Here is a 559,156-nt window from a genome sequence, read left to right as displayed (position 1 = left end):
GAGACAAAGGAAGATTTTTTTCTGTAAATTTGAAGATTCCAAACTCCAAGACTCCTCAGGTGAGCTAGGAAAAAGAATTCTGCAGTTGGTGATAAGAATTCAAGTCAAATTTTGGATTGGCGTACCTCATTTGAGATGTTGATGGCAGAATTTCTGAATTTTCCTGTGGTTTTGGAAGTGGGTTGAATTCCTGATAATTTTGTGATTTTCAAAGTTGCATTTGAGGTTCTAGTTTGGAAAGAGTCTTGTTTTGTCCAAGTTGGCCACTTAATTGTCCAAAATCCACTTCTTTAGGTTCATTTTGGTGAATTTCAAAGCTCGATTGTGGTCCAAAGTGGTTTGGACGTTATGTGCGACGTTTTGCTGTTACGAAATTGAAATTGCAGGATTCCATGGTAAATGTTCTTCAGATACAGGTTGGAAACTTGTCTCTAGTTCTGATGGTAGAACAGTGTTGTGGGATTGCTTGGTTGGTTTTGTAGAAGGCTCTTGAGGCTTTTTCTCGGACAAACTTCGAGACAATCCATCTTTTTGTGATTGCCGGTGACCAAAAACACTTTACCTGAGATGGCGTAATCCTTTCCGAGTAGAGGGACAGTGATGAATCTGGGAGAATTTTGTTTTGCTTCACAGCTTGGTTTCTCTTTGACTTTACAGCTTTGGAACTCTCTCCCTCCTGATCTCCAGACCTTAGACTCTCTTCCACTCTTCAAATCCAGACTCAAAACTCACCTGTTCACAATGTCCTGCCTCTTATAACCAATCACACATTTTTTTATCAATCTTGTCATGTTTTATTATATTTGTATGTTTTTTATTTAATTTTATCTTGTTCAGTGTCCTTGGGTGTTTTGAAAAGTGCTTATAAATAAAATGCATTATTATTATTATGATTATTTACTGCCACCACTTTGAGGATCTGACGTTTGAAATTGGCGGAGTTCTCTGGCTGTTTGTGATTTTGTTGTCATAGGAACATTTTCAGGGAGAATTCTCCATGGTAGTTCTTGTTCATTCAACAATTTTCCCCATTTTTTTTGGTCATCTATTTTTGAAGATGGTGTCATATTTTGTTGAATATGAGAATTAGATTTTCTAAGTTCAAAAAGATGGTGTTTCATAGAATTATGTTCATAATTCGACGGGGGTTGATAGAGTGTTTGTCCACTGATCCGAAGGTTGGCGGTTCGAATCCCGCTCTTGACATAAAAACATCATTGGTTGAGCGGTGAGATCCACTGATCCATAGGTTGGTGTGATTCTAGCTCACACCGATGAATGCTGTCGTTGTGTCCTTGGGCAAGACACTTAACCCACCTCGCCCTCAGTGTCTGCGTATACTGGTGTATGAATGTGTGTGTGAATGGGTGAGTGGTTCCTTGTTGTAAAGCGCTTTGAGTGCCTTGAAGGTAGAAAAGCACTATAGAAAAATGTGACCATTTACCATAATTCCATGGTTTTGGATGATGGTTTAGCACTTGTTGATTTTTTGCATCTTCAGGAAGTGCGTGAGGTTGAAGTCCTCCATCTTGTGTGTTCAACTGAATTAGCCCACTCTGGTAGGTTGGTTTGGACTCCCATGACAGAAATCTCATATCAGACACTACATTGGCTGTTTTTTGGTAAGGACTTGAAGGAGAACTTGACTGTCTGGACGTTCGCTTGTCCACAAACAGTGACACATCTACATTGCTGTGAAAATTTGGTTTGGGCACTACAGTATTGTCTGTGAGCTTCTCCAGAGCATATGGTTCTTTTCTTATTGAAGGATTTGAGGGTTGTTTGGAAGACAGGCTCTGAACGTTTGACTGTAGTGAATGTAACTCTTGATATCTCAAATGGGACTGTGAATTATTGAACGAGTTTTGAAGACTAAACAAGATTAGACTTTGATTGTTCCTAGAGGGATGATTCACTTTGGGAATTATTGAGTTTAAATTATGTACATGGTTAAAGTCAATTTTTTCTTTGGTTTTGAAAATCGGTTACCTGCCTGAAGTAGATTTAACAGATCTCCAGGCATTGACTCAAAGGTCATGTTTGGATTTTCCCGCACTGGTGTAGACCCTGAAGGCAGCATCCCTCCAATGGACACATCACTGCCCCCTACAGGAACAGGTGGATAGTAATGACACATATTTGGGATCAATAAAGTATCTATTTATACGACCAGTCAAAAGTTTGGACGCCCCTCCTAAATACAGAAGACCTCAAATATATGAAGCATGACATGGAATTATGTGGCAAAGAAAAAAAGTGAAATACAGTTGTCACTCGCTGTATTGTGGTTCTACTTTCGTGGCCTCACTGTTTTGCTGATTTATTTATTTTGTGTACAATTTTACATGCTTTTTGTCATGTCTCCTGTACAGTACAGAATGCGTTCAGCCAAATTTACATAAATGTTGGATCGCAGTGTGACTCTGAAGTGCTGTATGTTTGCAAGTTTTCTCCCTGACAAAACCCACAATGTCGATGAAACGTTCTGCACCGGCAAAGGCGCCTTCGAAGATTTGAACTTTGAGAGTGTTTAAACAAGAGAGAAATGTGAGAAAATGTTAATGCCTTTCAGAGAAAAATGTATGGAGTGTGTGGTGAGGGGTTTACAGCCTTAAAACATATAATAATTGTAAAAAATAAAGCTGAGTACTTCATAGATTTCACCTATTGCGGGTAATTTTTAGAATGTATCCCCTGTGATAAACCAGGGACCACTGTAACTCAACTAAATGTTTTATATTTTAAATTCAGAGTCTCTGTCCTTTGCTTTGTGGATAACCTTGGCCTTCTCTTTATGAGCTTCATGATGATGTCTCCTGAAATGTTTTTCACTTGGCAGCCGAGCCACATCAGGGTCAAGATATAACAAAAGTGCAAAACAGTGATAAAGCAAAGGATAAGGATATATGGAATTATGGAAATAAAGAAGAAAGAAGTGTCCAAAATGTTTTAACTGGTAGAGTACCTTTCTATTCTGTTCTACCATTTACTTTTACAGAAATGGTTCTGCATGGACTAGTTTTATTTGTGTAAGATTTTTTCCTGCCTTACCTTTGAGCAGTGGAGCATAGGCCAGAGCTGCAAGAAAGAGCAACCTGAAACAAAACAAGAGGAATCTACTGTATTTGTAATCAACACTTGTTATACACTGCCTGGCCAAAAAAAAAAAAAAAAAAAAAAAGTCACCACCAAACAAAAAAGGTAGCTTTGATTACGGCACACATTCGCTGTGGCATTGTTTTGATTTTGCTTCTGCAATGTCACAAGATTTATTTCCATCCAGTGTTGCATGAATTTTTCACCAAGATCTTGCATTGATGATGGTAGAGTGTGACCACTGCACAAAGCCTTCTCCAGCACATCCCAAAGATTCTCAATTGGGCCAAGGTCTGGACTCTGTGATGGCCAATCCATGTGTGAAAATGATGTCTCATGCTCCCAGAACCACTCTTTCACAATTTGAGCCTGATGAATCCTGGCATTGTCATCTTGGAATATGCCTGTGCCATCAGGGAAGAAAAAATCCATTGATGGAATAACCTGGTCATTCAGTATATTCAGGTAGTTGATCTCATTCTTTGAGCACAGACTGTTGCTGAACCTAGACCTGACTTGTACCTATAGGCTCGTACCTATTTGCATAGTTAAATCCAGGTGGCGACTTTTTTTCTTGGCCAGACAGTGTATGTTGTACTAATCTTCATTTCAAATTGTGTAAGAAGTGTCTGTGCTGCTGTTCGACACTTCTTTACTCTCACTGCTCTGCTGCATCTGCATGTTGGACATGGAGAAAACATTACACATGATCATAGAGAGTTTTATGATTGTCAACATAAAATAACAAGAACCTTTTTGACTTTACATTGTTTATTTTATGGCAATAGTTCAAACTGGTTCAGAATAAAGTTTAGGAACAGGGTAATGGAAAAAGGCATCATTTAAATACGTGCTAAATTAAAGTTAGGGTTTGGTAAATGGTTTAACTTAGTCAACGAGTTGAAAGAAAAAAAATGCTAGAAACTAGAAAGAAAAGAACAGTCTGGGTCTGTTTCATAGCAACAAAAGTTTCAGAATCATGAATAATTAGGACCACTGCCAGAACGATTAGCCATTTAACAAAAGTCTGTGTAAACCCTCAGTCGTCCAGGTCTGATCCAAAACAAAAGACCAAGTTTAAATCTGTTAACTGGACAAATTGTTGCAGGAGTGAAGACGTTTTGCTGCTCATCCAAGCTGCTTCTTCAGTTCTAGTCAGAATGCTGGTGGCCACTGCCTTTAAATCTATCTGAGGGGAGGGGCTAACCACACTGAAACTGTAAACAGCTATTGTCTCCAGTTTCAGCTGAGACAACCCTTTTCAGCCTTTAACAACCCTGGTATTGTTCTCATTGTTCTGGGTCTGAGCATGGAGTTGTAGATGGGGGAGAGATTATGTCTCAGGCCCCCATTTCTGTTTAAGGAAAGATTCTCTTTCCTGACACAAATAGCTTCTTTAACTCCTCTTTCAAAGCATTTCTTTTTCTCTGGCTAAGATCTGAACTTCACTATCTTCAAAGGAGTGGTTAGTGTCTTTGAGATGGAGATGCACGGCAGACTAGGGTCCAGAGGAACTCTCCCGCCGGTGTTGGTACATCCTCTTATGTAAGGCAGAGGCAGCAATCTGACCAGAACTGAAGAAGCGGCGTGGATGAGCAATGAAACGTCTTCACTCCTACAACCATTCGTCCATTTCACAGATTTGAACTTCGTCTTTTGCCATTTAACAAAAAACTATACATTTCTGTCGAATGGGAAAAGTTCTCAAAATGTTGCATATTACAGGAAGTTCAATCCATAAATAGACATTCACTCTGACAGATTGTAAAAGTGTAAATAAAACAATATTTTCAACTTATTTCTATAGAGTTTTTGTTGTTGATGATGTCACTTCCAGGTCACAGCTGTTTTCTGGCTTTGTTTTTGTTCCTTATTCATCAAACACGAGACAGTTCCTTTTCAAAAGTGTATGTTCAACCACAAACTGTATTAGATATGTAAATAATGTAGTAATAATATCACCGCTAATGCTAGCTTAGCCTAGCCTAGCTTCTTATCTCATGCCCTCACTTTCAGGGGGCCCTAAGCTGAATTTGTCTCTGGGCGCCCAGCAACCGATGCCTCATGGCTCAACTATTGGTGATTCATATTTGACACATTATGACTTTGCTCTCATCACTTTGACCAGTTGTATTTGTGTTTATCTGACCAACGTCAGACTGAAAACATCCAGAATGTCACAACTACCACAGTCACAAGAACAGAACACAAACATATAAGGGAAGCAAGATTTTTTTTAAACTCTAGGCATTTTTTGTTTGTTTCTGGTGGATTTTAATGTGTTCCAGTTGGTGACAGTGGGCTTACATTTACATTATGTCGGGTCCTTGCACCGGTGTAAACACATAGCTGCCCTCACCTCAGCTCGGCTCAAAAACAAACATAGCAGCAGTAGATATTTTGTAACTGTAGATATTAAACACATGTAATTGTTTTAGAGGGATATTTAGGCTGCTGTAAACACACAAGCCTTGTGTCCAGTAAAACTTGATATATTATATTATTTTCAATCTAAATGTACACTCACCTAAAGGATTATTAGGAAGACCTGTTCAATTTCTCCTTAATGCAATTATCTAATCAACCAATCACATGGCAGTTGCTTCAATGCATTTAGGGGTGTGCTCCTGGTCAAGACAATCTTCTGAACTCCAAACTGAATGTCAGAATGGGAAAGAAAGGTGATTTAAGCAATTTTGAGCGTGGCATGGTTGTTGGTGCCAGACGGGCCGGTCTGAGTATTTCACAATGTGCTCAGTTACTGGGATTTTCACACACAACCATTTCTAGGGTTTAAAGGGATGTGAAAAGGGAAAAACATCCAGTATGCGGCAGTCCTGTGGGCGAAAATGCCTTGTTGATGCTAGAGGTCAGAGGAGAATGGGCTGAGTGATTCAAGCTGATAGAAGAGCAACGTTGTCTGAAATAACCACTTGTTACAACCAAGGAATACAGCAAAGCTGCAACAACATGCACAACCTTGAGGCGGATGGGCTACAACAGCAGAAGACCCCACCGGGTACCACTCATCTCCACTACAAATAGGAAAAAGAGGCTACAGTTTGCACGAGCTCACCAAAATTGGACAGTTGAAAACTGGAAAAATTTTGCCTGGTCTGATGAGTTTCGATTTCTGTTGAGACATTCAAATGGTAGAGTCAGAATTTGGCATAAACAGAATGAGAACATGGATCCATCATGCCTTGTTACCACTGTGCAGGCTGGTGGTGGGGTAATGGTGTGGGGGATGTTTTCTTGGCACACTTTAGGTCCCTTAGTGGCAATTGGGCATCGTTTAAATGCCACGGGCTACCTGAACATTGTTTCTGACCATGTCCATCCCTTCATGACCACCATGTACCCATCCTCTGATGGCTACTTCCAGCAGGATAATGCACCATGTCATAAAGCTCGAATCATTTCAGATTGGTTTCTTGAACATGACAATGAGTTCACTGTACTACAGTGGCCCCCACAGTTACCAGATCTCAACCCAATAGAGCATCTTTGGGATGTGGTGGAACGGGAGCTTCGTGCCCTGGATGTGCATCCCACAAATCTCCATCAACTGCAAGATGCTTCTATCAATATGGGCCAACATTTTTAAAGAATGCTTTCAGCACCTTGTTGAATCAATGCCACGTAGAATTAAGGCAGTTCTGAAGGCAAAAGGGGGTCAAACACCGTATTAGTATGGTGTTCCCAATAATCCTTCAGGTGCGTGTATGGGCTCTTGGGGGCCCTCTGGTGACTTTGGGACCCTAAGCAGCTGCTTAGTTTGCTTATAGGCTGGGCCAGCCCTGCATGCTTAGCTTTAAACTACAATCTCTTTTTAGATGTTTCATTGCTAAAAAAAAAAGAAGAAGAAATGCTAACATGTTCATTGTTTTCAGTCAGCTGACGGACCCGGAAGTGACATCACACTTAACAGCTCTATAAGAAGATTGATGTTGTGCTGTTCATTTTGTGCTCTGTTTACTGTAGACAATCACGGGATACTTAACATAACTAAACTATAAATATTCTAACTAATGGGATTTATAAAGTCTGGACATGAACTGACCAATCACAGCTCACCTGGATCTGAATGCACCAATCAGAGCGCAACCACACGCTCAGGTGATGTTTGTGAGCTCATTAGGCCGAGGTCGTTTATGTTTCAAATATTTCAACAAAAACATACACCTTTTTTATTTCAATGTTTATTTATTGTTCTTTCACACAACACTGCAACTTTTACAATTTACAAATAAAAATATTATATTATCACAAAGCTGTATTACATGCAAAATCTAGTGCAAAAAAAAAAAAAAAAGAACCAGGCTGGGAGCCTAAACTAGGACTAAACCAGGACTGAAGCAGGATAATCAGGGTTAAATTAAACTAGGACTAAACCAGGACTAACAGCAGACTAAAACCAGACTAAAACCAGAATAAAACCAGACTAAAACCAGACTAAATCAGGACTAAACCAGAATTAAACTAGGACTAAACCAGAACTAACTCCAGACTAAAGCTGGACTAAACCAGAACTAAAGCCAGACTAAACCAGGACTAAACTAATCGAAATCGAGTGACACTAACTTTGCTGTCAGTCTTTTCCAAAAGCTACCACAGAAAAGGAGTAGAACCAGAGGAGCAGAGCCAGAGAAGCAGTGTCAGAAGAGCAGAGTCAGAAGAGCAGAGTCAGAGGAGCAGAGGAGCACAACTAGAGGAGCAGAACCAGAGGAGCAGAGGAGCACAACCAGAGGAGCAGAGTCAGAAGAGCAGAGTCAGAGGAGCAGAGTCAGAGGAGCAGAGGAGCAGAACCAGAGGAGCAGAGGAGCAGAACCAGAGGAGCAGAGGAGCAGATCCAGAGGAGCATAGCCAGAGGAGCAGAGGAGCAGAGCCAGAGGAGGAGAGTCAGAGGAGCAGTGTCAGAGGAGCAGAGTCAGAGGAGCAGAGGAGCACAACCAGAGGAGCACAACCAGAGGAGCAGAGGAGCACAACCAGAGGAGAACAACCAGAGGAGCAGAGGAGCAGATCCAGAGGAGCAGAACCAGAGGAGCAGAGGAGCAGATCCAGAGGAGCATAGTCAGAGGAACAGAACCAGAGGAGCAGAGGAGCAGAGGAGCAGATCCAGAGGAGCATAGTCAGAGGAGCAGAACCAGAGGAGCAGAGGAGCAGAGGAGCAGATCCAGAGGAGCAGAGCCAGAGGAGCAGAGGAGCAGAGCCAGAGGAGGAGAGTCAGAGGAGCAGATCCAGAGGAGCATAGCCAGAGGAGCAGAGGAGCAGAGCCAGAGGAGGAGAGTCAGAGGAGCAGTGTCAGAGAAGCAGAGTCAGAGGAGCAGAGGAGCACAACCAGAGGAGCACAACCAGAGGAGCAGAGGAGCAGAGGAGCACAACCAAAAGAGCACAACCAGAGGAGCAGAGGAGCAGATCCAGAGGAGCAGAATCAGAGAAGCAGAGGAGCAGATCCAGAGGAGCATAGTCAGAGGAACAGAACCAGAGGAGCAGAGGAGCAGAGGAGCAGATCCAGAGGAGCATAGTCAGAGGAGCAGAACCAGAGGAGCGGAGGAGCAGAGGAGCAGATCCAGAGGAGCAGAGCCAGAGGATCAGAGGAGCAGAGCCAGAGGAGGAGAGTCAGAGGAGCAGAGTCAGAGGAGCAGAGTCAGAGGAGCAGAGTCAGAAGAGCAGAGTCAGAGGAGCAGAGGAGCACAACCAGAGGAGCAGAGTCAGAGGAGCAGAGCCAGAGGAGAAGATCCAGAGGAGAAGATTCAGAGGAGCAGATCAGAGCAGACAGGAGTAGGTGTTAGGACAGTTTTATTCCCAGACACAAGGCAAGTTCGTTCTTCTGGATTTTTCCATCTCGGTTCAAGTCGCAGTGATTCAAGAGCAGCTTCCGGAAACAGTCCAGCTCCAAACCACTGATACTGGGCTGAAACAGACACAGACTAAGTCAGGACTAAATCAGGACTAAACCAGGACTAAACCAGGACTAAACCAGGAATAAACCAGGAATAAACCAGTACTTCAACAAGGACTAAACCGGGACTAAACCGGGACTAAACCGGGACTTCAGCAAAGAGTAAACCAGGACTAAACCAGGACTAAACCAGGAATAAACCAGGACTTCAACAATGACTAAATCAGGTCTAAACCAGGACTAAACCAGGACTAAACCAAGACTAAACCAGGACTAAACCAGGACTTCATCAAGGACTAAACCAGGACTAAACCAGGACTTCAACAAGGACTAAACCAGGACTACACTAAGACTAAACCAAGACTAAACCAAGACTAAACCAAGACCAAACCAAGACTAAACCAAGACCAAACCAGGACTACACTAAGACTAAACCAAGACTAAACCAAGACTAAACCAAGACTAAACCAAGACCAAACCAGAACTAAACCAAGACCAAATCAGGACTTCAACACGGACAAAACCAGGACAAAACCAGGACAAAACCAGGACTAAACCAGGACTAAAACAGGACTTCAACAAGGACTAAATCAAAACTAAACCAGGATTAAATCAGGACTAAACCCGAACTTCAACAAGGACTAAATCTGGACTAAACCAGGACTAAACCAGGACTTCAACAAAGAGTAAACCAGGACTGAACCAGGACTAAACCAGGAATAAACCAGGAATAAACCAGGACTTCACCAAGGACTAAATCAGGTCTAAACCAGGAATAAACCAGGACTAAACCAGGATTAAATCAGGACTAAACCCAAACTTCAACAAGGAATAAACCAGGACTAAACTAGGACTAAACCAGGACTTCAACAAAAACTAAACCAGGACTTCAACAAGGATTAAACCAGGAAAAAACATGGACTAATCTCCTGAGACCTGAGCTCTTGCATGACATTCTTTATTAATTTCTCTTTGTTATTTGGGCTGATTGGACCTGATGATGTAAATACAAAGAATTATCTTTTTACATTATGTAGTTTCTGAGAAAAAAATATGTAAATCAAATGTCCTCATATGTGGACATTTTACTCATTTTGATAAAACATCTGAATAATGATTTGCAAAAACTATTTAAGACCCTGAACACAGAAACATTTGTCCTGAATGTAAAAACAAAATGAGAAACAACAATTGTGCCTCTTGGAACAATGTGTCTCATGTGAAGAGCTGCTGACAGGAGAAATAAGAAAAACAAAAAAAATTAAAATAAAATATTCTAAACATTCTAAACTGTTAATGTTGAATATAAATAATATATTTACATTGTTGCTGTTCTTGTATGCTGTTATTCTTCATCTAATAATTTGCACTGTGGCTTAGACAAGCCAAAAACGTATTGTCCACATATGAGGACGCCAGGTCTCAGGAGGCTAACCAGGACTTCCACAAGGACTAAACCAAGACTGAACCAGGACTTCAACAAGGACTAAACCAGGACTAAACCAAGACTAAACCAAGACTAAACCAAGACTAAACCAGGACTAAACCAGGACTAAACCAGGACTAAACCAGGACTTTTACCTTTACCAGTTCCATCATGTCCTTGACAAAGCCGTCCACCTCAGGTCCCTCCAGAGCTCCTGTCCCACTCTGAGGACAATACAACTAGAGTCATTTTACTGTTTAAACTTTGCCCTCAAGAAAGAGGAAATGTCCAGCTCTAAAGTACAAGAGTGTGAGACTAAACAAACCCAGACTCACCACGTCATAGTGCGCGAAGATCTTCTCAAAGTCTCTCCTACGATCCTCCAGACTGCAGCCCTGAAACACGAGAAACCAGGCCTGAACCAGAACTGAACCAGGACTGAACAAGGTCTAAACCAGGCCTAAAGCTGGTCTATTGGTGCAGAGGTACCTACATCCATCTGGAAGCGTAGTAGGAAGTTCTCCTTCATAGCCAGGATCCTGTAGAGACACAGGAGAGTTAAACCGGGACTGAACTAAGACTGGACCGGGACCGAATCAGGACTGGACCAGGATTGAACCAGGATTGGACCAGGATGGGTCTGAGTCCAGATGGGTCCAGATGGGTCCAGGGGATTCCAGGGGAGTCCAGGTGAGTCCAGGTGAGTCCAAATGAGTCCAGATGAGTCCAGGTCTAAATTTTACCTGGCGAGATCTCCTAGGTCCAAATGCCCGTCTCTGTTTTTGTCGAACATCTTCATCTGAAATGCACGTTGAACACAGCAGTGAACGCGCAGTGAAACATCAGCAGGTGAGACTGGTGACACTGGTGAGACTGGTGAAACAGGGACAGGTGAGACAGGTGAGACTGGTGAGACAGGGACAGGTAAGGCAGGTGAGGTAGGGACAGGTGAGGCAGGTGGGACAGGTGAGACTGGTGAGACAGGGACAGGTAAGGCAGGTGAGGTAGGGACAGGTAAGGCAAGTGAGGTAGGAACAGGTGAGACAGGTGAGACTGATGAGACAGGGACAGGTGAGGCAGGTGAGGCAGGGATAGGTGAGGCAGGTAAGACAGGAGAGACAGGGACAGGTGAGGCAGGGGTAGAAGAGGCAGGGGCAGGTGAGGCAGGTGAAGAATGTGGGGCAGATGAGGCAGGGACAGGTGAGACAGGTGAGGAAGGGACAAGTGAGACAGGTGAGACAGGTCAATGAGTCATTAGAGGACAGTGTCTGCAGTCTCTCTCCTGAAGTCGTTGACACTTTTGTCACAAATGTTTGAGAAGTAGCGTATTTTTCCGGACTATAAGTCGCACATTTTTTTCTTTTCATAGTTTGGCCGGGGGTGCAATTTATACATTTATATGTAGAATATAAGTCGCATCTGAGTATATAATTTCACGTCTTCGTTATGGTCACAATGACAACCTGACCACCGTGTTTTTTTCTTCATTACTATGCATTTTTTTTACTTATACTCCGGAGCGACTTGTAGTCCGGAAAATATGATACTCATCTGGTTTCATCTCTGGTCCAAGAGGGAGGAGTTTGGAGCTGAAACATTCACACATCCCACTGAGCGCTGCTGAACAGGAGGCAGAACATGCTCTGCTCTAAACCTCAAGTCCAGATGATGGAACATTTCTGTGTGAGTGAGGAATTACACACACTAATACAGACTAATACAGACTAATACAGAAAAGGATTATTTAATGCACATCAACACTCAGGGTCGGAGTTTGACTCTCCCTCAAACCGGACTAGTGCTGCCGTCATGTCCTTGGGCAAGACACTTCACCCACCTTGCCTCATCTGAACCCACAACACCTTATTACAGACACACATGGCTATTTTGCACATCAGTGGCAGCTTTAAAAGCCCGGCAAGGCAGAACGGACACAAAAACAAGTCCAATTGGAACAGCTGAATAGTTGCACACTCCTGGACTAGTCCATTCTAATGTGAGTTTGTGTACTGTTACCATGGAGATGGTGTACTGGTCCAGTTTGTCAGGGCTGATGGACTTCCTGTGCTGTACAAACAGGTCCTGAAGGAAGCCCTGGAGGGACAAAAAGACCAGAGATTTCACTGTGAAAAAATACCCCTATGACCTTTTTACCCTAGAGTGTTTAAATGTGAAAAATAAGATGTCCTCTCTCAGAAATGTTTAAACCCAGAGTGACCTTTACCCCAAATTAAAATAATGTCAAAAGTCATCTCTCACAAACCTTCAGCTCCAAAGCAGAGATGAAGCCGCTGCTGTCACGGTCGTAGTTTCTCCAAATCTGAAAAACACAAAAACAGTGAGTTTCTATGACAAGTGATTCTGGTTTGAGACAAAAATATGTGTCTGCTCAACTGGTCTCTGTCATCATCCCTTTTGTAGCAGAAACCCACTGTGAACCTTTAGCTAAATATATCTTATTTAATAAAGACATGGAGCTGTCCGCCATTTTGCTAGCATGGGCACAAAATGATGACGCAAAATGTTAGCTTAAAATGGCAATAAATCTATGCTTTTGGCAAAGTTTTGTGATATAGGCTCAGACTTATCAACATGATTCAACAATCTGGAAACTTGCTATAAATGCTTTTAAAACGATTACTTTCTATGGATGATTGCACAGTTTAGCTAAAGCAGGGGTGTCAATCATGCGGCCCGGGGGCCGGGTCCGGCCCGCCTACAGACTAGATCCGGCCCTCAGCTGATTTGTAATAAAAATACACTCAGCAAAAATATAATTTTTTATTATTATTATTATTATTTTTATAAATCGTAATTTTTAAGGCTCATAAAAAATGTAGATAAATATACAATTTAGTTACGCCCACTTTTATTGTTGCTAACTGTAGAATTAAAAAAATAATAATAATAAAAATTTGAATTTCTTCCCGACAACGCAACGCATGCGCAATGCTTAGCCACACCACTCTGCTGCACCGCTGCTGCAGCCGCCACTCATAAGTCCAGCCCCCTTGAGATCAAATTAAGTCGTATGTGGCCCCCAGACCAAAATGAGTTTGACACCCCTGAGCTAAAGGTACAAAGTGGACAATGACAGCGTCCACTTGACACCTGCAGAGGGAGCTCTTGCTGACACTTTGTACATACAGATAATACGATCCTACGATGTAGAATCGTTAAAGAGGGGGTATTACACTTCTGCTAACACATAACATATCTGGATCACCATGTTTTCTTTTATTATTTTGATGCTCTGCATCTCCCCTAACCTTATTCCGTGAGCTAAGTGACTCCCCCTTCAGAGCGCCATCACAACACAATCAATGATCGGATCAGGTTTGTGAAGTTGTAGTGTACAGTGGTCCCTCGTTTAAAAATAACCCGTAATAGGCGAAATCTGCAAAGTAGTCAGCTTAATTTTTTATAATTATTGTACATGTTAGTATTATACATGTTAGTTATTTTAGTTATTTAAGACTGTAAAACCCCTTACCACACACTTTATACACTACACTTTTCTCAGACATTTTATCACATTTCTCTCTTGTTCATTAATGGTGTATTTCACAGCACCTCTTTGTCCTGGCACCGCTCCGCTGTAGTCTCGATCAAACATTTATGTAAATTTGGCTGAACACATTCTGTACTGTACAGGAGACACGGCACGGAGGAGATTAATTGACAATGGTCTACCTTTAGCCAATCAGGACGCAGAACACAATGCACGTCCAAATGCTGTAAAAAAGCTTGCAAAATTGCACTAAAAAAATCTCTGAAACATCGAGACAGCGAAAGGTGAACCGTGATATAGCGACGGACAACTGTATTCACCGAAAACAACCTATTAACAGCTTCCATTTTAATTTTTGACACTCTGAGTCTCCCCTCCATTTGCTCCACGCGCTAAGTGACTCCCCCTTCAGAGCGTTAGCACAAAACAATCAGAGTGCATCTTGTTATTGAAACTACTGCACATCAGATCAAGTTGGTGAAGTTATTAGTATTAGTATTAGTTAGTATATTGTTTGGCATCATATTTTTGTATATTTATGGAGAGGTGTCAAACATGGATGACATCTAAAACCTCTTCAGGCTGTAACATGGTCCAAACCTCCTCTTTAACGTCATAATGAATGTTAAAAGTGTCTGACCCTCATGAACTCCACGCTGTTGTTCAGAGGCGTCTCTCGTCTGAACAGTAACAGGAAGTTCTCGTCCTCAGGAAGCAACAGCGCTGCCACCTGTCACACAGAGTCATTACACTGGTCACAGACTCATTACACCTGTTACATAGAATCATTACATCTGTTACACACAGTCATTACACCTGTCACACAGTCATTACACCTGTCACACAGTCATTTACACCTGTCACACAGAGTCATTACACCTGTCACACACGGATTCATTACATCTGTCACACACAGTCATTACACCTGTCACACAGTCATTTACACCTGTCACACAGAGTCATTACACCTGTCACACACAGATTCATTACATCTGTCACACAGTCATTACACCTGTCACACAGTCATTACACCTGTCACACAGTCATTTACACCTGTCACACAGAGTCATTACACCTGTCACACAGAGTCATTACACCTGTCACACAGAGTCATTACACCTGTCACACACAGATTCATTACACCTGTCACACACAGAGTCATTACACCTGTCACACAGTCATTACACCTGTCACACAGTCATTTACACCTGTCACACAGAGTCATTACACCTGTCACACAGTCATTTACACCTGTCACACAGAGTCATTACACCTGTCACACACGGATTCATTACATCTGTCACACACAGTCATTACACCTGTCACACAGTCATTTACACCTGTCACACAGAGTCATTACACCTGTCACACACAGATTCATTACATCTGTCACACAGTCATTACACCTGTCACACAGAGTCATTACACCTGTCACACACAGATTCATTACATCTGTCACACACAGAGTCATTACACCTGTCACACAGTCATTACACCTGTCACACAGAGTCATTACACCTGTCACACACGGATTCATTACATCTGTCACACACAGTCATTACACCTGTCACACAGTCATTTACACCTGTCACACAGAGTCATTACACCTGTCACACAGTCATTTACACCTGTCACACAGAGTCATTACACCTGTCACACACAGATTCATTACACCTGTCACACAGTCATTTACACCTGTCACACAGAGTCATTACACCTGTCACACACGGATTCATTACATCTGTCACACACAGTCATTACACCTGTCACACAGAGTCATTACATCTGTCACACACAGTCATTACACCTGTCACACAGTCATTACACCTGTAACAGAGTCATTACACCTGTCACACAGAGTCATTTGCACCTGTCACACAGAGTCATTACACCTGTCACACAGAGTCATTACACCTGTCACACACAGTCATTACACCTGTCACACACAGAGTCATTACACCTGTCACACAGAGCCATTACACCTGTCACACAGAGTCATTTGCACCTGTCACACAGAGTCATTACACCTGTCACACACAGAGTCATTACACTTTACCTTCACACCTGTCAATCAAATACACCTGTCAGTCAAAGTCCAGTCTCATTCTCTCTCACTTTCCTCACCTCCTGGATCTGCAGCTGATCCTCTTTTGGGTCAAATGCAGACAGCACCTTCTCCCTGAGGACCTCCACCCTCTGCTCCGTCACCTCCTCCCTCTGAAAGAGAAAGAGTCAAACTGCAGACAAGAATAATAACTCCACCCTCTGTTTTGTCACCTCCTCCCTCTGAAAGAAAGATAATCAAACTATAAACCATCCATCTTGAGAAACTGTTGTGTTATAGACCTTATTTGTTTCTTGTGGGTTTCATGGAAAACACATTTTGTAAAATTTAGTTTAATATACTTTTTATGAGCCACACGCAGCATATACAGTGGTTTATAATGGACATTTGTTAAACGACTTTTCTCACCTTCAGTCCCAGTTTCTGCAGCATGAGACGGAAGAACTCCTCCAGATCCTGCCGCTCCACATGGCCCTGGTCTGGAGGGGAAATATTTGTAAGAAGTTGGACAGGTGCAATACTCATCTGTCCAACCCAGAGCAATAAAAGGGTACAGTGGGGCAAAACAGTATTTAGCCAGCCATCAATTGTGCAGGTTCTCCCACTTAAAAAGATGAGAGAGGCCTGTAATTTTCATCATAGGTTCACTTCAGAGACAGAATGAGAAAAAAAAATCCAGAAAATCATATTGTCTGATTTTTAAAGAATTTATTTGCAAATTATGGTGGAAAATAAATATTTGGTCAATAACAAAAGTTCATTTTTGTACTTTGTTGTATGCCCTTTGTTGGTAATGACAGAGGTCAAATGTTTTCTCTAAGTCTCCACAAGGTTTTCACACACTGTTGCTGGTAGTTTGGCTCATTCCTCCTGCAGATCTCCTCTACAGCAGTGATATTTTTGGGGGGCTGTCGCTGGGACACTCCCTCCAAAGATGTTCTATGGGGTTGAGATCTGGAGACTAGGGCACTCCAGGACCTTGAAATGCTTCTTATGAAGCCACTCCTTTGTTGCCCGGGTGGTGTGTTTGGGATCATTGTCATGCTGAAAGACCCAGCCACGTTTCATCTTTAATGCTCTTGCTGATGGAAGGAGGTTTTCACTCAAAATCTCATGATACATGGCCCCATTCATTCTTTCCTTTACACAGATAAATCGTCCAGGTCCCTTTCCAGAAAAAACAGCCCCAAAGCATGGTGTTTCCACCCTCATGCTTCATAGTAGGTATGGTGTTCTTTGGATGCAACTCAGCATTCTTTCTCCTCCAAACATGACAAGTTGAGTTTTTTTCCAAAAAGTTCTATTTTGGTTTCTTCTGACCATATGACATTCTCCCAATCCTCTTCTGGATCATCCAAATGCTCTCTAGCAAACTTCACACAGGCCTGGACATGTATTGTCTTAAGCAGGAGGGCACTTCTATGATGAAAATTACAGGCCTCTCTCATCTTTTTAAGTGGGAGAACTTCCACAATTGGTGGCCGACTAAATACATATTTTGCCCCACTGTATGTGCAATAAAAGGGCATGTTTAATACAGATGAATCAGGTTATTCGCATCTGCCACTCTCCACCTTAATGAGCAGCAGTCACTGTCCTTGTTCCTGTTCATCTGTGGAGCTGAACAGGGACCGCACACCACTGGTTACCAAAGTACATTTCCTTTTCATTTTTTTCAGAGACATTCCAAACAAATGTAATATTCCATGTGTGAAAGCTCAGGGCTGATCAGCTCTGTGGTGACTCATGACCACAAGACACATCATTTTATTTAAAATCTATTTCTGAAGCATTATAAACTGTTATTAAAGCATTTTACAGAATCTTTCATTTTAAATGTGCTTTTTGGAGTTGAAACTAGCACATGATGGAGTTTTTTCCTACCTCTAAGTATTTTATTTTATTTTTAAGCATATCTTTTTAACTTTGTGCATGCCCTTATTTGTATTTATTCAGTGTGTTTTTATGTTGCACTATCACCGCAGTAAGTTCCTAGTTTGTGGGCTGTGTTCACTGACGGTGGCAATAAAAGTCTTCTGATTCTGATTAGTTAGCACATAACTGCTTAGCCTCCGCACTGCCTGTGAACTCTTAATATTTGGAAGTCTATGGGAATAATGAAATGAAAATGTGCTTCTAGAAACATCAGACATTGAAGCTGCATTGTCTGTGTATATAATGTGTTTATATGTTTTATTATTATCAAATAAAAGGATTATTATTATTATTATTATTATTATTATTATTATTATTATTATTATTATTATTATTATTATTACAACAGTTCTTTTAGTCTGGAGGCAGAGTCTGGTTTAAATGCGCCTCCTTCACTGCATGAAAATTACCTAAATGTTTGAATCCCTGAATGTTTGATTTTACTGAAGAAAATCCACCAGTGTTGGGCATCTTAGTTCAAAAATGTAATTAGTTATAGTTACAAGTTAACTAGTTACTAGGCAAAGTAACTATGCCGTTACTTACTATGTTAAAACAATAAAAACAAAACAGATGTGAACCTTTAACATTTATTTCACTTTAACAGATTGCAATTATATTGCATTTGTTTACAAGTAAATTATAGAATGTATATATATATATATATATATATATATATATATATATATATATATATATATATATATATATATATATATATATATATATATATATATATATGTAGTGCAAATAAATCAACATGTCACACAATTTCAGACAACTGTACTTCAAGTATTTTTTTTTTTCATTAAAATAGACAATAACAATAAAGTGTTTTCAGTATAATACTGGGGGGAAAAAATCATTGCCATGTATTGCAAAACTAAGATATTCAAATGTAAACCATGTAATAAAATAATACAAAACCTTTAAGCTTCTCTGGCCATACACCGTAATTCTCTGCCCAGTATTCAAATATAAATCACTCTTATTTCAACATAAACTGAACTTTATCCAACTCTTGAACATTCATTAAAAGATTCACACAATCCCTACTAACACTTATCTATTCCTTTATTTATCGATCTATCCATCCTAACGATTGGACCTGTGGTTGTATCTTAGAAGCAGAATCTTTCAAACCTCTGATCTGACCCTGTTCCTCTTTGGACAGAACACAGTCACGTTTCTGATCAAAACACAACTAGGACCCAATTAGTTGTCAACGCACGTGTGGACTGGACATCATTTCCCATCATGCATTACGCGTTTGTAGTCCATGCAGGCGACCGCAGTCTGTGGAGAGCTGCTGCGCTCGCCTTACTCAAAAACTTCCCGTTGAGTGAACTCAATTAAAAGTAACGCGCCACATTTTATTGTCAGTAACGGTAACGGCGTTGGGACGTTGGGAAAAGTAAATAGTTAGATTACTCCGCTAGTGAAAAAATAACGCAGTTAGTAACGCCCTTATAGTTTAACTGCCTTATTCACAACACTGAAATCCACTGCCCCTGATGCACATTTCGACTAAAGTTAATCTGTGAGTCTGCCTCATGTCCCACAGACCCTGCAGCTCCATGTCACACACAATGAGATGTTTTCTTACCGTGAACGTCAAAGTGCTGCCAAATCTGAAGAAACAAAGCAGCATCCAAACGAGCCAAGACTCGGTCCATGTCTAAGACCTAAACCAGGACTAAACCGGGATTTAAGATGGACTAAATCAGGACTAAACCGGGACTAAACCAGGACTAAAGGAGTACTAAAAGCAAGACTAAACCAGGGTTAAAAACAAGGCTAAACCAGGACTAAACCAGGACTAAACCAGGACTAAACCAGGACTAGGACTAAACCAGGGCTTTAGCCATTGGTTGTAAAGCCTATAGAGTAGTGTGTCTGAAGTGAAGTCCAAAAGCAACTGAACATAAGGAAAGAGAGAAAGAAGCAACAGTGAGGGGGGGAGAGGAACAGTGAGTGAAGGGAAAGGGAGAGGGAAGAGAAAAAGGGAGGAGAGAGGGCAGAGAGATGAGAGTGAGTGATGAGAGAGAGAAGAAAGGGAGGACAGAAAGAAAAAGAAGAAAGTGAGACAGATAGACAGATGATGAAATAAGAGAGGAAAGGAACCAGGAAACGCAATTAATTATTCTGAAAATTTGAATAAACATTTTCCAAACCATTTTTATCAAACACAAGTCTGTGAGCCGACTGCGCAGTTTCATTTTACTCCTATAAATCTGATACAAATATTGAAAAGGTAAACTTTCACACGTGGTTTGTCCCAGAGTGGCCACATGGAGGCAGCAGAGCCCCTGTGAGAATCAAACGAGACTTCACCCTGGAAACACTAAATGCAAGTTGCATATTTTTATAAAACCTTCAAAGTTATAACATTTTTTAACATAATGTAGAATCATTAAAGTGATTGAGCAAAGCAAAGGCAAAAGAGGCATTTAAATCAGACCTATTCTGCAAAACTGGACTTCTCAGAGCTTTTAACCCTTCATCATCTTCTCAGCACAAGCTGCAAGAGTAGACTTTTTTTTTTTAGATATATCTTTTGACCATAATCATGTCATGGCCAAGTTATGTAAAATAGTACAATCAATGTCTTTGTCCAAATTCTTGCTCCAAACCATATGTGTTTCCTGACTAGTGTTGTCATGATACTCAATTTTGATACAAAAGACTGATTCTGACAGCCAAGTAATCATTTCAAAAACTCTATATAAACAATATTGTCATTTTCAACACAAAATAAAAGCATTTGTTCATCACAGCATGTGGTCTTACACTTCTAAAAATTGTTCAGGAAAAGGTCACCTTTTATCCAGTTGTTTTTTAGTAACGATACTGCTTAATATTGATCAGTGTCTGATTTTTGACACATTTGACAACCCTTTCACTGACAGAGGACTGGCTGAAGAACCCTATTAAAAACACACAAACTGATCACTGATCATGAGACATGAGTTTCAGTCAGCTCATGTTTCATGTTTCATGTTGGATCAGTCTGAATGTGACTAAAACACATGGTGTAGCAGATAAGGAGCAGCCACGCCCCTACGCCTCATCCCCTCGGCACGTCTCATGTACCTCTGTAGTTTTTGTGAGTAAAAAGTCTGCAATGATATTAATGATTAAAGGAACTGTCTGTAGTCTGCACTTTTAGTTTTAAAAGGGTATTAGTATCACAACTGATCCTGTATGTCCAGAGCCAAGAGTTTCTCATTGTCAGTTTATGGACAGGCCTCATGTGAAAGAACCTCCACAATTCACTCACTGAGCTGCAGAGACTGCACCAGCACAGGTTAAGGATTGTCTGCTGACCATTCAGATCAGAGAGGCATATTAGGTTTAAACCAACTGGATTTCAGCATTGAACGTGGCAACACTAATGAAAGAGTCATATGAGGCCTATTTTAATTTCTGATTGGATAGTTGTTTTGAACCAAAACACCAAATTATAACATAAATAAATGACCAAATGTTCAAATTGTTACATATTGTCCCTTTAAAGTGCATTAGACTCCTCATTTCTCTAAAATCATTAGATTTGAGGTTTTATTAAAATGCCTAGTCTTCTCTAGTTTTGTAATTTTGGTAAAGTTTATAATGTTACTTCCTGGTTGGACATGAGCAGATGTGACAGACATAGAGGTATTTGTAGAACTGTTGCCTAGCAACCATAATGTAAACAAGGGCCAAAACTTGTAATTTATTTGTATTAGTTTAATCATAACTATTGAGTAATTTAGGCAACACCTTTATTTTGTTATATAAAGGTTTAAACTGTCAGATAAATGTCTTTGTTGTGCGTAAATTGTCTCTGTATTTTTTCTGGATGGAGTTTTCTGTGTTGACGACAGGCAGCTATTTCCTGTGGTTTTCTACTTTTCTTCCCAACTTTTTCTTCACAAACTGTCACTTCACTGATGTAAAACTCTGATAAATATTTATCACTGGTACTATCCACCAAACCAATCCAGAATTTGTAAAATATATCAATCTGTCAAATGCTCTTTAAATTGTCTTAAGTAATTGTGCGTTTTAGACAGCTCTACTAGTCTGGGCTCCTTTACATCTTTGAACAGTGCTCCAGTCCAAAATCTGATCTAAAGAAAAAATCTACTGCAAACATGATTATCATCACATCTGTCCAGTTTAAGCCAGTTTTGTCCAGTTTTGTCCCATGTTCTCCTTAACATGTGTCCCAGTTTTCATAAATCTCCTCCAAGTGCATCAAGCCCCATGACAACATCTTGCTCTTTGGTTCATCTGTGGTAAACAACAGCATCTCCTGAACATTGGGGGTTTGTGCATTTCTTTGAAATGTGTAAAACTTTGACGTGAGGTAGACGCTCCTGAGAAGCTGTGTAAAAACTTCATGATTTCAATCTGACCAATAAGAAGAGGAGTAGTGTTCCGCTCCTGTGTGCTGATTGGATAAGGGATGGAACACAGCAGTGGATGAGCTTTTCTAGTTCAAGTCAAATTTCTAACTTTTTTCCCATGGAAAAAAACACTCAATATGTAAAAGTGACTTATAAAAAGTTGTCCCTCATCATTGACTTACTCAGAGTTGTATTTTGAATGATTAATTTAAAACTTAGGGGGTATTACATTTCTATGGGGTATTAACTGCTAACACATAACAGATTTATATCCCCATGTTCCCTGAAAATGCTGCCTAAAAATCTGCCTAAAACAAAGAATTATAAAAAGTTTCACTTTGACAGGTTTTTAACATTTTTCCCTTTGCTCCCTGCATTCCCCATTCACAACCATCGATCTATTCAAATCACTGGAGGGTCCTGCTGCTTAGAGCGCCTCGAGTTGGACTAGTGGCCAGTCGCTAGTACTACAGCAAAAAAAAAAATCCCTCCTGCCCAGAAAGCACAATGTAATCACAAACTGCTTGTGTTCGGCTGAAAGGAACTGCCAGAGACTGACAGGGGCTGACAGGGGCTGACAGGAGCCGATAGGGACCGACAGGGACTGACAGGGGCCGACAGGAACTGACAGGGGCCAACAGGGACTGACAGGAGCTGACAGGGGCCGACAGGGGCTGACAGGGAAAGACAGGGACCGACAGGGCATCTACGACTTTCACAAAGGTCAAATTTTGTGGCAATTTTTACCAGATCAGATCAGAAACTTTCTCTCAGCTCAAAAAACATGTTTTTTAACCATTAGCTTCAGCTATGCTCTATGTCCGTTCTAGCTAAGCTTAAGCTCTGATTGGTTAGAGCCTCCACATGGACCAATGTTATAACATGGAAAAATATTATAACATGGGAGAAAGATAAAAAAGAGAGAAGACTGGGCATAATACCCCCTCTTTAAGTGCTCAGGTCAAACACTTTGTTGACAATTTTTAATAAATAATAAACTCTTAAATATTGCCGTATCTCATTCTAAGTTACGTTGTTATGAGTTACCCCACAGCAGTTCAACCATTTCACACTTTCAGACTCCTGACATTTTACTTCCTGAACCCAAAATGCCACCAATACGTTTGCTTCATATGAAGAGTAGTGTTACACCCTGAGCCCTGATTGTCTCAGTGGTAAAACAGTAATTGATTCTGTGTCCTGGTTCAAACGGAGGGCTGACCAATAGGATGAAGTGTGTTGGACTTTGTCATTGGTTAAAAGCCTTGAGTGAGTGATGACCAGTAGGAGCAGCTGAAGTCTTGAAGCGTGCTCTGCGATTGGCTCATTTGACTGAGACGTTTGTGAATGAAAGGCTGTGATTGGCTGAGAGCTCATTGGGTTCTTTTGTTTTCGGAGGAGTGAGACGTCTTGTCATCTTCATCGTCTTCGCTGAGGAAGAGCAGCGGGAACATTCCCAAAATGCAGCCGATGCAAACTCCGATGGCTTTGCCCTGAAACATGCCACAGAAGAGATAAGAGGTTTCTATGGAGGGAGGACTAAAGCTGCACTAAGGAACTTTTCTGGTAAAATGTCACAATGTTATTATCTGCCAGGAATGTTCCACGCTATAGCATTAACCTTATCTCTTTTTTCATTAATTCAATTACTGGTGTTCTGGTCTATGTCTCAAAAACATACATTTTCACTGTGGGCTCAGAGATGTCATTAGTCTGCCAGTTAGTTAGTTCCACAGTATGGCATTCATCTTATCCATGTAGCATTTGTTCGATTACAGATGTTTTTATTGTGGTTAAATACCTTAAAAACATTCTTAGTGTGAGTGGACTCATCTCTCCACAGATCTGACTTGCAAATTGTGCCACCTGCTCATCTCCATGGGGACAGGTAAGTTTAATGCCATACTGTGAAACATTTGAGGCAACCCAATAATCTCCACGGACACAAGAAGGTGGCCAGAAAAGTGACCTGGTGTTCTTTTAAGTAAATTATTTGCTTTGGATCAACATAAAGTATTGAAATGGAAAAAAGTTAAATATGTGTACAGTGGTCCCTGGTTTATGTCGGGGGTTACGTTCTAAAAATAACCCACAATAGGCGAAATCTGCAAAGCAGTCAGCTTTATTTTTTACAATTATTATATCTGTTTTAAGGCAGTAAAACCCCTCACCACACACCTTATAAGCTTTTCTCAGACATTAACATTTTCTCACATTTCTCTCTTGTTTAATTGATTAATAGTGACTCTTGTGTGTTCCTCTGACCGTGCTTCTTCGTCCTGGCACCGCTCCGCTGTAGTGTTGATCGAACATTTATGTAAATTTGGCTGAACACATTCTGTATTGTACAGGAGACACAACACGGAGGAGACTGATTGATCGTGATCTACATGATCGTGATCGTGGTCATTTAGCCAATCAGGACGCAGAACAATGGACATGTACTACATGATTTATGAACATACTCATTCATTTCATTTCATTTCAACACAATGCACATTCAGACACTGTAAAAAATCATGTAAAATTGCCCTAAAAAAATCTGCAAAACAGCGAGACTGTGAAAGGTGAACCGCAATATAGTGAGGGAACATTGTAATTTATATTCAAATCCTCAGAGGTGTGGTGAGAGGTTTTAGAGCCTTAAAACATATATAATAATTGTTAAAAAATAAAGCTAACTACTTCGTGGATTTCATCTATTGCAGGTTATTTTTAGAACGTAACCCCTGCGATAAACCACGGACCACTGTATAAAAAATATTTAGTTGAATCATTTCACCTTTTTTGTATCATATATTTGTTGTCTTCTATCTTCTATCTAAAATATAGAAACCTAAAGAAAAAAAAGACTGAAAAGAAGCTGTGCCAAACATGTGACAGCTCGTGTGTCGCGTGTGTTACCGTGGAGTCGTACTGTGACCTCAAACTTTGAGTATAATGTAAGAAAATTTCCCATTCATTTTAATCAGCTCAATCTGTCACTGAATTACTCTAAATATTTATTAAATTTCAATGTTTTAAATGCATTTTGTGATCTGAAAACAAATGTCTTTTAAATATGAGTCACCACAGCAGATCAGCCTACATCTTTAAACTTAAAGCAGATATATTGAGCTTGTGTCTGCTCCATCTTATAATCTATGACACGATCATGGATCATTATGTTGTAATTTAGACATTTTAAATCGCAATATTCATCTAGCTCAGGAGTGTCAAACTCAAATTCACAGTGGGCAAAAATTAAAAACTAAGAAAAATTCACTGGCCAAACTCAATATTTACTGAAAAATTTACTCCATCTGATGTGTAATGTTTAACCTTTTCATATGGAAACAAACTTTAGTTTTGCTTAAACACAAAATCTGGAACAACCCAAGTTTGACATTGCAAACATATGAGAAATTAAATTTCAAATAAAAGACACATCAGTAGTATTCATTTCTTATTTAAATAAAATAAAACAAATTATGTCTCTCTGTAGCAATTCAATTGGCCAAAGTGATTAGCAGCTTGGTTGGTAACGAGTGTCAAGAGAAAAGGAGGGGCACTCGCTGGTCTCGACTGCAGCATACTAGCAAAACATTCTGGGATTTGTATTATTAGTGGTGAATGCACTATATACAGGCAGGCCAGCTCTAACGCACATTTGATATGATCTCACAGGTCAAATATAATTACACTGCGGGCCAGACTTAGCACCCCGGGCCTCTTTGACATATATGATCTAAAACAAATTAATTTCTAAACTTCCTGGTTAGAAAACTGTTGTTCCCAATCTCACACTAGAGAGCAGTGGATTTCTTTTCATATGTGACAAAAGGGTCAATGAGAAGGAAATAACTATAACATGACAAAAGGCTCTGAAAAGTACATTTTGTACAATAGGGTTGCTTTAATATTAGATTTTGTTTCTATGAGAAAGATTAATGGGAAATTTACATTTGGAACCTCAGCAGATTGTTAAGCTCCAATGTCAGATGCAGATATGTGACCTGGTTTATGGTTAATATCTCTGTAATCACTTGGGCCTGTCCACAGCGGTCACAACCGCTTGAGAAAGTAATGTGCCCTCTCCCATCAGAAGGAGAGCCCCATACCCCCTGCGCAGTGATGTATTCTCCCCAGTGTGAAGATAAACTGACCAGGTGAGCACTGAGTCGCGTCTGCCACATGTCTGCCTGCTTGGGAGTCAGATCTGGACCCTGCAGCCCGAGTCTGGACACCAGCGCTTCCACATACCCAGCCAGACTGAAACACAACAAGTTAGAATATTATCAGAACAGTTAAACTAAGGTACTCAACTAGACTAATACTGTGTACCATTTGTCCTCAGAACTCGGATCTCAGGGTAATGTTTTCAGAGTGTGTGTGTTCCAGCGGTCACGTCAGAAAAACACTGACCGGTACATTATAGTTTATGTACAGTAATGGAAACGAGGAAAATGCTCAAATCTGCCAAAATGCTGGTCAATTTAATATTGCATTTATTACTTTCAAATCAGTGTTTGAAAATTAACTTATTTAGAGCATAACAGCGCATTTACAGATGAAACCTGAAGTTTACAAACACTATATAACACTGTCACATGAATGCAAACTTAACTTTTCCTGTTTTAGATCAGTTAGAGTTAACAAAATTATCTGTATTTGCTAAATACCACAATAATGAGAGAAAGATTTTTTAAATAAAAATTTTCATGACTTTCTTCAAAGTCAGAAGTTTAAATACATTTCATTAGTGTTTGGTACCTTTGCCTTTAAACTGTATGACTTGGGTCAAATGTTTTAGATTTCCTTCCACGAGCTTCTAACAATAGTTGTCAGGACTTTTGTCCCATTCTTCCAGGTAGAACTGGTGTAACTGAGTCAAGTTTGTGGCCATCTTGCTCCCACAGGCCTTTTCAGGTCTGTTCATACATTTTCAATAGGATCAGGGCTTTTCAAGGCCACTCTAAAACATGGACTTTGTTATCCTTAAGCCACTTTGTCAGTTTTAGCAAATGGAAGTCATTTTGGTAATTCTAATTGGCCTAAAACAAGAAACGTTTAGTCTGATTTCATGTCAGACAGTGAGAAAAAAGCTTGTGTGTCTTTTTATATAGTCTATGTAAACTTCTGGTTTCAACTGTATGACTGTAGAGGCTCGGAGGCACAGGAGCAGGTTCACTGAAGCAGGTTCACTGAAGCAGGGTCACTGAAGCCGGTGGACCATAGACTGTATGAAGTGGATAAAGGCAGTGTGACGTCCCCATAGCGTTTGCCTCCAACCAAATGAAAATCACTAATGCTAGGAGTTATAGCGGCTAATTTGGAGTAGAGTTACATATTTTGAATTCTGACTGTGAGTATCATAGCAACCAATAAACCAATCTGGAGCTATGCTGTAGAAGGTATTGCTCCTTCCCACCACTGGTTTAGCAGGGACAGCAGCAGTTACTGAGGGGGAGGGGTGACGGTTTTTCAATAGAAAGTACACATCCTCACTTCCTGTTTGGAACGTGGCAGTAAGTGGGTTAGCTATGTCCATTTATGTATAGAGTCTTTGGGGTGGACAGGAGGAGCAGCTAAAGGGTAAATAACACAAGTACATCAATATTTGAACTGTCACATATCAAACTTTAGCCATTTTTTTTAAACTGAGTACCAGCTCAGGGTTCTGAAAAAATGTTTCTGAGCAGGAATTCCAAGATGGATGGGTGTTTCAGTGTAAATTTACAAGTTGGAACTCAGAATATTCAACCTCTGAGGACAACTGGAATGCAGCATTAGGCACAAACAGAATGGAACATTCTACAAGACACTGACCCAAGTCCAGCCAGGTCAGACACCAGGTTCCCCAGAGCCGCAGCTGCACACAGGAAGAAAAAAACACAAGATTCTGAAGATGAGTAAAGAGGCGGGCATTATAATCTACAAACTACAAGACAATATTAGGGATGCACTGATACTGGCATCAAACATCGGAGCTGATACTGACAAATTTGCTGGATCAGGTATAGGTTTCATGATATCGGTTAAGACAATATTGTGATTAGATCTTTAATTTGTAATAAGAGTATTTACAGGCTGATTTTGGCCCAGAATGTTTCATAATGTTTGAACTTTTATTCATACAAAAATGTTTAGTAGTGATGTGAAGGTTAAATAACAGTTACATAACACATTTGGATCGCTTAATAAAGTGTAAAAAGTTAACTTTTTTTAACAAAGTTTTAAGGAAATAAGTGCCATTACCCTTGATAATATACTGTAGCTGTTTTGAAATGCTAAATTTAATTATGGAAAGTAAATCTTATTTATAGTCAACACAAATATATAATCATATTATTGTTATCTGTTATTGTTATGCAAAATGTATAGACTGTCACCATTGTCCGCTATTTTCTGATCTGTTCTAATGTTGTTTTCTCATCACAAACAGACCTGGAGTTGTGTTTTGTTTCATTCACACTTGTTTAACACACAAACCCTGCACTTTTACGCTGAGTTCTTCTCTCAGACTGAAAACAGTCTGTTCCACCTTGTGATGTCATGTGGTAATACAGGAAGTGCTCCACTGTGTTTTTAAACTCACTAAACCTTCACTAGAACAGAGCCTTTTGTGCTTTGCTGTCATGATGCACGCATTATCTGCCTCCTGTGTTGTCTCCCTGTGTGCTCTCCTCCTCCCTCACCTGTCTGAGCCTGGAGCTGGGCGGAGTTCCTGACTCCTCCCCGCGCGCACCTGGAGCGCATCAGCGCAATCTCCTCCACCTGCTGCGGAGCATAAGATGGACGAGCTTCAGACACTCGGTGCCAGATCGTCCGCGTGTCCACATTCCTGCTCTCCCGCTCGTCCCTGCTCCTCGTCTCTGGTCCTGCTCCTGACTCTGCGCTCCAGCTCCGGTACAGTCAACCCCTTGTCTTCACCTCCTTGCTCCTTGTCTCCCGCTCCTTGGACTACCCCTGCTCGGCTCTCTCTGGCTCTGTTCCCGGTCCCGTCCTCGCCCAGGTCCTGGCTGCTCTCTGTTCCTGTTCCGGCTCGCTGCGACGTATTCCCGGACCCCGGCTCGCACCCCGCTCCCTGTTGGTTTAATGAACTCTTGTCTTATCGCACAAACTGTAAATAAACACTGTAAATCTGCCCCAAGTTCTGCACTCTTTGGTCTGCCTTACACCAGCCATTGCGACATTTGGAGACTAATAATAAAGAATTACTCAAATATGTGAGGGCAAAAAAATACCTCCAGGTTTGTTTTTGAGGAGGAAACAACATTACAACATGACTTAAAGCTCACAGGAGTAAGCAATATAGGACCTTTAAAGTACATTATGTAACTTTTTGTTCTGGTGGATGGTCTGCCACCTGCTTGTCACTGTGGAGATGTTTGTTATGTGCTTTTCTTGGAATGTGCCACAGTATGGCATTAGACCTACCTATATTGCATTCATTCAAGAAAAAAAAATGCATTATTACTGTGACTAGGCTCGTCTCTCACTCTCTGTAACTTAGCCTGGTAGTGCGATTCTCCTCAGAGATAGATAATGCCATGCTGTGGAACATTCCTAGCAATCCAACAACAGCATCTCTGTAGTGAAAAGAAGTCAGATAAGAAATGTTAAGCAGTGCACCTTTAACTAAACCATGAAGTACAATCGTTCTTCGTGGTCATAATTTTCATAATTCCATGGTTGACATGGTCGTGGTTGGCTGCTCTTGTGGTTGACTGGCTGGCACACTGGGCAGTTGTTTATCTTACATTTTTAACTTAACATTTTGGGTTTTTGACCAAGTAAGGAATGCAGCTACCTATGTTAGCCAGCTAACTCTGAAACATGAGAGAAGTCATTTCAGAGGAAAAGTCAGATTTCTTATCACCAAAACAACAGAGTGGAGGAAAAGTGAGGTTTAGAAGAGGCTTTTCTTTGTCTCCAGAGTTCCTCTGGCACCCTCTAGAGGCTGCTGTGATCCTGTCGGAGGCACACTTTTGTCCTGAGAGCTGTTACTCTCCTCTACCTGCCATGACACTGGACCTGATGACTCTACCTGTTGAGCTGCACTGAGTCATTTGTTTGAGCTTTTCTATCATTATGTCAAGATCCCAGTTTTGTGCTGTTTTCCCCCTTCCTTCTGTGTCAGAGCCTAGAGCTGGGCGGGCTCCTCCCATGCACACCTGCAACTAATCCGTAATCAAGCTGCACCTGGGGAGGACAAAGGAACCGAGGACCTGACACTAAGCATCAGATCGTCCGTGTATCCTCAGTGGTACTGTTCTACTTTGCTCAGTCTCGTTTTTAAATTTATGCCTTTTTTCCCCTCAGTTGGATATCTTTGTTTCTTGCCAGATCCCGCTCCCGGAACCTGCACCGTGCATTGGTCTCTGACTCAGCTCTCCCTGACCAGTACAAACCTCTAACCCTCTGTCTCAGTTCACCTCGACCGGTGCGGACCCCCTTGTCTCTGACCTCGCTGTCCACGACCTGCTCAAAGACTACAGCACACGACCCCGCTCTAAACTGTCTGCTCCGTCAACCTTCATTTGCATAACTTTATCTGTAAATAAACATTGTTAAACTGTTTACCCGAGTTCAGAATCTTTGGTCCCCCTGTCAGTTGTTACGACACATTATTGCATTTCACTTTTTAATGATCTTAAACTGTCACTCGGGGACATAAAAAAGTGATACTGATTAATTGTAATATTGTGGCTGATGTTATGATGAGACAGACCTGCCATAGTGGAGATGCCCAGAGTCACTCCAATGGACAATTCGATCTGCGTACCCTGAAAATAACACATTTATACTTCATTTTAGCAGGTAATATTTAAATATTTAAAATCAGCAAAGTCCAAGAGACAGACATACAGCTGCGATCATGATGGCGTTGTCCAGAAATCCAAAACCAACAAAGGGGATTCCATTGTGAAGAAGAACTAAAAAACACAAAGCAGTATTAAATGAGGGGGTATTTTCCTGGGGTAATGGGCTAGTCACTGCTAACACATAACACATTTAGATCAACATCTAAATGTGCAGAAACAATAAATTCCACGTTTTGTCTCCCCTCCTTTTGCTTCGTGTGCTAAGTCACTCCCCCCTCAGAGTGACATCACAACACAATCAGCTGCATTTCACTAATGAAACTACTGCACATCACATCAGGTTTGTCAAGTTGCTGTGTGCAGTTTTGTGTATTGTTGTGTCATGTTTTTATATATTTATGGAGAATAGTTTGGGAGCATGGGTGAGGGAATGTTATAACATGGTAGAAAGCGAAGAAAAAAAAAACAAAACCTTGTTACAACCCTAGGCCTTAAGTTCTTTTCGTTGTTCGTATTTGTCCTATGTTTTGTGTGTGTATACCTGAATATGTCTACTTCTCCATGAAATCACAGCTGTGTGAGCCCATGGCTGTGATTGGAGAACTGTTTCCCTGCCTGGCCAATGGGGCCCACCTTAAGCTGCCTCCCCCCCATCTAAGAAGATTCGGGACACCTGTTCGGGGCTGCTGGCCTGCATGTGGCCAGTCTGTCATATTCATGTGTCTCCTTTGTCATGTCACTACAGTGGTAGTGATTCTGTGTCTTGAGACACTTCGCCATCAGTACTGACTCTGTGTTTGTTCATCAAGATTGTGTTATGTTACTGTGAAATTTGTGTTTTAGTTAACTTTACCTTTGTTTTTGTTTAAACCAGGGGTGCCCAAGCTCTTTTCACCGAGGGCCATATCTTGAAAAATATTCGACAGAGGGCCAGTGGTCAATACAGTGGATAATTCAGATGGGTGCATTTAACATAGTTTTGATTTCATACTTTCAATAAGGCTTGAAATATTAATATTAGGTCCGTATGACAATGCAATGTGATGTTATTTAGGTTATATTGGTAGGATTACTCAAATTTGCCGTAAAAAGTACTGATTTTGATCAATTGGTTAGTTCAACTGAAGGCCTGAGGGCCAATAAAAATTGGTCTGAGGGTTGCATTTGGCCCCCGGGCCATAGTTTGGACACCCCTGGTTTAAACCTTGCAAAGTACGGTCTGTTTCAATATTTTTAGTCCCCTTTTGTTTAGATTACCCTTAACATCCCTGTTTAATAAAATACTTCTTAATTTACCATTTCCACCTTGGTTTCTTTTGTTACTTCCCTGTCCCCACACAAGCTGGGTTGTAACACCCTTTTTTAAGAAGTTACTGCTCCAAACAAGTTCCAAAATGGTCTATTATATAAAAACACATTTAAAGTCTGTTGTGAATTATACTTTCTGAATGTGTTAAAGAAAAGGAGGCTGTGTCTTACTGTAACGCATCTGTGCAGAGGTCGGAGGAGACAGCTCCTGTGTTTCTGTGAAAACATGAAAATTAAGCAGAAAACTATAAGGTCCTATATAACATAAAATTGATTCTTGTGAGTTTTAAATCATGTTATAAAGTTACCTCATCAATAACATGCTTGGAGTTGTGTTTTGTTTCATTCTCACATGTATGAGTGACACTTTATTAGTCTGTCTACATTCCCAAAGCTCAAAATGCTCGGTTCCACCTTGTGATGTCATGAAGTGGTAGTTTTCCAGTTAATAGCTAAATTTTACCTTTAGTTCAGTAGAGACTGGCAATTCCAGGGCTGAAATGATCCAAATGATTCAAGTGAAGGAATGGAGTTTAAAAACACAGTGGAGCACTTCCTGTATTACCACATGATGACATCACAAAGAGTGTTGTTCTGTTTCAGAGAAAAACTCAACCTAAATCTGCAGGGTCTGTTTGTGATGAGGAAACAACATTAGAACAGATCATAAAATAGAGTAATACGGCCTTTTGATCAAAACTCTGTTGATGATTTCTAGGACAATAAAATAGATAAAGATTTTGGAAGTAGCAAAAGTAGCAGCAGTAGTAGAAGTAGCAGTAGTAATATCAGCAGTAGTGATTATAGTAGTAGTAGTAGTAGTAGTAGCAGTGGTAGTAGTAGTAGTGGTAGTGGTAGTAGTAGTGGTAGTAGTAGTAGTAGTAGCAGTGGTATAGCTCTATTATAGCCATATAATAAAATTCCTTATTTCTTTGTTTCTTTCATATTTTTTCCACCTGGGGTTCCGCCTTCAAAATCCCTTTTCTGTGATTTTTGTCTTTGGGGCGTGAGCTAAGTAGAGATTAACATGTAAATTCCAGACTGTAGGGCTGTGGGCCTTTAGTTGCATGAATGATTAATCCATCGATGAAGTCTTAGTCGACCAAAATGTGGATTAAAGGACTAACCATTGTATTCAGATGATAAAGATTTACACAAGACAAGGAGAAGTGAGCGAGTGAGTTGGAGATTTGTTTGTCTGTGTTTATTTAAATTTATTGTTTCCTAGTCCTTTTTTCTGTATAATAGTTGTTTCTGTATGCGCGCCCCCTGCAGGTATAGTCTGGAGAGTTTGCATCAGATACACAGAGATATGAAACAGTTTAGAGAAATTTTGCCACAACCCCTTCTCAGTCGACCAGTCAATCAACCCAAGAATTTATTTAGTCGACTGTGGTCCTACCAGACAGTATTTTTTTTAAAGACACACTTTGTAACTTTTCAAGCTTGTCTCCATGGAGATGGTATTCCTTTGCCTGTTTTTTGACAAAGTGCGTTGCAATCATTCTCAAATGTCCCTGTGTCAGATGCCCTCCCTGTGTGTCAGATGCCCTCCCTGTGTCTCCACGGGGTCTTATTTGCTGTAAAAGCTGCTAATCTTGTAGTTTAGACTCTACAAATATGTTCTGAAATACATGTGATTCATTGATTAGCCAAGGTCACAGGTTTGATCTGTGGAGGGGCAAGCTCACTTACAGTAATAAGACACGTTTTTCAAGGTATTTATTATGAGCAATAACCCTCCTGTAATTGCTTACAAACATTGACAAGTTTAAAGTGCCAGTATCTGATTTAAACCACTCTACATTGACATCACACTCCTGTATGTCTCTGACACATGTTCAGAAGTTTCCATGGTAACACAATAAATGGATTTAAACAGCGCATTTTCATGAGCCTGTGTTAGGGATAGGGGGTGTTATTATTATTGGCTAATTATTTGGCCTGACAAGGAAGATTTTCTCTGATAATGTAATATCTGCAGTTGTTGTTGTAGAAGTTATTATTGTCTAGATGTTCAGCAGTGATGGGCAGAATACTTTGAAAATGTATTTAGTTACAGAATACAGAATACTGGGATTAAAATGTACACTGCCTGGCCAAAAAAAAGTCACCACCTGGACTCAGGTCTAGGTTCAGCAACAGTCTGTGCTTAAAGAATGAGGTCAGCTCACACCTGAATATACTGAATGACCAGGTTATTCCATCAATGGATTTTTTCTTCCCTGATGGCACAGGCATATTCCAAGATGACAATGCCAGGATTCATTAGGCTCAAATTGTGATAGAGAGGTTCAAGGAGCATGAGACATCATTTTCACACATGGATTGTCCACCACAGAGTACAGACCTTAACACCATTGAGAATCTTTGGAATGTGCTGGAGAAGGCTTTGTGCAGCGGTCAGACTCTACCACCATCATCAATGCAAGATCTTGGTGAAAAATGTATGTAACACTGGATGGAAATAAATCTTGTGACATTGCAGAAGCGAAATCGAAACAATGCCACAGCGAATGTGTGCTGTAATCAAAGCTAAAAGCGGAACAACCAAATATTAGACTGTGTGACCTTTTTTTTTTTTTGGTGGCCAGGCAGTGCATTCTGAATACTTAGATACTTACTATAGCGTAAAAACGTTTTAAAGTTTTAAAAAAAGCTTACATTTTGTTTTGCATTTCCTATCACTGACTGGAGAAGAAAAACATTTGCAACTCAAGACAAGAGCCTCCTATTGTGATTTTCTTACTTTGAAGCCTAAATTGTGTGATTAATGTATGTGTTTCTTTGAATTTTAAATTTAGTTTAAAAGTACCTGGTATTAAATACACATCCTCAGTTTATGTCTTAAGTTACACCCCACACTAAACATGGACAACATTATTATGTTGTATCCCTCTCACCCACAGACAGCTCCACTCTTCCTGGGTCCCTCTCACCCACACCCACAGACAGCTCCACTCTCCCCGGTCCCACTCAGCCACAGACAGCTCCACTCTCCCTGTGTCCCTCTCACCCACAGAGAGCTCCAGTCTCCCCGGGTCTCTCTCACCCACAGACAGCTCCACACTCCCTGTGTCCCTCTCACCCACAGAGAGCTCCAGTCTCCCCGGGTCTCTCTCACCCACAGACAGCTCCACTCTCCCCGGGTCCCTCTCACCCATAGAGAGCTCCACTCTGCCCGGGTCCCTCTCACCTTGAGCCGCGGCCATCGACTCAAACTCTTGCAGTTCCCGGAGTAGACAGGCTCTGTCTGCAGGGTGGAGGCGGTAGATGAACTCCTTGGCTCTCTTCGGGGAGTTTAGGCGCTCCTTCGTGTCCTTCCCCCCGTGTGTGCCCATGCACCGGCCCGGGTTAAGGTGCGCGGTCTTCGGCTTACATGGCGCTGCTCCCAGCGCAATCACACCCGGGTACCATCTCCACCAGCCCGGGCGACTACCCCCGCGCACACACGTACTCAACATACCCGCAGACATTTTTGTTGGGAGTTAAAAATAGTAAAGTTTGGAGTGTTTGTTGGGTCAGCGGGGGCTCCGTGGGCGCTTGGCCGCTCACAGACTCTTTAGCTCGGCTTCAACTTTTTGCACGTCTCGGCCTTTGATCCTTCCTTTACGACTTCTTTACGAAACGCCCAACAAAACACCACAGAGCCGCATTCCTTAAAACGTGGATTTCGGTAAATGTATATAAAAGTTTAAACCTAAAACCTGTTTTAAATGATTTTTCTCTGGCGGAGTGTGGTGAGCGCCTCGCCGCTGCGCAGACGCTGCAGTCCGGGCTGAAGTTGCTGCTCTCCCCGAGTTTCTCTGATGGACTTTTTTGTGGCTAAACCCTGTGATTTGAACAGAATTAAGGATAGTTTAAGGATCTAAACACAGATCCTGTCCACGCCTCGGCCCTTGTCCTTGAGAGACGCCGTAAAAATGCCCTGAGTGCCGCGTGAGTCAGAAGTTTAACACGAGACACAGGAACAAGCCTCGTCCGGGAACTTCACAATAAAACACTTCAAATTATATTATTTTGAAAAGTTTTCCACAGTAGCTGTTATGTTTATTTAATCATTGAATGGTTTAAAAGGAGTATAATACGTTCTATTCTATATAATACAATATAGAAACTTCCAACTGTCAGCCAGCAGAGAGCGCCATGCCTCCAAAAAGAGGATCCACCTTTTTTATGACTGTTAAAGGTACAGTATGTAACTTTCTAGAGGTAGTCAAAGTTAAACCATACCTCAAAACATTCTCCATGGAGATAAGTTTAATGTCACACCATGGAAACAAGCAGGAGGCCAAATAAGTGTCAAGTTTGTGGAGATGCAAGTCCACTCAGGAAAGACACATGTTTTTCTCACATGTTCAATGCCATAAAAAAACAAAACAAACATATCTTTATTTTAGTCTCTTAGTTTTGTTTTTGCCAAAAAGTTACACACTGTGATTTTGATACTACTTCAAATTACTTTAATTCAAATTATTAATCATGCTGTCAGTAGTTTATCAGGTTTAATTTAGTTATAACTTAGACGGTCGATTTTATGTTAAATATTTTAAGAAGCTTTATTTGGTCTGGTTTATGAAGGACCAAAAATGACATAATTGGAAATAAATCAATTTAAGAATGAATACTGGAAATGTATTAAATCAAATGGTGAATAAAAATATATGTGTAAATTGATACTTTGCAGCGGATGTCTTCAACATGGGGATGTGATGTCAACTGGAGGCTCTGCTCTGTCTGAAGCTGTCACTCAAGTTAGACTTTAATCTGAGCTTTAACACAATCTGATCACCACCTTGCACTGCCACCTTAACGTGGTGGAGGGGTTTGATCCTGGGAGCCATATTGTCAGGGGCTTAATGCCTCTGCTAGGGTCACCCATGGCAAACAGGTCCTGGGGGACGGGTCACACTAAGAGCGGTTCAGAAGCCTTTCATGACACAATCAAGGCCAGCTATGTTGGTGTTACCGGGGCCCCACTCTGGAGCCAGGCCTGGGGTGGGTGCTCAACAACAAGCTTCTGGTGGGCGAGCCCCGTGGGGAAGTAAGGGATGCCATTAGGCTGAAGAAGGAGTCCTATCTAGCCTTGTTGGCTCGTGGGACTCCTGAGGCATCTGATGAGTACCGGCAGGGCAAGTGTGCCGCGGTTTGTGCAGTTGCAGAGGAAAAACTCAGGATTTGGAGGAGTTCGGGGAGGCCAAAGAGATTCTGGCAAATTGTCTGACATGAGAGGGAAGCAGTGCTTCACCAACACCGTTTACAGTGCAGGTGGAGAGCTGCTGACCTTGACTGGGGATGTTGTCGGGTGGTGGAAGGAATACTTTGAGGATCTCCTCAATCCCACTGTCACATCTTCTGAGGAGGAAGCAGAGACTGGGGACCCGGAGGCGGACTTATCCATCACACTGTCTGAAGTCACCAAGGTGGTTGGCAAGACTCCGGGGGTGGATGAGATCCATCCTGAGTACCTTAAGTCTCTAGATGTTGTGGGGCTGTCTTTGCTGACGAGTCTCTGCAACATTGCAGTAATAGTACCGCTGGATTGGCAGACGGGGGTGGTGGTCCCTCTGTTTAAGAAGGGGGACTGGAGGGTGTGTTCCAATTACAGGGAAATCACACTCCTCAGCCTTCCTGGTAAGGTTTATTCCAGGGTACTGGAGAGGAGAATCCGACCAGTAGTCGAACCTCGGATCCAGGAGGAGAAGTGTATTCTCCATCAGATGCTCAAGGGTTCATGGGAGTTTCCCCAACCAGTCCACATGTGTTTTGTGGATCTGGAGAAGTGTGTCCATGCTCCCTTTGGGGGGGTGCTTTGGGAGTATGGAGTTGGCTAGTGGCTGTCCGGTCCCTGTATGACCGGAATCAGAGCTGTTCCCAGTGCATGTTGGACTCCATCAGGGCTGCCCTTTGTCACCGGTTCTGTTTATTGTTTTTATGGACAGAATTTCTAGGTGCAGCCAGGGGCTAGGGGGGGTCCAGTTTGGGGACTACAGGATAATTTCTCTGCTGTTGCAGTTGATGTTGTCCTGATGGCTTCATCGAGCCAGGACCTGCAGCAGGCACTGGGGCGGTTTGCAGCCGAGTGTGAAGCGGCTGGGATGAGAATCAGCTCCTCCAAATCTGAGGCCTTGGTTTTCGACCGGAAAAAGGTGGCTTGTCCTCTCCGGGTGAGTGGAGAGTCTCTGCCTGAAATGGAGGAGTTCAAGTATCTCGGGGTTTTATTCACGAGTGAGGGAAGGATGGGGTGTGAGTGTCTGCAGTAATGCGGTCGCTATATCGGACGGTTGTGGTAAAGAAGAAGCTATGTCGAAAGGCAAAGCTCTCGAATTACTGGTCAATCTATGTGCCCTCACCTATGGTCATGAGCTTTGGGTAATGACCGAAAGGACAAGATCGTGGATAGAAGCGGCTGAAATTAGTTTTCTCCGCAGGGTGGTATTTTTAAATTTTTTTTGAGTTTTCAGACAGTCTTAAAAATGTTTTGGCTGTTTGTGCTAATGTGGCATTGTGTGACCATGGTAAGTGCTGAATATTCCTCCAAATATAAGAAAAATCATTTACACATTAATGCGTCATCTTTTTAATCTGGGGCTTAAAAAGCTAAAACATAGTTGTTTTTACATTTCTGTATTAATTTCTTCATGTATTTACTTTTAAATGTATTTATTTTTGCAGTTATTTATTTATACATTTATTTTTTATGAATTATTTTCATTTTTTATCAACATTTATTTACACTTGACTGTGATTGGCAGAACATTGGGCTCCTCCTTCCTCCTGTTTGTAGACAGCTGCTTCTATTATCACTGCTACTACTACTACCACTACTACTACTACTTCAACCACTATTACTATTACTACTACTATTACTAGTAGTAGTATACTACTACTGCTCCTACTAGTACTACTATGATTACTACTACTACTATCACTACTACTGCTATTACTATTACGGCTGCTAGTACTGGTTGAATTCTTGTTTTGGCATTTCTCTGACTCCATTTGACCATAATTTAAATAAAACATACAAAAATGATGTTTGTAATTTTTATTTTCCTTAAGTCGCAATTAAAAATGGTATAACTTAAATGAAAAAAAAACCCCAAAACATTGTAGCAAACCCCTCTTCATTTTCACCAAAAAATATGCAGCAAAATCAATTTGTGAAAACAACTCAACATTTTCCTTTTAAGGGCATTTTAAAGCAATCATTCATTCACATCTTGGTGAAAGCACTTAACGCTGTAAGAGCCTATGGCAGAGTCACAATAAAAGCTGTAAAAATATCTCTAATAACTCTGATAAAAAGAAATACAAAAGACTGGACATTTCTACAGTAAAGTCCAGTACTGATCCAAATGTACAGCTCATGTAAATGTTTAAAACACAGTAGTTTTAATTTGTTTTTGGACATTTGGTCACTTTTTTTTCCTTCTATTGACATAAATTAGTAAATCCATAAGCACTGACTGTAGGTTCAAATTCGGCTCTTGCCAGTTCATGTGGGAGTGGTGTCCTTGAGCACGACACCTTGTGGGCCTTGCAGTTTTGTATGCAAACCCCACATTACAATATATTACTGATTTGAAATAGCTTTGGATATTTTTGAAATTATACAATTATAATAATTATTCATCATTTTTTACATGTGTGCATACTTCGGAAAAATGGAGGTTATGCACTGACATAATTTTATTTAAAAATGCCCCTAAACATTCCAAGTCAGTGGCAGAGAGGACGAAATATGGGCAGCTTCACAGACAACATCTCTGCTTTGTTGTGGCCTATGTTTTGTCCATGGAGCTATTTTTTGCTCAAATTATCTTTACTCATATTTTATTCATTTAATTTAATAGAGGTCTGGTCGTAGTAACATCATTGCCTGCTGAGCCATTCATATCTGCAACAAAAGGGTAAAGTAAAAACATTATTTTGATAACTTTTAAATGACGTTAGATTAACACATGAGCAGTGTGTGACCATTGTTTATGATGAGACTTTGGAGAAAAATATGGAGTGGGCTGAAATGTTAAAAACCACAAAATGATTAAAACATAGATTTGTTTAGCCTTGAAATTTGAATTTATCAGTCTGTGGGAAAAAAATTCTATGTATAGTCCAGTGCTTCTCAATTATTTTCTATCATGCCCCCCCTATAAAGAAGGAAAAGCGAAGCATGCCAGTGGAAAAGAGGCTGTGGTCTTGTCTCTGAATGAGAAACACTGCAGTCTGTATGGCCCTGATTTATAAAACTTACTTATGGCAGAGTCCTGGGAGTGTTTTAGGTTCTCAGCACTTCCAGAGGTATCAGAACCATTGGATGAACTCTTGTCTGAACCTGCAGAAACAAAGAATCAAATGACACATGAGTCACGTGACATCACAACATTCAAACTGATACTTTGATACCATGCTAATTGCTAAGGAGCCTCTTTTAGCAAAACAGTGAGTGTTCTCTTACTTTTACCATGGCCACACTTTGACCAGTATGGGCATGCTGTACCTCTTTTAAAAGCTCTGAACTTGAGCTAGTTTATTGAACTACTATCAATTACAATAATTCACAATGCATCCACAAGTAAAGAGCCAGCATCACGTAGGCACATTAGCCTGCTACTATGTAAAGCATGTGTAAAGCAGAAGCACTGCGCTGATTTGCTTTGAGAACTACAAAAAGAATCCTAAATAGTCTCAAAGTTTATGTGACAATCACGTCTGATTAAAGCTGCACTTAATATGCTCCACAGTTAATGTACCTCTTTATTTTCACCTCCTCAGTGCTCAGCTCAGTCTGTGAGTATTAAGTAAGACGCAGCAGTTACAGTGGTATCCCTGCTCTTTGACAAGTACGAAAGGTGAATGTTTTCTCTTTCAGCACAAATTGAAAAAAGTATATATATATATATATATATATATATATTACACTATATTATACACTATAGCTTCAAAAACTAGATTAAACACAAAGGAGTGATCAAAATCTAAGGACTGAGTGTGGCCCTGCCTTACTGGACGCTGCCTCCACTATTCTCTCTAAAAATTACAGTGTAACAGTGACTTACCAAGAGCAGAGTCGCCAGAGTTAGTTGGGGCTTTGGCAATTTGGGAACCAGTAGAACACAATGAATACTCCAACTTGGGAGGAGGTGATTGGACTGCAGAAAGAAACACGGATTATTCCTATGTGTCAAATGCCCTCCCATCCTCCAGACAGGAGCAGACAGGAGCAGAGCCAGAAGAGCTTTAGTGAAATACAGTGAAATAAATCAGGATTAAATATGGATTTGACTCACTGCTCTGGCGTCTCTTGACAAGGATCACAGTGATGCACAATGCAACGACGACCAGAAGTCCAATCACCCCTCCGACCACTCCTCCTACTGGGAAGCCTCCCTCGTTATTAACCTTACCGTCTGCAGAACACAGGCAGGTTAGACATAATCTCAGATGGAAAAGGGGTCCATATAACTCTATTAAGATTCATTGTTTTTGAAAGAAATCTCCAAATTTATGGAGACTTATCCAGAAATGTTGAACCCAGACTGTATAAAAAAAGTGGACTAAGTGAGTGTGACGTCACCCACTGCGGTCAGCATCAGTCAAATGAAGGTAATCGAGACTAGCAGTTGTAGGGGCCAAATTGGAGCCAAATTCCACATTTGGAATTCCGACCTCGAGAATTATAGCATGCAATCTGGAGAGAGGGTAATGCTCCTTCCTATCCGCACTGATGATTTAACATTTGGTGAACGCTTAGATGAACATCTGGGGTGAGGGAAGTCTGGGAGTCCCTGCTTAGACTACTGCCCCCACAACAGGCCCCGGATAAGCGGAAGAACATGGATGGATGGATGAACACTGAGCAATGCTCTTAATAGAGCCTGTTGCTAACCCTAGAGGGAGCAACCTCTAGAGCAGGGGTGTCAAACACATTTTCACCAAGGGCCACATCGGCAAAATAGCTGTCCTCAAAGGGCCAGATGTAAAATAGATGTAAATACATTTTTTAACTTGTTAATTAACTGTTTCTGTATTTATTACTAATTCAAGTTTCATATATTGCATATTAATTTGCATAGATGTAAGAATATGGCTGTGTAGCGGCATATCTCTTGATAAAATGAAATGTTAAGACCATCATACCTTTTTAAGTTATCATGTCGAGGGCCACATAAAATGTTGTGGAGGGCCACATTTGGCCCCCAGGCCTTGAGTTTGACACATGTGCTCTAGAGGGAGCAACCTCTAGAGGGAGCAACCTCTAGAGGGAGCAAGACCCCACGGGTCTGTTATTAACATTAAGGTCTAGATTTACAGACAAAATAGAGAAAAATAACCCCAGGATCATTTAAAACGAACATTTTCATAACAAAATGATGAGTCTGACAGCAGCAGTTACAGAGAGAGAGTCGATGGAGCCAGCAGCATGCCCTGCTCACACCGGGAACGTGGCGGCTAGCAGGTTAGCTATGTCCATTTATATATGTCATGTCATTTATATATGTTGTCCTCCTCTTACCCCAGTACTTCTTGATGTCTACATTGGTGGCTGCATGGATGACGTGGCAGGTGTATTGTCCCTGGTCGGTGCTCAGAATCTCGATGGAGTCTCGTAGTTGGTACGTGTCGTCCTCATTGGGCCTTATCCCGGTTGTCATGATGCCGTCGTCCTCCCCAAGTATCATGCCATCTCGGAGCAGCCTCAGGATGATGTCAGGAGGGTAGAAGCCCGTAGCCATGCAGTTCAAACGCAATGTGGTCTTTTGACGCCCAGGGGTCGCGAATATGTGCACATCTGGACGTTCTAAAGAGAGATAAAACATGTCACATCTGGAGTAGTAGTAACGGTAGTAGTAGTAGTACTAATAGCAGCAGTAGTAGTGCTTACTGGCATGCTTGAGCTGCTGTTTGCTGTAGTCCATGAACTTGCCGAGCCAGTCCAGACACTCCTTCTCCAGGTATCCTTTGGTGTATTCCTTCAGCACATGCACCTCGTCCCACTTCCTCTTAGTCGGCTCTGCTGCTGTTGCCGCCGCCACCCAAACGGAGTGTGCATCATCAAAGTAGAGGAAGTTGTCGCCGTTGTAACTGTACTGGTCAATCCCACGCTGAAACTGCAGTTTCCCATTGGAGAGGAGGTCTGCTTCACAGCCATGCATCCACTGAAGGACATGGACATCTGAGGAGATAGAACTAGAACTGAACCAGGACTGGATTAGGACTGAACAAAGACTGAACCAAGACTGAACCCGGACTGGACCAGGACTGAACAAAGATTGAGCCAGGACTAAACCAGGGCTAAACCAGGACTTGTCCAGGCCTGGACCAGGGATTACATTAACCAGGAATTCTCCCTGCATATTTAGGCTGAGTTCAGCTCCCAAACAGAAAACATGTGATGCTACAGGAAGTGCTCCACACACCTTCATTAGAATAAATTGGATAATTTAAGCGCTGGAAATTACAATCTCTGGCCTACTTAACTAAAGGTCATGACATCACAAGGTGGAACAGAGCGTTTTGAGCTTTGGAGATGTAGACAGACTAAAACATTATAACAAGGTAAAAACATTATAACATGGCTTAAAGATCACAAGAGTACATTTTGTGTTATATAAGTCTTTTAAAAAGCCCCAGACGCACTGTGTGTAAACCACCTGCAGGAAAATACATTCATAGATAGAAACAGCTCAGATTGTTTAGACATAATGGTGGATTTGAATTATGTCTAGCGAAACCTCTGGTTAGGAGCATAGACTGTACAAAGAAGTAGATTAAGAGTGTGACATCACCACAGGGTTCAGCTTCAGCCAAATGAAGCCATATGAAGGTTTTCAATTTCGACTGCAAGTATCACAGCAACCAAAGAGCCAATCAGGAGTGAGGCTGTTCAAGGTAGTGCCTCTTCCTGTCCGTACTGCAGGAGCTTAGCAACGCTGTCAGTTAAACCTGTTGCTAAGACTAACAGGAGCAACCTCGGGAAAGAAAGCACCTGATTTTTCTGTTATCAATGTTCACATCTTGATTTAGGGATAAAATAGCCAAATAATAATACCAGGATCATTTAGAATGGGTTAATACGAACATTTAAGACCAAAATGACGAGTCTGACAGCAGCAGTTACAAAGAGAGGGGACACAGTTTTGGAACATGTCAGCTAACAGATTAGCTATGTCCATTTATATATCCAGTCTATGGTCAGGACTCACCATTGTCGGTCTGGTTCATGCGTTCCTTCAGGATGTCCAGGTTGACTTTGAACCATTGCTGCTTGCTCTTTCTGGACTGGGTTCCTTTCTCCCAGTAGTCCTGACCCAGCCTTTCCCTCATCCATTCCTGTTTGGGGACTTTCTGCTGCTGCTCCGAGTCGAAATAATCAATCATCTTTGTGTCCAGGAGCCCCATGGCTGTGAACTCATGAATCCCGGGGTTTGGCACCTTTCTGGACAATGCAGTGTAGATGTAGGTGAGAGCGTGACGTTCTGTGGAGATACAGAAACACAAGGGATATTTCAATTACAGATGCACCAATCCAGCTCTTTCAGTTCGGGTACCGATACTACAGCTTTAAGTATCTGCCAATACCCAATATCAGCTGATACCATGGGACTGAAAACTGTATTTATGTCCTTTGTGTAAAAATGCACAACTGATCACAGATCATTCGAATTAAAAGGATCCAATAAAACTGAAGGAGGTGGAGACTTAAAATGTTGTCTTTGATATACACAAAATGTCGTCACCTGAAAACCATCTGAAACATGCCCCCTGACCGGTCTGAACAGTTCACAGGTGGTTTCCTGGTTAAAAACAGACTCACGCTTCAAATTATTTAGATTGTGCTGTAGTTTCAAAACTATTTTAAATATACTAAATCAACTTTGGACAGAAGCTACTGCACTTCAAGCACTGTCAGTGTCTGACATTATGTCTTTTGAATGTACACTTGCGCACACTAATACAGCTACCACAAAATAATATTGTACTTAGCAGTACTACTGCTACTGTGAAATTCTTTAACAACATAACTATACACTAAAATCATGTTTGATAATGTTGTCTTCAGATGTAATCTTTGACCTGTTTATAGCAGTTTATCATCAGCCTGATACAAAGTCCACTGATCCAGATTATAATGTATTTTATAATGTATTTTATTACTGTCCATGTTGTGTAAGGCACTCCTCAGTTTAACAACAATCACTATTCAACGCCTCCTTCCGTGTCTGTGCTTCTGTTTTTTTTAAAGAAACCTCCAAAAGTCAAATCTACAGATGTTTTTTCCCCTGATCATTTCTCCATTACACCACCACATCTGGGAGGGCATCTGACACACAGAGATAGAGCCAGGATAAAGGGAGTGCATCTGTTTATTATAATTCAGTGTAAAACCACGCACCAGTAGGGTCATTATAACATTAAAAATGTGACCGTAATAATAAATAGTTTATAAACCTGTGAGTGCCTTTTGAGAATTGACTTAAACGTTTTGGACAAAGAGGCAACTACGGCAATACGGGAATTCTGTCCAAAATGCGGCTCCAAAAACTCCACCAAACTCTGTGAACATTGTTTTAATAGGAACTGAAATGATATGAACACATGCACACCGTATTAACACGTTAAAGAGGCAGATTTCGGCTGATTTTCGACGACAAATCAGTAAAAAAAATAAGTGCGTCACATTATTTTTACTTTCAGTTTCGTTTTGTCCCGTGCGTAAACGCAGACAAAACAGTGAACTTACCGGAGAAAACCGTCACAAACGTCCCCCACAGGACACACAAAAGCAGGGCCCTCATGGCGAAGGGGGCTCGGGGTCCGGGGCTTCCTCCAGGCCGACTTTGTCCTGTGTTAGCCCGGGTTTGGGGCAGTTTCTCCCGGCTATGTCTCGGTGAGATGTCGTCGTCTCCGTCCCCAGTGAGGAAATGGCGAGGCGCGCTCCCGCACCTCTCCTAAGCGCGCGGTAGTGGGGCGTGGAGACAACTGTGTCCTCTTTCTACTAAAACTAATTATGTCTGTGTTACGACAACCTGGTTTAGTCCTGGTTCAGTCCTGGTTTAGTCCTGATTTAGACCCGGTTTAGACCAGTTTTAATCCTGGTTCAGTCCTGGTTTAGACCTGGTTTAGACCTATTTTAGTCCTGGTTTAGACCTATTTTAGTCCTGGTTTAGACCTGGTTTAGTCCTGGTTTAGACCCGGTTTAGACTTGTTTTAGTCCTGGTTTAGACCTGGTTTAGTTCTGGTTTAGTCCTGGTTTAGACCTGGTTTAGTCCTGGTTTAGTACACAGAGGGTTCAGTGCAGGTTCAAATCTTTATTGACATTTTACAAACACAGACCTCTGTATAATAACTTACATATTTACATACCACAGCCCGGCTCACAAACACAATTGTATTAATTACATTTAACTTTTTACTCTTTCAGATCACACAGATGTTTACCAAATGTCCCGTTCAATTCCTGCACCCTTAAGCAGTGTCTTACTGCACCCTGATGATAATGAGGAAGTTGCTGTTTAACAGACTACAGGTGTGTGGACCTGGTTTATGGTTAATATCTCTGTAATCACCGGGCCTATCCACATGAAACAAAAACTGACACAAAGCCCAACATCTCTGTCAGTATAAATAAACAAAAGTCAAATGATTTTTTTCACAATAGCTTCAGAAAGTGCTGCCATTATTCAACCCCAAAAACGTGATTGTTGTCAGCTGAAAGGACTTTAAACTTTTAATATGACAAGTTTGTGGAGCCAATCCTAAACAAATAATGAGAAGGTTCAACATTTGTGGATCATAATTTTGGAGATTTGTTTTTAAAGCAGTGAATCTCTCATAGTTATATAAGCCCCACCCTCCATCATCACATTCTGGAATAGACTTGTGTCTAACCAGGTTCATGCTTCCTGTTTCACTGCATTAAACTCGCTGCGGTTGCTATAGCCAGTTTACTTTATCACAGATTTGACGTATTTTAAAGGTGCAATATGTAACTTTCCTGGTCAGGGTCCATAACCATGAAGAACTGACATTTTTCTTGCATTTATTCAATTACAGATGCATTTTTATTGCTGAAAAATAAAAATAAAAATAATAAAAATACCTTGAAAACCATGCATTCTTAGTGTGAGGACTCACCTCTCCACAGATATGACCTGTGATTTGGCCTTGTTTCCATGGGGATAGACACCTTTATTGCCAGCTGTGGAACATTCCAGGGAAAGCAATAACATCTCTGTGGATACAAGCAGGCGATGGACAGAAAAGTTACATAACACACTTTTAAATAAAGTACAAATTTTGCACATTGCCTGGTTTAGTCTGGTTTTACTCCTGGTTTAGTCCTGTTTGTAACCTCTCACAGTCCTATTATAACTCTAAACAGGACTATATAAGGACTAAACCAGTACTAAACCAAGATTAAACCAGGAGTAGATCAGAACTAAACCAGGACTAAATTCTGTCATTTTCAAATTCAATAAAAATCACATAGCTCTGGACTGAAAAAAAGATCAACCAATCAGGAAATAGATCGGCTGTTACTAGGCAGAACTGGACTCTGCAGTTTGAGCTTTCTTCAAAACAGAGCTGTAAAAAAAAAAAAATCCCACCACTGGGACAAATCCAGTTTGAGCCAGGTCTAAACCAGGTCTAAACAAAGATTTTACCAGGATTAACTCTGGACTGAAAAAAAAAAAAAAAAAAACAACCAATCAGACAAAAGATGGGCTGTTACTAGGCAGAACTGAATGCTGAAGGTTTCAAAGTAAACCAGCAATAAACATGGTCTATACCTGGTCTAAACCAGATTGAACCAGTTTGTTCAGTACTGGTTTAGTCCTGGTTTAATTCTGGTTCATATGAACCAGGACTGAACCAGGACTAAACCAGTCCTGATTAGTCCTGGTAACCAGGACTAAATCAGGACTGAACCAGGATTAAACAAGGACCTGGTTTAATCCTGTTTCCGTCCTGTTTTAGTCCTGGTTTGGTTCTGGTTTAGACCTGTTTCAATTCTAATTTAGTCCTGGTTCGGTCAATTTAGTCCTGGTTCAGTCTTGGTTTAGTCTTGGTTTAGTCCTGGTTCAGTCCTGGTTCAGTATCAGTTCAGTTCTGGTTCAGGTCTGGTTCGTCCCGGTTCAGTCCTGGTTTAATCCGGTCCTTGTCGGGATTCTCGGGGTCCACCTCTTGCGTCCGAACCTAAACCCAAATCCTCCTTTCTCTCGGCTGACAGCCTGAAGACCTCCAGCCACAGCAGTCAGTGTTTCAGTCAATCTTCCCCCATCTTCTAGGTCTCTCTGTATGCCCCCGCGTATGGACCGGGACAATACTGAGTCCTGAACCAAGACCTGAGATAAATCCTGGCTCAATTCTGAGTCCGAGTCCTGTTGCGAGTCCTGATCGGAATCCTGGTTTGAGTCCGGGTCTGATGGGTCCCAGCTACCAAAGGGCTCCAAGGAAGTCTGCAAAGGAAAAGACAAAAGTCAGCCCTAAACCAGGTTTAATCTAAACCATGTCTAAACTAGGACTAAACCAGGTCTATACCATAACTAAACTAGGACTAAACCAGGTCTAACCTCGGTCTAAAATATGTCTAAACCGGGATTAAACCAGGACTAAACCAGGCCTGAACGAGGACTAAATCAGGACTAAACCATGTTTATACCAGGATCAAACCAGGCCTAAACCAGGTCTACACCAGAACTAAACCAGGATGGAAACAGGACTAAAACAGGTCTTAACCAAGTCTAAACCAGCACTAAACCAGCACTAAACCAGGACTGAAACAGAACTAAAACCAGGACTGAAACAGAACTAAAACCAGGACTAAACTCAGACCAAATTCAAAGTCCTACAACAGCTAAGCAAACAGGGAAGACCTTAGTCCTTCCTACAAAAAGTGTCTCACCAGCTCCTCCTCCTGGTCTAGATCCTGGTCCTGATCAGGTTCTTGGTCTGAACCTGGATCTGGACTCTGGTCAGTCTGTAGGTCCAGAGCGAGTGGCTGATCAAGAAGAGCTCGGAGGTGCAGCAGAGCCAAGCCCAGTTGAGGAGGCTCGTGTGTAGGCAGAGGAGCAGAGGAGGACTGGGGGAGGCAGAGGAGACCCAGCGAGATAGCCAGGAACAGTGGAGAGGAGGAGCACACCATCTGAAAAAGCAGGAGAGTTGATTTACTGAAGAGGAGAGAAGTAGAGGAGGAGAGGAGTACACCATCTGAAATAGGAGGAGAGGTTAACTTTAGAGAGTGGAGAGAAGAAGAGAGGAAAAGCAGAGGAGGAGGAGGAGGAGTACACCCTCTGAAAGAGGAGGAGAGGTTTACTGAAGAAGAGGAGAAGAAGAGGAGTAGAGGAGCAAAGAAGGACTGGGGGAGGCAAAGAAGAACCAGGAAGAGATCTAAGAGCAGAGGATATATACAGTGGGACAAAAAAGTATTTAGTCAGCCACCAATTGTGCAAATTCTCCCACTTAAAAAGATGAGAGATGCCTGTAATTTTCATCATAGCTACGCTTCAAATATGAGAGACAGAATGGAGGAAAAGAATCCAGAAAATCGCATTGTCTGATTTTTAAAGAATTTATTTGCAAATTAAGGTGGAAAATGAGTATTTTGTCAATAACAAAAGTTCATCTCAATACTTTGTTATATACCGTTTGTTGGCAATAACAGAGGTCAAATGTTTTCTCTAAGTCTCCACAAGGTTTTCACACACTGTTGCTGGTAGTTTGGCCCATTCCTCCTGCAGATCTCCTCTAGAGCAGTGATGTTTTGGGGCTGTTACTGGGCAACACAGACTTTCAACTCCCTCCAAAGGTTTTCTATGGGGTTGAGATCTGGAGACTGGCTAGGCCACTCCAGGACCTTGAAATGCTTCTTACAAAGCCACTCCTTTGTTGTGGTGTGTTTGGGATCATTGTCATGCTGAAAGACTCAGCCACGTTTCATCTTCAATGTCCTTGCTGATGGAAGGAGGTTTTCACTCATAATCTTACGATACATTGTCCCATTCATTCTTTCCTTTACATGGATCAATTGTTCTGGTCCCTTTGCAGAAAAACAGCCCCAAATCATGTTTCCATCCCATGCTTCACAGTAGGTATGGTGTTCTTTGGATGCAACTCAGCATTCTTTCTCTTCCAAACACGACAAGTTGAGTTTTTACCAAAAAGTTCTATTTTGGTTTCATTTGACCATAAGACATTCTCCCAATCCTCTTCTGGATCATCCAAATACTCTGTAGAAAACTTCAGACGGGCCTGGACATGTACTGGCTGAAGCAGGGGGACACATCTGGCACTACAGGATATGAGTCCCTGGCTACATAGTGTGTTACTGATGGCAGCCTTTGCTACTTTGGTACCAGCTCTCTGCAGGTCCGTCACTAGGTCCCCCCATGGGGTTCTGGGATTTTTGCTCATGTTCTTGTGATCATTTTGACCCCACAGGATGAGACCTTGTGTGGAGCCCCAGATCAAGGGAGATTATCAGTGCTCTTGTTTGTCTTCCATTTTCTAATAATTGCTCCCACAGTTGATTTCTTCACACCAAGCTGCTTACCTATTGCAGATTCAGTCTTCCCAGCCTGTTGCAGGTCTACAATTTTGTTTGTGGTGTCCTTTGACAGCTCTTTGGTCTTGGCCATAGTGGAGTTTGGAGTCTGACAGTTTGAGGTTGCGGACAGGTGTCTTTTATACTGATAACAAGTTCAAACAGGTGCCATTAATACAGGTAACGAGTGGAGGACAGAGGGACCTCTTAAAGAAGAAGTTATAGGTCTGTGAGAGCCCGAAATCGTGCTTGTTTGTAGGTGACCAAATACTTATTTTATCGAGGAATTTACAAATTAATTCATTCATTCATTAAAAATCAGATAATCTGATTTCTCTGATTCTTTCCCTCCATTCTGTCTCTCATAGTTGAAGTGTACCTATGATGAAAATTACATTCCTGTGTCATCTTTTCAACTGGGAGAACTTGCACAATAGGTGGCTGACTAAATACTTTTTTGCCCCACTATAAACGTGCTATTTCTTTGTCCAGTATTCCCAAAATTGTCTCTATACAGTTCTGAACTAAAGACCAGTTCCTGTCTGTGGTAAATCTGAAAGTGCCTCTGACAGGCGCAACGACTCATTTTACTAAAACACGCTAAAGACATTTAAGATTAAGCTTAAAAAGAAAAAAAAAATTAATAAAAAAAAAGACATTTTTCCCAGTTTGGCAAGATTTTTTTTTATTTTAAAATTTACTTTCTGGTTGTAAATCATGACATCACACTAGGGAATTTCATAACTATTGCCTAGCAACCATGCTGCCTAGCAACCAAAACTCCTCAAAAACAGTGATTTTACAAATACAATTATTATTATTATACACATTTATTTTGTTGAAAACATTTTTAAGGTGTCAGAAAAATGTGTTTTGTAAGAATAAACTGTGTAATTTCTCCCAGTAACTCTCTAAAATAGAACTTTCTACTTCCTGCAAGTTTTTTCAACATATATTTAAACTTTTTTTGTTTTGTGTAAAACTCTAGTTTGTATTTGTAACAGTTATTATAGTACCAAATAAAGTAAAAATGAGAGAATCATCAAAACCTGTGGCACTTTAAAGGAGAGCCTTACCTTGTGTCGCTCTGGGGACGTCTGCTCTGAAACGGCGTACGCTTTGAACGCCGCTTTTTAAAAACACATTCGTCGTTTGCGATTGGTTTAAACGTTTCCGTGACGCACTGATTTTCGTTTTTTCTGTTGTTCCATTCCTGGGCCTCGGAAACCAAAGCAACGAGAGGAGGAGCACGCAGTGTGCTAATTAGCGTATGATTGAGGAAGGTTAGCAAGTGTTGTTAGCTCGTTAGCATGGCGGCTCTTCAGACTCAAGGTCGGATCTCCTAGAGGACGAAGAGGAGGCCGGAAGAATGTTCAAACGCATCATGCTTCCAGGATTTTTATTGATGGCGATTCGGAACAATTAAGACGTTCAAAGATGAATGACTCCTGGAGCCGAGTTCGATTGGATATGTGTGGGCGCAGTGTAGGATGACTTTCAAAAATGTGTTTACAAAGTACAAGTAAAGGGCCCGCATTATGCTGTTTTCTGATCTAACATACCTAGTTGTGTTTTGTTTCACCCACACATGTTTAACACGCAAACCCTGCAGATTTAGGCTGAGTTCTTCTCTCAAACTGAAAACACTCCAGGTTTATTTTTGAAGAGGTAAAAACATTGTAACGGGTTTTAAAGCTCACAAGAGTCAGTTTTGTGTAATATGGAACCTTTATCATCATTAGATTTAAGATTTTACAAAAAAAAAATAAATCTTGCCTCTTTTTTTGTGAATGTTATAATGTTACTTCCTGGTTGGACCATAGACTGCATATATAAATGAACATAGCTGCTGCATTCCAAATAGAAAGTGAGCATGAGCAAGTGGTTTGTTCAAGCTCTGTTTGCAATTCACTTTCTATTGAAAAAGTGTGGCCCCTCTCTCTGTGACTGCTCTACATGATCCTGGGGGTTTAATTTCATTATTTTGTCCCTAAATCAAGAAACATTAATAGCAGATCAATCCGGTGCCTGCTTTCCACAAAGTTCCCACTAGTGTTAGCAACTATTTGATTGACAGCTTTGTTGCTAAGCGCCCGCTCCCTACCAAAGTAGCGGTGCAGACAGAAGCGGGCGTATACAGCCTCGCTTCCGATTGACTCTTTAGTTTTGGTACAATTATGTTCCCTGGTTGCAGATTAGCTGCTATAACTGCTAGATTCACTGAGCTTCATTTGGTTGCAAACAAACGCTATTGGTGATGTCACACTCCCTTAGTCCGCTTTGATTATACAGTCTGTGGGTTTGACACAGGCAGCAGATGTGACAGATGCAAAGGTAATTCTATAAATGTTACCAAGCAACCATAAGGGCCAAAGCTTGTCTTAATCACACAATAGTTATGATTAGACTAACACAAATAAATTACACCTTCATTTAGTTAAATGAAGCTTGAAACTGTCAGAAAAATGTCTTCCTTGTGCGTAAATTTTCTGTATTTTGGATGGAGTTTTCCTTGATGACAGAGGCAGAGGGATTCTGTTTTACTCAGAACTACTTCCTGTTTTTGTCACTTAATAAATGTGAAACTCTGATAAATATTTAGCATAAGCACTATCCACCAAACCAAGGAGGAAATAGAAAACATGAAAACTTGTCCTATGCAGTTTAACCTGAGCTGGAAACAGGTCAGAATTCTCAGGTGGACGTTGCTATTTAACTGTCAGATGCAAATGTGTGGATCTGGTTTAGGGTTAATATCGCTGTAATCACTGGGCCTATCCACATGAAACAAAAAACTGACACAAAGTTCAACATCTTCTCTGTCGGTATAAATAAACAAAACTGAAATAATTTTTTCACAAGCTTCAGAAAGTGGTGCCGTTATTCCAACCCCAAAAATGTGATTATGGTCAGTTTAAGCTTTTTAGATTAATGTGACCAGTTTGTGGAGCCAATGCCAGATAATTAATGAGAAGGTTCTGTCAGTTAGTGCAGGTGAAATGGCGTTTGTTTAAACCATTTTAATTTTCATACTTGCATTTGTGTGTATTTATCCCTGCATGCTTTGACTTCTTCTGACTGAATATAAATCTCCGCCTCTCCAAGGAAAAAACAGTTGGCTGTTTTGAACTTTAGTCCCTCATCACTGGCTTCTGCTTTGTGCCCTTAGTAGCCCCGTAGAAGATTTGGATGACTCCGTACCTTGCCTCAGCACAAGTTTTAGCTTTTTTATCTTAGCCCATTTTGGTTAGGTTTTAGTATAGCTTTTACGCTGCCTGGACAAAAAAAGTCACCATGAAAAAAAAGGTCACACACTCTAATATTTGGTTGTTCCGCCTTTAGCTTTGATTACGGCATGCATTCACTGTGGAATTGTTTTGATAAGCTTCTGCAATGTCACAAGATTTATTTCCATCCAGTGTTGCATAATTTTTTTTACCATTATCAATGTTGCATTGATAATGGTAGAGTCTGACAAAGCTGCACACAGCCTTCTCCAGCACATCCCAAAGATTCTCAATGGAGTTAAGGTCTGGACTCTGTGATGGCCAATCCATGTGTGATAATGATGTCTCATGCTCCCTGAACCACTCTTTCACAATTTGAGCCTGATGAATCCTGGCATTGTCATCTTGGAATATGTCCATGCCATCAGGGAAGAAAAAATCCATTGATGGAATAACCTGGTCATTCAGTATATTCAGGTGTCAGCTGACCTCATTCTTTGAGCACAGACTGTTGCTGAACTAGACCTGACCAACTGCAGCAACCCCAACCCATTTGATCAGTTAAATCCAGGTGGCGACATTTTTTAAATTTTTTTTGGCCAAGCAGTGTATTTCCTTGTCTTGTTTCAGTTCCACCAGTTTAGCTAATTTGGCAAGTTTATCCTTACAAAAACCCCACTTTAACCTGTTCAACATTTGTGGATCATAAGTTTAGAGATTTTTGACAAAAACAGTAAGTCTCCCAAAGTTATATATTCCCCTGTTCCATCTGAAGTATTCACATTACATTTTAGAACTAGCCGTAGCTCTGTGCTCAAACAGACACATGCACTCCATCTCCTGACCAGCCTGTGATACACGCTGAGTGAGGGACAGCTGGATTTAACTAATCACATTAAGGCAGAAGTATACCATGTTTAAAAGTCCCATTTGCAAAAAAGGTTTGATTTAGATGCTCAAGCTTAATTATAGACAAAAATTTCAGGTCATTTTAATCTTATTTTCATTTTTGGGAAGTCAAAAGGAGCGAGAAAAATCAAACATTTGGGTGGAACTGTGCAGTTGGTTGCAGGCCAGGCCCAGGTGCATCATGGGAGTCGTAGTCTGGGAAGGGGATGGGGCTGAGGGGCGCCGTGAGCAGGGAGAGCTGTGATTGGTCAATGGTGCTAGTAGTGAACGCGGGCGAGGGTGGGGCCCGGGGGCTGGTCATTATGGTTACAGACCCCAGGTGAGAGGAGGGAGCGGAGCTTACATGGGGGTCATCAGAGGTCACAGAGCGGCGCAGTCTGGCACGAGCGTTCTGGAACCAAACCTGAAACAGCAATGCCTCATTTCAGTTTAAGAAGGTGAATTATTTCTGTAAAATAAAATATGTACGTGTGTGAATATGCACACTCTCCCTACCAGGGGCACCACATTTTTAGTGGTGTCCGAATGTCCAGTGACTGAAAAAATAGTGCACTTAAAATTTCCGACAATATACCTTGAAAACTAGTGTCCAGAGCTGCAGCAGTCTTTAACTGGACACAACACGACTGGATGAAGCAGATAGAAGCAGATGCACTGTGACCTTAAATAACTTAAATAAACCTTTGCTGTGTAAAATTGCTAGCTTTAGCCACAGTTGCCAGCTCAAAGCTAGCAACTGTGTAAAGTTTCTAGCTTTGGGCTGTTAAAAGAGAGATCATGTCCACATCTCAGACAAAAAGCTAATGATCCAGTCAAAACCGTGTTTATTATTTGTCCATAAACACTGTCCAGACTGATGAATAAAACTTGATTTCTGTCATAAAAATTGGGGTTTAGCAGACTTGAGTGAGGGGTTGGGGGCTGTGAAGAAGTGAGTGAGGGGTTAGGGCCTGTGGAGTGAGTGAGGGGTTAGGGGCGGTAGAGTGAGTGAGGGTTAGGGGCTGTAGAGTGAGTGAGTGAGGGTTTAGTGGCTGTGGAGTGAGTGAGTGAGGGGTTAGGGGCTGTGGAGTAAGTGAGGGGTTAGGGCAGTGCTTCTCAATTATTTTCTATCATGCCCCCCCTATAAAGAAGAAAAAATGTATAAATAAATAAATATCAAAATAATACATTAAAATTAAATACATATCAAATTAAAACAAGTAATTTAGCAATTTGGTACACCACCTTATATGATGCTCAGTGCTGCTGCTTTAAGTGACATTTACAAAACGGGATTGTTGTTAATATTTGGCACGTTTACACTGAAAAAACTATTTGAGAACCACTGGGTTAGGGGCTGTGAAGTGATTGAGTGAGGAGTTAGGGGTTAGGGGCTGTAGGGTGAGTGAGGGGTTAGGGCTTGTGGAGTGAGTGAGTGAGTGAGTGAGTGAGGGGTTAGGGCCTGTGGAGTGAATGACGGGTTAGGGCCTGTGGAGTGAGTGAGGGGTTAGGGCCTGTGGCGTGAGTGAGGGGTTAGGGGCAGTAGAGTGAGTGAGGGGTTAGGGGCTCTGGAGTGAGTGAGGGGTTAGGGGCTGTGGAGTGAGTGAGGGGTTAGGGCCTGTGGAGTGAGTGAGGGGTTAGGGGCGGTAGAGTGAGTGAGTGAGGGGTTAGGGCCTGTGGAGTGAGTGAGGGGTTAGGGGTGGTAGAGTGAGTGAGGGGTTAGGGGCTGTGGAGTAAGTGAGGGGTTAGGGGCTGTGAAGTGATTGAGTGAGGAGTTAGGGCCTGTGGAGTGAGTGAGGGGTTAGGGCCTGTGGCGTGAGTGAGGGGTTAGGGGCGGTAGAGTGAGTGAGGGGGTAGGGGCTGTGGAGTGAGTGAGGGGTTAGGGGCTCTGGAGTGAGTGAGGGTTTAGTGGCTGTGGAGTGAGTGAGTGAGTGAGTGAGTGAGGGGTTAGGGGCTGTGGAGTGAGTGAGGGGTTAGGGGCTGTGGAGTGATTGAGTGAGGAGTTAGGGGTTAGGGGCTGTAGGGTGAGTGAGGGGTTAGGGCTTGTGGAGTGAGTGAGTGAGGGGTTAGGGCCTGTGGAGTGAATGACGGGTTAGGGCTTGTGGAGTGAGTGAGGGGTTAGGGCCTGTGGAGTGAGTGAGGGGTTAGGGGCGGTAGAGTGAGTGAGGGTTTATTGGCTGTGGAGTGAGTGAGTGAGTGAGTGAGGGGTTAGGGGCTGTGGAGTGAGTGAGGGGTTAGGGGCTGTGGAGTGATTGAGTGAGGGGTTAGGGATTAGGGGCTGTAGGGTGAGTGAGGGGTTAGGGCCTGTGGAGTGAGTGACGGATTAGGGCCTGTGGAGTGAGTGAGGGGTTAGGGCCTGTGGAGTGAGTGACGGATTAGGGCCTGTGGAGTGAGTGAGGGGTTAGGGACTGGGGGAGACATACATCTGCAGGTTCACAGGCAGAGGTCTGTTTTACAGATGCACTATGCAACTTTTCTTTTTGATGGGTCCGCCACCTTCTTGTCTCCATGGAGATTATTGCATTGCTTCAAATGTTTCACAGTATGGTTTTGAAAGTATCTATCTATAACTCCCAGTAAGAATGTACGATTTTCAAGTATTTTTGATAAAAAAAAACAAAAAAACAAAAACATGTCTTTGATATGTGAGCGATTAGAACAAAACAAGAAATGTTACATAGTGCAGCCTAAACCAGGACTAAACCAGGTCGAAACCAGGTCGAAACCAGGTCAAAACCATTTCAAAACCAGGTCAAAACCAGGTCTAAACCAGGCCTAAACCAGGTCTAAACCAGGACTAAACCAGGACTAAACCAGGTCTAAACCAGGCCTAAACCAGGTCTAAACCAGGCCTAAACCAGATCTAAACCAGGACTAAACCAGGTCTAAACCAGAACTAAACCAGATCTAAACCAAGACTAAACCAGGACTAAACAAGGACTAAACCAGGTGTAAACCAGGTCTAAACCAGGTATAAACCAGGACTAAACCAGGACTAAACAAGTTCTAAACCAGGTCTAAACCAGGTCTAAACCAGGACTAAACCGGGACTAAACCAGGTGTAAACCAGGTGTAAACCAGGTTGAAATCAGATCGAAACCAGGACTGAACCAGGTCTAAACCAGATCTATACCGGGACTAAACCAGGTCTAAACCAGGTCTAAAGCAGGTCTAAACCAGGACTGAACCAGGTCTAAACCAGGTCTAAACCAGGCCTAAACCAGGTCTAAACCAGGACTAAACCAGGTCTAAACCAGAACTAAACCAGATCTAAACCAAGACTAAACCAGGACTAAACAAGGACTAAACCAGGTGTAAACCAGGTCTAAACCAGGTATAAACCAGGACTAAACCAGGACTAAACAAGTTCTAAACCAGGTCTAAACCAGGTCTAAACCAGGACTAAACCGGGACTAAACCAGGTGTAAACCAGGTGTAAACCAGGTTGAAATCAGATCGAAACCAGGACTGAACCAGGTCTAAACCAGGTCTATACCGGGACTAAACCAGGTCTAAACCAGGTCTAAAGCAGGTCTAAACCAGGACTGAACCAGGTCTAAACCAGGTCTAAACCGAGACTAAACCAGATCTAAACCAGGACTGAACCAGGTCTAAACCAGGTCTATACCGGGACTAAACCAGGTCTAAACCAGGTCTAAAGCAGGTCTAAACCAGGACTAAACTAGGTCTAAACCAGGTGTTTCTCACCTGCAGCACTTTCTTGCTCAGCCCGGTCCGCTGTGCCAGTATATTCCAGTCTTTTCCGTCCGGATTTTGCTTTTGTGCAAAGTACGACTCGAGCACTTGGATCTGCTCGCTGCGGAAACATGTTCTGATTCGCTTAACCCTCCTGTGGACCCGCCTCTCTGTGTAGCTGTCCACCAATCGGCACTCAGAGCTGCTCTCAGATTCCTCCCCCTTCATTAAAGTCTGGATCTCACCTGTGCAAAGAAATATGTGTCAGATGCCCTCTCTCTCTGTGTCAGATGCCCTCCCTGTGTGTCAGGTGCCCTCCCTGTGTGTCAGATGCCCTCCCTCTCTGTGTCAGATGCCCTCCCGTGCCTGTGTACTGGTTCTCTGTGTAGGGGGGACACTCTTGGGGACATGGGGGCACAGAGGATTTGCAATGGGGTTGACAGAGCAGAGTTTGGCCCTGGAGACAGTACAGAGACCCGGACACCAGCGGCTCCTCGCACTCCTGAAACACAGAACAGACAGAAACCGTCAGGCACTGATAAACCTAAGAGGACCTGAGAGGCCCCACTGCGGGACATTTCATCACATTAAAACAGGGTTAAAGCCCCACTGTGGGACATTTCCTCACATTAGAACAGGGTTAAAGCCCCACTGCGGAACATTTCGCACATTAGAACAGGGTTAAAGCCCCACTGCGGGACATTTCGCACATTAGAATTGACAACTCACATTTGAACATCACATCATGGACATTCATAAAAGAAGTCAACAAAGACTATCAGTAATAAGAAAACTCAAAGGACTTTATGTTTCTCCACACCTTTTACTATTGTTGTATAAATCTATCATTCAGCCCATCCCACTGTACTGTTCCACCTGCTTCTATAACATGCTTACTGTTAAAAACCGGACCAAACTCATAAAAGTAACACACATAGCTGCTGAAATCATAGGACTCCCCACACCCAATCTCACAGATCTAAATAATCAGGCTATTGGATGCTTCGCACTCGCCATAATACAGGACTCCACTCACCCCCTCCAGGACCATCTAACCCCTCTGCCCTCAGGACGGAGGTACAGGGCAATCAGGTGCTGGAGGGAACGGTTCGGTAGAAGCCTGATACCAGCAGCCATTGCCTTTTTAAACAACAGGCCCCGCTGAGGCATGATGTCTCTTTTTGTAATGTGTTTATGTAACTGTGATGTTTGGTGTTTATCTGTGTGTATGTCAGACGTGCTCTGTGTATGTGGAAAGGAATCTCCCCGTGGGGACAATAAAGTTAAGTCTAAAGTCTAAAGTCTAAACTCTAGAACAGGGTTAAAACTCCTCTGCGGAACATTTCGCACATTAGAACAGGGTTAAAGCCCCACTGCGGGACATTAGAGAAGGACCTGGCAGCAGAAGCAGTGCTGGTGGAAGCTCAGGGCTCCAGACTTCATGACGAGCTCTGAGGCTGGGATAAGCTGCAGACACCCAGCGCAGTGTCCTCCCCCGAAGAGTCTGAAGAGGAACCAAGAGAAACATCAAATCATACCAGAGAAAAGTATGGATTTAGAGACAAAAAATATTTTTTGATTCTTTCTTGACCTGGTCTATGCTTAACGAAGGAGTACTCCTCCAGATGGACCATTTTTTCTATCTTGTTGTCATGTTGTTCCTCATCAAAAACATGCCTGAAGAGGTTTTCTGAATCATTTGTGCATGTTTCAGGCACTTTTCGAGCCCTCCTAACAGTGAAGTGGACAAAATCATGTATCTTGTCTTAGGCTTCGCCCACAAATCTACGTTACCATTCAGCTCTCTACAGCGTTCTTCTTGTTCCCATCACACAACCCCTCCCTCCTCAACCCTCATATGCAGGGAGGGCATCTGACACACAGGAAAGTCATCTGACCTGCAGTAGTGGAGATGGCAGTAGGGGGCGCCGTCTCTCCAGAACAGTGATGGTTGGGTCTGGAGCTCGCAGTGGCACACGCTGCAACAGAGACAGACGCTGTGCCACGCCCTCCCAGCGGCTAATAGGAAGAAGCGATCCTGGATATGCCCTCCACAGCCTCCGCATGTGATTGGCTCCTGCAGAGAGACGGCGCTCAGGGCCTGAGTGGAGAGCCAGGTTTAAACATGAGTCACACACGTAGAATATTTACCGGTATATAAATGAACATAGCTAACTCACTAGCCGCTGCGTTCCAAATAGGAAGTGAGCAAAGGCGGCTCCAAGTCACTTTCTGATGTAAAACCCCTCTCTGTGACTGCTTCACTCTCGTCATTTCGCTCTTAAATGTTTGTATTAACTCACTCTATATGATCCTGTTTTTTTTTGTTTTTTTTTGTCCCTAAATCAAGATATATGAACATTAATAACTGACAGATCAAGTGCCTTCTTTCCCCGAGGTCGGGCCCAGGAACGTTAGCAACAGGTTTGATTGACAGGGTCGTTACCCATTTCTGTCCAAAGTTTATTTTTAAAGCAGTAGCAGAAAACCATCATTTTAATCCTAATTTTCCAAAGAAGTAAAACATTTGTGAATTTTTCAGAAAATCTAAATAGCTTGAAGTGTGCATCTGTTTTTAATCAGGAAACCACCTGTGAGCTGTTCAGACCGGTCAGGGGACATGTTTCAGATGGTTTTTCAGGTGACAACATTTTTGTGTTTATCAAAGACGACATTTTAAGCCTCCACCCCCTTCAGTTTTAATGGATCCTTTTATTTCTAATGATCTGTGATCAGTTTGTGAGTTTTTAATGGAGAGGTCCACAGTCTTCTGTAAAACACTGTAGACGCAGAGGCTGCACGTGCTCTGATCCATGGCTGCAGATGCTGGAGTGTAAGTACTGACCATCAGATCAGAGAGAGGCCATCTGACATTATGTCCAGTGTTTTTGTAATTAAGAATAAACCTGTATTAGAATTGTTATTAGTAAAAGTTATAGTTTTATGGTCCCTTTAAAGTGCGTCATTTTTCAGGTGTATGATATGCCTTCTTCTTGTGTCTGTGGAGATGTTTAATGCCGTACTGTGGAACATTCCAAGCACAGTAATGAAATCACCAAGGAAACAAGAAGGTGTGGACCCTCCAATAGGAATGTTACATAGTGCACCTTTAAGCCTCCTAAGAAAGATAATAATAATAATAATGGCTTACACTTGTAATGCGCTTTTTCAAATCCTCTCAAAGCGCTACACTATAGTCATTATTCATTCATTTCTATACTTGGTGATGGTAAGCTACTATTGTAGCCACAGCTGCCCTGGGGCAGACTGACGGAAGCGAGGCTGCCAATCTGCGCCATCGGCCCCTCCGACCACCACCTATCATTCGCGCACACATCACTTTCATACTAGGCAATGTGGGTGAAGTAAGGACACAACGACAGAACTTAGTCCGAGCAGGACTCGATCCTGACCCTGTATGGAAATGTGTCCTCTGCATTTGACCCATCCTCCTCTGGGTTAAACCTGCATTTGACCCATCCTTCAGTCTCTGTGTTAAAACTGTCAGGAGCAGTGGGACCCATCTCCAAAGCTCATCTTGGTCAGGACGACCTCAGCTGGAGGATTTGACCCGTTGTGCATGTTTTGGGTTGATGGGGGAAATGTACCCGGACACAAGGAGAACATGCAAACTCTACAAAGAAAGGCCCAGAAGTCAAACTCAGGACCTTCTTGCTGGCTGTTTAAAGTTGGGTACGGGCTTTTTTACTAAGGAAAGGGGAAGATTTAGTTTTTCCCCCATTGAGATGATCATAAACCAGCACTCTGTCACTGTCTGCAGTTAAAGGCCCACACTCCACTGTTTTCTGATGTTTTTCTCTGTGTAATACAGGACCTTTATTAATAAGTATTTTTTTGTAACAAACCCTTAACTGAGTCACAGGCAGCGCTGCATCAATCAGTTATTGTTTTAGCCTCATTTACACTGTTCTGTCTCCTGTGGCCTCACCACGTGCGCGCTGCTGGCCTCTGACATGGTCGCATCTGCCTGGTTTCCATGGTGACAGCCGTCGAGCAGGCCGTCAAGAGTGTGTGGTGACATCATCCTTAACAAGTTGTTAATGAGCTCCGCCTGTAATCACCAAAACTTCAGATACTTCACCGTAATTAGGCCTATTATAAGAATCTGTATGCACCAAGCACTGGACAATGTACACACTGATAGACCTGGTTTAGACCTGGATTTAGACTTGGATTTAGACTTGGATTTAGACCTGGATTTAGACCTGGATTTAGACCTGGATTTAGACCTGGATTTAGACCTGGATTTAGACCTGGATTTAGACCTGGATTTAGACCTGGATTTAGACCCAGTTCAGTTCTGGTTTAGTCTGCATTGGTTTATATCTGGTTTAGACCTCTGTTATGGAGGATTAGTGTCTTGGGTAAAATTTACTCATTGAAACAGATCAGAAAGTGGAGTTTGATCTACAACCATCTGACCTCCTCTGCTCCTTTGACCCTCTCCTCTGATCCTCAGGCCCTCTTCCTCTGCCACTTGTCTCTGCTCTCGACTCTCCCCTCTGCTCATCTGACCCTGACAGATTGTCTGAGAAACTGATTTTAGTATTGCAACAACACTTTAAAAATGAAAACAAACTCGATTTCAATAAGGAACAGACTCGATACCAATACCACAATGCTAATAAATTCTAGACATGTCCATAAACATTTGTACACTGAACAGAGGACTGACCTTTTGTGGTGCAGAGGTTCCACTGGAGGGCTTCTTCTGAGCACGCTCTGTTCTCTGTCCCTCTACCCTCCCTTTTGTCCTATCAGAAGAGAGAGATTTGCAGCAGACTGTGATCGGCTGTAACTCCCAGGTGAGGCCGCGGTAAACAGGTGAGGAGAGGAGCGACGTGATTGGATGAAAACTAGAGACTAGAGGGAGGGGCAGAGCCTAGGGATTAATTAGGGGCATAACAACAGCAGGGACACGGGGGACTAAACCAACAGACTAAATCAGAGACCAAACCAGGTCGAAAACTGGACTAAACCAAGTCAAAAATAGGACTAAAACAGGGACCAAACCAGGTCTAAACAGGGAATAAAGCCAGGGCTAAAACTGGACTTGAGCAGAAATCAGGTCTTGGAAAAAACAAAACTAAACATTAAACTGAACATAATTTTATTATGAAAATATGAACATAAATACAAAATGCAAACATCAACATCTTAAGAACATCAACTCTCTGGTCACGTGGCTCGACCCAGTCCTCCATCTCTTCAGAGGGACTCGACTCCGCGGATGCGTCGGGCAAGCTGAATGTCGCATGGGAAAAGAGTCACTCGTTTGGCGTGAATCGCACAGAGGTTAGAGTCCGAAAACAGCATCACCAGGAACGCCTCCGCAGCCTGCCAGAAAATATCCGTCAGATCCTTTCTGTATTCCCGTATCCTCCTGTGTCAGATGCCCTCCTACCCTCCTGTATCCTCCTGTGTCAGATGCCCTCCCATCCATGGGGTTAGATTATATGTCTGTAGTTAATTTGCAGATGTGGTGTGTCAGATGCCCTTCCAGATGTTGTGGTGTGGGGAGAATGGCCAGTGTCCCTGATAGAAGTGGTCGCTCACCTGCAGAGCCAGCAGAGCGTAGACCTGCCACCGATATGACTCTCGAGAATAACTCTGACAGACTTCACGAACCTGAAACACAGACACTGAAGGTTTAAACGTGATCTCAGGAACATGTGAAGTCTGAAGCAGGCCTGAAGCAGGCCTGAAGCAGGCCTGAAGCAGGCCTGAAGCAGGACTGAAACAGGACTGAAGCAGGCCTAAACTAGGACTGAACCAGGACTAAACCAGGTCCAAGTTCTGGTTTCCTGATTTAAGCTTGGGTACATGATTTTCAAACCATGATGCCTGCAAGTGTAATAGCAATTGAAAATTATATTGAAATCAGTTTGAATGGACGAAATTAGCAAATCAAAGGCTGCAATTTTTTAAGTACCGTCATTTCATTTCAACAAAATCTTCTCTCATTCTGCATAAAAAGATCTGTACAAACATGTTCTGAAATGCATTTCTTGTATTCGTTTGTCAGTTCAGATTTCAGTCTTTTTGTCAATTTTTCTGGACTATTAACAGAATTAAACTATTAAAACATAAATCACAAATCTAATCACAATCGCAATGTTTGTCTGAAAAGTCACAATGAGATATTCATTGATCGTTCAGCCTGACCATGAAATGCGACAGTAAGTCTAATAGTGTTGTCACAATACTAAAATTTAAAACTTGATTTTGATACTCAATACATATCCTGAAACCACAATGACAGTATATGAAAAAAAAACCTTTCTTTAGACAACAGAATGTGATTTTCAACATTAAATAGTTCCATAGTGGCCCATGGGTGTATACTAGTCTATGTGTCTTATACTTGTGAAACATACAGACACATCATTATATACATATTCAGAAAAGGTTCATTTCTGTCCTGTGAATGTGACTTTTTAGTTTGATACCTGTGAAAAATAAGCATCTGGTTTCAAGACTAGTAGTAAGTTCTAAATCTGTCAACAGATCTGGAAAAGGACAAAACAAAGGGTCAGAGACTGTAACTGACCAGGCGGCAGAAGGGCCCTTTGCGCAGCAGCAGGTCGGTGCTTTTCTGGTATTTACGGATTTCTTTGAGAGCTTTGGACCCTGGGCGGTACCTCCTCTGTCGCGGGGTTCCTCCAGAGGGCGCTCCTGTACACAAAAAATGAAAACCTGGCCCAGTCCCTGGCCCAGTCCCAGTCCCTGGTCCAATGTGTGGTCCATTGTGTGGTCCAGTCCCTGGTCCAGTCCCTGGTCCAGTCCCTGGTCCAGTCCCTGGTCCAGTCCCTGGTCCAGTGTGTGTTCCGTCCCTGGTCCAGTCCTGGTACCTGCAGCTCCTCTGCGTTTGGGGAAACGGGCCCCAGGGCTGGGGGCCGGTGGTGGTGGGCGGCGTTTGGGAGTGGCCCCTTTACGGCGTCTGGATGAAGTGTTCTCCCTCATGACCTCACAGCTCTAGACAGGGTCAAAGCAGAGGAACCAGCTGCAGGAGGAACAAGAAATTACTTTATTATCGGTAATTAAACTAATGAATTAAAACAGACCTGCTTTTGTTGACCTATGAGGCGAGTCTTTAAATGGGTAATTGGTCACATTTTTACATTGCACTTTTCTACCTTCTAGACTCAAAGCTCTTTACATCAAGGAACCACTCCCCCATTCACAGACACACTCATACACCAGTGTCCACAGACTAGGGGTGAGCAAAAATATTGAAATATCGTATCGTTTAATTTAATGATCCATACCGTGAGCTGCTGTAGCGATTTATATCGCCAAGAGTATTTTCTTTGTATATTTTATCAACTTATTCCATCACAGCGCTACAAATGTGTGGCTTGTTTAGAGGAAAGAAACTTGTTAATGCAATACATTTGATTCATTGTTTTTGATTCACTCGTGTGTTTCATATTAACTTTGCACAGGTAGTGGTTTAACAAAGACTTTTAGTATCACAGTTGTGATTCAGTAAATACGTTGTCATCCTTCAGAGCCGTTAAACTGCACATGTCCCTGTTACATGTAAATACCCTGGTCCCTGGTACATGTCAATAAAAAAAATATAAAAAAAGGTTCCTGATATGTTTATTGCACTGAAAAACATGCGTCTTTACTGTGAGTGGGCTTTCATCTCCACAAACCTTATTCTTATCTGGCCTCCTGCTTGTTTAAATGGAAATGCTGTTCCTTTGGCTATAATATTCCACTGTATGGTATAAAACTTATCCAACTCTATTAAGAATGGTCCAAAGTGCTGTAAGATGCAGGACATTTCATTATTTAGGTGCAACAGTTTGAACTATTTGTGCCCTTGTGCGTGGGGCTTTTAACAGCTGCTGGTCTAGAACTACCTTCAAAACTAAGGGATCGTTTCACAAATATTGATACTGAATAAAATAAGTAAAGAGAAAAAATTTGGACTTTTCCTGAGGTTTCTGAATGGTATTAATCTATGCCAGAACGAGTATAGGACTCTGACGACATGGCAGTGTAATCTGTGACAGCTGCGGATAGTTATGTTATAATCTGGACATAATAAGTCACAATATTGATTTAAAATGACCTAATAAAAGAAACAAGTCCAACTGATTTGAGAGTTAGAAAATGGTGATGCTCATGCTGTAGGCGCCACCTATGGATAGCTGCATATCAGACTAGTGAGCTACGGATTTTTTTTTCATTTGTACCAAAATGGCTACGCAACACCATGGAGATGTTTTATACCATATTGTGGAAGATTATGGCCAAAGGAACTGCATCTCCAAGGAAACATCAGGTTTGAGGAGATGGAAGGTAGCTCACAGTAAGAACACATGTTTTCCTACGTTTTTAGTGCAACAAAAACATTAAAAAAAAAAAAAAAAAAAAACCCTCCCCGAACTGCCACCATAACGTGGTGGAGGGGTTTGAGCACCCGAATGATCCTGGGAGCTATGTTGTCGGGGGCTTCATGCCCCTGGTAGGGTCACCCATGGCAAACAGGTCCTGGGAGACGGGTCTGACTAAGAGCGGTTCAGAAGCCCCCCGTGAAGAGACAAATAACAAGGCCAGTTACGTCGCCCGGACTGGCGTTACCGGGGCCCCACCCTGGAGCCAGGCCTGGGGTGGGTGCTCGGCAGCGAGCGCCTGGTGGCCGGGCCTTTCCCCACGGGGCCCGGCCGGGCCCAGCCCGGAGGAGCGACATGGGGCCGTCCTCCCGTGGACTCATCACCTGCGAGAGGAGCCATGAGGGGCGGGTGCAGAGACATCTGGGCGGCAGTCGAAGGCGGGGACCTCAACGACCGGATCTCCGGACATGGAGACTAGCTCTGGGGACATGGAATGTCACCTCGCTGGGGGGAAAGGAGCCTGAGCTTGTGCGAGAGGTTGAGCGTTACCGGCTAGATATAGTCGGCCTCACCTCCATGCACAGCTTGGGCTCTGGAACCCAACTTCTTGAGAGGGGTTGGACTCTCCATTTCTCTGGCGCTGCCCGCGGGGAGCGGCGGCGAGCTGGTGTGGGCTTGCTCATTGCCCCACAGCTCAACCGCTGCGTGTTGGGGTTCACTCCGGTGAACGAGAGGGTCGCGTTCCTGCGCCTTCGGGTCGGGGACAGGTCTCTCACTGTTGTGTCGGCCTACGGGCCAAGCAGCAGTGCGGAGTACCCGGCCTTCTTGGAGTCCCTGGGAGGGGTACTAGACAGTGCATCAACCGGGGACTCCGTTGTTCTCCTGGGGGACTTCAACGCCCATGTGGGTAACGACAGTGACACTTGGAGGGGCGTGATTGGGAGGAACGGCCTCCCCGATCTGAACCTGAGCGGTGTTTTGTTATTGGACTTCTGTGCTAATCACAGTTTGTCCATAACAAACACCATGTTCGAGCACAAGGGTGTCCATCGGTGCATGTGGCACCAGGACACTCTAGGTCGAAGGTCGATGATTGACTTTGTTGTTGTGTCATCTGACCTCCGACCGCGTGTCTTGGACACTCGGGTGAAGAGAGGGGCTGAGCTGTCAACTGATCACCACCTGGTGGTGAGTTGGATCCGCTGGCGGAGGAGGAAGCCGGACAGACCTGGCAGGCCCAAGCGCATTGTGAGGGTCTGCTGGGAACGTCTGGCGGAGCCCTCTGTCAGGGGGGTCCCACCTCCGGGAGAGCTTCTCCCTGATCCCGGGGGAGGTTGGAGACATGGACTCCGAGTGGGCCATGTTCTCCACCTCTATTGTCGATGCAGCTGCTCGTAGCTGTGGTCGTAAGGTCTGTGGTGCTTGTTGCGGCGGCAATCCCCGAACCCGGTGGTGGACACCGGAAGTAAGGGATGCCGTCAAGCTGAAGAAGGAGTCCTATCGAGCCTTGTTGGCTCGTGGGACTCCTGAGGCAGCTGATGAGTACCGGCGGGCCAAGCGTGCCGCGGCTCGGGCAGTCACAGAGGCAAAAACTCAGGGTTGGGAAGAGTTCGGGGAGGCCATGGAGGAGGACTATCGGACGGCCTCAAAGAGATTCTGGCAAACCGTCCGACGCCTCAGGACGGGGAAGCAGTGCTTCACCAACAGTTTACAGTGCGGGTGGAGAGCTGCTGACCTCGACTGGGGATGTTGTCGAGCGGTGGAAGGAATACTTTGAGGATCTCCTCAATCCCACTGTCACGTCTTCCGAGGAGGAAGCAGAAACTGGGGACCCAGAGGCGGACTCACCCTGGCTGAAGTCACTGAGGTGGTTGGCAAGCTCCTCAGTGGCAAGGCTCCGAGGGTGGACAAGATCCGTCCTGAGTACCTCAAGTCTCTGGAAGTTGTGGGGCTGTCTTGGCTGACACGTCTCTGCAACATCGCGTGGCGGTCGGGGACAGTACCTGTGGAATGGCAGACCGGGGTGGTGGTCCCTCTGTATAAGATGGGGGACCGGAGGGTGTGTTCCAATTACAGGGGAATCACACTCCTCAGCCTTCCCGATAAGGTCTATTCCAGGGTACTGGAGAGGAGATTCCGACCGATAGTCGAACCTCGGATTCAGGAGGAGCAGTGTGGTTTTCGTCCCGGTCGTGGAACACTGGACCAGCTCTATACTCTCCATCGGGTCCTCGAGGGTTCATGGGAGTATGCCCAACCAGTCCACATGTGTTTTGTGGATCTGGAGAAGGCATTCGACCGTGTCCCTCGTGGTGTCCTTTGGGGGGTGCTCTGGGAGTATGGGGTCCGGGGCTCTTTGCTAAGGGCTGTCCGGTCCCTGTATGACCGGAGCAGGAGCTGTGTTCGCATTGCCGGCAGTAAGTCAGACCTGTTCCCGGTGCATGTTGGACTCCGCCAGGGCTGCCCTTTGTCACCGGTTCTGTTCATTATATTTATGGACAGAATTTCTAGGCGCAGCCAGGGGCCGGAGGGGGTCTGGTTTGGGAACCACAGGATTTCATCTCTGCTGTTTGCAGATGATGTTGTCCTGATGCTTCTTCGAGCCAGGACCTGCAACAGGCACTGGGGCGGTTTGCAGCCGAGTGTGAAGCGGCTGGGATGAGAATCAGCTCCTTCAAATCCGAGACCATGGTTCTCAACCGGAAAAAGGTGGTTTGCTCTCTCCGGGTGGGTGGTGAGTCTCTGCCCCAAGTGGAGGAGTTCAAGTATCTCGGGGTCTTGTTCACGAGTGAGGGAAGGATGGAGCGGGAGATTGACAGGCGGATCGGTGCAGCGTCTGCAGTGATGCGGTCGCTGTATCGGTCCGTTGTGGTGAAGAAGGAGCTGAGCCCAAAGGCGAAGCTCTCGATTTACCGGTCAATCTACGTTCCTACCCTCACCTATGGTCATGAGCTCTGGGTAATGACCGAAAGGACAAGGTCGCGGATACAAACGGCTGAAATGGGTTTCCTCCGCAGAGTGGCCGGGCGCACCCTTAGGGATACGGTGAGGAGCTCGGTCACACGGGATGAGCTCGGAGTAGAGCCGCTGCTCCTACACGTTGAGAGGAACCAGTTGAGGTGGGTCGGGCATCTGCTCAGGATGCCTCCTGGACGCCTCCCTAGGGAGGTGCATGTCCCACCGGGAGGAGGCCCCGGGGAAGACCCAGGACACGCTGGAGGGACTATGTCTCTCGGCTGGCCTGGGAACGCCTTGGCGTCCCACCGGAGGAGCTGGAGGACATGTCTGGGGTGAGGGAAGTCTGGGAGTCCCTGCTTAGACTGCTGCCCCCGCAACGCGGCCCCGGATAAGCGGAAGAAAATGGATGAAAAAAAAAAAAAAAAAAACATGTTAAAATTTGGGCTGAAAATTACATTGTACTATTTTTATGATTGTCATATTGCAATCTGTATCAAGCCTTTTCTTAGTCAAGTGTTGTTTTTGTTTCTTTGTTTTATTTGACCATTTTATTTCAGAATGTCTTTAAATTTGACTCAAAGTTTTGGTCATTCTTCCCACTGTGAGAAAGCGACTAAAGCTTTGGTTTGCGTGTGTGACAATGTTCATATAAAGTTTTTTTGTTATGCATTTTATTACATTATTATTATGATATTCAGTGGTGGAAGAAGTAGTACAAGTACAGATAACAGCCAAAAAAACAAAAACAAAAAAACCACACACACAACAATCAAGTAAAAGTATCAAAGTATCACATGAAAAAATGTACTACTAACTACCCGTTTCAAAATGTAAGACTTAAAAGAGGAGAGAGAGAGAGAGAGAGAGAGAGAGAGAGTTTGAGGTGTATTAAAGCTTCAGTGTAGTGATTTTGATACAGATTTGTGCTGAATGTTGATCAATAGAAAAAAATGGAATCAATTAAATTTTTTCTGGTTGTTTGTTTGTGTTTGCTCAAATTATGTTAAAAATAAACCAGTCACAGTTTTCCGCTGATCTCGAACAATAAAAACATACCTTTACTTATCAGTCCTGTTAAAATATGAAGTCCAGTAAAAAGTACAGATTTACTTAAAATCTACTTAAAAACAGATAACTAAATAGTACATTTTAGATAGTCAAATGTGTCCACACCAGTCTAGTTAATTTGTATTGTTCTGTCCTCTGATAAAAGCAGAACAGTTATGTTTAAATAATGACAATTTAGCAGTAATTTTTGGACGTGAAATAACAACCTGCTACAGACCCGATGTTAGCTCGCTGCATTATACAGACCGTTTAGTGTGCTATTGGTTGTTATTTCGCTTTTTCATTTGCACAAAAGCCTTAACTTTTGTGTATCGCTATTAGAACCCTCTTACCTTCAATTGAAAATAAAATGTATCCCAAAATCCTTAAATATAAAGTTTAAAAGTCCAAAAGTGTCGGAGCAGCGCAGACACCGGAGCACAAGTTGAAAAATCACCTCTCCTCCGTCTTGATTAAAAAGCGGCGGCCCTATCACACACGTGACTACAGGGGGTGCGTTTGGGATGTGGTACACTGCGCGGGAGGGGTTAACGGTCTCGAGCATAGACAAAACCAGGTCAACAACGGTACGAGATCAAGCGCCTCTTCCCGGTGTGGATATCAAACGTACCTTCATCTATGTTGATGTTGAAATTCATTTGGCCCAATGTATTAATTAAATGAAATCCAGAGCACAACACGTTTTAGTTTGATATAAACACATTTTATTTTATTTTAACATCATCAAAGAAAGTGTAATTTGTCAGCTGCAGTGTAGATTGTTTTAAAATCAGGTCCAGTCCTGGTTTAATCCTGGTTCAGTCCTGGTTCAGTCCTGTTTTAGTGCTCATTCAGTCCTGGTTTAGTCCTGTTTGAGTCTTGATTGAGTCTTGGTTTAGTCATTGTTTGGTCCTGGTTTAGTCCTGTTTGAGTCTTGTTCAGTCTTGGTTTAAATCTGGTTTAGTCTTATTTGAGTCTTGATTTAGTCCTTGTTTGATCCTGATTTAGTTCTGGTTTAGTCTTGGTTTAGTCTTGGTTTAGTCCTGGTTTAGTCCTGGTTTAGTCCTGGTCCATGGTCTGGATTGACTCTTCGACCAGTTCTAGACTCAGAGGAGTGATGGTTTTGGTGAGAACTGCCGAGGTTCCGCGTTTATACCGATAATCTCCCTCTCTGTGAACACAAAGGCAAAGTCAGATCTGTGTCAGGTGCCTTTCGTGTGTATCAGATTGCCCTCTCTCACCTCTCCCCTTTTGTAGCAGCTCTCTCATACCCCTCTTCATCTCCACTCCTCTCTCTCTCTGTGTTAAATACCCTCCCTGTGTGTCAGATGCCCTCCCTTTGTGTCAGATCTCCTTCCTCACCTTTGCCCTCTTTTAGCCGCTATCTCGTAACCTCTCTTCATTTCCACTCCTTTCTCCATGATGACGCACAGATCCACGTTACTTCCAGATCTGAGGTCACAGAAGATACCGGCTGCGATGGCATCTCGTACTAAATGCTCCGCCTTTTTCAGCTGAGCACAGGGGCACTTCAGTTTAAATTTGTACAAAGTCATTAATCTTATAAAAGAGGATCTTAAAGGTGCATCTAGTCCTGTACCCGGTTGTCTTAAATGTACTTGAGCAAAATATAGGACAAAACCAAATCCTGCAAGTAAGTAAGATGGATTTTCGTAATATTTGGGAGTTCACAAACTCATGAGAACTTGGCTCCTGCTGGTGTGACAGGGCCTTCCTGCTGGTTGGTGGACCAGTGACAGAACAGCATTGTGATTCATTGAGAAGGAAAAGGTAAAGCGTCCAAATCATAGACTGTATATATAGATGGATAGCTAACCCACTAGCTGCCACGTCCCAAACAGGAAGTGATCATGGGCGTTATTCCAGCTCCATCGAACTCTTGCCCCTCTCTCTGTAACTGCTTCTGTCAGACTTGTCATTTTGGTCTTCAATCTTCGTATTATCCCGCTCTACATGATCCTGTGGTTTATATTTCACTATTTTGTCCCTGAATCAAGATATACGCATCTATGACAGGCCAATCAGGCGTCTTCTTTCCCAGAGGTCGCTCCCACTAACAATAGCAACAGGCTTGACTGTCAGCGTTGCTAAGCTCTCACCCACCTGCTAAACTAGCGGTGCAGGCGGGAAGGGACGTTACTTTGCACAGCCTCGCTTCAGATTGACCCTTTGTTTACTACGATACTCGCAGACGGAATTCCAACTATGGAAGTCAGCACTATGTTCTGTGCGATAACTGCTAACCGCGATGAGCTTCATTTGGAGCCAAACGCTATGGGTGGTTCCCCGCTATATCACGGTTCACCTTTTGCGGTCTCATAGATTTTTGGGGGGAATTTTGCATGCTTTTTTTTACAGGGTCTGAACGTGCATTGTGTTCTGCGTCCTGATTAGCTTAGGGACTGTAGACCATTGTCCACCAGTCTCCTCCATGCCGTGTCTCTTGTACAGTACAAAATGTGTTCAGCCAAATTTACATAAATGCTGGATCGACACTACAGTGGAGGACGAAGAGGAACGGTCAGAGGAACTGTGAAATACCCGAAAGTCACTATTAATCAATTAAACAAGAGAGAAATGTGAGAAAATGTTTATGCCTGTCTGAGAAAAGTGTATAAGTGTGTGGTGAGGGGTTTTACAGCCTTAAAACGAGTATAATAATTGTAAAAAAAAAAAAAAAAAAGCTGACTACTTCGCGGATTTCACCTATTGCAGCGTATCCCCCGCGATAAACCAGGGACCACTGTAATCCAGGCTATTTAGTTTGTGAAAAAAGGTGCGGAAGGTAAGTGCTTTGTGCATGGAAGGAAAGATGTGCTTTTCTCTCAAGTGGATTTATCCAAAGTTTGATTTCTTGGCTTGTTCTGCTGTTGTGATGCTTCAACCAGTCAGATTCAAGTATTCATGATAACGTCCCGCCTTTTCCCGATCGATTTCAGAGTGAGTGATAAATATGTTGAACTATATATAGTGCTACACATACCCAGGACAAATCGAGGACCAAACCAGATCTGACATTACCTCCATGTTTGGTTTGAACCTGTCCTCAAACACAGACACGGCCGTCGCAGCCCCAGAGTCTACAGCAACAAAGGAAACATAGGAGGATAGACGCTGTAGAGCTGAGGTCCGGTTACATCCACCCCCCGACGATCAGGGAAGAGCCTACATGGCCCTGGTACCTGAAGAGAGAGGGGGGCAGAGAGGTGAGAAAGGAGGAGAAAGGAGAGGGAGGAGCCCATCTGACCCTGGTATCTGAGGAGAGAGGGAGGAGAGAGGGAGAAGAGAGGAGGAGAAAGGAGAGGGAGGAGAGAGGGGTGAGAGAGGAGGAGAGGGAAGAGGGATGAGCCAACGTGACCCTGGTCCCTGAAAGAGGAGACAGGGAGATATGACAGGAGGAGAGAGGTGGAAATGAGCAAGGATGAGTAAGGAGAAGAGAGGGGTGAGAGAGGAGTGAAAGAGGAGGAAAGAAGCCATTGTGACCTTGGTACACGAGGAGAGGAAGAGAGGAGGGAGAGAGGGGAGGAAAGGATAAGAGAGGAAGAGGAGCCAGCGTGACCCTGGTATCTGAAAGAGGAAACAAAAGAGAGATGTTAGGGAGGACAGAGGAAAAGTGACAGGTGACAGAGGAGGAGAGGAGCCTGAGGAGAGAGGGAGGAGACAAGAAAGAGGTGAGAGGGAGGAGAAGAGGAGCCCGAGGAGAGAGGAAGGAGACAAGAAAGAGGTGAGAGGGAGGAGAAGAGGAGCATGAGCAGCCTGAAGAGAGAGGGAGGAGAGGTGAAAGAGGCGAGAGGGAGGACAAGAGGAGCCTGAGGAGAGAGGGAGGAGAGGTGAAAGAGATGAGAGGGAGGAGGAGAGGAACCAGAGGAGAGAGGGAAGAGAGAAGAAAGTGGTGAAAGGTAGGAGGAGACGAGCCTGAGGAGAGAGGGAGCAGAGGTGAGAGGGAGGAGGAGAGGAGCCTATGCGACCCTGGTACCTGAAAGAGGAGAATAGAGAGAGGTGAGGAGAAGAGGATGAGGTGAGGGGAGCTTACATGATCCTGGGACCTGGAGAGAAGGGAGAGAGGAGAGAGGGGCAGAGGAAAGAGAGAAGCAGCCCCGTGACCCTGGTACCTGAGGAGAGAGGGAGGAGAGGTGAGAGGAGAAAAGGGGTGAGCGAGGAGGAGGATTGAGAAAGGAGAAGGGGAGTGGGTGAGAGAAAGGTGAGAGAGGGAGAGAAACGAGAGGAGTAGGAGAGGAGCCCATGTGACCCTGGTATCAGTTAGTCTTGGTCAGGACTACCTTAGAAGGAGGATTTTTTTGTAAAGTAAATTTATGGTAGAATGTTTAGCAGTTACCATGGTGGCACAATGCACACATTAGCAAACATGGGCAAAAAAGTTTTAAGAGTCTGAAAATTCAAGATAAAAATATAAATAGACTCTAATTTGAACAGCAAAGCTTCAGACAGAGCAGTGCCTACAGTTAGCATCACAGCCCCGAGGAATATTGATGACATCAGCTACAAAGTAGCTGGCGTGTAACCATGATGACGAGAGGGGGCCTCCCGGTGTTGAGCATGTGCAACTCCACGTTCGACGCCATGATCTGCGTCGTGATCTGAGCATCAGCCGCAAACCAAGTCTAAACCAGGACTAAACCAGGACCAAACCAGGTCTGAACCAGGTCTGAACCAGGTCTAAACCAGGACTAAACCAAATCTAAACCAAGACTAAACCAGGACTAAACCAGGACTATACCAGGACTATACCAGGACTAAACCAGGACTAAACCAGGACTGAACCAGGACTAAACCAGGACTAAACCAGGACTAAACCAGGACTAAACCAGGACTAAGCCAGGATTGTACCAAGACTAAACCAGGTCTAAACCAGGCCTTAACCAGGACTAAACAAGGTGTAAACCAGGTCTAAACCAGGTCTAAACCAAACCTAAACCAGGCCTAAACCAGGACTAAACCAGGTGAAAACCAGGGCTAAACCAGGTCTAAATCAGGACTAAACCAGGCCTAAAACAGGCCAAAACCAGGTGTAAACCAGGCTTAAACCAAGACTAAACCACGGCTGAACAAGGACTAAACCAGGACTAAACCAGCTGTAAACCAGGTCTAAACCAGGACTAAACAAGGACTAAAACAGGTGTAAACCAGGTCTAAACCAGGTCTAAAGCACGACTAAACCAGGTCTAAACCAGGTCTAAAGCAGGACTGAACCAGGACTAAACCAGGTCTAAAGCAGGACTGAACAAGGACTAAACCAGGACTAAACCAGGACTAAACAAGGACTAAACCAGGACTAAGCCAGGACTGTACCAAGATTAAACCAGGTCTAAACCAGGCCTTAACCTGGACTAAACCAGGTCTAAACCTGGTCTAAACCAGGTCTAAACCAGGACTAAACGAGGACTACACCAGGACTAAACCAGGACTAAACCAGGACTAAACAAGGACTAAACCAGGACTAAGCCAGGACTGTACCAAGATTAAACCAGGTCTTAACCAGGCCTTAACCTGGACTAAACCAGGTGTAAACCAGGCCTAAACCAGGTCTAAACCAAGCTTAAACCAGGACTAAACCAGGGCTGAACCAGGGATGAACCAGGACTTAACCAGGTGTAAACCAGGTCTAAACCAGAACTAAACCAGGACGTAACCAGGTCTAAACCAGGTCTAAACCAGGTCTAAACCAGGTCTAAACCAGGCCTAAACAAGGACTACACCAAGTGTAAACTAAGTCAAAACCAGGACTAAAGCAGCTCTAAACCAGTTCTAAACCTGGACTAAACCAGAAGTAAACCAGAATTAAACCAGGACTAAACCACGTGTAAACCAGGTCTAAACCAGGCCTAAACCAGGCCTAAACCAGGTCTAAACCACCACTAAACCAGGACTAAACCAGGACTAAACCAGTTGAAAACCAGGTCAAAACCAGGACTAAAGCAGCTCTAAACCAGGTCTAAACCAGAACTAAACCAGTTGTAAACTAGGTCGAAACCAGGCGTAAACCAGGTCTAAACCAGTACTGAACGAGGTCTAAACCAGGACTAAACCAGGCCTAAACCAGGACTAAACCAGGTGAAAACCAGGGCTAAACCAGGTCTAAATCAGGACTAAACCAGGCCTAAACCAGGCCAAAACCAGGTCTAAACCAGGCTTAAACCAAGACTAAACCAGGACTAAACCAGCTGTAAACCAGGTCTAAACGAGGTCTAAAGCAGGTCTAAACCAAGACTAAACCAAGACTAAACCAGGACTAAACCAGGTGTAAACCAGGTCTAAACCAGGACTAAATAAGGACTAAAACAGGTGTAAACCAGGTCAAAACCAGGACTAAACCAGGACTAAACCAGCTCTAAACCAGGTCTAAACCAGGACTAAACCAGGACCAAACCAGGCCTAAACCAGGACTAAACCATGTGTAAACCAGGACTAAATGAGGCCTAAACAAGGTCTAAACCTGGTCTAAACCAGGTCTAAACCAAGTCTAAACCAGGTCTAAACCAGGTCTAAACCAGGACTAAACCAGTTGTAAAGTAGGTCTAAACCAGGTCGAAACCAAGCCTAAACCAGGCCTAAACCAGGTCTAAACCAGGACTAAACAGGTGTAAACCAGGACTAAACCAGGTGTAAACCAGGTCAAAACCAGTACTAAACCAGACCTAAACAAGGACTAAACCATGTGTAAACCAGGACTAAACTAGGCCTAAACCAGGTCTAAACCTGGTCTAAACCAGGTCTAAACCAGGACTAAACGAGGACTAAACCAGAACTAAACCAGGTCTAAACCAGGACTAAACCAAGTCTAAACCAGGCCTAAACCAGGCCTAAACCAGGACTAAACCAGGGCGGAACCAGGACGTAACCAGGTCTAAACCAGGTCTAAGCCAGGGCTAAAGCAGGACTAAACCAGGTCTAAACCAGGTCTAAACCAGGCCTAAACAAGGACTACACCAAGTGTAAACTAAGTCAAAACCAGGACTAAAGCACCTCTAAACCAGTTCTAAACCTGGACTAAACCAGAAGTAAACCAGAATTAAACCAGGACTAAACCATGTGTAAACCAGGTCTAAACCAGGCCTAAACCAGGCCTAAACCAGGTCTAAACCAGCACTAATCCAGGACTAAACCAGGACTAAACCAGTTGAAAACCAGGTCAAAACCAGGACTAAAGCAGCTCTAAACCAGGTCTAAACCAGAACTAAACCAGTTGTAAACTAGGTCGAAACCAGGTCGAAACCAGGCCTAAACCAGGTCTAAACCAGTACTGAACGAGGTCTAAACCAGGCCTAAACCAGGACTAAACCAAGTCTAAACCAGGCCTAAACCAGGTGTAAACCAGGCCTAAACCAGGACTAAACCAGGGCTTAACCAGGGATGAACCAGGACTTAACCAGGTGTAAACCAGGTCTAAACCAGGACTAAACCAGGTCTAAACCAGGACTAAACCAGGTGTAAACCAGGTGTAAACCAGGTGTAAACCAGGAATGAACCAGGTCTAAACCAGGCATAAACCAGGCCTAAACCAGGCCTAAACCAGCTCTAAACCAAGCTTAAACCAGGACTAAACCAGTGCTGAACCAGGACTAAACCATGTGTAAAACAGGACTGAACCAGGCCTAAACCAGGCCTAAACCAGGTCTAAACCAGGACTAAACCAGGTGTAAACCAGGTCTGAACCAGGACTAAACCAGTTGTAAACTAGGTCTAAACCAGGACTAAACCAGTTGTAAACTAGGTCTAAACCAGGTCGAAACCAGGACTAAAAAAGGACTACACCAGGTGTAAATCAGGTCAAAATCAGGACTAAAGCAGCTCTAAACCATATCTAAACCATGTCTAAACCAGGACTAAACCAGAACTAAACCAGGGCTAAACCAGGAGTAAACCAGGTGTAAACCAGGTGTAAACCAGGTCTAAACCAGGACTAAACCAGTTGTAAACTAGGTCTAAACCAGGTCGAAACCAGACCTAAACCAGATCTAAACCAGGACATAACCAGGTCTAAACCAGGACTAAACCAGGTGTAAACCAGGTCTAAACCAGGACTAAACAAGGACTACACCAGGTGTAAACCATGTCTAAACCATGACTAAACCAGGACTAAACCAGGTTTAAACCTGTGCAAAGAAATATGCGTCAGATGCCCTCCATTCTCTGTGTCAGATATGCTCCCTGTGTGTCAGGTGCCCTCCCTCTCTGTGTGAGATGCCCTCCCTCTCTGTGTCAGATGCCCTCCCGTGCCTGTGTACTGGTTCTCTGTGTAGGGGGGACACTCTTGGGGACATGGGGGCACAGAGGATTTGCAATGGGGTTGACAGAGCAGAGTTTGGCCCTGGAGACAGTACAGAGACCACCAGCGGCTCCTCGCACAGAGCAGAGTTTGGCCCTGGAGACAGTACAGAGACCACCAGCGGCTCCTCGCACAGAGCAGAGTTTGGCCCTGGAGACAGTACAGAGACCACCAGCGGCTCCTCGCACTCCTGAAACACAGAACAGACAGAAACCGTCCAGCACTGATAAGCCTGAGAGGACCTGAGAGGGTTAAAGCCTCACTGCGGGACATTTCATCACATTAAAACAGGGTTAAAGCCCCACTGCGGGATATTTCCTCACATTAGAACAGGGTTAAAGCCCCACTGCGGGACATTTCCTCACATTAGAACAGGGTTAAAGCCCCATTGCAGGAAATTTCCTCAAAGCTCCAATGCACGACATTTCATCATATTAGGCCTCCCCCACCTGGCCCTCCTCCTCGCCTGGCTCTCATCCTCCTCGCCCGGCTCTCCTCCTCCTCGCCTGGTCTTCCTCTTCCTCGCCTGGCCCTCTTCCTCGCCTGGCCCTCCTCCGCCCCCCTCCCTCCTCCTCGCCTGGCCCATTTTTCTTGTTTTGTCTAATTTTTCCTGTTGTTTTGTTTTTGTGTGTAGGCAGCACGGTGGCTGAGTGGCAACACTCATGCCTCACAGCAAGAGGTTTTGGTTCGATCCCCGGGTCGCCCAGGCCTTTCTGTGTGGAGTTGTGCATGTTTCTTCCCGTGTCTGGATGGGTTTCCTCCGGGTACTCCGGTTTTCCCCATCAACCAAAACATGAACGCCCTTCAAGACAACTGTTGTTGTGATTTTGGGCGTTACAAAAAATAAATTAATTGAATTAGAACAGGGTTAAAGCCCCACTGCGGGATATTTCCTCACATTAAAACAGGGTTAAAGCCCCACTGTGGGACATTTCCTCACATTAGAACAGGGTTAAAGCCCCACTGCGGAACATTTCGCACATTAGAACAGGGTTAAAGCCCCACTGCGGGACATTTCGCACATTAGAATTGACAACTCACATTTGAACATCACATCATGGACATTCATAAAAGAAGTCAACAAAGACTATCAGTAATAAGAAAACTCAAAGGACTTTGTTTCTCCACACCTGTTACTACTGTTGTATAAATCTATCATTCAGCCCATCCCACTGTACTGTTCCACCTGCTTCTATAACATGCTTACTGTTAAAAACCGGACCAAACTCATAAAAGTAACACACATAGCTGCTGAAATCATAGGACTCCCCACACCCAATCTCACAGATCTAAATAATCGGGCTATTGGATGCTTCGCACTCGCCATAATACAGGACTCCACTCACCCCCTCCAGGACCATCTAACCCCTCTGCCCTCAGGACGGAGGTACAGGGCAATCAGGTGCTGGAGGGCACGGTTCGGTAGAAGCCTGATACCAGCAGCCATTGCCTTTTTAAACAACAGGCCCCGCTGAGGCATGATGTCTCTTTTTGTAATGTGTTTATGTAACTGTGATGTTTGGTGTTTATCTGTGTGTATGTCAGACGTGCTCTGTGTATGTGGAAAGGAATCTCCCCGTGGGGACAATAAAGTTAAGTCTAAAGTCTAAAGTCTAAACTCTAGAACAGGGTTAAAACTCCACTGCGGAACATTTCGCACATTAGAACAGGGTTAAAGCCGCACTGCGGGATACTTCGTCACATTAGAGAAGGACCTGGCAGCAGATGCAGTGCTGGTGGAAGCTCAGGGCTCCAGACTTGCAGAAGCTGCAGACACCCAGCGCAGTGTCCTCCCCCGAAGAGTCTGAAGAGGAACCAAGAGAAACATCAACTCATACCAGAGAAAAGTATGGATTCAGAGACAAAAAATATTTTTTGATTCTTTCTTGACCTGGTCTATGCTTAACGAAGGAGTATTCCTCCAGATGGACCGTTTTTTATATCTTGTTGTCATGTTGTTCCTCATGTTGTTCCCAAAAACATGCCTGAAGAGGTTTTCTGAATCATTTGAGCATGTTTCGGGCACTTTTCGAGCCCTCCTTACAGTGAGGTGGACAAAATCATGTATCTTGTCTTAGGCTTCGCCCACAAATCTACGTTACCATTCAGCTCTCTACAGCGTTCCTCTTGTTCCCATCACACAACCCCTCCCTCCTCAGCTCTCATATGCAGGGAGGGCATCTGACACACAGGGAGGACACACAGGGTTCTGACCTGCAGTAGTGGAGATGGCAGTAGGGGGAGCCGTCTCTCCAGAACAGTGACGGTTGGGTCTGGAGCTCGCAGTGGCACACGCTGCAACAGAGACACGTCATCCCAGCGGCTAATAGGAAGAAGCGACCCTGGATATGCCCTCCACAGCGTCCAATTGTGACTGGCTCCTGCAGAGAGACGGCGCTCAGGGCCTGAGTGGAGAGCCAGGTTTAAACATGAGTCACACACATAGAATGTTTATATAAATGAATATAGCTAACTCACTAGCCGCTGTGTTCCATTTTGTCCCTAAATCAAGATATATGAACATTAATAATAGACAAATCAGGTGCCTTCTTTCCCCGAGGTCACACCCAGTAACGTTAGCAACAGGTTTGATTGACAGCATTGTTACCCGTTTCTGTCCAAAATGTATTTTTAAAGTACTTTTGAAACTAGAGCAAAATTTTGAATCACAGAAAACCATCATTTTAATCCTAATTTTCCAACTAAATAAAATGTTTGAAGTGTGCATCTGTTTTTAATCAGGAAACCACCTGTGAGCTGCTCAGACTGGTCAGGGGACATGTTTCAGATGGTTTTTCAGGTGACAACATTTTTGTGTTTATCAAAGATGACATTTTAAGTCTCCACCCCCTTCAGTTTTAATGGATCCTTTTATTTCTAATGATCTGTAATCAGTTTGTGAGTTTTTAATGGAGAGGTCCACAGTCTTCTGTAAAACACTGTGGACGCAGAGGCTGCACGTGCTCTGATCCATGGCTGCAGATGCTGGAGTGTAAGTACTGACCATCAGATCAGAGAGAGGCCATCTGACATTATGTCCAGTGTTTTTGTAATTAAGAATAAACCTGTATTAGAATTGTTATTAGTAAAAGTTATAGTTTTATGGTCCCTTTAAAGCGACAGTGCGTCATTTTTCAGGTGTATGATATGCCTTCTTCTTGTCTCTGTGGAGATGTTTAATGCCGTACTGTCGAACATTCCAAGCACAGTAATGAAATCACCAAGGAAACAAGAAGGTGTGGACCCTCCAATAGGAATGTTACATAGTGCACCTTTAAGCCTCCTAAGAAAGATAATAATAATAATAATTAAAGCCGCAAGCGGCGATGATGGCCCTCGCCCCCTGCGCGACCGCCCCCCCATGCGACCGCCCGGGGCCGGCCACCGCCCCCACGCACCATTTTCCCCGCCTGGCCACCCCACGGCCGCAATCCGCCCCCTTCACACAATTTCTATATAAATATGTGTGACCCACACATTATAATGGAGGTCCACGGCGTTGAACCGGCAACCTCGTGCACAATACAGGTATGGTGTAATGGACTTTTTTGCCTCTTTTGAGGTCCACAATGATCTCACCAACTTTCATGCCAATCGGACAAAGTTGAGTTTTTTACCTGTACAGTAGGGGGCACTATGGAGGTCACTGGCCACATGTTTATAATGGTTCTCTATTCACAGTTTTAATCCGCATCAGTGATTAGAATTTGAGCTTTTTAGTCTAATTCATATGTCTGTGAGAGGGAATCAAATATGCAGGAAAGCAGTCATATTTTGACAGTGTGCTGTGCATAAACCAGAAAGAATATCCCCAAAATGTGGATGATTATTGACAATAATCATGTGTACATGCTGTATGTGGAGTTTGAGGTAATTTGGATGAAAAACGTAGGACTAGATAGGTTTCATTTGCACTTAAGGAAAAGTCGTGTAGGAATTTAAATCCAATGATGAAGTCATATTTTGAGGGTATCCTACTCATGAACCATAAAGAATATCCCCAAAACGTGGATGATTATTGACAATCGACATGTGTACATGCTGTATGTGGAGTTTGATGTAATTCGGATGAAAAACCTAGGAGTAGATATAATTCATAGACATGCAAGTCAAAGTGCCAAGTGCCAATTTCTTTTCAATTCATTGCGCCCCTGGTGGCCAACAGTGGAAAATAACCCATGGCCATAATGTAATTTTTTGTTTCTTCTGAGACCCTGAATTGATTCCAAGAATTTCGAAGGAATCCGATAATGTTGGCGATTCACCCCTATGGTAGGGGGCGCTATAGTGTTCATTTTGATTAAAATTAATATTGCATTCCATTCATGCCCCAATCTCGCATATGTGATGTGAATGTGAGCTCTGTAGGGCAATGCCTGTGGCCGTGAGAGGACATCGAAAAAACAGGAAACTAAGGCGTTTTTCGGTGGCGCCGTACGGGCGAACCGTGTGGAATTTGGAGAAAATGTGGATAAGTTATGAAAACCCATGTGTCTGGATGTGGCATGTGAAATCTGAGCTCGTTTGGACCAAAAACCTGAGACTAGTAGCGTTTTGAAAACACGCTGCGAATGAAGTGGCGAATTTTTGATCCAATATAGCCGACTTCCTGTCCGTCCTAGGGCCGCACTATGATTGGCTTTTTTGCTTGTCTCCATGAGCTCTATCACTGGTGTGAATTTCGTCAAGCTAGGGCGAAAAATGCGTGTCGGCTCCCAATTCATTTTTAAATTTTGAATTTTCTAGGTGGCGCTGTCGAGCCGGTGTGCTTCGGACATTGTCGCAATGCCAATTTTATGAAATTTTTTGCCGAACCGGTTGATCCTATACATATATGTGGGACTTTTCGTCGACGTTCAGGGGGTGAAAAATGCGATTGTTTTGGCGGAAAAACGAAGAACAATGTTAATATGCAGTGTGGCCCTGAGCTGTGTGGCTCTGACTCTATATGAGAGGGGTCTGTGGCTTTGCACCGGCAACCGTGTACATAATACAGGTATGGTGTAATGGACTTTTTTGACCCGTTTAATGCCCACAATTATCTCCCCAAGTTTCATGCCAATCGGACAAAGTTGTGAATTTTACCAATACTGTAGGGGGCGCTATAGTGTTCATTTAGATAACAATTAATAGTGCATTCTATTAATACCCTCACATCACACGTGTGATGTGAATTTGAGCTGTGTAGACCAATGCATGTGCGTGTCAGAAATTTTTTTATGATTTTTTTTTTTTTGTATTTGCGCCCCTGGTGGCCAACCGTGGAAAATTACTCATAGCCATAATGTAATTTTTTTGTTTCTTCTGATGCCACCGATTTATTCCCCGAATTTCGAAGGAATCCAATAATGTTGGCGATTCACCCCTATGGTAGGGGGCGCTATAGTGTTCATTTTTATTACAATTAATAATCAATTTTATTAATACCCTCATATCACACGTGTGATGTGAATTTGAGCTGTGTAGACCAATGCATGTGCGTGTCAGACATTTTTAAATGATTTTTTTTGGAGTCTTTGCGCCCCTGGTGGCCAAGTGTGAAAAATGACCTATGCCCGTAATATTATTTTTTGGTCCACGTCATGCCCCCAATTTATTCCCTGAATTTCGTAGGAATCCGATAATGTTAGCGTTTCACCCCTATGGTAGGGGGCGCTATAGTGTTCATTTTGATTAAAATGAATATTGCATTCCATTCATGCCCCAATCTCGCATATGTGATGTGAATGTGAGCTCTGTAGGGCAATGCCTGTGGTCGTGAGAGGACATAGAAAAAACAGGAAACTAAGGCGTATTTCGGTGGCGGCGTACGGGCGAACGGTGTGGAATTTGGAGAAAACGTGGATAACTTTTGAAAACCCATGTGTCTGGATGCGGCATGTGAAATATGAGCTCATTTGGACCAAAAACCTGAGACTAGTAGCGTTTTGAAAACACGCTGCGAATGAAGTGGCGAATTTTTGATCCAAAATGGCCGACTTCCTGTCTGTCATAGAGCAGTGCTTCAATTCATTTTTATGCTTGTCCCCCCATTCTCTATCACTGTTCTGCTTTTTGTGTGTGTTTTCCAAAATAAACCAGGCTCCTCTCCCATAGGGGTGAATTTTTAGGTGGCGCCGTCGAGTCAGGGGGCATGGGACATTTTCCCGACACCAATTTTATGAAATTTTTTGCCGAGCCGGTCGATTCTATACCCCCATGTGAGACTTTTCGTGAATGTTCAGGGGGTGAAAAATGCGATTGTTTTGGCGGAAAAACGAAGAACAATGTTAATATGCAGTGTGGCCCTGAGCTGTGTGGCTCTGACTCTATATGAGAGGGGTCTGTGGCTTTGCACCGGCAACCGTGTACATAATACAGGTATGGTGTAATGGACTTTTTTGACCCTTTTAATGCTCACAATTATCTCCCCAAGTTTCATGCCAATCGGACAAAGTTGTGTATTTTACCAATACTGTAGGGGGCGCTATAGTGTTCATTTAGATAACAATTAATAGTGCATTCTATTAATACCCTCACATCACACGTGTGATGTGAATTTGAGCTGTGTAGACCAATGCATGTGCGTGTCAGAAATTTTTTTATGATTTTTTTTTTGTATTTGCGCCCCTGGTGGCCAACCGTGGAAAATTACTCATAGCCATAATGTAATTTTTTGTTTCTTCTGATGCCACTGATTTATTCCCCGAATTTCGTAGGAATCCGATAATATTGGCGTTTCACCCCTATGATAGGGGGCGCTATAGTGTTCATTTTTATTACAATTAATAATCAATTTTATTAATACCCTCATATCACACGTGTGATGTGAATTTGAGCTGTGTAGACCAATGCATGTGCGTGTCAGAAATTTTTAAATGATTTTAACTTTTGAAAACCCATGTGTGTGGATGTGGCATGTGAAATCTGAGCTCATTTGGACCAAAAACCTGAGACTAGTAGCGTTTTGAAAACACGCTGCGAATGAAGCGGCGAATTTTTGATCCAAAATGGCCGACTTCCTGTCTGTCATAGGGCAGCGCTATAATTATATTTTTTGCTTCTCTCTATGAGCTCTATCACTGGTACGAATTTCGTCAAAATCTGAGTCGGGCCTTCCTATTAAATTGAAAATCTCAAAATTTCTAGGTGGCGCTGTCGAGCCGGTGTGCTTCGGACATTATCGCGATGCCAATTTTATGAAATTTTTCGCCGAGCCGGTCGATCCTATACCTATATGTGGGACTTTTCGTCGACGTTCAGGGGGTGAAAACTGCGATCCTTTTGGCGGAAAAATAATAAGAAGAAGAAACCCAGGAAGAACAATGCCCCTCGCCATCACTTCGTGAGTGGCGAGGGCCAATAATGGCTTACACTTGTAATGCACTTTTTCGAAGCCTGTCAAAGCGCTACACTATAGTCATTATTCATTCATTTCCACACTTGTTGATGGTAAGCTACTATTTTAGCCACAGCTGCCCTGGGGCAGACTGATGGAAGCCAATCTGCGCCATCTGCCCCTCTGACCACCACCTATCATTCGCGCACACACCACTTTCATACTAGGCAATGTGGGTGAAGTAAGGACACAACGACAGAACTTAGTCCGAGCAGGACTCGATCCTCCTTGGGGGACCAACACTCTAACCACTGAGCCACCATATTGACCCTGTATGAAAATGTGTCCTCTGGGTTAAACCTGCATTTGACCCATCCTTCAGTCTCTGTGTTAAATCTGTCAGGAGCAGTGGGACCCATCTCCAAAGCTCATCTTGGTCAGGACGACCTCAGCTGGAGGATTTGACCCGTTGTGCATGTTTTGGGTTGATGGGGGAAATGTACCCAGACACAAGGAGAACATGCAAACTCTACAAAGAAATGCCTGGGAGTCAAACTCAGGACCTTCTTGCTGACTGTTTAAAGTTGGGTACCGGCTTTTTTACTAAGAAAAGGGGAAGATTTAGTTTTTGCCCCATTGAGATGATCATAAACCAGCACTCTGTCACTGTCTGCAGTTAAAGGCCCACACTGCACTGTTTTATGATGTTTTTCTCTGTGTAATACAGGACCTTTATTAATAAGTATTTTTTTTGTAACAAACCCTTAACTGAGCCACAGGCAGCGCTGCATCAGTCACAGTTATTGTTTTAGCCTCATTTTCACTGTTCTGTCTCCTGCGAGCTGCTGGCCTCTGACATGGTCGCATCTGCCTGGTCTTTATCGAGTAGGGCATCAAGGGCGTGTGATGACATCATCCTTAACAAGCTGTTAAAGAGCTCCGCCTGTAATCACCAAAACCTCAGATACTTCACCGTAATTAGGCCTATTATAAGAATCTGTATGCACCAAGCACTGGACAATGTACACATTGATAGACCTGGTTTAAACCCGGATTTAGACTTGGATTTAGACCTGGATTTAGACCCAGTTCAGTTCTGGTTTAGTCTGCATTGGTTTATATCTGGTTTAGACCGCTGTTATGGAGGATTAGTGTCTTGGGTAAAATTTACTCATTGAAACAGATCAGAAAGTGGAGTTTGATCTACAACCATCTGACCTCCTCTGCTCCTTTGACCCTCTCCTCTGATCCTCAGGCCCTCTTCCTCTGCCACTTGTCTCTGCTCTCGACTCTCCCCTCTGCTCATCTGACCCTGACAGATTGTCTGAGAAACTGATTTTAGTATTGCAACAACACTTTAAAAATGAAAAGAAACTCGATTTCAATAAGGAACAGACTCGATACCAATACCACAATGCTAATAAATTCTAGACATGTCCATAAACATTTGTACACTGAACAGAGGACTGACCTTTTGTGGTGCAGAGGTTCCACTGGAGGGCTTCTTCTGAGCACGCTCTGTTCTCTGTCCCTCTACCCTCCCTTTTGTCCTATCAGAAGAGAGAGATTTGCAGCAGACTGTGATTGGCTGTAATTCCCAGGTGAGGCCGCGGTAAACAGGTGAGGAGAGGAGCGACGTGATTGGATGAAAACTAGAGACCAGAGGGAGGGGCCAAGGGATTAAATAGGGGCATAACAACAGCAGGGACACGGGGGACTAAACCAACAGACTAAATCAGAGACCAAACCAGGTCGAAAACTGGACTAAACCAGGTCAAAAATAGGACTAAAACAGGGACCAAACCAGGTCTAAACAGGGAATAAAGCCAGGGCTAAAACTGGACTTGAGCAGAAATCAGGTCTTGGGAAAAAACAAAACTAAACATTAAACTGAACATAATTTTATTATGAAAATATGAACATAAATACAAAATGCAAACATCAACATCTTAAGAACATCAACTCTCTCTGGTCACGTGGCTCGACCCAGTCCTCCATCTCTTCAGAGGGACTCGACTCCGCGGATGCGTCGGGCAAGCTGAATGTCGCGTGGGAAAAGAGTCACTCGTTTGGCGTGAATCGCACAGAGGTTAGCGTCCGAAAACAGCATCACCAGGAACGCCTCCGCAGCCTGCCAGAAAATATCCATCAGATCCTTTCTGTATTCCCGTATCCTCCTGTGTCAGATGCCTTCCTACCCTCCTGTATCCCCCTGTGTCAGATGCCCGCCCATCCTCCCTGTAGTGTTAGACCAATATGGGGTTAGATTATATGTCTGTAGTTAATTTGCAGATGTGGTGTGTCAGATGCCCTTCCACATGTTGTGGTGTGGGGGAAATGCCCAGTGTCCCTGATAGAAGTGGTCGCTCACCTCCTGCAGAGCCAGCAGAGCGTAGACCTGCCACCGATATGACTCTCGAGAATAACTCTGACAGACTTCACGAACCTGAAACACAGACACTGAAGGTTTAAACGTGATCTCAGGAACATGTGAAGCCTGAAGCAGGCCTGAAGCAGGCCTGAAGCAGGCCTGAAGCAGGCCTGAAGCAGGCCTGAAACAGGCCTGAAACAGGCCTGAAACAGGCCTGAAACAGGCCTGAAACAGGCCTGAAACAGGCCTGAAACAGGCCTGAAACAGGCCTGAAACAGGCCTGAAACAGGCCTGAAACAGGACTGAAACAGGACTGAAACAGGACTGAAACAGGACTGAAACAGGACTGAAACAGGACTGAAACAGGACTCAACCAGGTCCAAGTTCTGGTTTCCTGATTTAACCTTGGGTACATGATTTTCAAACCATGATGCCTGCAAGTGTAATAGCAATTGAAATTTATATTGAAATCACAGTTTGAATGGACGAAATTAGCAAATCAAAGGCTGCAATTTTTTAAGTACCGTCATTTCATTTCAACAAAATCTTCTCTCATTCTGCATAAAAAGATCTGTACAAACATGTTCTGAAATGCAATTCTTGTATTCGTTTGTCAGTTCAGATTTCAGTCTTTTTGTCAATTTTTCTGGACTATTAACAGAATTCAACTATTAAAACATAAATCACAAATCTAATCACAATCACAATGTTTGTCAGAAAAGTCACAATGAGATATTCATTGATCGTTCAGCCTGACCATGAAATACGACAGTAAGTCTAATAGTGTTGTCACAATACTATAATTTCAAAATTGATTTCGATACTCAATACATATCCTGAAACCACAATGACAGTATATGAAAAAAAACCTTTCTTTAGACAACAGAATGTGATTTTCAACATTAAATAGTTCCATAGTGGCCTATGGGTGTATACTAGTCTATGCGTCTTATACTTGTGAAACATACAGAGACACATCATTATATACATATTCAGGAAAGGTTCATTTCTGTCCTGTGAATGTGACTTTTTAGTTTGATACCTGTGAAAAATAAGTATCTAGTTCCGAGACTAGTAGTAAGTTCTAAATCTGTCAACAGATCTGGAAAAGGACAAAACAAAGGGTCAGAGACTGTAACTGACCAGGCGGCAGAAGGGCCCTTTGCGCAGCAGCAGGTCGGTGCTTTTCTGGTATTTACGGATTTCTTTGAGAGCTTTGGACCCTGGGCGGTACCTCCTCTTTCGCGGGGTTCCTCCAGAGGGCGCTCCTGTACACAAAAAATTAAAACCAGTCCCTGGCCCAGTCCCTGGCCCTGGCCCAGTCCCTGGCCCAGTCCCTGGCCCAGTCCCTGGCCCAGTCCCTGGTCCAGTCCCTGGTCCAGTCCCTGGTCCAGTCCCTGGTCCAGTCCCTGGTACCTGCAGCTCCTCTGCGTTTGGGGGAACGGGGCCCAGGGCTGGGGGCTGGTGGTGGTGGGCGGCGTTTGGGAGTGGCCCCTTTACGGCGACTGGATGTGCTGTGCCTCATGACAGCTCTAGACAGACGAAGGGTCAGGAGGGTCAAAGCAGAGGAACCAGCTGCAGGAGGAACAAGAAATTACTTTATTATCAGTAATTAAGCTAATGAATTAAAACAGGTCAACAAAAGCAGGTCTATGAGGCGAGTCTTTAAATGGGTAAATGGTCACATTTTTATATTGCACTTTTCTACCTTCTAGACCCAAAGCTCTTTACATCAAGGAACCACTCCCCCATTCACAGACACACTCATACACCAGTGTCCACAGACTAGGGGTGAGCAAAAATATTGAAATATCGTATTGTTTAATTTAATGATCCATACCGTGATCTGCTGTATCGATTTATAATCGCCAAGAGTATTTTCTTTGTATATTTTATCAACTTATTCCATCACAGCGCTACAAATGTGTGGCTTGTTTAGAGGAAAGAAACTTGTTAATGCAATACATTTGATTCATTGTTTTTGATTCACTCGTGTGTTTCATATTAACTTTGCACAGGTAGTGGTTTAACAAAGACTTTTAGTATCACAGTTGTGATTCAGTAAATACGTTGTCATCCTTCAGAGCCGTTAAACTGCACATGTCCCTGTTACATGTAAATACCCTGGTCCCTGGTACATGTCAATAAAAAAAATATAAAAAAAGGTTCCTGATATGTTTATTGCACTGAAAAACATGCGTCTTTACTGTGAGTGGGCTTTCATCTCCACAAACCTTATTCTTATCTGGCCTCCTGCTTGTTTAAATGGAAATGCTGTTCCTTTGGCTATAATATTCCACTGTATGGTATAAAACTTATCCAACTCTATTAAGAATGGTCCAAAGTGCTGTAAGATCCAGGACATTTCATTATATAGGTGCAACAGTTTGAACTATTTGTGCCCTTGTGCGTGGGGCTTTTAACAGCTGCTGGTCTAGAAATACCTTCAAAACTGTTTGTGTGTTTTTGTTTGCTCAAATTATGTTAAAAATAAACCAGTCACAGTTTTCCGCTGATCTCGAACAATAAAAACATACCTTTACTTATCAGTCCTGTTAAAATATGAAGTCCAGTAAAAATTACATATTTACTTAAAATCTACTTAAAAACAGATAACTAAATAGTACATTTTAGATAGTCAAATGTGTCCACACCAGTCTAGTTCATTTGTATTGTTCTGTCCTCTGACAAAAGCAGAACTGTTTATGTTTAAATAATGACAATTTAGCAGTAATTTTTGGACGTGAAATAACAACCTGCTACAGACCCGATGTTAGCTCGCTGCAATATACAGACCGTTTAGTGTGCTATTGGTTATTTCGCTTTTTCATTTGCACAAAAGCCTTTACTTTTGTTTATCGATATTAGAACCCTCTTACCTTCAACTGAAAATAAAATGGATCCCAAAATCCTTAAAGTCCAAAAGTGTCGGAGCAGCGCAGACACCGGAGCACAATTTAAAAATCACCTCTCCTCCGTCTCGACCAATCAGCGGCGGCCCTATCACACACGTGACTACAGGGGGTGGGTTTGGGATGTGGTACACTGCGCGAGAGGGGTTAACGGTCTCGACTCAGCATAGACAAAACCAGGTCAACAACGGTACGAGATCAAGCGCCTCTTCCCGGTGTGGATATCAAACGTACCTTCATCTATGTTGATATTGAAATTCATTTGGCCCAATGTATTAATTAAATGAAATCCAGAGCACAACACGTTTTAGTTTGATATAAACACATTTTATTTTATTTTAACATCATCAAAGAAAGTGTAATGTGTCAGCTGCAGTCTAGATTGTTTTAGAATCTGGTCCAGTCCTGGTTTAATCCTGGTTCAGTCCTGGTTTAGTCCAGTTTGAGTCTTGGTTTAGTCATTGTTTTGTCCTGGCTTAGTCCTGGTTGAGTCCTGTTTGAGTCTTGGTTTAGTCTTGGTTTAGTCTTGTTTGAATCTAGGTTTAGTACTTGTTTGATCCAGGTTTAGTCTTGGTTTAATCCTGGTTTAGTCCTGGTTTAGTCCTGGTTTAGTCCTGGTTTAGTCCTGGTCCATGGCCTGGATTGACTCTTCGACCAGTTCTAGACTCAGAGGAGTGATGGTTTTGGTGAGAACTGCCGAGGTTCCGCGTTTATACCGATAATCTCCCTCTCTGTGAACACAAAGGCAAAGTCAGATGCCCTCCCATCCTCTGTATTCTGTGTGTCAAATGCCCTCCCTGTGTGTCAGATGCCCTCCCTTTGTGTCAGATCTCCTTCCTCACCTTTGCCCTCTTCTAGCCGCTATCTCGTAGCCTCTCTTCATCTCCACTCCTTTCTCCGTGATGACGCACAGATCCACGTTACTTCCAGATCCGAGGTCACAGAAGATACCGGCTGCTATGGCATCTCGGACTAAATGCTCCGCCTCTTCCAGCTGAGCACAGGGACACTTCAGTTTATATTTGTACAAAGTCATTAATCTTTTAAAGGGGATCTTAAAGGTGCGACAGGGCCTTCCTGCTGGTTGGTGGACCAGTGACAGAGCAGCATTGTGGTTCATTGAGAAGGCAAAGCGTCCAAATCATAGACTGTATATATAGATGGATAGCTAACCCACTCGCTGCCACGTACCAAACAGGAAGTGATCATGGGCGTTATTCCAGCTCCATCAAACTCTTGCCCCTCTCTCTGTAACTGGTTCTGTCAGACTTGTCATTTTGGTCTTCAATCTTCGTATTATCCCGCTCTACATGATCCTGTGGTTTATATTTCACTATTTTGTCCCTGAATCAAGATATAAACATCTATGACAGGCCAATCAAGCGTCTTCTTTCCCAGAGGTCACTCCCACTAACAATAGCAACAGGCTTGACTGTTAGCATTGCTAAGCTCTCACCCACCTGCTAAACTAGCGGTGCAGGCGGGAAGGGACGTTACCTTGCACAGCCTCACTCGCGGCCGGAATTCCAACTATGGAAGTTGGCGTTATATCATTGTTCATCTGTTGCGGTCTCACGGATTTTTTTAGTGCAATTTTGCATGCTTTTTTTTACAGGGTCTGAACGTGCATTGTGTTCTGCGTCCTGATTGGCTTAGGGACAGTACACCATTGTCCACCAGTCTCCTCCGTGCCGTGTCTCCTGTACAGTACAGAATGTGTTCAGCCAAATTTACATAAATGTTAGATTGACACTACAGTGAAGGACGAAGAGGCACAGTAAGAGGAACTGTGAAATACACGAGAGTCACTATTAATCAATTAAACAAGAGAGAAATGTGAGAAAATGTTAATGCCTCCTGGACCCTAACCTATGGTCATGAGCTCTGGGTAATGACCAAAAGGACAAGATCACGGATACAAGAAGTCGAAATGGGTTTCCTCCGTAGGGTAGCCTTAGGGATAGTGTTAGGAGCTCGGTCACACGGGAGGAGCTCGGAGTAGAGCCGCTGCTCCTACACGGCGAGATGAAACAGTTGAGGTGGCTCAGGCATATGCTCGGGATGCCTCCTGGACGCCTCCCTAGGGAAGTGTTCTGGGCATGTCCCACAGGGAGGAGGCCCCGGGGAAGACCCAGGACACGCTGGAGGGACTATGTCTCTCGGCTGGCCTGGGAACACCTTGGGGTCCCACCAGAGGAGCTGGACGACATGTCTGGGGTGAGGGGAGTCTGGGAGTCCCTACTTAGACTGCTGCCCCCGCGACCTGGCCTGGGATAAGCGGAAGAACATGGATAGATGGTTGTATGTTAATGCCTGTCTAAGGAAAGTGTATAAAGTGTGTGGTGAGGGGTTTTACAGCCTTAAAACAGATATAATTGTTAAAAAAAAAAGCTGACTACTTCACAGATTTCACCTATTGCAGCGTATCCCCCGCGATAAACCAGGGACCACTGTAATCCAGGCTATTTAGTTTGTGAAAAAAGGTGCGGAAGGTAAGTGCTTTGTGCATGGAAGGAAATATGTGCTTTTCTCTCAAGTGGATTTAACCAAAGTTTGATTTCTTGGCTTGTTCTGCTGTTGTGACGCTTAAACCAGTCAGATTCAAGTATTCATGATAATGTCCCGCCTTTTCCCGATCGATTTCAGTGAGAGTGATAAATATGTTGAACTATATATAGTACTACACATAGCCAGGACCAAACCAGATCTGACATTACCTCCATGTTTGGTTTGAACCTGTCCTCAAACACAGACACAGCCGCCGCAGCCCCAGAGCCTACAGCAACAAAGGAAACATAAAATGAAATGATACAATCAAATTAACTAGATGAAGAGATATTAGTGAAAGACTGAATGTTGACACGTCTGACCCATGGTGAGGAACGGCAGTTTGTCATAGGAGCCGTGAGGATAGACGCTGTAGAGCTGAGGTCCGGTTACATCCACCCCCCCGACGATCAGGGAAGAGCCTACGTGGCCCTGGTACCTGAAGAGAGAGGGGGGCAGAGAGGTGAGAAAGGAGGAGAAAGGAGAGGGAGGAGCCCATCTGAACCTGGTATCTGAGGATAGAGGGAGGAGAGAGGGAGAAGAGAGGAGGAGAAGGGAGAGGGAGGAGCCAATGTGATCCTGATACCTGAAAGAGGAGAGAGGGAGATATGACAGGAGGAGAGAGGTGGAAATGAGCAAGGATGAGTAAGGAGAGGAGAGGGGTGAGAGAGGAGTGAAAGAGGAGGAAAGAAGCCATTGTGACCTTGGTACACGAGGAGAGGGAGAGAGGAGGGAGAGAGGGGAGGAGAGGATAAGAGAGGAAGAGGAGCCAGCGTGACCCTGGTATCTGAAAGAGGAAACAAAAGAGACATGTTAGGGAGGACAGAGGAAGAGTGACGGGTGACAGAGGAGGAAAGCAGCCTCAGGAGGGAGGAGAGAAGAAAGAGATGAGAATGAAGAATGAGAGGGAGGAGGAGAGGAGCCTGAGCAGCCTAAGGAGAGAGGGAGGAGAGATGAAAGCGGTGAGACGGAGGAGGAGAGGAGCCTTAAGAGAGAGGTAGGAGAAAAGAAAGAGGCGAGAGGGAGGACAATAGGAGCCTGAGGAGAGAGGGAGGAGAGGTGAAAGAGGTGACAGGGCGGAGGAGAGGAGCCTGACGAGAGAGGGAAGAGAGGTGAAAGAGGTGAGAGGGAGGAGGACAGGAGAGGAGCCTATGTGACCCAGGTACCTGAAAGAGAAGAATAGAGAGAGGTGAGGAGAAGAGGAGGAGGAGAGGGGAGCCCACATGATCCTGGGACCTGGAGAGAAGGGAGAGAGGAGAGAGGGGCAGAGGAAAGAGAGAAGCAGCCCCGTAACCCTGGTACCTGAGGAGAGAGGGAGGAGAGGTGAGAGGAGAAAAGGGGTGAGCGAGGAGGAGGATTGAGGAAAGAAGAAGGGGAGTGGGTGAGAGAGGGAGAGAAACGAGAAGAGTAGGAGAGGAGCCCATGTGACCCTGGTATCAGTTAGTCTTGGTCAGGACTACCTTAGAAGGAGGATTTTTTGTAAAGTAAATTTATGGTGGAATGTTTAGCAGTTACCATGGTGGCACAATGCACACATTAGCAAAAATGGGCAAAAAAGTTTAAAGAGTCTGAAAATTCAAGAAAAAAATACAAATAGACTCTAATTTGAATAGCAAAGCTTCAGACAGAGCAGTGCCTACAGTTAGCATCACAACCCCGAGGAATATTGATGACATCAGCTACAAAGTATCAATTGTGGATGTTTTGGATTTATGGAGGAATCCCACCCAGACACAGGGAGAACATTCAAACAGCAGTTGCTGTGAGGTGTGTGTGCTGTGCCACTGACCTGAAAAGCATCTGTTTGAGCTGGCGTGTAACCATGGTGACGAGAGGGGGCCTCCCGGTGTTGAGCATGTGCAACTCCACATTCGACGCCATGATCTGCGTCGTGATCTCAGCATCAGCCGCTACACCTGCCCCACAGCAACTGAGTAGAGAAACCAAGTCTAAAGCAGGACTAAACCAGGACCAAAGCAGGACTAAACCAGGACCAAACCAGGTCTAAACCAGGACTAAACCAAATCTAAACCAGGACTAAACCAGGAATAAACCAAATCTAAACCAGGACTAAACCAAGACTAAGCCAGGACTATACCAGGACTATACCAGGACTAAACCACATCTAAACCAGGACTAAACCAGGACTACACAAGGTCTAAACCAGGACTAAACCAGGACTAAACCAGGTCTAAACCAGGACTAAACCAGGACTAAACCATGTGTAAACCAGGACTAAACCAGGACTAAACCAAGACTAACCCAGGTGTAAACCAGGACTAAACCAGGACTAAACCATGTGTAAACCAGGACTAAACCAGGACTAAACCAAATCTAAACCAGGACTAAACCAGGAACCATGTGTAAACCAGGGCTAAACCAAGACTAAACCAAGACTAAACCAGGACTAAACCAGGAATAAACCATGTGTAAACCAGGACTAAACCAGGACTAAACCAAATCTAAACCAGGACTAAACCAAGTCTAAACCAGTTCTAAACCAGGACTAAACGAGGACTAAACCATGTGTAAACCAGGACTAAACCAGGTCTAAATCAGGACAAAACAAGGTCTAAACCAGGACTAAACCAGGACTGAACCAGATCTAAACCAGATTTAAATCAGGTCTTGGACTCACTATATGGTTGGGGCAATGTAGTGGATTTTCATGCAGTTCTTGTCAACAACCACCATGTCATCTGTGGCCCGTGTGTCTGCGCCAAGAATCACCCCATCCTGAAAAACAGTTAAAAAGACATGAGTTAGACCTGGTTTAGACCTGGTTTAGTCCTGTTTTAGTCCTGGTTTAATCCTGTTGTAGTCCTGGTTTAATCCCTGGTTTAGATCTGGTTTGGACCTGGTTCAGGTCTGATTTAGACCTGAATTAATTCTGGTCCAGTCCTGGCCTGTTTCAGATCTGCCTTAGTCCTGACCCAATTTAGTCTTGGTTTAGTCCAGTTTTGTCCAAGTTCAGACCTTGTAAACGAGTCCTGCGATGGTGGTCCCAGTTTTCCTCGGGTTGGGAGCTTTGAATCCGTTTTCAGACAGGCTGGACTCGAGCACAGCATTCCTGAAAGAAACATATGAAAATATGAATGAATCCCAGGTCAGTCTAAACATGAGCATAAACAGGAGCATTATTTTATATTGGCCACATATACAAGCTTCAGTCCCAGTATAGTCCTGGTTTAGACCTGGACTGGCTCAGCATGGATTTTGTCTGGGTTCAGTTTTACTATAGTTTGGAAATGTGTTTGCTAAATTGATCTCACTGTAATCCTTACCCCTGGTTTAGTCCTGGTTTAGACTTGGTTTAGACCTGGTTTCGTCCTGGTTTAGACTTGGTTTAGACCTGGTTTAGTCCTGGTATAGTCCTGGTTTAGACCTGGTTTAGTCTAGTCCTGGTTTAGTCCTGGTATAGTCCTGGTTTAGACCTGGTTTAGTCCTAGTTTAGATATGATTTAGTCCTGGTTTAGATCTGACTTAGTCCTGGTTTAGACCTGATTTAGACCTGGTTTAGACCTGGTTTAGTCCTGGTTTAGATCTGATTTAGTCCTGGTTTAGATCTGATTTAGTCCCGGTTAAGACCTGGTTTAGTCCTGGTTTCACCTGCGGATGTTTTCGAAGCTGAATCCTCCAGTTTCTTGTGGACTCAAACTGTGAAGCATCGTTTCGTTTAAAGTTATGAAGTATTTTGTACAAGAGTAAAAGAAAGTTTAAAATTTCAGTTCCAAACTCTATTTTTGCTGCGACACAAAACCTGAACCGGTGCGTCGAGTTTAGTAGAACTTTTACTTTCGCTTCTGCAAATTATGAAGTTACATTCTCAGGTTTGGCCAGCAGATAGAGCCATATCACAACCTCAGAATTGTCTTTGTTTTCATTTTCATTTATTTATTCATTCATATAAGATTCGTTTTTATCTCATGATCATTTTAATTTATTAATTGTATTTTATAGTAACTGTTCTTTTATTTAGGTGAAAGTTTTGGCTCCTCCTCCCGTAGAGTCTGAGCTAATCCCACCAAATTATAATCCTCTGAATTATAATCTGCAGCAGTCAGCGAAAGAACCAGGTCTGAAGCAGGACTAAAGCAGGACTAAAGCAGGACTAAAGCAGGACTGAACCAGGACCAAACCAAGATTGAAGCAGATCTAAAACAGGACTAAAAGTACTAAAAAGAGACTGAAAACCAGGTCTAAACCAAGGTCAGTCAGGTCTCTGCAGGACTAAACCAAGTCTGAATAAGGACTTAACCAGATCTAAACCAGTATTAAACCTTGTAGAATGGTTCAGGCTGGTCTGGTGTGGGTCCTGTTGGTCTCTGGATTGGTTTTGGTTTTGAGTTTTGATGAGAGACCAGACTTAAACCACAATGAGGACCTGCTCCACCCGAGCTCCACGTCTGACACAGAGAACTGGGAGGTCTTCAACGTGGACCATGACCGGACTCAAGACCGGCACAAAGATGAGGATCAAGACCAGACTAGAGACCAGACTCAACACGGTAAGCATGTAAAGATACATGATGTCATGGAGGTGGAAGTGCAGCGAATCTATTTTGGCTAAACCAGGACTAAACCAGGTCTAAACCAGGTCTAAACCAGAAGTAAACCAGAAGTAAACCAGGTCTAAACCAAGTCTAAACCAGGACTGAACCTTTAAAGAGAGCTTTCTCTACTGTTACCAGTCTCACTTTTCACATTTTATATCAAACTAGGTGAAAATACCAGATATACTGTATTAATTATGAATCATGAATCATGAGATTTATACAGTACCTTTTATGATTGCCAGAGCACTTTACAACGCAGAACTCATTCACTCCACACTGGTGGTCATAAGATACTATTGCAGTCACAGCTGCCCTGGGGCAGACTGACAACTGTTGCAGTCAAATTGAAATTTCAGTAATTTCCTGTGTAAACAACAAAATATTGTTGTGGCAGTCATTTTGATACTTTTTTTTTTTTTAATGCATTGCTCACTAGCATGACATGACATTTAAGGCAACGTCAGCTCCCAATGGGCACCAGTTTTCTAATGAGGAAGTCAGCAGACATGTTTCTTTTAGTAAGTCATTTTAGATGAATATTGTGATTTAAAATATGCAAATCATAATATAACATAATGATGCAGGTCTGTCAGAGATTATAGTTATAGAGACACAAGAACAAGAGGCCTGCTTTAAGTCTATTTTGTCTCATTCACACAGGTTTGACACTTTGTCCCACCTTGTGATGTCATCATGTGGCAATGCCGAAAGGGCTCTATTGTGTTTTTAAACTCTATACACCTTCACTAGAATCGTTTGGATCCTTTCAACCCTGGAATTTCCAATCTACTGCTGAACTAAAGGTAAAAGGAGCTGTTAACTTGAAAAGTACATCACAAGGTGGAACAGAGCATTTTGAGCTTTGGAGATGTAGACAGACTGATAATAAAGAGTTACTCAAACGTGTGAATGAAAAAAAACAAAACACAAGTCTGGGTATGTTTTTGATAAGGTAAACACACCGTAGCAAAGCTCATGCTTAGTTTTGTGAAATACAGGATCTTGAAGTCTCTTTTTTCTCAGAGAACACTTCACTGTGTGGGGACTTCAGCAGTGAAGAGACCCCTGATGGTCGCTGCCTGATCCGCGCCACCCTCCCTGTGGGATCCGGGTCATTGCAACAGGAACGTTGCCCTGACCTGTTCCGCTGCCGGACTGAGGCGTCCGACTGGTCAAGGGAGGCAGGTGACAGGAAGCAGCAGCTGCAGCAGGTTCAGGATGTGGTGAACGAAATGAAGCAGGAGATTCAAGAGCATCAGAGAAGAGTGAAGCACTTGGAGATACAGGTAACGTTTAGACCTGCTCTAGACCATGGATAGCCCTGCATTAGACCAGGGATAGTCCTAGTTTAGACAAGGGTTACTCTGTTTTAGACATGGTTCAGGCCTGGTTTAGACATGGTTTAGTCCTGGTTTAGTCCCAGTTTAGTCCTGATTTAGTACTGGTGTAGTCCTGTTGTTCCTTGTGTGTCACTGACAGTCTGAAGGTCACGTGATTGTGAACTCATCTGTGATTGGTCGGTTGCGAGCACTGGAGTTGCATCACTCTGAAGTATCGACGCTGCTTCACGTGCATGCTGCACTCATGCATGAGATCCAGACCCAAGTTCAGAACCTGAACAAGACACTGAGGACTTCCTGCACCCAGACCCACCCAAGACCAGTCTCTATGATCATCAAGACCCCCTCAAGACCAGGTCAAGATCTCCTTTTTTTCTTCTGCATCCTCTGACCCTCTCCTCTCTTCTTCATCCTTTGACCCCCCCCCCCCCCCCCGCCGCTCACCTGACCCTCTCCTCTGCTCCTTTGACCCTTTCCTTTGCCTTCTCTGTGTATGATCTATTAACCAAGCCTAAACCAGGTCTAAGCCCGGTCTCTGTCCTCAGCTGGCTCTCTGGGCTCTTGTCCCTCTGACTGTGCCTCTCTGATCCAAAATGGCGTCCATCGCTCTGGGATCTACTCCATCGTTGTGGCACCGGGCGTGTCACTTCCTGTTTACTGCGACATGGAGACTGATGGTGAGATCAGGACAAAACCAGGAATTCTGTCTAGTGCTGGGCCGTAGAGTCAGCTGCCTGGCTAAGGTCCCAGACACCCCCTCCCCAGATGCTTCCTCCTGTTCAGGATGAAAGGGGGTGAGGGGTGGGATCTCTGTTTTTCTTCACTAACTCAGGTTTTTCTGACTGACCCTCACACCTCTGAAGTCAGAATCTCTACTTGGACAGCTCCAGAGACGCTGTAGGCCATAGCTGGTCAAACATTTTATACAGTGATTGGTCCAAAGCTAGGGCCACAGATGAGATCACAGAGTCACTCAGAGGAGAGCATTCACACAGAACCACTGGAACTTCTTGGCCCTCAGGCTTCCAGGTGAATTGGCACACATTAAATTAAGCAGTACTTTTCGCTACAAGTTTTTGAAAATGTACCTTGATAAAGCCATAATCAAATACACTGCCTGGCCAAAAAAAAGAAAGTTGTCACACAAAAAAACAACACTCATATTTGGTTGTTACACCTTTAGCTTTGATTACAGCACACATTCGCTGTGGCATTGTTTCAATAAGCTTCTGCAATGTCACAAGATTTTCACCAAGATCTTGCATTGATGATGGTAGAGTCTGACCGCTGCACAAAGCCTTCTCCAGCACACCCCAAAGATTCTCAATGGGGTTAAGGTCTGGACTCTGTGATGGCCAATCCATGTCCAAAAATTGTCTCATGCTCCCAGAACCACTCTTCATCATCGTCATCTTGGAATATGCCTGTGCCATCAGGGAAGAAAAAATCCATTGATGGAATAACCTGGTCATTCAGTATATTCAGGTAGTTAGCTGACCTCATTCTTTGAGCACAGACTGTTGCTGTTTTTTTGGCCAGGCAGTGTATTTAGTGTGTTCTATTGTGGATTTAACAACAACATTGAACAAATGTCTGGTTCTAACCTGTTATAAATGCACATATTTCAATTATTCACTATTTGGAGCATCAGTCTGTAGCCCTTGATTGGCCCTCCACTTCAGCTGTATTTTGGTATGCATGAAACTAAGATTGGACATGGCTGCTCTAGTCACTAATAGAAATGATCATGTTCAACATTTGTAAATGTACTTTTTGGAGATTTTATTGCAAACAATGTAATCAATGAGAAATCTGTCTCCTGCCCCCATCTGAGAGTATGACATCATCTGAAATGCCCATTAAAGACATTCACTGTAGCTCTTTCTCAGTGTAAACCAGAACTAAACCAGAGCTAAACCAGAGCTAAACCAGGACTAAACCAGGACTAAAGCAGTATTAAACCAGGACTAAACCAGTACTGAACAAGGACTAAAGCAGGACTAAAGCAGGACTAAACCAGTACTAACGCCGGTCTAACCACAGTCTGAACCCGGTCTTGCAGGCGGAGGTTGGACTGTCTTCCAAAGACGGCGTGATGGCTCTGTGAGCTTTAATCGCGGGTGGGACCAGTACCGGGTTGGGTTTGGAGATCTCAGAACTGAGTTCTGGCTTGGGAACACACCGCTCCATCTGCTGGTCACTCAGAGACGCTGCAGCCTGAGGATCCACCTGCTTGACTGGGCCCACGTGCACCACCACGCTCTGTACCAGGACTTTAAGTAGGGGGAAAAAAATGGGTTTAATCCAGGACTAAACTGGGACTAAAATGGGACTTTATGCAGGACAACAGTAGGATGACACCAGGACTATAACATTACTGAACCAGGACTGAACCAGGACTGAACCAGGACTGAACCAGGACTACAGCAAACTCTGTACCAGAACATAAGGTAGGACCAAAACACAGACTGTAACAGGACTTTGGGTAGGACTAACACTGGACTAAACCATGACTACACCAGGACTACAGCAAAACCAAACCACGTGCTGTACCGATACTTCAGATAGGACTAAACCAGGATGAAACTAGGACCAGATATGGCCCAGACCTGGACCAGACCAGAAATAAAGCAGGACCAGACAAGGACTGAACCAGGTCTAAACTTAGTCTCTGTACCCCAGGATTGAGGATGAGCAGAGCCGGTTCCGGCTGCATGTGTCTGGATTTTCTGGGTCCATTTCGGACTCGTTCGGGTGGTACCACGATGGGCAGGACTTTGGGACTCCGGACACTGGGGACCTTTGTGCCGAAGTCTGCCACAGCGGCTGGTGGTTCAGGCAGTGTTACCAAGCCAACCTCAACGGTGTCTACTACCAGGTCTGAACCAGGTGTAAACCAGGACTAAACCAGAACTAAACCAGAACTAGACCAGGTCTGAAACACATAGGGGTGGTTGGTAATCTTAGGATCAGATCTGGTCTCTGGATCTCGGTCTCCCTCTAGTCTGGTTTTGATCCTGGACTAACCCAGATCCCTGGTCTGGTTATGATCCCAGTCTAACCCCAGTCTCTTTCTGGTCTCAGGGTGGGCTGTACTCCCTCAGAGCCCAGAACCTTCTCAGTCCAGATGGTCTGGTCTGGTTTTCGTGGGCGGACTCGGACTTCTACTCCTTAAAGTCCAGTTCTATGATGGTTCGGCCTCTGGACTTCAGATCCCACAGGTCACCATAGAAACATCTGCAGAGGGGAGAGGCACAGTCCGACCACCACGCTTTAGTTCGTCTGTCGCAGGGCAGTTGGTAGTAGTAGTAGTTGTTTACCACCAGTGTGAGCAGAATGAAAAACTGTGAAGTCACTGAGTGTCTGTAAAAGTGTTTTATGACAAATAAATTGTAATTATTATAATAAATGGTGACAGCCACATTAATGTGGTGGAGGGGTTTGGGTGCCCGAATGATTCTGGGAGCTATGTTGTCGGGGGCTTCATGCCCCTGATATAGTCACCCATGGCAAACAGGTCATAGGGGGTGGGTCAGACTAAGAGCAGTTCAGAAGCTCTTTATGAAATATCAGGGCCAGTTACATGGCCTGGATGGGTGTCTCCAGGGCCTCAACCTGGACACACCGAGGATCCACCTGCAGGAGGAGGCAGAAGGGATGGTGCAGAGAGAACTGGGCAGAAGTCAAGGGCAGGGGCCTCTACGACCAGAGTGCACAGACTTCTTGGAGTCAGAGTCACTGGGAGGGGTACTAGACAGTGTGCCGACGGGGCCCCATTGTTCTGCTGGAGGACTTCAACACCCATGTGGGCCATGACACTGACACCTGGAGAGTGGTGATTAGGAAGGGAATGGCCTCCCTGAGTTGAACCAGAGTGGTGTTGTTATTGAACTTCTGTGCTAGTCTGTCCATAAAAAAAACACATGTTCAAGTACAAAGGTGTCCATCAATGCATGTGGATCAAGAACACCCTAGGCCAGAGGTCCATGATTGATGATCTTAGGTGAAGGGAGGGGCTGAGGTGTCAATAGATCACTGCCTGCTGGCGGAGGATCTATTGAGGAAGTGACAGGTATTGGCAGGCCAAGCGTGCTGCAGCTCTTGCAGATGCAAAGGTAAAAACATGGCATTGGGAGGAATTCGGGACGGCCATGGAGAAGCACTATTGGTCAATGTAGTGGAAAAATTAAAATTCTAGATGAAAAGTAATCCATTTGCGAGGCCCGGTGATTTATGAGATACAAAAAAGGTTTATTCTTTGTTACAGCAAATATGGACAGGGCTCAGGCCTCCCCTGGCCACAGACTTTTAGCCTTCCAGCGTCAAGTCTCTGTGTCTCTAGAGCAGTGGTCGGCAACGTCCGGCCCGCGGGAAAATGTTGGCCCTTTGCCAATTTTTTTTGGCCCGCCAGAGGATTTTGGACTTTCTTCCGGCATTGATTCTTTAATACTGTCATGATCCGCTCCGTCTGCTCCACGTTATTCCTCCTGTCCTGCTCCTTCCCTCCCTCACCTGCCGAGCTGGGCTGAGCTCCTGGCTCCTCCTGCTCCTCCTGCACGCACCTGCAGCTCATCAGCGCGATCACCACCACCTGCTGTGTATAAGAGGAGCCAGGACCAGACACTCAGGGCGAGATCATCTGCGTTTCTACACCCTGTTCAGTGCCGGTTCATCTTCGGTTCAGCCTCATCCCGTTCGGTGCCGGATCGTATGTGCGTCTCCACCCAGCTTGCTGGACCGTCTCAGCTCCAGCGCTCCCGGCTCAGCTCCGACCCTGCTTCCACCCTGCTTCCCAGCCCTGGTACTGTCTGTTTTATCTCTGCATTCCGCGACCCCGGACCCTGGTTAGCACTCTGCGTCCTGCCCTGGTGCTGCCCGCATCGTCATCTCCGCTGCACTCCACGTTCCGCTCCTGGATCCTGGCCCGTGCCTCACCTCCTGCTCACCGCCGGATCAACCCTCGAACTGCACCATTTGTCATTTCTTTAATAAATACCGTAAATATTCCCAGAGTCTGCATCCTTTGGTCCGCTACACCCACCGTTACGACAAATACCAAGTTATGTGGGCACTGCTACGGGCATTCCTCTGCCCATGATGTGCATGTAACACAACATTAAAAGCAAACAATGAACTGGTGTGTACATACACCTTCACCAGTCAAAATCGTGGCTAACTGTTTTTGGACATCTGGTGAGGCACGTGTGCAGACGGCGCGCAGCTCAAGGAATGTGCACCAGTTACGCTATAGCCTTCTTGCACTTCTGGGGTTAGTTATTCAAAATTCCCTATTTTATTAAAATAAATCACTTAATCACAAAACTGTCAAAATACTCAGTTTGAAGATTTCTTTTAACCGGGGTGGGGACTTGCTTTTTGTCCGCATGTCAGGTTTTATTGTTCCCGACCTTTGCTCATGTTTGACACAACATAAATCCACTTAGCCATGTCAATTTTAAACATTTTTCATTTACGTTGTGATTTTATCACGATCCTTGCTGCACTTGGCATCATCCAAGTCCTACAGCTCTCCCACAGTCGTGCGTAAAGGTGCAGGTCATTACGGCACCAAATGCGGAGTAAGGAAGCCGTTAGTGCGGTATTACGCACGACTAAAAGCCTGTCGTAGTTTAACCTTCGAGGCAGAGCTAAATCGCAGCGATGGTCACAAGAAGACAGCGTGAGAAAATAATTTTGATGGAGAGATTTGACGATAAGCAATAATTACGCAGCTTCCTGGTTCAAGTAACCGTCTTAGAAAGATTTTATCCTTGTTTAAATCCACACATTTTAACCACAAAAGTATTAGTTTCAATTAATATCATGAGACAAAGACCTGAATAAATGAGGTAAAACCTTAAAGTGAAAAGTTTTTCATAGCTCTACCCGATACTGTGCGCCTTTAGTATCCATATTACCATGTTCAACAAAGGCATAATTCTTACCAAAACCATAATAAAAGGAGCAAAAGCTTTTGCCCGAGGATTTTTTAATTGGCTGTTTTAGGTGAGTTAAAATGCATGTAATTCATATTTATGTATTTATAAATATATGTAAGCCAATACCTTTACCATCTGGCCCGCCACCTGTGGGCGCTGAAAAAAATTGGCCCGAAGCCAAGCGAAGTTGCCGACCCCTGCTCTAGAGCATCTCTCCCCTGGTCACTAATCTCCTCCCGTGCATCTGAGTATTTATACCAGAATTTATACAAGAATGACAAAGAGGACAGAGCCTCCACATGTTAATGTCTGGTCTGGATCTCTGCATATACACAAAGTCATATGATAAGAATATTTTCTTCACATGAATATACTTCAATTTCCATCAGTCAGCATCAAAGAAATTCTGGCAAACTGATGCCTCAGGAGGGGAAAGCAGTGTTTCACCAACACCATTTACGGTGCAGGTGAAGAGCTACTGACCTCGAATGGGGATGTTGTTGGATGGTGGAAGGAATACTTTGAGGATCTCCTTAATCCCAGTGTCACATCTTCCGAAGAGGAAGCAGAGACTGAGGACTCAGAGGGACATGCTGGAGGGACTATGTCTCTCTGCTGGAGAGCTGGAGGAAGTGTCCAGGGTGAGGGAGATCTGGGAGTCCCTGCCTAGTCTGCTGTTCCTGTGACCTGATCCCAAACAAGCAGAAGAAGATCAATGGATTATATCAATAAATGAGCTCTCCCTTTTTCATTATAATATATTCTTTATTGAAACATTTAAATGTATAATTTTACATTGATCCACAAAGTCACAATGTGACTTTTTAACACGGACCCCATATACAGCCTTCTATCACAGGTTTTCTGTCACTGTGGTCTCAAGAGTTAACGTGCAGGGGGAGCTATGCTTATGTGGGCCGCTCACGGGGGCGGGTCACAAACTGCCACCACAGGGGGGGCAGGTCTCCCTCTTTTCGAGCCGGAGGAAGAGCCTCGGTCCTAGGTCCATTAGCCGGAGTCTCTGCCTCCAACTGAGCCACCTGCAAAATATACACACAGAGGTTTAGAGGGTGAAATCACAGAAACACTGCTGTTCTGTGGCTTGTTTGATTTCAATTATTTTAGAATTGAGTGATAAATTTGAAAGTAAAAAGGCAAGGTACTTTTTAAAATTTAATCACCGATTTATTTGGAAGTATTTATTTTACTTATTTTTATTTATTTATTTATTTAAAAAGGGGACAATGCACATTAATAAACATTACAAAAAAATAATGTAAATGTGCCCGAGTTAGCTGACTAGAGCTAATTTTCATCGGTTGTCCCCAGGCCAGATGTATCAAGGCAACCTACAATTAAGAAAACATTTCAACATTCAAAGATAAGAATTAAACATAATGAAAGACAATATAATGTGGACAAATTAAAAATATGTACAATTACAAATACCTATTTACAATTAATGCTCACAAGACTGAGTTTCCACAAGCCATTTTTTGGCATTCTTTTTAAATGAAAAGAATGATGGAGACTCTCTAATGGCTTCAGGCACTGTGTTCCACTGCTGGGAGGCTTTGACTGAGAAAACCACCTGACTAAAGGCTGATCTTCTGTGAGGAATAACACAGTCTGCCCTCGCTGCTCCTCTGGTCACTCGGCCCTCACTAGATCTAAACTTTACGAAATCACCCAGTGACGGCGGGGCAGTGCCATGTTTGATTTTATAGACCAAACAGATGTTTTTAAATTTAACCAAATTATTCCAATTTAGCAAATTGTATTTTTGTAGAATGTGACAGTGTTGAAATCTGTAATGTTTTTTATTCAATGTTTTTAGAGCTTGTTTATAAAGTGATTCTAATTGTTTTATTGTTGTGAATGACATATTGGACCAACTGACTATGCAATATGTAAGATGAGAAATAATCATGGTAAAGAAATACAATTTGGCAGCTTCAATTGACAGACTATCTCTGATGTATTTAAAATTTGACAAACAAAATTTTACTCTCTTGCATAATTTTTGAATGTGAGTTTTGAAATTAAAATTTGAATCAAGGTATGATCCGAGATACTTGAATTCTGTAACTACCTGTATCGTTTGGCCTGCTATTGAAATGGTTGGCATTGTTTGTAGGTTACTTTTGGAGAAATACATACAAACTGTTTTAGAGAGATTAAGTTGAAGACACGAATTTTCAAGACAGATTATAATCGGTGACATGGCTATTGTTAGTTTTACTGCTACGTCCTCAGCAGTTTTTCCGTGACAGAAGATGACCGTATCGTCAGCATACATTATGGTATGCTGACGATATGGTAATAAAACTTACCTGTTTGATTTTGACCATTTCATAACATTGGAACTTTTATTTATACAAAGCTGTTCATTTTGTTATTTATCCTTCAAATCACTACTGATCTCTTGTGTAATAATTTCATTGTTGTTTTAAGCAAATAAGTGCCATTTTGAGGCCCTAAACTGGCATCGGTTAAAATTGGGTGTCAGCAGATACTTAAAGTCAAAGTATCCGATATCGATATCAGAACTGAAAAAGCTGTATTGGTGCATCCTGAATTTAAATATGAATAGGATTGTAGCTACATTTTTTATTATTTGAAATTCCCCAATGTTAAATGTGTGTCTGAAAATAAAAGTAGATATTAGAGTAACCTGAACAATTTGTTAAAAATCAACTCTACACTACACGAATTGTCATGATTCAGTTAAAACATATTTGACAAGGGTTCAGCTTTGACCAATAGAAGCGAGGGTTGAGCTTTGACCAATCAGAGACGAGCGTTAGAGCTGCACTCACTTCTCTGTCCCAGCTCTGGAGGCGCAGCTGCTTCCACTGCTCCCGTTTGGAGAAATAATCAGGGTACATGGCCTTCTCAGAGGGGTGCCAGTGCTCCAACACCCACTCCGGCACCTGCAGGAAAAACACAGAAACACACACAGGGGAGAAGGGAGGGACAGGGACAATAGTCATGTTACTGTTATGACAACTTAAGATTGTTTTAAAGCTATTCAGGAAAGGTTCACTTCAACCTTGAGAAGAAGAACCTTTTTAGTATCAATATCTGCTGAAATGAGAGTCTAGTTTTGATATTATTTTTAGTATTGATTAGTATCTGATGTTCAGTAGTTTTGACATCCCTAGTCTCCAGTAGCCTCTGACCTTATAGCACTCGTATCTCTCGTAGGAGGTGCCTCCAGGTGAGTCGGGGAACAGATAAGGCTGAGGATGCTGATTGGCCCAGAACTCCTCCTCGCCAGCCTTCAGCAACATTGTTGCTTTAACCAAATCCTTCTCATTTTTGTTCTCATCAAAGCGAGCGCGCAGCAGACATGCGTAGAACCGGTACTTATCCCTGAGAACAAGAAAATAATGGAATTTAAATGCACCTGTGTGTCAGATACCCTACCCATATGTCAGATGCCCTACCTATACGTCAGTTGCCCTACCTATACGTCAGTTGCCCTACCTATACGTCAGTTGCCCTACCTATACGTCAGTTGCCCTACCTATACGTCAGTTGCCCTACCCATATGTCAGATGCCCTCTCTGTCTCCGTGGGGTCTTATTCTGTGTAAAAGCTGCTAACCCTGTAGTTTATACCTCTACAAATATGTTCTGAAATGAATGGAATTCTTGCATTAGTTTAAAGTTCAAATTTTAGTTTCTCTCAGATGTTGATGCTCCTGAACATGCACAATAATAAACATCTATAGATTAATACTAGAAATCAGCTTTTGAGAAAGAAAAAATACAATTAAAGTTGTGATTATAATTGAAGTGATTTAGAACTGGATTTTGAGGATCTCTATTTGCAACGATTTAAAATGTCATGAAAGAGACATAGAATGCAGCCTAATGGTTTGGTTTCTGTACTGTACACCAGGGTTTCCCATTAATATAGGAGAGGAGACAACACGGTGTCCCATAGCCTAATATAACCTTCTCTACTGGCATAACAAAATTAGACTTTGCTGCTCATTGTATCATTGTAAACTTATAAAAGAGACAAAGTCACCATAGTCATAACAAAACCTGAAGGGATCACTGCTAGACAATCTATTTATTGCAAACAATCTCATGGTGCGCAAGTGACAACTGCCTACAAATATATATGAGAAATGAATACAATTTAACAAAGACAAATGATACTTACAAGGGATAAAAAAAAAATGTATCCACTCAACATTTTTAGAATTGGTGACAAAAATCAAAATATTTGAACAGAACTCTAATCACCTCTACCTACATCGGAATTTTTTTATTTGAAATCTATATTAATGACTGGAAAAGTGTGTTTGTGTGTGTGTGTATATTTGCTATCATGACTCTGTTGATTATCGTTTATTTATTCGAACAATAATGTAATTTATCATTAATGAAATATGAATCAATATCAAAATGTATTATTATTATTACCATCATAATCATCTTCATTATTATTACTATGGTGGTGCTCCATACTCTCCAAATTCTCCCCATAGTCTAAAAACTAAACATTGGCATATCTCACTTCATTACTCCTTGTACTGTCATTCACATAAAGAGTAACTACACTTTTCAAAAAGCTTGCTTGAATATGAAATATCAGCAATAACTAACATTTTAACAACACAGATAGTGTTAAAAAAAAATTACTCTATAATGCATTAGTGCCACCACCGTCTGAACGAAGTTTATTGGAAACAGTGGGTGACCTGTCAGCTAGCACTTAGCTTAGCCACGGCGTTAACAACCCAAAACTAAAACACGTCCATTATCTTCCCACATAAATGCATTGTCTCCGCTACAGGTTCCCCTCTTTCTCTTTACCTGAAGATGCACCAGGACTCCAGGTGCCGCAGGGATTTCTTATAAAGCCGCAGAACTTTCTGTTGGTGAGTGAGAAACGCGGCCGCCATTTTGGAGTCCGCTGTCACCTTCTGCGGCGCTGCATGCTGGGAATTTGTCAGGTCGGTCCCGAATACCGCGGCCTAATGTAAAAGCGCATATAGATTAATTTTAACCCAGTTTACTCATATATTTCTGACTTTTATGCATATATATATATATATATATATATATATATATATATATATATATATATATATATGGCTCAGCTCAGGTTTATATATATATATATATATATATATATATATATATATATATATATATATATATATATATATATATATATATATATATATATATATATATATATATATATATATATATATATATATATATATATATATATATATATATGTAATGCATGTGTAGTCAATATTCAGTTCGTTAAACTCTAATTTTTCCATCTCCTTTTTTCCTCTTCTCCAGACATTACGGTAGAGCCTCCGGTCAATGCCTTTCCTCCGAGCTGCGGCATGTGTGGCGCTATTTAGGAACTTTTCTGTCTCCGTCATGGCTCAGCTCAGGTTTATTGGTAAGAAACATGTTATTAAAATATAAACAACTCTCTAACACACCGCGTCGCTTTGTGGAAATGTCACTAAAGGCTACGTTTGCTTCAGACAGTCCGGTTTTGTCCGGTTAGCAATGAGGCTACATGCTAAAATGACAACACAGCGGAGAGAGTCGTGTGTGGGTTAGGGCCAGGGTTAGGGTCAGAGTTAGGGTGCAGAAATAGGTGGACCACGATTCAGTCTAGTCTATTTAGGACCCAGTTTTGGGGTGGAGGAGGCCGTAATTTACTTTAAATTTGACAAAAGATGAAAGTTGGAACACAACCCTTTTTCCCAAATCTTTCTTAGAAACGTGGGAACAACAGACTGTGCAATGTGCACATCTAAATTCACAAATTACAAAAACATTTTATTTTTAAAACGTGAGAGTGAGAGAACACTCCTCATCATAATGCAGTCTTAGTCTAAACCCAGGTCTAAACCAGGTGTAAACCAGGTACAAACCAGGTATAAATTTTATTATTATTATTAACGCATATAAAGCAGTACCATGTTCTTATTTACATTGGGTACATAAACAGTTTGACACTGTTTATGTACCCATCCTACAGACAGCACCTGAAATGAGCTCCTCTACAAATAAAATCACCAAAGTATGGACTGATGAATCCTTGCAAATGATTCAGGACTGCTTTAAGAGCACAAACTGGAGTGTATTTAGAACAGCTGCTCTGAGGGAAGACTCCTCTGTGAATCGAGAGAAATATGCTGCAGCTGTCTCTGGATATGTAAGCACCTGCAGAGAGAACATAATCCAAGGATTACACCACCTCCTCTGACCCCTGCCATTTGTGACAGGGGCTGCACCTTACAATCAATGTCTTTTTTAGTATATGTCACTATACTAATTTATTCCTAAGGAAAGCAATTAAGAATTTCACTGTGTTTTCACTGTGCACGTGACAACACATTTCTTTGAATCTGTAGAGCCATTTCTAAACATACCCATATTATTGCATTGCAGGAAATAAATAAAAAAAAAGGCTCAAATCAGCCAGAAAGTGAATTTAATTAACTAACCCAGAGATTGTTATTCCATTAACAGTTAATAAAGCGTTTACATAACATTATGTAATGTAAGGTATTTTTTTTCATTCATTCATTTTTTTCATTTATTGATTTGCTCTTCACCATAAATGTGGTATGGAGCACAATTTTGTTAATTTACTGACAAAGCAATTCATTTACAAGGCATGTTTAACCAAAAAGTCTACATTAATCTGTCAGGATGAGCACAGTTCATTAGTAGATAGAAAAGCCCCACTTCAAAAAGGCACCCAATCGACAAATAATTTATTTATTTTATTTTTTTACTGAAATACAGCTATAGTTTTATAATTAACTAATTCAGTATTATTAATTATGAATCTGAATTCTCATTCCTTTGGTGCAGATATTGGAGTCAGTCTGACTGACCCCATGTTCAGGGGCCTGTACAGAGGAAAGCAGAAACATAGCGGTGAGGAAATAACAAAAACAACAATTATTTATATTTATTATGTATCTCAGAACTAGCTCACTCTTTCATTTCACAGATGATTTTGATGCCATAATTGACAGAGCACTCAAAGTGGGAGTAGAAAAGGTAACTTCTGAAAATTATATTATTTTAAATGGCCTATTGTTTTATTTTCTGATCTATGTTGTAATATTGTTTCCTCATCACAAACAGACCTGGAGTTGTGTTTTGTTTCATTCAGACATGTTTAACACACAAACCCTGCATATTTAGGTCGAGTTATTTTCTCACACAGAAAACACTCTGTTCCACCTTGTGATGTCATGTGGTAATACAGGAAGTGCTCCACTGTGTTATTAAACTCCATACACTTTCAGTAGAATCATTTGGACAGTTTCAGCCCTGGAATTGCCCATTTCTACTGGACTAAAGGTAAAAGGTAGCTCCTAACCTGAAAACTACTACTTTATGACATCACAAGGTGGAACAGAGCTTTGGTGAAGTAGATGGACTATATAAAGGGTTACTCAACATGTGTGAATGAAACAAAACACAACTCCAGGTATGTTTTAATGAGGTAACACTTGGAAATTGCACCAAGGATGAACCAGACTTGTGCAAGTCCACAATTCTCTTCCTGATATCTTGTCTGATTTCTTTTGACCTTTTCAGGTGAGCTTCAGATACATCCACAGGTGTGCCCAAATTAACTCAAATGTCGTTAAACCAGAAGCTTCCAAAGACATGACATCATCATCTGGGTTTTTCCAAATAGTTTAAATGCCTTGTAATCTTACTGTATGTAAACGTCTGACTTAAAGTAATATATGCAATGAAAAATTGTCAAAAAAACACCCTTCTCTCATTATTCTGGTCTTTAGCAAATAGAAATCATTTTGGTAATCCTAATTGACCTGAAACAGGAAAAGTTTAGTCTTTAGACAATGAGGAAAAAAAAGCATATGTGTCTTTTATATTGTGCGTGTAAACGTCTGGTTTCAACTGTATAATCTATGACACCCATGGATCATAGTTTGGGCATTTTAAATAACAACATTGATCTAAAAAGAAAATAAGTCTACTGAGTTCTGTGTGAGAAAACTGCAGTGCTCAATGCAGAGCTAACATTGCCATAAACATCATCACCAATGAGGCAAAACAACTATAACATGGTTAAAAGCTTTAAACTGACCGATTCGAGCTTATGAAATGAAATGAACTTAGGCAAAGGCTGAGCTAGCTGGTTTAGTTCTAAGTGTAAATCAGAATTAACATTTTAAATTTTCTTGTTCAGTTCATGATCACTGGAGGAAGTCTGGATGACAGCAAAGAAGCTCTGAAACTCGCTCAAACCAGAGGTATGTTTATGTATTTATAGATTTCATTATTTGTCATTATGGCTTCACCTTCAAACTGACTATATTAACCTGATATACAGGACCATTCCCACCGCCTTCAAACGTTTGAACTCTTTTTGTGCTGTAAGCAAATTATATTGCACTCTGCTTTTCTCTGTATTTACTTCATATTTCACTTTTGTAAATATTGTATATAGAGTTGTCAAAAGTATTGAAAATCTGATACTAATCAATAATAAAACTAGTACCGGAAATAGATATCATACTTCACAGGTATCGATACTAAAAATGTCACATTTACTTGACAAAAATGAACTTTTCTTGCTTTATAATGATGTTGTTCTGTATCTTTCACAAGTATAAGACACGTAGACTAGTATACACCCATGGACCACTATGAACCTACTGGACACTGAAGGATTACACAAATATAACACAAATGGGAATAGAATACAAAATACTACCATTTAATGAGTAAAATCACATTCTGTTGTCTACAGAAATCAACTTTGCCAACATTAGCTCATATGGTACAACAAGGAGTTAGAATATTTATAAAACTATTAAACAAAAGTACCCTGAAAAACTTAACACCAAATAATAAACTATAGACTATACTTTTATTAAACTCCTAAAGTCTATGGTGCAAACTAATCCTTCTGTTACATTTCCAACCAAAAGAACAAACAGACAGAAAAGTTTAAAGGTGCAGTATGTAACATTTCTGGTAGAGGTTCACCTTCTGCTTGTCTCTTTGTAGATGTTACTGTTTTGTCTGGAATGTTCCACAGTATTTGCCTGGGATCCAGAATACACACTTCTTAAATACTTTCTGAAGATATGAGTCTGGCCACCAGTGAATGTCATTGTTTTTAAATGGGTGTGATTGACAGGTGGATTAGCCAATCAGTGACATGCGTGGTCTGTCGTATTGGAAAAAATGAAGGAAAAAAATATAACAGGGGCTGAAAAACATGGCAGATTTCGGCAGAATCAATGAGCGAAGCCTAAACTCTGTTAATCTGATGGAAGAAAAAATTTATTTTATTTGTAAATGATAAGTGACCATTGAGCTCATTCATTTCACGTGCATCACTGAAATAAACAAATCTGATTGGACGATCATGTTTGGTTCTGGCTCAAGGCCTGACGGAGGAAGTGGGGCCAGACTGATATCATTACATGTGTCTGTCTCCATGGAGAGACTAGTTCCGAGTTGCACTTTTCAATCCCAAAGCCCTAAACCAGACCATACACAAACTCACTGTGCAAGAACACATCTCATCAAGCAATCACTATTTGTTATTTTAGTTAAAATAATAAAATATATTTGTGGTTGACTAAAACTGTTATGGATTTAGTCAATTAAAATTAAGTTCCTAACCAAAAAGTTGTAGAATATATAATTCTTAATATATACAATATCTTTTCCTCTTACTTAACATCAGCTTGTCCAGGGACAACAGGTGGAAATTAGCATTTTTGTTATAACCTGGCACCAAACATCTTTCCTGTTTCTAAGGTCAATGTGCACTGTCCCTGTCTAAATAAAAGCATACCATACCATACCATTTAGTTTCATAATTGAACTTCTGCCATTTTGTCAGCAGAGGAGTTTTTCTGTACAGTCGGCTGCCATCCAACGCGCTGCTCTGAATTTGAGAAGTTTGGAGACGAAATGTACCTGTCCAAACTCAAAGACCTCGCCACAAACACCAAAGTCATTGCTATAGGAGAGTGTGGACTGGGTATGCGTCCTAATGTCCAAATGCACACACACACACACGCACACACACCCACACGCACACACACACACGTACAGGTGAAGTGTCTCTAAATGTTTTTATGTTTTTCAGATTTTGACCGTCTACAATTTTGTCCAAAGGAAACACAACTAAAGTGTGTACAATTTTTTTTACATTTTGCCCAAATTCTGGATTTTTTCAATAATAGTGATTTATTGTTTATTTTTGGGTTGATTTTTCTGTAGATATTTTGAGAAGCAGTTTGATTTGGCCGAAGAAACCAAACTGCCTATGTTCCTCCATTGCAGGAACTCACAAAAAGAATTTATTGGTTTGATTTGAGCCAGATTTACCAAAAATACTACATTTGTGAACATGTTTATATTAATTTTCATATTATTTTTGCAGAAATTGTGAAGAGGAATAGAGACCGTTGTGCTGGTGGAGTGGTCTGTACATTTAAAAATATTCCCTATCTATGTAATAATGTTGTTTCTTCATCACAAACACTCCTGGAGTTGTCTTTTGTTTCATTCACACATGTTTAACACACAAACCCTGCAGATTTAGGCTGAGTTCTTGTCTCAAACAGAAAACACTCTGTTCCACCTTGTGATTCCATTTTGTGGCAGTTTGGATTCTAGAGCATTTTGAGCTTTGGAGATGTAGAAAGACTAACAATAAAGGGGCTTTAAAACATGTGTGAATGAAACAAAACACAACTCCATGTTTGTTTTTCCGGAGGTAACAACAATATAACATGACTTAAAGCTTATTAGAGTCAGATTTTGTATAATATAGGACCTTTAAATTGCATATGTGTAGCCCAGTGGTAAATTTGGGTATTACTTGAGAAACTAGATTAGATTAATGTGTTTATTACACCAAAAACTTGTGACAAGATTAATATAAAGTAAATGTTTATTGACTTTGCACAAATAATAAGCAACACAATCTCTTTTTTTCTAGTACAAAATAAGAGATTATTTCATAATATTAAAGGTGCACTATGTAACTTTTCTGATGAAATTCTGCTTGTCTCTGTGGAGATGTTATTGCTCTTCCTCAAAAGTTCCACAGTACGGGATTAAACTAGTTACTCTTTTTAATCAATTACAGGTATTTTATTGCTCATAATACACTTCGAAAAACATGTCTTTCTTACTGTGAGTGGGCTTGCCTCTCCACTAATCTGATCTGTGACTTGGCTGGGTAACATCATCACCTGTCTGTCTCCAAGTTGATATATTTTAGTCTAATGCTATGCACCATGTCAAAATACCAGGTAATGCAATAACTTTTCCATAGAGACAAGCAGTAGATGTTTTTCATGACCTCCTGTGCAGGTGTGATCTTGTGAGTACAGTTAGGGTCAGATACATAGAGATACGTAATAGGTTTGAGAGGTTTTGCCACACTCCCCTTTTGGTCAACAAATTGATCGACAGGACATCTCTTTAGACTACTGAGAATTTATTTGGTTGATTAAAGACCTAATATCTATGGGAATAAAACATTTAAAAGCAGATAAATGTATTTTACCATGTCAGAGTCAAACACTATCATGTTGTCTTTTGCAGGTGCACTCCTTTGATGGGACACCGGAGGACGCTGTTGCCATCATTGAATTGGACCTGTACATTGGGATAAATGGCTGGTGAGTCAAACGTGTTTAATATAAGGACTGTAGACACACACGGTGGCAGAGTGGTTAGCGTTATAACAGAAAAGCAAAAAGATCCCGGGTTCAAGTCCCAGTTTGTGTGGAATTTGCATTTTCTCTCTGTGTCTGGGTATTCTCCCATCAAACTAAAGCATGCACAATAATCCTCCAGCTAGGTACTCAGATCGGAGCCACTGCTCCTGACAGGTTTAACCTGAGAAACTGAAGGATTGATCAAATGCAGGTTTAACCCAGTGACACTGAAAGATGGAGCAGAATTGCTTATTCATGTCGTGTCTATTTTTAAAGATAGCTGTAAAAAAAATTTCCCATTTTGTTTTTAAAGAGAATTCATGACATCTTCTAATCATGAAGCAAATCAGTTTTATCATGATTGTAATATTTTCTGTGAAACTTCACACTTCACTTTGTTATGGTGACAGGCCTAATTACAAAACACATATCATTTAAAAAGAGAAAAAAACTCTCATTTATTTCTTTTTTCCAGTTCATTAAAAACTGAATCCAACATCGAAGCCATGAAGTCTGTTCCCAGTGAGAGGCTTCTGATTGAGACAGGTACAGATTTATACAGCTCAAATACAAACCAGACCCCATGGCACTGGCGGAGTTGCAATTGGGAGACACGGGAGATGTCCTGGTCGGTCGACAGCCTCTGTGGGCTGTGGTCGGGCTTATTTGATGCCAAAGCAGAGTGGCAGAATAGGCCTTATTGTGAAAAGATTTTAAAATGCACTACCTCTGCGCAAAACACAAAAAGCTGCCCTGTCAGCTGAGTTCAGCTGATTTTTAGGCGTAAATTAACCATTCAATTGAACATTTTGCTTGAAATAAATGATTAAACATACCATGTAAAAAAATAGTATATGCCTATTGTTTGATGCATAGTTTTAGGCATAAATGAGATCTCACCAGGTTATATTTTAATAAGCCTATTGGCAAAAAAGAATAACTAGAATGCAGCAGAGTACATTTTACCGTATTTTCCAGACTCGCTCGTTGTTCCGGAGTATAAGTTGCACTAGCGAAAAAAATGCATGATAATGAAGAAAAAAAAACCTATAAGTCACACTGGACTATAAGTCACATTTTTGGGGGAAATTTATTTTACAAAATCTGAGACCAAGAACAGAAATTTTATCTTTAAAGGCAAGTTATAATAATAACAAAAAAATTGAGAACAACAGGCTGAATAGCAGTACAGCACGCTAACGTAACACATTTATATTTCTTCAGCTACATGAAGCGTAGACAGAACTGAATACGTGTCTGGTATGTTAACATAAGATATTAACAGTTAATCAGATAACTGAAGCATAAAAAACAAGCTAACAAGTTTACTCTGGATCTCACTCCAAATCACTAAATCCATTGAATTCTTCATCCTCGTTGTCGCTTCTGAACAACTCCATCTGCTCTGGATGTAGATGAAGCACTGCTTCCTCTTCCGTGTGGCTGTCATACTGGTACACAAGTCTAGAGTGCTCTCGCACAGTTGTCAGTGTGACAATAACAAAGATGTGAAATTATATATTTTATAAATTTTACAGATAAGTGACATGCTGAAAAGAGAGCTGGTGGTTTGATGATGTGCTGCAGCATTGCAAATGCTCCTAGTAGATTTCAGAGCCCCACTAAACCCCTGCCTCAGGAAACTCAAATGTAAAAGAATGCCACCAGAAGCGCAGTCTAAGAGTTAAAACACTTTTTCTAGCTACTTTTTTAAAACAAAAATTCCAGAGAGCTACAAATTTAACGGTCACAAGAAATTGAGTAAATAAAAAGAGCCACAGCAAGTCTTAAATTGGGAACAGTTGGATGCCTATAAAACATAAACCATTATCCTTTTATTAGTGCATAGAGTTAGGCATCAAAAAGACACATTTACAATGGTAACATTTAATTTACCAAATCTGAGCACAATACATATAATACTTGCCAAACTACTTGGACGCAGGTGGAGAGCTAATGGCAGCTCCCGGGCTACAGGTTGGAGACCTCAGATCTAGTGTAATGATATGAATGTGATGACATGTCTACTAGGGCTGCAACTATTGATTAATTACTTTGATTAATTAAGTAATCTATTATTTTTTTACTTCCGAAACCTGGGTTTGGTCAAAATGTGGTGCTGCATATTACCTGCATAACACTGGAAATTCATGTTGTGGCCATAGGACCAAAAACAGTAGGTGGGCCAGTACAGAGCACCGGGTAACACCACAAATTAGAACGTCTGAATTGACAAATTGTGTAAGGATGTGAACCATGTCAGGGGTATTCTGTGATAGATGCAGAGGTGGGTAGCACTCAGTTACATTTACATGTAACTTTTTAAAGAAATTATACTTTTCAGAATACAACAAACCAGAATAATATTTTTGCAGTTCTATAAACCAGACTCTCTGCAGAGGCTCTAATTGATAGTTGGCAATGTAATCACCAGGGGGATACTGCATGTATGTCTATGGCGGAATGTACAGAGGTTTCCATGGTGACACAATGCACACATTAGCAAACACTGTCAGAAATTTTTTTAAGATAGTCTGAAAACTAAAAAAAAAAAAAAAAAAAAAAATGGAGTACATTTTCAGGTGCCTGAATACGAGCGTTCATAGTTGTGTTTAGACTGTAATACTGTTGGCTAATGCTAGCTAGCTTGTGAAATATAAGGTGTGAGTGACATGTTCACAGCACAAATCATCTCTTCTGTTGTAGTTCCAGCTAAGTCAGTTCTTTCTGATCAGATTGTGTTAAAAATAAAGCTCAGATTAAAGTCTAACTTGAGTAACAGCGCATCAGAGTAGAGCCCACAGTTAGCATCACACTCCCAGTGAATGTTTTAAATGTCATCTTCAAAGTGTCAATATTAAACATAATGCCATAAAACAATTTCTATGAAGAATGCTCCGAAGTATGGTTTTAACTTTCAATTTCCATGGAATCATGCACTGTATCTTTAGGTGGAAGTTCCAGCTTTGAGGCCTGTAAACTTACACATAAATTTAAGAATTTATTTCTTCCTGCTTGATTTTTTGCCATTTTTTGTTAGATTAAATAAATGAAATAATATGAAATCTAAAATTTTTGTTTATCTTGTTGCTTTTTAGACGCTCCATGGTGCGGCGTGAAGGCGACTCACGCTGGAGCCAAACTCGTCAAAACCACTTTCCCCACAAAGAAGAAATGGGAACTAGGACACTGCTTAAAAGACAGGAACGAACCATGTCACATTATGTAAGGACTAAACCAGGACTAAAGCAGGACTAGACCAGGACTACATTAAGACTGAACAGGCTTGAACCAAGGCTGGACCCAGACTGAACAAGGCTGAGCCTGGATTAAACCAGGACTGAACCAAGATAGGACTAAAGCAGGACTGAACCATAACTACACTAGGACTAAAACAAGACTTAAAAGGGTGATTTCTTTAACTTCATGTATTTTATGTATTAGCCAAGTCCTGGAGGTGATGGCTGCAGCGCGAGATGAAGATCCAGTGGAGCTTGCAAACACAATCTACAACAACACCACAAAACTGTTCTTCCCCATATCATGATGAATACTTAAATATAAAAAATAAAATAAAAAATAAAAATCTGTAATTAATTTTCACCTTTTTATTCCCGCTCTGCCACAGTCACACAGGGAGCACATGCACACTCCACTCAGAGAGATCAGGAGTCTAATCATTCATTCATTGGTCCTTGCCAGTTACACTTGGCGCTCACATAGTGTAACTGGCAAGAGGTTTGTTCTTTGTTTTGTGATTTTTTTTTCTTGGTAGGATATTGCATTTTTGAGTCCCCAAACTCGGTATGAGATCGTCGGTGCAGTGAAAAATTCAATAAAATAGGAATTGCAATTACACCAAACCTGTATTATGCACGAGGTTGCTGGTTCGAAGCCATGGACACTGTTTCAAAAATGTATCATGAAAGAGTAAATCATTTTTGTACTATTTATATTTATAAAACGACAAAAATAAATTCCAGAATACATGCATAAACGAAATGAAATGTTTTTTGTATTATCTTACATGTTTTAATGCACCACGCCTCCTGTTACGTCGTGTTACGTCGTGTTACGTCCAGCTATGTCCAGCTTCCGAACTTAAGAGACCGATGCAGGAAGCGGTGTGAAAATCATGAACAAATGTGTTTTTTGTGTTGCTCTGTGTGCTTATCGATGACAGCGGGACTTTAACAGGGCCGAGACGAACCTCCGGGTGCATTCACGCCACAGAAATAACATTTAACGACGTATAACTTTAATTCACTAGGAAAAGAAACTAAAGTGGAAGAAGCAACGGAGTGCAACATGGCGGACAGGAACAGATGATACTATAGGAACAAACACAACAGAAAGTGCACAGATTAACGCGCAGCCGGTGGAGGACATCGGTGCAGCGTCAGTGCATGGGTCTCCGGGCGGCCCCAGGACTGAAGTCCCGCTGACAGCCCCATGGCCTCACCTCAAACCCGGCTAAACCAGCGGGCCTTGACGGCGCTGGACGTGGCTCTGCGGGTGCCCTGTATCTTCATCATCGACGCCATCCTAAATTCATACTCTGAGATCGGTTCGGGATGGGCCGGTACCGCCGGAAGGTTATCGGTTCGGGCTGTGGGTAAGGGGCAGCGCGGTTCGGCTCCGAGAGAATGCTCAGTTTCAGTTGTCAACAAACTGACAGCTAGCGGCTAATGCTAAGTTAATGCTAACGAGGCTCACGGGTGACAAGCCGCAGTGTGAAGCTATGTCAAACTGTACAAACTATTCAACGGACGGACCAATAACTCGACAAAACACGAAGGAGTCATTGTATAAATTACCTAGACGTCCACTTTAATCCGTATATATAGTTTTAGATGTTTTAACGAGCTCAAATGTGCTTTAAACGTGTTTGTTTATCAAGCCACTGGGTCAAACGTCAAATGTCTGTTGAACATTAACATTATGTAATCTATTTTAAGCTTGTCAGCTAAAAATGGTTTGATAATATCATGCGATCTAGGAATTAAATGTTTTAAAAAGTTATAATCGTTAGTTTATAAATAACTTGTAACGTTATTAGTAGGCTAGTTCTTGGGCTCTTATTACAAATTCATAATTTCATAGTTCATGTGAGCTTAACTGCAGTAGAATTATTAAAAACTGATTTGACACTTTGCAGCTGATGTCATCAACATGCCCTGGGAGTCATGATAGGCTTTGCTCTGTCTGAAGCTCATTTAGACCTTAATCTTTATTTTAACACAATCAAACCAGAAAGTTCTGACTTAGCTGCAACTACAATAGGTGAGCAGATTTGTGCATGAACAATCTGCTGAAAATGTGTTGTTTAGATCCATTTTGTATTTTTTCTTGAGTTTTCAGACTGAATTTTTAACAGTGTTTACTAATGTGTGCACTGTGTCACCATTGTAACTGCTGAAAATTCCACCATAGAGATGCATGTAGAACACTCAGCGTGATCTCACTACATGGATACTAAAATATAGTAGAGCTGAATAATTAAGATTCTTCTACTGTAGTCCAATAGTTAATCAATTAAACTATGTCTAATTAATCAACAAAAGTAATGTTAGTCACAGTTTTTTGGTTGTGACTGTTATTTCTATGTGTGAGAGAGACTTGATTAACAGCACAAATCATCTCACCTGTTGTTGTTGTCTTTATGGTCAGTTGTGTTAAAACAATGAGTAGATTCAAATCTAGTCTAACAGAACTTCACACAAGCTGCAAAGTATCAATAGTTTTATTTATGAACCCATATTTAGGTTGGTTTGTCTATGAAATTGTCCTAACAATTTTCTCTCCCTTCTCCCTCTCTTTTCATCCCTCTGTGACTTTCCTCCATTCCTTCCTTCCTTCTCCCCTTTTTTCTCTTCCCTCTCCCCTTCTTTTCCCTCTTCCCCTCCTCTCCCCATCTTTCTCTTTCTTCCTCCCACTCTTCTCTCTCCACCATCTCCTCCTCCTTTCACTTTTCCCCTTATCTCTCTTTCTATCTTTCCCTCTTCCCTACTCTTCCTCCCTCACTCTCCTTTTTTCTCTTTCAATCCTTCTCTCCCCCTCCTCCTCTTTTCTCCCTCTCCTCGAGGGAAGGGAGAGACCCTTTCCTCTTTTCTCTTTTTCTCTCTCCCCTTCTGTCTACATCCTTCTTTCCTCCTCTCCATCTTTCGCCTCCTCTCTCCTCCCTCTCTCTCCATCCCCTTATCACTTTCCTCCCTTGACCTCCTCTTCGTCTTTCTTCATCTCTTTCCCCTCTCTATGTCCCCCTTCTTCTTTTTCCATTGCTGTTGTCCCTTTGTCTCTTTCTCTTCCTCTCCCCTTTCTTCTCTCTACTTCTTTTCCCTTTTACCCCCCTCCTTCTCTTTCTATGTTCTTCTCACACTTCTGTCCACTTATCTCTCTTTCCATCTCACTACTTCCCTCCGTCCCTCCCTCCCTCTCAGGTGTGCTGGTGTCCCTGGTGGTCCTGCTCCTCTCTCAGAAGGCCCTGTTCAGATTCTATTCTCTGTTTCTGGGCATCCTTCTGGCCTTCACCTCCGTCCTGGTGAACTACTACGCAGCGTCTCACTCTGACTTCCACGGAGCACTCCACAGTTCGGCCTCTGCTCTCTGGCTGCTGCCTAGAGCTGGCACAGCGGTATGGTTAGCCCTGGCCGCGGTGCAGTTAGCGTTCGGTATCGGGTTTATCTATCTGCTCAGGGTTCACTCTCTGTTAGCGGCATTGGTGGTTCTGGACGTGGTGATGCCTCTTTGGGCACTGATGTTGGAGCTCCCTGTGGACGTTCGCCAGCTCGTTGCTGTCTTCTCGGGTTTGGCCCTTGCTCTGACCACACTCTTCTGTCTCGCCGTCAGACTCCGGTGGTTCTACTACTCCTGTAGGTGAGTGCAAGAATCACAGTTAGTCTTTTGCGGATCTTGTTGTATGATTGGGTTCAGACCTGGTTTAGTACTGGTTTTGTACTGGTTTAGCTGTAGTTTATTCCTGGTAAAAGAAAAATTAAAATCTGTCAACTGGACAAAAAGTTGTAGGAGTGAAGACGTTTGGCTACTCATCCAAGCCGCTTCTTCAGTTCTGGTCAGATTGCTGGTGGACACTGACTTATATCAGTCTGAAGGGAGGAGCTAACTACACTGAAACTAACACACAGCACACAGTTTCTGTTTGTAGGCTAGGTGTGTGTTAAGTGTTGGCAGTTAAAACCACATAGAAGTAAAGTACTCCCTCTTCAAGATAATGTACTGCACAAAGTGAATGCTGCTGCTCTAGTGTGATGTACAGCTATGCATAGGAGGTGTAAGCATGTTCCTTTTATCCGATCAGAAGAATCACTGCAGACGAGAGAATCACACAAGGTTTATTACCTATACATCCAATTTAATACAAGCCAGGCGCGGTGCTGTCCCTAGTACGTGCACGGAGATCTCAGGGGCGCTCCCGTGTTGATCTGAGTGCCTTACCCTGCGCGCCGCATTTAAACATAAATCATGAATATTCAGTAGCTGGGTGTGGACATCTTCCTTCCGGCACTCCTCTACCCTCTAGGGGCCTCGCTGGTGTGACCAAATTTGGAGTTGTTGCTCATTACTCATCCTGTTGATTCACCTCAGCGTTATCTGTAACAGCTTAATCTGAGAGAACATGCTACACAATCTATTTTCATACTACGTTCATCATATGCTGACAGCATACGGTGTTTTGTTGTGATGACGTTTATGGCGACATCAGCTCCCATTGGGCACCGCAGTTTTCTAACGTAAAAGTCAGCAAACGTATATTTCTTTTAGTAAGTAATTTTACTTCAATATTTTGATTTTAAAATGTGCAAATTCTAACGTAATGATCTAGGTGTGTTAATAAATGCTTGAATTGTGGTAAAATTATAATTGTGATTTTGGCTGTTGAAATTGATTTAATATTTAGCACATCGGCCACCCATATTCATACATTTATTTGGAATAATAGAAAGGTTTCTGTGCTTTTATTTTTAATCAACTCATTTTAAAGCTTTCTGACATACTTCTTATTATCAATATTGCACTTGAGATTCAGATTTTTTGCATATCTTCCAAACAGTATTTTTGATAATCATAAGGTTTTGTGGTGTCTTTTTTTTATTCAATTAATTTTTATGGTTTACTCTTATTTATTGGTATTTTACTTTTATTTGATTTGACTAGTTTAATTGTCTGAATGGAGTTAAATAGAGCTCCATTGTCTATTTCCATTTTTTACAATACATTGCCCACCTGTAATAAGTACCTCTTTGACAAGTGAATTTCTGGCTGTGTTGTGTTTAGGTATGTGTATCTGCTGGTGCGGCACATGTACCGGATCTACGGACTGCAGCTGCTCTTGGAGGACACCTGGAAGAGGATCCGATTCCCTGACATCCTCCGTGTTTTCTGGCTCACCCGCGTCACCGCCCAGGCCCTGCTCCTGGTCTACATGATCCGAGTGGTGAGCAGGGAGGGCCATGAACCAGCAGGGAGTGCTACAGACACCACAGCACACACACAGGTGGTTATCCTGTCTCCTCCTCTCAATAAGGAGGTTGTGGATTAAACTCCTGATCTCTCGCACAGACTTTATATGTAAATGGACATAGCTAATGTGCTAGCCGCCACATTCCAAACAGGAAGTGAGTGTGGCCCTGAAGAGGTTCCATTGAGCTCTGGTTGCAAGTCACTTTATCTTGAAAAAAATGTGGCCCCTCTCTCTGTAACTGCTGCTCCTCATTCCGACTTTGAAGTGTTTCTATTTCACTGCCTCTGCATGATCCTGGGTTTTTAATTTCACTATTTTGTCCCTAAATTAAGATATGGAAATTAATAACAAATAATAACTGACACAATCAGGTGCCCTCTTCACCGAGGTCGCTCCTGCTAGCATTACCAACAGGCTGATTGACAGCCTTGTTGCTAAGTGCCCACCCCCTGCCAAACCAGTGGTGTGAGTGGGAAGGGGTGTGTACCTTCAACTTCTGATTGGCTCTTTGATTACACACTGGAAATTGCCAAATATGGTCTCTGGTTGCAGATTAGCCACTATAACTGCTAGCATCGATGAGCTTAATTTGCAACCGAATATTTTGGGTGGCGTCACATCCACTTCTTTATACAGTCTGTGACCTCTCTGGAGTGTGCATGTCCTCCCTGTGTTACTGTGGCAGAGTGGTTATCCTGTCTTTTCTCTCCTCTGATAGGCCAGCATCCTGAGTTGGGAGGGGGTTGGTGAGCTCCTGTCCAATCTGATTATCTCTGGCTGCGATTCGACACTCACAGTTTTGGGGATGAGCGCCGTCATCTCATCCGTCGCACACTACCTCGGCCTCAGCATCCTCGCCTTCATCGGTAACACACACGCCCCTCTGTGTGGTGTTTGCATGTTCTCCCTGTGTCTGTCTGGGTGATAGTCCTCTGGGGACTGCAGTTTCCCCCATTATGTCCTGATCAAGACTAGTTCTAGTTCTAGAGATGGGTCCTTCTGCTCTGGTTTCATCCGGAGATGCTGAAGGATGGGTCAGATTCAGGTTTAACCCAGAGACACTGAAGGATGGGTCAAATGTAGAGAACCTTACCTAAAAAGAGTAAAAGAGCGTATTGTTTCTGCTTCAGGCTCCACTGAGGAGGAGGACAAGCGTCTGGGGTTTGTGGCTCCAGTTCTATTCTTCATCCTGGCACTTCAGACCGGACTCAGCAGCCTGGACCCTGAAGAGAGACTGGTGAGGATGGGAGGGCATCAGACACACTGGGAAGGGAGGGCATCGGACACACTGGGAAGGGAGGGCATCGGACACTGGGAAGGGAGGGCATCGGACACACTGGGAAGGGAGGGCATCGGACACACTGGGAAGGGAGGGCATCGGACACACTGGGAAGGGAGGGCATCGGACACACTGGGAAGCGAGGGCATCGGACACACTGGCATCAGTGTTTCCTCTAGCCCCAGAGGCTTGGCGTGGCAGATATTTGAATGTCAAGTGACTGGAGGTGGGAGGACTTTATCACATGTTTTTGTATTAGTTCATAATCTAGTAAAATAAAGCCTCATTTGCATAGGGCCGGTGCGGTGTGGACCCTGAGTGTTTCCACTGCACAAAGTGATCTGTACCGCCCTGTTTTAGGGGTCCAGAGCAGACTGCTGGAGGTACTACCTTTCAAAGAGGTCAGAAACGCTTGGGACCTGGGACCGGCTCAGTTTCATTATACACTGCAAATGTAATATTTTTGATCTTGATGGGAGTGGTGTGCATTGATAAACATGAAATGGCTGGCTAGGTCAGTTTTGCGAACCATGTCTTGCCAAGCAAGTTGCCATCACTGGAAATATGGCGGCATGTCACAAGATCAAGTCACCATCTGGTGAGACTATTATAACATTTTTTTTGCCATCTTCATGATGAGAAATGTCATGCATGCCCCTACTGCAATACTGCTGGTCCTTCAATTACTGGATGCATATCCAGCCCCAACCTCGAGAGCTCAGTGCTGTTGGTCTGTGCTGATGCTCCTGTAGCACCGGCCTTTTTATAGCTGTCCTGTGCCTTGTGCTGCCACCGGACTATGTTACGTCCTTGGGTGTGTCTTGCTAGACCTGTGTTACGCCCAAAAGTGGCCTGGGTAATTGAAACTCTCCCCCAACTGTTCAGTGAGTGTGCAACTGTTCCAGTGGAAAAGAGGCTTAATAGGTCTATTCTATTATTATTATTATTATTATTATTAATAATAATAAAAAACGCAATGATGATGATAAGTGATCATAGTGAATTGATGAAGTGATGATAAGAAAGTAGCGATGATGTTCCGTTCATCTCTCCTCTGTCTCAGCAAGTCTCCTCTGTGCGCATGTCAGTGCGCTCTCGGAGGTGACTTCAGTGCCTAGAGCATTGGAGACGAGAGCTAGAATCCAGGCACACGATGATTAAAAACACTACATCAGCTGTTTTGAAGAATTTGTGGGCATCTGACTCTTTGCTGTGTCCAGGTGCGTCTAAGCAGAAACATGTGCCTGCTGCTGACAGCGATCCTTCATTTTGTGCACGGCATGGCAGACCCAGTGCTGATGTCCCTGAGTGCCTCTCACGTCTCGTCTCTGCGCCGGCACCTGCCTGTGCTACTGGTGTCCACCACGTTGCTTGTTCTACCTGTGCTCCTCTCCCTGTTGCTATGGAAACATTATGCCCTCAACACCTGGCTCTTTGCAGTGACTGCATTCTGTGTGGAGCTCTGCCTCAAGGTAACAGACTGAACCAGGTACTGAACCAGGGACCAGTATTCCTTTAGTCCTAGTCTAGTCCTGTTTTACGGTGCTTTAGACTTGTCCTGGTTTGATCCCTTTTTAGTCCTGATCTAGACTTGGTTTGATTCTAGATTTAATCCTAGTTCAATCTCAATTTCTGTGTGGTGTGTGCCAGTATTTACACACTCTTAGTGCTGGTCTAGTCTCGGTCTCTAGATCTAGTCTTAGCTGGCTTTAGTCCGGCTTTAGTCATGGTTCTGGTCTAAAGCCCGGTCCCTGTATTTAGGCTTTAGTCCTAATCCTTAGTCATTAGTCCTGATTTAGTTATCTTTAGTCCAGTTTTAGTTCTGGTGCTTGTCTAACCCTGTCCCTGTCTGTAGGTGCTGGTCTCCCTGACAGTGTATGGGCTCTTCATGGCGGACGGACTCTCGGTGACACTGTGGGAGAAGCTGGATGATTACGTCTACTATGTGCGCTCCACAGGAAACATCATCGAGTTCCTGTTTGGTGTTGTCATGTTCGGAAATGGTGCGTACACCATGATGTTCGAGTCCGGCAGCAAGATCCGCGCCTGCATGATGTGTCTGCACGCCTACTTCAACATCTACCTGCAGGTACTGCAGTCACCATTGATGCATTACAGCTGGGGATGTGATGCTAATTGTAGGCTCTGCTCTGTCTGAACTGCTGTTAATCAAGGTAGATTTTAATCGGAGCTTTAACACAGTGACTTGGTTGGAACTACAACATGTGAGCTGATTTGTGCTGTTAAACAAGTACTCCTCAAATAACATAAATCACAAGTTCGCTAACATGAGCCAACAGGTTCAGAAAATCTAATTCCTGAACCTAAAGGACCATGAACACATACATGTAGAACTCATGTAGATGAATCATTTTATTTATATTATAAGGATATGAGACAGCAGCAAAAAAGATGAAACTCATGATGCACACGTTCATAGTATGCTATTTTCTTCTTCTATGTTATAATGTTTCCTCATCACAAACAGACCTGGAGTTGTGTTTTGTTTCATTCACACATGTTTTACACAGAAACCCTGCAGATTTAGGCTCAGTTCTTCACTCAAACAGAAAACACTCTGTTCCACCTTGTGATGTCATCATGTGGCAATACAGGAAATGCTCTACTGTGTTTTTAAACTCCATAAACTTTCACTAGAATCATTTGGATCATTTCATCCCTGGAATTGCACATTTCTACTGAACAACAGGTAAAAGGAGCTGTTAACTTGAAAACTACCACTTCATGACATCACAAGGTGGAACAGAGCATTTTGAGCTTTGTAGATGTAGACAGACCTATAATAAAGGGTTACTCAACCATGTATGAATCAAACAAAACACTGAAACAAAACATGTATTTTTGATAACAACTTTTTAACATGGTTTAAAGAGTCAATTTCACATAATATAGTGTATATAAATACATCGTTTCCTTGTACTTTTTCTGTATAAGTAGTACTTTTGAGTCTTGAGTCTTTTCCGTGAGTTTTGTGAGGATAGTTTGGGTCAGATACATAGACGTAATAATTTTGAGAGATTTTGCCATGCCCCCTTTTTAGTTGACCAATCAGTCGGCAGCACATGCCTTTGGTCCATCAAGAATGAATTTAGCTGATGCAGCGCTAATACTAAGAAATTGCCTCAATGCTCAGATCCGCTTCCGATAACACAATGATAATGAAAAAACACTTTCTTAGACAATAGAATGTGATTTTCAACATTAAATGGAAGTACTTTCTTTTATATTACCATGCGGTCGTACATCTGTGTACCCTCTGTCATCCACATAGGTTCAATAGTGGTCCACAGTGTTTTGCAAAATCCTTCAAAAAGTAATCAGAGTTGACCATTTTCCCAACAAAGTAATTGTGTTAGTAAGCATTTTACTGAGTGATGAAAGAAACTAATTCCCAGATAGAGTAACTATTAAATTACAAAAAAATCATCCTCAAAAATACACCCCAGCTGCCTTTTCCAAATAAAAACGAGTTCTATTCAGCCTTGCTTGTCCTGCAAATCACCAAATACACCAACAGCCAGCATACAAGCTAATCTCATCCACAGTGTTCAAAATCACACGCAACTATACAGTCCAAACGGCACAGAGCAAACTACTGTCCCCTTTACACAGCAGACTGTGGGCAGACAGCACATTTACCAAACACACAGATGTCAGAACATTACAAACATGTGTATGCCACATGACAGCACTTACACCTTTTGTAAAACCACCAAACCGAATTAGATTATCTGCACTTATGATAAGTACCATAAGCAGAGGGCTGTGTCCACTATCGCGTCACTGACCTGTTTTTAGAGATCTGTAAACTCCAAATGCAAGTGTCACTCCCGCGGTAGTCATCTGTTTGTTCTCCCATCACAAATAGTCAAATAATGATGTACATCCATAAAATCCACTACAATCTGCATATTTCCTCATGCATGTTAAATGGTGAGTATTTCCTGCATGTCAGCGCTAAACCAATGAAATGTCACAAAAGTCTTTATAGTGCTGGTTCTGATTGGTCACTTTACAGTAATTTTTTTTTTTTAGCCAATCACTGTCTCTAATTCCTCGCTTTGGTCTTGTTAACTTCTCAAAAAAAAAAAAAAAAACTTGGCTCATTCAGAGGAGCTGCAGAGTCTGATCTGTGACCGCTGCTGAGACTCGCAGTAAGATAACGAGCCTCGTTACACTGACAGTAATTGTAACTAGAGGAAAGATTCATTAATTAGATGAATCATTACTGGTAAAAGTAACACCTAACGCTGTTATCCATGGACCAACAGTGCTGGGAATAAGGGCCTTTAAGTATGTGTGCTAGTCTATGGGTCTTATACTTGTTCTGATACAGCTCAAGATCATTCTAATGATATTCAGGAAAGGTTCATTTCTGTCCTGTGAATGTGACTTTTTTTAGTATTAATACCTGCTCAAATGAGTATCTAGTTTCGGTACTAGTTTTAGTATTGATTAGTGTCAGATTTTCGATAACTTGCCTGCAGGCCAAGAACGGATGGAGGACCTTCATCAACCGCCGCAGCGCCGTTAAGAAGATCAACTCTCTACCTGAGCTCAAGGGGGTGCAGCTACACAACATCGGTGACGTGTGTGCTATCTGCTACCAGGAGTTTAGTGCGTCTGCCCGAATTACGCCGTGTAATCACTACTTCCATGCGCTCTGTTTGCGCAAGTGGCTCTACATTCAAGACACCTGCCCCATGTGCCATCAGAGAGTCTACATTGAAGACGGCACCGACCGCCCTGCGTTTATGAATAATAATGGTGCCGTGGTGTACGAGGATGCGGAGAGAGAACGGGAGGAGGGAGGAGAGGAGGAGCATGCAGAGGAGAGGAGAGAGGGAGCGGCTGAGGAAGACAGAGGAGAGATAAACGATAATGACAGTATTGAGTACGATTCGGACGAGTGGGGAACGCAGAACACAGCAGCACCACCAGAGGAAGAGTATATGGACCAGGACTCAGACTCAGACCAGAACTGAGCCGAACTGGGTCTGAACTGGGTCTGAACCAGGACTAAACCAGGTCTACTGCCTCTGCTTTCCTCACAAGCTAAACCCATGTAGCTCAGATGGGGTTATGGTGAAAAGAACCAGGGTCTGAACCAGGGTCTGAACCAGGGTCTGAACCAGGGCCTGAACCAGGGCCTGAACCAGGGCCTGAACCAGGGCCTGAACCAGGGCCTGAACCAGGGCCTGAACCAGGGCCTGAACCAGGGCCTGAACCAGGGCCTGAACCAGGGCCTGAACCAGGGCCTGCTACCTCTGCTTTCCTCACAACACAAACCCAGACAGTTCAGAGGGTTAAGTTCATGGTGAAAACAATCGGGGGACTGAACCAGGACTGAATCAGGTCTTCTGCCTCTGCTTTCCTCACAACATAAACCCCATGTAGTTCAGATTGTTAAGGTTATGGGGAAAAGAAGCAGGACTGGCCCTGGGACTGAACCAGGCACTGAACCAGGCACTGAACCAGGCACTGAACCAGGCACTGAACCAGGCACTGAACCAGGCACTGAACCAGGCACTGAACCAGGCACTGAACCAGGCACTACACCGGGAACTACACCGGGAACTACACCGGGAACTACACCGGGAACTACACCGGGAACTACACCGGGAACTACACCAGGAACTACACCGGGAACTACACCAGGAACTACACCAGGAATTAAACCAGGGTGGTGGGTGGTGTAATGCAGGCTTTTGTCATGTCTTGGTCCTCTTTTAAATGAGACCAGGTCTTAAAGGCCTCTGAACCATCCCAAACTATAGGTCCTTTGACAGAATTTATAAACCACATGTACCCTCTTTAATTTTTCCTATTTCCACCAAAACGGGATTGGCTGTTAACACATGATTTAGGCCTAGGATTGGTCCAGGTTTAGTCCCAATTTAGTCCTGGTTTAGATCTGTTCAAGTTCTGGTTTAAGGCTCTTTTTTGCCTGGGTTTTGGTTCAGGTTTAATCTTGACTTAATCCTGGTTTAGAACTGCTGTAGTCTCAGTCTATTTTGGGCTGGTTTAGTCCCGGTTTAGTCCTTTGTGGTGGTCGGTTACTGTTGAGCTCCATTGTTTTCTACAAATAAAATTTTCCATTCATTTTACCATATACTTTCTGGGACAAAAATAATAGTATTTAAAGTTTGAGAGCTTATTGTGGTCTAATTGACTACTTTTATTTACATCTGTTTCAGAAAGTTTATAAACCACTAAGTTATTAAAACATTTAGCTAAATTTTAAGTGTTTTATGGGCGTTAGTTACCACACAGCTGGTTAACCTCCATTGTGCCTTCGAACTTTTAAAGGGCCTGTACCTGATTTTTTTTCCCCATGTATTTGAGCAAAATGTGTCTTGCTCCAGATATTTTGACCTCAAGAGCTGCTTATAATTAGATGCAAACAGTGCTAGCGGATTAATGTTGTATAAAGTGTTTTATTATCCGATAATCAGGAAGTGTGTGTGAGCATGCTAGTTGTTGTTAGCATTATCGTGACAACAAAACTCTGCATTGGTCTGAGAGTTGTGAAAAGTGCTTATAAACTCATCGCAGTGAATAATTGAGATGTTCTGAACGCATAAGGTAAGTGAGGAATAAGTTTGGATACAGACTGTTTAAAATGAACTAGTTCTGTTTCTCACATTTTGAAGACTAAAAAAAAAAAACAGGTACAGCACCTTTAATATTTGATTTAGTCTATGGGAGGGAGATTTACTTTAAAAAAAATGTTTTAGTTTTTATCTATGTCATAACCGCTTTCAATCCCACCTCGGATTTTGCAGGAAGCTCAATTCTGAAGAGGAAAAAAACTTTATGAAATGGATGAATATTTAAACATCCGGAATTAAAGGGCTTCGTGGAGTTGCTGCTTGAATGAACGAGTGAATGTTTGAAGCTACAACCAAAACTGCTGCAGAACCAGACTTTACACAGACTTTTGGATCAGGAAAATAAACTGCAAAATGCTGTTAATCAAGGTTTATTTTGGGAATAAAGACAACACTGGAAATACATGGGGAGTCAATGTTTTTTATTTTAAAGACATTGTGCTTGCGTCTGCTTGTGGTGGAGAGTCTGCCATGTTAGTGCTTTGCCTGGATTGATTCAGTTTGGCATTAAACCAGGGGTGGGCGATATGTTTAAAAATTCATATCACAATTTTCATAAGGCCAAATGCCAATTTCAATTTTATAATGATTCATGTTTTCTTAGTATCTTTTACAGTCTTTAAGAGGTTGCTGAAGCTGTTCACTCTTCACCGTGATTCGTTAAATCCACCTGTCACTAGCTCAGCACATATGGAGGAGAGGGTGGTAGAAAGTTAGTTTTTGAGCATAGAGCTGCATTTAACAGAAAGGTCAGGGAATCAGTTTGATTTTAATCATAGCCATACTGTGGAACATTTCAGGCAGAACAAAATCTCCGTGGTGGCGCACATCCGAAAGGTTACGTAGTGTAACTTTAATTCTTATGTTTTATTTATCCAATTTCTTTTTGTTCTGTCAAAACTGCCATGGGTAAAAGTAAACTGGATATGTGTTTATTACAGCGCGTTTTTAATACTGTTGAAAATTTAACTTTAAATACATTAATTATTTAAATTATTTTGTTACTGTCTTTTTCGAATTCGCACGTTTTAAGCAGATTTTACTTAAGGTATACAACAAAATTAAATGAAAAAAATAAAATGTAACAAGATTAACTTTGAAGTGCGAACGTAAGGGACGCTAAGCATGACGTCACTTCTCAAAATGGCGCTGTGAACAACAAACTTTGTTTTCAACGCGAACCTTTTTAGGGAATATTTTGCGATTTAGAAAAGTATTTTTTAACTAGCCCGAAAGTTTAAACCCGTGTCTCCGCAGATCCGAATTGAACCAGGACTAAACCAGGTCTAAATCACGTTTAAACCAGGTCTAATTCAGGATTAATCCAAGTCTAAACCGGGACTAGCCCAGGACCGAACCAGTTCCAAAGTGAAGCAGGTGTATGAGGAGAAATGTGCGGGGTCCCGGTGCAGCTGAGAGAGGCAGTGAAGCAGCGTCTGGCTGCGGCTGCGGAGGAGATCTTTGAGCTTTTGGAGAAAACCATCGCAGAATATGAAGAAGAGACCGAGAGACAGAGACAGAGTCTCCTGGAGCAGCTGCTCCACACACGGGGACAAGCACAGGGACTCAAACCAGGTCTGTCCTTTGGTTATTAAAAGGCTCATATTACTGTTTTCTGATCTGTTCTAATGTTGTTTCCTCATCACAAACAGACCTGGAGTTGTGTTTTATTTCATTCACGCATTCAACACATAAAGCCTGCAGATTTAGGCTGACTGGCTGAAAACACTCTGCCCCACCTTGTGATGTCATCATGTGGAAATACAGGAAGTGCTCCACTATGTGTTTAAACTCCATACACCTTCACAAGAATCATTTGGACAGTTTCAGCAATGGAATCACCAATCTCTATTGAATTCAAGGTAAAAGGAGCTGTTAACTACCACTTCATGACATCACAAAGTGGAACAGAGCATTTTAAGCTTTAGCCCCTCCCCTCAGATAGATATAAAGCAGTGGCCACCAGCATTCTGACCAGAACTGAAGAAGTGGCTTGGATGAGCAGTGAAACATCTTCACTCCTACAACGATTTGTCCAGTTGACAGATTTGATCTTCGTCTTTTGCTTTGGAGATGTAGACAGACTAATGATAAAGAGTTATTCAAATGTTTATTGTTTCATTGACATAACTCCATGTATGTTTTTGAGGAGATAACGGCAATATAACATGACTTAAAGCTCACAACAATCTATTTTGTGTAAAGCATTATAGGACCGTTAAATAATCACCTTTTCTGTCTTCACGTCATCATTTCCTACAGAAAAAGTAAAAGTGCCACGAGTGTTATTAATTATGGCCGTGTCTCAGTTCACCACAATGCCCTTAAATGCACCATTCGAAGTGTGCATCGAAGGGCAGTTGCGTATATCCCATCATACACGCAAAAAAGAGAAGAAAATGTAGTGTGCTGCGTATGCACATTTAAATGTACGTACTGGTTTACGTCACCTATGACATACATAACGTATGTGATGTAAGCGCATAGACAGCAGTGGGAGTACAGTCCGTGGTGTAGGCTTGTTCCATTTCGGCAAGATGGCAGCTACACTGAGGAGTACACGTTTTTGGCCGGGTACTTTGAAGAGTACTTCAAACGATGCATTTGTCGAATTGAGACATGGCCTATGTCACTGGCGTTGTTCACATACACTCCAAAATCTGATTCATTTCTGGACCTCTAGGATTACTTAAATAACATGTAAATTACAAAATCTGATGCTGGTAGTCAGATTTTCTTTTTCCATTTCAATTTCTTTTACATTTCAATTAAATAATCTTAATCTTCATAAAACTCCAAAAATTGTATATTGATCATATTTTGAGTGTGAATGTGACCTCAGCCACTGTTGTGTTCCAGGGTCTGAGGAGGTGAAAACTGAAGAGACATGGACCCCCCCTCTGCCCCAGGACCAGACCCAGGACTATCCTCCCCACACCCAGGACCATGCCCAGGACTATCCTCCCCACACCCAGGATCACACCCAGGACTACCCTCCCCACACTAAGAACCACACCCAGAACCACAGTCACACCTATAGCCATAACCAGACCGAAAGCCACAGCCAGAACCACACTCCCCCACTGCCTCATAATCAGACCCGGGACTGGCCTGAGTCCACCCACTGCCAGTACCAGAACAGCTCCCCTCACAGTCGGCCCCTGGACAACCGGACCCTGGCCTGGCCTGAGGCAGCTCCTCTGTCTCCCACGGGGGGCACTCTGCGTCACTTCTGCTCATTCTGTGCTAAAGGCTTCAGGGTGGAGTGGCAGCTGAAGCGTCACATGAGAGTTCACACCGGCGAGAGACCTTTCAGCTGTTCATTCTGTGGGAGGAGCTTTTCTCGTAAAGACGCGCTCCGGGGTCATGTGACCATCCACACCGGCCGTGCGCCTGTGGGAGATGGCACTAAGACGTGTCAGATCTGTGGAAAAACTTTCCGAAGTGGTAATCACTTGAGGCGTCACATGACCGTGCACACCGGAGAAAAACCTTTCAGCTGTTCAGTCTGTGGGAGGAGCTTTTCCCGAGCAGAGAGTCTGAGGAAGCACATGGACATCCATGCCGCAGGGAACGAGAGCAGCACTGCCAACCAGCCTTCAGGGGGCAGCAAAAGAGCACCGTGTTTAACTCCAAGCCCACACCATACCACACCATCCACACAATAGAAGTGGACTAAGCGAGTGTGACGTCACCCACAGCGTTCGGCTCCAAATAAAGTTCATTGAGGCTAGCATGTTATAGCAGCTAATCTGGAGACCAATTCCATATTTGGCCCAGTGTGTATTATAGCAACCAAAGAGCCAATCAGTAGCAAGGCAGTTGAAGGCAACAAATTTTTCCTACCCACAGGGAGCGGGTACTAGCAGGAGTGACCTCTGTGAAAGAAGGCACCTGATTGGTCTGTATGTTCATTTAGGGACAAAATTGTGAAATAAAAACTCAAGGGTCATGTACAGTGAGTTAAACAAACATTTTACGGTCAGAATGATGAGGTTGACGGCAGAAGCACTTTCAATAGAAAATGAATTGGAGCCGATGGAGCCTAATAGGGACTCATGCTCACTTCCTGTTTCGATTGTGACGGCTAGCGGGTTAGCCATGTCCAGAGATATATGTATATAAAGTATGGTCCACCCCCAACTGAAACCTTTCAGCTGTTCAGTTTGTGAAAAGAAGCAGTGCCTGAAGGGACAAGAAACAAGAGAAAGGAACAACAATGAGCTCCACCCACTGCAATGACTAAACCAGGGACTGGACCGGGGACTGGACCGGGGACTGGACCGGGGACTGGACCGGGGACTGAACCGGGGACTGAACCGGGGACTGAACCGGGGACTGAACTATCAGCACAGATCCAGGGAATAGTTCTGTTTGTTATCAGTGACATTGGTTCAGGGTTTTGGCCAGTTTTATGCCTTTTGTTTTTTACTTTTCATGTATTTGGGGAAGTTAATTTGTTTCATGAAGAATAAATTAATAATTCCAGCATGTTTCGATCAGTTTTGTGACAAGTTTACAGTGTTTTTACAGAAAGAATTGTCTGTTTTGTTGTCTGAACTTTTTATCATAAGCAACAAATAATTGTGAATGTCTGTACTTTTCATGAAACCTTTTATAAAGTCAGATTTTAAAAGGCCGGAACAGCAATGGAGCCTTTTCTCTGTGGTTTGGAACAAATGCATTTTTATTTTTATTATAATTAGCTTTACACTGCATCGTACGGATGGGGTATGTTTCAGTGTGTGTGAATGTTTAAAATAATGGAACAAAATACATCTATTTAACTTTAAAAACAAGTATAACGTTCATGTTATAAGTTTAGATGCGTGATAATAAAAAATGAACCGTGGTCAAACGTGACCCGGAAGTGGTAGCTGAAAAAAAGCTGTGCACGTGACGCAAACCTTTCAAAATGGAGCCCTAAACAAAAGGTGTTTCTTTTTCAACCGTCAAAGATTTTCTGTCCTAATCAGACTCGAATCATTTTTGTTCGGTGCGGCGCTAAGTAAGAAGAAAGTCGTTTCCCAGTTAGGTCTAAACCAGAACTAAACGAGTTCTAAACCAGGATCAAACCGGGACTAAACCACGTCTAAATCAGGACCAAACCAGATCTAAACCAGGGCAAAACCAAGTCTAAACCAGGACTAAACTAGATCTAACCCAGGACCGAACCAGTTCCAAAGTGAAGCAGGTGTATGAGGAGAAATGTGTCGGGTCCCGGTGCAGCTGAGAGAGGCAGTGAAGCAGCGTCTGGCTGCGGCTGCGGAGGAGATCTTTGAGCTTTTGGAGAAAACCATCGCAGAATATGAAGAAGAGACCGAGAGACAGAGACAGAGTCTCCTGGAGCAGCTGCTCCACACACGGGGACAAGCACAGGGACTCAAGACAGGTACCAGGGACGTCTCTTTTTCAAAACATAAATGCATTATATTACACTCTTCTTATAGTTGTATACAGTATACATACATATACATGCAGAAAAACTACAATGACCAAGGTCCAATAGTTTTAATAAACACTTCCATTTCTTTGTCAAATACATTGAATGCAGGTTTCTTACTAGCAAATTTACATTTATGTATACAGTACTTTGCTATAATAGTTACAAGGCTGAAAATACAGTTTATCTTTACTCATTAGCCCGATTGTAGAAAGTCCAAATAAATGTTAGTAATACATTTGATCATTTCTGCATAGATGGGTCACAATAAACAAAGTCTTTTCTTTGTTGTTGTAAATAAACAGTCCCAAAATAAATGGGGTACAGTTTAGGGTAAGTGAAATTATTTATATATCACGTTTTATTTATTATGTTTTATTGTTCTCCGTTAAAGAAGACGCAGAGCCCCCCCACGCCCCCCACTTCAAAGATGGGGCATCAGGCAGTGACGTCGTCATGTTACAGCTTTACATGAAGCCAGAAGAAATGGCGCCTTTACCAGGTACAGGAGGCACTCACTCCACAGAGCTTATCCCAGACTTAGAGTGTATGCCTACAGTACAGAGGTGTAGTCTGAGTCTGGTTATAATCCAGGACATGAACTTGGTTCAGTGTGTTTTTTGATGTTGATGAGATAAACCTTTATTTGTCCCACAATGGGGAAATTACAGTGTTGCAACGCAAAGTTTAAGAACAGGAGGAGAATAGGAACATGCAATAAAGATCAAGATCCCATCAAGATTTACAATAGACAAAAACAACACTGTCAACAGAGTGAAGCTGTGAGGCTACAACACTGCACAATAATGTCTCTGACTGTGATTATGAGCAGAGCAGCACATGGACAAGATAAACAGCAGGTAAACTGAAGGTGACTTCAGTATATTTATACTTTGTAGTGACATCGCACTGCGGGTGTTCTACATGTGTCTCAATTGGTGAACTGTTCAGCAAAGATTGTCTGAAAACGCAAGAAAAAATACAAAATCATTTAAACAGCAAACTTTCAGGAGTCTGTGATCAATACAATTGTTTAGATGTTTGATTTTCAACAAAAAAGATGAGTGACTAACTGTAAACTGTTGACTAATGCTAGCTAGCTTGTGACTGTGATGTTATTTGAGAGGGACTTGTTTAACAGCACAAATCAATATGAGCTCACCTGTAAATTGATGTGACTGTTGTGTTCCAGTGTGTGAGACGGAAGAAAGGGGTGTGAAGATGGAGGAGGAAGACACCCCCCTACTGCCCCAAGAGCAGCCCGAGGAGCAGGCCAAGGAGCAGGCCAAGGAGCAGCCCCAGGACCTGCCCCAGGAGCATATCCAGGACCTGCCCCAGGACCTGCCCCAGGACCTGCCCCAGGACCTGCCCCAGGACCTGCCCCAGGACCTGCCCCAGGACCTGCCCCAGGACCTGCCCCAGGACCTGCCCCAGGACCTGCCCCAGGACCTGCCCCAGGACTGCCCTGAGCCTCCAGCCCCTCAGCCTCCTGTAGAGGGCACTCACCTCTGCCTGTTCTGTAATAAAAAGTACAAGTGGAGTTACGAGCTGAAGCGGCACATGAGGATCCACTCGGATGAGGCTTTGAGCTGTCCAGTTTGTGGGAAGAAATTTTTCCGGAAAGACCATCTCCAGACACACATGGTTGTCCACTCCAAGGCCAAACCCTTCACTTGCTCTGTCTGCGGAATGTCAATGAAAACCCGCAGTAACCTCGAGCGTCATATGTCTAAACACAAGAGCCTGAAGAGCCCCCGTGGTCCAGAGGAGGGAGCTGTGCTGGCCCAGACCAAACACTGGAGCCTGAAGAGACCCCGTGGTCCAGAGGAGGGAAATGTGCTAGCCCCAGGCTCCAGGAGGACCACGTCTCTCAGTCACTTCTGTGCTGTGTGCAGCAAAGGTTTCGCTTCACTTTATCACCTCCAACGGCACATCCCGGTGCACAGGAACAAACCTTACAACTGTTCAGTATGTGGCATCTCCATGAAGAGCAGCAGTAACCTGGAGCGTCACATGGCCAAACATCAAACCAGTGATGGCAGCAGTCCTCCGGGGGGTGCCATGCTGGTTCCCTCTCACTCCAAGCGTGAGAAGACCAAAGTGCAGCATCACTTCTGTGTTTTCTGCAGCAAAGGCTTTAACTGTAGGTCCAACCTTCGCCGCCACATCCGAGTCCACACCGGGGAGAAACCTTACAGTTGCTCAGTCTGTGATCAGAGCTTCTCAAGGAACTACCACCTACAGAGCCACATGAAGGTCCACAGCAGACAGAGCGCCTTCAGCTGTTCAGTTTGTAAGAAGACCTTTACAAACAAACAAGACCTGAAGAATCACCAACAAGTCCATGAGAACCAGGAGCCAGAAGGTACCAGCCTCATCTACTGCAGCATCGAGTGAAATATGGGACTGAACTAGCTCTGAAGTAGGACTAAAGATGGACTAAACCAGAACTAAAACCAGACTAGAGCGGGGACTAGAGCAGGAAGACTAGAGCAGGAAGACTAGAGCAGGAAGACTAGAGCAGGAAGACTAGAGCAGGAAGACTAGAGCAGGAAGACTAGAGCAGGAAGACTAGAGCAGGAAGACTAGAGCAGGAAGACTAGGGTTTGGACTTGTCAAAAGTATCACTACATATACTTAATTTCCCATTGACAAGACAAAAATGAACGTTTCCTGAATAGCTTTAGAATGATCTTGAGCTGTATCAGAACAAGTGTAAGACACATAGACTTGCATAAACCCATGGACCACTAGGAAACCTACCTGGATGACTGAGGGATTACACAGATATAAGGCCACATTGGAATAGAAAAGAAAGTACCTTATTTTCTGGACTATAAGTCGCACTTTTTTCATAGTTTGGCTGGGGGTGCAACTTATATGTGAAATTATTGAAATATATAATTTCGCATCTTCGTTACTCTCACACTGACAACTATGCGAGGCCACATGGAAGCGGCGCTTCATCTACCTCCAGCAGGCGGAGTTGTTCACAAGCCACATCGAGGATGAACAATTCAATGGATTTAGTGATTTTGAGTGAGATCCAGAGTAAACTTGTTAGCTTGTTTTTATGCTTTAGTTATCTGATTAACTGTTAATATCTTACATTAACATACCGGTTATGACCGATAGTCGAACCTCGGATTCAGGAGGAGCAGTGTGGTTTTCGTCCTGGTCGTGGAACACTGGACCAGCTCTATACTCTTCATCGGGTCCTCGAGGGCTCATGGGAGTATGCCCAACCAGTCCACATGTGTTTTGTGGATCTGGAGAAGGCATTCGACCGTGTCCCTCGTGGTGCCCTTTGGGGGGTGCTCTGGGAATATGGGGTCCAGGGCCCTTTGCTAAGGGCTGTCCGGTCCCTGTATGACCGGAGCAGGAGCTGTGTTCGCATTGCCGGCAGTAAGTCAGACCTGTTCCCGGTGCATGTTGGACTCCGCCAGGGCTGCCCTTTGTCACCGGTTCTGTTCATTATATTTATGGACAGAATTTCTAGGCGCAGCCAGGGGCTGGAGGGGGCCTGGTTTGGGAACCACAGGATTTCATCTCTGCTGTTTGCAGATGATATTGTCCTGATGGCTTCTTCGAGCCAGGACCTGCAGCAGGCACTGGGGCGGTTTGCAGCCGAGTGTGAAGTGGCTGGGATGAGAATCAGCTCCTCCAAATCCGAGGCCATGGTTCTCGACCGGAAAAAGGTGGTTTGCTCTCTCCGGGTGGGTGGTGAGTCTCTGCCCCAAGTGGAGGAGTTCAAGTATCTCGGGGTCTTGTTCACGAGTGAGGGAAGGATGGAGCGGGAGATTGACAGGCGGATCGGTGCAGCGTCTGCAGTGATGCGGTCGCTGTATCGGTCCGTTGTGGTAAAGAAGGAGCTGAGCCGGAAGGCGAAGCTCTCGATTTACCGGTCAATCTACGTTCCTACCCTCACCTATGGTCATGAGCTCTGGGTAATGACCGAAAGGACAAGATCGCGGATACAAGCGGCTGAAATGGGCTTCCTCCGCAGAGTGGCCGGGCGCACCCTTAGGGATAGGGTGAGGAGCTCGGTCACACGGGAGGAGCTCGGAGTAGAGCCGCTGCTCCTACACGTTGAGAGGAACCAGTTGAGGTGGCTCGGGCATCTGCTCAGGATGCCTCCTGGACGCCTCCCTAGGGAGGTGTTCTGGGCATGTCCCACCGGGAGGAGGCCCCGGGGAAGACCCAGGACACGCTGGAGGGACTATGTCTCTCGGCTGGCCTGGGAACGCCTTGGGGTCCCACCGGAGGAGCTGGAGGACGTGTCCGGGGTGAGGGAAGTCTGGGAGTCCCTGCTTGGACTGCTGCCCCCGCGACCCGGCTCCGGATAAGCGGAAGAAAATGGATGGATGGATGGAACATACCGGACAAGCATTCAGTTCGTTGTCTATGCTTCATGTATATGTTTTACGTATGTTAGGTAACAGCTGATAATACATGTTAGAGTTCACTTGTTTGACCACTAGATGGTGCGGTTGTGTTTGTAATACCTGTAAGAAAATGTACTTGACTCATTTTCTTTTATACTTTTCATATTTAATTTCTTCTTCTTTATTTCCCCTTCATTTATAAGGCCATAAAGGTGATAATTTTTCATTTGGGACAATATTGTAAATGTTTAGTTTATCATAAGTCTAGTTTAAGGTTGCGAAAACTACTTCCTGTTTTCCGGTTCAGCCCTTTACACTATTGCTAAGTCTTACCCAGCAGAGTACTATTTAAGAAACATTTGAAAAGTAAAATATAAAGTTTTAGGTTCAGTGGTTAGTTTACTAGCAGGCCAAAGTGGTATGTATATTTTCCATGTGTTCATGTGCAGTTTTGTGTGTATATGTAATATGAGCCAGAGCTTATGTTATATTTGATGTGTTTGCTAGTTCTACAGTGTGAACTGTGATAAAGAAGTAAGACCACAGTAAACATCAGTGAAAAGAACTCTCGTGTCTCTCGTGTTTGTGGACAAGCCGCATATGTTACGTTAGCAGAGCGTATCTGATTAACTGTTAATATCTTCCATTAACATAGCAGACACGTATTTAGTTTGTTGTCTATGTTTTAGCGTGCTGTACTGCTATTCAGCCTGTTGTTCCCTATTTTACTGTTATTATTGTAATATGTCTTTAAAGATAAAATGCCTGTTCTTGGCCTTAGATTTTGTAAAATAAATTTCCCCCCAAAATGTAACTTATAGTCCAGTGCGACATATATATATATAATTTTTTTTTTTTTTTTTTCTACATTATTATGCATTTTTTCACTGGTGACTGAGACTGAACCAGGGACTGAACTATCAGCACAGATTCAGGGAATAGTTCTGTTTGTTATCAGTGACATTGGTTCCTGGGTTTTGGCCAGTTTTCTGCCTTTTGTTTTTACCTTTCATGTATCTAGGAGAGTTAATTTGTTTCACGAAGAATAAATTAATAATTCCAGCATGTTTCGATCAGTTTTGTGACAAGTTTACAGTGTTTTTACAGAAAGAATGATTTGCGTTTCGGTGTCTGAACTTTTTATCATACGCAACAAATAAGTGAATTGAAGTACAGAATGTGTGTACTTTTCATGAAAGCGTTTATAAAGTCAGATTTTAAAAGGCCGGAACAGCAATGGAGCCTTTTCTCTGTGGTTTGGAGCAAATACATTTTTATTTTTTATTATAACTAGCTTTACACTGCATCGTACGGATGGGGTTTATTTCAGTGTGTGTGAATGTTTAAAATAATGGAACAAAATACATCTATTTAACTCTTAAAAACAAGTAAAATGTTCATGTTATAAGTTTAGATGCGTGATAATAAAAAATGAACCGTGGTCAAACGTGACCCGGAAGTGGCAGCTGAAAAAAGCTGTGCACGTGACGCAAACCTTTCAAAATGGCGCCCTAAACAAAAAGGTGTTTCTTTTTCAACCGTCAAAGATTTTCTGTCCTAATCAGACTTGATTCATTTTACAGTGCGGCGCTACGTAAGAAGAAAGTCGTTTCCCAGTTAGGTCTAAACCAGAACTAAACGAGTTCTAAACCAGGATCAAACCGGGACTAAACCACGTCTAAATCAGGACCAAACCAGATCTAAACCAGGGCAAAACCAAGTCTAAACCAGGACTAAACTAGATCTAACCCAGGACCGAACCAGTTCCAAAGTGAAGCAGGTGTATGAGGAGAAATGTGTCGGGTCCCGGTGCAGCTGAGAGAGGCAGTGAAGCAGCGTCTGGCTGCGGCTGCGGAGGAGATCTTTGAGCTTTTGGAGAAAACCATCGCAGAATATGAAGAAGAGACCGAGAGACAGAGACAGAGTCTCCTGGAGCAGCTGCTCCACACACGGGGACAAGCACAGGGACTCAAGACAGGTACCAGGGACGTCTCTTTTTCAAAACATAAATGCATTATATTACACTCTTCTTATAGTTGTATACAGTATACATACATATACATGCAGAAAAACTACAATGACCAAGGTCCAATAGTTTTAATAAACACTTCCATTTCTTTGTCAAATACATTGAATACAGGTTTCTTATTAGCAAATTTACATTTACTTTGCTATAATAGTCACAAGGCTGAAAATACAGTTTATCTGTACTCATTAGCCCGTTTGTAGAAAGTCCAAATAAATGTTAGTAATACATTTGATCATTTCTGCATAGATGGGTCACAATAAACAAAGTCTTTCCAAAATGTTGTTGTAAATAAACAGTCCCAAAATAAATGGGGTACAGTTTAGGGTAAGTGAAATTATTTAAATTTTGTTGTTGAGAGAATATTTGTTGGGCAAGGTTCAGATTTGATTCTAATTATTTTAGAGACATAGCCCAATGGAAAACAATATTGGGTTGGTGGTAATTTCATTTTGAAAGCCTTCTTATAGTTTTGTTATTCTTACTTTTTCTAGAGAGACAAATTTTTCCACAATGTGTATTACTCACTGCATAACATTTTAATGCCACTGGGGATTGCTTTTTTGGCCATATTAAATTCAGCAGGTGCCACAGACATATTATAAATGGAACAAATCTCATCATGAGACAAAGTATTTTCTCACGTTCAAAAACAAACATTATGTTTTTCTCATACAAAGTCTTTAAAAATATATGTTTGTTCTCGTTTACAAGATTTGAGTTGTTTCATAAATAGCACCGCTGAGGTGAGAAGTTATGCTTCTAGATCAGACTTCATGCTAATAGTATACTAGTATACTTGTGGATAGTTTCAATGGTATTTTGGTAATTGTATAATTGCATTAAAGCAGAAAAGGCCTTCAACTTTATCAAACATTGATCAGGTACAACTTGATCAGGCACTCTGATATCCGTCTGGTTCGTAAAGTTTTACATGACACCGTCCCACCTCCTCTTAAGACCTACATCCAACCTCGCTCTCAGCTTACAAGTAGAGTGCTAAGGTCTGTGTCTGGAGGCGACTGCAATGTTCCTAAAAGAAAGTCTGCCCTCTCTCAATCAGCCTTTTCCTATAAAGCCATCAAGGAATGGAATGGGCTTCCAGACAATCTAAAGAACATGACAGCTTGTCACGGGCCGTCAAAAATTGGACTCTGGAGCACCAAACATGCTCACACTAACAATACCAGACGGGTATTTTGCCATCAGATGTTACCCTTGTGGATATCACCTGATGGCCCCCAGATTACCAGACCAATACTGTTACAAGATTACGTTACATAACATTACATTACATTACATTACACTACACTACACTACATTACATTACATTACACATTGCACTTTTAACTTTAAAATATTTATTTTATTGTATATTTGTATATTGTAAAGTTGTTTTGTGTGTGTGTTGTCTCCCCTTCCCAGGACTACAGATGGAAATTAACTATGAGCTACAATCTGGTACAAACATATCTACCGCTGTGCTTAATGTAATTGAACTAATACATTTAAAAAAAAAACATAATTATTTTTATATTTGAGCAACCCTGGGGAAAGAAGGCACCTGATTTGTCTGTTATTAATGTTCATATCTTGATTTACGGACACAAAAGCGATCATGTAGAACGGGTCAATGTGAACATTTTAAGATCAAAATGATGAGCCTGACAGTAGCAGCTAAGGAGAGAGAGGGGGCGTGTCCTTCTTTCCACTAACACATTTTTCTTTCTTGTTTAATGACTATCCAAACAAACATCACAAAAACATATGAAATACACACATTTATACATGTTGTAAAATGTAAAATGTTTAATCATGTTTTATTTATTATGTTTTATTATTCTCCATTAAAGAAGACACAGAGCCCCCCCACTCCCCCCACTGCAAAGATGGGGCATCAGGCAGTGACGTCGTCATGTTACAGCTTTACATGGAGCCAGAAGAAATGGCACCTTCACCAGGTACAGGAAGGTTATGGTTGATCTGGTCTGGTTATAATCCGGGACCTGAACTTCAGTGTGTTTTTTGATGTTGATAAGATAAACCTTTATTTGTTCCACAATGGGGAAATTACAGTGTTGCAACACAAAGTTTAAGAACAGGAGGAGAATAGGAACATGCAATAAAGATCAAGATCCCATCAAGATTTACAATAGACAAAAACAACACTTTGTCAACAGAGTGAAGCTGTGAGGCTACAACACTGCACAATAATGTCTCTGACTGTGATTATGAGCAGAGCAGCACATGGACAAGATAAACAGCAGGTAAACTGAAGGTGACTTCAGTCTATTGATACTTTGTAGTGACATCGCACTCCGGGTGTTCTACATGTGTCTCTATTGGTGAACTGTTCAGCAAAGATTGTCTGAAAATGCAAGAAAAAATACAAAATCATTTAAACAGCAAACTTTCAGGAGTCTGCGATCAATACAATTGTTTAGATGTTTGATTTTCAAGAAAAAAGATGAGTGACTAACTGTAAACTGTTGACTAATGCTAGCTAGCTTGTGACTGTGATGTTATTTGAGAGGGACTTGTTTAACAGCACAAATCAATATGAGCTCACCTGTAAATTGATGTGACTGTTGTGTTCCAGTGTGTGAGACGGAAGAAAGGGGTGTGAAGATGGAGGAGGAAGACACCCCCCTACTGCCCGAGGAGCAGCCCGAGGAACAGCCCGAGGAGCAGCCCGAAGAGCAGGCCGAGGAGCAGCCCCAGGCCCTGTCTCAGGACATGCTTCAGGACTCCAAACATCACAGTAAACCCCAAACATCACTCGTAACCCTTGTAACCCTTGTTAGGCGTGTTCTGTTAAAAATGACGACTGGATTCGATCGGTTCAAATCACAAAAATGTATTCCCCTAACAAATACAATCTAATACAGAGCTCTGGAGTCAGACCGGTGTCCCTAACAGCCTATGTATGCAGGTTTTAAGCCAGACGCTCTGACTACCTGCCTCTCCCTTGACCCAAAGGTAAAAATACAACATGAATATGCAAATATTATGTTGAGCAGGTTGACGCCTTGGTTCCTCCTTCCAGCCTCGTTCACCTCTCTCGGACATCCTCAACTGCACCGGTCTGTTTTTCGGCCTTGAGTCTCCTCCGGCTGCCTTATCTCTGTAAAGGAGTTTCTGCAAATCACCCAACTGCCTCCCATTATTCAGAACACACAATGCTGCCTTTAAAGGGAACTATTATCATGAATAAATGATTTCAGTGCTAAAGCATTAAAACAGTGTTCCAGCCGATATGTAACTTCATTAAACAGTATTCAAACGAATATATGAATTCAGTATAAAAAATAGTGTTCAAATCAAACATGTGACTTCATGAAACAGTATTCAAACAAATATATGAAGTCAGTGCTTTGATATATATGTGTAATGCACCTAAAAAGCTTTATTCAAACTAATATATGCATTCAGTGTTTTGATATACTATATGTGTGATGCAGAAGAAGCTTGATTACATGATATACCCTTCACCCTGTAAATTGTGTAATACTGCCATGTGAATCTGCCTGGTGTTATATTCTCATCTTTATCATAGAGGCGTGTCCTTCGTTCCACTAACACACTTTTCTTTCTTGTTTAATGACCAGCCAAACAAAAACAGATGAAAAACACACATTTATACATGTTGTAAAATGTAAAATGTTTCATCACATTTTATTTATTATGTTTTAGTGTTTTCCATTAAAGAAGACGCAGAGTCCCCCCACTCCCCCCACTGCAAAGATGGGGCATCAGGCAGTGACGTTGTCATGTTACAGCTTTACATGAAGCCAGAAGAAATGGCACCTTCACCAGGTACAGGAGGCACTCACTCCACAGAGCTTATCCCAGACTTAGAGTGTACGCCTACAGTGCGGAGGTGTAGAGTGAGGCGTTGGTTCTGGTCTGGTTATAATCCGGGACCTGGACTTGGTTCAGTGTGTTTTCTGATGTTGATGAGATACACCTAAAAAAAATGACAGTGTTACAACGCAAAGTTTAAGAACAGGAGGAGAATAGGAACATGCAATAAAGATCAAGATCCCATCAATATTTACAATAGACAAAAAAAACACTTTGTCAACAGAGTGAAGCTGTGAGGCTACAACACTGCACAATAATGTCTCTGACTGTGATTATGAGCAGAACAGCACATGGACAAGATAAACAGCAGGTAAACTGAAGGTGACTTCAGTCTATTGATACTTTGTAGTGACATCGCACTGCGGGTGTTCTACATGTGTCTCTATTGGTGAACTGTTCAGCAAAGAAAACGCAAGAAAAAATACAAAATCATTCTGCAATCAATACAATTGTTTAGATGTTTGATTTTCAAGAAAAAAGATGAGTGACTAACTGTAAACTGTTGACTAATGCTAGCTAGCTTGTGACTGTGATGTTATTTGAGAGGGATTTGTTTAACAGCACAAATCAATATGAGCTCACCTGTAAATTGATGTGACTGTTGTGTTCCAGAGTATGAGAAGGAAGAGAGGGGTGTGAAGATGGAGGAGGAAGACACCCCGCTACTGCCCCAAGAGCACCCTTCTTCAGTATGTGGTATATCCATGAAGAGCAGCAGTAACCTGGAGCATCACATGACCAAACATCAGACCAGTGATGGCAGCAGTCCTCTAGGGGACACTGTGCTGATTCCTTCTCACTCCAGGCATGAGAAGACCAAAATGCAGCATCACTTCTGCATTTTACGCAGCAAAGGCTTTACCTGTAGGTCCAACCTGTCCCCTAAAAGAAAATCGTATTCTGCTGCTTACAAGCTGCAAGTAGTAAAATATGCAGCCGAAAATGGTAATCGAGCAGCAGGAAGAAAGTTTGGAGTGACTGAGAAACTTGTGAGGGACTGGCGAAAAGCGGAGGTTATTCTTATGTCTATGAAGAAAACCAAAAAAGCTAATCGCGGGGTAAAAGCTAGATGGCCCCAACTAGAGGAACAAGTTCACAAATGGGTGCTTGAACAACATGCTGCCGGGATAGGTGTGTCAACGGTGCAGTTACGTCTCCAAGCCCAGGTAATTGCCAAGGAAATGGATATAAATGACTTTGCGGGAGGACCCTCTTGGTGTTACCGCTTCATGCAACGCAAATGCCTCTCTTTCAGAACAAGGACAACGATGTCCCAAAAACTGCCAACAGACATTCAAGCTAAGATCGACAGTTTCCGTGAGTTCTTTGAAAAACAAATAACTGAGCACAATGTGACACTGGATCATATTATTAACATGGACGAGGTCCCCCTTACATTTGACATCCCAATGGGCCAAAGTGTTGCAGAGAAAGGGCAAAGGAGTGTAAATATAGTGACAACTGGTCATGAGAAATCACACTTCACAGTTGTGCTGGCATGCTGTGGAGATGGATTAAAATTGCCACCCATGGTTATTTTCAAACAAAAAAACATGCCAGAAATTCACTATCCCTCAGTTGTCGTGGCTGGGAATGAGAAAGGGTGGATGGATCAAGAAATGATGAACTTTTGGCTTACAACGTGCTACACTAAGCGTCCGGATGGCTTCTTTAGAACACACAAAGCCCTGCTTCTGATGGACAGTATGCGAGCGCACATCACACCACAGTTGAAAGATGAATTAAATGTTTTAAACTCCATACCTTGCATCATCCCTGGAGGCTTAACCAAAGTACTCCAGCCACTTGACATCTCTGTGAAGCGGAGCTTTAAGGCAGTCTTGCGTCACCTATGGGAGCAGTGGATGATGGATGGAGAGCACAGCTGCACGTCAACCGGTGGGATGCGTCATGCAACTTTGCTGCAAGTTGTTGGATGGATCGACAAAGCATGGACTTCAGTGACGACCGAAACCATCCTGTCGGGATTTAGAAAGGCCGGAGTAATTGGAACTGGAACTGAGGCTGAGTCTGATGGCAGTCACGCGATAGCGGAAGAGGTTCTTCATCTACCTCCAGAGTTGGTGGGATTGTTCAGAAGCGACACCGAGGATGAAGAATTTAATGGATTTAGTGATTTAGAGAGAGATCGAGAGTAAACTTGTTAGCTTGTTTTTTATGCTTTAGTTATCTGATTAACTGTTAATACTTTTCGTTAACATACCAGACACGTGTTCAGTTCTGTCTATGCTTCTCGATACGCTGAATAAATATAAATATGTTAGCGTGCTGTACTGCTATTCAGCCTGTTCTCTATTTTATTGTTATGATTATAACTTTCCTTTAAAGATAAAACATTCTTGGTCTCGGATTTTGTAAAATAAATTTCCCCAAAAATTTTGCTTATAGTCCAGTGAAACTTGTTATGTTACTTATGTTTTTTTTTCCATTATTGTGCATTTTTTGGCTGCTGCGACTTATACTCCAGAGCGACACATAGTCCGTAAAATACGGTAATCAGCAGAACAAAGAGCTCCCCACTTAGGATAAGACATTCCCTGATGGTGATTCTTGAACTTTTGTGCTTTCTAGGGCAGACCTGTACCATGGTATTTGATACGTGTTCAGTAATCTTATTTAGTCATGCTCGGGCGCAGGCATGGAGCATAGATGAGAAGTACGTATGTAAGCTTGTCAGTCACTTATACTCTCATACATGGTTCCATGTCATTACTAACACTGGCCCTTCTTGGGCACGACCCACTTATACTGTAGATTCATGAAATTGTTGGTGGACTGGATTGATGTTTCTACCACTGCCTTTATTCAAGTGTAATAATTCTTGTTGAATGTATTCCGTATTTACACAGACTCATGGAGAAACTGATAGAGCTGTAGGACATCCTGCTGATATGATGCCCCTGGTCTCACTAAATGGTTTGGGAGCAGCGCTAGAGGACTCTGATAAGAAAGGAGAGTTATGGTAAGAGTCTTATGTTTGTGCAGGCAAAGGAGGGACAGGATGACGATTCTGATTCTAACTCAGAGGAGGAACGACGAGTTCTTGAACACTTCCAAGCCCAACGAGACAGATGATGGCCAGGAAGTTTTGGCAGGGTTTAGTGAAATGTAGAGGGCAACTGTGGTGGTGGTGGATAAAAGGTTTTGGTGCTGTGGTCATCACTGAGTGAGGTAAGAGTTTTCTAATTATTTGCCAAACTGATACATATTAAATCATCGTGCTTCATTACAGCTAAAGGAGGGAATTGTTAGGATAAATAACTATGCTTAGCTATACAGCATAAGCACTGCTATAGTTTATGACTGAATTGCTATAGTTCATTATTGTGCCAGTGCTCATGTGAAGACAAGGACTAGATTACAGCTGTGTGACACAGATATAGGCATTTGCTGACTCATGACTCCTCGCCCTGGTCAAGCTAGTGAAATATACTTCATCAGTCGGAGCAAGAGACAACCATCCCCCGCAAGGATGCTCATAACATTCTGATAATACTGTGCAATGTGCCAAGAGGCCTGGTCTGTGCAACAATGAAGAGGTGCTAAGTCTAAACCATGGTGGCCTCCCACTATAGTAGGCATATAAAATTCATTGTATAGGCATAAGCATTCAGTCTCTGCCTGTGAATGTCAGACTCCTTGTACAAGTTTTGCTCTTCACTGGTTGATTGAGTAAACTCTTCTTTGAATTTCATTTCTGGGTCAAGGTTATTCTTTATCTTTGCAGAAACTTAATGAACATGAGAGGAAAGGGCTGTTTTCCTCAACAGCACGTACCGTATTTGAAGTAAAAGCATTCTTTGTTTAATCTAATGAATGTTATAAAATAATACATATTGTATTTGCTGTGTCTTATTTCCTTTTGTGCAATCATTGTAATAATGATATTTAAAAAAAACAAAAACAAAAAAAGAAAAAAAGTTTTCAGTCATGAAATAATCAGGCCCGGGCTGTTGTGAAAGTCCCACACACTCATCGTTGTCAACTGGTTTTTGCTGGCTGGGTTGGAGAGTTTGCATGGTTCTGCCATTTGTGTCATCCTCCGAATACGCCAAGTGTTCCCAGATGAAGAGGGGCAGTATGTGGGCTTCGGACCAGTGCTGAATTAAAGCGGGAGGTAAAAGCAGAGACTACAGTTGCCTTGTCTGGATGGGAGTGCTGAGTGGACAGTGGAGGTGGAATGGGGATCTGTAGCATCTCCTGGATAAATGGAACTGGGTCTAGAAACACCTCTTCAAAGATCAGCTCCAGGATGTCATCAACATAATCTGCAATAATGTTACATTTTTCTGTTTATTAAAGGTTTATAATTATAAATAAATATTATATTTATAATGTGTCTGTGTTTATATTTTCTTTATTTTATTCTACTTTTGGAGTTGAGATTATGCATGAAAAATTGTTTTAAACAGCAATTACTTACCAAAGGCAGCTTCTGTTTTGATGGGCTTTGTGATGCCTTCTGCATTTTGTGGACATCCACTGTTCTCATTGAAATGCGTAGCTGCCAGGTACAGTCTCAAAAACAAAAAGAAACAGCAATACATAATTAAAATAATGAGGAAGTACTTAAAAAATACTCAACTACTTGCAAAGCATTCCCAGGACATTTTTGGTGCTAAATGCAGAATCACACTGAAATGAATCCACTGCTGAAGTCCGCAAATGTGGTCTCATCTTTTCTACATCCTTGAGGATCATCTTGCCAGTCCACAGACCCTCTAGCCTACACAATGTTGGTGTAGATTGACCAAAAAATAAAAGATAAATTTGTTAAATGCTTAATGCAATATATAGTATGCGATACAATATGTCCAGTGAGGCAAATAAGCATTTGAACACCCTGTGATTTTGCAAGTTCTTCCACTTAGAAATCATGGAGGGGTCTGAAATTTTCATCTTAGGTGCATGTCCACCGTTAGAGACATAATCTAAAAAGAAAAAAATCTAGAAATCACATTGTATGATTTTGTAAATAATTTATTTGTATGTTACTGCTGCAAATAAGTATTTGAACACCTGAGAAAAATCAATGTTAATATTTTGTACAGTAGCCTTTGTTTGCAGTTACAGAGGTCAAACGTTTCCTGTAGTTTTTCACCAGGTTTGCAGGAAGGATTTTGGCCCACTCCTCCACACAGATCTTCTCTAGATCAGTCAGGTTTCTGGGCTGTTGCTGAGAAACACAGAGTTTGAGCTCCCTCCAAAGATTTTCTATTGGGTTTAGGTCTGGAGACTGGCTAGGCCACTACAGAACCTTGATATGCTTCTTACGGAGCCACTCCTTGGTTATCCTGGTTGTGCTTCGGGTTATTGTCATATTGGAAGACCCAGCCACGACCCATCTTCAATGCTCTAACTGAGGGAAGGAGGTTGTTCCCCAAAATCTCGCAATACATGGCCCCAGTCATCCTCTCCTTAATACAGTGCAGTCGTCCTGTCCCATGTGCAGAAAAACACCCCCAAAGCATGATGTTTCCACCTCCATGCTTCACAGTAGGGATGGTGTTCTTTGGATGGTACTCATCATTCTTCTTCCTCCAAACACGGCGAGTGGAATTAAGGCCAAAAGGTTCTATTTTGGTCTCATCTGACCACATGACTTTCTCCCATGACTCCTCTGGATCATCCAGATGGTCACTGACAAACTTAAGACGGGCCTGGACGTGTGCTGGGGAACCTTCCGTGCCATGCGTCAACCATGACGTCTTAGTGTATTACTAACAGTAACCTTGGAAACGGTGGTCCCAGCTCTTTTCAGGTCATTGACCAGCTCCTTCCATGTAGTTCTGGGTTTATTCCTCACCTTTCTTAGGATCATTGAGACCCCACGAGGTGAGATCTTGCATGGAGCCCCAGTCCGAGGGAGATTGACAGTCATGTTTAGCTTCTCCCATTTTCTAATAATTGCTCCAACAGTGGATTTTTTTACCAAGCTGCTTGGCAATTGCCCCGTAGCTCTTTCCAGTCTTGTGGAAGTCTACAATTTTGTCTCTTGTGCATTTTAGTAGATGGAGTCTTACTGATTGGGGTAGGTGCTGTGTAAACACTGAGGAAAAGCAGCATTGTCATGTCCGTGTAGATTTTGAACATGGTTGATGACTGATATCGACTTTGCTAATCTTTCCTCTGGTGTTGTAGAAGAAGCAGCTGTCCAGTAGATGCGGTTCTCCAAGCTTCGAACCCACTCATTTAGTTCTGTGCAGTATTTGTTTTTTAGCAATTTTTACCATCTTTTTGGAGATACCTGAAGAACAAAATTATTATATAAATCAACCAGACAGAAATTGAATAGCAAAATTCAGTTTATACTAACATGCCTTTCTCAGTGTGCCACACACATAATAATGAGTGATGTGCTCCTCCCTCAGGTATTTTTGGATTTGCGGATGTCGGTCAGTCACTAATGACTCCAGATTAATACTACGAGCATTCAGGAAAGCAAGGCTCCGCTCCAAACCCTCAAGCTCCATGTGGTAACTCCCTCCAATTTCATAACTCTGCAAATGCAGTACAATAATGTTTTCATGTTTTGTTATTACTGCACTATTACATTTTATTTTAGGGACAAGTGCTGCGAATTAGCTACGGATATAAGCACTATTATGCATGCATGCATGGGGCTGCTGGACTACAATTATTCATTGTTTTTTGTATCCGTCCCTATTCAAATAAGCCAAATACATTTTTACTCACCTGAACTAGCTGCAAATCAATGATCTTGTGACTTCTCAGATTCATCATAGAGTAACTCCCAAATTTTATGGAATGTCCTAAAAGAGGATCAGCATTTCAGACCAAATCGGAGTTTTTTAAAAAAGCCCTTATGTCTCCACCAAGGATTACAGTTTACATTTTTAAATCCTCCAATTTGTCCCCTTGTGTTGTTGACTGCCACTTGTGTATAATGGCACGTTCAATAAAACTCCTGGCATGTCTTCAGAAGGTGTCATACTGAAATACTTTGAGCCTCATTGCCTGGAAGATCTGAGAAAACAAAATAACAGAAAACATTACATTACTATAACATTGGTGTATACTGCCAGAGTTGTAAATTACCTGCTGGTGTCCTAGAATCGATGGCTATTCCATTTTTGAAAAGTCACACTCAGGACATTTCTGCTCCATGCACAAAAAAGTTCTTGGTTCTTGTCTTTATTTCTGAAGCAGGTGGCAGACTGGGCACACTTCAAAAAGCTCTATCAGGCATAAGGTATATATGTTGGCATTTTATGGATGGGTTTGGCTGTGTCTGGGCTACAAACAACAACAAAAAATACATAACATATTTGTATACAACTATTCTTTCAAAAGACTAGTAATTGGAGCTTTGACTTACCGTCTGACAGTGAATCTTCTGGATCATATGTATAATCCTGTGGATCTGATGAAACATGCATTGTTGAGCTGCCTTATAAGGGGTCTTTCCCTTATCTCTTCACAAATATCACCAAGCTTGGCCTTTTCACAGGTGTTGATGTGATAACTGCATGTCTATGCACACAGTCAGCAGTGGACATACCAACAACATCTGTGCACTGTGGGGTTGTCTGAGTTCCTATGTAAAAAAAAGAAAGAAAGAAAAACAAAGAAATACTGATATTAGCCTTACAGTTCTTTCATGATCTATTTTATATATAAACTGCCTGGCCAAAAAAAAAAAAAAAAGTCGCCACTAAAACAAAGGTCACGCACTCTAATATCTGGTTGCTCCGCCTTTAGCTTTGATTACAGCACGCATTCCCAATTGTGACATTGTTTCGATTTCGCTTCTGCAATGTCACAAGATTTATTTCCATCCAGTGTTACATTAATTTTTCACCAAGATGTTGCATTGATGATGGTAGAGTCTGACCGCTGCAGAAAGCCTTCTCCAGCACATCCCAAAGATTCTCAATGGGGTTAAGGTCTGGACTCTGTGGTGGACAATCCATGTGTGAAAATGATGTCTCATACTCCCTGAAACACTCTTTCACAATTTGAGCCAGATTAATCTTGGCATTGTGATCTTGGAATATGCCTGTGCCATCAGGGAAGAAAAAATTCATTGCTGTAATTATCTGGTCATTCAGTATATTCAGGTAGTCAGCTGACCTCATTCTTTGAGCACAGACTGTTGCTGAAAATCAACCTGACCAACTGCAGCAACTCCAACCTATTTGCTTAGTTAAATCCAGGTGATGTTTTGTTTTGGGTTTTTTTTTTGGCCAGGCAGTGTACATATCTATACTATATATAACTCACATAAGAAAACAGGGTACTCTAAAACAGGGATCTCTTTACCTCTTCATAGTATCTGCACATAGTATAAATGTTTACATAGCTATACTCCTAAAATGAGGCTGGAGGGTTTTGATAGAGAGCTGTGTCCCTCTTGTGCCATTGTTATTATTTCTGTGTATTAGCCATTTGTCGCAGGTGATGGCTGGTGTGCACTGAAAGTTCCCTAAACAACAATGATGACATGTTAATTGTGCAATATAGGTTATTACCTATACCTATAGCCATTAGGTACTTTAAAGTTAGATATGTGTGTGTTATCCACTATAGTTAGGTAGACACATCATAACATCAAAACTGAGGAATAAAACTAACATTGCTTGTCTATGCTATTTTTTTAGATGCTAAACGTGACTCTGAGCTAAATAAAGTATTTCAGCTAAACATTTGATAGAGCCTCTGATAGACCCTGTGATAGAGCCTGTGATAAAGCCTGTGATAAAGCCTGTGTTAAAGCCTGTTTTAAAGCCTGTGTTAAACCCTGTGATGAAGCCTGTGTTAAAGCCTGTGTTAAAGCCTGTGATGAAGCCTGTGTTAAAGCCTGTGTTAAAGCCTGTCTTAAAGCCTGTGTTAAAGCCTGTCTTAAAGCCTGTGTTAAAGCCTGTCTTAAAGCCTGTGTTAAAGTCTGTGTTAAAGCCTGTCTTAAAGCCTGTGTTAAAGCCTGTGATAAAGCCTGTGATGAAGCCTGTGTTAAAGCCTGTGTTAAAGCCTGTTTTAAAGCCTGTGTTAAAGCCTGTGATGAAGCCTGTGTTAAAGCCTGTGATAAAGCCTGTGATAAAGCCTGTGATAAAGCCTGTGATAGAGCCTGTGATAGAACCTGTGATAGAGCCTCTGATAGATTGCCTGCTGCCCTTGTCTGATTAGACATGGGCAGCAGATATGACAGGTAAGTTAAAAGAATGTTTAAATGGTCTCATGCATAAATGTATTGATTGATGACATAGGTATTCGGTTTCCTAACTGTACTATAGCTACTTCCTGTATTTTTATACTTTTCTTATCAAGTTTTTTTCCACAAACTGCCATTTAACTGCTGATCAAACCTATCCCACCAAACTTGGCATAAACTTGTCATGTGCACTTTAAGTTTTACATTTCAACAAAAGACAGATAGAAACCCAACAGCATTTTTTGATTTGGTGATTTTTTTTCACTTACATTACACTTTGCGGTCAGATATGGCAGGATCTTTACCATGAGCTGAGCCTGAATCTTGCTAGATAAGTATAACTTGGTAATGCACGCTACCAGCCTCTGTGAATTTACTCATTTGTTATCTAACCAAGGCATTTAACATTTTATTTACAAAGAGAGAAATGAGCATAAACAGTGCACAGACCTGAGAGGTACTGCTCATATTTGAAAATGTGCTCCACTGGATTGTCTGCCTCTTCAGATTTCAGAAGTTAAACAAAAAAACAACTGTGAAAACAAACTTGGAGATCATATATATTTGTTTTACTACTACAAACCAAGACTTACATTCTGTAGAAGCAGCTCAAACCAGTCGTACCCAGTGTCTTTACCTGCTGCCATCTGAAACAAGACAACACCATATAAATCTAGCAGTGACGTTGATGGAGCTTGTGTTTATTAAATATACGACAGTGCACATTAATAAACATGTCTTAGCACAGCATGTGAATGTGCCAGAGTTAGCCACATGGGCTCATTTTCTTCCATAGTCCCATTGTCAGGCTGATGGCAAGACAGAAAACAGGACATAACAGGCACAAAACACTCAGTCCATAGACAGAACCGAGACATTTTTGCACTGCAGAGCTCATTTTCATTATGTACTCATTTGTTTAGTTTGTTTTTTGTTTGCATTTTTCTATATTCGAACAGGGTGCCCATGAAAAGGAGAGTCTGAGTGCTCCCCTTGGTGTCTTCCCATATAAATAAAATAAATCGCATTGTAATCTGATTATTAGACAATTTCTCTACTTCATGTTTACATTTGGATTGGACAATGACAGCAGAAATATGAAATAAAATACATATTAAATTGTGAGGCTATAACCATTCATCGTATCATTTCTTTATTATAAATCTTGTCAAAATCTGAATCATGGCTTGTCTTGTTCTCACAGACCCAATCTCGTGCCTCGTCCGACCCCTACTAATTATTATTAAAACAGATTTTGTTATTTCCTTATGACACTAACCACGTCTGTGATGTTCAGAATCTTCCTTTGTCGTTTCTTTGTTTTGGGATGGAGTCGGAGCAAACCACACCTTCTGGAATGTCTCATTCACCAGATTCTATCTAACAGGCACAGTCACTCAGTACATACATACACATATGAATAAACATACACATAAACAGCAGTGTTTTAGGTGCAGACCTTGATGCCTTCCTTGTTGTTGACTGTCCTGATCATCCGCACACACATCTCCGTGATTTGACTGAACTTGGGCTAATCCAGACAAATGCCTCTGAGGATTCTGATCACCCTTTTCCTCACACTGATGCCTGTATCCTGCAGGAAAACAGAGGCAACAGTTGTTACCAGACAGCAGTGATATAATTTAGCCTCTAGGGAGCAGCATAACACAGTGCTTTGTGAACTTTACATGAGCCCGTAGAACAGCTCAGTAACAGTAACACACTGACACCAAGACAGGCTCTTTTTCTTGAATCTTTTTGTCCGTTCCTTTTCTCATTTAGCGTCACAGTAAACAAGTTTGTTACCTGAGTAGACAAATCCTGTTAAAACCTCTCATCCTCTCGATGAGCATGTGGTAATATTGCTCTGTGAGCTGAGGTCTGTTCAGCACAAGCTGCCCCAGCAGCTCCACAGCTGCCTCCCTCACACTTGTGGAGTTGTCCATCAGGCGCCTGTGAGCCCCGCGCTGTATGTCAGACTGAACACACAAACACATCAGTAAAATGTCTAATGCACGACCATGTTTAAGTCTGAAGTGTCAACTGTACCACAGAGGTGGGTGGAGACATACCCCTGCCAGAATACTGGGGTCTACCGCCACAACTTCAGACAGACACAGCAAAGGTGCTTTCTCCAAGAACTCTCAAAATCTATCAAAATCACAGCATAATATTATTCAACAAATGATCAAATACTTAGGTATAGTTTATAAGTAACGTAAGTGATTTGAACAAACCCATGTTAAATAAATATCAAAACTCTGGACAAACGGCCTCATGGGGGCCAAATATGGCACAATCAGGCGGGAGTTCTTGTAGTCCACAGTGTCAGAGTTCATTCTAAAGGAGCAAACACAATATGTTATTTAACATTATATGATGGTGCTTTATAGTATCATGAATTTACTAAAGGTCCTATATTATACAAAATTGATTAGAATGTTGTTACCTCATTAGATAAACTCAGTCAGATGGAGATAAACTCAGTCAGTTTATCTTCATCAGAACCACCAGCCACAGTAGAACTAGAGGAGCAGCACGAGGAGGCTGCATCATCCCCCTCAGCTTTTTCTGTTCGTGCTGCCTCAGATTGGAACCTCTCACCCACAACCATCAGATCCGCTAACACTTACCACATCTTTAAAATACAGTTAAAACAATGGCTAATTGAAAACCAGATCTGTAGACATTGACTTTATCCACTGTCGCTGCCCCCTGCTGGCCTCTTGCCCTGTATCTGTGTGCGATTGTCGTGTGTGTATGTATGTGCTTTCTTTATGAGTGGAGGTGTGTAGCTGAATGATTGTTGTGAGTCTGCCATTTTATGTAATAGTGCATATATTTCTCGACTGTTTTCTATGTATTTATTATATTGTAATTTTTACTCTTGTTTTTAGGTGGACAGTATCTGCTGTCAAGGGACTACAAATAGCCTTTAGCTAATTCTGGCATATTTACATAAATGTTGATTAATATGCATTGTCCCTGAAATAAATAAATAAATAAATAAATAAATAAATAAATAAATAAATAAATAAATAAATAAATAAATAAATAAATAAATAAATAAATAAATAGTGGACAGTTTTAAGTACCTTGAACATCACATCACGGACATTCATAAAAGAAGTCAACAAAGACTATCAGTAATAAGAAAACTCAAAGGACTCTATGTTTCTCCACACCTGTTATTACTGTTGTATAAATCTATCATTCAGCCCATCCCACTGTACTGTTCCACCTGCTTCTACAACATGCTTACTGTTAAAAACCGGACCAAACTCATAAAAGTAACAGACATAGCTGCTAAAATCATATGACTGTTTCAATGATACATCTTTGAGGAATCCTTCACAAATCCTTTATTGTTTACATCTCCAAAGCTAAACATAGATCATGTTGAGTTCAACCTTGTGATGTGATGTAGAGGTAACTACCTCCAGTTAACAGCTCCTTTTACCTTTTCCTTTTAAGTTGGCAATTCCGGGGCTGAAATTGTCCAAATGATTCTATTGAAGGTGTATGGTGTTTAAAAGCACAGGAGAGTGCTTCCTGTATTTACCACATGACATCACAAGGTGGAACAGTGTTTTCATTTTGACACAAAATTTCATACACAATTCCAATTGGTCATCCCAATCAAAAAAATCAATGAGACCCATGTTGTTTTTTTGCACTGTGTTGCCATGACGATGTGCTAAAGTGCACATGTTATCCTAATGGGAGTGATCCCAAAATGTCCCATTCATGAGGAAAATATTAGTATCATGGAATAATGTGAAATTTAGCACAATGACTCTTTATGTCATCTCGATCAAAAAAAGTAAATTGGACCCATGTCATATCTTTCACTGGATTGCCATGACGCGAGACAGCCTGTCTTATCCTAATGGGAAATTTTCCAAATTTTCCTACATTTTAAAGTCTTATAACAACTTATTAGCTTCATTTAAGAACGTGAAATTTGGCACAATGACTCTTCAGGTCATCCCCATCAAAAAAGTCCAAGGAGGCAAATTTGTATTTTGCACGGTGTTGCCATTTTGTGCAATTATTCGAGAGTGTAGACTTTGTTTAGTGACAAGTACAGGCCAAAGTCGCAATAAAACAGAGGCAGGTGGCACGTTAGTGCAGGGTCGACCGAGTGCAAAGTGCGGCCCTCGAGGGCCGTTCGGTGCTGCTTGCGGCTTTAATTTCCAGTTTGTTTTTTCCTCACAGACAAAATTAGAGCGAAAAAATTAGGCGCAATAAAATTTACCTTTTAAAGAGCAGAGTGCAGATAAACGTTTGAATGTGTAAATGTTGATTTGTACACTGATAAATATAATTTATTAATTTATTTATTTTTTTTGCACTTACAAATATCATTTTACAATTACAACCTGGTAATATAACATGTACAAATCTGAATAATACACATGATAATATCACCTAAAGGTGATGTACTGTCTGAATTCGGGTTAACTCCTACTGTATATAAACCAGTTAGCGTTGCCACAGCAACCCCGGCCCCCTCTAGCCCCGCCCCCTGATGTCTTAAAAATCGTTTTGAGACAATCGGCGCAAGAAATGTCTCAAAACTCATGAACGCGTAATTTTCAAATTTGTATTTGTAAAATTACTAAGGTGTAAGCGTAAAACTATATTTGTGAGTGTAAAACGATATTTATAAGTGTAAAAAATAAATATTTGTATTTACCAGTATACAAATCAACATTTACCCATTCCAACGTTTGGGAACAGTTGTACCTTCAAAATAATTTCATTTCAGTGAAAAATCGAGCGTGATGTCACTGCAAAGTATCAATGTCAAACTCCTGTCTCGAATGAGTTCAATGATTTTTCAGTAAATTAAATAAAAATAAATAAATCCCGCGTCTGTAGATTATTATATTGTAGTTATGTATTTTTGTATTATTATTTATTATTTTTTTGCATAAGTCCCGTCGCGCTGTCCTCGTGAGGTCAGCAGGCGGCGGCAGGGCGCCATTTCTCTGTAACCGCTCTTATCTCTTTCACCTTTATCATTCATCTTTGTGTTTTTGGGTGTTTTCTGTTTTTCCCCTGCTCTAAACTCCCGCGGAGACTTCATCCGGACCCAGAGACATTTAAACCCCCCGTTAGAGCCGTGCGTTCGCTGAATTTACCGGTAAATCCTCGGTTTTCTGAGAGTTTTTGGAGTTTAGACTCGGTCGTTATCAAACGTTGAGCAGCGGTAACCGGTGACGTTGCCATGGTGATGATCAGGAAGGGCCGGGGCAGCGAGACGAAGCCGCAGAGCAAGTCCTACAAAAGAGCCTCTAGCCCGGCCAAGACTCAGTCCAGCGCTCGGGGGATGGACGCCTGCTCCGGACTCCAGGCAGAGGCCAATGTAAGAGAACTTTCATTATTTATTCTGTCAAGTTTAGGCAGAAAGCATAAAACTTTGGTAAAAATAAAAGTTTCTGTACTGGTTTGATTTTTATTTCAGCCGTTGGAAGCAGCAAAACATTTATTTGTTTAAATGCAGTACTCTGTACAGCGGTGTTTTTCTGTTTATACTGAGATTATGGTAGCACAAACAGTCCATATTTGAATCAATTTATTCAGTACAATATATGGAGAATAAATGTAACTTTTTAGTCATGCTGACAAAAACTAAAAACTAAACACGGATCAAATATAGTTACTTCTATATATTTAAGACAATACTCCAAGCATAAAGTATTCTTAGTTTTACCAGTTTTTGTTCATATTATTTTTAAACTACGGGGTGGCATCTCCTGCCACCAAAAACACAGATTTTTGTACAGTATTTTAACTATTTTATCATATAAACATGATCTATTTTGTCAGTGATTTTAGTCACTTTAAGTAGCATTGCCCTAAAACAGTGGTTCTTAAAGTTTTCTCAGCAGATCTGTGGCTTTCTGAGTACCACCAGGTCAAAAGCATACCTGGCCAGCGAGAACCACACGCTCTGACAAACCTTCAAAATCGAATGTTGAAGGGACTGGTTCATACTCATTTTAGACTAAAATAGTCTAAAATTAGTTTAAGATAAGACTAAACGAAGTGTGTAGTTTTAAAAAATGATGAATACACAATAGGATGAAACATGATATATGATTATATGACATCGTTATAATATGTTTCTGTCTCTAAATTAAACAAACACACACTTTCTCAAAATATAGTACACAGAGTCAGATTGTGTACCATATTTTGAGAAACACTAGTCTGACCTATTAGTTAAAGATGCACTGTGTAACTTTTGAGGTTGAACGTCCAACACCTGCTTTTCTTTGCCTGGAATATTCCACAATATGGCATTAAACTTGCACTTATATGGCATTAAAGGCCCCGCCTAGCCAAGTTACAGGTCAGATCTGTGGAAAGGTGAGCCCACTCACAGCAAGTTTTTTAAGGTGTTTTTGGAAATGAAAACATATGTAATTGAACAAATGTAAGATAGACAAGTTTAATACCAAACTGTGAAACATTTGCTGTGGAGCAGTAACATTTCCATGGAAACAAGCAAGTGTCCACCAGAAAGGTTCCACAGTGCACAGAATCCCTCTGTGTCAGGTTCCACCTCACTGGAGCTCTTTTCTACAGGGACACTCTGAAATTAAATGTTTTTGTCTATACTCTATACTCATCTATACTTTCAGGGCGTAGATTCTGAGGACGAGACAAGCAGCAGTGAGTCAGAGGTCCATGAGGAGCCAAAGGTCCACACTTCAGTTCTCAGGTCAGAGCACTGTTTACTGTGGGTGTGCTAAAATATCCATTTATCGTGATATTAAATTTGGCGATATAGCTGCAAGACAGATTGGCTTATTTCATATTAACTTTGCACAGGTCATTGTTTAACAAATAAATACTCTTGTTAAATTGTATTTGGCTCTTAAAAACAGTTATATATCGCAGATTATCATGTGAAATAATAATATAATTGTGCTATTTTCATATGGTGAGTCATGTTTCAAGTATTGTATCGAATCATGAGAGACCCTGTGATTCCCAGCCCTTCTGTTTACACCAAAATCATCACCAAATATCCAGATTTACATTTAGGGTTTTCTGTTTTACACTGTTCATAAATGTAACTGACTCTATGCCTGCAGCTAAACGTTTGGTTTGTGTCTTAGGAAATCTCTGAGGATTCAGAATGCCAAATGTAAGTCAAAGTTTATTCTTTCTTCTGTGTTTTGGATCCTCATTAATTACTACTGCAGCAATAACTATTCTCAGTGGGGTTCATATAAAACAGAAAACATGTAGACAAAGTTAAAACCAAAACACCAAATCCTCTTGCAGACTGTACAGTGATGTGGGGCAGTTTAAGGCATCAAATATTAATCAAATTCTAATGGTCAGTGATCAGTTTGGGTCATTTTAATGTCTACAGCTAATCCTCTGTCATTATAAGTATGAGGAGTGGAGCAGACCCAAGATGAAGGAGGAATAAATATGACTGTTTTGTGTTAAATTAAAAATCAATTTTGTTTATGCTCAGGGAAAAAAGTCATATTGAAAATTGTGATTGATCAATCAGAGCAGAGACTTGGTCCTAGTTTTCTTGTTAGTAATAAGAAGTGTATTAAGTCCTCACTCTGTAGCGCCCCCTCTGGACTTCAGCGCACAGACTCACTTCTGATGAAGTGAACAGAAATAAAGAGACTCTATTGACTTTAGGTTTGTTGTTGTTCCAGTGAAAGGCCTGAGGAGGAGCTCCAGAATCACTAACAAAAATCAGACGTCCAACATGTTCGATGGCCTCAGCACCAAGTCAGAACCACACCAAAACTCACCATAACACTCCATAACACGCCAACACACACTGACACACATCGAAAACAGTAAAACACACCAACACACACCTTAAACACAGAAACACCAAAACAGCACAATACCATAACAACGAAACCAAATGTCCAACATGTTTGATGCCCTCAAAACCAAGTCAGAACCAACACCATATAACGAACCACAACATGCCATAAAACACCAAAACATCACAACAACAAAACACCATAGTACAGAAACCAGACATTCAACATGTTCAAGGTCCCAGCACCAGCACCATGATATCTCATGATAATAACACTCACTAAAACACCAAAATGCCAAAACATTCCATAACACAAACCAAAACACCATAATACAAAAACAGATGTTCAGCATGTTTGACGATTTCAGCACCAAGTCAGAACTAACACGTTAACACTAGAGCTGTAGTCATTTAGTCGATTAATGGGTCCATGAAGTCTTAGTTGACCAAAAAAGGTACTAGTCGACTAATCATTTTATTTTGAGTCAACAGCCGAAAGGAGAAGTGAGTGAGCTGAAGATTTGGTATTTTTTGGTATTTATATGTGAAAAAAGTAGATTAAACAGATTGAATCTGTCATTTAAATACGTAGCTCCCTAGTCTTTTTTTTGGCATCAATCGTAGTTTTTGCGTGAACCCCCATGCAGATGCATTTGTGTTAGATAAATAGAGATAGGCAATGGTTTTAAGAGCTGTTGACACACACCCTTTTTAGTTGACCAATCGATCGGCAGGACATGTCTTTAGTCCACCAAGAATTTCTTTAGTCAACTATAGCCCTACATAACACATCAACACTCACCAAAACACAGAAAACACCAAAAACACCATAACACCAACTGAAGAGCTTAAAGCTCCGTTCACACATCGTTCACAGTAAATTGACGGGTAAATTGAAAATGCCGGATCAAAAGTGCAGGAAATCAGTTGTGACTTTGTTCAAACTTGACCCTGTTCTGACAAAATGCAGGAAAATTCCCAGGTCAGGCTGCAGGTCTGACTGAGGCTTATGTTTGACCTGTGACCTCTGACCTGTGTTTGTGTTGTGTGCAGCACTGTGCGGTCGGTGCTCAAGACAGTCAACGAGATGAAGAACAAGAAACGCCTCGCTACCAGCAGAGAAGGAGTGAGTGTGGCAGAATGGTTATCCTGTGTCCTCCTTTCATAAAGAAGGTTGTGGGTTAGACTGTCAGTTCTTATCAGCTGACTCGGGGGCGTTTTGCTATGGGCCTCTATCAGTCCCTCACACCCGGCTGTTTATGTTCCCTGCACACGTTGCATGTTTACATCCACATGGCCTTAAAAGTGTGTATGTGTCCCGCCTCTTACTGTTGAAAAATGTACTACAATCACAACTGAACCTGTGTTGCCAGAGCCTTAACCTGCAGGTAGAGTACACAGACAAGCTTTTCAGAACCGCAGCGGCTGCAGAGGCTGCACTAGTACTCATTCTTGATTGGCTCTAGGTGCTGGGGTTTAGCTAGTGACCATTTAGATCAGAGTGAGTCCTTTTAGGTTTAAACCAACTGGATTTCAGCATTGGAACCGGCAACCCAAATGAGAGACTCATATGAGGCTCATTCTGCTTTCTCATTGGATAATTGTCATGAACCTAAACACAAAATTATAACCTGTTGTTTTGTAATAAAAAATAAATGAGCATTACAACTGTTAATATTAAAAGTTATATTTTAGTGTTTCTGTTTGTGCAGAAAATCTACTCCAAAGCCCAGAGGAGCATGACACCTCTGCCCCTTGCACTGCTCTCTGACACTGAGCAAGACAATGGTGCGTCCAGTGAGTTTGCATGTTCTTCCTGTGCCTTCAAACGTGTACAGTAATCAGCCATATTTTGTGTTGTACTATTGACAGTTTAATTTCAAAGTGACTGCTGTTGTATGCTTTTTGTTGTTGGAGGTGAGGGAGACATAGTCGAGGACCAGGGCAGTGACTGTGGCCAGAGCGTCGACGCCAAAACCAGCCGTGCCTCGTCACTGTACAACGCTGGGGGCAACGGTCAGAACTGGATACACACACGCACACACACTGACCACACATGCACACACTCACTGTTTTATGCCATACTGTGGAACATTCCAGTTAAAACAACAGCATCTCCATAGAGACAAGAAGGTTTCAGAGTCTCCACCTAAAACAATCATAGCACCCCTTTAATGTTTGAGACTGACTTTTGTGTTTCATTTGGTTCAGATTTGTTCAAAGGCACTTTCCGGATCAGTGCCTCAGGTCCAAACATCCCACGAAGAGACAGCTTCAGGTCAGTGTCTGGCCCAAGTGAAGATATTGTATAAACAACTCTAGAGGTCAGAATAAATCCACTGTGCATCTGCATCCTCTGCATCTAATTATAAGCGTTTTACTGTCAGAGAATTAGGAAATGTGGGGTTAGCATGTTAGTTGATGTTAAGAGTTGTGAAAAGCTCTTATAAGCTTATCGCGGTGTATAATAAGGATGCTTAGAATATAAGCTAAGTGAGGAACTTTGGACCCCTGCAAAGACTGTTTGAAATTAAGTACTTTTTCACCTTTTTAAGACAGTAAAAATCAGTCACAGAGATTTTAAATGTACTGTTAAAACATTCTAACCCTGCGTCTCCTCTTTCAGACCAACTCCATCTCCCTGGGTGAACAAAGTCGACTCTGGAGAAGACTCGGACGATTCTGACATCCGGAGTGCTATGGCCAGGTCAACTGACCACTGCTGACCCCTGACGCTTGATACTAAAGTTTAGTTTAGTTTATTGGCTTATTTTAACAGGGACCATTTGCATAGACATTAATGAAATGCTTTACCCCAGATTTAGCTAAAACTAGTTTCTATCTGCAGTCCATTAGCAGGTTAACAAACAATAAAAGTACATCCAAATATCAACCCATTTACAATCAAACCGCATTCTCCAGTTCTTTCATTTAAAAAACATTACACTCCACATTAGTCAAAAACTATGTCAGAAATTACCATATGAGCCTACATTACAAAAACATAGAAAAGAGACCATGTGAGCTTGACGCTTGTGTCACCGGTGTGACAGTTCCCTCTGTGTCCTCCAGGTGTCGCCCTCTGAACCTGAACCTCCTCCGGACGCAGCGAGACAAACTGAGCTCTGGGGCCAGACTGGCTGATATCGACCCCATGGCCATTGACCAATCAGTGAGTTACCCCGGGCTTTGCGTTCCTTGTCAATCAAAGTTAACTAATTGCTGTGTGTATTTTCCATGGAGAGACAGTTCCAAGGTCCTATATTACGCAAAATTGACTTGATCTTTAAGCCATGTTGGAATGTTGTTACATCATCAAAAACATACTTGGAGTTGTGTTTTGTTTCATTCACACAACTTTGACCCTTTCTTATTAGCCTGTCTACATCTCCAAAGCTCAAAATGTTCTTTCCCACCTTGTGATGTCATGAAGTGGTAGTTTTCAAGTTAACAAGTTAAAAAGCTTTAACCTTAAGTTCAGTCGAGATTGGGAATTCCAGGGCTGAAACTGTCCAAATGATTCTAGTGAAGGAGTTTAAAAACACAGTGGAGCTCTTCCTTATTACCACATGATGGCACCGCAAGGTGGAAAAATGTTTTCAGTTTGAGAGGAGAACTCAGCATAAATATGCATGTTTTTTGTGTTTAAACATGTGCAGCAGGCAGTGGCCCTGTGCCACCAGCTACAAGACTGACAGAGTTTAAAGGTGTTAGAACACGTCGTTAAAGAGCCCAGTGCCCATGTGTTTAGTGAAGAATCCTTTTATTGCCATTTTCTACACGAGCACAACCACGGTCAAAAACTGTATGCCTCTACTCTGTAGCACTGACACTTAATTAGCCCTTAAATAGGCACACTTGGGCACACATTGGCACATCAAGTAAGCCCAAACAGAAAGTATAGTGACATACAGTGGCTGGTGGTGTAAACATACAAAAAAGCCTCAAAGTGGCTCTTACAAACATATGTGAATGAAGCAAAACACAACTCCAGGTCTGTTTGTGACGAGGAAACAACATAGATCAGAAAATAGCACAATATGGGCCCTTTAATTTCATAATCAGCAGATAATTACAGCAAATATGAAGGTCCAGTGACATTCCTGAACCTAGCCCTGGTCCTGACGCTAACCTTAACCTGGATGTAAAAAATATATTGTCAAAAATCAACATTTGCGAGCCCAATCAAAGTGGCTGTTTGGCATAACGGTTTGGAGGAAATGGTGCCTCTGATGCATCAATGGGAAGTGAAAGGAAAACTGAATGTGTTTTTAGCACAATTTTAATTTAGTTAGTTTAGTCAAAATTCAGCTTTGACTTGTAAAAAAAAAACGTTTTTTAGTCTTGGCAACTCAGGTTAATAGTAAAACAATGTTTGAAAGTGGGTTGCCATGGCTGAAATAGAATGTATGAAATGCAGTTTTTAGGGAGTTTTTGTTGTTTGTAGAGGAAGTGATGGTACTTCAAAAATTGCAGCCTATGTGATGTGGTAATTTGCGTCCATTCAAATAGCGATTTCAATAGCAATTACACTTGCAGCCCCACTCAGGTGTCCGTCTCACCGGTCTCACTGTCTGTCAGGTTGGCTTTGACAGTATCGGTGGTCTGTCCGAACACATCTCTGCTCTGAAGGAGATGGTGGTATTTCCCCTGCTTTATCCCGAAGTCTTTGACAACTTCAAGATCCAACCGCCCAGGTCAGACTCATCCCACCCCTATACCTCTGACCTTGTTCTTGATATGTTTTATCTCTTATAAGATACACAAATTTTATATGGAGGTTACCATATTTTAAGCCCCCTGAGGGTTTTTGGTAACCATCCAAATATGTTATGTAACTCTTATTTATCTCTGAAGTAACCACAGAACAACTTTGTGTAAATAAAAGTTCAAACTTTATGAGACTGATATCAATATCGGAGTGTTCCTAGTTCTGCAGTACAGCTTCACCTCTGTCCCTCCCATTTCCTCAGAGGCTGCCTGTTCTACGGTCCCCCAGGCACAGGGAAGACGCTGGTGGCCCGAGCTCTAGCCTCCGAGTGCAGTCAGGGTTCTCGTAAAGTGGCCTTCTTTATGAGGAAAGGAGCCGACGTCCTGAGCAAGTGGGTGGGCGAGTCGGAGAGACAGCTGCGCCTGCTGTTCGAGCAGGTGACTGTGTTATACATTCATTTATACAGTACTACATTTTTTTTCTTTTTTTATTTTTTTATTTTATTGAAGAACAGTGACAAAGAAAAATATACAATATTTACAGCTTACTATTTACAGAGAAAGTTGTGTTGTGTGAAAGTGTTGGGGGGGCGTCTTGGTTTTCTTTGTAAATATGTGTGTGAGTGTGAGTGTGGAGATAAAATAATAATAATAATAAAAGTAAAAATAACAATAACAGGTTTTATTATTGCTGTCATACTCAGTGTTCAATGGTTGGTCAATATTGCTCTATGTTAGTTTTGTGGTCCTAATGGTGGTATTGGTTATTTAGATTTAAATGTATAATGTGTGTGCGTGCGTGTCCTGTACAATGCATAAAAAGAGGCAAGGTTTTTGTGAGCCCGCACTCAAGGGGCAGTACCCCCTAGGAACGGGCCCCTTCCTTGCTAGCCCTAATCTTTTTATGTATTTGTTGTCAATTATTATTATTATTATTGATTAATAATAAATTTATTATTATTGATAATAATTATTATTATTGTGTATTTATATGTATGTATATATATAAATTATTATTTAATAATTCATGTTATTTATTTTTAATATTTAATATGTGTGTTTATATTCATCCATTTATTTATCTCCATCAGAACCACAAATTAATTCACTAAATAAATTAGTTAATGAATAAGGGAATAGTAATAATGACAATAATAATAGTGACAGCAAAAATAGAAAGTATGAAAGTGGTGTGTGCGCGAATGATAGGTGGTGGTCGGAGGGGCCGATGGCGCAGATTGGCAGCCTCGCTTCCGTCAGTCTGCCCCAGGGCAGCTGTGGCTACAATAGTTGCTTACCATCACCAAGTGTGGAAATGAATGAATAATGACTATAGTGTAGCGCTTTGGGAGGCTTTGACAAGCCTGTAAAGCGCATTACAAGTGTAAGCCATTATTATTATTATAAACGTGTACATACAATGAAAACAATAACACAACAATAATAGTGGTATACAGCAATAGTGGTGGTATGATTGCAATTATTGTAATAAAGTTTAGATAATGTCATGTGTGTGTGTTTTTGTAGGAATGGGGGTGTGTATAGGAATGTGCGTGGCATTCTCATTCTCATTCTCATTCTCGTTAATGGTGTTATAATAGTCTAATGGTGGAGTTTATGTTGTTGATATTGATGACTGATTGAAAACAATATTAAAGTGGTTTATGAATTGTGTCCAGGTTTCCATGAAAGACGGTATGTCATCCTCAAAGTATACTGTCATTTGAGAGGTTGAAATGTGATGGATGAGAGAGTTAGACCAGTGTTTGATGTTTATAGTGTTTTGATTTCCAGTTTTGTAGAATTATTTTCTTGGCGATAGTTAGAGATGTCAACAAACTGTTTTTATATTTAGGTGGTATGGTGAAAGTTGTAATAATGCCAAGTAAGCATAGAGATGGGGAGGGAGGAATTGTGCAGCTCAGGATGTCTGTGAGTTTATGTGTGACTGTGTTCCAAAAACCCTGAACTGGTGAACATTCCCAGAGTGCATATAAGTAAGTGTCTGTGACTCCCATGGTGCATTGTGAACAGGTGAAAAAAAAAAATACAGTACTACATTTACACTTCATTTATACAATGGGTTAGTGGGAGGACAGACATCAGCTTTCTGTCTCTCGCCTCTCCCTCTTTTATTTGTGTATCTCTGCTTCTTTTATAAATGTGTGTTTTGTTTGTGAATGTGGTTGTTTGTCAATTGTCATTGTCATGTATCTCTCAGGGTCTTGTTCACGAGTGAGGGAAGGATGGAGAGTGAGATTGACAGGCAGATTTGAGTGATGCAGTTGCTGTATCAGTCTGTTGTGGTAAAGAAGGAGTCGAAAGACGAAGCTCTTGATTTAGTGGCCAATCTACATTCCTACCCTCACCTATGGTCATGAGCTTTGGGTAATCACAGATTACAAGATCACGGATACTAGCGGTCGAAATGAGTTTCCTCTGCAGAGTGGCTGGATGCTCCCTTACAGACAGGATGAGGAGCTCAGCCACACGGCAGCTTAGAGTAGAGCCGCTGCTGCTCCACGTCGAGAGGGGCCGGCTGAGGTGGCTCGAGCATCTGTTCAGGATGCCTCTGAGAGAGACCCAGGACACACTGGAGGGGCTATGTCTTTCGGCTGGCCTGGGAACACCTTGGGGTCCCACTGGAGGAGCTGGGTGAAGTGTCTGGGGTGTGGAAAGTATGGGAGTTCTTGCTTAGACTGCTGCCCCCATGACCCGACCCCAGATAAGAGAAAGAAAATTGATGGATGGATGTATCTCTCAAACCTATGTTCTGTTTACTGTGTGTGCTTTTGACTAATATGACTCCATTATATATCTCACTGAACTTTAATGTCTGTATGTCATGTGTATGGATTGAATGTTTTGTACCTGTCATGTTTTCTGTCATCAACCTGCCAATGGTACTGTGTGAGCCTGCATATCAAACTCTGGCACATTTACATGCTCTACTAACATCATCATTAATGTAAACATAAACATATGTCTCTCTCTCCTCTGTGTATCTCTACATCTCTCCCTGTCCCTCCCTCTTTCCTCTGTTTATCTCTATGTTTCTCTCACTCTGTCCCTCTCCCTCCCTCCTCTGTGTATCTCTCTCTCCCTCTTTCTCTCCTCTCAGTATGTGTCTGTCTTTCATTCTCCCTCCCTCTGTTTGTCTCTACGTCTCTTTCTCCCTGTGTGCCTCTGTCTCTCATCTGTCCTCTGTGTCTCTCTGTCTCTCTACTTCTCTACTCTGTGTGCCTCTGTCTCTCTGTCTGTCCTCTGTGGCTCTCTCCCTCTCTACTCTGTGTGCCTCTGTCTCTCCCTCTGTCATCTGTCTTTCTCTCCCTCTCTACTCTGTCTGCCTCTGTCTCTCCTTCTCTACTGTGTGTGCCTCTGTCTCTCCCTCTGTCCTCAGTATCTTTCTCTCCCTCTCTCCTCTATATACCTCTATGTCTCTCTCTCCCTCTCTTCTCTCTTTGTGTCTCTATGCCTTCCGTGTTCTCTTCTTCTCTCTCAATCCTCTTTGTGTCGCTAAGTCTCTCTCTTTCTCTCCCTTGTATATCTCTGTCTCTCTCGCTCTCTACTGTGTGTGTGTGTGTGTGTGTGTCTGTCTTGCCTCTATATATATCTATGTCTCTCTCCCTCTCTCCTCAGGCCTATCAAATGCGTCCCTCCATCATATTCTTTGATGAGATCGATGGTTTGGCTCCCGTTCGCTCCAGTCGACAAGACCAGATCCACAGGTGAGACATGAGACTATGTTCACCTGACCAGGACCAGGTCCAGACAGTGTTTCCCATTCATATAGGAGACCCCCCCCCCCCCCCCCGTCCCCCGTAATCAAAATTAACCTGGACTATGAATTGGCATAACAAAATTAGACTTTGTTGCTTGATTTGTTGTATTATCATAAACTTATTAAAGACAACACTGGTCAAAAATGACTATGATGAAAGTTAAATATAGATAGGAAGTGACATTTATACTCTTCAAATCGAATGAGATGAAATTATTCAAATAAAATAATTTGTGCCACCATAGTCTTAACAAAATCTATGGGAAACACGGCTCAGATCATGTCTTCTGTGCGTTAGCTCCATCGTGTCCACGCTGCTGGCGCTGATGGACGGGTTGGACAGTCGGGGCGAGGTGGTCGTGATCGGAGCCACAAACCGCCTGGACTCCATCGACCCTGCGCTGAGACGACCAGGACGCTTCGACAGAGAGTTCTTGTTTGGGCTGCCCGACAGAGAGGTACTCCAAAGATACTATATCCTATATTACACAAAATGGACTCTTGTGAGCTTTAAGCCATGTTATAATGTAGTTACCTGTTGCTGAGTTGTTTTGTTTCATTCACACATGTTTGAGAAAGTCTCCAAAGCTAAACATGCTCTATTCCATCTTGTGATGCCAGCAGCAGAAGTTAACAGCTACATTTGACCTTTTGTTTACTAGAAATGGCCAATTCCAGGGCTGAAAGTACCTAACTTATTCTAGTGAAGGTGTATGGAGTTTAAAAACACAATGGAGCACTTCCTGTGTTACTGTGCACTGTGATCCTGTGCAAGGTGTTTTCAGTTTGAGAGAAGAACTCAGCCTAAAAGCAGGGTTTGTGTGTTAAACATGTGTGAATGAAAGAAATAAAACTCCAGGTCTGTTTGTGATGAGGAAACAACATTGTAACATAGATCAGAAAACAGCATAGCCCCTTTAAGACCAGTGATGCATGTGTCACGTAAGACTGCAAATTAAAAGTCTACACAAGTTAAAAATATGCTTCATAATACACTCCTCTCTCTTCTCTTTGTGTCTGTGTGAGGCTCGTGCCGAGATCCTGAAGATCCACACACGTCAGTGGAGTCCACTTCCATCAGATGACTTCCTGCAGGAACTGGCAGAGAAATGTGTTGGTGAGAAACTTTATCCATGTCAGTATTTACACAGAATCTGAAGTAGGGTTTGGGCTTAGGTTTGGATGTTTGGAGTGGTGCTGCAAGATAAATTGCAATGCACTGAAATATGATTCTTGTATTAGTTTGTCAGTTCAGATTTCAGTCTTTTTGTCACTTCTTCTGGGCGTGTTTAAAATGTGAACTTTGAACATAATCCTATTATTAAAACTTAAATTGCAAATTTAATAACAGTCTCAATCTTTTAGCAGAAAAATCACATTTAGATCTTTTTCCCAAAATGTTCAAGCCTAGTTTGGAGGCTTTGGGAGTCTGGAGCTCAGAGTTTTGTCGTAATTATTTACAGGTGGTGAAAATACAGTCAATAATGTGGGTTGATCAGGCGATGGGTCAGGGGCAAGGTGCAGGTCAGGATCCAAGGACAGGACGGGGCGTGCGGGCGACGCTGGAGCGGGGAGCAGGATGCGAGCCGGAGTCCGGGAAACTGGGGCGCGGAGGCGGAGACAGGTTGACCAGAGCCAGGGAGAGGAGCAGGGTGCAGAGTGGGGTCCAGAAGCGTGGAAGGTGCAGGTGCGTGCGGGAGGAGCCAGGAGCTCAGCCCAGCTCCGGTAGGTGGGAGGAGGGAAGGGGCAAGACAGGAGACAAGACATGGAGTGGAAAATGCGGATCGTGACAAGTTTCTTTTCTGTTGCATGCATCTGATAAAAGTGATGACTGTGATGTGCTTTTGCCCCCTGGTGGTAGGTTACTGCGGTGCAGACATCCGTGCAGTGTGCACGGAGGCGGCTCTGTGTGCGCTCCGCCGCAGATACCCTCAGATCTACAGCACGTCGCAGAAGCTGCTGTTGGACGTTAGCTCAATCTCTGTGACCAGCACAGACTTCATAAACGCCATGAGGAAGATGAGTCCATCTGCACACCGGTCCAACGCATCACCTGCCAAACCTCTGTCTGCCACTGTCCTACCCCTGTTATCTGCCGCTCTACATGGGGCACTACAGAGAGTGCAGAGGCTGTTCCCCCATGCCGAGCAGGTCAAGAGGAAGAGAGAGCCAGGTCAGAACACTAATGTACTTTTGTATGGGGGGGGGAAGAACTCCTGTTTAAAGGCACTGTACCTGATTTTTACTGTCTTAAAATGTAAAAAACAGAACTAGTTCACTTTAAATGGTTTGGAGTGGTCCAAATGTATTCCTCATTTACCTTATCCATTCTGAGCATCATAATTATTCACTACAATGAGTTTGTAAGAGCTTTTCACAACTCTTGACTAGAGTGAAGTTTTGCCATCGTGGTAAAGCTAACAACATAGCATGCTAATCGTGTACTACATGATTCTCTGAATATAAAATGCTTTATAATTAGATGAAGACAGTACTCTGTGGACTTATTTTGACCTCGAGACAAGATTTTGCTCAAAAGGAAAAAAAAATCAGGTGCAGGACCTTTAACTGAGAGAGGACAGGATAGACCAGATGATGGACCTTATCACTAGTAGAAATGATCAGGGAAAACATTTGTTTGAAATTTTGTATGAAAATACCATAGATACTTTAATCCTGGCTTGAAGTCCTTCTCTCTGACTCTGTCTTCTCTCTTTAGCGCTCACAGCTGGTCTCCATGATGACGGAGTGATGCCCGGAGGAGACGAGAGCGGCGCCAGTATCTCTGCCTCTGGGAAAACTCACAAATTTCTGCACTTTGCCAGGTCAGAGGTCACTAACTCCACTGAGGAGATGTCCCCAATACCCTATGTCCATGTGATTCCCCAAGAAGTGTCAGAACCAAATTAGCATCACAATCTGCACATGCACAAATGCTCCTGCACAAACGTCAGTCAAGTACAGCAAATATGCATTTATACGCATTTATTTTACTCTTTAAAATTTCAAAGTTCAGTCTGAGCCAGTTTGTGAAAACAGCACAGGTACTGGTCCTGAACCTGAGCAGTGCAGAGAAACATGGAACTGTACTAAACCTGAGCAGACAAATGGTGTCATGTTTCATAGGTTTGGGTATACAGCAGGGACCGGATTTTACCTGTGTGCATCTACAATGTGTTCCAAATTATTATGCAAATTATATTTTTCCAAATTTTGCCAAAATGTCAATATAAATGACAGTCTTCATAATTTTCAAGTCATCAAACTTTAGAGTACAATTTGAATGTTATTGAACAAACCTCCAACAACCTGATAAAAGTATTTTTTTCAAAAATAAAAACTTAAAATGCACTGTTCCAAATTATTATGCACAACAGAGTTTCTAACCCTGTTATTGTTGTAAATGGTAATTTGTTTCTTTTTCAATTAGAAGCATCTTAACAGGTCAAGTTAACCTTGGACCCCTTGATAGAAGCTTCACAACTCCCAAAGCTGCAGTTTGTATGTGGACTGCCTCCTGCCCTCATAGATCTTTCACTTGAGGATGCTCCAAAGGTTCTCAATAGGGTTGAGGTCAGGGGAGGATGGGGGCCACACCATGAATTTCTCTTTTATGCCTATAGCAGCCAATGATGCAAAGGTATTCCTTGCAGCATGAGATGGTGCATTGTCATGCATGAAGATGATTTTGCTATGGAAAGCAAGGTTCTTCTTGTTGTACCATGGAAGAACGTGGTCAGTCAGAATCTCCACATACTTCACAGAGGTCATGTTCACACCCCTGCCTTGTTGGGACATGGTGGCAGTCTGCCAACCATCCACCGCTCCATTCATCTGGACCATCCAGGGTTGCCCAGCACTCAACAGTGAACAAGACTGTTTGAAAATTTGTCTTCATGTATTTCTGTACCCACAGGAGCTGTTTCTGCTTGTGAGCATTGGTTAAGGGTGGCTTTGTGCATAACTGCAAGCCTTTGGAGGATCCTACACCTTAATCCTACACCTTGATGTTTGTGGGACTCCACATTGCATAGTAATTTGGAAAGTAGTGCAAAAGTAAACCTCATGGAACTTTCTTTGCAAACTCTATTTTACTTATATGAACTAAGGCTACAGAGAACGTTTGTAATCATTTTCTGGAGAGTAAAATAAAAAAAAAAAATGTAATCAGGCTAAAGACTAGCACGAGTGACGCAGATTGAGTAAATGATTCTTATTGGGAAATGACACTCTGCTAACCCCGTGTCCCTCAGGAGCGCGGTGCGACAGCCCACCTCTCACCGGCCGCGCCTGCTCCTCGTGGGATGTCCCGGCCAGAGTTCTCACCTGGGCCCCGCCCTCCTCCATGCACTGGAGAGGTTCCCTATGTACAGCCTCGAGACCACAGCGATCCATGGGGTCAGCAGCACCACGCCAGAGGAGGCCTGCGCTCAGGTGAGAAGCAGCACTGTAATACAGGCAGGAGCCGACAGGAACAGACAGGCACAGAGGGAGAGGAGGCCAGTGTTGAAGTGAGAAGCAGCACTATAATACAGGGACAGACAGGCGCAAAGCCAGAGGAGGCTTGTGCTCAGGTGAGAAGCAGCACTATAACACAGGGGCAAACAGGCGCAAAGCCAGAAGAGGCCTTTGCTCAGGTGAGAAGCAGCACTATAACACAGGCAGAAACCGACAGGGACAGACAGGAGTAGAGCCAGAGGAGTCCTGTGCTCAGGTGGGAAACAGCATTATAATACAGGCAGGAACAAAGCCAGAGGCTCAGAGCCAAAGGGCAATCAGGGGAAGACAGAAGCAGAGCCAAAGGAGACCTGTACTAGGGGTGGGTAATAAGACAAAAAATGCATATCACGATTTTCTTGGAGCCACATCATTATTTTACCATGATTCATATACACTTTCATTTTTCAAATGCCGTAAATTAAGTGATTTGCTTCTTACGAAAGTTCATGCTTCATTGTTATTGATTAAATCCAACTGCCACTCAGAGCCTTACAGGAACTGACCAATATGTGAAGTGTGTGTGTGGGAAAAACTGTTTGAGCCCAAAGCTGAATGAAATAGAGAAATAGTTAATCACGATCACAACGATTTGAACAAAATAGTAGATTGTCACAGGACTGAGATCATGATCTGATTTGATGATTCGCTATCACCCAGCTCTAGCCTGTGCACAGCTCAGGAACACAGCACTAATTGATACTTTGCAGGGAGATGGTGGTCTGCATGTATGGCAGAATGTTCAGCAGTTACCATTGTGACACACATTAACAAACCCAGCCTTATAAGTTTTTAGATGCTCTGAAAATTCTGGCCCTTAAGGCTCTGAATCTTGTATGTGTTTTTCAGGTTTTCCGTGAGGCTCAACGCACCTCCCCCAGCGTCCTGTACCTGCCTCATGTGCAGCAATGGTGGGACATGGCAGGAGACGCTCTCCGCTCCTCTTTCCACACTCTGCTGTTTGGGATCCCCTCCTTCACCCCCATCCTCCTACTGGCCACGAGTGGCATCAAGTTCTCAAATCTGGACCTTGAGGTGAGAGCCCTTCCAGAGTGTGCCAGAGCATCCAGTCCATAAAGACATGTCACGATAATCACTACATTGATTTATTATTCAATACTGCAACAGTATTTTTTCAGGATCCATATTTATCATGTGTACCTTTTCTTCACACTAGTACGGTATGTTTTCTTAATTTTACATAGTATTAAGCCGATGTGATGACATTTGAGTTGTAGATGGTGAACTAATTCACTTGCATGATATATTAAAGACTTGTTAAGTGATGATATCACTTCCAGGTCCAACCAGAAACTTTAAAGCTGATTTCTAGTTTTGTTTTTGTTCCTTATTCATGAAACCCTTACCTTTCAGGCAATTATGTTTAACCACAAACTGTATCAGACCTAAATAATGTAGTGTCTATCATACATAGGATTACCAATATCACTAACTGCTGGTCAAAGCTAATTTATTTATTTATTTTTATTTACTTATTTATTTATTTGAAGGACAGATACATTAAAAAGATGGCTGCACCAGATTTAGCAAAATGCTAATTTCCATCTGCAGTCCTTGGTGTCACAAACATTAAAAACAAAACAATTCACATACAAAATTCACATATAAAAAAATGCAATACAAAAGACAATGTACAAGTGTGCAAAATTTTCAATACATAGTGCAAACTACAAGTTATTAAAGTGCGAGACATGCAAGAAGAAGTTGGGTTCCAGAGCCCAAACTGCGTGGAGGCGAGGCCAACTATATCTAGTCGGTAACGCTCAACCTCTCGCACAAGCTCCGGCTCCTTCCCCCCAGCGAGGTGACATTCCATGTCCCCAGAGCCAGTCTCCATGTCCAGAGATCCGGTCGTCGAGGCCCCCGCCTTCGACTGCTGCCCAGATCTTCATGCACTGGCCCCTTATGGATCCTCTTGCAGGTGGTGGGTCCACATGAGGACGGCCCCACGTCACTCCTTCGGTCTGAGCCCGGCCAGGCCCCATGGGGAAAGGCCCGGCCACCAGGCGCTCGCTGTCGAGCACCCACCCCAGGCCTGGCTCCAGGGTGGGGCCCCGGTAACGCCGGTCCGGGCGACGTAGCTGGCCTTGATTTAATTCTCTTCATAAGGGGCTTCTGAACCGCTCTTCGTCTGACCCGTCCCCCTGGACCTGTTTGCCATGGGTGACCCTACCAGGGGCATGAAGCCCGTCCCCGAACCCGGTGGTGGACACCGGAAGCAAGGGATGCCGTCAAGCTGAAGAAGGAGTCCTATCGAGCCTTGTTGGCTCGTGGGACTCCTGAGGCAGCCGATGAGTACAGGCGGGCCAAGCGTGCTGTGGCTCGTGCGGTTGCAGAGGCAAAAACTCAGGGTTGGGAGGAGTTCGGGGAGGCCATGGTGGAGGACTATCGGACGGCCTCAAAGAAATTCTGGCAAACTGCCCGACGCCTTAGGAGGGGGAAGCAGTGCTTCACCAACACTGTTTACAGTGCGGGTGGAGAGCTGCTGACCTCGACTGGGGATGTTGTCGGGCGGTGGAAGGAATACTTTGAGGATCTCTTCAATCCCCCCGTCATGTCTTCTGAGGAGGAAGCAGAGACTGGGGACCCGGAGGCGGACTCGTCCATCACCCTGGTTGAAGTCACCGAGGTGGTTAGCAAGCTCCTCGGTGGCAAGGCTCCGGGGGTGGATGAGATCCGTCCCGAGTACCTCAAGTCTCTGGGTGTTGTGGGACTGTCTTGGCTGACACGTCTCTGCAACATCGCGTGGCGGTCGGGGACAGTACCACTGGAATGGCAGACCGGGGTGGTGGTCCCTCTGTATAAGAAGGGGGACCGGAGGGTGTATTCCAATTACAGGGGAATCACACTCCTCAGCCTTCCCGGTAAGGTCTGTTCCAGGGTACTGGAGAGGAGAATCCGACCGATAGTCGAACCTCGGATTCAGGAGGAGCAGTGTGGTTTTCGTCCTGGTCGTGGAACACTGGACCAGCTCTATACTCTCCATCGGGTCCTCGGGGGTTCATGGGAGTATGCCCAACCAGTGCACATGTGTTTTGTGGATCTGGAGAAGGCATTCGACCGTGTCCCTCGTGGTGTCCTTTGGGGGGTGCTCCGGGAGTATGGGGTCCGGGGCCCTTTGCTAAGGGCTGTCCGGTCCCTGTATGACTGGAGCAGGAGCTGTGTTTGCATTGCCGGCAGTAAGTCAGACCTGTTCCCGGTGCATGTTGGACTCCGCCAGGGCTGCCCTTTGTCACCGGTTCTGTTCATTATATTTATGGACAGAATTTCTAGGCGCAGCCAGGGGCCGGAGGGGGTCTGGTTCGGGAACCACAGGATTTCATCTCTACTATTTGCGGATGATGTTGTCCTGATGGCTTCATCGAGCTAGGACCTGCAGCAGGCACTGGAGCGGTTTGCAGCCGAGTGTGAAGCGGCGGGGATGAGAATCAGCGCCTCCAAATCTGAGGCCATGGTTCTTGACCGGAAAAAGGTGGTTTGCCCTCTCCGGGTGGGTGGTGAGTCTCTGTCCCAAGTGGAGGAGTTCAAGTATCTCGGGGTCTTGTTCACGAGTGAGGGAAGGATGGAGCGTGAGATTGACAGGCGGATCGGTGCAGCGTCTGCAGTGATGCGGTCGCTGTATCGGTCCGTTGTGGTGAAGAAGGAGCTGAGCCGGAAGGCGAAGCTCTCGATTTACCGGTCAATCTACGTTCCTACCCTCACCTATGGTCATGAGCTCTGGGTAATGACCGAAAGGACAAGATCGCGGATACAAGCGGCCGAAATGGGTTTCCTCCGCAGAGTGGCTGGGGGCACCCTTAGGGATAGGGTGGAGAGCTCAGTCACACGGGAGGAGCTCGGAGTAGAGCCGCTGCTCCTACACGTTTAGAGGAACCAGTTGAGGTGGCTCGGGCATCTGCTCAGGATGCCTCCTGGACGCCTCCCTAGGGAGGTGGTCTGGGCATGTCCCACCAGGAGGAGGCCCCGGGGAAGACCCAGGACACGCTGGAGGGACTATGTCTCTCAACTGGCCTGGGAACGCCTTGGGAGCCCACCGGAGGAGCTGGAGGACGTGTCTGGGGTGAGGGAAGTTTGGGAGTCCCTGCTTAGACTGCTGCCCCCGCGACCCGGCCCCGGATAAGCGGAAGAAAATGGATGGATGGATGGAGACATATGCAACAGATATCAGAAGAAATACGGTGTAGCCAGATGATACCCACGAGGGTAGCATCTGATAGCTCTGTACCTTATTGGTATTATAAATGTAAACAAGACAGTAATATGACACTAAGACAATACTATAACACTCATGATTTGGTAATCTAGTGGCCATCAGATGGTACCCATGAGGGTAACATCTGATGGCCGAATACCCGTCTGGTATAATTAGTGTGGGCAGGACTGATGGTCAAGTAGCCAGTTTTTGACAGCCCCTGAAAAACTGTGATAATCTGCCATGTTCTTAAGATTTTCTGGAAGCCCGTTCCATTCCTTGATGGCTTTAAAAGAGAAGGCAGATTGAGAGAAAGCAGACTTTCTTGTAGGAACATTGCAGTCACCCCTAGACACGGACCTTTAACACTCTGCTTGTTAGTTGAGAGCGAGGCTGTGCATAGGTCTTTAGTGGGGGTGGGGCAGCGTCATGCAAGATTTTATGTACCAGGTGAATATCAGAGTACCTGATCAAGTTGTCAAAGCTTAATATTTTAAATTTGTCCAATATGTAGCAATGATGGTAACGTCTGGGCTTTTTATCGAGGATTTTCAATGCCTGATTATGCAATGATCTAAGAGGATTTAGTACTGTTATTTTGGCTTGAGACCATGAGGAAATACAATACAAAATGTGAGATATAATCATAGCATTGAGATAAGATTTTGCTGCTTCTAAAGATAATGAGCTTCTAATGTGTTGGAAATTAGCAATGTTGAATTTCAAGACATTACAAACCTTTTTAATGTTTTTTAAAATTAAGGGTAGGGTTTAATATGATTCCCAGGTATTTAACTTCCTCGACATTTTTAATCATGCAACTATTCACATAAATATTTGGACATACACTTTGACTTTGTTTGTTTGAGAAGTACATTGTAACAGTTTTCTCAGTATTCAGAGTAAGGAAAGATTTGTTAAACCACTCTATTGCTTTTACTATTGCCACAGATAGCTTAGCTGCAACAGAAATTGCGTTGGGACCGTGTGTAAAGAATACTGTGTCGTCAGCGTATATCACGATTTCTACATCGTCACAAATAGAAGGTAGGTCATTGATGTACAAGCTGAAGAGCAACGGCCCCAGAATGGATCCTTGGGGCACGCCTGCTAAGCAAGTAGTAAATGGAGATGTTTTGTCATTTATCCTTACACACTGGTGACGATCTACCAAGTACGACTGAAACCAACTGACAGTGTTTCTTGAGAGTTTGAAATTTTGCATTTTTGTCAACAGCACTGAATGGTTAACAGTGTCAAATGCCTTACGGAGATAAAAAAAAAAATAGCCCCAACCCACCCCTCCCTTGTCCAGACTAGACTTGATCACCTCTAGCAAATAGCAACATGCTGTATCCGTGGAGTGTTTTGACCGGAAACCAAATTGCATTGGATGCAACATATTTCTGTAGTCGAGGTGGTCGATAAGTTATTATTATATAAATTATTTCTATGACTTTGGAGACCACAGGAAGCACACTAATAGGTCTATAATTCTTGATATTCATACAATTTCCTGATTTAAAAATAGGTGTTACATTAGCTGTTTTAAAGGAGTCTGGAAACACACATTCACGTAACGACTGATTAATTATGTGCATAATTGGTGCTGCCAAAATAGTCTTATGCTTCTTTAAGAAAAGCATGTCAAGTCCCCAGGAGTCTTTTGCTCTGGAGTTTGAAAGTGATGAAATTATGTTAATGACTTTGTCTTCACTCACACCACAAAAATCCATAACGTCCACCTGAGTGGAAAGTGGTCCTCCTCTGTGGTCACATGCCACAATTCCGACAGAGCCAGCAAGTGATGTCGCAGGTTGCTCTGTGTTCAATGGGTTACAAAGTTCTGACATGGAAGTGATAAAATAGTCATTGAACATATTTGCTACAGTGAGATTGTCCTTTATAGTTTCCTGTCCTTCAGGTAAGAGTGCTCGGCTGTTGTATGAGTTTATATTAAGTTCAATAGGTGCATTTCCAGTCCGCTCTTTCCCCGAAAGTTTAAGAAAAAGTCAGCTTTTGCCCTTCTCAGCTGTCCTATAACTTTGTTTCTGACTTTTAAAAATCAGCTGATCCGTGGTCAGCCTTGATTTGAGATACTTTTTTAAGGCAGCATCTCGTTCCTTCATTAAAAGCCACACCCGCTCACTGAGCCAAGGTAAAGTTTTTTTACTTTTAAATTTTCGTGGCAGTATTTTGTAAATTTAGAAAGAATTTGAAAAATAGCATTTTTAAGAGTGCTGCAAGCCTGCTCAGTGTCCTGACCATACACTAAATCAATTTGGACGGTGTTTTTTATTTCATCGTCCAAGAGCTCCATGTCACGCTTTGGGATAATAGATATATATGATTTTTCTCGATTTTGATTTTTATAACGAGATTTATTATGCTTCCTTGAAGCCAGGGTTAAGTTATGATCTGACAAACCAGTAATTAAATTATAGGTTTTATTTATACGATTTAATTTGTTAGTAAATATCAGATCTAGCAATGTTTTTGTGGAGCTGGTTATTCTAGTTGGATTCTTCATCATTTGAGTAAGATTAAATTGTTTGGCTAAGTCTCTTAACTTGTTAGAGCGCGCCTTATCGAACCAGTTCAAATTAAAATCACCCATTAAAATGGTCTCCTTATTGTTACAGATTTTAAGTACCTCTTTCAACCTAGCAAAAAATACCTCCTCATTTGGTGGTCTGTATAGCACAACAATATTAAATGACATTTCAGGTGATAAACAAATTGTAACTTCCACACATTCCAATTCGTTATGGGGAAATTCAATCTGCTTACATTGAATATTGCTTTTAACATATAATAATACGCCTCCACCTTTTTTATGTGGTCTGTCTCTTCTAAATATATTGTAGTTTGGGATAGTGTAGTGTAAGAAATGTTCATTTCTGATGCAAGCATCAAAGAGGACTAAGAGACTGAAATATAAGTCAGAAGGGTTTAATGAGTCCTGAAGAGAGTCCTGAGATGTTTGTGTTTCCAGCTTTTATAGGCCTCCCAGTGTGTGAGGTGGGTCTTCCTCTCGGCAACATGTGGTTACACATTAAAAACCTTTTTGGCAAAATCCCTGAATGTGCGTTTTTAAGTCAATCAATCTCATTGTTTTATGACCCTCACAGGATGGGGGGCACTCAGTCCTTGGTGAACAGGGCCACAGATAAGAAGTGGCCCTGGTCCTAGGTGTTATCTTCTTGGCCCCAGTGCTGTAGATTGCTTTACGACCCTTTCAGGGTGGGGGTCTTTGGTGAGTGGGGCTACAGGCATCTGGGGGTAGTATTACATTGTTAAAAAATACCTTACAGTAGGCACCAGCTGGAGTATTTTTACTCAACCATGTTTCTGAAAGGCCTATATAGTCAAGATTTGAGTCATGCAATAGTTTTTCCACTTGTTCTATTTTGGAAGGTAAGCTTCTGATATTAATGTGGCCACCAAAAATCCCCTTTGATTTAGCTTCAGGATCCCAGAGGATTTTTGCATGAGCTAGCTTAGCCTAGCCTAGCTTTTTACCTCAACCTCCCTCGTCACAGTTTTAACCATAGATCCATGCTTATAACCTTGTTAGCGTTAAATGGCTGCAATCTGTTTTTAACATGAGATGTGTCGTCGCTAAAAAGATCATTCATTCTTTCTTTAGTTTCAATCAGCTGATAGACCTGGAAGTGACATCCCACTTATCAGCTTTATAAATACTAGAAGTAACAACTTCAGTGTTTCATTGTACTATTTACTATATATTGCCAACCAAAATATCTTAAAATTCACTTAGAAGAGAGTTTACTGGTTTAAGGTTTTTGTGATGGTGGTATACATTCATTGTAATATTATTGTTTATCGTGATATTTTCAGAATCAGTATATCATACTAATAATGTGCTACCGTGACAGGCCCAGACATGTCCATCATTATGTTTATGTGTGTGTCACAGGTCCAGTTGCTGTTCCGCGAGACGTACGGAGAGGTGTTCTCCCTCACGGCCCCTTCCCGCACAGAGAGGACTGAATTTTTCAGTGACCTCATCCTGAGACAGGCTGCTGAAGCCCCGCCCTCCTGCAACACCTGTACTGACTCATACTACCACCCTACACAGTGTTACCCGCAAGTTTATACTGAGTCTATGATGGCACGAGCAATGCATATTTGAATCATTTTATTCAATACAATATATGGAGAATAAAGGCGACTGTTTGACTCTCCTGATAAAAAAATGACTAAATACAGATAAAATATAGTTACTTCTGTATGTTTTAAGACAATACTGCTGGCATGAATTATAATTAGTTTTACCAGATTTTTGTTCAAATAAATTTTAGACTATCCACTACACTATTATTGGGAAACACTGATACACCACCCATACCCCGCCCATACTACCATCCTTCACATCCTACACCACCCATATACCACCTGTAAACCATACTGTACCCACAGACCTGTATAAGTTTTTAGATGCTTTTTGATGCTCTGAAATCTTGCTCTCTCAAATGCCCTCAGCATCACGACGTCTGGAGATCCTGCCTCTGGCTCCACCCCCTCCGCCGCAGCAGCTCTCAGAACAAGAGCGCCACCGTCTGGAGGAGCAGGAAGAGGACGTGCTGCGCGAGCTCCGCCTCTTCCTGCGAAACATTACCGAGAGGCTGTCCCTGGACCGACGGTTCAAGACCTTCACCAAGCCAGTGGACAGTGAGGAGGTCATGTCTGATCGTGTTACATTTACACTTATTTTAACCTACAAAATACCCAACACTCAAATAGACACAACATTTACAATAAAGACATGAACTTAAAGGTCCTATGTTACACAAAATGTACTCATGTGAGCTTTTAGTCATGTTATTAAAAAAACATACCTGGAGATTTGTTTCATTCACACATGTTTGAGTAACACTTTCCTCACATTCCTCACAAGGAGGTGGAAATGTGACATGACAGCATTAGGACTAAATACAGAGTCACATGCTTTAGGCTAACGGTGTGAACAACTTCATGTGAATGAGCAACCCTCTGTACAACTTTTTGTTCCAATGACTGTAAATCAATGCCAGACTGAGCTGAGACAAGGAAGCGAACGCATGGCAGGGCACCTGTCAGACTGAGCATTGTAGTATTGTAAACACTTGTGTGTGAATTAGCAGCTTTTGCACCAACCAGATATGTCCAAAACAGTAACAGAGTCAGACTGAGCCATTAAAGAGTGCAGGCGAGGGAAGGAGAGGGATGCGACAAATAAACTGGCCTTTTATATGGTTTAGAATTGAGTGAGATGATCAATTTCATTGTATTTTGTCATTTCTGAATGCTTATACTCAGCTGCTATGTGCGTTACGATACATTTTTGACCTTGTGTGGACATAGGTCCCAAAGCCGCGTTTTGTTCCGGCAACATGTGATTGACAAATTAAGCACAAGAAATAGAGCTGAGTAAAACAGAATCCCTCTGCCTATGTCATCACCAGGGAAAACATCATCCAATATACAGAGACAATTTATAGACAAGGAAGGCATTTTTCTGACAGTTTAAAACTTCATTTAACTAAATAAAGGTCTTGTCATTTATTTTTCTTGGTTTTATCTTAACTAGTGTGTAATTTAGACATGTTTTTGCCCTTGTTTACATTATGGTTGCCAGGCAACAGTTATAGAAACCTCTATGTCTCTCACATCTGCTGCCCATGTCCAATCAGGAAGTAACATTATTAAGCTAAAAAATTGACAAAACTAGGCAAGAATTGTAGCAAAATTTTTAATATAATCATGTTAACTATGATTTAGACATGTTTTAGACATTAATAGTCTAACCTGTTATATGCACTTTAAATATACACTTTTTACACAACCAGCAAATACCCAACACTCAAATAATAAAACTAGACACAACAGTTACTAAGCCCACAGATACATCTCTCTCTTTATCAGGTGCCAGATTACGCACTGGTGATCAAACAGCCCATGGACCTGTCCACTCTACTCACTAACATCGACAAGCACAAATACATCACTGTGAGTGAGTTTGTGACAGATGCCGATCTCATCTGGAAGAACGCGCTGGAATACAACCCAGACAGTGACCCAATGGGTGAGAGATACGTCTTTACAGCAGAAAGACAGGAGAGAGACGGGGGAGAGAAAGGAAGAGACATGTGCTTAGAATATGGAGAGGGGGGAGAGAGAGGGAGAGACGTGCTTAGAACAAGGAGGGTTAGATATAGGGGGAGAGAGGAGAGAGAGGGGGGAGGGGACAGTGATCCACCGGGTAAGAGGCATGCATTTACAACAGGGAGAGAGAGGGTGAGGGACATGTGCTTATAACAAGGTGGGAGAGAGGGAGGAGGCGGAGTGAGAGGGTGAGAGGGTGAGAGAGTAAAGGTATATTCTGTGTTTGTATTTCTAGACCCGAACATCCGGCACCGCGCCTATGCCTTGAAGGACACTCTGCACGCCATCATCAGAGATGACCTCGACCACGACTTTGAGCGCGTGTGTCAGGAGGTCAAGGAGAGCCGCATGAGAAGAGGTGAGGAATATGCCAAGTACATGTGAACATACATGTGAACATACATGTATACAGCACACACAAGGAGAGCCACATGAGAAATGGTGAGGAATACGGCAAGTACATGTGAACATACGTGTGAACATGCATGTAAACATACATGTGAACATACATGTGAACATACATGTATACAGCAGACACAAGGGGAGTTGCAGAAGGAGAGGTGAAAAACATGCCACACACATATGAACACACGTATGATACAGCAGAAACAAGGAGAGGTGAGAAACATTTAGAAAATATACTACAAAGTATAAATATCCAAATAACTCCAAATAGCTACACTGCTACATTCAGTGAAATGGCATCTAAGGTATTTTGCATAATATGAAAAAAGTGAGAAGACCTTTACTATACAAACATGGATAGCCAACACATTACGACACTGCAGGGCGTTTCTGTCAGAGCAGTTGCAGGTGTTTGATAAAAATCTTTGAATCCCATAAGCCTGTCCATACGATGACCTTTATTATGGGCGTGGAGTAGACACTTAACAGTGGAACCAGAAGTTTACATACACTATATGCTTCTATTCTATGCTGCTAGGCTGTGTCACATGAAATCAGACTGTTTTAGGTCAGTTAGGATTGTCACATTTTTTTCTATTTGCTGAATGCCAGAATAATGAAAGATTTTTTTGCCTTTTTTTTATTATTCTGGCATTTAGTAAATATAAATTATTTTGATAATCCTAATTGACCTGAAACAGGAAACGTTTAGTCAGACAGTGAGAAAAAAAAGCATATGTGTCTTTTATATAGTGTATGTAAACGTCTGGTTTCAACTGTGTCTTCTGTGGGGTATAAGGGTCTGTCTGAGGAGAGGGGCCTGAATTAACTGTATTTAACTATAACTGTTAAAAATTAAAGGTGAATGTATTTAAGTGCGGAATGTAACTCTGTCCCATGTTGTTTTTTTGTCAAAGCTGCTGCTCTGAACTACGACTCAGAGGACGCCCACCTGCGCAGTGAGTTTACAACTTTTCTCAGCTCAGGTCTCCATCAGTTCACCACTTGAACAGTTCAGTGGGTTTAGGTTAGGCAGTTGGTGATACAGGGGTTTGAGGTTTCACTCTGAGGAGGTTATATCCAACACCATCCCTCCCTCCATCTTTTTTCGCGACTCCTCCTGTGTCTCCTCCTCTTTTCACCAAACACAAGACGCTTTACATCACAGCTCTGCCATAGCTACGCTCTCATGTTTTCATACAGTGTTTTAATAATTAAGTTTATTTATACTGACAGAGAACTTATAATAATATAAATTTGCATTTGTGCCAAGACCTCCTAAAGTGACATCACATGGAAGCATCCCATAGATCAACAGTCAAACACATCGGCACAGCACAAGTGGCTACAATTCATGCCTCACAGCAAGAAGGTTCTGGGTTAAACTCCCAGACCTTTCTGTGTGTATGTTTACTCTGGTTTCCCCCATCAACCCAAAACATGCACAATAGGTCAAATCGTTCAGCTAAGTTAGTCCTGAACAAGACTAGCTCAAGATCTGGAGATGGGTCCCACTGCTCCTGGCAGGTTTAACCCAGAGACTCTGAAGGGTGGGTCAAATGCAGGTTTAACCCAGACACTCTGAAGGATGGGTCAAGTGCAGAGGGCAATAAAGTGTATATATAAATAAATAGAAAAAAATGTGACAATCCTAATTGACCTAAAACAGTGTGATTTCATGTGACACAGCATAGCAGCATAGAATAGAAGCATATAGTGTATGTAAACTTCTGGTTCCACCGTTAAGTGTCTACTCCACGCCCATAATAAAGGTCATCGTATGGACAGGCTTATGGGATTCAACGTTTTTTATCAAACACCTGCACCTGCTCTGACAGAAACGCCCTGCAGTGTCGTAATGTGTTGGCTATCCATGTTTGTATAGTAAAGGTCTTCTCACTTTTTTCATATTATGCAAAATACCTTAGATGCCATTTCACTGAATGTAGCAGTGTAGCTATTTGGAGTTATTTGGATATTTATACTTTGTAGTATATTTTCTAAATGTTTCTCACCTCTCCTTGTTTCTGCTGTATCATACGTGTGTTCATATGTGTGTGGCATGTTTTTCACCTCTCCTTCTGCAACTCCCCTTTAACCCACCCCCACCTCTCTTTAAACCGCTCTCTTTAAATTCCATCCCCTCTTTCCAAACTCTGCCCTCATTAGCGATGAAGAGGAAGCGTTCTCGTCGAAAATCCAAATGGAGCACTGGCGTCATTCCCAAACCTAAGAAAAAGAAGCCTGCTGTGGCTCCACCTACAGCCTTGTCTGAGTCTTGCTCCTCGCTCTCGTCTCTGTCCGAGTGCTCCGAAAATGGCCACACCCCCAATGCACAGCTCAACGGCTCTGAATGCCGCTCAGAGCATCGCCTGACCAACGGCTACCACATGACGGCCCTCCCTCCCACAGCTGCACTGCGTCTGAACCCCGGAAGAAGAGCTCTGAGCTCAGGGAGTCCAGGGAGAAGAGGTGTGGACCTCCTAACCCAACTGAACCCGACCGAGTGCTAACCCCCCCCACAGAACAGTGTGACTTTAATCGCATCTGCTGCTGCTCAGGCTCTGCTGTAACGGCTGCTATGCTTCACTCCAGGTCTCTAAATACAAACACAGATGAAGACTCCAATGACTCCAGTGCAGTGACTCCCTCAGCACATGCACCTTTTCAAAAAGCTCCTTCTGCCTAAAGCTTTATCACAGTTTCAGTTTGATGTGTTCAGCTTTAGTCTAACCCGTATGCTGTGTGTACACTGACTGCAAAGTTTGGGACTCGCATGGGTCTCACAGACTTACAGTAATTTAAATCAATGTGCCCTGCCACACAGACCTCTGACCTTTGTGCTCTGCTACACTGACCTCGGCGAGTGCGGGTCCAGCTGAGGCACAGGTCTGTGAAAAGAATCCAGAGTCTATTTTTCATGGATACGGCAGCATCTGGAGCGGTTTAAGGTCATTAGACGTGTGTTGTCACGTCAACCCAAATGAATCTGCAGCACAATGAGTGCACTGTAACAGACAAGTAGCCCACTCAAAGTACTGAACCCGCCCTGCGGTCAGTGTACATACACCCAGCATGAGGCTTCTGTCATTCTGACATTGACTGTAGCATCTCCTCGCTCTCCCTCTGGTGTCTGTCTCCTCAGAGTGTCAGAGGAAACTGGCTGATAAAGTGGTGAATGAACAGATGCAACTGCTGAACAAAGAGCGAGAAAACGGATGCAAAACCACTGCAGAGCCCCTGGTGGTCGACCACAGCAAACTCAAGGTGAGACAGACGCTCCAAGACGAGAGAGCATAGACTGTTTATATAGAGTCAATATATCACAGTTGAATTGAAATCGCTGTTTCCACAATCATCAAGTACCAAAGCCTGCAATCATTTAAAGGTCCTATATTATGCAAAATTGACTCATGTGAGCTTTTTGTCATGTTATAATGCTGTTACTTTATCAAATACTTACCCATAGTTGTGTTTTGTTTCATTCATACATGCTTAATTAACCCTTTATTATTAGTCTGTCTACATCTCCAAAGCTCAAAATGCTCTTTTCCACCTTGTGATGTCATGAAGTGGTAGTTTTTAAGTTAACTGCTACTTTTACTTTAGGTGTACAAAGTTTAAAAACACAATGGAGCACTTCCTGTATTACCACATGACATCACAAGGTGGAACAGAGTGTTTTTAGTTTGGGAGAAGAACTCAGCTTAAATATGCAGGCTTTGTGTGTTAAACATGTGTGAATGAAACAAAACACAACTCCTGACAACTCTGATGAGGATACAGCATTATAACAGAGATCAGAAAATAGTGTAATATGGGCCCTTTAACAGCCACAAAAGATCCTGTTTTTATAGAAAACCTCGTACCTGTAGTTTAGGCCTCTACAAACATGTTCTGAAATATATGGGATTCTTGGGTTTGTTTATCAGTTCATATTTCAGACTCACAAATGTGGATCTGAGTTGTTTACAATTAAGTACTTTAAACAGAATCCTACTACCGGTATTTAAACTAGGGATCAACTGATATTTTCAATGCTGATACCGATCGTTTAGAATGCAATGGCCAATAAACTCTGCTGATATTTTTGGGCCAATATGTGGGGCTGATAATTTTCCCCAAATTAAATGACGTGAAATGACTACAACAACAAACTAATATGAGAGCTATGTAGGCACATTTTGTGCTGTGTCCTCTTCACACTTAAGTTCAAGCATTATACAGATTCTTTAGGCATCAGACCTTTTTTGTAATATGTGAGTCCTATATTTATTTTAAACAGTTCTAAAAGAAATCACATTACTTGTCAGATTGGAAATTCAAATTTTAACTTTTTTTTCCCCCCTACAAAATCGTGCCGCCCTTTTAGAGAGAGGAGAGTTATTCTTTATTGTACTGTGATTTCAGGATCTGCTGCAGCGTGTGGTGGTGAAGACAGATGGTGCTGAAGTGGAGTGTCTAGAGAAACTGTATGCCGTTCTGGCTCAGTGTATTTACCGTCACCGTGACAACGCTGACAAGTCCAACCTCATCAAGGTGACGCCACATGGGAGGGCATCTGACACACAGGGGGCCATCTAGCACAGAGGGAGGTCATTTCACACACAGGGAGGGCATCGGATACAGGATGGAAGAGCGTCTGACACACAGCAATACAGGAAGGTGGGAGGGCATCTGACACACAGGGCTACAGGAGGATGGGAGGGCAAATGACACACAGGGCTACAGGAAGATGGTAAGGCATCTGACACAGGGATACAGGAGGATGGGAGGGCATCTGGCATAGAGGGATACAGGAGGATGGGAGGGCATCTTACACACAAGTTATAATGTTTTTGCTTCTTTTTCAGGAAATGAAGAGAGAGATCGAGAGTTTCTTCTGAGTTTATTTTAAGAATAAAGTCTAAATGCATCAGAAATGTAAACCTCGTTTCCTGTCACTTTAACTCAGAATACCTCAGCAATTATTATTTATTATAAGTATTATATAACATGTAACATTTAAGACAGATCTATATATTTATATGTATTTATGTTTGTTATGATGCAGTGTCTCATTATGGCTTTGTGAACGTAATCATCGTGTCATTTAAATAAAAGATGAAACAGAATTGTCTCATTTTTGGCTCCGAGCAAGATCCAGGTCAGTATCATTCTGGTCATGTTAAATCTCCATGGGCTCTGGGCTTTTGATAGATTAATTAATTTTTTTCCAATTATTACTTATATTACTTATGTTCACCATAATTTTACATCAGTTTGAGGCAGTTTAAGAAAAGTAGAGAAAAAGTACAAAAACACAGGAAGTAGCACTGAGTTTTAAAACAGAATCCCAACTCCTAAACACCATTCAAAATGCAGAGACAATTTATGCACAGGGAAGACATTTATCTGACAGTTTTAACATTGATTCAGCAAAATAAAATCATACAATTTTTATTAGTCCAATTATAACTATTGTCTAATTTTGCATTTAGAGAAATGATGGTCTAGCCTTTTGCATCCATCCATCCATCCATTTTCTTCCACTTATCCGGAGCTGGGTCGCAGGGGCAGCAGTCAAAGCAGGGACTCCCAAACTTCCCTCACCCCAGACACATCCTCCAGCTCCTCCGGTGGGATCCCAAGGCGTGCCGAGAGACATAGTCCCTCCAGCGTGTCCTGGGTCTTCCCCGGGGCCTCCTCCCGGTGGGACATGCCCAGAACACCTCCCTAGGGAGGCGTCCAGGAGGCATCCTGAGCAGATGCCCGAGCCACCTCAGCTCTCAACGTGTAGGAGCAGCGGCTCTACTCTGAGCTCCTCCTGTGTGACTGAGCTCCTCACCCTATCCCTAAGGGTGCGCTCAGTCACTCTGCGGAGGAAACCCATTTCGGCCACTTGTATCCGCGACCTTGTCCTTTCGGTCATTACCCAGAGCTCATGACCATAGGTGAGGGTAGGAACGTAGATTGAGGTAAATCGAGAGCTTTGCCTTTGGGCTCAGCTCCTTCTTCACCACAACGGACCGATACAGCGACCGCATCACTGCAGACGCTGCACCGATCCGCCTGTCAATCTCACGCGCCATCCTTCCCTCACTCGTGAACAAGACCCCGAGATACTTGAACTCCTCCACTTGGGGCAGAGACTCACCATCCACCCGGAGAGGGCAAACCACCTTTTTCCGGTCGAGAACCATGGCCTCGGATTTGGAGGAGCTGATTATCATCCCAGCCGCTTCACACTTGGCTGCAAACTGCCCCAGTGCCTGCTGCAGGTCCTGGCTCGATGAAGCCATCAGGACAACATCATCCGCAAACAGCAGAGATGAAATCCTGTGGTTCCCAAACCAGACCCCCTCCGGCCCCTGGCTGCGCCTGGAAATTCTGTCCATAAATATAATGAACAGAACCGGTGACAAAGGGCAGCCCTGGCGGAGTCCAACATGCACCGGGAACACGTCTGACTTACCGCCGGCAATGCGAACGCAGCTCCTTTTGCATCCACTTTAACAAAAACATTCTGAATTCTGAAATGGAAAAGTGGAAAGAGAAGTGGAACAATGTGATTTCAGTAGGGAGTATCTTTACTTTAACCACATAATTACAAAAAATACCGAAAATCACGTTGGTTTTGGCAAACAATAACCACTTTGCTTCATTTACAATTGTGTTTTACATTTTGTTCATTTAACAGGAGATTATAATAGACTAACCATTTCTGATGAGGGCCAAATCCTGATTTTTAGGTTTTACTGGAATACTTATGGAGTTTAAAAACATAGTGGAGCACTTCCTGTATTACCACATGACATCACAAGTTTCATCACGTGTTTTCTGTTTCAGCGAAGAACTCAAAAAGTGTGAAGGAAAACAGCACAATCTGGGCACTTTAAGTGATAAAATGCTTCCTGTTTTATTGTGAAAGGGTCACGGCGGCCGGAAGTGTTGTGTGCTCTTTTTAAACATTTACCTGCTCACATTATCCTCTTCTCTCTGTGTTTTTTCCACTAAACTCTGTCTGTCCCCATACTCTGCCTCCGCCGAGGCCCGAGCCATGACCACCCTGGAGCCCGTAGCCCGTGGCCGGTAGTGGAGCGCGGTGGAGCGGCGTGGGACCGGCTGAGACACCGCAGGAGCCGAGGGGAAAAGGCGGAAGAACGGCCAACCCAGAGATGCTACCGTGCTACAGCGGCCGAGGCTAACTCCCTGCCCCGGAGAAGGATGCAGGTGCCTGGGGGTTAACTCCAGGACTGCCCGCGGAGAGGTAAGCAGTGCCCCGGGGCTGGCGGTGGAGGGTGACCGGGCGGGAGAATGTGGGAGGCGGCAGAGGGTTGTGGAAGACTCGGTTAGCGGTGTTAGCTCCGGGATGTTCACCAGAGGTTCGTGCTTTCTCCTGTTCCCTTTTGCGTTTATTCGAGCGCAGTTTGGACTCTGCTGCTGCGCTTCTCATCCGCCACGACCTAAAGAACCAAAGCTTTAAGTTAAACCTCTGGATCAACGCCTCGTCTCTGTGAGAAGTGAAGATTTTAAACTGTTGGCGTTAGATCAAGTTAAGGACACGAACTCACAGAACAGAATGTCCTGCAGAATGAACGCAGCTCTTGTTTACTACACGTGTGTTTATATATTTCACCGTGAACCCAAAAGGCAGCATTTAGTCCCCCTAGATTTCATAGTTTGTCTGCCTTAAATTCTTTATATGTAAGGGATTTTTAATAGATAATTACAGGCTCAAATAATTTTTTTTACTGAACTTAATGGATTTATATTGCACTATTTTCTGATCTATATTATAATTTCGTTGTAACACACAAACCCTCCATATTTAGGCTGAGTTCTTCTCTCAAATACAAAACATGCCTCTATGCTCCACTGTGTTTTTAAACTCCATACACCTTCACTAGAATCGTTTGGATCATTTCAGTCTTGGATTTGCCAATCTCTACTGAACTAAAGGTAAAAGGAGCTGTTAACTTGAAAACTACCACTTCATGACATCACAAGGTGGAAAAGAGCATTTTGAGATTTGGAGACAGACTAATAAAGGGTTACATGTGTGAATGAAACAAACCTAACTCCAGGTATGTTTTTGAGGAGGTAACAACATTAACATGGTTTAAAGCTCACAAGAATCCATATTGTGTGATACCGGACCCTTTAACTGTTGCATACATGTATACTGTTGCAGACGACACAGGAGTCTAATGCAGTTCTAGTGCTACTGGCTATTGTTCACATTCTTCTGATATCATTATGTGAAGCCATATTATGTAACTTTTTAGCCAAGACTAAACTAAAATCATGTTTTTCATTTTGGATGTGTTAATTACGCATACATCCTTACTATGAGCAGTCTTGCATCTCCACAGACCTGACTCTTACTTGGCCTGGATGATGCCCAGGTTAATCACAATTAGAAAAATCATTGTTGATATTTTTCACAAATTGTTCAGCCATTATAAATATTTCTGAATAATTCCTGAATAATAAAACTTCACTAAATGTCAACAAAAGATTTTAAAGTCTTTGTGTGTGACCGAAAGATCGGTGTTTCAGGTGACATTTGTTTCGTTTTGGCCTACACCTGAAGCACAATGTCGAGCCGGAGGAAGTCCACCACACCATGTATGGTCCCCAAGCAGGAAGCAGCCGAGTCGGACCAGGAAGACCTCTGCATTGCTGACCAATCAGAGCGCAGCAGTGCCAGAGGGGGTGGGGCCACAGTCAGAGCCCTGGACAGCGATGATGACATCATGCAGGTGACAGTTGCTTTCACAGTTATCTTTTACAAATATGTTCTGAAATCTCCCTGTGTGTCAGATGCCCTCCCTGTGTGTCAGATGCCCTCCCTGTGTGTCAGATGCCCTTCCTGTATCTCTACAGGGTCTTATTCTGTGTAAAAGCTGTTAACCCTGTAGTTTAGACCTCTACAAACATGTTGTGAAATGCATGGGATGCTTGGATTAGTTTAAAGTTCAGATTTCAGTGTCTATCAGATGTGAATGCTTCTGGACCAGTTTAAAAATGGGACGTGTGAACTTTTAAAACTTAAACCGCTTATATCATATTTCACACTCTGCAGGGGTTGTCAGAGACATTGAATTTCAATATTTTTCCTAAACCATTCAGCTCTAAAATCACACTGTGGCTAGTACTCACGCCAAGAGGGTCCCTGGTTTGACTGGTGTCCCTGGTGTGGAGTTTGCATGTTCTTCTTGTGTTTAAGTAGGTTTCTTCTGGCACTACACCGTCGACCCAAAACATGCACAATAGGTCAAATCCTGCAGCTAAGGTAGTCACTAGGGCTGAATGACTTGGAAAAAATCTAATTGTGATTTTTCTGACAAGCATTGAGATCGTGATAGCGTTTCCAATTTATGTTTTAATAATAGGATACAGTTCAGTTCTAATTTCAGTCTTTTTATCAATTCTTCTGGACATGCTGAAAATGTGAACTTTGAACTAATCTAAGAATCACATTTGAGAACATGAAAAGTTCTAAACTACAGGTTAGCAGTTTTTATGCAGAATAAGACAAGATTTTGTTGTTTGTGGAGGAAATTATAGTACTTGGCAGCCTTTGTGATTTGCTAATTGCGTCCGTTTAAATTGCAATTTCGTTTAGATTGCAATTAATCTTGCAGAACTTTTGTCTCCAGGCGGACGTGTTCCCAGTGGGAGGAGGCGGAGCATCAGAGGGCGGATACGAGTGTAAATACTGTAGCTTCCAAACATCAGAGCTGAACCTGTTCACCAGTCACGTGGACACGGAGCACCCACACATTGTCACCAACACCTCGTATGAGTGTGTGGAGTGTGACTACAGCACAAAAAGGTTAGACTGGGACCGGGGGCTGTAGACCGGGGGCCGCACACCGTCAGCAACACCTTCTACGAGTGGAGTGCGAATACAGCATCAAGAGGTCAGACTAGGATTGGAACCATAGACCTGGGACTGGGACTTGGCCTGGGCGATATGCACACACTAAATGATTTCAGTCTTTCACACAGGGAAACCTTTCCCAGTATTTTTTTATTTAAGAAATGGCCTCATTTAAGAACCTGCCCTCAATTATATTTGTAAAATTTTTCAAAATTTCCATTATTAAAAACACTAATTAATTCAATTCATTTTATTAATTACCCAGCCCTACAGGTACTGGAGACTAGCCCGGGACCTGGGACTAGCTCGGGACCGGGGGCCGAAGCTGAACCAGGGCTGAACTAAATCTAGACCGTAGACCGACCGGGGATAGATCAGTTAAACAGTGATGAGGACCAAACTAATACTTTATATCCTGTTCCAGTTACGACACACTGCAGGCTCATAACGCACGCTGCCACCCTGGGGAGGAAAGCTTCACTCGCACCATGCTCACACGGAACAACCAAACGGTTTTTCAGCAGAGCGTCAACGACCTCACGTTCGACGGAAGCTTTGTCAAAATGGAGCATGGCGAAAGTGAAAGTGGTGCTCCGCCCATCGCCATGAGCCACACCCCCATCATGAGACAGAAGCTACACGGCAAGAAGTTCAACAAACTCCTGAGCCACGATGTCATCAAAGTGGAGAGTGACAGCGAGGAAGACTACGACAGCAAAGAAATGCCCGTGCTAAGCCCTGCCCCCATGACTCCCGTGGCTCCTGTGACCCCCGTGGCTCCTGTGGCTCCACGGCTTGTCTCTGTTCCTCCAAATCTCGTTGTGAATGGCCCCAATGTGCTGCAGGTCAAAGGAGCAGGTGAGAGTCAGCATCAGACCTGATCTTAGACCAGTGGCTTTGGAAATAAATCCCACCATAGCCTCACTGTAGTCCCACCATAGCCCTGCCTTAGTCCTGCTTTAGACCTGCTTTAAGCCGGGTGTCCACCGCACAGTTTTGGCTGCTGACGAAAGATTTCTTATTGTGGGGAAAATCTTGAGTCATGGCTAAAAATCGTGGGTCTGGTCTGAGTGAGACCAGGACAAAGATCTGATATTTTGAAGTCTTGGTGGAGAGTGAGCCCTCCTTTCACTGCGTTTCTGATCAATCTGTGTGACCAACAGTAAATAGCTCCTCAGTAACTGCTCACAGCTCCAGCTGTGCATGTGAGTGCTCACACTCGAGGACGTAAAGAGTTTAAATGATGCAACATCAAAAATATTATAAGACAAAAAAAATTGTGCAACTGACCCCCGGCTTTAGTCCTGCCTTAATCCTGGTTCAGACCTGGTTTAAGTCCTTCTCACTATAATCTAATCCTGCTGTCTGCTTCTCGAGGTGGCGGTGCTAGCAGCGTGTTAGCACCGGGTACATTAGCTCAGGTGCTGTCGGCGCTTCAGGGACACACAGCTCCATGCACGCCCCAAACTCAGCTTCTGATCCCAGTCAGCAGCATCCCCTCCTACAGCCCTGCCATGGACAACAACGTGCTGCTCATCGGAGCCTACAACAGGTCAGGCAAAGAGTGGGTTTAGTCCTGGTTTTGGACCTGGGTTTGGACCTGGTTTCAGTCCGGGTGTTGGTCCGGGTGTTGGTCCGGGTGTTGGTCCGGGTGTTAGACCTGGTCCAGTCCTTTCTTATGTCTGCTCTCTGTAGGTTCCCGTACCCGTCGGTGTCGGAGATCTTGGGCCTCTCGTCTCAGACGAAGTTCAGTGAAGAACAGATCAAAGTTTGGTTTTCAGCTCAGAGACTGAAGCATGGAGTGAGCTGGACACCAGAGGAGGTCAGTGACGTCAGAGATCACCGTGGTTAACTCCAGAGGTCAGTGAGGTCAGAGGTCACTGTGTTGGTGATGGTCACAATAGAATTATACAGACACTTGCACTATTTTACAGCACAAGTCACCATGCTTTAGTTTTATACAGACACAGTGACAGAGATATTTCAGGATTAACTCAGATGTCGTGCAGATACAGCAAAGGAAAGTCCGAGCCTCAGCGCAATTTAAACTGCTCTGAGGTTGTGTAAAACTCTGTTTGAGCGCTCTGTTACCCTTAGGTGGAGGAAGCGCGGCGTAAGAAGTTTAACGGCGCTGTGCAGGCTCCGCCCACCATCACTGTGATCCCGGCAAGCCTGGCGTCTGGTGGGCTCCAGTCACTGTTTCAGACGTGTCACATTGTCGGGCAGCCAGGGCTTGTGCTAACGCAGGTACCCGCTAATGCTAATGGAAACGCACTGCCCGTAGCCCCGCCCATCACCCTCACCGTCACAGGCGCCATTCAAAACAACCAAACTGGCAACCAACCACTTGCCTCCGAGCCCACAGAGACCCAGACCAAGACCGAGACTGCCTCAGGATTGGACCAGAGTCCCACCAAACCCAAGAAGTCCAAAGAACAGCTCGCCGAGCTCAAGGCCAGCTACGGCCGTCGGCAGTTCGCCACCGAGGCAGAGATCTCACGGCTAATGCAGGTGGGACTGAAACAGAACTATAGCGGTACTAGAACGCGACTTAAGCAGGACTGAAACGGGACTGGACCAGGACTAAACAGCTTGTTCACTCTCTATCTACAGGTGACCAAACTGTCCAAACGTGCCATAAAGAAGTGGTTCAGTGACACTAGATACAACCAGCGGAACTCCAAGGACCATCATGGGTTGCCCCCCCTTGAGACTCCTCCTCGGGCCGGGTCTGGTCCTGGGTTTGGGACTAGAACCATCGACCCAGGCCTCAGTGCTGGACGGTCAGAGCTGGACTGTAAACCCAGTCTTGGCGGGACCATTATTATCGACTCGAGCGATGATACAGATGGATCTCCGAGCTCTGGGCGCGACAGAGAGACCGGGGTCAGTCTGACTTACAAACCTCATTCTTATTTTAACAGATTAAATAACCAAAATTACTTTGGCAAGTTGTTCAGGTTATAATTTTAATGTTATAATATAATGATATTTTTGTGCCTTGAACAGACCCATGAATCAAAATGGAACAGTGTTTATGGCTGTATGTGACACAAACATGCAACAAATTACTTTATATCCCACTAAAATACAATTTATTATTTTTAAAAAAGTGAAAAGTTAATTTGTGATTATTACTTCAGCTTGCTATGGATTTTAAAAGCTAAATATCGGTATCAGCAAATATCCGATATCTGGCCTTTGCTATGTCTGAAAACTGACATCTGTATTGGCTCAAATCAATCCACCCTAGTTTTGGTTCTCAAGATGATTATCCAATCAGAAAGCAGAATGAGCCTCACGTGAGTCTCTCATTTGGGTTTGGGAAATCCTGTTGATTTAAACCTAAAAGGTCATTACCTAAACCCCACAATCATTTAATCAGTGCTAGTGCAGCCTCTGTAGCTCAGTGAGTGAATTCTGGAGGTTCTGAGCTTTCACACAAGCCCTGTCCATAAACTGAGAATGAGCAAAATTTGGATGCATCCTTTATCTGCCGGTTAAAGAACCGGCAACCCAGGTTCAGTTGTGATTTTAGTTAAAGAAGACACATTGTGCTTCTGTCTTTATATAGTTATAGTCTATGATACCCATTGATCATTATTTTATAATTTGGACATTTTAAACCACAATATTGATCTAAAATGACTTAAAAGAAACAAGACTTCAGCTTTGCCCCATGGGAGCTGACGTCAGATTAAACATCATCACAACAAAGTGCCACATGCTATCAGCCCCTCCCATGGATAGTTGAGCATCATATTAGCGAGAAGCAAATGTTTTTTTTTTTTAATTTACACCAAAATAACTATGCAACGCTGCCAAATCCTACACATATTACCAATTAAGAAAATAAAATTGGAGAAGAAGTGAGCACAGAGAAGTGGCAGCAACATTGTGTCTTAAAAATAAGAGATTGAAGACTGCTGAACTGCTGCAGAATATTTTTTTTATTGAGTGCAGGCTCTTGTAAGTGAAGTCTCTTGTTGGTCTCCAGGCTTTGGTGTCACGTAGCCCCTCTGGCCTCAGGGCCAAGTTCAGAAATGCGTTCCCGGACTTTACACTGCAGAAGTTTAAGGAGAAGACTCCGGAGCAGCTGCAGGAGCTGGAAGCCAGTTTTCAGAAGAACCACACTCCTTCTGACGAGGAGCTGAGCCGTTTGAGAGCTCAAACCAAACTCACCCGAAGAGAGGTCAATGCCTGGTTTACAGAGCGACAGAAACTGCCCTCAGATGGACACGCCCATAAAGACCACAGAGACCACGCCCCCGCGGAACAGGTGAGACGCAGTCTACAAGATGAAAAGCACAATCCAGTGTATCCTGTCTTAGTCTACTGTGGACAAGTTTGTCTTATTTAGTGTTATGTGGTTCCATCAGTTTAAATCTGCCCACTTGAATAAGCTACACGTGACCCTGGTTTAGTCCTGGTTCAGTTCTATTATTGACCAAACCAAGGCTAGACCAGGCCAAAACCAGGATCCTAGTTTATGAAGCCACAAGGACGACATAAGACTCACTTCACACGATTCTGGAGTATGTGAGAGAGTGCACTCGTCCAAACCAGGTCTGTGTCTGAATGTCCACACTATTCCCTACTTGGGGCACTATTTAAGGGTTGCCCCATTTTTAGTGACGTAGGTGTCCAGTGAGTGAAAAAGTAGTGCACTCAAAATTTCCCACAATGCACCTTTTAATGTAGTGTTCCGCGCTGGTCACTAGAGAGTCAGAAAAACAACAGAACGGTGACAGGTAGGGATGTCCCGATCTGATGCTGGTATTGGTTTCAACCGATACCAGTTGGCATTTTTAGAGTATCGGCAATTCCAAATATTTTTGAAAATTTGTATCAAATTTTGAGCCAAAAAAACTGGTTCAGGACATCCCTAGCAACAGGTCTTTAACTGGATGCAATACAAATGAATGAAAGTAGACAGAAGCGTTGTTTTTTTGCACTTTTGAACCCTGACTGAGTAAAAGACTCTTAATTTTAACCGTTTTAAAGTTCCTCGTTTTAACTGTTTGCCTTAGTTTGAGCTGTTAAAGTGTGATAATTTGCACATCTCAGACAATAAGATGAATAATCCAATCCATTTATGTGAGATCAATCTTGACAAAAACACTTCTGGACATTATTAGTCCAGAAATGTGCCAATCCAATCTGATTATTATTTATGAGAGAAGTCAGCTTTTTTCACCCAGACCCAGAGTCATGGAACCCAAATACAGTGAGCTGCGTGTCCGAAGCTAACTGAGTTAAAGAGTGCAGGCCCATGGAGTGAATGAGTGAAACTAAGGACACAGCCAAGGACTAAAACCAGGATTTAAAGGAGTGTCTCTCATTTCTCAGGCTGCAGAGGACTGTCCCTCTTCCCCCCAGCAGAGGGCGTGTGGGGGCCGACGGGCAGTGAAAAAGACGCTGGCACAGCTGCACGTGCTGAAAATGGCATTTGTGAGGTCACAGTGGCCCTCGCCAAATGAATACGAACGACTTGCCAAAGAGACCGGCCTCCCACGCTCCCACATCGTCAACTGGTTTGGAGACACACGCTATGCCTGCAAGAACAGCGCCCTCAAGTGGTACTACTTGTACCAGAGCGGAAAGGTGAGGGGAGGGGGGCACAGAAGAGAATGGAGATGAGAGGGTCAGAGGTGCAGAGGAGGGGGTCAGAGGAGGAGCAGATGGTGCAGAGGAGGAGCAGACGATGCTCAGGTGGTGCAGAGGAGGTCCACACCGTGCAGAGGGAGAGGGTCAGAGTGGAGGATGCTCTTCTGGTGCAGAGAAGGAGTAAACATTGTGTGTTGCAGGTGGATGAGGCGTTAAATGGAGGAGCAAAGAAGAAATCGAGGAAGCGTTTCCGAGGCTGGTCCCGACGAAGGCGAGCTCAGAGTAAGCGCTCCACCCAGGACTTCAGAGCAGTGAAGGTAAAAAGACTTGAAGCGTGGACTTGAAGCGTGGACTTGAAGCGTGGACTTGAAGCGTGGACTTGAAGCGTGGACTTGAAGCGTGGACTTGAAGCGTGGACTTGAAGCGTGGACTTGAAGCAGGGACTTGAAGCAGGGACTTGAAGCGTATTTTGTCCCTAAATCAAAATATGAACATTAATAACAGAACAATCAGGTGCCTTCTTTCCCCGAGGTTGCTCCCGCTAACATTAGCAACAGGTTTTATTTGATAGTGGTGCTAACCAGAAGGTGTGTTACCTTCAACAGCCTTGCTCCTGATTGACTCTTTGGCTTCAGATTAGACGCTGTTACTCATAGCCTCGATGAGCTTCATTTGGCTGGAGCCGAATACTGCGTGTGACATCACACTTCATTAGTCCACTTGTTTATACAGCCTGTGACCGGGATTAAACTGGTATTAAACCAGAAATAAATACATACTCCCTTGGTCTATGTGTTTTGATGTCATCCATAACTGTGGTCCATAATAATGCTAATATTCTTTGCAGAAATATGACCCCCAAAAATACTTGATTTAAAGTGTGTATGACATGTTTTGATGAGTTTCTAAATTATAGTTTTACACTCATCAAGAAGCCATTTGTGAAGAAAAGTAGAAAACCACGTTTAAAATAAAATTCTACTTGTAATTTTCGAGAGTTCTTAACACTTTGAGGGTGTCACACTGGGAGAATTCTGCACAAAAGTTTGGCACAATTTACACAAGAAACATTTTTCTGATACTTTAAATGTTATTTCAACAAAATAAAGGTGTTTTCTCACATTTTATGTTAAAGGAGCATTGTGTCACTTTTTGGTGTGGGTGTTTTTCAGTTCTGTTTTAAATAGTGTGTCCCTCTGTGTCTAGATGAAGTCAGGGACGTGGTTTCTGAAGGAGTATTACCTGCGACACCGCGGCCTGAGCGAGAGAGACCTAGATGAGCTTGTGTCCAAGTCCGGGCTTAGCTACGAACGAGTACGAGACTGGTTCAACCAAGTCCAGAGCCGAGAGGAGCAAGGTCTACAGGGTTTCAGCGCGGAGGAGGCCACAACGGTCAGGACCAGGGACTGGACCAGGGACTGGACCAGGGACTGGACCAGGGACTGGACCAGGGACTGGACCAGGGACTGGACCAGGGACTGGACCAGGGACTGGACCAGGGACTGGACTGGGAAGCCGGTTGAAGTTATCCTAGATAGGTTTCTCTTACCCAGATTGACTAACCCAATCGCGCCCAGGCAAGTGCGCCATGGAGAATATTCATTTCAATATGACTCATGGATAAATCAGACTACACACAAATGTGTAAGTCATGAATAACTTCATACAGCACCGTGGACTGAATAAACCGCTCTACTGTCGCATGCCTCATACACATGTGCACCATTACACTTTACTGTTTAAATCTTTACAAATATATGATATCCAATAATATTTAAACAACAAGCACTTCCACTCTAGGCATAGCCTCCATAAGCTGAATGTGAAAGTGTTATAAACCCTTGCACACTGAGAGAACACATGCATTTCCTCATCTCTCCTCTCTCTCACTCTCCAGCCACTTGCTCAGCTCACAGCAGCTGGATTCTTGTCTTTGATTGGTCACAGAAGCTGGATTCTCATCTGATTGGTCAAAGAGCCGTCTTTTTATCATATTGGGGATCTTAGCCTGGTCCAGAGCAGTTTTTGAGCTCAGGCCATGTTACCATAGGGAAAGTGATCCAACTTCATAGAACCACTAAACCAGGGCTAAAACTGGGCTGAGCAAGGACTAAACCAGGAGTGAGCAAAACCAGGACTTGGAACAGATCCAATAGTTGTTCTAATATACTTTTTACAAATGTGCTAATGTAGTGCTTCCCAAAGTGGGTCCGGGGGCCTCAGTAGCATTGCAGTGGGGCCCTCAAAGGAAGAAAATTTTGTTTTAACTGTACTTATTTGTTTATATTTCCCTCTATCAGTATTGAGCCCACAGGAATGTGTATTTTTGTACATTTGTTACTTTTGTATGTAGTGTCACGTCTTATTCGAGGGGCCATGTGTGAGGTCTTTGGTGCAGCATACTTTGAGAATGTGTGTACTAGAGTTAAAATAATGTTCTATGTAGAGGATAACTTTGTGCTTTTCCAACAGGAGGAAGAGGAGGGTGAAGAAGAGGAGGGTGAAGAAGAGGAGGAGGGAGAGGGAAAGGAGGAGATGGAGGAAGAGGAGGAGGAGATAGTGGAGGAGGAGACTGCTGAAGCGGAAGAGATAGAGGAGCCGTCTGAAGAGGCAGAGAGGGGAGAAGAAGAGGAGAGGGGAGAGGGCATGGAGGATGAAGAGGAGGAAGAGGAAGACAGTGAGGGAGAGATGGAGCTACAGGAACAAGGAGCCCAGGAGGGAGAAGCCAGCCAATCACAGCCCGAGGAGGAGCAGAGCAACCAATCACAGCCCGAGGAGGAGCAGAGCAGCCAATCACAGCCTGAGGACGAGCAGAGCAACCAATCACAGCCCGAGGATGAGCAGAGCAACCACTCGCAGACAGAGGAGAGGCAATGCAACAGCCAATCACAGCCTGTCACCGAGGAGCAGACGTGAGCAGGTGAGGGCCTCAGGGAGGGCATTTGACACACCAGGATACAGGAGGATGGGAGGGCATCTGATACATTTCTAATGTCTCTCTGTCTCTCAGGTGTGTCTGGACCCACTTCTCGGTCTGAAGGACATTTCTTCTGAACCAAATGGACTTGATTTTGGTTCAAGAACTGAGATCTGGTTGAAGCCTGGATCCTAACCGGAGTACAGTGTGGTCCTTTTGAAAACCAAACCACTGCTTTTATTCTGAACAATTTACTGAAAACTTTGTAAAGATTGAAACATTTTTAAGATGTTCAAAGTTCCTAAAGCAGGAAACATTTCTCTCAAGGAAAATACGTCTGTGCCACTTTGTTTTTCACCGTGTGGAATTCTATTCGGACGTTTAAGGTGAAAAAGATGGTTCTGAGGTCCGGTCAATTTCACTGTTCAAAACAAAACAAGTCCACCTTAAAAAAACAAATGATTAAATTTACTGTAACAAAAGGAAAATACCAGGAATAAACTACGACTAATGGGGGACTAAAATATTTTAGCAGTCTCTCCCCAGGGGACTAAAACGGGGGGGACTAAAACGGGGGGGACTAAAACGGGGGGGACTAAAACGGGGGGGGACTAAAACGGGGGGGACTAAAACGGGGGGGACTAAAACGGGGGGGACTAAAACGGATCTAAACTTGCAAAAGTAGCATGTTAAAGCTTTTATCGATTGTTTTTTTTTTTCCAACCCAAATATTTAGGTTAAAATTTTTACTTCTCTGAAACCAAGGCTTCAGGAAAACCTCACGTTACCTCAAAGTCATCGGTCCAAACCAGGCTCTATCTGGGAGGGCATCTGACACAAGGATACAGGTGTTACTTCAAACTGAGTGGTCTAAGCCAGGCTCTGCAGATCACTTATTTTTGGAGGATGGGAGGGCATTTGACACACTCTTACCTGGAGTCTGAATGCTGCAGATTTGGTGTGTTCCACCTTGTGATGTCATCGGGTGTTTTCCAGAAGTGCACACCAGCTTTAGCCAGCAGCTACTGTTTTAGCCGCATTTAAACTGCTCTACTCCACTCACACAAATATGAGCCCCCATTCATTTACAACATCAGAAATAAAAAATGTAAACTGCGGAGTATCACGACACAGTGGGAATAGAACGCTCAGTCCTCTGGTAACAGGGAGAGTCTGTACCGACTGTGCCTCATGGTGTGAGTGATGTGCATTGCAGTGACGTCATTTGATCTAATGCATCATTTTTAAAATATAGAGCTCCATTGTGTAATGGAGACGTTCACCTGGAATGTTCCACAGTATGGCATTAAAGAGGGGGTATTATGCAAACTTTTTATTTGGCTTTATACCATGTTACAATGTTCCCTCATCAAAAACATGTCTGAAGAGGTTATACATGTCATCCATGCATGATTCATTATTTTAACTCTCTCCCCAGGCCCTACTCAAACCCTCCTTATGGCAGTACGAGCCTGTACGAGGCTCTGCCCACAAGCCTACATCACCCATACTCCCACACGACAATTCTCCATAAATATACAAAAACATGATACAAAACTGTACACAGCAACTTCACAAACCTGATGTGATGTGCAGTAGTTTCATTAATGGGAGGCAGCTGATTGTGTTGTGATAGTGCTCTGAAGGGGGAGGGGCTTAGCACAGAGAGCAACAGGACAGAGTGTCAAAAATGAAAGTGAAACTTATGAAACATGTTAATACATTGTTTTCAGCTGATATAGCTAATTTTAGGCAATAAAAGGTAACATGGTGCGCTAAGTATATTATGTATTACAGTTAATACCCCATAAAAGTAACATACCCCCTCTTTAATACCCCATGGAAGTGAAATACCCCCCTTTAATGCCCCTCTTTACTAAAATAAATCCATCTCAGTTGTTCAGACACAGGTGTTTTGTGGGTCAGAAATGCCTTGAAAAACATGCTTTCTTACTGTGAGCATGATTGCCTCTCCACAGTTCTGATCTGTAAACTGGCCTAGACGTATCACCTAATTGTTGTCATGGAGCTATGTTTAATGCCTTACTGTGGAATATGCCAGACCCCAGGGTTCTCTGCAGAGTCCGACGCAGCGATACGGGTCAGAAACAGGACAAACGTCAGGATTCTTTCACAAAAATAAAAAATGTGGATCTTTTTAAATTTAAAAAAGAGGTTTTAGGATTTCCAGCAATTCAGCTCGTATTTATTTATTATCTAAGCTTTTTCTCAAAAACTTGCCTGTTTCAAAATAAAATGTGGAAAAATTAGTTTGACTCTGGTTTGTTTCAGGGCTGCACCTGTCACTTCACCTGCCATCGTTTCCCAAACTACACCTGTCACAGCTGCCCTGGGGCGGATTGACAGATGTGGCTGATGTTCTGCACCTGTAGGATTGAACCAGGGTCTAACCAGGACATAAACAAGGTCTAAACCAGGACCGCACCAGGAATAAACCAGGACTGAATCAGGAATAAACCAGGACTGAACCAGGAATAAACCAGGACTGAATCAGGATTGAACCAGGACTAAACCAGGGAATAAACCAGGACATAAACAAGGGACTAAACCAGGGTCTAACCAGGACTGAACCACTTAATTTAAACCAGGCCTCTCTGGTCTCGATCTTTGCTGATGTTTTCTCTTGTCCAGCAGAGGGCGGCATGAGCTCAGACAAACGACTGTCACCTCTACAATGTATTTGCACTGGATCAGGACTAGACCGGGACTGAACCAGGTCTGAACTAGGACTTTAAATTGGGACTAGAATAGGACTAGAACAGGACCAAACCAAGAACCCCCCCCCCCCCTCTTTTCCTTCCCTCCTCTCTCCCCCCCTTCCATCTCTTCACTTTCTCTCTCACTCCTCTCACTTTTTCACTTCCTCTCTTCATCTTCCCTATTCTTGCTCTCTTGCTCCTCTTTCACTCCCTCTTTCCTCTCTTCCCTCTCTCTCCTCTCTCCCCTCACTCTCACTCCCTCTTTCTCTCTCCTCCTTCCTTCCCTTCCCTCTTTCCCCTTCGCTCTCTTCTTTCTCTCTCCCCCACCCTTCCCTGTCTTCACACTCACTTTCACTCCTCTCTCACTTTTTCACTCTCTTCCTCTCTCCCCTCACTCTTTCACACTTTCTCTCCCCTTCTTCCCTTTCACCTCTTCTCTCTGTCTTCCCTCTCTCCTCTTCCCTTTTGCCTCTTCTCTCCCTCTTCCCCCCTCTCCTCTTCCCTTTTGCCTCTTCTCTCCCTTTTCCCCCTCACCTCTTCTCTCCCTCTTCCCTCTATCCCTTTTCCCTCTCTCCTCTTCCCCCTCACCTCTTCTCTCCCTTTTCCCCCTCACCTCTTCTCTCCCTCTTCCCTCTATCCCTTTTCCCTCTCTCCTCTTCCCTTTTGCCTCTTCTCTCCCTCTTCCCTCCCTCCTCTTCCCTTTTGCCTCTTCTCTCCCTCTTCCCTCTCTCCCTTTTCCCTTTTGCCTCTTCTCTCCCTCTTCCCTCTCTCCCTTTTCCCGCTTGCCTCTTCCCTCTCTCCCTTTTGCCTCTACTCTCCTCTTCCCTTTTGCCTCTACTCTCCCTTTTCCCCTCTCCTCTTCTCTCCCTCTTCCCTCTCTCTCTTTTCCCTCTCTCCTCTTCCCTTTTGCCTTTTCTCTCCCTCTTCCCCCCTGGCCTCTTCCCTTTTGCCTCTTCTCTCCCTGTTCCCTCTCTCCCTTTTCCCCCTCGCCTCTTCTCTCCTTCTTCCCTCTATCCCTTTTCCCTCTCTCCTCTTCCCTTTTGCCTCTTCTCTCCCTTTTCCCCTCTCCTCTTCTCTCCCTCTTCCCTCTCTCTCTTTTCCCTCTCTCCTCTTCCCTTTTGCATTTTCTCTCCCTCTTCCCTCTCTCCCTTTTCCCCCTCACCTCTTCTCTCCCTCTTCCCTCTCTCCCTCTTCCCTCTCTCCCTTTTCCCCCTCACCTCTTCTCTCCCTCTTCCCTCTCTTCCTCTTCCATCTCTCCTCTTCTCTCCCTCTTCCATCTCTCCCTTTTCCCCCTTGCCTCTTCTCTCCCTCATCCCTCTCTCCCTTTTCCCTCTCCTCTTCCCTTTTACCTTTTCTCTCCCTCGTCCCTCTCGCCTCTTCTCTCCCTTTTCCCTCTCTCCCTTTTCCCCCTCGCCTCTTCTCTCTCTCTTCCCTCTCTCCCTTTCCCTCTCTCCTCTTTCCTTTAGCCTTTTCTCTCCCTCTTCCCTCTCTCCCTTTTCCCCCTCGCCTCTTGTCTCCCTCTTCCCTCTCCCTTTCCCTCTCTCCTCTTCCCTTTAGCCTTTTCTCTCCCTCTTCCCTCTCAACTCTTCCATTTTGCCTCTTCTCTCGCTCTTCCCTCTCTCCTCTTCCCTTTTGCCTCTTCTCTCCCTCTTCCCTCTCTTCCCTTCACTCTTTGACACTTTCTCGCTCCTCTCTCCCTCTTCCTTCTCTTTCTTCTTTCGTCTCTGACCTGTTTCTTTCAGTGACGCAGTCCTAAGAGAGGTCAAAATAAGGATACTTCACAGTCACGACTTAACCCAGATGCCCTCCCGTCCTCCTGTATCACTGTGTGTCAGATGCCCTCCCGTCCTCCAGTATCCCTGTGTGTCAGATGCCCTCCCGTCCTCTTGTATCCCTGTGTGTCAGATGCCCTCCCGTCCTCCTGTATCTCTATAGTGTTAGATTGAGATAGGAGTTCAAATGTCTCTAAGTGTTTGCAGACGTCGTGGTGTGTCAGATGCCCTTCCAGATCTTGGTGTTTGGCGTCACAGTGGGGGAATGGCCCATGTCACTGATAGAAATGATCAGGGAAAAAGAACATTTGTGGATTTGACTTTTGTGGATCTCTGGTGTAAAATACCAGAGAACAAGAGTTTCTGTCTGAGGAACAATAGCTCTAAATTTGGTTGTGTTATTTGGTTGTGTTATTTTAATCTTTTTCCATTTAAAGTTGGTGACATTAGGTTCAGTAAATGAGTGTGATCTTTGTTTGGACAGATACTTTATCTTAAGAGCACAAATGTAATTTATCAAATAATTTTTATCAATCAGATAAGTTCAGATCCAGATGTGTGTTTGCCCTTTGTCAACGGGAGACAGAACAGACCTGGTTTAGTCTTGACTCAGTCCTGGTATGGTCCTTGTTCAACCCTGGTTTAGATCTGGTTCAGTCCTGGTCCAGTCCTGGTCCAGATCTGGTTCAATCCTGGTCCAGTCCTGGTCCAGATCTGGTTCAATCCTGGTCCAGATCTGGTTCAATCCTGGTCCAGATCTGGTTCAATCCTGGTCCAAATCTGGTTCAATCCTGGTCCGGATCTGGTCCATCCTGGTCCAGTCCTGGTTCAATCCTGGTCCAGTCCTGGTCCAGTCCTGGTTCAGTCCACATATAGACCAACATATACAAGGTGCACATTAGATGTAGTTTGTCCGTGTGTTGCCGTTGCTCTGTGTCTGGTTAAGATTAGGCGTGTGTGTGTAATGGTTAAGGTTCGGGAGAGATTCTGGGCTCGTGTTTAGTGTTGAACAGTTCTGTGTTTACTTTAGAGGAGAGGCAGGTTCTTCATGTGAGGGTCCTCTGGGTGCAGGTCTACAGCCAGAGCCCTCTTTCTTTCCCTCTTTTCCCCCTCTCTTTCTCCTGACTTTTGTGTCTTTCTTCTCTAATTCTCTCACTTCTGTCTGTCTGCGTGCATGTGTTTGTATGCGTGTGTGTGTTTGTGTGTCTCTGTAGTGTGTGTGTGTCTGTCTGTGTGTGTTTGTGTGTGTCTCTGTAGTGTGTGTGTCTGTCTGTGTGTGTTTGTGTGTGTCTCTGTAGTGTGTGTGTCTGTCTGTGTGTGTTTGTGTGTGTCTCTGTAGTGTGTGTGTCTGTCTGCGTGTGTTTGTGTGTGTCTCTGTAGTGTGTGTGTCTGTCGGTGTGTGTTTGTGTGTGTCTCTGTAGTGTGTGTGTCTGTCTGTGTGTGTTTGTGTGTGTCTCTGTAGTGTGTGTGTCTGTCTGTGTGTGTTTGTGTGTGTCTCTGTAGTGTGTGTGTCTGTCTGTGTGTGTTTGTGTGTGTCTCTGTAGTGTGTGTGTCTGTCTGTGTGTGTTTGTGTGTGTCTCTGTAGTGTGTGTGTCTGTCTGTGTGTGTCTCTGTAGTGTGTGTGTCTGTCTGTGTGTGTTTGTGTGTGTGTCTGTAGTGTGTGTCTGTCTGTGTGTGTTTGTGTATTTCTCGTCTCTTGGTCTCATTCTCTCAGATCTCGTGTTTATTTTTTTATTTTCTCGTTTTATTCTTTGTTTCTCGTCGTTTGTGTCTCATTAATGAAGACACAACATTTATTTATTTATTTTGTTTTTATATTTACAAACCAAAATGAGGCAAAACCTCGTGTCATTTTTGACACAGAAGCCACAGCTGCCCTGGGTCAGACTGATGGAGTCCTGGCACCAGAACACGACTCTCACCTCGAAACAATGTTACACAAAAAATATTTTTACAGACGTCATATTGAAAAGAGCGTATTTGATGATGCTGATAATAATCCTGCTGCAGAACATGAACACGTCTGACCATTTAAAGAAGAATCTTTAGATGAGTGAAAACAGGTCTCATTCAGTCTTCTGAATCTCAAATTTTATGGTACCACAAAACGAGAAATGTCTGAAATAAAAGCCTCTAGACACTTGTGTTTGTGACTCTGTGACGACACTTTTTAAACTTTTAACACTAAAGAAAGTGATCGATTGTCATTTTGACTCCACAGTGTCATAAAAACATGAAACTTATGAAACATGTTAATACCTTGTTTTAGACAAATACAGAATTTAAACAATAAAAGGAAACAAAGGTGAACTAAATATGTGATGTGTAACAGGTAGAAATATATACCCTCTCTTTTCTTCTGAATATTCTCCATGGAGAAGAACATATTTAAAGCTGTACTGTAGAATATTATACAGTAACCAAAGGAACAACATTTCCATGGAAATAAGCAGGAGGCCAAATACGAGTCAGGTTTGGGGAGATACAAGCCCACTCACTATAAGGATGCTGCATGTTTTTATGTTTTTAGTGCAATAAAAACATCCAAAATGAAAAAAGAATACTGAATACTGCATTCAGATGTGTTTTGTAAAGTACTTCTTCATACTTACAATACTTCTACCCAAAGCTGCATTTAAATTACTGAGTGAAGACGCAGGATTTAAAAAGTACTTTGTTTCACGTTTGTTCTGCAGAAGTTTGGAGTCTGGGAGGGATCACTAAATTACTCAAATGTGTGAATCACTCTCAGGCATGTTTCTGATGAAGGAATATGGTAGAAAGAAAAAAATAAATGAATTAAAATAACTAGATTAAAAATAAATAAATACTAACAACAATAATAATAATAATCATCATCTTTTTTTTTTTTTTTTGCATAATGCCCCCTCTTTAAAGTTTGCACCCTGTTCTTGTTTTTTTGGTGTATATATTCTGTATTTGTTTTTTTGGGTGTATATATTCTGTATTTGTTTTTTTGGGTGTATATATTCTGTATTTGTTTTTTAGGTGTATATATTCTGTATTTGTTTTTTAGGTATATATATTCTGTATTTGTTTTTTTTGGGTGTATATATTCTGTATTTGTTTTTTAGGTATATATATATTCTGTATTTATTTTTTGTTTGTATATATTCTGTATTTGTTTTTTTTGGGTGTATATATTCTGTATTTGTTTTTTAGGTATATATATTCTGTATTTGTTTTTTTGGGGTGTATATATTCTGTATTTGTTTTTTGGGTGTATATATTCTGTATTTGGTTTTTTTGGTGTATATATTCTGTATTTGATTTTTAGGTATATATATTCTGCATTTGTTTTTTTGGGTGTATATATTCTGTATTTTTTTTTTGGGTGTATATATTCTGTATTTGGTTTTTAGGTATATATATTCTGTATTTGTTTTTTTTGGTGTATATATTCTGTATTTGGTTTTTAGGTATATATATATTCTGTATTTGTTTTTTTGTGTATATATTCTGTATTTGTTTTTTTAGGTATATATATTCTGTATTTGTTTTTTTAGGTATATATATTCTGTATTTGTTTTTTGGGTGTATATATTCTGTATTTGGAACAGTTGTAATCTATAAAAGGCAGAACAAACTGAAACTTAAATATCTTGAAATAATTAAAAACATCCCCCTGTCCCGTCGGCTTTTCTTTGAACAGTTTTGACACGTTTTAATGTTTTTTTTTTTAATATTTAAATATCTCCACACTCTGACCTCTGACCCTGCTCCGCCTCGTCTCGGCTCTGCTTCGATTTCGTGTCGGTTTTGTGAAATTTGGAGTTTATTTTGGGCTTTGGGTTTTCGTGTTGTTTCATGTTTTTGTGTGTTTTTGAGTGATGTGTGATGCGTTCGCTGCCTTCATGATGTGTCAGATCTGTGGAGATTAGAGCAGGGTGCATTCACAGACTCCACGTTCACAAATGTTACTCAGGTGAAACGTTTGATCAGAAACACTTTGATTTTTGATTTTTCTATGACAGATTTTGGAGGTTTTTGAACAACTCAATTTAATGCCTTTAAAAATGAAACTGACAAAAAGAGAATTTAGAAATGAACAGACCGATCTAGACCTGTTTTAGTCCTTGTTGAAACCTGTTTTAGTCCTGGTTCAGCCCTGTTTTAGTCCTGTTTTAGTCCTGGATTAGTCCTGTTTTAGTCCTGGTTTAGTCCTGTTTTAGTCCTGGATTAGTCCTGTTTTAGTCCTGGATTAGTCCTGTTTTAGTCCTGGTTTAGTCCTAATTTAGTCCTAATTTAGTCCTGGTTTAGTCCTGTTTTAGTCCTAGTTTAGTCCTGGTTTAGTCCTGGTTCAGCCCTGTTTTAGTCCTGCTTTAGTCCTGGATTAGTCCTGTTTTAGTCCTGTTTTAGTCCTTTTTTAGTCCTGTTTTAGTCCTGGTTTAGTCCTAATTTAGTCCTGTTTTAGTCCTGTTTTAGTCCTGGATTAGTCCTGTTTTAGTCCTGGTCTAGGCCTGGTTTAGACCTGGTTCAGTTCTCTGAACCTGTTTTAGTCCTGCTTTAGTCCTGTTTTAGTCCTGGATTAGTCCTGTTTTAGTCCTGGTTTAGTCCTAATTTAGTCCTAATTTAGTCCTAATTTAGTCCTGGTTTAGTCCTGGTTTAGACCTGGTTCAGTTCTCTGAACCTGCTTTAGTCCTGTTTGAGTTCTCTGATCCTGCTTTAGTCCTGGTTGAGTTCTCTGATGTTCCCAGGATCAGTGATGTAAACGTTGTGTCCCCTGAGTCCTGTTTACGCCTGAACCTAAAGTGACACTCACACGTTCCACTGTCTTTGAAGGCACCAAAGTCCCGTCAAATCCAGGTCTAGTCTGGGCCAAGTCCCTGATGAGGACTACAGAGACCGATCCACAGGAGAACTTCTTTGATGCAGTGTCTTGCTCAATGACACAACAACAATACAGTGCAGACTACAGACTCTCTTCAGCCTGGAGACTGATCTGAACACCTTCTGATTTAGGCGTGGTTCAGTTCTTGGTTCAGTCCCTGATCTAGATCCGGTCTAGTCCTGGTTCTTAAACAAAGCCCTCTGTAAGTGCTCAAGGCCTGGGGTGATATGAGCGACGTGTCCCTGAATGCAGCACGAAGTTCCTTCACTGACCTCCAGAAACCACTGAGACACAAAGACACTGAGACACAGAGACACTGAGACTCAAAGACACTGAGACACAGAGACACTGACCTACAGAGACACTGAGACACAGAGACATTGAGTCTCGGTGTCTCAAAGACATTGAGACACTGAGACTCAAAGACACTGAGACACAGAGACACAGAGACTCAAAGACACTGACCTACAGAGACACAGAGACACTGAGACTCAAAGACACTGACCTACAGAGATAATGAGACACAAAGGCACTGAGACACAGACCCACAGAGACACTGGGACACAGACCCACAGACACACTGAAATACAGAGACACACATGGAGAGATAGACACACGCACACAGACACACACAGACACTGAGACACACATGCAGCGACACACACATAAAGACACATAGAGACAGATGAGACACACACCTAAACACAGACTCAGACACAGACACACACACAGAGACAGAAGCTCTGTTACACCAGGTGATGTCATCGAGTGGAGCTTCTCTGGGTTTTTAAAGTCGCACAGATGAGTTCAGCTCCTCATAACAAAACATGATGATGAAGGTGTTGTTCTGGGCCTGACTGCTCCTCTCTTCCCTCTGCTCTCCATCCTCTCTCTCCCTGTCAATTCTCTTTCCCTCACTCCTTCTTTCTCTTTCCCTCTCTCTCTGTCATTCATCTTTCTTTCTCTCTTCTGCTCACACTCCTCTTCTCTCCTCTCTCTCTGTTGCCCCTGTCTCTCTGCCTCATATCCCTCTTTCTCCCTCTCTCCTCTGCCCCCCTCCTCCCTCTCTGTCACTCCTTCCTCTCTCCTCTCTTCTCTCTCTTTGGTCTAACCTCATGATTGTTTTCAATTATTTGAAATCTAAAATGTTTAGTTTTTTACAGATGTTTAGTGTAATTTTGGCTCCAACTCAAAAAGATAAAAGCTTATCCTTTGTTGTTGTCTTACTCTCTCACCTCCCTTTCCCCCTCTCTCCTCTTCCACCCCTTCACCTTTGTCACTTTCAAACCTCTGTCACTCTCTCTCCTTCCATCACCTCTCTCGCTCTCTCTCTTCACTCCTACCTCACCTCTCTCTCCCTCCTTTCTCTCTCTTTTTTCACTCCTCCCCCACCTCCCTCCTCTCTCTCTCTTCACTCCTCCCTCACCTCTCACCCTCCTCTCTCTCTTCACTCCTCCCTCACCTCTCACCCTCATCTCTCTCTGTTCACTCCTCCCTCACCTCTCACCCTCCCCTCTCTCTCTGTTCACTCCTCCCTCACCTCTCACCCTCCCCTCTCTCTCTGTTCACTCCTACCACACCTCTCACCCTCTTCTCTCTCTCTTCACTCCTCCCTCACCTCTCACCCTCCTCTCTCTCTCTGTTCACTCCTCCCTCACCTATCACCCTCCTCTCTCTGTTCACTCCTCCCTCCTCTCTCTCTTCACTCCTCCCTCACCTCACCCTCCTCTCTCTCTCTTCACTCCTCCCTCACCTCACCCTCTCTCTTCACTCCTCCCTCACCTCTCACCCTCATCTCTTTCTCTCTCTCTTCACTCCTCCCTCACCTCTCACCCTCCTCTCTCTCTCTCTTCACTCCTCCCTCACCTCTCACCCTCCTCTCTCTCTCTTTCTCTCTCTTCACTCATCCCTTACCTCTCACCCTCCTCTCTTTCTCTCTCTCTTCACTCCTCCCTCACCTCTCACCCTCCTCTCTCTCTTCACTCCTCCCTCACCTCCCTCTCTCCTCTCTGTCATTGCATTGTTAGCGTGCTTAGCGCCCTGCTCGTTCTCACTTGCTTAGAGTTCTCACAGGAAACTGTCGTGTGAAGTTTAAAAAAGGCACTGAATCTGAACGAGACGCTGACGACACAGAAACAAAAACCTCTGAATGACCCGTGTGTACAGCTTTAAAAGGCCCAAAATAAATGACCACATTCAACTTTTGGGTTTTATAAAATATCACATATAAATAAAGAAATACACACAAAAATGTCAAAATATCCAGTCATAAGAAAATCATTGTAATGATGCACATGTGGAAAAAAGGCCTTTAATTTGTTTTTCATTTTGATTGACTGGGAAAAATTATATATATATATATATATATATATATATATATATATATATATATATATATATATATATATATATATATATATATATACATACATACACACTATGTATATATGTGTATACACACACACACACATATCTATATCTATAAAATGTATTTATTTAATTTATATGCGTGTGTGTGTGGTTCTTGTTTATGTTTTAGGTTAGATCCTTACACATAAACGTGCAGTGAAACAGAAGGAGGTGAGTGTGATCAGTGTGAGACCTTCAGGCTCCAGGTGTTTCACTCAGTCACATTTGTGCTCCGTTCACTTCAGTAAAGCCAGGCTTAAACCCACAGACTGTATAATGAAGTGGACTGAGGGCGTCACCAACAGCGTTCGGCTCCAAATGAATCTCATCGAGGCTTCAGTTATAGCAGTTAATCTGTCATGGCAACCATGAAGCCAGTCAGGAGCGAGGTTGTTGGAGATAACATCCCTTCCTGCTTGCACCACTGGTTTGGTAGGGACTGGGCGCTTAGCAACGCTGTCAATCAAACCTGTTGCCAACACCACCAGGAGTGACCTCGGGGAAGAATGTCCCTGATTTGTCTATTAATGTTCATATCCTGATTTAGGGGAAAAATTGCAAAATAAAAACCTCAGGTAGAGCAGGTTAAAACCAACATTTTAAAATGACGAGTCTGACAGCAGCAGTTACAGAGAGAGGGACCAAGTTTTTTAAAAGTAAATTAATTGGAGCCAGATTCGATGGGGTCAAATTGTGCCCATGCTCACTTCCTGTTTGGAACATGGCAGATAACAGGTCATGTCCAGAGATATAGACAGTCTCTAGTTAAATCACTTAAACCTTGTGTTGATCAGCATGTGTCATAAACGAGAGGCTGAGGAGCTCAGGCACACAAGAGGAGCTTGGAATAGAACTGCTCCTCCTCCATGTCCAAAGGAGCAGGTGGAGAAAATGTCTGGAGATGAAGGAATTATCTCAGAAGAGGGGGAAGGAGGGGAGAAAGGAGGTGTCTGAGGAGCTGGAGGAGATGTCTGAGAAGATGGAGGAAGTGTCTGGGGAGTGGGAGGAGGTGTCTGGAGAGGGGGAGAAGGTGTCTGGGGAGGTCTAGAGACAAACAGGAAACGAGACACAGAAACTCTTAAAGTCTTTTATTCAAATACAGAGAGTACAGAGTCTGCACCGAGCCAAGCCACAAAAACACACCCTCCTGTGTGTCAGATGCCCTCCCTGTGTGTCAGATGCCCTCCCAGATGTGATTGGTTCAGAGTGGATTATAACCATTTTTTGGGGGGGTCTTTGTGGTGTGGCTCGGTGTCTGTGATCCAGGAGCAGAAACAGAAGTCATTTATTTTATTTTCTGAAACATTTAAAGTTTAATATTTGTTTTATTTTGAAGCAGAACTGACCTCAGCGTTGCAGAGAGGAGCCGAGTCTGGCTCAAAAACAGGTCCAACACTCAGGAAATCATCACACAAAACTCAGACGATTAAAGTGAAAAACGTGTGCGACAGAAGGGCTGCGTTTAAGAGGAGCCGTTTAAGAGGAGACGCTCAGGAAAGCTCCTAGTTTCAATCTGAATGTTTCAATTTTAATCTACGTTGACTTTGCACCAGTATGTTTTCATTATTTCAGACTTTAAGGCCAGACACTGCAGGTAAGAGGAAAAACATCTTACATTTACATTCAATTTGAAATGTTTCTGTTGTTGAATGTAAGAAAAAAAAAAAAAGTTTTTCATCATGTTTCATATAATCATCATTTCAGGTGTGAAAACTGCCAAAATGTTCTATATTTGACATTTGAATCTCACAAATAGTTGGAGCCATGTTTAAATTTCTCCCTTCTTTTTGTTACATTAGATCAGACATGGGCAAACTACGGCCCGGGGGCCACACACGGCCCTTTAGTCTTCTTAATCTGGCCCTCCAAACGTGACAAAATTATATTAAAATAGGTGAGGGTAAACCTTGTTCAAAGTTTTTCTGCTGTGTTTATTTCACTGAAATTTTATAAATTAATTATCAATTTAATTAATGCATTTGGAAAACAATTTGTACAATGAGCCTTACATATTCATGCTTTGCTACATGTTACAGGCCAAATCTCTACTGTAGTATATACATGTATATGTATCATGGCCCGGCCCCTCTGTCAAATTTTAGAACCCATTGTGGTCTGTGTGTCAAAAATTTGTCCACGCCTGGACTAGAGACACTAAATATTCAGACAGGAGTTTGGATTTTATTTAATATTTTAAGAAACTAAATCTCACTGAAAATTACCTTTTTGGAATTAGATATAAACAAATCCTCCTCTATGTGGTGTAAAAATCTTTTGGTGTGTGCGTGTGTCTCTCTCCCTCTGTGTGTCTCTGTGTGTTTGTGTGTGTGTGATACAAGGGGAGACCCTTCTGAGGGAAACGGCCCGTGAACAGTGTGTCTGCAGGATAACTCAGTGAAATATTGAAACGTCTTTGGTGCAGAGTGGACACATGTTTCACACGATGAACACTGACACCAAAGTGACCCACGCACACAGCACTGAAACAAACAACTTTAGCTTCAGACTGGACCTGAAGCATCTCCTCTTAAACGATTCTGGTTTCAGACCTTCTCGTGTTTACAGGCCTGTGATTCAAAGGCCCAAAATAAACCCACAGAGATTCAACATTGGTGCAGTTTTTATAAATAAATCAAATAGATATAATAAAAAAAATAAAAATAAATTCTACTCCAATCATAGAAATAACCGGAGGCAAAATGCAGGTGTTATTTTGGGCCTTCTGTTTGTTTTTTTTATTTGACTGACTTGAAAATGTACAATTATAATTCAGTCTAGGATGATTTTAAAATTATTGTTATTATTATTATTTTACAAATATAATGAAGTGACAAAATTCCTGAAGATTTTTTTAAAAATTCTGTGCTGATGAAATACACAAAAGTCGACGACAAAACAGTAAAAAAAAAAAAAAAGAAAAAAAAGAAATGCATATTTAGTGTTTTTGAGGAAACTCGGCTTTTGAGCTGAAAGAGACGAAGGAGCGAGTCCACGTCGGGGACAAAAGTTTCACAAAATTTTAATATTTTATGTAGAAATGCAGTTTTTCTGAGCAGAGCTGTGTGAGTCCAGGGTTACATTGCGTGTTTTTGGTCATGTGATTGTTCATAAAGCTCAGAATCACACTTTAAACTGAACATTTGTGAATATAATTGTAAATCTTTGATCATTTGTGAATAAAATATTAAATCTTTGTTTCACAAACGAGTCCAGATTTGGGAATGTCTCAAAACGGTTGAATTTCGAGAGACATTTTGGACATGTGGTGTGTGGATCCAGACTCACGTTTGTAAAGAGGAAACACTCCCACTTCATGTTCCAACTCTGGACTCGAGAGACATTTCCAAATCCCTCTAAAAAAAACACCTTTTCAAAGCTGCTCCTCGTGCACTTTTGTCCCTATTTTATCTCCACAAAATATGATTATTCATTTGTGAATCGTTGCTAAAGTGTGAATAAGAAATGTATGTGGCCTTTGACCCGCTGGAGCCGCTCCTCGCTGACATTCGTTGACGGTGTGAGTTACATTCCACGTTTCAGCAGAAAAATAAATGTTTAAATCTGTACAATTTCAGAAAAATAAATTCCTGAAATATTTAAATCTTTTTTACATTTGAGTTTCTCGCTGAGGCCAGTTCTGCTCAGACACCAGAGCACAAGCAGCACAAGCAGAACGCAGGCCCGAGTCACAACAAGAACAACCCTCCACTGAAACATGTCTGAAGCACAAACGAGTGCTCTGTGTGTGCACCGTTTACTCTGAAACACTAAAGGCAAATGTGCACAGAACGGATCACTCCATTTTCAACTGGAAATATTGACTCCTGGATTTTGGGTTTTATCAAATTAAATCTGAATTCTGACAAATTAGAACAATAAAAAAACATTCTATGATTAATACTTAAAGTCCTATTAAATCAGAAGGACTAAACCAGATCCAAACCAGGTCTAAACCAGCAAAAAAAAAAAAAAAAAAAAATCTGATCAGGTATAAATGGATCCAAACACGTCTCAAATGTTGATTTCTAGATTTCACAGACCTAAAGAAAAAAAACCCTCTGAATTTCCACCCATATATGTGTGTGTGTGTGTATATATATATATATATATATATATATATATATATATATATATATAAATAATTATTTGATTGTTGTTGAGAGATTGTGTAATTCTTTTCTGGTGTGACTCAGGCCTGAGACCAAAAGCATTTGAGTTTTGTTTTTGTGAAGCTCTAAAGCTACAGCAGAAAATACCGAAAATCTCACTGTTTTTTACGGTTTGTTTTTGAATGCGGCACGACGAGAGAGGAAAGGAGACGAGAAACAACGAAAGGAGACAGGGAACTAGTAAAGGAGACAAGGAACAAGGAAAGCAGACAAGAAACAAGGAAAGGAGACAAGGAACTAGGAAAGGAGAAGAGAAACAAGGAAAGGAGATGAGAAAGAAGGAAAGGAGACAAAGAACTAGTAAAGGAGACAAAGACCAAGGAGATAAGGAACAAAGAAGGAGACGAGGAAGTAGGAAATGGAGAGTTGGATCGGGATGTGGCCGCGCTCACACCAGGAGCAGAGGGAAAATCGCATTTTAATGAATTACAAAAATCACATCCAGTTTGAACTGAGTACAAAATATGAGAGAATATTTCAACAAAAGAAGAATCTGAAAGAAATGTGACGTTTTAAAAATGTCTCAATCTGTTTAAATCATTTAAATGTAGCTTTCATTTTTACTATAAGTTATTTTAACTCAAAAGGACTAAAGCAGGCCTAAACGGGACTAAAGCAGGCCTAAACGGGACTAAAGCAGGCCTAAACGGGACTAAAGCAGGCCTAAACGGGACTAAAGCAGGCCTAAACGGGACTAAAGCAGGCCTAAACGGGACTAAAGCAGGCCTAAACGGGAATGAAGCAGGACTAAAGCAGGCCTAAACGGGAATGAAGCAGGACTAAAGCAGGACTAAACCAGGACGAAACCAGGACTAAAGCAGACACCGGTTCAAATAGTTTAAACTGTTTTTAAACCAAAATGTATTATTTTTAGTATTTATTTTACTTTTAAAATCTAATTTCAAGACAAATATTATTCACGCAAATGTAAAATCCTCTGTCCTGGGGCAGTGGGTTGAGTCTTTGCCCATAAAGCTAATGATCACTGGTTTAAATCCTTCTAACTCAATTTTTTTTTTTTAACCAAATAACAAACTCCTCCTGGTGTGAGTGCAGCCGACATTGATACTGTGAAACTTTGAACCTTTTACCACTGTGTTTTTTGTTTTGTTTTTTCTTTGTTTGTTTTGTTTGTTCAGCGTCACATGATCCACAGCGTCCACAGTACTTCCTCCTCACAGATGACCGTGGCGACAGTCCAACAGTGATGATGTCATGATGATGTAATGCACTTCACAGGAGACAGTAAAAACAGGTCCAAAAAGGTGCGTTTAGTCAAACTTTTTTAGGAGCGAAGTTAGCCCCGCCTCCTCCTCAGTTTGCTCTCAGCCGATTGGATGAAAATGGAAACGCAAATGTGGGTTTTGCTACATATTTCAGACCAGGTCCAGTTTAAAACACAAATGTATCCGAGTTTAAGGTGTCAAGACTCAAACCGGGACTAAACCAGTTCTAAACCAGGACTAAACCACTACTACGCCAGCACGAAATCAGCACGAGACCAGGACTAGACCAGGACTAGACCAGCACTAGACCAGGACTAGACCAGGACTAGACCAGCATGAAATCAGCACGAGACCAGGAATAGACCAGGACTAGACCAGGACTAGACCAGGACTAGACCAGGATTAGCTCTGATATAGCCATAGACTGTATAAAAAAAGTGGACTAACACCTGCAGCGTCTGGCTCCAAATGAACCTCAAGGCTAGCAGTTATAACGGTTAATCTGCAACCAGGAACCATATTTGGAAATCCAAGCACAAAACCAAAGACCAACCAGGAGAGAGGTGGTTGAAGGTAACATCTCCTCCCACCCACACTGCCGATTTGGCTTATCAACAAGGCTATAAAATTAAACCTGTTGTTAGCAGGAGCGACCTCGGGTAAAAAATAAGGTGCCTGATTTGTATGTTATTAATGTTCATATCTCAATTTGGGGACAAAATAGTGAAATAAAACGGATCATGTAGAGCAGGTTAAAACCAACATTTTAAGGTCAGAATAACGAGTCGGGCAGCAGCAGTTACAGAGAGAGGGACCACGTTTTTTCACAAGAGAGTGAACTGCAAACAGAGCTCGAATTAACCACTTTGATCACTTCCTGTTTGGAACGTGGCAGCTATAGCAGGTTAGTTTTGTCCATTTATATATACAGTCTGTGGATATACCTGCAACATTTCTTAACAAATGTGATGTTTATGGTTAATTTCTCTGTAATCACTGGGCCTATCCACATGAAGAAAAACAAAAAAAACAAAAAAACAAAACTGACACAAAAACTGGCACAAAGTCCACTGTTTTGTGTAAATAAACAAAATGATTTTCGGAGCCTGGCATGGATGAAAAGGATCAGAGAAAAACGTTCGGGATTTTGGGTTTTGGAGATTTCTTTGAATCTAAATGGTGAAAGAGGCACTTGCTTCATGAAACAAAATCAAACACGTGGGAGACTTACAATAAATGATACATTTGTGTTTGGGTGCAGTTCTGTTTAAAGCATTTCGATTGTGTGGTTTGGAATAAACAGAGCGTCTCTGGACCTGGTCGGGTTAAATGGCTTCCACAGCTTAAGGTGCATGTTTTATTATTATTTTAGTGGCACTTTTCAAACGCCACATCTCTGCTGGTTTCAGGTCAGGAAGAAACGCCAAACTAGAAAAATACTCAAATATTAAAATAAACTAGTGATTATGAAATTTACTTTAAACATTAAAAGACATTCTTAATTTCACTGTTTGGAGATGATTCTGAAAGGAAAATGTGGAAATTTATTTAAAAGTCCTATATTATGCAGAATAGACTCTTGTAGCTGTAAGTCATGTTATAATGTTGCTCCCTCCTCAAAAACAGACCTGGAGTTGTGTTTTGCTCCATTCACATGTGTTTGAGTAACACTTTATCATTAGTCTGTCTACATCTCCAAAGCTCAAAATGCTCTGTTCCACCTTGTGATGTCACGAAGTGGTAGTTTTCAAGTTAACAGCTCCTTTTACCTTTAGTTGAGTAGAAATTGACAATTCCATGGCTAAAATCATCCAAATGATTCTAGTGAAGGTGTATGGAGTTTAAAAACACAGTGGAGCACTTCCTGTATTACCTCATTACATCACAAGATGGAACAGAGTGTTTTCAGTTTGAGAGAAGACCTCAGCCTAAATCTGCAGGGTTTGTGTTTCAAACATGTGTGAATAAAACAAAACACAACTCCAGGTCTGTTTGTGATAAGGAAACAACATTATAATGTAAGAAAACAGCCTCACACGGGCCCTTAAAAAATTTGAACAATCAAATGTGCCTCAAGAAAAAAGTATTTTTAAAAAAATCTTTTTTTAAAAAGTGCAATTTTTCAAACAAGTGAAGTTTGAAATTGTAAGTGCAATAGATTTGTTTTAACAACTACAAGTGCAGGTGCTGCTTTAAGAACAATGGAGGAAGATAAAATCAAAGTTCAGAATAAATTCACTTGAAAATTTGGTGTTTTTTTAAAAAAGAAAATTTTTTGGAAAAAGAAAACGTTGGACTGAGGATTCAGGGGGCGCTTCGCTCTTTTTACAAAAACGTAACAAAACTTTAAATTTTCCCAAAATGTGAAAATTCTGGGAAAGTTTCTATTTACAGGACGGAGCCGCCATTTTGGAGCAGCTTTGGCACTCGACACAATCCGGCGTCAGTTCGTCCACCATGTCGATAAAGTCCATAAAGTTTCTGTAGTTTTTGTGTCGTGGTTTTTTTGTAGTTCTGCTGCTGATTCAGGCACAAAGATCCAGAGTCTTTTCAAAATAAAACCATCCGAAAGATTCAAACTTCACAATCTGGGAATGAAAATGTGAATTATTCTAATTTATTTCACATGAGACTAATCTAAATATTTTTATAGTGTTTGCAGTTTTTGAGTCAAAAATCTTACAGAAATGGAAAGCCAGAATTCTTAAAATGATTCCACTTATTTTAATATTTTTTTGTCTAATGTGATTCTAAAAATACACTTGGTATAAAAGGACTTATTTCCAAGTTTGATCATTTTGTGGATATTAAACTGTAATTTTTTTTCCCAGATCATGACCCAAACCTCCTTGTCTTTTCAATTTCTGATTTGTCCAGTGGAGTCTGTGCTGCCAAAATAAAAGCCTGGTTTGATGAGCTCTTATTGTGACGGGTCCTTCTTCAACTTCCTCTGCACCTAAAACAGAGACAGGTGTGAAAAGGTGCACGGAAGCAGGACGGAAACACGACTGAAGCACGACTAAAGCAGGACTAAAGCAGGACTGAAGTAGGACTGAAGCAGGACTGAAGCACGACTAAAGCAGGACTAAAGCAGAACTGAAGCAGGACTAAAGCAGAACTGAAGCAGAACTGAAGCAGGATTGAAGCAGGACTGAAGCAGGACTAGACTAGGACTACATCAGGTGCACATGTGACATGACATGAGTCACACTGGGGTCAGCCATAATCACCTAAACTGTGGATTAAACAACTAATCCTGGTTCTGTTAATCCCAGATCACTTTCTCAGAACAACATCTGTGCCCCTCTCCTCCGCTCCGCTCCTCTCCTCCACTCCTTTCCTCTGATCCTCCGACGTTCATCACTGCTCCTCTCCCCTGCTCCGCACCTCTCCTCCGCTCCTCTCCTCTGCTCCTCTCCTCCACTCCTTTCCTCTGATCCTCCGATGTTCTCCTCTGCTCCTCTCCTCTGCTTCACTGACCCTCTCCTCTGATCATCTGCTCCTCTACATCCTCTGCTCCTCTTGTCTAAACCAGGACTACAGCCTTTGGTGAAACAAACTTTTGGAGTGATTTTAAAAATAGTCTGAGACATGTCAGTTCAAAGTTATTTTAATAATTGTGTATTGTTTTAATATTTTTATGTAAATGAGTTTGTCTGGAGTTTTCCCTGAGGAGCTTTGACGGCTCTGTCAGCTGACTGTCACCACTCGCTTTAGATCAACAGATTTAACAACAATCTGCCCCCAGAGTCTGTCAGACTGAACCAGGACTAAAGCAGAATTAGACCAGGACTAAACCAGGACTAAAGCAGAACTAGACCAGGACTAAAGCAAGACTGCACCAGGACTAAAGCAGGACTGAACTATGACTAAACAAGGAGTGGAGCGGGACTAAAGCAGGACTAAAGTCGGACTAACCCAGTACCAAACTAAGACCAAATCAGGACAAAACCAGGACAAAACCAATTCTAAAGCAGTTCTAAACCCGTTCTTTTCTATTGTATTGATAAGAGACTCTCTATGAGGACAGTGCCCCCGGTGGTGTGTTTTATCTGGCGTCTCAGCAGGGGGCGGGGCTATTTGTGGCGCCGCGGCTGCTCTTTTTGGCATCGGTGGAAATATTTGGTTTGGCGTCGCGGGGGTCCTGTATGATCGGCTCCCGCTGAGAGCTCCTCTTTGTCATGGATTTAAAGGCTGTAACAGGATTTAACAGCTGAGAGAGCCATTAGAACCAGGCGAGAAATCTGGTTTAGATCTGCTCCAGTCCTGGTTCAGTCCTGGTTCAGTCCTGGTTCAGTCCTGGTTCAGTCCCGCTTCGAGTCCAGGTTCAGCCCAGGATCAGTCCAGGTTCAGTCCCGGTTCAAGTCTTGGTTCAAGTCCTGGTTCAAGTCCTAGTACAATTCTGGTTTAGTCCTGCTTTAATCCTGGTTTGGTCCTGCTATAGCCCTGCTTAAGTCCTAGTTTAGTCCTGGTTTAGCTCTGATTCAAGTCCTGGTTCAACCCTGGTTTAGTCCTGCTTTAGTCCTGATTTAAGTCCTGATTCAAGTCCTGGATCAACCTTGGTTTAGTCATGGTCCAGTCCTGCTTTATTCCTGGTTTAGTCCTGGTTTAGTCCTGATTTAGTTCTGCTGTAGTCCTGGTTCAAGTCCTAGTTCAACTCCTGGTCCAAGTTTGGTTTAACAATGACTGGAGTACTTATTTAGTTCAAGTTAAAACAAAGAGTGTTGTTGTTAGACTCCTGATCTCTCTGAGTGGAGTGTATTGCTGTGACAGAGTGGCTCTCCTCCCTGTCATGAGGAGGTTGTGGGTTTGATTCCTGACCTCAGCCGCTGGACTCTTCGCTCAAGTCATGTCTTCGGTCCATCCATCTCCCGAACACTCCTCCAGTCTGCAGGTCCAAAGAAGGCTGTCGAAATCTGCAAAAAGAACAGAGTTAAACTAGGGTTAAACCTGGACTAAACCAGGACTAAACCTGGACCAGACCAGGATTAAACCAGGGCTAAACCGGGACTAAACCGGGACTAAACCAGGACTGAACCTGGACCAGACCAGGTCTAAACCAGGACTAAACAAGGACTAAACTAGAGCTATACTTGGACTAAACTAGGACTAAACCAGGACAAAACCTGGACCAGAGCAGGACTAGAGCAGGACTAGAGCAGGACTAGAGCAGGACTAGAGCAGGACTAGAGCAGGACTAGAGCAGGACCAGACCAGGGCTAAATCAGGGCAAATGCAGGACTAAACCAGGACTAAATTAGGGTTATACCTGGACTAAACCAGGACTAAACCTGGACCAGACCAGGACTAAACCAGGACTAAACTAGGGTTAAACCTGGACTAAACCAGGACTAAACCAGGACTAAACATGGACCAGACCAGGGCTAAAGCAGGGTTCAACCTGGACTAAACCACGACTAAACCTGGACCAGACCAGGGCTAAACCAGGACTAAACTAGGACTAAACCAGGACTAAACCTGGACCAGAGCAGGACTAAAGCTGGACCAGACCAGGGCTAAATTAGGGCTAAACCAGGACTAGGACAAAACTAGAACTAAACCAGGGCTAAACTAGGACCAAACCAAGACTAAACCAGGACTAAACCTGGACCAGACCAGGGCTAAACCAGGACTAAACTAGGACTAAACCTGGACCAGACCTAAAACTGGACCAGGCCAGGGCTAAATTAGGGCTAAACCAGGACTAGGACTAAACTAGAACTAAACCAGGACTAAACCAGGACTAAACTAGAACTAAACCAGGACTAATCCAGGACTAAACCAGGACTAAACCAGGACTAAACCTGGACCAGACCAGGGCTAAATCAGGGCTAAACCAGGACTAAACTAGGACTAAACTAGAACTAAACCAGGACTAAACCAGGACTAAACCAGGAGTAAACCAGGACTAAACCAGGACTAAACCAGGACTAAACCAGGATAAAACTTGGACCAAAGTTAAACCAAACGTGGAGTAAACCTGGAGTAAATCTGTACTAAATCTGAATCAAACCTAGATTAAAACTGTACTACACAAGGTCTAGTGCAGTGCCATTTCTTCCTCCACAGCTGCTGGTGTTTTGGTTGACGGCTAATTTTCATAAAAGTAAAATGCGTCTGTTTTTTGAAGATTTTTTACACATTTCGTCTCAAATTTGGCTGAGATTGGGCTGATGTTTGGAGTTTGCAGTGGGGCTGTCAGTCACACACTTGTTTAAATCATTTTCATAATTACTGTTCTGAGAGGTGCTTAAATCAGACTGCAGCTGAAGGAGGCGGAGTTCCACATTAAAATGAACAACGCCACCGAAAATTACACTCAATTAAAGCACTCCAATCAAACGATCATTTTACACTCGTTACAAGAGGAGTTATTTTCAAGTCTCAAGTTTGATGCATTTTTATTCAGAATGTGTGGGCTTCATTTGAAATTTAAGTTTGAAGATGTTTAACCAGGACCAAAGCAAAACTGAGCTAGGACTGAATCTGGACAAAGCAGGCTCTAAACCAGTGAGGTGTCTGGGGAGGGGAAGAGGGGGAGGTCTATAGACTCATTGTATATATCTCTGGAACGTGACAGCTAGTGGGCTAGCTATGTCCAAACAGGAAGTGAACACCAATTCTGGCTCTAATTCACATTCTATTCTAGAGAGGGGGAAGAATCGTGGGAGAGAGGAGGAGTCTGGGGAGGGGTAGGAGGAGTCTGGGGAGGAGTAGTCTGGGGAGTGGAAGGTCACCTGAAGTGGTCATGTTGCGGAGCACTCAGGTTTTTGTTGAACCAGCTTAGCTCTGCCTCCTGTGCTCTCCCATTGCTCCCATTAGTCAGGTCCTGGGAGCGTGGGCCAATCAGATCAGAGCTTGGCAACACACTTCCTGTTTTACCGTTGAACCAGCGCTGGCTCAGGTCATCGGCGAATGACCACCGCGACACAAACTCCTCTGGGACTAAAGAGAGAGAAAGGGAGTTTGAGCTGAAATGATCAGAATGAGTGTGGTGAAGGTGAATGGAGTTTAAAAACAGAGGAGCTTTATGCACCTCCTGATGACATCACAAGGTGGAACGTTGTGTTTGAGACTTGAGATTCTACAGGATTACTCAAATGCAAAGTTCTCTTCGCAGACACTAGAGTTGTGTTTCTCACCTTAGAACAGGTTTGTCAATGTAACACTCACCTCTGTTGAGTGTATAGCCCAGATGCCCTCCGGCCTTGATGCCATTATGCTTGTCCGCGGCTCCGAGCATACTCCCGTTGTTCCCGTTGCTCCCATTGCCGTGCCGTTTGGTCCCCATAGAGTTGAGCAGCGCCTGCTCCAGGTTGTCCCTAAGGGCTCGGCGCTCTCCAAACCAGCTCTCCACCTCCTGCAGAGACAGACGCGTTGCCGCCGCCAGCGCCTCTGCCTCCCCATGAGACGGAAAACTATTCCTCAGGAAGTTCTCCTCCAGAACCTTCAGCTGCTCTGCGGTTTTCCCCTTCATCCGCTCCAGCAGCGGGAACTGTGTGAGGACGCTTGCCTTCTGCAGCTCGTTCTTGGCGTCCTCCAAATGTCCGTTACTTTGAGGACTTGGGTCGGGCCACGCACCATTTAAGCTCACGTTATTCGTGTCTCCTCCATTCTGCTCACTCATTGGCGCCCCCTCCAGCCCACCAAAGCCTGGCGGCATGTTTGGATTCCCTCGGATTGTTTGGATAATCGCCGGGCGGCGTATTTGTGGCGGGATTAGTGGCGCAGAGCTCGTTAGCATGCCGTTTGGTAAAGAGATCTGCGCCTTCTCCTTGGCAGTCCTCGGGACCAGGATGCTGCTTTTAAAGGGTGGAGCAAAGATGGGGGGTGGAGCTATCATCGGGCGTGTCAGTGACTCCGGAAACACGATGGACGGCATCGACACCAGTGGCTTTGTTTTGGAATTGTTCAAAACATTGGGCACCATTTTATTTTTCTGTGGATTCTGCGGTGGCTGCATTAAAGGCACAGGGCGTTTGATTTCGTTAACATTAGCTCTTTTGGCATCAGAGGGTTTTTGCAGTGGCGGGGGCAGTGGGGGCGGGGCCATAAGTCCTTTCTCTCCGGGGTTTGGTGCCACAGCCATGATGGGTCGCTTGGCGTCAGGGCCAAAAGACGGCGCATTTAGGATGCGCTTCAGTCCATGTGTCGCAGAGTTCAACACGGAGCTAATGGATGTTCCGTTTCTCTGTGGCTCCACAGTTGTTGTGTGCACCATCGCCTTGGAGCTGGGGCTACTGTGCACCATTGGCTTGGTGACAGGACTTGTGGGCAGGACGGTGAAGGTGTTGTGGTTTGGGGGGATGGAGCCGTTGAACATCTTCTTTCGCGCCTCCTCCACCTCCTCAGGCGACCACGTGATGCCCTGCTTCAGGCGCTGCGTGGTGAACCACACTTTGATCTGCTCCTCTGGATGCTTGGATGCTGCCGTCAGCCATGACAGCTCTGCATGCGTCGGGTACGGGAACCTGTTGAAGGAAGCAATGAGCGTCATGTTGTCGTCCAGCGAGGGGTTGTACTTGGATGTGTTTAGAGGAACGGCAATTTGAGGAACACTGCTGAAGTTTGGGGGTCTCTGGAGCATTGGAGAAACATGCGATGTGTCCTGCAGCATGTTCGGCTCTGGGATGATCACCGTCCCATTTATGCTAACTGCCCGGATCTGCTCAGAGGGTCCGTTAGCCTCCCTAGCATTGTTAGCATCATTAGTGTTTAGCAGACTGTCTGGACTCATCACTGTGGTGGAGATGCACCCGGTCTCTGCTGATACCTCCTCACTTTCCTCGATGCTCTGCTCCAAAAGTGTGTGTCCGTCCTCGCTCACCCTGCGGTACTTAAAATTGGCATCTCCAGGATGCGCCTCCTCATTGTGCTCCGTCAGAGAATCAAACTTTCTGGTCCTAAAGTTACAAACAACACACAGATACACCGGGTTCAGTATGACTCCCGGGTGACTGGAGTCCACGTGCTCTTTAAAGTCCGTCAGGTTTAGCGTTGTGAACTCACAGTATTTACATTCATACTCTTTCGTTTGAGTTTTGACTGCGTCTGGAGACTGGTTCTCCTTCTCTCCCTCTTCTTCGCTCACAAGCTGGTGTCCATTTTGTTTCTCATCCTCCATTTTCTCCTCTTCCTGTTTCTCGACACTTTTATCATCACATTCAGACTTCTCGGACTGTTCTTTCTCTGATAACTCAAGGTCCGTTTGGAGGCCCATGCCCTCCTCCACGCTCTGCTCCTTGTTCTCCAGGTTTTCCTGGTTTTCCAGGTTCTCCGGAGTTCGGACCATACACGGGTTGCTGTTTTTGCGGCGACTCGACATGGCTCTGCTGGCTTGTGGGTTTGTGCTGGTGAAGTTGTGATGTGTATTTGGCTTATTTTCGGCTGGTTTCAGTCACTGGTTCGGAGGAGCAGACGGGAGCGCTGGGGTCAGCTTCCAAACGCAGCGTAGAGCAGCATCACCAGCTACAAGACAAGAGACAGGAATATGAATGAATGTGAATATTTGTGAGCAGGTATTGATACTAAAAAAGTCCCATTGACAGGACATAAATGAACCTTTCCTGAATATGTTTATAATGATGTCTCTCTGTATGTTTCACAAGTATAAGACACATAGACTAGTATACACCCATGGACCACTATGAACCTACTGCACATTGAGGGATTACACACATATAACACACATGGGAACAGAAAACAAAGTTCCAACATTTAATGTGGAAAATCACATTCTATTGTCTAAAGAAAGTGTTTTATTATGATCGTAATATCAGAATCGGTATTCAGAATCAAGTCTATTCGTTAGTATTGAAAAAATTGAAAAAGTTAAAAATTTTAGTATCGTAACAACACTACTCTCCATGCGCCACCTGTAAAACGCATTTCAAGTGTAACGCATTATTATTATTAAATAACAAAGAACTACCAATTATATTTAAATGTTCATATTCAAACGTTACACATAAAATAAAGATTCACATCTGAGACTGAAATCCAAGAATCCAATGCTTTTCAGATCATGTTTGTAGAGTCTAAACTACAGGGTTAGGAGCTTTTACATAGAATAAGACCCCTTGGAGACACAGGGAGGGCATCTTACACATGGGAAGGGCATCCGATACAAAGGGACATATAAGTTTGAAATTCTAAACAATTTATCAAAAGCAAACAGTGAAATATTAAGAGATTTCAGTCACACACAATTTGAACATTTCCACATACTACGCTCCTCCATCAAAGCCTCTCTCTGCAGCGTCTGTCGACAAGTCTTTCTCTAAAAAATAATCAGAAAAGATCACAACGATTTGTGACGAGACTTTTTCACCTCTGTAAAAACACAAATAAAAACATGCCATCCAATGACAGGTGCGGTGCTAAACTCCTAATGCAGGACCAGGTAACCGATGGCAACAAACAAAAACAGAAAAAAAGATTCCAAAAGTGTTTCAAAGAGAAGATAAAACACAAACTTCACAGAGGTCACAGAGAGCTGACAAAAACAACACAAAATTCCATTTGATTTAACAGAATCTAAACAGGGGGGATTATGCTAAATCAGTTTTTGCATCTTTCTCCTATGTTATAACGTGTTCCTTCGTCTGAAGAGGCATGACGCTCCCTGAACCACTCCTTCACAATTTGAGCCCGATGAATCCTGGCATTGTCATCTTGAAATGAAGAAAAAATCCATTGATGGTATAACCTGGTCATTCAGTATATTCAGGTGTCAACTGACCTCATTCTTTGAGCACAGACTGAACACATACTGAACCTAGATCTGACCAACTGCAGCAACCCCAACCTATTTGCTTAGTTAAATCCAGGTGGTGACTTTTTATTTGGCCAGGCAGCGTATGTTATACACCAAATGATACTGCGACAGACCTGTCCCAACTAATGAAGACAAATCTGCAAAAAAAGAAGACGTAGACAAAGAATTTAGATTTTTTCTTAAATAGCACATGCATTGTGTGTAAATAGATAAATAATGTTAATTTATTAAGAGATAATGTGAATTTTGTTGAATTAAATGTAAAATACATCATTAATTGACCAACAGGCCTCCCGCCTCCTTCTCCCCCGAGCACAACCCCTACACACTGCCACCTCGCTCACACTGTGACAGTAAAGACCACTGGGGTTTGATTGTGAAAAATGATGCACAAATACCAAGCGGCCATTTTTCTCTCTTTTGTGAGATGTGTCATGGCCACGTGGACACAACACAGACACCAGAGATAACATATTTTCATTTTAACACGCAACTGGAGTATAAATGCACAAGAATATGAGTGATATTAAGATTAAGTTCCTTAAGTCAGTCCTGAGTCCAGCTGCATGTGGGCCACACCGCTGCACACGTGCTGCACATTACTCCATTACTTACAGGTGTTTTACAGGTATAAAAAGCCATGCTCGATGATGAGTTCAGGCGTGCTGTGGAACTTTTTAATCAGTAGAAGTACTTTGCGTTTTCAGCTTTTGGGGACTAGGTATTTACTGAAATTAAAAAGAGCTATTTCAACAGCAAAAGAGAGGTTTAATATCCGTCAAACGGCTGAGAATATATATTTAATGGAGTAATGTATTGGCTGCAGTGTTAATATAAACTAAAAGAGGAGTTGTTGTTTTTTTTACAGATGATACTGAAGGTGACACGGTGACACTTTGACATATGGTCGAACTTTATGTGCAGCAGTTTCATTAGCGGGATGCACACATGTGTCCATTCAGATCACTGAGTGGACGCATGCGTGCTGCTTAGAGCGCTATTGAGTTGAACTAGTGGCAACTCACTGCTACTACAGCAAAAAAATCTCTCCTGCCCAGAAAAGATTTTTCTCATACAGTGCAATAACCTGATAACCTGATTCAGTCCTGGTTCAGTCCTGGTTCAGTCCTGGTTCAGTCCTGGTTCAGTCCTGGTTCAGTCCTGGTTCAGTCCTGGTTCAGTCCTGGTTCAGTCCTGGTCTAGTCCTGGTTTAAACCTGGTTTAAACCTGGTTTAGTCCTGGTTTAGTCCTGGTTTAGTCCTGGTTCAGTCCTGGTTCAGTCCTGGTTCAGTCCTGGTTCAGTCCTGGTCTAGTCCTGGTTTAGACCTGGTTTAGACCTGGTTTAGTCCTGGTTCAGTCCTTACTGATACATACCCAGTGCATTTTCTGTCTCTATAAAAGTTAATTACTCTCTGATCGTTTTCCAAATTAAATTAAAACAAAATGGCTGCCTGCTTTTCCTTCTCCTCTGGGCAAAGAATCAGAGCCAGAAACGTTTAGTCTAAATTTAGGGCAAAGACTCGAGAAAGTGACCGACGAAGTACCCAAGGAGGCAAGGAAACAGGACACGGCCGAGGAGCTAGGACACAAGAGACAAGGAAGATAACCACTCTGTAACACATGTACGATCCACTCCCGGTTTAGTCCCGGTTTAGTCCCGGTTTAGTCCCGGTTTAGTCCCGGTTCAGACCTGGTTCAGACCTGGTTCAGACCTGGTTTAGTCCTAGTTCAGACCTGGTTTAGTCCTAGTTTAGACCTGGTTTAGTCTGAACAGACCTGGTTCAAGTCCCGGTTTAGACCTGGCTTAGACCCGGTTTAGTCCATGTTTAGTCCTGTTTCATTGAGAGGAGAAGAAGAAGAAGAATAGCCACTCTGACACCTATTATATGAACAAGTGACTTTGAGCCAATTTAAAATCTGGTTTTCACAGATTTGGGATTCTCGTTTCTTTCTGGTGAGTTCAGGTCGAATTTGTGATAAATCGCAGCAAAAATGAACCAATTAAAACCCGACAGACTGAGACGGAAAAAGGTGCAACTATTATTTTACAGTTTGAACTTTTCTTTGTCTCTGAATAAAACCTGTATGTGGTTTAGTCCTAGTTTAGTCATGATTTGGTCCTGATTTAGATCTGGTTTAGACCTGGTTTAGACCTGGTTTAGACCTGGTTTAGACCTGGTTTAGACCTGGTTTAGTTGCTGGGCAGATCTGACCAAACCTTGAGTGAAATTTCAGTTTTATTTTATGATTTGTTGAGCGGCTGGAGTCTGGGACTAATGAGCAAAAGCAGCGGTCAAACTCTGTCTCCACGGCGATTAGCCAAAAATAATTTACAAATCTACAACAAAACTCAAGATTTTCTGTGAGTGTGAGGAATTTGAGAAGTTCAGATTTCAATTTTTTCCTTCAAAGCAAAAATATTTTCTGCTAAAATGTATTTAACTGGTTTGAAATTGAGTATTTGAACAGGATCAAACCAAGTCCACATCAGAACTTCCAAATATCGGTTTAGTCGATATCCTGGTTGGAGTCTAGACCAGAACTAAACCAGGATTTGAACAGGACAGAACCAGGTCTACATCAGAACTAAACCAGGTCTAAACCAGGTCTAAACCAGGACTAAACCAGGACTGAACCAGGACTGAACCAGGACTGAACCAGGACTAAACCAGGTCTAAACCGGGTGTAAACCAGGACTAAACCAGGTCTAAACCAGGACTAAACCAGGACTAAACCAGGACTGAACCAGGACTAAACCAGGTCTAAACCAGGTCTAAACCAGGTCTAAACCAGGTCTAAACCAGGTCTAAACCAGGTCTAAACCAGGACTAAACCAGGATTTGAACAGGACTAAAGCAGGATTTGCACAGAACCAGTCTACAGAACTACGCAAGGATCAAAGTGTGAATGTGTGAGTTAGCTCAACTCTGCCCCACAGTGAGATCGTCTTGGGTTTGATTCCCGGGGACTATAGAGGCATCAGTAGAGTTTGCATGTTCTCCCTGGGTCTCTGAGAATTTGCTGTTTTTTTTTGTTTTTTTTAAATTAAGGCAGAAAAATTCAAATTAATTCTTTCGTTCTTTCCCTCATTTCCTTGTCTCCTTCCTCCTCTCCTCGTCTCCTTCCCCTGTTTCCGTGCGGATGCAGAGTCTCCATAGCAACAGTTGCCCCTCTGCCGTCGCCGCGGTAACAGGCTCCGTCGCCACTAATTAGGAAACGGGAAGAAGACGCCGAGGGGCTAACCACTCTGCCATGAGGAGCTAGGAGAGGAGGAGCTAGGAGATGAGAGGAGGTGCTAAGAGATGAGAGGAGGCGCTAAGAGATGAGAGGAGGAGCTAGAGAGGAGGAGCTAAGAGATGAGAGGAGGAGCTAAGAGATGAGAGGAGGAGCTAGGAGATGAGAGGAGGAACTAGGAGAGGAGAAATTAGCACATAAGAGGAGACGAAAGGAGGAGCTAGGAGACGAGGAGACATGAGACAACAGGAGGAGCTAGAAGACAGAAGGAGGAGATAAAAGAAGAGATGAAGAGATAAGAGACGGGAGCTAGGAGACGAGATGAGGTGTAAGGAGATGAGAGTAGAAACTAGGAGAGAAGGAGCTTCGAGAGAAGGAGCTAGGAAACAAGAGGGGGAGCTAGGAGATGAAAAGCTGGGAGATGAGAGATGGAGCGAGGAGATGAGAGGAGAGAGTAGGAGACGAAACGAGAACCTAGGAGATGAGGAGATAGGAGACGAGGAGCTAGGAGATGAGACAATATACTGTGATTTTTCCCATTAAATGTTGTACTTTGTGTTCTATTCCATGTGTGTTATATGTGTGTAATCCCTCAGTGTGCAGTTCATAGTGGTCCATGGGTGTATACTAGTCTATGTGTCTTATACTTGTGAAACATACAGAGACACATCATTATAAACAGATTCAGGAAAGGCTAATTTCTGTCCCGTGAATGTGAGTTTTTTTATTTCAATGCCTGCTCAAATGATGGATGGATTAGTATCAGATTTTCGATACTTTTGACAGCCCTAGCTTCGATCACTTTAGGAAGCCCTCCATAGTTCTTTTCATTAGAACCTTTCGTTTGTTCAGAGTGTATTTCCTTTCTCAGACTCAGATCTCATGTTTCATATTTCACACATTCACAGATATATGCTAGCACAGGCGCTAGTTCAGGCGCTAACTCCGCGCTGATAAGATAATCACATCACAGTTTACGCTACACTCCGCCGCCGCATGTGAAGCCTACAGCGCACCTGGGCAAATATGGAGGTTAGCACAATTGGCTCACAGCAAGGAGGTACCAGGTCCAATTTAAAATTCGATAGTTTTAGACTGCAGTGAGGTTGTCAAAAGTATTGAAAATCAGATACTAAAACTAGTATCAAAACTAGATATTGATTTGAGGGTATTGAAACTAAAAAAGTCACACTGATAGGACAGAAATGAACCTTTCCTGAATCTGTTTATAATAATGTGTCTTTGCACATGACCACTATGAACCTACTGCACACTGAGGGATTACACACATATGACACACATGAGAATAGAACACAAAGTACAACATTTAATGAGGAAAATCTTCACATTGTATTGTCTAAAGAAAGAGTATTTTAGAATCGGTATTGAGTATCAAGTCTACTCCTTAGTATGGAAATGGCTTTTGAAATGTGAGTATCGTAACATCACTCAGGTGGCAGGTGGACAGGTCAAGCTTTTATTCATCGCCAGATCCCTGCAGTCCCACAGCACCGGGACGAGGACCTAGAACAGCACTCATTCTGATTAAAAAAAAGAAGACAATAATCTGTCGTGGCACATTTTTTGTAATCGTGATAATTGCAATTTTAACACCAGATTCTCCAAGAAAAAGTGACTTCCAGTTCTACTGTAGCTCCACTGGTGTCTTCACTCATAGAAGACATGGTCTGCTCTTGAGTTATAATTTCTTACGCTCGTGGATCATTTGGTTAGAATGTGGACACTTTAAATCACAATATTGTGGTGCCCAATGGGAGCTGGCGTCGCCGTAAATGTAATCACAACAAAGCGCCACATGCTATCGGCGCTCCCTATGGACAGCTGCACATCATACTAGCGAACTGTGGATTTTATTTCATTAGAACCACAATCACTACATGAAGCTGCCGAATCCTACGCCTAGATTACACATTATCATAGATTACAAAAATAAAACTGGAGAAAGTAGTGTGTACATCATAGTGCGTGCGTCTGAGTGTGTACGTGTGGAGATGAAAGATCAAACATGCACGAATCACTCTAAATACAACTTCAGAGGGTCAATGAGAAGTAAACAACTATAACATGGTGAAAAGCTCTGAAAAGTCCAGTTTGCAGAATAGGTCTGATTTAAAGTACAGGTGCATAATGCTGCGTTCAGACTGCGGCATCAGGGGTGTTAGGTTTATCTGCAAAGTCTATGTTGGATGCACGTCTAGGCCATCCTGCATTTCTGCGACACATTTTCAAGCTTTTACACAAGTGTAAAAAGTTGAGGTTTTGACAGACCATGTCAACCAATCACAGACTACACTCCAGTGACACACCACATCAACCAATCACAGACTACGCTCCAGTTACGTCGTCATCTGGAAGAAGAAGATGAAAGCGAAAGACCCGAGAGCCACACGCCACAACAAAAACAATGGAGGACAGCCTCATTGTTGCCTGCTCCCAGAGCTGTACGACGTGACATTAAACACACTAAAGCCACTCTCTCAACCTAGTCTGAATTGTTCACAAAGAAACCCGGGAAAACAAAACATCCAAAGGCACTCGGAACGGACGCCCTGGACGTGCATCAACTATTTTTCTCCGCCCTGCTTCCACAGTGTCCATGACGCGTCGCCTGCCCTCAAATGCAAAGACTAGAGGCATCCACTCTTTCATACCATTAGAGTTGTTTAAACAGAACTTTTTTATTATGTATTTTCAAACGTATGGACATAAAACGTAGAGTCATTTTTAAACCATCTGGACTTTTAACAAGCCTAAACCTTCTTGACACAAACAGTGATCCTAAGATCAAGCTCAAACTAGGACACAACTCCACCAACTACTACACCATAACACCAGTGTACAACTCCACAAGGCTACAACCACTGAGAGAAAAAGAACAACAAAGAGAAAGAAAGAGACAGAACTGAGAGAGAGAGAGAGAGACAAAGGGAGAGCGAGACAGAGAGAGCAAGAGGGAGAGGGGATCAGATAGTCTGAGGTCAAAGTAAGACAACACCAACGCCACGACTGCTAGGGATGCGACGATATGCGATAATTGCTAATTGCGGTCAAAAAGGTCTGCAATTAATCGCTTGTGGCATTTTTTAATAATCATGATCACTGCACATGATTATAATCGCCTCTATGGCACAAGACTGCCTCATGTTTACAGTTTCAAAACAATGTTTAGATGTTAATTCTGGCGTTTGTCAGCAATGAAACTGGTTAGCTTCTGTGCCTATGGCTTATGTCTCATGGGCAGGCAGTTGATCTCATTTATACACGTGGACAAAATTGTTGGTACCCTTCGGTTAATGAAAGCCCACAATGGTCACAGAAATATCTTGAATCTGACAAAAGTAATAATAAATAAAAATTCTAGGAAATTTAACCAATGAAAGTCAGACATTGCTCTTCAACCATGCTTCAACAGAATTATTTAAAGAAATAAACTCATGAAACAGGCCTGGACAAAAATGATGGTATGACTAGAAAAGACTGAAAATAACGTGAACAAAGTGACATGTTAATCCAAGGTGTGTCCATTAATTAGCATCACAGGTATCTACAATCTTATAGGGCTACAGGTCGTCACTGTGCTGTTTGGTGACATGGTGTGTACCACACTCAACATGGACCAGAGGAAACAAAGAAAGAGTTGTCTCAGGAGATTAGAAAGAAAATTATAGCCAAGCATGTTAAAGGTCTTTACTTTTAACATGCTTGTCTATAAATTTATAATCTCAGACAAGCATGTTAAAGGTAAAGGCTATAAGACCATCTCCAAGCAGCTTGATGTTCCTGTGACTACAGTTGCACATGTTATTCAGAAATTTAAGATCCATGGGACTGTAGCCAACCTCCCTGGACGTGGTCGCAGGAGGAAAATTGATGACAAATTAAAGAGAGAAAAGAGCCCAGAAAAACTTCTAAAGAGATTAAAGGTGAACTTCAAGCTCAAGGAACATCAGTGTCAGATCGCACCATCCGTCATTGATTGAGCCAAAGTGGACTTAATGGGAGACGACCAAGGACACCATTGTTGAAAACAAATCATAAAAAGTCTGTGGCTTGTCAACGTGTAGTTTGGCAAATTCCAATCAAAGCTTCTGGGAGAATGTTCTATGGACAGATGAGACAAAAATGGAACTTTCTGGCAAGGCACATCAGCTCTATGTTCATATGGAAAAATGAAGCATATCAAGAAAAGAACACTGTCCCTACTGTGAAACATGGAGGAGGCTCCGTTATGTTCTGGGGCTGCTTTGCTGCATCTGGCACAGGGTGTCTTGAATCTGTGCAGGTACAATGAAGTCACAAGACTATCAAGGGATTCTAGAAAGAAATGTGCTGGCCAGTGTCAGAAAGCTTGGTCTCAGTCGCAGGTCATGGGTCTTGCAACAGGACAATGACCCAAAACACACAGCTAAAAACACCCAAGAATGGCTAAGAGGAAAACATTGGACTATTCTAAAGTGGCCTTCTATGAGCCCTGACCTACATCCTATTGAGCATCTTAGGAAGGAGCTGAAACATGCCGTCTGGAAAAGGCACCCTTCAAACCTGAGACAACTGACAGTTGTCTCAACTGACAGTTATTTCTGTGACCATTGTGAGTATTTCTTTCATTAACTGATGGATACCAACAATTTTGTTCGTGTGTATATCCTCCACTCAAGAAGGTGAAGTCTGATGTGTGGAATTATTATGGCTTTGAAAAACAAGACCAACAAGATGAGCCACCAATCTGCAGAGTCTGCCCAAAAAAGATATGGCTCAGAGGGCAAACACCAGCAACTTACACACACATTTGCGAGACAACCATCCTGCATCGTTTGACAAACTTGAGCCAAAAATATCTATCGTAACATACCATGCCTAATAAACTATTGAATGTAGTTTGTGTTAGTTTGGATTTGCATGAATAATGGTATGTGTTTGTGTCCACTTTGCTATTGCTAGGTTAGTGCTAGATAAATTGCATTTTGCACAGCTGATGGCTGATGCAGCATATCCTTTATCAGATCCTTTTTTTCTGCGGCTTTCTCAGGTTGGTTCATGTGTTTTTTTATATTCAAGAGTCTATATAATTGACACATTTATTATTCATTCATGGTTAATTTCACTTGCAGTAAAAAAGACACCTTCAGGTTGTATGGCAATTGATGTTTTAGTGACTTAAAAAAAAAAAACGTAAAAATTATCGTGATAATATCGCTAATCTTGTGAGTCTAAATTGTAATATTGTCCCATCCCTACTGACTACACCATAGCACCGGTGTACAGTAGTGAGAGAGAGACAGGGGCAGTAGCAAGATAGAGAGACAGAGAGAAAGAGAGAGAGAGAGACAGAGAGAAAGAGAGAGAGACAGAGAAAGAGAGCAAAAGACAGAGAGAGACAGACAGACAGAGACAGAGAGAGGCAGTAGCGAGAGAGAGACAGGGACAGAGAGAGAGAGAGAGGCAGTAGCAAGATAGAGAGACAGAGAGAAAGAGAGACAGAGAGAAAGAGAGAGAGAGACAGAAAGAGAGCAAAAGACAGAGGGACAGACAGACAGAGAGAGACAGAGAGAGGCAGTAGCGAGAGAGAGACAGAGACAAAGAGAGAGAGAGACAGAGAAAGAGAGAAAAAGACAGAGAGAGACAGATATATATAGAGAGAGCCAGACAGAGAGAGAGAGAGAGAGAGAGAGAGAGAGAGAGAGAGAGAGAGAGAGAGAGAGAGAGAGAGACAGCTCAATGACAGGGAGAGAGATAGATGCAGACAAAGAGAGAGGGACAGAGAGAGAGGCAGTCGAGAGAAAGAGGGACAGAGAGAGAGAGGCAGTAGTGAGACAGTGAGACAGAAAGAGAGAGAGAGAGAGGCAGTAGAGACAGAGGGATAGAGAGAGGCAGAAGAGAGAGGAATAGAGAGGGGCAGTAGAGAGGAAGAGGGAGGGACAGAGAGAGGCAGTAGCGAGAGAGAGAGAGAGAGAGGCAGTGGAGAGAGAGAGAGAGAGAGGCAGTAGCAAGAGAGACAGGGACAGAGAAGAAAGAGGGAGAGAGAGAGAGAGAGGGACAGAGAAGAGAGACGGAGAGAGAGAGAGGCATTAGCAAGATAGAGAGACAGACAGAGAGAGAGAGAGAGAAAGAGAGAGGCAGTAGAGAGATAGTAGAGAGAGAGGTATAGAGAGAAGCAGTAAAGAGAGAGGGATAGAGAGAGACAGTAGAGAGAGAGAGGGATATAGAGAGAGGCAGTAGAGAGAGAGGGATAGAGAGGCAGTAGAGAGAGAGGGATAGAGAGGCAGTAGAGAGAGAGGGATAGAGAGGCAGTAGAGAGAGAGGGATAGAGAGGCAGTAGAGAGAGGCTCCTCAGATAGTTCAGGGTCAAATCAGGACACACCATACAGTACGATCACATGGGACGCTTAAAGAGACAGAACTCACACACCCTCAGTACTGCCTCCTCCTCATCCTCTCTCCTTTTTCTGTCTCCCCTTACTTCGCTCCTTGTTTTTCCCTCCTTTCCCCTCTCATTCCCTTCTCCGTTCTTGTTTCCTCTCTTCGTCTTCTCACTCCTCTCCTCCTTCCTTGTTTTCCCCTCCTCCTCCCTCCTTCACCCGTTTTCAGAGTCATGTGAGGACAGTAAACCCCTCTCTCTCCTCTCCAGTGTATCCTCATCTCCTCCCCACTTCCCTCGTCTTCTCTCCTCCCTTCTCCCTATCTTCTCTTCTCTTTCTCTTGCTCTTCTCCTCTCTCTCTTCCTCTCTTTACCTTCCCTCTCCTCTCTTCCCTTGTTTCCTCTCCCTTTCTCTCTCCTCCTCCTCTCCTCTTTTCCTTCTGTCTCCTCTTACTCCACTTCTTGTTTTTACCTCCTTTACTCTCTCATTCTGTTCTTCTCCATACTTGTTTCCTTGTGCCCTCTCGTCCTTCCATCTTGTTTTCCCTTCCTCCTCCCTCCTTCACTCGTTCTCAGAGTCATATGAGGACAGTATAAACCCCTCTCTCTTCTCCAGTGTATCCTCGTCCCCTCCCCTTCCTTCCCCCTTTATCTCCCCTCTCTCTCTTCTCTTTCTGGTGTCCTTCTCTCCTCCCTTACTCTTTTCTCCTCTCTCCTCCTCCTCCCTCTTTACCTCCTCTCCCTCTCTCTCTCCTGGTGTGACATGAGGACATACATTTTGTCGTAAATTATGTATTCACTTTTTCTTTTGTCTTTTGTTTCATCGCTTCATCCCTCCATCCTCTACTCATCAAGAACACTCTGAAAACCAGGCCTAAACCAGATCTAAACCAGGTCTAAACCAGATCTAAACCAGATCTAAACCAGGTCTAAACCAGGTCTAAACCAGATCTAAATCAGGACTAAACCAGATCTAAACAAGGACTAAACCAGGACTAAACCAGATCTAAAGCAGGACTAAACCAGATCTAAAGCAGGACTAAACCAGGTCTAAACCAGATCTAAACCAGGTCTAAACCAGTTCTAAACCAGGACTAAACCAGATCTAAATCAGGACTAAACCAGATCTAAACAAGGACTAAACCAGGACTAAACCAGGTCTAAACCAGATCTAAAGCAGGACTAAACCAGATCTAAACCAGGTCTAAACCAGGTCTAAACCAGGTCTAAACCAGGACTAAACCAGGACTAAACAAGACTAAACAAGACTAGACCAAGTCTAAACCAGGGGTTTAGACTTATTTCTGGGTTTGTTTTTGTTCAACAGTGGCTTTTTTTGTTTTTCCTGTTTTTGATCAAACTCAAATGAGCTCAAACTCTATGGCATTCTTCCCCCAGGACCAGATCGAGACTAAACTAGGACTAAACCAGGACTGAACCAGGACCAGACCAAGGTCATACTGGGACTGAACCAGCAGTGAACCAAGTCTAAACTGGGATTAAACCAGGATTAAACCAGGACTAAACAAAATCAGTGTATAAATGGGTTTTAATCCTTTCTGAAGGGTTTAACCTAGAGTCTCAGACCAGTACAAAACTTTATTTTGGACAAAAACCTGATTGAGCCCAGGTTCAGTCCCTGTTTAGTCCTGGTTCGGTCCTGGTTCAGTCCTGGTTCAGTCCTGGTTCAGTCCTGGTTCAATCCCAGTCTGGCCCTGGTTCGGTTCTGGTTTAGTCCCGGTCTGCTTCTGGTTTAGTCTGGTCTTGGTTCAGTCCCGGTCTGGTCCTGGGGGCAGAACGTCACGGATTTTGAGCTCATTTAAATTTGATCAAAAACAGGAAAAATGAAAAAAGCCTCTGTTTAACCCCTGGTTTAGTCCTGGTTCAGTACTGGTTCAGTCCTGGTTTAGTCCTGGTTTAGTCCTGTCCACAGTATTATGTTAATGTCCTTGGTCCACTTCTGAATCAGGTTTTGTGGTAAAATGGACTCTGATGGATCTGACCTGACAGCTGTGAGAGACCGGAACCAGGCTTAGACCAGGACTAAGAACTTTCTGTGGGTTGTGCACAAGTCCCTGGAGTGTGCATGAGACCCAGGAGCGTGCACGAGTAACATAAGCGTGCACGAGTCCCAGGAGCGTGCACGAGTGCTAGAAGTGTGCACATGGAAGAGGAATGTGGTTAACCTCCAGCAGAGTCCACAACACATGTTTACATTTAAACCAGAAGTAAACGAGAACTGAACCAGGACTCAAATAGGAATGAACCAGAACTAAACCAGGGACGAGTTCAGGGACCAAACCAGGACCAAACCAAGACTAAACCAGGATTAAACCAAGACTAAACCAGGACTAAACCAAGACTAAACCAGGACTAAACCAAGACTAAACTAGTACTGAATAAATGTGAGTGGAGGAGACAAACCTGATGGAGCAGCGGTCACAGGTTGAAGAATCTCATTGTCTGATGTGCCTTGATCAAGGCACCCAAGAAGTGGAACTACAGCAGCAAGCGGGATTCACACCTGCAACCACAGAATGCACCGTCAAATAAAGTCCAGGATTAAACCAGGACCAAACCAGAACCGAACCAGCACTCAACCAAGACTGAACCAGGATTAAACCAGGACTGAACCGGGACTGAACCAGGACTAAACCAGGTCTAAACCAGGACTGAAGCAGGTTTAAACCAAGTCTAAACCCGGTCCAAACGAGAGGGACTGGTTGTGGTCTGAGCAGGATTATGAAGGATTACAGTTTTAATTTTGGCTCATATTTGGGGACACTTTGTCAGATTGAAGTCATTAGAGGCTTTTTAATGAGCTGCTGTCAATCAAAATATTACAATAAAACTCAAACTGAGACAGAAATTAAGCTTTTGGTCAGACAATAGAACCTAAGGACTCTAAGCACTCTGCCTCACAGCAACAGGGTCAGGTCTCTGGTTCAGTCCTGATTTAGACCTGGTTAGGACTTGACTCAGTCTTGGTTTAGTCCTGGTTTGGTCCTGGTTTAGACCTGCTTTAGTGCTGGTTTAGACCTAATTTAGTCCTGGTTCAGACCTGCTTTACTCCTGGTTTAGACCTTATTTAGACCTAGTTTAGACCTGGTTTAGACCTGGTTTAGACCTGGTTTAGACCTGGTTTAGACCTGCTTTAGTCCTGCTTTAGTCCTGCTTTAGTCCTGCTTTAGTCCTGCTTTAGTCCTGCTTTAGTCCTGCTTTAGTCCTGGTTCTCTTCAGTACAGTTTGTCCTTGTATTAAATGTAAATGAATCTGATGTAACTCTGTGAAACACTGGGCCATAAGTCACACGTCTGTTTCTCACAAAAAAGACTCTAACCCACAACCTCTTCATGACAGGGAGGACAACCACTCACACAGCCACAGCAACATACTCCACTCAAACAGATCAGGAGTCTAACCCACAGCCTACTTAGTGAGAGGGGGAGAGAGGATAACCACTCTGCTACTTGAACATAAGGATGACAGCTCTGGTTTGGTCCCACAGGAAGTCACAGCAAACACATTTTTATTAAAGTCAAAATCAAAATGGAGGACGAACCAGGAGCCTAAATATTGACCAAACCAGACACTGAAATTTCACCTCAAATTTCAAATGAAGAAAGCCTGAACCAGATGAACCTGATATTAGTTTAGTTTTTGAGATTAGAGATTTTTTTTTTCCACAATTCGTTGTATTGCTTTTGTCTGTGTCAATGCTTTTGTGATTTGGTGCAAGGAGCAATAATAATTAAAAATACAATAACTATTAAAATACAATAACTATTAAAAATACAATAGTAACATTATAGATGAGCAGATACTGGAATATACCAAATCAACGCTTTAAAGAGAAGGTATTTGACTTCTATGGGGTATTCACTGCTAACACTTAATATTTAGATCACCACATTTCCTTTTATTGTTTTGAACATGCTAGATTCCTCCAAAACAACAGAATAACATGTTTAATACGTTTCACTGGTGCCCTCCCTTTGCTCTCTGCGCTAGGTCACTCCCCTTTCAGAGCACTATTACAACACAATCAATGTGTGTCCCACTAATGAAACTACTGCACATCAGGTTTGTCAAGTCTCTGTGTACAGTTTTGTATCATGCTTTTGTGTAGTTATGGAGAATGGTTTGGACCTGGTTTGGACCCGGTTTGGACGCGGTTTGGACGCGGTTTGGACCTGGTTTGGAGCTGGTTTAGTTCTGGTTTAGAGCTGTTTTGTGAAGTTGCTGTGTACTGTTTTGTATCCTGCTTTTGTGTATTTATGCAGTATTGCTGTGTGGGAGCATGGGTGAGATATGTGGGCGGAGCCTTGTACAAACTCATACTGCTACATATGTGGACAAAATTGTTGGTACCCTTCAGTTAATGAAAGAAAAACTCACAATGGTCACAGAAATAACTTGAATCTGACAAAAGTATTAATAAATAAAAATTCTAGCAAATTTAACCATTGAAAGTCAAACAATGCTTTTCAACCATGCTTCAATAGAATTATTTTAAAAAAATAAACTCATGAAACAGGCCTGGACAAAAATTATGGTAACCCAAAAAAAGACAGAAAATGTGACCAAAGGGACATGTTAATCCAAGGTGTTTCCATTAATTAGCATCACAGGTATCTACAATCTTGTAATCAGTCAGTGAGCCTATATATAGGGCTACAGGTCGTCACTGTGCTGTTTGGTGACATGGTGTGTACCACACTCAACATGGACCAGAGGAAGCAAAGAAAGAGTTGTCTCAGGAGATTACAAAGAAAATTATAGACAAGCATGTTAAAGGTAAAGGCTATAAGACCATCTCCAAGCAGCTTGATGTTCCTGTGACGACAGTTGCACATGTTATTCAGAAATTTAAGATCTGTGGGACTGTAGCCAACCTCCCTGGACGTGGTCGCAGGAGGAAAATTGATGACAAATCAGACGGATAATACGAATGGTAACAAAAGAGCCCAGAAAAATGTCTAAAGAGATTAAAGGTGAACTTCAAGCTCAAGGAACATCAGTGTCAGATCGCACCATCCGTCGTTGATTGAGCCAAAGTGGACTTAATGGGAGACGACCAAGGACACCATTGTTGAAAACAAATCATAAAAAGTCTGTGGCTTGTCAACGTGTAGTTTGGCAAATTCCAATCAAAGCTTCTGGGAGAATGTTCTATGGACAGATGAGACAAAAATGGAACTTTCTGGCAAGGCACATCAGCTCTATGTTCATATGGAAAAATGAAGCATATCAAGAAAAGAACACTGTCCCTACTGTGAAACATGGAGGAGGCTCTGTTATGTTCTGGGACTGCTTTGCTGCATCTGGCACAGGGTGTCTTGAATCTGTGCAGGTACAATGAAGTCACAAGACTATCAAGGGATTCTAGAAAGGAATGTGCTGGCCAGTGTCAGAAAGCTTGGTCTCAGTCGCAGGTCATGGGTCTTGCAACAGGACAATGACCCAAAACACACAGCTAAAAACACCCAAGAATGGCTAAGAGGAAAACATTGGACTATTCTAAAGTGGCCTTCTATGAGCCCTGACCTAAATCCTATTGAGCATCTTAGGAAGAAGCTGAAACATGCCGTCTGGAAAAGGCACCCTTCAAACCTGAGACAACTGGAGCAGTTTGTTCATGAGGAGTGGGCCAAAATACCTGCTGAGAGGTGCAGAAGTCTCATGGACAGTTACAGGAATCGTCTGACTGCAGTGGTTGTCTCAAAAGGTTGTGCAACAAAATGTTAAGTTAAGGGTACCATCATTTTTGTCCAGGCCTGTTTCTTTTGAAACATGGTTGAAAAGCAATGTCTGACTTTCATTGGTTAAATTTCATAGAATTTTTATTTATTATTACTTTTGTAAGATTTAAGTTATTTCTGTGACCTTTGTGAGTATTTCTTTCATTAACTGACGGGTACCAACAACTTTGTCCATGTGTAACTGTAAAGCAGGTTTGAATAAGGCCCGGGAGAGATCGCTAGATTAACAAAACATGGCTGTACTAAATAAAGTACGGTCCTTTTTGTATTGTCTTGTCCACAGTAAAACAACAGGGATTAAACATGGTGCTTCTCAAAAACAACAATGCAAATAATATGAAGGACTGGCCTCCTGTCCTCTGTCTTACTTCCTTGTCTCCTACAAGCTCATCTCCTTTCCTAGTCTCTGGTTTTCTCTCCCACCTCCTTGTCTCCTACCCCCTTGTTTTGTCTCCTTGTATCATTTGGTCTATCTCCTTTTGTCCCGTCTCCTCTCCTATCCTGTCTCCTACTCCCTTCTTTTGTCTCCTTGTATCATTTGGTCTGTCTCCTCTTCTCGTCTCCCCTCTCTCCTATCCACTTGTCCCGTCTCCTACTCCCTTGTCTCGTAACACCCCGTCTGCTTTTCTAGTCTCTCGTCTCCCCTCCTTGATTCCTGCTCTCCTGCCTCCTTGTCTCCTCCCATTGTTTTGTCTCTTTTGGTCTGTCTCTTACCCCCTTATCCCATCTCCTTTTCTCCTAATTCATCCCTTTCCTAGTCTCTCCCCTTCCTTCGTTGATTCATACTCTATTGCCTCCTTGTCTCCTACCCTGTGGTCTTGTCTAGTTTCCTTTGGTCTGTCTCCTCTTCTTGTCTCGTCTCTCTGTCTCCCAACTCCTCATCTCCTTTCCTAGTCTCCTTTTCTTGATTCCTCCTCTCCTCCTTTCCTTCTCCCTTATCCTGTCTCCTTGTCACCTCTCTCTTTTGCGCTCTCATCTGCTCCTCTACTCCTGTCCTACCCCCTTTTTTCCTTATGGACTAGGTCACACCTTTTCTGTCTACTTGCCTCTTTTCCTTGTTTCTTAGCCCCTTGTCTCTTCTCGTCTACTTGTTTGGTCTGTTTCCATGGTGACAGCGGCCTCTTCCTAAACTCGTCTCGGTGACCCTCTTTGTCTCAGACTAAACAAAAACGTGACAATAAAATAAACATCCATAAGGGAGGGCATCTGGAGTAATTATTCCAGCTTTTGGTCCAAACTGCCTTTATACTTCATGAACTTAAAGAGTGTGCATCACAACACCACCAGCAGAGGGTGCAAGGATTGAAGGATTATTGAAACGTGTGTATGAAGCAAAACACAGGGTTAAAGTCCCCCTGCGGGACATTTCACCACATTAGAACAGGGTTAAAGCCCCACTGTGGAACATTTCCTCACATTAAAGTTAAAACCACCTGCAGAACATTGAAAATTTGTGAAAAAGTACATAAATAAATAAAAGCAAGTACAGTATTATTGACACCTTGGTTATTTTTCAGGTTTAAAATGTTACTTTCTCATTCCCGTGTTCTAAATTGGAGCAAAACTAGTGTTGTGCCAATAAAAATGTTTTGGGATCTGATATCGATACTTGGCCTTATTGTACTCGCCGATACTGATACTAGTCCGATACTGCACAATGTGAAGAAGCAGACTAAGGCTACTCAATTTTGTTACAGTACAAGAGCAAAAAAATAACTGGTAAAAGTTTATCTCTAGAAAAGAAAATCTATAAGAATAAAAGAGATTTTGAGACTAAAAGTCAAATGTTCAATGGTCTTGAAGATAAGTCGTGCTGATTAAAGTGTGTGGATAAAAATAGCAGTGGATGCTGCTCTGTCGTCAGACTGGACTCTCCAGACTTATTTCACCAAGTTCAGTGTCCACTCCAAAAGCTAAATCACGCTATCAAAGCGCTAACAAATGTCTTTTCTGTTATTATTAGCATGTTAAAGAGTCCACAGAGCCTCCACAGTCTGCATTTGACCTGCTCTGGGCGTTAGCGGTAGCATTAGCCACAGATGTCAACATCGACTGTGCCAAACACCTTTATTTTGTTAAAACAATGTTAAAAATATCAGAAAAATGTGTTTCTTGTGTAAATTGTGCCGAACATTTGGACAGAATTCTCCCTAGCGTGTTGTCAATGTGTTTAGAACCCTCCACTTCCTGTAATTTTCAACATATTTTTCAACTTTTCTTCACAAATTGCTTCTTAATTATAATTTATATTTACAACAGGTTTTATCCCACCAGATTAAGGCAATAAACTTTAAAGCTCCCATATAATGTTGTTTCCTCAAAAATATACCTTGTGTTTTGTTTCATTCACACATGTTTAACACACAAACCCTGCAGATTTAGACTCTCAAACTGAAAACACCTTGTTGTTCCACCTTGTGATGTCATGTGGTAATACAGGAAGTGCTCCGTTGTGTTGTCAAAACTCCATACACCTACACTAGAATCATTTCAGTCCTGGCATTGCCAATCTCGACTGAACTAAAGGTAAAAGGAGCTGTTGAAAACTACCACTTCATGACATCACAAGGTGGAACAGAGCATTTTTGAGCTTTGGAGATGTAGACAGACTGAAATAAAAGACAACCCCAGGTATGTTTTTGAGGAGGTAACAACATTCTAACATGGCTTAAAGCTCATGAGTCAAGTTTGTGTAATACAGGACCCTTAAAGACTTTGATTTAAAATAAACCCAGATTCTATCCTGCTTAGAACAACTTGACCTGATTAGGGACGGTGACTTTTGATGACCCTTGGGGCAGATGTGGCAGAGTGCTGCACACTTAGCTTTAGCCACGTCAGCTTTAGCCATGTTAGCCATGTTAGCTTTAGCCTGTACGCTGAGTCCATATGCCTTTGATGTGGGCCTGACGCCAGCGCTGCATTCTTTGGCAACACATCGTGTTCCCTCCCTTTCATATCCCTCTCTTCTCTCTTTCTCCTCTTTTATGTTCTATCTCTTTTTCTCCCTATTTCCCCCCCCTCTTCTTCCTGTACTCCTCCTTCTCTCCCTCCTTCTCGTCTGTTTTCCTTCTTTTACTCCTCCTACTCTCCTTCCTGTACTTTTACTCCTCTTTTATTTATGCTACATGCAAACGTTGCACTCCAGTCTAGTACAACATTCAGAATTGTCCCGGTTCAGTCCCGGTTCAGTCCCGGTTCAGTCCCGGTTCAGTCCCGGTTCAGTCCCGGTTCAGTCCCGGTTCAGTATATAGTTTGTACATTCTGAAGACCTCATATGGCACCATGCTTCGGCGACTCTGGGTTAAAATGAAGCTGGGCTCCATCTCCAGACCTTGAGCGATGAGGACTTGACCTCTTGTGCACGTTGGGGGTTGATGGGGACTTTGGGGTTTGATCACAGACTCTATGGTTTGGTGAATAAGATCACCGAATAAAAATATAACTTGAGGTGTTAGCATAGTAGCCTGTACATATCTCTGGTTAAGCTGCATTCCAAACAGAGAGTGTAATTCTGCTCCAATCACTCCATTCCACTTTCTATTGTAAAACTGTGTCTCCTCTCTCTGTAACTGCTGCTGTCAGAAATGTTATGTTATAAAATGTTGGTTTTAACCCACTCTATATGATCCTGTTTTGTTTTTTTTATTTCATTATTGTCCCAATCAAGAAATTAACATTAATAACAGACCAATCAGGCGCCTTCTTTCCCAAAGGTCGCTCCTGCTAGTGTTAGCAACAGGTTTGATTGACAGCGTTGCTTAGCGCCCACTCCCTGCTAAACCAGAGGTGCGGGTGAGAATGGCAGTTAGCTTCAATGGCCTCACTCCTCATTGGCTCTTTGGTTGCTATGATACTCCCAGTCAGAATTCCAAATAAGGAAGTCACCTCCAGATTAACCGCTATAACTGCTAGCCTCGATGAGCTCCACTTGGAACTAAATGCTGTGGGTGACGTCACACTTAGTCTACAGGCTATGGATGTCAAAGAAAAAAGAAGTGTCGTCTCTGTTGTTCATTTCATTTCAGATTTTTTAAAAGTAAAGAAAAAAAAACTTAACCTACGATCTTATGTCATCACTGTAAAGAAAAGGTGAGATTCTGTATAGGCAGGGATGGCTCATCAAATGTGTCCTGTGTGTCAGATGCCCTATAATAAATAACTGCACATTTTAAAATTGCCTTTTCTGAACCTTTTGTGTTTCTGGGCATGAGGTGGCCAGTGCTCAGGGGGAGGTTTAGGATACTGATGAAAATAAAAAATACAAAAGACACTTCACCTGTACGTGTGTGTGTTTGTGTGTGTATGTGTGTGTGTGTGTGTGGGGGTGTGTGTGTGCAGACAGACACTTCACCTGTACATGTGTGTGTGTGTGCAGACAGACACTTCACCTGTACGTGTGTGTGTGTGTGTGTGCGTGCATGCCTCTGTGTGTGTGTGAGGACATTTGGACGTTCCTGTGAGGCATTTAGGGGACTCGTGCTGAGGACAGTCTGCTCGTCTCGGCGCAGATCCACAAACATGAGCCAGAGATTTTCCAAACAGCCGGATCTGAACCGAATATCGGCAAACATCAGAGGATTCCCGCAAAACGACACCAAATTTACCAAAATGTTCAACAAATTCTGCACAAATCTCAAATACAGATGAAATCTGCCAAATGTTCAAATCTAACCACACCGAAGAAAAACTGTTTTTAAATTAGAAAGAATAACAAGCTGGGATACACTAGGACTGAACCAGTTTTAGTCCTGCACTGACAGAAAAAGGGACTGGATTTGTGTAAATATCTAGAGGTTGTAATAAAATTATGTTTAGGTTTAAACTTAATTACATCATCTTTTTTACAACATAATCACCACTTTGTCATGTTGATGAGATGTGATCAAATCAACCTGAAAGCACAGATTTATTTTAAAATCAACCATTTATTACCCTTTTAAATGAACCGTATTTTTATTGTCTTTTCATTCTATTTTACACAATTACCTGAAAATGCAACATCAAATATCCTGAACAGGGTTTAAAGTAAAAATACACAAAAACACTCAGTAGTTTTCAACAGTTTTGTGTTGTCTTAAATGAATCCAACACAGGTACAGTGACAAACAGCCGGATTGGATCTGGACAGCGGAAGACTCTGGTCTCTGTCTGTGGACACAGCAGAAAGAAATCATGACCATATGATTATCATTGTGTTTATTTGATGTGAAATGTGTGTTATTTTTACATTACATTTTATTTATGCAATTCATTAATGACCAGGTCAGAATCACATGCGTGTTATAATAATGGACAAGGTCAGAATCTCATGTACAATAAAATAATGGACTCACCATGTGCTGCTTTTCTTCTTCTTCCTAAGTAGACATTCAGTAACAGGAAGGGCATCTGGATCAAAATGTCACACCATCCTGTAGAAATGTTCAGTGAAGTAGAAGTGTTAAAAGTTAACTGGGAAGCACATGTAAAAAATAAATTGTGTTAAAACAGTTGGTTCACTGACTTCATCTGCAGCATGTGTGTTGGTGGTTCTTTGAACTCCTGCCTTTTCTTAAAGCCACAGGGATGTGATCCTCTCTCTCTTTTTGTTTGAAATGATAAAGTCATTTTAAGACAGTGCTACATAAAACAACTAACTAACATCAAGTATAATATGTGTTAGCTTACCAGCAGCTACAGTAGTGCAGTGTACATCACTGCTTCATGTCTGCAGACTGTGAGAATTGTACCAACATTCGAATTTGTTGCTCCCACACTCTTGCTACTCTTGTCATGCTAACAATTAATTTCATAGCTCTTACATTAAGCCTAATTTCAAATAAAGCACACGCAAACATGTGTTTACAATGATTACATCTAGACCAGAAAACATAAAATGTTTGAAAATTCTTACCTCCAGAGCAACTCCCACAGTCCTCCTGGTTCCACCAAAAATGATAACAAAATCAGCGTGATTAAAACACGCACGTTTAAAAGTCAAGCAACCTTTGCTGAATACAGAATCGCAAAAACGTCATGTTGTTGTCAAATTTGTGTTTTCAATTTGAGCAACCCCCCTCACACCATTTTTTCAGTGTGCTTCAGTCCTGGTTCAGTCCTGGTTCAGTCCTGGTTCAGTCCTGGTTCAGTCCTGGTTCAGTCCTGGTTCAGTCCTGGTTCAGTCTCGGTTCAGTCCCTGGTTCAGTCCCTGGTTCAGTCCCTGGTTCAGTCCCTGGTTCAGTCCCTGGTTCAGTCCCTGGTTCAGTCCTGGTTAAGTCCTATTTTAGCCCTGGTTTAGTTATGGTTCAGTCCTGGTTTTGCTGTAGATGAGGTTTTTTGGCCTGAGTCCAGCTGGAATACTCTCTCCACAGTTCAGCGCCACGAGACGAAAAGACCGAAATATTTACAGAAAAAACTGCCAAAAAAATAAAAAATAAAATAAAAATCTCCAAATACAACAAGGAGGGGCAGAGAGCGCCACCTGTGCCCAGAGCAGAGCAGCGCAGAAACACTGAAGAAAAGCACCAGACCCAAATCTGAGCCAGAACTAAACCAGGACCAAACCGGGACCAAACCGGGACTAAACCAGGACTAAACCAGGACTAAACCAGGACTAAACCAGGACTACACTGTGACTAAATCAAAACTAAATTAGGACTAAACCAGGGTCTAAATCAGGGTCTAAACCAGGACTAAGCCAGGACTAAGCCAGGACTAAACCAGAACTCAACCTACAACAGGACTAAAACAGCACTTCACCAGGATTAAACCAGGACTAAACCAGGACTAAACCAGGACTAAACCAGGACTAAACCAGGACTAAACCAGGACTAAACCAGGACTAAACCAGGACTAAACACAGTCAGTTCTTTGTTGTTTGCTGGACTTGTTTTGGTGCTAAACTGTGATGGTGTTGTTGGTGTGAAAGCATCGGACAAAGGCCCAGCTGTCGTCCCAAATGTCCCGAGACAAGACAAGGAAACATACAACAATTATTACTAACTATTACTACAGACACTTCCAAAATAAAAGGATTAACATAGACATTTTCAGAATAAAACTTTTACAAACCAAGGACTTTCAAAATAAAACTACGATACAAAGACAAGAAAAAATCTATTATCTATTACTAACTATTGCTATAGACACCTTCAAAATAAATGAATATACCACATACCTTCACAACAATACTATCACACATCAGAGACTTTCAAACTAAAACTACCATACACCAGACATTATCAAAATAAAGCTATCATGAACCAGGGAACTTAAAATATACCAGACCAAATATTCCCTTCAAAATAAACCCATTATATACACCAGGGGTCTATCCAAATAAAACTATAATCTACCAAACAGCATAACAATTAAACAATCCAATCCCATGACAACTTAAAAAAAGTATTACATACATGTGGTCTTCAAAATAGAAATATTAGATGCATAAATGTCCAATACCAGGGAACTTCAAAATAAAAGCTGAGAGATGTAAAGTGTAAACCAAAATAAAAGCATGTCATTCCCCCCAGAAAAATTTGAAAAAAGTTGAAATAAAGTTGAAATAAAGGGCTTGTTCCTGATTTTCCCATGTATTTGAATGAAATGGGTCCCAGTACAGATATACTGAATAAGCAGCTCTTGAGGTCAAAATAATGTCATTGTGTATTAGGGATGGGACGATAAACAATAATAGTGTTTATCGTGATAAAATTGGCACACAATAATTGTCTGTGGGACATTTTATATAATTATGATTTATTGCTAACAAAGATAATCGCCGTTATGTCTCCAGAATGTGGGGGGTGTCTGTTGTCCTAAACCCCAGCGTCTTAGGGGGCCCAGAATTGTGTTCTCGACAGAAATCTGGGGGCCCAGGTCAAGAAGTGTCACAATTCTGGGCCCCCAGATTTCTGTCGAGAACACTGCTTATTCACAAGATTCTCTGCTCGGCCGTAGTGTTTTCACTGATAACAAAGTACAGTTATATAAAAAACGTTTAAACACGGAACTTATTAATAACATTAAAATTATAATTATTCATATCCATAACATTTTTTAAACTGTCAGCAACTTTAATCGTTACTGTGATATAACCGTTAATCGCAATTATTTTGGCAATAATTGTGACATAAAATTTCAATATCATCCCAGGCCTACTGTATATTGTCTGCATTTAATTATGAAGCATTTAATTGTCAGATAATCAGGAAGTGCACTGTTGGCATGCTAAAACTGCTCCGGTCCCTGAGAGTTGGGAAAAGCGCATATAAACTCATTGGGGTGAATAATCAGAATGCATAAGGTAAGTGAGGTATAACTTTGGACTGCAAACCATCAAAAATTAACTAGAATTTTTTAAGAGGACGTATTGTGCTTGTGTCATCTCTATAGATACAATCTGTGACATCCTTGTATCATTATGTTATAATTTGGACATTGAAACACAATATTGATCTAAAATGATTTAAAACTAATTAAACAGTTAGAAAAAGGCGGTGCCCAATGGGAGTTAACGTCGCTGCAAGTGGCATCGTTCCTAAAGTCCACGCCCAAGTATTTGATCTGGTCTGAAAACGACTTGATCACATAATGTTTAAACTCTTGTCTGTGGTGTTACTGAGCGATGTGTCAGTGTTATGGTATGTCACCTCTATTGTTTCTAAGGTAACTCCATCTAGAGTTACCCACATGTGACGGCTGCAGAGGGACCATAGGGACCATAGGGACCAGTGACAGTGGGACAGCTTCCCTCACAGCCTCTGGTGCGGGACGGTATGAATGGTTTAATCATAAATGGTAAATAAATAAATAAATAATTGTTATCATAAGCCTGAACCATGTGGTCAAAGGTCAGGAGCAACTGGGTTTCACACGATCTCCTGTGCCAAAAGCTGTGCGGGACAGTCGTCAGGATATTATGCCTCTCTAGGTGTTTCAAGATGTGGAAATAAAGTGTTCCATTACCTTGGATAGTGTACATGCGAGGACACAGGCCACACAGTTTATTTTTTCTATACCAATATGACAATGCAATGTTACTGAATCACAGATTTAAAAAATAAAGATCGAGGTTACATTGGAGCAATGACATCTTGAATACTGGAGAATAAAGATTACTCAAACATGAATCACTCTAAATACAACTTCTGAGAGAAAATGAGAAGGAAACAACTATAACATATTTAAAAGCTCTGAAATGTCCAGTTTGCAGAATAGACCTGATTTAAGACACTAAAAACCTGACACTGCTCTTTTCGGTGTAGTTTTAAAAAGATACATTGTTGGATTGTAAAGCAACTTTGTGTCTCCTTTTTTGGTTAATTTTGTTACAGTTTGACAGAAAAAGAACAGAACAAACTGTTTCTGGATAATAAAGTACAACCAGTGCATGGACAACACATTTAGATCAGAGGAAAAGTGTCTTGCTCAAGGACACACCTGGTGCTACAGCAGAACAGAGGAGAGTTCAGTCCTGGTTTAGTCCCTGGTTTAGTCCCTGGTTTAGTCCCTGGTTTAGACCCTGGTTTAGTCCCTGGTTTAGTCCCTGGTTTAGTCCCTTGTTCAGTCCCTTGTTCAGTCCTGGTTCAGTCCTGGTTCAGTCCTGGTTCAGTCCTGGTTCAGTCCTGGTTCAGTCCTGGTTCAGTCTTTTCCAAAATTCCACCTCAAATAATTCAATATTTTTCAAAACAAAAATTTGTCCAAATGAAACAGTTTGTTACTCACTGCAGGCAGAAAGCTTTCGTCCAATCAGGTCACGGCGCTTCCAAGTCTCAGCCAATCACAGTTCAGCACGAGCCGGCGTCGCTGCAGTGCACTGTGGGTAATAATCTCCAGGTGAGACTCGATCTGCGACAAGGAGAAAAAAAGAGAGATAAAAGAAAGGAAAAAAAAAACATTTGAAATAATCAGACAGAGTGAGAGGGAAAAGAGGGAGAGGGGGAGGCAAGAGAAGGAGGGAGAGAGGGAGGGTGGGAGACCATGGGAGAGAGAGGGAAGGAGAGAGAGGAGGAAGAGAGGGAAAAGGAGAGGGAGGGATAGGGAGAAAGAAGTAAGAGAGGGAAGAGTGGGAGAGAGAGGGGGAAGAGAGGGATGACAGTGGAGAGACAAGGAAAAAGAGAGAGAGAGAAGAAGGGGGCAAGGGAGGGGTGGGAGAGAGGAAAAAAAAAAAAAACTCCAACCAAAAAATTAACCAGCACCAAATCCTGTTTCCGTGGCAACCGCAGCCAAAACCACGGCAACAGCACCGAGCAGCGCCGCGACGCAGAGGGGAATTAGAGGTTAGAGGAAAGAGAGAGATAGAAGGGAAGTGAAGAGAGAGAGAGAGTGAAGAAAGAGAGGAGGAGGGGGGAGGGGGGGCAGCAAGAGAGGAAGGAGAGTGAAGAGAGATGGAGAGAGAAGGAGAGAGAGAGAATGAAGAGAAGAAGGGGGAGGGAGAGGAGAAAGAAGAGTGAAGAAAAGAGGGAGAGATGGGGGGGAGAGAGATCTGGTGAAAATTTTGGTCCAAATAAGAAATTCTGGAGTGAAATTCTGAAAAAGGCCGAGGTTTGAGGAGAATACAAATAAAGAACCAGGTCTAAACCAGGACTACACCAGGACTATACCAGGACTGAACCAGATCTAAATCAGTACTGAACCAAGATTGAACCAGGGACTGAAGCAGGACTAAACCAGGACTAAACCAGGACTAAACCAGGACTAAACCAGGACTATACCAGGACTAAACCAAGACTAAACCAGGATCAAACTAGGAGTGAACAAGATCTAAATCACATCTAAATCAGGACTGTACCAGGACTAAACCAGGATTAAACCAGGACTAAACATGTCTAAAAAGATCTGAACTAAACTGGGGCTAAACCACTAGCAGAGGAGTAAATTTAAATACAAATCTAGTTGCCGGGGAAAAGAATTGTGTCGTGACATTTGAAAAAAAAAAAAAAAAAAAAAAAAGGTAAAACGAGACAAAAGACACAAAAGATGCCAGATTCAGCCCTGGTTCAAGCCTGGTTTAATCCTGGTTCGGTCTTGGTTCAGTCATGGTTTACACCTGGTTTAGGCCTAGTTTAGCCCTGGTTTAGTCAAAGTTCAGACTTGGTTTAATCCTGGCTCAGTCCTGGCCCAGTCCTGGTTCAGTCCTGGGTCCAGTCCTAGTCCAATCTTGGGTCCAGTCCTGGTCCAATCTTGGGTCCAGTCCTGGTCCAATCCTAGGTCCAGTCCTGGACCAGTCCTGGCTCAGTCTTGGGTCCAGTCCTGGTCCAATCCTAGGTCCAGTCCTGGACCAGTCCTGGCTCAGTCTTGGCTCAATCCTGGTCCAGTCCTGGTCCAGACCTGGTCCAGACATGGTCCAGTCCTGGTCCAGTCCTGGTCCAGTTCAGGTTTATTCTTGGATCAGTCCTGGTTCTGTTCTAGTTCTGTCCTGGCCCAGTCCTGGTTCAGTCCTGGTCCAGTCCTGGGTTAGTCCTGGTTCAGTCCTGGTTCAGTCCTGGTTCATTCCTGGATCATTCCTTTAGCCTTTATTTAATATTTATTTTAACCATAATTTTGAATCTTTCATGAAACATAATTCAAAACATTCATTGTTTAAACGAAAAAAGGTGAATAGATAAAAATAAAAAATCAGAGCGACACAAGTTATTGATTTTTTTTTTTTTTTTTTTTTATTTTTTTTTAGCCTAAAATATTTATAAAATGGGTTCAAATGACAAAACTAAAACAACTCAAAGCAGCGACTCTCATCAGGAACTCATTTGAAAATAAATTATGAATAAATTAAGAATCTGGTGAAGGTTTTGGCCGAATATTGTGAATTTTAGCCTTGGGTTTGAGAGACAAGGACAAAGCAGAGAAACATGAACCAGGACTAAATCAGAACTGAACCAGGCCAAAACCAGGACTGAACCAGAACTGAGTCAGAACTAAACCAGAACTAAACCAGGAAGGACTGAACCAGGACTGAACCAGGACTGAACCAGGACTGAACCAGGACTAAACCAGGACTAAACCAGGACAGAATCAGGACTGGGCAAAGACTAAATCAGCATGTCCTCCGTGTGTTACTGTGGCAGAGTAGTTATCCTGTCTCCTCCTCTCAATAAAGAGGTTGTGAGTTAGACTCCTGATCTCTGAATGGAGTGTGTTACTGTGGCAGAGTAGTTATCCTGTCTCCTCCTCTCAATAAAGAGGTTGTGAGTTAGACTCCTGATCTCTGAATGGAGTGTGTTACTGTGGCAGAGTGGTTAGCCTGGGTTTTTGGCAGATTCCCTGTGTAAAGATGGAGCTGCAGAGAAAATAAACACAAATTCTCCCAAAACCAACAGAGGACGAGAGATGAACGAACAGAATCCATCAAACACATGTCCAGAGAGAGAGAGAAGTATTCACCACATTTACAACGGACTAGTGCGGTCACGATACTAACACTTCAAACTCGATTTTGGTACTAAGGAATACACTCAATGCTCAATACCAATTCTGATACCACAGTGATATTAAAAAACTCTTTCTTTAGACAAATGTGATTTTCCTCATGAAATGTTGTACTTTGTGTTCTACTCCCATGTGTGTTATATGTGTGTGTGTAATGTGTGTAATCCTTCTGTGTGTAATCCCTCAGTGTGCAGTACATACATACACATAGTGGTCCATGGGTGTATACTAGTCTGTGTGTCTTGTGTGTCTATGTGTGATGTGAGACACATCATTATAAACATTATTTCTGTCCTGTGAATGTGTCAAAATGGGCATCTAGTTTCATTACTAGTTTTAGTATCGCTAAGTATCTATCTCTTTCGATACTTTTGACCTAAAACGCCATGGCTGACCGATTAATCGCCTAAAGGTTTACCGCCCTACAGATTTGAACAGGATTTATAAAATACTGAACTCACTATATTAACCTGCACACAGACCTCCGAGTGCACTAAACAACCAAATTCAAATCCTCTTTGCCCCAAAACCTCTAAGACTCTTGTGCCAGTCTACAGCAAGTCGAAGGGCAAAGAACCCACTTTGTGCAAACCATGGCCTGTATAAAGAAGTAGACTAAGGGAGTGTGACCTCAGCGTTTGGCTCCAAGTGCAGCTCATCGAGGCTAGCAGTTACAGCGGCTAATCTGGAGCCCAGTTCCATATTTCAATTCGGACCGTGAGTATCATAGCAACAAAAGAGCCAATCAGGAGTGAGGCTGTTGAAGGTAACACCTCTTCCCAACTGCACCGCTTGTTTGGCAGGGGGTGGGTGCTTAGTAATACTGTCTACCAAACTTGTTGCTAACGTTAGTGGGAGTGACCTCTGGTAAATAACGCACCTGATTGATCTGTTCTTAATGTTCATATCTTGACTTAGGGACAAAATAGTGAAATAAAAACGCCAGGATTATGTAGAGGGGGTTAATACAAACATTTTAAGTTCAGAATGATAAGTCTGTCAGCAGCAGAATCAGGAAGTGCACCGTGAAACTCAACAAAACTCTTACTCTGGTCTCTGGAAGTTGTAAAAAGTGCTCATAATCTCACCACGGTCAATAATTACAATGTTCAGAATGCATTAGATAAGTGAGGAATAACTTTGGAGCAAACTGATTCTGTTTTTCTCGTTTCTAAAACCGGAAAAATCAGGTTCAGCACCTTTAATCAAATGTTTGGACCTTTTGTTAAATTTTAAATCTCATTATTGTATCGGTGATCAACAGAAAAAAAGGAAAAAAAAAAAAACACAGCTTCCAAAATTAAAATATGAAAATTGTAATTGTCCCAAAACATGGGTCTTTTCAAAGTAAAGGTCGCTTAAAGGCCAAAATCATTAAAACTGCAAAATTATAATTAAGAAAATATTTTAAAATCTCTGAAAGAAACAAGGGCTCATTTATGAATGTAGCAAATGAACAAAAAACAACCAGATTCTGAATGTTTAATTAGTTCTGGTTCAGACCTGGTTCAGTCCCGGCTTAGTCCTGGCTTGGAACTGGTTCAGATCTGGTTCAGATCTGGTTCAGATCTGGTTCAGATCTGGTTCAGATCTGGTTTAGTCCTGGTTTATACTTGGTCTATCATCATGTAAAACAAATCCAGTCCGACCAGTCCAAACCAGAACCAAGTCCAGGCCAAGTCTTGGCTCTGGACCAAACCGTTTAACAGTGAAACTCCTCCAAAACGTGCAGAAGAGTATGCTTACACAGAGGCAGAAGTACTAGTATTAGCAGCAGTAGTAGTATAAGTATTAGCAGTAGTAGAAGCATTAGGAGTAGTACTAATATTATAGTAGTACTAGTAGTAGCAGTAGTCATAGTAGTAGTATCAGTTGTAGTAGCAAAGTAGCAGTAGTAGCAGTAGTAGTAGCAGTAGTAGTAGCAGTAGAATTAGTAGTAACAGTAGCATTAGTAGTAGCAGAAAAAAACGCTACTTCTCCATAACAACAAGTACAACAAGTACAATTAAATAAAAGTTGTTTAAATAAGTAACGTTTTCATAATTTTAAAATTAAAATTATTCATATCCGTAACAGTTTTCAGCTACTTAAATAATTACCGTGATATAATGGTTAATCACAATGATTTTGGCTATGATAATCATAACACCACATTTCAGTATCGTCCTGTACCTGATGGTGGCGTCACGCTCCTTAGTCAAATTCTTGATACAGTCTACAGTTAACAGAAAAATCCAAACTGCTGGGTCAAAATAACCCTGAGTTGTGTTGGTGGAATAGTGACCCAGTGCTGGGTTATTTATTTACACAGGGTGGGCCACTTTAACACAGTATTTTTATAGCACATGAAATGCACTATATGAATAATTAAACCACAGAATATGTCAAATGTACTGCTCGTTTCCTTTCTTTAAACAAGCAACAAAATTGAGTTTTAAATTAAAATAATTACTTGGTGATACAGTACTGATATCGTGGGCTATTGTTTTGATATATCACCAAGTGTATTATCACAATTCAATATTTCAGCATTTTTGCACAGCGCTACTTTACTAGTTTAATGTTATATTAGACCTGTCATGATAACACATTTTGAAGCATGACATATTGCTATACCCTAAAAAATGCTTGGTTGTTTTTTTTCTACCCCGTTGCTGTGTTAGGGCTGTTGGGTCACTTTTTGGATTATCTTCACACAGTTGGCTCATTTCACTTAACCCAAATGCTGGGTCAACAAGCTGGGTGACTTCAAGTATGACATAATGACATTTTCCCGCCTTTCCCCTGGTCTACTCAGCAGTCTGGGTCAAATCCTCTCAAACAACCCAGCCAAATGGGTTAAATACAGACTCTTCAACTGTTTTCAGCAGCAGTTTCCCCCTCCTCTACTGCTCCTGAGAAACGTCTGTTAAAAAGTATTTATACATAATCATCATCATACTGTTTCAGTTAATGGGACTAAAGAAACGTGAGTCTGAACTCTTTAACTTAAGCTCAGCACCAGAAATGTGAGTTCATTTTGGATTTGAATGTTTCTCAGATGAATCCATGACATTTAGGTTTGATGTTACACCATCACTGTTCTACTTGTGAACATGATGTTTCACCATCACACTGTTTTACCTGTGAATATAACGTTTCACCATCACTGTTCTACATGTAAACATGTTTCAGCGTCACACTGTTCTACATATGAACATATTGTTTCACCATCACTATTCTACCTGTGAACATGTTTCAACATCACACTGTTCTACCTGTGAACATGACGTTTCACTGTCACATGTTCTACCTGTGAACATGACGTTTCACTGTCACATGTTCTACCTGTGAACATGACATTTGTCTGTTCCACTGTGGAATCTCCTGAGACTGAAGCTGTGGAATCTGAGCTTACCACTCAGGCTTCTGTCACTTGAATAAGTCCAAACTACAAGGACCGTTTGAATGAACAGTTTAATGTGCAGCTGTTTGTTCTCACATGTTTTAAATGTAATTATTTATTTTAAAATGCTTTTGTAAAACATGTCTCTTAAATAGCACTGTGATGGTCATTATAAACATTAACCCATGTATTGGGTAGAATTAACCCATCAGAGGAGTTAAATTTGACCCAGAATTAAGTAGGAAAAAATAACCCAAAAAGTTTTAAATAATCCCCCAGACTGCTGGGTCAAAATAACCCAGAGTTTGTCCAATAGTGACCCAGTGCTGGGTTACTATTTAACCCAACCTGTGTTGGATTAAAAATTGAAACTATTTTATGTCACTGACACAAAGCAGGATAATCCCAGTTTAAACACACAGTATCATTAAGAAGGCTGAGCTGCAAGAATAAACAGCAGAATGACCCCGTAATTGGCCATAAAAGCGATCATTTCAACCCTCTTCTATTCAAACCTGACATTATCACATAAAAATGGCAAAAAAATCTCTTCACTTTTACAAAGAAATAGTACGCAAAATAAATATTGAGTTCCAAAATATACAGTTCCACCTTTCATATACTGAACGATAAGTGGATAAAGTTATTATCGTGACTCATGTACTGTAGGAACAGCAGCCTGTCGCTCCACTGAATAGAGCTTCACTCATACACAACACAGGTTAATCTGTTGTTTTTGCAAATAATCATGTTTGTAATTGATTGGGGCAATAATCATTTTCACAATTAAAATGAAAATTATATTATTCAAATTATAACACAGACAGTTGTCCTCGTCCTGCTCTGACATTTCTCTGTTAGACTTTACCAAGCTACAGTTTCTGAGAGGGCATCTGACACACAAAGATACAGGAGGACAGGAGGGCATCTGACACACAGTGATACAGAAGAATGGGAGGGCATCTGGTTGCTTTCACTAACACCAGCAGAGTAACACCGAAGCTGCTAACGTGGCTAACACCTCCATCACACGAGGCTAATTTACACCAGCGATATGCAGCAGACACGCAGAGATGTGGTATTTTCAGAACAAACATCCAAACCAGGCCTAAACCACAACCAGGACTAAAATCGCAACAAAATCAAGACTAAACCAGGTCTAAGCCAGGTCTAAACCAGGTATAAACCAGGACTGAACCAGGACTGAACTGTAAACTGTAGCGTTCTGGGGTGTCGCACAGAGGTCAGTAGGTCAATACTTTCGCTTCAGTGAAAACAACAAAACAAAAAAGGAAAGTTCACCACGAGGTTAAAACTAGTTCTGCTTTAGTCCCGCTTTAGTCCTGCTTTAGTCCTGCTTTAGTCCTGCTTTAGTCCTGCTTTAGTACTGCTTTACTGCTTTAGTACTGCTTTAGTACTGCTTCAGTCCTGGTTTCACTCTCATTCTCTGCACCTTCGTCTCGACACATCTGGACTTTGGCTCCTCAAAATCCAAACAATCCAAGCTCAGAGGATCAGCCATAATCCGGACGTGGACTGGACCAGGAATGGACCAGGATTTAAACAGGACTAAATCAGGGCTGAACCAGGGACTAAACCACTACAGGGTTAGCAGTTTTTATACAGAGCAGGACAGGAGATTTTCTTGTTTGTGGAGGAAATTATGTTGCTTCAAATATTTCAGCCTTTGTGATTTGCTAATTGTGTCCATTCAGATTGTGATTTCGATTGGATTGTGATTAATCTCGTGGCCCTACAGTCCAGTTGCTCCTGACCTCACCCCGTGCGTCCTGCTTTCTGCTGTGGCTCACATAAATTCCTCTCCTCTTAATAAAAAAAGTAAGTCCATTAATAAAAAGCGCTCGACTATAAGACACCATTGACAGATCAATCAACTACACAACTACAACCCAACGTTTGAAGTGTCTGTACTCAAGAAAATTAATATTGAATCGGGCAATATTTCATTCATTTGATCAATATGAAGAAAAAGAAATGTGTTTGCAGAAGGGCTGTCAAAACTATCAAAAATCAGATACTTATCAATACAAAAACTAGTATCAAAACTAGATACTCATTTGAGCAGGTATCAATAGTAAAAAAGTCAGGGCAGAAATGAACCTCCACAGAAATGAACCTCCTGAATATGATTATAATTATGTGTCTGTGTATGTTTCACAAGTATAAGACACACAGACTAGTATACACACATGGACCACTATGAACATACTGCACACTGAGGGATTACACACATATAACACACATGGAATAGAACACAAAGTACAACATTTAATGTGGAAAATCACATTCTACTGTCTAAAGAAAGAGTATTTTTTTTACTATCATCATAGTATCGGAATCTGTTCTTTAGAAACAAAATAGACTTTGACATTTTAATATCATGACAACACTAGAATATATCACCCACAAAATCTAAAGACTCCTGGTAGTCCTGGTCCTCCTGACAGGTTTAACTGATATTAAAGGGCGACATGTGAATTGCAACAGATTTTGGCACATGAGGCACTTCCACATTCCACCAATCAGAAGGTAAAAATAACCACACACCTAAAACACGCTAAGCACACTAAACATGGCACCTCTACACAGGACCCACCCTTCTACGCCGCCACGATTTTGGTAAAACGCTTAATTGTGATTTTTCTGACAATTGTGAGGGAGGGCATGTGACACGCAGTGACACAGGGAGGGCATCTGACACACAGGGGGGCATCTGATATATGGGGATATTTCAGAAAATATTTGTAGAGGTCTAAACCACACGTAAAAAAAAAAAAAAATTCTTTAAAGACAGGGTATTTTGTTCTTGACAACTGCACCAACTCAAATTGTGATTTTGATTTGATAAATTGTGCGGACCTACACCTTTTGACTCTGGGGAGGAAAAATTAAAGAAAAAAAAAAAAAGGTCTAAAATTTCAAAATCAAAAATGTCCACAATCAGGAAGTTTAACATTTAGAAGCTAACTATGCAGCAACACGAATACAAAAACCAAAGTATAACGTCCTACAATATTAACTAACGAAAGGCAATAAGGCATTTATCCGACAGCATCAAACATGACAACAAGCAGGATTTTCACCAGAAATCTCCAAAAGTCAAATCCATAAATGTTTTTTTCCTGATCATTTCTATCAGTGACGAGGTCCATTCTCCTGCTGTATTTATTCAACCACACCACAACATCTGGGAGGGCATCTGACACACCACAACATCTGCAAATTAGCTAAAGACATTTGAGCAGCCCCCTTCTCAATCTAACACTACAGGAATACAAGAGGACGGGAGGGCATCTGACACACGGGAATACAGGAGGATGGGAGGGCATCTGACACACAGGGATACAGGAGGATGGGAGAGCCTCTGACACACAGCAGCTTCATAATATTTTGGGGGAGGCACTTTTAAGTTTTGGGATTTTGCTGCAACATCGACTTTTATTTGTAAATGTTCCATACAGGTCAGAGAATAGGGAATTTATTCAAACCTATGCATTTAAATTGAAAATGTAAAATGTGAAATTGTATTTTTACCAAAGCTACGTTTTAACCACAACAGAATTTAGACATTTTCTGCCGGAAAGATTTTACTTTTTAGATTTGACTGAACCAGTAGCGTGGCCACATCATGTTTCACCTGTGTCCTCAGTCTGGGATAAGCAGGGCCACATTTCAGGAATATTATATATTAAATAATTATGAAAAAAGCATTTGGTACCACAATATATTTTAGATATTTATGTAACAAATTTTAATATTCTAATCTAACCCCCCAGCCCCCCCTCCCAAAAAAAAAATTACCAAAAAAAAAAACCAAAAAAAAAAAACGGTTGAGAGACTGCGCCTCCGCCACAAGCACCCGGGTACACCCGGGTACAGTCGGATACAGTACATACAGTACACACAGTACCGGGGGAAACGTGTCTCTGTCACTGCGCGTTACGCGCGTCGCGTTCACGGCGCTGAGGCTGATCAATAGTCTCCAGGACGCACGACCCAGTTCCAAGGGTACGGAGAGTGCGTGAGAGTACGGGGCGTGCATGAGAGTGTACGGCAGACCGTGGGTGCAAGGTGCCGCAGGGGGGTGAATTTAACTTAAATGAAAATAAACAGTAGATTTGTGTAACTTGATCGCTGGATTTGTTTGCAAACAGCGCGTTTAGAGGCTGTGCCATGTGGAGAACAGCACGGATCAGCGCGTCTGGAAAAAGAAGACACTTACGGATAAAAATTCAACGAAAATAAACGTTTAAATACAGAATAACACGTAAAACATGCGGGTTGTGTGTTTGTGCCTCAGTGGAAGCGGTGAAAGCGGAGCAGAGGCGCTGTTTGTCTGAGGAGGCTGGAGGCTCACCTCAGATGACCCAGCGCCAGCGAGAGACCGACTGTCTGCGGCACTCAGCCCCGTGTGAAGCTCACCTCCAGCGGGCACACATCCACTGCAGCTCACCGTGCACCACTGGCCCCGTGTGGGGCGAGCAGCGCCGACAGACACTTGCGGGGTCGGGCTGTAGCGGGTCCAGAGCCGCGGAGGAAGGAACATGACAGCGGAGCCCACCAAAACAAACGCCGACATGAGCGCGCTGAGAGCGGGCACAGGCTAAAGCTACAGCCGTCATTAGCGGCTAAAGGCTAACGGCTAGCTCCGGGAAAAGTTCAAACACTGTGATAAAAACCTGTCAAAAACTTAGGACAATTTGTTTCCGTGAAATCTAACCCACAAGTGTCTGAGCGCGGAGAGAAATATGAGCTTTAGCGGTTTGTGGAGCTGCGGAGGAAGCGCTCCGGGGCAGCGGTGATCCCCGCTCTCTCTGCCCCGACAGTGATGCAGGGGGGCGGCAGGGGCAACGGCACATCCCGCCGGACTGCCCGACACATTCAGCCGCGGAGACAAACACACACCCGGGCGCACACACACACAGTCCCGGGCCAGACAGCTGCGTACAAGCCGCGTCTCCACTCCGCTCCACCGCGGGGAACACACTGCTTGGAAAGGGCAAGTCTCAGCGGGCTCCTACCTGTGCAGAGGCGGGCTGCAGTTGGGCTGGGTCCCGCGGGTGCTCCGGTGCCGTGCAGGGTGCAGAGAAGACCGCAGCATAGCGAACCCACAGACGGAGCGAAAGGAGCTGAGAGGAGAGCGCTCACGGGGGGGACCGAAACGGATACCACATGATCTTTTACGTCACCGGACATTTGCATAGAATCCCAAATGTTCCACGGGCCGCAGGTGAAGAGGGAGCACCGGAGAGACAGCGGGGTAGAGGGGAGGAGGAGGAGGGGAGGAGAGAGGAGAGAGAGCGGGGAGGAAAGGAGGAGAGGTTGAGAGAACGATGGGAGAGAGTAGGGAGAGGGGGGAGGAGAGACCCGGGACGGAAGCAGGGAGACAAGAGGAGGAGAGACGGGGAAGAGGAGAGCAGGAGAGGAGGAAAGAACGGGGAGGGAGCGGGGAGAGCGGGGAGGAGAGACCCGCGGATAGAGCAGGGGGAGCGGGGGAGGAGAGAGGGAGAGCCCGGGAGGAGAGTAGCACAGATCAGGGTGTCCACATTAAGAGTAGTAAAAGTTGAACAGTGACAATGTGAGGGCCAAATCCAGGCCTGGGATGGAGGTGACAGATGGAGCTTTTACGGGTTTAAAATAAAGGCAGAGGACTCTTTATGAGGCTAAGTCTCACCTCAAAGTCCACACCAAGGTCTGGACTTACAACTCAAAAAGTCTTTTATTTTTGTTCATTCCTCTGACTTTTGCTTTCACACTACCTCCCTCCTTTCCCTGGGCTGTCTTTATGTCCCTCGCGCTGTCTTTATGTCCCTGGGCTGTCTTTATGTCCCTGGGTTGTATTTATATCCCTCACGCTGTCTTTATGTCCCTGGGCTGTCCTTATGTCCCTGGGCTGTCTTTATGTCCCTGGGCTGTCTTTATGTCCCTGGGCTGTCTTTATGTTCCTGGGCTGTCTTTATGTCCCTCCCGCTGTCTTTATGTTCCTGGGTTGTCTTTATGTTCCTGGGCTGTCTTTATGTCCCTGGGTTGTCTTTATGTTCCTGTGCTGTCTTTATGTCCCTGGGTTGTCTCTACTGTGGACATGACAACGGGAGCGCGCCTCATGAACGCGGAACATAGAGGAGCTGCAAAGTTTTTTTCTTTGTTTTGGGAAGTAAACAGAAACAAGACGAGGCTTGGGCTTGACGATGATTAGCTAAACAACAGATGGACATGAAAAAAGACCAATCAGAGGCAGTGGTGGGCGGGCGTATAGAGTTATCTGACATTTTGTTGGTTTAGCGCTCGCACGCGGTTTATACGAGCACATGTGGCGATACAAGTGCGATATATGGATTTATTTTATGTATACGCGCTGTGATTAGATTTAAAGCAGATCACAGCACTGGAAGTACAGTGCATCCTCTTCTGTTACTGAACAGGAGCTGTCTGCACCCGGCCCGGAGCACTCACATCTGGACTATGGACCAAATCAAACCAGAGAGTCCGAAAGTCCAAACCAAAGGCTGAAAGTGTGAAAACACCCTTAAGAGTGCAGCCACCCCCAGGCTGTGATGTCATCATATAGCTCTGCTTATTTATGTGGCGTAGCAGTGTTTCCCCTTTAGCTAGGAAAATAAATCCAGGCAATAATAATAACAACAACAACAACAACAACAACAACAACAACAACAACAACAACAACAACAATAATAATAATAATAATAATAATAATAATAATAATAATAATTATTATTATTATTATTATTATTATTATTATTATTATTATTATTATTATTATTATTATCTTAAACTGTGAGTTTATAGAGTAAATTAGATTGTGGAGTAGAGAGGGTTAAACAGGAGACGAAGCTTCCAAACTTCAGTGTCTGGCCACAGTCCCACTGATGCCGAGCGCGGGTTTGCGGTGAGTTTAGGAGCTGTTCTTTCACTTTTTGCTTATCTCATGTCTCCTCTCCGCGCACAGGACAGGGCCTGCAAACATAAACCGTGCGTGTGCGCGTACATGAGCTCTGGCCCTCCTCCTCCAGGACCAAAGTCTCAAACGCTCCGTGCTCTCACTCGCACGAGACATACGCGCTTTAGAGGCTGTACTCGCGCACGCTTTGACAGGGCGAGTGTGAGCGCGCCTAAGACACCAAACAACGAAGTGATCCCAGAGCTTCAAATGATCCACAGACCAATCCAACTCTACCAGACAAATGTGGAAAACTTGGACATTCTTTTGTGAATTTTACTTTTCTTAAAAACTCACTGCGCGCTCACAGAAATGTTGCTACACACAGGGCCATGAACAGAGGCGCGCTCACGAGTCAGGACATGAACCCACAGCAGTCACGTGGATGCGTGATGCTCAGCGCCGTGCACGAGCCTCAGAGACGCGCATAAGCCCCTCGGGTGGGGTCAACTCGGGTCAGGGCGCAGACACGTGGCTTTTTATGGAGGGAGTTTCTCAGACCGCAACGTGCAACATGTGTGTGTCAGATGCCCTCCCACCATCCTGTATCCCTGTATGTCAGATGCCCTCCCATCCTCCTGTATTCCTGTGTGTCAGATGCCCTCCCATCCTCCTGTATCCCTGTCTGTTGTTGAGGGCAGGTCAAATGTTCATTTGTAGACGTTGTGGTGTGTCAGATGCCCTCCCAGATGTTGTGGTGTGGATGGATAAATACAGCGGGAGAATGGACCTTGTCACTGATAGAAATAGTCAGGGGGAAAAGAAAACATTTGTGGATTTGACTTTTGGAGATTTTTGATGAAAATCCCAGAGAATCAGACCGAATCCTGAGACATTTCCCAAAAAACAAATGAAGACGTTGACTTCTAGAGCTTTTATCCGCATCTTTATTCTTCTCTAAACGCAGTGGCGCGCGGGTGTGTGTGCGTCCGCGTGCAGGGTTCAGCTCACACTCGGTCTGGTGGCGCCTCCTACAGGGCACACGGAGAACTGCAACAGAGGTGTCCTCACGTGACCTCTTCATCCAAGAAGACTCACCGGGGAGATTAGATTTAATTTGTTTCTTACAGTATAATTGGTTTAAATAAAAGGTGTTATATTTTGGCGCCAGTTAAAGGTGCTCTATAAGTTTTCTGGTGGATGCTCTGAAACCGTCTTGTCTCTACAGTATGGCATGTACATCAGCCCAAGTATTTTTTACCTATAAAACCAAACATCCTTGTGCAAAAGTGACAAAAAATGTCGTTGCGTCCTAAGACAAGACACTCGCTTCCGTCAGTCTGTCCCAGGGCAGCTGTGACTAGTGTCACTCCAGAGTGTGGAGTGAATGAGTAAAGCAAAAAACTAAAGTGCTCTATGCATCTGATGCATTATTTAAAAAAATAAATTACAATGTAATTTAATAAAAAATAATTAATCTGTCGTTATAATGTAATACTGTGGAAAATTCCAGGCAAAGCAGTAATATCTCCATGAGACAGGCAGGTGGCGAACCGTCCACCCGGGAGAGTGCACCTATAAAACACTAGTTTTGTACTGGTTGTGATGCACTTTATGGGCCAGGCTGCGTTTATCACTACAGTCACACGCACCACGTTTATACTAAAGCAAAGAAGGTGGAGTGTCCTGCCCCAGGACACAAAACAAGTACTGCGCCTGTCAGAGCTGGGATCAAAGTACAGACCTGAGCCGACTCACCCCAGTAGCAGCAATAGTAGTTGTAGTAACAGTAGCTGTAGTAATAATTTGCTGTAGTAATAGCATTTGTAGTAATAGTAGTTGTAGTTATAGCAGTTGTAGTAATAGTAGTTGTAGTAATAGTAGCTGTAGTAATAGTTTGCTGTATTAATAGCAGTTGTAGTAATAGTAGTTGTAGTAGTAGTAATGTTGTAATAATAGCTGAAGCAATAGCAGCTGTAGTAATAGCAGTTGTAGTAACAGTAGCTGTAGTAACAGTAGTTGTAGTAATAGTAGCTGTAGTAATAGCAGTTGTAGTAATAGTTGTAGTAGTAGTAGCTGCAGTAATAGTAGCTGTAGCAATAGTTTGCTGTAGTAATAGCTGTTGTAGTAATAGTAGTTGTAGTAATAGTTTGCTGTAATAAAAGCAGTTGTAGTAATAGTTGTTGTAGTAGTAGTAACTGTAGTAATAGTTTGCTGTATTAATAGCAGTTGTAGTAATAGTAGTTGTACTAGTAGTAATTTATTAATAATAGCTGAAGCTGTTGTAATAACAGTTGTAGTAACAGTAGCTGTAGTAACAGTAGTTGTAGTAATAGTAGCTGTAGTAATAGCAGTTGTATTAATAGCAGTTGTAGTAATAGTAGCTGTAGTAGCAGTAGCTGTAGTAATAGTAGCTGTAGTAATAGCAGTTATAGTAACAGTGGCTGTAGTAATAGCAGTTGGAGTGACAATAGCTGTAGTAACAGTAGCTGTAGTAATAGTAGCTGTAGTAATAGCAGTTGTAGTAACAGTAGCTGTAGTAACAGTAGTTGTAGTAATAGTAGCTGTAGTAATAGCAGTTGTAGTAATAGTTGCTGTAGTAACAGTAGTTGTTGTAATCTTAGCTGTAGTAACAGCAGTTGTTGTAAAAGTAGCTGTAGTAATAGTTTGCTGTAGTAATAGCAGTTGTAGTAATAGTAGCTGTAGTAATAGCAATAGTAGTAATAGTAGTTGTATTAACAGCAGCTGTAGTAATAGCAGTTGTACTAATAGTAGCTGTAGTAATAGCATTTGTAGTAATAGTAGTTGTGGTAATAGCAGTTGTAGTAATAGTAGTTGTAGTATTAGTAGCTGTAGTAATAGTAGCTGTAGTAATAGCAGCTGTAGTAATAGTAGCTATAGTAATAGTAGCTGTAGTAATAGTAGCTGTAGTAATAGTAGCTGTAGTAACAGTAGCTGTAGTAACAGTAGCTATAGTAATAGTAGCTGTAGTAATAGTAGCTGTAGATAGATAGATAGATAGATAGATAGATAGATAGATAGATAGATAGATAGATAGATAGATAGATAGATAGATAGATAGATAGATAGATAGATAGATAGATAGATAGATAGATAAATACTTTATTAATCCCCAGCCAGGGAAATTCACCTGTCCAGCAGCAAAACCGAGACATAGCTATAGTAATAGTAGCTATAGTAATAGTAGCTGTAGTAATAGTAGCTGTAGTAATAGTAGCTGTAGTAACAGTAGCTGTAGTAATGGTAGCAGTAGTAATAGTGGTTGTAGCAATAGCTCTCTCAAGGGGGAGTCATTTAGTGCAGGGAGCAAAGGGATGGGAGACTCAGAACGGCAAAAACGAAACGTATAAAACATGTGAATATGTTGGGGTTTTTTTTGTCAATTATAGCATTTTTAAAGCAATATATGGTAATATGGTGATTTAAAATATGTGATGTGTTAGCAGTTAATAGCCCATACACGTAATATACACCCTCTTTAAATCAGCACCATCATCATTACACCACAGAGTTTCCCAAGGCTCTGTCTTAGGTTCACTTATGCTTCTTATCCACATTCTCCCACTTGACAATATATCTGTCTACAAAACCCGGTTCCACCTGTCCCACTGCACTCACTGATGTCTGCAGGCCATCACAGCACCAATAAACACACTCAACGATATAAGAGTAAAATACTCCTTATTGGCTCCAAAGCACATCTGTTGAAGTCCCCACATCTTGGCGGTTTGGTCCCATCTCTTTAATGAATGTGCTGCTCTAACATCTCACCAAAACTCTCACCAAACTCACGCGCCAATGTTGCCGGGCAGAGCATCTCTGGCTGCAGCCAATCAGCACAAGTTTGGAACACCGCTTAGCAACCAAAGTTTACTCCTGCACCTGTGAAACTAATCAGAGCTGCCGGGACCAGGACTGAACCAGGACTAAACAAGGACTGAACCAGGACTGAAGCAGGACTGAACCAGGACTGAACCAGGACTGAAGCAGGACTGAAGCAGAACTGAACCAGGACTGAACCAGAACTGAACCAGGACTAAACCAAGACTACACCAGGAACAAAGCAAGACTACACCAGGACTAAACCAGGACTAAACCAGGACTGAACCAGAACTGAACCAGGAGTGAACCACGACTGAACCAGAACTGAACCAGAACTGAACCAGAACTGAACCAGAACTGAACCAGAACTAAACCAGGACTGAACCAGGAACAAAGCAGGACCACACCAGGACTAAACCAGGACTAAACCAGGACTGACCGAGGACTGAACGAGGACTGAACCAGAACTGAACCAGAACTGAACCAGGACTGAACCAGAACTGAACCAGGACTAAACCAGGACTAAAGCAGGACTAAACCAGGACTGAACTAGGACTGGACCAGGACTAAACCAGGACTACACCAGGTCTACACCAGGACTAAACCAGGACTGGACCAGGACTAAACCAGGACTGAACCAGGTCTGAACCAGGACTGAACCAGGACTGAACCAGGACTAAACCAAAACTATACCAGGACTGAACTAGGACTGAACCAGGACTAAACCAGGATTAAACCAGAACTGAAACAGGAATGAACCAGGTCTAAACCAGGACTGACCCAGGACTAAACCAGGACTAAAGCAGAACTAAACCAGGACTAAACCAAGTCTTAACCAGGACTGAAGCAGGTCTAAACCAGGACTGAACCAGGACTGAGCTACAGCTGAATCAGAATTATTGATAAGAACTCAAACATTAAATAAAAAATCAATAAATATATATATTTTTAAAAAGAGAGACTGCATTAATTTGATTTATTTTTAGTAGAGGCTCATTGAATAAAAAATTACTTCTGATTGGATCATATTGTAACTTGTATAATGTATAATAAAACTATGTCAAAGTTTATGCAAAAACAGTGTTTAAGATCTTTTAACCATGGTATAATTGTTTTTGCCATCTCCTTTACCCACTTGTATTTGAGTGATATAGGCCAATGTTTAATCTTTATTCTTCAAGACACCATTGATCTGAAAATTCCTGACTGTGTGCTGTGTTAGGATTTAAACTCCTCACCTTGTGTAGTGCAAAAAAAAGTGTTAAAATGCATTCACTGAAAAATGGCTAGTGATTTCTTAAACACCAACACATTTCAGCCTTTCTGCACCTTCTACAGGACATAGATATAAATGAGCCCTAGAGAAGGCCCAGGATAAAACTCTTACTATTGCAACTGAAAAGACTCACGTAGCATTCCAGTCGCATGCTTTGAAGCAGTGAGGCCCACGCTGACCACCTCACCACCTGACCACCACACCACGTCACCACTTCACTATCTTACCACCTCACCATCTGACCACCTGACCACCTCACCACCTGACCACCTCACCATCTGACCACCTGACCACCTCAGCACCTGACCACCTGTCCACCCGACCAACTCACCACCTGACCACCTTAGCAACTGACCACCTCACCATCTGACCACCTGAACACTGACCACTTGAGCATAACAACATCTAACAACAACGTCTGCAGAGAAGCATCTACACACGTGCAGGTAAAATGTCTCTGTCTACACACACACCCACACACACACACACACATGTGCATGCAGGCGCACACGCGCACACACACAGGCACACAAGCACAGGTGAAGTATCCACACACAGACACATACACAAACGCACGCACACGCATGCACACACACGCACACATGTGCAGGTGAAGTGTTTCTGTCCACACACACACACACACTACAGAAACACACATGCACACACACACACACACACACCCACACACGTGCTTGCATGCACTCACACACTCAAACACACACACACACCCACATGCACTCACTCACACACACACACACACATGTACAGGTGAAGTTTTCCTGTCCTCACACACACACACACACACCCCCACACCCACACCCACACCCCCCCCCCACACACACACACATTTTCACATGTTCACTGGGAAAAATAGACTCTTGTGGATTCTTTCTGCAAATCCACTCCTCACCCAGGCTGTATTCAGGAAAGTCTCTCGTGATGTCACCAAGTACAAGTAGTTGCAGAAGCCAATGAAGGCAGCACAAATTCAGATGTACACATATATTACCACAAAGCTGCAAATTGACCTAGTTTGGACTATAATAGTGTCTCTAAATACCTTTGTTTCACAGATCAGGGGACAGGAATAGGTGAAGGTCCAAACTCTGAGGTAATACACTTTAACATGTGCACAAACATTTGAAAAATGACGTCAAACAGCTAAACATGCTAAAAGAGGAGCAAAACCCCTTTCTCACAGAGAAGCTGTTTAGCAGGTGCTCAGTTCCGCAGTCTGAGCACAGCTGTTTTAAAGAACCTGGCAACACAAAGACATGTCTCAGTGTGTTGATAAAACATGGCACACACTATTTTCACCTTTGTTTTCATCTGGCTGTTATGGCTGAGGTAAATTTATTTGTGTCTTTCCAATTCCCATGTTGCTCCCAGCCAGTCCCCTTGGTCCCACTGAAACCTGGGCTGCTCTCTGGTCTGGATCCTGGTTTAGTCCAGGTTTAGCCCTGGTCTAGTCCTGGTCTAGTCCCAGTCTTGTCCTTGTTTAGTCTATTGTTTAACTACTTACCCACAACAAATAAAGTACATCAAATATAAAGATAATTTAGCAAGGACCACACGAGCCACTAGAGGTGATCTATGACCAGTGTGGTGTTTAAATTTATGGTAGACTAAGTGTCTCTGTAAACCCTCAGTCGCCCAGGTCTGTTTAAAGTTTAAATCTGTCAACTGGACAAATCGTTGTATGAGTGAAAATGTTTCGCTGCTCATCCAAGTCGCTTCTTCAGTTCTGGTCAGAATGCTGGTGGCCACTGACTTATATCTATCTGAGGGGAGGGGCTAACCACACTGAAGCTGTAAACAGCTATTGTCTCCAGTTTCAGCTGAAACTACCCTATCCAGCCTTTAACAACCCTGCTATTGTTCTCATTGTTCTGAGTCTGAGGATGGAGTTATGGATGGGGGAGAGATTATGTCTCAGGCCTCCATTTCTGTTTAAGGAAGGATTCTCTTTCCTAACAAAAATAGCTTCTTTAACTTCCCTCTCAAACCATTTCTTTTCTCTGGCTAAGATCTGAACTACACTATCTTTAAAGGAGTGGTTAGTGGCTTTGAGATGGAGATGTATGACAGGCTGGGGTCCACAGGAACTCTCACGCTGGTGTTGGTACATTCTCTTATGGAGTGGCTGTTTAGTTTCTCCAATGTAACACTCACTGCACTCTTCACTACACTGAATGGACTAGACCACATTACTTTGTTTATGGCTCGGGGTATTGTCTTTTGGGTGAACCAGTTTTTGTCTTAAAGTGTTTGTGGATTTGAAAAAGACAGGAATCTCAAACTGTCTGAAAATTCTCTGAAGTTTTTCAAACACACCATACTTGGAGTGATCCATACTCTGACAACACAGAGCTCAAGTGGTGCCCACAAACACAAACAGATTTAAACTTTGTCTTTTGCTATGGTAGACTAACTGCAAAACTAAACAAAACAAATCTGGGATAGTTATGTCTAGTTGTTTAGTTGAATATTGAAAAATTATAGGAAATGAACAAATGAGATTAATAGGACAAGGGCTCACTCTGTCACACCAAACATGCACTCATCTAAAGTGGCTGTGATTTTAACTTTTTTATAGAGACATATTTGCATGTATGGACAAAATATGAAGGGTATGGGTATAAAATGTCTTGAATGGGTGGCCAAACTGACTGAAATAATGGGGACTGTGCAATGAATAGAATGAATACAATATTTTGTATGGTGCAATAATGGGAACTGTGCAATGAGTGTTATGTGCAATAATGGGAACTGTGCAATGAGTGTTATGTGCACTAAGGAATCATGATCAGTAAACATGAACAAAGTATTCAGACTTGGTTGGAATGTAACCAAGCCCTGACCCAACAAGTCACTTGGTTGACTAACCAGGTTTCTGTTTTGCTCACTCTCCAGTCTTTAGCCTCTGCTGCAAGAACCCTCACTCCTGGATCAACCTCTTCTGCTCATCTGGAGTCTAGATGCATGGACCCTAGTCAGGTCAGCCTAGCCACTGCCGTGCTAAGATCCGTTATGTGTGTGGATTATTGAAATGGAGACCACTTCAGTAGGCTGAGGCAAAATTTTCTAACTTCTCTTTTGACCAAGTGATTTATGATGAGTTTGTGGGGGAACTTAAACCATCCAGACTATCAAACTGGTGGCTCTTTCCACCTGTTAAGTCTCTTAAAAGGTGCAAGATCAGTCGCAGACTATACCATTGAATTTTGGACACTGGCTACAGAACTCAGTGTTTGTGTGTGTGAATAATTTGGTATGGAAGTGTGTGTGTGAGTTGAATGTTTTTAGAAATGTCATATTTGGATGTGAGATGTGTTGTATTTGATATATGTATCATAGATTTACGGGTTTCTCATCCATCTACACCAAACTTATTTTTATTAAACATCAGCCTGTCCAGGGACTACAGGTGGAAATTAGTATTTATGCTATAACCTGGCACCATACATCTTTCCGGTTTTTAAGGTCAATGTAATGTCGTGCACTGTCCCTGTTTCAGATAAAAGCTTACCATACCATACCATACCATGTTAATTGGACCAACAACACACTTAAAGCTGTTTTTGTCAAAAGGCTAAGTGATAAGTAAAGGATGAACTAATTTCTCGTGACCCTGCTGACCTTAAATGTCTGATTTCCCTAGCTAATTGTATTGACAACTGTCTGCAAAATCATCAAAGAGAGAAATGCCTTTTTTCCTCCAATGCTGTACGCCGCCCAGTTCCTCCACTGCAACCCAACCTCCTTCCGTATCCCTTTCAGGGGAGCCTATGCAATTGGGCCGAACAGGTCTTACTCCGGAGGAGCATCATCAACGTTGCCAGGTGGGTGAATGCCTGTACTATGAAAAGAAAGGTCATGTTCTAGCTACCGGTCCAGTTAACCGAAAAAGGTCATGCTCATCAGTAGGTCTGGGAGTACTGATGGGCCAAAACCCTGTCCCAGGTAAAAAGAACAGTAGACTTCACATTGATGCCACTCTGTGCTATAAAACACTGACTCTACCCATTCAAGCTCTTATTGACTCCGGTCCTGAGGAAGACTTTTTAGACCAACAAGTGACTGAGCAGTCTGGGTTAAGTTTGGAACCACTAGAAAGGCCACTGACAGCCCTACCTCTGAATGGGAGACCACTTGCCAAGGTTAACACATGCCACTGAAGTACTGGAATGGGTCTACTTTTCACAATTTTCATGCCATCCTGGAGTCAACCGAACACTCTCTCTCCTGAAATGCTACTTCTGGTGGCCAACAGCTGACAAAGAAACTAAAGCCTTTGTTTTGGCCTGCCAGGTTTGTGCCGGGGCCAAGCCTTCCACTTGTTGCACTCTGGTCTGCTCCAACCTCTTCCTGTTCCAAAACGCCCATGGTCATTAATTGCAGTGGTCTGTGCTGCACTGAGTTGTGCCCTCAAACCCCTTTACCTGGAGCGACTTTCTTCCCTGGTTCCACCAGTCATGATGACATAGCCCTGGTCTAGTTCCTTTCTAGTTCTGGTCTAGGCCTTGTTTACTCCTGGCCTAGTCCTTATCTAGTCCTGGTCTAGTCCTAGTCAAGTCCTAGTCTAGTCCTGGTCTAGTTCTGGTTTAGTCCTGGTTTAATCCTGGTTTAGTTGGGGTCTTGGCCCTTGTTTAGTTTTGGTTTAGACCTGGTCTGGGTATGGATAAAGTAAATATGTTTGTCTTTCCAAGTCCACGTCGGTCCCAACTAGTCCTCTTCGTCCCACTAAAGTCTGGTCTCTGATTGGGTCTCTGGTCTGGTCTCTGATCTGGGCTCTAATCTGGTCTCTGGTCTGGTCCCTGGTCTCATCCTTGGTCTGGTCTCTGGTGTGGTCTTTGGTCTGGTCTCTGGTCTGATCTTTGGTTTAGTGCTTAGTGTGGTCTCTGGTCTGGTCTCTGGTCCGGTCTCTGGTCTGGTCTCTGGTCTGGTCCCTGGTCTAGTCCTTGGTCTGGTCCTTTGTCTAGGTCTTGCTCTGGTGTATGATTTGGTCTCTGGTCTTGTCTCTGGCCTGGTCCATGGTCTAGTTCTTGGTCTGGTCTCTGGTATGGTCTTTGGTCTGGTCTCTGGTCCAGTCCATGATCTAGTTCTTGGTCTAGTCTCTGGTCTAGTCCTTGGTCTGGTCTCTGGTCTAGTCCTTGGTCTGGTCTTGAGTCTGGTTTCTGATGTGCTCTCTGGTTTGGTCTCTAGTCTGGTCTCTGGTCTAGTCCTTGGTCTGGTCTCTGGTCTAGTCCCTGGTCTAGTCCTTGGTCTGGTCTTTGGTCTGACCTTTGGTCTGGTCTTAGGTCTGGTCTCTGGTCTGGTCTCTGGTCTAATCCTTGGTCTGGTCTCTGGTGTGGTCTCTGGTCTCTGAAGTAATGTTGTTTTTCTGATTTAACAAGGTCCTTGGAGGATCCGGACTTTCCTTAAAGTGGCCTTAGATCCCAGTCCATCCTCCTTTAGCGCTTTGTCTCTCCCTCCTTTTCTCCCTCCTTCTCTCGCTCTCATCTGTACACAATGAAACGATTACACTTTGGTATTTTACTTTTTACCTGTATTTGTCTAAGGTTAATTTTTTTCCAAAAATGTAAGCTCATAGTGGTCCATGGCATATACTAGTCTGTGTGGCCTTATACTTGTTCTGATACAGCTCAAGATGAAGTTATTTAATGTTATAATTCAAGGTCTTATGTGAAATGACGTGCTGTGGTTCATAGCTTAAAAACGATGTTGTTCCAAGTTTAAACTTTATTTCAGTCTAACCATATTTTTCAGAACCATGTTTTAACAAAAGCTCTGTTAGATTTTAATTCAACTGCAAATCAAAGGAATTACAAATATTTAGTTTTCACAGCCATTTCATTACATCTAACTAGACCAGGACTAGATCAGGAATGAACTAGAATTAGACCAGGACTAAACCAGAACTAAACCAGGACTAGACCAGGACTAGACCAGGACTGGACCAGGACTAGACCAGGACTAGACTAGTACTAGACAAAGACTAAACCAGGACTTTTCAGAATGATATATTAACAAAAGCTCTGTTAGAATTTAATGTCAGGAATTGTAAATATTTATTCATATATTAATTACATGTATCCTTGCATTTAGAGGGTATGATATGCTCTCAGTGCTTCTTACCTAATCACAAAAGGACAATCAGGACTAGACCAGGTCCAAACCAGGATTAAACCAGGACTAAACAAGGACTAGAACAGAACAAGAACTAGACTTTTCAGAACCACATAATCATAAAGCTCTTTCAGATTAATCTAAGGAATTGCAAGCTCAAAACCATTTATTTACACAACTTTATTGAGAGGGTCTTAACGCTTCTAACTTAGTCACAACAGGGCAAGTTTGAACGTATTTTTCGATTCACAATTTCATAACTTTTTCTCTGCAGTATTTTTAACTTTAGTTTTTAACATGTTTCATTGTGTTTAAGAGTTTAAATATTTTACACTTCATCTTTGTTATAGGTTTAGTTCAATGTAGTATTGTCATGACACTAAAATTTCAAACTCAATTTCGGTACTAAGGAATAGATTTGATACAGATTCTGACACCACAATGATAATAAAAAATAATCTATATTTAGGCAATACAATGTGATTTTCCACATTAAATGTTGTACTTTGTGTTCTATTCCATGTGTGTTATATGTGTGTAATCCTTCGGTGTGCAGTAGGTTCATAGTGGTCCATGGGTGTATACTAGTCTATGTGTCTTATACTTGAAAGATATAGCTCAAGATCATTCTATTCAGGAAAGATTGATTTCTGTCCTGTGAATGGGACATTTTTAGTATCGATACCTCAAATGAGAACTAGTTTCAATACTAGTTATAGTATTGATTAGTATCTGATTTTCCATACTTTTTACAACCCTAATTTAGTGAAAACTAGAATACAGCTTTGTGGAGCATTTTAAGCAGTTTGTTCAAATGTTTTGTTTCACTAAATATAGAATTTTGGAGCCCGAAAGATGAGCTACTTTTCTCTTGTTATTTCATTTACTGTGCCACTGTTTTTAGGAGAAGTAATAACATATTAAGATTTGGTCATTGCAAAAACAATAGAGTTATGAATCAAAACTGACAGAAGGGACTTGTTTGTTCTGTTTTATTTTAAAACCTATACACAATTGTTAAGTACTTGTAGACTGGTTCAAGTCTTTAAATTTAAACCATGTTTAGTGTTTTACTTCTCACCAAATTCTTCAAAAACATTTCTTTTGACAAATTTGTGATTTTTCAGACAATTTGTGACATTTTTATAGCTTACTTTATTACATATATATTTGTAACGTCTGCTAAAAAAAATACATGTTTGTACAGTTTAATTTAGTCTTTATTTGAAGGGACAATGCACACAGACATTAAGCTCGTAAAAAACAGATGTCCTGCAGCAAATCAGAGCTAAAGCATTTCTATCTGTAGTCCCTGATTTACACAGATACATTGCACAGTTACAGTCACTGTCCACTCTTTTAGACTTTTACAAAATTTTAACAAAATCAGAAATGCTGAGATGAATGATAGTAAGTAATGCCTTCAAATACTGTATAAATAAGTGATTGTGTGAATCATAGTGATTGTGACAGTTGCATAGTGATATAATACTGCAATGGTTTTTATGCACTTTATGGTCCATGTCTTTCTCCTACAGCTCACTATCGTCATTTATTTCTAAGGGAAGCAAAGAAGCACACATTTAAACTGTGTTTTCATTGTCTAAAGCAATTTCTGTGAATCTTTTGGATTTATCATCAGACACTCCACAGCAATTTACTGTAACACATACAGAGTGATACTGTCAGTTACACTTGATCACAAAGGATCCTGGTCAGGAGGACCTATCTGGACCTTCTCCAGCCCTGGTCTTGGTCCCAACCCTGATCTGTTCACGAACGTCTTTCCCCTGGTGCTGAAGATGAACTCCTCCTCTTCATCATCGTTGGTCTTGTTGGGTTTTGAGCAGCTACTGCCAGTGCGCTGGCTGCTGTTATTGCTGCTTCTGTTCGTGTGGCTCTTTGTGCTTCTGAGTGATTCTCTTGTGATCTTTGTCATTGTTACCCGGCGTGTTCTGCACAGACCCATGTTCATCTTCATTGCTGCCGTTCTCTCAAACTCACTCATGGCCAGCAGCATCATCTATCCCCAGCTCCTGCGAGACTTGGGCCAGATGGGTCTAAGACCTGGTCTAGACCTGGGTCTTGGCTCAGTCCAGGTCTCTCTTGGGGCCTGTCTAACCCAGGCTTTCCTGCTGCACACAGTGGGCAGTTCCAGCTTTATGCTGTTGGGGGCGATGGCTCTGGACAGGTACATGTCCATCACTTTTCCTCTGCGGTACACTGTGCTCATGTCTCCTTGGCGCGTGTTGTGCCTGCTGCTCTTCTGCTGGGTGTGTCCTCTGGCTCTAGTTGGCACTGCAGTTGTTCTGGCAAGCCGCCTGCCTCTGTGCGCCCACGCAGTGCACCGGATCTACTGCGACCCATACACAGTGATCAGCGTGAGCTGTCCAGGCGCCATGGCCCGGCTTACATCGGTGTACGGCCTCTTCATGGTGGTGCTAGTGCTGTTTGTTCCTGGGTCATTCGTTGTCTTTTCTTACGGCAAGATCCTGTGGGTTTGTCTGTTCCGCTCACGCTCCTTTAGCCGTAAGGCGCTGGCCACGTGTATGCCACACATCGCTGTGTTTCTCAACTTCCTGTTGAGCACAGCCTTCGACCTGTTGCACCGCCGTGTATCCACCAGCGCTGGAGCGAGCCCTGCCCTTGAGAAGCTGGGCACTGCGGCCTCCCTGTCATCTGTGATGATTCCCACTGTATTTAACCCGCTCGTGTATGGGCTCAAAGTCTCTGAGATTTACCGACAGATCACCACTCTCCTGCAGCGCTGAGCCCCGTTGAGCCCTGAAAGCAGGAGGTGCATGTGCAGGGGTCGACTGCAGGGATAGTTCCGTTGTAAATGTTCAGACCCTCTAATACTTTGTGAAAACAATAATAATAAAAACATGTAAAATACTCAGTTAAATGTTTGTTGTCTTACTTCTGGTGGTTTGGTTCTTCTCTGTGCTTCCTGCTTTTCACTGGGGGAATTTCCATCACAGACCACAGGAGCCTTTGGCTCTATTAAAATAACTGGATAGGGTATTGCTAGTGTAAAGTTTAGATTTTTCTCATAGAGCGCAATGTAATCACAAACAGCTCGTGTTCGACTAACTGGGCTTTCTATAGCTTTCACAAAGGTTGAATTTTGTGGCAATTTTTACGTATTTTCAGATCATAAATGTTGTCTTAGCTCAAAATCCGTTGAAATAAACGAGCAGGTGAGCGTGTGGTCTGTGGTCTGTGGGTGTGGTCTGCAGGTGTGGTCTGTGTGTATGGTCTGGGGGATGGGTGAGATGGAGGTGTCTGTTTCCAGCTCTTCTTGGTCACAGTGGCCAAGGAGTGTCATGTGACATTACTATTGAACGCTCTCTTACTAGATCAGACCTTAGCAACTGAGGGATTACACAGACATTACTACTGAACATATGTCTTATACCACACACGCCATATAGACCAGGGGTCGGCATCCTTTGCCACCCAAAGAGTCATTTGGACCTGGTTTCCACGGAAAAGAAAACACTGGGAGCCGCAAATACTTTTTGACATCGAAACTGAAGATAACACTGTATATATTGTTTGTTTATTTATTTATTTTACCTTTATGCTTTGTATAAACAACTATGGTATTTGCAATTTGGGGCTGTACAAAGTCACTTTCATCTTTCTGCACAACTGTAAGGTGTCATCTGTGAGGTGTGAGCGGTGTTTGTTTTTAATATAGTTCATGGTGGAAAATTTAAAAACAATAAAAAAAATTAAAAAAAACTAACTAAAGTACACTTCAATTAAATGCTTATAATTAATTTTCCCAAGGTACGCAGAGCCGCAATATAAAGATGAAAGAGCCACCCATGCTTCACAGTAGGTATGGTGTTCTTTCTATGTAACTTAGCATTCTTTCTCCTCCAAACACAAGCTGAGTTTTTACCAAAAAGTTATATTTTGGTTATATCTGACCATATGACATTCTCTCAGTCCTCTTCTAGATCATCCAAATGCTCTCTAGCAAATTTCACACAGGCCTGGACATGTACTGGCTTAAGCAGGAGGACACGTCTGACACTGCAGGATTTGAGTCCCTCACAGCGTGTTACTGATGGTAGGCTTTGTTTCTTTGGTCCCAGCTCTCTGCAGGCCATTCACTAGGTCCCCCCATGTGGTTGTGGGAGTTTTGCTCACCGTTCTTGTGATCATTTTGACCCCATGGGGTGAGATCTTGCGTGTAGCCCCAGAGATTATCAGTGGTAGAGGGAGATTATCAGTGGTCTTGTATGTCTTCCATTTTCTAATAATTGCTCCCACAGTTGATTTCTTCACACTAGCTGCTTCTTCTTTCCAGCCTGGTGCAGGTCTACATTTTTGTTTGTGGTGTCCTTTGACAGCTCTTTGGTCTTGGCCATAGTGGAGTTCGGAGTCTGACTGTTTGAGGTTGTGGACAGGTGTCTTTTATACTGATAATGACTTCAAACAGGTGCCATTAATACAGGTAATGAGAGGAGGACAGAGGAGCCTCTTAAAGAAGAAGTTACAGGTCTTTGAGAGCCAGAAATCTTGCTTGTTTGTAGGTGCCCAAATACTTATGTAACAGAGAAATTTACCAATGAATTCATTAAAAATCCTGCAAAGTGATTTCCTGGATTCTTTTCCTTCATTCTATCTCTCATAGTTGAAGTGTACCTATGATGAAAATTATAGGCTCCTCTCATCTTTTTAAGTGGGAGAACTTGCACAACTGGTGGCTGACTAAATACTTTTTTGCCCCACTGTAACTACCTGTAACCCAGGTGTAAAATCCACTTACCTATAGTAACTGCAAATTCCCATTTCCTGTATATCAGTAAACGCCCCGTATAATCTCAGCCCCCTCACGTGACCACCTCAGCCAATCACACGCTAATGGCGCTTATACAATGCAGCTGCGCTTCTCTCCAGTCAGAGCTGGGAGGAAGCGCAACAGGGCAGCTGCACAGGTACCGTGTCTCCGCTATTTTTTGCAATAACAACCACCATCCATCTCCTAAACCTACCGTTACGTGTTTTAAACTCACAGGAGCCACTACCATTATCACGGACGCTGAGTAAAGACCGCGGGTTCTGACGCGAACAAGGGGATTTGGTGAGTCTGTTTGGTTGTCAAGTGCTACAAAGCATTAGCATTACACACGTGCCTGTTAATATACCGCGGTGCATTACTGTCAACATAGTCAATTTAAATTGTAATTGTATTTATACCAACAGTATTTTACATGGATTTTGTGTACACTAAACTAAAGACAGCTAATACTAAAAGTGATAGTTTTTTTCTAAAAGGTAATTCTGTTTAATACAGGCCAGGTGTGCTCGGGTTGGGCACAATATTTGATGGCGAGCTAGGAGCCCTACCAAGAACTGGAACATCACATTCAACTCTACAGCCTTTGCGGTCTGGTAGGAGGCTGTTGCAGCCTGTCCCTCCCATAGACTCAAACATTCGCATTCACAACCTTAACATATGGACAAAAGGGGAAATTTTATGGACAATTAAGCCCATATCAGTGGCAACCTCATTTTTTGTTCTATTGTATGCCCATTTTTGGGAGATGATATGCTGATAGTGCTGCATTGTTGTTGTATTGTGTGACCTAAACTGTGAAAGTGCACTTATTTTTGCCTTACTCTAAGGGTAAAATATTGAGACTGATACTGAAATCCTGCAGATTTTGTAAATATTGTGTTTTTGTGTGTTTTATGTTTCACTTGCAATACATGGTACCAACCACAAAGTAAATCTGTTCCAGTCTGGTTTTTGCACTGCTCTCCCACCTCCCAGTGAGCCGATACTTAACTCTTCTGATTTAGCCCAACGCTCAACTCAATATCCAAGTCCAAAATATCAATTCACCCTCTTTCTGAGCCACATGCGCTACATGCGTGCTACATACCCAAAAGGTTTTACGATTGTCTGAAAGAAAAAAAAAAAAGACAGCACATTTTCAGAAGCCTATTTCAACAAAACGGTGAGAGTGACTGACTGTAATGTTCTTTGAGAGGAACTTGTTTAACAGCACAAATTAGCTCACCTGTTGTAGTGCCAGCTAATTCAGTTCAGTGGTCAGATTATGTTAAAACAAAGCTCAGAATATAGACTCCAGACAAAGCAGAGTCTTTAGTTAGCATCGCACCTCCAGGGAATGTGGATGTCATCATCCGCAAAGTATAAAAAGCTTCAGATGGGGTATATTTAGATGCCTTTAAACATAAAACATGACTCGGTATATTAGTGCACAAAATTAGACATTTACTTGAGAACAGACATTAGTTAAATCAGATTTAAATCACTATAAATTCCTAAATCCTTTGGGAAGCTACTTGGACTGGAGCGGAGAGCTACTGGTTGGAGCGTTTATGGGACTCCAAAATCTATAAAGTGTCGATTTAGTTCTGATTTAGTTTCACCTCACCACAACAATGCTATTGTTTGTATTGATGATATGAACAGATGTGGAGGCTGTCTTTGACACTTTGCATTTAATCATCCACCGTGCTCATGCCACCTTCCCCAATCTTATGGCCCAGAAAAGAGACTTCATGCCTCATGAAGCAGCAAGCAGAGGATGGAGTTTGGGTACAGTTGCTCTAATCCGCTCCAGGACAGTTCTGAAGGAACAAAATGCAGACGCAAAGGAGTTTCCATGTACCAAGATATCTTTCAACAATGCACTCCTGACTGGGAATGTCAGGATCCTTCTGGGTCACATTGTTGAGAGGCCTAACATTCACAGAGAAGCACCATTCAGTTTTGTCTCTTTGAAACCTGTACCACAGACGAAGCCAGGAGCTTGCTAAGGGCTCAATAAGTTCTGCCTTTTGTATTTCCTGCAGGGCCCTGTCAGCAGCAGCTTGTCTTGCCAGTGGAAGACGATGTGGTCTCATCCGGATGGGTGGTGCATCTCCTGCATCCATGAGGTCAGTCCAGCCTACATCATCCTCAGACATGGAAAAGCTGTCTTTAAACTCAAACAGCAACTGCCAAAGCTGCTCCTCTTCTGATTCATCCACTTTGAGAAAGTTGTTTGTGAATTTGAATGGTGTGGCTGTCTGGAAAGAATAAGGTTCCTCACTTTATGTCAGTTATGCAGTCCAGGGCCCGCAGGGTATCAAGGCCCAGTATACAGTTCTTCAAATCTGTGACCCACAACAGACAGCAAACTGAGTATTTTCCCATCCATAAAGTGACTGTAGTCACACTGACCATGGGGGCCCGCTCACCAGTCAGTTTGTCGTTGGACAGAAATGGGAGTAATAGCTGCTATATCTCCCAGCACATCTGTTCTTAGCAAGTTAACTGAGGATCCAGTATCTACTAATGCAGAGCAGCTCCCATTTTCCACTGTTATGGGTATGTACTACAATTCCCCATCTCCTGTGTGGTCCATAACAACAACATGTTCTCTTGCACTCCGCGACAGAGTACCATGTGCTGTCTTGCTCATTTCATTGCACTGATCTCGCACTGAAGCAACCCCAAGCTATTTGTCTCGGCTGTCCAGAGCAGATCAGGTGACACTGTGGCTGTGGCCTGGCCTGTTTCTTCTCCAATGTGAAGCTGAATGAGCTCACTCAGCTTGGAGGTCTGATGGATTGGCCTCTGGAACACTTGCCATATTTACCTGTACATTGTCCCTCAAAGCAGCTGTCAGGCTGCTCACAGCTCTTTCTCATTGTAGCCATATCCATTGCTTCTTGTAGTGATCTAGGGTGAGTCAGTAGTGTTTGCATGTGCAGGTCAGATGGTGATGGGGCCTGTGTAAAATGGGCATAGTGATGATGAACCAGTCCTTCAATGTCACTGGCAAGTCCCCTGAGCTGTTCACCAGGATAATGGCGGCTACACAACTCTAAGTGTGTACCAGCAGGACCTTAAACCTCTCCTCAAAGCCCCAAAGATCTGTAGTCACATCTGTCTTCAGGACTGGCTCTCTCCTCCATGGAGCATCTTGGAGAATGGCCCAACAGTAAAACTGTATAAAACGCTTCCCAATTAGCCTTGCTATCATACCTCAGAGCTTTAATGGCACAAGCAGGGGCCATTTCAATGTGTGGAATTGTCACAGGATGACTGTGCATGGTGCATTTTCCATGTATAGTAAGACAGCTGTTGAGGCCTGTGCTGCAGGTGTGCTGACCTGGTTTCCCGCGGTTTCCCGCGGTGAGTTCTGGTGAGCTATATAAGCACTCCCTTTCTCATTGCTCCTCCTTTTGCCCACACGCATTTCCAGGTCCCTGTGTAGGCAGCTCTATCCTTCATGCCCAGGTAAAGTCCTAATCTGTTACTCTTCATTCATGAAAATATTCAAATTCCCAAATCATCTTCTTTTAGTGCCGCTGTCTGACTGCAGCTCGGCACCGCTTCACTTTCGCAACGCGCTGAACTTCTGAACCCGTAGCGCGTTCACTTGTGCCCTGGTCTTTGGTGACATGTAAATAATACCCACTACTCGTGTCCATTCACAAAATTGTTCAAACTAAAGTCCATGTTTCATGTAGTTCCTCTGCTTGGCCGTAACACTGCACCTTGGGCCAAGTGCGCGTTGGTGTGTGCCCTCATCTGCAGTGACAGGTAATGCCTCATGGGACCTCTTCATTCATAAAATTCCTAAATTCTTATGCATCTGTCCCTTGTAGTCCCGCTACTTGGCTGTACTCACTGTACCAGGTCCATTACGCACAGTGGTGCGCTTTCATCAATAGAAAAAAGGTAAATGTCTCCAAAATATAATTTCAACTCCAAGCATGCATCCTCTAACTATTAGTTTGGTTGTGTAGTTTGCATTGTGCCAAGGATGACACGAGACATCTTGCATCTCATTTCAAACTCCAGAAAGTGAGCTACGTAAAGCAGACTCTCAGCCATCAACCCTGGGCCCTTGTGTGCTCATCGTACTCAATCAGTAGTGTTCCTCCTTAGCTGGGTTCAGTTACATTGAGCTGTAGGACTAATGCTAACTCCCCATTCATTTTAGGTGTCATCTGTGCACAGGGCACACAGGGCCTCTGCTGCTTTGCTTTGCTTTGTCGTTTTGTTTTGCTTTCACTTTGTCTCACCCTTTTGTCTTTCGCCTTGTCTTCCTTCCTTTTGCTTTGCCTTTCATTTTATTTTGCCTCTTGTTTTGCCTGGCTCGGTTTACAGTTTAGGTTTGCCCACTGTGGGGTCGACTCCTTTTGGTGGCGCTGTTCTGGGCAGAGCTTGCACTGGTGCACCTGAGCTCTGTGCATGGTCTTTCAGGCGGTGGGTTTGGGCTCGGTAAAGTTAATGAACTGAATGAGTGTGTATGGGTGGACTATGATTTTTTATATTGTAGTTATTGTTAATGGAATTAAAACAGTTTCCTTTTAATATGTAAAATAAACATGATGTAACCTGGCTCTTTCATCTTGATATGCTTACCTGTGTGCCTTATAGTTAGGTTTTAGTCCCAAACTAGATTTGGTGTGGCGTTGTTGCAACACTTTTAGTCCCACATTTTTTAGTACTATCCCAAATTATTAACCCCTCAATTGCCACAAATGCTTATATTTTTGAGTCTGTTTTTGCAGTGTTGTATGCTTTACGTCCTGTTTTTAATCACCTAGCACCTGTGGCGGACTGTTTGACCTCTCGTTTTTAACCGGTGAACTGAGACTGGAGACAGAAGCCAATCAACACGAAGCACTTTTACAGGAAAGGGAAATTGAAGAGTCAGAGGAGAGGCATGCTAGAATCTGGGGACTTCATGTGTACGGGAGCAGGAGCAGCAACGGATAGCAGCAACAACCATCGGCAGTATCTGTCATGGAACCAAGGTGTTCACTGCTTTTTAGAACTTTTTAGGATTGATCCGTTGCTACTAATATAGTTACATCACCCAAAATACAGCTTACAGATTTTTACCACTGTCACAAACTGATGTTGATGTTAATATACAAACAGAAAATGGATTTTTGTCATAAAACAAGAACAATGAAGATGGCAAAAGTATGGCGGCAGACATGTGATCTGTGCCAAACGTCAAGGTCAGATATGCTGCTGTTAGGAGACAGTGCTATCAGAGATGTGAGTCACAAAGGAATCCAAACATGCTTGTATCCCAGTCACACTGTTTTTGAGATTACAAAACTCCCAAAAGTTTTGTCAATATACCAAGGAGCTAAACAGCTGATTGTGCAAGTGGGTGCAGTTGACACAGGAATGGAACAGACTGAAATCTTGAAAAAGGATTTCATTGAATTATTCGAGGAGCTTGATAAAGTGGGGCTTAAGACTTTCATCAGTGGACCTCTTCCTAGCATGGACAGAAGGAAAATGAACAAATTTACCCGGCTGCTTCAGCTGAACACATGGTTGTTCAACGTTTGTGTGCTCAGAGGACTGCACTACATTGAGAACTTTGATCTATTCTGGAAACGAGAGGACCTGTTCAAAAGAAATTGCCCACACCTGAGCAGAGGTGGAGTGAGAGTGTTGACAGATAACCTACTCCATTCTCTGGGGCACCGGCCTGAACGGGTACTGAGCCAGTGAGAGAAAACAGGAATGAGAGAAGCATTCCTGCTGCGCCAAACAGAGACCGAGCCAATGTGTCAGCACCACCAGCAGCACCACAACTACAACCACCACCTCCCCCAGCGAAGGAGTCATCACCAGCACCACAACCATTTCCACCAGCGAAGGATTCAGCAGCACCACTACCTTCCCAAGTGAAGGATCCATCTCCCGCGTCACTTCCCCCAGGGCCCTCGTCACAGGCCTTGAACCTGTCTGTGACAGCCCCAAAAGAGGTTTCAGTCCCAGCAACATCTCCATCACCCCCATTGCCCACAGACCAGCCCTGGGTCCCCTTTGCTACATCTACTCCCTCCAGGGACTCCACTCTCCTTTTCCTCCCCACCTTCACCCATGGCCTTTCCCAACCATCTAGAAAGCCTCATCAGATCAGGAATTAAGATGGATCCCCTCACACCTAATATAGTGCGATCAAGAGTTCTGGTATCAGCTATACTGAACTCTTCCCCCTACCCACCTATCCCCCCTCCTCTTTCACCCAAACTCCCCCCTGCTCCACCTCCTCGGCCCTCACCTGTTCCCTCACTCAAACCCAGAGCAGTTATCACCAAGAGTTAGGACACACAGGGCCTCTGCTGTCTCAGGACATACAGTCATGATAAAGATAATGTCAGGCTAAGGCCCTGTAATGAAGCCATATCTACAGTAACACCACATAGACTGATTAACAAAAGGACAGTTAGACTGTCCAATCAGAGAAATTTAGTTCACATTCCCTGTAAGAAGATAACATCCAGCCCTACTGAAACTAATCTGAAACTTGCTGTGCTCAATGTCAGATCTTTATGTAAACAAGAAAATTTTAATTAAGGATTTAATTTCTTCTTTTAATCTTGACTTTATGTTTTTAACCAAAACATGGCTTGACAAAACACAGGTAATGCAATTCTAGTGGAATCAACTCCACCCAATTTCAAATTTGAATCTGAAACACGAGTAAACAAAAAGGGTGGAGGTGTGTGTGCATTTTTAGAAATAATTTGGTCACTGACAGATTGTCAATTGGGGTGTTTTGAGTATGTTTCCTTTTAAAAATGGAGCTAACAATCCCCCTCCATACTCTACTTAGTGATATACAAACCTCCCCAGCACTGTCTGAGTTTTATTAATGATTTTACTGAGATGCTTTCATTGGTATGCACAGACTTTGATGGTTTGGTCATTTCAGGTGATTTTAATGTACATGTGGATAATGTGTTTGACTGAAAAGCTAAAGAGCTCAGTTCTGTCCTTGAAACCTTTGGTCTGAGTCAGTATGTCAGCGAGCCCACCCACAACAGAGGGCACACTCTGGACCTGCTCATTACAAAAGGAGTAAATATTTCAAATGTCAATGTGGTGAATGTTCCTCTGTCTGATCATTTCTGTCTTTTTTGACCTGTCTGTTATTCCCAAACCAGCGGCTGGTCCTGCAGTTGCACAAAGGATAAACATAAATGATAACACAGGTGCACTGTTCATGGAAATGATACATGGAAAATTCCTCATGTTCTAATGTTGATGATTTGTTGAACTCTGTAACTTCGAGTGTTTTGAATATTCTGGACACCATTGCTCCGATGAAGGTTAAAATGGTTAAAGATAAGCAGAAAGCGCCATGGAGGAATGATGAGTGCCGGAGGGCCGAGCGGGAATGGAGCAAGTCAAAGCTCCATGTTCATTATGAGATTTACAGAGAAAGGATGCACATGTACAACCACACTTTATGTATAACAACAGAGAGGTATTTTTCTGACATTGTTGGAAGTTGCAGTAACAACTCTCGTGTACTGTTTCCAACAGTAAACAGATTAATAAACCCTCCAGCTCCACTGCCATTAGAACTAATTTCCACATCTAAGTGCAATGAGTTTGCAGTATTCTTTAATGCCAAGGTTCAGGGCATTAAAAATGTAAATTTCACAATGCAAATAACAACCCTACAGCCACCTAGACACTTAGAGTGACTCACTTTGCACCTGTAACCAACAAAACCGTCTGTCACCAGTCTGAGTTCATCTACGTGCTGCCTCGATGTCTTATCCAGTAGATTTCTAAAGTGTGTACTCAATAGTTTGCTGTCACCACTCACTTGCACAGTTAACATGTCATTTCAATCCAGAGCATTCCCCAGAGCTTCCAAAACTGCGGTTATCAAGCCTTTCCTAAAGAAGAGCAGTCTTGATTCCACAGTATTGAACAATGACCAACCAATCTCAAATCTGCCATTTTTCAGCAAAGTCTTTGTTTAACAACAGCTCCAGATGAACAACTCCTTCGATGTTAGACCTCACCACAGGACTGAGACTGCTCTTATTAAGGTGACAAATGACATCTGCCTGAACATTGATGTAGGCAAAGGCTCAGCCCTTATGCTGTTAGATGTGAGTGCTGCCTTTGACACAGTAGATCCTCTTGCAGAGACTAGAGGACTGGGTGGGCATCTCTGGTACGGCACTAAACTGGTTCAAGTCCTATCTAGAAGACAGGGAGTACTTTGTTGAAATTGGAAAATGTGTCTCAGCTAAAATGTCCCTGACCTGTGGGGTGTTCTGTTTATAAAGTCTCAGGCTGCCCTGTGTTTTGTGCTGTTTTCCCCCTTCCTTGCCCATGCCTGAAGCAAGGCCAAACAAAGGCTCCAAGCCTTGGCCAGCTGCCTAAAGAAGTACACACAAGGTAATGAAGTGAGATGAATAAACCTTCTGTTCATGCAACCGGCGGAAGTGTACGCTCAATGGTAGGGTAATAACACCAGAGCAGACCCACCAAGACTGGAAACTGGACAGTACTGGAAAGACATATGGGAGAAGGAGGCATCACATAACAGTGATGCACAGTGCCTGGTGGCTCTGAGAGAAGACAACAGCAACCTTCCTGAACAGAATCCAGTCACCATCACAGTGGCAGATATCCAGGAAAGAGTCTCAGGCATGAAAAACTGGACTGCACCAGGCCCTGACATGATCCACACCTACTGGCTAAAGAAGCTCACTGCTCTCCTGGCAGCACAAATGAACCAGCTGCTAATGGATGGGGCTAACCGAAGGGCATACGATCCTGATCCAGAAGGATCCCTCAAAGGGTACAGCCCCATCCAACTATCGGCCAATAACCTGTCTCTCCACAACATGGAAGCTCATGTCAGGCATCATCGCGGCTAAGATAAGTGGGCACATGGATCAATACATGAGCACAGCGCATAAACCTGTAAGACCAACTTATGCACTGCCTGGATTGATTACAAGAAAGCCTACGACCCAATGCCACACACATGGATCACTGAATACCTGGAGCTGTACAACATCAACAGGACGCTAAGAGCCTTCATTCAATTCAATTCATTTTATTTTTGTAATGCCCAAAATCACAACAACAGTTGTCTCAAAGGGTGTTCATGTTTTGGTTGATGGGGGAAACCGGAGTACCTGGAGGAAACCCATTCAGACACGGGGAGAAACATGCAAAACTCCACACAGAAAGGCCTGGGTGACCCGGGGATCGAACCAAACCTTCTTGCTGTGAGGCATGAGTGTTGCCACTCAGCCACCGTGCTGCCTACACACAAAAATAAACAGGAAAATCAAACAACAGGAAAAATCTGAGAAAACAAGAAAAATCAGCCAGGCGAGGAGGAGGGAGGGGGGCGGAGGAGGGCCAGGCGAAGAGGAGGAAGACCAGGCAAGGAGAAGGAGAGCCGGGCGAGGAGGATGAGAGCCCGGCGAGGAGGAGAGGGAGACAGGTGGAGGAGGGCTAGACGGGGAGGAGGAGAGGGTCCAGCTGTCATCGGGGCATCTGAAAGAGTTACACGCCTTCACTGCAAAATCGATGAGGTTGTGGAAAACCACCCTTGAGGTCAATGGCAAGCCACTTGCACAAGTGACCTTCAAATGTGGGATATACCAAGGAGATGCACTGTCCCCACTGCTGTTCTGCATAGGTCTGAATCCCTTCAGCCAAATCATCAGCAACACTGACTATGGATACCGACTCAGGAATGGGGCTACCATAAGTCACCTCCTCTACATGGAAGACATCAAGCTGTACGCTAAGAATGAGCGAGACGTTGGCTCACTGATCCACACAACCAGGATCTACAGCACAGACAATGGAATGTCATTCGGGGTTGAGAAGTGTGGCCGGATGGTGACAAAGAGAGGGAAGGTAGTCCACACAGAAGGGGTCTCACTCCCAGAAGGGACAATAGCAGACATTGAGGACAGTTACAAGCACCTTAGTATCCCACAAGCAAATGGCAACCATGGCCAAATACCTCAGATAAGTAAGGCAAGTCCTAAGGAGTCAGCTCAATGGCAAGAACAAGACCCAGGCAATAAACAGTTATGCCCTGCCAGTAATTAGATATCCAGCAAGAATCATAAGCTGGCCAAAGGAGGAGATACAGACCACAGATGTTAAGACCCAAAAGCTCCTGACCTCCAGCACACTGAGACTGTACACAAGCTGTAAGGAAGGAGGCCAAGGACTAGTGAGTGTGAGAGCCACAGTCCAGGATGAAACATCCAAGATCCATAAGTACATCAAGGACAAGGCCCCAACAGATGACATGCTCAGCGAATGTCTCAGACAGTGGGGCGCAGAGGAAGAGGTGCTGGAGGAACCGTCATGGAAGGACAAGCCCCTGTACGGGATGTACCGGAACATAATTGAAGTGGCTGATATCAAGATATCCTACAAATGGCTTGAGAAAGGTGGTCTGAAGGATAGCACAGAGGCACTCATCCTGTCTGCACAGGAGAAGGCCTTGAGCACCAGAGCAATAGAGGCCCAGATCTACCACACCAGACAAGACCCAAGGTGTAGGCTGTGTTAAGAAGCCCCTGAGACAATCCAGCACATAACTGCAGGGTGTAAGATGCTGGCAGGGAAAGCATACATGGAGCGGCATAACCAAGTGGCAGACATAGTGCACAGAAACATCTGTGCAGAGTACGGAAACCCCAAGATCAAGTTGGGAAACACCTCCAAAGATAGTGGAGAATGATCGAGCCAAGATCATGTGGGACTTCCAGATACAGACTGACAGAATGGTGATGGTGAACCAACCGGACATTGTGGTGGATAAACAACAGAGGAAAGCCGTTGTGGTGGGCATCACAGAGCCAAGGAACATGAGAAACTAGAGAAATACCAGGGGCTCAAAGAAGAGCTGGAGAAGGCCTGGAAGGTGAAGGTATCAGTGGTGCGCGTGGTCATAGGAGCACTCGGGGCATTGAACCCCAAACTGGAGGAGTGGCTATGGCAGATCCCAGGAAAAACATCAAACATCTCAGTCCAGAAAAGTGCAGTATTAGGAACAGCAAAGATACTGCGCAAAACCCTCAAGCTCCCAGGCCTCTGGTAGAGGTCTCGAGCTTGGAAAAAGAGAGGATGAGGACTCTGTATAAAGTCTCTGTGTATAAAGCCTCTCTGTATAAAGTCTCTGCATAAAGTCCCTGTGCATAGAGTCTCTCTGTATAAAGTCCCTGTGCATAGAGTCTCTCTGTATAAAGTCCCTGTGCATAGAGTCTCTCTGTATAAAGTCCCTGTGCATAGAGTCTCTCTGTATAAAGTCCCTGTGCATAGAGTCTCTCTGTATAAAGTCCCTGTGCATAGAGTCTCTCTGTATAAAGTCCCTGTGCATAGAGTCTCTCTGTATAAAGTCTCTGTGCATTACGTCTCTCTGTATAAAGTCTCTGTGCATTACATCTCTCTGTATAAAGCCTCTCTGTATAAAGTCTCTGTGCATAAAGTCTCTCTGTATACAGTTTCTGTGTATAAAGTTTCAGTATAAAGTATCTCTCTATGAAGCCTCTCTGTATAAATTCACTTAGAAAATCTCTGTGCACAAAGTCTCTCTGTATAAAGTCTCTGTGCACAAAATCTCTCTATATAAGGTCTCTGTGCATTACATCTCTGTATAACATCTCTCTGTACAAAGTCTCTCTGTATAAAGTCTCTGTGCATAAAGTCTCTCCGTTTAAAGTCTCTCTGTATAGAGTTTCTGTGTATAAAGTCTCAGTATAAAGTATCTCTGTATAAAGCCTTTCTGTATAAAGTCTCTGTATAAAGCCTCTCTGTATAAAGTCTGTGCAGAAAGTCTCTCTGAATAAAGTCTCTGTGCATTCGGTCTCTCTGTATAAAGCCTCTCTATATAAAGTCTCTCTGTACAACGCCTCTCTGTATAAAGTCTCTGCATAAAGTCTCTCTGTATAAAGTCTCTGTGCATTACATCTCTGTATAAAGTCTCTGTCTAACATGTCTCTGTATAAACTCTCTCTGTATAAAGCCTCTCTGTATAAAGTCTGTGCATAAGTCTCTCTGTATAAACTCTCTCTGTATAAAGCCTCTCTGTATAAAGTCTCTGTGCATAAAGTCTCTCTGTATAAAGTATCTCTGTATACAGTCTCTGTGTATAAAGTCTCAGTATAAAGTATCTCTGTATAAAGTCTCTGTATAAAGTCTCTGTGCACAAAGTCTGTGTATAAAGTCTGTGCACAAAATATTTCTGTAAAGTCTCTCTGTGTACAGTCTGTGTATAAAGTCTCTTTGTATAAAGTCTCTTTGTATAAATTCTCTGTATATTAATTCTCTCTGTATAAAGTCTCTGTGTATTAAATCTCTCTGTATAAAGCCTCTCTGTATAAAGTATCTCTGTATAAACTCTCTGTGTAAAATATGTCTGTATAAAGTCTCTCTGTATAAGGTCTCTCTGTATATAGTTTCTGTGTCTCAGTATAAAAAATGTCTATATAAAGCCTTTCTGTATAAAGTCTCTGTATAAAGTCTCTCTGTATAAAGTCTCTCTGTATAAAGTGTGTGAATAAAGTCTCTCTGTATAAATTCTCTGTATAAAGTCTCTCTGTATACAGTCTCTGTGTATAAAGTCTCTGTGCAAAGCCTCTCTGTATAAAGTCTCTCTGTATACAGTCTCTGTGTATAAAGTCTCTCTGTATACAGTTTCTGTTTATAAAGTCTCAGTATAAAGTCTTTGTATAAAGTATGTGCATAAAATCTCTGTGTATACAGTCTATGTGTATAAAGTCTTTATAAAGGCTCTCTGTATAAAATCTCTGTGTATTAAGTCTCTCTGTATAAAGTCTCTGTAATAAAGTGTCTCTGTATAAAGTCTCTGAGTATAAAGTCTCTCTGTATAAAGTCTCTCTGTATAAAGTCTCTGTATAAAGTGTCTCTGTATAAAATGTCTCTGTATAAAGTCTCTCTGTATAAAGTCTGAGTATAAAGTGTCTCTGTATAAAGTCTCTCTGTATAAAGTCTCTGAGTATAAAGTGTCTCTGTATAAAGTCTCTCTGTATAAAGTCTCTGTATAAAGTCTCTGCGTATAAAGTCTCTCTGTATATAGTCTCTCTGTATACAGCCTCTGAATAAAGTCTCTGTATAGAGTCTCTGTACAAAGCCTCTCTATATAAAGTCTCTGTGCATAAAGTCTCTGTGCATAAAGTCTCTGTGCATAAAATCTCTCTGTATACAGTCTCTGTGTATAAAGTCTCTGTGTATAAAGTATCTGTATAAGGTCTCTCTTTATACAGTTTCTGTGTATAAATTCTCTGTATATTATCTCTCTGTATACAGTCTCTGTGTATAAAGTCTCTGTACAAAGCGTCTCTATAAAGTCTCTCTGTTTACAGTCTCTGTGTATAAAGTCTCTGTATAAAGTCTCTGTACAAAGCCTCTCTGTATAAAGTGTTTGTGCATGAAATCTCTCTGTATAAAGTCTCTCTTTATACAGTCTCTGTGTATAAAGTCTCTGTATAAAGTCCCTCTGTATACAGTCTCTCTGTATAGTCTCTCTGTATACAGTCTCTGTGTATAAAGTCTCCGTATAAAGTCTCTCTATATACAGTCTCTGTGTATAAAGTCTCTGTATAAAGTCTTTCTGTATACAGTTTCTGTTTATAAAGTCTCAGTATAAAGTCTCTGTATATAGTCTGTATAAAGTCTGTGCATAAAATCTCTGTGTATACAGTCTATGTGTATAAAGTCTGTATAAAGGCTCTTTGTATAAAGCCTTTCTGTATAAAGTCTGTGTATTAAGTCTCTCTGTATAAAGCCTCTCTGTATAAAGCCTCTCTGTATAAACTCTTTGTATAAAGTCTCTCTATATACAGCCTCTGTATAAAGTCTCTGCGTATAAAGTCTCTCTGTATCTAGTCTCTCTGTATACAGCCTCTGTATAAAGTCTCTGTGTATAAAGTCTCTGTGTAAAGTCCATCTGTATACAGTCTCTGTGTATAAAGTCTCTGTAAAAAGTCTCCGTACAAAGCCTCTCTGTATAAATTCTGTGCATAAAATCTTTCTGTATACACTCTCTGTGTATAAAGTCTCTGTATAAAGTCTCTGTACAAAGCCTCTCTGCATAAAGTCTCTCTGTATACAGCCTCTGTGTATAAAGTCTCTGTACAAAGCCTCTCTGTACAAAGTCTCTGTGCATAAAATCTCTCTGTATACAGTCTCTGTATAAAGTCTCTGTATAAAGTCTCTCTGTATACAGTCTGTTTGTATAAAGTCTCTGCATAAAGTCTCTGTACAAAGCCTCTCTGTATAAAGTTTCTCTATATACAGTCTCTGTGTATAAAGTCTCTGTGTATAAAGTCTCTCTGTATACAGTCTCTGTGTATAAAGTCTCTGTATAAAGTCTCTGCATAAAGTCTCTGTACAAAGCCTCTCTGTATAAAGTTTCTCTATATACAGTCTCTGTGTATAAAGTCTCTCTGTATACAGTCTCTCTGTATAAAGTCTCTCTGTATACAGTCTGTTTGTATAAAGTCTCTGCATAAAGTCTCTGTACAAAGCCTCTCTGTATAAAGTTTCTCTATATACAGTCTCTGTGTATAAAGTCTCTGTGTATAAAGTCTCTCTGTATACAGTCTCTGTGTATAAAGTCTCTCTGTATAAAATCTCTCTTTATGCAGTTTCTGTGTATAAAGTCTCTGTATAAAGTCTCTCCGTATGCAGTCTCTGTGTATAAAGTCTCTGTATAAAGTCTCTCTGTATACAGTTCTGTGTATAAAGTCTCTGTATAAAGTCTATGTACAAAGCCTCTCTGTATAAAGTCTCGCTGTATACAGTCTCTATGTATAAAGTCTCTGTATAAAGTCTCTGTACAAAGCCTCTCTGTATAAAGTCTCTGTGCATAAAATCTCTCTGTATACAGTCTCTGTGTATAAAGTCTCTGTATAAAGTCTCTCTGTATACAGTCTGTTTGTATAAAATCTCTGTACAAAGCCTCTCTGTATAAAGTTTCTCTGTATACAGTCTCTGTGTATAAAGTCTCTGTGTATAAAGTCTCTCTGTATACAGTCTCTGTGTATAAAGTCTCTGTGTATAAAGTCTCTGTGTATAAAGTCTCTCTGTATACAGTCTCTGTGTATAAAGTCTCTGTGTATAAAGTCTCTCTGTATAAAATCTCTCTTTATGCAGTTTCTGTGTATAAAGTCTCTCTGTATACAGTCTCTGTGTATAAAGTCTCTGTACAAAGCCTCTCTGTATAAAGTCTCTCTGCATAAAGTCTCTCTGTATAAAGTCTCTGTATGCAGTTTCTGTGTATAAAGTCTCTGTATAAAGTCTCTCTGTATACAGTCTCTGTGTATAAAGTCTGTGTATAAAGTCTCTGTGTATAAAGTCTCTGTGTATAAAGTCTCTGCGTATAAGGTCTCTGTGTATTAAATTTCTCTGTATAAAGTCTCTGTGTATTAAGTCTCTCTGTGTAAAGTCTCTGTATAAAGTCTCTGAGTATAAAGTATCTCTGTATAAAGTCTCTGTGTATAAAGTCTCTGTGTATAAAGTCTCTCTGTAATAAAGTGTCGCTGTATAAAGTCTCTGAGTATAAAGTCTCGCTGTATAAAGTCTCTCTTTATAAAGTCTCTGTATAAAGTGTCTGTATAAAGTCTCTGAGTATAAAGTCTCTCTGTATAAAGTCTCTGTATAAAGTGTCTCTGTATAAAATGTCTCTGTATAAAGTCTCTCTGTATAAGGTGTCTCTGTATAAAGTCTCTGAGTATAAAGTCTCTCTGTATAAAGTCTCTCTGTATAAAGTGTCTCTGTATAAAGTCTCTCTGTATAAAGTCTCTGAGTATAAAGTGTCTCTGTATAAAGTCTCTCTGTATAAAGTCTCTCTGTATAAAGTCTCTGTATAAAGTGTCTCTGTATAAAGTCTCTCTGTATAAAGTCTATGTATAAAGTCTCTCTGTATAAAGTCTCTCTGTATAAAGTGTCTCCGTATAAAGTCTCTGAGTATAAAGTGTCTCTGTATAAAGTCTCTCTGTATAAAGTCTCTGTATAAAGTGTCTCTGTATAAAGTCTCTCTGTATAAAGTGTCTCTGTATAAAGTCTATGAATAAAGTCTCTCTGTATACAGTCTCTCTGTATAGTCTCTCTGTATACAGTCTCTGTGTATAAAGTCTCCGTATAAAGTCTCTCTATATACAGTCTCTGTGTATAAAGTCTCTGTATAAAGTCTTTCTGTATACAGTTTCTGTTTATAAAGTCTCAGTATAAAGTCTCTGTATATAGTCTGTATAAAGTCTGTGCATAAAATCTCTGTGTATACAGTCTATGTGTATAAAGTCTGTATAAAGGCTCTTTGTATAAAGCCTTTCTGTATAAAGTCTGTGTATTAAGTCTCTCTGTATAAAGCCTCTCTGTATAAAGTCTCTCTGTATAAACTCTCTGTATAAAGTCTCTCTATATACAGCCTCTGTATAAAGTCTCTGCGTATAAAGTCTCTCTGTATCTAGTCTCTCTGTATACAGCCTCTGTATAAAGTCTCTGTGTATAAAGTCTCTGTGTAAAGTCCATCTGTATACAGTCTGTGTATAAAGTCTCTGTAAAAGGTCTCCGTACAAAGCCTCTCTGTATAAATTCTGTGCATAAAATCTTTCTGTATACACTCTCTGTGTATAAAGTCTCTGTATAAAGTCTCTGTACAAAGCCTCTCTGTATAAAGTCTCTCTGTATACAGCCTCTGTGTATAAAGTCTCTGTATAAAGTCTCTGTACAAAGCCTCTCTGTACAAAGTCTCAGTGCATAAAATCTCTCTGTATACAGTCTCTGTATAAAGTCTCTGTATAAAGTCTCTCTGTATACAGTCTGTTTGTATAAAGTCTCTGTATAAAGTCTCTCTGTATACAGTCTGTTTGTATAAAGTCTCTGTATAAAGTCTCTGTACAAAGCCTCTCTGTACAAAGTTTCTCTATATACAGTCTCTGTGTATAAAGTCTCTCTGTATACAGTCTCTGTGTATAAAGTCTCTCTGTATAAAATCTCTCTTTATGCAGTTTCTGTGTATAAAGTCTCTGTATAAAATCTCTCTGAATACAGTCTCTGTGTATAAAGTCTCTGTATAAAGTCTCTCTGTATACAGTCTCTGTGTATAAAGTCTCTGTATGAAGTCTATGTACAAAGCCTCTCTGTATAAAGTTTCGCTGTATACAGTCTCTATGTACAAAGTCTCCGTATAAAGTCTCTGTACAAAGCCTCTCTGTATAAAGTCTCTGTGCATAAAATCTCTCTGTATACAGTCTCTGTGTATAAAGTCTCTGTATAAAGTCTCTCTGTATACAGTCTGTTTGTATAAAATCTCTGTACAAAGCCTCTCTGTATAAAGTTTCTCTGTATACAGTCTCTGTGTATAAAGTCTCTGTGTATAAAGTCTCTCTGTATACAGTCTCTGTGTATAAAGTCTCTGTGTATAAAGTCTCTGTGTATAAAGTCTCTGTGTATAAAGTCTCTCTGTATACAGTCTCTGTGTATAAAGTCTCTGTGTATAAAGTCTCTCTGTATAAAATCTCTCTTTATGCAGTTTCTTTGTATAAAGTCTCTCTGTATACAGTCTGTGTATAAAGTCTCTCTGTATACAGTCTCTGTGTATAAAGTCTCTGTACAATGCCTCTCTGTATAAAGTCTCTCTGTATACAGTCTCTCTGTATAGTCTCTCTGTATACAGTCTCTGTGTATAAAGTCTCCGTATAAAGTCTCTCTATATACAGTCTCTGTGTATAAAGTCTCTGTATAAAGTCTTTCTGTATACAGTTTCTGTTTATAAAGTCTCAGTATAAAGTCTCTGTATATAGTCTGTATAAAGTCTGTGCATAAAATCTCTGTGTATACAGTCTATGTGTATAAAGTCTGTATAAAGGCTCTTTGTATAAAGCCTTTCTGTATAAAGTCTGTGTATTAAGTCTCTCTGTATAAAGCCTCTCTGTATAAAGTCTCTCTGTATAAACTCTCTGTATAAAGTCTCTCTATATACAGCCTCTGTATAAAGTCTCTGCGTATAAAGTCTCTCTGTATCTAGTCTCTCTGTATACAGCCTCTGTATAAAGTCTCTGTGTATAAAGTCTCTGTGTAAAGTCCATCTGTATACAGTCTGTGTATAAAGTCTCTGTAAAAGGTCTCCGTACAAAGCCTCTCTGTATAAATTCTGTGCATAAAATCTTTCTGTATACACTCTCTGTGTATAAAGTCTCTGTATAAAGTCTCTGTACAAAGCCTCTCTGTATAAAGTCTCTCTGTATACAGCCTCTGTGTATAAAGTCTCTGTATAAAGTCTCTGTACAAAGCCTCTCTGTACAAAGTCTCAGTGCATAAAATCTCTCTGTATACAGTCTCTGTATAAAGTCTCTGTATAAAGTCTCTCTGTATACAGTCTGTTTGTATAAAGTCTCTGTATAAAGTCTCTCTGTATACAGTCTGTTTGTATAAAGTCTCTGTATAAAGTCTCTGTACAAAGCCTCTCTGTACAAAGTTTCTCTATATACAGTCTCTGTGTATAAAGTCTCTCTGTATACAGTCTCTGTGTATAAAGTCTCTCTGTATAAAATCTCTCTTTATGCAGTTTCTGTGTATAAAGTCTCTGTATAAAGTCTCTCTGTATACAGTCTCTGTGTATAAAGTATCTGTATGAAGTCTATGTACAAGGCCTCTCTGTATAAAGTCTCGCTGTATACAGTCTCTATGTACAAAGTCTCCGTATAAAGTCTCTGTACAAAGCCTCTCTGTATAAAGTCTCTGTGCATAAAATCTCTCTGTATACAGTCTCTATGTATAAAGTCTCTGTATAAAGTCTCTCTGTATACAGTCTGTTTGTATATAATCTCTGTACAAAGCCTCTCTGTATAAAGTTTCTCTGTATACAGTCTCTGTGTATAAAGTCTCTGTGTATAAAGTCTCTCTGTATACAGTCTCTGTGTATAAAGTCTCTGTGTATAAAGTCTCTGTGTATAAAGTCTCTGTGTATAAAGTCTCTCTGTATACAGTCTCTGTGTATAAAGTCTCTGTGTATAAAGTCTCTCTGTATAAAATCTCTCTTTATGCAGTTTCTGTGTATAAAGTCTCTGTATAAAGTCTCTGTGTATACAGTCTCTGTGTATAAAGTCTCTCTGTATACAGTCTCTGTGTATAAAGTCTCTGTACAAAGCCTCTCTGTATAAAGTCTCTCTGCATAAAGTCTCTCTGTATAAAGTCTCTGTATGCAGTTTCTGTGTATAAAGTCTCTGTATAAAGTCTCTCTGTATACAGTCTCTGTGTATAAAGTCTGTGTATAAAGTCTCTGTGTATAAAGTCTCTGTGTATAAAGTCTCTGCGTATAAGGTCTCTGTGTATTAAATCTCTCTGTATAAAGTCTCTGAGTATAAAGTCTCTGTGTATTAAGTCTCTCTGTGTAAAGTCTCTCTGTATAAAGTCTCTGAGTATAAAGTCTCTCTGTATAAAGTCTCTGTGTATAAAGTCTCTGTGTATTAAGTCTCTCTGTATAAAGTCTCTCTGTAATAAAGTCTCTCTGTATAAAGTCTCTGAGTATAAAGTCTCTCTGTATAAAGTCTCTCTATATAAAGTCTCTGTATAAAGTGTCTGTATAAAGTCTCTGAGTATAAAGTCTCTCTGTATAAAGTCTCTGTATAAAGTGTCTCTGTATAAAATGTCTCTGTATAAAGTCTCTCTGTATAAAGTGTCTGAGTATAAAGTGTCTCTGTATAAAGTCTCTGTATAAGATGTCTCTGTATAAAGTCTCTGAGTATAAAGTCTCTCTGTATAAAGTGTCTCTGTATAAAGTGTCTCTGTATAAAGTCTCTCTGTATAAAGTCTCTGAGTATAAAGTGTCTCTGTATAAAGTCTCTCTGTATAAAGTCTCTCTGTATAAAGTCTCTGTATAAAGTGTCTCTGTATAAAGTCTCTCTGTATAAAGTGTCTCTGTATAAAGTCTCTCTGTATAAAGTCTCTCTGTATAAAGTGTCTCCGTATAAAGTCTCTCTGTATAAAGTCTCTGAGTATAAAGTGTCTCTGTATAAAGTCTCTGTATAAAGTCTCTGTATAAAGTGTCTCTGTATAAAGTCTCTCTGTATAAAGTGTCTCTGTATAAAGTCTATGTATAAAGTCTCTCTGTATAAAGTCTCTGTATAAAGTCTCTGTATAAAGTCTCTGTATAAAGTCTCTGCCCCACAGCTCAGCCGCTGCGTGTTGGGGTTCACTCCGGTGAACGAGAGGGTCACGTCCCTGCGCCTTCGGGTCGGGGACAGGTCTCTCACTGTTGTGTCGGCCTACGGGCCAAACAGCAGTGCAGAGTACCCGGCCTTCTTGGAGTCCCTGGGAGGGGTACTAGACAGTGCACCAACCGGGGACTCCGTTGTTCTCCTGGGGGACTTCAACGCCCATGTGGGTAACGACAGTGACACTTGGAGGGGCATGATTGGGAGGAACGGCCTCCCCGATCTGAACCCGAGCGGTGTTTTGTTATTGGACTTCTGTGCTAGTCACAGCTTGTCCATAACAACCACCATGTTCGAGCACAAGGGTGTCCATCGGTGCACATGGCACCAGGACACTCTAGGTCGGAGGTCGATGATCGACTTTGTTGTCGTGTCATCTGACCTCCGACCGCGTGTCTTGGACACTCGGGTGAAGAGAGGGGCTGAGCTGTCAACTGATCACCACCTGGTGGTGAGTTGGATCCGCTGGCGGAGGAGGAAGCCGGACAGACCTGGCAGGCCCAAGCGCATTGTGAGGGTCTGCTGGGAACGTCTGGCGGAGCCCTCTGTCAGGGGGGTCTTCAAGTCCCACCTCCGGGAGAGCTTCTCCCTGATTCCGGGGGAGGTTGGAGACATGGACTCCGAGTGGGCCATGTTCTCCACCTCTATTGTCGATGCGGCTGCTCGTAGCTGTGGTCGTAAGGTCTGTGGTGCTTGTCGCGGCGGCAATCCCCGAACCCGGTGGTGGACACCGGAAGTAAGGGATGCCGTCAAGCTGAAGAAGGAGTCCTATCGAGCCTTGTTGGCTCGTGGGACTCCTGAGGCAGCTGATGAGTACCGGCGGGCCAAGCGTGCCGCGGCTCGGGCAGTCACAGAGGCAAAAACTCGGGGTTGGGAGGAGTTCGGAGAGGCCATGGAGAAGGACTATCGGACGGCCTCAAAGAGATTCTGGCAAACCGTCCGACGCCTCAGGAGGGGGAAGCAGTGCTTCACCAACACTGTATACAGTGCGGGTGGAGAGCTGCTGACCTCGACTGGGGATGTTGTCGGGCGGTGGAAGGAATACTTTGAGGATCTCCTCAATCCCACTGTCACATCTTCCGAGGAGGAAGCAGAAACTGGGGACCCAGATGCGGACTCGTCCATCACCCTGGCTGAAGTCACTGAGGTGGTTGGCAAGCTCCTCGGTGGCAAGGCTCCGGGGGTGGACGAGATCCGTCCTGAGTACCTCAAGTCTCTGGATGTTGTGGGGCTGTCTTGGCTGACACGTCTCTGCAACATCGCGTGGCGGTCGGGGACAGTACCTGTGGAATGGCAGACCGGGGTGGTGGTCCCTCTGTATAAGAAGGGGGACCGGAGGGTGTGTTCCAATTACAGGGGAATCACACTCCTCAGCCTTCCCGGTAAGGTCTATTCCAGGGTACTGGAGAGGAGAATCCGACCGATAGTCGAACCTCGGATTCAGGAGGAGCAGTGTGGTTTTCGTCCTGGTCGTGGAACACTGGACCAGCTCTATACTCTTCATCAGGTCCTCGAGGGCTCATGGGAGTATGCCCAATCAGTCCACATATGTTTTGTGGATCTGGAGAAGGCATTCGACCGTGTCCCTCGTGGTGTCCTTTGGGGGGTGCTCTGGGAGTATGGGGTCCGGGGCTCTTTGCTAAGGGCTGTCCGGTCCCTGTATGCCCGGAGCAGGAGCTGTGTTCGCATTGCCGGCAGTAAGTCAGACCTGTTCCCGGTGCATGTTGGACTCCGCCAGGGCTGCCCTTTGTCACCGGTTCTGTTCATTATATTTATGGACAGAATTTCTAGGCGCAGCCAGGGGCCGGAGGGGGCCTGGTTTGGGAACCACAGGATTTCATCTCTGCTGTTTGCAGATGATGTTGTCCTGATGGCTTCATCGAGCCAGGACCTGCAGCAGGCACTGGGGCGGTTTGCAGCCGAGTGTGAAGCGGCTGGGATGAGAATCAGCTCCTCCAAATCCGAGGCCATGGTTCTTGACCGGAAAAAGGTGGTTTGCTCTCTCTGGGTGGGTGGTGAGTCTCTGCCCCAAGTGGAGGAGTTCAAGTATCTCGGGGTCTTGTTCACGAGTGAGGAAAGGATGGAGCGGGAGATTGACAGGCGGATCGGTGCAGCGTCTGCAGTGATGCGGTCGCTGTATCGGTCCGTTGTGGTAAAGAAGGAGCTGAGCCGGAAGGCGAAGCTCTCGATTTACCGGTCAATCTACGTTCCTACCCTCACCTATGGTCATGAGCTCTGGGTAATGACCGAAAGGACAAGATCGCGGATACAAGCAGCTGAAATGGGCTTCCTTCGCAGAGTGGCCGGGCGCACCCTTAGGGATAGGGTGAGGAGCTCGGTCACACGGGAGGAGCTCGGAGTAGAGCCGCTGCTCCTACACGTTGAGAGAAACCAGTTGAGGTGGCTCGGGCATCTGCTCAGGATGCCTCCTGGACGCCTCCCTAGGGAGGTGTTCTGGGCATGTCCCACCGGCAGGAGGCCTCGGGGAAGACCCAGGACACGCTGGAGGGACTATGTCTCTCGGCTGGCCTGGGAACGCCTTGGGGTCCCACCGGAGGAGCTGGAGGACGTGTCCGGGGTGAGGGAAGTCTGGGAGTCCCTGCTTAGACTGCTGCCCCCGCGACCCGGCTCCGGATAAGCGGAAGAAAATGGATGGATGGATGGATAAAGTCTCTAAGTATAAAGTGTCTCTGTATAAAGTCTCTCTGTATAAAGTGTCTCTGTATAAAGTCTCTCTGTATAAAGTGTCTCTGTATAAAGTCTCTGAGTATAAAGTCTCTCTGTATAAAGTCTCTGTGTATAAAGTCTCTGTATAAAGTGTCTCTGTATAAAGTCTCTGTATAAAGTCTCTCTGTATAGTGTCTCTGTATAAAGTGTCTCTGTACAAAGTCTCTGAGTATAAAGTCTCTCTGTATAAAGTCTCTGAGTATAAAGTCTCTCTGTATAAAGTCTCTCTGTATAAAGTGTCTCTGTATTAAGTCTCTGTATAAAGTGTCTCTGTATAAAGTCTCTCTGTATAAAGTCTCTGTATAAAGTGTCTGTATAAAGTCTCTCTGTATAAAGTCTCTGTATAAAGTGTCTCTGTATAAAGTCTCTCTGTATAAAGTGTCTCTGTATAAAGTGTCACTGTATAAAGTCTCTGAGTATAAAGTCTCTCTGTATAAAGTCTCTGTATAAAGTGTCTCTGTATAAAGTGTCTCTGTATAAAGTGTCACTGTATGAAGTCTCTGAGTATAAAGTCTCTCTGTATAAAGTTTCTCTGTATAAAGTCTCTCTGTATAAAGTCTCTGTATAAAGTGTCTCTGTATAAAGTCTCTGAGTATAAAGTGTCTCTGTATAAAGTGTCTCTGTATAAAGTGTCTCTGTATAAAGTCTCTGTATAAAGTGTCTCTGTATAAAGTGTCTCTGTATAAAGTCTCTGTATAAAGTGTCTCTGTATAAAGTCTCTGAGTATAAAGTGTCTCTGTATAAAGTGTCTCTGTATAAAGTCTCTCTGTATAAAGTGTCTCTATATAAAGTCTCTGAGTATAAAGTCTCTGTATAAAGTCTCTCTGTATAAAGTGTCTCTGTATAAAGTCTCTGAGTATAAAGTGTATCTGTATAAAGTCTCTCTGTATAAAGTGTCTCTGTATAAAGTCTCTGAGTATAAAGTCTCTCTGTATTAAGTCTCTCTGTATAAAGTGTCTCTGTATTAAGTCTCTCTGTATAAAGTGTCTCTGTATAAAGTGTCTCTGTATAAAGTGTCTCTGTATAAAGTGTCTCTGTATAAAGTCTCTTGAGGATCTCAGATTGTGCCTTTGTGCTGTGGACATCAAGGGGCGCTGCCGTTTCGGCCAAATCTGAAGCGGAAGTGCAGTGGACTTACAATCGGAAACAGTCGAGTTTATTTCCACAAACTTTACTTCAGTTTTCCCCACAGCACGGCACAGTCCGTCTCTGTCTCTGCCTCTACGAGAGCACAGATCCATGAGGAGCGCTCCGGAGCTCACTTTTCTGAAGCGCTGCGAGGCTCGGACTCATTTACACCGACTTTAGGCTCTTTACCCTGGGCAGTCCACGCTCGCCGCCTCTCCGTCTGCGTGTGGAGGGATTAAAGCCTGAAGTGTCATTTTTATACTGCCCAACAGTCGTCCAAAATGTGCCAAATGCGGGCGCAGCTGCGGGAGATGGTGCGGCTGCGGCTGGACGCGGCTGCGGAGGAAATTTTTGCGCTTTTTGAGAGAATTTTAGCTGAGTACGAGGAGGAACTGCGCAGAGCCACAGAGAAGCGACACGAGAAGCGACACGAGACGCGACACGGGCAGCGAGCCGAGTCTGCGCCAGAATCGCAACAGACAGCGCCAGGTTCGGAGCGGCTTCTGCTTTGAACATAAGCAGGACACTTCACCCAAACCCTAAAAATAACATCTTTGGTCTTATTTTTAGTGGAAAGTGAAGTTCAACTCGGATTTGTCCGGTGTAGTTCTGGTGTGGTTCTGGTTTAGTCCTGATTTAGACAGTCTTTTTACATGGATTTAAAAGTAGTTTGTCCTGGGATTGGTCCTGGTTTAGCCCTGTTTCAGTCTTGGTTCAGTCTTGGTTCAGCCTTGGTTCAGTCCTGTTTTAGTCCTGGTTCAGTTTTGGTTCGGTCCTGGTTTAGTCCTGGTTCAGTCCTGGTTTAGTCCTGGTTCAGTTTTGGTTCGGTCCTGGTTTAGTCCTGGTTCAGTCCTGGTTTAGTCTTGGTTCAGCCTGGTTTAGTCCTGGTTTGGTGATCATGTAATCTTTGGCTATGGATTTAGAAGTGGTTTGGCCTGGTTTAATCCGGTTATAATCTTACTTGTTCACTGGTTCAGTCCTGTATTTAGACCTAGTGGTGTGTTGAGTTTTTGACCTAATTTTAGTCCTGGTTCAGACCAGACACACTGACCTGGTCCAGTCCAGTATTAAGTGTCGGTTTAGACCGGTTTTAATCCTAGTTTAGACCTACTTTGTGTTGTTGTGTTTCACGTTTAATCAATTTACACATTAATTTGGCCCCAGTGCTAACCCCAAATTCAACCCCGAGAATAATAGTGTCTGCTGCGTCAGTACCAAAGACTCACTACTCAGTCCTGGTTTAGACCTGGTTTAGACCTCGTTGAGTCATGGTTTAGTCCCTAGTTTAGACCTGGTTTAGTCTTGGTTTAAAACTGTTTTTTTAGGCCTGATTTAGTCCTAGTTCAGTCCTGGTTTAGACTTGTTTCTATTTTAGGTGCTGCTTCAGACCTAAATTTAGTTTGAGTAAGGAGACCTGATTTAGAAAATTCTGGAGTAACTATGATCCAGCATTCTTTTACTGGTTGAATCCAGTTTATGCCAGGGCTATACCAGAGGTATACCAGAGGTATACCAGAGCTATACCAGGGCTATACCAGGGCTATACCAGGGCTATACCAGGGCTATACCAGGGCTATATCAGGGCTATACCAGGGCTATATCAGGGCTATATCAGGGCTATACCAGGGCTATACCAGAGCTATACCAGGGCTATATCAGGGCTATACCAGGGCTATACCAGGGCTATATCAGGGCTATATCAGAGCTATACCAGAGCTATACCAGAGCTATACCAGGGCTATACCAGAGCTATACCAGGGCTATATCAGGGCTATACCAGAGCTATACCAGGGCTATACCAGGGCTATACCAGGGCTATACCAGAGCTATACCAGGGCTATATCAGGGCTATACCAGGGCTATACCAGAGCTATACCAGGGCTATATCAGGGCTATACCAGGGCTATATCAGGGCTATATCAGAGCTATACCAGAGCTATACCAGAGCTATACCAGAGCTATACCAGGGCTATATCAGGGCTATACCAGTTATACCAGGGCTATACCAGGGCTATATCAGGGCTATACCAGAGCTATACCAGGGCTATATCAGAGCTATATCAGAGCTATACCAGAGCTATACCAGAGCTATACCAGAGCTATACCAGAGCTATACCAGGGCTATACCAGAGCTATACCAGGGCTATACCAGGGCTATATCAGGGCTATACCAGAGCTATACCAGGGCTATATCAGGGCTATACCAGGGCTATATCAGGGCTATACCAGAGCTATACCAGAGCTATACCAGAGCTATACCAGAGCTATACCAGAGCTGTACCAGGGCTATACCAGGGCTGTACCAGAGCTATACCAGGGCTATACCAGAGCTATACCAGGGCTATACCAGAGCTATACCAGGGCTATACCAGGGCTATACCAGGGCTGTACCAGAGCTATACCAGGGCTATACCAGGGCTATACCAGGGCTTTACCAGGGCTATACTAGGGCTATACCATCTCCGTTTAGTCTTGATTTAGTCTTGGTTTAGTCCTGATTTACTCCTGGTTTAATTCTGGTTTAACACTGGTTTAGAACTGGTTTTGTCCTGGTTCAGCCCTGGTTTAGTCCTGCTTTAGTCTGGTTTAGACCTAGAATTGTTTAGTGCCTGGTTAAGACCTTGTTTATACTTTTCTGCAAAATAAACTTTGTCCCTGTTTAGAACATTGTGCTCAGTTTAAAAAGTGCAGCCGCGGTCAAGGGAATATTTAGTCTCTGGTTTCGTGGTTCACCAAACAAAATAAAACCTAAAAACGTCTTGTCCAAATATAGACCTGTTTGAACCAGCTCCAGAGACCGGGGGAGGGGCCGGCCTAGTTCAGCTAATCCGTGACTAAAACCAGAGGAGCAAACGGGACTAAAACCAAGGCTAAACCATGATTAAACCAGGATTAAAACCGGTCTGGACTGGAACAGGGCTCTGGGCAAAACAGGGACTCACTAAACCAGGACTGAGACCAAGTCTAAACCTGTCTGAAATGGTTTTACACACAATGGTCCACAGAGCTGGTATTAAACAAAATGCACTTTATTTTTCTACCATTTTGGTGAGGTTTATAAAGTTGCCTCCTGGTTGGACACAAGTAGCAGATGTGACATATGTAAAGGTAATTATGTAACTATTACCTAGCAACCATAATGTAAACAAGGGCCAAAACCCTTGATTTGATTGATTGAACCAATGCTGAACAAGGATTGAACCAGGGTTAAACTAGGGCTAAACCAGTTCAATTTATTTTAAGCCCAAAATCACAGCAGCAGTTGCTTCTTAGGGCTTAACAGTTAAACCAACGGAAAGTTAGAAAATCACACAGTGAAACAGGCATTGGTCAATAACCGACAGATTAACCAACATTCATAGAAAACAAGGGACAATGGGTAACTGTGCCAGAAGATTCCATGTACTTAGACCCTCCTTCTCCACATGGAAAAACTCCAGAGATCTACTCTAATGCATGGGCAGTCTACGGATGTGTTTAGGACTAAAGCGCATCCATTTGCAGATAAAGTTCAAATATTAGGGCCAGAGCCCACTCAAGACTAAGGGACAGAGGGGGGCTCATCTAGGATAGGGCCCAGTGAGGGAGAGGGAGGATCCAGGTCCACAGAATAGGATCAGGGAAAAGGAGTGGCATCTAGGGCCCAGTCATCACCGGGAGGTCAGTGGCCAGGCATTTGAAACAGTTACACTCCCCAGAGGGGAGTGGGGCAGGGAACAACATGTGAATAACAATGAACAAACTCCAGGTGATGTGAATAGTGAATGCTCTTGACAAGGAAAGTAGTTCCTGTTGAGAGCCTGGCTGCTGCATTTTGAAATAGTTGACAGTTTTTTACAGAGCATTTAGGGCATGAATTAGGTTACCCTAGGTTACCTCAGAGCACGTTAAGGGGCTCTGGTTTACATTAACAAATTGGTATCTAGCTGAGGGCTGCCCCTCTGACACCTGTGTCACATTTTAATCTCTGCAGTAGAGAGTTGTGATTGATGGTGGCTAATAGACTATCAGGTTCAATTTTGGGTTTTTTTTTTTCATATATTTGAAGCACTAGGGGAAATAACCATTTTCTAATGAGGTACTTATTATATTAATGATATGATCTATAGTTAGAGGGAAGATTTCTTTGAGAAGTCTGCTTGAAATAGCAGTGCAATAACATACAAGCAGTGAACCTGTCTAGTATCACAGGCGGATTTATGTGGGACACTAGCTTTACTGCCTGGGCTTGCTCAGTACTAATTGTATTGCAAACTAAACAAGGTCTAAAGTAAAGACGGCAAGGGGTGAGTTTAAACAAAGTGTTCTTTTATAATATTACTTCCTGGTTGGACACAGGCAGCAGATGTGACATACGTAGAGGTAATTCCATAACAGTGTCTTTGCAAACATAATATAAGCAAGAACCAAAACTTGTCTAATTTACACGATAGTTATGATTAAACTTATAAAAATAAGTGGCAAGGTAAATTAAGTTTAAAACTTCCTAGTGCTCAAGTTATCTCTGCATTTTGGATGGAGTTTTCCGTGTTGATGACATAGACAGTAAGAAGGATTCTGTTTTACAGAACTTGGGTCCTGTAATTTTCAACTGTTTTATTTAGCAAAATCATCACAAACTGCCACTGAATTTATGTAAAACTATGATAAATATTAACCACAGGTACTATCTCACTAAACCAAGTCAGAATTCGAAACATGTCATATGCACTTTAAAGACCAACATTAAAAAAGGTCTAAACAGGACTCCACCCAATTTAAAGATCTGAACCAAGACGATTCAAAGTGTAATCCAAGATTATGTCAGGTCTTAACAAGGACCAAAACCATGAGTGATCCAAGAGTGATCCATGACTAAACCAGAGACTAAACCAGGGACTGAACCAAGGACTAAACCAGGTCTAAAGCCAGGGACTAAACCAGGGTCTGAACCAGGGACTAAATCAGATCTAAACCAGGGAGTAAACCAGGGACTGAACCAAGGACAATCTAGGACTGAACCAGGTCTGAAACAGGTCTAAATCATGTTTAAACCAAGTCTGAACCAAGACTGAACTTGCTCTGAACCAGGTCTGAACCAAGGCTGAACCAGGACTAAACCAGAACTAAACCAGGACTTATCTGTGGATTTCTGACTTTGTCTTTCTCTTCTGTTCTCCTGCAGCTATTCAAACCGACAGTGTTCCTGAAAAATTCCCTCCGGATGTTCCAAACCCGATCGACCTCGTTATCAAACAGGAGCCAGAGGAACTCGGAGACGACATCGTGCAAATCCGGGTTCCGTCTCTGCCCTTAAAAAACGAGAACACAGAGGAATCAAATCCTCCAGAGAGAGCAGTGGAGGCTATTGACCTAACCACGAGGGAGGAGGGGCGGAGAAAGAAACCCCATGCATGTCCCATCTGCGGGAAGAGCTACAGCTGGAAGTCCCACTTGGAAATCCACCTTCGAGTGCACACTGGAGAGAAACCTTTTGGCTGTTCAGTGTGCGGAAAACGCTTCACCAAAAAAATGTACCTGGTCATTCACCTGCGCCGGCACACAGGGGAGAAACCATTCAGCTGTTCGGTCTGCCACGACCGCTTCATCTCCAAGGTAACACACTGCCAGGGGATTGTTTAGACCTGGTTTATCCCTGGTTTAGCCCTGGTTTAACACTGGTTTAACACTGGTTTAACACTGGTTTAGCACTGGTTTAGCCCTGGTTTAGCCCTGGTTTAACACTGGTTTAACACTGGTTTAGCACTGGTTTAGCCCTGGTTTAGCCCTGGTTTAACACTGGTTTAGCCCTGGTTTAACACTGGTTTAACACTGGTTTAGCACTGGTTTAGCCCTGGTTTAGCCCTGGTTTAACACTGGTTTAACACTGGTTTAGCACTGGTTTAGCCCTGGTTTAGCCCTGGTTTAACACTGGTTTAGCCCTGGTTTAACACTGGTTTAACACTGGTTTAGCACTGGTTTAGCCCTGGTTTAGCCCTGGTTTAACACTGGTTTAGCACTGGTTTAGCCCTGGTTTAGCCCTGGTTTAACACTGGTTTAGCCCTGGTTTAACACTGGTTTAACACTGGTTTAGCACTGGTTTAGCCCTAGTTTAGCCCTGATTTAACACTGGTTTAGCACTGGTTTAGCACTGGTTTAGCCCTGGTTTAGTCCTGTTCAGTCCTGGTTTAGTCCAATTTCAATTCTGGTTTAGTCCTGGTTCAGTCTTGGTTTAGTCCTAGTTCATTTCAGTCCCATATCTCACATATCTAGCCCACTAGCTGCTGTGTTCCAAAGAGGAAGTGAGCATGGGTGTGATTTGGCTCCATCGACTGATTGACTGGTCCTAGCTGATCCTGTTTTTTAAGTATTTTGTCCCTAACGATATGAACATTAATAACAGACCAATCAGGGTCGGATAACTCAATGAGGTGAAGTAAAGCAGGTGCAGGTGGGTTGGGTCCCATCATAAGTAGCTCTGATGAACAAACGAGGGCACATAACTTTTGTATTTGCCCACCTCATGTGTTTACCTGCACAAAAAGGACAACTTTAGAGCATATGCAATTAACACCAAAAGAAAACAGTGAAAAGAGAAAAAAAGCGCATGGTGTTTTGTTTGCACGGAGCAGACACGTTATCAGTACAATTTTATAGCTATGCATTGATGCTCCAATGTAAACGAGACAGGTCACAGATCATACAGGCCTATGGTGCAAAGACAGAGCTCCTCTGGACAGAGACATGGTCCTTGCTCCTACATGATCCAGGCTGTTTAAGTTCAAAACTCACCTAAAAGCTATCTATCTCCTGTGAGCATGTAAGCCATTTCAAATGAGTGCATTTGAAGCATGATTTTAACACAAACAAAACTGCACGTTCAAGGCGTACCCTTGTAGATATGAAGCCCTTCTTCGGTGGTGCACAACGCATCCGTTTTAATGTGGGCGGGTTAGGATTGGTCCAGTGAGTCCCAATATTTGAAGACATTTCTTCAGGTGGGACGGTTGGGTTTGACAAAAAGCTGACCACTAGTGTCTACCTTTAATCAGCCTTGCTCCTGATTGGCTGTTTGATTGCTATGACAAACAAGGTTGGATTCCCAAATATGGAACTGGGCTCCAGAGTGGCCTCTATAACTACCTCCCTCCATGAACTTCATCTGGAGCTGAATGCTGTGGGTGACTTCACAGTGTCTTAGTCCACTTGTTTATACAGTCTATGGTTCAGAGCCTCACTGTCCCTTGTGTTTCAGGACAGTGTGATGAAGCACATGGTGGTGGTTCACCCTGGTCTGTGTGCTGTGAGGAGCAGAGCTAAGCACAGCTGTGGAGAGTGTGGAAAAGCTTTCACATCTCGCTCACACCTGGAGATGCACCTGCGCGTCCACACCGGAGAGAAGCCATTCCAGTGCCCTGAGTGTGCCAAGAGGTTTACCCAGAAGGCCACGCTGCTCGGTAACACATGCTACACATGCTACACACACATGTACATGATACAGCAGCGGTGTCCAATCTTTATCCTTTGGTGAGCTACTTTTACAAAACGAAAATCTCAGAGAGCTACTGAGAAACAGAGTAAATATAAGAGGCACAGCATTAGATGAGGAACAGTTAGACGTCTATAAATCATAAACCTTTATTAGAGTTAAGCATCAAAAAGACACATTTACAATGGAAATAGGCTTTAAATTAATCAAATTTGAATTCAGAAACCAGCAACTGAGAAGCTGGCAGCTCCTGAGCTACAGTTCGGAAACCCCTGTAATACAGACACTCACACACGATACAGACACTCTAAAACCAGGACTGAACTACAGCTAAACCTGGATGACAACCGGAACAACAACCGGGACAACAACCGAGACTACAACTGTGTCTACAGCAGGGACTACAACCGGGAGTCATGAGAGTTTCTGATCTAGTGTTTCTCTTCTTCTGCAGCTGTTTAAACCCAAAGTGCTTTTGAAGAATTCCCTTGCAAACGCACACAATACAGACACATACACACACACACACACACCCACTCAATACAAATACATACAAATGCACCCAATGCAGACACACGCACACACAATACAGACACATAGAAACGCACACAATACAGACACATACACACACACACACACACCCACTCAATACAAATACATACAAATGCACCCAATGCAGACACACGCACACACAATACAGACACATAGAAACGCACACAATACAGACACATACACACACACACACTCACTCAATACAAATACATACAAACGCACACAATACAGACACATGCACACACATACAATACAGACACATGCACACACACACAATACAGACACATGTACACACACATAATACAGACACATGCACACGCACACAATACAGACACATGTACACACACATAATACAGACACATGCACACAATACAGACACATGTACATAGGCACACACAATACAGACACATGCACACACACATAATACAGACACATGCACACACACACACACCCCATACAGACACATGCACACACACACACACACACACACACACACACACCATACAGACACATGCACACACACTCACACAATACAGACACATGCACACACACACACACACACACACACACACACACACACACTCACACAATACAGACACATGCACAAACAATACAGACACAAGCACACACATACACACAAAATACAGACACATGCTACACACAAATTAGTATTATTATTATTATACTAAAATTTAAAACTGTTTCGATACTAAGGAATTGACCCAATATTCAATACTGATTCTGATATCACGATGATAATAAAAAATACTCTTTCTTTAGACAATTGAAAGTGATTCTTAAATGGTAGTACTTTGTGTTCTATTCCCATGTAGCCTTATATCTGTGTAATCTCTCAGTGTCCAGTAGGTTCATAGTGGTCCATGGGCGTGTACTAGTCTATGCGTCTTAGGAAAGCGTCATTTCTGTCCTGTGTATGGGACTTTTTTAGTATCAATACCTGCTCAAATGAGTATCTAGTTTTGATACTAGTTTTAGTATTGCACACAGTACAGACACATGTAGAAGACTCAGTACAGTAGAGCTGCTGAATATCTTGCAATCCAATGGTTGCTGTATTCTGTCTCAGTAATGTGTAAAAGGTGCTAAACTGCAACTTAAAACCATGACTTAATACCATGACTTAAAACCAAGACTAAACTAACTTTGACCCTGTGAACTCCCCCTTTTGCAGGTCACATGACAAGACACACGGGGGAGAGACCTTTCAGCTGTCCAGTTTGTCAGAAGAGCTTCAGGCAGAAGAACCACGTTCAGAAACACATCAACATCCACTTGCGGCAGCTCAGCCAGGAACAGCTGCAAGGTCTGCAAGGTCTGCAAGGTCTGCAGGTCTCTGGACAGGTCTCTGGACAGGTCCCTGGACAGGTCTCTGGACAGGTCTCTGGACGGGTTTCTGGACAGGTTTCTGGACAGGTTTCAGGACAGGGCTCTGGACAGGGCTCTGGACAGGTTTCAGGACAGGGCTCTGGGCAGGGCTCTGGGCAGGGCTCTGGGCAGGGCTCTGGGCAGGGCTCTGGGCAGGGCTCTGGACAGGGCTCTGGGCAGGGCTCTGGACAGAGCTCTGGACAGCTGCAGGGCTCCTCTGGACAGCTGCCGGGGTCTGGACAGCCCATGTTCCTATATCCACATCAGGAATACAGCGCCCCCTCCCTCCACATGTTTAACTACAGCACTTAGAGCTTTTTCTAATGCTTTTGGACACTTTACGTTCTCTTTTATAACTTAAAGGGCCTACAACATTTTCTGATCTATATTGTTGTTTCTTCGTCACAAACAGACCTGGAGTTGTATTTTATTTCATTCACACACATGTTTAACACACAAACCCTGCATATTTAGGTTGAGCTCTTCTCTCAAACTGAAGATTCCGCCTTGTGTAAACTGAACAAAAGGTAAAAGGTAGCTTAACTTGAAAAGTACCGCTTCATGACATGACAAGGTGGAACAGAGCATTTTAAGCTTTAGAGATTACAAATAATAAAGTGTTACTCAAACATGTGAATGAAACACTCTGGGTCTGTTTGTGATGAAGTAACAGCATTTTGCGTAATATATGATCCTTAAATCATGTGATAATCATGTTCATGGCTGTAGAATCTCTTTGGCTTTTTCACTGTCATAGAGAACACTTTGACTTTTGCTCTTTGCTGGTAACGATGAGAAGGGTTTTTGGTGGTTTTATGCTTTTAAAGTTTAAATACAGGAAGAGGAGAGAAAGACACTGGGAATCAAACTTGCAACAGTTGTATTTCGTGTTTCATGTCTTACTGAAAGTGTAGCTGTAATTCCTGCACAAACCAATCAGTGTTAACGAACAAGTGCCTAAAATGAGGCTTGAAAATGTGTCCTCTGCATTTGACTCATCCTTCATTGTCTCCAGGGTAAACCTGTCAGGAGCAGTGGACCAGATCTGAGTCTGGTCCGGGTCAGGAGTACCTCGCTGGATTTGGTATTACCCAGTTTGTCCCATTTTTCAAACTGAGGTTACCCAGATACGTTGAGGTTTTAGTTGCTATAATAACCACACTTTGGACAAACCTGATGTTTGAGATTAGTTGGCTCAAAATGATTCTTGAATATAAAGTGTTTTACTTATAAATACTTGTGCAGAGTCTGTGGAAATTCTGTATTTAAACTGTTAATAAAGGTTACACTGAAGTTAATGAAGTTAATGAAGGTTGCGCTGAAGTCAGACTTTACTCAGCAGAGCTGAGTAAAGTCTGACTTCAGTGCAACAGAGAACTTTCAGGATTCTGCTCAAATACCGTCGTCTTTTTTTCTGTTTCTAAGAATAAACTGTGTGAAAGAGTCAAACTTTGACATACATATATTTAAGCAGAGACACATGTGTGACAACAGCCACAGAACACAGGATAAACACCTTTAAAAGAATTAAACAGATTCAGTTACAAAGGGACAAATCAAACAATGACAGGATTATTGTGCATGCTTTAGGTTTTGTTGAGTTCAAAGGTCATGCTTTAGGTTTTTGTTGAGTTCAAAGGTTGAAAGTTCATGTTTTATTTCAGTGCTGCAGCTTCATCAAAAGTATAATTTGCTGCCCCTTGTGTGAAGTTTGTGATGTTTTACTGATGAGGGATGTAACAATATCCAAATCTCATGGTATGATATTTATTGCCATACTTTGTTGAGGCCAACAAAATTGTGAATATGCAACTTTTTCTTATTTTTTTCTTATTTTTTGTATTCATTTAAAAGAAATAACAGCTATATGCTCCGCCTGGACCCACACACTTCACCACTTTAAATTATGTTAAAGAAAATACTAAAGAAAGCATAATCATTTTGCCATCATTGTCACTAAGAAATCACACAAAGAGATTACTTTTAGTACATTTTTAAATGTTTTATTTATTATTTCATTTTTTTTTATTCTTTCAGGATAATTAAAAATAGTCTGCTTTGTTATTAGTTAATCTAGCTGCGTTTTGTTTTGTTTTTGTTGTTTTTTTCAACAATCATCATTTCCAGTGCATATGTACATCAGTCATAATGTGTTGGACTGTCTGTGTCAATCTATTTTTTAGTATTATTGTTCTGGTTATGATACAAAGTGGTTTATATTGTATTTAATATGATTGAAGTCCCAAGAATACCTGTCTGTGGTGTTATCAGAATGACTGTCTTTAGATATATAGAAGTTTTTTCCTTTTAAAATGCCTTGATAACACTTGGTTCTGTCATAATCCAAAGAATTCAGATTCAAAAGTACCCTGAAAACTTCATAGGTCATGGTCTATGAAGTTCCCTTTTTAGCTGATACTGCACTAAAGCAATGAATTTAAGCAAAGAGACTCATGATTCGATATATCATGATGGCCCACTGTATTATTGTGAGAATTTTGACGATACAATATTTCAGTTATGGTTACATCCTTGTTACTGAGACATTTCACTTTGGCCTGAGGACTGCTGCAGGAGACAAGGATTTGATAAAAAAAAAAAAAAAGTGGCAGTTTTGTTTTGTTTTCTTTATCTGCTGAAATCATAAAAAAATCTGTTGAATTGCTTTGATGTAAAATAAAAACTGTAAAATAAGCCAAACCGGAAAAGTTTGGTTTATTTAAAGAAGACCTTGTGTGTTTGTGTGTGTTCTATAGTTATAATCTGACACTTGTGGCTCATTATGTTATGATTTGCACATTTTAAATCACAATATTGATCTAAAACGACTTAATAAAAGAAACAAGTCTGCTGACTTGCCTGTTAGAAAACTGTGGTGACCAATGGGAGCTGATGTTACCATCATCACAAAACGCTGCATGCTGTCAGCCTTTCATATGGATAGCTGCACATTACACCACATTTAAACATTGTCAAAGTAGAGGCCTGTCTCACATCTTCAGGAAGACTGTTCCATGTTTTACCTGCATAAAACTGAAACACTGATTCTCCATGTTTAGTCCTGACTCTGGGACCAGCAGGAGGCCGGTCCCTGAAGTCCTCAGAGTGTGAGATGGTTCATGTGGCACTAATGTCAGAGATGTTCTTTGGTGCTGGTCCATGGAGAGACTTGTTCACAAGCAGAGCTGCTTTAAAGTCTATTCTCTGAGCCACAGGAGCCAGAGACATGTGTGAAGTACTTCCTGATTCTAGTCAGGACCTGAGCAGCAGTGTTCTGGATGTACTGCAACTGTCTAAAGGCTTGTTTGTAGAGGCCAGTGAGCAGGTTGCATAGTTGTGGTAGGACACATTATTGCTGTGTATTAACTGACCTAACAGCAGCATGTAGACATTGAGCAAAAGGGGTCCCAGGATTAACCCCTGGGGCACCCCACAGGTCAGGGACATTTTATCTGAGACATATTTTCCAAGAGTACTCCCTGTCTTCTAGATAGGGCTTGAACCAGATTAGTACAGTAGCAGAGATGCCTTCCCAGTCCTCTCAGTACGAGAGGCTTGATAACTGCAGTTTTTCAAAGCTTTTGGGAATGTTCCAACATGTTAACTATGCAAGTGAGTGGGGGTGGCAAACTGCCCCCACTACTACAGAATTGAGCTCTTTAGCGTTTCTGTCAAACACATTATCCACATGTACATTAAAATCACCTGAAATGACTAAACCATCAAAGTCTGTGCATACAACTGAAAGCATCTCAGTAAAATCATCAATAAAACTCAGACAGTGCTGGGGAGGTTTCTATATGACTAAGTAGAGTATAAAGGATAAAGGGTGATTGTTTTAGCTCTATTTTTAAGGAAACACGCCAAAACGACAACCTGTGAGTAACTAAATTATCTCTAAAAAATGCACACACACCTCCACCCTTTTTGTTTGCTCGTGTCAAGATCCCAGTCTGCCCTGTGTTTTTGTGGTGTCCTTCCCCCTCCCTCCTGTATCTGAGCCTGGAGCTGTGCGGAGATTCTGGTACCTCCTACTGCACACCTGCAACCCATCACCAATCAAGCTGCACCTGTGGAGCACAAAAGGACCGAGGATCTGATACTCAGCCCCCCCCCCCCCCACCCCCCCACCCATGGTTCTGCTTGGCTCAGTCTAGTTTTTACATTTATGATCTTGATACTCAGCTGGTTATTTTTCATTCTTCACCAGATCCCGCTTCCAGTTTTCCACTTCTTCACTAATTTTTCTAAGCAGGGGCCTGTGTATGTCTCGAAGAGCTCCTTTAGATTAGATGTTATATTTACCCCTAAGTATTTAAAGTCCGTTTGTGTCCAGGAAAAAGGGGACAATTCTTTAAGTTGCCTAGTTAGATGTGTATTTAGAAGTAAACCATGTGTTTTTTCTCAATAGCTTCTGTTATTAGCGGGATGGATTTTTGAGGTTCTGTAGCATATAGAACAATGTTGTCTGCGTATAATGAAATCTTATTTTCCATCATTCAGACTGTAATTCCGGGAATCTCATTGTTGTATTTTATGGACTCCGCAAAGGGTTCAATTGCCAAGCTACACAAAATGTGAGACAGAGGGAGGTTGGAGGCAATCCCGAGTTAGACCAAAGCAGTCTGTGAAGGTTCCATTAATAGAGATTCTAGCTTTGGGCTCACTATATAATGATTTGATCCAATTAATGCAGTTTTCCCCAAGGTTACATTTTTTAACACTTGTGAAAGGTAGCACCTCTCAATCCTATCAAACGCCTTTTCTGCATCTAAAGATAAAATTAATGCTTATTTTTTTGATAGGGCCCCTCCCTGAACCGCCACCTTAACATGGCCGTGGTAGGGTCACCCATGGCAAACAGGTCCAGGGTAACGGGTCAGACTAAGAGCAGTTCAGAAGCCCTTTTTTGATGAGTAAAACAACGAGGTTTGCTACGTTGGCCGGACCGGCGTCACCAGGGCCCCACCCTGGAGCCCAATCCTGGAGCCAGGCCTGGGGTGAGTATTCAAGAGCAAGTGCCTGGTGGCCAGGCCTTTTCCCATGGGGCCCGGCCGGGCTCAGTCCGAAGGAGCGACGTGGGGCCGCCCTCATGTGGACCCACCACCTGTGGGAGGATCCGTAAGGGGCCGGTGCAGAGAGATCTGGATGGCAGTCGAAGGTGGGGGCTTCGACGACCGGATCTTGGAGACTAGCTCTGGGGACATGGAATTCGTCCCAGTCGTGGAACACTGGACCAACTCTATACTCACCTTCAGATGCTGAAGGGTTCATGGGAGTTTGCCCAACCAGTCCATATGTGTTTTGTGGATCTGGTGAAGGCATTGGACCGTGTCCCTCGTGGTGTCCTTTGGGGGGTGCTCTGGGAGTATGGGGTCTGGGGCCCTTTGCTAAGGGCTGTCCGGTCCCTGTATGACCGGAGCAGGAGCTGTGTTCTCATTGCCGGCAGTAAGTCAGACCTGTTCCCGGTGCATGTGGGACTCCGCCAGGGCTGCCCTTTGTCACCGGTTCTGTTCATACAGAACAGGTGACAAAAATACATAATTTCTAGGTGCAGCCAGTGGTCAGAGGGGGTCCGGTTTGGGAACCACCGGATCTCATCTCTGTTGTTTGCAGATGATGTTGTCCTGATGGTTTCATCAAGCCAGGACCTGCAGCAGGCACTGGGGCGGTTTGCAGCCGAGTGTGGGATGAGAATCAGCTCCTCCAAATCCGAGGCCACGGTTCTCCATTGGAAAAAGGTGGTTTGCCCTCTCTGGGTGGGTGGTGAGTCTCTGCCTCAAGTGGAAGAGTTCAAGTATCTCGGGGTCTTGTTCACGAGTGAGGGAAGGATGTGAGATTGACAGGCGGATCAGTGCAGCATCTGCAGTGATGCGGTCGCTGTATCGGGCCGTTGTGGTGAAGAAGGAGCTGAGTCTAAAGGCAAAGCTCTTGATTTACTGGTCAATCTACATTCCTACCCCCACCTATGGTCACGAGCTCTGGGTAATAATCAAAAGGACGAGACTGTGGATATAAGCCGCCGAAATGGGTTTCCTCCGTATGGTTGCTGGGCGCACCCTTATTCATAGGGTGAAGAGCTCAGTCACATGGGAGGAGCTTGGAGTAGAGCCACTGCTCTTACACATGGCGAGGAGCCAGCTGAGGTGGCTCGGGCATCTGCTCAGGATGCCTCCTGGACGCCTCCCTAGGGAGGTGTTCCAGGCATGTCCCACTGGGAGGAGGCCCCGGGGAAGACCCAGGACACGCTGGAGGGACTATGTCTCTCGGCTGGCCTGGGAACACATTATGGTCCCACCGGAGGAGCTGGAGGACGTGTCCGGGGTGAGGGAAGTCTGGTCAGTCCCTGCTTAGACTGCTGCCCCGCAACCCGGTCCCGGATAAGTGGAAGAAAATGGATGGATGGGTTTTTGATAGGGTTGAGTGATTGATAATGTTCAAAAGTCTCCTATTATCAGATGCATATCTAGCTTTAGTGAAACCTGATTCATCAGGGTTAATAGGCTGAGAAACTATTCTTGTAATCTTCCTGCAATAGAGTTTGAAATCATTTTAAAGTCAACTAGTAGTAAGGAGATTGGATGGTAGGATGAGCATTCAGAAAGGTCTTTACCTTCTTTGTGGATAAGTGATATGATTGCTGTGTCCATTGATCAGGGGGGTATATCTTTTTCACAGACGTTATGGAGCATAGGCAAGAAAAGAGGAATTAGTTGGGGCCAAAAAGTTTTATAGAATTCAACTGTATATCCATATATGCCTGGTGACTTTTCAGAAGGTAATAACAAAATGGTTTTCAGAACATCATCTGCTATAAATGGAGAGTCTAATTGCTTGTTTTTTTTTTTTGTTTTTTTTTTATCTTGGTCAGATATTCTCAGTTTCTGGTGGATTTTCTGTTGAGTATAATTGTGTATAAAAATTTTGAAAGTTATGTTTTATTGACTCAATGTCATATTTGAGGTTTCCCTCAGAAGAACGTATGCATTTAACAGTACGATCACCTTGTTCTTTTGTTGGTATGGCAGTAATCTGGTTGGTTTATTTCCAAATTCATAGTATCTTTGTCAAGTGAAGAGTAGCATCTTCTTGATTTGTTGTTTGTACCTAACGATTTCATTATTTTCAACCAGGAAGTACAATTTGAAACCTTAAAAAAAGCCAAACTGGGCAACATTTTGTAGTAAAACCTTGAATATAATGATCTTAACTGTTTTAGTGAAATTAGTATGTACCTGATTAGCATTTGAGTGCCTTGTTTTGGACTGGATAAACCCCAGTGTTTCAAGCCATTTCCATCAAATATAAAATTTTAGATGGAGCTGAAACATCTTGATCGCAACAAGTGTCCAGATGGCCTTCGCTGAAACCATCTCTAAATTGCTTCAGAGGAAGTTCATCAGAAATAATAATTAAATAAATAATGTACCAAAAGATGAACAGAAAGGTTTATTCAGTCGTATATGAAAACAGTTCATTTTCTAAACAGACGCATCACGGCAGCCGCTCCACATTCACCTTTAGGATGGCCTCTGTTGCCCTCTGTGGCTCAAAGTCCTCTGCCCTGCCCTCTGCACTGGCTCCACCCTGTGCCCCACCCTCTGCTCTAGCCCCACCCTCGACACTAGCTCCACTCTCTGCACCGGCTCCATCCTCTGCCATAGCCCTTCCTTCAGCCTCTGTCCCTGCCCCTCCCCCCACGTGCATGGCCCGTCCCATGTGCCGGTGCAGTCCGGCGTCGGTCATGAACATGATCTGTCCTTTGCGTGTTTTTTAGAGTGGAACTGTAGCTTGGACTTTCACCCGAATTCCTCACATTCAAAGGTCTTCGCTGTGTGCAGCGCCTCCATGTGGGCGTTCAGGGTGGCTCTCTTCTAGAAGCTCTTAGTGCAGACTGAACAGCCAAAAGGTTTCTCGGCGGTGTGCCTCTTGGTGTGAACAGCAAGTGCGGCCCTGGTGCAGTAGCATTTGTAGCACATGGAGCACTGGTGCGGCCGCTCTCCAGTCTGCAGCGTCATGTGCTCCACCAGATGGCGCTGTTTGGGAAACACCTTTCCACAAATGATGCAGGGAAACCGGAGCTTCAGCCGACAACTCTCCTCTGAAAGAAACACATACTTAGACAAACTTTATTGATCCACAAGAGAAATTATTGATCCACAAGGGAAATTACTATGATGTGTCCAAAATTCAGTTTTATTTATTTTACCATTTTAAACTTACAACAACCATATTCATGTGTTAAAACTTAGAGTGAAATGTTATTACACTTTTGTTTTTGTTTATTTATGCTGAAAAAATGTATTTTATGTGGATAGACTGATTACAGAGATATTAACCATAAACAGGGTCCACACATCTGCATCTGACAGTTAAACAGCAACTTCCACCCGAGAATTCTGACCTGTTTCCAGCTCAGGTTAAACTATTATATTATGGAGCTGTAATCCTTCAGTCATTAAGTCAATGCATTGGTCAATGGAACTTCAGTTGACCAAAATGTGTATTAGCAAATTAATGATTTGACTTAGATGATTTATATGGGACAACAGCAGAAAAAAGTGAGTGAGCTGAAGATTTGGTATTTTTTGGTATTTATCTATAACATTACCGGTAAAAAAAAAAAAAAAAAAAAAAAAAAAAAAAAAAAAAAATATATATATATATATATATATATATATATATATATATATATATATATATAATTAATCTTACAGTCCTATGAGATACTGACCTTGTCCCTGTAGCTGCTTAGTTTTGCTTCCTTCCTCAGGGCTTCCCTCCTCAGGGCTTCCCTCCTCAGGGCTTCCCTCCTCAGGGCTTCCCTCCTCAGGGCTTCCCTCCTCAGGGCTTCCCTCCTCAGGGCTTCCCTCCTCAGGGCTTCCTTCCTCAGGGCGTCCCTCCTCAGGGCTCCTGCGCTCCTTTGGGCTGTTTCTGGTGCAGAAGCCAGTGGACCTTGAGGAGCCTCAAACTCCTGAACTTCCTGCCACAGACACTGCACTGGGGCCTGGTGTGGAGCTTCATATGAGTGTTCATAGTTGTCTTCAGACGGAAGCGTTTATCACAGAATGAACAGCTGAATGGTTTCTCTCCAGTATGAATCCTCATGTGTCCGGCCAGCTCAGCTTTGCCTTTGGTCTGTTTGTCGCAGACTTTGCAGCAGTAGCGTTCCTCTGCATGTTTCTTCATGTGGGTCAGATAGCTGTCGATGGTCAGATACAGGTTTTTACAGATGGGACATTGCAGTGGCACCACTTTCCTCTCGCTGTTGCCATCATTGCTTGAGCTCGATTCGGCCTCTGCAGTGTTCCTGTTTTGCTCTGTGGAATCTTTGGGAACCGGAGCAGTGGCTTTGGGTGCTGTACCGCCAGTGTCCTTTGGAGGTGCCTCAGCCTCATCTTCGCTGGAGTCTGTGTAATCGGGGGCAAAGATTGCAGCCTGAGCGTAAGTGCGGTCTACCTCAACAACTGCATGACACAGAGAACAGAAAACAAACATCACTAACCAATAAAGAGATGTGATCATCAAAAACATCTGGTGTTAAATCTGCATATGTAAACATAGTGACTGAGTGTGCAAAACAACCAAATTCAAAACGTTTTTGCCCCAAAAGAGACTGTGAGACTTTTGTCTCAGTCTACAACAGGTCAAAGGCCAAAGAACCAAATAGGTGGCATTGGGGGACTACGAGATGTTCAGGAGCATTTCGTAATTTAGCATTAGCAGCTATAACTGCCAACAAATATACCTAGCATACATATAAACACTTTTGGCAAAAATACATAAGCCACATCTCATTCACATTGAGAACTTAATTTTCGAACCTCTATCGCAGTTCCCGGGTTTACTGCATTTAGAAAAATCTGTTTCAAATTGGACTAGTAATCTAGTTTTCCTGTGCATGTAAAAGTAGTGACTGAATCAATGGATTTTTAGAGTAAATGTATTTAAAAGACAAAGTACAGTGAATTAATTTTTTTTTTTTTTTTTCGTTTTTGTCTTTGATGTAGCAAAGAGAGTAGGCTGTCCTTTTCCACATACTTTTCCTTGTCCAAATCTGCACAGGTGTGAACAAGCAAGACAAACCACATTACTCACATTAGATGGAACTGTTTACATGACACTTACATAATCTGATCACTTCATAAAACAGATGAGCAGATTTTGGATGTGCATGTAAGCCCAGATGAAGTTTGAACTGTACAATGGCAATAAACTCTAATACAATTTCAACAGATGCAGTAAATGGTAGCGCTGTAATCCTTTGATTAATTGGTCGATGGTGTCTTAGTTGGCTAAAATCTGTATTAGTTGACTGACCATTTTATTTTGATGATGAGGATTTATATGGGACAACAGCAGAAAGGAGACGTGAGTGAGTTAGCTGAACATTTGGTATTTTTTGGTATTTATATGTAAAAAGTTGGATTAAAGTCATGCTTCAAGTTTAATATGTCTTATATAAATACATAAATAGTAGTTTTTGCATAAACGGCTGTGCAGGTGTAGTCTTTGTCTACGTAATTATTTTTGAGAGCTTTTTCCACACCCCCTTTTTAGTAGACTAATCAATCGCCAGGGGTTCTTCAGTCCACCAACAATTTTTTTAACTGACTGCAGGCCTAATAAGGACTAAAAACTACAATGATCTCATTGATCGACTACTACTACTACTACTACTACTAGTAATAATAGTGATAATAATAATAATAATAATAATAATGATGCATTGGATTTATACAGCTGGCGTCCCACCACCACCAATGCACACACAACATTCATAGTATGCAAGGTGGGTAAAGTGTTTTGCCTAAGGACACAATCGCAGAACTTGGTCAAAGTAGAAATCTATCGAGCCAAAGGTTGGATGATTGATTTCGTGAAGCACTGAGCAACTGTTGCCCCAATGTCTTTTGTGCTTTTGTGGGTGTTTCGTTCAGTAATCTGCTTGTTTGTGAACTTTAGAACTTTTTCTAACCTTCTTGTAAATAAAATATATTCTATCTTTTGTATAATGCTGCATTCTACCTTTCCTGGGGACCACAGTTACATGGTCCCCAGTTATATACAGAAATGTTTATTAATGTGTATTGTCCCTGTTCAAATAAGCTAATAAACATATATTTTAAAAATCTGTGTATCAGATGCCCTCCCGGTGTCTCCACAAGGTCTTATTCTGTGTAAAAAGCTGCTAACACTAATACAAACATGTTCTGAAATGCATGAGATTCTTGGATTACTTTAAAATTCAGGTTTTCAGCCTCTCTCAGATGTGACTGCTCCTGAATGGGTCTAAAACTAGACTTATGTTAGTACCTTCCAGGGGGACGGGCTTTGGGGGGTTGTAGATCAGAAGAGTCATCATTTGGGCCACGTTTGACTCCACCTCCAATCCGCTGAAACGAGAAACAGGAGATTTAAACACATTCAGTAGAGGTCAACCACAGGTGATATTTTGATTGACTCAGGTTTTATTGTATTTGCCCATGTGTTTCTCTTTTAAGTTGTAAAGGTCTAACACAGTATTATTTACTAACCAAGAGCCTCGTTGAGTCCCGGGCCCTGCAGCTGTCCAGCTCCTTGCACTTGTTCAGTTTGGGCAGTTCAGTTTGGTTTTGTCAGGTTCAGAGGAGTCTTCTCTGAAACAGATAGGAGTCTAGAGTCAGACTCAGCAGAGTCTGATACTTGCAAAAATATAAATATATATATATACATTTTAAAGATTTTTTTAGTCTTACTTGAATAACTGTGGTGTCCAACTCCCTGTGGGTGTACAGCTCCTCGTGGCTGTACAGCTCCCTGCAGGCATGCAGGTTGTTGCAACTGTCCGTCGTTTAATAGAAATACATTGCAAACGGTGTTTCCAGCTCCGTCTCCCTGCGGGTGTACAGCTCCGTCTCCCTGCGGGTGTACAGCTCCGCCTCCCTGCAGGTGTACAGCTCCGCCTCCCTGCAGGAGACTGATGGCTGAAGGAAGCACCGTCCTCTGAACGTTCACAATCCTCCCGTTGGGCACAGTTTGCAGTTTGGTCAGGTCCTGAGGAGACTTCTCTGAAACAAAAAACACTTTAGACTTAAGCTGGGCTTACACTGTGACATTTTTGAGCTGACATTTTAGTCGCTCCATCATTATAAACTCAGGCGTAAACACAACTCTGGTTAGGATTAGGGTTAGGGTGAGCTGGGCAAATAAGCCTCTGTCACGTCTGAACCATAGACTATATTAAGAAGTGGACTAGGGGAGTGTGACATTATCCATAGCATTTGGCTCCAGTCAAATTAAGCTCATCGAGGCAAGAAGTTACAGGGAGAGAGGGTGTTGAGGGCAACACCCCTTCCTGCCCGCTGGTTTAGCACGGAGCAGGCACTTAGGAACAGGTTTGATTGACAGTGGGAGCGACCTCAGGGAAAGAAAGTGCTTGATTTGTCTCTTATTAATGTTCATAGCTCAATTTACGAACACAATATCAAAATAAAACTACCAGGATCATGTTGAGCGGGTTAAAACGAACACTTTAAGACCAAAATGACGAGCCTAGGGCAGGGCTGTGAAAACCAAGGTTTTCACAGCCCTGCACACACCCCTCCTCTGGTTCATGTCCTCCATACAGTGTGAGGCCAGCCTGTACGACCATGGCCCCGTACAGTGTGAGGCCAGCGTGTACGACCATGGCTCCATACAGCACACACTTCCATTGTTAGCTTCGTATGAGCTTTAATCACATAGTGAGTTTGGAGATGATTTAGAATGTTGTTATAAAATCAGACAAACTCGCACAGTGTTATGTCATCTTTACACTTCTGAAAAATGTCAAAAAGAAATACAAGCAATTAGTCATATTTTTATAATAAAATTGTTTTAATCTTACTTGAATAACTGTGAGGTCCAGCTCCCTGCGGCTGTACAGCTCGCTTAAACAGTACTGGACCTTGCAGCTGTCCATTGTTCAATAGAAATTCATTGCCAACAGTGTGTCCAGCTCCAGTCCCCTGCAGGACTCTAACGCCCGGGGGAAGGACATTCCCCTGAACCTTGACAATTCTCCAGTAGGAATCCATCAAAACCCAGGGGCCCTGCAGCTGTCCAGCCCCTTGCAGGCCCCTGTTGCCCACTGGGACTGTCCTCTGGATTAGTGTGGGGTCTTGTGTTTGTGCAAAGCTCTGATGATGTCCAGTGTTCAATAGAATCCCAGTCCCAGGGGTGCGTCTTGCTCCCTGTGGGGGTCCAGCTCCCTGCGGGTGTCCAGCGCCCTGCAGGTGTCCAGCTCCATGCAGATTTCCAGCACCCTGTCGCTGTACAGGTCCCTGCAGAATACTGGTACCGACTGTAAAAATAGTCCCCTGGACGTTTATTATCCGTCCTTTGGAATCCACCAAGACAGACCCAGGAGGGAATACTCTGTCTGGGAAGAGCACCCGGCCCTGGGTGAGTAAGCCACCTTGCAGCTGTCCAGCTCCCTGCAGCTGTCCAGCTGCCTCAGAAGGCACACTTTGTAGTGTGGTCAAGTTCAGAGGAGTCTTGTCTGAAAAAGGAAGTTATTCCTAACAGTTACTCAGCACTTTAGTCCCATTGTTATAACAATAACTTTAATCTCACTTGAATGACTGCGGTGTCCAGCTCCCGACAGGTGTCCATCTCCCTGCTGGTGTCCAGCTTCCTTCAGGTATTCAGTGGATTCGGGTAGAGGATAAAAGGGATACCCCGGGACCTCACGCCATTTCCCGAGACGATTGAACCTTCAGAAACAACAGACGTCAGTCCTGGTTCAGTCCTGGTTCAGTCCTGGTTCAGTCCTGGTTCAGTCCTGGTTCAGTCCTGGTTCAGTCCTGGTTCAGTCCTGGTTCAGTCCTGGTTCAGTCCTGGTTCAGTCCTGGTTCAGTCCTGGTTCAGTCCTAGTCTCACCTCTGCACACTCTTAGTGATGCGAGTGTACTCGCGGTTCTGATTGAAGTTGAAGATAGAGGGCACATAGTCTGGGTGTCGCGGGTCCAGAGAAAACTTCCCTGAAAAAAAAAACAAAAAAACCTTAAAGCATTGATTTTAAATCTCATCTGACAGGTTTACATGTTTGTTTAGTTATTTGGTTTGGTGGGATAGTACTGTGGTAAACATTTATCATAGTTTTAGTTAAGTAGCAGTTTGTGCTGAACAGCTATGACGATGTCATGTTCACAACAAACATGAGTTCCCTGGTAAAAACAATGGCATTTCTCTTTCCTTGCTTCCTTCTCCTCGACTCTACAGGAAATGGGTGAGGAAGCCCCGAACATAGATTAGACAGAGCAAGAAGGGAAGAACAGGGAAGAAAGTAGCAGAGGAGTAGAGGAAAAGATGAGCAGAGGAGAAGAGGAGCAGAAGAGAAGAGGAGCAGAGGAGGAGTAAAGGAGCAAAGGAGAAGAGAAGAGGAGCAGAGGAGAAGAGTAACAGGGATGCTGGTTCTGACTAAATTACCCTGTACAGAGGACTATACTGAGGCTTATTTTATATTTTTATTTTTAGTCCAGGGCTTTTAAATCAAACTCAGATAAATGTTTTTGTTTTCATATAACTGTGTTTGAACATGTTTTCATTAGTTTTAATGTCAAATTAAGAATTATGCAACATATTACCATGTATACTTTTTTATTTTGCAATGCTTCCCCTCTCTCCTCCGCCCAGGTATTTTGAAAGGCTTCACTCTCTGATTTCAAAATATCTATGGAAAGGAAACCGGCCACGTGTCTTCTTAGCTACATTACAGCGGCACAAATCTTCAGGAGGCCTTTCAGTGCCCAATTTCAATTATTACTACTGGTCTTTTCTTTTTTACGTCCACTGTTCATGGTTCTGCCCAACGAGTGACTCTGCATGGAAATGCATAGAAGAAAATCTAGTTCATCCTCATAGATTAAAGGACCTCATTTACTCTTCTATCCCACTTAAACAAGCAAAGACTCGTTTTGGCCCAATAATTACTAATCTACTATCAGTCTGGAGATACGTGGAAAAAGAATCTAAAAGCATACAAAAATGGCATAAGAACAGTCCACTTTTCCACAACTATTCATTACTATCTGGGGCCAAACCATTTGCATTTTCACAATGGGAAGAGAAAGGGATTCATGTATTAGGAGACATGTTTGGTGATTCTGGGCTTTTCCCTTTTAAAAATTTACGTGCCATCTTCAACCTGCCAGCATCTTCTTTTTTTGTGTACCTGCGGTTGAGATCCTCCATGAAAGCCTATGGGGTTCCATGGACTGAACCCCTTACCACTTACAAATTACACCATATATTAAATAGAAAAAAGCTTTGTTACACAAATATACAATTTATTATTGATTGCAAATTATAAACCATTGAAAATTGAAAACGTGTGGAGTAAGGATTTGGATGCAGCAATGGAAAATGACAACTGGAAAAGAATATGGAACACAATTACTTACTCATCAAAAAATCCAAACCATCAGATACTACACTTTAACTTTGTACATAGAACTTATTTAACCCCTAAAAAGAGGTACCTGATGAAGCTCACTTCTTCATATTGTGATAAAGGTTCATAGAATGCGATTGGTACTTTTATCCACATGTTTTGGGACTATAAAGACGTCAATATATTTTGGAAAACTGTACATTCTTATTTAACTAAAATGTTAAACAAAGACTTGTTTTACCCCACTTATTTTTTTAATTGATGATTTTCAAAATGATTACATTGGTCCCTTTTTCACAAAGAGATACTACTGGCAGGGTTGACAGGAGCAAAAAACTGCTGGCCCTTCGCTGGCAAACATCCAACAACTTGACTCCTAGTCACTGGATCAATACCTTTCGTCATATCATTAACATGGAACTATACAGTAGCTAAAATGCATGGAGCCAAAACAAAAACTATCACAGTGGGACACATAAAATATGTGATATGGGCTTGTTAAAGTAGATTTTCAGAAATGTACAGTAAAAAAGTACTGTTTAAGGTCATATGGGCCAATTCACCTGGAAGCTTGAGGGCCAAGAAAGATTGGTCCCCGGGCCTGTCGTAACGGGTGAGTGTAGCGGACCAAAGGATGCAGACTCGGGGAATATTTACAGGATTTATTGTAGAAAATAGGACAATGTACAACCAGTGGGTGATCCGGAAGTGAGCAGGTGAGCAGGAACACAGGACACATGAAGGGACGACAGGACGACAGGACGACAGGCAGACCAGACGGGCGTAGGGCAGAGCGGGCAGGAGACATCCAGGACCGGAGCACGACAAGAACACAAGGGCAACAGGAATGCAGGCAGGAAAGACGTGACACAACAGGGTGAAGTGAACATGACAATGATCCCACCCTGAGTCTCCTCTCCCAGCTCCTTTTATGCCCAGCAGGCATGTTGATTGCACTGATGGGCTGCAGGTGCGCACGGGAGGAGCCAGGAGCCCAGCCCAGATCTGGCAGGTGAGGGAGGGAAGGAGCACGCAGGGAGGAAAACCCGGAGTGGACACTGCGGATCATGACAGGGCCACAGTTTGGGCATGCCTGTTATACTTCTATGTTTTTTTTTTAAGTGAGACGGGGCTGTGTATGTGTTTGGCTCAGGGCACATTTAACAAAGAGATGTCCCCGTATGTCCAGCTGTGTGTCCGCTGCCTGGAGCGTCGACCTGTAATAAGACCAGATCTTAATTATTATCTTATTGTCAATGACTTAATTTTAGACCACAAACTTGACTGTCTCTTTTTAACGGAAACTTGGTTGGGTGGAGATGGACCGGTTGTTCTCAATGAGGCCTCCCCCTCTGATTTTAACTATGCCTTTTCAATTAGGGGTAGTAAAAGGGGAGGTGGCACTGCTTCTGTATGTTCAAGTACTCTGGCCACCAAACCTATTTTATTTAATAATTTTAAGAGTTTCGAATACCACGCAGTTGTTTTTAATAACCCACAAATTTTAGCAGTAACAATTTACAGACCACCAAAAAAGTGCAGTATTTTTATCAATGAATTTTCGGAATTTTTATCAATTCTACATAATTCTTATTATTTTAACCGGTGATTTTAATTTACATGTAGATATTTTAGACCCTGTTGCAAGGGAATTTTTAAATGTTCTTAATTACATGGATTTTACCCAGCATGTGACACAGCCAACTCACAACAGAGGACACACTCTGGACTTGGTCATCACTCATGGCCTGTCTGCGAGTGTGTCCTCTGTTGTTGACCTGGCTGTGTCAGATCATTTCTGTGTGTTTTTTAATATCACTGGTTTTATTCAGCGGGAGACCTCTGTGAGAACTGTGAGGAAGCGTCATCTTACCCCTGAAGTGGCTGCAAATTTTATTCAAATTTTAGAGAACACTCCTCCAATTGTTTTACCTGCCTCCTGTGATTTTATTGTTGATGATTTTAACAGCAAACTTCAATCCACTTTAGATACAGTTGCTCCTCTTAAATTAAGCAAGGCCCCCCCAAACCTGCAGCACCATGGAAAACTGAATCAATAAAACAACTTAAACGAAACTGCAGAAGGGCAGAAAGAAAATGGAGGAAAAACAAAATCACAATTAACTTTCAAATGTACACCCAACATCTAAAAACATATAATAACGCCATCAGAAACAATAGAAACTCATATTTCTCCAAACTAATCACAAACAATAAAAACAACCCCAAAATTATTTTCTCCACTATCGACCATCTCACTAACCCTGTTCTTAACAACTCCAAACTCCCTCCCACTGACTCCCTTTGTGAGCAGTTTGCAGACCACTTCATGGGAAAGATAAACAAAATCAGATGTGACATTTTATCTAACCAAACCACTGTTTTTAACACATCTGATTGTTTGTCTTTACCAGAGGAAACACTGGACAGCTTTGTCCTGGTTAATGCTGAGAGGCTTGATGAAGTTTTCTCCTCAGTGAGACCCACCACATGTCTTGTTGACCCCATTCCAACACGGTTCTTCAAGTCATTTTATGAATCTTTTAGAGACGAGCTTTTAAACATGATGAACTACTCTCTTCAGACAGGGGTCTTTCCCACTGCTTTTAAAGCTGCAGTGGTGAGGCCCCTGCTGAAGAAGAGCAATTTAGATTTTAATGATTTTAACAATTACAGACCAGTGTCTAACTTACCATTTTTAAGCAAAATTTTAGAAAAACTTGTTTTTACCCAGCTTAATTATTTTTTAAACACACAGAACATTCTTGAAGAATGTCAGTCTGGTTTTAGAGTAAACCACAGTACAGAGACAGCCTTGACAAAGATTTTAAATGATTTTAGACTAAATTATGATTCTAAACAGGTGACAGTGTTGGTTCTACTGGATCTAAGCGCTGCCTTTGATACAGTAGACCACACTATTCTTTTAAACAGACTCAAACACCTGGTCGGCCTCTCTGGTACTGTACACAAATGGTTTACTTCCTACCTCACAGACAGGACATTTATGGTAAGCTTAGACACCTACTCCTCTCAGGTTCATAAAATCACATGTGGTGTGCCCCAGGGTTCCATTTTAGGTCCTATACTTTTTAACCTGTACATGCTCCCTCTTGGTGATGTCATCAGGAGACATGGAATCAGCTTCCACAGCTATGCAGATGATACACAGCTTTACATCTCCATGTCTCCTGATGACACCAGCCCAGTGGATGCTCTTTTTAACTGTATTTTAGACATCAAATCCTGGATGGCAGAAAACTTCCTCCAGCTTAACCAGGACAAAACTGAGGTTTTAATCATCGGTCCTGAGGCCCAGAGAGAGAAACTTTTACCCAAATTACAGTCACAGTCTTTTAATCCATCATCACAAGTAAGAAACCTGGGCGTTATTTTTGACTCTGAGCTGACTTTTATTCCACACATTAAAAACATCACAAAAATTGTTTTTTACCATTTGAAAAACATAGCCAGAGTCCGTCCCATTCTCTCTCGGGCCAACACAGAGACGCTGATGCATGCTTTTATCACCAGTCGTATAGACTACTGTAATGCCCTGCTCTCTGGTCTTCCCAAAAAGGCGATTTCAGGTCTACAATTATTACAAAATTCAGCAGCACGTGTCCTGACTAAGACCAGGGGGCGGGACCACATTACACCGGTATTAGAATCCCTGCATTGGCTCCCTGTGTGTTTCAGGATCGATTTTAAAGTTCTTTTACTGGTTTTTAAATGTCTTAATGGTCTTGGGCCTTCTTATCTTACAGAACTGCTTTTATCCTATGAACCCTCGCGGCCCCTGCGCTCCTCCGGCAGCAGGCTCCTAGTCATCCCCAAAGTCAGGACACACACGCATGGAGAGGCCTCTTTCCAGTTTTATGGCCCCCGTCTATGGAACAGCCTGCCGGAGGACCTCAGGGCCGCAGAGAACATTCAGGTTTTTAAAAGCAGGCTCAAGACCCATCTTTTTAGCATAGCTTTTGATTAGTATTTATCATTTTAGTTTACTTCTCTATTTATTTAGTCTTATTTAGGCTGGCTAGTGTGTTTATGTTTTACTTATGTTTTATTTACTTGTTTAGTTTTGACTTATTTTATTATTTATTGATTATTTTATTATTTATTGATTATTTATTTTATTATTTATTGACTTATTTATTAGTTTTGACTTATTTTATTATTTTTAATCATTTTAGATTTGCCAGTATTTCCTCTGAGGAGCCCTCTGCACCGGGAGCTGTGGTTGGCTGTGGCTGCTGGGCCCTGGCTCGTGGGCCCTGGAGGTTTGGTCTTGACCTCATCTCTTCTCTGGGCCCTGGGCTGGTGTCCTGTGGCTGTGGGTGACCCTGTTCCTGGTGCAGATGGTTCCTCTGGTGGCGCTCTCTCATCTGGTTCATCTTTATCCAGCCTGTTCCACTTAAAAAATATTTTAAATGAAACTGAGGTATTTTAACATGTGTTGAGGTGGGGGGTGGGAGTGTGTGTTGGGGTGGGGGGTTGTTTGGTTATGATTATTGATGTGTTGGGGTTGGGTTGTTGGGCTGTCGGGTGGCTGGGTGGGTTTGGTGGGTGGGACTGATTTTAATGCTTTGTAAAGCACTTTGTCTTACTTTTTTTTGTATGAAAAGTGCTATATAAATAAAGTTTGATTTGATTTGATTTGATTAATATACTCTCATGGTCCGGAGCGTCTCTGGAGCGTCTCTAGAGCGTTTCTGGGGCGAGGGAGAGAGGGACGCAGATGGGACGCAGACGGATGAAGACGGACGCAGGTGAAACGCGGATGGGACGTACCCGTGATAAAGTGCGCGCTGCAGACCCTCCGGTTGGGCCCCGGGTTGGTCTTGAGCAGGTCCCAGCGCCGCGCCGCTTTAATCCAGAGCGTGCGTTGTGTGGGGTCTGCAGGGAAACGGTAGAAATGCAGCCCGTGGAGCGTCCCCGCGGCCGCGCCGCGTCGGTCACTCCGGTTCTTGCAAAAATTGACGCAACACGACATTTTTCGAGTTTTCGAAGTCTTCACTTTTTACATCGTCCACCATTACTTGAGCGACGGCGCATGCGCCGTGGCCCGCGCACATTAAAAGCCACGAAACAGCGCCGCAATGTGTCAGGGCCAGATATTACACACTGTTGAATGCGCGAAGCCACAAAACCACAATCAAAGCAGGTCTACATCAGGTCTAAACCAGGAATAAACCAGGTCTACATCAGGTCTAAACCAGGAATAAACCAGGTCTACATCAGGTCTAAACCAGGAATAAACCAGGTCTACATCAGGTCTAAACCAGGAATAAACCAGGTCTACATCAGGTCTAAACCAGGAATAAACCAGGTCTACATCAGGTCTAAAGCACGTCTAAAACGGGTCTAAACCAGGCCTAAATCAGGACTAAACCACGACTAAACCAGGTCTAAACCAGGACTAAATGAGGTCTAAACCAGGACTAAACCAGGACTAAACCAGGATTAAACCAGGGCTTAATCAGGACCAAACCAGGTCGAAATCAGGTCTAAACCAGGTCTAAACCAGGTCTAAACCAGGTCTAAACCAGGTCTAAACCAGGTCTAAACCAGGACTAAACCAGATCTAAACCAGGACTAAACCAGGTCTAAACCAGGTCTAAACCAGGTCTAAACCAGGACTAAACCAGGTCTAAACCAGGTCTAAGCCAGGACTAAGCCAGGACTAAGCCAGGACTAAACCAGGTCTATACCAGGACTAAACCAGGACAAAAGCCAGGCCTAAACCAGGACTACATCAGGACTGAACCAGGGACTAAACCAAGATTAAACCAAAACTAAACCAGATCTTAAACAGGGCTAAACCAGGACTAAAGGGTCTAAACTATGACTAAAGCAGGGACTAAACCAGGATTAAACCAGGGCTAAACTAAAACGAAACTAGGTTTAGACCTGGTTATAGCAGTGGTCCTCCAAGCCAACCCAAAGGTCCGAGGATTGATTCCCACTCTGACCAGGTTCTTCCATTATGTTCTTCGATATATGAGTGTTTGTGGCAGCCTCACTTCTCTCAGTATTTGACAGGGCAGCTGTGGCGACAAAAGTAGCTTTCCATCACCAATTACTATTATGAATAATAATACATCCCTTGTGAGGGACGTAATCCTCTGCATTTGACCCATTTTTCAGTGTCAGGTGCAGTGGGACCCATTTACAGATTTTGAGCTAGTCTTGGTCAGAACCTTAGCTGGAAAATTTGACCTATGGTGCATGTTTAGTCCTGGTTCAGACTATATCCTGAACACATCTCTGAACATTTCTATCCCGATATTCAGCTCCACTTCAGTTAATATTCTATTGAAAAAACAATTGCCCCTCTCTCTGTAACTGCTGCTGTCAGGCTCGTCATTCTGACCTTAAACTGTTCGTATTAACACGCTCTACATGATCCTGGGTTTTTTATTTCACTATTTTGACCCTAAATCAAGATATGAACATTAATATAAGACAAATGAATGCTGCTGTCATGCTTTACAACGTATACTCTCAACAGAAATCTTTAAACGTAAATCATAAATCCAAGCACAATATGCCCCCTTTCAGCGCAGTAAAATAACGCAGCTGTAAATAAAATGCTATTATTTTGAAAGAAAAATCACAGATGTGTTTTAACCTGAAGGGCAGCCGGAAGTGAGGGCGGAAGTGGAGGCGAAAGAGGCGCACTTCTAAAAATGGCGCCGTAAATGTAATTTTGGAAACGTCAACAAAAGGGTCGCTTTTGCGGACGAATTTTACAGTGTATGGGTGTGTAGCAGCCCAAAAGAAGCGAGTAGGGTCTTAACCAGGACTAAACCAGGACTAAACCAGGTATAGACCAGGTATAAATCACGACTGTCTCTGGCTTTCTGCGTTTTTCTCAGCTCTTGGTTGTATTTGGAGTTTTTGTATCAATCAACGCAAACCCAGATATGGCTTGTCCCGGGCTGCTGCCGCCTCCTCAGGCCGATTCACGGAACTTCTTCGTCGTCCCAGAGTCTCAGGACGAGCCGCTTGTGGAGCCGCTGGAGGAGCTGCGGAGCTTCGTGAACGCTCGGTTATCTGCGGCCGTGGAGGACATTCTGCTCGCGGTGGGGAAGACCGTGACGAGGTTCCTACACGAATGTCCCCAGCAGAGGATTCAGCAGGTCGGCGTAGAGCTCAAAGAAGAGCCGCCTGGAGCATCTGAAGGTCAGAAACACACAGGGAGGACACCTGACCCACAGGGAGGACACCTGACCCACAGGGAGGACACCTGACCCACAGGGAGGGCATCTGACCCACAGGGAGGGCATCTGACACAGGGATACAGAAGGATGAGATGGGATCTGACACAGTGAGACCGGAGAATGGGAGGGCATCTGACTTGTTCTAATGCTGTGGTTGTTGCAGGTGTGGCAGATCAGCCTTTGGAGCTGGAGCAGAATCAGATCATTGAAGGTAATGCACGTATCTCCTGAGAAGGACACTAGATTCGAACAGGGTTAAAGTCCCACTGCGGGACATTTCATCACATTAGAACAGAGTTACAAAGAGTTTAGAAGGTGAAGGAGGTTTATTGATGGTGCTGGGTGATTATAGTCTCACCAGTCGATCAATCCCAATTTTCAATTCGATCTTCTTCGATCTTACAGAAAACATAGACAGATGGACTTCAGGCATAAAGAGCAGGTGTCAGGATCACTACAGTTTTTATTTTGTGTTGATAGGACCAATAATTCCAGATAAATCCACATTTTAGTTTGTAATGAGTTTGTATATGTTAAGCCTAAAAACACATGTGCGTTATCTGCTATCGGCAGAAACATGTGCGATGTCCGTGCGCTAAATGAGGTCTTAAGTTTCACTCATAAATGGTGCAAAATAATAATTTACTTTCTGTAACTTGGATTATAATGAAAATAAGCACCAGAGGAGATAAAGAGGAGGAAAGGTGAAGAGCTGGATCAGAGGGAGAGCGAGCGGGGCAGACAGCACTGACACAGAGACAGAGGAAAAGAGACACTGCAGTTTTAGTCCCATTATTTAGATTTAAGTCTAAACTCGGGAAACGTGAGGAGACACAAAGAAGAGACGCGTTGTGGCAGTAACTCAGCTTTCACCTAAACAAGAGAGCGCTAAATCCTCTTCAGTACCACGTGCTCTCACTGCCACAGGACTGGCTGTCCACCTGTCCATTAAAATGCCCTTGCCTTATCATCACGATCAACCAAAGTTTAGATCGCGACCTATCGATCTTTCGATTTTTAGCACAGCCCGATTTTGTTGAGTTTTTATCTAATGGTTTGTTTCATGTTGCAGCCACGGGTACAGTGAAGGAGGAGCAGATTCTGGTGAACATCAGCCACACGTTTCTCAAAGAGGAACCAAAAACCTTTTCTCTGGAAGCCCAGTTTCCCCGGGGTGTCTTTAGGGAACAGACACAGGAAGTCAAAACGTTCTCTCTGAGGGGCCAGAAACCGGAGGAGAAATGGCACCTTCAGCTACCTCCCAAAACCCAACCAAACCACAACCAGGACATGGGTCTAAACCAGGACGAGACCCAGAATCAAGGAGTAAACCAGGACCAGACTCAGAACCAGGACTGTGAGGAGAGTGTGGGGTGGGAGTTTGAGGGACTGCCACCTGGAGGCAGAAGTCCAGAACAAACAGAAAATTCATCTCAGGAAGAACAGTCTCTAAAACGAGAAACTGCAAGCCTGAATCTGAACCTCGCCACGGTGAACCTGGGCCCAAAGTTGCAAGTCAACGGCGTGATGTTAAATCTTGTCACATTAAATGAGCCAACGCTAAACCCTGTCGCGCAGGATTCAGACGACAACGTGACAGAGAACTCATCTGACTTCAGCGACTCTGAAACTGAGTGTGTGAAACCTGTATCTGTAGAGCAATCTTTAAATGCAGCTACACAGTGTAATGATGTCATAAAGATGCCGACTGCAGAGAGGGGCGGGGCCAGGCTGGAAAAGAGGCAGAGACATAAAAGTGACACGCCAAGGAAGCGCAGGAAGGCAGTAGCAAGGAAGGAGGGTGGGGCTGAAGTGAACCACGCCTCCTCCACCTGTAAAATGTTTGATTTGCTGCAGAAAGTGAAGACCACCTGCGTGACTCCGCCCTGCATGACTCCGCCCTGCGTGACGCCACCCTGCACGACTCCGCCCTGCGCGACGCCGCCCTGCGTGAATTTGCCCTGCACGACTCCGTCCTGTGCAACTACACCCTGTATGACTCTGCCCTACACGTCTCCACCCTGCCCCATCTGTGGGAAACGCCTCAAGCATAAAACCAGTCTTACCCGACACATAAAGGGGCACCAGAGCCATGACAGAAAAGAGGAGGAGAAAGGGAGGGACAAGACGAGAGGTGGAGGGGAGGAGATCAAGAAAGCAGAGGAGAAAAGGAGGGAGAGAGTACAGAGGAGAAGGAAAATGAAGGAGGAGAGAAGGAGAGATGTGACAAGAGGGGAAAAGGAGAGAGAGAAAGGGAGGGTGAGAGTGCAGGGGAGTGACAAGAAGAGAAAGACGAGGGAAAAGGAGAGAGACAGGAAAGGGCGAAGAGAAGTAGAGGAGAGGAAGAAAGGGGGAGAGAGAACAGAGGAGAGGAAGAAAGGGGGAGAGAGAGGAGAGGAGATGACAAATGGGGGAGAGCGAGTAGAAGAGAGAGAGAGGGAGGAGGAGAGGAGCCGAAAGAGGCAGAGGATGGAAACTGATACTGACACAGACCAAACCAGGGACTCCTCTGATGAAAACTGAAAACTGCATAGTCCTAGTTCAGTCCTGGTTTAGTTCTAGCTCAGTCCTGGTTTTAGTTTTGGTTTAGACCCGGTTTAGTCCTGGTTTAGTCCTGGTTTAGTCCTGGTTTAGTCCTGGTTTAGTCCTGGTTTAGACCTGGTTTAGTCCCGGTTTAGACTTTTAGACTTGTTTTAGACCTGTTTTAGACCTGGTTTAGTCCTGGTTTGATCCTGGTATAGACATGGTTTAGTTCTGGTTTAGTCCCGCTTTAGTCCCGCTTTAGTCCCGCTTTAGACCCGGTTTAGACCCGGTTTAGACCCGGTTTAGACCCGGTTTAGACCCGGTTTAGACCCGGTTTAGACCCGGTTTACACCTGGTTTACACCTGGTTTAGACCTGGTTTAGCCCTGGTTTAGACCTGGTTTAGTCCTGGTTTAGTCCTGGTTTAGACCTGGTTTAGACCTGGTTTAGCCCTGGTTTGATCCTGGCATAGACATGGTTTAGTCCCGGTTTAGTCCTGGTTTATTTCTGATGCCATCACACTGTCACTGTCCAAAAGTTTACATGTTTTAAATTTTACATCATTTTAAACATGATTTCAACAAACTGATATTAGGAGTTTTGGCCCAATGTACCACATGGTTGCTAGGTAAGAGTTATGGAATTGCCTGTGAATAAAATGTGTGGAATTTTGTACATTTTTACAGAATTCTTTTAAAGCAAACATACTGTGCTTGTGTATTTTAAATCACAATATTTATCAAACGATTTGAAGCAAAATCCACTTTTCAGAGCTTTTAACCATGTTACAGTTGTTTCCGCTCAACAGTAACTCAACTGAAGTTGTATTTGGAGCGATTTGTGCATATTTGAGTAATCTTTAATCGCTTATTTTCAAGACGCCATATTGTAGATCAACTCCTGTTTTCACCACCATACGCCCACTACTCTCACTACTTCATTCTCCAATTTAATTTTCTTTGATGATACATAGGATTTGGTAGCTGTCAGCTCTTATGGACAGCTGCACATCACACTAGCAAGCAGATTTTTTTTCATTTGTGCCAAAATGACTACTGTAAGGTATTTTTTAACAATGTAATACTACCCCAGATGCCTGTAGCCCTACTCACCAAAGACCCCCACCCTGAGAGGGTCATAAGCAATCTACAGCACTGGGGCCAAGAAGATAACATCTAGGACCAGGGCCACTTCTTATCTGTGGCCCTGTTCACCAAGGACTGAGTACCCCCCCATCCTGTGAGGGTCATAAAACAATGAGATTGATTGACTTAAAAACGCACATTCAGGGATTTTGCCAAAAAGGTTTTTAATGTGTAACCACATGTTGCCGAGAGGAAGACCCGCCTCACACACTGGGAGGCCTATAAAAGCTGGAAACACAAACATCTCAGGACTCTCTTCCTATCCTTTCCTGAGAGTCCGGTGCTTCATTGTTAACTTTACCTGTGATGAACTCATTAAACCCTTCTGACTTATATTTCAGTCTCTTAGTCCTCTTTGACGCTTCCATCAGAAACGAACATTTCTTACACTACGGAACGCTGCCGAAACCTGCGAGTGTCACCGATTAAAAAAATAAAACTGGAGAAGGAAGTGCGTACGTCATAGTGAGCGTGTACGCCAAAGTGGGCGTGTCACAGTGGGCGTGTACGTCAAAATGGGCATGTATGTCACAGTGGATGCGTAAGTCACAGTGGATGTGTACGTCACAGTGGGGGTGTATGTCACAGTGGGCTGTGCACCAGTGGAAGTGAAAATGGGGTAGATCAAAGCAAAACACAGGAACACAGAATAAAGATTACTCAAACATGAATCACTCTAAATAAAACTTGAGAGGGAAAATGAGATGGAAAAATCTATAATACTAACTTGAAAAGGACCAAGTTAAATCAGACTTATTGTTTGCACAATAAGTCTGATTTAACTTGGTATAAATATCAGTTGTACCACAGTGAAGCGAAATGTATTTGTGAAGTTTTAAGTCATATGTGAGTGGTGTCTTGCCCGGGGACACAACTCAAACAAAAGTGCCAGGAGACAAAATGGTGCTTGCGTATTCTTTTATTACAGCGATGAAAATATGAAAAACCAAAACCAGGGACAAACTGGCCCCCGAAAGTGTCTCTGATAAAGTGCAAAATGACGGCACAAAACCAGCTCAAGTTTAACATGTCTTTTTTTTTTTTTACAATTTTAAAAACCGACACAAAAACATGCAGAGACGAGACACTGCACAACTTTAAACCAATGAACCGTTTTACATCGGACGGAGGCTCTCTGGGGACAAAACTCACGAATGGCCACAATATGAAGGTTTAATCATGTGAAATATTTGAAATTAAAGCCAAAGGATTAGAGCTATAGAATGTACTTTATCTTATGTCCCCAAAGAGGCTCAAACAAAAACAAAACATTTCAAACTAAACACAAGAAAAAAAAATATCTAAAAAAATATTTGGGTAAAATTATAAAGAATCAATCAAAGGAAGCAAAGGAGAGAGGGAAGGAGATGAGGAAAGGAGGGAGGAGATGAAGAGACATGGAGGGAAGGAGACTAGGAGGTTAAGGAGGAGAGAGGAGACAAGGAAAGGAGGAAGGAGACGTGAAGAAAGGAGACAAGCAGGTAAAGGAGGAAGGAAAGAAATGCCAGAAGACATGAGGAAGTAAAGGGGAAAGGAGAGGAGATGAGAGGAGTTGAGGAAGGAGGACACAAGGAGTGGAGATAAGAGGAAAGGAGGAAGGAGACAAAGAGATAAAGGACGGAGGAGGTAAAGGAGGAGGGAGGACCCGAGCTCTGATCCGATTCCATCTTTGACCCGTTTAAGTTTCACAGTGATTTACCTTCAGCCTCCAGCAGTCGGTAAGAACCATGGGTAATGTACTCCAGAGTTAGTCCTGGTTTAGACCCGTTTTTAGTCCTGGTTAAGTCCTGGTTTAGATCAATTTGGATTCTGGTTTTAGTCTTGTTTTAGTCCTGGCTTAGACCTGGTATTGTCTTAGTTTTAGTGGTGGTTTTGTCCTGGTTTAGACCATTTTTGTTTTGGTTTAGACCTGGTTTCGTCCTAGTTTAGTGCTGCTTTTTACCTGGCATAGTCTTTTTTATAGTCCTGCATTAGTCCTGCTTTAATCCTGGTTTAGTCCTGGTCTAGTCCTGCTTTAGTCCTGGTTTAGTCCTGGTTTAGTCCTGGTTTAGTCCTGGTCTAGTCCTGGTCTAGTCCTGGTTCAGTCCTGGTTCAGTCCTGGTTCAGTCCTGGTTTAGTCCTGGTTCAGTCCTAGTTTAAAAGCTCAATTCAAACTCACTTTCATGTTTCCCTTTCACCCATAAAAAAATAAAAAAATAAAATAAAAATAAATCACTCGACTCCAAATTACATTTCTGAACAAATTAAATAAAAATTGTAAAAATATTCTTGTTTGGATTGATTTTAAAGCAGAAATTATTTAAAATTTCCCCAAACAGTCAACTTTTCAACAGTGCAACCTTGATAACTTTTAACACAGGAATTCAAACACACTTTCAAATCTCACTGCATTTTCGGAACTACAGGGAATTATATTTTTATCTTGTCAAATAGAATTAAATAATAATGACATAAATAAAACACATTTCAACAAATCCACAAAAAGTCATTGACAATTAGGCTTTAAAGAGGGAGTATTTTATCTATGGGGCATTAACTGTAGCATAGAACATGTTTAGATCTCCATGTTTCCTTTTATTGTTTTGCTGTATTCACCCAAAACAATGTATAAAACTTATACTTGTTAAGTTTTATAAGTTTCATTTTCATTTCGCCCCTCCATGTGCTCACCGCGCTAAGTCACTTCCCCTTCAGAGTGACATCACAACACAATCAGCTGCATCCACTAATGAAACTACTGCAGATCGCATCAGGTTCGTTAGTTGTTGTGTACAGTTTTTTTATCATATTTTTGAATATTTATGGAAACTTTCGTGTGGGAGCATGGGTGACGTTCATTGTGCATAATACCCCCTCTTTAAATTTTTAGCACCAACAAAGAAATTTCCAACTGAATTTTAGGATTTGACAAAATTATTAGTGCAAAGATTTGGGGGAATAAATACATTTACATGAAAAAATACAAGATTTTTTTTCTTTTTTAGCTGAAAATGACCAAATCTGTGTCATTTAAAACAGTCGTATCTTGTGTTTTTTGCTGCAGAGTATTGTGCTTCTGGAGATGAAATGTGATTTTTTTTAGTAATTAGAGCATTTGGGTTTGGTGCATTGTGGAGGCTTCAGTAATAACTATGTATTTCTATGTTAATAATGACTATACTTCCACTACACTTCAGTCTTATTCATTAACTATCTCATGATTCTCTGGGATTTTTATTAGAAATGTCCAAAAGTGAAATCCACAAATGTTTTTTTTTTCCCTGATCATTTTATATTTCTCTAACCAAACCACAACATCTGCAGATTAACTACAGACATTTGACCTGCCATCAGTCTAACACTACAAGGATACAGGAGGAAGGGAAGGTATCTGACACACAGGGAGACAGGAGGAGGGAGGGCATCTGACACAGGGATACAGAAGGAGGGAGGGCATCTGACACACAGGGAGACAGGAGGAGGGAGGGCGTCTGACACACAGGGAGACAGGAGGAGGGAGGGCATCTGACACACAGGGAGACAGGAGGAAGGGAGGGTATCTGACACACAGGGAGACAGGAGGGAGGGCATCTGACACACAGGGAGACAGGAGGGAGGGCATCTGACACAGGGATACAGGAGGAAGGGAGGGCATCTGACACACAGGGAGACAGGAGGAGGGAGGGCATCTGACACACAGGGATACAGGAGGAAGGGAGGGCATCTGACACAGGGATACAGGAGGAAGGGAGGGCATCTGACACACAGGGAGACAGGAGGAGGGAGGGCATCTGACACACAGGAATACAGGAGGAGGGAGGGTATCTGACACACAGGGAGACAGGAGGAGGGAGGGCATCTGACACACAGGGATACAGGAGGAGGGAGGGTATCTGACACACAGGGAGACAGGAGGAGGGAGGGCATCTGACACACAGGGATACAGGAGGAGGGAGGGTATCTGACACACAGGGAGACAGGAGGAGGGAGGGCATCTGAAACACAGGGATACAGGAGGAGGGAGGGCATCTGACTCACAGGGAGACAGGAGGGAGGGCATCTGACACACAGGGAGACAGGAGGAGGGAGGGCATCTGACACACAGGGATACAGGAGGAGGGAGGGCATCTGACACACAGGGAGACAGGAGGAGGGAGGGCATCTGACACACAGGGATACAGGAGGAGGGAGGGCATCTGAGTTAAACAGTTTTAAATCTTTGTAATGTGGAATAGTTCATATTTACTTGTGTTAAAATGAATGTTTAAATAATTTATCTCATTCACAAACTTCTAATCACTCTGAGCTTATTGCCTTTTTCACACAAAGAGACAAATCAGGAAGAGCGTCTCTCAAACCCGTAACTGTCAAACCGCACCAAACTGTGCCCATCTGTGCCGAACCGTGCCGAACTGTGCTATGTCCCACTGCACCTTAGAATATGTGTAACATTCAGGGACAGACCGGAAAAACAAAACACGAATACAGAGACTGTTCTGCTCAACTCCTCAAGTCCTGGTTTAGTCCTGGATTAGTCCTGGTACAGTCATGGTACTGTCCTGGTTTAATCCTGGTACAGTCCTGGTTTAATCCTGGTACAGTCCTGGTTTAGTCCTGGTACAGTCCTGGTTTAGTCCTGGTTTAATCCTGGTTTAGTCCTGGTATAATCCTGGTTTAGTCCTGGTTTAATCCTGGTTTAGTCCTGGTTTAGTCCTGGTTTAGTCCTGGTTCAGTCCTGGTTTAGTCCTGGTTTAGTCCTGATTCAGTTCTGGTTTAGTCCTGGTTTAGTCCTGGTTTAGTCCTGGTTTAGTCCTGGTTTAGTCCTGGAGCAGATGAGCAGAGCTGAACATAGAAACAAAATGGGGTCAGCTTCATTCTTCCGTTTTCAGGATTTCCACCAACACCCACCCTACCCCGAGGTTTAACTGTAATATTTTTACTGCAGTAGGTGTACTTCAGCACTGTTACTGCAGTACTGATAATGCAGAAGCTGTACTGTAGTACTGTTACTGTAGTACTGTTACTGCAGTACTGTTACTGTAGTACTGTTACTGCAGTAGTGGTACTGTAGTACTGATACTGCAGTAGTGGTACATGTATTCGTGCTCAGTTCAGACCTCAGAGCCAGAGTCACAGAATGGTGTTTCGTGTCAGTGCTCGTCCGGTTTAGGCCCCTCCCCCTCCGGCTCTGCCCGACTCCCCACGCTAGCTGGGGGCAGATCCAGCTCTACAGGCGTCAGCGTGAGCTCCACTTCCCGCTCAGGGCTGAGGGCGGGGTTGGGGGCGGGGTTAGGGGTTGGGTTAGGGGCTGGGTTAGGGGCTGGGTTTGGCGGCGCAGAGTGCCCGGGTCGTGGCGCTTTCTGGATGACCTCGACCATGTGGCTGGACGGCAGCTCCCAGTTGGGATTCTGGAGTAGGAGGACGGGGCGCGGCGGTTTTTCCGTCTCAATGGCAAGTGGTGCTCCCAGGACCACACTCCTGTCAGGCGGCGCTCCCAGGACCATGCTCCTGTCGGGTGGCAGGTGCCCAAACACGAGCCCCGGGTCCTGGATCAATAGCTCCACCACAGAGGAGCCAGAGACACTTTGGGTGGATGTGGCCTTTTGGATCACACCGCCCGTCACTGAGGTGATGATGGAGGGCGGGGCCTGGGGAGGAAGTGGTGCAGGGGATGTGACCTCCTCAGGGCGGGGCTTCCTAGGGCGTCCTCGTTTGCGCTTGATGGGCGTCGCGGCGTTGGTGGTGAGGGGAGTGTTCTCCAGGCGTCTCTTTACCTTCTGCACGACTGAAGTGTGCGCTGCAGCGGAGGGGGCGGGGCACGCCGGCCCTGAGCTGTTTGGGGCCGGGGCCATCTTCTCTGTTCTCTCGTATGACAAACAGCCCTGAGGCAGGATCATGAGCGGCACTGCCCCCTGCTGCTGTGGCTGCAGTGCAGCCATGGCAATGACCTTGACCCCAGCTCCCCCGGCTGGAGCGTTAGCTGAATTAGCAGGATTAGCCGACGCCGTGGCCCCCGAGGCGTCTTTAGGAGCAAGAGATGGAGGTGACGATCGAACGGAGAGAGAGTCTGGGAGAGAGCTACGCGGCAGGATCGTCGGCAACTTCTTCATGAATGCCTCCACCTGAAACAGAGTGAAGGGAGGGGGAGAGGGGAGAGGTACAAGCTCAGACATCAGTGTTATTCATGTGTGTCACTGTAGTTGAGTTGTGTGTGAGCTGTAGTTGAGTTGTAGTTGAGCTGTAGTTGAGTTGTAGTTGAGCTGTAGTTGAGATGTAGTTGAGTTGTGTGTGAGCTGTAGTTGAGAGTTAGTTGAGCTGTAGTTGAGTTGTGTTTGAGTTGTAGTTGGTTGTACTTGAGCTGTAGTTGTGTTGTAGTGGAGTTGTAGTTGTGTGCTGCACCTGTAGGTGGCGCCCCACGGCCAGATGGGGCTGTATAAGATGTAGTTGAGCTGCAGTTGAGTTGTGTTTGAGCTGTAGTTGTGTGCTGCACCTGTAGGTAGTGCCCCACAGCCGGATGGGGCTGTTTAAGATGTAGTTGAGCTGTAGTTGAGTTGTGTTTGAGCTGTAGAGTTGTGTTTAAGCTGTAGTTGAGTTGTGTCCGTTTCGTAGTTGAGCTGTAGTTGAGTTGTGTTTGAGTTGTGTTTAAGCTGTATTTGAGTTCTAGTTTATTGTAGCTGAGCTGTAGTTGAGTTGTGTTTCGAGTTGCTGTTGACTGTAGTTGAGCTGTAGTTGAGTTGTGTTTGAGCTGTAGTTGTGTGCTGCACCTGTAGGTAGCGCCCCACAGCCGGATGGGGCTGTTTAAGATGTAGTTGAGCTGTAGTTGAGTTGTGTTTGAGCTGTAGAGTTGTGTTTAAGCTGTAGTTGAGTTGTGTTTGAGTTGTAGAGTTGTGTTTAAGCTGTAGTTGAGTTGTGTTTGAGTTGTAGAGTTGTGTTTAAGCTGTAGTTGAGTTGTGTTTGAGTTGTAGTTTAGATGTGTTTAAGCTGTAGTTGAGCTATAGTTGAGTTGTGTGTGAGCTGTAGTTGAGCTATAGTTGAGTTGCGTGTGAGCTGTAGTTGAGTTGTGTTTGAGTTGTAGTTGAGCAGTAGTTGAGTTGTGTCTGTTTTGTAGTTGAGCTGTAGTTGAGTTGTGTTTGAGTTGTGTTTAAGCTGTATTTGAGTTCTAGTTTATTGTAGCTGAGCTGTAGTTGAGTTGTGTTTCGAGTTGCTGTTGACTGTAGTTGAGCTGTAGTTGTGTTGTAGTTGAGTTGTAGTTGTGTGCTGCACCTGTAGGCGGCGCCCCACTGCTGGACGGGCTTGAGGCTCAGACGGTTTGACTCGGTCCTTCAGTGCAGAAACACACGAGTCGCCCGAATCCTTCTGTCAAACAAAAAAAAAAAAAGTATATTTTAAAATGACTGTGTAAGGTATTTTCTTGGATAAACCGGCAGGGCCAGAACTTTATTTTCCTTCTTCAGGTGTCACTGTGGGTGGCTTGGGTCTCTGACTTCTCATTTTTAGCCTTTAACACATAGAGCATTGGCTGGAGCAGAGACTGCTCAAACCCCCACCCCACACAGACGCTTTGGCCTCTGCGTAAAAGCTTGGGTGGACAAGGTCAGATCTGGTGGGATCTCTGTGTGATGAAAGGTTTGGATCCATACATTAGTCAAAATTTTGAGTTTTAAACTCGTAATTAGGATTTTATAACTCCTAATTATGAGTTTTAAAGTCCTAATTATGAGTTTTAATCTCCTAATTATGAGTTTAAAATTTGTAATTAGGAGTTTTAATCTCTTTAATTTCGACTTCCTGTGGGGCTTTTATTTTTTTTCCCTGGCAGAAACGGGCTTCCATATAGATGGTTTAGACCTTCATGATATGTTTTTTGTTTTATTTTTATTATTTTCTGGTTGTTTGATATTGTTTTTCCTTTCATTGTTTGTTCACAACATGTGACATGGTGTGAAAAGGGGGAATTGTAAGGTATTTTCTAGCTGTGCAGCACTACATCAAACTTGACTTACTAATTCTAAGGTAAATAACAGATGCTCACCGGGGGGTGCAGACCTATGGAATGCGTGGGAAATAGTGAAGATGTTGTGCAGACCACAGTGGGATTTATGAAGATGCCATGCAGATTAGAAGAGGGACCCTTCTCATACCCCCCCACACACACACAGATACATTGAGAGACACTATAAAAGCTGTCACAAGCACATCCCAGGACTTTCTTCTATCCTTTCCAGAGAGTCCATTCATTGTTCACTTTACCTGTGTGGAACTCATTAAACCCTTCTGACTTTATGTGTTTTTCACCTTTGGATCTGAGGCAGAGTCCGAGTCCGGTTTAGAGACACCAGAGGTCTTCTTTATCACTTTGTACGGTTTAGCAGGACACCCTGAAACAGAGACCAGAACTGAACCAGGGTCTAGATCAAGACTGAACCAGAAGAAAACCAGGACTAAACAAGGACTAAACGACAACTAAGCCAGAACTAAACTAGGACTAAACAAAGACAAAACTAAGACTAAACTAGAACTAAACCAGGTCTGAACCAGGTCTGAACCAGAACTAAACCAGGTCTGAAACAGGACTAAACTGGGTCTGAAGCATTCTGACATTGAATGTTGGTTTTAACCTGCTCTAAATAATTCTGTTGTTTTTATCTCACTATTATTTGCTAGTATGTGCAGCACTTTGAAAACTGTTTCAGATCTTGTTTATGAAATGTGCTTGTTTGATTAACAACCATTGGGTCTTGTTTCTAAGCACCTGCCCCATGCCAAACTAACAACCTCACTCCTGATTGGCTCTTTGATTCTTATGATTTGTTTCACTCAGATTAACAAATATGTAAATTGCTAAACATTCCTCCATAGACATACATGCAGAACCCTCCAGTGTGATGTCAGTGCAGAGTATAAGTATAAGATCCTCTGGAGGATTGACCCTCAGGAGTGAACGACTGCTCTTTATACTACTGTCTATGTGGGGGACCCGGAAAAGAAAAGAATGAGGAAAGTGGCACAATGAATCTTTAAATTCCGCTTTTATAACAAAGAAGTGGACTGAGGGAGTGTGACGTCACTCACAGCATTTGGCTCCAAAGGCAGCTCATCGAGGTTAGCAGTTATAGTGAATAATCTGGAAGAGAGCCAATCAGGAGCAAGGTTGTTGAAGCTAACGCCCCTTCACGCCAGGGGGCATTGGCTTAGCAATGCTTTCAATCAAACCTCAGAGAAAGAAGGTGCCTAATTGGTCTGTTATTAATGCTCATATCTTGATTTATGGACAAAATAGTGAAATAAAAACCCCAGGATCATGTAGAGTGGGTTAAAACATTTTAAAGTCAAAATGATGAGTCTGACAGCAGAGAGAGGGACCATGTTTTTTCAATAGAAAGTGAAATGGAGCTGATAGATGGAGCAGAATCACACTTCCATGCACACTTCCTGTTTGGAACGCAGCAGCCAGTGAGTTAGTTATGTCCAGAGATGTGTACAAAATATGGTCCCCCACCTACTGGTCTCCATGGAGATGTCTCCCCCTGTGTCGCCCCCTGTGCCGCCCCCTGTGTCGCCCCCCTGTGTCTCCCACTGTGTCTCCCCCTGTGTCTCCCCCTGTGTCTCCCCCTGTGTCTCCCCCTGTGTCCTCCCCGTGTCACCCCCTGTGTCGCCCCCTGTGTCTCCCCCTGTGCCGCCCCCTGTGTCGCCCCCCCGTGTCTCCCACTGTGCCTCCCCCTGTGCCGCCCCCTGTGTCTCCCCGTGTCGGCCGCTGTGTTGGCCGCTGTGTCGGCCCATGTGTCCCTCTGTGTCGCCCACTGTGTCTCCTCCTGTGTCCCCCCCGTGACGCCCCCTGTGTCTCCCCTTGTGTCTCCTCCTATGTCGCCCCCTGTGTCTCCCCCTATGTCTCCCGCTGTGTCTCCCCCTATGTCTAACCCTGTGTCTCCCGCTGTGTCGCCCCCTGTGTCTCCCTCTGTGTTGCCTCCGTGTCTCCCCTTGAGTCGCCCCCTGTGTTGGCCCCTGTGTCGCCCCGTGTCGCCCCTTGTGTCTCCTCCTGTGTCGGCCGCTGTGTCTCTCGCTGTGTCCCCCCCTGAGTCACCCACTGTGTCTCCCCCTGTGTCTCCCACTGTGTCACCCCCTGTGTCTCCCCCTGTGTCACCCCCTGTGTCTCCCCCTGTGTCCCCCCCTGTGTTGCCCCCTGTGTCTCACCTTGTGGTGCCCACTGTGTCCCCCTGGACTACATCAGGACTGAAACAGGACTATAAGAGGACAAAACCAGGACTAAACTTGGACTAAACCAGGGCCAGACCAGGACTAAACCAGGACAGACCACAGTCCATGTAAAATGATTTTGTCTAACCAGGACTAAACCTAGCCTAATCCCCTGGTGTGTCTCCTCCCTTATGTCTCCCCTTGTTGAAGCGTACCTGCCAGTGCGGCGCCCGTCACAAGTTCGGCCTGGGCACAGCGTGGGTTAACGATGTGCTCCTGGATCAGGTAGCGTGCGATCTCCACCACAGTGTCAAAGGAGCGCTTCAAAATCTTTTGCGCCCAATCACAAATCAGCTCACACGCCGCCTCTGTCACCTCGTGTTTGTACGTCTGCACCAGCTCCGTCAGCTCTGACTAAAGAAAGACCAACACTGAGAACTGAGACCTGGACTATGACAGAACTGAACCAAGACTGAACTAGGACTCAATCAGGTCTAAACCAGGACTGAACCAGGACGGAACCAGGTCTAAACCAAGACTGAACCAAGACTCAACTAGGACTCACCGGGTCATTCTTCAAGTCGAGGTTGGGCAGCAGAGGCATGTTCAGCACCGTCTTCCTCCTGATCCCACTGTAACAGTATGTGTCCAGAGAGTCAAGGGCGTACTCTGCACCATCTGCCCTCATCCTCTGCTGCTCTGACCCTCTCCTCTGCTTATCTCTTCTGCTCCTCTGTCCCTCTCCTCTGCTCGTCTGGCCCTCTCCTCCTCTCGTCTGCTCCTCTGCATCCTCTGCTCTGCTCCTCTGCTCTGCTCCTCTGCCCCTTTGCTCCTCTCCTCTGCATCCTCTGCTGCTCTGACCCTCCTGATACTTCACAGATCACACTTTAAACCTATCCAGGAGTATTCACCTCTGAGAGAGACTGAAATCTGAAGCTAATCCAAGAATCCCATGGATTTCAGAACATGTGTGTAGTGATTTAAACTAGCTAGCAGCTTTTACACAGAATAAGACCCCATGGAGACACAAGGAGGGCGTCTGATACACAGGGAGAGAGGAAGGGAATTAGACAAATGGGAAGGACTTCTGGGTGAAAGGATATTTGGACTGGCCTCTTCCTCCCAGTCTTCGGGCTTTGATATTTGGGAAAATGTCTCTGATGATTTTTCCAAAGTTTGCGGCGCTGAGCGGACGATGCTGCAAGTTTTCACAGTGACGCCTGAAAAACACAAAAAACTAAGCCTGAAGGACTGAAGCAGGACTAAAACCAGGATGAAACCAGGACGAAACCAGGACTGAACCAGTGGCTGAACCAGGCCGAAACCAGGGTTGAAGCAGGACTAAACCAGGACTGAACCAGGACTAAACCAGGACTGAACCAGGACTAAACCAGGCCGAAACCAGAACTAAACCAGGACTGAACCAGTGGCTGAACCAGGACATAAACCAGGGCTGAACCCGGACTAAACCAGGACTGAACCAGGGCTAACCGCGGTCTAAACCAGGACTAAACCAGGACTAACCCAGGACTAACCCAGGACTGAACCAGGGCTGAACCAGGACTGAACCAGGACTAAACCAGGACTAAACCAGGATTAAACCAGGACTAAGCCAGGACTAAACCAGGACTGAACCAGGACTAAAGCAGGACGAAACCGGAACTAAACCAGGACTGAACCAGTGGCTGAACCAGGACATAAACCAGGACTGAACCCGAACTAAACCAGGACTGAACCAGGGCTAACCACGGTCTAAACCAGGACTAACCCAGGACTGAACCAGGGCTGAACCAGGACTAAACCAGGACTAAACCAGGACTAAACCAGGATTAAACCAGGACTAAACCAAGACTAAATCAGGACTGAATCAGGACCAAACCAGGACTGAACCAGGACTAAACCAGGACTAAACCAGGACTAAACCAGGATTAAACCAGGACTAAACCAAGACTAAATCAGGACTGAATCAGGACCAAACCAGGACTGAACCAGGACTGAACCAGGACTGAATCAGGGTTGAACCAGGCCTGGAACAGGACTGAATCAGGGCTGAACCAAGGCTAAACCAGGACTAAACCAGATCTAAACCAGGACTAAACCAGGACTAACCACAATCTAAACCAGGACTAAATGAGGACTGAACCAGGGCTAAACCAGGACTAAACCAGGAGGACTAAAAGAGAAAGCAAGGCCAGTCTACAATGGGTCTTGAGTGAGTCTAAACCTGGTCTAACACTTGGTCTAATACTGGGATAAACTCAGTCAAACCCGGTCTAAACCTGGTCTAAAAAGGTTTAAACCAGGTCTAACCCTGCTCTAAACTCGTCTCACTTGTAGGTCTCATAGACATCCTGTTTGGGTAGACAGGTGTCTGAGTGCTCCTCCAGGTGACTCCGGATCCAATTACAGGTGTGAAGCTGGTCGGCTGTGTTCAGAGAGCCACAGTCTCCCCCACTATAAGACACAAGAGAGACAAGAGAGAGGATTTTACTACTACACAGAGACAGACCAGAGCTGAGAGAAGAGAGCTAAAGCTGGTCTGCTGTGTTCAGAGAGCCACAGTTGTGTCCACTGTAGGAGGAAACCTGTGACCTATGGCCTTAACTGTGTATCACAATATAAAAGTCTGTGATAATGACAGAATGGATGATACACTTTAGTACTGCTTAAAGATAGCGTTTATAGTATTTGCTTTCTTCTTTTAAACCAGACATGTCAGACTCAGGCCCGTGGGCCAAATTTGGCCCTCAACAAAGATATTTGTCCCGCAAAGTATAGCGCATGCACCTCTAATACTACGAATCCCAGAATGCTTTGCAAATGTGTTGGCGTTGCCCCACACCATACCATTTTTCAATAAATATTTAGTTTGTGACTTGATCACAGTTTTTAATTTTGGCCCTCTGTGAATTTGAGTTTGACACCCCTGTTTTAGACTATTTAAGTTACCTACAACCACTAACATGTTCCTTGAGAGAACTGAGAGAAGATCACAGACTTGAAGACCACTGATAATTGGTTTATTACACATTTACTGGAGTGGTAGCGCATAGAGTAACCTCACAGTAGAAAAGAAATGAGAGGCGACACCATATGGGAGTACTACAACAGTAATACACTTGTAATACTGATTGTTACACTCCACCCAACAAACTCATATGAAGATATGAATGACATCGTAGTGAAATATGAGCATACCTCTTATCTCCACAGCTGGGGCCTGAGGGCAGCTGAAGGTACAGATACAGTTTGTCATTGTCCGAGAAGCGCTGCACGTCCGTCTAGACCACAGAGAGATGGTAAAATGTGTTCATTATTTGAATTTAATTAAATAATTACTTTCTGTGTAATTTAAGTGATTGAACTAAACAAACACTTACTAAAATCTGCTCTACTTTGGTCTGGACTTGTTTGCTGAAAAAAGACAGACATTTAACTCACTGTGTTATGTGTTTAAAGATGTTAAACTCCAATTTACTGTTTTGTAAATGATTAATTTCTTGGCCCATTTCTTACGAGATGTTGTTTTTGAGCTTCTGCAGGAGCATGCTGGGCTCAGTGTCACCCTCCGGTGGCTCCAGGTCCACTGGATGAGTTGTGCTCTCCTCTGACATGTCTCTGCCCCGGTCACACCATCTGCACCAAACACCAAGATAACCCACACATTTAAAACAGCTGTTCAGTCTGTCATTGCTCACTCTGAAACCAGGGATAAACATTTATAAATCACATTTGAAAACCACAGACTGCATAAAGAAGGAGACTGAGTGAGTATGACATCAACCAGAGCATTTGGCTCGAAATGAAGCTCATCGAGGTTAGCAGTTATAGCAGCTAATCTGCAACCAGGACTAATAATTAGAAATCTGAGCGCAAAACCAAAGAGCCAATGAGGTAAGCCAATTGAACTTAACACCCCTTCCCATCCACACTGCTATTTTAACAGGTGGTGGGCGCTAAACAATGCTGTCAATCAAACCTGTTGCTAACACTAGCGGGAGTGACATCGGGGAAACAAGGTGCCTGATTGTTCTGTTATTAATTCTCATATCTTGATTTAGGGACAAAATTGTGACATAAAAAGCCCAGGATCATTTACAAGAGGTTAAAGCCAACATTTTAAGGTCAGAATGATGAGCCTAAGAGCAGCAGTTACAGAGAGAGAGGCCACGTTTTTCAATGGAAAGTGAATTGCAACCAGAGGCACCACCCATGCTCACTTCCACACATGTTCTTCTGAGGAGGACCTCCTACATTTCAGAGTAAGCAATGACATAAAAACTCAAAGATTCAGTCCCTATATTGTAATACAGTAATTTGGTTATAACCCTGCTCTAATATGATGAAATGTCCCTCAGTGGGTCTTTAATCCTGTTCTAATGTGACGAAATATCCTGCAGTGGAGCTTTAACCCTGTTTTAATGTGATGAGAAGTTCCATAGTGGGGCTTTAACCCTGTTCTAAGGTAGCATCCTCCTAAAACGTACCTGGAGTTGTGTTTTGTTTCATTCATGTGTCAGTTTCAGTAGGCCTACAGATTTAGTCTGTTTCCCTCTGTACAGCTCACAACACTCTGCTACACCTTGTATATCATCAGGTGGTGCATCAGAAATGCTCCTCTGGGTTTTTAAAGTTCATACACCTTCACCATGTTAATCTGGATCATTTCATTTTAAAGACCCTGGTCTGCACAGCTGACACTTTAATGTCCACACTGTTTCCCTCCTCAGCGCACCAGCATTTAGAGTTTTTGTATAAATTAGAGTGGTCAAAAGTATAAAAATTCACATACTAGTGTCTAAAGAAAGTGTTTTTTTATTATCATCATGGTATTAGAATTGGTATTGAGTATTGAGTCTATTCCTTCAAAATCTCTGGGGGTGTGATGCTAACTGTAGGCACTGCTCTGTCTGGAGCTCCTGTTACTCAAGTGAGGTTTTAATCTGAACTTTGTTCTAAGACAATTTGACCACAAAGAACTGACTCAGCTGGGACTACAACAGGCAAGTTGACTTTGTACTGTTCCTCTCACATAACATTACAACTACAACCTAGCTAGCATTAGCCAACAGTTTTGCATTGAGTGGGGGTGTTCAGTATGTATTTCTATGGCGGAATGTTTAGAAGTTACCATGGTGACACAATGCACACGTCAGTAAACACTATCAAGAAAGACTGAAAAATAAAAACAAAGTGTATTTACACCACATATTTTCAGGAGCCTGTGATCGATACGTTCATGGTCCTGTTTAGGAGTTTGATTTTACACAAAAAGATGAGAGAGACTGTTGACTAATGCTTGTGTCTTTAATGTTATGTGAGAGAAACTTAATTAACAGTACAAAATCAGCTCACCTGTTATAGTTCCAGCAGCAAATCAAATTGTGTTAAATTAAATGTCAGATTAGAGTCTAATTTGTCAGATCTTCAGACAGAGCAATGCTCACAGATAGCATCACACCTCCAGGGAATGACATCAGATGCAGAGCACTAATGATGGATGTCCAGACTTAGGTGTAAAACAGGTTGGGGCACACAAATACACCAGCCCCCCTCCTGTGAACAACCACAAACCACAAATCATTACATGTGGTCTTGTGTAGTAAATGCCTCTTTAATTTTAATAAACCATTACTAAATGAGAAGAAAAACATTCCATTAGTTGCGACGTGCCTCTGGTTTTGAGACTTCAGTCACTAAATGAATTGACCGATGCCTTTGTCAGTGTAACTCATCAGGCCCCTGCAACGTGTTCATTTAATTAAACAATATTAAATCTCAGAAACATTTAGTTAGAGCTCCAGAGCACCGGGCTGAGTGCCTGATATCCCCGGAGCTAGCCGCCTGTAGCCGCGCTCCTCCCGCCATGAGTCCGCCGTGACCCGTGTTTACTCCGCGGCTCATGTGCTTTTACTACACACCGGAGCTGTCACAACAAAGCTCCGGGCTAACACAGGCTAACGCGGCAGACAGAGGCGCACCGGGCCAGGACAGAGACAGCTACGGACAGAGAAACAACAGCTGGAGCCGGCACACGCCCTCCCGCTCCCGGGGCCCAGCGCAATAGCCCCAGCCCGCTGTCAGAGCGCTGTGCCCGGCCGCGGCGTCCACCCGCTGTCATAATAGTGGAAGTAGCACAGTAGCTTAGCCGAGGCTAGCTCTCTGAGGCTAGCTCTGCTCTGAAATAGGCTTTTTACAGGTTCCCTCTCGGCGTTTAAAGCGCAGAACCGGCCCGCTCATGTGCTTTAATGTCTGTTTGATTATTACGGGGCCGCTTTTGTGAGTCATTTTGTGGTAATTGATTTATAAAATAAAAAGAAAGTACCTGAGCAGAGATAGAGCAAAAATCCCCTTCAGATCTTTTTGTGATTGGACGGCTTTGTCATGTCTGCCTGACTACAAACCAGAGCCGCGCTCTCATTGGTCAGCTGTCATGGCGCCGGACTGCATCGATTATTATGATTGGCTGCAGGGCGCTGGTCTGCCCAGTTACAGCGCAGATGGCGGTAATCTGCCTAGCAACAGCAAAGTGCAAGCATCCGAGGCACGCAGGGCTACGCACAGCTGCGACGCCTTTGTTCTGCTACACACTTTGAATTAAACTATTCACTCCACGTTCTTCCCCACTCCGGCCATAAATATATCTGTTACCATAAAAATAATACATATAACGAACAAATACAATGTACATATTTTGAACAACATAATTTCAGATGGTGACAGAAAAGTTGACAGTAGGCTTTCCAATTTTCCTTAAAATATCCTGGTATAATATACCTTTCATATCATACATTTTTTATTAGCTATGATATCATTAGAATTTTTCTTGCCCTTTGTTTTGTGCTGTTGTAACACTGAAATTTCCCCCATTGTGTAATTTTAAACCTTGCAGTTGACAGTTAAACTTTTAATATAATCAACAGTTGAATCAATGACTTCTCGGATTTTGCATTTATTTAATTTTCAGTGTACAAAAACATTTAACATCAGAAAGAACTAGATGAGGGAGGGGTTGATGCGCTTCCATATTTACTGCTGGGCTTCACTCGAATCCACTGTAGAAGAGACAATTTTTATTATTAAGACAGTTTTTAAGAGTTTACAAAGTGGTATAGTTCATCTCTGTCCCTTACCTGACCAAGTGCGCAATGTCCCAGTTAGTCTCAGATGAAAGAGGCCCAATTATCTCCACTCCTTCAGCTGTAACTATGGCGATTTCATACTAAAAAAACAAAAATATTAAACTATATTTTATAGAGGAGCAAAATCAGAAGAGCAGAGCCAGAGGAGACACTAACCCTGTTGTAGGATCTCGCGTCTCTGTAGTAGAGCACTTTGAGGCAGCGCTCGATCAGATCTCTAGCTTCTTGTTTGGAAAGGTCTGTCCTGTTCTCCACCACCTCCCTCATTAGTGGCTGTGCAGATTTAAACAAGATAATTTGCATTATACCAAATAGTACTTGCCATACGTCTACACAATCACATCTAGTTTCAAGGGCCTGAACCTGATTGCTGAAAATGTTTTAGTTTTAACTTTTACCCCCACCTGCTTAGTCCGGCCACTGTGACATTCCTGATGTCGCACCATGTCAGAGAACTGTCTGGGATAGTGTCATGCAGTCGTTTCCTTATAGTTCTCAAATCTCTGCTACCATTTGATTTTTGTCACTGTTAACCTGTTTAGGTCTTTTTTGCACAAATCCTCAGAACGGAAAAGTACATATAAATTGAGGGTTTCCTCAGCCTGTACATGGCCCACATGCATGATCTTAGCGTCTAAATTAAGCCTTTGTGTTTCTCTGGTGGTTGGTTAAATAATGCCATTATATAACAATGCAAATAAGTACATTGGAGTAAAACACAACCCTCTTAATTCCACCAGACAAAAAATACAAAATTAAAATGCAAAGTTGCCTTTTAAACACCAAGGAAAGGTGAAAACATGTGATCATCATTTGTGCAAAATCTGGTATAGAAAAAGCAAAACATGACAATTTTACAATGTTTTTAGTAGGAAAAAGTTCAGGCATCCTGGTGCCCATATGGGACCCATGTGCCAATTTGCCCTAGATGGTATCAGCAGATATTGTAAGCACAAATCAATTATTGAGATAAAAATGCAAATTGTAACTCAGAAAGCCAAAAAATAAAACTTTTCCTAACAAAAAATGTCACAATTTGACCCACAACAAAGTTTAATTCATGTAAATGTGCAGTACATAAATATGATTCGTAATTAAATTATAATTTTGTTCAAATTTTCATAATTCATTTTTATACTGGTGACAAACAGGCACTCTCTCCTTTCTCTTAAAAATGCTTTTGCACATGTACATGGTACATAATACATGGCAATGCTAACATTAGCAAAATGGCCACTAGAATGCACTAAGTATGGGTGGGGCCACAGGGCGGGGAGAGGTCACAGACTGAAAACAATATCAGAGTACCTCATACTTTAGTAACTAGTATTTATATGACTGTTTACCCAAAACATGGAGCTGTGCCTGGGGAAGCAACCTCTAATGGAAAAGCAGCAAAGGGAGACACTTTTTAAAAGTATAATTTCATTTTTTGCCTATTTTTTTCTGCACCTTTTGACTTCTAGTTTAATGACAGGGGAGACTAAAACCTATGGGATTTTTTTGCTTTCCATTGATATACAACTTTTGCATGTACAAATGCTGTAGTGCAGTGGGGCTGACTGATTTGTGAAAAAATAATCAAATGTAATAAACATTGCATTTGTGATTAGATTTGTGATTTATTTTTTAAGAACATAGAGTTACAACGAGGCCAGTTACGTCGCCCGGACTGGCGTTACCGGGGCCCCACCCTGGAGCCAGGCCTGGGGTGGGTGCTCGGCAGCGAGCGCCTGGTGGCCGGGCCTTTCCCCACGGGGCCCGGTCGGGCCCAGCCCGAAGAAACGACGTGGGGCCGTCCTCCCGTGGACCCACCACCTGCGGGAGGAGCCATGAGGGGCGGGTGCGGAGAGATCCGGGCAGCAGTCGAAGGCGGGGACCTCGACGACCGGATCTCCGGACATGGAGACTAGCTCTGGGGACATGGAATGTCACCTCGCTGGGGGGGAAGGAGCCTGAGCTTGTGCGGGAGGTTGAGCGTTACCGGCTAGATATAGTCGGCCTCACCTCCACGCACAGCTCGGGCTCTGGAACCCAACTTCTTGAGAGGGGTTGGACTCTCCATTTCTCTGGCGTTGCCCGCGGGGAGCGGCGGCGAGCTGGTGTGGGCTTGCTCATTGCCCCACAGCTCAGCCGCTGCGTGTTGGGGTTCACTCCGGTGAACGAGAGGGTCGCGTCCCTGCGCCTTCGGGTCGGGGACAGGTCTCTCACTGTTGTGTCGGCCTACGGGCCAAACAGCAGTGCAGAGTACCCGGCCTTCTTGGAGTCCCTGGGAGGGGTACTAGACAGTGCACCAACCGGGGACTCCGTTGTTCTCCTGGGGGACTTCAACGCCCATGTGGGTAACGACAGTGACACTTGGAGGGGCGTGATTGGGAGGAACGGCCTCCCCGATCTGAACCCGAGCGGTGTTTTGTTATTGGACTTCTGTGCTAGTCACAGCTTGTCCATAACAAACACCATGTTCGAGCACAAGGGTGTCCATCGGTGCACGTGGCACCAGGACACTCTAGGTCGGAGGTCGATGATCGACTTTGTTGTCGTGTCATCTGACCTTCGACCACGTGTCTTGGACACTCGGGTGAAGAGAGGGGCTGAGCTGTCAACTGATCACCACCTGGTGGTGAGTTGGATCCGCTGGCGGAGGAGGAAGCCGGACAGACCTGGCAGGCCCAAGCGCATTGTGAGGGTCTGCTGGGAACGTCTGGCGGAGCCCTCTGTCAGGGGGGTCTTCAACTCCCACCTCCGGGAGAGCTTCTCCCTGATCCCGGGGGAGGTTGGAGACATGGACTCCGAGTGGGCCATGTTCTCCACCTCTATTGCCGATGCGGCTGCTCGTAGCTGTGGTCGTAAGGTCTGTGGTGCTTGTCGCGGCGGCAATCCCCGAACCCGGTGGTGGACACCGGAAGTAAGGGATGCTGTCAAGCTGAAGAAGGAGTCCTATCGAGCCTTGTTGGCTCGTGGGACTCCTGAGGCAGCTGATGAGTACAGGCGGGCCAAGCGTGCCGCGGCTCGGGCAGTCACAGAGGCAAAAACTCGGGGTTGGGAGGAGTTCGGGGAGGCCATGGAGGAGGACTATCGGACGGCCTCAAAGAGATTCTGGCAAACCGTCCGACGCCTCAGGAGGGGAAAGCAGTGCTTCACCAACACTGTTTACAGTGCGGGTGGAGAGCTGCTGACTTCGACTGGGGATGTTGTCGGGCGGTGGAAGGAATACTTTGAGGATCTCCTCAATCCCACTGTCACGTCTTCCGAGGAGGAAGCAGAAACTGGGGACCCAGAGGCGGACTCGTCCATCACCCTGGCTGAAGTCACTGAGGTGGTTGGCAAGCTCCTCGGTGGCAAGGCTCCAGGGGGTGGATGAGATCCGTCCTGAGTACCTCAAGTCTCTGGATGTTGTGGGACTGTCTTGGCTGACACGTCTCTGCAACATCGCGTGGCGGTCGGGGACAGTACCTGTGGAATGGCAGACCGGGGTGGTGGTCCCTCTGTATAAGAAGGGGGACCGGAGGGTGTGTTCCAATTACAGGGGAATCACACTCCTCAGCCTTCCCGGTAAGGTCTATTCCAGGGTACTGGAGAGGAGAATCCGACCGATAGTCGAACCTCGGATTCAGGAGGAGCAGTGTGGTTTTCGTCCTGGTCGTGGAACACTGGACCAGCTCTATACTCTCCATCGGGTCCTCGAGGGTTCATGGGAGTTTGCCCAACCAGTCCACATGTGTTTTGTGGATTTGGAGAAGGCATTCGACCGTGTCCCTCGTGGTGTCCTTTGGGGGGTGCTCTGGGAGTATGGGGTCCGGGGCTCTTTGCTAAGGGCTGTCCGGTCCCTGTATGACCGGAGCAGGAGCTGTGTTCGCATTGCCGGCAGTAAGTCAGACCTGTTCCCGGTGCATGTTGGACTCCGCCAGGGCTGCCCTTTGTCACCGGTTCTGTTCATTATATTTATGGACAGAATTTCTAGGCGCAGCCAGGGGCCGGAGGGGGTCTGGTTTGGGAACCACAGGATTTCATCTCTGCTGTTTGCAGATGATGTTGTCCTGATGGCTTCTTCGAGCCAGGACCTGCAGCAGGCACTGGGGTGGTTTGCAGCCGAGTGTGAAGCGGCTGGGATGAGAATCAGCTCCTCCAAATCCGAGGCCATGGTTCTCGACCGGAAAAAGGTGGTTTGCTCTCTCCGGGTGGGTGGTGAGTCTCTGCCCCAAGTGGAGGAGTTCAAGTATCTCGGGGTCTTGTTCACGAGTGAGGGAAGGATGGAGCGGGAGATTGACAGGCGGATCGGTGCAGCGTCTGCAGTGATGCGGTCGCTGTATCGGTCCGTTGTGGTAAAGAAGGAGCTGAGCCGGAAGGCGAAGCTCTCGATTTACCGGTCAATCTACGTTCCTACCCTCACCTATGGTCATGAGCTTTGGGTAATGACCGAAAGGACAAGATCGCGGATATAAGCGGCTGAAATGGGTTTCCTCCGCAGAGTGGCCGGGCGCACCCTTAGGGATAGGGTGAGGAGCTCGGTCACACGGGAGGAGCTCGGAGTAGAGCCGCTGCTCCTACACGTTGAGAGGAACCAGCTGAGGTGGCTCGGGCATCTGCTCAGGATGCCTCCTGGACGCCTCCCTAGGGAGGTGTTCTGGGCATGTCCCACCGGGAGGAGGCCCCGGGGAAGACCCAGGACACGCTGGAGGGACTATGTCTCTCGGCTGGCCTGGGAACGCCTTGGGGTCCCACCGGAGGAGCTGGAGGACGTGTCCGGGGTGAGGGAAGTCTGGGAGTCCCTGCTTAGACTGCTGCCCCCGCGACCCGGCCCCGGATAAGCGGAAGAAAATGGATGGATGGATGGAGGATTCTGTTCAAAGTTCACATTCTAACACTGAAATCTGAACTGACAAACTAATAAAAGAATGTTCTCAGAACATGTTTGTACAGATCTTAACTACAGGATTAGCAAAAACAGGGGTTAGTAAAAGACCCCATGGGGACACAGGCATCTGACACACAGGGACATTTCAAAACATGTTACCACAGGGTTAACAGTTTTTATGCCAAATAACACAGGATATTAATAGCAGCCTTTGCAATTTGCATCCATTCAAATTGTGATGAGTCTTGCAGCCCTAATATAAGTATACACATTAATGAAAGGCACTCTGCTCTCACCTGTGCCAGGTACGCTCCAAAGCCCGTGGCCACAGTGGGAGCCTCATAAGCCACGCCCAGTTTGTCCACGTAACCCAAAAACCTGCAGAAATGGGAAGTACAGGGTCACACAAAATAATGCCACATCACAGGTGTCACAGGTGAACAGGAAATATTTGTTATAGTTCCTGTTGTCCTGCACTGTTTTAACTCAAATAGGTCCACCCGAAATCATTTGTCAAACGTCAAAATCAAGTAGAGCTAATTTGCATTTGAGATGTGCAAAATCAGAAAAACAGACATTTTTAAAAGGGATGTAAAAAAAACAAAAAAAAAACAAGCAACAAAGTTATAAAAAATAATGAGTCCATTGAGTAATCTTCCAAACCAGTGTGCAAAGTGATTCCATTCAACCTCAACCACAACTTTTACAGACATGTGTTCGGAGGGTTGTAGGTTAAAGTATCAAAAATCAGATACTCCTTTAAGTAAGCATAGATACTGCAAAAAATCCCATTCACAGGACCTTTCCTAAACAGCTTTAGTGTAATTTTTTTTATCACAACAAGTATAAGACCTCATGGAAATGTAAAGTCCTAATATTTTGTGTATGAAAATTACATTCTAAAAAAGCATATTCATCGTGGTAAAGGAATACGCATCAAAATTGAGTTTGAAGAAGTAGTATCGTGACAATGATATGATGGGCGATATATAGGTTAAAACATTGGTATCGTGGTAGAGGAAGGATTTTCCAGATATTGGTATTTGTTTGATATTGAACACTGTCAATCCCAGTTTGTCCTCAGTGCATCTAAAATATGGATATAGCATCATACAACTAATTATTCTATATCAGATTTAAATACATTGTTGGCTTTTATGTTCATTTGGGAATGAAAAGCCCTGATAAACTCATCGTGGTAAATAATTTGGATGCTCTGAATGCATAAGGTAAGTAAATAAGAGGAATAACTTTGGACCACTGCAAACCCTTTAAAATGAACTAGTTCTGCTTTTCACCTTGTTACTGAAAACAAAAAATCAGACTACCTACTTTTGTGGGTTTTCCTATCGGATCTCGCCATCAGTTTAAAAAAAAACAAAAACTTATCGGACAATGTAGCACTTTTTAAAAAATATTAAAAATTTTTAAAAATATATTGAGTAAGTCTGTTCCAAATACAGGACTTTAAAAAGGTCCTATATGACACAAAACTGACTCTTGTGAGCTTCAAGTCATGTTGTAATACTGTTTCCTCCTCAAAAACAGACCTGGAGTTGTGTTTTGTTTCATTCACACATGTTTGAGAAACACGTTATTATTACACTGTCTACATCTTCAAAGCTCAAAATGCTCTGTTCCACCTTGTGATGTCAAGAAACGGTAGTTTTCAAGACCCCCTTTTACCTTTTATTAAGCAGATTGGAAATGCTAGGATTGAAATTATCCAAATGATTCTAGTGAAGGTGTATGGTGCACTTCTAGTATTATCATATGGAGGAGAGTTTTCCATTTTCAGAACTCTGCAGGGTTAGGCTTGTCACTATATTTACTATATTGATTTATCGTTCAATATATGAAAGCTTGAACAACATATTTTGGGGCTCAATATTTATCATGTGTACAATTTTTTGCCAATAGTGGGGATTTTTATGTAATAAGGTAAGATCTGAGATGTAGCGGGTTGAATGAATAACTTGTATGCTTAATTATTGGTTCCTTCTGATATTTATTTGTTGCAGCTCATAGTCTTTTAATTATACAGAATACTTAAGAATTGCTCCATACCCTTCTCCATCGTAGAACCCTCCCAGCACCACAGTGTTCCACAGCGGGTTCATGCGACTGCGGCGGTTGTACATGACACGGGTGAGCCACGAGTGCACGGCTTTGGGGCTGTAAGAGTGACCGTCCCCCAGAAGCTCCTCATCGATTCTGGAGGAGAGGAGACACATTCGAGCAACAGAACACATTTGTAACTGTGATATATTACAATTGATACTTTGTAGTAACGTCACACCAGGGGTGTTCAACATGCATGTGTATTGGAGGAATTTTCACCAATTACCATGGAGATAAAATGCACACATTAGCAAATACAACCAAATACGTCTTCCAAAGATCTCCCAAAACTACCAAATCCTTCACAAATTGCCAATTCCAAACAAGTAAGGTTCAACATTTGTGAATCAAAAGTTTGGCAATTTTTTCTAAAAGCAGTGACTCTCCCATAGAGTTATATTGCCCCGCCATCCATCTGAGATTATAAATTCATCAGATTCTACAATGTGAATTCAACCTATTCCCAGGCTCCCAGAAGAGACAGAGAGAAGAGAGCTGCTTACACCATCTGCTCAATGACCTGTTTCAGATACTGATAATCTGCATAGTCTCCGGATGCCCCAAGTATCGTGTTGTTGTTCACCTGAAAATTAACAAAAAAAGTTTCAGCGATTATAAAATAATTATGTAAAATAGAAAATGTTTTGTTTTATTTTTAAATGTCACATTATTTTTACCTTCATGAGGCGAGAGATGTTCCTGAACCGCGCCAGAGAGCCATATGAACCCAACATGTCTGCAGCAATCATCACTCCACCATTAAACTTAACACCCAGAACAGAGGTCCCTGTTACCATTGGGTTACTGCAAAAAACACCAACAATATGTGAGAGCAGCAGAGCCAGAGGAGACGGAGAGCCAGAGGAGACTAATTTCTCCTCACTTTGTTCGCAACATAAACAGAACTAGGTTTAGTTTAGGATAAACCAGTGTCTCAAACTGTGGTGTCGCTCTAGAGTTCAATATATTTATATATATTTTTTTGACCTCCTTTGGAGAATTTCTTGTTTGGAAACGAAATGATTTCGTCCACTTTTAGACCTAGTTTAGCTCTAGATTAGACCTGGAATAGTCCTGTTATAGACCTGGTGTAGAGCCGGTGGTACTCAGAAAGCCAAATCTTTAGAGCCACCGTGTTAGATCATTAGTAGAAAGTTCGAGCATGTTTAAAACAACCCAGAAATGTTTGATCTACTTGGAAATAAGACAAGAGAAATCATTTTACTGGATCCAAAAATTTTAACAGCTACATCAGTGGAAACTCCATTGTACTATTCAAGTCTCACTTTTGGTTTCGTTTTTTATTGTCCTTTCCTTAGCTTATAAAAGTGTAAATACATTGTTAAAAATTTAAATGGTTAAAGAGCAATTAAAGGTGTTGAGCTGTATTAAAATGTTTACTAATCATGACAGGAAGAGTTTATTTGGTGTAGTTAGCCGTTAGCTTAGCATGACTCGGCTCCTGTTTGTGTTCCCGCAGAAACAGCCTGAATAAAGCCGTTTTTCCACTACTTCTGGGGGTAAAACTCACAGCGTGTGTCTGACGGGTCCGCCGGTCGCTGCAGAACCTATTCCGTTGCTGCCCCCGGAGAAAGAGTAAAACTGCCCCGGCTTAGGCCCGTTTTCCCAAAAACTCAGCTTCACTCCGCACGACTCCATCTTGAATCTAACCGGAACTGACGCAGGAAGTGACGGCGAAGGCTTCTTGGGGAGCGTGGTCCGTCACTACGGTGTGCGCAAACTAATGAACAGTGGCTGCTGGTCAGTATCTGATTAATACCTGATCACATAACAGTTTAGACTTATTTCCCCAAAATGTAGTTTTCAAATCATTATTGCAAATACTTGGCAAACAAAATGCTAAGCTTCATAAAAAATTTTCAGTTTGAAAATTGACCGCTTTGGTCAAGATTATTAACAATATGGCATCTCCACCTCTCAAAAGGTTTGCCACATTAACATCTGAGCAGATGACCAGAACAACAAGGTCGACATGTATGACCAGTGTAGAATACCTAAAAGAAAAGCAGCTCTATTTTTTAACAGCACAGAAGCGCCAACACAAGTGAAATTGTTTTGTTTCCAAATGTAGGAAAAACAAGTTATAACTAACAACTACATTATATCTGATTAAGGGCACAGAGGGAGTAGACCACAGAGGAAGAAGGGCACAGAAGGAGCACGGCAGAGAGGGAGTAGGACACAGGAGGAAGGCCCCTGAAGGCAGAGTATAGAAGGAAGCAGGGCACAGAGGAAGTGGGACGCAGAGGGAGCAGAGCACAGATGGAGTAGGCCACAGAGGGAGAAGGGCACAGAGAGGACACTGAGAAAGTAGGGCACAGAGGGATTAAGACACAGAGGGAGAAGGGCACAGAGGCAGTAGGGCACAGAGGGAACAGGACATAGATGGAGCAGGGCACAGAGGGAGCAGGTCACAGAGAGAGCAGAGTACAGAGGGAGTAGGGTGGGAAGGGGATAGAGCTATTTAATGTCATTGTAATTTGTATCACTATTTGTTTATAGATTGTATTGTTTTATGCATCTGTGCAGATGGAAATGACCTCTGAGAGCCGTAGTGTTGTATAAAGCATCTCTTCAATGTTTCTTAGATTAATGCTCCTGTACATGGTCCCTGTCAAAGAAATATTAGATTTAAGATTTTACTAAAGATTTTGCCTAGACTTTTCTAGTTTGTGAATTTTAGTAAGTTTATAATGTTACTTGACATGGACATGAGCAGCAGATGTGATATATGTAGGTCTATATAGAGGTAATTCCATAACTGTTACCTAGCAACTATAATATAAACAAGGGCCCAAAGTTGTTATGATTAAATTAATAAAAATAAAAGACAACACCTTAATTTTGCTTAACCACTGTCAGAAAAATACCTGCCTTTTGTGTAAACTGTCTTTGCATTTTGGATAGAATTTTCCGTGTTGATGACATAGTCAGAGCAATTCTGCTTTACAGCTCAGCGCTACTACTTCCTGTATTTTCCAAGTTTTTGCTCAAATTGCCACTTAATAAATAAATAAATGTTTAGAAAATGCAAATTGAAAAATCTGATTTGAGTAATCAGAGGGATGATCAAATATTAGACAATTTCACTGTTAAAATTTTAATAATGTTTTAGCTCCATAAATGTGATAATAATCTGGTTTTGATTGTCAAACTTTCATCTTGTTCCGATAAAGTATAAATTACAAAAATATTGAATAATAGGTCTACAGTAACCATTACAATTATTATTGATTTTTATGAAGTATTAAATGATAATGAAAAATGTCTCTGTCCATAATAAGTGTGTACACGTCTGTGAAGCTGTAGAACCATAGGCTCTGATCAGGCGTCACTTTTCAGAGGTAAAAGAGAAGCCAGAAATTATACAAGTAGGACGTTAGTTAAAAATAATATTACTCAAGTTGAAGTACAAAATAATGGTCCAAGAAATGACTTAAGACCCAAGTAAGAGTAAAAAAAGTATTTGGGAAAAGTACTATTTAAGTAAGAGTAAGTTAAAGAGTAACTGTCGGGACATATCACCTGATTTATAATTTGAAGTGAATGTAACATGAAGGGCAAAACATTAATGCATAAAATCTGATGTTTTCAAAGGACAGACAGATGAGACAAACTAAACCATATCTGAAAGAGCTGCAACAAACTCAAATGCTCAAATCGTTTCACATTGTAACATAAAGCTCAAGTCACTTTTAGACTCACTCAGAGCAGGAAGAGGAACACAACATTTACTCGAGAAAGAGTACTGTGTTATTGAATTATTTACTTACAGTGTTTACCTAATTCGTACTTTGTCATATAGACTGGGTACAAATGAGGTAAAACACTCTAAGTAAAGATGTCCCTGTAAGACATAACATATTACTCAAGAAAGAGTACATTGCACACTGTACTGTATTACCCAAGTAATAAATATTCAATAAAAATATGACTAAAGTAAATGTGTGCTGCTAGAAAAGCACTCTGAAAAGTACAATTTCTTTAAAAAGTTGGTCAAGTAAATGTAACTGAGTAAATGTAACCCACCTTTGCTGCTGTTAGATGTTTTATAATGGACCAGATGTGACTTTGGACCAAGTGTCCTCATATTGTTGTTTATTTGTCCTGGCACAGCTCAGTTTGGCCTTGGTCATGAGGTGAACAGAGGTCATCAGCTCCATGAGGTTTGGAGGGTTTAACACTTTACTGAACCTGTTTCACTCACATTCAAAAGAGATGAGTTCATGTCCCATTAGCAACAGCTAAACTGTTTATAATTCAATAAAATCAAACCTATTCTGCAAAATGGACTTTTGACAGCTTTTAGCTGTGCCATGGTAGTTTCCTTCTCATTGACTCTAAAGTTGTATTTGGAGAGATTTATGTGTTATGTTATGTTATGTTTGAATAATCTTTAATCTCTTAGCTTCAAGACGCCATTTTACCGTTCAACTCATGTTTTCTCTATCGCCGGTGCACACCCACTCTCACGTATGCACTTTGTTCACCAATTTTATTTTCTTAAACTGTGATACTCGTAGGATTCATGTGTGGACCATAGAAATATATTATATTAATCATGTCTTTTGTTTTACGAGCTAGAGACCCTTTTCATGGAGCCACCTACCAACAGTTTCGGTTCTCTCAAAAACTGCAGAGCCACTCTTTCTGTTCCATTCATTGTGTATTGAAAATTAGCTGAATCGTGCTAAAATAAATCAATATTTCAATACCAGGCAGCAGACAGCAAGTTTCTAATACAAAACGACAGAGAGCATGTCAAGACCTTTACTACGATGTAAGTACTTAAATGGAGGAAGTTTCTGGGTTTATTAAAGCAAGTAATTGTGTCTTGAAGCTAATGCTAAAACTGAAATTAAAATGAATTAGTGACGTTAAAATAGAGCTACAATCTGAATGATTTGGACAATGGACTTGCCATTACATTCTCATAAACTTGTTTTATGTTCTATTTTGAGTTTTAGATTAAGTTAGCATTAGCATTAGCTTTGAGACACAAGTACCTACTTTTATAAACACAACAAGTTTCCTTCGGTTTAGTGCTTACATTGTCATAAAGGTCTTAACTTGCCGTCTGTGATTGTCCATCTGTAACTTGCTCTTGTTCTGCCTCCTGAAACTGGTGGGAGCTGTTTGGAAAAAACTAAACAAACCTGAAAGTTTGCATTTGATTTTGTCTGAAAAAGAGCCAGGATTTTTCAGATCTGTGGAGCCCATCCCCTGTTTGTTCCTCTGGATTCAGGCTGAGGAAAGCTGTAAATGTTGAGTCCAAACGGGGTCAGGGTAGAGGTTGTGTGCTAATGGTAAATATACTGTAGGTACACTGCCAGTCAAACTACTGCATGTGAACAGTGGAAGTGACTAAACACTAAATCAACTTTTTTTTTTCTACTAAACTGTATACGGTGTGTGAATAGCATCATCTACTGTTTCTAGTCATTTTGGGGAATTTTAGTACAAAATAGGTAAATTTGCAGCTTTCTGGTGAAAAATGTATACAGTAAAACTGAACTGAATGTGCTGCCTGCAGTGGCCTCTGCAATTCCACGTACTATGTGATATCACACACGACTGCTCTGATTACAGACAAGTGATTCTGATTACAAACACCTGGCTGCAGGGGCATCGTTTGAAGTATAGATGCCTGTTAGACCAATTACATTTATACTTCAAGAGCCACCCCTCCTCACTCTCCCTTTTAGTCCTCTAGACCCCGCCCTTCCTCCCCCTCACCCTCCCCTTTAGTCCTCCAGATTCCGCCCCTCCCCCTTCCCTGTCCTCGTTAATTGTTTAGAGACACATTAATGTGAGACTCATGTTCAGCTCAGAGACATTTATTCACTCAACATTAAATTTTTTTGGGGTGATTTTGGTTCAGGACGCCTCCGTTTTCTCCTTCTCCTCCTCCTTCTTCTCTTCTGGAGCAGACGTCCTGTGGCAGAAATCTGAAAAGTATATGAGCAGTTGAGGACAGTTGTTTAAACTTTACTATTTATTTGTTTATTAGCTTGTTTGTTTGTTTACCAGCCGTCCCATCGTAGCTCCACTCCTCATAGTTGTCCCCGCTCAGGTTCAGGCACTGGGCCAGTTTCCTGTGCTCCTCCTGATGCTTCTGCAGAACCTCCACATCTCTGTGGTGTCCCTCTTTCACTGAGGAAAACCAAGTCAGAACCAGGGACTAAACAAGGACTAAATCAGGACTGAACCAGGACTAAACCAGGTCGAAACCAGGATTAAACCAGGACTAAACCAGGACTGAACCAGAACTAAACCAGGACAGAACCAGGACAAAACCAGGACTAAACCAGGACTAAACCAGGACAAAACCAGGACTGAACCAGAACTAAACCAGGACTAAACCAGGACTAAACCAGGACTAAACCAGGACTAAACCAGGACTAAACAAGGATTAAACCAGGACTGAACCAGGTCAGAATCAGGGATTGAACCAGGACTAAACCAGGTCAGAATCAAGGACTAAACTAGGACTAAACCAGGTCAGAATCAGGGACTGAACCAGGACGAAACCAGGACTAAACCAGGACTGAAACAGAACTAAACCAGGACTAAATCAGGACTAAACCAGGACTAAACCAGGACGGAACCAGGACTAAACCAGGACTGAACTAGGACTGAACCAGGTCAGAACCAAGGACTAAACCAGGTCAGAACCAGGGACTACACCAGGTCAGAATCAGGGACTAAACCAGGGCTAAACCACTATTAAACTAGGACTGAACCAGGGAATGAACCAGGACTAAACCAAGTCAGAATCAGGGACTAAACCAGGACTAAACCAGGTCAGAATCAGGGACTGAACCAGGACTAAACCAGGTAAGAATCAGGGACTAAACCAGGAATAAACTAGGTCAGAACCAGGGACTAAACCAGAACTAAACTAGAACGAAACCAGGACTAAACCAGGACTGAACCAGAACTAAACCAGGACTGAACCAGAACTAAACTAGGTCAGAATCAGAGACAAAACCACGACTAAACCAGGACTGAACCAGGACTAAACTAGGTCAGAATCAGGGACTAAAATAGTACTAAACCAGGTCAGAACCAGGGACTAAACCAGGTCAGAATCAGGGACTAAACCAGGACTAAACCAGGACTAAACCAGGACTAAACCAGGACTAAACCAGGATAGAACCAGGGTCTCAACCAGGACCAAACCAGGTCAGAATCAGGGACTAAACCAGGACTAAACCAGGACAGAACCAGGGACTAAACCAGTACTAAACCAGGACTAAACCAGGACTAAACCAGGACTGAACTAGAACTAAACCAGGAATGAACCAGGACTAAACTAGGTCAGAATCAGGCACTAAACCAGGACTAAACCAGGACTAAACCAGGTCAGAACCAGGGACTGAACTAGTACTAAACCAGGACTGAACCAGAACTAAAACAGGACTGAACCAGGACTAAACTAGGTCAGAATCAGGGACTAAACCAGGACTAAACCAGGACTGAACCAGAACTAAACCAGGACTGAACCAGGACTAAACTAGGTCAGAATCAGGGACTAAACCAGGGCTAAAACAGGACTAAACCAAGACTACACCAGGACAGAACCAGTGTCTAAACCAGGACTAAACCAGGATTAAACCAGGACTAAACCAGGACTAAACCAGGACAAAACCAGGGACTAAACCAGGACTAAACCAGGATTAAACCAGGACTAAACCAGGTCAGAATCAGGGACCAAACCAGGACTAAACCAGGATTAAACCAGGACTAAACCAGGACTAAACCAGGACTAAACCAGGACAGAACCAGGGACTAAACCAGGACTAAACCAGGACTAAACCAGGACTGAACCAGGACTAAACTAGGTCAGAATCAGGGACTAAACCAGGACTAAACCAGGACTAAACCAGGATTAAACCAGGACTAAACCAGGACTAAACCAGGACTAAACCAGGACTAAACCAGGATTAAACCAGGACAGAACCAGGACGAAACCAGGACTGAACTAGGACTGAACCAGGTCAGAACCAAGGGCTAAACCAGGTCAGAACCAGGGACAAAACCAGGTCAGAATCAGGGACTAAACCAGGACTAAAACAGGACTAAAACAGGTCAGAACCAGGGACTAAACCAGGACTATACCAGGACTAAATCAGGATTAAACCAGGACTGAACCAGAACTAAACCAGGACTGAACCAGGAGTAAACCAGATCAAAATCAGGGACTAAACCAGGACAGTACCAGGACAGTACCAGGACAAAACCAGGATTAAACCAGGACTGAACTAGGACTGAACCAGGTCAGAACCAGGGAATGAACCAGGACTAAACCAAGTCAGAATCAAGGACTAAACCAGGACTAAACCAGGTCAGAATCAGGGACTAAACCAGGATTAAACCAGGTCAGAATCAGGGACTGAACCAGGACTAAACCAGGTCAGAATCAAGGACTAAACCAAGACTAAACCAGGTCAGAACCAGGGACTAAAACAGAAATAAACTAGGACTAAACCAGGAATAAACCAGAACTAAACCAGGACTGAACCAGGACTAAACTAGGTCAGAATCAGGGACAAAACCACGACAAAACCAGGACTGAAGCAGAACTAAACCAGGACTGAACCAGGACTAAACTAGGTCAGAATCAGGGACTAAACCAAGTCTAAACCAGGTCAGAATCAGGGACCAAACCAGGACTAAACCAGGTCAGAATCAGGGACCAAACCAGGACTAAACCAGGATTGAACCAGGACTAAACCAACACTAAACCAGGACAGAACCAGGGACTAAACCAGGACTAAACCAGGGCTAAACCAGTACTAAACCAGGTCAGAACCAGGGACTAAACCAGGACTAAACCAGGACTGAACCGGGACTAAACTAAGTCAGAATCAGGGACTAAACCAGGACTAAACCAGGACTAAATCAGGACTAAACCAGGATTAAACCAGGACTGAACCAGGAATGAACCAGGTCAGAATCAGGGACTGAACCAGGACTAAACCAGGTCAGAATCAGGGACTAAACCAGGACTAAACCAGGTCAGAATCAGGGACTAAACCAGGACAGAACCAAGTCAGAATCGGGGACTGAACCAGGACTAAACAAGGACAAAACCAGGTCTAAACCAGGACTGAACTAGAACTAAACCAGGACTGAACCAGGACTAAACTAGGTCAGAATCAGGGACTAAACCAGGACTAAACCAGGACTGAACTAGGACTGAACTAGGACTAAACTAGGTCAGAATCAGGGACTAAACCAGAACAAAACCGGGACTAAACCAGGACTAAACCAGGTCAGAACCAGGGACTAAACCAGGACTAAACCAGGACTGAACCAGGACTAAACTAGGTCAGAATCAGGGACTAAACCAGGACTAAACCAGGACTGAACTAGGACTGAACTAGGACTAAACTAGGTCAGAATCAGGGACTAAACCAGGACTAAACCAGGACAGAACCAGAACTAAACCAGGACTTAACCAGGACTAAACTAGGTCAGAATCAGGGACTAAACCAGGACTAAACCAGGACTAAACCAGGACTAAACCAGGACTAAACCAGGACAGAACCAGGGACCAAACCAGCACTAAACCAGGACTAAGCCAGGACTAAACCAGGACAGAACCAGGGACTAAACCAGGACTAAACCAGGACTGAACTAGAACTAAACCAGGACTGAACCATGACTAAACTATGTCAGAATCAGGGACTAAACCAGGACTAAACCAGGACTAAACCAAGACTAAACCAGGACAGAACCAGGGTCTAAACCAGGACTAAACCAGGACTAAACCAGGTCAGAATCAGGGACAAAATCAGGATTAAACCAGGATTAAACCAGAACTAAACCAGGACAAAACCAGGACTATACCAGGACTAAACCAGGTCAGAACCAGGGACTAAACCAGGAATAAATCAGGACTGAACCAGGACTAAACTAGGTCAGAATCAGGGACTAAACCAGGACTAAACCAGGACTGAACTAGGACTAAACTAGGTCAGAATCAGGGACTAAACCAGGACTAAACCAGGACTGAACCAGAACTAAACCAGGACTGAACCAGGATTAAACCCAGACTGAACCAGGAATAAACCAGGAATAAACCAGGTCAGACCCAGGGACTAAACCAGGTCAGAATCAGGGACTAAACCAGGACTAAACCAGGACTGAATCAAGACTAAACCAGGACAGAAGCAGGGTTTAAACCAGGACTAAACCAGGTCAGAATCAGGGACCAAACCAGGACTAAACCAGGATTAAACCAGGACTAAACCAGGACTAAACCAGGACAGAACCAGGGACTAAACCAGGACTATACCAGGACTAAACCAGGATTAAACCAGGACTAAACCAGGACTAAACCAGGACTAAACCAGGACTAAACCAGGACTAAACCAGGTCAGAACCAGGGACTAAACCAGGACTAAACCAGGACTAAACCAAGACTACACCAGGACAGAACCAGTGTCTAAACCAGGACTAAACCAGGATTAAACCAGGACAGAACCAGGGACTAAACCAGGACTAAACCAGGATTAAACCAGGACTAAACCAGGTCAGAATCAGGGACCAAACCAGGACTAAACCAGGACTAAACCAGGACAGAACCAGGGACTACACCAGGACTAAACCAGGACTAAACCAGGACTGAACCAGGACTAAACTAGGTCAGAATCAGGGACTAAACCAGGACTAAACCAGGACTAAACCAGGATTAAACCAGGACTAAACCAGGACTAAACCAGGACTAAACCAGGACTAAACCAGGATTAAACCAGGACTAAACCAGGACTAAACCAGGACTAAACCAGGACTAAACCAGGATTAAACCAGGACAGAACCAGGACTAAACCAGGACTGAACTAGGACTGAACCAGGTCAGAACCAAGGACTAAACCAGGTCAGAACCAGGGACTAAACCAGGTCAGAATCAGGGACTAAACCAGGACTAAAACAGGACTAAAACAGGTCAGAACCAGGGACTAAACCAGGACTATACCAGGACTAAATCAGGATTAAACCAGGACTGAACCAGAACTAAACCAGGACTGAACCAGGAGTAAACCAGATCAATATCAGGGACTAAACCAGGACAGTACCAGGACAGTACCAGGACAAAACCAGGATTAAACCAGGACTGAACTAGGACTGAACCAGGTCAGAACCAGGGAATGAACCAGGACTAAACCAAGTCAGAATCAAGGACTAAACCAGGACTAAACCAGGTCAGAATCAGGGACTAAACCAGGATTAAACCAGGTCAGAATCAGGGACTGAACCAGGACTAAACCAGGTCAGAATCAAGGACTAAACCAAGACTAAACCAGGTCAGAACCAGGGACTAAAACAGAAATAAACTAGGACTAAACCAGGAATAAACCAGAACTAAACCAGGACTGAACCAGGACTAAACTAGGTCAGAATCAGGGACAAAACCACGACAAAACCAGGACTGAACCAGAACTAAACCAGGACTGAACCAGGACTAAACTAGGTCAGAATCAGGGACTAAACCAGGTCTAAACCAGGTCAGAATCAGGGACCAAACCAGGACTAAACCAGGTCAGAATCAGGGACCAAACCAGGACTAAATCAGGATTGAACCAGGACTAAACCAACACTAAACCAGGACAGAACCAGGGACTAAACCAGGACTAAACCAGGGCTAAACCAGTACTAAACCAGGACTGAACCGGGACTAAACTAGGTCAGAATCAGGGACTAAACCAGGACTAAACCAGGACTAAACAAGGACTAAACCAGGATTAAACCAGGACTGAACCAGGACTGAACCAGGTCAGAATCAGGGACTGAACCAGGACTAAACCAGGTCAGAATCAGGGACTAAACCAGGACTAAACCAGGTCAGAATCAGGGACCAAACCAGGACAGAACCAAGTCAGAATCAGGGACTGAACCAGGACTAAACCAGGACAAAACCAGGTCTAAACCAGGACTGAACTAGAACTAAACCAGGACTGAACCAGGACTAAACTAGGTCAGAATCAGGGACTAAACGAGGACTAAACCAAGACTAAACCAGGACAGAACCAGGGTCTAAACCAGGACTAAACCAGGACTAAACCAGGTCAGAATCAGGGACCAAACCAGGATTAAACCAGGATTAAACCAGGACTAAACCAGAACAAAACCAGGACTAAACCAGGACTAAACCAGGTCAGAACCAGGGACTAAACCAGGACTAAACCAGGACTGAACCAGGACTAAACTAGGTCAGAATCAGGGACTAAACCAGGACTAAACCAGGACTGAACTAGGACTGAACTGGGACTAAACTAGGTCAGAATCAGGGACTAAACCAGGACTGAACCAGGACAGAACCAGAACTAAACCAGGACTTAACCAGGACTAAACTAGGTCAGAATCAGGGACTAAACCAGGACTAAACCAGGACTAAACCAGGACTACACCAGGACAGAACCAGGGACCAAACCAGCACTAAACCAGGACTAAGCCAGGACTAAACCAGGACAGAACCAGGGACTTAACCAGGACTAAACCAGGACTAAACCAGGACTAAACCAGGACTAAACCAGGACTGAACTAGAACTAAACCAGGACTGAACCATGACTAAACTATGTCAGAATCAGGGACTAAACAAGGACTAAACCAGGACTAAACCAAGTCTAAACCAGGACAGAACCAGGGTCTAAACCAGGACTAAACCAGGACTAAACCAGGTCAGAATCAGGGACAAAATCAGGATTAAACCAGGATTAAACCAGAACTAAACCAGGACAAAACCAGGACTATACCAGGACTAAACCAGGTCAGAACCAGGGACTAAACCAGGACTAAATCAGGACTGAACCAGGACTAAACTAGGTCAGAATCAGGGACTAAACCAGGACTAAACCAGGACTGAACTAGGACTAAACTAGGTCAGAATCAGGGACTAAACCAGGACTAAACCAGGACTGAACCAGAACTAAACCAGGACTGAACCAGGACAAAACTAGGATTAAACCCAGACTGAACCAGGAATAAACCAGGTCAGACCCAGGGACTAAACCAGATCAGAATCAGGGACTAAACCAGGACTAAACCAGGACTGAATCAAGACTAAACCAGGACAGAAGCAGGGTTTAAACCAGGACTAAACCAGGACTAAACCAGGTCAGAATCAGGGACCAAACCAGGACTAAACCAGGATTAAACCAGGACTAAACCAGGACTAAACCAGGACAGAACCAGGGACTAAACCAGGACTATACCAGGACTAAACCAGGATTAAACCAGGACTAAACCAGGTCAGAACCAGGGACTAAACCAGGACTAAACCAGGTCAGAATCAGGGACTAAACCAGGACTAAACCAGTACTAAACCAGGATTAAACCAGGACTGAACCAGGACTGAACCAGGTCAGAATCAGGGACTGAACCAGGACTAAACCAGGTCAGAATCAGGGACTAAACCAGGACTAAACCAGGACTGAACTAGGACTAAACTAGGTCAGAATCAGGGACTAAACCAGGACAGAACTAAGTCAGAATCAGGGACTGAACCAGGACTAAACCAGGACTAACCAGGACTGAACCAGGACTAAACTAGGTCAGAATCAGGGACTAAACCAGGACTAATCCAGGACTGAACCAGGACTAAACTTAGTCAGAATCAGGGACTAAACCAGGACTGAACCAGGACTAAACTAGGTCAGAATCAGGGACTAAACCAGGACTAAACCAGGATTAAACCCAGACTGAACCAGGAATAAACCAGGTCAGACCCAGGGACTAAACCAGGTCAGAATCAGGGACTAAACCAGGACTAAACCAGGACTGAACCAAGACTTAACCAGGACAGAAGCAGGGTTTAAACCAGGACTAAACCAGGACTAAACCAGGTCAGAATCAGGGACCAAACCAGGACTAAACCAGGATTAAACCAGGACTAAACCAGGACTAAACCAGGACAGAACCAGGGACTAAACCAGGACTATACCAGGACTAAACCAGGATTAAACCAGGACTAAACCAGGACTGAACCAGGACTAAACCAGGTCAGAACCAGGGACTAAACCAGGACTAAACCAGGACTAAAGCAGGTCAGAATCAGGGACTAAACCAGGACTAAACCAGGACAGAACCAGGGACTAAACCAGGACTATACCAGGACTAAACCAGGATTAAACCAGGACTAAACCAGGTCAGAACCAGGGACTAAACCAGGACTAAACCAGGTCAGAATCAGGGACTAAACCAGGACTAAACCAGTACTAAACCAGGATTAAACCAGGACTGAACCAGGACTGAACCAGGTCAGAATCAGGGACTGAACCAGGACTAAACCAGGTCAGAATCAGGGACTAAACCAGGACTAAACCAGGACTGAACTAGGACTAAACTAGGTCAGAATCAGGGACTAAACCAGGACAGAACTAAGTCAGAATCAGGGACTGAACCAGGACTAAACCAGGACTAACCAGGACTGAACCAGGACTAAACTAGGTCAGAATCAGGGACTAAACCAGGACTAATCCAGGACTGAACCAGGACTAAACTTAGTCAGAATCAGGGACTAAACCAGGACTGAACCAGGACTAAACTAGGTCAGAATCAGGGACTAAACCAGGACTAAACCAGGATTAAACCCAGACTGAACCAGGAATAAACCAGGTCAGACCCAGGGACTAAACCAGGTCAGAATCAGGGACTAAACCAGGACTAAACCAGGACTGAACCAAGACTTAACCAGGACAGAAGCAGGGTTTAAACCAGGACTAAACCAGGACTAAACCAGGTCAGAATCAGGGACCAAACCAGGACTAAACCAGGATTAAACCAGGACTAAACCAGGACTAAACCAGGACAGAACCAGGGACTAAACCAGGACTATACCAGGACTAAACCAGGATTAAACCAGGACTAAACCAGGACTGAACCAGGACTAAACCAGGTCAGAACCAGGGACTAAACCAGGACTAAACCAGGACTAAAGCAGGTCAGAATCAGGGACTAAACCAGGACTAAACCAGGACTAAACCAGTACTAAACCAGGATTAAACCAGGACTGAACCAGGACTGAACCATGTCAGAATCAGGGACTGAACCAGGTCTAAACTAGGTCAGAATCAGGGACTAAACCAGGACAGAACTAAGTCAGAATCAGGGACTGAACCAGGACTAAACCAGGACTAACCAGGACTGAACCAGGACTAAACTAGGTCAGAATCAGGGACTAAACCAGGACTAATCCAGGACTGAACCAGGACTAAATTTAGTCAGAATCAGGGACTAAACCAGGACTGAACCAGGACTAAACTAGGTCAGAATCAGGGACTAAACCAGGACTAAACCAGGATTAAACCCAGACTGAACCAGGAATAAACCAGGTCAGACCCAGGGACTAAACCAGGTCAGAATCAGGGACTAAACCAGGATTAAACCCGGACTGAACCAGGAATAAACCAGGTCAGAACCAGGGAGTAAACCAGGTCAGAATCAGGGACTAAACCAGGACTAAACCAAGACTAAACCAGGACAGAAGCAGGGTCTAAACCAGGACTAAACCAGGACTAAACCAGGTCAGAATCAGGGACCAAACCAGGACTAAACCAGGATTAAACCAGGACTAAACCAGGACTAAACCAGGACAGAACCAGGGACTAAACCTGGACTAAACCAGGACTAAACCAGGACAAAACCAGGACTATACCAGGACTGAACCAGAACTAAACCAGGACTGAACCAGGACTAAACTAGGTCAGAATCAGGAACTAAACCAGGACTAAACCAGGACTAAACCAGGACTAAACCACGACTAAACCAGGACTGAACCAGGACTAAACCAGGATTAAACCAGGACTGACTGTAGATGAGCAGGAAGGTCCCGTGGCTGTTGCTGTGATAGAGGAATTTCATGGTGTTTTCTGAACTGTGGAGGAATTCTGCTTCAGCCGTGTCATTGTACGGCTTCACCTCTCCGTCTTTGTGCTCCTCTGAAACCACAGGGAATGAGTGTGGGAGGGCATCTGACGCAGAGGGATACAGGAGAATGAGAGGGCATCTGACACACTTACCCCCTCCCTCCACTTGCAGGCGGTGGCCATTGTGAGGCAGGGTCATATTCAGGGTGTACATGGCACATTTCCCACCTCTGAAAAACAAAAACAACATGGAGTCTGAAGAGGGTCCAGTGATGGAGGACGGGGGAAGTTATAGGGGACAGTTTGGAGTTCAACATTTGGAATTTTGACTGCGAGTATCATAGCAACCAAAGAGCCAATCTCGAGTGAGACTATTGAAGGTAACACCCCTTCATCCCCACCTCTAGTTTAGCAGAGAGTGGGCACTTAGTAACTTTGTCAATCAAACCTGTTGCGAATGTTAGTGGCAGCAATGTCTGGGAAAAAAGGTGCCAGATTTGTCTCTTATTTATGTTCATATCTTGATTTACGGACACAATAGTGAAATAAAAACACCAGGACAAATATTTAAGACCAAAATGACGAGTCTGACAGCAGCAGTTTCAGAGAGAGGGGCAACAGTTTTTCAGAGTAAAGTGAATTGGAGCCAGAAGCGCACCCATGATCACTTCCTATTTGGATCGGAGCAGCTAGCAAGTTAGCTATGTCTATGGGTACAACAAGAGTCGAGCTGTGGTGATTGGCCCGGGTCACCATTGGTTTAGACCAATCACACGGTGGCAGTTTTTAATGTTCTAATGTTGTTTTCTCATCACAAACAGACCTGGAGATGTGTTTTGTTTCATTCACACATGTTTAACACACAAACCCTGCATATTTAGGGTGAGCTCTTCTCTAAGACACTTGGTTCCACCTTGTGATGTCATGTGGTAATACAGAAAGTGCTCCACTGTGTTTTTAAACTCCATACACTTTCACTAGAATCATTTGGATATTTTCATAACGATAGCTGGCTAGTTCCACTCAGAAGGACAGTCAGTTGAACCATTTCCGCCGTAATCTGATCACTGTGAGGTTTTTGCTGAATGGAGCTAAAATCACTAAATCCTGACAGATCAGAAGAGAGGGAGCTGAGGGTGGATGTGACTGACATGTGGAAAACTTCACTGGAGCACACTTCTGTCTTTACACAGTTCATCTTTGTGTGGCTTATGCTAATGCTAATTTTGGAGCCTAATAAATATTTAAATAACTGAAATAATGTACAGCTACGAATAATCGGATCGTCCTTACAACAGTTTTAATTTGGTCTTTATGTTAAATTTAACGTTTTAATATAAGTTGACAGATAAAGACATGCCTTTGTAAAAACAAACGTGTCCTGTAGTGAAGTTTTCCTTGGATTTGTAAAGTATTTAACATGTTGTCAGGGACATCCACCCACAGCTCATGGTCCACTCCCTGATCTGGATTTATTGATTTTTTTGCCGACAAAAAACCTCATAGACATTACATATGGCGGAAATGGTTGAGGCATCTGTCCCTCTGACTGGAAATAACCCACTACCACTGTGCACAGAGCTGCAAATCAGTACTGAACTAAAGGTAAAAGGAGCTGTCAACATGAAAACTACCAGTACACAACATCACAAGATGCAAAGAAGCATTTTGAGATGGAGACAGATTAATAATAAAGTGTTACTCAAAAATGTGTGAAAGAAACAAAACAGAAGTCCAGGTCTGTTTTTCAGGAGGGAACAACATTATTGAATAATTTGAAGCTCAGAGTCTATTTTGTGTAATATTGGACTTTTAATCATACATGATCTCGGTCCAAACTCAATCTGGGCTCTGAGTCCAGACTCCGGGTCCGGACTCAGTCCAGACTCAGTCCAGGTTCTGGATTTATGGTCTAGTCCAGGACTTACGCGTAGACATTGCGCTCGTGGAATTTCAGGCTGTGGTTGGACCAGAGTCGGATCTCCACATGAGAGCTGGTAAAATTCGGCAGCGGGTCCACCTCAGGACGTTTGGTCTTATCATGGACCAACCAGACTAAGACCCAGTCACCCTCCGCCTGTCAACAAGCAAGGTTAGTCCTCATTTAGTCCTGGGATGGTCCTGTTTAGTCCTCATTTGGGTCTGGTCTAGATATAGTTTAGTCCTGGTTCAGTCCTGTTGAAGTTCTGGTTTAGTCCTGGTTTAGTCCCGGTTTAATACTGGTTTAGTCCTGATTAAATCCTGATTAAATCCTGATTAAGTACTGGTTCAGTCCTGGTTTAGTCCTGATTAAGTCCTGGTTTAGTCCTTATTTAGTCCTGGTTTAGTCCAGGTTCAGTCTTGTCTTAGACCTGGTTTAGTCCTGGTTTAGACCTGGTTCAGTCCTGGTTTAGTCCTGGTTCAGTCCTGGTTTAGCCCTGGTTCAGTCCTGGTTTAGTCCTGGTTCAGTCCTGGTTTAGCCCTGGTTTAGTCCTGGTTTAGTCCCTGATTCTGACCTGGTTTAGACCCGGTTCAGTCCTGGTTTAGTCCTGGTTTAGTCCCTGGTTCTGACCTGGTTCAGTCCTGGTTTAGTCCTGGTTTAGTTCTGGTTTAGTCCTGATTTAGTCCTGGTTTAGTCCAGGTTCAGTCCTGTCTTAGACCTGGTTTAGTCCTGGTTTAGTCCTGATTAAGTCCCGGTTAAGTCCGTCCTGCTTCAGTCCTGTGGTTTAGTCCTGGTTTAGTCCCGGTTCAGACCTGGTGCAGATCTTCTGGGCCTAGAGTCTTGGGGTTGCAGGACAGGTGTTGGGCCTGGGTCCCCACCAGGACCAGGACCAGACCGAGGACTCCGAGAATGGACTTCATCTCGACACAGTGTCAGTCTGAGCTCACACACGATTTATACCCCTCAGAGTGACCAATCACAGCACGGCATGTGTTTGAACGGGCCGGCATTGATTTTAGAGTAGGAAATTGTTTGTAAAGTAATAGTAGAAAATAATCTACACATAAAACAGTCAAGTCTGAGATTTAAGATAATTTATGTTCTTTTTAAAGTTACAGTATGTAATTTTCTGAACGTGTCACCTACATGTCTCTATGAAAATAGAAACTAGGACTAAACCAGGACTAAACCAGGACTGAACCAGGTCTAAACCACATATAAACCAGGTCTAAACCAGGACCAAACCAGGACTAAACCAGGACTAAACCAGGTCTAAACCAGGATTAAACCAAGGCTAAACCAGGACTAAAAGAAAATCTAAGATCTAAGCTCAGATTCTTCATGTTTAAATAATTGAAAGTCCCAGTCCCAAGGAATGGAAAATGAACCTGTGACTATAATGCTGTGAGGCAAGAGAACTAACCACTCTGTCATTGTAATATATACCTTGTACACGGCTAACCAGTCAGGGCTAACTACTCTACCACAAGCTAACCATTTTGCCACACACAGGGCTAACCACCCTGCCACAGGCTAACCACTCTGCCACATTTCACAAAACAGACAACAAAATGAGAGTTTAGATATTTTATTTGTTTCTGCTGCTTCACTAATTCTCTTTGTGACAGAAATCTGAAAAACAAGAGACAAAGTGTTTAAGTTTGAATCATTTATAAAATATTAAAATAATAACGTAATCTAACAGTGTGTAAAGTTCTACCTGCTGTTCCATTGTAGTGGAACGCTGGCTCTGTGGGGAACCCCAAACACTCAGCTTGTTTGTGGAACTCTGCGTGTTCCTTCTTTATTTCCTCCACGTCAGTGTGATGTCCCTCTCTCCCTGAAAAAAGAACCAGGTCTGAAGCAGGTCTGAAACAGGTCTCAAGCAGGTCTGAACCAGGACTAAACCAGGACTAGACCAGGATTAAACCAGGTCTGAACCTGGTCTGAACCAGGACTAAACCTGGTATCGACCAGGAACAAACCATGACTTAATCCGGACTAAACCCGGTCTGGACCAGGACTAACCCAGGACTAACCCAGGACTAAATCCAGACTATACCAGGTCTAAACCTGGACTAAACCCAGTCTGGACAAGGACTACACTAGGACTGAAGCAGGACTCACAGTAGATGATAAAGAAATTGTTCCACTCGTCGCTGTTGAAGGTCATGGCCAGACAGTGATCACATCTCTGGTAGAACGAGAGCGTCACGTTATCGTTGAATGGTTCCAGTTTCCCCTCGTACTCCGTCCCTTCACAATAAGAGCACATAGAGGAGACACATGTCATAATAAGAGTGTGGAAATCACTGCCACTTCAGAGTAAGAGCACAGAAGAGACTTCAGGAGAGAAACCTGACCTACACAGGACCATGAATGATCATACTGATCACAGGCTCCTGAAAATGTGCTGTTTAAATCCATTTTGTATTTTTTTTTAACAATGTTTAATTATGTGTGTTATGTGTTTTATTGTGAAGGAGACTCACTTCCTTCATGAACCTTCAGTGTAAGATTGTGATGATCGCTGCCATCCACAACTGTTGCGTTCATTACGAAGAAGGAGCAATTCCACGTCTCACCCCTGAAACACCAACAAAGTCCTGGTTTAGTCCTGCTTCAGTCCTGATTTAGTCCTGGTTTAGTCCTGGTTCAGTTCTGATTCAGTCCTGGTTGAGTCCTGGTTGAGTCCTGGTTCAGTCCTGGTTCAGACCTGGTTGAGTCCTGGTTCAGTCCTGGTTGAGTCCTGGTTCAGTCCTGGTTCAGACCTGGTTCAGTCCTGATTTAGTCCTGGTTCAGTCCTGGTTTAGTCCTGGTTTAGTCCCGGTTCTGTACTTGTAGAAGTTGCTCTCTTGGTAGTTGAGGGTCTTGTTGTCGAGGAGCACTAGTTTCAGGTGAGAGCTTGTGACCTTTGGGATAAGAGCCTGACCTTTGGGCCCATCGCTGACCCCCCAAACTGCCACCCAGTTCCCCTGCACCTAGAAAACCAGAGACCAGGGTTAGACCAGACCAGATACCAGACTAGAGACCAGATGAGACACAACTGTTTTGTTTATTTATCTTTATGTATACAGGGAGAGTACCAGACTTTCACAAGCGCCAAATACAAACAAAAACAAACAAAACAAATAACTACATAGGTCCATTTGAAACATTAAAAACATGAGCAGGTGTGATTCTTAATTCCAGATAATTAAAGTGCATTAGTGGCACCAATCTAACCAGTTTTACATGTCCGTGAAATATATTTCATTTTTGGGGAAAAAAATAACTAAAAGCTTTTTCCTCATTTCAGTTCGAGTGCGGCCAGTTAAGACGCAGACAATCATGAGATCTTCTGTTAAAAAACTTCCTGTATCAAAGTTCAACAAGCAAGTGAGATATTGAGTCTATCGTCATAGTCCCTTATAAATACACTTTAAACAGTGTTGTTCTTCTGACAGAGATGGTCAACCTACTTTTCCATAGAGTGAAGAGTGATGGGTTTAAACTCATCACCTGTTATGAAATGAGTGAGAGGTTTCAGAGGTTTAAAGAAGAGGCTGAAGTCTGTGTGTGGATTATATCTGCGTAATCCAGCACAGAAACAAAGGAGCTTGAACAATGTATTTACTGTAAGTCATTGGGAGACAAGATTCATTCCTAATTTAGTCCTGGTTTAGTCTTGGTTCAGTCCTGGTTTAGTCCTGGTTCAGTCCTGGTTCAGTTCTGGTTTAGTCCTGATTCAGTCCTGGTTTAGCCCTGGTTCAGTCCTGGTTCAGTTCTGGTTTAGTCCTGATTCAGTCCTGGTTTAGTCCTGGTTAAGTCCTGGTTTAGTCCTGGTGTAGTCTTGGTTTAAACCTGGTTTAGTCCTGGTTTAGTCCTGGTTTAGACCTGGTTTAGCCTTGGTTCAGTCCTGGTTTAGCCCTGGTTCAGTCCTGGTTTAGCCCTGGTTCAGTCCTGGTTTAGTCCTGATTCAGTCCTGGTTTAGTCCTGGTTCAGTCCTGGTTTAGTCCTGATTCAGTCCTGGTTTAGTCCTGGTTCAGTCCTGGTTTAGTCCTGATTCAGTCCTGGTTTAGTCCTGATTCAGTCCTGGTTTAGTCCTGGTTCAGTCCTGGTTTAGTCCTGATTCAGTCCTGGTTTAGTCCTGGTTCAGTCCTGGTTTAGTCCTGATTCAGTCCTGCTTTACCTTTGGCAGATTCTCCTCTGTGATGCGGCCTTCACATTTTGGTTCATGGTCTTTGTGGTGGTCGGCTCGAACCAGGACAAGGACCAGCACCAGACTCAGGACTATCAGTGAGGACTTCATCTTGATGGAGTAGGAACACAGCTAATCACAGGCCTTTATTTATTATATACGAACAAATCAGAGCAGAGCGTTGAGCCAAAGTCCGCGTCGAGTCCTGGCTTGATCCAGTTTCAAGGTTAAAAACACAGAGCAGAGAAACATGTCACCCACGAAAGCAAAGGTTGGTGGTACAATCTCCCCAATCTGACACTTCACCCACTCACATCCTGACAGTGCCGTGTCCTGGTTTAGGGTTCAAATACTTTCACGTAAATCAAAGACTCATCCAAATTTCAGTGTACTCTGTCAACACAAACTAAAGAGCAAACTCATTTATCCAAAGCATAGTTCGCCATTATATTTTAGATGAGACTAAACCAGGCCTAAACCAGGACTAAACCAGAACTAAACCAGGACTAAACCAGCACTAAACCCAACACTAAACAGGACTGACACAGAACTAAACCAGGACAGAACCAAGGCTAAATCATGACTGAACCAGGAACAAGCCAGGACTAAACCAGAATTAAACCAGGACTAAACCAGGACTAAACCAGGACTAAAGCAGGACTAAACCAGGACTGACTAAACAGGACTGACTCAGGACTAAACTAGGACTGAACCAGGACTAAACCAGAACTAAACCAGGACTAAAACAGAACTAAACCCAACACTAAACAGGACTGACACAGAACTAAACCAGGACTAAACCAGGACAGAACCAAGACTAAATCAGGACTGAACCAGGAACAAGCCAGGACTAAACCAGAATTAAACCAGGACTAAACCAGGACTAAACCAGGACTGACTAAACAGGACTGACTCAGGACTAAACTAAGACTGAACCAGAAATGAACCAGGACTAAACAGGACTGAACCAGAACTGAACCAGGACTAAACCAGAAATAAACCAGGACTAAACAGGACTAAACCACGACTGAAGCAGGTCTAAAAGACAAACTTACTGTGGACTGTATCTGTCACTTCGCTGATGTAAAACTATGGCTCATATTTACCACAGGTTTATCCCACCAAACCAAGTCATGATTAAACAAACATGTAAACCTGTCAGATGCACTTTAAATGTCAAAAGTCACAGGGAAAACCATTTGGATCTTTCTGTTTTGGTGAAATTAAGTAATTGAAAAACAGCAGAGATTTTAGAAACTTTTATTTTTATATAAGAATCTTTGGTCTTCAGATCTTCATAGGGACAGACTCAGACTCTGAACAGAACTCTGCAGAAAGAGTAGACTTACGTTAGACCAACGGTCCTAGTGCAGTCCTGGTTTAGTCCTTGTTCAGTCCTGGTTTAGCCCTGGTCTAGTCCTGGTCCAGTCTTGTTTCAGTCCTGGTCTAGTCCTGGTCCAGACCATGATTCTTGTGGATGTAGTCCGGTTCTCCTTTGAATCCTTCACAATGGGCATGGACTCTGAACAGCTGCAGGTCTCTGTCACTCACATCAGGCCGTCTACCTGCAACAAGGACCACATGAATCGCAACTGGTCTACAGGGTCTGAGGGGTCTACAGGCAAGACATTTTGCCCGCTTTAGTATGAAAGTGTTGTGTGTGTTGGTGGTGGGAGAGGCCGATGATGCAGAATAGCAAGACGTGAGCATGTACACAATCCTTCAACAGCCTCGCTGGCTACTTGCGGTCGGAATTCCAAATATGAAACTGGGCTCCAGATTAGCCGCTGTAACTGCTAACACTGATGAGCTTTATTTGGTGCCGAAAGCTGCGGGTGATATCACACTCACTTAATCCACTTATATAGACAGACTGTGGTTCATAACAGATTTACAGAGTCCTCAGACGCTCGAGAGCATGAGCGCACAAACTGCAATGAGGAACACATATCTAATTCAAAGTGGGGACCACATACCTGTGTCCACAGTGGATTACAGACGGTGCATTTCATATTTGACCACTGTATATTTAACAAGGCTCAGAACATTAATTTTAGGTCTGTGTCACACTGCTGTCCTGGGTTATAAAGGTAAAGCCTCTTACATTTACAATAAAAAGTGCTGCCATGATCATTTGGGCCTGTTCTGCATTTGGCCCCCGGGCCACAGTTTGGACACCCTTGGTCTATTTCTCTTACTGGCGAGGTAGAGGCTGACAGAGTCCAGGTCTGGTCTGAACCCGGTCGAGTCCATGCGCAGGGCCTTGAGGAACTCATGGATGTTCTGGGCTCTGGTCCTGGCCCGGACCACGAAAGAGTCCAGGCTCACCTGAAAGATCTGCACCCAGCTGGTCATGTTGTGAACTGCAACAGAAGCCAGGATTAAACCAAGACTAAACCAGGACTAAACTGGGACCAATCCAGGCCTGAACCAGGACCGAACCAGAGCTAATACAGGGCTAACCGAGACTAAACCAGGACTAAACCAGGACTAGACTAGGTCTAAATCAGAAACAGGACGTACGGTGGACTTTAGCTGTATTTCCTTCAATCGTGGCATTAGCCTCCAAGACTGCACAGGTTCCATTCCTGAAACACACAACAGATTAGACCTGTGTTAGTCCTGCTGTGTTAGTCCTGGTCTGGTCCTGGTCTAGTCCTGGTCTGGTCCCGGTGTAGTCCTAGTCTAGTCTTGGTTTAGTCCTGGTTTATTCCTGGTTTGGTCCTGGTTTTGCTCTGGTCCAGTCCTGGGTTAGTCCTGATTTAGCCATGGTCTAGTCTTAGCGTAGTCCTGGTTTAGTCCTGGTCTAGTCCTGATCTAGTCCTGGTTTAGTCCTGGTCTAGTCCTGGTCTACACTCACCAGCGCACAAACTGCTGCATATGGAAGCTTGAGGAGGTCTCTGTGAGGTTGAACCAAAAGCTGGACGTCATGTTCAGGAAGAACTTATAGAACAGACTGTCACTGAAGCCCTGGATGTAATGGAACTGACCCAAGATCTGGACCAGGACCAGACCAGCAACAGGACCAGAGACCAGACCAGGACCACAGACCAGGACCAGATCAGGACCAGAAAAAGGAACCACAGAAAAAATGTATGTTTATTTTTTGTTTTATTTGCACTCTATACACACAAGCGCCTAGGTGCCCTCCCACACCCTGAACTTTGGACAGTGTTTCTTGAACTGTGGGTCCTTCCTCTGGAGAGGCGCAGGGTGGGGGGGATTTGTCTCACAGTGAGGAGGCGGTGTTGTTGGAATAACACACAGGGACAGCAGCAGGCTGTTTGACCTGTTGCATAATCCTGAATTTGACATTTAAACGAATACAAACACATGTTCAAACAGGTTTATCTAAAAGCAAAGACACTGGACTGACTTTGATTTAAAATAAAGTCCTCAGCACAGGGTCATTCTGGCCAGAAGCAGCAGCGAGGAAGTGTGCCATTCACCTCCACTCGGGTCTCCTCTCCTCTCTTATCTGCTCCTCTACTCCTCTCATCTGCTCCTCTCCTCTGCTCCTCTCTCCTCCACTCCTCTCCTCCTCTGCTCTTCTCTTCTGCTCCTCTTTTTCCTCTGCTCCTCTCTCCTCTGCTCCTCTCTTCTCTGCTCCTCTCCTCCTCTGCTCCTCTCTCCTTTGCTCCTCTTCTCTCTCCTCTGCTCCTCTCTCCTCTGCTCCTCTCTCCTCTCTGCTCTGCTCCTCTCCTCCTCTGCTCCTCTACTCTTCTCTCCTCTGTTCCTTTCTCTCCTCTGTTCCTCTCTCTCCTCTGTTCCTCTCTCTCCTCTGTTCCTCTCTCTCCTCTGCTCCTCTGCTCCTCTCCTCCTCTCCTCCTCTGCTCTTCTCTTCTGCTCCTCTTTTTCCTCTGCTCCTCTCTCCTCTGCTCCTTTCCTCCTCTGCCCTTCTCTTCTGCTCCTCTTTTTCCTCTGCTCCTCTCTCCTCTGCTCCTCTCTTCTCTGCTCCTCTCCTCCTCTGCTCCTCTCTCCTTTGCTCCTCTTCTCTCTCCTCTGCTCCTCTCTTCTCTGCTCCTCTCCTCCTCTGCTCCTCTCTCCTTTGCTCCTCTTCTCTCTCCTCTGCTCCTCTCTCTCCTCTCTCCTCTGCTTCTCTCCTCCTCTACTCTTCTCTCCTCTGCTCCTCCTCTCCTCTGCTCCTCTCTCTCCTCTGTTCCTCTCTCTCCTCTGCTCCTCTCCTCCTCTGCTCCTCTGCTCCTCTCTCTGCTCTGCTCCTCTACTCTTCTCTCCTCTGTTCCACTCTCTCCTCTGCTCCTCTCTCCTCTGCTCTTCTCTCCTTTGCACCTCTTCTCCTCTGCTTCTCTCTCTCCTCTGCTCCTTTGCTCCTCCCCTCTCTTCCTCCTCTGCTCTTCTCTCCTCTGCTCCTTTGCTCCTCTTCTTCTCTGTTCCTCTCTCCTCTGCTCCTCTCTCTCCTCTGCTCTTCTCTCCTTTGCTCTTCTTCTCCTCTGCTCCTCTTGCCCTCCTCTAACCTGCAGTTGTATTAACAGTAATAATAAGCAGTATTATTGTTGCATAATAGTGCTGGTGTAGTTCTTACCGGAGTCTTGTCCTTCAAAGACATTGCTGGGTTTAATCTTCCGCACTCCTCAGATGTGGGTTCTGATCCGTGTCCTGGACTCGGACTTGGATCTGCTCTGGTCTGGATAAGAGCCAGGACTAGAACCAGACTCACAAACAGCCTCATCTCTGGGTCTCTGTTCGTCTTGGTCTGCGTTAACTCTGGTTCAGTTTAGTCCTGGTTCAGTCCTGGCTCAGACCTGGTTCAGTCTTGTTTTAGTCGTTGTTCAGTCCTGCTTTAGTCCTAGTCTAGTCCTGGTCTGATCCCTGGTCTTCTGGGTCCTCCTGTTTCTCAGAGCTCTCTGTGGGTTTAGGCTTGAATCCAGACCTCAAACAGAGACTTGACCTGGAATAAACCTGGTCCAAAGTCTGAGCTCTGGAGTGTGGGTCTTTAAACAGGGCATCAGGTTTAAAGTCCTCCTCAGGGTGTTTATGGACACTATACCAGAGCCACCCTAGGGCAGATGCACATAAACAGTCTGTGTGTGAGGCGCAGTGTGGGGAATGTCTCAAGGGATTAATGGGTTTCAGCTTCCCGGCAAACTTTTGAGGATTTTGACTATTTCAATGCTATAGGCCTGGGATTTTCTTTTAAGTTGTTCATTGTTAAAAGAATTTGCTAAATTATATTTGTTTTTTGTTTTTTTTTTGTTTTGTTTTTTTTTTATAAATCAGAGTGTTTTTGGGAATGACATAGAGGAGTTCTTTTAAAACTTAAATTTACCATCTCTGGCAAAGAACAATGCATCATGGAAAATGGATGCAATGCAAAGAGCAGTCCAAATAAATGAAATGAACAATAATCAATAATTAAATCCCCATGAAATGGTAAAACACCAGATGACCTTATTACATAAGGATATCATCGACAAAGTCTATCCCCCCTACCATGCAGCAGGGCTCCATATCACTTATCTTTAAACCAGGAAAAGATCAACAGACGATTACCTTCAGACCTTTGGGCATTCTAATGATTATCAAGTGTTTGCTAAATTGCTGACAAAGCGAATGGAAAAAGTCATTCCTACATTGATCCATATTGATCAATAGGCTTTATTCAAGGCCATTTGCCTTCCACCAACTTAAGGAGAGCATGTGATGAAGAGGCCGGAGGGTTTTTAGCATCCAGAGACAGTATTGTCTCTAGGTGCTGAAAAAGCCTTTGATAGGATTGAGTGGAAATATTTCTATGATGTACTTTGTAAATATGTTTTTGGCCCTAAGTACATTCATTGTGTGAAAGCGCTCTGTTGCTGCCAGTAAAGTAAAAAACATGCTATCTAAAACCTTCCAACTGTGCCACTCCATTTTTATTGTGCATTAGAGCCACTGCCATGTGCTATACAGTTCAACACTTTCTTACATTAGTGGATGCTTTTAGCAGGATTTCTGGATATAACCTGTGGTAAAAGCAAGGCTATTCCTCTGAGCCGCCACACCCTTCTTTCTCTCTCGACACTGCCCTCTTCAGGAGTCAGAATCAGTTATCCTATTGAAACCGTGGCTGAACTGAAGACAGCAGAGCTCATAAAGCGAGAAGATGAACAAACATGGACAGTTTGGTATTTGGTATTTGGTATTTATTTATTTATAGTCATTGTCACAGAAGAACAGCGAAATTGCGTTTGGAGCATCCCACAAAGTGCAAACCCATAAATAGATACCCCATAATAGATACCCCTTAAACCCAAGTGTAAACATTGACCCAGTGTGGCCTCAGTACAACATGAGACAGTCTTATAGCAGCATAATGAGGGCGTGTCAAGTAACAATTGACCCATCTCATTGTGGTGCCAAGCTGAAACTATTGAAAGGAATCTCCTCTTTTTTATGTCATCTATCCCTCTAAAATCCCCAAATGGTTTAAGGAAATTAACAAAGTATTTACTGACTTTTTGTGGAAAGGCAAAAAGCTACAACTTAGCATTTATTTATATTACATAGCATATAATTCCAGCTCCTTTAAATGCAGTGCATGGCAAACTGGAAGTTGGGAATGTCTGTGTGAGATATACAAATATACAGCTCAAATGATGACATCAAGCTCATATAATGCCACAGATGCTAATCAAAAGGATAATCATAAATTATTAAAACTTTATGACATGAGCGGGGGGCAGAAGGCACCCTCATACACATGTGGCAATGTCCTCCAGTGAAAACATTTTGGAATTTTGTAACTGACAGTCCTATATGTTTGGAATGCTGCAACCGTCCTGAATGTTTGGAATGCTGTAAACCGACAGTCCTGTATGTTTGGAATGCTGTAAACTGACAGTCCTGTATGTTTGGAATGCTGTAAACCGACAGTCCTGTATGTTTGGAATGCTGTAAACCGACAGTCCTGTATGTTTGGAATGCTGTAAACCGACAGTCCTGTATGTTTGGAATGCTGTAAACCGACAGTCCTGTATGTTTGGAATGCTGTAAACCGACAGTCCTGTATGTTTGGAATGCTGTGGCTAAAAGTCCTGTATGTTTGGAATGCTGTAACTGTCTGTCGTGTATGTTTGGAATACTGTAAACAACGGTCCTGAATGTTTGGAATGCTGTAACCGACAGTCCTGTATATTTGGAATGCTGTCACTGACAGTCCTGTATGTTTGATGTGCAGATTTTGGTATGCTTTGATGTGCCTTCTTGCAATAAGAACTTCTCATCCCAAAATGTCGACCCCATACTATCACTAGTCTTCTTTTCAGCTAAATGTGTCATTTCAGCTAAATGTGCCATTATCATCAATAAATATAAAGTTTTTTTCACTGTTACGCAGACGATACTCGGCTTTACATGAAAATGGACACCACATCCCCCTCAGCCCTTCCATCTCCTCTACACGCTCACCTGGAGGAGATAAAGGCATGGATGGTAGACAACTTTCTCCACTTAAACAGCAGCAAAACTGAGGCCATTCTCATTGGAACTCCCCACCAGATCCAGTCAACCTCCATTTCAAGTATTTTTGTCTTTGACCACAACATTCCCCTGTCCTCCTCTGTCACAAATTTAGGAGTCAAATTTGACTCACATTTATCATTTGAAAACCACATACGCCACCTTTCCAAAGTCTCCTTCCTTCACCTCAAAAACATCGCCAAACTCCGCCCCTCCCTCTCCCAGTCAGATGCTGAAAAACCGATCCATGCCTTTGTCTCCTCTAGGCTTGACTATTGTAATGCCCTCCTCGTCAGGATCCCCGGCAGGAGCCTGCAGAAGCTCCAGCACATCCAGAATTGTGCTGCCAGGATCCTGACGAGGAGGCGCAAATATGACCACATAACCCCTGTTCTCCACTCACTTCATTGCCTGCCTGTCCAGTCTAGGATACACTACAAAATCTGTCTCCTCACCTACCAGTGCATCCATGGAACTGCCCCTGCCTATCTCACAGAGCTCCTCACCCCACATTGGACCTCACTCAATCTTCGCTCATCCACCACTCACTGCCTCCACCAGCCCAGGACCAGACTCTCCACTATGGAAGACAGGGCCTTTCAGGCTGCTGCCCCTCGATTGTGGAATGCCCTCCCAGAGTCTCTGAGGGCACCACAAAGTGTCGAGGCCTTTAAAAAAGGCCTTAAGACATTCTTGTTTAAAAAGTCTTTTTAAAAGTTTTATGACTTTTTAACTTGTTTTTTACTGCTATTAATTATTTTAATGTCTGCAAATGTAAATTAAATTGTAATGTCTTTTTATATGTTTATTACTTTCTCTGATTTATAATGTTTTATATGTTTCTTCTGTGTCTGTAGCACTCTGAGATTTCTCTGAAATGTAAAGTGCAATAGAAATAAAATGTATTAATATTAATATTAATATTAATATTAATATTAATATTAATATTAATATTAATATTAATATTAATATTAATATTAATATTAATATTAATATCAATATTAATATTAATATTAATATTTGGACAAAGCATAGTCAAATATAATGTTTAACATATCAAGAGCACAATGTGTGGTGGTGTGAATCAGGGTCGCCCCCAAAAACAATATTAAATAAAAAATAAATAATAAAGAAAGAAAACAAATTTACAAGACAGCTGAAATTTTGAGATTGCCTAAAAAGCTATTTGAAACTTTGTAAATGTCACAACCCTAAAACATAAATACATGTAAATGTACACATACATACCTAAGTGTTGGAGTCATGTTACATATATGTTGTGCGCTGCATGTATGTGTTATACAATTGGCTGTCTATAAAAGGTGGACTCAGGTGTTGCAGTGTATTTTGTGCATGTTCTATAGAGTGCTGAGATCTGTGTATATTTTGGATGAGTCAAAAGGTATGAAAATAAATATTGTGGAACACAGAATTTTTTTGGACTCTTGTTGAAGACATGAGTCCAAGATACCACACACTCTGTAGCCACAGTGGACCTCACACATGAAAAGTTTTGGCCATTACACTTTGTAGACTTACAATGAGAATCTCTATACTGCCCGGGGTTTGAACCCACAAACTGGTCCTTGGACAAACTACTTAACAAACTCTGAGGTGAGACTAAGATCTGATACTGACACACAAAAGAGAGACACAAATGAGTTTATGTTTTTATTTTTTCACCGAAGAATCCTCAGAAAACAATCGACTCCTCCTCTGAACAGTACTCTGCAAAAACAACACAGGATTTAGACCTGGTTTAGTCCTGGTCCAGTTCTGATCCAGTCCTGGTTTAGTTCTGGTCTAGTCCTACTTTAGTCTTCATAATGTCCTGGTTCGGTCCTGTTTTGGTGCTGGTTTAGTCCTGGTCCAGTCCTGGTCTACACCTGGTTCAGCCCTGGTTCAGTCCTGATCTAGTCCTGGTTCAGTCCTGGTTCAGTCCTGGTTCAGTCCTGGTTCAGTCTTGGTTCAGTCCTGGTCCAGACCATGCTTATTATGGCTGTAGTGTGGTTCTTCTTTGAATCCTTCACAATAGGCGTGGACTCTGAACAGCTGCAGGTCTTTGTCACTCACATCAGGCCGTCTGCCTGCAACAAGGACCACATGGTTAACTGGTCTACTGGGTCTTAGGGGGGCCACATAGATCTCAACAGGTCTACAGGATTTGAGGGGGTCTAACCTGTCTATAGAGGGTCTAAACTATGATCATTGTGTCTAATGTCTGTTTGGATCTACACTAGTATTGGCAATGTCTTTTGGCTTGAAGGTGGAAAAGTGCTGTATAAAATGTGACCATGATGACCATTTAAAGAAAGAATGGGATTAGAAACTTCAACCTTATCGTTCTTCAGCCACTGTCCCTTGAAGTGATTCATGCATGTTTGAATAATCTTTCATCTCTTATTTTCAAGACGTCATTGTTCTGATTTACCTGCGTACACATTTCCTTCTCAAATGTTATTTTCTTAATCAGTGTTACATGTAAGATTCTGCATATTTGCATACTCATTTTGGTACAAATGAAAAAAAAAAATCCACTGCTCACTACTGTCATGTGCAGCTATCCACAGAAGAGGCCAACAATAGGCAGCCCTTTGTTGTGATGACGTATATGGCGATGTCAGCTCCTATTGGGCAACTCAGTTTTCTCATGAGGAAGTCAGCAGACTCATTTAAGTCCTTTTAGGAGTTCAGTTAATATTATTTGCATTTAGTTATGTAATTTGCTAATTTTCCATATTTTGATCATTTAGTTGTAAATATAATTTCCTTCTGATTATTGAGTCTAATGTACAGTGTTAGTCTTTGTCTGCCCTTTTCATCACAGCTGGTCTGATCAGACAGTTTAAATGTTCCCCCTGTGTCCATTGTTTGGTCAGTTTTGTGTTAAGTTGGAAGGAGATTTAGTTTCTTCAGTTGACATTATGTTATTTTGACCTCTTTTACGGGCCCAAGTTATTGTTTATTTAAATTTTTCTTTTGGCTAAATAAAGCTGTAAACTTGTATTTTGTGCGTGTTTTGTGGCTGCCCTTCGGTCCCTCACATATGGTGGCAGTGGTGGGATCCGAGCTGGTCAAGGACACATTTACTTTCTTTCTCTTTGAAACCTCCTGCATTCTTGTGAGATGCCAAAAAGTAAAACCCTCATTCAATGTGCTGCTAAAGCACACTGAGTGCCAGTTCAACTGGAAAATGAAGTGGAAAACCAGGAAATAGAAGAGGGGAATGAAGAGGAAAAGGGAAGTGCTGCAGGAATGGGAGAGGCTGGGAGCAGGACAACAAAAGGAGCATGCACAACAAGAAATGAGATTTAAAGCCTTATAACAGCCACTTCAGCTCCTCCAGCAAAAAGTGCAGGCCTGCTCCACACCTGATTCTGAGCATGTATTCACAAAAAACAGATCTTGTAGAAGCTGAAGCCACTCCCATTTGGGCCAACACAGCCTCACAGGCCTTGTGCTTACAGGTCAGACACAATTGTTACATGAGCCTAGGCTGGAAAACTAACTAGTGAAGATATTGAACACTATCATTTAACATTTGAGAGAACTGTAGTGGTTTGTAGATGGCCACAAAAAGACTGGGTTTTTCACCTTATTCTATTGCTAACTGGGATGGAGGGATGAGGCTATTGAGTATGAAAAGTTAAACTTGCCATATTGCAGAAGTATGATATTTATGCAGAAACTTACAAAGGTTCCAATCTCTCGATGTGGAGCTAAGAGAGAGCCCCAAAGAACTTTATACATGGCTTAAAGAGTTATATGGCAAGTGGATCCAACCAAATATAAAACTATGAATGATGTCAATGAGATAATAATCATGGAACAATATTTAAGGATACCGTCTCCTGAGTTCCAGGTTTGGATAAAAGAGCATGACCCTAAAACTGTTGCAGGGGCAGCTACTCTGGCTAAGGTGTTTGTGGCTGCCTGCAAGAAAAATCAGCCATGGACCAATATAGCACAAAAGGCTGGGAGAGAGGCACAAAGGCTACCTCCACAGCACCACCAGAGGACAGCATCTGGCACTGGTAGGACTCCTGTAAAGGACAGTCAACTACAAATCCAGTGCTAAACAACAAATACCTACTTGTTACTTGTGTGGGCAGGAGGACCATACTAAATCCTGTGACTCAAAAATCCCTCTAGATTAACTAACTGTTTTGTTATACGGCAGACACTAAAACGTAAAGAAAATAAAGTTCAAAATACAAAAGTCATTTCAATAAAAGTGAATGGAAAGAAGTAGAAGGTGTTATCGGACACCGGTAGCAAAAAATTCAAGGACAATATTACCGGATAAGTGTTGGAGTAGCCAATAACTTACCACCCCCAGTAGTTCTCGGTGATGAACTGTCAATCCTGTATGATTTGATAAAGCCAACAAAAAACTGTTGTGACAAGGGCCCAGTCTGAGATCTTTTGTGATGACTCACCTACTCTCAATGCTTTACCTTTTTTGATGCAGAGCCAGTCTAAAAAGCCCAGCAATCAGAAAAGGCAAGAGAAATCCCAGCACACTGTTGTCAAGGCACCAGGTGAGTCAGATTCAGTCTTGCCCTTAGACTTTAAGATGCGAAAGAATAATGCTGAGATGTAACAAAGTGATCCAACCCTGTCCAAACTATTCTTGACGGCTAGAAAAAGAGTGCTTCCTACAAAATGGCATTCTATATATTGCCGGCATGGTCAATTTAGACCCCTAGTCATGACACAAACTGTCCGAGATACTGTACTCACCTTGGGACAGTCTATTCCCTAGGTTGGCCACCTGGGGAAATTGACAACAAAAAAAAAAAAATCCAATCCTCTGCTTCAGCCTCTTACAACAATTTCAACCCCTCTTTAGTGTCTTTGGGTGGACGTGGCTTGCCCAGTAGAGAAGAACAAATCAGAAAATTGTTTTATGTTGTTGATAACTGATTATGCAACAAAATACCCTGAACTCTTCCCTTTATGAAATATAAAGCCAAAAACTGGTTTCCTCCCTGACTCTATTTTCCAGGGTGGGTTTTCCCAAAAATTAAATGAAATTGTAGCAGGTATACAATTTGCTGGGAATCTGCAGTGTGCGAACAACCCCCTACCATCCTCTGACAGACTGACTGACTGAACGTTTCAACCAAACACTCAAACAAATGCTCCATAAGTTTGTGAATGACACTGGTTCTAAATGGGAACAGTGGCTCCCGTACCTCTTTTTTGCTTATAAGAAGGTACCTCTAGCCTCCTCTGGGTCCTCTCCCTTTAAGCTATTGTATGGACATGATGTGAGGGGCCCATTGACTCTGCTAAGTGAGGTCCAAGAGAATCCTCCATGTTAACCTTCTCAAAGAACGGGTCTACAGAGAGGAAGAGGTGGCAGAGGTGGTGCTTAACAAGGTGCTCCCAGGTACGCCTCTCATTAATACAACAGTATATTCTGAATATCCTGGCTGTACAGATATTGTGCAACATACCATTGTGTTGAAACCTAATGTGCCAATCCAAAAAAAAAAAAAAAAAAAAAAAAAAAAAATATATATATATATATATATATATATATATATATATATATATATATATATATATATATATATATATATATATATATATTATATATATATATATATATATATATATATATATATATATCCTCATCAAGCTGTACTCTAAGAATGAGCGCGACATCGAGCTTCAGAAGTCTAGCTGGATGGTGACAAAGAGAGGTAAGGCAGTCCACACAGAAGGGGTCCTACTCACAGAAGGAACAGTTTCAGACATTGAAGACAGATAGACCTTGGTATCCCACAAGCAAGAAAAAATAAACAAGGAAAGCAACCACGGCCAAATACCTCAGACAAGTAAGGCAAGTCCTAAGGAGTCAGCTCAGACCCAGGCAATAAACAGCCACGCCCTGCCAGTAATTAAATACCCAGCAGGAATCATAAGCTGGCCAAAGGAGGAGATACAGACCACAGACATTAAGACCCGAAAGCTCCTGACCATGCATGGTGGGTTCCACCCCAACTCCAGCACACTGAGACTATACGCAAGCTGTAAGGAAGGAGGCCAAAGACTAGTGAGTGTGAGAGCCACAGTCCAGGATGAAACATCCAAGATCCATAAGTACATCAAGGACAAAGCCACAACACATGACGTGCTCAGCGTTTTCAAGCATCAGAGTGGTGTGAATCTGGCGATGACGTGGCGCATCTTGAGCATTCAGGCGTCGGACGCTCTGTTGAATAAGAGTTTCACTCCAGAGTTGAAAAAGCTGAGCTTTTGGCATTTGACACGCATCATCAACTACCGTAATCAGAGACTATGCTACAGTCATTTAGCGACGTCATTATCTGGAAAAAGTAGAACGATATTAACCACAAACTATCTACAACTTAATTAGGCTGGGTGTACCGGCTAGCATAAAGGCTAGTCACCAACCCAGATGGGGCTCCGTAGAGCCAATCACCTCCGTTGATGAGTTTTATGTAATAAACACACTAAAGCCACTTTCTCTCAACCTGGTCTGCCTCGTTCACTAAGACATAAGGAAAACAAAACATCCAAAGGCAACGTACACCCTAGTCGCGCATCAAATATTTTTCTCCAAAGTGATCCATAGTGTCCATGATGCTGGTTGGAGGGGTTTGTCCTCAAATGCAAAGGTGTCCAACTAGAGGTGTCCAGCTAGAGGCGTCCAGCTAGAGGCGTCCAAAACACGTTTTTGAGGCTCCATTGTGAACGCACCAGCAGACAGTGGAGTGCAGAGGAAGAGGTGCAGGTGAGGTGGGATGTACCACCGGAACATAACTGAAGTAGCTGATATTAAGAAATCCTACAACTGGCTTGAGAGAGCTGGATTGAAGGACAGCACAGAGGCACTCATCCTGGCTGCACAAGAGCAGGCCTTGAGCAATAGAGGCCCAGATCTACCACACCAGACAAGTCCCAAGGTGTAGGCTGTGTAAAGAAGCCCCTGAGACAATCCAGCACATAACTGCAGGGTGTAAGTTGCTGGCAGGGAAAGCATACATGGAGCGGCATAACCAAATGGAGCCATAGTGTAGAGAAACCTCTGTGCTGAGTACGGACTGGAGACCCCAAGGTTAAGGTAGGAAACACCTCCAAAGGTCGTGGAGAATGATTGAGCCAAGATCCTGTGGGACTTCAGATACAGACTTACAAAAAAAATAAAAAATGAACATGAGAAACTAGAGAAATACCGGGGGCTCAAAGAGGAGCGGAGAAGGCTTGGAAGGTGAAGGTATCAGTGGTGCCTTTTAGATTAAGTAGTGCCATTTAGACTAATATGAATAATAATAATAATGCCTTACACTTGTAATGCGCTTTACAGGCTAGTCATAGCCTCCCAAAGCGCTACACTATAGTCATTATTCATTCATTTCCACACTTGGTGATGGTAAGCTACTATTGTAGCCACAGCTGCCCTGGGGCTGCCAATCCATGCCATCGGCCCCTCCGACCACCACCTATCATTCGCACACACACCATTTTCATATTAGGCAATGTGGGTGAAGTGTCTTGCCTAAGGACACACTGAGCCACTGTCGCCCAACACAGAACACCTGAGTGCTGTTTAGTTTTCAAAAAAAACTTTTCAGTCATTATGGGGGCCCTCTTGTGCCCTAAACAGCTGTTCAGTCTGCTGATAGGCCGGCCCTGATTACACCTATAGAACAGACACAAGCACAATATGTTTGCTTTAACACAGTGTAGTGCTTCGCTCATTGATTCTTCAGAAATCTGCTTTGTTTCTCAGTCCCCTTGTGATATGACCACAAGACCTATCATTTAATGCAAAATTGTTTCTGAAACAAAGTTACAAACAAAGTTATTAAAGCATTTCACAGAATCTTTTGTTTTAAATGTGCTTTTTGAACTTAAAAGAACCACATTATGGATATTAGCATGTTATGGATATTAGCATGTAGCTGGTTAGCCTCAGCAATGTCTTTGAACTCTTAATATCTGAATTTTTCCAAAAGTCTCTGGGAAAAATGAATGGAAACCAGAGCAGACATGAAAGTGGAGGGGACTGTTGAAATCCAAAAAATACATTTTACATAATAGCTCCTCTTTAAGGTTCTAGCTGGATCTAACCCGGTCCAGAAGGGGTCTTACTCATGAGGTAGAAGCTGCGCACTCTCAGCTCGGGGCCAAAGTGAGTATGGTCTATGTGAAGCTTCTGGGCAAAGTCTCGAACATCGGGGGAAAAGGCTTTGATGTCCAGCACCATCGAGGTCTCACTAAGGGTCAAGAACTGGAACTCACTTGTGATGTTGTACACTGCAACACAGGAAGGGCATCTGACACAATCTGACATATGGGGAGGTCTGAAGACTGAACCAGGAATAAACCAGGACTTACTCACGACTTTGACCATGTCTCCGTTGATTGTTGCGTTTGCCGCCGACCTGACACAGGTCCCATTCCTGAAAGAAAGTAAACAAACCCAGAATAGTTCAGTCCTGGTTCAGTCCTGGTTCAGTCCTGGTTCAGCCCTGGCTTCGGTCTGGTTAAGTCCTGATTTGGTCCTGTGTTAGTCCTGGTGTAGTCCTGGTGTAATTCTGGTGTAGTCCTGGTGTCATTCTAGTTTCATTGTGGTGTAGTCTTGGTGTAGTCCTGATCTACTTCTGGTGTAGTCCTGGTGTAGTCCTGATCTAGTCCTGGTGTAGTCCTGGTGTAATTTTGGTATAGCCCTGATCTAGTCCTGGTGTAGTCTTGGTGTAATTCTGATGTCGTCCTGGTGTAGTCCTGATGTCTTTCTCGTGTTGTTCCGGTGTAGTCCTGGTATAGTCCTAGCATTGTTCTGGTGTAGTCTTGGTGTAGTCCTGATCTAGCCCTGGTGTAGTCCTGATCTAGTCCCGGTGTAGTCCTGGTGTAGTTCTGGTGTAGTCCTGGTGTAGTTCTGGTGTAGTCCTAGTGTAGTCCTGGTGTAGTTCTGGTGTAGTCCTGGTGTTGTTCTGGTGTAGTCCAGGTGTAATCCTGGTGTAGTTCTGGTGTAGTTCTGGTGTAGTCCTAGTGTAGTCCTGGTGTCGTTCTGGTGTAGTCCTGGTGTAGTTCTGGTGTAGTCCTGGTGCCGTCCTGGTGTCGTCCTGGTATTGTTCTGATGTGTTTCAGATGTAGTCCTGGTGTCATTCTGGTGTTGTCCTGGTGTAGTTCTGGTGTAGTCTTGGTGTAGTCTTGGTGTAGTCCTGGTGAAGTCCTGGTGTAGTCCTGATACAGACTCACATCTTGTTGAACTGGTTCAGTGCTATTCCAGTCTGGGTTTCTGTGACGTTGACCCAGACGCTGGAGGTCATGTTCAGGATGGTTCTATACAGGCTGTGATTAGCGAACCCGAGCAGGAAGTGGAACCGCCCCAAGACCTGGACGAGGATCATAACCGGATCAGATCATAACACAGGTCACATTGGAGTATTTAATGGTGCCATATTTCAGATCTCTGTTCTAATGTTGTTTCCTCATCACAAACAGACCTAGAGTTACGTTTTGTTTCATTCACACATGTTTAACACACAAACTGCATATTTAGGCTCGGTTCTTCTCAAATGGAAAACACTCTGTTCCACCTAGTGATGTCATCATGCGGTAATACAGGAAAGGCTCCACTGTGTTTTTAAACTCCGTACACCTTCACTAGAATCATTTGTATGATTTGAGCCATGGAATTGTCAATCTCTACTGAATTAAAGGTAAAAGGAGCAGTTAACTTGAAAGCTACCACTTCATGACATCAAAAAGTGGAACAGAGCATTTTGATCTTTGGAGATGTAGACAGACTAATAATAAAGTGTTACTCAACATGTGTGAATGAAACAAAACACAACTCCAGGTCTGTTTTTGGAGAGGGAACAAGAACATAGCTTAAAGCTCACAAGAGTCAGTTTTGTTTAATATAGAACCTTTAAAGGTACAGGAACTTTCTGGAGGTGTCGTTTGTGTGATTCTACAGAAACAGAAAGTTAAAACCATACTTTGGAACAATCTCCAGAGATAGATACATTTTATGCCATACTGTGGAATATAACAACCAAAGAAACAACATCTCCATGGAAACAAGCAGGAGGGGGCCAAATAAGAGTGAGGTTTGTGACTCTGGCAGTAATTTTCAGTGCAATATAAACATCTACAATAAGAAAAACATGCTTGTTTTGTTTTAATGTCTGTTTTGGCTAAAATGTTGTATACTGTACTTTAAGGAGCTATATTCACAAATACCTTTCTGAGCTTTCAACGTTCTAATGTTAAAAGCTATCTCACTCAGAGCTGCATTTAAGTGATTCATGTTTGAGTAAACCTGCTCTCCTGCATTTGAGAATTAATACTCAGATAATCTCTGTTTTCACCCACCCCCTATCCCCACCCCTGCTATAGACTTACTGTGGTTACTATTCAAAAAGGTCATACAGTCAGACAAGTATAAGCCACATAGACTAGTATACACCCATGGACCACAGTGAACCTACTGCACACTGAGGGATTTCACACATATAGCACACAAAGTACTACCATTTAATGTTGAATCGATATTGAGTATTGAGTCTGTTCCTTAGTAACAAAATTGATTTTGAAATTTTGAAGGAAATCCTCACCGGGGACTTGTCCTCCAGAGACATACGAGTGTTCAGTCTGCGGCACTCCTCAGACCCAGGCTCCGGATTGGTCTCTGGTTTGGTCTCTGGTCCAGCCTCAGCTTCGGTCTCTGGTCTGGACTCAAGATTTGGACTGGGATCTGCTCTGGTCCTGCTCAGAGCCAGGATCAGAACTAGACTCACAAACAGCCTCATGTTTGGTCTGCTCCTCTGCGTCTCACTCGCTCTGGTCTGGATCTGGTCCTCTTTGGGGCCCTGAACTTCCTTATGTATAAGTCCATGTTTAGTCCGATCTGGTTATATTCCTGCTGTGTTTGTTTCTAAGTAAACCCTGGTGTTGGTTTAGGCTCGGGTCCAGACAGAGGCAAACAGAGCTGGGGTCAGTGTTCTGCACCTGTCCTGTCTAACCTCAGACCTTTGACCTGGACTGACCTGATTTAGCATGAGGACTGTGGCTGAGGTGCTCCCTCTGCTGGTGTTTGTTTGTCAGTATGTTTTGATTTCAGAAGTATTTAAAGCAAACATATTGTGCTTGTGTTATAATGACACTCATAGTTCATTTTTCTATAACTTGCACATTTTAAATCACAATATTCATCTAAAAAGATTTAACAAAAGAAACAAGTCCATTGACTTTTGCGTTGGAAACTGCAGTGCCCAAACATAAAAATAAAGCACCGCATGCCGTGGGGGCGCCCCCTATAGATAGCGGCACATCACACTGGACACATCACTCTACAGAGCAGCTGATTCTTTTTTATTTGTACGAAAATGACTGCATGAAGCTGCAGCATCCTACGTGTATCACCAATTAAAAAAAATAAAACTGGAGAAAGAAGTGGGCATGTCCTGGTGGAGGTGAAAATGGGGTTAGATCAGAACAATGAACACAAGAGAATAAAGATTACTCAAACATAAATCACTTCAAATATAACTTAAGAGTCAGTGAGAAGGAAACACTATAACATGGTTAAAAGCTCTGGAAAGTCCAGTTTGAACAAAAGGTCTGATTTAAAGCAATAGCCCACCTACAGACCAAGTAAAAGTCAGGTTTGTGGAGATGCAAGCCTGCTAAGGACATCTATTTTTCAGTGCAAAGAACACAACCAAAACATTTTAAAACACTTTTATTTCAGTTGATATTTTGGGCTGAAAAATTAAGTACAACAGCTTTAAATGTTGTACATCAGTGGTTCCTTCACTCACACACCAAGAACTATCTAAAACAATATTTGGCTCTCCTCTACTCCTCTGGTCCTCTGCTCTGCTCCTCTGACCCTCTGCTCTGTTCTTCTGCTCCTCCCCTCTGCTCTGTTCCTCTGCTCCTCTCCTCTGCTCCTTTGACCCTCTACTCCTGCCTGCTCTTGCTTCTCTGCCCTTTTCCCCGCTCCTCTAACCCTCTCCTCTTATGCTCTGACCCTCTCCTCTTCTCCTGTCTGCTCCTCTTCTCCTGTCTGTTCCTGTCTCCTCCTGTCTCTTCCAGTCTGCTCCTCTGCTTCTGTCTGCTCCTTTTTCCTTCCTCCTCCTGTCTCATCCTGTCTGCTCCTGTCTCCTCCTGTCTGCTCCTTTTCCCCTGCTTCCTCCTGTCTCCTCCTGTCTGCTCCTTTTCTCCTGTCTCCTCCTGTCTGCTCCTTTTCTCTTATCTCCTCCTGTGTGCTCCTGCCTCCTCCTGTTTCCTCCTGTCTGCTCCTCTTCTCAAGCCTCCTCCTGTCTGCACCTCTGCTCATGTCTCCTGCCTCCTCCTGCCTCCTCCTGTCTCCTCCTGTCTCCTCCTGTCTGCTCCTCTGCTCCTGTCTCCTGCTATCTGCTCTCTTCTCCTTTTCTCCAGATTTGGTCACATGAAGCTCTTCCTTCTTGTACTATTCGTACATGGCCAGTGGGTCTGTGCGTGATGACGTGAGCAGATGACGTGCGGAAGAGCGTGCGCGTGGGAGCGGTGAACTGTTTTGGTCCACACCGGAAACACGCCTAAAAACACAGCAGACAGGAAGTGACGGATCTTCACAATAAAACATGAGGCTCGAGGGTTTGGGCCAGATACCGTTTTGAATAGTTCATTCTTCAGTTTGTATTAGTTTATCTGACAGTTTACACTTGTATTTCTACAGAAGAGACCTAATTTACACAGTTGTATCAGAGCTTTATGCACAAAAACACTTTTAACATTGTCCAAAATACATTGGGCAGTAACCAGGGCTGGAAAGTAACTGATTATAAATACTCTGTACTCTGAGGAAATGTTTAGGGGTCATTGTACTTTTATGAGTGTAATTATAGCCATGTTCTAATACTGTTTTCTACTGAAAAACACCCCTGAAGTTGTGTTTTGTGTCATTCACACATGTTTGAGTAACACTTGATTATTAGTCTGTCTACATCTCCAAAGCTCAAAATGCGACGTTCCACCTTGTGAGGTCATGAAGTAGCAGTTTTAGTTAACAGCTCCTTTTACCTTTAGTTCAGTAGAGACTGGCAACTCCAGAGATGAAATGATCCAAATGATTCTAGTGAAGAAAGAGAGAGAAAAGGAGAGAAAGAGAGAGAGAAGGAGAAATTGAGAGAAAAAAAGAAAGGGAGAAATAGAAAGAGAGAGAGAAAAAGAAAAGAGAAAGATAGAAAGAAAGAAAGAAAGAAAGAAAGAGAGAAATCGAGAGAAAGAAAGGGAGAAACAGAGATAAAGAGAGAGGGAGAAATAGAGAGAGGGAAAGAAAGAAAGAAAGAGAGAGAGAAAGGGAGAGAGAGCGTGAAAGAAAGAGGAGAGGGAAAAAGAGGGAACGAGAGAGGCAGAAAGGGAGAGAGAGGAAGAAAGAGGGAGAGTAGAGAGAAAGAGGGATGGAAGGAGACAGAGAGGGAGAAAGAGGAAAAGAGGGATAATGAGAGAAAGGGAGAAATAGAGGAAGAGAAAGGGGTACTAAAAAAGAAAGACAAGGAAGCTAATAAAAGAGAGGAGAAAAAGTGGGGGAGGACAGAAAGGACAGAAAGAAAATCCAGGGCTGAAATGGTCCAAATGATTCTAGTGATGTCGTGTGGAGTTTAAAAACACAGAGGAGCACTTCCTGTATTACCACATGATGACATCACAAGGTGGAACAGAGTGTTTTCGGTTTGAGAGAAGAACTTAGCCTAAATATGCAGGGTTTGTGTGTTAAACATGTGTGAATGAAACAAAACACAACTCCAGGTCTGTTTGTGAGTACAACAATACTTCTCAGTCTCTGCTCGTTTCTAAACGGACAAACACGTAACAGCATCGCCCACTCTGATTGGTCAGAGCTCAGAATGTGTGAAATGTGGTTTGAAACGATCAAATTTAACTTTGCACTGTTTCATTTATATAAAATACTGATCTGAAATGCAGCTAAAAATCTGTTAAAAAGTCACTAGTACCCTGAGTAGTATTTTTCACTGCAATTTTGTCAGCAGTACTTGTAACTGAGTCATTTTAATCAATGTAACCGTACATTTAGTAGAGTACACAGTTGCAGTACTCTTTCTGTCACTGGTGGCTTTACATTTCACACATTATTCATTCAGTGCACACTTTGTAGCCACAGCTTATTTATTTATTTATTTATTTATTTGAAGGACAGTGTGGTAGCTACCCCTACCATATCCACACTGGGCAGTGTGGGTGAAGTGTCTTGCCTAAGGACATGACAACATGATGCACTGGTCCAAGTGGGGTTCCCTTGGTCTTGTTTTCAGTGTGTTTAAGTTCTGCGCAGAGCTAATAATGGTGTGGGTGTGCAAGTGGAGTATTTCACCACAGTTAAAGCAGGAGCTTTGTTATGTACCAACATCATTTTATTTGAAAAATGCCCCTCAACTTTCAGACCTATGAGCAGCACAACACGCAAAATGTGCCTCTGTGCTTTTTTGCCTCGCTTCTGTCCATGGAGCTCTTGTTTTTGCCCCACAATAATTATTTCCTTGACGCACAGACTCAGAGACAATTTTATTTCAGGAGAGAAAGGTTCAGTTCAGCTGTGTGTGATCCAGAGTCTGTGTCAGTCTGTAGCTGCAATGTGTCTGTGGTTTCAGTGTTCATTCCTTTAACTTCTGCTCATCACATTTTACTTTATTGACTCCATTGACCTGTGACTTTTCACACCAAGCACCACCAAAGAAAAGATTTGGCTTTCAAAGTACCACCAGGTCTACACCATATATATATATATATATATATATATATATATATATATATATATATATATATATATATATATATATACACACACACACACACACACACACACCCCCACACACACACACACACACACACACACACACACACACACACACACACATATACATATTATTATGAAAGGGCTTTCGGAAAACGCCGCTCTCGCGCTTTGATGTGTATTGACGGATATTGCGTCACTGTGGCTTTAAAGTCTGTCCGATTCGATCCGAGCCAAGACAAACCTGAGCCAAATGGACCGGTCCGGATCTCGTTGAGCTGGATTAAACCCGGACCAGACGTGGACTAGCCCTGGATTTTCCCTCGGTTCTCGTGCCGGGCTAGAGCCGGGGTTTGGTCGGGATCGCTGCGGTGGTTCCAGCGGAGTGGCCTCTGCAGCCGGGTAAGAGCGCTCCTTCTCGGGCAGCTCCTTCTGTGTTCTCCGCTGTGTCTGCGGATGTGTCTGTGGATGTGTCTGAGGGTCCGCGGGGAAGGCTCGGTCCACGTCAGCGGGGTTCGGGCGTGCTGTGGACGGGGTTGGTGCGCTGTCCTCGGACTGTGTTCGGAGCGGGCGGTGGGCCTCATGCAGCGGGCATCCCCCAACTCTCCTCCGCCAACTCTAGCGGCAGATACAGCAGCAGAACTCTGGAGCAGGACTCTAGAGCAGGATTTTGGAGCAGGAGCACTTAGAGCAGGCCTAAAGGGGCTGTGGGAATGTAAAATCATCATGAAGCATCAAATATCAAACTAAATCTGTGATATAGTCCAAACTGTTTGTGTCTAAAACAGTAGTAGTAGTCTGACCAGAAACTCTTGTGTCTCTCTGAATAACTTCCTCTAAAAGGCTCGACTCATGCAAGGTTCATAAATCAAACAGAACCGTGGAATGAGCTCCACAAACAGCGGCGGACACGCTCCATCAGCCCGGATCTGAGCCCGGGTTTGAGCCCGGGTCTGCGGCCGGGCTGAGGCCGGGATCAACGCTCTGGTGTCGGCGTGTTTCTGGGTTGAATCCGGGGAAGAATCGGTGTTTGTGCCTGTGTTGCCTGTGTTGTCCAGGGTCGGTGGCTCGGTGCTCTGCCGGTTGTCACGGTGGTTTCGCTGGAGACAGAGCGGGTGAGGGGTGTTTTGTTGGCCGGGGCTGATGCTCTTCTCTGCGGCTGTAGGGAGCGGCCCCTGGAACACAGCTGCTACTGAAGCTAACGCACTTCAGAACTAACTAAACGTCTCTAACCGCGAATAGTGCTTTAAATAACTACATTTATACCGCCCTTATATATTTCACACTTTATATTCATCTATTATACCCGTGTAATTACCAGAGTAAACACTCAGAGACATGATAGCTTCAGCTGCGTTAATAAATGTAACTAGCTCAATGCTAAAAACACAGCGGCGTGTAATGTTTATTTCTAATTTTTTAAATATAGTGTCTTTTTTATTTATTGTTCAGAGTAAACTTAGAGAGACAAGAGACACGTAGCTCATTCAAATTTGAAGGATTGTGTTTTTGGAGGCAGATTAGTGTCCTGCTTCACTCAAAGACCCGCATCTCTGCGGCAAACATGGACTTGCACAGTTTAAGTGATTCATCATTTACTGTGTTTTTGAGCTGATATTTGGGTTTGAACACTTTTTACACGGAAAATGAAACAGAACTGTCCTTATCTCAGTGAAATGATAAACTTCACACTTTGCCCTGAACACATCACCAACCAGCAGGACTGCACCAGGACTAAACTAGGACTGCACCAGGACTAAACTAGGACTAAACTAGGACTAAACCAGGACTAAACCAGGACTGAACCTGGATTAAACCAGTACTGAACCTGGAGTAAACCAGGACTGAACCAGAACTGAACTGGACTAAACCAGGTCTAAACACAGACTAAACCATGAACCAAACCTTGACTGAACTAGAATTAAACCAGGTCTGATTGTTTGGGGTCTTGAGTTTCTGGATCATGTTTCAGTGACCTGGAAGCGTCCGTCTCCTCCACACACCCTAAATAAACTATAAAGAGATAAAGGGATTAAACACGGACACAAAAAAACAAACTAAACCTGTTTTTGACCAGGACTAAACCAGGACTATAGCAAGACCAAACCAAGTCCACATCCTCACCTACTCTGGGACCTTACTTTTGTCCTGGTTTAGTCCGAGTTTTATACCCTGGTTTAGTCCAGGTTTGGACTCTAGTTTAGTACAGGTTTAGACCCTGGTTTGGTCTTTAGTTTAGTTCTGTTTAGTCCTGGTTCAGTCCTGGTTTAGTCCTGGTTCATTCCTGGTTTAGTCCCGGTTTAGTCTTTAGTTTAGTTCTGTTTAGTCCTGGTTTAGTCCTGGTTCAGTCCTAGTTTAATCTTTAGTTTGGTACTGTTTCATTCCTGGTTTAGTCCTGGCTTAGTCTTTAGTTTAGTCCTGGTTTAGTTCTAGTTTAGTCCTGGTTCAGTCCTGGTTTAGTCTTTAGTTTAGTTCTGTTTAGTCCTGGTTTAGTACTGGTTCAGTCCTAGTTTAATCTTTAGTTTAGTCCTGGTTTAGTCCTGGCTTAGTCTTTAGTTTAGTCCTGGTTTAGTCCTAGTTTAGTCCTGGTTCAGTCCTTGTTTAGTCCTGACTTAGTCTTTAGTTTAGTCCTGGTTCAGTCCTGGTTTAGACCTGGCTTAGTCTTTAGTTTAGTCCTGGTTTAGTCCTAGTTTAGCCTGGTTCAGTCCTGCTTGTTGGTGATGTGTTTAGACCTTGGTCCCGGTTTAGAGCCCAGTTTAGACCCGACTCCTCTCCAGATGCTGTGGCTCTTATGGGCTCCAGATGTTGCTCCAGCTGTGGGTCACATGGTTTGGGCGTGGCTCACAGCTGGGTGTAATGTCATTGTCAGTGATGTCATTGGTAGGGTGGAGGGGTGAGGGGGTCCAGATGTGTGAGGAGGAACCTTCTCCTGTTCACTGTTTCACATTTACCCCCAAACTTCTGAAATCCTCCCCCATTGTCTAAACAGCCTGGACTTTACTTTGGCGTCACAAAATAACACTTTGCTGCTCACTGTTTAATTACAAATATTTAAAGCATCTATGACAGGTTGAGCTACTAATTTTGCAAAACACAGTTAAGATCATTATATTTAAGATGCTACAAAATATTTTACAATTTTTTTTTTAAATATTTGTCAATTTTAGGCTTCAAATTTTAGTTCCTGCATGGAAATCATGATATCACATTAGGGAATAATTAATTGTTATAATTGTTACCTAGCAACCTTGTAATACACTGGGCCAAAACTTCTCGAATGTCATAGAAATTATTAATTGAAATAAAAATATAAGAAAAGACATTTATTTTGTTGAAATCAAGTTTAAAGTATGAGAAAAATGTGTTTCTTGTGTACATTTTGTCAAACATTTAGACAGAATTCTACAAGTGTGCTGTTGGCAGTGTGCTTAGAACTCTCTAAAACAAATTTTCTACTTCCTGTAATTTTCAACACACTTTTCAAGTTTTCTTTTCAAATTACTTCTTGATTGGTGTAAAAGCATAATGTATATTTACACCTACTTTGTGTTTATGTTTTATACCAGTCCAAGATGGCGGACGCTGACGTCTCACTACCTCCTCTTCACTCACCTTCCCCTGTCGCTATGGAGACGGACCTGAACGCCGGCACAGGTCACACATTTAGACCTCTCTGTGTCAGATGTCCTCCCTGTATATCAGATGTCCTCCCTGTGTGTCTGATGCCCTTCCTATGCATCAGATGCCCTCCCTGTCTCTCCATGGGGTCTTAATCTGTGTAAAAGCTGCCAACCCTGTACTTTAGATGTTGTGAAATGCATGGGATTCTTGGACTAGTTTAAAGTTCAGATTTCCATCTCTCCGGTGTGAATGCACCTAGACCGGTTTAAAATGGGAGTGAAACTTAATTTAAAAAAATAAGAAGCTTTCTACTATATTAGCTGTATGATCCTGTACAAGCACCCACAAGCCTCCATCACTCATGCTCCCTCATGATAGTTCTTCATAAATATACAAAAACATGATACAAAACTACACAGCAACTTGACAAACCTGAAGTGATGTGCAGTAGTTTCATTAGTGGGACGCACACTGATTGTGTTGTGATAGTGATCTGAAGGGGGAGTGACTTAGCGTGGGGAGCAGAGGGAGGGGAGACTCGGAGAGTCAGAAATTAAAGTGAACATTATAAAACATGTTAATACATTGTTTTCGCATTTTCAAACAATAAAAGGCAGCATGATGATCTAAACAGGTGTTAGCAGCTAATATCCCATAGTAGTCAAATACTAAACTTGCACAGTGAGTGAGTTCACAAATTCATGATAATTCATCGTGAGACACTCCTGCTGTAAGGTTAATCGGGTAGATGGACCAATCACAGAGCAGCATTGAGGTTTGTGCAGAAGCCAAAGGCCAAGCATCCAAATGAACCAAAAAAATATGGCCACGCTGACGGACGTATGGCCTATTTTAGTGATTGTGTTTGTGAAAAACACGTGCTGAGGGAAGCTCTCTGTTTATTTGTGGAGAAAAAAGATATCTGTGCTTTTGTCTCAGCTGGATTTTACTAAAGTTAGATTTTTTCGGCTTGTTCCGCTGCCGTGACCCTTTGACCAGTCACATTCAAATAAGCATTTTCCAATCACTTTCAGTGAGAGCTATCCCAGATTGATGTGTAGAACTCAGTTTAGAGCGACACACATCATGAGCCAGGCTGGTAAAATACCCTCTTTAAATATAATAAGCTAATTGTAGAATCTTTCTGCAGTGATCGACCCAGAAGTGGCTCTAAAAGCCTGCCAAGAAGTCCTCCTCAAAGTCCAGCTCCAGAATCAAGACCACTTAGACCGGGATCTAGACCAGGACCAAGACCAGGACCAAGACCAGGCCCAAGACCAAGACCAAGACCAAGACCAAGACCAAGACCAAGACCAGGGCCAAGACCAGGGCCAAGACCAGGGCCAAGACCAAGACCAAGACCAAGACCAAGACCAAGACCAAGACCAAGACCAAGACCAAGACCAAGACCAAGACCAAGACCAAGACCAAGACCAAGACCAAGACCAAGACCAAGACCAAGACCAAGACCAGGACCTCTCAGAACACAATCAGAGCCATCAAGATCAGAGACCAGACCAGAACCAGGCACAAACCCAAACCCAGGCGAAACCCAATCAGAACCATCAGCACCGCCAAAGTCTAGACCAGAACCAGAACACTACAGAACCCAATCAGAACCACAGACCAGACCACAGACCAGACCACAGACCAGACCACGACCTCCCTATGCCCCATCACAACCACATATCCCAGGACCAAACCACAAAGGCTTCGGAGCCGTGCACACCGTGGCTGATCGCGGAAGAAGACGAGGAGGAGGCGGTCCAGACCTCCAAACAGTCGTGGCTCCTGCGGCTGTTCGAGTCAAAGCTGTTTGACGTCTCCATGGCAATCTCGTATCTGTACAAGTCCAAAGAGCCAGGTGTGCAGGCGTACATCGGCAACCGCCTCTTCAGCTTCCCCGATGAAGATGCAGAGTTCTACCTGCCCCAGCTGCTCAGCATGTACGTGCACATGGACACGGAGGTGGGCGATGCCATTAGACCCTACCTGGTGAGTCCTGGTTTAGTCCTGGTTTAGTCCTGGTTTAGTCCTGGTTTAGTCCTGGCCTGTACAGTGTAATGACAATAATCTATAATAATCTTTAATGTTATCCACTCCTTCAGCTTCACCGGTGCCGAGGCTCCATCACCTTCTCCCTGCTCTCCGCTTGGCTCCTAGGGGCCTACTCCAGTGACATGCACATCTCCACCCAGAGACACTCACGAGGAACCAAGCTCAGAAGACTCATCCTGTCTGAAGAGCTAAAGCCTAACCAGAACCAGAACAACCACAACTGCAACTACGGCAACCACCATGGCAACCACCACGGCAACCACGACACACACACATGTACAGGTGAAGTGCCTATGTCCACACACACACACAGACACACACCGACAAACACACACATGTACAGGTGAACTAAACGTCTATTTTAGGTCTTCGTGATGAGGTTTTCTTGGTGTCTCCGTCTCGCAAAACACATCAGAGGTCAAAGTCGGACGCATGCACGGCCACAAGCGTGCACGGAGCAGCCCTAAGGAGAACTGGCAGCAACCCCCGAGTGGAGCACCTGCATGAGGAGGTGAATCAGGACTGGACCAGGACTGAATCAGGGACCAAGTTAAACTGCAGCAATCTCATCCGTATTACCCATTAGAATGTGTCCTCCAGAAATAATGACAGCCAGTCCACTAAACGGCACTATTCATCCAGTTTGAAACAATCTTTTAGAGTAAAGAAGCACAAAGCAAGAGTATAACCTCACGTGTGTCTGTTTACATCCACACAGTGCTCCTACATCAAACACAACTCTGCTCCCTCTGCCATTTATCACCAGCCTTCAGTGAATTAAAAGCATTTGCATTTACCTGAACTATTGTACCACATTTTACAAATAATGATGACACAGTTTTAACTAGCATCTAAACTAGAAGTGCAATGTGCTGTTTTGAACACTCAAAGCAAGTTGTACTGGTTTTTACTCTAGAAACTGCTGCTCGTTTGTGTGCCAGCTTTGTCAGTTTACAACTTTTAGCTTTTACTGCCCGGTCTTTGCATTCAGAGATTTCAAATGTCGTCTGACTTGCTTCATGTCTGTGGTCTGATCTTTTTGTTGCACATTTAAAAATTGTTAAAGACTGAAAAATCTTGTGTTGTGTGGCAGGCTTTAACAAAGGACTAAACCAGAGACTGACCCAGTTCTAAACGCGCTCTAACCCCTCCTGTCCTGTCCTCAGCCCGAGCGTCTCCGTCCTCAGCGAGACTTTGTTAAGTCCCTCCTCTGCATCGGGAAGCGTTTGGCAACTCTCCCGACAAAGGAGCAGAAGACCCAGAGGCTGATCTCAGAACTGTCGCTGCTCAACCACAAACTGCCTGGACGAGTGTGGCTGCCCACAGCCGACCACCAGCACCACGTGGTCAGAGTGCCACACACACAGGCTGTGGTGCTCAACTCTAAAGACAAGGTAAGAGTCTATACACACACACACTCAGGCTGTGGTGCTCAACTCTAAAGACAAAGTGAGTCTATACACACACGCACACACACCCCCACACACACACACACACCCCCACACACACACACCCCCACACACATATATAGACACACAGGCTGTAGTGCTACACACACATATTCAGACACACACAGGCTGTAGTGCTACACACACATTCAGAGACACACAGACTGTAGTGCTACACACATATTCAGAGACACACACACAGGCTGTAGTGCTAGACACACATATTCAGAGACACACACACAGGCTGTAGTGCTAGACACACATATGCAGAGACACACAGGCACAGACGCAGTGTTGTAGAATAAACTGTAGTCGCCCGAGAGTGAAGAGAAGAGACATGAGGCTGGTGTTCTAACACAGGAGAAGTTTCTTTACAACAGTAGGAGACTTGCAGGGTGCTTGGGCGGCCCTTTACAGACAGGCAGAGGAGCTCAGCCACACTGGAGGAGCTCGCACTAAAGTCATTGCTCCTTACATTACACAAGGACTGAACTAGGACCAGACCTGCTTTAGTCCCGCTTTTTTCCTGGATTAGTCCTGATTTAGCCCTGGTCTAGTCCTGTTTCATTCCTCTTGTCTGTTCCAGGCTCCGTACATCATTTACGTGGAAGTGGTGGAGTGTGAGAGCTTCGAGACATCTCCAGTCCCGATCCGAATCCCTGAGACCCGGATTAGGACCGCAAGATCTGCCGAGAACCTGGACTGTGGCTCTGTGGGCGGGATGAGTGTCGGCGGGGCTGGGTCTGTAACATCAGAACCAGGGGGCGGGGCCAGCGTGATGACATCAGAGCACAGAGCAGGAAGTTACTCCACTGTCCAAAACTATGACAACGATGACGAAGCCTGGGCCACAGACGACATTGGACAGCTGCAGGTTGAGGTGACTAAACCAGGACAAAACCAGGACAAAACCAGGACAAAACCAGGACAAAACCAGGACAAAACCAGGACAAAACCAGGACAAAACCAGGACAAAACCAGGACAAAACCAGGACAAAACCAGGACAAAACCAGGACTAGACCAGGACAAGTTGTGTCTGTTTGTGCCTTTGCTCTGCTGTCACCAGGGGGCGTCACTCTCACTGTGTATTTAGACAGTAAGTTAGACAGTTTATTAAGTTAAAGGCCACCATGTACACTCACTAGGGAAGAGAGTGTGTGCGGGTTCATGGGGCTCTGTCGCTTGAAGCTTGTTATCATGGAGACACGCTCCGTGGTCAGCTGATGCTTGTCACATGGCTCATGGTGTTTGTGGTGAGTGGTGCGCGGTGCAGTGAACAAGACCGACTCAACAGTGAAGCCCTAAGTCTTGTGTGCACTAGAGTCAGTCCACAGAGGAACATGTGAAATCAGGGCAGGCTTTTCACCAGCCTGACACTGCAGAGGCCATCAAAGGCAGCACACACTTACATTTACGCTGTGTCCAAATGTCCACACTAGTCTCTACTTAGGGCATTATTTAGAGGTTACGCCATTTTGAATGGTGTCCCAATGTCCAGTGAGTATAAGACTGTATATATAAATGGACATAGCTAGCCCACTACCCACCGTGTTCCAAACAAGAACTGAGTATGGGCATGATTCGCCTCCATGGATTCTGGCTACAATCCACTTTGTATTGAAAAAATGTTGCTCCTGTCTCTGTAACTGCTGTTGTCCGGCTCATCATTTTGACCTTAAAATGTTGGCTTTAACCTGCTCTACATGATCCTGGTGTTTTTTACTTCACTATTTTGTCCTTAAATCAAGATACGAACATTAATAACAGACAAATCAGGCACCTTCTTTCCCCAAGGTTGTTCCTGCTAGCGTTAGCAATAGGTTAGGGGCTGTGGAGTGAGTGAGGGGTCAGGGGCTAGGGGAGACATCCAGACACACTAGGTGCAGTAGATAATGCTGTTAACACACCACATACACAGTAGTAACACAAAAGTGGATTTAGGTTTTAGTTACACTTTAAACTTCCATCCCTCTCTGAATGTGTCTTATCCACTGTGTCCAGGGTGAGGCTCAGACGAGCAGCAGGACTCTTTATATCTAGTAAAACTAATAAATACATATTTCTGGTTAATAATGTCTAAGTGTGTGAAGCTAACTGAAGGCACTACTCTGTAAAAAGCTCTATGTGTCATTAGCAAACATGGACATCCATGTAGAACACCGCCAGCATGATGTTACTAAAATGTTTCAATACTTTTCCCCTTCTGTTCCATGTCCAGGGCGAGGGTCAAACAAGCAGCAGTGATAACATCAGTCAGTTCTCTGTGGACAGTCTGACCAGTCTGGAGAGTAAAGAGCCCGTGTTCATCGCCGCAGGAGACATCCGCCGCCGCCTCTCTGAAAACCTCGCACACACGCCCACCACATTCAGACGGGACCCAGAGGACCCCTCTGCGGTGGCACTCAAGGAGCCCTGGGAGGAGAAAGTCAGGTACTACTACTAATACTATTAATACTACTACTATAACTGCTACTGCTGCTACTACTACTACTACTGTTATTGCTACTGCTGCTACTACTATTACTGCTACTGCTGCTACTACTACTACTATTACTACTATTACTGCTACTACTGCTACTACTACTACTGCTACTACTACTACTACTGTTACTACTACTGCTGCTACTACTACTGTTACTGCTACTACTACTACTACTACTACTACTACTACTACTACTGTTACTACTACTACTGCTACTACTACTGTTACTACTACTACTGCTACTACTACTGTTACTACTACTGCTGCTACTACTACTGTTACTGCTACTACTACTACTACTACTGTTACTGCTACTACTACTACTATTACTGCCGCTACTACTACTATAACTGCTACTGCTGCTGCTACTACTACTATTACTGCTACTGCTGCTACTACTATTACTACTACTATTGCTGTCACTACTACTATTACTGCTACTGCTGCTACTACTACTACTACTACTACTACTACTGTTACTACTACTGCTGCTACTACTACTGTTACTGCTACTACTACTACTACTACTACTACTACTACTACTGTTACTACTACTACTGCTACTACTACTGTTACTACTACTGCTGCTACTACTACTGTTACTGCTACTACTACTACTACTACTGTTACTGCTACTACTACTGCTACTGCTAAATACTACTACTATAACTGCTACTGCTGCTGCTACTACTACTATTACTGCTACTGCTGCTACTACTATTACTACTACTATTGCTGTCACTACTACTATTACTGCTACTGCTGCTACTACTACTACTACTACTACTACTACTATTACTACTACTATTACTGCTGCTGCTACTACGACTACTATTACTACTACTTCTGCTACTACTACTACTACTACTACTATTATTACTACTATTACTGCTGCTACTACTACTACTGCTACTACTACTTCTACTACTATTACTGCTACTGCTGCTGCTACTACTGCTACTGCTACTACTACTACTACTATTACTACTACTATTACTGCTGCTGCTACTACGACTACTATTACTGCTACTTCTGCTACTACTACTACTACTACTACTACTACTACTATTATTACTACTATTACTGCTGCTACTACTACTACTACTACTACTTCTACTACTGTTACTGCTACTACTACTACTACTACTACTGTTACTGCTACTGCTGCTGCTACCACTACTATTACTGCTACTACTACTTTTGTAATGACATCACACTGGGGGTTTACTACATGTATGTGTATGGTGGAATGTTTAGCTGTTACCATGGTGACAATGCACCCATTATCAAACAGTCTGATTAACTGAAGAACACAAAATTGATGTAATTGACACATTTTCAGGAGCCTGTGATCAACCCGAGCTCATGTTTCTGTTTATGAGTTTTTACACAAAAACGTGAGAGACTCACTGAAAAACTGTCGGCTAATGCTAATACTAATGCTACCTTGTGCCTGTAAAGTTATTTGAGAGGGACTAGTTCAACAGAACAAATCAGCTCACAGCACAAGTCAGCTCTTTTCTTTTTTCAGTCAGATTAAAGTTTAACTTGAGTAACAAAGCTTCAGACAGTGTACTGTGTGCACTTATGCCTGAAAATCATTCTGTAGAGTGATTCCCTGACTCTCTTGACCCCTGACCCTGTTGACCCCTGATTCCTGACCTTGTCTCTGTTCAGGCGTATACGAGAGGGCTCTCCATACGGGCACCTGCCAAACTGGAGGCTCCTGTCGGTGATTGTCAAGTGTGGAGACGACCTGAGACAGGAGCTGTTAGCCTACCAGGTCCTAAAGCAACTCCAGGTCTGAAACAATACATTTATAACACTATCATAATATCACATGTATAAACTGCATTAAAACAGGTCTCTGAGCAACACACACAAATGAGCAGAATACAGAGATTAAAGTCATGTTTGGGACACAAATAAACTGTTGTTACTGTACAAGTGGAAAGGTCAAATCATGAGGAACTCTTCTACTCAAAGAAACACTTTATCGGGCCTCCTATGGATCGCTGCAGTAGCGAGTAGCAGACTTTTTCCATTTGTACAAAAAAGACTACATGATGCTGCTGAATTCTAAGTGTGTCACTGATTAAGAAAATAAAATTGGGTAAGGAAGTAAATAGAGAGCATTGGGCATGTAATAGTGGAGGTGAAAACGGTGGTAGATACAACTTGAGACGGTCACTGAGAAGGAAACAACTGTAACATGGATAAAAGCTCTGAAAAGTGGATTTAGCAGAATAGGTCTGATTTAAGAATATCGATCACTCATGTTTACACATTTTATCTAATCGATTAGAGCAAAAATCAAAACTAAAATCTTTTGAAAACCCTGTGTGCATAATGTTCTGTCGACACAGTAGTGCATATATTAATATACACATATTAATGTGTTTTCTGGCGTCAGGAGGCCTGTGGTTATTATAGTTGTAGTCAGGCTTAAGGCCTATAGAAGTCATAATAATAGTAGTTTGTATATTTATATATTTGTGTATAATTGTGTGTACAGAGTATTTGGCAGCAGGAGCGAGTGCCACTCTGGATAAAGCCATACAAAATCGTGGTGATGTCATCAGACAGCGGAATGATCGAACCAGTGCTCAATGCTGTATCCCTGCACCAGGTCAGTGTCACCTGTCTCCCACCTGTCCCTGCTCCAGAGTCTCAAGACATTTCTATCCCGCTCCATCGACTCTGGCTCCAATTCATTTCCTATTGAAAAAACGTGCCCTCTCTCTCTGTAACTCCTGCTGTTAGATTCGTCATTCTAACATTAAGTTGGTTTTAATCTGGGGTTTTTATTTCACTATTTTGTCCCTAATTCAAGATATGAGCATTAATAACAGACCAGTCAGTCTCACTTTCTCTCTGTCTGACTCTCACCTGTCTGTCTCTGTACAGGTGCGTAAACAGAGCCAGCTCTCCCTGTTGGATTACTTCCTTCAGGAACACGGCAGTTTCACGACTGAAGCGTTTCTTTCAGCTCAGAGGAACTTTGTGCAGAGCTGTGCAGGATACAGCCTCATCTGCTACTTACTGCAGGTCAAAGACAGGTACTGGACCAGAATTAGACCAGGACTAAACCATAGACTAAACCATAGACTAAACCACGACTGAACCAGAACTAAACCAGGACTGAACCAGGACTGAACCAGGACTGAACCAGGACTGAACCAGGACTGATCCAGGACTAAACCAGGACTAAACCAGGACTAAACCAGGACTGAACCAGGACTGAACCAGGACTAAAGCAGAACTAAACCAGGACTGAACCAGGACCGAACCGGAGACTTAACAAGGACTAAACCAGGACTAAATCAGGGACTGAACCAGGGACTGAACCAGGTCTGTCTTGTTTTTCAGACACAATGGGAACATCTTGCTGGACTCTGAGGGACACATCATTCACATTGACTTCGGCTTCATTTTGTCCAGCTCTCCTCGAAACCTGGGCTTTGAGACGTCGGCGTTTAAACTCACCTCTGAGTTTGTGGACGTGAGCGATACTTTTTCTGTTTCTCTCCAAACTTCTGATCCACAAATGTTGAACCATATCATTATATGTTTGAGATTGGCTGCATAAACTTATAACTCTCATATTAAAGAGGGAGTATTTTACTTTTATGGAGTTTTAACTGTAACACATAGCATGTTTAGATCACCATGTCATCTTTTATTGCTTTAAAAATGCTACATTTGCTAAAAACAGCATTAATATATTTTATAAGTTTCAGTTTCATTTTGAATCCCTCCTCCTTTTGCTCTCTGCCTTCCACCCCACTACTGCAGGCATGTTTTTGATGTGCAGAGTCCCAGTGTGCCTTAAATGTAAATATAACAGTTAAAATAAATGAAACAAAACAAAATAAACGTTTATGATGAAACAAAACATAATTGACAAAAAACTATAGTCATCGTTGACTTGAGTCCACATAAATTATTTGATTACATCTTTTTTAGCCGTAGTGTATGTTAGTGGCCACTTGAGGGCGCACTACAGTTTAATATGGTGAGATTTGATGCTTAAAAAAAGTCTTTGATGGAGCTGTAATTGTTAGCAAAAGACGAAGTTAAAATCTGTCAACTGGACAAATCATTGTAAGAGTGAAGACGTTTCGCTGCTGTGAAACTCTGGTGGCCACTGCCTTATATCTATCTGAAGGGAGGGGCTAACTACACTGAAACTGTAAACAGTTTACAGTATAGTTAGCCCGACGACTGAGGGTTTACACATATAGCTGTAATTGTTGTTTTTTTTGGGAGAATACTCTGTGCCCAACATGGCGGACGCTCCACAGGTTCAGAACACTCTATTCTTTTAAGATTTCTTTCTATGAGTTTAAAGGTCCTATATTGGACTCAGTGCTCAAAATGCTCTATTGTAATGTCATGAAGTGGTAGTCTTCAAGTTAACAGCTCCTTTTACCTTTAGTTCAGTAGAGATTGGCAATTCCATGGCCGAAATCATGCAAATGATTCTAGTGAAGGTGTGTGGAATTTAAAACCACAGTGGGGCACTTCCTGAATGTTTTCTATTTGAGAGAAGAGGTCAGTCTAAATATGCAGGGTCTGTGTGTTAAACATGTGTGAATGAAACAAAACACAACTCCAGGTCTGTTTGTGAAGAGAAAACAACATTAACATAGATCAGAAATGGTGAATACATTGACTCTGTTGTCTGTCATGATACTTACTACATCGACTTATACTAATATTTGACAGATGGAACAATTATTTTTGGGGGTCAGTATTTATGGTGGTACTTTTTCTTTGTACTGGTGTAAGGATTTTTCTTATCTTGGCTGTGGAGGATTGAATAAATGACACCTATAACTCATTATAGATAGCAAAATAACTACTGAAGTGTTTTGTTATTCTGTATTGCAGGTGATGTTTTTTCAACAACAAGGTACATTTAGAGTAGTTTTTTGGGTAGTTGGTTATTCAGCTTTAGCATTATTGTGTTAGTAAAATAAATTAGTTTCAGTGTTATTGTTTATGGTCTATATCGTCTTCAGCCGTACATCAAATGTTGTTCTTGTGATTGACCTGTTGTGATGCCACGTGTCTGGTGTCTGCTCTGTCTCTGAGGTCATGGGCAGAGACATGTCACTGTGTCTCATATTGTCTCTTGTCCTGTGTCCTTCAGGTGATGGGAGGTCTGGACGGAGACATGTTTATTTATTACAAGATGTTGATGCTTCAGGGACTCATCGCTGCACGGAAACACATGGAGAAAGTCCTACAGATTGTGGAGATCATGCAGCAAGGTACAGAAGGGCATCTGACCCACGGGGAGGGCATCTGACACATGGGGAGGGCATCTGGCACACGGGGAGGGCATCTGACACATGGGGAGGGCATCTGACACATGGGGAGGGCATCTGGCACACGGGGAGGGCATCTGCCACATGGGGAGGGCATCTGGCACACCATACTAAAATGTCTAACTTGATTTTGATACTAAGGAATAGACTCGATGCTCAATACCAATGATGATAATAAAAGCACTCTGCTCCTGTCTCTCTGCTCATGTCTCTCTCTCTGCTCCTGTCTCTCTCTCTCTCTGCTTCTGTGTCTCTCTCTGCTCCTGTCTCTCTGGTCATGTCTCTCTCTCTGCTCCTGACTTTCTCTCTGCTCCTGTCTCTCTCTCTGCTCCTTTGTCTCTCTCTGCTCCTGTTTGACTCTCTCATCTGCTCCCCTCTCTCTCTCTGCTCCTGTCTCTCTATCTGCTTCTGTTTGACTCTCTCATCTGCTCCTGTCTCTCTCTGCTCCTGTCTCTCTCTGCTCCTGTCTCTCTGCTCATGTCTCTCTCTCTGCTCCTGTCTCTCTGCTCATGTCTCCCTCTCTGCTCCTGTCTCTCTGCTTCTGTCTCTCTCTCTGCTCCTGTCTCTCTCTCTCTCTGCTCCTGTCTCTCTGCTCCTGTCTCTCTCTCTCTGCTCCTGTCTCTCTCTCTGCTCCTGTCTCTCTCTCTCTCTCTCTCTCTCTCTCTACTCCTCTATCTCTCTCTGCTCCTGTTTGACTCTCTCATCTGCTCCCCTCTCTCTCTCTGCTCCTGTCTCTCTATCTGCTCCTGTTTGACTCTCTCATCTGCTCCCCTATCTCTCTCTGCTCCTGTCTCTCTATTTGCTTCTGTTTGACTCTCTCCTCTGCTCCTGTCTCTCTCTCTCTGCTTCTGTCTCTCTCTCTGCTCCTGTCTAACTCTCCTTTCCTTTGCTCCTGTCTCTCCTCTGCTTCTGCCTAACTCTCCTCTCCTCTGCTCCTGTCTGACTCTCCTTTCCTCTGCTCCTGTCTCTCTTTGCTCCTGTCTCTCTCTCTGCTCCTGTCTAACTCTCCTTTCCTCTGCTACTGTCTCTCTCTTTACTCCTGTCTCTCCTCTGCTCCTGTCTAACTCTCCTTTCCTCTGCTCCTGTCTCTCCTCTGCTTCTGCCTAACTTTCCTCTCCTCTGCTCCTGTCTCTCTCTTTGCTCCTGTCTCTCCTCTGCTTCTGCCTAACTCTCCTCTCCTCTTGTCTCTCTCTCTCTGCTCCTGTCTCTCTCTCTGCTCCTGTTTCTCTCTGTGCTTCTGCCTAACTCTCCTCTCCTCTGCTCCTGTCTCTCTCTCTGCTCCTGTCTGACTCTCCTTTCCTCTGCTCCTGTCTCTCTCTCTGCTCCTGTTTCTCTTTGCTCCTGTCTCTCCTCTGCTCCTGCCTAACTCTCCTTTTTTCTCCTCCTGCCTCTCCTCTGCTCCTGTCTCTCTCTCTCTGCTTCTGTCTAACTCTCCTCTCCTCGGCTCCTGTCTCTCTCTCTCTGCTCCTGTCTGACTCTCCTTTCCTCTGCTCCTGTCTCTCTTTTTGCTCCTGTCTCTCTCTCTCTGCTCCTGTCTAACTCTCCTTTCCTCTGCGCCTGTCTCTCTCTCTGCTCCTGTCTCTCTCTCTGCTACTGTCTCTCTCTTTGCTCCTGTCTCTCCTCTGCTCCTGTCTAACTCTCCTTTCCTCGGCTCCTGTCTCTCCTCTGCTTCTGCCTAACTTTCCTCTCCTCTGCTCCTGTCTCTCTCTCTCTCTCTCTCTCTGCTCCTGTCTCTCTCTGCTCCTGTTTCTCTCTTTGCTCCTATCTCTCCTCTGCTCCTGTCTAACTCTCCTCTCCTCTGCTCCTGTCTCTCCTCTGCTCCTGTCTCTCCTCTGCTCCTGTCTCTCCTCTGCTCCTGTCTCTCCTCTGCTCCTGTCTCTCCTCTGCTCCTGTCTCTCTCTCTGCTCCTGTCTCTCTCTCTCTGCTCCTGTCTCTCTATCTGCTTCTGTTTGACTCTCTCCTCTGCTCCTGTCTCTCTCTCTACTCCTGTCTCTCTCTGCTCCTGTCTAACTCTCCTTTCCTTTGCTCCTGTCTCTCCTCTGCTTCTGCCTAACTCTCCTCTCCTCTGCTCCTGTCTCTCTCTCTGCTTTTGTTTCTCTCCTTGCTCTTGTCTCTCTCTCTCTTTGCTCCTGTCTGACTCTCCTCTGCTCCTGTCTCTCTCTCTCTGCTACTGTCTCTCTCTCTGCTCCTGTCTCTCTCTTTGCTCCTGTATCTCCTCTGCTCCTGCCTAACTCTCCTCTCCTCTGCTCCTGTCTCTCTCTCTGCTACTGTCTCTCTCTTTGCTCCTGTCTCTCTCTCTGCTCCTGTCTCTCCTCTGCTCCTGCCTAACTCTCCTCTCCTCTGCTCCTATTCTCCTCTGCTCCTGTCTAACTCTCCTCTCCTCTTGTCTGTCAGGGTCACACCTGCCCTGTTTCCATGGCTCCAGCACCATCCGTGGGCTGAAGGAAAGGTTCCACATGAGCCTGACGGAGGAGCAGCTGCAGGGTCTAGTGGAGCAGCTGGTGGACGGCTCCATGAGGTCCATCACCACAAAACTGTACGACAGCTTTCAGTATGTGACCAACGGGATCATGTGAGGACTAAACCAGGCCTGAACCAGGCCTGAACCAGGCCTGAACCAGGCCTGAACCAGGCCTGAACCAGGCCTGAACCAGGCCTGAACCAGGCCTGAACCAGGCCTGAACCAGGACTGAACCAGGACTGAACCAGGACTGAACCAGAACTGAAAACACGACTAAACCAGAACCCAGGACTAACCCATGGACTAAACCAGGACTACAGGAGGTCTGAGCTGAGACCCAGGACTAAACCAGGTTTGATCCATCACCCCAAAGCTGTATAACAGCTTTCAATGTGACCAGTGGGATTATGTGAGGCCTGAACCAGGCCTGAACCAGGCCTGAACCAGGCCTGAACCAGGCCTGAACCAGGCCTGAACCAGGCCTGAACCAGGACTGAATCAGGATTCAGACTGGAACAGACCCTGTTTGAGACTAAATAGACCTTTGGGGTTGCAGAAAAAGGATATTTATGGAGCATTTAAACTGAATCAGACCTCTGTGCCGGGTCTGAACAAGTACTGAACCAGGACTGAACTGCTAAACTTGTCATAAACTGGGTCTAAACCGGATGAAAGCCACGTCTAAACCAAGATTAAACCGTGCGATCTGGACTGAATGGGCCTCTCCACGAGTCTCTGGCTCTACACAAAAACATTTTAAAGGTTTCTCATTTTAAACTGTTACATGAACTGGGCGTGACTGGATCCAACAGAATCAGCACCGGAAAGAGCTGGAAAACTGTGGAAAGAGCACGAAAACTGTGGAAAGAGCACGAAAACTGTGGAAAGAGCACGAAAACTGTGGAAAGAGCACGAAAACTGTGGAAAGAGCACGAAAACTGTGGAAAGCGCGGGAAAACGAGGTGTGAGGAGAGGGACGAGATGGTGGTTGAGGCTCTGAGCTGCTCATCACTTTGTTTTAAAACCACTAAAATTGTAAATTGTAAAACCGCACAAACAAACTCACAGCACAGGACGAGACACAACTCAACAAACTGTTGAACAACTACACTAAAATAAATAAAAGCTCCCAAGTTTATTGCAGAAAACCAAATGAATTTAAAATTAAATATTCAATTGAAAACTTTACATAATAGAAAATAATAGAATTAGAAATAACTTTTAGGGTTAAATGTTGCTGAACGTTTTGGCCTAAAATGACCCAAATCAGATCAGAACAGTGACTCCTTGAGTTTAAACATTTTTGATGAAGCTACAACAAATTTGCCAAACATTTAGAGACATATTTTGTCTTTGCCAAAAATTGGTGAGGAATTTTTATTATTTTTTGTGATAAAATTAGGAAAAACTGTAAAAGCACTTCAGTATTTTTTTAATAAATATTCAACATTTGGAAACACAAATCTGAGTTACGTTTTACTCAGAATGTAACTAATATCAAACCAGTTACATATGTGTGATTAAAACACTCCACTCAATGAGGTCTTAACTCCTGAAACATCCTGACATCACTCGAAAGACAACTGTAAATATGTCCATTGGATTTATGATGGGAAACAACATTTTATAAGAAAATGTTTTGTTTTCCCAAGAAGTCCCAATGGTTTTAAAATCTCTTTTTTCATGTTTTATTTGAATAATTTGAAAAAGGGTTAAAACTTTGGCACCAGCAAAAAAAAAACAAAAAACACTCATTTAAAGAGGAGGTATTCTGCGAAATGGACTTTTTGGAGCCTTCTGCTGTGTTTTAACAATGTTCCTTATCAAAAACATGCCTGAAGAGGTTTTAAATGTCATCCATGCATGTTTATTTTAGCGATCTGTTCCAGGCCCTATTCGAACTCTCTTTACAGTTAGCAGTACGAGCCTGTATGAGGCTCCACCCACAAGTCTTCATCACCCATGCTCCCACATGACAATTCTCCATAAATATACAAAAACATGATACAAAACTGCACACAGCAACTTCACAGACCAGTGTGCAGTAGTTTCATTAGTGGGATGCTGCAGATTGTGTTGTGATAGCGCTCTGAAGGAGGAGTGAATTAGCACAGAGAGCAAAGGAAGAAGAGACTCACAAACAAACATGAAACTTATAAAACATGTTAATACGTTGTTTTGGTTGAATATAGCATTTTCAAAACAACAAAAAATAACAGGGTGATCTAAATACATGATCTGTCCTAGAGAAGTAAAATACCTCCTCTTTAAACGCCATGACTGAAACACGACTGAAACGTTTATTATTTTCACCAGAAATGTCTCATTTTCCTGCAAAGTCTGTCATTTATTTCTGTTTTTGTATTTATTTGAGTTGTTTCCAGGTCGCATTTCTGGGCCATTCCTCTCACATTTTATATTCTTCCTACACCTGCTTTTTATATGAACTGTTCCTTTTGCAATTTAATTTCTGCTGAAATGTTTTATTGTTTTGAATGTTCGTGTTTTATTTTGAAAGGTCTTGAATTTCAAATGTTACAGTTGTATTTAAATGTAATGTTGTTGTTTTTTTTTTCTCTGTACATTCCTATTGTATTAACCCATAGACTGTATATATAAATGGACATAGCTAACCTGCTAGCTGCCACGTTCCAAACAGGAAGTGAGCATAGGCGTGTTTCGGCACAGTCGACTTTGGCTCCAACTCATTTTCTGTTGAAAAACTGTGGCCCCTCTCTCTGTAACTACTGCTGTCAGACTCGTCATTCTGACCATCGTGATGTTGGGTTTATCCCGCTCTACATGATTCTGGGTTTTTTATTTCTCTCTGTCTCTAAATCAAAACATGAACGTTAATAAGCGCTTCATTGGCTGAAGCTGAACGCTGTGGGTGACACTCACTCAGTCCACTTCCTTTATACAGGCTATGGTTTTAACTTGTGACATTTCCTCAATATGTGAAAGATTTAAACTTTTACCGTCCAACTAAACCACTGCACATGTGACCGTGCTGAAAACACTTTACGCCAGTTTGTTCGACATGTTTTAATGATGATGTTCACAGTTTCAGATAGAGGCCATGGTCTAATAATTACAGTGGTCCCTAGAATATCGTGGGGGTTACGTTCTGAAAATAACCCGCAATAGGCGAAATCCGTGAAGTAGTCAGCTTTATTTTTCACAATTATTATATCTGTTTTAAGGCTGTAAAACCCCTCACCACACACTTTATCCATTCTTCTCAGATAGGCATTTTCTCACAATTTCTCTGTTGTTTAATTCATTAATAGTGACTCGCGTGTATTTCACAGTTCTTCTGATCGTGCCTCTTCGTCCTGGTGCCGCTCCACTGTAGTGATCCAACATTTATGTAAATTTGGCTGAACACATTCTCTACTGTACAGGAGACATGGCACGGAGGAGACTGATTAATAGTAGTCTACAGTCCCTTAGCCAATCAGGAAGAAGAACACAATGCACGTTCACATTGTAAAAAAGCATGCAAAATTGCACTAAAAAAATCCGCAAAACAGTGAGACCACAAAAGGTGAACTGTGATATAGCGAGGGACAACCGTACACAAATGTTGAACCTGAACTTGTCATAGTCATTTTATGGCTTAAATTCCTTTTCACCTGACAACACTCACGTCTTCGGGGTTGAATAATGGCACCACTTTCTGACGCTATTGTGAAAAAATGATATCACTTTTGTTTCTTTACACTGACAGAGAAGATGTTGAACTTTGTGCCAGTTTTTGTTTCATGAGGATAGGCCCAGTGATTACAAAAACGATCTTTAAAGGTGCACTGTCCAGTTTGATAGGCGTAGGATTTGGCAGTGTAGTCATTTTGATACAAAAAAAAACACACAAAAAAAAATTCCGCTGTTTGCTAGTGTGATGTGCAGCTATCCATAGGGGGCATGAACAGCATGCGATCCTTTGTTGTCATGGCGTTCACAGCGACATCAGCTCCCATTGGCCACCGCAGTTTTCTAATGCAGAATTCAGTTGACTTGTTTCTGTTATTAAGTTATTTTAATATTCGATCAATATTGTGATTTAAAATGTTGAAAATATATAAACATAATGATCTACGGGTCAGATTAAACTATAGAGCAGAGACAAAAGGTCTTACTATGGAACATTCTGAGCAAAACAGTAACATCTGAGCAACCCTCCTGCAGAAAAGTTATACAGTGCATCTTTAAAACCTAAACAGAAGTACATCCAGGTTTGCTGAGAATTAAACTGGATTAAAGTGTTTTGCAGCTTTGTGCATTAAAATGAAGGTCATCCCTGTGCCTGAAAACCACTAACAAACAAATGGTTAGAATTAGCCTAGCATTAGCCTAGCTTTAGACTGTAAATCCTTTAGTTTGTTTTAATGTTTAAACTGTGTGTGTGAATATTGAAGAGGCCTTGACACGAGTAGAAGGTACAGACTTATCAATGCAACGGAGCAACTCTCCAAAAAGTGCTTTTATACAAGAAGTCTGGACCCATTCACCGCCGCGCAGACTCGCAAAGAAACCAGGACTTAACCAAGACTGAACCAGGACTAGACCAGGACTAGACCAGGACTAAACCAGCACCAGGACTAAATCAGGGCTGAACCAGGACCAAGACTAAACCTGGTGCTGGTTTAGTCCTGGAATCAACCAGGCCTACACCAGGAATAAACCAGGAATGAGAGCAGAACAGGCTGTAGGACAGGAGCAGTGATTTGGTCCTGTTGTTGTTGTTGTCGTGGTGATGAAATAGTTCCTGAATCCATTCTTGTTCCTGTTCTTTGCGAGTTTGAGTTGACTCTGAATCTGAGCCAAACTTTTGCCTTGTTTTTACTTCATTAAAATGACTCTAATGTGACCTGTCTGGGCTGTTTTTTTACACACACACACACGTTACACATGTTACACACACATTACACACGCTACACGTTACACACGCTTTGCACACATGTTACACACGTTACACACACATTACACAGATATGAGTTAACTACATCACTACTTGTCGATCTGAAAGAGCTTTCTGCCAAATGCTCTTTTTGTTACCTCATCTGAAACATGCCTGAAGAGGTTTTAAATGTCATCCACGCATGTTTGAGTATTTTAGCGAACTGTCCCGGGTCCTATTCAAACCCTCCTTATGGTTGGCAGTATGAGCCTGTACGAGGCTCTGCCCACAAGCCTACATCATCCATGCTCACAGATGACGGTTCTTCATAAATGAACAAAAAGACAAAAACAAAACAACAAAAACTGACAAATCTGATGTAATGTTCAGCAGTTTCATTTGTGGGACACACACTGATTGTGTTGTGATGTCGCTCTGAAGGGGGAGTGACTTAGCATGGAGAGGGAGGAAAGGGAGGGGGAACTCAGAGCATCAAAAACTAAAGTGAAACATGTTAATACGCTGTTTTTGGTGAATACAGCATTTTCAAAACAATAAAAGGAAACATGGTGATGTAAATATGTGTATACGTGTCAGCAGTTTTTACCCCATAGACGTAAAATACCTCCTCTTTTAAGTCAACATAACTGTGACCGTTTCCATGGTAATAGTGAAGCACCAGAGTCACGCGATTTACATGTTTTATTTTCACACATTTTTTTATGAAACAGAAGTGCACTGTACAGAGTGTGCAGCAGGGGGCGCTGTGGCTCCAGCAGCATTAGGGAGTTATTGCTTAGATAGATACGTTTATTATTTAACATTTGAAACAGGCTCATTTCAAAAGGCTGTAAGTGTTTGGTGATTTTACAAACTTTAAAATGACTTCTTTAATATTTTGTTTCATTTGCTCAATTTTCAATTTGAAGAGAGAGAATCTCTGCTATAGAAACTGCCACCTGTCCAGCTTGAACCACAGGCTTTGACAAAACTTTACAAAGAAGAGTGAGTCTGGAGCCAGGTCCCATCTCCCTGATTCCAGAGGGTGTGATTGACAGGTGGATAAACCAACCAGACACATGCTCTGTTCAGATAAAAATAAACATGGCAGTGTAGGACTGAAAAACCCAGAAGCAGAATCAACACAAGAACCAAACTGTAATTTATCTCAGGTAAAAGAAGCGATAGATTCAGTTTTAGAGAGGAAAGTTCTTCTGCATTTGAGACATATGATACAAATGAGCAACTGTGGTTGGACCGTCCCATGTGAGCACAGAGGTTTGCTCTATGGTCCTATTACAGACTCTTCTGGAGTCAGGATGTGGAGGGATGAGCAGCTCAGGAAAGTGAAATGGTGGAACTGAACAAAACCATTTCTGTAAAAGAACTGGACATTAGTTTTTTCTTGACGTGAATGTTCAGAAATCATATTTAGTTTTATGAATGTGAAAATGATTTAGAGTGGGACTAAACACCTAATCCTGGACTGAACCAGGACTGAACCAGGACTAAACCAGGACTAAACCAGGACTAAACCAGGTCTAAACCGGGACTAAACCAGGTCTAAACCAGGACTAAACCAGGTCTAACCCAGGTCTAAACCAGGACTGAACCAGGGCTAAACCAGGTCTAAACCAGGACTAAACCTTCAAGACTTAGTGCAGAAGATAATGCTCTTAAAGCACCACATACAAAGTGTATCAAGTGTTTAGTTCTACTTTAAACATGTTTTGAGTGAATTGAACCAAATCAAAACCATATTTATCAAAAAAATCATTCACAGCCTTTAAATCCTGAGCCTCGAAGATTTATGCTTAATAAATAAATAATTTATTATTTAAATTCGGAAATTTGTTTTTAAAAATCCCACAAAATAAAAGTTAAAAGTCCCGTCAACAGCGTTTTGACACAAGAGATTTCAGAGTTATTCTGATTTTTTACAAACTTTTACATACAATTTTCAGCCAAAACATTGAAATTCTTTAAGCTTGACCCAAAATGTCAGCTACATGTGGACATGAACAGGTTTAAACCCACAGGATGTGATTCATGTCAAAGTGAATGTTTCTGCAGCTTCAGTTTGGAGCAAATATAAAAGTACAATTATTAGATCATAATAATAATAATAATAAGTGGATAAATATTATATAATAAACCAACACAGTCTCACAGAATGACGCATATCTGCAAATCCCCGAACTGGACTAAACCTGGACTAAACCTGGACTAAACCTGGACTAGACCTGGACTAAACCAAGATGGAACCAGCATTTTAACTTGGTCTAAGCAGGACTAAACTTGGTCTAAACCAGGACTGAACTGGGCTTGAACCAGGACTAAACCAGATTTAAACCAAAACTAGACCAGACCTAAACTGGGACTAAACCAGGACTGTACCTGGAGTAAACAAAGACCAGTCCAGGACCAGGTTCGGGGATTTGCAGATTTAAATTGTAAAGTAACAGTAGTAACTTTTCACAGTGACTTTATGGAGTTTTATAATTTTAAGCAAAGGCTTTTAGTAAATGTTTAAAAAGTACAAATGTGGCGACGTTTACTAATTTCAGGAATATATCATTATTATAAAATGCAGTGATACCAATGTGGTATAGACACATTCAGAACAGTCGAGGTTTGACCCGAGTCCAGGATCCAGAAACATCTCAGAAAATCACCATCCGGATTTTTCTAGATTTGAGTTTTTAAAAAGTCTCAAAGTTTTGTTCAGTTTTGACTCAAACCAAAAGTGTGAAAAAAGTCTCTGTCACTGCAGCGGTCGCTCTCTGCTCCTCCTCTCTGCTCCTACTCTCCACTCCTCCTCTTTGCTCCTCCTCTCTGTTGCTCCTCTCTGCTCCTCCTCATTGCTCATATGTCTCCTCGTGTCCTCCATCCTTGTCTCCACTTTCCTCTGTCCTCGTCTCCTTATTACACTTGATAAATACTTATATTTAGGGATGCACTAACCCGGATTTTTCAGTTCTGATTCGATATTGATACTTTGGCTTTAAGTATCTGTCAATACCCGAAATTAACCAATACCAGTGTAGGGACTGAAAAGTGCATTTTTTTCTCTTAAAATACAGTGAACTTCTTACAAAATGAATTAAATTGTGTAATTTATCCTGCAAGTACTCGAGACGAGATTTGTGTCAGTTAACAGTCTTATTAAAAACAGTTAAAGGCTCAACAAGCTGAACCGATATTATGAAACCGATACCTGATCTGTGCATCCCTAGTAATTTTCTTACTGTTTAGTTTTGTTCACACCTAGATTTCTTTCCTTTTAGCTTCATTAACTCATTAATTTATCCAACACTTTATTTAAAATTTGTGTCATTTCACTGTCAAACTTCATCCTCGTTCCTTCAGTCATGTTTTCCCCCTGTGGCTCTGGATTATTTGTTTGTTTATCGTTGTATTTTATTGTTCCTATTATTGCTTATTTCTCATATCTATCTCCTGTTAGCCTCTCCGTTAGTGTCTCCGGTAATGTCTCGGTTAATGTCTCGGTTAGCATAGCAGCGTTGGGCAGAAACAGTGGTTTTGGGGGTATCTGTGGCTTCAGGGACAGGCTCCTCCTCACGGTTACTCTCTGAGGTTTGGGTCCTTCGCTGTAGCTGTGCTGCCGCGTCAGGCTAACCAAGGGTTTAACTCCCCTCGGGGGACCATTACTGCTGCTGTTCGTGTTCATTCGGGCTAAAAACCCGGCCTGTGTCTGGACCTGGTTGAGGCTGGGAGTCCTCGACACGGCAGCCATCTTGACGAGCTGTCTAGGGGCGTGGCCGCTGGAGGGGCGGGGCTGCAGGGGGGCATGGCGTTTGGAGTTGAGGAGCGGGTCCAGGAGCTTGGGCCCCACAGAGCTCTGATCCTGGGATTTGGGAGTGTAGTGGTGAGTGCGAGTGGTGCTGTTGTGAGGGGGTGGGGCTTTGGAGGGGGACGCGTCTTTGGGGGACTGATGCAGGTGAGGGTGGTGAGGGTGGTGCAGGTGGGGGTGGTTTGGGTGCAGGGGGGGGTACAACCCAGAAGATGAGGTCGATGTCAGGACTTTGATTCCTCCTGTCCCTGAAGCGCTCACCTGAAACACAACCACACAGCTGTTCAGAGAACCATACAGCTGTGATCTCAGAGGCATCTGAGATTGTGTAATAGTTTAGTTAAATTAATACAGTTGTTATGTCATTATGCATGTATCATGTTTGTCACCTCGTGCATGAGAACAGATTTAACATTAGTCTAATATTATAAACCAGAGGTGCCCAAACTCTTTGTCTTGGCAGGCCAAAATGAACACGCATTAGTGAGGGCCAAACCCATTCATGTTTTCCATGTAAAAAAGTTTGTTCTGCAAAGATATGTCTTTAGTGATTGTGCTTTTAGGTAGACTTCTGTCTTTTCAGTGCTAAATGGAATCAAAATAGATACTTATTACAAATCTTGGCATCACCTCGCGGGCCAAATCAGACCCCCCAAGAAGGGCCAAACTTGGCCTGCCGGCCCCAATTTGGGCACCCCTAGTGTAGCCACAGACATAGTGCTGGGACAGTTGTGTTGTCCTCACCTCATAAATGTTCTGATGTACTGTATAACATTAAGTCTAACACATATAAAGCTGGTTTGCATTAAAGTGATGAGGGATTACACTCGTTATTGTTCATGTGGATGAGTCTGATCATCTAACATCGTTTAACAGGCCTGTCACCATAATCACTATATCAACTTGTAAATATGAAAGCTGGAGCGATATATTTTGAGGGTCAATATTTATCGTGTGCATATTTTTCTTGCAATAGTGGGGAGGTTTCTGATATTTAGTGCGTAGGTTTTTGATATTTTTGTATGTAATAGGGTAAGATTTGTGTTGTAGAGGGATGAAAAAGTCACTTCCAGGACTAATCACTGGTAATTAGTCCTATTGTCTAAAGATGGATGTGATTTTAAACACATCACTGCCTCATGAATCGACTGTGAACATTCACTGATGTGTCTCACCTCGTGGATGTGTCGCAGCAGCTCGTCCAGCGCTGAGACGTCCACCTGAGGCAGTGATGTCTGTGACTGGAGGAGGTATGCCCGGCCCCCCGTGGACACTGGCTCCTGATTGGCTGTTCTCCTGTCGCTGAACTGCGCCGTCCCAACCGTCCCATTGGTCAGAATGCTGTCGCTCTTACACGCCGCCGTCTGGAACACAGATGAGTGTCCCACGAACGCTACGAAGGAAGGAGTAGGGCCGGAGGGGGCGGGGCCGGAGGAATCGTGGTCAGAGGATGCGCTGGGGCAGATCTGGTTATGATCCCGGCTGTAGTCCTGGTCCTGGCTCGGGTCCTGGTCTTGGCTCTGGTCCTGGTCTTGGTCTGGACTCTTGCAGCGCCGGGGTCTGGGGCTGGACTCTGGAGTGGGTAATGTGGACTCAAACTCCCCCTCGGCATGAGACAGAGTCTGAGGAAAAAAAAAAGAACGGCCAACAACCATAAGGACCAAGAACTAAGAGAACAATCAGATTTAAAGTGCCTAGGACAGGTAAGATCACATGTCAGACACACTCATTATATTTAAGGTTTTACAAAAAAATGTTTACACTTTTTTCCAGTTTGGCAATTTTCAGGATTCAAATTTTACTTTCTGGTTGGTAAGGAATTCCATAACTGTTACCTAGCAACCTGTCATGACGCCTTCCCGCACCCGTTACGACACAACCATATAGTACACTGGGCCCAAACTCCTCTAATGTCACAGGGATTAATATTTGACAAAAAAATGATAAGAAAACACCTTTGTTTTGTTGAAATCGTGTTTAAAGTGTCAGGAAAAAAAAGTGTTTCTTGTGTAAATTGTGTCAAACTTTTGGACAGAATTCTCCCAGTGTGAACTCTCTACAACAGAACTCTGCACTTCCTGTCATTTTTAACATATTTTTCAACTTTTCTTCATCAAACAGCAGGTATTATCCCACCAGATGAAGTCAAAATTGGGGAATCATCAAAACCTGTCATACATACTTTAAGGAAAACACTGAAAGAAGCAAAACAGGTACGAACTGTTCTGATTGGTCAGAGTGCTGTGGTTTCCATGGTTACCACAGAGTTTCCATGGATGTTGGTTTGTTCAACCAACATAATTTTTTTTTTTTTTTTTAAACTATCGAATTGTTGTGGGCATTTTCCATGGTACCAGAGTAAAACTGTGTTCAGACCATGGCATCAAATCGGCGTGAAAGCCTCGAGTTGGAGCCTTTGGATTTGAGACGCCTGAAACAGCCACCAAGATTGTTCAGATTTTTCAGCTGTAGCGTTTAATCATAAACTGTATAAAGAAGTGGCCTGACGGTGAGTGACATCACTTACAGCATTCATATTCAAATGAGTCTCATTGAGGCTAGCAGTTATAGCGGCTAATCTGGAGCACAGTTTCACATTTGGAAATTCGACCGCAAGTATCATAGCAACCAAAGAAGCAATCTGGAGCGAGGCCGTTGAAGGCAATGCTGTCAATCAAACCTGTTGCTAACGCTAGTGACCTCATGGTTTAGTCCTGGTCTAGTCCTGGTACCTGAGAGAGGCTGAGGTCCGCGGCACCCCCCACGGGCGGCTCAGGGGGCGGCACCAGGTTCAGCTCGGACCCATTCACCAGAGAACTGTAGAGCCTGGACACATCCAACCGCTCCTGCAAGACACCAGGTTAGACTGGGTTTAGATCGGATTTAGTCCTGGTTCAGTCTTGGTTCAGTCCTGGTTGAGTTCTGGTGTAGACCTGGTTCAGTTTTGGTTTAGTCCTTTTCTGTCTCTGGTTAGTCCTGTTTAATTCCAAGTTCAGTCCTGGTTCAGGTCTGGTGTAGACCTGGTTCAGTTCTGGTTTAGTCCTGGTTAACTCCTGGTTCAGTCCTGTTTTAGCTCTGGTTTAGTCCTGGTTTAATCCCAGTTCAGACCTTGCTGGTGTGGTCCAGGAGTCCGTTGAGTTTGGCCAATGAGCGTAGAGAAAGGGCGTGAGGTAATGAACCTTCCGGGTCCTTGGCCAATGGCGTGGCTCGGTGGGCGGGGCCTCGACAATAGCAAGAAACGAGGAACCCAGCTAAAATGGCACCCAAAGAGAACGCCACGAGAACGCAGGCGACGAGGAGCGTGTAGTGAACATGAGAGTCCGAGAGGGAACCAACTCCTGAAGAACACACAAGAACATGAGTGGAGCCAAAGGAGCCAGAAGAGCCAGAGGAGCAGAGGAGCAGAGAGAGAGGAGCAAAGCCAAAGGAGATGAGCCAAAGGAGCAGAGCCAGAGGAGCTGAGACAGAGGAGCCAGAGGAGCCGAGAGAGAGGAGCAAAGCCAAAGGAGATGAGCCAAAGGAGCAGAGCCAGAGGAGCTGAGACAGAGGAGCAGAGCCAGAGGAGCAGAGCCAGAGGAGCAGAGCCAGAGGAGCAGAGCCAGAGGAGCAAAGACAGAGGAGCAGAGGAGTAGTCAGGAGCAGACGCGTGGTGGTGTGTTATTAGTATTCAGGAGCAGAAGCAGAGCATCAAAATTCAGCTCCAGCTCAGTGAATAGAGGTGAGTGAGGTCACCTCTATTCACTAAGAAACAGCCTTCCTCTGCTCCTCTGATCCTCTCCTCTGACTCTCTCCACTGACCCTCTCCTTTGACTCTCTCCTCTGACCCTCTCCCCTGACTCTCTCTTCTGACCCACTCTTCTGACCTGCTCCTCTGACCCTCTCCTCTGACCCTCTCCCCTGACTCTCTCCTCTGACCGTCTACTCTGACCCTCTCTCCTGACTCTCCTCTGACTAGACATCACAGAACACTCTGATCATTAGCTCTGCTTTTGAAATTAACTCTCTCTCTTTTTTTTTTGTTGATGTAGAATGCTGTGACCTTGATGAAACCTGTGTCTTGCCCAAGAGCACTCGGTAGAAATGGGTTTGAACCTTTGTAAAACAATAATAAGACCTCCTCAAACAGCTTTGTGCACTAACAACAAACCCACAAATGTCCACAAAATGTCCACCCTTGGGGTCGGGGGTCAAGGGCCAGGGGTCACATACCGTATGCAGAGTCAGCCAAGTCGTGGTTCCGTGTCGTCGCCATGATGCTGCCTGAGGATGAGGAAGAAAACATTTAAATTAAAAACTATTTAAATATGAAAAAATAATACTGAGGGTATGTCATGATCCCTGCCGGTCCTGCCCCTTTTTGCACCTCCCTACTCCCTCCTGTGTCTGAGCCTGAAGCTGGGCAGAGATTTTTGGCTCTTCCAGTGCACACCTGGGGCTAATGGTTAAGGATAAGAGGAGCCAGGACCTGACACCCAGAGCCAGATCGTCCGCGTATCTTTATGGTACTCCTTGCTTGGCTCCGTTCTTGTTTTTGCGCTCTTTGGATTTTACTTACTGGATATTCTTGCTCCTCACCAAATCTCCCTGGACCCACTCCGCTCTCATCAGATCCTGCTCCCTGGACCTGCTCTGCCCTCCCGTTTCCGAACCTGCTCTTCCCCACCGGTACTGTCCGCCCTGTCTCAGACCCTGCTCCTCACGCTATCACTTTGGACCACGGCACTCTCCCCGATTCACCATTTGATCTACTGTCATTTTGCAATTCTGTTGTAAATAAACACTGTTTAAACTATTCCCCGAGTTCTGTCTTTCAGGTCCCCCTTGCCCGTCGTTACGAAGTGTATATGGTTCTCACCGTGACACGATTCTGTGTAGAGAGAAGGGTCTCCATCCAGGTCCTGCTCAAACCCCGCTCTAAAACATACCAGAGTTAGTTCTGGTTCAGTCCTAGTTCGGTCCTGGTTCGGTCCTGGTTCGGTCCTGGTTCGGTCCTGGTTCGGTCCTGGTTCGGTCCTGGTTCGGTCCTGGTTCAGTCCTGGTTCAGTCCTGGTTCAGTCCTGGTTCAGTCCTGGTTTATTTGACTAAACTCTCAGACTGAGACAAATGTCAGTGTGTTTGGATGAAAGAGAGGAGAAAAATGGAGGGATGAGAGAGAGTGGAGGGGCAGAGGGAAAGAGGTGTTTCCATGGAGACAGACGGAGAAGTGAGAAGCTGACTTAACACCACGAGAGAAAATATAGAACCAGTCCTGAACTAGGACAAAACCAGGACGAAACCAGGACTTTCTGAGACTTACTTGAATCCAGGAGAGAAATTCTCACAGCGTCCAGTCCGAAGCCAGATGCAGTATGGATCCTGAGATGCCAAACACGACCTGAGGAAGAAACACAATAATTCTTTAAGTATAAACCAGACATATACACAAACAAAACAGAGACTGCAGGAGTAATCGCCAGATAAAGCAACATTCAGCAGTTACCGTGGAGATACAATGGACACATTAGCAAACACAGATGGAAAATATTAAAATAGTCTTAAAACTCAAGAAAAAATCCAAAATTAATTTAAACAGCACATTTTCAGGAGTGTTCATGGTCCTTTTTAGGAGTTTGATTGTCCACTAAAACTAACTGAAAAACTGTTGACTAAATCTAGCTAGCTTGAGACTGTAATGTAATTTGTGAGAGACTTGTTTAACAGCACACATCAGCTCACAAAAGCTCTAAAGTCTAACTTGACTCTTCTTTCCCTGAGGTTAATCCCACCAGCACTAGCAACAGGTTTGAATGACATTCTTGCTGCTAAGATCTTTGACATACATATAGAATCCACAACCTCATTGTAAACCTAAACATGTTCTGAAATGCCCCTGTGTGTCAGATGCCCTCCCTGTTCTGAAATGCTGGGAATTACTGGATAAAGGTTATGCAGATATTATCAAAACCTTTGGAACCTTATTAGGGAGCGGCAAAGGTAAAGTGTAAAGGGCATTTTCTCAAGCTCAAAACATTAAATCTAAAATGTGAAAGAGCTGCTACAGTCTAATAACAATTACAAAAGTCTACAACACATTTCTAAAAAACAAAAATCAAGTAAACAGTAGAACACCAATGAACAGTTAAACTACACTGTCACAGCAGAGTACAGCCTATTTATCACTGATACAGAGTTTGGGATCAAACTCCCTTCCCCAAAGAGGCACATTTAGTCTGTTGAGCTGCTCACAGTTCTGCCACAGTGCCACTCAGTCCAAAAGTTGAGGGGCATGTTTCAGATAAAATTATGTCAGTGCATAACCTCTGTTGTTTATGTGTGACAGTATTTTCAGAGTAAAACAGGGTACCTCTGGCAGCCACGATGCACCTCACAGCGACTCACTGCAACTCGGACCACACAGCTCCTGAAGGCCACGAACACACCACGATTCTCTCTGTCCAGCTCCAGAGACAGAACCCTCCTGTCCGACTGCCCCTGAATGCCACACCTAAGACACAGGTTTTGACTCATTTAGAAAAATGCATGTGACAGGTTTACATGTTTGTCTGAGCATGAGTTGGTTTGGTAGGATAAACCTGTGGGAAATATGAGTCATAGTTTTACATCAGTGAAGTGACAGTTTGTGGAAAAAGTTCAGAAGAGAAGTACAAAAACACAGGAAGTAGCTCTGAGTTGCAACAGAATCCCTCTGCCTCTGTCATCAAACACTGAAAACGCCATCCAAAATACAGAGACAATCTACGCACAAGGAAGACATTTATCTGACAGTTTAAACCTTTATTTAACTAAATAAAGGTGTTGTCATTTATTTTTATTTGTCTAATCATAAAGTTTTACATATGGGTTGCTAGGTAACTTATAGAATACCTCTACATATGTCACATCTGCTCCCCGTGTCCAACCAGGAAGTAACATTATAAAGTTAAAATTAACATTTTAAAACTAGAAAAACTAGGGATGGTTCAAATATGGATTTTCTAAGTCAATATCGATATCTGATATTTGTTCTGCTGTTGTGGTCAATAACCGATATTTGCCACCACCAATATTAAGACAGAAGAACAAACCAAATGTATGTTAAGTCAGAGTGAAGTTTCATCTAAATAATAAAATGTACTTATTTGTGAAATTCTTATTTTCACTCATGAGCACTGAGGACAGAATTTGACACATAGCACACACAGACTGGGACCAGAGCCACACATCAGATACACACATCAATTGGACCAACACAGATATCCAGGCAAGTCACATGTAACACAGCTGTAACGCAGCTGTAACACAGCTGTAACGCAGCTGTAACACACGTAGCACACGTAGCACACGTCTAACACAGATGTAACACACATGTCTGTGTAAACCCTCAGTCGTCCAGGTCTGATCCATAGCAAACAACGAAGTTAAATCTGTCAACTGGACAAATCTTGTAGGAGTGAAGACGTTTTGCTGCTCATCCAAGCCGCTTCCTCAGTTCTGGTCAGAATGCTGGTGGCCACTGCCACCAGAAAAGAAATGGTTTGAGAGAGGAGTCAAATAAGCTATTTTTGTTAGGAAAGAGAATCCTTCCTTAAACAGAAATGGGGGCCTGAGACATAATCTCTCCCCCATCTACAACTCCATCCTCAGACCCAGAACAATGAGAACAATAGCAGGGTCGTTAAAGGCTGGATAGGGTAGTCTCAGCTGAAACTGGAGACAATAGCTGTTTACAGTTTCAGTGTGGTTAGCCCCTGCCCTCAGATAGATTTAAAGGCAGTGGCCACCAGCATTCTGACCAGAACTGAAGAAGCGGCTTGGATGAGCAGCGAAACGTCTTCACTCCTACAATGATTTGTCCAGTTGACTGATTTAACTTCGTTGTTTGCTATGTAAGACACATGTAACACAGACGTAAACACACATATAACACAGATGTAACACAGACGAAACACAGACGAAACACACGTAACACAGATGTAACACAAATGTAGCACAGATGTAGCACAGACGGGTCAGCTCAGATGAATATTGTTCACATGCTGATATGTGCTGTAATACAGTGAGGATCTAGTCACTTTTAAATTAATTGATTGATTTGTGCTGTTAAACAAGTCCCTCTCGTATAACATTACAGTCACAAGCTAGCTAGAATTAGCCAACAGTTTTTCAATTAGTCAATCTCACCTTTTTTTCAAAATCAAACTTCTAAACCATAAACGCCATGAACTCTCGTACACAGAGTCCTGAAAATGTGCTGTTTAAATCCATTTTGTATTTTTTCTTGAGTTTTCAAACCATTTTAAAACTTTTCTGGCAGTGCTGATGTGTGCAACTGATGGACATTCCACCATATACATACATGCAGAACACCTCCAGCATGAATAGTAAGTATAATTCTTTTATCTATGTTTTAGTGAAATGAACATGTCATATGCACTTTAATGTGACAGTCACGTACGGAACATTTCTGTACATATTTAAGTAGTCAGTTCTGGTCAGACTGAGGTGGACACTGCCTTATATCTATCTGAAGGGAGGAGCTAACAACACTGACACTAACACATCTGTTGTTTACAGTTACAGAGAAAGCCCTCTCGGCTTGTGGATATCCAAAATGGGCCTTCAATAGATCAAAGAGAGCTAAAAAACAGCACAACAGGGATCTGAACCTAGAAGGAAAGGTGTAAACTATTCCTTGCACAGGTGGTGTGTCTGAAAAACTTCAGGGGATTTTCAGACCGTATGAGATTCCTGTCTGTTTCAAACCTACAAACACTTTAAGACAGAAACTGGTTCACCCAAAGGACAAACCCCTGAGCCATAAACAAAGTAATGTGGTCTACTCCATTCATTGTAGTGAAGATGCAGTGAGCATTACATTGGAGAAACTAAACAGCTACTCCTTAAGAGGATGTACCAACACCGTCACAAGAGCAGCTCAGGACCCCAGTCTGCTGTACATCTTACCTAACCTACCAACAGAAACTGTAAACAATAGGTGTTGTTAGTTTCAGTGTAGTCAGCTCCTCTCTTCAGACAGACATAAGGCAGTGTCCACCAGCAATCGGACCAGAACTGAAGAAGCAGCTTGGATGAGCAGCCAAACATTGAAAGATTTTATATTTTTCTTTTACAATATTTAAGCTTTATAAAACCAGAGCAAGATCAAACCGTGTATCAGATGCCCTCCCTGTGTGTCAGATGTCCTAACCATGTGTCAGATGCCCTCCCTCCTATGTGTCTATAGTATTATAGATTGACCTATTAAACTGTGAGAAGCACCCACTTCACTGGTGCCATGGTACCGGAACTTGAAGTAGGAAATGTTTAACAAAGTGGGTACTTTTGGGCTACATCAAGGCGTCTCTGACTGGATGCCCATCCCCTTTCCCCTCAGCTCTCACTGGACCCTGGAGCTGTTGGTGTATTTAAGATTGTTCATATTTTTGCATATTGATCAGTAAATGTCTTGTGGATATCTTTTTTTATTTTAATTTAATTTAATATTGGTTCATACATTGCATTGATATGTCACATTAATTGTGATCAGTGGAAGTTTCGGGACTTCCCGTTTTCTCACCATTCTTTGCCTGGTTATCTAGTTAAGTCATGTTACAATCAGTTCAGCTCATAACTCTCCCACCATCCTGAAAAGATGTGTGGTCTTTTAACAGGAAACACTGGACATCACTGAGCAGACCCAGAGGAGTTTAGCTCGGATCTTCAACCACGTGTCAGATGCCCGCTCTGTGTGTCAGAGGCCCTCCTGTACCTGACAGGGTTGTAGACTGGGATCTCCTCCAGTAGGACCGGACTGAAGGTCTGGTTGTGGGATTTGAGGAGGACTTTGAGGACTTTTCCGTCCTCAGACCCGAGGAACAGTACAGTCTGGTCCCAGTGAGGTCCAGCGGAGACGTCCACGGCCAGAGAGGAGAGTCTGGACCTGAGACCAGAGATCGGTTAGACCAGGACTAAACCAGGACTGAACAAGGACTGAACAAGGACTAAACCAGAACTAAACCAGGACTGAACCATGACTGAATGCAGACATAACAGGACTGAACCAGGTTTAAACCAGGACTAAACCTGGACTAGACCAGGACTGAACCAGGACTGAACCAGGACTGAACGTAGACTAAACAAGACTGAACCAGGATTAAACCAGGACTAAACCAGAACTAAACCAGGACTGAACCATGACTGAACACAAATTAAACAAGACTGAACCAGGATTAAACCAGGACTAAACCAGAACTAAACCAGGACTAAACAAGGAATAAATCAGGATTTAAGAAAAAACTAAACCAGGACTAAACAGGAATGAGGTAGGTCTAAACCCTGGTCTAAACCTGGTCTTGAGCAGGAGTCCGGCCTAAACCCAGTCTACACCTGGTCTTGAGGAGGACTCTAGTCTAAACCCAGTCTACTCCCGGTCTTGAGGAGGACTCTGGTTTAAACCCAGTCTAAATCCGGTCTTGAGTAGGACTCCCGCCTAAACCCTGGTCTAAACCTGGTCTTGAGCAGGACTCCGGTCTAAACCCCGTCATTGTCTCTTTACCTGGAGGTGGTCTGGGTGAACAGTGGGCGGTTGAGTATGGCCCACACACTCGGGTCCATCAAAGGGAAGCTCTTACTGAAGCTCAGGACCTGGTCTGGAAACTGGACTGAGGAACGATAATCCTCAGCGGGCGGGTCTCCAGCACACGAGCCCGGTCTGAGCGGAGACAAGGGAGAGGGAGATGGAGGGGTGGAGAGGGAGGGAGCGAGAGAGAGGGAAGGAAGAAGAGCGCGATTATTAAACCATTAAAATTTGTTCAAGCCAGTGATATGAACCACATATGAACCAGGACTATCCAGTGAAATGGGCCATTGGACTGGACCTGGTTCTCGGTCTGGTCTTGGTCTCGTTATAGACCGGGTCTTACCTGGGTTTTGGGACCTGGTTCTCGGTCTGGTCTTGGTCTGGGTCTTGTTATAGACCAGATCTTACCTGGGTTTTGGGACCTGGTTTTCGGGCAAGGGAGTCCAGGATGAATCTGAGGTTTTTTGTTCTTTAAATTTTCCATTAAAAACGTTTTCAATGTCGTCCATGAAGAAGGCGCAGACCGCTGATCCCGGAATACTGCGGAGTGCATCAAAATATGTAAATACTAGGCCAACCTGAAAATACTCGGAAAACATACTAAATATGTAGCATAATAGCAATGTAATATTGTAGAAATACAGAAAGTTGTAGTATTTGTTCTTGTTATTCTGGGTGATGTAGTACTTACAGTAGCAATTTAATAATAAGTATAGTAGTAGTGGCAGTAGTATTTGTAGTAGTATACTAGTAGTATTAATAGTATAGTGGTGGTATTTGTAGTAGTTGTAGTACTAGTATTTGAGTAGTGAAGTATAGTCACATTTGTAATATAGTAGTAGTATTTGTAGTAGTATTTTTAAATAGTAGTTATAGTATTAGTAGTATTTATACCTGTTAGTCTGAGTAGTGAAGACCCCAACCACAGCGGGGCGCCCCTGGATCTGCAGAATGTTTGTGACCGACTGAAGAACATCGAAGTAAAAGAACGAGTCCCCGGGAACCGAACAGTTTAAACGAGCCTGAAATATATATATATAAAAATATATAAATAAGTGTGTGTGTGTGTGTATATATACATATATACAAGCACACATACATTGTTCTATATGTGTGATAGTATTAGTAGCTGCATGGGTGCACTGTGCCTTTAAGAAAGAGGTTTTTGTGTTATATTATTGTTTTATTATTTTGTGTTTTATATTACACCATCCTGTGTACTGTATATTAATTATGATGAATGATGAGTTAGAATGTGATATTAAAAATGAGACAGTATTATTACAATGAGGTAGTGTGATACTAAAGGTGAGACAGTATTGTTACAATGAGGTAGAGTGATTCTAAAGGTGCACTGTACCTTTAAGAAAGAGGTCCTTTGTGATTGTATTATGGTGAGTTAGTACAGCTCTGTTGTGTATAATCATTCAGATGTTTATCATGTCTATCATGACACTGTACCTTTAAGAAGGAGGTCCAGTGTCGGTCCAGGACTCGGGGAGATCCTCCATCATCATTTTTGCAAACTCGACCCACACGAGAGAATACCACCTAAAAGTGCAATACACACATTAAATATAATGTATCACTGTATCTGCCCATCCTATACACACATACACATACAAATACGCACACACATACACCCATACTTGCACCCGTACACACACACACATATACACATGCACACACATGTATCTGTACTGCACATGATACTAATATATTCTGTACTGTATAATGTGTGTACAATCACACATAATATATGCACCATATACTGTACTGCACTGTACACATCTGCAGCACCCGAGAAAACACCACCTAAAGTACACACACACACATATATCCACATATATATATATATATATGCACTTTAGTAGGGATGTGCCAACAAATATATAATCAACAGTAGTGTTTCTCGAACTGTGGTACATGTACCTCTTGTGGTGCGTGAGACCCTCTGCAGTTAGAATTACTGTTTTATTCAGAAACATTGTATTCAGCTTTTTTCCTTTAGGTTAATCACCATTAGAACTGCCCTGCCAAACATTAAGTTATTAAGTTATTAGTTTTATAGTATTATAATATTGGAGTATTTGAACCTTTCCCAGGGTGAAGTACTCCACCTCTGAGTGTGGTTTTATAATAGTGTTATTGTCAATATTAGTATTGTAGTTTGCAGTAGTTGTATTTGCACCTTTTCCAGGGCTGTTTACTCCACCTCTGAGTGTAGGTGTACTGTAGTATTAGAGAAGAATTATAGTTTGTAGTATTAGTACCTTTCCCAAGGCTGTGTATTCCACAGAGATCTCTCTGAAGAAGAAGTAGACATAGTTCCCAAAGTCGATGGCATGAAGAAAGTGTGGCTCTGCACAGACACAGGACACAGGGTGAGCAGAGAGGAGGAGGACAGAGGGAGGGGTTAGGGGATAGGGGGTAGTGTCATATGTCACCATCCTAAGCCTGCCAGTAGTTGGTAGGAATTAGGATGTAGGAGAAAGGGGGTAAGCTTGTTAAAAGTATCGAAAATCAGATACTAATCAATACTATAACCAGTATCAAAACTAGATACTCATTTGAGCAGGTATCAATAATAAAAAAGTCACATTCACAGGACAGAAATGAACCGTTCCTGAATATTTTTAGAATGATCTTGAGCTGTATCTTTCACAAGTATAAGACACACAGACTAGTATACACCCATGGACCACTATGAACCTACTGCACATTGAGGGATTACACACATATAACACACATGGAATAGAACACAAAGCACAACATTTAATGAGGAAAATCACAGTATATTGTCTAAAAGAAAGAGTGTTTTTTATCATAGTGGTATCAGAATCATTACTGAATATCGAGTGTGTTCCTCTGTATCGAAATCGAGTTTGAAATTTCTGTATTGTGACACCCCAGGTAGAGTGTGGGGATACACTACGCTATATATGCTGATACAGGGTCAATGATACATATACCTTAAATGTGTTTTTATCTTGCAAAATGCATTGAAGGATACATTCTTAACAGGCCTATAAGAATACAAATGCGTTATACTTAAAGAAGACATATTGTGCTTTTGTCTGTTATACACTTACACTTATTACTTCCAGGTTGGAAAATTGCGGAGCCCAATGAGGTATTATGGGCTAAGTCCCCCCTGCCCCTTTACTGAACATCTCCATAAATGTCATCATGACAAAGCGGCGCATGGCCAGCAAATATGGAATGTGTGTTTATATATATGTGTGTGTGTGTGTGTGTGTGTGTGTGTGGGGGGGGGGGGGTGTGTGTGTGTGTATATATATATATATATATATATATATATATATATATATATATATATATATATATATATATATAAAAAAGTTTGCCCACCCCTGGGTTAGGTGCTAGGATGTAGAATATAGGGCATACCTCACAGCCACTAGGAGTCGTACGTGATTGTTCTCGTGTGTAGGAGATTTGCTTTGAAGGTTGGGAATAGGGAGTAGGGGTTAGGGTATAGGGTTCTGAGCCATTCACACTTGGCGGTCCTCAGCACAGGACAGTAGTGCATAGGAGATACTAGGTAGGGCATAGAGGTTAGGGTGTAGGGGTTGCGGGACATAAGACATAGGAAGAGCCCCTTGGTGTCATGTTTAACTGTTCGCAGTACAGAGAGGTAGAGTGTGGGAGGGTAGGGGTTAGGAGATAAGGTGTAGGACATAAGGATTAGGAGGTAGGATATACATGTTAGCCACTTGGAGTCATACTTTATGGTCCTTAGCAGTCAGCAGTAGTGTGGATGAGGGAGTGGGTAGGGCTTAGGAAGTAGGGATAAGGAGATAGGGGTTAGGAGGTAGGACATACCTCTGAGCCACTTGGAGTCGTACTTAACCGTCCTGAGTACTGGGCGTCCCTCGCCTAAACTGCGGTAGATCACTGCGTCTGACGCCAGGAAGTCTGTCATAGTGCCCGAGTAAAAGTCTCCTCCTGGGAAAAAGGAAAACACAATTTTTAAAAAAGTAACTAAATATAAAGGAGCAAATGTGAGAACGCAAACAACAAAACGCAAAATGCAGAGTGCAGTTGGTTTCTATGTTTGTCTAATTCTGACTTGGTTTGGTGGGATGGTATCTGTGCTAAATATGTTGTACATCAGTTAAGTGAAGAAAAGTACAAAAACACAGGAAGTAGCACTGAGTTGTAAAACAGAATTCCTCTGCTTCTGTCATCAGTGCGAAAAACATCCAAAATACAAAGAAAATTTACGCACAGTTTAAACCTTCATTTAACAAACTGTTGTCATTTATTTTTATTAGTGTATCGACAGCTATTGTGTAAACTGTATGAACCTTTTGGCCCTTGTTTACATTATGGTTGTCAGGTAACAGTTATGGAATTACCTCTACAGTGGGGCAAAAACGTATTTAGTCAGTCACCAGCTGTGCAAGTTCTCCTACTTAAAAAGATGAGAGAGACCTGTAATTTTTTATCATAGTTTCACAGTTTTTAATTTGTAAATTACTCAGTAAAATAAGTATTTGGGCACCTACAAACAAGCAAGATTTCTGGCTCTCACAGACCTGTAACTTCTTCTTTAAGAGGCCCCTCTGTCCTCCACTCGTTACCTGTATTAATGGCACCTGTTTGAAGTCATTATCAGTATAAAAGACACCTGTCCACAACGTCAGTCAGACTCTAAACTCCACTATGGCCAAGACCAAAGAGCTGTCAAAGGACACCACAAACAAAAATGTAGACCTGCACCAGGCTGGAAAGACTGAATTTGCAATAGGTAAGCAGCTTGGTGTGAAGAAATCAACTGTGGGAGCAAATATTAGAAAATGGAAGACAAACAAGAGCACTGAAAATCTCCCTCGATCTGGGACTCCACGCAAGATTTCACCCCATGGGGTCAAAATGATCACAAGAACATGAGCAAAAAGAACCCCACGGGGGGACCTAGTGACGGACCTGCAGAGAGCTGGGACCAAAGTAACAAAGGCTAGCATCAGTAACACACTACCCCGCCAGGGACTCAAATCCTGCAGTGCCTGATGTGTCCTCCTGCTTAAGCCAGTACATGTCCAAGCCCGTCTGAAGTTTGCTAGAGAGCATTTGGATGATCCAGAAGAGGATTGTTAGAATGTCATATGGTCAGATGAACCCAAAATAGAACTTTCAGGTAAAAACTCAACTTGTGTTTGGAGGAGAAAGAATGCTGAGTTGCATCCAAAGAACACCATACCTAGTGTGAAGCATGGGGGTAGAAACATCATGCTTTGGGGTTGTTTTTCTGCAAAGAGACCAGGATGACTGATCCATGTAAAGGAAAGAATGAATGGGGCCATGTATCATGAGATTTTGAGTGAAAACCTCCTTCCAGTGGCAAGGGCATTGAAGATGAAACGTGGCTGGGTTTTTCAGCATGACAATGACCCCAAACACACCACCGGGCAACAAAGGAGTGGCTTCCTAAGAAGCATTTCTAGGTCCTGGAGTGATCCAGCTTGTCTCCAGATCTCAACCCCAAAGAAAATCTTTGGAGGGAGTTGAAAGTCCGTGTTGCCCAGCAACAGCCCCAAAATACCACTGCTCTAGAGGAGATCTGCAGGAGGAATGGGCCAAACTACCAGCAACAGTGTGTGAAAACCTTGTGGAGACTCACAGAAAATGTTTGGCCTCTGTTATTGCCAACAAAGGGAATATAACAAAGTATTGAGATGAACTTTTGTTATTGACCAAATACTTATTTTCCACCATAATTGGATTTGGATTTTTTTTTTTTCTCATTCTGTCTCTCATAGTTGAAGTGAATCTATGATGAACATTACACGTCTCTCTCATCTTTTTAAGTGGGAGAACTTGCACAATTGAGGGCTGACTAAATAATGTTGTTTTAGTGAAATGAGCATGTGAATGTCTCATGTGAATATAGTAACCTAAATGATTAAATCAGTCAGTATTATTTTAGTATAAATATATTTTTGTGCATTTTTTGTGTATTCTTATGTATTTGTTGCTGCACAGACCGGCAAAAATTCCCACGTTGGACTGTCCCGACTCAAAGGGACACCGTGCCTGTCCAATCACATCCTCTCCCTCCTGCTGCAGAGAACGCATCTGGAAAAACAAACATCAACAAACATCAGGTAAGATAAAATCTCTTTAAATCAGAAAGAGTCTTAAACTGTATAATGAAGTGAACTAAGGGAGTGTGATGTCACCAACAGTGTTCAGCTCCAGATGAAGCTCATTGACGCTCACAGTTACAGTGGCTAATGTGGAGCCAGATGGGTCTGTTATTAATGTTCATATCATGATTTAGGGACAAAATAGTGAAATAAAAAACCCAGGATCATGTCCAATGGCACCGATATTGTACATTTAGAATATTTTTTTGTGGATAAGTCTGCTTTATGGATTTGTTTCAATATTATTTTTTATCGTCAATATTTTAATTCAAATTTTAAAATGTGTGACAGACTTGTCCTCTGTGCCACAGTCTGCACTCACACTGGGCAAATGTGCCGCGCTTTAGGGACTTTCTATACTTGGACACAGTTCAGACTAGGCGAGTGTGAGCGCTCAATGAAAACAGGACTAAACATACTCCTGACCCAAACCCCAGGGGCTGCAGTACCTGGTAGCTCCTACAGGTGGGGTTGAAGGCGTTGGTGCCACAGGCGAAAAGCGTCGAGTCATCTTTAGGGACCAGGACTTTGATGTAGTTATAACACTCATCCTGAAGGAGACAAAAACAGTCAGATGCCCTCTCTGACACCCCCTTGTGTGTAAGATACTCTCCTACATGTCCTCCCTGTGTATCACATTGTGTCAGATGCTCTCCCTGCATCGAAAATCAGGATTAAATCAATATGAGGGCTAAAAATCCCCTCATATTGATCAATCCCAATTTTCAATTCGATCTTCTTCGATCTTACAGAAAACATAGACAGATGGACTTCAGGCATAAAGAGCAGGTGTCAGGATCACTACAGTTTTTATTTTGTGTTGATAGGACCAATAATTCCAGATAAATCCACATTTAAAGTTTGTAATGAGTTTGTATATGTTAAGCCTAAAAACACATGTGCATTATCTGCCATCGGCAGAAACATGTGCGATGTCCGTGCGCTAAATGAGGTCTTAAGTTTCACTCATAAATGGTGCAAAATAATAATTTACTTTCAGTAACTTGGATTATAATGAAAATAAGCACCAGAGGAGAGAAAGAGGAGAAAAGAAGGTATAAAGGTAAATGAAGGTAATCAGAGGGATGAAAAGAGACTCTGCAGTTTTAGTCCCATTATTTAGATTTAAGTCTAAACTCGGGAAACGTGAGGAGACACAAAGAAGAGACGCGCTGTGGCAGTAACTCAGCTTTCACCTAAACAAGAGAGCGCTAAATCCTCTTCAGTACCACGTGCTCTCACTGCCACAGGACTGGCTGTCCATTAAAATGCACTTGTCTTATCATTGAGGCTGATGAAAATTTAGATCTCGACCTAACGCTCTTTCGATTTCAGATTGTGTCAGATGCCCTCCCTGTGTGTTAGATTGTGTCAGACGCCCATCCTTACGCTGTTCTTTCCTCGCACAGTGCATTTTCCCACGTCTTTAGATTTCCAGGTCAGACTCTGGAGCAAACACAAGAAAATTAAATTAAAACTTAGATAAATCTTCATCCAATTTTCTTGTGTTTTTGTCATCGTAGAAACGCTTCTCACCATTTGAGGCACAAAGTTTTCTGCAGCCGTCGACAGATTCACAGCGAAAACATGATCTCTGAAAAGACCAAATAATACATAGATAATGATCATAATGTTTAGATGGTATTTAACATTCACACATTCACGCAGCTTCAGTAACACTGAAACACCAAAGGCACTGGAAATGTTTAAAAGACACAGGGGGTAATAGCATTCGTAGTATTTATAGTATTCACAGTATTCATAGTATTTGCAGCAATATGAAGCATGTGGTGATGGGCCTGTATTATAAATGATAATGGTAGTGGTAGGGTTAAAGATGAACGAGCCCCTCAGACACTGCACCACAAGTGTTTGTAGTATTTGTACACTATATTATACATGTCAATCGACCTGTAGTATAGCAGTAGTACAAGCAGTATTCACAGTCTTTGTAGTATTCATAGTATTTGCAGTATTTGTAATATTCGTAAGTATTTGTACCTTGCAGCGATGTAAAGCATGTGTTGAACTCGGATCATTCTCTGGAAGTCCAGACCGAGTCGCCGAGTGTCATTGTCCTGAAGAGAGCCCTGAAAACACGGGAAGGCCAACGACTCTGCCATAAGAGGAGACAGGGATTAGACCTAGTTTAGATCTGGTTTAGTCCTGGTTTAGTCCTGGTTTAGTCCTGGTTTAGTCCTGGTTTTGTCCTGGTTTTGTCCTGGTTTTGTCCTGGTTTTGTCCTGGTTTTGTCCTGATTTAGTCCTGATTTAGTCCAAGTTTAGCCCTGGTTTAGTCGAGGTTTAGTCCTGGTTTAGTCTAGGTTTAGTCCTGGTTTAGTCCAGGTTTAGCCCTGGTTTAGTCCTGGTTTAGTCCTGGTTTAGTCCTGGTTTAGTCCAGGTTTAGCCCTGGTTTAGCCCTGGTTTAGCCCTGGTTTAGCCCTGGTTTAGTCCTGGTTTAGTCTTGGTTTAGTCTTGTTTGAGCCCTGGTTTTGTCCTGATTTATTCCTGGTCGATCTTTAATACTCCTGCTCTAGCTCTGGTCTCAGTCCTGGTTTATTGCTGGTTCAGTCCTGGTTTATTCCTGGTTTATTCCTGGTTCAGTCCTGGTTCAGTCCTGGTTTATAACTGGTTCAGTCCTGGTTTATTCCTGGTTCAGTCCTGGTTCAGTCCTGGATTAGTCCTGGTTTTGTCCTGATTTAGACCAGGTTTAGCCCTGGTTTAGTCCTGGTTTAGTCCTGGTTTAGTCTTGTTTGAGCCCTGGTTTTGTCCTGATTTAGTCCAGATTTAGTCCTGGTTTAGAGCTGGTTTAGTCCTGGATTAGTATTGGTTTAGTCCTGTTTTAGTCCTGGTTTAGTTCTGGTTTCTGGTTAGCTGTAGACTCACGTTCCCAGGAGACGATGCTGATTGGCTCCTGGTCTGGGGGGATTGATGATGTCACTGCGGTCGCCATGGAGACACACAGGATGCACAGAAACGACGGCCAATCACAGCGCGCCATGGTGCGGGGCCAGAGGGGAGAGGGGGCGGGGTCTGATTATGTCAGCAAAACATGGCCGAACAAATCTGACGAGAGAGAGAAATATAACCTTATGAAAAATACTGCAGTTAATAAAACTCAAACACAGCACTTTCACACCTTTTAATCTCATTTACTGGTTCAACTGGGGACCAAACATGAAAGACTGTTGCTGTTTTCATTTGGTGTGGCTCACGTTCTCACCGAACTTGAGCTCAAATAAACGGAACCAAGACACACTCCTCACCTGAGGTGGTGCTGTATCGCAAATAGTCCAGGAAAAGAAAATGAAATAAGAACCACAGACTGGCCAGAGGAAAGTCCCTGCCCAATCTGTTACTGGTCAACAAGGGCTAAACTGCATCAGATTTTAGCAATGTTCAATGTTCAGGTCTGCAAACAAACCAGGGAGTTATGACAGGTCTGTGTCATTAGCCGTTTGTGATCGGCCCCAGAAAAGATCATATATCTTTGTCAGATTATTTAGAACGTGTTTTCTTCCTCGCTGTACATCTTGCAGTCTACTTCGCCCATTTGGGATTCTCTCTTTCTCTTTTGTTCATGCTCATCACCCTACGGAAGCTTATTTAAATCGAGGCCGGTTAGCATTCACATCACAAGCAAACCGCACTGCAGTCCACTTGAGGAACACTTAAGGCCAGAGTAAAAATATAGAGAGTTCTGAGCCAGAAACTCTTGTCAGGTTTGTAAGGTATTTGTACTGTGCTCACATAGACTGTATATATGTTTATCTACACATATATACAGTTTATTGGCGCTCACATAGACTGTATATATGTTTATATACACATATATACAGTCTATTGGCGCTCACATAGACTGTATATATGTTTATCTACACATATATACAGTCTATTGGCGCTCACATAGACTGTATATATGTTTATATACACATATATACAGTCTCTGGGCGCTCACAAGAACAGGCTGATAGTCAGCTGTTCCTAGAAAATCTTGGACAAAAGCACTGACCAGCACGCAACAGATATTTGTTTAGACATTTGATAAACTCACTGTGAATGAAGCTCTGCTCCTCAGAGTCATGTGACCAAACAGGAAGTGAACAGAAAGTGATGTGGTGGGGGAGGACCCCCTCAGATCAGCTGAAAAACAAAAACCAAAATGTGGCTTTAATCTACCTAAAAACTTGAATGTACAACAACAGCGCCACCACAGGCTCTGTGTGAGCACTGCAGAAAGCTTGTGCAACTTCCTGTTTAGACCAACATCCATAATTAAACTTTAAGTACCTGTGTGTCAAATTTTCTATAGCGCTTTTCTACCTTCAAGGTACTCAAAGCGCTTTACAACAAGGAACCACTCACCTACTACCCAAGGAACCGCCAACCTTCGGATCAGTGGACAAACACTCTACCAACTGAGCTATTGTCGCCACTCCCTGTGATGCCCTCCCTGTGTGTCAGATGCCCTGTGTATCAGATGCCCTCCCTGTGTGTCCATGGGGTCTTATTCTGTATAAAGTTGTGAATCCTATAATTTAGACCTCTACAAACATGTTCTGAAATACATGGGATTCTTGGACGAGGACAGGAGGAAAGGAGGAATGGAGGAAAGGAGGAAAGGAGGAAGAGGAGAAGCAGAGGAGGAGATGGAGACGGGGCGTGTGGGATTTTTGGCAGTAGGTTTGGTTTTGGAGTAAATCTGCCCGGTAACAGCAGGAGATGCGCTCGGATTGGCAGATGGATCATTTATCAGTGAGATTCTAGACATAAATGGACCAAAACAAAAAGAGAGCGAAAGAACAGGAAAAAAGAGAGAGAAGAGAAGAGGGGAAAGGGGGGGGGGAAGGAGGAGGAAGAGAGGGAGAGAGACAGAAGAGAAGGAGGAGAGACAGAAGATGAGGAAGAGGTGGAAAATAGAAAGATGACGAGAGGGAGAGAGAGAAGACAGGGAGTAGAGGAAGAAAGAGTATTAGGAGGAGAGGGAGAAGAGGAAGCAGATGGAGATGGTGGAGAGAGAGAAGAAATAGAGAGATAGAAAAGAGAGGAGGGGGGAAGAACAGTAAATAAGGAACAAGAGAAAGAAAGGGGGAGAAGGAGGAAAAGAGTGAAACAGGGACAGAAAGAGACAGCGAGGGAGAGAGAGGTAACAGAAACCAAGAAGAGAAAAAGAAGAGAGGGAGGAGGAGAGAGAGGAGGCAGACGGATGAGAGCGAGAGGAGGAGAGTGCATCTGAGGACAGGATGAGAAGTAGAGGTGTTAGAAAGAAAATATTTACATGGACAAAACCAGGACTGAACCAGGAATAAACCAGGACTAAACCAGGACTAAACTAGGACTAAACCAGGACTAAACCAGAACTGAACCAGGAATAAACCAGGACTGAACCAGGACTGAACCAGGACTGAACCAGGACTGAACCAGGACTGAACCAGGACTGAACCAGTTATAAACCAGGACTGAACCAGTTATAAACCAGGACTAAACCAGGACTGAACCAGGACTAAACCAGGACTAAACCAGGACTGAGACCAGAGCTAGAGCAGGAGTATTAAAGATCGACTGATGTGATTTTTTTCATATCAGATGAAGATGAAGATGAAGAAGAGACCTACAATCTGAATTTCCCCTTGGGGATAAATAAAGAGTGAAGTAAGAGTCAATAAATAAAGAGTGAAGTAAGAGTAAAGAGTGTTTAGAATTCAGGGCAACCAATTGCCAATATGTTGGGCCATTGGTTGCCCTGAACCCTAACCCAAACACTCAAATTATGTAATTTTAATTTAATCAAAACTCACTGACAGCCCATGTTTCATCACAGACCATAGACAGCAGCACAGTGATATTTTTGTAGTTTTCTTTGCACTAGTGTTCAGAACTGGGGATTTTTAGACAGCAGGTCACCCACAACAAAAATATCGGCCTGTGCTGGAGATTTAAAGCCGATATGCTAAAAAGTCCAAATAACAGTCCGATATATTGGTCTATCTCTAAGCAATAGTTAAGCAGAATTGAAATAGGACTGTCCCATAATCTTTCAGGTGTGACCCTTACACATAAACAGAGCCTGTTCCAGACCTGTTCAGTCCTGGTCTCAGGTGGGTCTGCTCTGACGTTTTCCTCTGAACTCTAAATGTAGGACACAAACACAAACCAAAACTGTGTCATAGCCAAGACCAGGACACCCCCTCCTCTCCCTGTCTCTCCATCTCTCTCCTCTCTGTCCCTGTACCCCTTCTTTCTCCCCCTCTCTCCACTCTCGTTCCGCTCTCCTCTCCCCTCTCTTTCCCTTCTCTCTCCCCCTCTCTCCTCTCTCTCCCCCGTCTCTGTCCCCTTCTCTCCTCTCTCTCTTCCCCTTCTCTCCTCTCTCTTTTCCCCTTCTCTCTCACCCCCTCTCTCCTCTCTCTTCCCCTTCTCCCCCCTCTCCTCTGTCTCTTCCCCTTCTCTCTCCCCTTCTCTCTCCTCTTCTGCACATGCTCAGTGGGCTCTGGCTCTGGACACATGTGGGGCACAGTCAGATTTATGACTCTGGAGAATTTAAGGACAAAGACCAAACCACCACAGAACCCAGGGCCGCTCCAGGATACACCTAAACCTGGACTAAACCAGGACTAAACCAGGACTGAACCAGGACTGAACCAGAACTAAAGCAGGACTACAGCAGGACTACAGCAAGAGAGTGCTCAAGATGTGTTTGTGTCTCACTGTGGCCCATTAGATACACCTGACACAATAACACATTTTGAAGTACGATATATTGCTAAAGAAAATACATGATAAACGATCATGTTGAAACAATTGAATGCCACTGACATAATCAGGAACTATCCCCCAAAAAATGAACCAAGGAACAATATTGTACAGTGAAAAAATGTATATAGAAAAACTGAGTAGTTATTTTGTACCAATAATGAGTAATAGAAGGTATTTATTCAACCCTCCACAGCTGCAGCTCTACAAACATGTTCTCAAATGTCCCTGTGTGTCAGATGCTCTCCCTATGTGTCAGGTGCCCTGCCTGTGTGTCAGATGCCCTCCCTTTGTATCAGATGCCCTCCCTGTGTGTTCACATGGTCTTATTCTGTGTAAAAGCCACTAACCCTGTAGTTTAGGATTATCCTACACCTCAGAACATCCACCTGATTTATGAAAACTACAGACATGTAACTTTAATGTACAGAACACAGTAACGGTACTTTTATTGTAGTAACAGTATTTTTACTGCAATATAAGTTGTAGTAACCAAACTTATATTACAGTGAGATTTGAAGTTCTTTCGCCATCTAGATTAATGTAGATTTTTTTTATTGTGAAAGAACTTAAACACTGCTACTACTACTACTACTACTACTACCCTTGTACTTTAGTCTGTTTAAACTGTATAATCCTGTTTGACACCTGCTGGGGTCAAGGGTCACACTGACTGCCATGATGTAAATCCTTTATTATCAGATCAACAGCGTGGCTGAAAGTTCAGATCTGGGTTCAAATAGGTTAAGGTTTGGTAAAGGTTAGGATTTGGTTAAGGTTAAAGTTTGGTTAAGGTTAGGGTTCAGGTTAAGGTTTAGTTTAAGGTTAAGAATAGAGTTTACGTTGTTTAGGTTAAGCTTACGGTTTAGGTAAAGATTAACATTTGATTAAGGTTAGGTTTAGGTTGTGGTTAGGGTTTGGTTAAGGTTAGGGTTTGGTTAAGGTTTGGGTTTGGTTGAGGTTAGGGTTGGGTTGAGGTTAGCGTTTGGTTAAGGTTAGGGTTTGGTTAAGGTTAGGGTAGTGACTATGGTTAGGGTTTGGTTAAGATTAGGGTTTGGTTGAGGTTAGGGTAGTGACTATGGTTAGGGTTTGGTTAAGGTTAGGGTTTGGTTGAGGTTAGGATTTGGTTAAGGTTAGGGTAGTGACTATGGTTAAGGTTAGGTTGAGACTACAAGAAATGAATGGAAGTCAATGGAATTTGTGTTGTGGTCGGACACAGATCAGCCTTAAACCCCCATAATCCTCCACCATAACCCTGACCTCTATTAGTACTACAGCTATTACTGCTACTGCTACTACTGCTGCTACTACTATTATTACTGCGGAACCAACCGATCACCTGCTTACCTTAAATGAGATGGACCAATAAGAACACGTCCTGTGGATCCAAACAGGAACTGTCCAAAGAGCTGCTCCAGTTATGGCCTGGACCTGAAACAGATGACAGAAACGTACAGGGTTAAGCCCCACTGCGGACATTTCATCACACTGGAACAGGGCTAAATAGAGAATAGACGAGACGAGGTGCATAAACAGAATAGTGATGTCCCAACATTTTATTTATTATTATTATAATAAATATTATTAATAAATATTATTATTATTTATTATTATTTGGAACATCATTGTTTTTAATGATTATTTATCCATCTTTTTCAATTCATATATCGATACTTTGACTTCAAGTATCTGCAAATACCCGATATGATGCAATACCAGTATGGGGACAGAAAATGGCACTTATTTCCTTAAAACATACTTAATTTATTACACTCGAGATCCAGTTGTGTTATGTAACTGTTAATATCAAATAACTACTGAACAGATTTGTACGAAGAAAAGTTCCAACATTATGAGGCATTTTGGGCTAAAATCAGCCTATAGTTTCATTACAATCAGGATACCCTTAACCGATATCATGGAACTGATACCTCACTTTCATTCACATGTCTAATACTAAGCCTATATCGACTATCTCTATTTCACTATACCGAAGAATTTTCAGGTGCAATATTTATCATATGTGTCTTTTCTTTGCTCTTGGGATTTTTTTTTTCATATTTTTTATAGTTTTAAGATTAAGTTATGAGAACATTTCAGCTTCAGTTTGTCAAATAATGAACATATAAGAACTAGAACTCTCTACTCAAGTGTTGACAGGATATTTTACTTCTGTGGGTTGTTAACTGCTAACATATGACATATTTAGATCATCATGTTACCTTTTTTTGTTTTGAAAATGCTAAATTCACCCAAAACAATGTAATAACATGTTTTTAACACTCCTTCCTCCCTTTGCTCTCCATGCTAAGTCCCTCCACCTTCAGAGTGACATCACAACACAATCATCTGCATCCCACTAATGAAACTACTCCACATCACATCAGGTTTGTCAGGTTGTTGTGTACAGTTTTGTATCATGTTTTTGTATATTTATGGAGAATTGTCATGTGGGAGCATGGGTGACTTAGGCTTGTGGGCAGAGCCTTATACAGACTTGTACTGCTTACTTTAATGAGGGTTCGATTGGGCCTGGGAGAGACTGCTAAATACCGTATTTTCCGGACTATAAGTCGCACTTTTTTTCAAAGTTTGGCCGGGGATGCGACTTATACTCAGATGCGATTTATTTGTGTTTTTTCTTCATTGTTATGCTTTTTTTTTTGGCTGGTGCGACTTATACTCTGGAAAATAAGGTACTCAAACATTCATGGGTGACATTTAAAACCTTTTTGATGAGGGAACAACTTCATAACATGGTAGAAAGCTTGAGCTGTAGTCTATCAAATAATGAACATCTATGACATGTATATTAGGACCAACTACTGGAGTGTTTGATTGTTTTGTTTCTGTGATGCCTTTTTAACAACATGATTGATTTTGACAAAGGTTCACTGGGATGATCCTGCTTTGGGGTTATTTTGTCAGTACGATAAAGTAGTTTGTATATTATTGTTTATTGGGATATTTTTCTGCAGCAATATTTCACACTTCAAAATGTGTTATCATGACAGGCCTCGCTGTGTTTCAGACAAAATCACTACATTTTTTAGACCAATCATATGTAATATAGATGATTGTTCAGATTTGTTCTGTAACACACTGAGTTCTTGGGTCTAGTCTCTAATAGAAATGATGAGGCTCAACATTTGTGAATTTACCTTTTGGATGTTTCATGGTAAAGTACAATGTGATCAACAGGAGAAAGTATGACATCATCACAGTGTAGACGCTGAAAGCACCAGTGCAGCGTCTGTGTGTGAGCAGAGTCTAGTTCATTTACTGAAACAGACTGATAACTGACAACACACTCTGGCCCTAATTTATGAACCTTCCATACAGTGAAATCATGTGTATATTTGGTGTGTGTATTTGATGACCAAAAGGAAGCGCTCTGCAGGATTTATCAGAGCTGGTGTGAGCGCAGGAGGAGGAGCAGGAGCACAGAGATTGTGTTGTGTTGCAGGTCTGGAGGAGGCACACCACATACATAACTTTTAAATAAATGAAATGTATTGCCCTTTAATATGTTTGGTTTTTTAGGATCAGTTAAGCCAAAAAAGCAGTTTAATTATTGTAGTTTGTCAATCAGGACAGTGTTTGCTAGTGTTTGTTAACTACTGTTGAAGCTGTGCTTTTTAAACACATCCCAAGTTATCACCATGAGCTTTGGATTTAAGCATAAAACAGAAGCATAACTTTGAACACAACTCACTGTACATCAGCCAGAGTAGAAGCAGGGTGGGTCCAGAACATTTTGGTCAGTGAGGGTGCAAACTTAAAGGTGCATTGCACAAGTTAAAATGCTCAAAATGACTATATTTCACTCGAATACTTGCTAAAGAAATTGGCTGATGCATGGAATGAATTCTGATTCCCCTGTGGCTGCCTCTCTAAGCTCAAACATTATATGAGAGCAATTCAGGTTTGAAAAAGCCGCGCTGTTTCAGCGTAACTAAACAGAGCGGGTTTTTGATGATGCGTCATCAAGTAAGAGACCGGCCTCCAGCACTTCACAAACACCATCAGAAACTTCAACTAAAATCAAGAAAAGCTTTTATCTCATGCAATCAAAAGGCAAAATTAGAGCCTGCGCGCACCAGAGTCAGACAAGAATAAACATCAGAGCAGCGTTTGAGAAATGGAGAGAGCTGAGACCTAAGCTGGGTAGAAGAAGCAATCCTGAGTATGAGATCCTTCAAATAAGTCATTAGTTACAGTCGCCCATTACTTTCCCCCCAAGTAAGTTAGTTAGTAACTGCTTCACTGTGTGTTGAAAGTAACTAATTACCAGATAAAGTAACTATTTAATAAAAAAAATCCTCTGTAATACACTCCCAGCTGTTTTTACAACTGAAAAAATGTATTTTCATCCAGAGAGCTCACCAGCACAGACTCACAACTCTACGGTCACAACAACAGAGCAAAATACTGTTCCCATTACACAGCAGACTGTGGCCAAACTGCATTTACCAAACACACAGATGTCAGAACATTACAACCATGAGCACGCCACATGTCAGCGCTGACACACATGTAAAACCAGAGGTTCAATTGATGTGTTTGGAGCAATAGTTGATTTTAATTCCCCACTTTCTAACATTGAAAATACAGTTCTATGGCCCACACTCACACCTGCCCGACCGAGTCACGGCCCGATGACACGGCGCTCTTTGTTTATATGTGGTGCAGCAGAGCTATTGCTTTAGTGGAGAAAAAAAGTTCAAATGCATGAGAGTTTATGGTTTAAACAGCAGTGTGGAGGAGCGAGAATGACACCTCCACCTCCTACCACCACTACCTCCACCTCCTACCACCACCATCTTCTACCATCTTCTACCACCACCAGCTCCACCTCTTACCACCACCACCTCCTACCACCTCCTTCCATGTCTGAGTAGTTGTTTTAAACCAGTTTAAATGTAGTTAGCCCCTGTAGTGATTTATAAAACCTAATATGGAATTCTTTTTCTTTTTTTTGTTTTTTTTTTATTGTAGTCTCATTTTGTACTTTGTGGTCATCATTTGAACACGTTAGTTGAGATGAATGTCCTATGAAAATGGGCAAAAATCTTTGGGGGGGCTATGGGGGTGCATTGGCTATTCGAGGGGAGGCTAATGCCCCCTCCAATGTCCCCCTGATGTCGCCCCTGAGTAGAGGCAATTTGAGTGGCAGTAGCTAACAGCGATTAAGAGACAGAAGCACTCACAATAACGTGCTTTCTCTCCTGTCTGGACAGGCCAGGGGGGTTTGGTCCTATGGGACTCCGTGGTGCCGTCCCTGTTCACGGGTTCTGGGTAGTAAAGGCTGCAGCACAGTGGACTCCAGATGGGTTCAGCAGATAAGCAACACCATCTTCCGTCTATTGGATCCAGGTGGGGGCAGCACTTCTGTCCCTCCTTCGCACATGCCTGGATCCAAGGTGCAAGCATCCGGATCATAGTGCAGATCCAGTCCGGGACGTCAGATCTCATTCCAGGCGGGGAAAGCAAGACCACTGCACAGTGGCTGGTTCCGAGATGGAGCAAAGAGCCAGGATCCAGACTAAAGCGCAGATCTGGTCTGGTTTGTTACATCTTGTTCTGAACGACTCGTCCTCCATGCACTTGGTTCTTGGTTCAGGCTGAGGCACCTATAATGCCACTCTTTGAAAGGACATGACTAGGGATGCACCAATACTGATACTGTCATTAAATATCCGCGTTGATAAGGAGGGCATCTGACACAGAGGGAGAGCATCTGATACACAAGGGGGGCATCTGACACAGAGGGAGGGCATCAGTTGCTGGAGCAGATATCGGTTCCATAATATTGGTTAAGACGATATCTTGACAGGGCTTTTAATTGGATGTAATGAGACTATAGGCTGATTTTAGCCCAAAGCACCTCATAATGTTTGAACTTCTAGTCATACAAAGCTGTTCAGTAGTTATTTGAAGGGTAAATAACAGTTACATAACACAATTGGATCTCTTGCGTAACTGTGTTTTAAAGAAATAAGTGCCATTTTCTGTCCCTACACTGGTATCGGTTCATATCGAGGGATCAAGCATCGGTGCAGCCCTAAACTTGACTTCATTTTGCTTCTAAAAATGGTTGTTTCTTACTTCTTGACTTGCCAATAAATTGAACCATGACTATTCAAAAGGTATCGAGAGTCAGATACTAATCAATACTAAAAATACTATCGAAACTAGATACTCATTTGAGCAAGTATTGATAGTACAAATGTCATGTTCAAGGGACAGAAATGAACCTTTCCTGAATGTTTATAATGATGTGCCTCTGTATATTTCACAAGTATAAGACACATAGAGTAGTATACACCCATGGACCACTATGAACCTACTGCACACTGAGGGATTAGTGTAGGGAGTATCAAGCCTATTCCTTAGAATCAAAAGCAAGTTTGACATTTTAGTATCGTGACAACAGTATTCCTGACATAGAAAAGTCCATGTAGGAGCTTTATCAGAGAACAGAGAAAACACAGCTGTGATCAAACCCTGAGAACTTCCTGTTTCCCTCATTCCCACTGATCATGTGACCCGACACCGCCACTTTAACCTTTAGTTGTAAAATTACTCTATTTTACTTTATTTATATTTTTACAGCTTTTCGCAGACTTTTAAAATGTTTTTAACCCGAGTGCTAGTGTTAGCCTTAGCGTTAGCCTGTGCTCTCTGCTCTGAATAATCTGCTCAGTTTAATCCCCATAATCTGCTCCTGATCTGGGCTTAATCCACAACCACAGCAGCAGATCATATGTTCCACATCCAACAAGACTGCTCCATTTGGCAGGAGAGGGGGAGGGCATCTGACACACAAGGAGGGCATCTGACACAGAGGAAGGGCATCTGACACAGAGGGAGGGCATCTGACACAGAGGGAGGGCATCTGACACACAGGGAGGGCATCTGACACAGAGGGAGGGCATCTGACACAGAGGGAGGGCATCTGACACACAGGGAGGGCATCTGACACAGAGGAAGGGCATCTGACACAGAGGGAGGGCATCTGACACACAAGGAGAGCATCTGACACAGAGGGAGGGCATCTGACACACAGGGAGGACATCTGACACACAGGGAGGGCATCTGACACAGAGGGAGGGCATCTGACACACAAGGAGGGCATCTGACACAGAGGGAGAGCATCTGACACAGAGGGAGGGCATCTGACACACAGGGAGGACATCAGGATAATCCAAAAACATTTTATACTTGTCCCTAATGAGCTAACCCCCAAACACACACCCCTAACCCCTGACCCCTTGCTGTGGTAGCTATGGGGACGACTTCAGGATGTGACCTCAGTTTAAAAGAGAAAGAGCAGGAAGTTATGGATTTATAGATTTTAAATCAGGACAAAAAACTGATTTGGAAACAATAAAAGCTGCGGTTTCATGCACGAGATGGAAACTCTGGCTTTGGCTCTTTGACCAGTGTGGCTCTGCGTGCTTCAGGTTTACCGTTTGATCTGAAACATCCGATCTGAAACATTAGTGCATCTGTCTGAGCTGGATGACATGAGGCAGAGGTGTGTTTGTTGTTCACACTCTCATCTGAAGTATCCACACTGACATAATTGAGAGAAAATATGAGAAAAGCAGTATTATTTGTGTTGAAAATGCCCTCATGAGCTACATCAGTGTGGAGAGTCATGTTTAGTCCCTGCAGCTCTGTGCAGTACACACAGAGTGATGTAGTTTGCCGATATATCAGGCGGATATTTGCACTTTTTCATGTATGGGCTATCGGCCTTAAATCTCCTGCCTAGGCTGATATTTGGTTTGGTTTCACCATTTGCTGCATAAAACTTAATTTTAACAGTTGAATGTGATTATCACATTCACTAAATGAGAATACACTGCTCCTTTAGGGGTCAGCAGTTAAAACAGGGCTGTGGATGTCTAAAAATAATTTCTACTCAGATTATTTTTCCTTATGAGAGTCAAATTATGCAGAGCAGAAAAAAGTACAGACAGTATTTATGTTAGTATTCATTTAAAATCATATATTTATGGAGAAAATGATCAAAATAGACCCTTGTCTAGGATCCAGAACACACACTTCTTCAATACTTTACAAAGATGTGATATGTTTTCAAATGGGTGTGACTGACAGGTGGATTAGCCAATCAGGGAGAGGCAAAGTCAGTCCATATGGAAACAAGAAAGGTTAAAAAAAAATCAAAGGACTAAAAAACATGGCAGATTTCTACGACGCAGTATAAGGGTCAGTTAAATAAAATAAATTACGCGGGCACTATGAGAATAAAGTCAGTCGTAGCATTTCGACATTAAATACCTAATTTTACGAGAATAAAGTCATAATTTTATGAAAATAAAGGCTGCTGTGTGTGAATGAGTAGACTAGTGCATTATGCATTATGGAGAATTTGGAGCATTTTGTTCAGCTATACTTTCAACTGGGGTTTACGCACAACGAAATACTGTGTCTACTAGCCCACCATCACCATACTATCATCAGTTTAAGTAATTTGAAGCAACCGCCTTCTTCACAACTCTACCCCATTTGGATCCAATATTTTCAGTAAAACTTGAACAGTTTCTTGAGAAACAAATCCTCTCTGGATAGCTCTATGGTGTAACCACCGATACCCCTGCAGCCGACCACTTCCAGCCAGTTCCTCTTCCTCAAAAGTAGCAAACTCAACGTTTGCAGTGTCGCTTCAAAGTAATTAGACTGATGATAGTGTGATGGTGGGCTAGTAGACACAGTATTTCGTTGTGCGTAAACCCCAGTTGAATGTATAGTTGAACAAAATGCTCCAAATTCTCCATAAAGCATAATGCACTAGTCTACTCATTCACACATAGTAGCCTTTATCTCATAAAATTATATATATAATAAATTTATTACGACTTTTCAGGCTTCATACTTTATTCTTGTAAAATTACCTCTTTAATGTCGAAATGCTACAACTTTATTCTCTTAGCGCCCGCATAATTTATTTTAATTAATTGCTCCTTACACTCCATCATAAATTTCTCAGTGAATCAGTGAGAGAAGCAAAAACTCTGTTAATCTGACGTGAGAAGAATGTGATTTTCTCTGTAAATCACAGCTGACCAATTTCAAGTGTGTCACTGAAATAAACAGATCTGATTGGACGATCACATTTGACTGGGTTTGAGACTCAACGGAGGGCATGGGACCAGACTGATGTCAATCTGAAAAAAAAAATACAGAGAGATCATTCTGGATTTGCCAAAATGGCCCAAACATATTGGCAGAGTTTATCTGTATCGGTTGCTCTGGATTCTAAACAATATGCACCGACCATGAATAAAACATATTGGTTGATCTCTAGAGTGCAGGATGCTTCACTGTGACCTCTGACCTCTCCTGTGATGTTATGATGTTAAAATGTGACTTCATCCCGATGACACTGGATCTCAGAGCTGTGTTTAAAACAGCTCACTCGTCTCACTCGTCCTTCATCTGAGCTCCTCCAGTTTAATATAAACAAATATGAGCCGAGGAGGAGGAGGAAGAGGAGGAGGAGTGGAGGAGGAGGAGGAGAGGAGGAGAGAAGAGGAGACGAGAGGAGGGGGAGGAGAGGAGGAGAGAAGAGGAGATGACGAGAGGACGGGGAGGACAGGAGGACGAGGGGAGGAGAGGAGGAAAGAAGAAGAGAGGAGGAGAGAAGAAGAGAGGAGGAGAGAAGAACAGAGAAGAGAACAGGAGGAGAGGAGGAAGAGAAGGTGGAAAGGAGGAGAGAAGAGGTGGAGAGCAGAGGAGGAGTAGAGAATCCCCTGGTCCTGGTTTAATCCTGGTCTAAGCTCCTCAGAGGGGTGCAGAGTCACGTGGCAGATTTACATCTGCTCAAAACAACATGACATTCCTCCAGATGCCCTCCCGTAAGGACTGTAATGTATGTGTGTCTCTGTGTGTCAGATGCACTCCCTCTGTCTCTCCATGGTCTTATTCTGTGTTAACCCTGTAGTTTAGACTACACACGTCATGTTCTGAAATGGGGGATTCTTGGATTAGTTTAAAGTTCAGATTTCAGTCTCCTGAGCCAGTTTAAAATGGGACTGAAACTTAAATTGCAGAAGCATAAGTTTTTTTATTCTGAATTCTTGAATAAAATCTATTCATGATGATGTGAATGTTTATAATGATGTAATGATCTGAGTCAGGTATTCTCAGACGTGCGGAGGATGGGGGCCCTCACAGTCAGTGTTGAGGCTGAGGGCCCTCACAGTCACAGTTTCAACGTGTTGAGGAGCACATCTGGCTCATTCTCATCATCTTTTTTTTCTCAGTGTAGTTTGAGTGTGTTTATCCTGAGAAACAGAAGTATTTACATCATCAACACATGGTCCAGACCTCAGTGTAAGATCCAAAGACAGCAAAAAACATCCACAAACCAGGACTAAACCAGTGCTAAACCAGGACTAAACCAGGATTAAACCAGGACTGAACCAGGACTGAACCAGGACTGAACCAGGTCTAAACCAAGACTAAACCAGGTCTAAACCAGGACTAAACCAGGTCTGAACCAAGACTAAACCACAACTGAACCAGGTCTACACCAGGATTAAACCAGGACTGAACCAGGACTAAACCAGTACACAACCAGGACTGAACCAGGTCTGAGCCAGGACACAACCAGGACTGAACCAGGTCTAAACCAAACCCCTGGGGTAGAATGCACCTGATCTGGTTTACATTGATTTAAAGATGAGGCAACTTTGGACTTTGTCTGCTCTCTTAACAGCTCATGTACACTATTTCTAGACCTGGTTTAGTCCTGGTTCAGTCCTGGTTCAGTCCAGCTTTGGTCTTGGGTTTGGTCCAAGTAAATTTCTAGATCATTCCTTAATTTATTCCTCTCCAGGGCTCAGCTCCTCAGCTCTGTCTGCACCTGCCTTGCTCCTACTTTGGTCCTGGTTCAGACCAGGGCCAGTCTTGGTCTGGTCCAGGTTTAGACCTGGATCAATTCAGGTTCAGTCCTGGTCTAATCCTGGTTCAGTCCAGGTATAGTCCTGGTTCAGTCCCAGTTCAGTCCTGGTTTAGTCCTGGTTCAGTCCAGGTATAGTCCTGGTTCAGTCCTGCTCCAGACCGGGTCCAGACCGGGTCTACAGGAGGCGTGTCCGCGAGCACAGGCCCTGAAAGGCGCGTGCGCGTGCGTCAATCAAACATATGTCTCATGTAAATGTAAGGCACACGCATGCGCACACGGCGGAGGAGATGCACTCACCTTTATACGGTCCGCGCGCGCGTCACGGAAATAAAACATCAAATATAAAGAATAAATCCGTAAAATAAAAAACATAAAATGACGATAAATCCAGAAGCACCGGCTATCCCGGAGCAGAGCGGATGGACACGGCGCGCTCTGAGCGGCTACAGGAGACACAAAGGCCCGGGGAGGGTCCGAAGCTCCAAGCGCAGAACCACAGCCAATCAGAGAGGAGCAGAGGGGAGGAGAGCCAATCAGAGAGGAGGAGAGGGATACGACCAATCAGAGCACAGGAAAGGGGAGGAGAGCCAATCATAGCAGAGGAGAGGACACAGACCCCGCCCCGGACAACGCCTCTGTTTGATCAGAAATATGAATCAAAATCATCAATAATGCACATGTCAACAAAGACACAAACACTTGAGTTTAGAGCTTCATGTCAGCGCAGTGTCACGTGCTTTACGTTTGGATCATGATCTGGAGGAGAATCTGAGCCTCGTGCTCACTCTGACTAAACCTTATTTAGTAATTATAAATGTATATGTGTGTGTGTGTGGGGGGGGGGGTGCGTGCGTGCGTGCGTGCGTGGTGTGTGTGTGTGTGTGTGTGTGTGTGCGCGCGCGCGCGCGTGTGTGGGTGTGTGTGGGGTGGGGTGTGTGTGTCACCTCATTTGTTTATATTCACATACATTACATTTGAATATTTACTCAACACAAGACTAAACCAAAACTAAACCAGTACTAAACCAGGACTAAACCAGAACTAAACCAGAGCTAACCAAGACTAAACCAAGACTAAATCAGATTTAAAGCAGGTCTAATCCATGACTAAACCAGGACTAAAACAGGGCTATATATTGTGCGACAGTGCTGTTCATTTTTTTATGTAAATCCAGATCTGATTTATTCACATAATCCCCTTCCTCCTCTCTCCTCTCTCCTCTCCTCCTCTCCTCCTCGCCTCTCTCCTCTCCCCTCCTCAGTGATGGGACTTTCGGCTCTTTTAGGGGATCCGAATCTATTGGATCTATTCATATGAAAGAGCCTTTCAAAAGACTGGCTCTTTTCCTATTTATTTATAACTCATATCTTTTACTACATTATTTATATAGACCAGGACCAAGACAAAGACCAAGACAAGGACCAAGACCAGAACCAAGACGAAGACCAGAACCAAGACCAAGACCAGGACCAAGACCAAGACCAAGACAAGGACCAAGACCAGAAACAAGACCAAGACCAAGACCAGAACCAAGACCAAGACCAGGACCAGGACCAAGACCAAGACCAGGACCAAGACAAGGACCAAGACCAGAACCAAGACCAAGACCAAGACCAGAACCAAGACCAAGACCAAGACCAGAACCAAGACCAAGACCAGGACCAGGACCAAGACCAAGACCAGGACCAAGACAAGGACCAAGACCAGAACCAAGACCAAGACCAGGACCAAGACCAAGACCAGGACCAGGACCAAGACCAAGACCAGGACCAAGGCCAAGACCAGAACCAAGACAAGGACCAAGACAAGGACCAAGACCAGAACCAAGACCAAGACTAAGACCAAGACCAAGACCAGGACCAGGACCAGACCTGAGCCAGTACCCGGTCAGGAGTACAATACCTGTAACATATCTGAGGGGCCTCATACCTGGGGGTCTCTATGAATATGCTTTGAATTTTCCGTAGTATGGCATTAAACTTGTGTATTGTCATGGAGACAAGACGATGCCACTGGGCCAAGTTATAGGTCAGATTTGTGGAGAAATGGCAAAATGACAAATCCACTGACAGACAGAACAACAGAAAAGTTGCACAGTGCAGCTTTAATCTTTAAACTGAGATTTTGACACAGATTCTGAGAATGTTTACGGAGGATTTAGAGAATTAGGTCAAGGCAATTAGTGAGAACAACAATCAGCCAAAGAAAGAGAGGAGAGGGGGAGGATAGAGGAGGAAGACAGAGGAGGACATAGGAGGACAGAGGAGGGGAGAGGAGAGAGGAGAGGATAGGAGGAGAGAGGAGAGGATAGGAGGAGAGAGGAAAGGAAGAGGAGGAGGAGGAGGAGAGGAGGAGAGGAGGAGAGAGGAGGAGGATAGACAGGTGCTCCACTGTGTTTTTAAATTCCATACACCTTCACTCTTGCCTGAGGCCCCCCTGGACAGGGAGTGTTTCCTTTACAAATGGCCCAGGACGTATTTGGGTGTGACACAGGTGTGACAAATCCAAAGGCTGAGCCACCACGAGGCAAAGGACAGATATAAAAACAGCAGAGCTACAGGAACTGCAACACATCAACAGCACAACAGCAAACTTGAGAGGGCAGGACTGGATACGCCTCCACGCAGTCACTGGAAGACCAATAAACATCATTAAGACGCAAAAAAAAACAAAAAACAGATATAAACAGAAAATAATAGTTTCTCACCAGACTCTGACTTGATTTTGTGATTTATCACCGAATTTCCACTGAGGGCAATTTATATGTTGAGCTGATATGCTTCGCTAAACTGACTTAGCCAGCTGTTTCCTGTTTATGTTGCACGCAATTCCTGCCAAGACAAAAATATTACATTTGTAGTGTATAATGAAACTAGCACTAGCAAACCCTAATGTATTAAATAAAGATGGGTCAAAATGCAGCATAGAGGTGCAGATAAATGAAATAAATGCAAAAAACTGATGATAAACTGGAATAAGTTAGTGTTTATGCTAGTTTAAGCGTCATCTCACGGCGTCACAAACTTGGAACACTAAATGTCTTTTTGCGATTTGCTGAGATCAGCCTTATCTTCCTGAGACCCGAGCTCTTGCATGACATTCTTTATTAATTTCTCTTTGTTATTTGGGCCTGCTGGGACCTGATGAGTCTAAATAGAAAGAATTATCTTTTTACATTATGTAGATTCTGAGAAAGAAATATGTAAATCAAATGTCCTCATATGTGGACATTTTACTCATTTTGATAAAACATTTTAATAATGATTTGCAAAAACTATTTATAGAGACACTGAACACAGTAACATTTGTCCTGAATGTAAAAACAAAATGTGAAACAACAATTGTGCCTCTTGGAATGATGTGTCTCATGTGAAGAGCTGCTGACAGGAGCAGGAAGAAAAAAAAAAAAATTAAAATAAAATATTCTAAACATTCTAAACTGTTAAAAATGAATATAAAATAATATATTTACATTGTTGCTGTTCTTGTATGCTGTTATTCTTCATCTAATAATTTAAAAACGTGTTGTCCACATATGAGGACGCCAGGTCTCAGGAGGTTAAAATCACTATACAACAAATGAAAACATAAATAATCACAAATAACAATTATAAGATTAAAATTGAAGAAGAAAAGTGCAGAATATGATCCTTTCAGTCATATGCACAGCTAAAAAAGAACAGCTTGAGCCTGGATTTAAACATTGTCAAAAAAGAGGCCTGTCACAGGAGCCAGTTCTGAGACCTGAGCACAGGACTTATGTGCTCGTACTTCCTCTTCTTAGTCAAGACCCGAGCAGCAGTATTCTGGATGTATTGTAGCTGTCTTAACACTGTCTTAACGTTTGGAGAGACCGGTGAGCGGGCCATTACAGTAGTCGAACCTACTGGACACATATGCATGGATAAGTTCTCTAAGTCTGGTTTTGACAGTTTACTATAGATTTTTGCAATGTTTTTAGATAGTAAAAAGCTGCAGATGTTACTGATTTGATGTGGCAGTTAAAGTTCCAATAATCCATTATTACCCATAGATTTCTGGCCTGATTTGACGGTTTTGGAGCGAGAGACTGGAGGTGACTGCTGACACTTTCTTTATGTTTCTATGAACAAAAAAGACTATGACTTGAGTCTTGTCTGACTTTAGCTGGAGAAAGTTGTTTTTCATCCACACACTGATCTGTTGGATGCAGTAGCAGAGTGAATCCACTGGTCCATATTCACCTGCTGCAGTGAGACATAGATCTGAGTGTAATTTGTGGTAGGACACATTATTGCTGCGTATTAAGTGGCCTAACGGCAGCATGTAGAGATTGAACAACAGGGGTCCCAGGATTGACCCCTGGGGCACCCCACAGGTCAGGGACATTTTATCTGAGACACATTTTCTAATTTCAACAAAGTACTCCCTGTTTTCTAAATAGGACTTGAGCCAGTTTAGTGCCGTACCAGAGATGCCCACCCAGTCCTCTAGTCTCTGTAAGCGGATCCCATGATCCACAGTGTCAAATGCACCACTCAGATCTAACAGGATCAAAACTGAGATTTTGCCTGCATCAGTGTTGAGACAGATGTCATTTGTCACCTTGATAAGAGCCGTCTCAGTGCTGTGCTGGGGTCTAAAACCTGACTGGAAGACATCGAAGGAGTTGTTCATTTGGAGAAAGTTAATAAGATGTTGGTAAACAACTTTTTCAGGGACTTTGCCTAAAAATGTCAGATTTGTAATTTCTTATTGTTCAATATTGTGGCATCAAGACAGCGCTTCTTAGGAGAGGCTTGATAACTGCAGTTTTCAAAGCTCTTGAGAATGTTCCAGATTGAAGTGACATGTTAATTATGCAAACAAGGTGATAGCAAACTGTTGAGCACAGACTTTAGAAATTTAGTGGATAACACATCGAGGCAGCATGTAGATGAACTCAAACTGGTGACAGACTTGGACAGTTTTGTCAGTTACAGGTGCAAAGTGAATCAGCTCTAAGTGTCTAACTGGGTACTGGGATGTTATTTGCGTTGTGAAATTGTATTTTTTTAATGCCCTGAACATTGTCATTAAAGAATACTGCAAACTCATTGCACTTAGATGTGTAAATTAGTTCTAATGGCAGCGGAGCTGGAGGGTTTGTTAATCTATCTACTGTTGCAAACAGGACACAAGAGTTGTTACTGCAACTTCCAACAATGTCAGAAAAATACCTCTCCCTACATAAACTGTGGTTGTACATTTGCATCTTTTCTCTGTAAATCTCATAATGAACCTGGAGCTTTGAATCCATTTCCCTCTTGGCCCTCCGGCACTCCCCTTTCTTTGCCCTGCACTGGCACCATGGAAACTAAACTAATGAGAGAAGCACTAAACTCTGTTAATGAGAGAAATGTGACTTTATTTGTAAATCACAGGTGACCAATGAGCTCCTTCGTTTTACATATGTCATTGAAAGGAATCTGGATCTGATTGGACGATCACGTTTGATTGAGTTTAAGACGAGGGACCAGACTGATGTCCATCTGAATAAAAAATGCAAAGATGTTAGTCTGGATTTGACAGGGCACCTTCACCAGAATTATCTGGAACATTTCAGACCTGGAACTGCCAATCTCTACTGAACTAAAGGTAAAATGAGCTGTTAACTTGAAAACTACCACTTCATGACATCACAAGGTGGAACAGAGCATTTTGATCTTTGGAGATGTAGACAGACTAAAGTATTACTCAAACATGTGTGAATGAAAGAAAACATGCCATGGATTACAGATCACAAGAGTCAGTTTTACATTATATAAGAAGCAGGTCTAAATCAGGTCTAAACCCAACATAAAAACATTTGAAAAAACCCTCCCCCAGCTCTAGTGAATAACTTTGTTTAAGTGCCGTTTCAGGAGCCTTTTAGATGAGTGTTTTTAAACCTGATGAGTGAAACAGTCAGAGGCGGCGGTGCTGGGTGTGAGAGACGACACTTCTGTAAAGGATTTAAAATAATAACATTACATACTTAAAATGTACTCAATTATAATTACATGTACAGGTTTACAAATCTACTCTCATTTGTTGTGAGTTACTTTTCCTTTTGAGTTACTTTATTTTTGGTGCAGGTGTGTGTGTTTGAGGTCTTCTGTTCTGTCTTTTCATGTCTGACAAAAAACTGCAGAATTCAGTGTTTCTGAAGACCACAAACTCTGCAGATTCTGATCAGAAATGACCCTATCTGACATATTCTGACACAGGGAGGGCATCTGACACAATCTGAGGCACAGGGAGGGCATCTGACATGTCACAGGGACATTGAGGCACAGGGATACAGGAGGATGGAAGGGCATCTGGATGAAATATTGTTTTCTGTGACATTTGTGCTTTATTCATGACTTTGAGTTATTCACATGCTTACATCATTTGAGAGAGCACCTGAGACCTGGTTTAGACCTGGTTTAGTCCTGGTTTAGACCTGGTTTAGTCTTGGTTTAGTCCTGGTTTAGTCCTGGTTTAGTCCTGGTTTAGTCCTGGGTTGACCTGCACATTTAACAAAAAATATGAACCATACTGATGATGAACCATGACTAAACCAGGACTAAACCAGAACTAAACCAGGACTAAACCAGAACTAAACCAGGCTTAGGTCGGTCTCTGTTTAAAGGACCTAAATTATGAATGAGTCGTGTTGGATCAACGTTCGGAAACATTGTTGGATTAAATATTTATGTTACACACATTATATAACACACTCCTGGTTCAGTCCTGGTTCAGTCCTGGTTCCGTCCTGGTTCAGTGCTGGTTCAGGAGTTTGCCTGTTCTTACTGTATTTGTGTAAGGTTTGCTCAGGACTCAGATGCTCTGGGGGAAAGAGAGCCAGAGGAGACACTCAGAGAGACTTGCTTCAGAGGCTGATCTGTGGCCAGGGCCCTGTCCTGAATAAACCGTTTGTATTTCATAAGTCACCAGGCTTTGCAAATTGATTATTATTCATAAACATATATAATTTTTTCACAGCAGTAACAATATGTGGGTTTTACTCACTTTCATTGATATAAAAACTGCAGCATCATATCACTGACTTCCTCAAAACTGTGACTAACCTGAACTACCAGGACTTGACCAGGACTAGACCAGGACTAACTCAAGTCTTAGAAAAGTACCAAACCAAGTCTACAACAGGACGAAACTGGGCTCAAATCAGGACCAACCCAGGATTAAACCAGGTCTAAACCAAGACTAAACCAAAACTAAACCGGGGCCAGGTGTGATCACAGCCTCAGTCAGTATAAATGATTTCTTAAAAGTGGTGGCAGTATCACTGTTTGATGACATCACCACATTTAGGCCACTCATATTTAACACAGATGGAGCAGCTCGAGTGAATATTGTTGAGATGCAGATGTGAGTTCTGAAAAGTCCCAGTGTGAAAAGCAGATGTGTGACCTGTTTATGGTTAATATCTCTGTGTTTACTACGACTGTTCACATGAAATAAAAAATGGCACAAAGTCAGACGTCTTCTCTGTCAGTGTAAATAAACAAGTCAAATGATTTATTCCAGGAGAAAGTGGTGGCAGCTTTCACACAGGAGCGAGGGATGAAGGTGAAGAGAGAAGAGGAGGAAGAGAGGTGTTTAGAGGGGAAGGACAGGGGTGTGTCTGTGGGGGAAGAGGGCAAGGAGGAGGAGGCGGAGGAGGAGGAAGATGTGTGTGTTCTGGGGGATGGAGGGATGAAAGTGAGGAGAGGGAAGAGAGAAGAGAGGGTTAGGGTGTGTACTCTGAAGGGTGGATGAAGGGAAAGATGAAAGTGAAGAGGGACAGAGAAGAGGAGACCTTGCTTTGGGGGATGGAGTGAGGAGGAGGAGGAGCAGGAGGAGAAAAGGGAAAGAGGGAGAGGTAGAGGGAGTGTGTGTGTGTTTGTGAGCTGTGGGGGGTGGAGGGATGAAGGTGAGGAGAAGGAGAGAAAAGGAGGAGGGCGTGTGTGGTGGGACGGGGATGGATGGAGGGCGGTGCTGATGCTGCTGGTTTCCTGGAGACGGTCGCCACGGCAGCAGCAGCATCGACCTCTGAGCGTCCTTCTGCTGCTGTCTGTTTACGTCTGTCACCGTGACGACGACACAGGAAGAAAAGAATTGTGATTAACAATAAAATCACGATAATTATTAAGATGATCGATTTTTTTAAAACATGTAAATTCTAAAGACATTTGAATGCCCCATAATGAGTCGTGTGTTTAAACGAGGGTCCAAACTGTGGCCCTCAGGCCTCTGCTCAAATGGCCCAAATCATCACGGCACAGCTTTTTATGTAAATGTCTAAATATAAGTGTTTCTGCCACTGTCACCACAGTGTCTGTGTTTGATGACATCACCACAGTCTATGGGTGACACAGATGTGTTCAAGTGAAGATTGTTCAAATGCAGATGTTGTAACACACTGAGGTCTTGGGTCTAGTCTCTAATAGAAATGATGAGGCTCAACATTTGTGAATTTACCTTTTGGATATTTCATGGCAAAGTACAATGTGATCAACAGGGAAAACTGTGTCTGTCCTCATCAGGGAGTACGACGCCGTCATATTTTAGACTCTGGAATCACCACAAGCGTCACATGGTGATTCAGAGCTAAAATAATGTTCTGGCCTTATTAAAGGTGCAGGGCCCTGTCAAACCTGAGAACAGTGACTCTCTGTGTCCACACGGCTCTGTGTTTAGACACCTCTGAACTGTAGTATAAATGTTATTTGTTCAAAGTGAAAACAACAATGACCTTTTGCTTTAAATACACTGCCTGACCAAAAAAGAAATTGCCACCAAAAAAAAAAAAAAAGGTCACACACTCTAATATTTGGTTGTTACACCTTTAGCTTTGATTACAGCACGCATTCGCTGTGGCATTGTTTCGATTTCGCTTCTGCAATGTCACAAGATTTATTTCCATCCAGTGTTGCATTAATTTTTCACCTCTTACATTGATGATGGTAGAGTCTGACCGCTGCACAAAGCCTTCTCCAGCACATCCCAAAGATTCTCAATGGGGTTAAGCTCTGTACTCTGTGGTGGACAATCCATGTGTGAAAATGATGTCTCATGCTCCTGAACCACTCTGTCACAATTTGAGCCCGATGAATCGTGGCATTGTCATCTTGGAATATGCTCGTGCCATCAGGGAAGAAAAAATCCATTGATGGAATAACCTGGTCATTCAGTATATTCAGGTGTCAGCTGACCTCATTCTTTGAGCACAGACTGTTGCTAAACCTAGATCTGACCAACTGCAGCGACCCCAACCTATTATTAATTAAATCCAGGTGGCGAGTTTTTTTTGGCCAAGCAAAAGTGTATTTTGTTGTTAATATTTGTCTCCCTCTCTCTTCTTTTCTCTCTCTCTTCTCTTCCGTCTCTCTATTTTGTATGTTTGCAGTAAACAGGACGTGTTCCCACAGAGAGATTGAACTTCCTGTGAGAGACAGACGACCGGTCACACGCTCCATGACGGACATCATGGGGCGTGTGACCTCACAGGTCAAGATGTTTTGGTCTCTCAGACACAGATGCTGGCACATTTCAGACATTTGTTTCAGTGTCACCATTTAAAAAAATAATTTCCCTTTAAAACAAGCCTTTTTATTCTGTGACGTCACACGATTTCAGTCACAAACAAAAGCAGAATTGTTCAACTTTTTCTCCTAATATTTGTTTTCAAAATGTTCAGATAAAACAAAAAAAATAAAACACTTTAAGAACAGTCGAGCAAAGGATCATTGTCTTTGTGGCATATCCTGTCTCCCACATACCAGAGGGTGTGATTGACAGATGGATTAACCAATCAGAGATGTTCAGGTCAAAACAACAACATACAATTCTTTTTTCAGGTTTCGGCATTTTTAGGTGTCAAATTTACTTCCTGGTTGTAAATCCTGACATCACGCTAGGGAATACCATAACTGTTACCAAGCAACCATGTGATAAACTGGGTCAAAACTCTTCTAATATCACAGGAATTATCATGTGCTAAATCAAATTATAAGAAAACCCCTTTATGTTGCTGAAATCATGTTTAAAGTATCAGAAAAATGTGTTTCTTGTGTAAATTGTGCCGAAATGGACAGAATGGACAGAATTCTTCCAGTGTGACGTCACCAATACAGAACTCTGTAATTTTCAACATGTTTTTCAACTTTTTTTTCACAAACTGTTTCGTCTCGATCTTTTACCATTTATCATTTACAGCAGGTCTTATCTCACCAGATTAAGTACAATCATGATCATGAAAACCTGTCATAGGCACTTTAACATCCTTTCTGTCGACACAAATATCAAACGATGTGGACACAATCAGGGTGAGGGCATGGCTCTTCAGAGGATGTGAGTCTCCAGAGGGCGTGGCTCTTCAGAAGGCAGGGCTCTCACAGAGGGCAGGGCTCTCTGTCCTAAAGGTTTTGTGATGATATACAAGAACATTTGTAATGATGTAATTGAAAATACCTGCTTCACAAAGGGCTGTAATATTAGTTCTGCTTCCTCAGCAGATCCTATACAGTCAGAGTTTAAAGCCTCGGCCAGTCTCTCTAGCGCCTCGAGTGGACAGTCCGGCATGGCTCTGCGGGGGCGTGCGTGTTGCCGTGCGCAGCTATGGCGTGTCGGCGCAGGTTGGACTTGTCGCTGTAGTGTTTGCCGCAGACGCCGCAGCAGAACGTCTCGCCCTCGTGGATCTTGCGGTGGTTGTTTAAACTGTCTTTTCGGTTAAAGGTTTTACCGCAAACTGGACAGGTGAAAGGTCGCTCGCCTGTGTGCACGCGCAGGTGAGTCTCCAGGTTAAAGGTCGACTGGAAACGCAGCCCGCACAGAGGACACTCCCGAACACGCCGCGTACGTCCTCTATTGCCTGCCACTGGAGACACGCCTCCCGCTGGAGACAAGCCTCCCGCTGGAGACACACCCTCTGCTGGAGAGACGCCCACTGCTGGATACACGGCCACTGCGAGAGACACGCCCCCTGCTAGAGACACGCCCCCCGCTAGAGACACGCCCCCTGTTGGAGACACAGGAGCAGCACAGTCCAAAGGCTCAGGGCCCAGGCCCATAGTGTCCTCTGAAAAACAACAGAAAAGAGATTTAAAGCTGACATACTGAGCTCGTGTCTGCTCTACAGTTATAATCTATGACACCCGTGGATCATTATGTTAGAATTTAGGCATTTTAAAGCACAATATTCATCTAAAATTACTTAATAAAAGTAACAAGTCCACTGATTTAGAAAACAGCTGTTTCGTTTGTGCCAAAATGACTATGCGATGCTGACGAATCCAACATGTATCACAGATTAAGAAAATAAAATTGCTGATGGATGTAAGTGGAGAGCAGTGGGTGTGCACCGATGGAGGTGTAAACGAAGGTTGATCAGCAAAATGGTGTGGTGAAAATAGATTGCTCAAACATGCACAAATCACTCCAAATACAACTGTGGGTGAGTAAAAGGTGAGGAGAAACATCTATAACACAGTCAAACGCTCTGAATAGTTCAGTATACAGAATGGCTCCACTTTAAACTCCAAACACCAAAAACAGCTGACAGACTGAAATTGACTCCACATTACTGATAAAAAGTGACATTTCCACAGGTCACATGGTCATCAGTGTTTTCTGGCTTTAAAGTCATGAGCTGGCATTTTGTTATTCCAGCCTCTCTTTTATAGTCCATAAAATTCAAAGCAAACTGAGTTATTATATTTTAATGTATTTTATTGCAGTTATTGTCTCTGAGTTTAACATTTGTCCTTTTTTTTCCTGTTTCACCAAAATCTAAATATGTATAAAACTGCACCTGTCCAAGCTCCGTGTGAGAGCGATGCCTGCTGGTCACTCTGCAGAAAAACTCCACTTGCCTCAAACTCTGAAACACATATCAAACACACACACACGTATATATTATATGCACATGTCACACACATAGATGTTAGGGTGTGTGTGTGTTTAGAGCGGGTATTTTACTTCTGTGGGGTATTAACTATTACACATAACATAGTTGGATCACCATGTTACCGTTAATTGTTTTGGAAGTGCTATATTCACCCAAACAATGTATTAACATGTTGTATAAGTTGAATGTTCACTCTTTTTTGAGTCTCCCCTTCCTTTGCTCTCCGCTCTCACTCCCCCTTCAGAGCGCTATCGCAACACAATCAGTGTCCATCCCAACAACATGGTAGAACGCAAAAATGTATATATATTTGCATTCAAGTATTAGTTAGAGGAATTGTTCAGGATTGAGATGCTGTTGTAGATTTGAAGATGTTTTGTGGGTCAAAGGTTGCACTCTGTTCTTTGCGTTCCTCCTCTCTCCTTCCTTTCTTGCCTCTCTCTTCTCCTTCTTCAGCTTTATGTTTTGTCAGATTAAAAAAAAATAAAAAATCACATTAATAAATCTACCTGAGAGCTGCCCCTCCGTCTTCACCTCTCCACAGAGTCGATCCGTGACGTCTCGTGCCTCCTGCTCCTCTTTTAGTGGGTGGGGCTCCTTTGAGTGCTCATTGAGGAGGTGGGGGACCTCAGAGTGCTGTTTGAGGAGTGGAGGGGCTCGTGGGTGGGGGGGTTCTCTCTCTGCTGCTTCCACAGGCAAGTCACAGTCTGCAGCAAGACACAAGAACAGATGAAAACCACAGACTGTACATGTCTCTCACATGACACATCTACACTGCTAGCTGCCGAGATCCAAACAGGAAGTGAGCACAAGATATTAATAACAGATTAATCAGGCGCCTTCTTTCCTCGAGGTGGCTCCTGCTAGAGTTAGGAACTGGTTTGATTAACAGCATGGCTGGAAAGCGTTATCTTCAACAGCCTTGCTTCTGATTGGCTCTTTGGTTGCTATGATAGTTGTGGTTGGAATTCCAAATGTGAAACCGGGCCGAGATTTGCTGCCATAACTGCTAGCCTCCATGAGCTCCATTTTGCTGGAGCCGAAAAAAATCTATGATTAGATCACAATCTACTAAACAGCTGAAAGGTCTCTCTGACACAGCAGTCAGGATTCTTCTCATTCTCTGGGATTTTCATCAGAAATCTCCAAAAGTCAAATCCACAAATGTTTTTTACATGATAATTTCTCCCGCTGTATTTATCCAGCCACACCACAACATCTGGGAGGGCATCTGACACACCACAACAGCTGCAGTCTAACAATACAGGGATACAGGAGGGCATCTGACACACAGGTACACAAGAGTGGGAGGGCATCTGACACAAAGGGACACAACAGGGTGGGAGGGCATCTAACACACAGGGACACAACAGGGTGGGAGGGCATCTGACACACAGGGACACAACAGGGTGGGAGGGCATCTGACACACAGGGACACAGGAGGATGGGAGGGTACCTATTTTAAGTCCTTGTCCCCGTATGTGGAGTAGCTGCTCCAGGAGACTCTGTCTCTGTCTCTCGGTCTCTTCTTCATATTCTGCGATGGTTTTCTCCAAAAGCTCAAAGATCTCCTCCGCAGCCGCAGCCAGACGCTGCTTCACTGCCTCTCTCAGCTGCACCGGGACCCCGCACATTTCTCCTCATACACCCGCTTCAGACCAGATTTAATCCCGGTTTACAACTCGTTAAGACGTGGTTTAGTCCCGGTTTAGTCCTGGTTTAGATCTGGATCTTTGTCCTGGTTTAGTCCTGGTGTTTAGACCGGGTTTAAACCTGGTTCTTGGTCCTGGTTTAGTGCCGAGGATCTCTGAGCTCCAGACTCGCTTTAAACTCTCCTCACGCGATCAAAGCTCCGGTAAACGCTCCGGCTCCGCGGAGGTGCGTCTAGACTCCGGGTGTCCTCCGGGTTTACTTCGGGTTTACACCAAAAAGAGGCGGACTTCTGCGTCAAAGCGCAGTGTATGCTGCCACCGAGGAGGATGTGTGGAGAAGAGAGACGTTTTTGTTGATAAAATACTTGTTTTTCTGCGCCCTTTAGCTCAGAGTTTGTCTGAGAGTTTATTTGGAGTTGTATGTTTCCGGAGCGGCTCTGACCGGAAGTGCGCGCCGCCATGTTGTTTGTTGTGATGCCTCTGAAACATTGGCGCCCCCTCCTGTTTGGAGAGCGGCGCTTCTCTCCAGTCAAACTAACTCAGGAAAGCGTTTTTTCGTTCTCTAAACACTTTTTCTAAAATCTAAACTCTGCACGTGAGAGATGAACAATATAAAACATCGAAAGACTATTTGTTACTGTAACAAACTGTAGCGCCTCTAGCAGACATCCGACTGCCCCCTTCCGGACGGAGAGGGCATGAAACACGCCATAAAAATGTTCATTTGGATCATTTAAAGGACACTGCGTAACTTCTCTGGTGGATCCACATTCACACATTCTTAAATATGGGGGGTAAGCGCACACAAGTATTTTACTTCGGCTTACTCCTTTTGAGCACAAACTTGGGATCTGGGTGTACACTGTTTTGTTTTTGTTTGTTTTTATTATGCTCAAATAAACAATATTCATTCATACAATATTCATTCATTCATTCATCCACATTCACACATTCTTCTTGTCTCCCCTGCACAGATCTGACATGTAACCTGGTCTAATCTTGTTTACATGGAGATAAATAAGTTTAATAACATGCTGTAGAACATTCTAGGCACAGCAATAGTATCTCCATGGAGACAAACAGGCGACAGACCCTCCTCCAGAAAAGTTACACAGCGCAGCTTTAAAGTTATCCTCCTAGGGCCTGGCGTCCGCATATGTGGACAACACATTTTGGGTTGTCTAGACCACAATACAATTTTTTTTTTCTACAAAGGTCCTGAGGAACTTGTGCTTCCACTTAGTGGTGACAAAAGAGTACAACACATTATAGTTTAGATTCAAGATGGACTTTGTTAAAGGCACATGTCTGCACCTGTCAGCAGCACTTCAAATGAGCCACATTGTTTCAAGAGGCACAGTTGTTGTTTCTCAACACAGCAACATTTTGAGAAAAAACGTTTGTTTTTACTCAAAAAAAAAAATGTTGATGTGTTCAGGCACTTCAGTTTTTGCAAAAACGTAGAATGGATGTCCTCACATGTGGACATAATTTTTCTCATAATGTAAAAAGATAATTCTTTGTTTTTACACTCATCAGGTCCCAATCAGCCCAAACAACAAAGAGAAATTAATAAAGCATGCCATATATAATTTAACTCTGGATGCGAGAGTGGAACAATATAAAACATTTAAAGACTAAACTGACAACTGTGACCATGAGCAGACATCCAACAACGTGTTCATGTTGCAAAACAAATGTGAAATCCAAAGTATTTTAAATATTTATGCATTTTAACTAAATAAAATAAATCTAGTTTTCAGTTCTGATAAAAAGTAAACTTTGTGTCATTTCAAAGGACTTGGATGTAACTAAATCTGGATAAAAAATTGTGAAAACACAATTAACATACAGGGAGGACAACTGATACACTGGGAAGGCATTTGACACACGCGTACAGTTGAAGCGTCTCTGTTCACTCAGTCACACACACACAAATACCAACTTACAAAAATGTTTGAATCATTTTTATTATAAATTATTTCAGTGTAAATCTTGCGGAGCAGATCCAGTGGTAGACAGTCCTGGAGGTGCTGAGAGCACATTGACGCAGCAGTGACGTTGAGCTGCCGGATGTGTGTCATTAGTGTGTCGTTAGTGTGTCGTTAGCGTGTGTTTAGCGTGTGGAGCTGGCCCAGCTCCACTGGGCGCACACAGACACAGCACTTTGAGAATCACGCAACTTAGGCCAAAGCTATAACAGAACACAGTCTGAGTCCTTCTCTCTCCTGCGACTCTGAGCACCCGGCCCACGCACCTGCAAGAAAACACACCTATAGTACTATGGTAGGAGTAGTAGGAATAACACCTGTAGTAACGTGGTAGGAGTAGTAGGAATAAGAATAGTAATAGTAGTAGTAGTTTTGCAGAAATCATTTAATAAAGATGCGGTCAGCTAAAACTGTAGGAACTTGTAGGGTACTGTACGGTACTGTAGAGACCTGTAGGGTAATGTAGGTACATGTAGGCTACTGTAGTGTACTGTACGGTACTGCGGGGACCTGTAGGGTACTGTAGGTTACTGTCGTGATGTGTGGGGTACTGTAGTGTACTGTAGGGACCTGTATGTACTGTAGGGACCTGTGGGGTACTGTAGTGTACTGTAGGGACCTGCGGGGAACTGTAGGGTACTGTAGGGAAAAGTGACCCATAATCACATCCTTGAATCTGAAACAGCCAATTGTCCCGTGAGAAAATGTGTCCTCTGCATTTGACCCATCCTTCAGTGTCTCGGAGTTAAACCTGTCAAGAGCAGGAGGACCCATCTGCATCTCCTTTTGTGTAGGATTCATGCTAACTGTTGTTGTTGTGTAGTAGTAATATTCAAAGTACCTGATGTTGTTGTTGTTGTGTAGTAGTAGTAATATTCAAAGTACCTGATGTTGTTGTTGTGGTGTAGTAGTAGTAGTAGCAGTTGTAGTACTTTGCTGTTGCTGATATTCTTCTTGTTGAAGTTGTCGTGCGAGTTCTGCGTCACTCAGAGTAACAGGGTCTCCTCCGCTCTGCTGCAGGGACACAGCCACAAGGTAGTCCTGAAGTATAAAGTACACAAAGTATTTACTACAAATACTTCATTATATTACTGAGGTCATGTGAAGATAAGACTGATCATAGCTGTCAGACACATACATGATCAGACAAAAACATATTCCAGTCCATGCTGATGTCTGTGGGGATGATGTCATGGCCTTTTACCTAGACAACACCCCGAAAGGATGCTCGTCACAATCTGACTGGACGGTGCAATGTGCCAAGAGGTCTGGCTGGTCTCTGTACCAACAAAGAGGCGCCACGTCTAAACCATGGTAGCGTCCCACTACAGTTTTCATATAAAACTCATTGTATGGATGTAAACACTTGGAATGTCAGCACAGACTCCTTTCTTCTATTCAATCAAGTTAATTCTCTGGACTTATTTTCTGCTTAGATACAGAATACACTTGAAACAGAAATAAATGAACACAAGAGGAAAAGGCCGTTTTCCTCAACACTACTGTATATACAGTGATTACTATTCCATCACTATAGTCCTGTTATAGTCCTGGTCTATCTGGGCCGCTGTAGTCCAGTTATAGTCCTAGTCTTACCTGGTCTATCTGTGCAGCTGTACTCCGGTTATAGTCCTGGTCTACCTGGGCCACTGTAGTCCGGTTATAGTCCTGGCTCTTCTGGAACAGTCTGAAGTCAGAGTCACAGAAGTTTCCATCTCCTTCCACGTTATGAAGTGATTCCCAAACCAGACGCTCCTCCGACTGGAAGCCCTGATCTGTCACCAGCAGGTACAGGTGGCTCTGGGGTCAAAGGGCAAAGGTCAGTGCAGGTACAAAGGTCACAGCTTGTACAGGTGGCTCTAGGGTCAATGGTCAGGCTGGGGTTAGTCCTTGTCTAATAAGATTCATTAGGTCTAATATAATTATAATTTAGATTCTAATATAATTATACTAAAATATCATTCCTTGACAGTATGGGTTGCACTGTGTCAGAAGCCCTTTCTCAGAAGTGTCACATGATGTTGCTGTGCATGTCTGCTCAGTGGAACAATGGCCCTACTTTGTTTATCTGTATCACCTAAAACAACATTAAGGCGCACAGAGCAACAAGTCCCATTGTTGAATCCGTGAGGCCATCGAGATCCGGAAACGCGCCCAGAGACTGTAAATCAGGATGAGGGGGCGTACCAACTTTCTCACACCTGGAATACAGTTCTGAAGAAATTAGACAGCAGATGGCATTGTTGTCCTACTGCTCCAAGTAGGAAGACTGCAAGCACCAAAATCAGTTTAAATCAGCTGAGCGGACACATCACAGCAACATCACTGACACTGAAAAGGAAGGGCATCTGACACGGTGCAGACTAAACTGTCAAGGTTTGATACAAACAGAAGTTTGTTCATAACAATCTAAAGTATTATGGGTTTAGTCCTGTTTTACTATTGATTTAGTACCGCTCTGTACCAGGTTCTTGGTCCTGCTTTAGTCCTGCTTTAGTCCTGCTTTAGTCCTGCTTTAGTCCTGCTTTAGTCCTGCTTTAGTCCTGCTTTAGTCCTGCTTTAGTCCTGCTTTAGTCCTGCTTTAGTCCTGCTTTAGTCCTGCTTTAGTCCTGCTTCAGCCTGGTCCTGTTTTATTCCTAATTTAAACATGGTTCAGACCCAGTCTGTACCTGGTGCTTTGTCTTGGTTTAGTCCTGGTTTAACCCTAGTTGGGACTTGGTGCTTGGTCATAGTTTAGTCCTGGTCTACTTCGGATTCAGACCTGGTGCTTGATCCTGGTCTAGTCCTGGTCTAGTCCTGGTCTAGTCCTGGTCTAGTCCTGGATCAGACCTGGTGCTTGGTCATGGTGCTGAAGTGGTTGTTCCTGAAAAACACTGAGATCTCTCCCTCTCGTACTCTGGAGGTGAGTTCACACAGGCCGTGGTACGAGAGCTGAGACGCCGTTGACTCCAGGAACTGTTCCGCGACCAGGCCTGAGGGAGGGCAGAGGACACACGGAAGTCAGAGGTCAGGCCTGAGAGAGGGTAAAGGTCACACAGGGGTCACAGAGAGGAGCATATTGGAAGTTACGGGGGTGTACTCAAAGGGGTAGCAGCCATTTTTGTTGACATCTGTTGTTATTGTACTGCTATTTGTTCTGGGTTTTATTTGATCCATAGCAAGTTCCACACCTTTAATTCAAAGTTGCAATAAAGTTCACAAATGGACTTTTCACTTTTCTGGGATATAAAATCATTAGTTACATTTTTATGTCCATATAATATCTACAGCCATATACTATCTCTTCTAGTTTCACTGTTCCTCATGATTCTGTTCAAAAAGACAAATCTGATGCACTCAGGACAAACTGGAATGACACACGGGCACACAGAAAATGGGGCAGTGCCAATTAAATGTCAGCATCAAAAATGGGAATAAAATATCAATATCATTATAAAATCTGTATCAATACTGTCCGATTCCTGTTTTGAACTGTTTTGTATAGGGTAGAAGATCCTGCGGCTGTAAAATTCAGAGATCCTACAGCTGTTACCTTCACAGATCCAACGGCTGGAACCTTCACAGACACTGAGACAGTTACCTTCAGAGAACCTTCAAAGAGCCTGCGGCTGTTACCTACAAAGAGCCTGCGGCTGTTACCTACAAAGAGCCTGCGGCTGTTACCTACAAAGAGCCTGCGGCTGTTACCTTCAAAGAGCCTGCGGCTGTAACCTTCAAAGAGCCTGCAGCTGTTACCTACAAAGAGCCTGCAGCTGTTACCTACAAAGAGCCTGCAGCTGTTACCTACAAAGAGCCTGCAGCTGTTACCTACAAAGAGCCTGCAGCTGTAACCTTCAAAGAGCCTGCAGCTGTAACCTTCAAAGAGCCTGCAGCTGTTACCTTCAGAGAGCAGGCAGCCGTTACCTTCAGAGACCTTGCAGCTGTCCGCTGAGTGTTTACAGTCGATGATCTTCTCCACGAGTTGATTATAACTGAGTTTTCCTACCGCTGCCACAGTCTCTGGACTCTGAGGAGAGAATCAGGGTTTAGACTGGGTTTGGACCGTGTTTGGGTCTGGTCCAGTTCTGGTCTAAACCTGGTCTAAACCCGGTCCAGTCCTGGTCCAGTCCTGGTCCAGTCCTGGTCCAGTCCTGGTCCAGTCCCAGTCTTGGTTCCAGTACCTGAGGATCCAGTAGCCAGCCGTGGTACAGGGGGATGTTGAGCAGATCAAACACAATGCATTCAGGCGTGTATTCGAAGTCACAGACCCCAGTGAAACGCACATTCACATCTAAACCTGTGCAGAGTTTTGGCAGCACGGCCATTGCGTCGCTCATGTTCTGCAACCGAAAATATGGCAAAATAAAACAAAACAGAGACAGGTGAGAGTTGCCACAGAAACGGCACACAAAGGAGGTTACTACTTATCAAGGGGGTGCTAAGGTCTTCCATACGGGTGCTCACAGAATGCAGTATTTATTATTGTGGTTTGGTCAATTCTGAAACTGACTTTCTGTGCCCTCTGGTGCACACAGCACAGCCTTAACATTAGAAACGTTTGGAAGTATAAATACAGTGACGGTTAATACGTGTGTTTAAATGAGTCTTAAGAGGGCTAAGGCTGCTTGTCCTGCTGGAACTGTCGGTGTTGACACAGCTATGGTATGGCGAGATTACACATGTAAACCATGGATCTATGATTAGACCTGGACAAGACACTCCACCTCAGTCCGAGGGTGAGATCGACTAGTGGCCGTTCCAAGTACTTCCTTTCCCGGGAGCTTGGGCCCAGTAAGAATTCTCCCATAAAGCAAGAGCACAGTGTAACAGAGGGTTGGTGTTAGTGTTAGTGCACTTGACCACTGACCTCTGACCTGACCGTACAGCACAGCGCAGTTTATGGGAATTCAAACTACCCATGTTTGGCTGACAGGGCATCCGCAGCTTTCACAAAGGGATGATTTTGTAGGATTCTTCTCTATTGTCAAAACAACAAATCCTCAAAGCGCCTAAAATTAGCGTTTGCAAGATTTAGTCTAGTCTCACTCTGAGCCTGGGCTAGATCCGCTCTATGAGTGATCGCTCTGATTGGTTAGAACAGGTCACATGGTGCACGTTACAGTGGTCTCATGGTTGGAAGGAGCTAGGCAAGAAAAAATATTATTTCGCATTTTGCAATGAGCTCAGGCCATTGAAAACAGTATGCATCTTTGGTTCATCTTCAAATCTTATTATACTTTCATGATGTAAAAAACACCCAGCGAATTTAGCCCTTAATGCTATGTGGTGTCAAAATGGCATCAAACACCTCTAGTTGGACGCACCAAATTTCAGCAAAGTTCTGATTTTCAATTCTGCTGTTTGATGGCTAGGACGTGAACAATCAAATGCACCATCTTGAACATTTGAAATGCACCGCAGAAACGTTGGACATGTCTCCATAGACTTAGAATGTAAAATAGCAGTGAAATGTTGTCTGGCCTGAACACAGCCTTAGACACAAAGCAACACCGTGTCACATGACGTGTTCTTAAAGTGAAACAGGCCTCACCCCAAAGCTCTGGACAGTTCATCATGTAGATATGTGCAAAGGAGGAGCCTAAAGTAGAGGAAGGTAGGTACCTGCTGGAAGTTTAGCTCCACCCCTTTGCTTTTCTCTCGAGGCGTGGCTGACAGGACGCACTCACCTGAACAAAGAGAGGACTGTGATTGGACCAGACTACTAACATCTGTTTCAAGTTGCGCTGTGATTAGCTGAAGCTTACCCAGGTGAGTCATCAGGTCCTCTGTGGTCACTACCTCAGTCTGAGCAGGCAACTTGGCCTGTAACAGAGGAGAGGATCAGAAAAGCAGAGGAGCGGGTCAGAGGAGCAGAGGAGCGAAGAAGAGGGTCTGAGGAGTAGAGGGTGAGAAGAACGGAGGGTTAGAGGAGCAGAGGAAAGTGAGTGGAGCAGATGAGAGGGTCAGAGGAGCAGAAGATGATGAGGAGCAGAAGAGAAGAAGATCAAAAATAGGAGAGGGACATAGAAGCAAAGGGGAGGGTCAGAGGATGAAGAGAAGAGGAGCAGGTGATGCAGAGGATCACCTTCCAGCGTAGAAACAGTGTATTCATGATGGCCAGCAGGGGGCAGGGTCCATTCTGGCTCTGGGTGATGATCGGGGTTCGTTCCTCTTTCCAGGTGATCCACTTCACCAGGTACACCTCCTGTGGCCCCACTCCCTGTGGCCCTGCCCCCTGTGGCTCTGCCCCCTGTGGCTCTGCTCTCTGTGGCTCTGCTCTCTGTGGTCCCGCTTCCACAGGCCCCACCTCCTCCATAGCAGAGGAAGGGGCTGAGGAGGAGGCGGGAGGGGCTACGAGAGCAGTGGGTGGGGTTACAAGGGGGGGAGGGGGGGCTGTGGAGGTGGGAGGGGCTTCGGCACAAGTGGGCATGTCTGTTGAAGAAGGGGGCACAGCTATTGAAGAGGAGGGTGGGGCTGCAGCTGCACTTCCAATGAAATCTGAAATGAGAGATTCATGTTTATTAATGCAGCTATTAATGTGTTATGAAGATTACAGCAGACCTACTGTGCTTGTGTCTGCTCTATAATTATAATATATGACACCGTGTATCATTATGTTATAATTTGCACATTTTAAAATCTTAATATTCATCTAAAACGTCTTAAGATACAAGTCCGCTGACTTCTGTGTTAGAAAACTGCAGTGTCCAATGGGAGCTGTAAACGTCATCACAACAAAGCATCGGTGCTCCTTATGGATGGCTGCACATCACACAAGTGAGTTGCAGATTTTTAAAATATTTGTAACAAAATGTCACCGGTTCTGTTCATTATATTTATGGACAGAATTTCTAGGCGCAGCCAGGGGCCGGAGGGGGTCTGGTTTGGGAACCACAGGATTTCATCTCTGCTGTTTGCAGATGATGTTGTCCTGATGGCTTCTTCAAGCCAGGACCTGCAGCAGGCACTGGGGCGGTTTGCAGCCGAGTGTGAAGCGGCTGGGATGAGAATCAGCTCCTCCAAATCCGAGGCCATGGTTCTCGACCGGAAAAAGGTGGTTTGCTCTCTCCGGGTGGGTGGTGAGTCTCTGCCCCAAGTGGAGGAGTTCAAGTATCTCGGGGTCTTGTTCACGAGTGAGGGAAGGATGGAGCGTGAGATTGACAGGCGGATCGGTGCAGCGTCTGCAGTGATGCGGTCGCTGTATCGGTCCGTTGTGGTAAAGAAGGAGCTGAGCCGGAAGGCGAAGCTCTCGATTTACCGGTCAATCTACGTTCCTACCCTCACCTATGGTCATGAGCTTTGGGTAATGACCGAAAGGACAAGATCGCGGATACAAGCGGCTGAAATGGGCTTCCTCCGCAGAGTGGCCGGGCGCACCCTTAGGGATAGGGTGAGGAGCTCGGTCACACGGGAGGAGCTCGGAGTAGAGCCGCTGCTCCTACACGTTGAGAGGAACCAGCTGAGGTGGCTCGGGCATCTGCTCAGGATGCCTCCTGGACGCCTCCCTAGGGAGGTGTTCTGGGCATGTCCCACCGGGAGGAGGCCCCGGGGAAGACCCAGGACACGCTGGAGGGACTATGTCTCTCGGCTGGCCTGGGAACGCCTTGGGGTCCCACCGGAGGAGCTGGAGGACGTGTCCGGGGTGAGGGAAGTCTGGGAGTCCCTGCTTAGACTGCTGCCCCCGCGACCCGGCCCCGGATAAGCGGAAGAAAATGGATGGATGGATGGATGTAACAAAATAACTACGTGACATTGCCGAATACTATGCACCTCACTGATTAAGAAAATAAAACCGGAGAAGAAAGTGCATACGTCACAGTGGGTGTGTAAAAACGGTGGTTGAAAAAAAGTGATTAATGATTGCTCAAACTCCAAATACAACTTTGAGTGAGTTAATGGTGAGGAGTATAACAAGGTTAAAAGCTCTAAAAAAGTTGATACTGCATAATAGCTCTGTATAGTGTAGTAAATAATATTAAGACATAATATAAAGTGTAGAGCCTATATAACTCTATGGAAGATTCAATGTCTTTGAAAGAAATCTCCAAGTTTCTGATCCACAAATGCTGAACCTTATCATTATTTGTTTGGGATTGGCTCCACAAATTTTTTATATTAATCCCAGTAATTACAGAGATATCAACCATAAACCAGGTCAACAAATTTGCAATCTGACAATTACACAGCAAATTCAACCACAGAGATTGTACAATGTGTGATGTCATCTGATGCATAAATATCCATCTATTCAGACCTGTTTTTGACTCCTTTCCCTCCTGGTTTCTCGGCATGGGCTCCGGCGTCAACCCGCCCACTGTGCTGATATCATCTGTGGTGATGTCATTTGTGGTGACATCGTCCGTGATGTCGTCATCTGTGAGGCTGGGGAAGGAGGCGGAGTCAGTAGAGTGCAGTTCATCTGAAGGTGTCATGGCAGAGCTCTCCTCTACACACAGTCGCACCTCTGGTTTAAAAAAAGCAAACAGAAAAATATATAAGAGAATTACCAAAGAAACCTAAAATACAGGGTAGTAAAATTGTAAATATGAAAAACAGATCTAAAAAATCTTGAAAGGGATTTGTACTACTTTACAGTCAGTTCCATTCTGGTGTTAACTGCATCCACGTGCACAATCAGCTGTTAACTCCTCGGTGTCTTGACAAAACTTTTAGCAAGAGTTTTGTAATCTCAGAAACAATGCGACTGGCATAAGAGCAGGTTTGGATTCCTCTGTGGCTCACATCTCTGATAGCACCATCTCTTAGCAACAGCGTATTTCTGAACTTGACATTTGGCACAGATCGTCTGTGTGCCTGCGCTCTTTTGCCAACTTCATTGCTCGTTTTTTGACAGAAGTCCATTTTCTGTTTGCCTTTTTCAGATTCTAAATCAAATGTCCGTACTTGTAGCTCATTAATTTGTTGTTGATAGTCCCGACAGCGTTCACAGAAAGAATTCCTTTGGTGTCTTCCCCCGGACAGGTCACTGACTCGCCAGATATTTTGTTAAAAAATGTAAAAATGGTTTAAAACTCTGGGATTACTTAAAAGATCATAACTAGACACATTTTCCAACATTGGAAGAGGTAAAATGATTATCAAGCAAAGTACAGAAAAGCAGCAGGAGCAAACAAGGTTTGCGTCTGCACTCTTCAGAAGCAGGAAGCACCCCAAAACAACAATGCACATGGTAGACTCAACCAGGCACGCCAAGATGAGAGGCACGAATATTCGAACTGACTAGGAGTGGAGGTGAGAGACGGGTCTGGTGGCACTGGGGTAACAGCGACTTAACCACATTACCGTACTTGCTGACGGTAACATGCACTAGATACCACACAGAGTGCCCTCCATTTGTGGCATGGGAGACAATTATGATTTATGCACAACTATTACAAAACTGAACAACTTTCTGAGTAGTGTAAATGGTGAACAGATTAAGTTCTTAGTGGACCCTGGGGCTACATATTCCGTAGTGCAGACTTCAGCTCTCTCCTGTGTGTCTAATGGTTGGTTTATGTATTCTCTACTGGCAAATGAAGACACTTCTCCTCTGCACTGTGCTGACTTGGGGGGCAATTCGGTTCTACACTCACTCCTCTATTCGCCACTATCCCCTGTGAATCTGATCAGATGTGATTTGATGTGTAAACTGAGCTTTTGTCTCTTGTTTGCACAAACCACAAAGGATTTGGCATTGAACCCGTTAAATTTCATTGGGGTTCATATGGAAATCCCAACCCCTACTTCATGATTTTCAATTCATTTGATTGGTCTGACAACTGAGAAACTTTGAGTTGAGAATAGTGAGGACATGTGGTTTGTCAAATATTTGTATTACAATTTTGGACAGATAAGTACTCCCAGTTAAAAAAACAATGTCAACCTGAAGAACCTAACCTTTGCTGTTATTTATAAGGCTAATATTTTTTCTCTGTCCCGGTGCACAGAGACCCACAATTTCGGTTTACCTTTGAATATGATGGGAATCTGTACAAACAATGCAAACATGACTCAGTGTCACATTTTAAAAACCTACATGCAGATGCCCACCAGGCCAGTTCTTCTAAATTGCAATTTGCCAAAAAGGAAGTAGAAACTCTTCATGGGTCACATGATCTCTGCAAAAGGTAAAAGTATTTCTACTAAGCGCACTGCAGCTATCCAAAACATTCCAACCCACCTCTAACTAACCCAGACTTGATTTTCTATGAAGATGGATCTGCATCCTGAGACACACACACACAGCAGAGAACAGAGTGGGATTTCCAGTGTGCTCTGATCATGAGACGATGGCCTGGGTGCCCTCCCAGATCTCTGTTCAAACTGCCGAGTTGGTGATGTTAACTAGGCCTCTAAAGTTGCAGCTGGTAAAACAGTAACCACCTACAATGCCCTTTGGCAGGTCTCAGTGTTGGAACCAAATCAGGCCCTTTGGAGTATTTCAGCAATCACAAGCCATGAGGGAGACCTCCTGGCACCCGTGCATGACCTAGCACACCTGACAGCATGCTGAGACCTCGTGGTAACGGGAACTGACAAACTAATCTGACACTTATCCACTGGTATTGCTCACATTGGCTTCTGAACCTTCCACTACTTCTGCCTCTGTTCTGTTAAGCTCAAAGTAAATCTTCACTCAGTGAGTTTGTTTCATGGTGTGGGTGACGGCTAAAGGCATATCTGTGTCCAGCAATGGCCATGGAGTGGGCTAATGGAGCAGTCTGACCAAAAAAAAAAAAAAAAAAAAAAAAAAAAAAAACACAGCAAAGCTAATCATTTAAATGTTTTTTTGTTTGAATGTGTCCATTTTCATGTTGTCCTTCATGTAAAACATTTATTTTGAGTTGATTAAGAATAAAATGTGATTTTATTATCATCAAAAGAGGGGAATTGTTAAGGAAATCTTTACTTACAGTGTTTTACCTAATTTGTACTTTGTCACAATTTATACTTTGTGAAACAGTTTTTCTGGTTCATGTAATTCGTATCTGTATTGTATAAATGAGCCTCATTTCCACAGGGCCGGTATGGTGCGGACCCTGACTGGTTCCACTGCATAAAATAATCCGTGCCGATCCCTTTTAGGGGTCTATAGCAGACTGTTGGAGGTACTAGCTTCCAAAGGGGTCTGGAAAGCTTGGGACCTGGCACCAATTTGCGGTGCTAGTTACACTTACATGCTCCAGGTCCAGGGCAATTCTAATCAACCTAAAACAGGAAAGGTTTAGTCTGATTTCATGTCAGACAGTGAGAAAAAAAGTGTATGTGTTTTTTATATAGTGTATGTAAACTTCTGGTTTCAACTGTATATAAATGGGCATAGCTAACCTGCTAGCTGCCGCTTTCCAAACACGATGTGAGCATGGGCATGCATCTGGCACCATCGACTCTAGCTCCAATTCCCTTTCTATTGTCAGGCTCATCATTTTGGTCTTAAAATGTTTGTATTAACCCGCTATACATGTTCCTGGAGTTTATTTCACAATTTCGTCTGTAAAACAAGATATGAACAGTAATAACAAACCAATCAGGTGCCTTCTTTCCTTGCTTTTGCTAGAATTAGCAACAGCCTCACTCCTGATTGACTGTTTAGCTGCTATGATGCATGCAATCGGAATTCCAAATATGGAACTCTGCTCCAGATTTGCCGCTATAACTGCTAGCCTCGATGAGCTTCATTTGGAGACAACTGCTGTGGGTGACGTCACACTCACTTGATCCATTTCTTCATACAGTGTATGGTTAGAAGACAAAACACCCACCTGACTCCTCCTCTTTCACTTGGACAAGAAGTGCAGTGTCCCCATTGCCATGGAGATGGTCAGCTGACACCTGAGGGCTCTCCATGATCGGACGCCCCCAGATGAACCCCGCCCCCTGGCTCTGTTATTTGTTTTGGTTTAACTTTGGAGGAAAAACAGGATCCAGATGAACTTTGACCCCACCGTGACCCAGAGAGCAACCCCAGTCGCTGAGTCACTGAGAAGATCTGAAACAACAGAAAATCAGGTTTGAACAATAAAGAAAGAAACTAACCACGGGAATGTGCAGGGTTTTTTTAAAGGTCCATATTATGCTGTTTTCTGATCTATGTTATAATGTTGTTTTACAAAATGTCACAAACAGACCTGGGGTTGTGTTTTGTTTCATTCCCACATGTTTAATACACAAACCCTGCAGATTTAGGCCAACTTCTTCAATCAAACAGAAAACACTCTGTTCAGGAAGTACTCCATTGTGTTTTTACACTCCATATACCTTAACCAGAATCATTTGCATGATTTCAGCCCTGGTATTGCCAATCTCGACTGAACTAAAGGTAAGAGGAGCTGTTAACTTGAAAACTACAGCTTCATGACATCACAAGATGGAACAGACCATTTTGAGCATTAGAGATATAGACAGACTAATAATAAAGTGTTACTCAAACATGTGTGAATGAAACAAAAGACAACTCCAGGTCTGTTTTGATGAGGCAACAGCATCATAGCATGTCTTAAAGCTCACAAGTAAATTTTGTGTAATAGAGGACCGTTAAATACCAACATTACAAAATCTAATGATCACCACTCGTCACCTCCTCTGTCAAATGCAATCACATTACATAAAAAGACTGCAACTGCTACTGCTGCTACTACTACAAAACAACAGTGTCATATCAAAAACATGTGAAAGTTTAGATAAGAGCTACAATAGATTCAAAATCGCATTTTGAATGGACACAATTGGCAAATTTGTGAAATAACATTATTTCCTCCACAAACAACAAATTTGTACAAACATGTTCTGAAATGTCCCTGTATGTCAGATGCCCTCCCTGTCTCCATGCAGTCTTATTCTGCATAAAAAACTGCTAACCTAATGTTCTGAAATGTGATTCTTGTATTAGTTTGTCAGTCTTTTTGTCATTTCTTCTGGACACGTGTAAAGCTTTGAAGATTTTTTTACACAAATTGTGCAGCCCTAGTGTGTGCTCAACCTAAAAAGTCTTTAGTCCTGGTCTTGACATAGTATAATCCCTGGTTGCAACTTCACTATGTTTTACACTGTCCTTGATTAGGATTAGGTTTATTCTGGGTTTAGACCAGGCTTAGTCCCGGTTTAGTCCCGGTTTGGACCTGGCTACATCGTGATTTAATCCCGGTTTAGATCTGGTTTAGTCCTGATTTAGTCCTGTTTTTTCTCTGAGAGGGCGTTGGTTTTCTAGTTTAGTCTGAACAGAACTGCCAAGTCACTGCTCCGGTCCCACTGACTGTATATAGAGTATTTGTAAAGAATGTAAATAGTCTATGTTGTGTCTACGTTCTGCACAGAACCACTGTAGCTGTGATACACAATACTACAGTAACACAACAAGTCACTCAGAGCTGTTCCAAACTCCATGTGAGCAGCTGTCACACAAACATCTCTGAACTTCCTGACACTTTGTTATGAGACGGGACAGAGACAGAACCGTGCTACCCCGATCCAAACAGGTCCAAACGCGACTTGGGGCTGTTTTATGAATAAAGGTCCCGAGAAAAGCCGCAGTTTGTCCTCTGTCCCTCCCTGCTCTCCGCGCGCTCTAAGTAGCTTTAGCACACTGTTAGCCGTTAGCTTAGCATTAGCTTTAGCTGAGTCCGAGCTCTTTAAACCGACACAAACACCGGGACTCTACCGAAACAGCGGCGGAGAAAAGACACTCTCCCCCGGGTCAGACTAAGCCCGACAGCCCGGCCCGACCCCCGCGGCTCACCAGCCCCTGAAGCTCCGGGAGACAGCAGGAGAGACAACAGGAGAGACAGCGGGAGAGACAGCAAGAGAGGCTCCGGGAGAGGCTCGGTACCGTGTCCGGGATCTGTGCGCCGCTCCGGGCTGTTTACATTCCGCTGTCACCGGGACCAGTGCGTCACGTCCGGAGGCGGGCACGCGGGAAAGAGTCGCGTTTGAATAATAAAACACTTTATTTATATATTTAATACTTTAAATTAAACAAAGGAAACTTGTTACAGTTAAAACATATATAACGCACAGGATATAAATATAAAAACGTATACTATAAATGTAAAAACATATACTGTACATATAATGACATTTACTATAAATATAAAAACATTTATTATAAATATAAACGCATATACTATAAATATAAACACATTCACTATACATATAAACACATACTATAAGTATAAACACATATACCATAAATATAAACACATTTACTATACATATAAACACATGAGAAGGTGGAGGAGAGGAGGAGGTGATCAAGGCGAAAGGAGGAGGAAGAGGAGAGCGGAGGAGAGGAGGACATGAGAACAGGAGGAGGAGATAAGGAAGGCGAAAGAAGGGTAAGGAAGAGGAGAGGAGGAGGAGGTGAGGGGGAGGAGAGGAGGATGAGCAGGGGGAGGAGAAGGAGTTGAGAGAAGGAGAGGAGAAGGAGGTGAGGAAGGGGAAACAAGGAGAAGGACGTTGAGAGAGGAGGAGGAAGAGGAGAGAGGAGATTAGGGGGAGAGGAAGAGAAGAGAGGGGAGGGGACAAGAGAAGAGGAGGGGGGAAAAGGAGGACGAGGAGAGAGGAGACAAGAGAGGGGGAAAGGGGGAGGAGAGGAGGGTGAAAAGAGGAAGATGAGAAGGGGGCGGAGAAGGAGTTGAGAGGATGGGGGAAAAGAGATGGAAGAGGAGAGGGGCAGGAGAGGTGGAAGAGGAGAGGAGCAGCAGAGGAGGTCAGGAGGAGGCTTTAGCTGTTAACATTTAACATAACACGACATTGGGTGTGTTTTGTGACTCAGTTGTTGACAGACTGTGGATCTATTAAAATAGCATCAGATATAAACTAATCACAGGTAATGACAAGGCATTATGTGTCTAATAAGTACACAGGTTTAATAAGTACACACAAACCTTTTAGATTTTCTGCATAATAATGTCCATTTAGACTGACAGAAGCAAGGCTACCATTCTGCACCATCAACCTCCCAAGAGATGCTGCATTTCCATGAACAAAACTATAAATGTATCAAATGTGTGTGTGTGGTGTGTGTGTGTGTGTGGGTGTCCTGCTCCTGGTTATCCTGTAGCGCTCTCAAAAGGAACATGGACAAATTCTGATTTATCTAAACTTTGCAGAAAGAATTAAAACTCACATGAGATGGAAGAGAGTTTTTGTCTCAGAAGTAACTTTATCACTGTAATAACAGTGTCATATACAAGCCAGAACAAAACAGGACTGTACCAGGACTAAACCAGGACTAAACCACGACCAACCCAGGACTAACCCAGGCCTGGCTGTGTGCCCAGTGTGCTCTGGCCCGCAGCGGTTGGACCGGCTCCGGCTCATCCCGGGAGGGGGCGGGGAGTCTGATTTTATTGTCTGTTTATTGCACAAGCGCGTGCTCAGGTGTGTCCGCGCGGCACACCTGCACAGGTACGGGTACGGGCACGTGCGCGTCACCACGGCAACAGGGCGTGGCTTGTTTCAGCGCGAGCCAGAGTCCACTCTCCGTGCGTCACCTGCGTCGCCCCACGATAGTGTTACTGCCATACTACTAACACTACCATTACACTTACTACTAATACTACGGCTACTATTACTACTATTACCACTACTGCCACTGAGGGGAAAGGACCACGAGCCGGGTAAGTCCTGGTTCACGCTTAACACAGACAGTTTCATTCTGCTGTTTTTGCTCTTGTTAAGTCTGATTTAGCCCTGGTTTGGACCTGATTATTGAACGTGTTGTTTAGTCGTGGTTTTAGTTTGTTTAGTCGTGATTTAGTGTTTGTTTAGTTCTGGGTTTTTGAGAAACAGGAAGTGCAGGTGTTTGTCTTGAGCCAATAAGGAGACAGAATCCTTTCTTAGCCTCGCCCCCGCCTTTATCCAAATGAAAGTACTCCTGTATTCCTGTGAACCTAACACGGTGCAGTGCAGTGGAAGTAGTACTATTAGTAGTAGTAGCAGTAGTAGCAGTAGTATTGTTATCAATAAGATGCACATATCACTTGCGTTAAAGCCAAAATCTTCGTCACAGTGGCTCAGTTGGAGTGCTCCTCCTCTGATCGTAAGATTGGTGGCTCAAACCCCCACTGTCTGTGTACACTGGTGTATGAATAGGTAAGCACTTTGAGAGTTGAAAAGCTACTATTAGAACACAAATCTAATCAGAGTCGCAATGCTTGTCAGAAAATGAGTGTTAGATTTTTTCACACATTGTTCATCACTCATTTAAAGTTCCATATTACACTATTTTCTGATCTGTTCTAATGATGATAAACAGACCTGGAGTTGTGTTTTGTTTCATTCATACATGTTTATCACAGAAACCCTGCATATTTAGGCTGTTCTTCTCTCAAACTAAAAACACTCCCACCTTGTCATGTCATCATGTGGTAATACAGGAATTACTCTGTATTACACTGTATTTTTAAACTCCATACACCTTCACTAGAATCATTTGGATGATTTCAATCTTGGAGTTGCCAATCTCTACTGAACTGAAGGTAAAAGGAGCTGTTGACTTGAAAACTACCACTGCATGACATCACAAGGTGGAACAGAGCATTTTGAGCTTTGGAGATGTAGACAGACTAATAATGAAGTGTTACTCAAACATGTGTGAATGAAACAAAACACAACTCCAGGTCAATTTTTGAGGAGGGAACAGCATTAGAACATGGATTAAAGTTTTCCGTGATATATACCTTTAAACCGCGCTCAAACTAAAAACACTTTAGTTCTGGTTCAGTGATAGAGCTACAGACCATTTGCCATGTACCAGTCTTATAAAGCATAACTGGAACCTTGGCCTCCCTCAGTCTCTGTCGGTGGTCGCCCTGGGGCAGACTGTCATAAAATGGCCACAGCTGCTGCCCCCCCTACCCCAACCACACAGGCCACAGCAGAAGAAGAGCTGGGAGGACCAACAGATGACATGAAAGATAAACCAACCAGAGCAGAAGGAGGAGCAGGAGAAGGAGCAGAAGGAGGAGCAGGAGAAGGAGCAGAAGGAGGAGCAGGAGAAGGAGCAGAAGGAGGAGAAGGAGAAGAAGGAGGAGCAGGAGATGGAGCATTGTCAGAGCGACCAGGTGTGACTCCTGACCTCTGACCCTATGACCCCCATGATCTCCCCATGGGAACCTAAATGAGTCCCTTGTTTGGTCCTGTTCTAGTCCTGGTTTAGTTCCTTGTTTAGTTCTTGGTCTAGTTCTGGTTTAGTCCCTATTTTAGTCCTGGTTCAGTCCTGGTTTTAGTCCTGTTCTAATCCTGGTTTAGCCCTGGTTTTAGTCCTGTTCTAGTCCTGGTTCAGTCCTGGTTTAGTCCTGGTTTTAGTCCTGGTTTAGTCCCTGATCTAGTCCCTGATCTGGTCTTGTTTTAGTCCTGGTTCAGTGACAGTCCTGGTCTAGTCCTGGTTTCGTCCGGGTTTAGTCCTAGTTTAGTCCTAGTTTAGTCCCTGGTCTAGTCCCTGGTCTAGTCCTGGTCTAGTCCTGGTTTAATTTCAGCTTTAGTCCCAGTTTTAGTTTTGGTCTTCTAAAAGTGAAAAAGCTCCTTTAGACTTTTCTGACCCCCGTTGACCCCTGCAGCACAATCAAACTTACACCAATTTTACAAAACTGAAAAATGTGTTTATTAAGATTTGTTTTGAATCAAGACAAATACAAATTATTGTCCATGTCTGAACACAAACACAAAAGACTTTAAATCAGGTCCAATTAACACCAAAAGTGAAATGTCTTCATCCTGTTTTTCTGCTCCAGACCACATGGACCTGTGCATTAAAAAAACTGAATTGAACACTGACCATGGAATTAAAATGTATTTAATTACATAAAATACATTTAAAACAGATTAAATACAGTGTTTGTTTTTTTTTTAGCATGTATTAGATTTTGAATTTGATAAAAGGCCAAGACATGTTTTATAGAAAAATGAATTGAATATGAGCACTTTCATTAATCTGATTGAACTGTTTGATTGTTTTTATGCGACTGAGTCTGCGTCTCCGCCCACAGCCCCGCCCTCCTCACTGCAGCTGTCCAATAAGGGCAAGAAGAAGGTCCTGAGCGCTCCGGCCCTTAGCCTCTCCCTCGGTCAGTCCTGAACCTGGTCCAGTCCGGCTTTAGTCCTGCTTTAAAGTCCTGGTTCAGTCCTGGTTCAGTCCTGGTTTAGTCTTGGTTTGGTTCTGGTTCATCTATGGTTGAGTCCTGGCTCAGTCCTGATTGAGACCTGGTTTAATCCTGGTTAAGTCCTGGTTTAGACCTGATTTGGTACTGGTGTAGTCCTGGCTCCATCCTGGTTTAGTTCTGGTTTTGTCCTGGTTCAGGCCTGCTACAGTCCTGGTTTAGACCTGGTATAGATCTGGTTTAGACCTGGTTTAGACCTGGTTTAGTACTAGTTTAGTATTGGTTTAGTCCTGGTTTAGTCCTGGTTTAGTACTAGTTTAGTATTGGTTTTGTCCTGGTTTAGTACTAGTTTAGTATTGGTTTTGTCCTGGTTTAGTACTAGTTTAGTATTGGTTTTGTCCTGGTTTAGTACTAGTTTTGTCCTGGTTCAGGCCTGCTACAGTCCTGGTTTAGACCTGGTATCGATCTGGTTTAGACCTGGTTTAGTCCTGGTTTAGTCCTGGCTTACTACTAGTTTAGTATTGGTTTAGTCCTGGTTTAGTACTAGTTTAGTATTGGTTTAGTCCTGATTTAGTCCTTGTTCAGTTGTGGTTTAGGTTTGGTTCAAGCCAGGTTTAAAGTCCTGGTTTAGTCCTGGTTCAGTCCTGGTTTAGACTTGGTTTAGTCCTGGTTTAGTCCTGGTCTAATCCTGGTCTCTTGCAGGTGGAGGGTCTGTGGTCTCTGATGACTTGTCCAAGGTTCTGTCTCCGTCGGTGGATGAGGTGGATGAGGTGGACTTGGACCTTGAGGCCTTAGAGACTCCCTCAGACTCTGAATCTCTGGTGTTCCCCCACGACCTCGATCTGGACCTGGACCTGGAGGGTAGGACTCAGTGATCGACAGTAGGCCTGTCACGATAACACATTCTGAAATGCAATATATTGATGAAGAAAATAAAGACGATAAACGATAATACTGAAACAAATTTATGCCACTGCCACAACAGCTCTAAAGAATAATACCAGAAAATGATTCTACCTCTACAATATTGTTGAAGACATATTGTGATTGTCTCTATAGTTATAATCTCTTACACTGTGGATCATTATGTTATAGTTTGGATATTTTAAATCATAATATTCATCTCAAACGACTTAATAAAAGAAACAAGTCCACTGACTTCACCGTAAACGTCATCACAACAAAGCGCGGCATGCTGTCATTGCCCCCTATGGATATGTGCACATCACACTCGCGAGCAGCAGATTTTTTTTCATTTGTACCGAAATGACTCTGCAACGCAGCCAAATCCTACGAGTATCACCGATTAAGATAAAGAAATTGGAGAACGGAGTGCATACGTCACAGTGGGCGTGTACGTCACAGTGTGTACGTCACAGTGTGTACGTCACAGTGTGTACGTCACAGTGTGTACATAACTGAACATAACTGAATCACTCCAACTGCGAGAGGGTCAGTGGGTCAGTTTCCTTCTCATGAAGTTTCCTTCATGAGAAGGAAAAAACTGTAAGACGGTTAAAAGCTCTGAAAAGTCCATTTTGCAGAATAGGTCTGATTTAAAAAACAAAACAAAAAAACAAGCTGCAATAAATCAAAACCTAAATGAAACAGTTCTTAGCTTGTAATGAGTCATAGAAGTGATGAATTAACCTTTTACAGCTCAAATCTAATCAAACAAAAAAAGAAGTGCAAAGAAAAAGTACACACGATACATATTGACCCCCAAAAATACCGTTCCATCGTACATATATTGAACAATATGTTTATATAGTGATTACTGTGGTAGTCCTAAGCCATAGTTCCGAACCGGACCCTGGCCCAGACCCGTTCACTGCTCCACATAAACCTGTGTCCTGATTGGCTGTTTCAGACTGTAGAATGTGATGATGTCATACTCTCAGATGGGTCAGTTTTCCCTGTTGATCACATTGTACTTTACCATGAAATATCCAAAATTCACAAATGTTGAGCCTCATCATTTCTATTAGACACTAGACCCAAGAACTCACTGTGTTACAGCACAAATCTGCATTTGAACAATATTCATGTTCACTGCCCCCATCTGTGTTACATGTGGCTTGTAGACTGTGGTGATGTCATCTGAAATGGAGCCATATGTTGCGCCTCAAAATGTGTTATAGCGGGCTTTCAGATGACATCACAGTATTCTATTGACATTTTGCAGACATCACACTGGGGGTGAGGATGTTTATCGGTTACCATGGTGACACAATGCACACATAAGCAAACACTGCCAAAAAACAGCACATTTTCAGGAGTCTGCGACCAGTCCGAGTGTTCATGGTCTTGTTCAGGAGTCTGATTTTCAAATGTGACTGTGATGTTATTAGGGAGGAACTTGTTTAACAGCACAAATCAGCTCACCTGTCCTTGTTCCAGCTCACTCAGTTCTTTCTGGTCAGATTGTGTTAAAACAAAGCTCAAATTATAGTCTAACTTGAGTGGCAGAGCTTTTGACAGAGCAGTGCTTACAGTTAGCATCACACCACTAGGGAATGTCAATAACATCAGCTGAAAAGTATCAATATGTCAATCATATTTAATACAGATGTTAATACAATGAAAGCTAATGTGGTGAGTTAAATGTTATGTGTTAGCAGTTAATACCCCATAGGAGTAAAAAAAACAACCTCTATTATATGTCCTATATTACACAAAATGGACTGTTGTGAGCTTTAAACCATGTTATAATGCTGTTACCTCTTCCAAAACATTTATTTTAATGGATCCATGCTAAATCTGCAGGGTTTGTGTGTTAAACATGTGTGAATGAAACAAAACACAACTCCAGGTCTGTTTGAGGAGGAAACAATATTAGAACAGAGATCGGAAAACAGCATAATATGGATCTTTAATGTCTGTATTTTCAGAGGATATGCGGCGTCTGGGCGTGGCCTCATCTCGTGGCCCCTCCTCCCTGCATGACCCCTCCCTCCTGCATGACCCCTCCCCCTCACGCCGCCGGTCTCTGGGGCTGGAGCCCGAGGACACTGTGGACAGTGTGGGCAGAAGGTGGCGCTCTTTCACCTCCAGCGGATTCAAGACCCAAGTCAACATGAGCCTGATCCAGGACTATGTCAGGGTCATCTCCCACGGAGGTCAGACCTGGTTTTTACATCTGTCTTAGTCCTGGTTTAGACCCGGTTTAGACCTATTTTAGATCTGGTGCAGCCGTAGTACAGTCCTGGTTTAGACTTGGTTTAGTCCTGGTTTAGACCTGATTTAGTCCCAGTTTACTCGTGGTCTAGTCCTGTTTCAGACCTGGTTCTGTCTTAATACATTATCATGTATTTAATAATATACATTTTTGACCTGTGATCTTTGCTTTTCAGGTTACTATGGTGACGAGGAGAATGACATCATTGTCTTCTCTTCCTGTTTTTTACCTGAAAACTCTATTGACTCTTATGAGGAGGTCATGTACCACCTCTTCAAGTAAGTGACAGCGAGGCCTGCTTTAGTCCTGGCTCAGTCCTGTTTTAGTCCTGGTTTTGTCCTAATTTAATCATAGTTTATTTCCAGTTTATTCTTGGTTTAGTCCTGGTTCATTTTATGCACTTTTTGTCTTTCTTTGGATCATTTTTTGTTTAAAACTACAGTGGAAATGATGTAGTCCACTTTTAGACCTGGTTTAGACTTCATTTAGACCTGGTTTAGATGTCATTTAGACCTGGTTTAGTCCTGTTGTAGACCTGGTTTAGTGTTGTTATAGACCTGGTTTAGACCTCATTTAGACCTGGTTTAGTCCTGTTATAAACCTGGTTTAGACCTCCTTTAGACCTGGTTTAGTCCTGTTATTGACCTGGTTTAGTCCTGTTATTGACCTGGTTTAGTCCTGTTATAGACCTGGTTTAGAGCTAATTTAAACCTGGACTAGTCCTATTATAGACCTGGTTTAGACCTCATTCAGACCTGGACTAGTCCTGTTATAGACCTGGTTTAGACCTCATTCAGACCTGGACTAGTCCTGTTATAGACCTGGTTTAGACCTCATTTAGACCTGGTTTAGTCCTGTTATAGACCTGGTTTAGACCTCATTTAGACCTGGTTTAGTCCTGTTATAGACCTGGTTTAGACCTCATTTAGACCTGCACTAGTCCTGTTATAGACCTGGACTAGTCCTGTTAAAGACCTGCAGTTGTTCCGGTCAGACACATGCAGGGTTCATGCACAAATTTATTAAAGCCGTAGAATTTAACCTTTTTTTTTTTACAAAAAGATTAGACTAGTCTTTAAAATAAAAACTTTTTTTTTTTTTTTCATTCTGGACATTTTTATTGCACTGAAAAACTAGTGTGAGCATCCTCACAAACCTGACTGTTATCGGGCCTGGAGGAGGGCCTCATTCTGTTTGTTTCCATGGAAATGTTGTTCCTTTGGCAATAATATTCCACAGTATGGCATTAAACTCATGTATCACCATGGAGCATGTTCCGAAGCATGGCTTTAACTTTCTATTTCCATGGAATCATGGAAAGTTACAGGCTGTAGCTTTAATCTTACAGAAGAAAAGATGATGTATACCAGATTTAGGTCTGAACAGCTGAAAGTTTATCAATGAATCAGCTGTTATATTCTGTGTATTTTCATTGGCGCTGATGGTTTCTCAGAACTATGTGGTCGTAGTATTGCAGTAGTATTTGTAGTGATATTTCATGTACGTCTTGCAGATACGTGATGGGTACGTTGGAGCTCATGGTGTCTCAGGACTATGTGGTCGTGTATCTTTGCGCTGGAGCTCAGAAGAACCAGGTCCCAGGATTGGGCTGGCTCCGGGACTGTTACACCACCATCGACCGAAGGTAAGATCCGGAACAAGACCCTGAAAAAGACCCTGAAAAAGACCCTGAAAAAGACCCTGAAAAAGACCCTGAAAAAAGACCCTGAAAAGACTATGAAAAGAGTTTAGGCCTGGTTTAGTCCTGGTTTAGTCTTGGTTTAGTCCTAGTTTGACTGGGTTTAGACCTAGTTCAGTCCTGGTTCAGTCCCGGTTCAGTCTACAAGTCAAGTCACAGGTCAGATCTGTGGAGAGGCAACCCCGCATCACATGTTTTTAAATAAAGGTTTGTTGAATAAAAGATATAATGCCATACTGTCAGTGATTGGAAGAATACTTTGAAAATGTATTTAGTTACAGAATACTGAATACCTGCATCCAAACCCTCTTAAGTTGCCCTCAAGATGAAAAGGACTGGATGGCTCTAAACATTTAAAAGCTAAATGAATCAAAAACAAAAGTTGTGGTATTTGGGGATTTATCTGATGCCAAATCTTTTCTGGGGTCTTTGTGTTGCTATCGCCATCAGTCTGTCAGAAATATTGGTGTTATTTTAGATGGTTCTTCTAAGTTTGACCAAGAGATCAGTCATGCAGTTACTTTTACCAGCTGCGTTTACTTAGTGAGGTGAAGCCATACCTGCCTCACACTGACCTGGAGCGTGTCCTTCAAGCCTTCATCACCAGCAGATCAGACTACTCTAACTCTTTGTACTGTGGGTTGGACCAGGGCTCCATCCACCTCACAGATGCTCACAGGCATCAGGAAATATGAGCACATTTCTCCAGTGTTTGCCCCTCTGCACTGGCCCCTGTCAGCTTCAGGACTGACTTTAAGATGATGATGGTTTTTAAATGTCTTCCCCCTGTCTCTCTGAGCTTCTGTCTGTCCATGTTCCAAGTAGAACTTTGAGATCAGTAGAGCAGATGATGTTGGATGTTCCAAGGTCCCAGCTAAAAACTCAAGGGGGCGGGGCTTTTGCTGTAGCTGACCCCAGACTATGGAACAATCTTCCTCTGGGTGTTAGAACAGCCCAATCTTTAAATATTTTTAAATCTCTGTTGAAAACTCATTTGTTTTCACTGATTTTAACACGAGCTGAGCGGGACTCTTGTATTGTATTTGTGTTTTTCCTTGTTTTGTTTAATAAGATTACACTTTATATGGCTTTTGTGCAGCACTTTAGGCTGCGGTGGTTCTAGGCAATGAAATGGCATCACTATGGCAACAGACTTCACCAGAAAACCTACATGTTGCACCTTTAAGTTTTGTTCTTGACATGATTTGAACTCGTACAAACGTTTCTGTATTTGTTTTAATAAAGTCTTTGTCTCCTCCTCAGGCTGAGGAAGAACCTGAAGGGTTTCTACGTGGTTCACCCGACCTGGTTCATCAAAGCTCTGATCACCATCGTCAAACCGTTTATCAGGTCCTTCAAAATAAAACACAAACTAAAACTCTGATCACCATCATGAAACCATTTATCTGGTCTTTCAAAATAAAACACTAACCAAAGCTCTGATCACCATCATCAAACCATTTATCTGGTCTTTCAAAATAAAACACTAACCAAAGCTCTGATCACCATCATCAAACCATTTATTAGGTCCTTCAAAATAAAACACTAGCCAAAGCTCTGATCACCATCGTCAAACCGTTTATCAGGTCCACAAAAAATAAAGCTCTTACACAGACCTGCTCCTCTGTTTAAAGCTTATTTCTTGCAGATTTCTGATTTTCTCACTCAAATGTAACCTCTGACCCTAAAATGTGCCTTTTGTTTTGGTTCCAGTTCGAAGTTCAGTCGAAAGCTTCGCTTCGTCAACAGTCTGCAGGAACTGTCCGAGCTCGTGCCCACTGAGCAGGCCCAGATCCCCGCCTGTGTCAAAGAGTGAGTGAGGGAGGGCATCTGACACAATCTGAAGCACAGGGAGAGCACCTGACACACAGGGATACAGGATGGGAGGGCATCTGATACCCTGTATCCCAGTGTATCTGACACACAGGGATACAGGAGGATGGGAGGGCATCTGACACACAGGGATACAGGATACAGAGCATCTGACACACAGGGATACAGGATACAGAGCATCTGACACACAGGGATGTAGGAGGATGGGAGGGCATCTGGCTGTCCTGACTAAATTCCTGTTTCTTCTCAGGTTCGACCAGAGTTTGCCTCGATGACACTACCATTTTAACATTAACACGGACAAAAAAATGTGTTTCCGTGGCAACAGTGTTCACCAACCGACAGACCAAAGAAATTATTTATTCAGAATTATGTGTTTTAAAATAAAGTATTTTTAACAAACTATCGGACATCTAACCCACTCTCTCCTCATAACAGGGAGCACAACTACTCTGCCACAGTAACACCGACATGCACACTTCAGTCCTGGTTCAGTCCTGGTTCAGTCCTGGTTCAGTCCTGGTTCAGTCCTGGTTCAGTCCTGGTTCAGTCCTGGTTCAGTCCTGGTTCAGTCCTGCATACTGAGAGGAGACAGGATAACAACTCTGCCACTGTTGTAGTTTATTTGAATATATTAAAACATTTGATTTTTCAGCTCATTTTGTCATAAAAACAGCAGAAAAAAAAATCAAATAAACTAAATATTAAATCCACATTTTAAGAATCCAACAGATTCAGTCAAAATTTAAGAAATATATAAAACGATTTTCAAATGTTTAGTGACAAATTTCAATTTGGAGTCGACAGGAGCAACATTTAAAAGTGCTGAATTCTGGGGTCATAAAGGAGTCCTGGTTCAGTCCTGCTTTAGTCGCAGTTCAGTCCCGGTTCAGTCCTGCTTTAGTCCTGCTTTAGTCCCCCTAGTTTAGTCCTGGTTTAGGCCCCCTGGTTTAGTCCTGGTTTAGTCCCCCTGGTTTAGTCCTTGTTTAGGCCCCCTGGTTTAGTCCCCCTGGTTTAGTCCCCCTGGTTTAGTCCCCCTGGTTTAGTCCCCCTGGTTTAGTCCCCCTGGGTTAGGGCTCCTGTCTGTTCCACATTAACATGACGGTGATAAAATATGAAATATTTCACAAACATCGTCTTAATTTGAAATTCAGAAATTCAGTCCTGTGAAAGGACTTTTCAGAATAAGAGTCTGAGCCTCGGGTGAGTCCAGAGGTGAAATGCATGATGGGAGCTGTAGTTTTTGGAGGTTGTAGTTCTGTAGTTTCCTCTGAACGTTCGGGCGCCTCGTCAAACCTAAAACAGATTTAGACAGATGTGAGACATAGTTTGGGTAAAGTTATACATGGGGATCAAGTTCAACATTTGTGAATTTATTTTGTATATTTTATGGTAAAGTACAATGTGATCAACAGGGACATCTGAGTATGAGTATGGCATCATCACGTTTTAGACTCTAAAACAGCCAGTCAGAGAGGAGTGTTTCTAAACAGGGCACAGACGTAGAGTCAAAATGGCTGTTCTAGCTTTAAGTAAAAAAGATAACAGCATAAATAAATACATGTTTTAAAATGTGCAGGAGAACGGAATCACTTTTGCATACTTTCACCTGTCTCACCTCACCTGCCGCTCACCTTTCAGTGTTATGTATAGACTGTTTATATAAATGGACATAGCTAACCTGCTAGCCGCCACATTCCAAATGGAAAGTGAGCATGGGCGCACTTCTGGCTCCGCTGACTAAACCAGTGGTGTGGCGGGAAGAGGCATAACCTTCAACAGCCTCGCTCCAGATTGGCTCTTTGGTTTTTATGATACTCGCGGTCAGAATTTCTAATATGTAACTCAGCTGCAAATTCTCCCCTTTAACTGCTAGTCTCGCTTCATTTGAATGGAGCAGAGCATTGTGGGTGATGTCACACTCACTTAGTGCATTTCTTTATACAGTTTGTGGTGTTATGAGAGGCTGCTGTGGTTTGGGTCAAGTGTGGGTTAGTCTCACCTGTCTCACCCGTCTGTGTCTCACCCGTCTGTGTCTCACCCGTCTGTGTCTCACCCGTCTGTGTCTCACCCGTCTGTGTCTCACCCGTCTGTGTCTCACCCGTCTGTGTCTCACCCGTCTGTGTCTCACCTGTCAGTGCTATAAGAGGCTGCTGCGTCCGTTGAGTCCTTTGGCTCTGATCTGGTCCTGAACTAAGCCCATCTGAAACACATAGAGCAGGTCACATTTAGACATCACAGAAGCCGCGTAAAGTCACAGTTTATGAATGTGCATTCTGTTCTGCGTCCTGATTGGCTAAGACTGTAAACCACCGTCAATCGATCTCTTCCGTGCCATGCCTCCTGTACAGTACAGACCATGTTCAGCCAAATTTACATAAATGTTCGATTGACACTACAGCAAAGCGGCACCAGGATGAAGAGGCACGGTCAGAGGAACTGTGAAATACATGTGAGTCACTATTAATTAATTAAACAAGAGAAAAATGTGAGAAAATCTTAATGCCTGTCTGAGAAAAGTGTATTAAGTGTGTGGTGAGGGGTTTTACAGCCTTAAAACATGTATAATAATTGTAAAAAATAAAGCTGACTACTTCACGGATTTTGCCTATTGCGGGTTATTTTTAGAATGTACCCCCCGTGATAAACCAGGGACAACTGTATTCAGTTTCTGTACATACAAATTTAAAATCTGTGGAAAGTGACTTTTGGTAGAGTTGTAATTGCGTTGCCTCTTATATCCATATATCCTTTTTAGGTTTAAAATTTTACTTTGTGGTTGGAAATCATCACACATGTTATACACTGGGCCAAAACTCCCCTAATGGACACAGAGATTATTCAAATATAATTCAAATATAAGAAACATCTTTACTTTGTTTAAATAAAGTATAAAATGTCAGAAAAATGTTTTTCTCATGTAAATTGTGCTGAACTTTTGGACAGAATCCTCCCAGTGTGACATCAGGTTTTATCCACCAAATAAAATAGAAATGAGAGAAAACGTGTCACACTTGAACATGAGGGAAGCACCAGATACTGTAGAGCTGACAGTCTGACAGTGAGGGTCAAAGGTCACACCCGACTGTACCACAGTGTAAGGTCTAATTTGTGCTCATAATGACACAATTTTTTTTTGTCACAGGAAGTGGCTCTACGTTGGCCCAGAGGCTCATGGGAAATGTGTCAGGGGCGGGACTTCCTGTTTGTCTCATTTTCTCTTTCTCTTCACCTTGAATTACTGTGTATGAATTGTGCTGTACAAATAAACTCGGCTTGCCTCAGAAAAAGAGGAACACTTATTTACCTCTGTGGAACATTTGAAGTCCTCATAAAACCGCTGTCTGATGTGTGAAGGTTTCAGTGAGGCTTTAGGTCCTGTCACTATAATAACGCCTCACTAATGATTTAAGTGTAAATGAGATAGAGACACATGTATGAAAGGTTAGACCAGTGACGATTTTGGTGATTTTACTTCCTGTTTGGACACGAGTAGCAGATGTGAGACAATCCCACAACTGTTATGTAGCAACCATAATGTAAACAAGGGCCAAAACATGTTTAAATTAGTTATGATTAGACTAATACAAACAAATGACAACACCTTTTATTTTGTTAGATAAATGTCTTCCTTGTGCGTAAATTGTCTTTGCATTTTGGATGCAGTTTTACATTTACAACTCAGCGCTACTTCCAGTACTTTTGTTCTAAACCAGGAATAAACTTTTTTCCTCAAACTCCCACTTAACTGATGTAAAACTATGATACATATTTACCACATGTTTATCCCACCAAACCAAGACAGAATTAAAGAAAACCCAACCCTTTTTTTTTAGCCTCAGATGGGACATGTTTGAGCCTCAGATGGGACATGTTTGAGCCTCAGATGGGACATGTTTGAGCCTCAGATGGGACATGTTTGAGCCTCAGATGGGACATGTTTGAGCCTCAGATGGGACATGTTTGAGCCTCAGATGGGACATGTTTGAGCCTCAGATGGGACATGTTTGAGCCTCAGATGGGACATGTTTGAGCCTCAGATGGGACATGTTTGAGCCTCAGATGGGACATGTTTGAGAATCAGATGGGACATGTTTGAGAATCAGATGGGACATGTTTGAGCCTCAGATGGGACATGTTTGAGCCTCAGATGGGACATGTTTGAGTGGGTGTATTCACTGTACTCACTGGCTGCACTGCCTCGGCAGCATCCCCAGAACCGATATGCGTCAGGTGGATGAAGTTAGTGGGCTCCCCGATCATACTGCGGTCGATCCTTCTCCTCTTCCTCTTCTGAAAACAAACGTAATCATCATCCTCTGACCCTCTCCTCTGCATCACTGCAGTAGTAATAGTAGTATATGTTTTTCTGTTTGAAGTAACAGTAGTATTTGTCTGTGAATCATTTGGAGGATTTCACAATAAAAGCCTGGAGCACAGTGACATCATCAGAGATGTGTTCTCAGAGGAGGGAGGAAAGGAAACAGGAAAGGAGACAAGGAGAAAAGGAGAAGAGGAGAGAGGAGACAAAGAAAGGAGACAAGGAGACAGCAGACAAGGAGACCAGGAGAAGAGGAGAGAGGAGACAAAGAAAGGAGACAAGGAGACAGCAGACAAGGAGACCAGTAAAGAGGAGACAAGGAGAGAAGAAACAAAGAGAAAGGAGACAAAGAGAGGAGACAAGGAGAGAGCGGATGAGGAGAAAGAAGACAAGGAGAAAAAAGACGAGACAAAGGAGGAGACAAGGACATGAGATGACTAGGAGACAAGGGGAGAGGAGACAAAGAAATAGCAGACAAGGAGCAAAGGAGAAGAGGAGACAAAGAGAGGAGACAAGAGACAAGGAGAGAGCAGATGAGAAATCAGACAAGGAGAAACAGACAAGGAGAAGGGAGACAAAGAGAGTAGACAATGAGATAAGGAGATAAGGAGAGAGGAGACAAGGAGACAGCAGACAAGGAGACCAGTAAAGAGGAGACAAGGAGAGAAGAAAGAAAGAGAGATGAGACAAAAAGAGGAGATAAGGAGAAAAGGAGACAAGGAGATGAGAATATGAGGAGTGGATGAGGAGGAAAAACACGAGGAGAAAGAAGACAGAGAAAGAAGAGAGACAAGGACATGAGGAGATGAGCGAAGAAGGAGACAAGGAGAGAACAGATGAGGAGAAAGGAGACAGCAGACAAGGAGACATGGTCCTGGTCCTGGTCTTCGTCCTTGTCTTGGTCCTGGGCCTGGTCTTGGGCCTGGGCCTTGGTCCTGGGCCTTGGTCTTGGTCCTGGTCTTGGGGGTTTAGGGTCTGAACAGTTTGAAATCCTGGTCTGGTTTTATCAGAGAACATTCCTGTGTTATCTGTGTCTGCAGAGGAGCGAGGGGCCGGAAGACTAAACAAGGTCTGAACCAGGAGTAAACCAAAAGTAAACCTGGATTAAACTAGGTCTAAACCTGGACTAAGCCTGGACCAAGCCTGGACCAAGCCTGGACCAAGCCTGGACCAAGCCTGGACCAAGCCTGGACCAAGCCTGGACCAAGCCTGGACCAAGCCTGGACCAAACCTGGACCAAGCCTGGACCAAACCTGGACTGAAGCAAGGCTACACCAGGACCAAACCAGGACTATATTGAGACTAAACCAGCACTGAACCAGGACTAAACCAAGACTAAACTAAACCTGGAGTAAACCTGGACTAAATCAGGTCTAAGGCAGATCTATAACAAGAATTAAAACAAGACTAAACCAGGACTATAACCAGACTAAACCAGGACTGAAACAGGACTAGAGTAAGAGTAAACCAGGAAGACTAAACCAGGGGGACTAAACCAGGGGGACTAAACAAGGATGACTAAACCAGGGGGACTAAATCACGAGGACTAAACCAGGAGGACTGAAACAGGGGGAATAAACAGGGTGAATAAACAAGGACTAAACCAGGACTAAACCAGGAGGACTGAACCAGCTCTTACCGGGGGTGGTTTGGCAATGACGCAGCAGCTCATTTTGTGCCAGAAGTCGCTCATATCGCCGTGCTCTGACGCCGCTCTCTGATTGGCCGAGGGGGAGAGAGGTGCACCCTGGGAGCTGTAGTACTCAGGCATCAAGAGCCTGACTCCGAGACGAGGGACGCACGATAAATGTACACAAAAATATACTTAAACAGTAAAAAATTATTCCTCTGAATCGCCACAGATGTGCACTTTAAAATGTCCACACTTTATACTAAAATAGGAGACAAAATGAACATTACAAATATAAAAATGGAAATGTGTCCGATGAAAATTGCAGTCCAAAAAATACGTAAAATTAACAAAAGTAAATCCAACGTACAGGCTGGTCCAATCAGAGCCAAGCAATCCCCAAAGCAGGATCAGGAAAGTCCAGTTTAATCCAGACAATCCGGACTTTAGGAAGGTACAGAATCCAAATCTGAGGAGAGACAAAAACATATGAACCAGGACTGAACCGGGCCTGAACCGGGCCTGAACCGGGCCTGAAACGGCACTGAACCAGGTTTGAACCAGTGGCCTCATTTATAAAGATCTTTACACACAAAAAATGTGTGTACGCAGCTCGTCATTTCAGAGTTGACATTTATAAAAAACAACGTGAATGTGAAACATTGCACACCTTCACTCAGACCCACACACCTGTGCGAGTACGTGGCAACAGCGTGGCCCAAACTAAACACATCCAAGTACTCTCTATGTGTCCTCCACACGCGCACTCGTGGGCTGCTGCTCTGACACGCAATCTGAGAATAAAACGCTCTTTAGTCTCTCCAAAACATCAGCCGTTTAAAGAATGCACTTATTTCTAAATGTTTGATTGACAGGATTAGTCTGTGTTAAAATGTTGTTTCAGAGGAGCAGAGTTCAAGCTCCACGCGCCTGTGTCCTACTGCGTCTCATCCTGAGCCCCTGCCTCTTTGCCCCGTATGTCAATCAAACCCGCTCTTTATGGGCTCATGTTTAGGTACATCTCATTCAGAACTCACTTTACATTGTGATGAAATGGAGGTGTTAAAGGGGCATGATGTGAGGTGGGATCATGTGCGCACATTTCTGCTGCAGCTCACAAACTGAGAGAAAAATGCATCAAAGAGTGTGTCCAGAGGGTTTAGAAACCCAAATTCTTCACATACGTGAAATTTATGTTTTGTCCGTACAAACGCTTTCAAGTCGATTTTGACACACTCTTTTATAAATGAGGTCCCGGGTCTGAACCAGGACTGAACCAGGACTGAACCAGGACTGAACCAGGTCAAAACCAGGTCTAAACCACGTCCAAACCAGGACTTCCCCAGGACTAATCCCCAGAGAGAATCTGATTGAAAATAAAAAGTGACTTCACTGTTACATAAGTCTCAGGTTCAGCTGTTGTTTCCAGAAATACCTCAGAACCTCATCACCCAGAGGGGGCGCTGCCACCCCACATGGGCATCCTCTTGTTTAGTCTTGGTTTAGTCCAGGTTTAGACCTGGTTTAATCCCTGTTTTCTATCAGCATTTGTGCAAGGAAAATGTGACTTGTTGAATGTCCCAATTTAGTCCAGGTTTAGTCCCGTTTAGATCCAGTCCAGACCAAGTTTAGTCCCTGTTATCCATCAGTATTTGTGAGTTGTTGGAGTGAGATGTGGCTTGTTGAATGTCCTACTTTAGTCCCGGTTCAGACCCGGTTCAGACCCAGTTTAGACCCGGTTCAGACCTGGTTCAGACCTGGTTCAGACCTGGTTCAGACCTTGTTGTGCGTCAGTATTTGTGAGCTGTTGGAGCGAGATGTGACTTGTTGAATTCCTGAGTTTGTGTTGGAGCCTGGAGCGGCTGTTACATCACACTTCCTCAAAAATACATTTACATTGCATTATTCTTCAAAAAAATCCTATTATTGTCTGTTTTATATTCTGGATCATTTAAACACGTGTGTAGATTTAGATTATGTATTTTATCAGGACTGCTTCATCTGTGAAGTCACACAAGTAAGAAACACCCACAAATGTGTAAGTCCACTTTAAATCTGACATACTGTACTTGTGCCTCTATCGTTATAATCTATGACACACATGGATCATTATCTTATCATTTAGACATTTTAAATCACAATATTCATCTAAAATGACTTAATACAAGAAGCATGTTTGTTGACTTATGTGATAGAAAACTGCGCTGCCCAACAGGAGCTGATGTTGCCGTAAATGCCATCACAACAAATGCTGTTGGCGCCCCCTATACTGCACATCAAACTCGCAAGCAATGGACTTAAAAAAAAAAAATTGTACCAAAATTACTACACAACACTAAATCTTACATGTAACACTGATTAAGAAAATATAATTGGAGGAGGAAGTGAATACGTCACAGTGGGCCCGTACGTCACAGCCTGCGTGTGCGTCACAGCCTGCGTGTGCGTCACAGCCTGCGTGTGCGTCACAGCCTGCGTGTGCGTCACAGCCTGCGTGTGCGTCACAGCCTGCGTGTGCGTCACAGCCTGCGTGTACGTCACAGCCTGCGTGTACGTCACAGCCTGCGTGTGCGTCACAGTGGCCGTATCCCAATGGAGGTGAAAACAGGGATAGAACAGAGAAATTATGCTCAAGCATCAATCACTCTAAATGCAACTATATAAAGGGGAAACAACTGTAAGATGGTTAAAAGGTAAAATAGGTCTCATTTAAGTCCAGACCAGAGTCCAGTTTAAGTCTGGACTGTTGTCGCTCTACAGGAGCCCTGTGTTTGTGTTTGTGGAGCTGAATCTGCTGAGACTGAATCACACTTTAACACATTTAACGAAATCTCACATCACCTGATCCTGGGCTAGTTCTGATTTAGTCCTGGCCTGGTCCTGCCCTGGTCCTGCCCTGGTCCGATTCTGGCCTGATCCTAGTCCGGACCTGGCCAGATCCTAGCCTGGTCCTGGCCAGATTCTAGCCTGGTCCTGGTTTAGTCCAGATCCGAGGTCTCTTTGGAGTTTCTGATAGTACTTTGTTAGTCTTAAACTTTCACTAAATGACTTAATAAACAGGTCTCAAGCACTTCTTCCTCATGGTGCACTGACACAGAGGTGTCTTGCCCAAGAACGTGACAGCAGCGGCCTGGGATTCAACCAAAGCACAGCCGGAAAAAAGCAGGAAAAAGTCCAACTCCGAGTTTTTCCACAAACCAAGTCTCAACCGTAACTAAACAAAAGACATCTGTGTGGACCAGGACTGGACTAGGACAGGACCAGAACTCAGACCAGAGACCAGAGACATAGATCATAAACTCGGATTAGTGTCCTGGTCTAGTCTTGATCTCACCCTGGTCGCACCTTTAGTCCTGGTTTGAGTCTGAACTGGAATCCTTTTATTGATGAGACATTTATGAGCAAACATTTCACGACATGAAACAGGTCTGTGCCAAATGAGAACAGTTTGTGTGAGGTTAGCTCCTGTGTTTTTAACAACAGACACATTTATACACATTATTATTAAAGTGTGGATGCTGTTTAGAGCAAACACAAGCACAATGTCTTCTCTAAAAATGGTCAAAAATCTGATTTCAACTGTTTTAGTAAAATGAGTCCAACCTGTGACAGACACTTTAACCCAGAGCAGATTATAGTCCAAACAAAGACTGTCTGAGATTACATAAACAGTCTCACGTTTGGTTTCATATGAACTTTGACCTTTACCAGAACGTCTGTTAATATTAAAACTGTAAAAAAAACTTTTATTAAAGACTGCACCAGGACTAAACCAGGACTGAACCAGGACTAAAGACTAAACCAGAACTAAACCAGGACTAAACCACTAACATGCTTGTAGATGTTGCAACTAGTGTTAGCAGTTTTTAGCTGGAATAAGGTTCAATGGAGACACAGGGAGGGCATCTGACAGACAGGGAGGTAGTGTTTGAGACAGAGGGAAGTGAAAGTAACCCACAGACAGACGGTGTAATTACTGTTTTGTAAAGTGATAATTGGGGTTTTTCTGTTTAAATGAGCCCAATCTTTACTCCTCACATCCAAAAGGTTTCTTTTTTCTTTTCTTTCTTTTTTTAAAATAATTTTTAAACTCTGTCCACAAGAACAACTGTGGCTCTGACATTTCTCACGTGTCTGATGTAGTTTAGATAGGTCCTGGTTTGGTCCTGGTTTAGTCCTGGTTTAGTCCTGGTTTAGTCCTGGTTCAGTCCTGGTTCAGTCCTGGTTCAGTCCTGGTTCAGTCATGGTTTAGTCATGGTTTAGTCATGGTTTAGTCCTGGTTTGGTCCTGGTTTGGTCCTGGTTTGGTCCTGGTTTAGTCCTGGTTTAGTCTTGGTTTAAACCTGGTTTAGTCCTGGTTTAGTCCTGGTTCAGACCTGGTTCAGTCCTGGTTTAGACCTGGTTCAGACCTGGTTCAGACCTGGTTCAGACCTGGTTCAGTCCTGGTTTAGTCCTGGTTTAAACCTGGTTTAGTCCTGGTTTGGTCTTGGTTTGGTCCTGGTTTGGTCCTGGTTTGGTCCTGGTTTGGTCCTGGTTTAGTGGTCTAAACCTGCCTTAGTCCTGGTTTAGACCTGGTTTAGACCTGGTTTAGACCTGGTTTAGACCTGGTTTAGACCTGGTTTAGACCTGGTTTAGTCCTGTTTAAGTCCTGTTTTAGTCCTGGTCTTGTTCATTGTACATTCCTTCACTAAAGCGGCTCGGCTCCTCGCTTCCTCCTTGTGTCTCCTCGCTCTTTTCTCGTTTCCTTCTAACTTCACTTTGCTCGAAAAAAAAATCTCCAAACTCACCGAAAAACGCGTGTCTCGGTGCAGTCCGAGTTCAGCCCGGTCCGTTACGCTTCGATCCAGGCGCAGACCCGGTTTAGACCCGGTTTCGTCCCGTTTTGGTCCCGGTTTGAGGCGTGTCGTTTTTGTCTTTTCCGCCGTTTCTTCTGAGCTGCAGTGACAAGAAGCCGCCGCTGGACGGAGCCAAAGAGGCACGCGCCGCTCTACGGTTTTATCCTTGTTTTACTCAGGTTCTATTTGTGTTATTTAGAGGCGCATTTAGCGGTTTAAAAATTGCTTTGTACGCTTTAATAATGTATATTTTATTTAAGGAGAAGCAGTAATATTACTGTGGCACTACATTTTATATATATATATATATATATATATATATATATATATATATATATATATATATATATATATATATATATATATATATATATATATATATATATATATATATATATATATATATATATATATATATATATATATATATATATATATATATATATATACAGTATTTAATCCTGAAAACAGACTCAAGCTGCATTTATCCCCTCCCCACCCAGACCCTGGCCCTAAAATCTGAAATAAACGGGTTTTAAATGAAGGGCGTTGGTCTCAGGCAGCGGTGTAAAGTGTAAATATTTAAATAACACAAATAGAAAAGTAGAACTACAAAATAATAGCACAGATTTAGCATTTCGTTATAATTAAGGAACTATACACTGAAATTAGTTAATTACGTTTTAAAATATGGGCAAGTAAAGGATTTAAATATAAAAAGATTTTAAAAAAAAACGGTTACAAAGTAAGTTAAAATAAAATAATACTGTATTAACTTTTATTTTGAAATTATAAACTGGATGTGTCGGTTCCAGTCACTGTGATTTGACGCAGGCGCAGCGAGAGTGAACCTGCCGCAGAATAAACCCGAACAAAACCCAGACCAGGACTAAACTGGGTCTATACGAGGACTGAACAAGATCTAATCCAGGACCAGACCCGGAGCAGAGGTTTGACCCGATCTGATCCGGAGACACGGTAAATAAACGTTCTGTTCCTCCGTTTGAATCTAGGCCATTGGTTTATTATGAGACCGCTATATGTGCCGGTACATGTGATGGACTAAACAGGACTAAACAGGACTAAACACGACTAACCAAGACTAACCGGGACTAAACAGGACTAACCAGGACTAACCAGGACTAACCAAGACTAACCAGGACTAAACCAGGACTATATAGTACTAAACAGGACGAAGCCAGGTCTAAAACAGGACTAAAACAGGACTGAAGTAGGACTGGACCAGGACTAAACCAGGTCTAAACCAGGACTAAACCAGAACTAAACCAGGACTAACCCAGGACTGAACCAGGACTAACCCAGGACTAACCCAGGACTGAACCAGGACTGAACCAGGACTAAACCAGGACTGAACCAGGACTGAACCAGGACTAAACTAGGACTGAACCAGGATTGAACCAGGACTAAACCAGGACTAAACCAGGACTAAACCAGGACTGAACCAGGACTAAACCAGGACCAACCCAGGACTGAACCAGGACTGAACCAGGACTGAACCAGGACTGAACCAGGACTGAACCAGGACTAAACTAGGACTGAACCAGGATTGAACCAGGACTAAACAAGGACTAACCCAGGACTGAACCAGCACTAAACCAGGACTGAACCAGGACTGAACCAGGACTGAACCAGGACTAAACTAGGACTGAACCAGGATTGAACCAGGACTAAACAAGGACTAACCCAGGACTGAATCAGGACTAAACCAGGCCTAAGCCAGAACTAAACCGGGACTGAACCAGGACATGGATCCAGAATAGTCCATAAATAAACCAGTTACATGAGGTTAATTATGTCCAAAACCAGGACCTAATCCAGCAGGAAATTAGATTTAAATAAATCACAGACACAGTCTCCTCCAATTAAGCCTGAGCTAAAGATTTATTTTAAGAATTATGATTAATAATCAGACTGCAGGCCTAAATCTGTTGTGCTGTGTCATGTTTTATACTAAACCTTGATGTCACAGAAACAGTACTCATCAAATTTTACTTTAATAACTTCAGTTCAGGAGCTTCAGCTGTGATGTTACACAACTGTCCTTTTTATGTTTGAACTGTGATGGTTTAAAGCTCCCATATTACGCTGTTTTGTGAAATATGTTCTAATGTTGTTTCCTCTTCACAAACAGACCTGGAGTTGTGTTTTGTTTCATTCACACATGTTTAATACACAAACCCTGTAGATTTAGGCTGAGTTCTTCTTTCAAACTGAAAACACTCTCTTCTACCTTGTGATGTCATGTGGAAGTACTCCACTGTGTTTTTAAACTCCATACACCTTCACTAGAATCATTTGGATGATTTCAGTCCTGGAATTGCCAATCTCTACTGAACTAAAGGTAAAAGGAGCTGTTGACTAGAAAACTACCACTTCATGACATCACAAGGTGGAACAGAGCATTCTGAGCTTTGGAGATGTAGACAGACTAATAATAAAGTGCCACTCAAACATGTGTGAATGAAACAAAACACAACTCCAGGTCTGTTTTTGAGTAGGGAACAGCATTAGAACATGACTTAAAGCTCACAAGAGTAAGTTTTGCACAATATAGGACCTTTTAAATAATAGGATTGTGCGATATGAGAAAAAAGATGTGACGTTCGATGACTAGTTTTGGTTTGCAATAACAAAATTTTATTAAACTTTTTAATAACCTTTTTTTTAAATGAAAGCAAAAAATACATGTTTTAATTTACGAGTCAAACTGGGTCAAAACTAAAAAAAGGCAAAAAACTAAACCAACCCAAGTCTAATGTAAGACTTATGTAAAGTCCTGGACCCAGTCTGCTTTTGTCCACTTGACTTCCCAAAAATGCTTCTGTAAAATGGAGAACTTTGTGTTGTGTTAATAATAATAGTACTGGCAGTGTAGGTCTACACACAGTAGGAGAGACCAGGACACGTGAGGACACAGTTTTGGTGCTGTGGGAGACCAACATTCCCAAAAATAAAATATAATATAAAGGAACTCAAAGTAGAGCTGCTGCTCCTCTGCATCGAGAGGAGCAGCTGAGCGGCTGGGACATCTGTTCAAGATGCCTCCTGGACACCTACCTAGGAAGGTGTTCCAGCGCATGTCCTACCGTTGATTCCCTGATGCCCCAGGGAAGACCCAGGACACGCTGGAGGGACTATGTCTCTCAGCTGACCTGGGAATGCCTTGGGGTCCCACTGGAAGAGTTGGATGTGTCTGGGGTGAGGGAAATCTGGGTGTGCCTCTTAGACTGCTGCCCTCATAACACTGCCCCAGATCAGCAGAAGAAAAAGGATGAATGGATAAAAATAATTTACATTAACATGAACTGTGCTGTGTGACTCAGCAAAAACAGCTCTTCTCGTCTCCTCTCTCCTTGTTTCCTTGTCTCCTCTCTCCTTGGTCTCCTCTTCTCCATTGTTCTTTCCTTGTCTCCTCTTTCCTCGTCTCTTCTTTCCTAGTCTCCTCTCTCCTTGTTTCCTTGTTTCCTCGTGACTTTAAATACAGTTCCTGTTTCAGTTTTAACATAAATAACTGTGGACTAAAATAAGAAGTAAACAAACAGATCAGGTTCAGCCCCGATCCTGGTGTAGACCTGGACTGAACCAGGTCTGAACATGCTGGACCAGGTCTGGACCAGGTCTGGACCAGGTCTGGACCAGGTCTGGACCAGGTCTGGACCAGGTCTGGACCAGGTCTGGACCAGGTCTGGACCAGGTCTGGACCAGGTCTGGACCAGGTCTGGACCAGGTCTGGACCAGGTCTGGACCAGGTCTGGACCAGGTCTGGACCAGGTCTGAATGTTCATGGGGGGATATAAGAGAAAGCCTGCTCTTGTTTTTAATGTTTTATATGGACTTGTTTGTTTTTTGTTCCCCTGTATAAATAAAGATTTTTTTTTTAAACTCACCAACTCTTTATATGGAGTTTGCATGTTCTACCTGGGTGGGTTTAAACCAGGACTAAACCAGGTCTAAACCAGGACTAATGCAAGTTTAAACCCGGTCTACACCAGGACTAACCCAGGACTAACCCAGGTCTAAACCAGGTCTAAACCAGGTCATAAACAGGACTAAACCAGGACTAAACCAGGACTAAACCAGGACTAAACCAGGTCTTAACCAGGTCTTAACCAGGACTAAAGCAGGACTAAAGCAGGACTAAAGCAGGACTAAAGCAGGACTAAAGCAGGACTAAAGCAGGACTAAAGCAGGACTAAAGCAGGACTAAAGCAGGACTAAAGCAGGTCTAAACCAGGTCTGATACGGTCTTATGTTGCAGATGCAGAGCACTGAGTTCGACTCCTTCCTGTACTGGAGGCAGCCAATTGCAGCTCTGGATTTGGGAGAGCTGTACGAGCTGGGCCTGACAGACGACCAGCCGACCAATGAGAACACAGAGGAGGCAGGTCACGAGGTGGACCAGGTGAGGTTCTGATGTGAATCTGTTGGCTACATTCCCAAAGAGAAAGCACTAGGCTCCCCTATGTCAGTGGATCCAAATAAGAGAACAACACCCCTTTTTTATAATTAAAACTGAGAGGTAAAACAATAAACTGTATAATAAGTGGACTAACTGAGTCTGTTCTTAATGTTCATATCTTGATTTAGGGTCAAAATAGTTAAATAAAAACCCCAGGATCATGTAAAGCGGGTAAAAAACAATATTTTAAGGTCAGAATGATGAGTCTGACAGCAGCAGTTACAGAGACAGGCCATGGTTTTACAATAAAAAGTGAATTTGAGTCGATGGAGACAAATCGCGGCCATGTTACTGTTTGGAACACGACCTTTGTCCATTTATGTGTACAGTCTATGGTATCAGCAGATCCAAATAAGAGAACAATAACTTTTTGATGTGTAAATCAGAGGAAAAACACATATTCTTTTGAACAGAGGTCCTCCTGTCCACATTCAGGCCTGTGCAAGAAAGGATATCCACTCTGTATGAGTCTATAAGAAAGAAAAAAACATTTTACTTTAGTTTATTTATACTGACAGACAGGATGTTGAACTTGGGTTTTTGTGCTGTAGGCCCAAACCAGGTCCACAAATCTGAGCCTCATATTAAGCATTGATGACGCCAAACTGGGAAAATTCTATCCAAAAGTTTGGCGCAATTTACATAAGAAACACGTTTTTCTGACAATTTAAACATGATTTCAACAAAATAACGTGTTTTTTTTAAATTACTTTATTTGTCATCTCTGTGACATTAGAGGAGTTTTAGCCCAGTATACGACATGCTTGCTAGGTAACATTATGGTATTCCTTGGCCGTGTCCCAATTCGCCAAAATGGCCTTAGATTCACCATTGGAAGTGTGCGTCGAAGGGCAGTTACGTAATTTCCGGCTCAACAAGGGCTGTCCCATTTCAACGCACCCTACTGAATGCGCCTGACAAACCTGCCCTGCCCTTTCCACCGTTTCTATGGAGATCGGACGTAACCGAAGCGTGCATCCATGCACACTTCACGCACTGCTACAATCCCATCATGCACCGCGACTATGCAAAAAAGAGAAGAAAATGGAGTCCACATTCAAATGTTCGTACTGGTTTACCTCATCTACAACAGTGCGACATGAAACTGTTAAATCTGAATAAAGATATGTACAGGCTGTGTGTTTGATGATTAAAAAGGAGGGGAGTTACATGGAATAAAGGAATGTGCAGTTATTGCTACACAATAAGAAGACATTATTATCATTAGAAATTATTATTGCAATAAGAATAATGTAAGAATGTTCGTTTCTATTGTAAGCGTCAAAGACCAAGAGACTGAAACATAAAGTCAGAAGAGTTTAATGAGTTGCACACAGGTAATGTGAACAATGAAGTAACGGACTCTCCAGAAAGGACAGGAGAGAATCCTGAGACGTGCACAAAATATTCATGAGTTCCGGTACATTCCATACGTCTCCCTGGTGGGCACGTGTCATTTACCTTCGTGTTAGTAAATCAAGACACTAGCTTGATGTAGCGCTGCACTGCTAGAAAATACTTTACAATAATAAGATGAAAAGAACTGGCACGGAATAGAAGGGAAACGGTGCCCTCTACTGTTATTAAAGTGGTGTAGCCACTGGCCAAAATACCGAATCGTTGAACTGCAATATCCCACTTTATATACAACTAATCAGTGTTCTCTGGTTTATAGACTATGAATGTCAAAATTATATTGTTACTTCTGTCTCTGTTATTACGTTTTCACAAGGTTTATTTTGTTAAAGTTATGAAGTAGCTACAATTGAGAAAAAAATCAGCTTGAAACTTATATTTGCCTATTGATATTCAATCTAAACAGAAAGAAACAGCTGCAAAGGCGACATCTTGACTTTTCTTCTATTAAATAATAAATAATTAAAAATAACGTACGTAATGTACGTATTGTACGCTCAAAGACAGAGGTGGAAGTGCGGTCCGTGGTGTAGGCCTGTCCCACTTCAGCAAGATGGCGGCTACACTGAGGAGGACACATTCTCGTCCGGAAGCTTCAAACTATACTTTGAGGAGTACTTCGAAGGGTCCCTTCAAAAGGTGCATTTGGCGAATTGGGACACGGCCCTTGTGTGATGTCATGATTTCCAACCAGGATGTAAAATTTTAGACATAAAAAATGGTCAAACTAGGAAGAAAAAAATATTTTAAATATAATAAAGAAGGAAGGAAGATTGAACTTAACTGTGTTTTAGTAAAGTGAGTCATTTCTACATTACCTTTACATGTGTTGTTTTGTGGTGGTGCATTCAGGAACTGCTGGAGTTCTCAGCGTTTCACTTCTGGAGGGCTCCTCTGGTCAGTGTGGACGCTTTGATCCACGACCTGGAGCTACTGCTGTGAAGGTGCGACCACTGACCCCTGCGTGCCCCCCCCTCTACTGTCCCCATGACCTTGTGACCCTGAGACGAGTCCCACTGCCAGATCTGGGTCGCCGCTATGCTCCTCTGACCTGCTTCGAACCAGGAAGCAAATCTGCATCACGAACAGGAAGCACATCTTTAGGATCACTTTTGCTGTGTTCCGTTTTTGCTTGGAGGTCGAAACATTTTCTCTTGAGTTTCTGTGTTCCAGTGGTCAGGTGGGAAAACAGTGACTAGTCCATTACAATTTATGTACAGTAACGCCTTAAAAGTAGCAGTAAAAACGAGGAAAGTGCTCAAATCTGCCAAAATGATGGTCAGTATTAGCCCTGACATTGTTACATTGAAAGCAACGTTTGAGAGGAGAACAAGGGAAACAAACATAAGTACAATCAATATTGAAACTGTCGGATGTCAAACTTTATCCACACACAGGGAGGGAGCAGCCATGTTGGATTTTCTAACTCAGATCCAGTTTGGAGTTCTGAAATGTTGCCTAATTTTCTGAGTAGGAATTTCAATAATGTGTTCTAGTGTAAATGTACAATTGAGAACTCATAAAATCCGACCTCCAAGGACAACTGGAACGCAACATTTGTGCTCACATTTATTTCTCCGTGTTTCAGCCAAACTCCAAAACTTGGGTCAGATTAAACACAAACAGTTTTCATGTGATATTTTTACTGAACAAAAGTCAAATCCAATGTTCCAGACAAACACTGAGGCAGATTTATCATGTTTTATCATCATGTTTTTTTTATTTATTTATGTTTCTTTTGTGAATCTTGTGGGAAAACAGCACAGTTGAGGACAGTGTGAAATAAAGCTCCTAAACTCTGAGGAGTGAAGCAGTGAGAGTGAAAGAGGAGGGGCAGTATGTAAAGCCACATTTTTGAGCTTTTTACCATGTTTTGGGCGAATATAGCATTTTCAAAACAATAAAAGGAAACATGGTTTCCACAAGTATGTTTTGTGTTAGCAGTAAATACCCCATGGAAGTAAAATATCTTTAAAGTGGAGGTATCAGAATGTGTCATGTGAAGGAGAGTGGACTTGAAACATCTAGCGGTGCTCCACTTGATGATGTCACCAGGTGGAACAGAGAGAAGTCAGTCGTGCTCTGATCTGATCCGGCGGCAGAACTCATCTCAACACGGTGCCAAAATCCTTCTGTCACTTTGAGTTTAACTGGTTTAAACTTTATGATTTTAGAATTGTCTGAATGTGAAGAATGTTTATTATTTATTGTTATTATTGAATTTCAACTCATTTGTAACATGCTTGTCTGTCGGCGCCTTCTTCAGGACAATAATAATTTAATTGTTTTGTGTCAATACAGATAATAAAAACACACAAACTTAAATCTGTGTTTGATCTTTATTTCAGTCAGAGTTAGAATTCTGTTCCTTTAAACTCTGCACCAGAATCAAAGAAGTGACCCAACTCCAGCAAAACATTTACACAAGTCTTCAATGAGAAGTGTGCATCAGCTTTTTATCCACTAGAGGGCAGCCTTTCCTCTCTGGGCTCCTCTGACCCTCTCCTCTGCTCCTCTGACCCTTTGTGTTTCTGTTTTTGACCATCAACCCAAAACATGCACAGTGGGTCAAATCCTCTAGCTAAGGTGATCTCAGCTAGTTCAAGATCTGGAGAAGGGCCCCTTGCTCCTGACAGGTTTAATCCAGAGACACTGGAGGATGGGTCAAATGCTCTTTCTTTTCCTGGTCTTAGTGTTTAAAGAGGCCCATGTGTTTCAAGTATTCAGTATATTTAGTCTATTAAAAGTACAGGATGAAAATGACTATAACCATCAAGACAACATCATCTATGTAAAAATCACATGACCAAATCTGAGCATTGACCATGAACCCAATCTCATGTGTGTCCTATCCCCGGTCCCAGTTCCAGTACCAGTCCTATCTTTGGTCCTAGTCTCAATCCCAAGCCCAGTGCTGGTCCCAGTCCTATCTTTGGTCCCAGTCCCGGTCCCAGTCCTGGTCCCGGCCCCAGTTCCAGTCCCAGTCCTGTCTTTGGTCCCAGTCCCGGTCCCAGTCCCGGTCCCAGTCCCGGTCCCAGTCCCGATCCCAGTCCTGTCTTTGGTCCCAGTCCCAGTCCCGGTCCCAGTCCTGTCTATGGTCCCAGTCCCGGTCCTGTCGTTGGTCCCAGTCCCGGTCCTGTTTTTGGTCCCAGTCCCGGTCCCCATTCTGTTCCTGGTCCCAGTTCTGTTCGGGTCCTGGTCCCTGTCCCGGTCCCAGTTCTGTTCCCGGTCCTGGTCCAGTTCTGTTCAGGTCCTGGTCCCAGTCCTGGTCCAGTCCTGTCTTTGGTCCAGTCTCGGTCCTGTCTTTGGTCCCAGTCCCGGTCCTGTCTTTGGTCCCAGTCTCTGTCCTGTCTTTGGTCCAGGTCCCAGTCCTGTCTTTTGTCCCAGTCCCAATCCTGTCTTTGGTCCCAGTCCCAGTCTTGTCTTTGGTCCCAGTCCCTGTCCTGTCTTTGGTCCAGGTCCCAGTCCTGTCTTTGGTCCCAGTCCTGGTCCAGTCCTGTCTGTGGTCCCGGTCCCAGTCCCAGTCCTGTCTTTGGTCCCATTCCCAGTCCTGTCTTTGGTCCCAGTCCTGTCTTTGCTCCCAGTCTCGGTCCTGTCTTTGGTCCAGGTCCCAGTCCTGTCTTTTGTCCCAGTCCCGATCCTGTCTTTGGTCCCAGTCCCAGTCTTGTCTTTGGTCCCAGTCCCTGTCCTGTCTTTGGTCCAGGTCCCAGTCCTGTCTTTGGTCCCAGTCCTGGTCCAGTCCTGTCTGTGGTCCCGGTCCCAGTCCCAGTCCTGTCTTTGGTCCCAGTCCTGTCTTTGGTCCCAGTCCCAGTCCTGTCTTTGGTCCCAGTCCTGTCTTTGGTCCCAGTCCCAGTCCTGTCTTTGCTCCCAGTCCTGTCTTTGCTCCCAGTCCCAGTCCTGTCTTTGGTCCAGGTCCCAGTCCTGTCTTTGGTCCCAGTCCCAGTCCTGTCTTTGGTCCCAGTCCTGTCTTTGCTCCCAGTCCCAGTCCTGTCTTTAGTCCCAGTCCTGTCTTTGCTCCCAGTCCCAGTCCTGTCTTTGGTCCAGGTCCCAGTCCTGTCTTTGGTCCCAGTCCCAGTCCTGTCTTTGGTCCCAGTCTTGTCTTTGGTCCAGGTCCCAGTCCTGTCTTTGGTCCCAGTCCCAGTCCTGTCTTTGGTCCCAGTTCTGTCTTTGGTCCTCACAGGTCAGACTTCACAGACAAATTAGCTGGTGTCGGCTCCACTCTCTGTTCACTAAATGCTTCATATTCCTCCAAATGCCACGTCGTCGTCTGATCGTATCAATAAATGAGTAATGCACTGAGTCACACGACGCTGCGCTCTGATTGGTCCATCCCACATGCCGCCGCCGCAGCACGGTTTATCAAAGTCCAACAGAATCCTACAGACGCTATGAGACTATTAAAGGTCCAAGATTACGCAAAACTGACTCGTGTGAGCTTTAAGCTATGGGATGTTAAAACAGACCTGGAGTTGTGTTTTGTTTCATTCGCACATGTTTGAGTGGCACTTTATTATTAGTCTGTCTACATCTCCAAAGATCAAAATGCTCTGTTCCATCTTGTGATGTCATAAAGTGGTAGGTTTCAAGTGAACAGCTCCTTTTACCTTTAGTTCAGTAGAGATTGGTAACTCCAGGTCTGAAATCACCCAAATGATTCTAGTGAAGGTGTATGGAGTTTAAAAACACAGTGGAGCACTTCCTGTATGCATGATGACATCACAAGATGGAACAGAGTGTTTTCAGTGTGAGAGAAGAACAGCCTAAATCTGCAGGGTTTGTGTTTTAAACATGTGTGAATGAAACAAAACACAACTCCAGGTCTGTTTGTGACAAGGAAACAACATAACAGATCAGAAGATGGTGTAATGCCCTTTGACATTCCCCTGTGTGTACTTCATTGTACATGTGTGCAGTAGAGTCACAATAACATTCCATCTTGTATATCAATGTGTGTGTGCGTGCGTGCATGTGTGTGTATGTGTGTGTCTTATACTTGTGAAACACACAGACACATCATTATAAACAGATTCAGGAAAGGTTCATTTCTGTCCTGTCAATGGGACTTTTTTAGTTTCGATACCTGCTCAAATGAGTATCTATAGTTATAGTTTCGATACTACTTTTAGTATGGTTAGTGTGTGTTTTTCAATACTTTTGACAGCCCTACTGGACACTGGGACAGATGCAGAGGGACAGGTGCTGATGTGTCCTCAGGGACTGTCTAAAATACTCACAAGGCTGGGCTCCTGCAGAGACGTCACTCAACAACAAATCTGACAGACACCAGTCTCCTCTGTACAGGCAAAACTTTTTCATTTTTTGATCACACCGAAACAACCAAATTGTCCACTCTGCACCAGTGATCGAGATGATCATCCTGCCTCTATAGAGTTATATGGGACAGTGTGTCTTCAAAGTACATTTTCACAAAATATATTTCCCTCACAGTGACACAAGGATCAGATTTATTTTTGTAAAGCCCAAAATCGCAGCAGCAGTCGCCTGTTAGGGGTGAAACTGAGATCTGATTTAACCTACAGAAAGTTAGAAAATCATCAATAAAACAGAGACAGACAAGCAAATAAATCAACAGAAAACAAGCAAATGGAGAAGTGTCCCAGAGACAGGGGGCGCCCTGTCCTGAGACTCTCCTCCTCTTAAAAAAAAAAAAAAAAAGCAGTGGGAGAACCACAGTGAAGTAGAGATCCACTCCCATGGACTGACAGAGCCACTCAACTAAGAGCCAGAGCCACTCAACTAAGAGCCAGAGCCACTCAACTAAGAGCCAGAGCCACTCAACTAAGGGACAGAGCCACTCAACTAAGGACAGAGCCACTCTGACACAGCTGCCCTGGGGAGACTGACGGAAGTGAGGCTGCCAATCTGCGCCACCACCTATCATTCACGCACACACCACTTTCATACTAGGCAATGTGGGTGAAGTGTCTTGCCTAAGGACACAACGACAGAACTTGGTCCGAGCGGGACTTGATCCTCCGACCTGCAGGTTGGGGGACCAACACTCTAACCACTGAGCTACTGTCGCCCACTCAGAGCCACTCAACTAAGGGACAGAGCCACTTAACTAAGAGCCAGAGCCACTCAACTAAGGGACAGAGCCACTCAACTAAGAGCCAGAGCCACTCAACCAAGAGCCAGAACCACTCAACTAAGGGACAGAGCCACTCAACTAAGAGCCAGAGACACTCAACTAAGGAACAGAGCCACTCAACTAAGGACAGAGCCACTCAACTAAGAGCCAGAGCCTCTCAACTAAGGGACAGAGCCACTCAACTAAGGGAAAGAGCCACTCAACTAAAGGACAGAGCCACTCAACTAAGGGACAGAGCCACTCAACTAAGGAACAAAGCCACTCAACTAAGGACAGAGCCACTCAACTAAGGGACAGAGCCACACAACTAAGAGCCAGAGCCACTCAACTAAAGAACAGAGCCACTCAACTAAGGACAGAGCCACTCAACTAAGGGACAGAGCCACTCAACTAAGGACAGAGCCACTCAACTAAAAGACAGAGCCACTCAACTAAGGACAGAGCCACTCAACTAAGGGACAGAGCCACTCAACTAAGAGCCAGAGCCACTCAACTAAGGACAGAGCCACTCAACTAAGGGACGGAGCGACTCTACTAGGAGCCAGAGCCACTCAAGTAAGGACAGAGCCACTCAACTAAGAGCCAGAGCCACTCAACTAAGAGCCAGAGCCACTCAACTAAGAACCAAAGACACTCAACTAACGGACAGAGCCACTCAAATAAGGACAGAGCCACTCAACTAAAAGACAGAGCCACTCAACTAAGGACAGAGCCACTCAACTAAGGGACGGAGCCACTCTACTAGGAGCCAGAGCCTCTCAAGTAAGGACAGAGCCACTCAACTAAGGGACAGAGCCACTCAACTAAGAGCCAGAGCCATTCAACTAAGAGCCAAAGCCTCTCAACTAAGAGCCAAAGACACTCAACTAAGGGACAGAGCCACTCAACTAAGAGCCAAAGCCATTTAACTAAGGGACAGAGGGAAGTTTTTCCTCCTAGCCAGGTACAGGGTCATCCAGCCAGGTGAGGGATGTGAGGGTCCGGGCCCACAGAAAAGGATCAGGGCACAGTAGGGAATCTAGGGTCCAGTCATCACCGGGAGGTCAGTGGGAGGGCATCTGAAACAGACACATGTGAATAAAAATGAACAAACTCCAGATGAACTGAAGAGTGAATCCTGCTGACAGGGAAAGTAGGACTTAACAGAGGATAGTGCTCAAGTCACCATACTTCCCCCAAAGCTGCTCCTAAGGCAGCTTAACTAAAACTCCAGGTGTTATTTCTGCTCCTAGCTGACCTGGCCAAAAGCTCATTCAAAGAGGAACGTTTTAAGTCTGGTCTTAAATGTAGAGACTGTGGGGCTCAGCCCTCAAGTAGCAACTGCACACTAAAGTTTACAATCTGGTACTTTAAAAGATTTTTACGAAATGTACAGAAGTCTCTCTCTCTAAAACCTTCAACTCAGGCTAGAAATCTAGGGGTAATAATGGACTCAGACTTGAACTTTAACAGTCACATCAAATCAATAACATCTGCAGCTTTTTACCACCTAAAGAACATTGCAAAAATCAAAAGTATACTGTCAAAGCCAGACTTAGAGAGACTAATCCATGCATTTGTTTCCAGTAGGTTAGACTACTGTAATGGCCTGCTCCCTGGCCTCTCCAAATGAGCCTTAACACAGCTGCAGTACATCCAGAACACTGCTGCTCAGGTCCTGACTAGAACCAGGAAGTGCGAGCACATAAGTCCTGTGCTCAGGTCTCTGCACTGGCTTCCTGTAGCTCAAAGAATAGACTTTAAAGCAGCTCTGCTTGTGTATAAGTCTCTCCATGGCCTAGGTCCAAAGTACATCTCCGACATGTTAGTGCCATATGAACCATCTCACACTCTGAGGAGTTCAGGGACCGGCCTCCTGCTGGTGCCCAGAGTCAGGACTAAACATGGGGAATCAGCATTAAATTTTTATGCAGCTAAAACCTGGAACAGTCTTCCGGAAGATGTGAGACAGGCCTCTACTTTGACAATGTTTAAATCCAGGCTCAAAACGGTTCTGTTCAGCTGTGCATACGACTGAAAGGTTTTTAGTCTGCACTCTTCTCTTTTAATGGTAAATTTATGATAATAATTTGTGATTATTTATGTTTTGATTTGTGTGATTTTAATGTCTTTCTTATTCTGTAAAGCACTTTGACTTACCTTGTGTATGAATTGTGCTATACAAATAAACTTGCCTTGCCTTGCCGTGCCTACAGAAGGACTTTTATATCTAATTCTAAGTCTTATTTTGGAAATGTTTCTCTTTTGAACATCCCCAAAAACGTCAGTTTTTACACCTAAAATGCCTTATTTTATGAAAACATGACATGAGGAAAACTTGTAATAAAGTAACTCTGCTCTAATGTGATGAAATGTCCCGCAGTGGGGCTTTAACCCTGTTCTAATGTGATGAAATGTCCCTCAGTGGGGCTTTAACCCTGTTCTAATGTGATGAAATGTCCCGCAGTGGGCCTTTAACCCTGCTCTAATGTGATGAAATGTCCCGCAGTGGGGTTTTAACCCTGTTCTAATGTGTTTCATTATAGAGCAGTCCTCTCTGTGTTTGACCCTTTGTGAGACCAGAGTCCAGCTCAGACCCAGGACCAGGGTCCTATGCGGCTCTGAAGGGGGAGCTGGTCTCTGTGTCTCTGGATGTTTGCTTAAGGAGCTGTGTGTATCCTGCCTCTTACACTACCTGCTGTTGAAGCTGGAGAAATGGGAATTTTAGAAACAGCGCAGATGACTCGTGGAACACTCCATCAGGAGAATTGGTTGGGGGAAAACAAACAAGAGTTAACAAGTAAAAAATGTTTTATCAAGGGAACATTAAGTTTAGGATAACTACTGTAGTAGTGTGGGAGCAAAGAGGTAGGGTCAATACAAAATTTGGAAACTAATGATTCCCCACTAACCCAAGAAGACCACAGGAATTATATTTGTGCAGCGCCACCCTGGGTCCAGGGAACCCAGTCTAAGACCTGCAGATAAGAAGCACTCAATGAACAAGACTAATGAGCTGTAGAAAAATGTACTTTATTGCAGCACAAGTAGGCCATTTTTAAAAAGATGTTTCATTTAATTGATTTGAGCTAAAATAAATCACCTCTCTCATTCACACATTAAATTAGTGCAATTGGATCAACTCAAATAGTCCCAAGTCACTGTGCTGGTCCAATGGAAAAGTGAGTTTAACACACATACAGCGCAGAAGGGAGGATGTGGACAAAAAGAGCGGAGCAGAAGAAGAAAGGAAGGGGAACAAAGGGACTCGTGGAGCAGTACATTTAGAACTAATTCAGAGTTTTAACCAAGTTTAGTGAACACAAAAACCTGTAGCAGCGCAGGAGACGCTGATGTTATCTCAGTGGCCATTACACCTGATTGTCACGAGCTCCTTTTTAGTCTGTGTGTTTCCTGCTTCATTTGTCAGACTGTTTCATTATGTGAATGTCCTGTATTTTTGTGTTTCGTGCCTTGGCCTCATTAAAACTTTGTCAAACTTCTCCAGACCTGTTTTGAATCATTTATTGGACATACATAAGAATGAACAAACCACAATTACTTACCGAACTTACCAAATGAACAGAAAATTCAATATTATGGGATTTGAGGAGTTTAGATATACAAACTTTGTGGGCTGGCAGCTTTGCATCACGCCTAATTGGGGTGCAGAGTACAGAGGTGAGAGCAACGAGTGATGCAGGTAACCGACCAGTCCTAAATGACCTCTGCAAGAATGGCCCACAGATGTGTGTACCACTGCAGGAGGCAAAAGTTTCTGCTCAAAACACTAAGTCACAAACAGATACAGAGTGTGTTCTCAGCAACCAACCAAAAGCACATGAACACACATAGATCTTCCATCCGAACTGTCCAACATGAAAGAGGCACAACTGAACCTGGGTTGCCAAAGCCTTAACCTGCAGATGGAGAAGCGGCTTGGATGAGCAGCGAAACGTCTTCTCTCCTACAAGATTTGTCCAGTTGACAGATTTAACTTCGTTGTTTGCTATCAAAACTCCAAATTATAACATAAATAAATGGGATGTCATGTCCAATGTTTTTGGAAGTAAGAATAAGCCCACATTAAAATTGTTATTAGTTCATGTTTACTCTGTATCTGGGGAGACAGATGGGTAAAGTTTATTAAGTTTAAAATCCAAATACAGTTCCTTTAAACAGAAACACAAACTTTTGGAGCAGATTTATGAACTTTTATTGAACAAAATATTTCATCCACAAATGAGTCACAGAAACATTTTACACACGAAGAACAACATGACACAGAGAAGGACCGAGAGCAGCCCCTCCACAGACCTGACACCCAGTCTAAAGCACAGACCCAACGGTATTCAACTTTTTATCATCATGATAACTCTAACAACAACTAGAATGCTAACACGCACGTCCTGATTCTTGGACAATAAATCTCTTAATGGTTAGATGATCTGTTCTGGGGCAAAACACATTTTGCTCAAATATGTGAATTAAGTACAGGCCCTTTAAAGGTGCTTTGAAAATTATTCACTGAACCTTTTCACAGACATTTAATTTAATCATTTTGGAGCCTAATTGACCCAGAAACAACCCCACACCCACCATCGCTGTGCCGCCCCCTGGAGGCTGTGGAGGAACTGCACTGTGAGCCGCACTTTTCATAAATGAGAAAAAACACAAATAATTGTTTTATTTTAGCATGTTGTGTTTTTAATGTCATTCTGTTCTTTGTCCCTTTTGCTCTTGTACTGTGGTCAGTCACGGTCCGTTAGCGGTGGGTCAGTCGGTGAGGTGGAGGTCTGATGTAAACAAATGTCTGTAACTGATGAAATAACAGAATTACAGTCAGATTTAACATGGATCAAATCTTTACATTATTTATGTGCTGGCTAACCACCAGGTCACCATCTTCCAGTTTAAAGTAGAATGAGCAGTTTGAATGAGCAGTTCAGTCAGAGGAGGGAATATCCCAGTGTCCGGTTTCCTGGAACACACCATTATCTCCAAACGTCTCTATCTGCAACCACGGTAAAGCTCATTTACAGCCCCATTCACACATACAGTAGTTCCTAGAAAATTACCAGGTACTATATGCCAGAACCAAGCTCATAACCAAGGAAACCAAGATCGTAACCAAGGAAGTAACCAAGTGGGTATACTGTCAGTTTTTTTTATCTTTATTCACACATAATCCTTCCTTGAATATTCTTGATAATTTACCCGGGAAATCGACAGATCAAAAATGCAGGAACTCAGTTCTGGTTTTGTTCACATTTGGTCCTGCTCTGGCTAAATGCAGGTCCTGGGTCAGGTTGCATGTGTGAATGGGGAGTAACATGTTAGCCAAACTCAAAATCATTTAAATTTTGATTTGTAAATCAAGTATCTAACTCTACCAAAATCTCCACTCTCCGCAGCGGCTACAGACACTGTCCTTTTTATTTAGGCGTCTGTACAAAGATGGCGGTCAGTGAAGTGGAGTCAGGGACAGTAGTAGAATGTCAGTCATTGTTCTTGTGATGACAGGTACATTAATGCACAGCTCAAAGATGTCATCGTTGTTAATTTAATTAAGTTGAATACAATACAAAGATGTCAGGCAGTGACGTGGGGTTAGGGACAGTTCAAAGATGTTTGTCAGCGGGATGCTATTTATTTGAGTATAATTCAAAGAGGACAGTCAGTAATGTGAAGTTAGTGACAGTCCAAAGATGGCGGTCAGTGTGTTGTGTGTATAGTTCTAAGATGGCAGCAAGTCAGATTATTTGTGTAAGTTCAATGATGACGGTCAGTGGTGTTTTGTTGGGTGGTAGTATTAATGAACAGTCCTAAAATGGTGGTCACTGTGTTGTAGTTAGGTACAGTCCTAAGATGGCAGTCAGTGTGTTGTTGTTTTGTTGTTAGGTACAGTCCTAAGATGGCGGTCAGTGTGTTGAAGTGAGGTACAGTCCTAAGATGGTGGCAGGTCAATAGCAGCGCAGGAAGAAGCTGTTACAGGCCGTTCCTCGGAGACAGTCGCAGAGTCGCCCGATCCTGGGGCCATGTTTGAGAGCGCAGCGTTCTCCGATGTCACACTGGAATATAAAGAACCACGTGGTGTTAGACAGTAACAGAATAACTAATGTTATGGGTCAGACTGTACACAGGTCAAGTTGTATGGTCAAGTCAGGACCCCGTGTCAACACTATATCTAGATTAGGAGTGTCCAAACTTTTCTCATCAAGAGCCATGTGTCAAAACACAGACAAAGCTGAGTGTGACGTCACCCACAGCATTCAGCTTCAACTGAAGCTCATCAAGGCTTGTAGTTATAGCAGTTAATCTGGAGCCCAGTTCCATGTTTGGAATTCCGACAGCAAGTAACCAAAGAGCCAATCAGGAGTGAGGGTGTTGAACACCCCTTCCCTTAGCAAGGCTGCCAATCAAACATGTGGCCAACGCTCGTGGGAGCAAACTCGGCGAAAGAAGGTGCCTGATTAGTCTGTTATTAATGTGCATATCCTGATTTAGGGACAAAATAGTGAAATATCAAGATCATGTAGAGCAGGTTAAAGCCAACATTTTAAGTTCAGAATGACGAGCCTGACAGCAGCAGTTACAGAGAGAGGGGCCACGTTTTCTTAAATAGAAAGTGAATTGGAGCCAGAGATGATGGAGCAAAATCATGCCTATGCTCACTTCTGGTTTAGAACGTGGCAGCTTAGCAGGTTAGCTACGTCCATTTATATAAACAGTCTATGGTTAAGACACCATATCAATACTGTGTCAGGATGTATTTTCTAACACAAGGGTCATAAATATAAAGAAGAGATACAATAGGAGGACACAGGAGATGTTCTGGTGAGTTTTTATGGAGATGTTTTAGTGGTGTTTAGGCAAGGCATGGCAAGTTTATTTGTATAGTACAATTCGTACACAAAGTAATTCAAAGTGCTTTACAAAATAAAAAGGACATTAAAATCACACAAATCAAAACATAAATAATCACAAATAATCACCATAAAATTAACATTAAAACAGAAGAGTGCAGAATAACTTTAGCAGTGTTTAGCGATGTTTAGCAGTGTTTTGTGGTGTTTTAGTAGTGTTTAGTGGTATGGTAACACCTCTCCTTCTAGGTTCAGATTCCCTGTTGTCCTGTTTTTTAGCTCTCTTCGATCTATTGAAGGCCCATTTTGAATATCCACAAGCAGAGAGGGCTTTCTCCATATGTTGCTCCTCCTTTACTTTTCCCTCTGTGTTTGTAAACTTGAGCTCTGTGGTGTAGTGTCCAGACTCGGAGTGATCTGGACACTACAACACAGAGCTCAAGTAGTCTTTAAGGCAAAAACTGGTTCATCCTAAGCACGAAACCCCGAGCCATAAACAAAGTAATGTGGTCTAGTCCATTCAGTGTAGTGAAGAGTGCAGTGAGTGTTACATTGGAGAAACTAAACAGCCACTCCATAAGAGAATGTACCAACACCAGTGTGAGAGTTCCTCTGGACCCCAGCCTGTCATACATCTCCATCTCAAAGCCACTAATCACTCCTTTAAAGATAGTGTAGTTCAGATCTTAGCCAGAGAAAAGAAGTGGTTTGAGAGGGAAGTTAAAGAAGATAGATATAAGTCAGTGGCCACCAGCATTCTGACCAGAACTGAAGAAGCGACTTGGATGAGCAGAGAAACGTCTTCACTCCTACAACGATTTGTCCAGTTGACAGATTTAAACTTCGTCATTTGCTATGCAGTGTTTTAGTGGTGTTTTAGCGGTGTTTAGTGGTGTTTAGCGGTGTTTTAGTAGTGTTTAGTGGTGTTTAGCGGTGTTTTAGTAGTGTTTAGTGGTGTTTAGCGGTGTTTAGTGGTGTTTAGCTGTGTTTAGTGGCATTTAGCAGTGTTTTAGTAGTGTTTAATGGTGTTTAGTGGTGTTTAGCGGTGTTTTAGTAGTGTTTAGTGGTGTTTAGCAGTGTTTAGTGGTGTTTAGTGGTGTTTAATGGTGTTTTAGTAGTGTTTAGTGGTATTTAGTGATGTTTTGTGGTGTTTAGCGGTGTTTAGTGGTGTTTAGTGGTGTTTAGCGGTGTTTTTGTAGTGTTTAGTAGTGTTTAGCTGTGTTTAGTGGTGTTTAGCGGTGTTTTGTGGTGTTTAGTGGTATTTTGTGGTGTTTTGTGGTGTTTAGCGGTGTTTTAGTAGTGTTTAGTGGTGTTTAGCTGTGTTTAGCTGTGTTTTAGCGGTGTTTAGTGGTATTTTAGCGGTGTTTAGTGGTGTTTAGCGGTGTTTTAGCTGTGTTTAGTGGTGTTTAGCGGTGTTTAGCGGTGTTTAGCGGTGTTTAGTGGTGTTTTAGCTGTGTTTAGCTGTGTTTAGTGGTGTTTAGCGGTGTTTAGTGGTGTTTTAGCGGTGTTTAGTGGTGTTTTAGCTGCGTTTAGTGGTGTTTAGCAATGTTTCAGGTGTTTAGCTGTGTTTAATGGTATTTAGCAGTGGTGTTTTAGTGGGGTTTAACAGTGTTTAGTGGTGTTTAGTGGTGTTTTATGGTGTTAAGCAGCGTTTAGCAGTGGTGTTTTAGTGGTGTTTAGCGGTGTTTAGTGGTTTTCAGCGGTGTTTAGTAGTGTTTTAGCGGTGTTTAGTGGTGTTTAGTGGTGTTTAGCGGTGTTGAGTGGTGTTTTAGCTGTGTTTAGCGGTGTTTAGTGGTGTTTTAGCTGTGTTAAGTGGTGTTTAGCGGTGTTTAGTAGTGTTTTAGCTGTGTTTAGTGGTGTTTAGCGGTGTTTAGTGGTGTTTAGCGGTGTTTAGTGGTGTTTTAGCTGTGTTTAGTGGTGTTTAGCAATGTTTCAGGTGTTTAGCTGTGTTTAATGGTATTTAGCAGTGGTGTTTTAGTGGGGTTTAGCAGTGTTTACTGGTGTTTAGTGGTGTTTTAGCGGTGTTTAGTGGTGTTTAGTGGTGTTTTATGGTGTTAAGCAGCGTTTAGCAGTGGTGTTTTAGTGGTGTTTAGTGGTTTTCAGCAGTGTTTAGTGGTGTTCAGTGGTATTTTAGTAGTGTTTAGTGGTGTTTAGCTGTGTTTTAGCGGTGTTTAGTGGTTAGCAGTATTTCAGTGTTTTTTTAGTAGTGGTTAGTGGTGTTTAGTGGTGTTTTGGTAGTGTTTAGTGGCGTTTAGCAGTGTTTTAGCAGTGTTTAGTGGTGTTTTAGTGGTGTTTAGCTGTGTTTTTGGTGTTTAGCGGTATTAAGCAGTGTTTCAGTGGTGTTGTAGTGGTGTTTAGCTGTGTTTTAGCTGTGTTTAGTGGTGTTTAACAGCGTTTCAGGTGTTTAGCAGTGTTTTAGTGGTGTTTAGTGTTGTTTAGCGGTGTTTAGTGGTGTTTTAGTAGTGTTTAGTGGTGTTTAGCTGTGTTTTAGCAGTGTTTAGTGGCGTTTTAGTGGTGTTTAGCAGTGTTTAGTGGTGTTTAGCGGTTTTTCAGTGGTGTTTAGTGTTGTTTTAGTGGTGTTTAGTGGTGTTTTGCACTGTTTCAGGTGATTAGCTCTGTTTTAGTAGTGTTTTAATAGTGTTTAGTGGTGTTTAGCGGTGTTTAGTGGTGTTTAGCAGTAATTCAGTGGTGTTTAGTGTTGTTTTAGTTGTGTTTAGTGGTGTTTTGCAGTGTTTCAGGTGATTAGCTCTGTTTTAGTAGTGTTTTAATAGTGTTTAGTGGTGTTTAGCGGTGTTTTAGCTGTGTTTAGTGGTGTTTTGGTAGTGTTTAGTGGTGTTTAGCAGTGTTTTAGCAGTGTTTAGTGGCGTTTTAGTGGTGTTTAGCTGTGTTTTTGGTGTTTAGCGGTGTTTAGCAGTGTTTCAGTGGTGTTTTAGTGGTGTTTAGCTGTGTTTTTAGTAGTGTTTAGTGGTGTTTAGCAGTGTTTCAGGTGTTTAGCAGTGTTTTAGTGGTGTTTAGTGGTGTTTAGTGGTGTTTAGCGGTGTTTAGTGGTGTTTAGCGGTGTTTAGTGGTGTTTTAGTAGTGTTTAGTGGTGTTTAGCAGCATTTAGCAGCATTTAGCAGTGTTTAGCGGTGTTTAGCTGTGTTTTAGCAGTGTTTAGTGGCGTTTTAGTGGTGTTTAGTGGTGTTTAGCTGTTTTTCAGTGGTGTTTAGTGTTGTTTAGTGTTGTTTAGTGGTGTTTTAGCTGTGTTTTGTGGTGTTTAGCAGTGTTTAATGGTGTTTAGTGGTGTTTTAGCGGTGTTTAGCAGTGTTCCAGGTGTTTAGCTGTGTTTAGCGGTGTTTAGCAGTGGTGTTTTAGTGGGGTTTAGCAGTGTTTAGTGGTGTTTAGCGGTGTTTAGTGGTGTTTTAGTGGTGTTTAGCTGTGTTTAGTGTTTTTTAGCGGTGTTTAGTGGTGTTTAGTGGTGTTTTAGTTGTGTTTAGTGGTGTTTTAGCGGTGTTTAGTGGTGTTTTAGCAGTCTTTAGTGGCGTTTTAGTGGTGTTTAGTGGTGTTTTTGGTGTTTTGCGGTGTTTCAGTGGTGTTTTAGTGGTGTTTAGCTGTGTTTTACCGGTGTTTAGTGATGTTTAGCAGCATTTCAGGTGTTTAGCAGTGTTTTAGTGGTGTTTGGTGGTGTTTAGCGTTTTTTTCAGTGGTGTTTAGTGGTGTTTAGCAGTTTCTCAGTGGTGTTTAGTGGTGTTTAGCGGTGTTTAGTGGTTTTTAGCGGTTTTTCAGTGGTGTTTAGCGTTTTTTCAGTGGTGTTTAGTGGTGTTTAGCGGTTTTTCAGTGGTGTTTAGTGGTATTTAGAGGTGTTTATTGGTGTTTAGCGGTGTTTAGTGGTGTTTAGTGGTGTTTAGGGGTGTTTAGCAGTTTTTCAGTGGTGTTTAGCAGTAGGTGCAGATGTTTAGGTGCAGATGTTTAAGTGCAGATGTTTAGGTGGAGATGTGACATAGAAGATAATGTACGCATTAGGTGGAGATGTTTAAGTGGAGATGTTTAAGTCCAGATGTTTAGATGGAAATGCGAGGTAGAAGGTAACATATGCTTTGGATGCAGATGGAGATTTTTAGCTGCAGATGTTTAGGTGGAGCTGTGAGGTCTACTTTTGAGAAAGATGGAGATGTTTAGATGGAGATGTTTGGATGGAGATGTTTAGATGGAGATGTTTGGATGGAGGATGTTTAGGTTTAGATGGAAATGTTTAGATGACGATGTTTGGATGGAGATGTTTAGATGGAGATGTTTAGGTGGAGATGTGAGGTCTAAGGTAAGAGATGCTGTAGACAGATATGTTGCAGTGTTCTGGAGATGTTCTGAGGGCTCGATGCTGCAGTGTGTGTTCCAGAGGAGATGTTGTGGTGCAGATTTTAGATATTGTTGTGCAGATGTTTTTGATGGTACATTGTTCTGGTGTAGATGTGTATATATCTTACCCTGGGTATGACACTGGCCTTCTTCTGCACAGTTAGCTCTGTGTCTCCATCATCCAGGAAATCGTCCAGGACATCAACCTGAGTGGGACATTACATTATTGATATCACTAATATGATTTAAACAAAGAACAGAAACAGTGATTACACTACCACATTTGTACAAATATTTAACCCTCACACCTCTCTGCACCTCCTACTGCATTTGAACAAATTGCTCCGGTCAGACTATAGACTGTATATATGAACATAACTATCCCACTCCCCACCACATTCCAAACAGGAAGTGATCATGGGCACGATATGACTCCATCGACTCTGGCTCCAATTCACTTTCTATTGAGAAAACGTGGCCTCTCTCTCTGACTGCTGCTGTCAGACTAGCCATTCTGACCTTAAAATGTTCATATTAACCTGCTCTCCATCTCCTGGGGTTTTTATTTCACTTTTTTGTCCCTAAATTAAGATATGAATATTAATAACAGACCAATCAGGCACCGAGGTCCCTCCAGCTAATGTTAACAGGTAACAGGTGTGATTGAAAGCACTGTTGTGCTAAACCAGAGAAGGGTTAACAGTCTCACTCCTGATTGGCTCTTTGGCTGCTATGATACTCAAAATCAGAATTCCGAATAAGGAAGTTATCTCCAGATTAGCCACTGTAACTGCTAGCCTGGATGAGCTTCATTTAGAGCTGAACTCTGTGGATGATGTCACATTCAGTCCATTTCTTTACACAGTCTTTGGGTCAGACAAAAGCACATGTCCATGATGATTTAAATGTAATAGAATGTTACCAGACCAAACCTCACAACCAGTCCAGGTTTAAAAAGCCTCAGAATGACATCAGTGAAAACACTTTCCTTTTAAATCTGTGGTTTTCAAACTGCACAGCAAGTACCCTCTAAGAAAATATTTGACCTTCTGAGAACAACCAGCTCTAAACTAGGACTATAACAAGACTATTGCAGGTCTACATCAGATCTAAACCAGGACTAGTCTAAATCAGGTCTAAGTCTACTCTGTGAGTGACCTTTACCTCCGCAACAGCTGCCACTGTCTCCTCATCACTGCTCTGGACACCTGCAAGGTCTAGGATCTCTATACAGCTGCAGGGTCTCTCTCTGTATTTACTATGATTATTATTCATGTAGCACCAAATCGCCAAAGTTAGTTCCTAGTTTGTGAATTTTGACTCTGTCCACCTGCATGGCCATTCTATTTCGTACAGCTGCCTGGTCATTCTTCTCTGTACACCTTCATGGTTACACTTCTCTCCACACCTGCATGGTCACTTGTATCTGTACACCTGCATGGTCACTCGTCTCTGTACACCTGTATGGTAACTCATCTCTGTACAGCTGCATGGTCACTCATCTTTGTACACCTGCATGGTCACTTGTCTCTGTACAGCTGTGGGGATTAGTCTGAGCCTGTTTTTATTGATTCTGTGTTGAGGGACTTGTGTTCCTTGCATTATAGATGATGTGATGCGGTGGATCAGACGTGGCACTCATAAACAGTGACTCATGATCAGAGTAAATATCAACATTAAATACGTGTTCCAGAAATAAAACCTGAAACAATACAGAGACAGAACGCCGTCACAACACTTCACTTGAAATAATGAGAGCAAACCTTAAACAGAAATATAACCCTCTATGCATTTACTGGGCCCGTTTGATTCGAGGTCCATTTTAAGGACTAGTAATTTATGTTTATGTTCATTTATTATTTAGTTTTCACATGCAGGCCCATCTTCATCCACAGTCCCATTGGCACGTTGATGACAGAAAACAGGACAGACACAAAAACATTCAGTCCATACACACGACATACAGACATTAAAGTTCAATGAGATACATAATTGATTCATATTAGTAAAAGGCACACACAGTACACATATTAAAGACAACAGACAAAATCACAATCTCACAACAAGACGGATGATGTTAAAACACGGATGAGTCCATGTTCTGCTCTCATAACACTGTCATAACACACACATCTTATAAAGAGTCTATGGGTTTAGTATTTGTGAGTGCATGTGTTTAGTCTCTTGCTGTTACTCTGTATTTTGTGTTGCAACTAAAATTTCCACAAAGCAGTGTAAATAAAGGTTTATTTTATCTTAACAAAGGATTATCTTAACACTTTTAAATACAAAGTTATTTCTACTGAAATATTCAAATGACACATGTTTGTCTGAACAATTTGGCAAAATGTGAAAAATCTAAGGTGCTCAAACCCTCATTGTGCAAGCTCGGGAAAATGTTGTTGTAATATTGTTGATTTAATCAAAAATTCAGTCCTGCTTTAGTCCTGGTTTAGTCCTGGTTCAGTCCTGGTTTAGTCCTGGTTTAGTCCTGGTTTAGTCCTGGTTCAGTCCTGCTTTAGTCCAGGTTTAGTCCTGGTTTAGTCCTGGTTTAGTCCTGGTTCAGTCCTGATTTAGTCCTGTTCAGTCTTGGTTTAGTCCTGTTCAGTCCTGGTTTAGTCCTGGTTCAGACTCACCAGTTCTCTCTGGCTCAGCCCCAGGGCGGGTGCGGCTGCGTTCTCTTCGTCTTGCACTCGTGACCTTTGACCCTGGCAGAGCACGGACAGACACACAGACAGCATCACGGCAACACGCACGGTCTCCATGGTAACCAACAAAAAACTCCAGAAATTATTTACAAAAAAATGTACAAAAAAAACTCAGGTGTGGTCTTCAGTAGTGAGACTCAGATAAACAGCAGAGTCAAAGTGAATGGAGCCACCAGCGAGGAGCTAAGTCTGGTCTGGTTCTTGGTCTGGTTCCTGGTCTGGTCTTGGGTCTGGTTTAGGTCCAGGGGCTTTTATGAGCAGACTCTGCCCTGAGGGGTGTGGCCTGCAGTGGGGGGCGGGGTTTGAGTGACAGAGGAAGAGTGACTTTAGGGTGAGAGAGGAAGCATCTGGGGAGGGTGTGACGTCTGCTCCACCAGAAACAATCAACAAGAGGCTTAGAGGGTCAGAGAAGCAGAGGAGGAGAGGGTCAAAGGAGGAGAGAGGGTCAAAGGAGGAGAGGAGGAGAGGGACAGCGGAGGAGAGAAGCAGAGGAGGAGAGGGTCAGAGGAGCAAAGGAGGAGAGGAGGAGAGGGACAACGGAGGAGAGAAGCAGAGGAGGAGAGGGTCAGAGGAGCGAAGGAGGAGAGGAGAGAAGCAGAGGAGGAGAGGGTCAGAGGAGCAAAGGAGGAGAGGAGGAGAGAAGCAGAGGAGGAGACGAGGAAAGGGACAGAGGAGGAGAGGACCGGGGAATGCAGGTTGGGGGTTAAACTCTTGATCAATATTTGACACAGACTGAGTTCTCAGTGATTCACATCTGAGTCTCTGAGTCTGGGTCTCTGAGTCTCTGAGTCTCTCAGTCTCTCAGTCTCTAAGTCTGAGTCTCTGAGTCTGAGTCTCCATGTGCTAAGTCCTTCCCCCTTCAGAGCACTATCGCAACACAATCAGCTGCGTCCCATTAATGAAACTACTGCATATCACATCAGGTTTGTGAAGTTGCTGTGTACAGTTTTGTGTCCTGTTTTTCTATATTTTGAATTGTTGAATGTTTCTGATGAGGGAACAATGTTCTATCGTGGTAGAAAGATTTAAAAAAAATAATAATAATAATACATTTTGCACAATATCCCTATATTCCTCTTTAAAATAAAAATCCATTCCTGGGTCAGTCCTGGGTCAGTCCTGGTTTAGTCCTGGTTTAGTCCTGGTTTAGTCTTGGTTCAGTCCTGGTTTAGTCCTGGTTCAGTCCTGGTTCAGTCCTGGTTTAGTCCTGGTTTAGACGTGGTTTAGACATGGTTTAGTCCTGGTTTAGTCCTGGTTTAGTCCTGGTTTAGTCCTGGTACAGTTGTGGGTTAGTCCTGGTTCAGTCCTGGTTTAGTCCTGGTTTAGTCTTGGTTCAGTCCTGGTTTAGTCCTGGTTTAGTCATGGTTCAGTCCTGGTTCAGTCCTGGTTCAACCCTGGTTTAGTCCTGGTTCAGTCCTGGTTTAGTCCTGGTTTAGTCCTGGTTCAATTCTGGTTTAGTCCTGGTTTAGTCCTGGTTCAGTCCTGGTTTAGATCTGGTTTAGACCTGGTTCAGTCCTGGTTTAGTCCTGGTTTAGATGTGGTTTAGACCTTGTTTAGTCCTGGTTCAGTCCTGGTTCAGTCCTAGTTTAGTCCTGGTTCAGTCCCGGTTTAGTCATGGTTTAGTCCTGATTCAGTCCTGGTTCAATGCTGGTTTAGTCCTGGTTTAGTCCTGGTTCAGTCTTGGTTTAGTCCTGGTTTAGTCCTGGTTCAGTCCT

The 559,156-nt window shown here is 43.0% G+C and overlaps 31 protein-coding genes, 1 long non-coding RNA gene and 1 pseudogene across 44 annotated transcripts; 13 read left to right on the top strand and 20 right to left on the bottom strand.

Annotated features, from left to right (window-relative positions):
- Nucleotides 1-8,817: 8,817 nt before the first annotated feature.
- LOC117378799 (secretagogin-like) lies at nucleotides 8,818-19,614 on the bottom strand. 2 transcript variants are annotated; one of them, XM_033975470.2, is made up of 11 exons: nucleotides 19,545-19,614; nucleotides 16,412-16,482; nucleotides 16,063-16,155; nucleotides 14,579-14,668; nucleotides 12,691-12,747; nucleotides 12,444-12,521; nucleotides 11,171-11,226; nucleotides 10,921-10,966; nucleotides 10,763-10,822; nucleotides 10,583-10,651; nucleotides 8,818-9,013 (listed from the first exon to the last, which is right to left on the bottom strand). In XM_033975470.2, the coding sequence occupies exons 1-11, from the start codon at nucleotides 19,612-19,614 to the stop codon at nucleotides 8,888-8,890; spliced, it is 816 nt and encodes a 271-aa protein (XP_033831361.1). In that variant the 3' UTR covers nucleotides 8,818-8,887. The 2 variants fall into 2 exon arrangements, with proteins under 2 accessions (XP_033831361.1, XP_055081106.1); XM_055225131.1 differs by lacking the exon at nucleotides 12,444-12,521.
- Nucleotides 19,615-20,295: 681 nt separating this feature from the next.
- tmem65 (transmembrane protein 65) lies at nucleotides 20,296-36,413 on the bottom strand. The gene is made up of 7 exons (XM_033975377.2): nucleotides 35,641-36,413; nucleotides 32,616-32,660; nucleotides 31,180-31,247; nucleotides 31,043-31,097; nucleotides 28,138-28,180; nucleotides 26,475-26,580; nucleotides 20,296-23,822 (listed from the first exon to the last, which is right to left on the bottom strand). The coding sequence occupies exons 1-7, from the start codon at nucleotides 35,918-35,920 to the stop codon at nucleotides 23,703-23,705; spliced, it is 717 nt and encodes a 238-aa protein (XP_033831268.1). The 5' UTR covers nucleotides 35,921-36,413; the 3' UTR covers nucleotides 20,296-23,702.
- A 3,064-nt stretch (nucleotides 36,414-39,477) lies between these two features.
- Nucleotides 39,478-46,407, bottom strand: LOC117378760 (patr class I histocompatibility antigen, alpha chain G-like). Its single transcript, XM_033975428.2, has 8 exons — nucleotides 46,192-46,407; nucleotides 44,654-44,926; nucleotides 43,333-43,623; nucleotides 42,964-43,248; nucleotides 41,738-41,857; nucleotides 41,507-41,599; nucleotides 40,702-40,782; nucleotides 39,478-40,344 (listed from the first exon to the last, which is right to left on the bottom strand). The coding sequence occupies exons 1-8, from the start codon at nucleotides 46,244-46,246 to the stop codon at nucleotides 40,289-40,291; spliced, it is 1,254 nt and encodes a 417-aa protein (XP_033831319.1). The 5' UTR covers nucleotides 46,247-46,407; the 3' UTR covers nucleotides 39,478-40,288.
- A 2,179-nt stretch (nucleotides 46,408-48,586) lies between these two features.
- LOC129456651 (LIM/homeobox protein Lhx9-like) lies at nucleotides 48,587-62,850 on the bottom strand (annotated as a pseudogene).
- Nucleotides 62,851-64,034: 1,184 nt separating this feature from the next.
- Nucleotides 64,035-65,803, bottom strand: LOC117378633 (histone H3-like centromeric protein A). Its single transcript, XM_033975272.2, has 4 exons — nucleotides 65,678-65,803; nucleotides 65,377-65,498; nucleotides 64,383-64,454; nucleotides 64,035-64,163 (listed from the first exon to the last, which is right to left on the bottom strand). The coding sequence occupies exons 1-4, from the start codon at nucleotides 65,787-65,789 to the stop codon at nucleotides 64,035-64,037; spliced, it is 435 nt and encodes a 144-aa protein (XP_033831163.1). The 5' UTR covers nucleotides 65,790-65,803.
- Nucleotides 65,804-72,190: 6,387 nt separating this feature from the next.
- Nucleotides 72,191-82,268, bottom strand: LOC117378378 (proteasome subunit beta type-7-like). The gene is given in 10 exon segments (XM_033974966.2): nucleotides 72,191-72,350; nucleotides 72,542-72,693; nucleotides 74,222-74,304; nucleotides 74,307-74,342; nucleotides 74,345-74,402; nucleotides 75,712-75,822; nucleotides 79,543-79,677; nucleotides 81,203-81,291; nucleotides 81,702-81,782; nucleotides 82,238-82,268. Coding segments are annotated over 10 exon segments (888 nt in total). The 3' UTR covers nucleotides 72,191-72,238.
- Nucleotides 82,269-88,792: 6,524 nt separating this feature from the next.
- Nucleotides 88,793-92,119, bottom strand: LOC117378632 (histone H3-like centromeric protein A). The gene is made up of 5 exons (XM_033975271.2): nucleotides 92,056-92,119; nucleotides 90,593-90,751; nucleotides 90,320-90,444; nucleotides 89,177-89,251; nucleotides 88,793-88,936 (listed from the first exon to the last, which is right to left on the bottom strand). The coding sequence occupies exons 2-5, from the start codon at nucleotides 90,699-90,701 to the stop codon at nucleotides 88,808-88,810; spliced, it is 438 nt and encodes a 145-aa protein (XP_033831162.1). The 5' UTR covers nucleotides 90,702-90,751; nucleotides 92,056-92,119; the 3' UTR covers nucleotides 88,793-88,807.
- A 279-nt stretch (nucleotides 92,120-92,398) lies between these two features.
- On the bottom strand, nucleotides 92,399-366,178 carry LOC117378631 (proteasome subunit beta type-7-like). 2 transcript variants are annotated; one of them, XM_055225130.1, is made up of 9 exons: nucleotides 366,166-366,178; nucleotides 98,245-98,309; nucleotides 97,612-97,705; nucleotides 97,274-97,371; nucleotides 96,425-96,565; nucleotides 94,959-95,074; nucleotides 94,806-94,864; nucleotides 92,931-93,082; nucleotides 92,436-92,819 (listed from the first exon to the last, which is right to left on the bottom strand). In XM_055225130.1, the coding sequence occupies exons 2-9, from the start codon at nucleotides 98,301-98,303 to the stop codon at nucleotides 92,708-92,710; spliced, it is 831 nt and encodes a 276-aa protein (XP_055081105.1). In that variant the 5' UTR covers nucleotides 98,304-98,309; nucleotides 366,166-366,178; the 3' UTR covers nucleotides 92,436-92,707. The 2 variants fall into 2 exon arrangements, with proteins under 2 accessions (XP_033831161.1, XP_055081105.1); XM_033975270.2 differs by lacking the exon at nucleotides 366,166-366,178 and having other exon boundaries at nucleotides 92,399-92,819; nucleotides 98,245-98,436.
- Nucleotides 100,732-103,762, top strand: LOC117378377 (fibrinogen-like protein 1). The gene is made up of 5 exons (XM_033974965.2): nucleotides 100,732-100,887; nucleotides 101,077-101,208; nucleotides 102,594-102,810; nucleotides 103,214-103,409; nucleotides 103,616-103,762. Exons 1-5 carry the CDS (start codon nucleotides 100,776-100,778, stop codon nucleotides 103,760-103,762), a joined length of 804 nt encoding a protein of 267 aa, XP_033830856.2. The 5' UTR covers nucleotides 100,732-100,775.
- Nucleotides 107,215-111,410, bottom strand: ndufb9 (NADH:ubiquinone oxidoreductase subunit B9). The gene is made up of 4 exons (XM_033975126.2): nucleotides 111,303-111,410; nucleotides 109,653-109,845; nucleotides 109,290-109,403; nucleotides 107,215-107,510 (listed from the first exon to the last, which is right to left on the bottom strand). The coding sequence occupies exons 1-4, from the start codon at nucleotides 111,389-111,391 to the stop codon at nucleotides 107,379-107,381; spliced, it is 528 nt and encodes a 175-aa protein (XP_033831017.1). The 5' UTR covers nucleotides 111,392-111,410; the 3' UTR covers nucleotides 107,215-107,378.
- Nucleotides 111,831-121,782, top strand: tatdn1 (TatD DNase domain containing 1). Of its 3 annotated transcripts, none has more exons than XM_033975290.2 (12): nucleotides 111,831-111,912; nucleotides 113,346-113,411; nucleotides 113,488-113,537; nucleotides 114,706-114,769; nucleotides 116,380-116,517; nucleotides 116,626-116,668; nucleotides 116,760-116,845; nucleotides 116,923-116,963; nucleotides 118,095-118,171; nucleotides 118,686-118,756; nucleotides 121,309-121,435; nucleotides 121,655-121,782. In XM_033975290.2, the coding sequence occupies exons 1-12, from the start codon at nucleotides 111,831-111,833 to the stop codon at nucleotides 121,755-121,757; spliced, it is 948 nt and encodes a 315-aa protein (XP_033831181.1). In that variant the 3' UTR covers nucleotides 121,758-121,782. The 3 variants fall into 3 exon arrangements, with proteins under 3 accessions (XP_033831181.1, XP_055081103.1, XP_055081104.1); XM_055225128.1 differs by having other exon boundaries at nucleotides 111,838-111,912; nucleotides 116,377-116,517; XM_055225129.1 differs by lacking the exons at nucleotides 111,831-111,912; nucleotides 113,346-113,411; nucleotides 113,488-113,537 and adding an exon at nucleotides 114,850-114,892 and having other exon boundaries at nucleotides 114,714-114,769.
- rnf139 (ring finger protein 139) lies at nucleotides 122,272-135,006 on the top strand. 3 transcript variants are annotated; one of them, XR_008648872.1, is made up of 9 exons: nucleotides 122,272-122,825; nucleotides 124,651-125,086; nucleotides 126,506-126,725; nucleotides 127,411-127,558; nucleotides 127,823-127,929; nucleotides 129,192-129,443; nucleotides 129,827-130,060; nucleotides 132,480-133,057; nucleotides 133,286-135,006. XR_008648872.1 is itself a non-coding variant. In XM_055225122.1 (9 exons), the coding sequence occupies exons 1-8, from the start codon at nucleotides 122,663-122,665 to the stop codon at nucleotides 132,975-132,977; spliced, it is 2,058 nt and encodes a 685-aa protein (XP_055081097.1). In that variant the 5' UTR covers nucleotides 122,313-122,662; the 3' UTR covers nucleotides 132,978-133,020; nucleotides 133,348-135,006. The 3 variants fall into 3 exon arrangements, 1 of the variants encoding a protein (XP_055081097.1); XR_008648873.1 differs by having other exon boundaries at nucleotides 122,313-122,825; nucleotides 132,480-133,029; nucleotides 133,258-135,006; XM_055225122.1 differs by having other exon boundaries at nucleotides 122,313-122,825; nucleotides 132,480-133,020; nucleotides 133,348-135,006.
- LOC129456638 (zinc finger and SCAN domain-containing protein 10-like) lies at nucleotides 135,725-139,245 on the top strand. The gene is made up of 2 exons (XM_055225126.1): nucleotides 135,725-136,178; nucleotides 137,463-139,245. Exons 1-2 carry the CDS (start codon nucleotides 135,995-135,997, stop codon nucleotides 138,269-138,271), a joined length of 993 nt encoding a protein of 330 aa, XP_055081101.1. The 5' UTR covers nucleotides 135,725-135,994; the 3' UTR covers nucleotides 138,272-139,245.
- On the top strand, nucleotides 139,526-145,147 carry LOC117378376 (zinc finger protein 235-like). Its single transcript, XM_033974964.2, has 3 exons — nucleotides 139,526-139,995; nucleotides 140,441-140,548; nucleotides 141,239-145,147. Exons 1-3 carry the CDS (start codon nucleotides 139,812-139,814, stop codon nucleotides 142,441-142,443), a joined length of 1,497 nt encoding a protein of 498 aa, XP_033830855.1. The 5' UTR covers nucleotides 139,526-139,811; the 3' UTR covers nucleotides 142,444-145,147.
- On the top strand, nucleotides 166,649-196,195 carry LOC117378375 (ATPase family AAA domain-containing protein 2-like). 2 transcript variants are annotated; one of them, XM_055225116.1, is made up of 26 exons: nucleotides 166,649-166,673; nucleotides 167,209-167,284; nucleotides 168,381-168,453; nucleotides 169,040-169,115; nucleotides 169,245-169,343; nucleotides 169,539-169,605; nucleotides 169,954-170,034; nucleotides 170,400-170,499; nucleotides 171,909-172,024; nucleotides 172,301-172,475; nucleotides 175,677-175,765; nucleotides 176,117-176,276; nucleotides 176,845-176,935; nucleotides 177,680-177,991; nucleotides 178,538-178,643; nucleotides 180,072-180,252; nucleotides 181,165-181,350; nucleotides 188,469-188,601; nucleotides 189,035-189,231; nucleotides 190,457-190,616; nucleotides 190,932-191,054; nucleotides 192,019-192,060; nucleotides 193,271-193,573; nucleotides 194,247-194,368; nucleotides 195,512-195,640; nucleotides 195,955-196,195. In XM_055225116.1, the coding sequence occupies exons 2-26, from the start codon at nucleotides 167,262-167,264 to the stop codon at nucleotides 195,985-195,987; spliced, it is 3,177 nt and encodes a 1,058-aa protein (XP_055081091.1). In that variant the 5' UTR covers nucleotides 166,649-166,673; nucleotides 167,209-167,261; the 3' UTR covers nucleotides 195,988-196,195. The 2 variants fall into 2 exon arrangements, with proteins under 2 accessions (XP_055081091.1, XP_055081090.1); XM_055225115.1 differs by having other exon boundaries at nucleotides 169,040-169,124; nucleotides 195,955-196,068.
- On the top strand, nucleotides 198,027-209,493 carry LOC117378374 (zinc fingers and homeoboxes protein 1-like). Its single transcript, XM_055225134.1, has 13 exons — nucleotides 198,027-198,350; nucleotides 199,643-199,845; nucleotides 200,746-200,921; nucleotides 201,394-201,827; nucleotides 202,347-202,521; nucleotides 202,665-202,791; nucleotides 203,067-203,480; nucleotides 203,583-203,855; nucleotides 204,967-205,248; nucleotides 206,319-206,573; nucleotides 206,777-206,893; nucleotides 207,783-207,948; nucleotides 209,071-209,493. The coding sequence occupies exons 2-13, from the start codon at nucleotides 199,681-199,683 to the stop codon at nucleotides 209,490-209,492; spliced, it is 3,006 nt and encodes a 1,001-aa protein (XP_055081109.1). The 5' UTR covers nucleotides 198,027-198,350; nucleotides 199,643-199,680; the 3' UTR covers nucleotide 209,493.
- On the bottom strand, nucleotides 226,001-273,814 carry LOC117378964 (zinc fingers and homeoboxes protein 2). Of its 2 annotated transcripts, XM_055225120.1 has the most exons (7): nucleotides 273,632-273,814; nucleotides 262,502-262,624; nucleotides 249,456-249,555; nucleotides 233,815-236,109; nucleotides 233,379-233,586; nucleotides 231,463-231,557; nucleotides 226,001-229,597 (listed from the first exon to the last, which is right to left on the bottom strand). In XM_055225120.1, the coding sequence occupies exons 4-6, from the start codon at nucleotides 235,964-235,966 to the stop codon at nucleotides 231,464-231,466; spliced, it is 2,454 nt and encodes an 817-aa protein (XP_055081095.1). In that variant the 5' UTR covers nucleotides 235,967-236,109; nucleotides 249,456-249,555; nucleotides 262,502-262,624; nucleotides 273,632-273,814; the 3' UTR covers nucleotides 226,001-229,597; nucleotide 231,463. The 2 variants fall into 2 exon arrangements, with proteins under 2 accessions (XP_055081095.1, XP_033831561.2); XM_033975670.2 differs by lacking the exon at nucleotides 262,502-262,624.
- LOC129456642 (uncharacterized) lies at nucleotides 291,660-292,576 on the top strand. Its single transcript, XR_008648874.1, has 3 exons — nucleotides 291,660-291,708; nucleotides 291,789-291,854; nucleotides 292,068-292,576. It is a non-coding gene; the product is annotated as an uncharacterized LOC129456642 (long non-coding RNA).
- LOC117379147 (zinc finger protein 501-like) lies at nucleotides 315,728-327,672 on the top strand. Of its 2 annotated transcripts, XM_055225125.1 has the most exons (5): nucleotides 315,728-316,144; nucleotides 320,820-321,250; nucleotides 322,890-323,091; nucleotides 324,868-325,145; nucleotides 325,287-325,707. In XM_055225125.1, the coding sequence occupies exons 1-5, from the start codon at nucleotides 315,937-315,939 to the stop codon at nucleotides 325,371-325,373; spliced, it is 1,206 nt and encodes a 401-aa protein (XP_055081100.1). In that variant the 5' UTR covers nucleotides 315,728-315,936; the 3' UTR covers nucleotides 325,374-325,707. The 2 variants fall into 2 exon arrangements, with proteins under 2 accessions (XP_055081100.1, XP_055081099.1); XM_055225124.1 differs by having other exon boundaries at nucleotides 324,868-327,672.
- LOC117378372 (histone-lysine N-methyltransferase, H3 lysine-79 specific-like) lies at nucleotides 347,225-351,686 on the top strand. Its single transcript, XM_033974959.2, has 3 exons — nucleotides 347,225-347,663; nucleotides 347,865-347,912; nucleotides 348,774-351,686. Exons 1-3 carry the CDS (start codon nucleotides 347,405-347,407, stop codon nucleotides 350,222-350,224), a joined length of 1,758 nt encoding a protein of 585 aa, XP_033830850.2. The 5' UTR covers nucleotides 347,225-347,404; the 3' UTR covers nucleotides 350,225-351,686.
- Nucleotides 354,729-367,903, bottom strand: rfx5 (regulatory factor X, 5). Its single transcript, XM_033975860.2, has 11 exons — nucleotides 367,867-367,903; nucleotides 365,058-365,177; nucleotides 364,922-364,955; nucleotides 364,740-364,822; nucleotides 363,873-363,995; nucleotides 362,645-362,761; nucleotides 362,107-362,185; nucleotides 361,757-361,955; nucleotides 359,643-359,725; nucleotides 358,611-358,703; nucleotides 354,729-357,469 (listed from the first exon to the last, which is right to left on the bottom strand). Exons 2-11 carry the CDS (start codon nucleotides 365,153-365,155, stop codon nucleotides 356,498-356,500), a joined length of 1,881 nt encoding a protein of 626 aa, XP_033831751.1. The 5' UTR covers nucleotides 365,156-365,177; nucleotides 367,867-367,903; the 3' UTR covers nucleotides 354,729-356,497.
- A 570-nt stretch (nucleotides 367,904-368,473) lies between these two features.
- Nucleotides 368,474-377,336, bottom strand: psmb4 (proteasome 20S subunit beta 4). The gene is made up of 8 exons (XM_033975638.2): nucleotides 377,194-377,336; nucleotides 376,340-376,466; nucleotides 376,166-376,245; nucleotides 375,609-375,755; nucleotides 373,838-373,919; nucleotides 368,840-368,956; nucleotides 368,675-368,763; nucleotides 368,474-368,596 (listed from the first exon to the last, which is right to left on the bottom strand). The coding sequence occupies exons 1-8, from the start codon at nucleotides 377,319-377,321 to the stop codon at nucleotides 368,584-368,586; spliced, it is 783 nt and encodes a 260-aa protein (XP_033831529.1). The 5' UTR covers nucleotides 377,322-377,336; the 3' UTR covers nucleotides 368,474-368,583.
- Nucleotides 377,337-381,506: 4,170 nt separating this feature from the next.
- LOC129456640 (saxitoxin and tetrodotoxin-binding protein 1-like) lies at nucleotides 381,507-394,399 on the bottom strand. Its single transcript, XM_055225132.1, has 6 exons — nucleotides 394,290-394,399; nucleotides 393,485-393,633; nucleotides 391,710-391,786; nucleotides 391,500-391,628; nucleotides 381,711-381,836; nucleotides 381,507-381,631 (listed from the first exon to the last, which is right to left on the bottom strand). The coding sequence occupies exons 1-6, from the start codon at nucleotides 394,395-394,397 to the stop codon at nucleotides 381,561-381,563; spliced, it is 660 nt and encodes a 219-aa protein (XP_055081107.1). The 5' UTR covers nucleotides 394,398-394,399; the 3' UTR covers nucleotides 381,507-381,560.
- A 651-nt stretch (nucleotides 394,400-395,050) lies between these two features.
- Nucleotides 395,051-397,768, bottom strand: LOC117378371 (saxitoxin and tetrodotoxin-binding protein 1-like). Its single transcript, XM_055225244.1, has 6 exons — nucleotides 397,649-397,768; nucleotides 396,316-396,458; nucleotides 395,970-396,064; nucleotides 395,605-395,733; nucleotides 395,198-395,317; nucleotides 395,051-395,109 (listed from the first exon to the last, which is right to left on the bottom strand). The coding sequence occupies exons 1-6, from the start codon at nucleotides 397,766-397,768 to the stop codon at nucleotides 395,087-395,089; spliced, it is 630 nt and encodes a 209-aa protein (XP_055081219.1). The 3' UTR covers nucleotides 395,051-395,086.
- Nucleotides 397,769-406,795: 9,027 nt separating this feature from the next.
- LOC117378370 (uncharacterized) lies at nucleotides 406,796-415,983 on the bottom strand. The gene is made up of 6 exons (XM_033974957.2): nucleotides 415,717-415,983; nucleotides 414,353-414,489; nucleotides 413,489-413,553; nucleotides 413,243-413,407; nucleotides 407,101-407,202; nucleotides 406,796-406,843 (listed from the first exon to the last, which is right to left on the bottom strand). The coding sequence occupies exons 1-6, from the start codon at nucleotides 415,909-415,911 to the stop codon at nucleotides 406,809-406,811; spliced, it is 699 nt and encodes a 232-aa protein (XP_033830848.2). The 5' UTR covers nucleotides 415,912-415,983; the 3' UTR covers nucleotides 406,796-406,808.
- Nucleotides 415,984-420,123: 4,140 nt separating this feature from the next.
- On the top strand, nucleotides 420,124-442,127 carry LOC117378368 (phosphatidylinositol 4-kinase beta-like). Of its 2 annotated transcripts, none has more exons than XM_055225117.1 (14): nucleotides 420,124-420,302; nucleotides 423,467-423,554; nucleotides 424,672-425,516; nucleotides 425,630-425,861; nucleotides 425,945-426,090; nucleotides 426,746-426,973; nucleotides 427,614-427,907; nucleotides 429,247-429,458; nucleotides 431,188-431,311; nucleotides 432,026-432,139; nucleotides 432,418-432,569; nucleotides 432,880-433,012; nucleotides 434,666-434,786; nucleotides 437,238-442,127. In XM_055225117.1, the coding sequence occupies exons 2-14, from the start codon at nucleotides 423,473-423,475 to the stop codon at nucleotides 437,417-437,419; spliced, it is 2,865 nt and encodes a 954-aa protein (XP_055081092.1). In that variant the 5' UTR covers nucleotides 420,124-420,302; nucleotides 423,467-423,472; the 3' UTR covers nucleotides 437,420-442,127. The 2 variants fall into 2 exon arrangements, with proteins under 2 accessions (XP_055081092.1, XP_055081093.1); XM_055225118.1 differs by lacking the exon at nucleotides 420,124-420,302 and adding an exon at nucleotides 420,906-421,015.
- A 3,516-nt stretch (nucleotides 442,128-445,643) lies between these two features.
- On the bottom strand, nucleotides 445,644-470,925 carry LOC117378367 (semaphorin-6D-like). The gene is made up of 23 exons (XM_033974955.2): nucleotides 470,846-470,925; nucleotides 466,803-466,891; nucleotides 465,635-465,814; nucleotides 464,751-464,865; nucleotides 464,286-464,343; nucleotides 464,139-464,195; nucleotides 463,199-463,300; nucleotides 462,588-462,678; nucleotides 460,423-460,545; nucleotides 458,850-458,938; nucleotides 458,038-458,127; nucleotides 457,471-457,598; nucleotides 456,985-457,116; nucleotides 456,553-456,708; nucleotides 455,767-455,937; nucleotides 452,362-452,502; nucleotides 451,315-451,392; nucleotides 450,874-450,932; nucleotides 450,228-450,278; nucleotides 449,127-449,356; nucleotides 448,751-448,864; nucleotides 447,194-447,640; nucleotides 445,644-446,279 (listed from the first exon to the last, which is right to left on the bottom strand). Exons 3-23 carry the CDS (start codon nucleotides 465,747-465,749, stop codon nucleotides 445,644-445,646), a joined length of 3,183 nt encoding a protein of 1,060 aa, XP_033830846.1. The 5' UTR covers nucleotides 465,750-465,814; nucleotides 466,803-466,891; nucleotides 470,846-470,925.
- Nucleotides 470,926-490,018: 19,093 nt separating this feature from the next.
- Nucleotides 490,019-494,432, bottom strand: LOC129456639 (zinc finger protein 865-like). The gene is made up of 4 exons (XM_055225127.1): nucleotides 493,784-494,432; nucleotides 492,837-493,034; nucleotides 492,232-492,300; nucleotides 490,019-491,499 (listed from the first exon to the last, which is right to left on the bottom strand). The coding sequence occupies exons 1-4, from the start codon at nucleotides 493,959-493,961 to the stop codon at nucleotides 490,976-490,978; spliced, it is 969 nt and encodes a 322-aa protein (XP_055081102.1). The 5' UTR covers nucleotides 493,962-494,432; the 3' UTR covers nucleotides 490,019-490,975.
- Nucleotides 494,433-495,931: 1,499 nt separating this feature from the next.
- mindy1 (MINDY lysine 48 deubiquitinase 1) lies at nucleotides 495,932-509,839 on the bottom strand. Its single transcript, XM_033975605.2, has 12 exons — nucleotides 509,688-509,839; nucleotides 507,715-507,941; nucleotides 504,204-504,413; nucleotides 502,035-502,447; nucleotides 501,715-501,772; nucleotides 501,572-501,636; nucleotides 500,131-500,289; nucleotides 499,874-499,976; nucleotides 498,800-498,942; nucleotides 497,567-497,770; nucleotides 496,856-497,011; nucleotides 495,932-496,236 (listed from the first exon to the last, which is right to left on the bottom strand). Exons 2-12 carry the CDS (start codon nucleotides 507,797-507,799, stop codon nucleotides 496,174-496,176), a joined length of 1,659 nt encoding a protein of 552 aa, XP_033831496.2. The 5' UTR covers nucleotides 507,800-507,941; nucleotides 509,688-509,839; the 3' UTR covers nucleotides 495,932-496,173.
- A 1,577-nt stretch (nucleotides 509,840-511,416) lies between these two features.
- bnipl (BCL2 interacting protein like) lies at nucleotides 511,417-523,359 on the top strand. 2 transcript variants are annotated; one of them, XM_055225123.1, is made up of 10 exons: nucleotides 511,417-511,569; nucleotides 512,746-513,015; nucleotides 513,940-514,017; nucleotides 514,753-514,911; nucleotides 516,942-517,169; nucleotides 517,404-517,506; nucleotides 518,742-518,873; nucleotides 520,191-520,277; nucleotides 520,641-520,739; nucleotides 521,199-523,359. In XM_055225123.1, the coding sequence occupies exons 2-10, from the start codon at nucleotides 512,784-512,786 to the stop codon at nucleotides 521,428-521,430; spliced, it is 1,350 nt and encodes a 449-aa protein (XP_055081098.1). In that variant the 5' UTR covers nucleotides 511,417-511,569; nucleotides 512,746-512,783; the 3' UTR covers nucleotides 521,431-523,359. The 2 variants fall into 2 exon arrangements, with proteins under 2 accessions (XP_055081098.1, XP_033830845.2); XM_033974954.2 differs by lacking the exon at nucleotides 521,199-523,359 and adding an exon at nucleotides 521,011-521,165 and having other exon boundaries at nucleotides 511,419-511,569.
- cdc42se1 (CDC42 small effector 1) lies at nucleotides 521,932-531,645 on the bottom strand. Its single transcript, XM_033975713.2, has 5 exons — nucleotides 531,498-531,645; nucleotides 526,721-527,180; nucleotides 524,949-525,053; nucleotides 522,892-522,963; nucleotides 521,932-522,056 (listed from the first exon to the last, which is right to left on the bottom strand). The coding sequence occupies exons 2-4, from the start codon at nucleotides 526,850-526,852 to the stop codon at nucleotides 522,901-522,903; spliced, it is 300 nt and encodes a 99-aa protein (XP_033831604.1). The 5' UTR covers nucleotides 526,853-527,180; nucleotides 531,498-531,645; the 3' UTR covers nucleotides 521,932-522,056; nucleotides 522,892-522,900.
- A 732-nt stretch (nucleotides 531,646-532,377) lies between these two features.
- Nucleotides 532,378-539,763, top strand: mllt11 (MLLT11 transcription factor 7 cofactor). Of its 2 annotated transcripts, XM_033975715.2 has the most exons (3): nucleotides 532,378-532,523; nucleotides 535,825-535,968; nucleotides 538,294-539,763. In XM_033975715.2, the coding sequence occupies exons 2-3, from the start codon at nucleotides 535,825-535,827 to the stop codon at nucleotides 538,381-538,383; spliced, it is 234 nt and encodes a 77-aa protein (XP_033831606.1). In that variant the 5' UTR covers nucleotides 532,378-532,523; the 3' UTR covers nucleotides 538,384-539,763. The 2 variants fall into 2 exon arrangements, with proteins under 2 accessions (XP_033831606.1, XP_033831605.1); XM_033975714.2 differs by lacking the exon at nucleotides 532,378-532,523 and having other exon boundaries at nucleotides 535,816-535,968; nucleotides 538,294-539,756.
- A 9,217-nt stretch (nucleotides 539,764-548,980) lies between these two features.
- Nucleotides 548,981-557,498, bottom strand: cart4 (cocaine- and amphetamine-regulated transcript 4). The gene is made up of 3 exons (XM_033975603.2): nucleotides 557,370-557,498; nucleotides 554,862-554,939; nucleotides 548,981-549,603 (listed from the first exon to the last, which is right to left on the bottom strand). Exons 1-3 carry the CDS (start codon nucleotides 557,496-557,498, stop codon nucleotides 549,496-549,498), a joined length of 315 nt encoding a protein of 104 aa, XP_033831494.1. The 3' UTR covers nucleotides 548,981-549,495.
- Between the last annotated feature and the right edge of the window lie 1,658 nt (nucleotides 557,499-559,156).

The sequence above is a fragment of the Periophthalmus magnuspinnatus genome, chromosome 11, assembly GCF_009829125.3.
Source record: "Periophthalmus magnuspinnatus isolate fPerMag1 chromosome 11, fPerMag1.2.pri, whole genome shotgun sequence".
Classification (NCBI taxonomy): domain Eukaryota; kingdom Metazoa; phylum Chordata; class Actinopteri; order Gobiiformes; family Gobiidae; genus Periophthalmus; species Periophthalmus magnuspinnatus.
Note: the sequence above shows the minus strand (reverse complement) of the source record. Positions and strands in the feature narration are given on the sequence as shown.

Bases quoted from the DNA above. Each gene is read 5' to 3' on its own strand.
- LOC117378799 (XM_033975470.2), bottom strand. From the start codon at position 19,614: ATGGACCGAGTCTTGGCTCGTTTGGATGCTGCTTTGTTTCTTCAGATT. The intron at 14,669-16,062 runs GTGAGGAAAGTG...TCTGTGTGACAG, and splicing joins ATCAGCTGCAGATCCAGGAG to GTGGCAGCGCTGTTGCTTCC. The intron at 12,748-14,578 runs GTCAGACACTTT...TGTGTTTTTCAG, and splicing joins ACAGCGTGGAGTTCATGAGG to ATTTGGAGAAACTACGACCG.
- tmem65 (XM_033975377.2), bottom strand. From the start codon at position 35,920: ATGTCTGCGGGTATGTTGAGTACGTGTGTGCGCGGGGGTAGTCGCCCG. The intron at 31,098-31,179 runs GTATGTCTGTCT...TGTTATTTTCAG, and splicing joins ACGCCATCATGATCGCAGCT to GGTACGCAGATCGAATTGTC. The intron at 28,181-31,042 runs GTCTGTCTCATC...TCCTGTGTGCAG, and splicing joins GGGCATCTCCACTATGGCAG to CTGCGGCTCTGGGGAACCTG.
- LOC117378760 (XM_033975428.2), bottom strand. From the start codon at position 46,246: ATGAGGGCCCTGCTTTTGTGTGTCCTGTGGGGGACGTTTGTGACGGTT. The intron at 44,927-46,191 runs GTAAGTTCACTG...GTATCTCCACAG, and splicing joins GTTTGTGACGGTTTTCTCCG to AACGTCACGCTCTCACCTAC. The intron at 40,345-40,701 runs GTAAGTTTTATA...CTTTTGTTGCAG, and splicing joins CTCCCAGGACTCTGCCATAA to ATATGAATGGCTCAGCAGGC.
- LOC117378633 (XM_033975272.2), bottom strand. From the start codon at position 65,789: ATGAGGGAGAACACTTCATCCAGACGCCGTAAAGGGGCCACTCCCAAA. The intron at 64,455-65,376 runs GTCAGTTACAGT...TCTGTGTTTCAG, and splicing joins AAGGGCCCTTCTGCCGCCTG to GTTCGTGAAGTCTGTCAGAG. The intron at 64,164-64,382 runs GTGAGCGACCAC...ATTTTCTGGCAG, and splicing joins ACGCTCTGCTGGCTCTGCAG to GCTGCGGAGGCGTTCCTGGT.
- LOC117378632 (XM_033975271.2), bottom strand. From the start codon at position 90,701: ATGAGGCACAGCACATCCAGTCGCCGTAAAGGGGCCACTCCCAAACGC. The intron at 90,445-90,592 runs GTACCAGGGACT...TTTTGTGTACAG, and splicing joins CAAACGCAGAGGAGCTGCAG to GAGCGCCCTCTGGAGGAACC. The intron at 89,252-90,319 runs GTCAGTTACAGT...TCTGTGTTTCAG, and splicing joins AAGGGCCCTTCTGCCGCCTG to GTTCGTGAAGTCTGTCAGAG.
- LOC117378631 (XM_055225130.1), bottom strand. From the start codon at position 98,303: ATGCTTCACAGTTTGAGTCCACAAGAAACTGGAGGATTCAGCTTCGAA. The intron at 94,865-94,958 runs GTCAGACGTGTC...TTGTTGCTGTAG, and splicing joins ACTGCCGTTCCTCACCATGG to GCTCTGGGGCTGCGGCGGCT. The intron at 93,083-94,805 runs GTAATGTCAGAT...CCCTGTGCTCAG, and splicing joins GGTTCAAACCAAACATGGAG to CTGGAAGAGGCGGAGCATTT.
- LOC117378377 (XM_033974965.2), top strand. From the start codon at position 100,776: ATGCATGAGATCCAGACCCAAGTTCAGAACCTGAACAAGACACTGAGG. The intron at 100,888-101,076 runs GTCAAGATCTCC...CTCTGTCCTCAG, and splicing joins CAAGACCCCCTCAAGACCAG to CTGGCTCTCTGGGCTCTTGT. The intron at 102,811-103,213 runs GTAGGGGGAAAA...TCTGTACCCCAG, and splicing joins GCTCTGTACCAGGACTTTAA to GATTGAGGATGAGCAGAGCC.
- ndufb9 (XM_033975126.2), bottom strand. From the start codon at position 111,391: ATGGCGGCCGCGTTTCTCACTCACCAACAGAAAGTTCTGCGGCTTTAT. The intron at 109,404-109,652 runs GTCAGAGGCTAC...TTTTTCCTGCAG, and splicing joins AGAGATACGAGTGCTATAAG to GTGCCGGAGTGGGTGTTGGA. The intron at 107,511-109,289 runs GTGAGTGCAGCT...TATATTTTGCAG, and splicing joins TCCAGAGCTGGGACAGAGAA to GTGGCTCAGTTGGAGGCAGA.
- tatdn1 (XM_033975290.2), top strand. From the start codon at position 111,831: ATGCCTTTCCTCCGAGCTGCGGCATGTGTGGCGCTATTTAGGAACTTT. The intron at 111,913-113,345 runs GTAAGAAACATG...CCTTTGGTGCAG, and splicing joins GGCTCAGCTCAGGTTTATTG to ATATTGGAGTCAGTCTGACT. The intron at 116,846-116,922 runs GTTTGATTTGAG...TTATTTTTGCAG, and splicing joins CTCACAAAAAGAATTTATTG to AAATTGTGAAGAGGAATAGA.
- rnf139 (XM_055225122.1), top strand. From the start codon at position 122,663: ATGGCCTCACCTCAAACCCGGCTAAACCAGCGGGCCTTGACGGCGCTG. The intron at 122,826-124,650 runs GTAAGGGGCAGC...CCTCCCTCTCAG, and splicing joins GTTATCGGTTCGGGCTGTGG to GTGTGCTGGTGTCCCTGGTG. The intron at 127,930-129,191 runs GTGAGGATGGGA...TGCTGTGTCCAG, and splicing joins TGGACCCTGAAGAGAGACTG to GTGCGTCTAAGCAGAAACAT.
- LOC129456638 (XM_055225126.1), top strand. From the start codon at position 135,995: ATGTGCGGGGTCCCGGTGCAGCTGAGAGAGGCAGTGAAGCAGCGTCTG. The intron at 136,179-137,462 runs GTCTGTCCTTTG...GTTGTGTTCCAG, and splicing joins AGCACAGGGACTCAAACCAG to GGTCTGAGGAGGTGAAAACT.
- LOC117378376 (XM_033974964.2), top strand. From the start codon at position 139,812: ATGTGTCGGGTCCCGGTGCAGCTGAGAGAGGCAGTGAAGCAGCGTCTG. The intron at 139,996-140,440 runs GTACCAGGGACG...TCTCCGTTAAAG, and splicing joins AGCACAGGGACTCAAGACAG to AAGACGCAGAGCCCCCCCAC. The intron at 140,549-141,238 runs GTACAGGAGGCA...GTTGTGTTCCAG, and splicing joins AGAAATGGCGCCTTTACCAG to TGTGTGAGACGGAAGAAAGG.
- LOC117378375 (XM_055225115.1), top strand. From the start codon at position 167,262: ATGTTCGATGGCCTCAGCACCAA. The intron at 170,035-170,399 runs GTCAACTGACCA...TGTGTCCTCCAG, and splicing joins ATCCGGAGTGCTATGGCCAG to GTGTCGCCCTCTGAACCTGA. The intron at 190,617-190,931 runs GTGAGAGATACG...TTGTATTTCTAG, and splicing joins CCCAGACAGTGACCCAATGG to ACCCGAACATCCGGCACCGC.
- LOC117378374 (XM_055225134.1), top strand. From the start codon at position 199,681: ATGTCGAGCCGGAGGAAGTCCACCACACCATGTATGGTCCCCAAGCAG. The intron at 202,522-202,664 runs GTCAGGCAAAGA...TGCTCTCTGTAG, and splicing joins CTCATCGGAGCCTACAACAG to GTTCCCGTACCCGTCGGTGT. The intron at 202,792-203,066 runs GTCAGTGACGTC...TGTTACCCTTAG, and splicing joins TGAGCTGGACACCAGAGGAG to GTGGAGGAAGCGCGGCGTAA.
- LOC117378964 (XM_055225120.1), bottom strand. From the start codon at position 235,966: ATGTCGAGTCGCCGCAAAAACAGCAACCCGTGTATGGTCCGAACTCCG. The intron at 233,587-233,814 runs GTGAGTGTTACA...CTCTCTCTTTAG, and splicing joins GGGCTATACACTCAACAGAG to TCCCAGAGGAGTTTGTGTCG. The intron at 231,558-233,378 runs GTGACCTTCCAC...TTCTTTTTGCAG, and splicing joins CCGCAACATGACCACTTCAG to ATTTCGACAGCCTTCTTTGG.
- LOC117379147 (XM_055225124.1), top strand. From the start codon at position 315,937: ATGTGCCAAATGCGGGCGCAGCTGCGGGAGATGGTGCGGCTGCGGCTG. The intron at 316,145-320,819 runs GTTCGGAGCGGC...GTTCTCCTGCAG, and splicing joins ATCGCAACAGACAGCGCCAG to CTATTCAAACCGACAGTGTT. The intron at 321,251-322,889 runs GTAACACACTGC...CTTGTGTTTCAG, and splicing joins ACGACCGCTTCATCTCCAAG to GACAGTGTGATGAAGCACAT.
- LOC117378372 (XM_033974959.2), top strand. From the start codon at position 347,405: ATGGCTTGTCCCGGGCTGCTGCCGCCTCCTCAGGCCGATTCACGGAAC. The intron at 347,664-347,864 runs GTCAGAAACACA...TGGTTGTTGCAG, and splicing joins GCCGCCTGGAGCATCTGAAG to GTGTGGCAGATCAGCCTTTG. The intron at 347,913-348,773 runs GTAATGCACGTA...TTCATGTTGCAG, and splicing joins GCAGAATCAGATCATTGAAG to CCACGGGTACAGTGAAGGAG.
- rfx5 (XM_033975860.2), bottom strand. From the start codon at position 365,155: ATGTCAGAGGAGAGCACAACTCATCCAGTGGACCTGGAGCCACCGGAG. The intron at 362,762-363,872 runs GTGAGACGAGTT...TGTGTTTTTCAG, and splicing joins GATGTCTATGAGACCTACAA to GCGTCACTGTGAAAACTTGC. The intron at 359,726-361,756 runs GTACGCTTCAAC...TCTCTGTTTCAG, and splicing joins GACGGGCGCCGCACTGGCAG to GGTGTCCTGCTAAACCGTAC.
- psmb4 (XM_033975638.2), bottom strand. From the start codon at position 377,321: ATGGAGTCGTGCGGAGTGAAGCTGAGTTTTTGGGAAAACGGGCCTAAG. The intron at 376,246-376,339 runs GTAAAAATAATG...GTTAATTTTCAG, and splicing joins ACATCTCTCGCCTCATGAAG to GTGAACAACAACACGATACT. The intron at 375,756-376,165 runs GTAAGCAGCTCT...CCTCTCCTCCAG, and splicing joins CAGGTCATTGAGCAGATGGT to AATCGATGAGGAGCTTCTGG.
- LOC129456640 (XM_055225132.1), bottom strand. From the start codon at position 394,397: ATGAAGTCCATTCTCGGAGTCCTCGGTCTGGTCCTGGTCCTGGTGGGG. The intron at 393,634-394,289 runs GTCTGAACCGGG...GCTTGTTGACAG, and splicing joins GCCCAGAAGATCTGCACCAG to GCGGAGGGTGACTGGGTCTT. The intron at 381,837-391,499 runs GTCAGTCCTGGT...GGTTTTCCTCAG, and splicing joins GACCTTCCTGCTCATCTACA to TGAAAGAGGGACACCACAGA.
- LOC117378371 (XM_055225244.1), bottom strand. From the start codon at position 397,768: ATGAAGTCCTCACTGATAGTCCTGAGTCTGGTGCTGGTCCTTGTCCTG. The intron at 396,065-396,315 runs GTACAGAACCGG...TTGGTGTTTCAG, and splicing joins CAAGAGAGCAACTTCTACAA to GGGTGAGACGTGGAATTGCT. The intron at 395,110-395,197 runs GTAGAACTTTAC...CTTGTTTTTCAG, and splicing joins CCACTACAATGGAACAGCAG to ATTTCTGTCACAAAGAGAAT.
- LOC117378370 (XM_033974957.2), bottom strand. From the start codon at position 415,911: ATGAGGCTGTTTGTGAGTCTAGTTCTGATCCTGGCTCTGAGCAGGACC. The intron at 413,554-414,352 runs GTGAGTCTGTAT...ACTTTCTTTCAG, and splicing joins CTGAACCAGTTCAACAAGAT to GAATGGGACCTGTGTCAGGT. The intron at 406,844-407,100 runs GTCTGGACCAGG...TTGTTTTTGCAG, and splicing joins CTACAGCCATAATAAGCATG to AGTACTGTTCAGAGGAGGAG.
- LOC117378368 (XM_055225117.1), top strand. From the start codon at position 423,473: ATGGCGGACGCTGACGTCTCACTACCTCCTCTTCACTCACCTTCCCCT. The intron at 425,862-425,944 runs GTGAAGTGCCTA...CGTCTATTTTAG, and splicing joins CGACACACACACATGTACAG to GTCTTCGTGATGAGGTTTTC. The intron at 433,013-434,665 runs GTGAGCGATACT...TGTGTCCTTCAG, and splicing joins TCACCTCTGAGTTTGTGGAC to GTGATGGGAGGTCTGGACGG.
- LOC117378367 (XM_033974955.2), bottom strand. From the start codon at position 465,749: ATGGCGCGCTGTGATTGGCCGTCGTTTCTGTGCATCCTGTGTGTCTCC. The intron at 458,128-458,849 runs GTACTAATACTA...TTGCACTTTTAG, and splicing joins AATACACAGCCTTGGGAAAG to GTGGTATTCTCTCGTGTGGG. The intron at 451,393-452,361 runs GTACCCTGTTTT...TTTCTTCCTCAG, and splicing joins GTGCATCGTGGCTGCCAGAG to GTCGTGTTTGGCATCTCAGG.
- LOC129456639 (XM_055225127.1), bottom strand. From the start codon at position 493,961: ATGTGCGGGGTCCCGGTGCAGCTGAGAGAGGCAGTGAAGCAGCGTCTG. The intron at 493,035-493,783 runs GTACCCTCCCAT...GTCTTGCTGCAG, and splicing joins GGGACAAGGACTTAAAATAG to ACTGTGACTTGCCTGTGGAA. The intron at 492,301-492,836 runs GTAGATTTATTA...TATGTGTTTCAG, and splicing joins GACGGAGGGGCAGCTCTCAG to AGTTTGAGGCAAGTGGAGTT.
- mindy1 (XM_033975605.2), bottom strand. From the start codon at position 507,799: ATGGAGAGCCCTCAGGTGTCAGCTGACCATCTCCATGGCAATGGGGAC. The intron at 497,012-497,566 runs GTAAGACTAGGA...TTTATACTTCAG, and splicing joins CAGCTGCACAGATAGACCAG to GACTACCTTGTGGCTGTGTC. The intron at 496,237-496,855 runs GTACTTTGAATA...GTTTTCTTGCAG, and splicing joins CACCACAACAACAACATCAG to GTGCGTGGGCCGGGTGCTCA.
- bnipl (XM_055225123.1), top strand. From the start codon at position 512,784: ATGGCCACAGCTGCTGCCCCCCCTACCCCAACCACACAGGCCACAGCA. The intron at 517,170-517,403 runs GTCAGACCTGGT...TTTGCTTTTCAG, and splicing joins CAGGGTCATCTCCCACGGAG to GTTACTATGGTGACGAGGAG. The intron at 520,278-520,640 runs GTCCTTCAAAAT...TTTTGGTTCCAG, and splicing joins ATCGTCAAACCGTTTATCAG to TTCGAAGTTCAGTCGAAAGC.
- cdc42se1 (XM_033975713.2), bottom strand. From the start codon at position 526,852: ATGCCTGAGTACTACAGCTCCCAGGGTGCACCTCTCTCCCCCTCGGCC. The intron at 525,054-526,720 runs GTAAGAGCTGGT...GTTTGTTTTCAG, and splicing joins TCATTGCCAAACCACCCCCG to AAGAGGAAGAGGAGAAGGAT. The intron at 522,964-524,948 runs GTGAGTACAGTG...TATGTGTTTCAG, and splicing joins CTGCCGAGGCAGTGCAGCCA to ATGGGCTTAGTTCAGGACCA.
- mllt11 (XM_033975714.2), top strand. From the start codon at position 535,816: ATGTTGCAGATGCAGAGCACTGAGTTCGACTCCTTCCTGTACTGGAGG. The intron at 535,969-538,293 runs GTGAGGTTCTGA...TGGTGCATTCAG, and splicing joins CAGGTCACGAGGTGGACCAG to GAACTGCTGGAGTTCTCAGC.
- cart4 (XM_033975603.2), bottom strand. From the start codon at position 557,498: ATGGAGACCGTGCGTGTTGCCGTGATGCTGTCTGTGTGTCTGTCCGTG. The intron at 554,940-557,369 runs GTGAGTCTGAAC...TGTCCCACTCAG, and splicing joins GGCTGAGCCAGAGAGAACTG to GTTGATGTCCTGGACGATTT. The intron at 549,604-554,861 runs GTAAGATATATA...TTTATATTCCAG, and splicing joins AGGCCAGTGTCATACCCAGG to TGTGACATCGGAGAACGCTG.